We start from the raw sequence: 444061 nt of genomic DNA, 5'->3' as shown, positions 1-444061 counted from the left end.
TATTGTATACTTCAAAGTTACTGACAGTGGATAATAAAAGTTCTTATCACACACACAGAAATTGTAATAATATGAGGTGATGGATGTGCTAATTAAACTTACTGTGGTAATCATTGTGCGATATATGTATACTAAATTATCATGCTGTATACTTTAAACTTACACAATGTTATATGTCAATTACATCTCAATAAAACTGGGGGAAAATTAATCAATACAATTCAACATATTTACCACATAAAGAAGAAAATCACAGGATCATCTCAATAGATGCAGAAAAGGCATTGATAAAATTGAATTCTCATTCATGACAAATACTCTCAGCAAACTAGGAATAGAAGGGTACTACCTGAACCTGATGAAGGACATTTAGGAAAAACCTATACACAGCATCATATTTAGTGGTGAAAGACTTAATGTATTCTCCTAAAATCAGGAGAAGGCAAAGATGTATACCCTCACCATTGTTACCTAAAAAAGGCCCACATACATAAAATAAAGGTCTACATATTGGGATGGAAAAAGTTAAACTGTCATTATTTACATATGACAGATCATATACACAGAAAATCCTAAGGAATCTACAAAAGAGTTACTAGAACTAATAAGTGAATTTAGTAGGTTCCAGCACATAAGATCAGTATATAAAAATCAATCGTATTTTTATATTCTGCCAATAAACAATTGGAAAACAATGGCATTTGTGATAGCATCAAATATAAGAAATATTTAGGAATATATACAACCAGCATAATACCTATACAGTGAATAATACAAAATATTGCTGACAAATTAAATAAGACCTAAATAAACACAGAGATACAGCATGATCGTGGCAGGAAGATTTAATATTGACCATCTATTGAGTCAATTTTTGCTAAATTTGCAGATTTAAAGCAACCCTAACAAAAATCCCAGCAGGATTTTTTTGTTTGTTTGTTTTTAAAGAGATCAATATACTCTTTTAAACACATGACTTCATTTTTAATCCAGAAAATTCTGGTGTATCTCCTTGGCTCTGAACTGTAAACAGCCCACAGATATTCAAGTAAGCCTGGTTTACAACTGAATTCTTTCCGTGATGACCACACATCGATTTGGGGCATTTTTTTTCTCTTTAGAAGGAGAAAACAAACTGATCAATTTCATTTGGTTTCTGGACCTCTGTGTCTTCAAGGGGCCTAAACAATCAATGTTCTATTTCCTTCTTGACAAATCCTCCAAGGGGTATTTAAGTCCAAATATAATAATATTTTCACTAAAATATTTTTTTAAAGCAAACTCAGCATGAGTTGGTTTTGTCAAACCAGTTTATTGTTCAGACATTTCCGACAATTTACCCTGGAATTTTCAAAACTGTCCTTGTTAGTAATGAAATAGGAACTAGTGACATATGTAGCACCTGTGTGGTGTAATTTGAGAAGTGAGGCAGGATGTTCCTGCCCCTGTCTTCCTTGTTTCTCAACAGTCTTATTAAAACATGATATATTGTGGTATTTTAGAGCACAGAAACTGAAAACTCCCTGTTCTGCCCTTGAGTGACCCGTGTCACTGGCCTCATGACACTTAACTTTTCTGGGCCTAGGTTTTTTATTTGAAACAAAAGTACCTTCCTTTTTTTTTTTTTTTTTTTTTAAGTTTATTTATTTATTTTAAGAGACAGAGAGTGTGTATGCAAGTGGGGCAGGGGCAGGGGTCGGGGGAGAGAATCTGAAGCAGGATCTGTGCTGAAAGCATAGAGTCCGATGTGGGGCTTGAACTCGTGAACCGGGAGCTCATGACCTGAGCCAAAGGCAGACGCTTAACCAACTGAGCCACCCAGGTGCCCCCAAAACAAAAGTACCATCTAACTTCTGAAATCTTTTCCTTCTATAATCATCAAGTACCTCAAATAATCTCGGAATAGATCCCCCCCACCCCCCGCTGCCTTTCAGCTGAACACTGAGGGCTGGAATCAGAATCCCTACGTTTAGTCAGAAGGAAATCATCAGATACTGTAAGGGAAATGGGGTCCTTAACATCGAGTGACACCCCCGGTGCATGGAGCGAGGATGGGAGCAGTGAAAAACATGCTGGAACAGAAAGTGAATAAGGAGTGACAAAGCCAAAGACAATGGACCCAAAGTTAGAAAACTGCATAAAACAACTAGGAAACACAGGCTGAAGAGACATTTCATCCAGCTAATCCTAGCAGAGACCACACCTGTAAGGGGTAGGGGGCAACTATGTTGTTCCAAATATTTAACACCAAACAGACAGAAAGTACTCTGTTACTTGAAGGCAAAGGCAATTCATACCTTATTAACTTATTTTTACCTCCAATATCTAATGATACTATATAGTAGTTCTTAAAATCAAGGACAGACAGAGACCAGTCTTGAAGGTTCCTTCAGCAGACAAACCAGTTTAGTCAGGTAGGCAAAGCTTAATTTAGCTTATTTTGCAAGGCTAACTTAACCTGGATCATTCCTTGATGGTGCTTCTGGAAATGCTAAGCAAAACTTGAACTGTTTCCCATGGTTGATGTGAGGTAACCACTGAAAATTTTAATATTGTAACCAATCACTATGGAGAATAAACAGTCACTGCTTTCTCCCTATGTAAGCTGTTTTATAACAATATACCACTCAGCTCATTCCATGTTCTGGTCCAAATGCTCCTGGTTTGCAAATTGTCCTGTTTGGTGTGTGCGTAATAAATTTGTGCTAATTATTACTACAGTGATTCTTTGGTTTTACTTTGACTATTTTGAACCTTTGACACAGTACTATAATCGATATGTAGATTTTGGCAAGAATTGGTAAAAATATGATGATGATGATGATGATGATGACGATGATGATACGATGGTGGTGTCCTTGCCTAACCAGAAACCCCAGTTCAGTTCAAGTTCCTCTCAAGAAGAACTGTAAGAGGTTCGCATGCTTACCACCACCACCGCCACTGCCACCACTGTGACTGCCACCCTCACCACCACCAAAATACGTATCTACATTTCTTTCATTTAAGATTTTCGAACTCCTAGAGTCACTGAATGGAATACGTTGATAATATCAGGACAAAAAACAAAGAAAAGGAACTGGTACTGTGGAAAATATATGTAATCAGCTTGCAAACACTGTCCATCCAGGTTCCTGATCATCCAAATAAGGCCCCTTTCAATGGCCTTTCTCTCTGACCACGGGCCAGTACCCACATAATAGTTTCTCTCTTGAACCATGTTTCCTAATGATCCCCTCATTTTTTGGACTTTGGAGTTCCTCAAGCCCTTTTTTGGTCTTTATTTCCTTCTTCCATCATTTTCTGCCCACCAAAGTCCTTTTTCCTTGCAGAAGAGTTTTTAGTTTATTTCACAGAAACTTTTTGGCCAGTTAGTCAAAATTTCAAAAGCTTAAAGTTCCCATCAAACCAGAGGGGGGGGGGGGGGCGGAAGAAAAAAAGATTAGTTATCTACTAAATTAATGTTTATCAATACAAATATTTTTATGCTAGGTCCTGTGTTAAGTGTTATCTCATAAATTATCACACTTAATATATTGAGAAATAGTATCATATATTGTTGAGTTTGGGCTCTGTACATGGACTTGGGTTTGAGTAATGGTTACTCCATTTACTAGTTGAGAATGACCTTTGGGAAACTACTGAAGTCTCTGATTCCAAGTTCTTTATCTGAATAATGGAGATAATATTAGTACCTACTTCAGAGGGTTTTTACAAAGATTAAATAAATCAATGAAAAATAAGTACTACTGAGAACCTATTATATGGCCAACACAGAGAAAGTGTAATCTTTAAAATCTAGACAAATGCAGATGAGCAAACAAAAGCCTGTGGTCAAACAGATAAGATTTTCATTAAATAAATAAAATATTAAATTATTAAACTTTAAAGTTCATTAGGTAGAACAAGGGATTCATGAGGACCTGAGAGACTTTTCATGAAGGACCTTGATTAATCCTTTGAACAATTAATCAAATCTCTACAAAAGGTACTGAAAAATTAAAGGGCCATACTAGATGATTTTGAAGGTTTCTTCCAATTTGGATCTACCTGACTCTGACTCAAGGTTGTGATTTAAGTTTTTTTGGTGTCCTTGAGGATGGATGTGGAGAACAGAAAAAAAAGCTCTTGTTGTAACTTTATATTTTTTAATCTTATTTTTCTATTTACAAACCTAGTACATTTTAATAATCATTTTTATAAGGACCTTTAAAAAATTTAGCCTGTTATAAATTGGCCATGCACAACTCTTAGGTTCCTTTTGGTAAATAATGATAGCCATCAATGATTAGAGGTAGGTGAGGGATAACTACTTTCCCTCAACCTCAATACTGGGTTATTATAAAAGCAAGAATCTTAGATGAAATTTTGTTTTACATTCAAATATTTGTTTTTTTATTTTTAATTAAAAATTTTTATTTATTTATTTTATTTTTTAATATGAAAATTATTGTCCAATTGGTTTCCATACAACACCCAGTGCTCCTCCCAACAGGTGCCCTCCTGATTGCCCATCACCCACACTCCCCTCCCTCCCACTTGCCATCAACCCTCAGTTTATTCTCAGTTTTTAAGAGTCTCTTATGGTTTGGCTCTCTCCCTAACTTTTTTTTTTCTTCCCCTCCCCCATGGAGAGTGTTATGCTAAGTGAAATAAGTCATACAGAGAAAGACAGATACCACATGTTTTCACTCTTATGTGGATCCTGAGAAACTTATCAAATATTTGTTTTAAAAAACATTCATTAGAAAGCAGACACTGGGGCACCTGGGTGGCTCAGTCAGTTAAGCTCACAACTTGGTCTCAGCTCATGATTTCACAGTTAGTTTGAGCCCCACTTCAAGTTCTGTGCTGACAGCTCAGAGCGGGGAGCATGCTTTGGATTCTGTGTCTCCCTCTCTCTCTGCCCCTCCCCTGCTCACACTGTGTCTCACTCTCTCAAAAATAAATAAAAACATTAAAAAGTTTAAAAAAGGGGCACCTTGGTGGCTCAGTCAGTTGAGCGTCTGACTTTGGCTCAGGTCATGATTTCATGGTTTGTGGGTTCGAGCCCCACATTGGGCTCTGTGCTGACAGCTCAGAGCCTGGAGCCTGCTTGGATTATGTGTGTGTGTCTGTCTCTCTACTCCTCCCCCGCTCATGCTCTGTCTCTCTCTGTCAAAAATAAATAAACATTAAAAGTTTTTTTTCTTAAAAATTAAAAAAAAGAGAAAGCAGATACCAAGTACTTCATATAACTTTGTTTTATAAATTTGACAAAGTCTCAGTTTTCTATCCTATTAGATGATATAACAACATCCTGCATGAGAAGTTCACTTGAGGCAGACATAACAGTATTCTAAAGGTAGATCATTTAATTTATCACCAGAATTAGTCAACCAGAAATCTTTCTTACCAAGGCTGGATTAGAAGACACTTAAGAGATCAAGCACCATCCTTGAGGTGCTTGGGTTCTCAAAGATGCTTATACTTTATTCTCTGTCAAAATCATTTCCAAAATATTTCAGCCAGATCATACAATTTGAATATTTATTTAACCAAAAAGATATTTCTAACAAAGATATTTCTTGTTAATTTAGCTAATTAAGAAGTCACTAATTTCACCCACTAAAACTCACTTCTGGCATTTATTACACTAATTAACCAAGGCAAGGCTCTAATGATGATCAATGATAAAATTAGAAAAGTGCTGGTAGCAGCTGCCTCTATTGTCTGAACTTCCTCTTTAGAATTCAAGCTGACCACCGTTAGGACATGGATTTCAGATTAGGATAACTGCCTAACTAGGGAGTAATAAGTGATAAAGAGAAAATCTTAAAAGCAGCCAGAGAAAAAGACACATTGCAAAGATAATGACTATACATATTTATCAGAAAGGATATATGCCAGAAAAAAAGATGAGATTTCTAAAGTGCTAAAAGAAGAACAATGTCAACCTAAGGTTTCTATATTTGGTGAAAAATATTTTCTAAAAATAGTAAAAAAATAAAAAATAAAACAGGAGAAAAAAACATATCATCATTCAATACAGGCAGAAAAATATTAGGCAAAACTCAATACCTATTCATGATAAAAACTTTGAGTTGATCAGGACAAGAGGAGACATCTGGTCTCCTGTTATAGACATCTATAAAATGTACTATTATAGGACACCCAGATGTCCTGTTATAGACATCTATAAAAACAAAACAAAAAAACCTCAAAAACACAGGGGAGGTCTTTAAAGATAGTGACACAAGAGACTCCTGAACTTCCCTCCTCCCATGACACATGGAATGAACAGCTACACAGGAGCATCACACATCCCCACCCCAGGATACATCTGGGACCCATACAGAGAAAAGAACCAAAAACACTTAACTCCCAGTTTCTCCCTGGAAAGGGCCTAATCCTATACTTTCCAAAACACTGCCTGGAGTTCTGGCTTCCAACTAGCTTAATTACAATTTTTCTCTTTGGGACACTGATGGATCTTGGCTCGCCCTCAACTACTAGGAGCCACTAAGAACTAAGAAGTCAACTTGAACAATCACAAAAGTTTGAGAATCAACCAGGAGCCCGGGCCAGGATGGTTGACAAGGCTTATCTCCTATAAGACCACTCTCTCAAGACTAAAGAGAAAGGACTCTAAGAATACCACTACAGAAAATCACCAAATCACAAAGGAAGGGAACAAAAGAAGAAAGTAACAAAGGATTTACAGAAAACAAATGGCAATAAGTCCAAACCTATAAATAATTACTTTAAACGTAAATGGACTAAATTCTCCAATCAAAAGACACAGGGTGCCTGCATGTATAAGAAAAATAAGACCCAACTATATGCTGCATATATACTCATAAAAGGGCCAATACAACAAGAGAATAGAATATTTGTAAATAATTATGAATCCAACATAAGAGCATCTAAATATACTAAGCAAATACTAACAGACCTAGAAGGAGAAACAGCAAAACAAAAAGAGTAGGAAACTTTAATACTCCACTTATATCAATGGATAGATCATCCAGACAAGAAATCAATAAGAAAACATTGGACTTAAGTGACATGTTAGACCAGATGAACTAATAGACATTTATAGAACATTTCAACCAAAAGCAGAATTCCATCTTCTCAAGTACACAAGGGACATTCTCCAGAATAGATCATATGTTTATGATCTACAACATCTTAATAAATTTAAGTAGTCAATAAATTTAAGATTTAACAAAAAACAAGTCTTAGTAAATTTGAAAAGATGAAAATCATATCAAGCATCTTTTCTGACCACTGACCACAATGTTATAAAACTAGAGATCAAATACAAGAAAACTGGAAAATCCACAAATACATTTAGATTAAACAATATAGTATTGAAAAACAATGGGTTAAAGAAAATAGCAAAAGAATAGCTAGTAAAATCTTGAGACAAATGAAAATGGAAATAAAACATCAAAATTTATGGGATGCAGCAAAGACAATTCTAAAAGGGGAGTTCATAGCAATAAAAGCCTGCTTTGAGAAATAAGAAAGATCACAAATGAAGTCTCTCCCTGTATACCTCAAAGAACTAGAAAAATAATAATAATAAAAGCTCAAAGATAGAAGGAAGGAAAATAGCAAAGATCAGAGAGTAAATTAATGAAATAGAGACTAAAAAGACAATAAGAAAGATCACTAAAACTAAGAGCTGGTTTTTTGAAAAGATAAAACAGACAAACTTTTAGCTAGACTCAAAAAGAGAGGAGGATGCATATAAATAGATTCACAAATGAAAAATGAGACATTACAACTGATGTCACAAAAATACAAAGGATCATGAGACTACTATGAACAATTATATGTCAGTGAACAAGAAAATCTAGAAGGAATGGATACATTTTTAGAAGCATAAACCTGCCAAGATTGAATCATGCAGGAAAATAAAATCTAAACAGATTGATTACCGGTAAGGAGATTGAATCAGTAATTAGAAACCTGTCAACACACAAAAGTCCATGACCAGTTTCACTGGTGAATTCTACCACACATTTAAAGAATTAATACCAATCCTTCTCAAACTTTTCCAAAAAATAGAAGACGAAAGAAAACTTCCAAACTCATTTTACAAGGCCATCATTACTCTGATATCAAAATCATACAAGGACACTACAAGAAAAGAAAAATACAGGCCAATATCCCTCATAAACACAGATGCAAAGTCCTCAACAAAATATTAGCAAGTCAAATTCAATAATACATTAAAAGGATCACATACCGTGACCAAGTGGATTTTTACTCTAGAGATTCCAGGATGGCTCAACACGTGCAAAATCAATGTAATATATCAAATTAACAAAATAAAGGGGAAAGGTACAGTCTTCCAATTAGAAGATAAATAAGTAGTAGGGATGTAATGTAGAACATGAGGAGTATGGCTAACCTTGCTGTATGATATATAAGAACGTTTCAAGAGAGTAAGTCTGGAGAGTTCTCATCACAAAAAAGAAAAATTTTTCCCTTTTTTCTTTCTTTTCTATTTATTGTGTCTACATAAGAAAATAGATGTTAGCTGAACCTACTATGGTAAACATTTCACAATACATGTAACTCAAACTATCACACTATGCTTTAAACTGGTACAGTGATGTATATCAATTATTTCTGAATAAAACTTGAAAAATCATATGATAATCTCAGTAGATGCAGAAAAAGTATTTGATAAATTTAACATTGATTCATGAAAAAACCTCACAACAATCTGGAAACATACCCCATATAGAGGAAACATACCCCAACATTAATAAAGGACATAAATGACAAGTCCACAGCCAACATCATCTCAAGGTGAAAAGCTGAAAGCTTTTCCTCTAAGATCAGAAACAAGGCAAGGATGTCCATTATCTCCACTTTTATTGAACATCAGAAGTCCTAGCCAGAACAATTAGTCAAGAAAAAGAAATAAAAAGCATCCAAACTGTAAAGTAAAAAGTAAAACTGTCACTATTCAGATAATGTGATATTATATAAAACACTCTAAGGACACCACCAAAAAATTGATAGAACTAAACAACGCATTCAGTAAAATTGAAGGATACGAAATGAATATACAAAATTCAGTTGTGTTCCTATACATGAATAACAAACCATCAGAAAGAGCAACTAAGAAATCAATCTCATTTATAACTGCATCAAAGGTATAAAATACCTAAGAGTAGGGGCGCCTGGGTGACTCACTCAGTTAAGCGTCCAACTTCGGCTCAGGTCATGATCTCACTGCTTGTGAGTTCGAGCCCCACGTCGGGCTCTATGCTGACAGATCAGAGCCTGGAGCCTGCTTCAGATTCTGTCTCCCTCACCCTCTGCCCTCCCCCGCCCCCAAAAAATAAATATTAAAAAAGTTTTTTAAAGAAATAAAATCATAAAAATAAATTCTTAAAAAAAATACCTAGGAATAAATTTAACCAAGGAGGTGAAAGACCTTGGTAAACTTGGTACACTGAAAACTGTAAGACATTGATGAAAGAAATTAAAGATGATAAAAATAAATGGAAAAATATTCTGTGCTCCAAGGATTGGAAAAACTTACATTGTTAAAATGTCCATAGTATCCAAAGCAATCTGCATTCAATGCAATTCCTATGAAAATTCTAATGGCATTTTTTTTACAGTAATAGAAAAATCTAAAATTTGTCTGAAGACACAAAAGACTACCAATAGCACAATCTTGAGGAATAATAAAATAAAAACAACAAAAACAAAGCTGGAGGCAGCATGTTCCCAGATTTCAAACTATATTACAAAGCCATAGTAATCAAAATAATTTGGTATTGGCATAGAAAGAGACCCATAGATCAATGGAACAGAACAGAGCCCAGAAATAAACCCATACATACATGGTCAATTAATTTATGACAAAGGAACCAATGGAGACCAATGGAGAAACAATAGTCTTTTCAGTAGATGGTTCTGGGAAAACAGAACGGCCACATGCAAAAGAATGAAATTGGACCACTGTCTTATACAACTCACAAAAATTAACTTAAATGGATTAAAGAATTAAAAATAAGGACTGAAATCACAAAACATCTAGAACAAAACATAGGAGGTAAGCTCCTTGACATAGGTCTTGGGAATGTGTTTTTGGATTTGACCCCAAAAGCAACAAAAGCAAAAAAAAAACAAAAAAAAAAAAAAACAAGTGGGAATACATCAAATCAAAAAGCTTCTGTACAGCAAAGGTTAACTGTGAAAAAAAGGAAAAGACAACCTATGGAATGGGAGAAAATATTTGCAAATCATATATCTAATAATGGGTTAATATTTAAACTACATGAAGAACTCATGCAACTCGATTGCACAAAAAAAAAAAAAACCATCTTTTTTTTTTAAGTTTATTTATTTATTTTGAGAGAAAGAGACAGACAGACAGACAGTATGAGTGGGAAAGGGGCAGAGAGAGAGGGAGGCAGAAAACCCCAAGTAGGATCTTCACTGTCAGCCCTGAGCCTGATGAGGGGTTCAAACCCACAAAACCGTGAGATCATGACCTGAGCCAAAATCAAGAGTCAGATGCTTAACTGACTAAACCACCCAGGCATCCCAAAACAATCTGATTTTAAAAATGGGCAGAGGATGTGAATAGACATTTTCCTAAAGAAGACATACAGATGTCCAACAGGTATATGAAAAGGATGCTCAACATCACTAATTCTCAGGGAAATGCAAATCAAAACCATAATGACAGGGACGCCAATAGAATGGCTATTATCAAAAAGACAAAAAATAACAAGTATTCTCAAAGATGTGGAAGAAGGGAACACTTGTGTACTGCTGGTGGGAATATAAATTGGTACAGACACTGAAAAAAACATCTGGAGTTTCCTCAAAAAATTCAAAATAGAATTATATTATCTACCAATCCCACCTGTGAGTATTTATTCAAAGGAAAATCAATCACCATCTCAGAAAGATATCTGCACCTCTATGTTCATTGCAGCATTATTTCCAATATCCAAGACACTGAAACAATCTAAGAGTTCATTAATGGATGAATTAATGAAGAAAATCTGTATATACATACAATGGAATATTATGAGAATATTAGTTTTTCAGATATCCATTCTCCTAAAAAGGATCCATAGATTCAGAGCAATACCTATCAAAATATCTGTAGTTTCCTTTACAAGTTGACAAACTGAATCTAAAATTTATATGAAAATAGAAAGGACATGAAATAGCAAAATTCACTCTGGAAAGAATAATAAATAGGATTTTCACTAACAGAATTTAAGACTTACTAAAAAGCTATAGTAATTGAGCTAAGTAGTTCTGGTATAAGGTTAGATACACAGATCCTGGGAACAGCAAGTCCTGAACAGACCTACCCATAATGGGAAAATGAGGAAAGGTTAATCTTTACAACAAATGGTGTGGAAACAATTACCTATCCATATGTAAAAGAACAAACAAACAGACAAACAACAACAAACTTCAACTCTAACATTATATATAAACATCAACTCAAATGAATTACAGACCTAAATGCAAGAGCTGAAAGTATACAACTTCTAAAAAAAATCATAGTGGGGGGTGGGAATTTACCTTAGATTAGCCACAAGTTTCTTAGGACACAGTAAGCACTAACCACTGAATTTGATGGCTGGCAGCTTTCAAACTCCATAACTTTCCTTCCCTCTTACTCACTTCTGGGCAAGCTATTAAAAAACTATGAATACTCTTTTTTCACTGGTTAGATGTTCCAGTCACACAAGCCCCCACTCACACGAAGGAATCCTCACCCCAATTCTACCACCTAATAACTGTGAAATCCCAAATCCTCCCTGCCTCCAGTCTACTTTTGGACTTGCTCTTGTGCCTGGCTTTATTTCCCCAGAATACACGTAAGTAATAAACTTTTTCACACCATCTTGGCATGTGTGTGGGGAGGGGGTATGGGTGTGTATATGTATACCCATGCAAGATCTTCAGTTTTCAACGTTTATTTATTTTTGGGACAGAGAGAGAGCATGAACGGGGGAGGGGCAGAGAGAGAGGGAGACACAGAATTGGAAACAGGCTCCAGGCTCTGAGCCATCGCCCAGAGCCCGACGCGGGGCTCGAACTCACGGACCGCGAGATCGTGACCTGGCTGAAGTCGGACGCTTAACCGACTGCACCACCCAGGCGCCCCAAGATCTTCAGTTTTGATATCTGAACCAAATTTTGGGTGAAGGGTTACAATTTTTTCTGTGGAATAATGACAACACCATCTTCTTTATCTTCTTTTGAGGTGCTAAATATTAACTTACAACTTACCTAATTCTGTAAATACTTATACATTAAGTACCTTTACCTTTAAACCTAATATTTACGCCAAGGTACTTAAAGACAGCCACTGTGACTACCACTGTACCAACTAATCTTTTATACAGTGTCCACAACTGGGCAGTCATGTCAGTCATGGAAATCTTGCACTATATATGTGTGTATTATGTGTGTGTGTGTGTGTGTGTGTGTGTATTTCAGTTTAAGCTTATATCCTGTTAAGCAAACATTTCCTTATTCATTGGAGCATTTGCATTGCCCAGATAGATTATAATTTTGTTCTTTCTCATGCCTTCCTTGACAGATCTACTTCATAACCACTTTAAACTTTTAAAAAATGAGGTCCAGATTCATGGAGGAATATAGTACTCTAGGATAGACCTGAGACCAAGTGCCTGCTTTTTTATTTCAAATCAAACCACGTTCCCTCTTGCAAATAGGTAACCTGTATATTATAGTGTCTAACCAGTGTAGGGTCTTTAAGAACCCATCAATAGACTTGTGCTTCAGAGGACACTGTTCATATTGAATTTCATGTGAATGGTACCTCCTTTGGATCCTAAAAGATGTCCACTTGCCACAGTAACTGCCATTGATGTCCAAGCTGATAAAGAGCCTACTATAAATTAAAGAGGTATTGCTTTTTAAAAAAAAAATGTTTATTTATTTATTTATTTATTTATTTAATATGAAATTTATTGTCAAATTGGTTTCCATACAACACCCAGTGCTCATCCCAACAGGTGCCCTCCTCAATGCCCATCACCCATTTTCCCCTCCCTCCTACCCCCCATCAACACTGTTTATTCTCAGTTTTTAAGAGTCTCTTATGATTTGACTGCCTCCCTCTCTAACTTTTTTTTTCCTTCCCCTCTCCCATGGTCTTCTGTGAAGTTTCTCAGGATCCACATAAGAGTGAAAACATATGGTATCTGTCTTTCTGTGTATGACTTATTTCACTTAGCATAACACTCTCCAGTTCCATCCACATTGCTACAAAAGGCCAGATTTCATTCTTTCTCATTGCCAAGTAGTATTCCATTGTGTATAGAAACCACAATTTCTTTATTCATTCATAAGTTGATGGACATTTAGGCACAAAAACAGACACATGGACCAATGGAATAGAACAGAGACTCCAGAATTGGACCCACAAAAGTATGGCCAACTAATCTTTGAAAGAGCAGGAAAGAATATCCAATGGAAAAAAGACAGTCTCTTTAACAAATGGCGCTGGGAGAACTGGACAGCAACACGCAGAAGAATGTAACTAGACCACTTTCTTACACCATTCACAAAAATAAACTCAAAATGGATAAAGGACCTGAATGTGAGACAGGAAACCACCAAAACACTAGAGGAGAAAGCAGGAAAAGACCTCTCTGACCTCAGCCGTAGCAAGTTCTTACTTGACACATCTCCAAAGGCAAGGGAATTAAAAGCAAAAATAAACAACTGGGACCTTATGAAGATAAAAAGCTTCTGCACAGCAAAGGAAACAATCAACAAAACTAAAAGGCAACCGGCGGAATGGGAAAAGGTATTTGCAAATAACATATAAGACAAAGGGCTAGTATCCAAAATCTATAAAGAACTCACCAAACTCCACACCTGAAAAACAAATAATCCAGTGAAGAAATGGGCAGAAAACATGAATAGACACTTCTGTAAAGAAGACATCCGGATGGCCAACAGGCACATGAAAAGATGCTCAACGTCACTCCTCATTAGGGAAATACAAATCAAAACCACACTCAGAGACCACCTCACGCAAGTCAGAGTGGCTAAAATAAACAAATCAGGAGACTATAGATGCTGGTGAGGATGTGGAGAAATGGGAACCCTCTTGCACTGTTGGTGGGAATGCAAACTGACGCAGTCACTCTGGAAAGCAGTGTGGAGTTTCCTCAAAAAATTAAAAATAGATCTACCCTATGACCCAGCGATAGCACTGCTAGGAATTTGCCCAAGGGATACAGGATTGCTGATGCATAGGGGCACTTGTACCCCAATGTTTATAGCAGCACTTTAAACAATAGCCAGCCCTGCATCCCAGGAATGAATCCCACTTGATCATGGTGAATAATTCTTTTTATAAGTGGTTGAATTCGATTTGCTAGTATCTTATTGAGAATTTTTGCATCCATATTCATCTGGGATATTGGCCTGTCGCAAATCTATCAACGTGATACATCACATTAATAAAAGAAAAGATAAGAACCATATGATCCTGTCAATCGATGCAGAAAAGGCATTTGACAACATTCAGCATCGTTTCTTAATAAAAACCCTCGAGAAAGTCGGGATAGAAGGAACATACTTAAACATCATAAAAGCCATTTATGAAAATCCCACAGCTAACATCATCCTCAATGGGGAAAAACTGAGAGCTTTTTCCCTGAGATCAGGAACACGACAGGGATGTCCACTCTCACCGCTGTTGTTTAACATAGTGTTGAAAATTCTAGCATCAGCAATCAGACAAAAGGAAATCAAAGGCATCAAAATTGGCAAAGATGAAGTTAAGCTTTCACTTCTTGCAGATGACATGATATTATACATGGAAAATCTGATAGACTCCACCAAAAGTGTGCTAGAACTGATACATGAATTTAGCAAAGTTACAGGATACAAAATCAATGTACAGAAATCAGTTGCATTCTTATACACTAACAATGAAGCAACAGAAAGACAAATAAAGAAACTGATCCCATTCACGATTGCACCAAGATGCATAAGATACCTAGGGATAAATCTAACCAAACATGTAAAAGATCTGTATGCTGAAAACTATAGAAAGCTGATGAAGGAAATTGAAGAAGATATAAAGAAATGGAAAACCATTCCGTGCTCATGGATTGGAAGAATAAATATTGTCAAAATGTCAATACTACCCAAAGCTATCTACACATTCAATGCGATCCCAATCAAAATTGCACCACATTCTTCTCGAAGCTAGAACAAGCAATCCTAAAATTCATATGGAACCACAAAAGGCCCTGAATAGCCAAAGTAATTTTGAAGAAGAAGACCAAAGCAGGAGGCATCACAATCCCAGACTTTAGCCTCTATTACAAAGCTGTAATCACCAAGACAGCATGGTATTGGCACAAAAACAGACACATACACCAATGGAAGAGAATAGAAACCCCAGAACTAGACCCACAAACGTATGGCCAACTAATCTTTGACAAAGCAGGAAAGAATATCCAATGGAAAAAAGACAGTCTCTTTAACAAATGGTGCTGGGAGAACTGGACAGCAACATGCAGAAGAATAAAACTAGACCACTTTCTTACACCATTCACAAAAATAAACTCAAAATGGATAAAGGACCTGAGTGTGAGACAGGAAACCATAAAAACCCTAGAGGAGAAAGCAGGAAAAGACCTCTCTGACCTCAGTCATAGCAATTTCTTACTTGACACATCCCCAAAGGCAGGGGAATTAAAAGCAAAAATAAACTACTGGGACCTTATGAAGATAAAAAGCTTCTGCACAGCAAAGGAAACAATCAACAAAACTAAAAGGTAACCAGTGGAATGGGAAAAGATATTTGCAAATGACATATCAGACAAAGGGCTAGTATCCAAAATGTATAGAGAGCTTACCAAACTCCGCACCCGAAAAACAAATAACCCAGTGAAGAAATGGGCAGAAAACATGAATAGACACTTCTGTAAAGAAGACATCCGGATGGCCAACAGGCACATGAAAAGATGCTCAACGTCGCTCCTTATCAGGGAAATACAAATCAAAACCACACTCAGATATCACCTCACGCCAGTCAGAGTGGCCAGAATGAACAAGTCAGGAGACTATAGATGCTGGAGAGGATGTGGAGAAATGGGAACCCTCTTGCACTGTTGGTGGGAATGCAAATTGGGCAGCCGCTCTGGAAAACAGTGTGGAGGTTCCTCAAAAAATTAAAAATAGACCTACCCTATGACCCAGCAGTAGCACTAATAGGAATTTACCCAAGCGATATAAGAGTACTGATGCATAGGGGCACTTGTACCCCAATGTTTATAGCAGCACTCTCAACAATAGCCAAATTATGGAAAGAGACTAAATGTCCATCCACTGATGAATGGAGAAAGAAATTGTGGTTTATATACACAATGGAGTACTAAGTGGCAATGAAAAAGAATGAAGTATGGCCCTTTGTAGCAACATGGATGCAACTGGAGAGTGTTATGCTGAGTGAAATAAGCCATACAGAGAAAGACAGATACCATATGGTTTCACTCTTATATGGATCCTGAGAAACTTAACAGAAACCCATGGGGGAGGGGAAGGAAAAAAAAAAGAGGTTAGAGTGGGAGAGAGCCAGAGCATAAGAGACTCTTAAAAACTGAGAACAAACTGAGGGTTGATCGGGGATGGGAGGGAGGGAAGGGTGGGTGAGGGATATTGAGGAGGGCACCTGTTGGGATGAGCACTGGGTGTTGTATGGAAACCAATTTGACAATAAATTTCATATATTGGAAAAAAATAAAAAATAAAAAAATAAATAATAGCCAAACTATGGAAAGGCATATTTCTTAGAAACCCCAGATGAGTGACTCATCTATACCAAAGTCAGAAGCCAATATCTATGTTGCCAATGTTACAGACAGATGAAGCATCCAAGTTTTGATGGAAGTGCTAAAACAGTCACGATTGATTTTTTTCAGTCTTGATTTTTAATTTATATTTAAGTGTCAACAATCAGGGGGGTATTCATGTATTCACATTTAGATTGAAAACTTGTAACCATAAAAGACTTTTAACACCCAAAGCAAGAAAATCTAGTTGAGAAAATTCATGTACCATACTCAAACATAAAGAATTTTTCCCTTCCAACTGAGATCTTTCCCATCTCCTCTTAATAATGCCACGGGCTAGGCTAGCTGCCTACAGACTACTAGTCACGGCACCAAATATCTTAGGTCTTACTTTTGGGTTCCCTCTTTCCTCCAATTCAATTCTGTGATTTTTAAGCTATGATGATAACTCCCCCCGCCCCCAACTTTTTAAAGCAGTATATTAGAAGACTCAATCATGCTAGCAACCTGATCTTATCTCAGCTTTTAAAATAATTTTTTTATGTTTAATTATTTTAGACAGAGAGAGAGAGAGAGAGAGTGAGCAAGCATGAATGAAGGAGGCGCAGAGAGACAGAGGGAGAAAGAGAAAGCAGGCTCCACACTGTCAGCACAGATCCTGATAATGGGCTTGATCTCATGAACCATGAGATCATGACCTGAGCCAAAACCAAGAGTTGGACGCTTAAGGGACTGAGCCACCCAGGCGCCCCCTATCTCCTTTTTTTCTAACTGACCCCTGATACTTCCAAGATTTCCCTGGTTCTCTAAGTAACACCACAAGAATAGATATAAAAATAAAAAGTACTGGAAGCAACTTAATATCCAGCATGGCTGTTTCTAAAAAATAAGGGTTTAAACTTCTCTGAACAGACTGGAGAGTTCAAAAATGAATTAGAAACCTTGTACACTTCTAGTCAACACTGAGTTTCAAAGACAACACACAACCTCATGATTCCAGACAAACTATATTTGCTCTAAGATCTATTGCTATCCCATGAAAGTCGTAGTATCTATTTTATCAAAGAAAATCAGGTTTAGTCATGCCTTTTTAATACCAAAATATCTGTCAAATTCATCGCTAGTAGAGTTTTAGATTAACAGAGAACTTTGAGGACTTTTTATGCAAGTCTGTCATTTTACAGAACTGGGAACCAAGGCCTACAGAGATTAAGTGATTTGCTAAGGTAATAAAACTACTTAGTGGCCAAATCGACTACATCCCAGATTTATGGCTCATGCTGTAGCACTCTTTAATTAAGATCCTTTGTTTTTACCTGCTCCGAATCCATCACCATAACCACTTTTCTGGTAATGAACCCTGATTTTTCTTGGGAAATGATTCCTTTCCTTCTCAGTCAACTGAACCAGGCAAAGCTGACTCCCTTTCCAGCTTTAAGGGCTGGCTTGTGATCCAGTTCAGGCCAATCAGGGCCAAAGAACTCAATTCTAAGACTATGTTTCAGGTTCAAATGGTCATTCACCCCACTACCAAGTTGTTGAGAGAATAGATTGTAAGCTTAGAGCTGCTGGAGGCTACCTTGCTACCTCAAGGAGCAAGCCTGCCTTAAAACGAAGTCAACCCAAAGAAAAGCATAAGTAGAGAATAAGACTAAGTGATGACAGAATTTGAGCACCTCGATTTGGCAGTACCTAAGGAACCCTGAGCTCACATGAGTAAATAAATAAGTTACACATGAGTTAAGCCAACTTAAGCCAGTATAAGTCAAATTTCTGTCTCTTGTGATTGGAATTCCTGAGTAATACAACTTAATACTATGCCACATATGATCACGTTTTTAAAAAGGAAAGAAAGCATATATAATGCAAACATATAGGGCAATATATAATATAATGCAAATATCTTTTCCTTTTCCATGGTATGCTTTGATATAATGATATAAAGTCTTAGAAAACTGTGCTTTGTTCTGTCTTAATTCTGAAGGGAATGGTGTGATTAGTTATGGGTGATAGGCCAACTGAAGTGCAGAGAACAGGACCCAGCGTCTGTTTACCCACATCAAGGAACTGAAATAGGGGAAATTCAAGCCAGAGAATATTTTAAGAAACCTTTACAAGTCTTCCACAGAACATTCTAAGTGTCTTTTTAAAAACGATCAAATATGTAAAAGTAGGTTAGTGGTTGCTTAGGACTGACGAGATGGAGAAGTTGGAAGAAGTGATAGCTAAAGGGTGTGGGGTTCCTTTTTAAGGTAATGAAAATGTTCTCATCATCTCTTGGTGATGGTTGCATACCCCTATGAATATACTGAAAGGCATTGAATTGTAAGGGTTTTAAATGAGAATTACATGACATCTTACCTATATGAGAATTATATCTCAATAAAGTTACAAAAAAAGAAAGCTAACAAAAAGGTGCAATTTAAGGATTGTACTATCTTTCATACTGCACATGATTGTTTTCCTTTTTCTATGGCAATGATATTGTGAAATTTTCTATAGAAAAAATATACAATTCAGTACTGATTCTAGCAGAGCCAAAATTTATTGTAATTATTGATAGTATAGACAAAAAATTTTAGCCCTATTTGTAATTGGTAATTACCAATTTGGTAATGCCACATCTGCAAAATTATTGCTAAGTTGCTATTTCTGTCGGTGGACAGGATGGGCCAGATGGTCACATAGGCTAAGTCATGGTGGGCTGGATTGGAAAGCAAACCAATGACTCATTCAGGTTCTTCTCCTTGGAGCAAAAGATAGGATTTGATGCTAATTGAGATCTATAGGGTAAAGTTTTAGAGGCATAGAGGTAGGGCTAGTCTGGGACCACCAAGGTTTCTAGGGAAGTGCCTGTATTTCTAACATTCTTGGCTACTATATTATCCTGAAATCTGAGAAGAATATTTGGAGGCTGGGAAAGGGTCAGTACAAATAAAGGTCCATGAACTTAAACTTCATTAGCTTTATGTGATTTCCTTTGCCAGATTCCTAAGCCGAAGCCAGAGAACTAGCCATTTATCTAAATTATAAAAGTCTCTATGAGTGGAGTCAGAGAGGAAGGGGAGAGGAACAAGATCCAGCTATCAAACTTGTATTATGAGGAAGTTAAGGGCTCAACATGGACATGAGGCAGTCAACATACTTCAGTGGTCTACCAACAAGTCATTCTGAAATACTGGACAAGTAATCCTATTACATTTTATAGGTGAGAACAAAGAAGCCTAAAGGTAGTCTGTCAGCCCAACATCGCAGGTGACCTAGTAGTCACAGCAAAGTTGAGTGGTGGTTGAATTATGTGAACTTCCAACAACCATGAGTCAATGAATTATCTATGTCTTAGATGTTTCCTTGCCAAGGTAGCATGGAAAGTATTTGGACATGTTTATCCACTTGGCACTTACCTAATGAAAAGGATGGTTGTAAGCACCGTTTGAAAAACATATTTTGAGAAGGATTGCCAAATCCTGGTTGTAGAGGATTATTGGATCAAAGATGCAATCGCTTCTTGAAATGGAGCTCTGAATGGCCTCTGTGTGCAGCCCTAGACAATGATTTATAAGTGAAAAATGTGAGAACCGTATGTAAGTGATGAATCATGGGAATCTACCCCCAAAATCAAGAGCACATTGTATACTTTGTAGCTAACTTGACAAAAAAATATATTTAAAAAATGTGAGAATCTTAAATCAAAGGGGGAAGCTCACCTACCCAACCCTTAGAAAATAAAATAAAGTGCAAAGAAAATGCTTCAAGTTAGATATATGGAGAATTAAAGAAAGGTTTTCATATGGGTTGGAGAATTATCTCACATGTTTCTATCACATATGAGAGAGAAGAGTAAATCTCCTTCAGAGTCCATTCATTATCTGCTTTAAGGTAATACCCATTTACATCTTCCTCTTTTTAATGATATTAAGTTTCCAGCCTCTTCTCTAATGCTAACACAACACCAACACCAATACCCCCCTTTCCCCCCAAGTTATAAAAACCCATCTTGCTGTCTGAGAGGAAAACTACAACTTAATAATCCTAAAAGTAAATACTATCAATACAAAAGGATTATTAAATAAAGTCCACTCTGTGTTCTGTTGACCTTGACAAAGTTTCCTAAAAGAATAGGTCTTTTCCTTTGAAGAAAAGGAATCTTGATAGGCCAATGGTAGCAACGTAACAGGCAGAAATTGGACCTGAAATCTTTGTTCTCAGAGTTTACCTCTAAATGGAGAATTAAATATTAACCTTCAGAAAGTATGTAAAATCAATAATTATGAAACATAAAAGCATTGGCTATGTGAGTAAACATCAGAAAACTCTCTTAGAGGGGCTTATCATGTTGGACAAAGGTTCTATGATTTTTATTTCATTCCTGACTCTTTACTGATACCACTGAATGACACTAGAGCCAGGAGTGAGCAGGCAAGTGTGAGAGTCTTAAAGGACATCTCTTTATTGGAGTCCATTGTGTAGCATTAACAATGAAGATAACGAGTCTAGGTATGGCTAGTTGATGGGCTGTATTAAGCTTCATCTGAACAACTTAACAATACACTGAATCATCTCCATACTGTGCAGTAAGTATATTTCCCACAGGTTATCATAGTCTTGTAGAGGGACATACTCCAGTGCAGTAAGACATTGTGCAAATGTGCAAAACTTGCAAATGTACAAAAAGTGCAAAATGCAGTCTCATCAGTCATATTTCAGAAATAGGGGAGAAGTCCCCCCAAAACTTCTGGAATATAGGAACAACATAATTTATCCAATTGTGTTTGAAATTGAGCATGTGAGAAGGGAGATTTAAAGAGTGACTCTGGGGGCATCTGGATGGCTCAGTCAATTGAACGTCTGACTGTTGATCTCAGCTCAAGTCTTGATCTCGGGGTTGTGAGTTCAAGCCCCATGTTGGGCTCTTCACTGGGCATGAAGCCTCATTTGAATGAGTGAATGAATGAGTGAATGAATGAATAAATAGTGGCTCTGCAGCTGATTAACAATCTAGGCCCAAGGTGGTCACCATCAGCCCAGATCAAGGCCCTGAATAGGAAGGCTAACAAAAGGGGAGAAAAAAGATTGGTGCCTAATACTATATTAGACACTCAAGATGACAAACGTGTCACAAATATACTTACTCCACATGTCCCAAACTGAAGCAGCTTCCATTAAGCCACTTCTATCCTCCTAGCCCATCACCCCCTCTGGTGCTCTGTACCTCTTCTGAAGTTCTGTAAATTGTATTTGTGCCTCTCTCTTATACTGCCTCTCATAGTCCGCTTTGTGTCCCAGGAATTGCTGTTATTAAGCGATGCATTCCTTGAGGACAGAAACCCCTATTTATATCTTCCTCTGTGCTTTATACATAGTAAGTGCTCAGTAAATACATATATGTTTTGCATTTAATTAAATGAAGAACAACTTACTAATAACTTAAGAATTATAAAACTGAGACAGCCTTGGAAGCAGGGGTGCACATAAATTTAAAGGGATCAGTTGTGAAATCTATTGTCTTTATTCTTATTCTATCCCTCTGGAGAAAAACGCATAACCCTGTCTCGTTAGTGCCACTACATACCACAGTCTCCTACAGTGTCTATTCTCAATGAGACTTGAGGGACACGAAATCCTTCTATATCCTTTCATTTTCTGCTCTTCCAAAACTTCATCACACAAGTCCCTATCCCAATACTGTTCTCTCCTCTTTTCTCATTCTAGCCAGGCTAAACTATTCTGCTTCTTACACCAAAGATAAATGAGGCCACCAGCTGGGAATTCCCTTATCCTCCTGTTGTCATTTCTTGCCATCTAAATACAGCCACTGTAATAGCAGTGCTTTCCCACGAAAGTGCACCATCCAGATTTCCTGGAGTGCAAGCATACCTGCTGATGACTCAGCGGCTGCCCTTCGGGGTCTATCCCTGCGTTCGTTTTGAGGCCACGGCTTCTCTCGTGCTACCCCCAGCAGCGACTGAGCATGGAAGGGATGCTGACAGGCCCAGTCCTGGAGACATGGGACTTCTTCAGCGGTAGACCTTGGCACTCCATGGGCCTGGCCAGAACTTCCTTGGACCTGGGTTACAGCTGAGATGCTTCCTGCCTAATCCTGCCTTTGTCCCTTTCCTTCACAGCTGTAGACCTCCACCGAGGTCTGAAGGGTCTCCACACTTTCTCTTGCTCCCTCCTCATCTTTCCCCAATAAAGCTCTTACACATCTGATCACATCTTGATGCCTACTTCCTGGAGAACCCAAACTAAGATACTTCTCTTTTTGTCTTTTTAAAAAATATTTATTTATTTATTTGTTCATTAATTTTTTTTAATATTTATTTTTGAGAGAGAAAGAGAGCATGAGTGGGGTAGGGGCAGAGAGAGGGAGACACAGAATCCGAGGCAGGCTCCAGGATCTGAGGTGTTAGCACAGAGCCTGACACGGGGCTCAAACTCAGGAACCCTGGGTCATGACCTGAGCTGAAGTCAGATGCTCAACAGACTGAGTCACCTGGATGTCCCTTATTTATTTATTTTTATTTTTTTCAATGTTTATTTATTTTTGAGAGAGACAGAGTGCGAGCCGGGGAGGGGCGGAGAGAGGGGTTAGACACAGAATCTGAAGCAAGCTCCAAGCTCTGAGCTGTTAGTACAGAGCCCAACATGGGGCTCAAACTCACGAGCAGTGAGATCATGACCTGAGCCCAAGTTGGACGCTTAACTGATGAAGTCACCCAGCTGCCCTGTTTATTTTGAGAGAAAGAGAGCATGTGTGTCAGTGCATGTGTGTGGGAGGGGCAGAGAGAGAGGGAGAGAGAGAATCCCAAGCAGGCTCCATGCTGTCAGTGCAGAGCCCAATGTGGGGCTTGTTCCCATGAACTTTGAGATCACAACCTGAGCTGAAATCAAGAGTTAACTGACTGAGCCACCCAGGTACCCCAAACTAAGATAATTCTCTCACAAAATGAGATTTTCCCTTTCACCTGTATACTTACCCCAGGACCCAGCCCCTTCAGTGACCTACTGGGTATCCTTCATCTTCTTTCACCGTGGTTCTTTCCCTGTGAGCTCAAAAAGCCCCCATTAAAAAAATAAAAAGGACCACCTTCTAGCAACTGACATCTCTTTCCATGTCTTGTCATCCAGGCTTTACCTTCCCTTCTTTATTCTGTGATCAACTAAAATGTTCTCTGTGTTCACTCTACTAATGAAACTGCTATTCTTAAAAATACCACTGACTTCCTAATTCCCAGAACAAAGAGACAATTTTTAAGCTTGAAATTAATACATTTCTGTGTTGTATTTGGCACCATTGGTCATGCCTCCCTCACCTCTACCTCACCATGAAGGCTTTCTCTTTCGGGCCCCCATGACATCAAGTTTAGTTTTCTTTCTACTCTCTGGTGGAAGCCTCTCAGCCTCTTTGACTGGACCCTCTATCTCTTCACCTCCAAAGTCCCAGCACAATTGGCCTTTGTACTTGCTCCTCTGCTCAATTCATTTTTCCTCAGGGAATCTCATTCACTTCTATTATTTTAACAACCATATATGCTGTTGCTTACCAAAAATACGTATCTGTATGGTGGGTTGTAAATACCTAGGCCTAGTTGACTGGGACATGTATGTCAGATAATTACCTCAAATTTGACATATCCACATCACAACATATCCATTCTCCTTTCCCTCCATGAGCTCTCATCCTTAGTTCCTTATCTCAGTGTCAGAAGCATAAAGACAAAATGGGCTAGTCACCCTTATTTCCTCTCTCCAGGTAGAAACTGCATGGATGGCGATTTCTAGCATAAAATGCTAAGCTTAGGTCTCTACATCTCAGTTCTGGGTGATAATCTAGAGTATCTCTGATAGATTGGAAAACCAGAAAGAAGACAAAAGAAAAGCAGAAAAGTAAAGTAGGGCATAATAAAACATAACAATTAAAAGGATTATCTGTTCACTTCTCTGCTTTTAGACAGATACGGAAATATTCTCATCCCCAGTTTACAGATGGATAGCTTAGACCCAGAGTGATTAATAACTCAAGGTCAGCCAGCAAGTCTGCTGTAAAATGGAAAAAACTAAGACCCAGGATTCTGGTTAATAGAACAGTATACCTCGTGCTACACAATGGTGACCCAAAGGTGACAGAGAGTAAATTTAAGGAAGGTTAGGTCTTTCAGCAAAGTCTGTCCCACCATCATGGGACACAGTGACATCTTCCAGAGAATGCTCCCTCTCCTCACTCCCTGCATCTCTGAGCACAGGGCTTACTCACAAACACCATCCAGCAGAAAGTACAGCATCTGTATAAACAGATCAAAGGGCAACTTTCTCTTCTCTGCTTGTCACCTGAGAGAAAAAAGTGTCTCCCTGGATGGCAACTCACCCACTAAGTGAAGAAGCCATTTGGGTGAGCCATTCTCCTAAAATCCATGAACATCCATGGACATTATTTCACCAGAGCAATTTCATTGGCTGCAAGGAAATCATGGTGCTGGGATGGAGTTCTGGGTCCCTAAAACTAACACAACATATCTGAGAGAATTACACACTATCTGACAAACATGATAATTATTTCATTGAGGTATTGGAGAGCATGCTGAAGTTATTACAAATTCAGTTTTATTTTTTTAATCAGTATTTTTTAGTTTATTTATTTATTTCGAGAGAGACAGAGAGGAGACAGAGACAGAGCATGAGTGAGGGAGGAGCAGAGGGAGAGAGAGAGAGAATCCCAAGCAGGCTCCATGGTGTGAATGCAGAGCCCAACATGGAGCTTGAACTAACGAATCTGTGAGATCACGACCTAAGCCGAAAGTAAGAGTTGGACACTTAACTGACTGAGCCACCCAGGCGCCCCTACAAATTCAGTTTTAAAAGCTTACCAAATCATACTAATAGTGTATAGTGGGCTCTTAGCAGAGTCTAGAATTAGTACTTTTTAAAGAATAACATTTTTGTCAGCCATGCAGATAAGCACACTAAATTCACTGATCCTTAGCAGAAGAACTTTCCAACCTTTTCTTTACACAGTGGATAATATCACATTCTGACCTTCTACAACACAAAAGGCCCTGTGAACATTTCATCTGACCTAATCATCACCACAAGCTAGCAGGTATTACTTTTTTGCATTTGAGGAAAATGAAGACCATGAAGATTAAATTAATTTTCCAAACCCACACAGAAATTAACATACCAAGAAGAGGCAAGGTTGGAATTACAATCCAGGTATTTCTAACCTCAAAGATCTTCTCTTTCACTATGTTCAAAGATGGACTATAAAAGCATAATAATCCTTTTGTTGATGACACATCCATGTTTAGGTTTAATTTTAGCTGACTACCACCATGTTGCAGTGGAATGCTTCACCTCTCACCTACTCACATAAGCACACATAGTGCAGAACTGACATGGAAACTACTTTGCGTACTTAGCCAGCCTAAACATTTACCTAGCTCTGCTCTGCAGGCGAGTGTGTATCTTCACATGAAGACATTTTGGCTAGATGGGGCTTGGGGCTAAGGATACTATAGTATTAGAGAATTAGGTATCATCCTCTCTAAATTCATCCTTATGTCTTTATAGTGTCTTCTTTTGCTTATATAAACCTACCCAAATAGATAGATAGGTAAATTGATTTTTTAGGGATGGAACATGTTTTTTCAACTTTATTGAGAAATAATTCACGTAAAATGAACTGCATTCATTTAAAGTAAAATTCCATGAGTTTTGACAGTTACATACACCCATGAAACCACCATTACGATTAAGGTAAAAAATGTTTCCTGGGTGCCTGGGTGGCTTAGTCAGTTAAACGTCCAACTCTTGATATTGGCATCAGTCATGATCTCAGGGTTTGTGAGTTCCACCCCTGTGTTGGGCTCTGTGCTGCCAGCATGGAGCCTCCTTGGGATTCTCTCTCTCTCTCTGGCCCTCTCGTGCTTTCTCTCTCTCTTTCTCAAAATAAATAAATTAATTAAAAAATCTTTCCATCATCACACAGTGAGTAAAGATTATTACACCATCTATTTACGTATTACTTCTGTAGGCCAATCTACTACTCAAAATAATGTATTGTGGATATTTTTCTAAGTTAACAAATACAGATCCAACACATTCTTTTTAGTAGCAGCAAGGAAATCCCTCTTACATATATATATAATAATTTATTCATCTATCTCCTTATTAATGGGCTTTATTTGGATTGTTTCAGTTTTTTTTTTTTAACGTTGTTTTTGCTGCTATAATCACTACCACAGTAAAATCCTTATACTCTATATTTAAGTACTGGTAATTTTATTTCTGTGGGATATATTCTTGGAAATTATTTTTCTGGGTGAAAAGGCATTTTAAAATTATGAGTTCTGACACTCTGAGGAGGGACATCTTCTAATGGAACGTATCTTAGAAAGTGGTCACTCCTCCTCCTAATTGAAGAATGCTGTACCTTACAATGTGATGGGAGCCCACATGGCACAGACAGCGACTCCAGGGGCACATGTGGTTTTCTGCTCCTTGTAGGCAGCCACAGGGCTTATGTTCCTTCTGATATTCTGAGCAAGTGCAGAAAACCATGACAGGGCCCACAGAGGCCCACCTGATGCTGAGTCATCTGCCCCTTCCTGCCTTCCCTACAGCTATCTTCTGACTTCCTTGGTTGGAATCTTCTAGGGTCCAGTTATCTTCTTTCCTTCCTCCAAAACTGAATTTAGGGCTTTCCCATCTCTGTTCCATCTACTTGAAAACACCTTCCCCAGGCTGGCCATTTCTTGTCATTTGGGTAGGAAATGAAATGTCACCTTCTTGTGGATGCATTCTCTGGCTACCAGCTACCCAATGTCATTACTTTCCTTCATTCCTATCCTTTCCATTATGCTGTGTTCACCTCACAGCACTATCTGACTACCACTGGCTCTGCTGCAAAATCCCATCCTACTCCAAGCTTGATGCCTTTCCCACCCACTGCTCTCTGCAGTCCTCTGCTCAGACAATAGCCAGGACACTTCCCTATCAAATCCAAGTAAATACAAGTTATTCTCTTGCTCAAAACCCTCATATTGCTTTCCAGAGAACTTAGAGTAATAACTTAACATGATTTATGAGGCTCTCTGTTCCTGCCCCTGGGCTACTGCTCAGTTCCTTTCTTTTCATTCTTTTTTTTTTTTTAAGTTTATTTATTTATTTTGTGAGAGAGAGAGGATATGGTGAGAAAAGAAGGAGAGAGAGAGATATAGACAGAGAGAATCCCAAGTAGGCTCAGCACTGTCGGCACAGGGCCGATCCCACAAACCAAGAGATCATGACCTGAGCCAAAGTCAGACGCTTAACCGACTGAGACACCCAGGTGCTCCCTTTCTTTCCATCCTTGATTGGTTTACCCTCAGAGGCCACACTGGCTTCCTGCTGTTCCTAAACATACCTTAGTGTCTTTGTACCTGCATTTCTTCCCACTGGAACACGGAATGTAGATATTCACAAGACTCAAGCCCTGGCTTCCTTCAGGGCTCAGCTCAAAAGATATACATAGCCCCCTGACCCTGTGCTGCTTTGCCGTTTATTTCTTTTGTTCCTTCATGCCTTTTATTTCTTCATAGCATTTATCATTAGCTAAAATTATGTTTACTTTCATGATTTGTCTCTTTACAAATAGAGTGTAAGTTCTATGAGGGCATGGACTTTGCTGTTTCTTCCTTTTCTTCATCCTCTGTGACCTCATGGTTGACTTTCAATAAATATTGTTCAAAAGCACAAATGAAATTATATTTGTACATCCCTTTCCTAACAAGAATGTAAACTTAAAAACAGGTACCTCATCTCTGGTTCACCACTGTGTCCCTAGTGCCCAGTACTGTTCATGGCATATGACAGACTCTCACTTAAGTATTTGTTAAATGAATATAAATGTGGCATTGATGGAGCTCGGGATATGGCAGTGATTGCTTATGTATAGGTGTTTGCTTGAATCATAGTTTTGTTTAAAGGTATTTCGAATATTTAGAAAAGTATCTTCAAGAGTACCTATACTGAGTCGAATAGAGTCCCCCCAACCCACCCTCCCAGGCCAAATTCATGTCCATCTGAACTTACGAATGCGACTTTATTCAGAAATAGAGTTTTGCAAATTTAATCACATTATGTTGAAGCTGAAAGTGGGCCTTAAGCCAGTGACTCGTGTCCTTATAAGAAGAGGAAATGTCAACACACAGAGACAAAAGGAGAAGGCCACGTGATGACAGGCAGAGACTAGAGTGATGCATTTACAAGCCAGGGAATGCCACGGATTGCTGGCACCCACCAAAAGGCTAGAAAGAAGCAAGGAGGATCCTCCCCCAGAGCCTTCAGAGAGAGCACAGCCCTATCAATGTCATGCTTTTGGATTTCTACAACTTCCAAAACTGTGAGAGAGGGACTTTCTGTTGTTTTAATTTACTCAGTTTTGTGGTAAGTTGTTATAGCGTCCCTAGGAAACATAATACACCACTTCTCTCTTTAAAAAAAAGATGCTGTTAATCAAAAGATACAATGGTGTCAACACTGCAAATACGAAGAAAAGAGTTCAGTATTGATCTCTGAAGTTTTCCCCATCTTAAATATTGGAGATTCTGTAAGAGACAAGATTATTTAAGGTGAGAAACTAACCACAAACAGGCCTCACTTGGACATTTGTGTATAGAAATTAGAAGTCATTTTCCCGTGCCAAGGAATAAGAGCTCACTTTAACAGCAGGTGAGATGAACAAGCATACACTTGTTGTATTAAAAGCTATTACCTTTTCTGACAGAAAGCCAAGAACATAGAATTAGTTGAATCACATGAATATATTCTGAGACAGCCTCTAGGAAAGTCGAAATTTATGTAAACATAATTACATATTTATGTAACACATTTAGACATAATTACAAATTTATGTAACACATTTAGACAAGTAAAAAACTCATTAAACCACAACATTATGTAAGGAATGACCCTTACTTGGCCTATACTTTTTGGGCAACACAAACCTAACTAAAATTATTAGTTGAGGTTATAGATATATACTACTAATAATACCTAATGGAGTTCCTTAAATCAGGAAATAATAAGAATTGAGAATAACTAAACCTACCCTATGGAAAAATAATTTTATACATGTAGAGAAAAACTCCTACCTCTGCCCACACCCTCCCTTTGGCCCTCTAAACATATCAGGCTGATTTAATTGGGATGGAGAAGGCTGGATCTCAAGAGAGAGCAGGCATTATGTTGGGGTTTCATGGGATACTCCAAGATATTTTGTGATACCGCAGAAGGACGGGAGTAGAGAAAACAATTCTTTGTCCGTTCTAGGAGCAGGGCAAGTGTTATGCCCTAGTGGGGATTTCTACTCAAGTATGGGAGGGAGAAAAAAATGGAAAAGGTCACAGTCTACTATTGGAAGGAGTTGCTGATTCTATTGTGTTGCGTAATATGAAATTATTCTTTTTGTTAGGCAAAACTGGTCAATATCATCAATTTCATATGGCTCAAGTTGGTGCATTCTGCCTAGACTTTTTGGGGAAAGGATTTTCTTCTCTACTTCTTTTGGTGAGAGGAGTAACTTTCACACTGAGTCAAAAGTGAAGATTTTTCTAGTGTGCAACACCAGTAAATAAGCCAAGTCCCCTGATACAGAGTGTAGGGGTTAAATTTTTCACCTTTCCATGTCACATTAACAAAGCTTAATAATTTTTGATTTTAGAAATGAAAATGTTTTAATCAAACTTAATTTACAATTGTACCAAAAAGAATAAAATACCTAGGAATAAACTTAATCAAGGAGGTGAAAGACCTGTGCTCTGAAAACTGTAAAACATTGATGAAAGAAACTTAAGATGACACAAATAAATGGAAAGATATCCCATGCTCGTGGGTTAGAAGAATATTGCTAAAATGTCCATACTATCCAAAATATTCTACAGATTCAATGCAATCCCTATCAAAATACCAATAGCATTTTTTTCAGAGAACTAGAGCAAATAATACTAAAATTTCAATGGAAATACAAGAGACCCTGAATAGCTGAAGTAATCTTAGGGGAAAAAAAGGACAAAGTTGGAGTCATCACAATCCCATATTTCAAGATATACTATAAAGCTGTAGTAATCAAACAGTATGGTACTGGCACAAAAACAGACACACTGATTGATAGAAGAAAGAGCCCAGAAATGAACCCAAGCTTATTTGGTCAATTAGATTAATTTGATCAATTAATCTACAACAAAAGAGGCAAGAATCTACAATGAGGAAAAGACAGTCTCCTCAAAAGGTGTTGTTGGGAAAACTTGACAGCTACATGCAAAAGAATGAAACTGGACCACTTTCTTATACCATATACAAAAAATAAACTCAAAATGGACTAAAGACCTAAATGTGAGGCCTGAAACCATAAAAACTCCTAGAAGAAAATATAGGCAGTAATTTCTTTGACATCAGCCTTAGCAACCTATTTCTAGAAATGTCTCCTCAGGCAAGGAAAACAAAAGCAAAATTAAACTACTGGGACTACACCAAAATGAAAAAGTTTTGTACAGTGGAGGAAACCATCAACAAAACAAAAAGGCAACCCACTATACTGGAGAAGATATTTGAAAATAATACATCTGAGAAGGTGTTAATATTGAAAATACATAAAGAATTTATACAACTCAACTCCAGCAAAACAAATAATCCAACTTAAAATGGGCAGAGGATCGGGGTGCTTGGGTGGCTCAATCAGTTGAGCATCCGACTTGGGCTCAGGTCACGATCTCACAGTCCATGGGTTCAAGCCCCCCATCAGGCTCTGTGCTGACAGCTCTGAGCCTGGAGTCTGCTTAGTATCCCATGTCTCCCTATCTCTCTGCCCCTCCCCCACTCATGGTTTAACTCTCTCTCAAAAGTGAATAAATGTTAAAAAAAATAAAATAAAATGGGCAGAGGACCTGAATAGACATTTTTATAAATAAGTCATACAAATGGCCGAGACATTTGAAAAGATGCTCAACATGACTCATGATCAGGGAAATGCAAATCAAAATTACAATGAGATATCACCTCATACCTGTCAGAATGGCTAGAATCCAAAGGACAAAAAAATAAGTGTTGGTAAAGATGTAGAGAAAAAGGAATCTTCATGCACTGTTGGTGGGACTATAAATTGGGGCAGCCACTATGGAAAACAGGCTCCTCAAAAATTTAAAAATAAAAATACCATATGATCTAGTAATTTCACTACTGGGTATTTACCCAAAGAAAACAAAAACATTAATTTGGAAAGATATATGCTTCCTCGTGTTTATAGCAGCATTGCAATATAGCCAAGATATAGAAGCAACCTGTGTCCGTTGGTAGATGAATGGATAAAAAAGGTATGATATGTATACACATACACACACACACACACACACACACATACCACAATGGAATATTACTCAAAAGAACGAGATCTTGCCATTTGAGACAACATGGCTATACCTAGAGGATATTAAGCTAAGTGAAATAAGTCAGAGAAAGACAAATACCATATGATTTCACTTATATGTGAAATCTAAGAAACAAAACAAATTAATAAACTGGAAGCAGAAATAGACCCATTAATACAGAGAACTGATGGTTGCCAGAGGGGAGGGAATGGGCACAATGGGTGAAGGCGAGTGGGAGATAAAGCCTCCAACTATGGAATGAATAAGTCATGCGGATAAACGTACAGCATAGGGAATATAGTCAGTGGTACTGTAATAGCACTGGAGAGTGACAGATGGCAGCAACACTCATAGTAAGCATAGCATAACATATGGAGGTGTTGCATCACTATGTTGTACCCCTGAAACTAATGTAACATTGTTGGGGCGCCTGGGTGGCTCAGTCAGTTAAGCGTCCAACTTGGGCTCAGGTCTGATCTCACCATTCATGAGTTTGAGCCCCTCATCAGGCTCTGCGCTGATAGCTCAGAGCCTGGAGCCTGCTTTGAATTATGTCTCTCTCTCTGACCCTCTCCCACTCACACTCTGTCTCTCTCTCTCTCTCTCTCTCTCTCTCTCAAAAATAAATAAACTTTAAAACAAATATTTTTAAAAAAAGAAACTAATGTAACATTGTGTTCCAACTATACCTCAATGAAAAATAAACAATTAATAATAAATAAATAAAACCCAGAAGTCACTTCCTTATATTTTAAAAATCTAACTTGTGTATCATTATTTTAAATATAAATTGTCCATTTACTGTATTATTTTAATAAAAAAAGCACAAGAAAATAGATTATTTTCTTTGATCTCTTTTCCAACTAAAGCAAGCCTGAAGAGGTGTCACCATCCATCTGGTCCTGCATTCCAAAGACAGCACCCTGCCTAGAGACAGCTGATGGTCTCAAGTCATGCTGTTAGCCATGCTAACCTAAGGCAGTCACACTGACCATAACTGGCCATTAGGGGAAATAAAACTGGTCACTGAAATAAGATATGGTTGGCATAGCTGTTTTTATTATTTTTGTCTTCATAGCAAAAAAAAATTTTTTTTTTTGCAAAATTCTTGAAAGTAGTAACTTATTCGTCTTTGAGGGAGAAAGGAGGAAAGTTTTTGGACTCTAGGAGCATGTACTCAACAGCACTAGATGGAAATCATCCAAGAAGTACCTACAGGCGAGTTGTTTATTTCACATTTATTAATAACATTTGACCAACTCCTCAGCTTGGTATCAGTCAGTACCTGAGGCACCACTGCTTTACATGGCTGCTCTAAATAAAAACCCACCCATTAAGAGAGATTTTATGCAGGCCAACCTACCTTCTCCCAGTTACTGTTCCAGAGGCAAAGATCTCACAGGAGCAATAATGTTTCCAGAAGATACAACACACATTCCTTTGGGGCCTCTTGTGTTTGCCATGGGTTTTTATAACCTAGACAGCAAGAGTCATGAAAAGAAAGTTTGGTGGGAGTTGACAAGATAATTTAATGGAACTTCTTCCAACAAATAGGATGTCTGTTCAAATAAAATGAAAAGAAACAAGCCCTCTGAAAACCAAATGAACAATGATGTAAAAGGCAAGGTTAAAAGACAGCCAAAAACATTTTAAACGCTGAGAAGATAAACATAGTGCCAGCCAGTTGTGTTGGTCTGTTTTCTTTCATAGGAGTATTGTCTCTTGTTCCAATTTAAATATTGTTCCAGCCCCTTCTAACTCTAGAGAGCAAAGTATAATGTAATCATGATGCTTTCAATGCCTTTCCTGGAAGCTATTACATATTTATATGGGAACTGTAGTCAAGGTTTTTATAGAGGATATTAATGAAATACTGGCTTTTTTTCACCCTAAAGGATCGAATTTTGTAATAAAAGACTTGGTATTTATGAATAACCCTCCAAAACAAGTACAGAAAATACAAATGAGAGCCCTAAATGCCCTTTTGACCGAAATGAATTTTCATTCTCTTTAAAAAGAGTTTAGCCTTCCCAAAGGATAAGTGTATTTCTTATAAATTACATTGATCTTCACATGAGAAAAGTTCTACAAAAATTAAAAATAACCTTTGATGGAAACGGAATTTAATAGAATAGTGATCATCCCTGTTCTCAACAGATTTGTCTTTAAAAATTATAAGATGCTTATGATATATTCACATTATCAGGTCTCTAAACTGTTATACTGTCACTGAATTGAAAATTTGATGAAATAAATTTTGTTTCCTAGTTTTGGTTAGCTTTAGTAGGTTTACTGGTTAATTCACTTACAAGGTTAATGACATGAATGAACCACCTATTGCATTGCTCCAAAGTCAAACAGCATTCAAATCTCCTTTCCATTTTCTCTAATTCTTTATTCTGAAGCCCAGGCAGACCCACAATCATGAAGGTAATTGATTACATTAATAGGTAAGTGGATTTAACTCAGAATAATGGACTAAAAAAGCAAGTTCATGTCACCCCACCACCTTTGTGACTGAAGAACACCATTAGAATTGCTGTTCATTAATTTTTTTTGATACTATTGTTGACTGGGTCTGATTCAACACTGGAAATACTGAAAACACTGTTGGAGGTAGTTAAAAATTTACCTCTGCATAAAGGCATGAGCCAGAAAAACCTTTGGGGTTGCCTGGAATTCTTTTGTATACGTAGTTGTAGAATTTTTGCTACTAAAGTTTGAGAGACTTATATTTAAACATTCTAGGAGGTGAAAATCCTGGAATACCTTTCACTTACTCAACTTCAATCACTTAGGAGAAAAATAGAACCAAGCACAGCTCTATGGAACCCACTGTTGAGATCATTATGTAGAGTCTATTTAAACAGCTGGAAAGGAATTTATTTGGCCTTAGAACCATACAGGAAAAATTTTCTTCATTCTGTCACTAAGTCAGGGGGCTATGTATGAGCACTTGTAGACAAATGGGGAAATTTCCATGACTAATGGAAAGACCAGAAGGAGGTATCAGAAATCAGTTTGAGGAATTGAGAGAATTGCTTCACATTTTAATATGTGACCATCTACAGAGGAGTCTCTGAAGCCTCTAGTTACTGCCAGGATAGGGATCCCCTTTGAGAGTAGTGATTTGAATGAACTCATTTCTGCCTACTCTGTCATGGGCCATGAGTAACATCCAAATCTGTTATACCAGCCACTGTTAATTGAAGGATTCAGGCCCCTTTGGAAATGGGATCATATCCTCTCCCAAGAAAAAGCACATATGGACACACCCACATTCAGGGATATGATTCCAGGAGTGAGGGGGTTCATGGATCCCCTAAGCCACAGATTACAAGTCCCTGATGCTAGAGAAGCTGACCATCAAAGTGGTGAACTGTTGGGACCCATTTCTGGTTGGGTAGCCCCAGGTCAGAAGCTGAAAGCTGACTCAATCACTCTGTCGTGTGAGGAGAACAAAGAGGAAACACATTGCCTCTCTGCCATTTGGTGGTAGGAAAGACGTATGTTGTGCATCATTACCACTCCAGTTCTGAAACCAGGAGGAACTGTAAAGCTGAAGAGAAATTCCCATCCTACCTCACAATATACTGGCAATAAAATCTCACCACTAAGATGATGTGTATAGAACTTCCTGTGACCTTGAAGAGCCCAACTAATACAACTGCCAAGATGTGAGATGGGATTCCACCGGGGTTACTCAACTGCCTGCTGGAAAGCTGGCTTCTCTCCTCCCCTCTTCCCTGTAAGTTCACAACAAAGATGGGACCACCCCACATGCCAGACCTTATCCTAGATGCTGACTTGTTTGCCTTTTATTGTGGGCATGGAAGTAGGTAGTTTCTGGGTACTTGAACTCTGAAATGAGTAATCTGGTAACTTGGAAAACAAGTGCTCAGAAAGGTTGCCTAATAAAAGGCTGTGAGGGTGGGGAACTGAATCTCAATTAGAACTTGGACAGACTCCTAGAATTTTCTAACTGTTCTTCAATGCGCAGTGTTTTTGAAAAGAGCATTAGTCAAGATGAGTCACAACCAAAGTTCCACAGGTCACAGGAAATAGAAACACCATGGAGATTCAAAAAGATCAGGTCTAACGAGCATTCAGGACACCACCACTTCCACCCCAACACACACATATTCATATACATCCTCACTTTCATAGCAAAGTCTCATGTCCTGATATGTAAGATTAAGATGGAACCAGAGTTACTTAAGATTCGGATCCGTGTTCAAATCAAAAAGGAGACTCAAAGGGGTTTTAAGGGGAAAGTCTTGGGTGCCTGAGTGGCTCAGTTGGTTAAGCGTCTGACTCTTGGTTTCAGCTCAGGTCATGATCTCACAGTTTGTGGGACTGAGTCCTCTGTCAGGCTCCATGTTGATGGCTCAGAGCCTGCTTGGGATTCTCTTTCTCCCTCTGTGTCTGCCCTTCCCCCACTCATGCTTGCTCACTCTCGCTCTCAAAATAAATACAAATTTAAAGAGAAAGTCTTGAAGAAAATGGATAATCACTTCTCTAGAATAAATTATTTTAAGGCAGAGGATTAGACAAGACAAGAAACCCACCACTTTGTCAACTGAACTCTCATCCCCCAGGACTCCACTTACCCCCCAATCTGATCCCATCTCTCAGATCGTGCAAACCCCCCAATTCCCTCCAATCCTTTAGAGTTACCTTTAAAATCTTGGCCCTTTCATCTTGGCCAGCTGTTTCTCTCATGACATTGTTTTAATGAAAACCTGATTCCTTATGAACACACTGTGTTTTCTGGGACCCTTTCAAGTGGAATGTTTTCTTTTCCACGCATATTGTGCTACCAGACCTGGAGGTGGAGGATAATGTCTTCTTCAACACATTGTCCCGTCTAGGGCACCTAGGTGGCCCAGTCGATTAAGCATTGTCCCATCCACCCAAATGTCCCTCCTTCCTCCACAAATGCTCTTCTCTGAAGTTCTGACATCAGACTTTACCACCACATTACACCAGCTCTTTCTATAGTACATATTTCTTTATGGTTACTCTCCCTTATTTGTTGAAGATTTTATCTCCAGGTTCATGATTACCTTCATCTGGTATCAGTTTTGGTGACTTTAATATCAATGTAAATTATTCCTGATACACTGACATCTCAGTTTGGCAACCCCTTTCCCTTCACCTTACCTCAGCTACATACTCCCATGCAGTACCTTGGCTTATCATTACCAATATCTGTATCTCCCCCATAATCTCAATTTCAGGCATTCTATTATCCCATCAGCTTCCTTCTCTGTGGTATCCCAACTCCAAAAACATTGAGACCCCACAAAACTCACAGACATTTGACCACCCATCTTTTCAATATTTCTCACTCATCCTAATTCCTCTCCTCACTTAGTTTAGATTACCTGATCCAAAATTACGTTTCTCTGTATACTCCTCAACTCCCTCATCCTTCCTCTCTTCCCAGTGTAATTTCTTGGCATAACCCCAAACCTAGTTAAATCTCGTTCTCTACCTATCTGTAGAGCTGAAGATGGTTACAAAATACAGTCATCTTTACCAGTCTCTCTTAAAATTCATGAGCTCTACTGTAAATGGATCCTTTTATGATACCTGGTTACCTTTTTTTCTTTTTCTTTTCTCTAGTCCACTCATTCCCACATCTTACTACAAAGCCATGTGCCAAACAGAACCAGGATATTAGAAGATACTACTTTCTTTAGCCATCTGTGCATCTAGACAGGACCTGTGGCAACCAAAAGGTCTGAGCCAGTGGCCTCCCATCCCAATAAACTTCTCCAGGCTCCAAATGCCCTTCTAATTACCCAAGTGTGTCATGCAAATATTCCTTTTTAAATGTGTGCTATGACTTTAAAAGATCAGGAAAACTGTTTTAGATGACAGTTCACACTTCCTTCTCCTTAAATCCCCAATATTTCCTTTCCTATTCTCATGCTCAACTTCTGGCTTTCTTCCTATTTAATTGATAAAAATTGAGTCAATCAAGAGAAAACTTACATAATTTCCCACCCCTACATCTATCAACCTTTTTTTCCCTGTTCCTACGAGTGACATTCATGAAGTGACGTTCACTGAAGAGGACCCCTCCTCTTATGTCCTCTGTCCCTTTCCTTTCACCTACTCAAGGTATTCTGGGAGAACTATTGACTACCCCCCAGCTCTACCAACTCCCCTTCTGCTTTAATAGAATGTTATCTCTCTCCTCTTAAAAACTTAAAAAAAAAACACTTGGGGTATCTGGGTGGCTCAGTTGGTTGAGCATCTGACTCTTGATTTCAGCTCAGGTCATGATCCCAGGGCCATGGGATCAAGCCCCACATTGGATTCTGCTCTGAGCATGGAGCTTGCTTAGATTCTCTCTCTCTCTCTCTCTCTCTCTCTCTCTCACTTGCCCACTCGCTCTCGCTCTCTGTCTCTCCCCTACCTTCCACCCCTCCCCTGCATTCGCTTGCACTCATGCTCTCTCTCTCTCTCAAAAAAAAAAAACAAAAAAAAACTTGACTCATTTTCTCATCCACTTGCTACCCATTTCTCTCCTTTCCTCCAAGCAAAACTCATAAAAGTCTATACTCACAGTCTCTACTTTCTCTTTTCTCAGACTCTTGAATCCCACTAAAATGTTCTGGTAGAAGTCACCAATGGCATTTGTAATGCTAAATCCAGTGGATAGTTCTCATTCTTCATCTTAACTGACCTGCAACATTTGACTAAGGTGATCACTCTCTCCTTCTTAAATACATTCAGAACTTGGATTTGAACACTTTTCTTTCTGGATTCTCCTTCCCCATATTATCTCAGTCTTCATCTCTTTTCCATGGCCTCCAAAGTTAATCTAAGGCTCTCATCCTCTTTTCTATTTTCATTCAAACCCTAGGTCATCTCATCTGAAAGAATCCTCAAACTTGAAAGTGCCTACAGATCACCTGGGGATCATGATGAAGTGCCAACAGTTCAATAGTCCTGGGGCAGGGTATGAGAGTCTGCATTTCTAACAAGCTCTTAGATGATGTCAATGCTGCAAGTAGCAATGATGTAGTTCACTCTTATGGCGTGAAACATAATCTGCATTTTGGTGACTTAAAAATTTTTTTTAATGTTTATTTATTTTTGAGAGAGAGAGAGAGAGAGAGAGAGAGAGAAAGCAGGGGAGGGGCAGAGAGAGAGGGAGACACAGAATCTGAAGCAGGCTGCAGGCTCCAGGCTCTGAGTTGTCAGCACAGAGCCGGATGCAGGGCTAGAACTCACGAGCTGTGAGATCATGACCTGAGCTGAAGTCAGCCGCTTAACTGACTGAGCCACCCAGGCACCCCGTGGTGACTTTTATATTTCTGTCTTTACTCTGGACCTCTCTCCTCAACTTCAGACACATATATATTCAACTGTTCATTTAACATTCCACTTGGATGTCTCAAACTTAACATGTCTAAAACAGGTTCTGGATCCTGTACCTCCCCCCAACTAGCTTTTCCTTCAGTTTTCCCAATCTCCAAAAATAACAATTTCATCCTTAAAGCTTCTAAGACCAAAAGTCTTAGCACCTTCCTTGAGTCGTCTTCTTTCTCATCATATATCCAATTCATCATCAAATTTTGTTGCTTCTATCTTTAAGATACATACGTGCAGAATCCAACCACCTCTCAGCTACACCACTGTTGTCCCTTGGTCTGACCTGCTGGTCTCTTCCTAGGAATATTGCAATAGATTCCTAACTGGTCTCTGTGCTTACACTCTCCCTCTTTCAGTCTAGTCTCAACACAGCAGCAGAGTGAACCTGTAGAATATAACTCCAATCACTTTATTTCTCACTCAAAACACCTCAATGGTTTCCCTTATTACTTGGACTAAAAGCTAGTGTTGCTACAGAAGCCCATATTATCTTTCCCCAAACTTCCACCTTTCTTTATCCCTGTGATTCTACCTTCCTCTCTAATCTGGACACAGTGTCTCTGTCCTATTCCTCCAATGTACCAACTGTGATTCTGCCTTTGCTTTTGTTCTTGCATCTGCCTCAAATACTCTTCTTCAGCATACCCATATAACTTACTTCCTCACTTCATTCAGGCTTCTGTTTAATTGTCACCTTACCGATGAGGGCTTTTCTGCCTATGGAATGTAAAAATATCCCTCTAATTCTCTGCTTTATTTTCCTCCTTAATTACCATCTGTTATATTACAAAGTTTAACCATGGATTTTCTGTCTCTGCCCATTAGAACGTAAGCCCCATGAGACTGAGAACTTTACCTTTTTGGTTTGCTGCTATATCTCTAGCACCTAGAACACATAGATGGCACTCAACCTGTTGAATATCTGGTTAAGAATTCTCACTTGATGTCACCACCAATTTTTTTACATAAGTGCCACTACAGTACCCTCAGGTGTCAGGCACCGCTCTACTGTTATCCTCAGTTGACAAACTTCAGTCTGTCTGTTCAACCTGCTGCTGTGCTCCACTAGTTTCCTGAGCATCACTGCTCCTTTATCCCACTTTGAAAGCCCAATCTACCAGGTCAATGATTCTTAGCTGGTGGTACATTAGAATTATCTGGAGAGCACTTTAAGTGATCAGTAACCTAACCCCATTGTCCCAAGATTCTTCTTTGATTGGGTTGAGATGGGGCTTTGTTCCCATGTTTTCTCAAGTTCTCTAGATTTTCAAAATATGCATCCAGATTTCACAATGACTGCTCTGATGATTATCACTATCTTAGTTTAGCCACATAATAAAACACCACCGACTAGGTGATTTAAACAACAGAATTCTTTCTCACATTTCTGGAGGCTGGAAGTCTAAGATTAAGGTGCCAGCAGATCTGGTGTAGGTGAGAGCTGTCTTCCTAGTTCACACCAACCTTCTTCTCAGTGCGTCCTCATGGAAAAAAGACCAGAGAGCATTCTGGGATCTCTTATAAGGGCACTAATTTCATTTGAAGGCTCCACCCCCATGACCTAATTTCCTCCTAAAGGCTCCACCTCCTGATAGCACCACCTTAGTTTTAGGGCTTTAACATATGAATTTGGTGAGGGCAGGCCAATGGACACAAATATGCAGTCCCTAGGAATCACTTTGACTTCAAAAGGATAGTTTAGGTTAGTGGCTTTTTAAAACTTGAATGTGAATAGTAATCACCTGGAGGGTTTGTTAAAACAGTTTCCTGAGCAAATCCAAATGATTCTAATTCAGTAGTTAGGGGAGGGGCGCTTGAGTTTACTTTTCTAAACTCCTAGGTAATGGCTAGATGCTGTAGACCTCAGGACCACGCTTCAAAACCACTGGTCTAGTTCTTTCAGGTTGATTAATATCTCTGTGGAGTAACTTCCAGTATCTTTCCAGTGATTGAGTTGAGTTCTTAGTGGGATAGCATTTCCTGCAATCCTGGCCATATCCTCCAGGCACCCCCTCCTGGAGATCCTGCAGTGCAGCTGAGGTTCTTCCATTCTTCCTTTCCTCAAAATAAATCCCTTCCTCAGTAGTGAGGACAGAGGTAATTTTCCTTTTTTGGAAAGTTTGATTCCGAATTGTGCATTGATTTAGTATTTATTGATAGTATTTATACAAGTCTTTATTAAGCTCCTATTATGTACAAGGCACCATGCTGGACATTGGAGAATACAAGTGTGTTCTTGCCTTAGCAAATTTAATCACCTGTCCCGAAGTGTTTTTCTGAATTTCTCCCAAGGATCAACAGGTAACCTATGGGATTATTTCAGAGTTCTCCAGATGGGAATGCAGATTAAGCATCAGTGGGAATCAGAATGGTTGATACGCAAATGTTTTCCAGCCAGTGGTAAGGATTTTCCTTGCCTAATAAATGTTCTAGACCAACCCTCCCCAAAACACAGAGTGTAAGTGGCACATGGAATTAGGGTTGCATGGGATGTATATACTGGGAAACATTGCATACGATATTCCACTCTTACAGAATAAAAAATGCACCTTTGCATATTATAGGCTCTGAGAAGTCTTGTTGTAACCTATAACATCTTACTATACAGACTGAGAAACTATGGATACAAGTTAATCCAAACCCTTTGTTATTACACCTTTGTAGACTTTGGAATATGTTAAAAGGAACCACTCAAACATTAGCAAAGACTATTAAAAACTAATTACAGAGCCACAAACCTGATTCTTGGTAGTGCTGGAAAACATGAGCTTGAATGTGCTGTGAGCATTCTGGTTTTCTGAGATTTTCTGATGTTTAAGACTCTGTGAGGGTAGAGAAGGGCTAGTAGGTTGTCTAAAGAGGAAAGCATAACTAGGCAGTGCTTCTCTGAGTCTGTGTGGTGAACTCAGATGACATTCCTCAAATTAGAAATGAGTCTAAATTTTCCAGGGGCTCAAAATCCGGGAGTGAGATGTGATTTCTGGAAAGACCTGTAACCTCTCTGAGGCTGACAGTTCCTAGAAACTCCTCAGATTGTGTAAGAAACAAAATGAGGATTACATATAAAAAGCAACTGGCACATAGTGGGAAAAAAAGCTGATTCAAAGAGTTACTCAGGAGGTAAAAGATCAGAAAAAATTGAAAACTAGAGGGATTAGTTTAAAACTGGATGACAACTTCTAGAACACCAAAGTGAAGAGATCCGTAGATCTGCTTTCCAGTGTGGGGAAAAAAACCGTTACTGGTAAAAATTATCAAACAACCATTTAAACTCTCTGGAAATTGTCCTAATGGGACACAGCAAACGAAGAAATTTTGTTCACGAAAATATAGTAAATCTTAGTAGAACAAAAGTCTATGGCACTTTAGCCACAGTTTGCTCCCTCTTCTCTCCCCTAGCTGTGTGACAGAAGCTCTACTCCAGTTGCTGTGGCCAAGAAGGTGGGGTTCCATCTCCTTAAAGGTCATAGTCTAGGACCAGAGTGTTTCCCTGGAGGTGTGGGCCAATGGCATTTCCCATCCCCTCATTCCACAGCTCTGTGTTGCAAAGGCTCACTCCAGATGAGTGAAATAGGGAAGTGAGGGGCTCCCTTCCCCCACCCAGTCTCCATTGTCAGGCAGAGGCTCAATCCAGGTATGGCAGGCCAAGAAAACTGCCCTCACTCCAGCTCATTCATAGCATGGAAGTTCTATACCAGGAGAGGCAAGCTTAGAAGACCAGGTTCTACTACCCTCAGTCAACACTTTGCTATAAAGCTGGGGCGTAGCTCTAAGAGAAGTGGAAAGTGTACTTGCTGCCAGCTCTGGAGTAGTGGATCACAGATTTTGACCAGGTATAAAGTCACACCATAAGGACAGAGAACTCTCCCCACCCACCGCCCCCAAACTGCCTTTATCTGGGACAGAGTGTGGGAAGCTCAAGCCTGAAGACACTCTCAGAAACAAGGGAGAATCAGGTGGTAAGCAATTGAGAGTAGGCTGGTAACTACAAGAGAACAACAAGCACAAGAAACTAAACCATTTGGCGAGCTAGTTTATCAGAGAGAACCAGGGGAAAAGATGGCTAAGAAAAAATAAAATAAACAGATCTAAATATGTCTCCAGTTGGTAGCATAATCACACAGAGAGGGATTCTTCCAAGTGATTTGAAAGCATAGTAATTTGCCTGCATCTCTCTGGTAGAATATACCCTAAAGATGAAAATAACTTGAGGGAAAATAAGAAAAAGGAAATTAAATATACTTCAGTAATCATAGTGTTGGTATTGTGTTGTAGTATTATTTTGAAACTGGAATGGGACAGAACAAGTGAATATATGATATCTGAATTCTTATCATTGTTGGGGTTGTTGAGAGGTGGGATTCTTGGCATGGAAGAAAGAAAATAGAGATAGAAGATAGAAGAGGGTAAGCAAAACTCCAAAGTACTGAATTTGAATTAGAAGTAATAGTATAAACTTAAAACATATTTTCATGATAGTAAATATATAAATAGGTAAAGATATAGACATAGAAATAGACATATACAGAGTTGTATCTCTTTGCTCAGTTCAAATCCACTATATATTTTATTTATTTCTTAGGTCAATCCATTGAAAAGACTAATCCAAGGACCAATTCAATAGTAATGAGCAACTCTAGTGACCAGATTTTGGTCTTCAAACACCATTTCCCACTGAAAAGAACAAGGGTTCCTTGCAGAAACGGTTAAGTCCATGTCTGAAAGTAAGCTTAGAATATATATGATTCAGCTTAGAATATCTTCTCATACCAAAATGCAAGGAAACTGTCAAAACCTATTAGGGTGTGTCAAAAAAAAACTCAAGGGCCAACTAGAAGAAGCCTTTGGATCTGACAGTTTATAGGAAATAGGACAAACTTGTTAAACAAAACCATGGAGATGAAAATAGCAAAATACAGACTGTGGAAAATTGCAAAGGATAAACAACCCCATTCTTCAACCAGTAAGTTGCATGGAAAAAAGAAAAAAAGGAAATAGAGGGAGACTCCATAAAGGGACTTAAGAGATATATGAACCAATCACAATGTATAAACCTTAACTGGATTTGATTCAAACAAACTACAGGTAGTCTATGTTTTGAACTGTTCAGATATGAACGAATTTCTGTTACCACAATTTGGTTAAATAATACAGTCCCTCAGCAACATGGTTCAGATTTCAGTTACCACAGTATTATCCACGGTGAATTTACTGCATGAAGTATAAACGTCACTACTAGCTTTTCAGTCCATAAATCACTATATAAATAACAGGTTTGCACCATGCTCAGTGACCATTTATTTCAGGCTGTGGGTGATTGGTCACTGTGCATTTGTTACTCAGTACATGCACAAACAACAAAGTGTGTGGAGTGTGTGGTTATGTTGTCTCCTTGTCTCTCAGTGATAAACCCACATGATAGTTTACAAAAATGGAGACTCCAAAGATGGCCAACAGAGGTGAAAATGAAGCAGAGGTTAAAAAGTGATAATGCTGGAAGTGAAATTCAATCGAATTTGAGTGGAGTTACAGAAGTGAGAGCTGACCGTGGGCATGTTGACACTGCAGCCACTCAAGAGACTGCAGATACGCAGCCAGAAGAAATGAGTGAAGGCAAACAGGGACATAAATGAGGAAGGTGGTTGTGACAATAAGACAAGACGGCCCAAGAAGGTGACATCAGCAAAAATCTTTACATTAAACAAATCTTGGAGATATTTCATAACGTTGGAGCCACCAAGGATAAAATGTCAGAAGCCAATCCAAACCTAGGAAGGAGTTGCCAAGAAACAGAAGAGACGCTGTCTTCACATAGTAAGTTTCTTGATCAGAAGACAAGCACTGCTCAAATTCTTCTTGATAAGTATTTTACCAAGAAATAAAACACTTTAATTCTCAATGTTCCTAATGTTTTAAACTACAGTGTACTAAATAAATATGAGTTTTACTAGGTATTTCATTTTCTTATATATGTATAACCTACAGTAAGGGAGTTTTAAATGTTTAATTTTTTAACATTTTTAAAAGTCATGGAACTATTATAATTTTCCCCCTTAATTATTTATATTATCTTTGCATCATCACTTTTATAGTTCCATACTACTGTGCAAAACAAAGGCCATCTCTATTTGTTAAAAAAAAATGAGACAATGACACTTGTATATTGAGTGGATATTTAAAGATATTAAGGACTTTTTTTTTATGGTACTGTGGATAAGTTACAGAAAAGAGGGGGAATAAGAGAGAAGAGCCTTGTCTTTTAGAGATATATACAACTAAAGTTATATAATGTCTGGGATTATATATCAGCCCCTAGAAACCACCATTCTACTCTCTGTATGGAGTTTTTCTTGTTGTTTAAGAAAACAGAGAAAGCTTATTTCTTTATATTAAAGTTTTTAGTAAATTACAATTTTAATTTCACAAGAGTTAATTGCAAGGTGAATTTCTACATTTTTAAAGCATTTATGCCAATACTTGACAATCAAAATACAATTCTGTTTTAGTTTCATTTATCAGCACATCTATCATTCCTGATCATCGCTATTATTCCATCAGTGTCTAGGTGAATGGGAGAGAATACAGCTAAAGAGTTATTGATATACCAAAACTTTTAGCTTAATTTCCAATATTCACAATGGTTTAAGAGGAAAAAGTCTTGGAGCTTCATTTAAGTTGGTTTGTGACTCTGTGTTCAATTTAGTAGTTGGCATGTGTTTTTTGGGGAAAACAGTTATCCTTACAATAGAACCAAATATCCACAAGGGGGCCATTCTTAAAGATCAATCTCTATTTTGATTTTGGAAATTTGGAAGCCTGCAAATATTTGGAAGATTTTGTACTTTGATGAATGGGGGATATAAATTGTATCTTAATTTTTTATCCAGGTTACTATTCAGCATTATTGCTGCATTATTCATTTTGCTACATGAAATTAAAGGCCATCATTAGCATATTCACCTAAACAAAAATTTTGACTGCCTTTTCCAATGCACTATATAATTTTACAACTAGAGAAACTGAGTTATTAAAAAAACGAGTGTTCCTACCATAACAAATTAAGGATAAACCCTAAACTTCTGCTAAGAATTCTCACTTCTATGAGAAAGTACATAGATTCTAATTCTCCTAATTTCCTTTCTTTTCTCTCTTTTTTAAAAAATTCTTTGGGGCGCCTGGGTGGCTCAGTCGGTTGAGCGTCCGACTTCGCTCAGGTCACGATCTCACGGTCCGTGAGTTCGAGCCCCGCATCGGGTTCTGTGCTGACAGCTCAGAGCCTGGAGCCTGCTTCAGATTCTGTGTCTCCCTCTCTCTCTGGCCCTCCCCCCGTTCATGGTCTGTCTCTCTCTGTCTCAAAAATAAATAAATGTTAAAAAAAAATTTAAAAAAAATTCTTTAAAGAGAAAGTGAGAAAGAGAGGCAGGGGGAAGGGAGACAGACACACAGAGAGATAGAGGGAATCTTAAGCAGTCTCCATGCTCAGTGCATAGCCTGACAAGGGGCTGGATCTCACAACCCTGGGATCATGACCTGAGCCAAAATCAAGAGTCAGACGCTCAACTGACTGAGCCACCCAGGCACCACCTCCTTCCTCAATTCCCTTTCAACTGACAAATAATGACTTGGGCTTCTTTGGGTCTACACACTGGAAACTCCATATAGTTCCCAACCTATTGATATGGAGTTCTCATGCCCTAATATATTTGTCCTGAAATTACAGGGTTTGGTTTTTTTTATTGTATCTTTAATAAGGAATTGGTTGTCCACACCTGTTTTAACAGGTCAAACAGGTTTTTACATTAAACCCTTTAAACCTCTTTCTAAATTGTCTTCCACATAGTATTTGAGGTTCTTTATTTAGCAAACTACTAAAATATTTACACTGGGGGTTTTATTAGCCTTTCACTCTAATACATAACAATTTCCCAGACCTGGAAAGTCCCTGGTTACTGGAAGGAAATGTATTTGTTGTAAGCTTTAGTTTTTTTTCTCATAAAGAGGAAGAACAAAGTAAAAGGGCTGAGAAATAAATGAAACAAGTGTGTGTCAGATGGGAGTGAGTGAGGTCAGATGGCATAGACTGGGACGTGTAAAACCCAACTCACAACTTGCATATAAAAACAATTAGCTCAGGGCACCTGGGTGGTTCAGTCAGTTGTGTCTGACTTCAGCTCAAGTCATGATCTTGCAGTTTGTGAGTTCAAGCCCCACATGGGTCTCTGTGCTGACAGCTCAGAGCCTGGAGCCTGCCTCAGATTCTGTGTCTCCCCCTCTCTCTGCCCCTACCATGCTCATGCTCTGTCTCTCAATAATAAAAAAAAAGTTTAAAAAATTAGCTAAAAGTAGGAAGTCTGTGACCAAAATAGTTTTTAAAAAAATTATTTATTTTTTAATTTACATACAAGTTAGCAAAACGTGCAACAATGATTTCAGGAGTGGATTCCTTAATGCCCCTTACCCATTTAGCCCACTCCTCTCCCACAACCCCTCCAGCAACCCTTTGTTTGTTCTCCATATTTAAGAGTCTCTTATGTTTTGTCCCCCTCCCTGTTTTTTTTTTAATTTTTTTTAACGTTTATTTATTTTTGAGACATAGAGAGAGAGAGCATGAACAGGGGAGGGTCAGAGAAAGAGGGAGACACAGAATCTGAAACAGGCTCCAGGCTCTGAGCTGTCAGCACAGACCCCGACACGGGGCTTGAACTCACGGACCGCGAGATCATGACTTGAGCCGAAGTCAGACACTTAACCAACTGAGCCACCCAGGCGCCCCCCCTCCCTGTTTTTATATTATTTTTGCTTCCCTTCCCTTACGTTCATCTGTTCTGTGTCTTAAAGTCCTCGTATGAGTGAAGTCATATGATATTTATCTTTCTCTGACTAATTTCACTTAGCATAATGTAAGGGTTAAATTGTAGTGTAGGGCTAATGCTTAGCTTGAAAGATAACAACTTTGTTCTGACACTGAAGGGCAAAAGATAACAACCTTGCTTTTACTCTTGTAAATCATACTTCATACTCTTGTGAATCAGGCTTTACCAATGAAGGAAACAAAACCTCAAAAAAGAGCATCAGAGACAAGGTCAAGGAGATCCACTGGTTGCAACTTAGCGGCAGAAAGTCTAAAATAATCACCTCATTCGATAACTGTTTCTGACTCATCTGGCAACTGTTTCTAACTCATCTGGGAACTGTTTCTCTGTTCTGTTCCCAGATAACGATAAAACGATGTGATCGGCTTTAAAATCTCTGTACCCCGGCTGTTTGGGGCCGCACTGTTATCAAGAGTGTTGGTCCCAATTGGTCAGCCTTGCCTCTCACTGTAATAAACTTTGTTGTGACTGTCACTGGTGCCCGTAGCATTCTGTTTCAGGAGTCGTGTGGATGCAACAATAATACCATCTAGTTCCATCCACATAGTTGCAAATGGCAAGATTTCATTCTTTTTGATTGCTGAGTAATACTCCATTGTACATACATATACCACATCTTGTTTATCCATTCATTCACCCATCGATGGATATTTGGGCTCTTTTCATACTTTGGCTATTGTTGATAGTGATGCTATAAACATTGGGGTGCATGTGCCCCTTCAAAACAGCATACCTGTATCCCTTGGATAAATACCTAGCAGTGAATTTCCTGGGTCAAAGGGTAGTTCCAGTTTTAAGTTTTTGAGGAACCTCCATACTGTTTTCCAGAGGGGCTGCACAAGTTTGCATTCCCACCAGCAGTGCAAAAGAGATCCTCTTTCTCCGCATCCTCACCAACATCTGTTGTTGCCTGAGTTGTTAATGTTAGCCATTCTGACAGGTGTGAGGTGGTATCTCATTGTGATTTTGATTTGTATTTCCCTGATGATGAGTGATGTTGAGCATTTTTTCATGTGTCAGTTTTGCCATCTGGAAGTCTTCTTTGGAGAAGTGTCTCTTCATGTCTTTTGCCCATTTCTTCACTGGATTATTGGCTTTTTGGGTGTTGAGTTTGATCAGTTCTTTATAGATTTTGGATACTAACCCTTTATCTGATATGTCGTTTGCAAATATCTTCTCCCATTCCAGTGGTTGCCTTTTAGTTTTGCTGATTGTTTCCTTCACTGTGCAGAAGCTTTTTATTTTGATGAGGTCCCAGTAGTTCATTTTTGCTTTTGTTTCCCTTGCCTCCGGAGACGTGTTGAGTAAGGTGCTGAGGCCAAAGTCAAAGAGGTTTTTGTCTGCTTTTTTCTCGAGGATTTTGATGGCTTCCTGTCTTACATTTATGTCTTTCATCCATTTTTAGTTGTGTATGGTGTAAGAAAGTGGCCCACGTTCATTCTTCTGTATGTTGCTGTCCAGTTTTCCCAGCACCACTTGCTGAAGAGACTGTCTTTATTCCATTGGATATTCTTTCCTTCTTTGTCAAAGATTAGTTGGCCATACGTTTGTGGGTTCCATTTCTGGGTTCTCTATTCTGTTCCATTGATCTGAGTGTCTGTTTTTGTGCAAAGTTTATTTATTTATTTTTTTCATGTTCAGGAGAAGGGAAAAAAATCCAATATAAAGAAACACCATCTGTTAGGCTGAGCAATGCAGCTTGGGTGAGCAACATTGACTTTCCATGTTGTTTCAGTGGTTTTCTTCTTAAAGTGGTCTTTCAGAACTATGGATTCTTTTGTCACATGTAGTTTGCATTTGACTCCTTGTACCTGCAAAGCTCCTTTTTTTTTTTTTTTTAAACTCAAAATGAGCTACAAAGACTCCTGGTTTCAAATCTGGCACATAAGAAGCTTAGAAGTCACGACTCCAACCAAACAACAAGTAAAAAGTTGAGCAAACTGAAAAGACAATAACTCGTTTTAAATATGTCAGAGAAGTAAGGTCACAGGGCAAGCTGCTGAAGGTGTAGAAACAGACAGGTGGATACAGAGAGGTGTAGAAACAGACAGGTGGATACAGAGAATCACAACTTACCTGAGTAGAAACCACCAATCAGAAACCCCTGGAACCAGTACTGGGGTAGGAAAATTTGCACTGTAACTGATGGATTTCTAGAGGCTCAATGTGGATAAGCCTGAGAGATGAAAATTCTAAGACCCAGTCTTCAGAGGAGAGGGACCAACACTTTCATGAGTTTTACCTCCAGGAGCTCAAACAGGTACTCATAATAAAGATAAGTAAAAGTTCCCTCCTGCTTCCAGCAGACAGTGGGGGGAAATTAAGCATTTTGAAAAAAATACCAGCGCATTCTGTTTTTCTTACCAAGGCCTACCGTCAGGACAAACTATTTTACCAGAGCCTGACTTACCTGGGGAGAAGAAATATTCAATTCCAGTGTATTCTAGCCATCGTGTTCCACTTGAGAGAGAGGACAGAAAGCTGAGGAGCACTAGTGAAGTTCACAATACCAAAAGACAGAGACCTAATTATAGGATTACAGAATCCTTGCCTCCCCCCACTCCCGCATTACTACTACATAACTGAAGATCTCTTGACCAGAGTTCCTTTTTCCTACTATATCATGTCTCACTTTTAACAAAAAATCACAGGGTTTCTAAAAGGCAAAAACACAGTTTGAAGGGATTAAATAAGCATTAGGACTAGATTCTGATATGACAGGAATGTTGAAATTATCAGACCAAGAATACATAAAAACCATGATGAACATCTAAAGGCTCTAATAAAGAAGGCAGACGAGATACAAGAACAGGTGAATAATGTAAGCAGAGAGATGGAAATTCTAATAAAGAATCAAATAGAAATGCTGAAGGTCAAAACATTGTAACAGAAATGAAGAATGCCTTTGATTGTCTTATTAGTAGATGGAACATGGCTGAGGAAAGAATCCTTCAGCTTGAAGATATGAGAGTAGGAACCTCCAAACTTAAAAGTATAGAAAAAATAGACTGAAAAAAATAACCCTGCATATCCAAGAAGCATGGTCAGTTACAAAAAGTATAAAATACCTGTAAATGGAATACCAGAAGAAGAAAGAGAGACAAAAGAAATATTTTAAGCAATAATGACTGAAAATTTCTGCAAATTAATGTCAAAAACTAAACCACAGGTCCAGGAAGCTCAGTGAACACCAAACAGGATAAATGCCAAAAAACCTCACCTCAAACCTAGGCATCTTCAAAGTGCAGAAACTCAATAACAAAGAAAAAAAAACTTGAGAGAAGCCAGAGGAAAAAACACTACCTATGAGGAGAAAAGGTAAGAATTACATCTGACTATTCCTCAAAAAACATGCAGGCAAAAAGAGTGGAGTGAGATATTTAAAGTGTTTAGAAGAATAAAAAAAATCCCCAGCAACCTAGAATTCAGTAGTCTGCAAAATTATCCTACAAAAGTAAAGGAGAAATAAAGACAGTCTCAAACAAACAAAAACTGATGGAATTTGTAGCCAGTAGACCTACTTTGAAAGAAATGTTAAAAGAAGCTCTTCAGAGAAAAGAGAAATTATTTAGGCCAGAAACTCAGATCCACAAAAAAAAAAAAAAAAAAAAAAAAAAAAAAGCATCAGAGAATGAATAAGTGAAGGTAAAATAAAATAAAAACTTTTACTTTTCTTACTTTTTCCCAAAACCAAACAAATATTTATTATTGAACCAACTAACCAACTTATGGGTGCAGAAACAAAGTGACAGAAAAATCACATCCAATAAAACATGTATTGTTCAAGTAGTAATGATGTTTACAGAGTGATATGGTACGAGCAAGTAACCTTCATGTGTGTTCCATACATAATATGGAACATAATATGGAAGCATAAATATGTGTTCCATCTCATGTGTGACTCCTTCAAGACCCAGGTTCTTGGTTCTTCTCCAATGTCTCTTCTTGGATTTGTACTTGATTTTATTACCAGCTTTCATCCAAACCCACTGGGGAATGGGAAAATTCGGCTTTTATTTTTTGGCCAGGAATTGCTTGATCCTGAAAGTCTTGTGAGAAAACATGGCAAGGAGCAGTCAGCCACACACACCAACATGGCAGAGAAAAGGAGAGCTTATTTCTTCTTATTCTTAATTGATCTAAAAACTTATAGTCTGTTTGATAAGTAGTAGCAACAATGTATTTAGTTATATATACTGTGTTTATAAATAATCTTATGTATAAATGAAATGAAATGAATGACAGCAATGATACAGGGAACAAGAGAGGTAAATTAGTAATATTTTGTTATTATGAAGTGCTTGCACTACCAATGCAATGGTAGAGTGTTATTAAAAGGGACTTGGATTAGTTGTAAACATATATTGCAATCACTAAAAGAAAAGCAAGAAAAAAAAGAAATACAATTGATATGCTAAGGAGAGAAAATGAAATCATACAAAATCCTCAAAGCCACAAAGGGGAGGAAAAAATGAGAAAGTAAAAAATAGTCAATAGAAAATACTAACAAATACAGTAGATATTAATTGAACTATATCAGTAATCATTGTACATTTTAATGGTCTAAAAACACTGATTAAAAGATACAGGTTGTGAGAGGGAATATAAAAAATAAGGCCCTATTATATGTTATCTACAAAAAATAAAGACTTAATTTTTAAGTAATCTCTACACTCAATGTTGTGCTTACAGCCCCGAGATCAAGAGCTGCATGCTCTACAACCCTGAGTCAGCCAGATGCTCCCATAAACCTACTTTTAATATAAAGAAACACAGATTAAAAATATAGGTATGAAGAAAGTTATATATAACACAGTAACCTTAATCAAAAGAAAGTGAGGGCATCTGTATTAATTTCAGACGGAACTAACTTCAAAGCAAGGCAAGTTATTAGGCATAAAGAGGGGCATCATATAATCATAAAGTGGTTAATGTTGTAAGAAGCCATAATACTCATTAATGCATGTGTGCCTAACAACAGAGGCATATGTACACCCAAAATACATGTAGCAAAACTGATGGAAGTTAAGGAGAAACTGCGATAGATGAATCTACTATTATAGTTGGAGGCTTGTTACTACCCCTCTAAAATAAATAACAGATTCAGCAGATAGGAAGTCAGTAAGGACATAGAACTTAACAGTACCATTAATCAACTGGATATAATTGAATCTAGAGACTACTTCATCCAACAACAGCAAAATAGAACCTCAACCTTACATAGAACATTCACTGAGATAGAACATATTCTGGGCCAGAAAACACCTTAACAAATTAAAAAGAATAGAAATTACATGTTGTCAGACCACAATGGAATTAAACTAGAAATCAACAACAAAATATAGCTGGAAAATCCCAGAATACTTGGAGATTAAACATGACATTTCTAAATAATATATGAGTCAAAGAAGAAATCTCAACATAAATAAAAAATATCTTGAACTATATAAACATAAAAAACTTATCAAAATTTGTGGCATGAAGCAAAAGTAGTGCTTAGGTGGAAATGTATAACATTGAATGACTATACTAGAAAAGAAGAAAGATCTAAACTTAGTTATCTAAGCTTCCGCCTTAGAAAACCAAAAAAGAAGAGCATATTAAATCTAAATTAGGTGGAAGAAAGTAAATAATTAAAATTAAAGCAGAAATTAATGAAACTGAAAACAGGAGATTAATAAACATAATCAACAAAACAAAAGACTGGTTCTTTGAAAAGATCAATAAAATAGATAAGCCTCAGGGCGCCTGGGTGGCTCAGTCGGTTAAGTGTCTGACTTTGGTTCAGGTCATGATTTCATGGTTTGTAGGTTCAAGCCCCATGTCGGGCTCTATGCTGACAGCTCAGAGCCTGGAGCCTGCCTTGGATTCTGTGTCTTCCTCTCTCTCTGCCCTTCCCATGATCTCACTCTGTCTCTGTCTCTCAAAAGTGAATAAACATAAAAAAAAACTTAAAAAATAGATAAGCCTCTAGCCATGCTAAGAAAATAACAGAGGACATAAATTACTAATATCAGAAATGAAAGAGGGGAAATCACTACTGATCCCATGGACATTAAAATGATAATAAAAGAATACTATGGAAAACTCTATGTCCATCCATTTGAAAACCTAGGTGAAATGAACCTTGAAAGATACAATCTGCAAAAACACACAAAAAGAAAAAAAGAATAGCCGATCTAAATAAGCTTATTAAACAAATTAAAACACTTAAGGAAGAAATCCTACTAATTCTCTACAATTTCTTTCAGGAGATACAAACAGAGGGGATACCTTCTAAGTCATTCTTTGAAACCAGCATTACCTTAATACTTAAACTATAGGTCACTATCTTTCAAGAACATAGAAGCAAAATGGCCAACAAAATATTAGCGAGTCTAGTCCAGCAATGTATAAAAAGAATTATACACCACCACCAAGTGGGACTAATCCTAGGTGATTCAGCACTTGAAAATCAATTAATTTATTTTTTGTAATCTACCACAATTACAGGCCAAATAAGAAAAAAAAAATCACACGATTATATCAATAGATGCCAAAAAAGCATTTGAGGGGCACCTGTCTGGCTCAGTCTAAAGAGCATGTGGCTCTTGATCTCGAGGTTGTGAGTTCCAGCCCCACATTGGGTGTAGAGATTACTAAAAATAAGTAAATAAACTTTAAAAAGATAAGGCATTTGACAAAATCCAACACCAATTTCTGAAAAAAACCCTCAGTAATGTAGGAATAGAGAAGAAAGTCTCAACTTGATCTACAAAAGCCCTATAGCTAATATACTTATTGGTGACAAACTTAGCTTTTCCATTAAGATCAAGAACAAGTCAAAGATGTCCCCCTTTCCACTGCTTTCAGCATCCTACTAGAAGTCCTAGCTATGAAACAAGACAAGAAAAGGAAATAAAAGGTATACAGATTGGAAAGGAAGAAATAAAACTGTCTTCCTTCGCAGATGACATGAATATATGTAGAAAATTCAAAATTGAAAAAAAAAACTTTCTTGAAACTTTTTAATTTAACTTAATTTAATTTAATTTAATTTAATTTAATTTAATTTAATGATAATAGCAAGGATGCAGGATACAAGGTTAATATCCAAAAATCAATCATTTTCCCTGTTCGAGCAATAAACAAGTGGAATTAGAAATTAAAAACACAATGCCAGTTACATTAGCACCCCTCCAAAAATGAAATAGTTATAAATCTGCCAAAATATACATAAGATCTATACATGAGGAAACTATAATAAACTTTGAAGAAAACTTTTATGAAATAAATCTAAAAACAACTAAATACAGGGAGATCCATATTCATGGATAGGAAGACTCTATATTGTCAAGATGTGTTTCCTTCCAACTTGATTTATAGTTTCAACACAATCCCAATAAACATCCCAGCAAGTTATTTTGTGGATATTAACAAACTGATTCTAAAAGTTATATGGAGAAAATAAAGACCCAGAATACCCAACTCAATAATAAAGGAGAAGAATAAAGTTCAAGAACTGGCACTACTCAACTTCAAGATATTCTATAAAGCAACAGCAATCAAGAGTATAGTATTGTCAAAAGAATACACTAATAATTTGGTGGAACAGAATAGAGAGCCTGGAACTAGACCTACATAAATATAGCCAACTTACTTGTGACAATGAGGAAAAGCAATACAATGGAGAAAAGATAGTTTTGTTTTTTTTTTTCAATAAATCATCCTAGAACACCTGGACATCTTCGTGTTAAAAATTAATCTAGACACAGACCTTACACTCTTCACAAAAATTATCTCAAAATGGATCACAGACCTAAATGTAAAATGCAGATCTATAAAATTTGTAGAAGATAACATGGTAAAAAACCTAGATGACCTTGGGTATGAAGATGACTTTTTAGATACAACACCAAAGGTACAACCTGTGAAAGAAAAATTGATAAGGTGGACTTCATTTAAAGTAAAAACTTCTGCTCTGCAAAAGACAATGTCAAGAGAATAAAAAGTCACACTATAGACTAGGAATAAATTTTTGCAAAAGACCCATCTGAAAAGACCATTATCCAAAATATATAAAAGAGCTCTGCAAACCCAGCAATAAGAAAATAAACCAATTAAAAAATGCACAGAAGACCTCAACAGACATTCCACCAAAGAAGATATACAAATGGAAAATTAGCATATGAAAAGACATTCAGCAGCATATGTCATCAGGGAAAAGCAAATTAAAGCAACAATGAGATACTGCTACACAACTATACTAGAATGATCACATTCCCAAACACTGACAATGCAAAATGCTGGGGAGGTGGCAGAGGAATGGGAACTCTCCTCCACTGCTGGTGGAAACTTTGGAAGACAGTTTGATGGCTTCTTACAAAACTAAACATACATACTCTTACCCTAAGATCCCTAGCATTTACCCAAAGGAGTTGAAAACTTTTGTCCACACGAAAATCTTCACAAGGATGTTTATAGCAGCTTTATTCATACTGCCAAAACTTGGAGGCAATCAAGATGTCCTTCAGTAGGTAAATGGATAAATAAACATCCAGATAATGGAATATTATTCTGTACTAAAATGAAATGAGATATCAAGCCATGAAAAGGCTTGGCTTCCGCGTCTTAAAGAGGAAATTTAAATGTGTATTACTAAGTAAGAATAGCCAATCTGAAAAGACTACATACTGTATGATTGCAACTATGTGGCATTCTAGAAAAGGCAAAACTATGGAAATAGTAAAAAATCAGTTGTTACCTGGGAGTAGGGGGAAGGAGCAGATAAATGAGGGCTCGCCAAGAGTGAAACTTAATGTAAACCATGGAGTTTGGGTGAAAATGATATGCTGATTGTAAAAATGTATCGCTCTGATGTGGAATATTGATAGTGGGGAAGGCTGTATGTATGGGGGTGCAGGAGGTTTACTGGGACTCTGTACTTTCTGCCCAATTTTGCTGTAAACTAAAACTTCCCTAAAAATAAGGTTTAATAATAAAAAAAGAACTAGAATGATTTGAATAGAACGTGCTCTGAGACTCTTCTTGGGGTCATATATAAAAACAAACCTCTCCAAATAAGGACAGAGTTAGAGGACTTAGTAGGGGTCTACTGTCTATCTACCACATGCCAGTACCTGCATCTTTTATGATGAAATTCTTCCAAGAAGAAAGGAGTACCAGAGAAACCTCATCAACTAAAAGCTGGGATTTAAACAAAGAAAAGCCACTTAGCTTCTAGTGTACAAATACTATTTCCTAGGGGCACCTGGGTGGCTCAGTCGGTTGAACATCTGACGTTGGCTCAGGTCATGATCTCATGGTTTGTGAGTTTGAGCCCCATGTCGGGCTCTGTGCTGACAGCTCAGAGCCAGGAGCCTGTTTCACATTCTGTGTCTCCATCTCACTCTGCCCTTCCCTGCTTGTGCTCCCTCTCTCTTTCTAAAGAATAAATAAACATTAGAAAAATTCTTAAAAAAATTACTATTTCCCTTGGGGCTCCTGGGTGGCTAAAAGGTTAAGTGTCCAACTCTTGATTTGTGCTCAGGTCATGATCTCATGTCAGGCTGTGCACTAACAGTGCGGAATCTGCTTGGGATTTTCTCTCTCCCTCCCTCTCTCTCTCTCTCTCTGTCTCTGCCCCTCCTTCCCCGACTCTCTCTCTCAAAATAAATAAACATTTTTTAAAAATCCTTGAAATACTATTTCCCTTGCTGAGATTTGCTCATTAAGAGCCATCAGATAGCTACCACTATTTGAAAAAGCTTTCAAATAAATAAATGGTCCTTAGCAGAATATACCTCTTTTTTTCTCTCTATTAAATAGCCTCAACTTTAAAACAAAGATAACCTCAAATGTATCCTAACTCATGAAAGCAGGGACACAAGAAGATATTTGTACACCCATGTACATAAAAGTATTATTCAACATAGTCAAAAGGTGGAGGCAATCTAAATTGACAAATGAATAAACAAAATGTGGTGTATACATACAATGGAATATTACTCAGCTTTAAAAAGTAAGAAAACTCTGACATATGCTACAACATGATGAGCCTTGAAGCCATAAGTGTAATAATCCAGTCACAAAAGGCAAATATCATAAGATTCTACTCAGATGAGGTACTTAGTCACATTCACAATGATAGAACATGGAATGGTGATTGCCTGGGGCTAGGAGGAGGGAAGAATAGGATTTTAATGGCTACAGAGTTTCAGTTTTGCAAGATGAAACACATTCTGTGGATGGAGGGTGATGATAGCTATACAACAATGTGAATGTATTTAAGGCCACAGAATTATGCACTTAAAGAAGGTCGAGTTTAGGTTATGTATATTTCACAGCAGTTTTATTTTTTTTATATGAAATTTATTGTCACATTGGTTTCCATACAACACCCAGTGCTCATCCCAACAGGTGCCCTCCTCAATGCTCATCACCCACCCCCCTCTCCCTCCCCCACCCCCCATCAACCCTCAGTTTGTTCTCAGTTTTTAAGAGTCTCTTATGGTTTGGCTCCCTCCCTCTCTAACCTTTTTTTTTTCCTTCCTCTCCCCCATGGTCTTCTGTTAAGTTTCTCATGATCCACATGAGTGAAAACATATGGTATCTGTCTTTCTCTGCCTGACTTATTTCACTTAGCATAATACCCTCCAGTTCCATCCACATTGCTACAAAAGGCCATATTTCATTCTTTCTCATGGCCACGTAGTATTCCATTGTGTATATAAACCACAATTTCTTTATCCATTTATCAGTGGATGGACATTTAGTCTCTTTCCATAATTTGGCTATTGTTGAAAGTGCTGCTATAAACATTGGGGTGCAAGTGCCCCTATGCATCAACACTCCTGTATCCCTTGGGTAAATTCCTATTAGTGCTACTGCTGGGTCATAGGGTAGATCTGTTTTTAATTTTTTGACAAACCTCCACACTGTTTTCCAGAGCGGCTGCACCAGTGTGCATTCCCACCAACAGTGCGAGAGGGTTCCTGTTTCTCCACATCCTCGCCAGCATCTATAGTCTCCTGATTTGTTCAATTTAGGCACTCTGACTGGCATGAGGTGGTATCTGAGTGTGGTTTTGATTTGTATTTCCCTGATGAGGAGCAATGTTGTGCCTGTTGGCCATCTGGATGTCTTCTTTAGAGAAGTGTCTATTCATGTTTTCTGTCACAGCAGTTTTAAAAAAGTTTCTTAAGAGTATCTTAACTCGGGGCGCCTGGGTGGCGCAGTTGGTTAAGCGTCCGACTTCAGCCAGGTCACGATCTCGCGGTCCGTGAGTTCGAGCCCCGCGTTGGGCTCTGGGCTGATGGCTCAGAGCCTGGAGCCTGTTTCCGATTCTGTGTCTCCCTCTCTCTCTGCCCCTCCCCCGTTCGTGCTCTGTCTCTCTCTGTCCCAAAAATAAATAAACGTTGAAAAAAAAAATTAAAAAAAAAAAGAGTATCTTAACTCATGTGGGATCCTCAAGAAGCTGTATTTAAAGAAATGAAGTCATGTTTTGTGTTCCATGATACTTAGAGACTGAAGAGATCAGTGAGACATGATTAGTGAACACATCTGATAACAGCTAAATTTCACACAAATATACAGATTTTATTGGCACATGGTATTTTCTTACAGTAATAAATAGAATCCAATCTTAACAGTTAGTTTGGAGTTGGGAAGGCATGTGTCCTTGACAGGAGCGGTCAGATTTTGTGGTACCATTTTCTTCAGAACAGCTTCTAAGAGGGAACATGTGTGTTGGCAGGGAATCATAGAGGTGTGCACATCTTTGGGAGCCCTAATGCTTCTCTCTACACCATCAAGGTAATTCATGGCCTCTGGTCAACATCCCCCAAGGTTTTTTTTTCCCTTCAGTCTTAACATAATATCACAAAAAATAACTAGCGCCATAAAAGTCAACATTTCAAATACAAAATTCTTTTAATACAAATATAATTCACATAATCATTTTAAAATACAGGCATTTATATGAATTTGAAATATTAAAATAAATATTTCCTAGAGAAAATTTTATTTGCATCACAGAATTATAAAACAGAAGCATATAAAATGAATTGCTTGCCTCTTCCATGTGTCTCCCATTACATGCCCCACTCAGTCTGTACAGTAGGAAATGCATGCGGCCTTAAACTATACAGCATAGCCCTACATACACCTAGATCTTTGGACTTCATGTGTATCTACCCACAGCGCCCACAGCCTATCTGCCTGCACACTCTCTTCCCAGAGCTTCTGGGGTAAGAAGGGTTTTCCTGCCCCAATTTGCCTTAACGCATTTTTTCCAGTCATCCTCTGTTCAGAGGTCTTCTGAGCTTGTTACTTTCCGGAAGCTGGGAAAAATCATGTCAACTTCTGCATCAAGGGAATTATCCTGCTACATCGGACTATAACAGCCCTTTTCCCAGGTAAGGGATGTACTTTGTCTGAGTTAGTTGGATTTTTGGTAGAGCAGTGAGTGGTATTAACCCTTTCCCAAGTCAGGAAGTTCTCTCTCCTGATACCTCGATGTTAACATGGTGTATATTTTGACAAACTGATGTGTGACTCTTGGGGTATTCTAACACTTGCTTGGAAACAGAACAGTCTGAATATTTAACAGACAATATAGTTGTGTTCTTAAATATCTTGGAGAGAGTACAGGAAAAGGGATATAAACTTACATAAGCCACTAAAGTTTCCAGTTACCATTAATTAATCATATCTCTAAATAGTGTGATTACAGTTCTTCTCCAATAATACAAATTAGCAAGTCTCACTAAACAGTAAGTTGAACAATGAGGCTGGCTGATGTTGATAGCCACCTTTCCAATGACTACCAAAGGGAAAAAGTTTTCAGGAAGATCTGGCTTGCAAACACAAGTGGTAAATCTTCAAGGACTTGGAGTACCTTTCACACAATTTGCCCACTGCCAGGAAGCCACTTATCCAGACCCATCTGAGCATCCTTAACTCCTCTTATCAAAATTTTTCCTTTTAAAGATAAACATTACACATCGTAGTTTTCTGAGGCAGAAACTGTTTTCTCCTCCAATTTCATAAGCAAACATCCCATGCAAATATTTGCACTGCTCTCTAAAGCCTTGTTTCATGCACTTCTTCTTCCGTCTCCTCCTTCAGAGCAGCAATTTTGGAACGAGACTTGTGCCTGCTGGAGTTCCTGGTGGGGAAGAACCTGAGCCGTTCTGAGGGGCCGATGGCCTGGCGGAAGAGGCTCTTCTCACTCAGCAGCTTCTGGATGGAATCATACTGCCGCACCTTGTTCTCCTCTATGACCTATGGAAGTGGCCGTTAGTGAGATCTCGGACAGAAGGCAGGGTGGACGAGAGCAAGGGAAGAAACTGGTATAGGCTTAGAGGAACAGAAAAGCCAAATAGGAAACACAGTGTCCACAGGCTGGCAGTCTGAACAGTCAGAGATATCTCCTTTCATTGCAGAGTCCTCTTGCTTTATTGAGCTTCTCCCTTTGGAAAATTAGCTATAATTTTCTACTGAGCAGCTGGAAGACTTTTGTTTTTTAATTACTATAGTACTGAGCAATGTGCTTCTTCAGAGAACTTTAAAGGAACTAACATTGCTTGCTCAGCCAGAAAGACCTTTGATAGATCCTCATATGTGACCTTAAAAATGAATGTAGAGGTGCCTGGGTGACTCAGTCGGTTAAGTGTCTGACTTCTGCTCAGGTCATGATCTCACGGTTAGTGAGTTCGAGCCCCGCATCAGGCTCTGTGCTGACAGCTTGGAGCCTGGAGCCTGCTTCAGATTCTGTGTCTTCCCCTTTCTCTCTGCCCCTCTCTCTCTTGCACTCTTTCTCTCTCTCTCTCAAAAATAAACGTTAAAAAAAAAAAAAACACCAGAAAAAAAAAAAAAAAAAGAATGTTAAGTCCACAGCATGACAAAAAATTGAGCCTCTTCAACAGGGGACTTGAAGGTTAACAATTCCAAATTGGTCAGGATTTGCGTGAGTTTAAAATGCCTCCCTCACATGTTCAAGTTGAGCAAACGCAAGGCCAGAGGATAGAAAGGCTATACCCAATCTCCTGAACCTGACCATGGCAGGGCAAGAGGCTGTGGGTCGGCCCCATAATTTGTCACTTGAAGCTTAGTAATAATAATGGTAATAACAATCCTTCAGTAAGAAAAGAATTTACCTCCAGGAGCCTCAAAAGCCTTAATGGAAATGATGTGATACATCATCCTCAGAATTTCCTTGTGACTAAACCCAAGGGAATTTGTAAACATGACTTGAAAGAATCTGTGACAGTTTTGAAAGCACAGTAAGAAGGTGTTTGGGAGAGGCACTTACCTGAGCTCCAAATAATGATGAGAAGAATAAAATGAGTCTTTCAACTACTGCATTAAAACCACACATCAGATTGCAAGGCAATCCAGGCCTCTCCTGGACCCCATCCACGGGAAATTTAGTCATTAAAAGCATCAGGACTTAGACCTTATTATGACTTGATCCCCAAATAAAGGACTCAATGTACAGATGTTTCAATTTATTAATGTTACCTAGTAATATTCTGATATTTGAGATTTACTGGATTCTAACCTCACCTCATAGCTCAAATCAAAGTGAGAAATTATGCAACTATTCAGAATAAAGCTGGATGGCTGTGTGACACGTATTTGAAAGAACTTGTACATTGTTGTGTTGTGATTTGCAGGAAGTCCCACATGAGATATTGTTATCAAGAAATAAAGGAGAAATGAGATCTTAAGCAAGTTGTCAACACTCACTAAAAATCGTTGACATTCCAACATCGCTTCTATCCTGTGTTCAGAGAGGATTACTGTGCAATCTGCAAATGCTTGTTTCAGGGTTCTTCGAATGATTTGGTATGTTCTAGAAAAGAAAGAAAACAACACATATAACATCACAGAAGGTCCATAATCTGCCTTTATCCTTGATGACATACCCACTGACCCATCAGTTTAGTTCTTTAAATTACTTATCTTTCTTTGAATAACATAATGCTGATTTAGAGTTGGCCACAATCAGCTTCCCAACCATGGGGCAGATTCTAAGTTTCCATAAATAAATAGGACAGATATTTTGAAGAAAATTTCACAAATAAGTACATTTTATTATCATGTGGAATCACTAGTGGTTCTTTTGTGCTCTAAAAAGTCTTATCATATAAATGGCACATAAAGGAAAATCATAAGAATCAGATTACGCCTATGTAACTAAGTATTTCATCATGTTTTGACAAGGGGGAGAGTTTGTATGAAATTCCAAAATTATACTCAGAAGAGAACACAGGGCTCTTATACCAGGATATAAGCACTTGTGCTCACATCATATAGTGACTTTTCCACTGGGCGGTCATTTCATATGTAGTGAGGGATCCTCCACTTGCAGACATGACAGCCTAATGGGAACTGGTATCAGTATGAAGTAGGCCTCAAAGATTAAATGGCAGGAATTCTGAAACTCACATTGGATCCAAATGAGCACTAGGTTCATCAAGCAGTAAGATTTTTGCCTTACTGAGAACAGATCTGGCCAAGCACATCAACTGCTTGTGGCCATGGCTTAGGACATAACCCCCATCCACCAGGACAAAATCGAGCTTCCCAGGAAATTGCTCTATCACAGATCTGAGTCCAACCTGCAGAAAAGAGAGAAAACATTGGATAATTGAGATACCACAAGGTTAAAGACACTCGAGAGGTTGACAGTCTAAAAAGACACAAGGCAGTCTGAAAGTTTAAATTTTATATCAACCACCCATCACCCCTGCTATTTGGGTTTGATTGAACCAAAGTCTACATATAATCTTTGCGGCTCTAAAGGATAAGCCTATGACTTGTTTCAGCTCTGTACTTAATTTGGGAAGTTTTCAGTGAGTGCTTATTATGTGCCAGGTACTCCTCATAGGGGTTGAAGAAATCATAAATGGCACATGGCCCCCGCAAGGCTCAGGATCTATAAAGACATACACAAATAATTACAACACAATTGAATACATGCTAGAAAAGATAATAGTACTAAACGCAGTTATTTGCTCTATCATGACAGATTCTTTTATTATACTTTCCATTCTCTACTTTGTCATAATAGCGCATGAAAATTAGCAGAAAATAATCAACTGGGGAGCTTCTTCAATTCATAAAAACTGATTTTAAGAAATTGATGAAACTATGAAGTAAAAAGACGTAAAATAGCGGTATATTACTAAGAGATTTAAAGGTGCTTAGATATTGAAGTGGAATATGAGAGTTGTGTTAGGGCCAGTGGCTTATTTTTTCAAGCTAGATAGGAAATAATAAGGTGAAAATGCGAACAAGATATAGAAACAAATTCTTTTAAAATAAGATAAAAATTATTGACATCTTGGTTATTATTCAGATAAATGTGCATTAACTTTTATTTTATTTTATATTATTTTATTTTAAACATTTATTTTATTTTTGAGAGAGAGAGGGACAGAGAGAGAGGGAGACACAGAATCCAAAGCAAGCTCCAGGCTCAGAGCTGTCAGCACAGAGCCCGACATGGGGCTCGAACTCACAGACCGTGAGGTCATGACCTGAGCCAAAGTTGGACGCTCTACCAACTGAGCCACCCAGGTGCCCCTATTTTTTGCCAAATATTGCTGAGTGTTTGAGGGCCAAGAGATACATGGATGATGACTGCCCCCTACTTTTGGGGAGTCTGGGATTTAGTATTGGGAAGTAAGATACAATACTAATTATAATACAGGCAGAATGGGATAATGGCTTTAGGAAAGATCCCTGAATTCAGCAATGAATTCACAGATGGCCCATATCACCACGTTTGATCAGCAAATATTAACTGTATGCCCATGAGATGTATTGCAGGTGACACTTCTTTCCTTGACTGGGTTCTCATTAAAGCAATCTCACTTTGTAAGAATTTATTAATTTTGAAAAGAGTTTCTGTAATGGTAGGGAATGTAAACATATTAATTAGACAAGGGGGACTTCTCTGGTATATCCTGGAAGACTCAAATGTAAAATTACTTTCAGCTCCAAGGATCTGAGAATGTGAATAAAGACACTGGGTGGACCTGTGTCCTTTCTTTCTGTCTTCGCCTTTTTGCTTTTACTTGGCTTCAGCCTGGGAACCTGCTATGTCTCTCACATTACTTGCCTCCAGATTCTCCATCAGCTAGAATCCCATATCTACCCCTTTGTAGAAACCTCAAAAAAAACTACTGTGTATCTGTTGCCCCCACTACCTCACAACATAGAACTTTTTTCTTCTTTGAACATGTATCCCTTGGTTTATGAGAAACCACATACCTATGACCACTTAGGAGCCTGTGTGGGCAGCTCTCCCTCTTCCTGTCCTCTGAATATTAGTCTTCCTTACCCCTAACTCTCTAAACTCTCCTTCTGAGAACCCATTTATTCTTAGGGTATCAACCACCACAGATAAACTAATGATTTTTCAAATCTTTATCTCTAGCCCTGGACATATTTCCAATATTTCTTAAATCCTTCTCCTTGCCAACCCCATTGTGGTGGCCCTCATTATCTCTTAAGCTTTACACTATAAATCCCAAGTGGTTCGATTTGTCAACTGACCACACAAACACCCCAGGGATCCTTCTAAAGTACAAATTTGACCCTCTCATTTCTGTTTGAAATCTCTTCCTGACAGAATAAAGCTGAGCTCTCTCACATGACATAAAAGGCATCCAGAGTCGAATCCCCTCCACCCTGCTTCCAGTGGCCCCAAACAGCTTGTAGTTCCCTTTACACCCTGACATACCCTTCTGACTATCCCTGATCATCCTTTACATAGTCAGGCATGTAGCCATGACAGTATTTGTGGAAGTTTCCCCTGTTACACTGCCTCTATGCTCTTTAGCTCTATGTGTCCCCAGTGTAATGGGGACAGTGTAGTGACACACTGTCAGTCTTGACACATTTATTCATTTGTTCAACAAATATGTACTGAGCTCCTAGAATGCTGGCCAAAAACAAACAAACAAACAAACAACAAACAAAACAAAACAAAACAACCCAACATAGTTTTGATGAATGCAAAAGTGAATCCAAACTTAAAAATGACAAGTGATAAATGAATGAGAGCTGATTTTGTCCTGCCGGTATAGAGTACAATAGCAGACTAGCTACTTCCCCTGTCTGTGTGCTTTTTTTTCCTCATCTTGACAACTATAAAATCCCTTCAAAATAAAAGTATAAAATTACATTTCCTTTTTTGTAACAGGTTGAAATAAGATCTAAACCTAGTTTGAACTGACCCCAAAACCTCTTTCTTTCTTTCTTTTTCTTTCTTTCTTTCTTTCTTTCTTTCTTTCTTTCTTTCTTTCTTTCTTTCTTTCTTTCTTTCTTTTGAGAAAGAGTGCATGTGCGCAGGTGGGGAAGGGGCAGAGGGAAGCAGAGGTGAGAATCTTAAGCATACTCCATATCAGGCTCTGTATAGAGCCTGATGACATGGGGTTAGATCTCACAAACTGTAAGATCATGACCTGAGACAAAATCAAGAGTTGGATGCTTAAATGACTGAGCCACCCGGGTGCCTCTAAAATTAGAAGTTTCTTAACACTGATAAGGATTTTTTTTTTTTAATTTTAAGTCAAATTAACCACCAAGAAAAGCACAGATTAGACGGATGTTACCAAGACTTAGTGAGGTGATCGTTTCACATTGGGTAGAATTATCAAATCATTACATTGTACGCTTGAAACTAATAGTGTTCTATGTCAATTATGCTTCAACTAAAAAAATGAAAGTACTGATTAAAGATTGGAGCTCTGAAGTCAAACAAAAGTGGCTTTGAATCTGCGCTTCACCACCCATTTACTGATGGTATCAGGTATGTTACTGTAAGTCTCATTGACCTCACTTGAAAAAAATGAGGAAATTAACAGGATAGACTTCAAAGAACTGTACTGAGGATTAAATGAGATAATTTGTGGAAAAAGGTTACTACAGAACATGGCACATGGTAAGTACCTAATCCACGCTATTAGTTGTGTCAGAACTTGGGAAATTCCAAGGACATGGACCTGGTCACTGAAACACTACCCTGGTATGACAAGATTAGCTTGACATGCCACAAATCGAAATTTGTAAGATTTTGCCTTCGCAAGTTGCCTTGGGAAGTAAGTTAGCAGGAAGTACTGCAATACTACTAATTTATATCATACCTCTAATAACGAGGTTGAGCTTTTGGTAAGAATGTAGTGGCATGTACAATATTCTCCCTCTAGATCCACACCAATCGTACACTAATTTCCCAAGCCACCTTACTATATTATATTTTGCATGTGTTTTCTCTCAACGGAAACTATTTCTTAAGTAGATAAATAAGTACCTAAATATCTATCACTGTCAATATTTGGAGAACAAAGTTCCAAAAAATAAAAGACAGTGAGACAGACCAAGCTAGAGTATATTTTGCAATATTCCTATCTCACTGTTTTACTTACAATCAAGTATAGTAAAAAAAAATCTTCAGTCATATTCACTAGAGAAAGATCAACATGACTAGTAAAACTTTAGGTTTTGAAGTAAGTGAACATGTCAATTACCTATTTCCTGCCAGATATTGTCATAGGTTTTGGAGAGCAAATGGGAAGCAAGACATACTAATAATTGTTTTTTAAAAGCACAAGGTTATTATTATAACTCTATGTGTAACCAACTTAATGTGATGGTAAGAATGGCTTAAATTAGCCTACTAATTATTTGAATATAAATGACTGCTCAGTTACGCATTCTTTAATAGACTTTTAATGAGGGTTTATTAAATTCTGGGTACTATGGCAGACCTGGGGATTCAAAGATGAATAACACTAGGCCCTGCCTTGAAGAAGAAACTCATGGTCTAGATATGGAGAAAAATAGTAAGTGAGAAATTACTGTTCAAAGTGCTGTGAGATCAACTGATGAATGGATAAAGAAATTGTGGTTTATATACACAATGGAGTACTACGTGGCAATGAGAAAGAATGAAATATGGCTCTTTGTAGCAACGTGGATGGAACTGGAGAGTGTGATGCTAAGTGAAATAAGCCATACAGAGAAAGACAGATACCATATGTTTTCACTCTTATGTGGATCCTGAGAAACTTAACAGAAACCCATGGGGGAAGGGAAGGGAAAAAAAAAAAAAAGAGGTTAGAGTGGGAGAGAGCCAAAGCATAAGACTCTTAAAAACTGAGAACAAACTGAGGGTTGATGGGGGGTGGGAGGGAGGGGGGGGGTGGGTGATGGGTATTGAGGAGGGCACCTTTTGGGATGAGCACTGGGTGTTGTATGGAAACCAATTTGACAATAAATTTCATATATTGAAAAAAAATAAAAAAAAACAGTGCTGTGAGAAAAAAAAAAAGATTGAAACGGTAATTGCTGATTTAGCAGAATTCTTTATATGTTCATGTATATACATTAATATATACATATATAGTCCTAATATGTTATTTATATATACACCACAAATTATTTTTCAGTAGATTAAAAATAAATATAAATTTTAGCTTATCTCCATCCAAACTAAGGTAAATTAAGATTTACTAGAATCTAAACATTTCTAATTATTTTTATTCCAACTTGGCATGAAAAATAAATAAAAGCATCAATAGTTCATGGATATGAAGAACTTTATAACAAAAGAATTTGCCAGCCTTATTTAGTTGAGTTGATCAATCATATGTATTTAAAAAGAAAAAAATTGGCTTGTGACATATCAAACAAAAAAATTTATTAGAGTCTGTAAAGGACCAGACATTCTCTTCAAAATGTTGACTTTTGCTATTGCACTCTGGAATGTTATTATGGAGGAAGAGCTTGCTCTTGTGACAAGAAAACATGGGGAAAAACCCAGAAAAGTAAATTGTGGTTGGACTGCATAGTCCATTCATAGGCAGTTGTAAAAATAGACCCTCTCAACTCCTTTAGACACTTTTTTTTTTTTTTTGCTACTCTGAAGGTTTTTCAGGACACTGTTTCTGCTATTTAGCCTGCTCTTTAATTTTTTTTAAGTTTGTTTATGTACTTATTTATTTATTGGAAGAGAGAGAGAGAGAGAGAGAGAGAGAGAGAGACAATTCCAAGAAGCAGGCTCTGTACTGTCAGCACAGCATCTGATGCAGGGCTCAAACTCATGAACCAGAAGATCATGACCTGAGCCAAAATGAAGAGTCAGACGCTTAACTACCTGAACCCCCCAAGAGCCCCTAGTTTGCTCTTTAAAATAACTTATCTGACTATCAATGTGTTAGGAAGGGACCTATTTTATAAGTTATCTACCAAACAATTACCAAAGATCCTTCATCTAAAACCAACAGATGTGTTGCTTAGACCATAGATAACTAAGAAAGCTTGCTGCGGTAAAAGCATGTGAACCAGAAGTCAAAGGATGGAGCTGTTCTAGCATCTACCAAGCCGCTCAGACTTCTCAAGGCTCAGGGGGCTCATTGTTAATGGCAACACCTGTTGCCATTGTACTAATGGCAAACTAATCACAAAGCTATCTTCATGATAGATCACACGTGAATCATTTGTTTATCCACTTAAACAAATGAGTCAAATCATTCATTCAAAAAATGAATGAAGTCATTTGTTCATTCAATCAACCAATATTTACTGACCACCATCCACATTGCAACACTACTGTAAGAACTAGAAACACTGCAGTGAATGGGACAACATCTCTGCCCTCAATGGACTTACAATCTGACGGGGGACATGAGCAAGTTAAGAGGTAAGTCTGTCCCAAGTAAAGAATGCTATGAAAGGCCTGGAGGTATAGGAGGTGTGGACCATCACAGCAGGTTTCTGGAAGAAGTGATATGCAAGAAGAGACCAAATGATGAGTGGGAGCAGGAAGTAAAGGGCTGGCAGGGTTTCCCAGATACAGAGAACAGCATGAGAAAAAGCCTCTGGAGAACAGAGAGCACATGGTACTTTAGAGGAACTGGATCATGGTAAACAGGGGGAGGCTGGGGCATGGGTTTAGACAGGCAAGCCAAGATCGAAGCATGACGGACCTTGGAAGCCACCTTAAGCAGTGTGGACTTGGTCTAAAGGACCAGTAAAGAGCCATAGAAAGGAGAGAAACAAGTGATTGGGTACATGGTTAAGAAGGATTACCAGAGCTCCAAAGAGCAGAATGAATTATAGGAAGTCAATGAGAGGGAAACCACCTAGGAGCCTAAGCAACCACATGAGAGTTAGTAGTGGTGTCAGATGGGGATGGAAACATTCTAGATATTGGCAGGAGACAGCATTAACAGGACGTGATAGAGTGGAGACAGGTGAAGAAATCAGTAGTCAAGAATAAATTCCAGGTCTTGGCTTTGGGCAACTAGAGGGTGCTTATGCCATTTGCTGGAATTAGGAACACAGGACAGTTGTATGCATAGGGGAGATAAAGTAACTATAGAAACAAGGTGCTTGTCCATGCTGAGATGTCAGGTAGGGAGCTGACAGGCAGATTTGGGAGTCATCAGTATAGAGGTATTAGTTAGAGCCAAGAGGTTGCATCAAATTTCCAAGGAAGAATAAGTACAATAGGACAAAATTAGGATTCTGTCAAACATCAACATTTAAGAGATGGCTAGGTGAAGATCAAATGGGAATAGGATCATAATAGCTAACAGTCACTTAATGCCCATTATTTGTCAGGTACTACGCTTGCCAATTATATGAAAGCCTGAAAAGTTACAAGAACTCTACCAATTTACTGAGCCACAATGTTAGGCATCCATTTTTTTTCCCCCTTGGGATTCAATCTCTTGAAATTTTCTTTGGTCTACATAGCTGATAAAGTCAGTGCTCCTGGGGGAGAAGTTATCTGGCCCTAAGTCATTTGGGGATGGGGGAATTACACTATCTCAGTTCTAGGTCTTAAATAGAAATTCTCTTTCCTTCCTTTGGACTTGCTTTAAATTCATCCATAGAACAATGAGGCTCAGCATGTCAAGATGAAGGTGTGGGCCTAGGGCACAAAGGCAAAGGAAGCCGTTTGTGCTAGCTTTCCTTCTAAGTCTTAGAACTAGTAACGAGGCACGATCATCACGGCTTCACAAAATCTAATCCAGATCAGCTCTAGAATAAAGTTTCACACTGGAGTATGGGGCCAAATGCAAGGTAGGAATAAAGTGTATCTTTGCCTGGTGTTGTCATCGTGTGTACTTCTGATTTTTATCTGGAGGAAAGGGGAATTATGAAGGAGGCACTGTTGAGATAAGATTCAGGTGTTTGGCTATCAGTTCATTTCCCTCTATTGACACAAGTCATATCAAGGTCACAGACAGGACTAGATGAGACGCCATTTGTCCTGGTTTGCCCCAGACAATACTGGTTTATGTCTTTTTGTCCTAGTATCCTGTCAAGTTTAGAAACTGACACACCCCAAAATGTTCCTGTTTGAATAAATTATATGATAAACCACTTGGGACAAAAGCCTAGGACTTGTAACGTTTAAACTAATGCTTTTCTACTTATCTGCTTCTGTGGGCTGTTGTGCATTTGTATGCCGTCTGTAGGCCTCCTCAACAGAAAGTTATCATTACTACTCAAAGCACATGATATGAATGCCACCATCTCCATCACCATCTCCATTTATGAATAGCAAAGTATTTTTTTGAAGCAGTAGAAGAGAGCTAAATACGAGCTCATCAAATGAAAATCTAGACAGGTAAAATTTCTGTGTTATATTGGTATTTAAAATGTTAGGCATATCTTTTAAAATTTCATATTATTTTTAAGACCTTGATTTCCTGTAAATTTTATTGTGACTTGGCAGTAGTTGCAGATTTTTATAAAGTCTAACGTCTTCCCTAGTTTCTCTCCCACCACACTGTGTTCCTATAGTTCATTCTCTGAAGTCACATCAAAGCTCCTAAAATGTGTCACTTGCAATTTAGTTAATGTTTTCTTTAAAACCCTTGTTTGGTGGGTAATAAGGAAACTTTGATAATAAAAATAGTTAATCTAAGTGTATTTTATGAGGGGCATATGAAGGTTGGGCACCCAGTGGGTGACTGTTTAACACTTACAAGCATGTCAATGCTCCTGGCAACATCTACTCTGAAGGGAGGCACAAAAGGGAGGAACATTTGGAGTTAACAGAATTGGGCTACAATAAAGACCAAAGCTATGGGAAAATAGTGGAATAAAGTTGTTCTCTAAGAAGACCTTTGAATCTCAATGTTCTTAGGCCCCATAATTGCAGTCTGCCACCAATCAGGGCTTTGGATGTAAACCTCAAATTTAATGAAATATTACAGTTTATGTTCCCTTTTTCTTTCACATAATGCCTCTGTGTCCAAGAATGCTTAAGGAAATCAAGAATTTCACTCCCTGTACCCTAAATTCTTCCATATGGTGCCTTTAACTATAATGAACCACCTATTGGGTAAATACGGGGTATTACTTAGGAATTTTTATTCCATTTTAATCCATATATTTCCTATGTGGTCCTATTGACCTCAAGAGATGGAGCAGGCCACATCTAGGTCATGTGACTTTTTGCCTGGAAAGGCTCACAGCCACATCCCATGAAGGCAACTGATTCCTGATGATTTCTAGAGAAGACGGTGGCCATTTGCAGGTGCTCCAGAAAGACCATCACCTCTCTGTGCTAAACCCAAGCTTCCTAGAGAAGTTTATCATGTCAAAAACCAAAGCCTCTCCTTGTGCTGGGAATGCTTTCAGAACCCAGACAGAAAGTGGATGAGAAAGTGTAGAGAGAGGAAACTCTGAATCACAACTAATCCTGGTGCCCTAGAAGGTGACTGGGTCTCTCCCAGTTTCTGTCTCATTGATATACACTGGTAGTGAAGAAGGCCAAGGGAATGCTACCTCTGGGGCCTGTGACTTGGGAGACTCGCCACAGAGGAAGGGGTAGGTCTAGTCCAAGGTACTGGGGGCCCCAGGTATGTTAGTGTTTTCCACTTTAAAGTTATACATGCACATACATGCATAAAGGTAAGTGTGTAAAACTATTTCAGCTATGACAACCACTCTTGTATATAAGCTACCTTTTTCAAAATTATTTCGGTTAGCATCCTTACCTCATCGGCAACTTTCCATATTTCTTGATCATTCCACTGTCCATAGGGATCCAAGTTTTTTCTAAATGTCCCAGAAAATATAAATACTTTCTATAGCAATAAAGAGAAAAAAGAGGAAAGTATGAGTAACCTAAATATCTTTGCATGTTTCCATTATTTTATTGCAAAATACTTCAAGCAGAAAAAAATACTTTAAAATAACAATAAATGTCTGTGTACTTACCATCCAGTTTTCTTAAATCTTAAGGTTTTATCATAGTTGCTTTGCATCTTCTTTACAGACATAAAGCATTACAGCTACATTAGAAGCCCCTTGTGAACACTTATCTAATCCCAATGTCCTTAGGTTAAAGAAATTGAGACCATTGAAAGTTGTGGGAAATTAAAACTCTGTTTTATCCCAGCACTTTTCCTTATCATGAGCAAATATAAAATTGAGCAGTTAAAAAGTTATGCTTATGAGTTATAAATAACTTGCTAGAACAAATTCCTATTTTGTTCATGTATTTTCCTTGGATTCCTTGGGTAAGCCTAGCTTCCTAAAGGGTTTGGAGAGTGTATGAATTTACAGACACTTACTTAAACACACATGTCCACCTGGCCTATAAACCAAGGCACACTTTACTTGTGCGAACAGGAGAAAGCCACCACTTACACATCAGTGAAAAAAGTGGAAATCAAATATTTGTTTAATTGAATGCACATAAGGGATGAGGTGGATCCCGCTGAGATGACAAAATGCCAATCTAATTCCTTGCAAGGAGTGTTGCACAACTATCACTCTGAGACACTCTCCTGCCAAGTCAATGTCCACTTGGGTCAGCCTGTGTGGCTAGAAAAAGTGTTTTAAAACGAAAACCGCTGTCCCACTGAGAAGTGCTGATGCAGCAGTACTGCTATTATTTCGTCCTCTCTGGGCATATGGGTGAACTGAAAAATACTCTTGATGTTAACATTGAGAATAATTTTTTTTTCTTTGCCCTTTTTCTTTGGCCTTTGGTTAACATCCAGTAAAGAGAATTAAGAAGTAAATGTTCTGAAGTCTGAGTTTTCACAAATTGCCTTACACTGAGAAAGAAAGTTCGGTGACCCTCTGACCTACAAGGAACTGGACAAGACAGGTGGGCTCCAGATTTATGGCATCTATGCCTCTTGGCAGAACGAGAATATTCCCACTGTGGCAGCCAAGTTCAAAGAGGATCACCTTAGAGACCTCACTTCCCAGGACACAATTTATAGCTTAAAGAACTAAGTTGTACCAAATATCTCAGGAACCTTCTGATGAGAGCAACAAGAAGACTTGTGCTGGTATTTCTTAACCTGCATCAAAATCATCTTCCTTAGGGGCACTTATAATGCTTTGCACAAGTGACTACAAAGCGTGAATATATGACTCATAAGATCCTAAGATATGATAGATAGATTTGTGCATCTTTCTACAAGATTTCCAGTAAAGGAAAGTCATGTCCAAATAAGCTAAAGAAAAACAGACAAAGAGTATTATCAGGGAATTCTGATAAACTAAGAATTAAACAAGAATTGGCTCTGAAAATTCAAGTCAATTCATTATTTAAGCAATTGGGTTGATTCTGTACCTAAAGTTCAAAGGCTTACCAAGGGAATTTTGCTATTCACTGTTTCTTTACATTTTTTTCTTTTAATATTGTGGTTCTTTATACAAAAGGTTTCTAGCATTATCGAGAAAGACAGGAGATAGCAACTATGGGGGTTTACCAAATATCAGACCACGTATCACACACTTTGGAGAGGTTATCTCCACTGGGAACCAAAAAGCTAGAACACAGAGCTTCATTTTATGGCAGGTTTACCATATGCCAGGTAAGGATCCATATAAACATTATCTCTTTTCATCTTCAAATCAGCCTAATGTAATAAATCCTATTATTTCACATGAAGAAATCACAGCTGGAAGAAGTTAAATGACTTGTCCAACATCATTTAGCTGGATTCAAACCTAAGTGTGTTTGTTTCCAAATCTGTTTCTTATCACTACAGCAAAATGTCTCAAGTTCTATGCCAACCAGTTTTTATTCCTGATCTGGAGCTCTGGAATTATTAAGGTTGGGCAGAAGCAGCCCAATGGGTCTATAAAGAGCTGATCAGTCTCAGCAGCATAGTCTTTGTTTAAGCACTGCTAGCCATCCCCTGGCCAGAGGCTCAGTTCCTGAACTGTGAATGGAGAGGTTTGCTTCCTCTTCCTAGGCAGGGCCTGGGTTGAAGCAATTTACATGGGCTACAGTGTCTTTGTAACCTTCAAGGATATTTACACAGCCAGTGGAACAGGACAATAGGAAAATTTTACCTTGGCCAAATGGAATAATGTCATTATTCTGGAGGACCATGGGTGGAGGCTGAAGGTATCATAACAACAAAGCAGACACAGAAGTTATCAAAGGCAATGTGGCTTGCAAAGACGCTGTAACAGTGCAGCTCTGGCACAGGAAGTGTACCTACGAACAGGAACCCAAGCTCTTTCAGCCTCAGTGTTCTCACTATAAAATGGGGAAATGCCACCTTTCCTCTCAAACCTATTCTACCTATAGGCTTTCCCATTTTGATAAATGTACAGCAACTTCACTTCCTCAGTCTAGAAACTTTGGAGTCACCCATCACTTATCTTTCTCCCTGATCCTCCCAAAAGGAATCACTCATCAGTTCTGTGGATTTCCTGCCAAATATATCTCAAATCCAGTTATTTCTCCAGCCCTCCTGCCACTATATAGTTCAAAACACCTATCTCTCTCTGGAACACTGTAAGAACCTCCTAATTGATTTCTTTCTTCTCACTCTTGCCTCCCTCCCGGTCTACTTTTATTTAGCAACCAAAACAATCACTACACATATAAATTGGATTATGTCATTAACCTTTTAAAAAACCTTTGGCTTTCTGTTACATTCAAGGCAAAATGTAAAATTCTTAAGATGGCCTACAGACCCTACATGACTTAGCCCCTTCTACTTCTTTGGGATCATTTAGTGCCCTGCTCTACCTCCTTCCTTTTTCATCCCAGCTACATGGCTTTATTTCACTTCCCCAGTTTCTTCACACATTCTTTCTTCCTGCCTAAGAATCTCATCTTATACATTCTTTCCATGGCCAACTACATTCTTCAGGCCTCAAATTTTTTTTTTTTTAATTTTTTTTTTCAACGTTTATTTATTTTTGGGACAGAGAGAGACAGAGCATGAACGGGGGAGGGGCAGAGAGAGAGGGAGACACAGAATCGGAAACAGGCTCCAGGCTCTGAGCCATCAGCCCAGAGCCTGACGCGGGGCTCAAACTCACGAACCGCGAGATCGTGACCTGGCTGAAGTCGGACGCTTAACCGACTGCGCCACCCAGGCGCCCCATCAGGCCTCAAATTAAATGCCACTTCCTCAGAGCTATCTATCTTGATCCTCAAAGCCAAATAAGGTACCCAAAATATGACACAGAATACATGTATTTTACTTCCATAGCGTATAGTGAATGTTAAAATTACATATGCATTTGTGAACTTTGCTTTTTTAAAAAAAATTTTTTAATGTTTATTTATTTTTGAGAGACAGAGAGACACAGAGCATGAATGGGGGAGGGGGAGAGAGAGAGAGGGAGACACAGAATCTGAAGCAGGCTCCAGGCTCTGAGCTGTCAGCACAGAGCCCAATGCAGGGCTCGAACCCATGAGCCGTGAGATCATGACTTGAGCTGAAGTTGGATGCTCAACTGACTGAGCCACTCAGACACCTCGAGCTTTTGCCTTTAATGAGCATTTCTTCTCCTAGACCATAAATTTACTGTGTATCCTAGCAAACAGGCATTATATCTAGCATGTGCTCAATAAATGCTGCCTGAATGAATAAATGGGCTGATATGGGAAAAAAAAAGTAAAAAAAAATATAAAAACATTGCTCAACATATTATTTTTCTTCATTTCAGAAGAAGAGTTACTACCACCTATACTCGTTAAAGTAATAATACTAACTACCCATTAAAACTTTGGTCTTTCCATATAATTGCTTGAGAAATTGTATGCCTAACTTTTTCTCATAATAGCTTAATAGTTTATATTAATACTTATCAAGCATATAGCAATATGCAACATGTTAATTTTATTTAAAAAAGATATATGTTCAAAATTGTGAAGGAAGAAAACTGTGGAAATTGGAAAAATGTGGAAAGCCAAAGTCTTAGATGTAGGGATCTGATACTACTCTGAAATTCTGTAGGTCTTTTGTTTATAGTTTATTGTCTAGCATTCAAGTAATGCTTTAATTTTAATTAAAAAAAAATCAACTGAATAGACTGGTTCGGTTAGAATTAAATTTCACACAATTCACTAAACATTTCATTCCTGTCTTATAAATAGTATCTCTTCCTCTGCTGGTCAGGGGCACCAGCAGGTGTCTTAGTTCTGTTTTCTAAACTGTTTGAAGTTTCCACAAAGGCATCTCTAAAGCTGAGAGGTCCTTGGAGGTCACTTATGTCCTCTTCCCTGGTTTGCAAATGAAACAGCCAAGGCCCTGAGAAGTGATGTGGCGTGGCCAAGGTGACACAGACGTATTGTATAGCAAAAAATAGACCTGAAACCAAAAATCACAATGATCCTCTCTTTTAAGACACTGTTCACCAATAGGAAAATGAGGATGTGCAAATATTTGATATTTATTTAATGTCAGGTATGTATGGCATAAAGAGCAATTCCTGGGACTCAAGGAAGAATAAAGAGAGAACCATTGTTCATGAGCTGACTAATCTCTTTCCTGAAGCTGATTCCTCAACTCCTCAACTCAGTGCAGACAGCTGAGCCTACGTGGGGTGCTCAGAGCTGGTCACATATCACTGCAGCAGGCAGTATGATTCAATCTTGGATATCAGTGAAAAACAAAAGAGCAGTTTGACTTTCACGGCTATTGAATATAGCATAAATTAAATAAGCAGGAGGAATGACTCCTTATCCTGTTTATGTATACAGTGCTGTTTTGTTTTGGCCAGAAGGGAAATATATATATAGCCAAAAATAATATACATATATATATATATATGTGTGTGTGTGTGTGTATATATATATATATATATATACACACACACACACATATATATATATATATTTTTATGGCCAAAACAAAACAGCACTGTGTATATATATGTTTATATATACATATAACATCTATATGTATATAATTTTACTAAAATGTGGCTCCAATGCTTCTAAGCATCACAGTGGCTGTGATCTTACCTTCTAGAAATGCCTGCAAGATTGTATTATAAGTTGAATTTGTACAATACAAATCTATCCAACTTGAACAAATCAAGATTCTAAGGTTGTATTATAGAATGTCTAAAAATAAATGTTGTTTGGCTTTTAAGAATATCTATTAATGAGAACAAGGTGAATGAAGTATTTATTACTCAAAAATGCCCAAGATTTACAATAGAGAATAATTTTATAATGTTAATGTACATATCATTTATTTATATGTAAATGACTGCATGTAAGATGTTCAAATATTTGTTTCCTGTAAAGTCATTTCATGTTTCACAACCTTTTATACTACAACTTTCCAGTATACACTTTTTTTAGAGACAGAATTTTAAAAAATGATTTCCAGGTCTGACAAAATTGTAAAATTTCAAATTTTTAGGCTCAAAAACAGTAAAGTTGTGTTGTACTAATATCCATACTAGTTAATTTTCTCTTCTTTTTCTTTTTTAAAAAAACTTTATGTCTATTTATTTTGGGGGGGGGGAGAGAGAGAGAGAGAGAGAGAGAGAGCCAGCCTGAGTGGGGGAAGGGCAGAGAGAGGGAGACATAGAAACCGAAGCAGGCTCCAGGCTCTGAGCTGTCAGCACAGAGCCCGATGCAGGGATTGAACCCACTAACTGTGAGATCATGACCTGAGCTGAAGTCGGGCACTTAACTGAGTCACCCAGGCCCCCCTTTTTCTTTTTTTCTAAGCAAACTTTACCCCCAAGATGGGCTCAAACTCAGGACCCTAAGATCAAGAGTCATATGCTCCACCTACTGAGCCATCCAGGCACCCCTTCTCTTCTCCCTTGAATTCAGCACTTCACCCCCACTGTCTCTTCACCACAGTCGAGGCTCTTACCACATCACAGTTGGAGAGTTTCTCAGCCCATCTCCCTGCCTCCCATGCTGCCTCCTGGAAGTCCGTTCTCCACATGCTGCCAGCAGCAGCGTACCCTTCTGCCAACCCTTACCATCCTCTTCAATGCGTTCCTTACTGGGCCATTTCAGTACTTACCAAATCTTTCCCTCCTCCCTCTAATACTGCCTAACACATGACCTCCCCTGCCCTTTATGACCCAACTCTTTCTAGTACTCTTCTTTGTGTCTGTTCATTATATCCTTATCTGTCTGGGATCCTGGAATATCCTTTCCATAATTCCCCATCCTTAACCTTTCCCTAAAATGAGTGTATGGCCCATTATGACCCATCTTAATTATCACTGCTCTGGGAAACTGCCCATACTCATTTATTCATTCCTAGAGCATATTTCTAATCTAATATAAAAATGAAGGAGAGACGATCCCTGTCCTCAAGGAACTGTAAATAATAATTACCATTGCCACAACACAGTGTATTGCACTTACTATGTGCCAGGGTGTAGTCTTAATACTTGTTACTTTACTCATTTTATATTCATGAAAACCTAATGAATATAGGTAGGTAGGTAATAACCTAAAATTATATTCATTTTATAGACAAGGAAACTAAAGCTCAGAGAAATCAAATAACTTGCCTAAGCTTACAATAGCTAGTAAAATTCAGATACTGACAGAACCACAGTCTCCTGTAAAATAAGCCAAGAATTTGGTGATTCTGCACAAGACAATGTATATTAAGTGCCTAACATGTAAGCTATTGTATATGCTATATAAGAGACAGAAAAATCTTTAAGGAAAAAAATCTATGTTTTATTCACCATTTCTATTATATTATTTTTGCTTATCTTTTTGATTGTTGATGGGTTTTTTTAGTTTAGTATTTTTCAGAGAGAGAGAGAGAGAGCAGGAGAGGGGCAGAGAGAGAGGGAGAAAGAGAATCCCAAGCAGGCTCTGTGCTGTCAGTTTCACAAACAATGAGATCATGACCAGAGCCAAAATCAAGAGTTGGACACTCAACTGACTGAGCCACTCAGGTGCCCTGGTTGTTGATGATTTTGTGTTTAAATCTTGCTTCCTTAACTAGAATGTATACACAGTATTTATAATACTAAGTGGAAATTAAGCAAATATACAGATAATTCTAACACAAGACAATGGAAAGTGCCAGGAGAGACTTATAAACAAAGTCCTAGATCCCATATGGGTTTAAGATGTGGGGATGGAGAGCTGGGGTTTGAGTCACGGTTATGGGGGAAGGGAGGGGGTCAGAAAAGGCCATTTGACAGATTTGCATTTGAGAGGCCAACATAACTATGGTAAAGGAAGACCGTCTCAGACAGAGGAAGTGCATAAACAGATGAAATGAGAGAAAAGTAAGGTATCTTTCATGGAACAGTAAGTCCAGTTTGTCTGAAACTGAGACGTGCCCAGGTGTGAAGAGTGGTGGATGTGACCGGAAAGGTTGGGTTAGGACCTAACTGTCAGGGACCTAAACCACGGATGTAAGAATCTGGACCTTATTCAGTGGAGAAGGAGTGGCCTAGTAGGTTTTTGGTTTGGTGAATCACAAAACTGGAACATTGCACTTAAAAGGTTAATTTGTGGAATGGGAGAAGATATTTGCAAATGACATATCAGATAAAGGGTTAGTATCCAAAATCTATAAAGAACTGATCAAACTCAACACCCAAAAAACCAATAATCCAGTGAAGAAATGGGCAAAAGACATGAAGAGACACTTCTCCAAAGAAGACATCCAGATGGCCAACACATGGAAAAATGCTCAACATCACTCATCATCAGGGAAATACAAGTCAAAATCACAATGAGATACCACCTCACACCTGTCAGAATGGCTAACATTAACAACTCAGGCAACAACAGATGTTGGCGAGGGTGAAGAGAAAGAGGATCTCTTTTGCACTGCTGGTGGGAATGCACACTGGTGCAGCCCCTCTGGAAAACAGTACAGAGGTTCCTCAAAAAATTAAAACTAGAACTACCCTTTATCCAAAGGATACAGGTATGCTGTTTTGAAGGGACATATGCACCCCAATGTTTATAGCAGTGCTATCAACAATAGCCAAAGTATGGAAAGAGCCCAAATGTCTATCAATGGATGAATGGATAAAGAAGATGTGGTATATATATACAATGTAGTATTACTCAGCAACCAAAAAGAATGAAATCTTGCCATTTGCAGCTACGTGGATGGAACTAGAAGGTATAATGCTAAGCAAAATTAGAGAAAGACAAATATCATATGACTTCACTCATACGAGGACTTTAAGACACAGAATAGATGAACACAAGGGAAGGGAAGCAAAAATAATATAAAAACAGGGAGGGGGACAAAACATAAGAGACTCTTAAATATGGAGGACAAACAGAGGGTTACTAGAGGGGTCCTGGGAGGCGGTACGGGCTAAATGGGTAAGGGGCATTAAGGAATCTACTCCTGAAATCATTGTTGCACTATATGCTAACTAACTTGGATATAAATTTTAAAAATAAAATTAAAAAATAATAAAATAAAATAAAAGGTTACTTTGTGTGCAACATAAAATGGACAGACACAAAGAAGAGAAGAGGAGGAGAAATAAGGAAAGATACAATGACATGGTGGAAGCAGCAATAACAGGGCTTACAACTGTATTCACTCTCATAATTACCCACAGCACTCCCTGAACAAGCCTACCTTGACTCATAACTCTATTTAATTAACTTTCTTTGGTTTATTAGTTTGGTTTCTTCTTTTGATCTGACTTATGGCAACGAGTTCAGTTTTGAGCTTCTCATTGAAAGCTCATAGGTGGGATTGGGACCTCAATACTTTTCACATAACTGTAGAATTTATAGTATATAGAATGATATTATGCTATAATTTAAGCATATGGGAATTTCACAACTAATTATTAAATTGTTAATTATTATTAAACTGAATGAGAACTGCTGCTGCACTCCCAATTTCATTGCTCAGATCTACAGATACATGTTTTGGCCCTATCTGATATCCTTCACAGCAAAAGATGTTCCATGGTGGAAGTCATGTGCGCATGGATTATTTTCAGGTTATGTGGTCTTGCAAGTATAGCCCTAATTATTTGCTCAGAAGAGCTTGCCGTCTTTCAAAGTTGTAACTGAAGCTTGCAAATACATTAAAAATTATTTTTTTCTGTCTTTCAAGAATAAAGTACTTAGCAAAATTCCAGGCTGATAAACAATTTCAAGTCTTAGTGTTCGATTTGTCTAAGGCAATGGGGCTCTGACTATAGGCCTCAATGCTTCCTCTCCATGTCCCCAGAACTCACAGGTAAAATGAAACAAAGAAGGCTCCACCTTGAAATGTACACAGTACCCTTTTCTCCAGGCTGGTGCAATTTCAAAGATTGGTTTCTAGCTATAGGAGAGAATGCACACATATGCGCACACATGTGTACACACACATGCACACACACACAAACACAGAGCAAGAACCTGCCCAAACTAATGACATCTTGTGATTCCATAGCTGATGTCTCAGGATTACCATGATGGGGACAAAAGGTTTTTGTTCAAAGGTCCTGTTTCATGTGACTAAAAACAAGTGACTGACCCAGAGAGATCTGATGTCTTCATGACAGAGATGCTCTTGCAAGGTCAGAAATATGGAATGAAGAAAAGTAGAAAGGCAAACAAAACCAGCTCTTCTCAGATTTTGTTTTAGGTTTATTTATTTATTTTGAGAGAGAGAGAATGTGAATGGGGGAGGTGAACAGAAAGAAGGATAAAGAGAGTATCTGAAGCAGGCTCTGTGCCATCAGCGCAGAGCCCGATGAAGGGCTAGAATCCACGAAACCTTGAGACCATGACCTGAGCCAAAATCAAGAGTCAGACACTTAATGACTGAGCCATCCAGGCACCCCAACAGCTCTTCTTGGATTTTTAATCACTTCTTCCTTCCTTCTTTCTTTTTAAAGATCAAATTGTAGGCAAAGAAGAAAAAATTACTTAATTTTAACTTCTAAAGCAAAGTTAGGAAAATAAAAGCATCTTCTAGTTTGGATATTAAAAAGGTATGAGGAGTTTGCCCTCTCTTTCTTGGGCACTCAATATTCTCAAGATGTCACTGTAGAAAAAATAGTACATTTTTCTACAGATATCCCTGTGATACTAGCAGACAGTCCCAGAAACCAGGGTTATAATCTAATGAGATGCACCTACATTAACATGATCACACATTTTTGAAGGCGGATCCCAAAGTATTTTTTGCTCAGTTTATATTATTTTATGAAGCTTGAAGCCATAGAAGAGGGAAAATGGAAAAAGGCAGGCTTGAAAGATTTACTTTAGCAGAAAGGCAAGATAAAGAATTTTCATAACTCTGGTTCACATGGTTTCCCTCCAGGTCTTGCATATTTAGGTTCCTAAACAGAACATATATATTTTTTAAAAAATCTATCAAAATGGCAGATAAACTAAAGGATTCCACTGGAATTAATTTTTAGAGTCAATTTGTATGATATAAGAATGACAGCAAAACAAAAGCTTCACTACTGCAATTAAAAATGGGACCAGGAGACTCCGAGTCAAATGAACGGCAACGCTTCTTGGACAACCAGATTCTACCCTGTGTTCTTCAACATCGCTCTCTTGCCTAAGGTTATCACCTCGGGATGCTCATATTCCCAGTGTTTATCTTTAGGCCATCTGACAATCTTTTTTTTTTTTTTTTTTGGTCTGAAAAAACAATATTGCTTTTGAAAAGTTCCACCAGGAATCAGCTTCTGGCAATATGGCAAAGTCTAGACAAAAAAATTAAAAACATCAGTCTAGCAGTTACAATATTTAGTGCCTCATTAGTTGAGAAAAGCAAATGTTCTACTGAGGTAATCCATCAAGATTACCTCAAGCTTTTTTCTCAGGCTAGATTTATAGTCAATCTACCTGGAGATGGTCCTGGTATTTTAATTTTGTGTTAAAAGTAGACAATTGTTAGAATGTGCTAGTAGAATGGATTTATACTATTAGGACAAAAGGAGCAATGTGGTAACTAAAGCAGTGAATAATGCCCACAGAAAAGAAGGCAAATGCCAGTAGAAATGCAACACATGCCTTTCAGGAATCTGCTTCAGTAAAGACATTCCTTGGTTTCCACTGAGATCATTTTAAACTAGAACAGCTGCTATTTCTCTCATATGTAAGAAATCCTCTTGTACAATGACACGGATAGAATGCAACCAAGCCAGTGAAGCCAGAGATCCTTTGTGACCGAAATCAAAGAGTGACATTTAAAAAAAAAATAGCTACAGATTAATCTGACATGGTTCATTTTGTCCAAAGAACAAAAACCAATCACTACGCTTTATATTTTCAATTCCACTCCTTGCTGCTTCCAAGTGCTTCTTCCTCCAGCAGCAGCATAATTTATATCTTGAAAAGCATTTCTCAGCCTGCTGTGATGGCTAACTTGGAGCTCAGACCACTGAAGGAGGGGGAAAAAGCTGATTAAAGACGAAGTCCCAGGCTCCCACCATGGATTGCATCTTCTGGGAGACACTATCAAAACTATTAATAGTTCAATAACTATATGGCATAGAGTTCCAAACTTTCAGAGATGGTTTTCTTTTTCCCCATGAAAAGGTTACATTGTGGTAAAAAAGACAGCAATGAATAAATATATTTTTACAAGAAAATGTGATTGTTTTGAGTTGAAGTGTCAAATAATGGTAAAAAAAGATCTATTTAGCTGCTTTTCTTTCTTGACCAAGTCATTCTGACTTACCTGGGGGATCACCCCAAAGGCTTTCCTCCACTCTTGCAAAGGTATCGAATACCAAGACACACCATCTATTTGGATTTCTCCTTCAGTGTTCAGCAGTCTCAAAAGAGCCGATAACAAAGTACTCTTCCCCGATCCAGTTCTTCCCAAGAGGCCCACCTAGAAAACAAGAGGGATAGAATTACTCCTGTGACATACAGATACCATACCAGAAATGTTACCTGGTATTATGCTTCAATAAAAAATATCAGAACAGTTTTTTTTTAACATTACCAGGGGAAGACTTCAACTTATTCATTCAAAGCTTTCTGTACACTCTCAGTTCTGACCAATATTGATCTTAGGCAGAGCAACCCTGGAGGAGAATATAGAAACTGGCCATATGGAATTGGACTCTTCATTCTGGACCTTTCATTTATCACTGACCTTTACTAATGGCAAAAAGGTGAAAAATCGCCCATTTTGCATCAAGGAAAACAAACATACAGTGTCTTAATGCATACCATTTCTAAGGATGGCCTTAAGCCAAAAGCAGGGACCTACATAGTTTGATCTAGTTCCTGAATGAATATGAGCTTGAAAATGAATGAATCTGAAATAGTTCTAACACGTAGATACTTCCCCTCATAAAGGAAGCACAAGTTTAGGCCTGACCATAAACAAGAATAAGTTCAGTGAGCTCTATGTTCCCAGAGAGGGCAGGCTGAACCTTGCCATTCAGTGCATAGGCACTTGGACAGCTGTCAGATTGCATTCTTACATCTATGCTGACTTGCAGGAAGAAAATCTGGAGAAGCAAAAAGGATATTAAGAAAACAACTATTCTTGTTACTAAAAGACTGTAAAAGCGTAAAACAGAAGTGAGAACTCCAGGCATTGCAAGGGGAGATCAGGTGCTTCAGGTAGCCCACAGGGACCTCAAGTCTGTGTTCCACGTGGGCTTAGATCCAGCACTTGGAAGAAGATGCTTTAAGTGGGATAGAACATTCCTGCAGTCATTAACTGAATACTGAATAACAGCCTGATATTTAGTAGCACTGAATAAATGTACACTTCTTTCCTTTTATTTGATTTCTCTTTCTCTTTTATCATTTAACTTTTTTTATAGGACAGCTGGGCCAATGGTCTTTTACAGTAATGCTTTTTATACTATCTGTGGCAAAGAAAAGTTTTGTTTATTTGTATCTAGTCCATTGCAAATCACTACTTTAAAAAAGAAAAGATAATAAAAATGAATTTCTACATGCTTACTCTCAATTCCTATACTTATCAGAGACCCCAAACAGCTTATAAACCAGAACCAGTTCATGGACCACAAAGAATACTTTAGAGCTTATAACAATCTGCAGTAATAATTTTCTGAATACTTATTAAGAATCTGGTAATAAACTAGGCATTTGGGATAAATTGGTAAACAATAATGACACCATGTCTTTTGTTCGTAAGAGCTCTGTAATGAGACTTTCACAAATGCTTGTTATCTGAGACAACTGAGAAAATAAGATAAACCACAATCTATACACAACACCCTTTTGAGGTTCTTCATACTGCTAATCAGAATCAGTAATATTTTACTTATTTTTTTCTTGGTTATTACTTGTGTTAACACCAAGAATTTAAGTTTAATAAGCACAGGGTGGTCTGTGTTTCCACTGAATTCTCAGCACCTTCCAATGTGATGGGTTCACATAAAATTCTCAATAAATACTTGTTTGGATTCACTGAGGGACAATCAGGTGGAAGGATGAATGAATGGATAAATAGACACATGGATTGGGTGGATGGATGGATGGATGGATGGATGGATGGATGGAAAGAAGGGAGGAAGGAAGAGAGGAAAAGGAAGAAGGAGGGAGAGAAGGCAGATGAATAGACAAACTTATTTAGTTGATCTAACAAGAAAACAAATTTAGTTAATTTTGGTGAATTACAAGATCAACTCTTAATTAAAAATCTTGTGAAATTTCATATGCACACCTCCATTTCTGAATCAGCCATGCTTTACAAACATATTCATCATATGTTATGATTTTTGAAACACAACAGTAAAACTTTTATAAGTAATCTGAATATGCTTTGTATAGATGAGGTATGGGGGAAGGGAAGTTCAATAAGAGAAAGTGATTTACTTTAAAGTCATATCACAAATTTAATCAGACAACAAAAAGAAATAAAAGGCATTCAGACTGGCAAGGGAGCAGTAAAAATTTCACGATTTGCAGATGATATGATAGTCTATATAGAAAACCCAAAAGACTCTACCAAAAAATTGCTAGATCTGACACACGAATTTAGTAAAGTCACAGGATACAAAATCAATGTACAGAAATCTGTTGCATTTCTATGCACCAATAGTGAAACACTAGAATGAGAAATTAAGAAAATAATATCATTTACAATTGCACCCCAAATAATAAGATACTTAGGAGTAAACCTAACCAAAGAGGTGAAGGACCTCTACTCTGAAAAGTATCAAACACTGATGAGAGAAATTTAAGATGACACAAACAAATGGAAAGACATTCCATGCTCATGGGTTGGAAGAACAAATATTGTTAAAATGTCTATAGCACCCAAAGCAATCTACACATTTAATGCAATCCCTATCAAAATACCAACAGTCTTTTTCATGGAGTTAGAACAAACAATCCTAAAATTTGCATGAAACCACACACACACACACACACACACACACACACACACACACACACACACACCAAATAGCCAAAGCAACCTTGAAAAAGAAAAGCAAAGCTGGAGGCATCACAATTCTGGACTTCAAGTTATATTACAAGGCTGTAGTGATCAAAACAGTATGGTATTGGCACAAAAAGAGACACATAAATCAATGAAACGGAGTAGGAAACCCAGAAGTAACCCACAACTATCTGGTCAGTTAATCTTCAACAAAGCAGGAAAGAATACCCAATGGTAAAAAAGACAGTCTCTTCAACAAATGGTGCTGGGAAAACTGGAAAGCAACATGCAAAAGAAAGAAACTGGACCACTTTCTTATACCATACACAAAAATAAATTCAAAATGGATGCAAGGCCTACATGTGAGACCTGAAACCATAAAATCCTGTAAGAGAGCACAGGCAATAACCTCTTTGACATCGGCCATAGCAACTTTTTTCTAGATACGTTTCCAGGTGCAAAGGAAACAAAAGCAAAGATAAACTATTGGAATGACATCAACATAAAAAACTTCTGAATAGTAGAGGAAATAATCAATAAAACTAAAAGGCAACCTACAGGGTAGGAGAAGATATTTGTAAATGACATATCTCATAAAGGATTTGTATCTAAAATATCTAAAGAACTTTTAAAACTTAACATCCAAAAAATGAATAATCCAACTAAAAATGGGCAGAAGACATGAATAGACTTTTCTCCAAAGAAGACATCCAGATGGCCAACAGACACGTGAAAAAATGTTCATTGCTCATCATCAGGGAAATACAAATCAAAACTACAATCAGATATCATCTCACACCTGTCAGAATGGCTAAAATCAGTAACACAAGAAACAACAGTTTTTGGTGACAGTGTGAAGAAAGGGGAACTGTCTTGCACTTGCACTGTGGTAAACTTTCCACTGTGGAAAACAGTATGGAGGTTCCTCAGAAAGTTAAAACTAGAGCTACCCTACAGTCCAGCTATCACACGACTAGGTATTTACCCAAGGAATACAAAAACACTAGTTCAAAGGGATACATACACCCTGATGTTTATAGCAACATTATCAACAATAGCCAAATTATGGGAATAGCCCAAGTGTTCAACAACTGATGAATGGATAAGGAAGATGTGGTATAAGTATATACATACATAGATACAAACATGCATACAAACATGCATACATACATACATACATACATAATGGAATATGGCTCAGCCATAAAAAAGAATGAAATCTTGTCATTTTCAATGACATGGATGGAGCTAGAGTATCATGCTAAGTAAACTAAGTCAGTCAGAGAAGGACAAATATCACATGATTTCACTCATATGTGGAATTTAAGAAACAAAATAAAATGAGCAAAGGGAAAAAAGAGAGAGGCAAACAGAAACAAGAAAGAGGCAAACAAGAGAGAGGCAAACAAGAAACAGTCTTAACTGTAGAGACAAACTGATGGTTACCAGAGAGGAGGTGGGTGGGGGGATGGGAAAATAGGTGACAGTGATTAAGGAGTGTACTTGTGATGTGCACAGGGTATTGTATGGAAGTGATGAACCACTATATTGTACCTCTGAAATTAACATTACACTCTATGTTAGCTAACTGGAATTTAAATAAAAACTTTAAAAAAATAGGGGCGCCTGGGTGGCGCAGTCAGTTAAGCGTCTGACTTCAGCCAGGTCACGATCTCACGGTCCGTGAGTTCGAGCCCCGCGTCAGGCTCTGGGCTGAGGGCTCAGAGCCTGGAGCCTGTTTCCGATTCTGTGTCTCCCTCTCTCTCTGCCCCTCCCCCGTTCATGCTCTGTCTCTCTCTGTCCCAAAAATAAATAAACGTTGAAAAAAAAAATTTAAAAACTTTAAAAAAATAAATAGAAAAATAATAATAGAGTGATATCACAATTTTTTTTACAAAAAGTACCTTGGGGTCCAGAACCCCATATGATTAGTCAAGGTTCTAATAACTGAGATAAATGACCATGTTCTCTTTCAAACAACACATATTGAAATTTTTAGAAAACTCAGTTTTTATGTCGGTATAGGAGTAAATTGAGAGGCAATGTGTAATTCTTATGTTTAGCTTTAAAGTTTTTAGCTTTTCTCTGCTTCTTCTGTATTATTGAACTGCCGATATTGCATTGTGTCTGACATGTTTTTAACTGCAAAGAATCTTATTGGTCCATACCTAACAAAGTCTTTTTGTTTATATAATTGGCACATAATAATTCCTTTCCAGGATTTGTTTTTCCAGGCTTCTCAGTGATCTGTTGAATAGGGTCAGAGTACTTCCTGCAAATGAGATTTTAAGGTATATCCTAATTCCAAGTCAGTGACTTCTAGTAACTTCAGTGAACTTCCTTTCTGCGAATTTTGGATCAAGACAAATCAAAATATTATGTGGAGAGCTAAATAATGTTGAATTTGGTGCTAACTGTAACTTCATTGCACCATGACTAAAACAATCTAAGTACATTCCTTTCAGAGTACCTGATTCACTAGTCTACTACTGAAATATATTGAAACCTGCTATAATTATTTTTCATCTCCTTGTGGTCTCCAGAAATCATGATACCAAACAAAATAAAATGTAGATCCACAAAGTGATAATAAATGCACCTTTTAGATGTTTACTATTAAAACATATAATTCTTAATAAAATAAGTTCTTGAGAATATGCTCCTCATAACTCCAGGATAAACTACTAAATGATTCAGTTACTCAATACCAATTTTTATCAAGATGGAATGCCATATGTGTTTAAAAAATCAAATAGACATTTAAGTGTTAATGCTGCTATGATCTGAACCCTTGATACTGATTTAACTGCTTCTGGCATCGCAGTATTTTGAGAGGCTACAAATAAAGAAGGCAGGTAAGCTCACCCAAAAGAATAGATCTTGAAGTACTATTAAATAGCTGTGTAACCAGGGGACTGTCCAGTACTGTGATAGACACAAAATACCATCTAAGGCATTTTCATAAGTCTATGTTTATCATGAAGGACGTGGCTCCAAATTAGAATCCCAGCCTGCATTTCGAGAAGAACAGAAAAGGAAAAAACAAAGAGTTTTCTCATTGGGGGAAGGTAATCTAGATATTAAAATTCAGGCAAAAAGTCAAAAGCTTTCAAGACAACAACTATTTGAGATTAAAAAGAAAAATAGTTTTAGGGGTGCCTGGGTGGCTCAGTCAGTTAAGCATCCAACTCCTGACTTTGGCCCAAGTCATGATCTCATGGTTGTGAGACAGTCCTGCATCAGGCTCTGTCTTGATGGTGTGAAGCCTGTTTGGGATTCTCTCTCTCTCTCTCTCTCTCTCTGCCTCTCTCCTGCTCGCTCTCTCTCTCTCTCTTCCTCATTCTCTCAAAATAAATAAATAAACCTAAAAAAAAGAAAAATTGTTTGTTTTTTTAATCAAAGTGAAGGTTGTGAAATATCTGCTATATTTCTCATGCATTGAAAATAAAATTTAAAGTACAGGCTCTATGAAGTAAAGGCCTAAATTAAGAACAAAGAAGATAATAGAACATCTCTTCCATAAAATAAATGTTATGGACAAAGTGCTTTAATATGAAGACTGAATAACTTTTCTGCTTAAAATTTTGATTTTTGAAATATTTCATCATGCTATGGGCTTATTATTTGTGTTTCTCCCACATTCATATGTTGAAATCCTAACCTCCAATGTGAGGACTTTGGGAGGTGGTTAGGTCATGAGGGTGGAACCCTCATGAATGAGATTAATGCCCTTATAAAGAAACCCCAGGAAGCTCCCTCACCCCTTCTACCATATGAGGTTACAATGACAAGACAGACATCTATGAGGAAGTGGGTTCTCACTAGACAATGAATTTTCTGGCACCATGATCTTGGATTTCCCAGACTCTAGAAGTGTGAGAAATAAATGTGTGTTGTTTATAAGCCACCCAGCCCAAGATATCTTGTAATAGAATCCCAAATGGACTCAGGCACACCATCTAACCAAGAATGCTGAATTCCATTAAAAATTAAACAAGAAATGCCCATTTAAGTCCTTTCCAATTTTTTTTTCAAGAAGATGAATTAGACCACAGCTGATCTTGCAGAACTTTTGGATAGTCAAAATAGTATACTGAATTTGAGTCTTCTTACTTCAGCATGCAAGAAGTATGTTTGAAGCATCTTGTTATAGTTTGCAACATGCTGTTATAGGTTCTAAGGGCAAGGCAGCAGAAATAACAATCTTAAAGAGAGCTGCTCAGAATAACATTTTAAGAATCAGTTCCTACTTTAATCATTCATATGACCTAGAAGTAGGTATAAGCTATTCATTCATGCAAGCATTTAACATATTCTAAGCAAAGGGATTAAAAGATGAAAAACAGGACTTCTGGTTTCTGGTCCAAAATATAAGGAACTTGAATGTCATCACTCTGGCCTAAAAACAAGTAAAAAGCTAAGCAAACTGAAGAATCAAAAGCCTTCTTACATCTATTGGAGAGTGAAAACATACAACAAACTGTAGCCGTCATAAATGGAGAGACAGACAGACACAGAAAATCACAATTTACTAGAAAAGAAACCATGATCAGAAACCTCTGCAGAAACCAGAATCAGACTGAAAAACCCTAAGCTGTAACTAAAGAATTACTGGAGGCTCAGTGTAGACAAGTATGAGAGTAAAAACGTCCAGAAGAGGACATTTGTAGAAGGGCCCCCAGACTTTTGTGAGTATTAGCTCCAGGGGCCCAACCAGTTTTACCATCTCACAGTAAAAAATACAGAAAAATCCTTTGGTGCCTCCAGCAAGAGAAGGGGGAAAGCAACAATTTTGCAGTACTCCTGAGCATTAGAGAATTCTTTTCTTCACAAACCCTCCCTCAAGAGAAACTATTTTACCAGAGTCTAACGACTGGGCTTTTTATTAGAACCCAACTGATCTAGGGAAGGAAAATACCCAACTCCAGGTCACACTAGCCATCCTGTGTCATGCAGTAAAAGCAGCACAGAGAGAAATTTATAGCACTAAATGCATACATTAGAAGAGAAGAAATATCTAAAATCAATTATCTAAGTTTCTACCTTAGGAAACTGGGAAAAAAAAAAGAGCAAATTAAGTTCAAAGGAAGCAGAAGAGAAATAATAAAAATTAGAGCAAAATCAACTAATTGAAAACAGGAAATCAGTAGAGAAAATCAATGAAAACAGGTACTTTGAAAAGATCAATAAAATTAATAAGCTTCTAGCCAGGCTAACTAAGAAAATACGAGAGTTGACACCAATTACTAACATTACAATTGCAAGAGGGAACATCACTATATACCCCATCGTAAGAGAATAATAAAGGAATACTATGAACAACTATATGACCACCAGTTTGATAATCTAGATGAAACAGACCAATTCCTTGAAAGATACAATCTTTCAAAACTTACGCCAGAAGAAATGGACAATGTAAATAGGTACATATCTTTTAAAGAAATTGTATAAACAATTAAAAACCTTCCAATTCAGAAATCTCCAAGTCCAGATAGATTTGCTGGTGAGTTCAACCAAATATTTAAAGTCAAAATTCTACCAATCCTCTACAGTTTCTTCCAGGAGATAGAAGCAGAGGGAATACTTATAACTATTCTACGAGGCCAACATTAAAATAATACCAAAGCTATAAAAGACATTAAATATCAACATTTCTCATGTACATAGAACCAAAAATCTTCAGCAAAATGTTACCAAATCAAATCCAACAACGTGTAAAAAGATTAGACGCCACGACCAAGTAGGATTTATTCTAGATATACAAGGTTGGTTCAAAATTCAAAAATGAATTAATATAATCCATCATATCAATGGGCTAAGAAAAATCACACGATTATAACAATAGATGCAGAATTCATTTGACAAGATCCAATGCTAATTCCTGGTTAAAAACTCTCAGAAAACTAGGAAAGAGGGGAACTTCTTTAACTTGATAAAAACATCTACAAAACCCTATAGTTAACATCACCTGTAAGGGTGAGAAACTCAAAGACTTCCTGCAAAGGTCAGGAACAAGGCAAGGATGCCCCTTCTCAAAACTCCTTTTCAACATAATACTGGAAATCCTAGATAATGCATTAAGACAAGAAAAGGAAATGAAAGGCATACAGACTGGGAAGAAAGAAATAAAATTGTCTTTGTTCACAGATGACTATCATCCATGTAGAAAATCTAAATCAGGAATAAAACTCCTGGAACTGATAAGTAATTAAAGAAAACTTGTAGGATACAGAGTTCTTCTACAAAAGTCAATTGCTTTCCTAAATACCAGCAATGAACAAGAGGAATTTGAAATTAAGAACACATTACCATTTACATTAGCACTTCCCAAAACAAAATACTTAGAATAAACATAAGAAAATATGTACAAGATCTAGATGAGGAAAATGATAAAACTCTGATGAATGAAATCAAAGAAAAATTAAGTAAATAGAGAGATGGTCCATGTTCATGAAAAGGAAGACTCAATATTGTCAAGATATCAGTTCTTCCCAATTTGGTCTATAGAGTCAGTGCAATCCCAATCAAAATAAAAAAGCAAGTTATTTTGTGGATCTGACAAACCGATTCTAAAGTTTGTATGGAAATGCAAAAGACCCTGAATAACCAACACAATACTGAAGAACAAAGTTACAGGATGGACACTACTTGACTCCCATGATTTTGCCTTATAACTGACTTAAAAGACCAAGGTTGTATAACATGAACATCTTCATTTTCCCAACTCTGCCCAATAGTTCTCTTTAACTCCACTTATCTGCTTTCCTTCTCACAAAACAAAAAAAAACAAAACAAAAAACAAAAACAAAAACAAAAACAAAAACTATACTCCTCTACAGTGAAAAGGCAAATTCTTCCAGAGAGCCATCCTCTTATACAGTTGTTCCAGCTATCTCTTTTCACCACCAATGTTGGTGTTCTACATAATTCCTCACTTCAGTACTCACCCATTCCCTAACCCTTTGCAGTTGAACTTCTACTCTTATTTCTCTACACCTCATGGCTCTCTTAAATTGGGCTCTCATGCTTGGAAGGGAATGCATCAGTGATAAAGACCATTGTCCCTATACTCAGAGTTTTTATTCAGTAGGATTGAGTGGGGCTCAGAATATGCATTTTTCACAAGTTTTCAACTGATGCAGATGATGCTGGTCCAGGGAACAACACTTTGAGAAACTGCTTTCTTGAAGATGACCAAAAATCATTTAGTAGCAAACCTGAGTAGGATCTTCCAAGTCTTCAATTTCCTTTATTGCTTCAGCTCTCAAGATTCGTAATTTCCATCATCTTGCTTCAATCCTGTCTTCCATTTCATCCTTTATGCATCCCCCATTCTGACTGAATCAGTCATTGTTTTCTGTACATGCCCCATGCTTGTATTATTCTCTCTGCCTATAGCACCCTTTTTTACTCACCCTTGCTTGTTCAAATACACAGTTCAAGTCTCAAAGTCTCCTTCTAAATGCCACTTCTTATAGAAAACTTTCCCTAAATAGCCCAACTCCCAGCCAACTGACAGTAACTCCTTTCTCTTTACCTTAGAATTTTACCTATGTATATTTTATTCAAGGGTATAACAAGGATTTTTAGAACCTGAAGTTTATAAAATATGGAGGAGTAGTTCTTTCTAGGAATAAATATTTTAGAATTATAAATATAAAATTAGGTATAGGGCTTTGGAAGGAGCTCAGGCAAGTAAAGTTCTCTGAAACTTAAGCTTTTTTAGCTTCACAGTGACCTGCCTCAGTTCTTAGTGGACCTTGCATTTCCCCTTTTAGATGGTCATTTTCTGGGGCAGATATCTCTTTTTCTCTCCTCTTCTTCTCCTTTGGTTCCTCCTTTTTCTTCTTTTAAGGGAAGCAGGTGAAAAAGAACTACGAAGTCAGACAGATTTGGATTTAAAGATCCTTTCTAACTCACTCACTTGATTGGACTTCAGTTTCTTCCATTATACAAAGAGGGTAATAATATCTACCTTTGGAATTATAATATTGAATGTGATAGCAAATAAATGTCTTTAAATGGTGTTTGGGACATTATAAACACTTGATAAACATTAGTTTCACTCTTTGAATGGCAATATCCAAAGCCTTATGTAAGTAATTTTTAATTTTTCCAAAGACCTACCATTCCTGGCAAAGAATAGTTACTAAACACATATGGCCTATTTTCTATATAAAGGTTCAGAGAATATGAAATGCCTAAACATACTGCTTCTTCCTAACTTTAGAGCAGCTCTTATTATTACTCTCACATCAAGGAAACTACCTACAGGAATGAGGACTCTGTAAATTCTGTTGCTCTACTAGGACTTGGTTAATTTAATTTAATGGGCAATTGAGCATCAGGAAAGCAAAGGGGTAGGAGGATGTCAGGAGAAGAAAAAGGAAGTAATTTACCAAGACTTTTCACCCTGGTTTATATCAACCTATTTGCTGCTATTGTTTATAACTTGACATCACTTTTGGAACCTATCCCAGTGATCCCAAAGACATCTTCAGCTGCCTGTGGCATTCACTAATGTGCAAGGCAAAAGAAACTACTTAATTACATGTTTTCTCAATGCAAGGGAGTAACAAAGGCAAATAATTAATTTTACATAGTTCCAAAGCATAACTTTAAACAATGTAAACAGCCTCATTCTAATATAAGGGACAAATTCAATCTAAAACCTAATTTTTCCATTTATGTTGATTTGAAACTGTTTTTCCTCTAAAATCACAAATGAGAGAGGAGAAATAACAACCAATACCACAGAAATACAAACAATTATAAGAGAATATTATGAAAAACTATATGCCAACAAACTGGACAACCTAACAGAGACGGATAAATTTCTAAAAACATACATATTACCAAAACTGAAACACGACGAAACAGAAAATTTGAACAGACTGATAACCAACAAAGAAATTGAATCAGTAATCAAAAACTCTCAACAAACAAAAGTCCAGGACCAAATGACTTTGTAGGTGAATTCTACCAACTTTTAAGGAGGAATTAATACCTATTCTTTTCAGCCTATTCCAAAAATAGAAAAGGAAGAAAAATGTCCAAATTTATTCTATGAGGCCACCATTATCCTGATACCAAAACCAGATAAGGACACACACACACATACACAAACACCCAAAAGTCACCATAAAAAAGAGAGCTATAGGCCAATATCACTGATATACATAGATGCAAAAATCTTCAACAAAATATTAGCAAACCAAATTCAATAATACATTGATACATTAAAAAAACATTCAACATGATCAAGTGGGATTTATTCCTGGGTTGCAAGGGTGGTTCAATATTTGCCAATTAATCAACATCAATCAACAATGATCCTTTAAGAGAAAGGGTAAGAACCATATGATTATTTCAATAGACACAGAAAAGGCATTTGACAAAGTACAATATCCATTCATGATAAAAAAAAAACCTCTTCTAAAGAGGTTTAGAGGGAACATGCCTCAATATAATAAAGGCAATATATGAAAAACCCATAGCTAACATCATCCTTAATGGGGAAACACTGAGATCTGTTCCCCTAAGGTCAGGAACAAGACAATGATATCTACCCTTCCACTCTTAACCACTTTTATTAACATTGTACTGGCAGTCCTAGCCACAGCAATCAAAAAACAAAAATAAATAATAAGCATCCAGATTGGTAAGGAAGCAATAAAACTTTCACTATTTGCAGATGACATGATGGATGATATTTTCTATATAGAAAATACAAAAGACTCCACCTAAAAACTGCTGGAACTTATAAACAAATTCAATAAGGTCACAGGATACAAAATCAATGTACAGAAATCTGTTGCATTTCTATACACCAGTAATGAAACACCAGAAAGTGAAATTAAAAAAACAATCCCATTTACAACTGCACCAAAAATAATAAGACACCTAGGAATAAACCTAATCAAAGAGGTGAAGGACCTCTACTCTGAAAACTATAAAACACTGATGAAAGAAATTTAAGATGACATGAACAAATGGAAAGAACTTCCATGCTCATGGAAGAATGAATATTGTTAAAATGTCTTTACCACCCAAAGCAATCTACACATTTAATGCAATCCCTATTAAAATACCAACAGCCTTTTTCACAGAGTTAGAACAATCAATCTTAAAATTTATATGAAACTACAAAAGACGCTGAATAGCCAAAGCAACCTTGAAAAAGAAAAGCAAAGCTGGAGGCATCACAATTCTGGACTTCAAGTTATATTACAAACCTGTAGTGATCAAAACAGTACAGTATAGACACAAAAAGAGAACACATAAATCAATGGAACAGAATAGGGAACCCAGAAATGAACCCACAACTATATCACTTAATCTTCGACAAGGCAGGAAAGAATATCCAATGGGATAAAGACAGCCTCTTCAATAAATGGTACTGGGAAAACTGGACAGCAACATGCAAAAGAAAGAAACTAGCCCATTTTCTTACACCATCCACACACAAAAATAAATTCAAAATGGATGCAAGACCTACATGTGAGACCCGAAACCATAAAAATCCTAGAAGAGAGCACAGACAGTAGCCTCTTCGATATCAGCTATAGCAACTTCTTTCTAGGTGTCTCCTGAGGCAAGGGAAAAATAAACTATGAGGACTACCTCAACATAAAAAAGCTTCTGAACAGTGAAGGAAACAATCAATAAGACTAAAAGTCAACCTACAGTGTGGGAGAAGATATTTGTAAATGACATATCATAAAGGGTTAGTATCTAAAATACATAAAGAGCTTCTAAACTTAACACCCAAAAAATGAATAATCCAATTAAAAAAGGGGCAGAAGAGGGGTGCCTGGGTGGCTCAGTTGGTTAAGCACCTGACTTTGGCTCAGGTCATGATCTCACAGTTTGTGGGTTCGAGCCCTGCATCAGGCTCTGTGCTAACAACTCAGAGCCTAGAGCCTGCTTCAGATTCTGTATCTCCCTCTCTCTCTCTGCTCCTCCCCCACTAATGCTCTGTCTCTCTCTCTCAGAAAATAAATAAATGTTAAAAAATGGGCAGAAGACACAAACAGACATTTCTTTCTCCAAAGAAGACATCCAGGTGGCTTATAGACACATGAAAAGATGCTCGCTATAACTCCTCATCAGGGAATTACTAATCAAAACTACAACAAGATATTACCTCACACATGTCAGAATGGCTAAAATCAACAAGAAACAACAGGTGTTGGCAAGGATGTGGAGAAAGGGGAACATTCTTGCAATGTTGGTGGGAACTGGTGCAGCTACTTTGGCAAACAGTATGGAGGTTCCTGAAAAAGTTAAAAATAGAACTACCCTATGATCCAGCAATCATGCTACCGGGTATTTACTCAAAGAATACAAAACCACTAATTCAAAGGGATACATTAACCTCTATGTTTATAGAAGCATTATTTGCAATAACCAAGATATAGAAGCAACCCAAGTGCCTATCAACTAATGAATGGATCAGGAAGATGTGGTATGTATGTGTACACACACACACACATGTACACACGCACACATGCACACACACACTGGAATATTATTCAGCCATAAAAAGTAATGAAATCTTGCCATTTTCAATGACCTGGATGGAACTAGAGAGTATTATGCTAAGCGAACTAAGTCAGTCAGAGAAAGACAAATACCATATGATTTCACTCATACATGGAATTTAAGAAACACCAAGTGAGCAAAGGGGGAAAAAAAAGAGGGAGAGAAGCCAAAAAGCAGACTCTTAACTACAGAGAACAAGCTGATGGTTACCAGAAGGGGGGTGGCAGCAGGATGTGTTAAATAGGTGATGGGAGTAAGGAGTGCACTTGTTGTGATGAGCACTGGGTGTTGTATGGGATTATTGGATCACTATATTGTACACCTGAAACTAATATTGCACTGTATGTTAACTAACTGGAATTAAAATAAAAACTTAAAAAAAACTGTTTTCTCTCAACAAAAAGAAAAAAAAACAAGTCCCATTCTTGATCGGCAAAAATTAAAGAGCTAATTTTAGTAGTATGTGAATTTATTGATACTAACTGTAAAATTAAAAAAGGGAGTCAAAATTTCTGGTGTGCCATTTCAAGCCATTTAGCATGGTATACAGGAACATTTTTGCTCACTCTACATTTTTTAGTAGAACTTTTTCCAATGCGTCAAATATGAAATATTCTTAAACCCATGGGCAAAAAGCAAGTGATAAGAGTCTGTTCCTATGTTGATGACACTGATAGTGGCCTAAAAAAGTTTAGAGACCATTATCTCAACAAATAAAAAAAAATTCTATTTGATATTAAGCCACAAAGAGAGAAAGTTTAAGATTCAGTTTTCATTAGAAGTGGCTCTATAGGGTACCTGGATAGCTCAGTCAGTTGAGCATCCAACTTTTGGTTTCAACTCAGGTCATGATCCCAGGGTCATGGAATGGAGCCCAACATCAGGCTCCATGCTAAGTGTGGAGCCTGCTTAAGATTCTCTCTCTCTCTCTCTCTCTCTCTCTCTCTCTCTGTCTCTCTCTTTCCCCTCCTCTATTCATGCGCTCTTTCTCTTAAAAAAAAAAAAAAAAGGGAAGTGGCTCTATTGTATTCTATCTCAATTTTAAAAAATAAAACAAAGGAATAATCCTGTCTAGATTTATGGAGCAGCCCAGAATAAGAACTTTGAAATATAAAATATAAAACCACATTTATAGGACACAGACTTTAGGAAGAATGACTGTCCCTTTCACCTAGAATTAATTCTAGAATTGGTATATTTGAATACCATCCATGTGGTCAGTCCAGGGCTGAAATCTCTATGGAACAATTCAAAATAATGCACGGTTATTTTTGCTTATTAAATAATAAAACAGTTGTTTAGTAAATAATTTTTTCTTGGTAAATATTGGGGAAAAATTGAAATAATCCATACCTTGATTAAGATTCCAAATAAACAAATAAACTGAACAAAGCTAATTTAGAAAGTACCACCTGTTTGACAGAGTTATACTAGGTAAAATTTACAAAGAAATTAGAGTCAACAACAAAATATTTCTCTTACCTGAAATGGAAGATAGTTTCAAGAGGCCAAATCTAAAACATGTCATAATTTTGGTTTATTTAATGGATTCTTTTGGTTAGTAACCTAGCAATCAATTACCTATTCTACAAGTAGAATCACATTTAAAATGAACCAACTATATCATTTCTGACCTCTGCAAACTAAATTATCAGATTAAAAAATAAGGACTTCGTAAACAATAACTTGAAATATGTATGTTCAATATTGTCCCTAGTCTATAATAATAATGCTACCAATGGATTTTACTAATACATTGGTCTAGGCTACTGAGATTTACTTACTGAACACAGGTCTAACAAAGCAAGCAATGTTGAAATCTTACCCTCTGGCCAGGACTTATTGAGAAGGAAATGTTCTCTAATATGGCATTTCCACCATCTGTATACTTTGCTGTAAGGTCTTTGACTGTCATTTGGCCCCCTGAGGGCCAGATGTCATCTTCCCTCGCATGCTGATTCTCAGTAATCATAACTTTTGAGAGCGGGATGCCCTTGGATGGTTTGAATGGCTTGCTAGGTGGTTTACTTTCTTCTGTAGGCATGTCAATAAACTTGAAGACTCGGCTCACAGATCGCATCTGAAATGAAATAACAATGTTTCATTTTTGTTTAATAACTGCAGGCAATGCCATAATTAGTGTGATGTTTCCTTAAAAAAATAACATGTAAGATGTGATGCCCGACCGTCGTCACTTGGTTATTTGTCAGAAGGTTTTTCAATGAACTAACAGGAAATAATTGGATATAATTAAAAGCTTAACCAAAGAGAATTAAATAGGATTTATATAAATGGGCTCTGTATAGACCTGTTTATTTTTGTGAGTCTTTAATTCTCAGTTATGCAAGCCACACATAAATAGCCCAACTATACTCAAAGGAATAGATGATGTCAAGAGGGAAATTTTTTTCTTCAACTATGAGCAACACTGCACACTCTTGTATAACTGGTATATTATGATAAAATGTTCCACACCTCAGAACCACTACTAAAGATTCTTGCCTGTCTCTCAAACGGCCTTAAAAACTATCTACAATTTTAGGGGTGCCTGGGTGGCTCAGCTGGTTAGGCATCTGACTCTTAAATTTGGCTCCAGTCATGAGCTCATGGTTTGTGGGATCAAGCTCCATATCGGGCTTCACACTAACAGCATGGAGCCTGCTTGGGATTTTCTCTCCCTCTCTCTCTGCCCCTTCCTTGCATGTGTGTTCTCTCTCTCTCTCTCTCAAAATAAATAAATGAACTTTAAAAAAAAAACCTATCTACAATTCTGTAAGTCAGCTGGGTGGCAATGAATCCTTGCTGCTTAGTAAATTTTGAATGACTTCACAATAATCTTCAAATAAATTTAAGTCCTTGTCCCATATTTGTAGTTAAATAATTACATTTTAAATCTAAATAACCTCCAGATCAATATCCACTGCTGAGCAAAATGTCATTGCATATAAAAGTTGTGTTTGAAATTAAGTACACATTTGCTTTATAAGCCTATTTAATACATATACCTTTAATGTGTACAGAAATGAAAGAGCTCAACTATTTTTTAAAGGTGCTTAGCTTAATTCTTTAACAAGAACACATTCTGCTGAATAGTTATGATTGGAATTTGGAATATAATTTTATTTATTTATTTATTTATTTATTTATTTATTTATTTATTTATTTATTTTTAATGTTTAGTGATTTTTGAGAGAGAGATAAAGTGTGAGTGGGAAAGAGGCAGAGAGAGAGGGAGACATAGAATCAGAAGCAGGCTCCAGGCTCTGAGCTATCAGGACAGAGCCTGGGGAGTGGGGGCTGGAACGTACGAACTGTGAGATCATGACCTGAGCCAAAGTCAGACACTCAACTGACTGAGCCACCCAGGCACCCCTGGAATATAACTCTTAAAATAGCCTTACAAACAACAGGCACTTAATAAATATTTGAAAAAAAATTAATAAAAGAATAAATATGTGAATGATTACATATACATGAATAAATCAGTGAATAACAAGAAAGAGCTGAAGACTGAATTCACTCAATTTCTATTTTTAGTATATCATCCTTGATGGCTCAGCCCTTCCCAGGTATTAACTGCTTATTCAACAGAAATTTATTGCTTTTTTTGTCTTAAAAGTAATTATTGATTCTAGTTTTACTCAGTCAAGAATTCAACCCTCTCCTTTACAATGTTAATTTATAACCTTTTTTACAGTTAAGGCTTAGATTATTAGAAATGATTTCTTATATTGCCTGTTTTCACATGCTATTGATCAAGTTTGCTATTTGTGAAGCTCTTCTGTCTAGTAATGTGGTTGCTTCATTTTTTTATCTTGAAAATACCTTCAGATTATCTTCAATAATTTTTCAAGTTTCAAGAGGAGAACCCTTTTAAGCCAAATCCATTGTTAATGAAAGTGAAAAGTCTCTAAAGCACACATCCATTACAAATAACTCTAGAATGGCTCCTACACATGATATTTTCAAATCCAAATTATGAGTGACTTTCAGAGGTTGTTAAATACTGATTCAGTTATTTTTTATTAACTTTGAATTAAAGTATACTCTTGCATTTCATTGTCATTTATTTTCCTAGAGAGCTAATTGATCTGGAAGGTCAATTAGAATTGTAACTAATGCTGAGATGGAAATGCCAGAGAAATAGCTCAAATGCATTTAAAATATTTTATTGTATTCATCATGCATAAAAATAATATTACTCTCTTAAAATCATTGAGAGAAATGTAGCTTAGTTTTATAAAATAAAGTGAGACTGTTGACATCTCTGTACATCAATGCAAAGAACTCTACACTAGTCTTCAAGTGCTTTAGCACATCAAGAAAGCTACTATGTATCAAAAATCCTTCATACTTTAATACTTCCAGTGAGCAATTAAATATTGCTATCTAAACTACTCCAAATTATATGCAGTGTTATTAGAAAATTATATTTAAAATCACTATTTTGGCAGCACTGACATGTATATAATTTGTGTGTGTGTGTGTAAGGAGTTGTGAAGACCATAGCAAATTACTATTCCATTAGTGAGGCTTACCATTGAGGGTGAACCTAGAACTTCAAAGTCAAATGCAGTGGATTGTACCTACCTAATTTAGAAAATGAAATTTTCTTTTTCTTAAGTTTATTTATTTTGAGAGAGAGAGAGAGAGAGGGAGAGAGAAATAGAGAGAGAGAACAAGCAGGGGAGGATCAGGGAGAGAGGGAGAGAGAGGATTCCAAGCAGGCTTTATGCTGTCTGCGTGGAGCCTAATGTGGGGCTTGAACTCACGAACTGTCAGATAATGACTTGAGCCAAAATCAAGAGTCAGACACACTTGGGGCGCCTGGGTGGCGCAGTCGGTTAAGCGTCCAACTTCAGCCAGGTCACGATCTCGCGGTCCGTGAGTTCGAGCCCCGCGTCGGGCTGTGGGCTGATGGCTCAGAGCCTGGAGCCTGTTTCCGATTCTGTGTCTCCCTCTCTCTCTCTGCCCCTCCCCCGTTCATGCTCTGTCTCTCTCTGTCCCAAAAATAAATAAACGTTGAAAGAGTCAGACACACTTAACTGACTGAGCCACCTAGGTACCCCTGGAAATGAAATTTTCAACTCATCATCTTTCATATAGTCTAATTGCTTAAAGTTACTATAGTTACTATAGTTACCCACAGCATGGTCAAATATTGCTGACCAAGAACAAGTTCTTAACAACGGGTACTCATCCACAGCATACAAGCAGACACTCATTCAGTTCAGTGAATTAGAACATTTTCTGATGAGGAGAAAAGGTGGTTAGTGCAGATACCTGCATCATGGCCAGTTTTGTAGCTACTAAAATGCCACTGCTGAATAGATGATGTGGCTAGATGATATTATGAATTACTAATTCCTTGTACCTCAAAGGCTCTCCAATTATTATATTCTACTTCCATTCTACTTGCTTTTTAAAGGGAAAACCACAATAGAACCAGAGCGAAGAAAATCAATTCCGGTCTTTTAAGTTTCAAAAATTGGCTTTTAGAACCAGAGATGGATAGTTGAAAATTCTTAGCTACATGAATATTGACTTTAAAGTTTCAAAAATCAAAGTCTGAAAGACTCAAATCACACTGTTTATGCAAAAACAGTAGCCAGAGATGAATTTATGATAGGTGAAAAACAGTTTCTCTCCTCACTACATAATCTGACTCACGAATAGCGTTTAACAAAAGGGCTTAGACACCAGTTCCTCTAAAAATGAGTCCTGCCCTGCAACCAAACTCAAGTTCTATCCTTGGGTAGATTTAGAGGACTTTTGGAACACAAGAGGTCTATGCCTCAATTTCTAGGTGGAGGCCTGGAATTAGGCATACCTTAGAGAAACATCCTAAGTGCCTGGAATGGCATGGAAGCACTACAGTAGACATGGGTGCTTGGCATGTCTAGACCCAGATAACTCGACAAAGCTTCAGATTTTCCTGTATTTCTAGAGGGGTGTTGAAGGGAAGCCAAATCCCAGTCCTTTAATCCCTCAGGGTCTTCCATGCCCAAGGCATGGAAAAAGTTGAGAGAGAGCTCATCAAAGAATTCACAATCAGGATCAGAAGAACAAAGATTCAATCTCCCTGCACTGTGCTCCTCTAGGTCAAAGAGCAACATCAATGCCTCAGAGACAGAGCACAGATAAGGGGCAACCTATGGCCAGATGCTCCCTCCCCTCAGGATCTAGGCATTCTGTAAACTCCATTCAGAATTTAGATTCACTTCCAACAAGATTTCTGAATACACTGACATTGCTTCTTGCACTCAGCAGCATGTGTGTTCAAGTGGAAAATAAATTCAACTATAGCAAAAGTGGAGTCATATTTCTTACACGCTTGATTTCATAGCTAAAGATTCATAGCTGGCCCAGGATGGACCCAGGTTTGGTGGAACTTAAATAATTGAAGGGACTCTTACATTAAAGACTCAACATTATGCATTAATGGGGCACCTGGATGGCTCAGTCAGTTGAGTGTCTGACTCTTGGTTTTGGCTCAGGTCATGATCTCATGATTCAAGGGTTCAAGCCCCATGTCTGTGGTATTAGCACAGGGCCTGTTTGGGATTCTCTCTCTCTCTCTCTCTCTCTCTCTCTCTCTCTCTCTCTCTCTCTCTCCCTGCCTCTCTGCCCCTCCCCTGCTCACACATGTTTTCTCTCTCTCTCTAAAAATAAATAAATAAACTTTAAAAAATGCATGTATAATTAAGTATAGGGCCTCTGAAGGTGCCCATGCAAGAGACAGAACCTGAAGCTTACACTCCACAGGGTTAATGTTAAGCCCACATTGCCTATTACAGTAACCTTATTCAAAGCATTCCATGTTGTATCCTTCCCATCTGCATTTAGCATTATGCCGTCCCTTAATAAATCTTTGTTAGGGATAAGTGAATCCATTGTTCTACCTCATATGCAGAAAGCAGTTATCTGGGCAGGGCAAATGACAGCGCTAGGAGTCCTTCAGTAGGAAATCGGGGCTGCAACCGTACCTCACAGCTTCTCAGTCTGAAAATACACGTTGCTATTTGGATTTGAAGTGGCAACATGCCAAACGATTTTTAGTCTCAACTAGTTGTTCTGAATTGAGTTTTTTTTTTTTTAATGTTTATTTATTTTTGAGACAGAGAGAGACAGAGCATGAGCAGGGGAGGGGCAGAGAGAGAGGGAGGCACAGAAGCTGAAGCAGGCTCCAGGCTCTGAGCTGTCAGCACAGAGCCCGACGCGGGGCTCGAACTCAGGAACTGTGAGATCATGACCTGAGCCGAAGTCAGACGCTTAACCGACTGAGCCACCCAGGCGCCCCTGAATTGAGTTCTTTTTAACGTAACTTAATCCTTTTTCTAATTTAGAGTGTCTATTAGCATTTTCAAGTGATATGTGAAAACCACCATGCCACTGGATGGAAATTCAGATTTGGCAATTATCAGAGTGACTGTAGACTGCAGACTAGCTGCCTCTTCCTGTGCAGTGAAGGGGCTGCTCTAGGAGGCATGAGGGGCAGCTCTCTGTGGCCCGCTGACAGGAAAGTCTCAAAGTAGCCATCACCGGTTGAGGTGAGAGCACTTGTCTTAGAATTCAAGAAGTAAATGCTGAGGGCAAAATGACACTCAGGCGCTGAGACGCTCAACCTATTCTTCACATGAAGAGGAAAACCTGACATAATCTGTACAAACTTCTATAAAAGTTGAGTTTAGCCACAATGAGGTGGCATTTTTACTTGAGAATCGGCTGCTTTAAATTTCTGGTTTTGTTATTTAAATTTATTATGCTGCAAAAATTCTCCTAAGTCAATCTTTAAAACTGAATCTCATTATCTTTATAATAATTTCTGAAGTTACTAATCTAAGGATCAGGAGAACAAAGTCTTTGGGGAGTGTGATGGTCTTAACAAAAAGAAAGCTCCACAATCTTATCTCAACCTTATTTTTTAACGGATTTGTTCAGTGAAAAAAAAAAAAAAAAAGATTCCTGATTTTCCTTTTCCCTTTCTATTGACAAAGAAGGAAGAAAAGGCTTAAAGACCTTTTCTAGAGCAAGTTAGAAACCCAGACTCCTCTCCCTCAGGAAAATATTTGCTCTGTTTCCTTTTACCCTTTTGGTTGTTTAGAAAACAGGGCATCAAAATTATGCATTAACACCTAGACTATATGCATAATGCCGGAGGAGCCATGATAATAGAAAATATATTTCATAAGCCCAACATCTGGCTGGCAATACTGTAAAGAGATTTCATAACTGGTTGTCCCAGGAAGATGACAAGAAATAAATGTAAGGCGAATCATCAGCAAAACTGATACAATGTGAAAAACTTCACACACTTTAAAAAAAATTTTTTTTAATGTTTATTTATTTTTGACAGAGAGACAGAGCATGAGCCGGAGAGGCGCAGAGAGAGAGGGGGAGACAAAGAATCCAAAACAGGCTCCAGGCTCTGAGCTGTCAGCACAGGGCCCGATGCGGGGCTCAAACTCACAAATGGTGAGATCATGACCTGAGCCGAAGTTGGACGCTCAACCGACTGAGCCACCCAGGCGCCCCAAAATTTCACACACTTTATAAGAGAAATTTTTAAACTGCGAAGTACATAAAAGGAAGGTTTTAAATCATCAATCTTTCCTGGCAGGCCCAAACCAGATGCTCTTCAGAACTTACTAATACACACCTGAAACCCAGAGCCACATTACAGTCATTAGCATAAGCTTTCGGCCATGTACAGAGACTTAGGAGATCATGGTTATCATGAAAACTGATTCTCTATTCAAAACATATTCCTGAAACTTTAGACTATCTTTTTGTGTCTATTACATATGCTTGAGAATTTAAAAAGTCAGTCAAGCACTGTAATGCTATCAATTATTAACAGCATAAGTGAGTTACTTATACTATATACTCTAATCCTTTCTAAATTATTATAGCTTCCTGTTACATGAATTGTTTATTGCCAACCTGTAGCAAACCACATGGCAAATCAATGTCACTTTTTCTGACTGCAAGAAGCAATAGAGATAGTGTTCCTGACACAAGAGAAAGAAACCCCATTACAACCAAAGACAAAAGGCATATCCTAAAAAACACAGAGGTATCAAATATGTTGTCCTCTATTTTCAGTAATTGAGAACTTTAGTAATCATGATACTAAGTGTGCTAACGGGCAAAAGAAAACTCTAAAACTTACCCTTTAATCTGAAAGGTCCCACATCACTTATTGAATCTACTACTCAAACTTGAACTTACTTATACTCTATCTGGTATTATTATTTTTAAAAAGCTCATGACAGGCCATCAGCAAGTGCTTGATGAATAAAATTGGGTCAATGTGGTATTCATTAAAAGTATTTCAAAGGAAATCTCAAGCAATCTAAAATATCACATCAAAATATTCTTCCAAGGTGTATTTAATAAGATTTTTCTCTAAGCATCTTAATTTTGAAATATTTTGGCTTCCCCAAAGAACTCTGTTACTAAGAATCATCCTTTATATGTTATATATCTATATCTATATATCTATATATATCATAATATATCTGATATATATCTGATATATTATGATATATATATGATATATATATCATTAGCTAATATATAGGGCAGAAATGATCGCTGGTGTTCCATCAATTCTATGTAAATTCTATGCCATAGACAAGAGGTTAGCAGAACTATGGCCAAATCCAGCCATACCCACTTGTTTACATTAGCTGAGCAGTTGCCATAACGACCATATAGCTCACTAAACTGAAAATAGTAACCATCTGACCCTTTGCAGAAAATGTCTGCTGACCCCCTGCTATGACACACACAAAAAAATCAGAGCTAAAATGGATTAGAGATCATCTAATCCAGTGACTCACAAATCTAGATACACATGAGAATCACCTGGAACACTTTTAAAAATATGGACCTCATGCTCAGTCACCCTGCCTCTGACCCAAAGAATTGATTTAATTGATCCTAAAGGACCCTACATAACCTATATATTTATGAAGTTTCCTCATGTGCTGTGAGGTTGAGAACCTCTCATCTAATCCATTCATTCTTGGTAAAATGAAAAAATTGAAACACAGGAAGTTAAAGTGATAGACATAAAGCTCAACAAATTTTCTCAACTTTCCTCAACAAATTTTCTCAACTTTCCAACACTCTAGCAATCCTTTATGGCTCTCATAAGCCTCTCCTACTAATTCAATATTTTAGAACACCTCAGTGGCACTTTCTTTCTCTTTGTTGGCTCTAGTAACAGACTGGTTGAGAGTTCTTGCACTCTGACCAGGAGTGGTGAATCACTGGCATTTAGCAGTCAGGGATAGTGGCAGAGAGGTCTAATTCCTCTGAGCATCTAGAATAATGCCTATCATGCCAATCAAGACTTGAAATCTTTCATACCAAAAGGATGCAGAAGAGAATGTCAGAGCTAACACGGACCTTAGAAAATTTCTAACCAAACTGTTTCCTTTTACAGAGTTGAAAAGTGAAGCCCTCAAGGGAGTTAGGACTTGCCTAAGGCAACATGACATCTTGGTGATAAGGCCAGAGTGGAAAACAGAGTAGAAAGCAACTCTTCAGGACAGAAAGAAAATGTTTGGATGAAAAGAAGTTTTGGGACAGATGTCACAAATGGAAAACATGCCACAAAGCCTCATGAGAACAGAAAAACAAAGAAAGATATGATCAACAGAGCATTAAAAGAGGGGAGGGTTGCCTGGTTAGCTCAGTCAGTTAAGGGTCCGACTTTGCTAAGGTAATGATCATGGGTTCGAGCCCTGCGTCGGATTCTGTGCTGACAGCTTGGAGCCTGGAGCCTGCTTCAGATTCTGTGTCTCCCTCTCTCTCTGCTCCTCCCTTGCTTGCGCTTTCTCTCTCTCTCTCTCTCTCTCTCTCTCTCTCTCTCTGTCTCTGTCTCTCTCTCTCCCTGTCTCTCAAAAATAAACATTAAAAACATTTTTTTAAAGAGGGAAAAAAATAGGAGAAATGAATCCTCCCCTCAAATTCTTATAGGAAAAACTGCTTTCAATACAAGAGAATTAGGCACCAGGAGCAACAAAGAAAAGCCCTTTTTTCTTCCCATCAGATTTCTTGTTGATCATTGTACCATCATCAGTCACCTGATCCTTACTGGAACCCAAAATAAACACAGGCAATAAAAGGATAAAGGAAAAACAGAGGGAGTTTCTATTGACAGAAAACTCTTCTCAGATTGCATCAATCTTGCAAGAACTTTCTGGAATCTCATTAACTTGAATCTAAAGTATGCACCCTGCAGATATGCAGTCTTCCCTGCTCATCCTGCTGGCCTTCTTCCTCTTGTGTTATTATCAAGAACACACAGTACAACAGGCATGTGTTATCTGCTGCTGTCCTTAGAGAATGAAGGAAGCAGGATAATCTTCATATGTTCAGATCTTGTAGTTGTGTTATCACTAAGTGGTAGACAGTCCTGAAAATACATGAATTGTCAATTGCCTCATTCAAAGAAGAGACTTTGAGTGTGGGTAATTTATCAGTCACTGGATGGCTTGGTATTGCTAAGTCTGAAACACCACCTCTGTACCCATTCTAACTCTTATTTATTTAATCTTCATTCATTCATGGAGGCAGAAATAAAGGTATGCACTGCTTATTTAAGATATATAATGCTTAAGTATCTAACAATGGGACAAAGAGAAGCTTTATGGTACTAAAAATGCCAAGCATCTTGTGAATCCAAAGAAAATAAATCAGTACACAGATTTGTTAACTAAGAATACAAAAAAAAATTTTTAAATTATAGCTTTAGCAATAACAACTGTAATTCTAACAGCACTTCAAGTATGGAGGTAAAAAGAATTAACGCTTCTTTTTTCACCCCATGTACAGAATGGTGTAAAATATACAAATAAAACAAACAGACATATACACAATTCATGTTAAAATGAAGAGTGAATCTGAAATAACAGCTTTAAAAAATTTTTTTTAATGTTTATTTATTTTTGAGACAGAGAGAGACAGAGCATGAATGGGGGAGGGTCAGAGAGAGAGAGGGAGATACAGAATCTGAAACAGGCTCCAGGCTCTGAGCTGTCAGCACAGAGCCCGACGCGGGACTCAAACTCATGGACCATGAGATCATGACTTGAGCCGAAGCTGGATGCTTAACCGACTGAGCCACCCAGGCACCCCTGAAATAACAGCTTTTAAAACACGGTTATATCAACCAAAATAATTAGAAATTCCTTAAAATGGGGATTTCCACTGGGAATTATTAAATTTGACTCTATGATAATTTTATTATTTTTTAAATTTCTGAGGTGATTCACAGAGTATTAAACTATATCATTCATAAGCTGACAATGACTTTTTTTCCAAACTACTATATAAAGCCAGACAAATTAGTAGGTAGAACAGAAGCTTTATTCCCTTTTAATGGTCTCTTGATACCCCATGTGGTATTTTGAAGAAATTCTAGGTAAGAACTTATGCCCCAAAATGGTCTACAGTAGAGATATGAATGAGTAATTTATTGACAGATGGTTTCTGAAGCATGGAGTCCGATGGTAACAGCTAGAAAGAATACAGGTAGAAGAGGGCTGGACTATAGCTGATGTTCAGAGATCTGTAAGAGGAGGGGCCATCAAAGAGAATTAAGAAGGAACCAAAGAGGTAGCAGAGACAGACAGGAGTAGCATCATGGTAGTGAGAGAAGAAAGTATCACCAGAAGAAGGATTTGTTCGTGGCATAAGTACTGCTGAGAGGGTAAGGAAAACAAGGACGCTGGTTCTGGCAAGATGTTGGTCATGAGTCATGAGGGTGATGGAAATCAAGTGAAGCAGGAGACATGCCCTCTTTCAGGAAACTGTGCTATAAATAGATCAAAGGAAAGAGGTGCTTTAGCTACAGCTCAAACAGAGGTAGTTTTATGATAGGGAGAGAGGTCCCACATAGAAGAGTGAATTACATATTATTGGCCTTTAAATAGGAACAAAGAGAGGGAAGGTAGAGCATATGAGTAGAGGTATAGTAGGGTGGAGAGAAACAAGGAAATTCTTTCCGGTTGCATCTGTGTTTTTCTATGAAGTTCGTAGCAAGGTCACTGGCTGAGAGTGCAGGTGGTGGAATTATTGGAGCTCCTGAGAAAAGATAAGAAGGTGGGAAAGAACTATCTTAGGGAATATAGTAAAGACTTTATTAGGAAAATGTAATAAAAGGGCTGTCGGTCAGCTTTGAGTGCTGATAATTGAGATGTGTAGCCAGTCACAAATACAAAGTGACATGAAGTAAGGATAAGGAAGGGTTATCATCCAAATATTACCCTTCCTGGTTGGAAGCTAATAAAAGCTGGGCACCTGGGTGTACTCAACTGATGAGCGGTAAAAGAAAAGTCATTTGCCACTTTTATGTCTTCATTGTTCTGTTTATGTTTGAATCTGCGCCCATGTCTAAAGTAGGCCAGATGGGTAAATGAAATATTCTTTCAAATCCTAAAAAATTAAAGTGTGTATCAAAACATCCTGTTTACTGTGTTTAAACTCAGATCTAAGTTTGGTTAAGACACTTAGTAATGTAAAATGAGAATACCCTGATTTTTTCCTTCAAAGATCACAAGGACCTTCAGTGTTAACATCGTATAGATGTGAATTTGAGGGCACAGCTTTCTCCCCTCTTACTCTCAACATATACCAGGTGAAAATAAAAAGATTACTATACAAATTTAGCAGTTGTATAGGTAAAAGCTGTATCGTGGGAATTAAAAAGTATACAAATGCTCATGAGGGCCCAGAAAAGACCATGTATCCTATTTGGCAGGGAAATGAAAACTAACATGATCACTTTGATATTCAAACAAAAGAACATGACTTTTTAAAATGAGATCAAATGTAAACACTGATACTTTTCATAGACTGTATTATAACATAATAGTTTTTGGCAAAGATTCTTTTATGCCAGAAAATGAAAGACACAATGTCACAACACAGGTTATAAAGCCCAGGATGCCCATGCAAAAAACTGGGGAAGTAAAAATACCTTAAAGAAACTTTAATGGAGATTGGACAGCAGAATAGAAATGTACCAAAGGTTTCAACATCAGTGTACAGAGGTTGTTTTCTAAACCAAGAAAATTAATACAGCAAAGAGAAAGGAACTGAGCATATACAAGGTAAAGAGATAGTTTTAGACAAAGAGGGGAAGTACATGAGGATATTAACTGTAAAGTCAAAGTTGTGGAAAGTTTGAACAAATAAATAAATGCAAGCACAATATGCATTTACTATTTTCCTGCTATTTCTACAAAAACATTTTTCTTTTTTTTAAGTTTATTTATTTTGAGAGAGAAAGAGAGAAAGTGGGGGAGGGGGAGAGAGAGAGAGAGAGAGAGAGAGAGAGAGAGAGAATCCCAAGCAGACTCCACACTGTCAGCACAGAGCCCGACACAGGGGTCAAACTCAGGAACCACAAGATCATGACCAGAGCCAAAATCAAGAGTCAGACACTTAACCAACTGAACCACTCAGGCACCCCCCCGCAGAAGAAACATTTCTAAGTACATTTATGAAACCCAATCCCAAAAGCATAAGAGTTAAGTGAGGAGATAAATGGAGTCAGGAAAAAAGCTGATCAAACTCCAAAAAATAATGTTAAAGGAAAAGAGAGACACCCTACCATAAATCATATTAGGGTTAGATTACATTTTGGTAAATTATTAAAATGCTTTGGTTCAATAAAATATTAAGATTCATGGGCAGGAAGAGAGAATGAAAAGGTTTGTTTTTTCCCTAGAGATATTTTTTTATGCTGGTATTTGTTCTGATAGGAATTGGTTATATAATTTTCACAGCTGAATGATCCTGGGCACACTGGGAACATGGGACCTATCTCAGAGGATGGAAAAGGAACCTAGGCAAAATGTGTAATGATAGTGTTATGTAGTCATACTCAACGTGGCTCCCTCACCCCTTTGCATATGCAGTAATGGATGACTGATTTGCAATGCTCTAGCCAGAAGAATAGAAGTTGATGATGAAGCTACCTTTGAAAATCATGTATTTGTTTTTTAAATTAAAAGTGGGAAGTCCACTTTTCTTCCTTTTTTCTCTCACTCTTGCTGCCATGGGCTATGTGCCCCTGACACAGCATTCATTCAGTTACACACTAGTGTGGGCTCTGCATTGTAAGGAACCAAGACAAACGAAACAACAAAACCAAAACACGGTCTTTAAAAACACTAACAAAGTATATAAATGTGTGGGAATACTGATCAAGCAAAAAGAGAGAAAGCAAAAAAGAAACACCCTAGGAATGAGAAAGAAGCTATCACTAAAGATTAGAAATTAAAAAAAATTACCATCACAAATGTAATGCTAATAAATTGGAAAACCCAATATAGGGAAGGGTTTCTTAAACAAGATACCAAAACATAAAGGGAAAGATTAATGAAATTAACTTCATTGAACTTAAAAGCTTCTTTTCATCAAAAGGCACTATAAGCTAAGCCACTGACTGGAGGACCATGTTTAAAGTACACAGAACTCGGGGCGCCTGGGTGGCGCAGTCGGTTAAGCGTCCGACTTCAGCCAGGTCACGATCTCGTGGTCCGTGAGTTCGAGCCCCGCGTCAGGCTCTGGGCTGATGGCTCAGAGCCTGGAGCCTGTTTCCGATTCTGTGTCTCCCTCTCTCTCTGCCCCTCCCCCGTTCATGCTCTGTCTCTCTCTGTCCCAAAAATAAATAAACGTTGAAAAAAAAATAAATTAAAAAAAAATAATAATAAAGTACACAGAACTGACAACCCAGATTTCATAAACTTCTATAAGTCAATTAAGAAAAAAACTCCCACTATTGGAAAAACAGGCAATTGATAGAAACAAGCAAAGAACACAAGAGGAAGTCCAAATGATCAATAAATATGTATTACGCAGCCTTATCTCCTTAGTAATCACTTCACATCCATCTGATTGCCAAAATTAAAAGGTCTGACAGGCTCATGTGTTGCTGACACTACGGACCTACGAGAATTCTTACACTCTCTTGATGGGAGTATAAACAGATATAAGATACTTGAGAACAGCTGGGTACCATATGGTAAAGCTGAATGTGGGTAAATTCTGTGACCCAGTAATGTCACTCCTGAGTATCTGTCCTAGAAAAATCCTGGACAAGGAGACTGTACAGTAATGTTCACTTTAACACTAGATCTTGACTGTGGTTGTGTATGCGGAGGAAAGAAGACCTACACAGTAGCCTTCAATTTATCTGTAATGTTTTATTCCTTAAGCTTGGGGGTGGGTATATATAGTTGTCCCTTATGTTATTACCTATACTTTTTGGTTTGTCCAAATTTTTTCATCAAAGTTAAAAAGTAATAGTTACTTACCAAGCTGTCCACATCTATGCTGGAGTTTACAGCCCACTGCAATGTACCCATGATATTCATGGCTAGAGTTAGAATAATACCAACTGTTCCTTCTCCATCACCTATAGGTGGGAAGAAAAGATACAAACAAACTTTATGTTCTTTCTCTCCTCTGTGAGCCACTTTAGAGCATACATCATGTTAAAAGTTCTATTTCAATTTTGTGCTAATTTTAACCATCCTTCATCTCAGGTCACCACAGCATCTACCACTAGTAATAATGCCCTGCCTACAGTTAAGCATTCAACCAATGTTTTAAATTAAAGAGTGATTGAATATTAGGAAGGAGTTTCCCTTTTAAAACAATACCTCAGATATTGAAGGGGCTTCTAGTGTTGGGTAAACAGCATGGTTTTCTCTTTTTACTACTTCTCTGTAAGTAATAAAACCTCCAAAGACCAGGATGGACAATGCACAAAAGACCTCTTATGTCTGGATGAGCTCCTCCACAGAGAAGTCAAAAGCAGGAGACAGGTGTGTCTAAGCAGCATCCACAAGATGTTTGGATATGTCTTCTGCCTTCGCGAGGAGGGCTTTCTCTGCTAATCAGATGTTTTGGGGGAGAAAGTGGACTTAGAGAGTTTGATGAGGAAGTCAAAACTCATGGGTCTGCCATTAGGAGAGAGAGAAAACTGACTTTTACGTTTTTTTAAAAAAATGACTATTTCACCCAGGAAGAACAATACTTAAGTGTTGAATTAAAATAAATAATTTTCAGGGCTGGAGGGGACCACTAATATATGGCCATAAAAATTTTCTAACGGGAAAGTTTTTAAATTATTAAAACTTTAGGTTATCAAATTTCTGTTGAGAGTCAGTCCTGGCATCTATAATGTGGGATAAAATTGTCACTGGGTTCTAAAATGGGGAAAAATAATTTGTCCTATTATTATTAATTGAAATTTTTTCTTCCATATATCCTCTGACAGAAGACAAACCATAGATAGTAGGTATGTGCTTCTAATACTAAATCATTTATTCTAAATAGGTAAGATTTATTGGGGCCCCAAATATTACTCATTCTAAAGGTTAAGATGAGAATAAGATAAAATTTTAATAATAACAAAAATAAGATTTAGGGCTATTTACTAGGGAACAGGCACTATACTGTTTTGCACAAATTATCACATTTAATGCACATGGGAAACTATAGGATAGGTACTATTACTCTGTATATTTACATATGAGGACAATGAGGACCTTAGAGAAACTAACTAATATGTACAAGTTACCAAAGCTGAAGACCAGTAGAGGCTGGGCTGGTATTAGCCGTGTGGCTAACACTCACTCTAGCTGGGAATCAGATTTCGCTGATAGGTCCTGAACTAAACTGATCTGTAAATGCTTTGACTACTAACCCCTAGTATATCAGGACTTAATCAGATCCTTAACCACTATTTCATAGCATATGACATATCAGTTTGAATTCATTGTTAACAGATCTTTGTTCATTCAGCCCTCTCTGATCCTGTTTCTTTTTTTTTTTTTTTTTTAATTTTTTTTTTTTTCAACGTTTATTTATTTTTGGGACAGAGAGAGACAGAGCATGAACGGGGAAGGGGCAGAGAGAGAGGGAGACACAGAATCGGAAACAGGTTCCAGGCTCTGAGCCATCAGCCCAGAGCCCGACGCGGGGCTCGAACTCACGGACCGCGAGATCGTGACCTGGCTGAAGTCGGACGCTTAACCGACTGCGCCACCCAGGCGCCCCAACTCTGATCCTGTTTCAAATAACCTGAAGGAAAAATTTTACAATTCTGAACGTAAGAAGAGAAACTTTACTGTACTAAGGATTGAGTTCATTTGCCTGCCCATATATTCATTTCATAGAACCACTTCCCGCTGCTCTAGCTGACAGAACAATGAATGTGGGGAACCCACTACCCTCACAGAGTCACGATGAGCCTGCTTTCTGTTCTTTCCAGTACTTTATACCTAGACAGAGGCACTCTGCTGTTAACTCAAGGGGCCTAATGAAGAGGCCACAGAGAGTCAGTGGGGCACAGAAAGATGGGAAAACCAGTCTTCAGAGAGAGAGAAATGGATGAAGTAGCCACAGAAAGGATGGGGCGCAAGCAGCATCTGGCCTCAAGAGATGAGAACAAGAGCTGAGGCTCACTCTCCACGCCTATTCTGCTTCCTCTGGAGACCCAGCCTGCCTCCTGCCCCGGGCTCCGAGAGGCACTCCTGTGACACCAGCATGCTACTCATTTTGTCTGAGAAGGATTCTATCCTTGCAACCGAGCAAGCCCTCAGAGCTGGCAGTTGCTGTGAATCTGTGTCTACTGTCACAGGCGTAAACTATTTCAAGACTTCTAGCTCAGTAATTCAACTTCTTAAATTAGAAGAACTCATTTGTCTACATAGAGTTTCATTTTACTTACAGTGAAAGGTTTTCTGGTTTTCACCCAAAGATGTTAAAATTCAGGACACTTATATTTTTAAAAATATGGTACTTCTGTCTAAGTTATTTCACGTCTATGGTAGTTTTTCATCTTGTAAAATTCACATAAGGATAATGAATTGTACCAACTGGTGGTTAAAAAAAAGTTTACCCGGGAGGGGGGTTTTATATGTGTGTATAAATGGGAATGTTTCTTTTCCTGTATTCAGAGAGCTCTTGAATAAATGAGATCTATTACTGTTGAAGCCAGGATGCTTTACCAATATGAGAGTCAAAAGACAATATTTTTCTTTCAGTCATAGATTTGTTATCTGACACTCTCAGTGTCTGTTGTTCCCAAACTGTAAAGCTGAGATAATACTATACACAGCTCTAAATCAAAGAAGTCATTTGTTCAACAATCAATGAATTTTTGGATTAATAAACTGTCCCCCAAATCTATTTAAAGATATCTAAAATGTTTAACCAATAAGAATGTAGCATTTTGGGGTTGACGAAGCTTTAAATTAAATGGTCAGTTAAGAAGTTAACAAGTTCCTATTACCTGTTGTTAAAATGGAAATGAAGGTGACAGCAATGAAGAATATGACAAAAATTATTTCCATTCTCATTTGGAACCAGCGCAGTGTTGACAGGTACAAGAACCAGTTGGCGGTATGTAAGTTCAACGCTTTGTGAAACAAAGTTTCAAAGTAAGGCTGACGTCCAAAGGCCCGAAGTGTCCATAGTCCTTTTAAGCTTGTAACAAGATGAGTGAAAATTGGACTCCTGCCTGTGAAATATTCCCATAGAAAACATGGCAAATCATGTCGCTGCATAATGTAAATTCTTACTACCATGCACCTGAAAAAGATTAGCTTCAAAGAGAGTAATCATTGGTCAAATATCATGGGTTAGAGGTTTTTCACATTGGTACCATTCTTTGAATAGATGCAATTTGTTACTTTTTGAAAGAGAGAGGGAGAGAGAGCATGTGCACAAGTGTCTGCACACAAGTTGGGGAGGGGCAGAGGGGGAGGTAGAGAGAGAGAGAGAGAATGAGAGAGAGAGACTGTCTTAAGCATTCTCAGTGCTCAGCACAGAGCCTGACACAGGACACAGAGCTCAACCTCAGGAACCTGAGTTGAAATCAAGTTGGACACTTAACCTACTGAGCTACCCAGGCACCCCTGGTATTTTTTTAAAATGAATTACCCTCCGTTTCTACTTGGCTACCATAGATGGGAACTTATTATAAAATCAATGCCATTTTTTATTCATATTTCTTGACTGCCACTGGACATTTTTTTTCTAGCTAATCCTAAATTGATCACTGCTGAGAGAAAATGTTTTTCTTTCAAAACAATTTATTCAAGTTCATGTGACTTCATTTAGATATTAACCTTCAGTAGAAACACACTGGGTATTTAACCCTGAAAATGTACCAGCACTGAAGCTGTTACTGAAAAATGTGCTTCCCAAATAGCTCAAGCAGTGCTCGGGGGCAGACAAAAAGGTAGACCCCAGGAGGAAAGGAAGGGTGTCTGAAAACAGGCCAGACAGAAATATTTTGTCCAGTATGCTCTGGGAAGCCAGACAAACCTTCAGTAATAATAGTAGCACTATCATTTTAAAATTTAATTTATATAAGAAAATTACGAATGAATATCCTATACTACAACCCTTCTAAGGCTCTATGCACCTGCTTTAAAAAGAAAATGAAGTCACTCGGTCATTAATGGACAAAAACAACCTATGTGTGCTATGTAATTTACTGTGTCCTTTTACATATCCATACGTTTTTAAAACTCACTGTTACACAATGCAAGAGTTTAAAAGCAGGACAAAAAAGTTGGCAAAGTAGGTGAATGATAGAGAATCACAAATAGCTTTGTGGTCATTTTCCACAATGGTGAGCATTGTACGCACAGCATCATACCTTCAGATTCCAGTTGTTTGAGTTGCTGCGAGGTGTGGAGGAAGTAGGCCCTCAATATAACAAAAGCTGCTATCACCGGCACTGTTGCTAGGAAGATGTAGGGTTGTAAAACCGAGACTACGGCCACGGCTCCAACCACAATAAGTAACAACTGTAGGATCAGAGAGAGCACGTTGGTGAGTAAATGTTCTCATGTTGCAAAGCGCACAAGGTATGTCACAGATACATTGGGAAAGAAGATCATCACACTCTGTTCCATTCTTAACAAGGGCAGGTATCTTCCTAGGAGGAAGGCAGCCACCTCAAAGTAAGATTTTTCATAAGTTCTATCAAAATACAAAATATTGGTCAGGTTACAACACTTTGAAGTTTTGAAAACACGGTGCTCTTGGGTCTCAGGATATTCTCATTTCCTATATGCCTTAAAATGCTGTATGTTAAAAAAATTTTAGATGAATATGAATTTTTTTTTCTGGTGTGGACTTCTTTTAAAATAATTTTTTTTATTCTGAAATAATTTTGGTATAAATGTAAAATTTTAGGATTTATTTTGTTTAGACAATTTCTGAAACTTGGGCATTCATCTTGGAACCTTGTGGGTCACAAAGATTTGGTTTAAGGGAAAGTTTGGTCATTTAGACAAGCTATTTAATTTTTTCTAAACATAGTTGGCTCATGCTTAAGATTTTTAAAAATTATATTTAATAGATTTTACTCCCCTTCCCAACTTTCCTATTCTCATTCCTTAAAATAATTGGAGATGACCTATAAAGGCTCAAGTAAAGGTTTTTGGGATATGGCTGATTTGATTTTAAAGCAGACATTTTTTCCCATCTCATATGTAGTTGAAATAAACTTTGTATTTCAGTCAAGCCCAAGATCAGAGGTATTTCTTCACACTAACCAAAAGAAACTGGAGCCCTGTTAGCAGTGTCAGAAACAAGCTAACTGTATTGGCAGTTTTTGGAAGCAAGTTATAGGCTTATATTCTATATTTCCACATGATACTAAATCTAAACATTTTATAAAGGAAAAAAAGTATGTTAACATTTGCTCCACAATGACCCATTTGAATAAAGTATAAATAAAGTAATGTTACAACCAGGGTTAAAAAATAAACTTATTGTAAAATCCGTATGATAATCAGTGAGCCAGTTCTCTACCAACTTCCATGGGTGACACATGCATTTTTCTAGCTGATATCGTGAAATGCACAACATTTTGGTAGATGGCAGTGGGGACAGGAGTGTAGATAAGAGCTGCATAAATCTTTGAACAGGTTGCTATTTTCAAATAAAACTTCAGATGATATCTCAATGATGCCTTTCTAGGGAAAATGCCTCTATGTCTCTATCAGCAATTCTGCCATACCGGCCTCTCACTCATCAACAAATACTCAGATAAATCTTTACTGTGCCAGGCACTAGACCAATTACATATGATGACTCAGGAATCTAAGGAGAGTCTTTCTTATCCATTCTTGCCCTATTACCAGTGCCGCCAGTACAATGAGAAAGCCCCACATGCCCTAGTTACTACCTGACAAGACTCCATCAATGGCAAACTACAGTTTTTACAAAAGACATGTATTTTCCAGAAATAGGATATTGGGAGAGGGGGATCAAGTGTTCCAAGTGTGATTAACTGGGGAATATGGTTTAATTAAAATGGACCATCATATTAAATATCAGTATGTCTAAAAGGGAAGTGTTGTTGCATTGGTGGCATGGAAACATTCAGCTACTCCATGAGGATCGGGGTCTTCTAATTTGTTGTTGGCAGCTGTAAACAGCACTGTGTTCATTTGACCTGTGCTGTTTTTACCATATAATTCCAACTCGGTGGTGTTGGATTGTAATATTAGTTGTAGAAAGTGATCATTTTGTTTTCATGATTGCTGATATGGTAGAGATTCTTAGGAATGAAATGCAACTGTTACAATAGAATATGTAGAATTGGGAAGTCAAACCAACCAAGATATCACGCTGGGTTAGAGAATAATGGAGAAGGTGGGTACAACTGTAAATTATGAAACATTCACAAGATAAATTTCCAGCAATTATAATCATCCAGAATATAGACCAAACTGAGAAATAAGTGAAAAAGAAGTCTAAGCATTGAGAAAAATAATTCTATTTCCTCCATAAAGAGGCCATTCTTAGGTACTAAGGTCAGGAGCTAATACTTTAGCATGTTCAAAACTAAAGGCACTGGTATAATACAGTTGATATTCTCATTACACAAAGAAGCCTTAAATTGTGTCCTAGTTTTTAATTCACAGTAGATAGTCAATGAATCATTTCAGAGCAGGTGCATTAGTGAGAGGGACAACAAAATCAATAGACAGAATTCAAGACAAGATGAAAATAGGAGCACAGATTTCTAATTTCCAACCATCCTTACACAGATCCTAAACTTCCTCAGGAAAGAAAAAATTCAATAGACTCTAAAGACTGTAAGGCATCATCCATTCATGGTCCTAGGAAGTGCCTAGCACATTTTCACCCCACCATAAGGAGCTCAAAACCCATTCCCGACACTGAAGAGTACATAGCACTGCCTGTGAAACCAGAGCAGATGAGTAAGAATGAAGGATAACTCTGAAATCAGCAGTAAATTAGTAAGCCAGTAAGTAAGTAAATAAACAAATACCTATTTAAAACTATGAAATGAATACTAGATTTGGAATTTAATTCATAAATGAATTTTTAAGTAAGGGACACATGGGATTAATAAAATGAACGAACGGAAAGAAAAAGATGTGAAAGACACAGAAGAAATCAAAGTAGGAGGACTCAGTGTAATCGCATATTAAGATAAGAGAAAAAGAAACAAATATATAAGGGTTTTGAAGCTTAAAAGAGAAGAATTTGGTATTTTAAAATATATAGGCTTCTGTTTAATGAAAAAATAAGTCATTCACCTAAACATGGAGATAAGTAGGATGTGAAGACACAGTCTTTCTCTGCCTTGTTTGACTTGTTTTCTCCTCCTTTGTAAATTCAAAACTAGGAAGGAATTTAAGGTTTCTATGTGTAATGAGAAAATCAAATATATTAAACCAGTGCCTTTAGTTTTACACACAGTTCTAAATTATTAACTCTAAATTATTAGTTCTAAGTTAATCTGATCTCAGTGCCTAAGGAAGGGCCTGAGCAAATTTGTCATGTAACGTCCATTTCCAGTATGCCAATCTGAAGCACAGAATTTGAGTACTGAAAATGACCATCATCAGATTTCTCTACCTCATGTTACAGGTTAGAAACAGAATCCAGATCTTCCATTTTCATTATACAATGTTCCAATCCAGAAAGCAAATTTTCCAGAATGTTATTAAATGTTAGGAAATAGAGTAAACAGAAATTAAATTGTTTAAAGGAAATGTACAGGCATGCTTTATCCTGTGCAAAAATCTGTTCCTATAATGTTGTAACTTGAATAAATTTATTTAATGTGAATATAATTAAGTATAACAAAGAACCTCACAATATAGAGGATTTTTTTTATAATAAAACTGTGGTGAATGAATGATTAAAAAAAAATTTTTTTTGAGACAGAGAGCAAGTGTGAGTGGGGCAGAGAGAGAGAAAGAGAGAAGATTCCACGCCCAGTGCAGAGCCCCACGTGGGACTTGATCACCGCTGTGATATCATGACCTGAGCCAAAATGAAGAGTAAGACACTTACCAACTGAGCCACCCAGGCACCCTTGAGTTTTTAATAAAATCAAAACTAATCAGATTTTTACTGTATTTGACAATCATATGTTATGCTTCCTTAATGTGAAGCCCTCTTATAAATAAAATAGGAAAATTAAATAAATAAAAGAGTCTTGCCTAAGTACTTGTGAAACCACAACTAAGTAACTTCCACATTGGAAACTGAGTCGAAACTATTCACACTGCCATAACAGAAAGGATTTGAGAGTCATCACATGTGTTTAAAAAGTGTTAATTTATAAAATAGGTATTTAAAAACCATTTTTCCCAGAGGATTTCTGAAGTGAGCTTCGTACTGATTCAGAAAATAATAAACTACAAAACTAAAAAAATTTATCAAGGGCCAATATTTGTGAATGTTGCAATCATGTCAAAATGCCCAGGTCCAGTTTGTACCTAATTTAACAATATCATATTTGGGGCCAGTCATTTACACACTTACAACAAATAAACAGCATTTAAAGAAAGACACGGGAAATGCTCCTTCAAATGCATGAACCCAAAGCACTGATTAAAGAATTCCAGCAGCTGCTGATGAGTTATTTCCCCAAACAAAGTAACTGCAGGAAATCCAATATGCTAAAGTTCACATGGAACAGTTAATGTATTTAATTGTGCCAATCATTTCAGATGAGGCAAACTGACAACCTGGTTTTTCTGTACCTGCCCATGTCAGTTGTGTATACACACAAGTGTGGTAGCCCTTTTTTCGTTTTATAGGCCCTTTCAAATAAAGTGTTATTATTGGGGGAAGAGGGCGAAAGGGGTGTAGGCAGAGAATGACTCATCCTAAGATGGGCTGCAATGTTCCAGTTGTCTCTCCAAGGAGATCACTGAGACTGGCATTTGCTTGACCTAAGCCAGACAGGAAGCTGTTTTCAAACCTGGTCCAATAGCCAAAGTCATTAACTTACAACTCTCCTTAAGTCCTGCCACTTATGGAATCCTAATGTGCATCCCCTAGGTCTAGGTCACCTTTATCTCCCTCTCCTCCTTTCTTCTCATTCTCACCTCCAGTCAATCACCCCACCACTAGGACACATGTTCAGAGCCAGGCTACCTGCTCTGGTGGCCTCTTCAGATCTGTCACCCAGGAATAGTCCTCACTAGTCCTGGATTTTTCTTTCCCCTCACCCCTGCTTGAAAGTGTATCTGTCCCTGTATTACTGTTCTTACTGTGAGGTTGCTGGCTAGCTAATCTGGGCCAACGTGTTCCTGGATAAGATTGGTTGAAACTGTAGCCCATCAAGGAATAGATCTTCATTTTTCACATGGGCTCTTTGGAGGTAGGTGATTTACATCAAACAGTAATGCCAATGTCAGAAATGTCATACTGTGGACAGTGATTTGGGGACAGATGCTCTATTATACCTTTCAAACCATTCCCAAGTAGATAGCTATTATATCTAAATGTGGAATTGCCTTAGGTTTAGGTCAAATAAACAGTTCTGATTTATCACCGAATTTACTAAATTTATGCCTATTTTGAAGACTTTTGATATTAACAAAATTTATATAATAGACAGGACTTCAACTCTCAATCAAATGAAAATAAAACTTACCTCTTTTTCTAATCATTTTTGAAAGTACAACAAACGTAAAGATACTAATTATTTTTACAAACCTGGATGAAGTCAAATATGGTAAGAGGCAGAAGATCATCCAAAATTGCTATATCTTTGGAGAATCTATTAAGAATCCCACCTATAATATAAAAGAAGATAGATTCCTCAAAAAACAGTAATCTCAAAAGGACAACAATATTTGATAAGTTTGGATCATAGCAGAAGCATTCAAAAGTCAAATAAGAATTAGCATGTAATAAGATAAATAAGGTCTTAGAAAATTTTAGTGTTGTACAAAGATTCTAAGCAACTGTATTCAAGTGATGGTCTCCTACTTTTAAACCTTTATAAAATATAGCTTCCTGTAAGATTCATTCTACTACTATCTTACACTTGCATGCTTGAATTTAATGATAATTTACTGGATTTGTTATCGTATTCCATCTGTATTCCATAATGCATGGCTCTCCCTCTCCTCTGACTGGTATATCTTCCTGACACACCTCTTTAGAACCCATAGCTACTGTTAATTTCTGCCTGCCCGTTGGGTGGACCTCCTTTGCCATGCTTGCTCTTTCTACCCTCTTCACTGGCAATCTAAGCTTCAGCCTGTCTTCTGAATTCCAGACTCATGTTTGTAAGTCTGATAATGTTTTCCTTCAATGAAAATAAGTTATGTATGGAGTGTTTACTCTATGTCAGGCATAATGCTAGGCACTGAGATAACAGAGGTGAATAAGATGAGCTCCTTGCCTTTAAGGAATTCATTTTCTAGCAGGAGTTAAAGACATAATTTGATAAAACATAATACTGTACAAAGTGATATTGAATCTTATCATTCAGCCCTCCTGCCCCCACCATTAACTGTAAGATAGAGTCTAAAACTCTTAGTTTAATATTTAATGCTTTCCATAATCTGGCCTTAAACCACCTACCAAATATAGGCTTCCTCTACACAAACATTCTGTTTATCCGTTAAATTGGTCTATTCTTTATGCTCTACACTTTCCTAGCTCCCTGCCTTTTCCATATAGTTCCCTTTGCCTGAAAACCTTTCCCCTCATCTCTACTCATCAAAATCTATGTCTCCTTCCTGGCCTAATTCAAATGTCTCGCCGACAAGGAGGCATCAATGTTTGCACCAGTTCAAGCAAATCTCTTACTCCTTTGGACATACCTAATACCTTTAATATATTTTGTCAGGAACTCTGTTGTAATGACTATATCCACATCTTGTATCACAGTCACTTGTTCATGTCTTACCTCTATTTCTCGATTGTAAATTGTTAGAGGTCAATAGGACCATGGCACGCTTAGTTTGTATCCCTCACAGCCCTCAGCAAAAAGTCTTATATGTAGGAATTATTCAATGAATATTTATTGATTTAAGGCACTATCACTAGCCTTTAACAATAATATGTTCTTTAGCATATTTAATTAAACATATTTGTATATCTTTCCATAAATAAAGAATTGAAAAAAAAGTCTATGGATTTATACTGTTTAGAAAATGAAAGTTCACTTTGGTGAAAAGAATATCATTCTGGTGCTTATTGTATTTCAAATGGTAGTGTTCCATCAAAGTTATCAATTCACATTTTCATCTATTCAACATAGTCTACTGAGCACCTACTACATGTCCATGTGTCTTAAGGCTGTTTAAATAGTGACATAGAAAAATTGGGTAAGGAGTCAAAATCAAGGTCAATGTACAATTGGAGAGGGCACATGTGGGAGAAACTCAAGTGCACATACAAGGCATAGAAGCATCGGTTGCTGCCCAGTATAGCAGAGAATATTTAGGCAAAATAATGAGAACAAGTGAATCATAAGTCAGTTATAATAACGGTTTTTAAAAGAAAGCATAATCCTTGCATAGAGAAATGGGGGGGGGCAGAGGTGGAAAAAGAACATCTAGATGTTGTAAGATCATTTTGTTACTTCTTACGCATCCTGTTCTCATGTCTTGGTAAATAAGACAAATTAGAAAATGAAATGAAATACCATGTGACTTCACTCATATGTAGAATTTAAAAGGCAAAACAAACTAACATGGGGGGAGAAAAGAGAGACAAACCAAGAAATAGACTCTTAACTATAGGGAACAAACTGATGATATGAGAGGGGAGGTCAGGGGTGGGATGGGTTAACTGGGTGATGGGTTTAAGGAGCGTTCTTCCTATGATGAGCAATGGGTGTTATATGTAAGTGATGAATCACTAAATTCTACACCTAAAACTAATATCACACTGTATGTTAACTAACTGGAATTCACATAAAAACTTGGAAGTGAAAAAAAGAAAAGAAAAAAGGAAAATGAAATAAATGAGGGGGACCTGGCTGACTCAAGTTCGTGGAGTGTGCAACTCTTGATCTCCAGGTTGTGGGTTCGAGCCCCATATTGGGTGCAGAGATTTCTTAAAACTAACCAAATCTTAAAAAAAAAGAAAATGAGGGGTGCCAGGGTGGCTCAGTCGGTTAAGCACTGACTTCAGCTCAGGTCATGATCTCATGGTTTGTGAGTTCCAGCCCTGGGTAGGGCTCTATGCTGACAGCTCAGAGCCTGGCGCCTGCTTTGGATTCTGTGTCTCCCTCTCTCTCTGCTCCCTCCCCTGCTCATGCTCTGTCTCTCTCTCTCTCAAAAATAAACATTTTAAAAAAAGGCATTAAAAAAAAACAAAATGAAATTAATGGTAATCATTTAAATATGAAATAGAGAAGGTTCAAGACCAACTGTGAGCAGTGTATAAAGGAATGAGGAGCCCTGGAAAGTAAAGACGTGAAAAGGAAAGTGCACCCCCTATGGGAACAAGGCCCCATAGAAAGGAACAACATTAGAGACCTAACATTTATTTCACATTGGCTCTATAAAGACAAGTAGGTTGCCTTGTTTAATTCTCATAATGATCCTCTCAGATAATTATTCTTTTCTCCATTTCACATTGTGGAGGCAAGGCTCAGAAGAGCAACAAGCCTATGTTTATCACTCGTATGCAGCCAAGCCAATGCCTATCGCTTGGAGCCAATGCTCCATTACATCTCACCGTCCAATTCTGACTACTGGAAACTGGGGCAAATTTCTTAACTTCTCTGGGCTTCAGTTTTTCTATAAAAAGGTGAAATTATTGAATCAAGGTAATTTGACATTCTCTTCTACCTCAAAAATTTCTTAGCTCTAAAACAGGATAACGATGAATATACTCAAATGAGTCAAGGCTTTAGTGACACACAAAGACTTCAAAATAAATAGAAAGAAGATCTTTCTGAATACTGACGCTGACATTTTGTTACCCAGATAAAAATGATATATATTTATTATCTTGAGATCTTTAGATAGAATCACTCTAAAAATCTCAATCTTGGAACTTATTATTTGCTTTATAATTAAATATTTCTGTGTCTACCTCCTCTCCCTTGTCTGTGAGTTTTTCCAAGTCAAAAACTGTACCTTTTGTATCTTTTCATGCCAACCTCTGGCTTAGTGCCACACAAAGTAAGCTCTCCATAACCTTTCATATTTACCTTTTTCTTTTGATGAGAACATTTAAGTTTTACTCTTAGCAAATTTCAATTATATAATACAGTGTTTTCAATTACAGTCACCATGTTATACACCCTAGTTCCTCAGACCTTATTCATCTTATAACTGAAAGCTGTGCCCTTTTACCAACCTCTATAATCGCGCAAAAATATTTTACAAATACATTTGGGATTTATTCCTCTCCCACCCACCACCAAAAACAAAACAAACAAAAATAACCCAAAACGTTGGAACAACTTTATTTGATCATCTTTGAATAGTTACATGAAACTAGATTATTCTGTCCCCATCAAGAAACTTCATCAGTAAAAGAATTTTCTATATTCCTTGGTCACTTCAAATCTGCTTCTCTTTTAAACAATACTATACATTGGCAACGAGATACCTGAAAAAGGGCTAGAGCAAATATCTGAATAGAAAAGGACAACGAACCCAGAAAGGCCTGTTTCTGTTGCTATACTCTCAGCAGCATCACGGTCTAACAAACTAAGCTACTCTAATCAGCTAAGACAGAAACATGGAGCAATAATGTCTGGTAGCCTACAATTTCTAGGAAATGTGCATGCGGGTCATAAGGAAGTTCAACAAAGGGCAGATGCTTCCATCAAAAGCCAACGCTACCACTAAAAAAACCCCAAGGAAACTGTAGGACCTTTTGCTTGAGGATCAGCAGTTTCATTTTGTATACCTAGTCAAATACCTGCTTTCAACGTGTTGAGGGTTGACACAGGTGCTTGAAGAACAGAATGTAACATTTTGTGGTGTAAAATTTTCGACACTGTGATTAGAGTATGCACCAGTGGTAAACCTCTGAAGAATCCCAGAGCAAGCAAAGTGTCAGCTACTCCCACATAAATATAAAAGACATAATATGTGCTGGTATTGGTGAAGATCACTGCATAACTGCTATTTATACTTTTAGTACTATTCCCTTTGTCTTGAGAAGGCATTCTGCAAAGCAAAAAGAAATTGTTATTTGGCAACCAAACTTTCCTGCTGGATTTCCAATACATGTAAACAAAACTGAACTTGAGTCTGAAGAAACACAACATATTTCATTAGCGTTAAGTTATGCCTTTAATCTCAAGGACTCACTACTGCAGCAAAGTAGTCAGTTTTTTCATCATTGAAAGAGATAGGATTGTTATTACACAGTCAAAAAAATACCAAATGTAAAATGCTGTTTTCAATATTTTTATTGCATTTTATGGAAACTAAACACAACTAAATCCTTTAGGAATTGACAAACAGCTGCAGAAACAGCACATGCTCACAATTTTAAACAAGAGAACTTAACTTTCCATTTCTATAATACTATGGGGAAATGAACTTTTATTCATTATTCAATATTCTTTAATAACATCCAAATAATCAATAGAAACAAAATATAATCTGCAATAGAACATGGAATACTCACTGTCTAAGCAGCCACAACACAACCAAAGAAACAGCCACCTGGAATAAAACAATACACACTTAATTTTTTCCCGACATCTCTACCTATTCATCCCAGACCCAGCTCTAATTCCACCATGACAAACAGCAAAATACACAATTTCTTTTTCCTTTCCTTTGCTTTCCTGGGTCCAGCAGCTGTAATAATTGTCCTAAAAATCATCCTTTGTGGTGAAAACATGTTAAGTTAGTGGAATTCAAATTTCACTGCATTAAATACTTTGCCATTTCTCTCCCTCACTCAACAGAAACTATTCATTGAATCTCACAGGAGAGCAAAATTTAATCTTTTAAATAATAAACTTTGTTCTAGGGATCCTGGGAAGATGGCGGAGTAGGAGGAGGCTGGTCTCACCGCCTCCTGCTGATCACTTAGATTCCACCTAGACCTGCCTAAATAACCCAGAAAACCGCCAGAAGATTAGCAGAATGGAGTCTCTGGAGCCAAGCGCAGACGAGAGGTCCACGGAAGAGGGGCCCCTCCCGAAGCGGATCTCCGAAGGAAAAGCGAGCTGAGACTGCCCCTCCCGCCCCTGTGCACCTTGCCAATCCACCCCAGCTAATACGCCAGATCCCCAGCACCACAAGCCTGGCAGTGTGCAAGTAGCCCAGACGGGCCACGCTACCCCACAGTGAATCCCGCCCCTAGGAGATGGGAAGAGAAGGCACACACCAGTCTGACTGTGGCCCCAGCGGTGGGCTGGGGGCAGACATCAGGTCTGACTGCAGCCCCGCCCACCAACGCAAGTTATTCAAGACAGCACAGGGGAAGTGCCCCCAGACCCGCACCACTCCAGGGACTATCCAAAATGACGAAACGGAAAAATTCCCCTCAGAAAAATGTCCAGGAAATGACAACAGCTAACGAACTGATCAAAAATGATTTAAACAATATAACAGAAAGTGAACTTAGAATAATAGTCATAAAATTAATCTCTGGGCTTGAAAACAGTATAAAGGACAGCAGAGAATCTCTTGCTACAGAGATCAAAGGACTAAGGAACAGCCAGGAGAGCTAAAAAATGCTATCAATGAGTTGCAAAATAAAATGGAGACAACTACGGCTCGGATTGAAGAGGCAGAGGAGAGACTAGGTGAACTAGAAGATAAAATTATGGAAAAAGAAGCAGCTGAGAAAAAGAGAGATTAAAAAATCCAGGAGTATGAGGGGAAAATTAGAGAACTAAGTGATGCACTAAAGAGAAATAACATACGCACAATTGGTATTCCAGAGGAGGAAGAGAGAGGTAAAGGTGCTGAAGGTGTACTTGAAGAAATAATAGCTGAGAACTTCCCGGATCTGGGGAAGGAAAAAGGCATTGAAATACAAGAGGCACAGAGAACTCCCTTCAGACATAACTTGAATCGATCATCCGCATGACATATCATAGTGAAACTGGCAAAATACAAGGATAAAGAGAAAATTCTGAAAGCAGCTAGAGATAAACGTGCTCTAACATATAAAGGGAGACCTATAAGACTCATGACCGATCTCTCTACTGAAACTTGGCAGGCCAGAAAAGAATGGCAGGAGATCTTCAATGTGTTGAACAGAAAAAATATGCAGCCGAGAATCCTTTATCCAGCAAGTCTGTCATTTAGAATAGAAGGAGAGATAAAGGTCTTCCCAAACAAACAAAACCTGAAGGAATTCGTCACCACTAAACCAGCCCTACAAGAGATCCTAAGGGGGATCCTGTGAGACAAAGTACCAGAGACATTGCTACAAGCATGACATGTATGGACATCACAATGACTCTAAACCCATATCTTTCTATAATAACACTGAATGTAAATGGACTAAATGCGCCAACCAAAAGACACAGGGTATCAGAATGGATAAAAAAACAAGACCCATCTATTTGCTGTCTAGAAGAGACTCATTTCAGACATGAGGACACCTTCAGATTGAGAGTGAGGGGATGGAGAACTATTTACCATGCCACTGGAAGTCAAAAGAAAGCTGGAGTAGCTATACTTATATCAGACAAACTAAACTTTAAATTAAAGGCTGTAACAAGAGATGAAGAAGGGCATTATATAATATTCACAGAGTCTATCCATCAGGAAGAGCTAACAATTATAAATGTCTATGTGCCAAATACAGGAGCCCCCAAATATATAAAACAATTACTCACAAACATAAGCAACCGTATTGATAAGAATGTGGTAATTGCAGGGGACTTTAACACTCCATTTACAGAAATGGATAGATCATCTAGACACACGGGCAATAAAGAAACAAGGGCCCTGAATGATACATTGGATCAGATGGACTTGACAGATACATTTAGAACTCTGCATCCCAAAGCAACAGAATATACTTTCTTCTCGAGTGCACATGGAACATACTCCATGATAGATCACATACTGGGTCACAAAACAGCCCTTCATAAGTATACAAGAATTGAAATCATACCATGCATACTTTCAGACCACAATGCTATGAAGCTTGAAATCAACCACAGGAAAAAGTCTGGAACACCTCCAAAAGGATGGAGGTTAAAGAACACCCTACTAAAGAATGAGTGGGTCAACCAGGCAATTAGACAAGAATTTAAAAATATATGGAAACAAATGAAAATGAAAATACAACAATCCAAACGCTTTGGGATGCAGCGAAGGCAGTCCTGAGAGGAAAATACATTGCAATCCAGGCCTATCTCAATAAACAAGAAAAATCCCAAATACAAAATCTAACAGCACACCTAAAGGAAATAGAAGCAGAACAGCAAAGACAGCCTAAATCCAGAAGAAGAAGAGAAATAATAAAGATCAGAGCAGAAATAAAAAATATAGAATCTAAAAAAACTGTAGAGCAGATCAACGAAACCAAGAGTTGTTTTTTTGAAAAAATAAACAAAGCTGATAAACCTCTGGCCAGTCTTCTCAAAAAGAAAAGGGAGATGACCCAAATAGATAAAATCATGAATGAAAATGGAATTATTACAACCAATCCCTCAGAGATACAAGCAATTATCAGGGAATACTATGAAAAATTATATGCCAACAAACTGGACAACCTGGAAGAAATGGACAAATTCCTAAACATCCACACACTTCCAAAACTCAATCAGGAGGAAATAGAAAGCTTGAACAGACCCATAACCAGCGAAGAAATTGAATCAGTTATCAAAAATCTCCCAACAAATAAGAGTCCAGGACCAGATGGCTTCCCAGGAGAGTTCTACCAGACGTTTAAAGCAGAGATAATACCTATCCTTCTCAAGCTATTCCAAAAAAGAGAAAGGGAAGGAAAACTTCCAGACTCATTTTATGAAGCCAGTATGACTTTGATTCCTAAACGAGACAGAGACCCAGTAAAAAAACAGAACTACAGGCCATATCTCTGATGAATATGAATAAGATACTAGCAAATCGAATTCAACAGCATATAAAAAGAATTATTCACCATGATCAAGTGGGATTCATTCCTGGGCTGCAGGGCTGGTTCAACATTCGCAAATCAATCAATGTGATACATCACATTAATAAAAGAAAAGATAAGAACCATATGATCCTGTCAATCGATGCAGAAAAGGCATTTGACAAAATTCAGCAACCTTTCTTAATAAAAACCCTCGAGAAAGTCGGGATAGAAGGAACATACTTAAAAATCATAAAAGCTATTTATGAAAAGCCCACAGCTAACATCATCCTCAATGGGGAAAAACTGAGAGCTTTTTCCCTGAGATCAGGAACACGATAGGGATGGCCTCTCTCACCGCTGTTGTTTAACATAGTGTTGGAAGTGCTAGCATCAGCAATCAGACAACAAAAGGAAATCAAAGGCATCAAAATTGGCAAAGATGAAGTTAAGCTTTCACTTCTTGCAGATGACATGATATTATACCTGGAAAATCCGATCGACTCCACCAGAAGTCTGCTAGAACTGATACATGAATTCAGCAAAGTTGCAGATACAAAATCAATGTACAGAAATCAGTTGCATTCTTATACACTAATAAGGAAGCAACAGAAAGACAAATAAAGAAACTATTCCCATTCACGATTGCACCAAGAAGCATAAAATACCTAGGAATAAATCTAACCAAAGATGTAAAAGATCTGTATGCTGAAAACTATAGAAAGCTGATGAAGGAAATTGAAGAAGATATAAAGAAATGGAAAACCATTCCGTGCTCATGGATTGGAAGAATAAATATTGTCAAAATGTCAATACTACCCAAAGCTATCTACACATTCAATGCAATCCCAATCAAAATTGCACCAGCATTCTTCTCGAAGCTAGAACAAGCAATCCTAAAATTCATATGGAACCACAAAAGGCCCTGAATAGCCAAAGTAATTTTGAAGAAGAAGACCAAAGCAGGAGGCATCACAATCCCAGACTTTAGCCTCTACTACAAAGCTGTAATCACCAAGACAGCATGGTATTGGCACAAAAACAGACACATACACCAATGGAAGAGAATAGAAACCCCAGAACTAGACCCACAAACGTATGGCCAACTAATCTTTGACAAAGCAGGAAAGAATATCCAATGGAAAAAAGAGTCTCTTTAACAAATGGTGCTGGGAGAACTGGACAGCAACATGCAGAAGGTTGAAACTAGACCACTTTCTCACACCATTCACAAAAATAAACTCAAAATGGATAAAGAACCTGAATATGAGACAGGAAACCATCAAAACCCTAGAGGAGAAAGCAGGAAAAGACCTCTCTGACCTCAGTCATAGCAATTTCTTACTTGACACATCCCCAAAGGCAAGGGAATTAAAAGCAAAGATGAACTACGGGGACCTTATGAAGATAAAAAGCTTCTGGACAGCAAAGGAAACAACCAACAAAACTAAAAGGTAACCAACAGAATGGGAAAAGATATTTGCAAATGACATATCAGACAAAGGGCTAGTATCCAAAATCTATAAAGAGCTCACCAAACTCCACACCCGAAAAACAAATAACCCAGTGAAGAAATGGGCAGAAAACATGAATAGACACTTCTCTAAAGAAGACATCCGGATGGCCAACAGGCACATGAAAAGATGCTTAACGTCGCTCCTCATCAGGGAAATACAAATCAAAACCACACTCAGATATCACCTCACGCCAGTCAGAGGGGCCAAAATGAATAAATCAGGAGACTATAGATGCTGGAGAGGATGTGCAGAAACGGGAACCCTCTTGCACTGTCGGTGGGAATGCAAACTGGTGCAGCCACTCTGGAAAACAGTGTGGAGGTTCCTCAAAAAATTAAAAATAGACCTACCCTATGACCCAGCAATAGCACTGCTAGGAATTTACCCAAGGGATACAGGAGTGCTGATGCATAGGGGCACTTGTACCCCAATGTTTATAGCAGCACTTTCAATAATAGCCAAATTATGGAAAGAGCCTAAATGTGCATCAACTGATGAATGGATAGAGAAATTGTGGTTTATATACATAATGGAGTACTAGGTGGCAATGAGAAAGAATGAAATATGGTCTTTTGTAGCAACATGGATGGAACTAGAGAGTGTTATGCTAAGTGAAATAAGCCATACAGAGAAAGACAGATACCATATGTTTTCACTCTTATGTGGATCCTGAGAAACTTAACAGGAACCCATGGGGGAGGGGAAGGAAAAAAAAAAAAAGAGGTTAGAGTGGGAGACAGCCAAAGCATAAGAGACTCTTAAAAACTGAGAACAAACTGAGGGCTGATGGGGGGTGGGAGGGAGGGGAGGGTGGGTGAGGGATATTGAGGAGGGCACCTGTTGGGATGAGCACTGGGTGTCGTATGGCAACCAATTTGACAATAAGCTTCATATATTGAAAAAAAAAATAAAGGAGTGTCAATGTCGCTGGCAATGCCAACATTCTCAAGTATAAATCCCCGAAACAAATATTTTATCATATTTACTAATGAACAATAACCAAAGCAATTTCCTAAAGAACTGGTCTCATCAGTGTAGTATTAAATTGTTTCCTGGCTTTTGTAAATAGAAACCACTAGTGGACAGAGACACAGAACTACCAACCCAAACTACTTTTGTTGACTGGAATAAAACCACGTCCAAGGATTTGATGTAATGACATTAGTACAGATATTTGGGGGCATATAGAAACAATTAATTAAGCAATTCTATTATTTAATTTCTAACATATTTCAAAGTTATAAAGTTCATGCAGTTTATGATAGAGTGAGAGTCCTGGATCCTTAAAAGGTAAAAGCAAAAGGTCTTTTTTTTTGTTTTTTTGTTAATTTTTCAGGGTATTAGGATGCCTGGGTGGCTCACTTGGTTAAGTGTCTGACTTCAGGTCAGGTCACAATCTCTCAGTTCATGGGTTCAAGCCCCACATCGGACTCTGTGCTGACAGTTCAAAGCCTGGGGCCTGTTTCAAATTCTGTGTCTCCCTCCCTTTCTCTTCTCCCCCACTTGCTCTCTCTCTCTCTCTCTCTCTCTCTCACTCTTTTTCTCTCACTCTCTCTTTCAAAAAGATGAATATAAAATGTTAACAAAAAATAAAAAATAATAATTTTCAGGGTTTTACACTTCATTCCATATCACATAGAAAACAGTACAGTCTAAATAAGCCCCGTCCAAAGGAATTTTCTATAATAATAAAAATGTTCTATATCTGCATTGTTCAATATTGTTTCCACTTATCATATAGGACAGTTGATCACTGCAAATGTAGCTAGTACGTATGACTGAGGAATTTAATTTGAAATTTTTTTTTATTTTACTTAATTTCATTTCATTTACATGGTCATACATTGCTGGTGGCTACTGTATTGGACAATGGATGCATAGATTATAATAACTATTAGTTACATAAGGGTGTACACAGAGTGTTTATTATATATCCATATTGGGTATCTAAAATCTGATGATGGAATTCTCTAAGGACAGCTCCGTGAATGACCAAGGCGATAATTCATGAACTGTGCAAATGATCCCAAGATGGAAAAGGAGTAGCCAGTATTTAGTAAATAGGTCAGAATCTAAATTATGTAGATAATTTGTCTACATGATTAAAAAACACCATGGAGTGTAGGGGTAGAACATTATAACATATACATATAGGAAAAGAAGCCAAATGCCTATATTTGAAATACTTATTTGCTAAATGAATTAGTAAACATCTAAGGAGACATGATAGATAAAGGTTGATTGTGTCTGTAGCAAAACTCTAACAGTATGCTTTCAAAAAGAAGATGCAATGTTAAGCAAGAGCAAGAACCTGTGAGGAACCCCACCATAACATAACATGGCCAGATACAAGTCTGATTTTTTACAACTAAAGAAAATAAGTGCAAAAGGGAAGAAAATTGCCAAGGGCGATGTAATAAGGCCAGGTATATAAAAGGCTAAAAAATTGTGAATATGACCAAACAAAGTATAATTCCAACATTCTACATGAAGAACTCCAGACTTTTTCACTGCAGAATATCTGCAGAGGCCTTTAAATATGATTTAAGGTTCTCAACACTCTGGATGTTCCTACTGCATTTAAAATAAAACCTAGGGGTGCCTGGGTGGCACAGTCGGTTAAGCGTCGGACTTCAGCCAGGTCACGATCTCGCGGTCCGTGAGTTCGAGCCCCGCGTCAGGCTCTGGGCTGATGGCTCAGAGCCTGGAGCCTGTTTCCGATTCTGTGTCTCCCTCTCTCTTTGCCCCTCCCCCGTTCATGCTCTGTCTCTCTCTGTCCCAAAAATAAATAAACGTTGAAAAAAAATTTTTTTTAAATAATAAAATAAAATAAAATAAAACCTAAGCTCTTTACTATAGTCAATAGTCCCACAAATCTCACTCTTGTCTACTTTTCTAATATCATCACTTGCTACTCCCTTCCCTCTCCCACTCCCTCTCACCTCCCAGCTATGGGCCTCCTCTTAATTTCCATCATTGACCAAACTCTTCCAAGACCTTTGCATTTTTTTTAATATGAAATTTATTGTCAAATCGGTTTCCATACAACACCCAGTGTTCATCCCAACAGGTGCCCTCCTCAATGCCCATCACCCACTTTCCCCTCCTTCCTACCTCCCATCAACCCTCAGTTTATTCTCAGTTTTTAAGAGCCAAGACCTTTGTATTTGCTCCAGTCTCTACATGTCTGACTCCTTATCTTTTAGGTGTCAAATAAATGTCATTTTCTCAGACAGCCCCCCTCCCTCATCACTGTTTATTTCCTTTCTGGTGCTTATCACATTCTGTGATTATTTCCATCCAAACACATTTATTGTCTATCTCCTCCCTCAGAATGTGTTTCATAAGAGCAGGAAAGAGCCATTTATTCTCTACCATTGTATATCACCAGTGCCCAGTACAATACCTGGTAAACAGTAGGCACTCAATAAATCTGTATTTAATAAATAAAGGAATGGATGAATAAGAGGACACTTAAATAAAAACACAAATGTCAACAGAGAGAAAATTATAGACAACACATTTGAAAAAGCAGATGACGTGTCATGTTACATAAAGTTAAAACCAAATCAACTCATTCTACAAGTTTTTACATACACATAACTCAGAGCTACCTCCTAAGTCATAAAATGAGATCTGTGTGTAAGTGAATGCCTATTAAACTACTACTGGTATTTTGAGTTTTTACCAATGGAGCACAACATTATAAGTATTGTGTTAACATTATAAACATAAGTGCATTCGTGTATTCCACCTGTATGTTCCATTTTGTTCTTCACTACACACATATACACAGAATTATGCCTGACATATTAAAAGAACTCCAAATATATGTGTTGAATGAATAAATGGCTGAATGAATGGCAGGCAGTAATAGTAAAGTGACACCTTGTCATGACTTAATACATAGATTTCAATGCTTCGCAGATCAAATCATGCCCTAAAACACAGACCCATGCTAAGTAAAGCTGCTTTGAAAGGATGATTATTAATCATTTATAGCAGAAGTATTATGGAAGTATATACATGTCCACTTCACTAGGAATGTAAATCCAGTCAGGGCTTCTTTCTTAACAAAGAGAAGACAAATCATAAAGAAATAGGATACAGCAGTACTCTGACACATTTATTAAAAATTACAGAATGAGGGGCACCAGGGTGACTCAATTAGTTAAGCATCTGACTCTTGATTTCAACTCAGGTCTCAATGTCAGGATTTGTGAGTTCGAGCCCCGTATCTGTCTATGCACTGTCAGTTTGGGATTCTGTGTTTGGGATTCTCTCTCTCCCTCTCTCTCTCTGCCCCTCTCTGTCTCAAAAGTAAAATAAATATTTTTTACAAAATTACAGAATGAAAACACTAAACATAGGATCTTGAAATACTCCAGTCAACAATCCCCTCTGGTTGTTGTAAGAAGCAGGAAACTGTCTCCTACTCTATTATTTGCATTTCTTCTCTAACTACTCAGTAAATGCACTGCTAAGCAGAAGCACTAGAAAGACCAACATAATAGAAATTTTATAGCCAATATCCTTGAACTTATTTAAGAACTTAGAGAAAATAGTGCTCTGTAGTAGAAAAAATGGTATAAAAATAAAAAGGTAGACTGACTCCCTTATCAAAATAACATATTAATGATATATCGTAATGAACTGAATAAATCAACAAGTCTTTTTCAGTTTAGCACTCTGAGTAAAAACGGGAAGCATATTGAACCAACCCGATAAAATCATAAAATCTAAATTGAAGTATCGTGCCTCTGAAAACTAAAAATGGATAAATCACTGTCATTAAAGAAGAAATATCTTAACCTTTCTTCAGGTTTTCTGATCATGATGAACTAAAAGAACTAAACTATCTTCCTGGATTATCATCTGTACCATGATGCATACTAATGAGATACGTCAATATTAATGAGAAAAGGGCACACTGGTGTTAAGAACCTTAGTCTAGAAGAAAAAGTGCAAATTTTGATTCAAAGAAGTTGACAGAATTCTGAACATTAGTGAATGACTTATGTAGCTATATAAATGTGCACACAATTAAAACAATTGCTATTTGTCTACTATCACCAAGGTTTTATTATTCAAAATTTTGAGAGCCAGTTCATTGACAATGGTCCCAGGACACTGGCCAAAAAGTCTCATCACATTATATTATTTCTTGCCTAGAAAATGGCATTATCAATTGTTTTTCCCATTTAAAAGATATTTTTTTGCAATAACTGTGGGAGCTCCACTAATAATTTATATCGTCTTGCAATTTAGTTTCTAGCTTGAAGACAGAAGACCACTATCTTCGTGATTAAGTGAGCTAGTAATAATATACACATGTGCAGCAGCTCAGAGCTCAACCACTAATTAGTTAATTAATTATACACCATTTTGAAAGGTACATAAGTTCAATTCCATGGAGCTGCATAGGACAAAGGTCCTATAAATTAAAATAAATCATCACCATACTCAGGCCCATTTTTTTCTTATGTAACATGGAACTCTATAAACTGAGGACAATTAAGAATGTGACCTTTAGATGCAGAGGTTTAAATCATCAACAGTCATGAAAGGCTGGTTTGAGATTAAATGTGGCACGGGAATAGGTTTCACTCACATTAAGGTTGGTCATTTGCATGATGGGCAGAGATTAATGAGGTAAATATAAAATACATTTCAAAGCAAATTTTATTACTCTTGTAATAAATAATACACTTATGTGAGAGTGTCAAATTACCCAACTCCATATTTTTGGAGTATAAAGTATATTATATAGTATATTATACATATATTTGGAGTATTTTAAAGTATAAAAGGGATTATTGAACTTTCATTATATCTTGGTTATAGACTTGTTTACCTCAGACTATCTTGAGCTTAATAATAATGGTATGACATTAAGGATATTAATGAGAACAGCAACTAGCATTGGTCACTATATGCCAAGCCCTACATTAAATGCTTTATAATCATGATGTCTCTTAACTCAAAAAAGGACCTGGGAAGTTGGTACTATATAACTCTATAAACTGAGGACAATTAAGAATGTGACCTTTAGATGCAGAGGTTTAAATCATCAACAGTCATGAAAGGCTGGTTTGAGATTAAATGTGGCATGCCACATTTTGCAGTCGCCATTTTGTAGATGAGGAAATTGAGGCTCAGTGTTGCTAACTACCTTGCTCCATTTCATAGTGTTAACACAAGGTCACAGCCAAGTCAGTGTGACGCCATAGTTGGTATTGTACTATACTGCAACTCACATCAAGCTTCCATTTGGTTTATTAATTTAAATGGTGGGGCAAAAAAAGAGATACCACCACAACTCAAAGATCAAATGGAAACTGATGGTTTACAGATGAAATAGTATGCACACCTTTTCATTATATACCTTAAGATATTTAACACTATCTTACCTGGTCAGGGAGAAGTGATGATATTTTATGTAGATCCATTCACTGAGGTTAGAAATATCCCAACAATAGGAAAAAAACATGTAGCTGTAAGATTGGGTTCCAACTACATGTACATTTATACTGCCTCAGGAGAGGCGGCTCTTCACCTGAGTCACTCCTTCCCTGAAGACAGTATGGGCCTGTATGTTAGATTTAGTTTGTATATTAGGGCACAGCCTGTGGTGTTCCCTGAAATAAGTATCTAGAGTAAGTAGTCATTCACAGGCTGAATCCAATCCACATGTGTGTTCTGTTGGGCCCATGTAGTGTTTCATTAGTTTGTTTTTATTTAATCAACTACCCACATTTAAAAATAGGAAAATTTTACAGAAAAAAATCTGGATTTCCATCTTATCTCAGTAAACAAAGACTTAGCAAAACTGATCTTAAATTCCTTCTTGATAAGTCCTTTGCTGGTGCCGGGTTTCAGCTGGCCCCAGTAGACAACTGGACGGTACATGCTTTCCATTCAGCCTCAAAGCCACTTCGCCCACAGACATTCTCTGCCAGGCCCCTTTTGGCATTTAGGTGGCTGTTCCTCATTTAGAGAGAAGCCTCATCCACCATCCAGCTTTGAGAACTTCTTATGTCCTCATGGGATTGTACTTGCAGCCTACTGTGCTGTTTGCACTTTCCTCCCTTGTTTTTTTAATGTGGTGCTGTGAAGGACAGCAGGGGTGGGCAAAGAGACCAAGATAGTGGTGCTGAATACAGACAAATTCTGTAAGCAAGAGGGCAATCTGGATCTCTGAAAGGATTGTTTCATATGGTTACTAAGCCACTAATACATATTTCATTCTGTGAAGACAAAGTCATTTAAAGGCAGTGATTCACCACTTGCATATTCAAAAATGCAATATCTAGAGTCAAATGAATTTAAAACTGAGTACAGAATAATTTTCACTGTTTAATTTCAATCCATATAATGTATATAAATCCATTCTTCTTTTTGTAGGTTTTGAACCTCTCTACTAAAAGCTCTTCATATATAAGGAGCATATATACAATATATGGAAAGAGAGATAATCCTAGCATATATAAGGAACATATATAAAATATGCTATGTATGAAAGAGTAAAATGGCAATAGAAGAATTACATGAATCTATACATATAATTATGTAATTTAAAATTACAAATATATTGGGGTGCCTGGGTGGATCAGTCGGTTAAGCATCCAACTTCAGCTCAGGTCACAATCGTGGTCCATGAGTTCGAGCCCCATGTCAGGCTCTGTGCTGACAGCTCAGAGCCTGGAGCCTGCTTTGTATTCTGTGTCTCCCTCCCTCCCTCCCTCTCTCTCTCTCTCTCTCTCAGAGCCTGGAGCCTGCTTTGTATTCTGTGTCTCTCTCTCTCTCTCTCTCTCTCTCTCTCTCTCTCTGCCCTTCCCTTCCTCACACTCTCTCTCAAGACTAAATAAGCAAACAAAATTTAAAATTACAAATATACATATATATTTATGTGTGTGTATGTGTATGTGTGTGCATATCTATGTATATACCCTTCCAAACTATTCTTAATGTAACTTTAAATCACAGTAATATTTTATAACAGAAAATTCTTACCTCAGCCAGAAAAACAACTAAGCACCAAATTAGCACAAAAATTAAGCTCTTATGGACAGTAACATATCGAAGGTATGTGTTCCATGTTGTCACTGGTGGTATGCTCTCAACATCATCAAAAAAGCACTCCTAAAAAAAAGAATCATGGTTACTACAAGGAGACAACACCGTTTCACACGACCATCGTGGTTTTATTTTGAATCTTGGAAATAAAGGAATACTAGCATTCCTAGGTAAACAAATTTCAACAAATATAAACCACTATGAATGACATGTGTGATGTCACTCTATAACCAGTATAATGTCCACTGAAGCAACACAGCTTTTTGAAAAATGAGAAATGCTGTAAGTTTTCAAAATTCTGGAAGTATATCACTGATTATACAACTATACCAGCTCTAGACAATTTCACCATTTTAATGTTTAACAGTGTCACACCTTTTATCAAATACATTGCACCATCAAACTGAATTTTCCTAGAACTCTTCTTGATTTAACTTATTTCTTCAGGGCTCCACGGACAAACAGTTTGGAATTTTGTTGGCTATAGAAGTTTGCTAATAGACATGAAGGCCAGCTGATGTTTGAAGGTTCCTCTCTCTTTCCAGATATGACTTTTTTTTTAATGTTTATTCTTGAGAGAGAGAGAGAGAGAGAGAGAGCAGGAGTGTGAGTGGGGGAGGGGCAGAGAGAGGGAGACACAGAATCCAAAGCAGGCTCTAGGCTCTGAGGTGTCAGCACAGAGCCCGATGTGGGGCTCGAACTCATGAACCATGAGATCATGACCTGAGCCAAAGTCAGATGCTTAACCGACTAAGCCACCCAAGCGCCCCATGACTTGTTATATAATTCTAATCTTCAGTATATTTCCCTGAAAATCTTTTTTTTAATATTTTTTCAATGTTTATTTATTTTTGAGAGAGTGAGAGAATGCGTGAGCACCTGCAAACACATATGAGCAGGAGAGGGCAGAGAGAGAGGGATTTAGAAAATCCCAAGCGGGCTCTGTGCTGACAGCAGAGAGCCCGATGTAAGGCTCAAACCCACAAACTGTGAGATAATGACCTGAGCCAAAGTCAGATGCTTAGCCGACTGAGCCGCTCAGGTGCCCCTCCCTGAAAGTTTTTATTTGTCCTTTGGTAAATGCATTTCGAAAATTTGAGAAAGAGCAGTTCCAGATAGTCCCAAAGGAAAAGATACTTTTGTTTCTTTTGAAGTCAACAAAATTCATAAGAGAATCCCCGGGAACTCGAAAAGGGGTTCCTATGAAATCGGAACATAGCAAACTAATTAGATGTAAAGACTTTTCAGGGGTATAGCTCAGTGGTAGAGCATTTGACTAAGATGTAAAGATTTCTGGAAGCAAATAAACCTGGATTTAAATCTAAGCTCCACTATTGACTTCCTGGGAGCTGCCTGAGTTTAGGCAGCGGGACTTCTCTAAACTTTAGGGGTTTTTAAATCTGTAAATGAAGATATGTACTTTCTAGGGTAGTGGGGTGACTGACATTAGGAGTGATCAGTAAGTAGTAACTATTATCAAGGCATCTGGGAGGTTCAGTCAGTTAAGCATCTGGACTCTTGATTTCAGCTCAGGTCCTGATCTCAGGGTCCTGAGAATGAACCCTGCTTCAGGCTCTACACTGACAATTCAGAACCTGCTTGGGGTTCTCTCTCTCTTCCTCTCCCTCTGCCCCTCCCCTGCTCATGCACATGCACATACGTGCTCTCTCTCTCTCTCTCTCAAAATAAATAAATAAACTTTTTTTTTAAAGGAAATATTATCAGTAACAGAGATCATTCTTCACAACTAAATTTATAGGCTTACATTTGAGAAATTCATTCAGATTGATATGAAACCATACAGAAAAACTATCCCTTAGAAAACCCTTGTAAAATTACAGAAATACTGAAAGTATGTATTTTAGATATCACCTTTGCTGTTGTCTCATTTTACAGAAGAGGAAAAATTGGTCCAAAGATGTGAACTGACTTGTACCCTAACCAAAATCATACTACTCTTAAATGATCTATGTACTAAATATGGCAATTCATTAAAATGCTGCCTGACTCATCCAAGGCACTTGAGGAATTTTTCTAATAAAACCCAAAACACAATAAACAAAACCCCTCCTCTTGTATATTGCTTCCTATTTGAAGAATAAAAGCATTTTGTTCTTTAAAACGTAATATAAAAGGCTTTCTACCTGAAGGTTGGCATAGTATATGTTGAGTTTCATAAACCTTCTTTAAGAGAAATCTGTCCAGAGAACAAACTTTAAAGCAAATTTAAAAGATAAAAGAAAGCCCACTCTAAATTAAGGTAAGACTGACGTATAAGCCAGAATGTGAGTTAGTCCTGTCAAGAGACTAGATGCTTACATACCTTACATAGACTACTTGCATATGAAATACTTCTTGGCCTCTAAATTACTAAAGCTATTATTTGTTTATATATTTATTTATACTCCACTTCTTTCCACAGAGATTTTAAAGTAGTAACAAAGCAGATTCATTATAATTTATAATTTTTCTAATTGATTACTGGCCTAGTAAAGGACCCAATACTAGCCCTTATGTTATTTTTTATAGGAAGAGATACATCCATGGCCAAAGGAAATAGTTCATTCTTGTACATTTTGAAGTTGCTTATATAATTTATGGATTCTGGACTTTCTGAATCTTAAAATAATCTCCACCTTAAACCCATTATTTGAGTAAGTTTTATATCACACTATATACTGCATTTCACTCAGTTTCACTCTGTTGCAAACAAAAAACCACTGATAATTTATACATACCTTTAAATCTTCTTCATTAATTTCTTCACTTACATCCAAGCCACTATCTAGAGATAATCGCCTTGAATATATATCCATTTCAGTTAAGTTTGTCTGAGGGGCCAGTGACATTTTTCGTGTGGATGCTGTTGTCCTTCGGTGAATGCTTTGACCTTGGTTCACAGAGGTCATCAGGTTCAGAACAGACTGCCTTCTTTGTCTCTGAAATGTGGGGCCAGCATTGACCATGTTGCTTCGAGGCAGGACAGCCTCTCCTTGCTCGCCATCTGGAACTAAGGACAGCCTTCTCTCTAAAGGCTCATCAGGATCTCCTTCGATGCCATTCATTTGTAACGGAGTCTTTTGAACAATTGAAAATTTCCTTATAGAGTTGATTGGATTAAGAATAGAGTTCTTCCTTTTTTCACCAAGCTCTCCAGTCTGTTTAAAAGATTGCTTTTTTGTTTCATTCCAGGAGACGGCCGCATCTCCTTCCAATGAGAAACGCCGTAAAGTCTCAGTTATGATGGAATTTCTTCTTTCTGCACTAAACTGGTCAAAAGACTCATATCCCATGAGCTTGGAGCTGAAGTCAGGCCGTAGATTTTGTAATTCAGAAAATGTCCCATAAAAATAGCAGCTACCTTCATGTAAAATTAATATTTTGTCAGCTTTCTTTAAATGTTCCATCTTAGAAGTGACCAAAATCCTAGTTTTGTTAGCCATCAATTTACAGACACAGCTTTAAGAATATAAAAAGATAAAAATAAGATATCAATTGTATAAGAATTTTATTACAAGTCTATATATTGCATTGTAACATTTTATTAATGTATTCTTGTGTAAAACATCTATCATACAATGTCATTATTATACTCAAAATACCTCTAAAAGTAAAAATAGCCATTAATTTGGTGCCTTTCATTATTACAGTATGAAATATATTACTGAATTATTAGAGTATGCTAAATCATAAAATTGAGTGTTAACAGACCTAGAGTGAAATTAAATATCTGATATTAAATAAATGTTGGACTTTGAGCAAATTGGCAACGCTCTGTGTCTTGGTTTGTTCATACAGAAAATGAGAGAATTGTTAGATAACCTTTAAAGATCCCTGGGGAGAGGGGTGTATGCAATTCTGTGTCTTCTAAAATGTCAGAGCTTTCCTGTTCTTTACATTTTCTATTAATTTCCTTTTACATTTTAAGATGGCCACAAATTTAGTTCTCAAGAGCTTATATTAAGACTAATCTGATTTATTAAAAAAAAAAAAGCAACAAACCAGGGAACTGAATAATAAATTTAACCTTCCTCTAATATTATTTCCCTTTAGTCTAAAAGTAAATCCTGACTAGAACCATCTAAGAGAGGCCACTTTCTTTTAGATATTAATACATTATATATTGTATAAAAAGAGGCATCATTCTAGATTATACTTTAACATACTAATATAGCTAACAAAGTGTATATTAGTAATAAGTTACTTATCACAATTACAGGATTGTAAAAATCTTAGGTATTAAGTTTAAATTGTAGGAAAGGTGCTTCTAGGGGTAATACAGCCATTTTATAGACATAGACTTCTACATCCTCATTGCTTAAAATCTTTATTTCAGAAAAGTATAATAATTCTCTTAATAAACTACTTTATAGCTCATGAAATCATTTTGAAACTGAAATCAAGTTGTAAAACTGTTCCTCTTAGGAACTTTACATACATTGTGCCCTAGTAGGAGCTCCAATAAAATGAAAATCCCTAGTTTTGTGTAACCAAGGAAGAGGTTCTATACAAAGTATTGAGGTATATAAATAGTCTGAGCATTCACCTACATTAAAACATTCAGCTTGTTTACTTTCTAAGAGACATCCTATCTAAGGAGAAGACAGAATAAAATACTAACACAAAAAAGTAAAAATGTTAAGTACAATAACCATTTAAAATAATATATGCCAGGGGCGCCTGGGTGGCGCAGTCGGTTAAGCGTCCGACTTCAGCCAGGTCGCGATCTCGCGGTCCGGGAGTTCGAGCCCCGCGTCGGGCTCTGGGCTGATGGCTCAGAGCCTGGAGCCTGTTTCCGATTCTGTGTCTCCCTCTCTCTCTGCCCCTCCCCCGTTCATGCTCTGTCTCTCTCTGTCCCAAAAATAAATAAACGTTGAAAAAAAAAAATTTTAAAATAATATATGCCACAAGGCAATAATAATGTAAAAACTACATAGATAGTGATTGTTTTGACAATAGCAATGGAAGAAATTGGTTTACTATGTGGTCAGAACAGGTTTTAATGGAGTGATTTTGAGTCTTCACTGTGAAGGGAAAACCAGATTTGGGTGAGTGCTATGTCACATTCTACACAATGGTGGCCATATTTCTCAAGGGTAAAATGTCATCTATGATGGTATAGTTGTGCTTTCTTCTCTTTTAGCATGGCATGAGCATTATAAATTATTCAAAGAACATACCTTTCAAATATTTCTTTTTCTGTTAAAACATCCAGGTATCCAAAAGGAGAGTCTAACAGGTATAAATCAGCATCTTTGTACACTGCTCTAAAAAGAAAATGGAAATTAAATTATGTTTTTAAATATCTCATGCCATTTAGGACAAATAATTTTAAATGAGAATCAAAAAGGTAAGTCTTAAAAGATTTTTATGGGTTTTCACAACATTTCAAGAATGGTTAAACTGGCTTTGCTAAATGTAAATGATATAAACTAGCAGAAGTTAACAAACTGAATCACACCAGGCCATACAATTTAAAATACTACCTTAAAAAAAGAAAATCTTTAATAATAGTATTTGTTTAGAGTCAAGAACCATGCTATGTGCTGGGAATACAGTGGTAAAAATTACATAGTCCCTGCCCTCAAAGATCTTGCATGTTGGTGGGAAAGCAAAAAAGAAAATGGACTGTTTCAATGCTATAAAATGTCAGAGACAGCAACTAAATAGTAGCATGAGATAAAAAGAAATGTTAAGTGTCTTCCAGTGTTGACTGCTACCAAAAAACTTTGGTATTGTGGCTGTAATATTACTGTTGGATTTTGCTCCATGTAGTTTCAGTCTCTGTACCATATTTATAAGAATTCCAAACAAGAAAGGATAAATAATTCACAACAAAAATGTACACCCATACCCGTTTTATTTTTTAAGTTAAAAATATGTAAGTGATGAATCACTAAATTCTATTCCTAAAACCAATATTACACTATATGCTAACATATTTAAATACATTTTTATTTAAATAAATTGAAATAAAAACTTGAAACAAAAATAAATTAAAAAATAAACTTTTTAAATGTTTATTTATCTTTAGAGAGTGAGAGTGCGAGCGAGCATAAGCAGGGAGGGGCAGAGAGAGAGAGAGAGAGAATCCCAAGCAGGCTCCACATTGTTAGCATAGAACCCAATACAGGGCCCAATCCTAAGAACTTTGAGATCATGACCTGAGCCAAAATCAAGAGTCAGATGCTCAACTGACTGAGCCATCCAGGCACCCCATAAATAAAAATTTTATGAGCAAGTAAAATCTTCATTAAATTGATCTTAGAACAGTAATAAGATGAAGATATAGTCTCATGTTAATAGAAATGAGATCAAATCTTCATAACATCTAAGCTTTTCAGGTGTGGTTGTTAGTAGCACTACCCTTACTCCATGCATAGGATTCAGGGTTTATGTATAACTCTTGGTATTTTCTGCAAAAATTGTATTCAATTAAAAACTAGAAATGGCAAAAAGGCAAAGTGAAATCTAAAAGAACTTTTGCAACATAGGGGCACCTGGGTGGCTCAGTTGGTTAAGTCTTTGACTTCAGCTCAAGTCGTGATCTCACAGTTCATGAGTTCAAGCCCCATGTCAGGCTCTGTGCTGACAGCTGGGAGCCTGGAACCTGCTTCGTGTTCTGTGTCTCTCCCTCTTTCTGCTCCTCTCCTGCCCCTGCTCATATTCTGTCTGTCTCCCTCTCTCTTTCTCTCTCAAAAATAAACATTAAAAAAATTTTTAAAAGAACTTTTGCAGTATAAATTATTTTTAAAGATAACATGCAAGAACTAGATAAAAGACCCCTATCAAAATACACCCTCAAGGTCTTTCACTGCCCCCTGCTCTGTCTTGCTTCCCTCTCTCCTTTACATCTATGACCACAGTTTCTCAAGAATTGGAAATAATATATTCACAACCCAAAACTGGACGACACGTGATGTGACACATTCCAATCAGAATAATTATTTTCAATAGTAGCTCAAATTGTGTGCACCTTATAAATAAAACCAAATTTTAAAGTTTTGTAAATACAGCCTCAAGTCTATGTTAAATGCCTAGACACCACATAGCATATCTTAAGTTTTGAAATGGAATGTTTAAGATAAGTCTTACTTTGACTCAAAGATTAGTCAATTTCTATTTATTTAGAAGCCATTATCTTGTCTGTGAATAATTAATACCTACTGATTTATTACTTCACAAGTAATCCCCAAATCAAGTCATGGTTTAATGCCAAGAGTCCAGAGGACCTGGTTCAAATTGTGACTCTACCATTTCCTGGTATAGTTTTTACAAGTGAAGCTCTAACAGCCTCAATTATCTGATGATCTCTTCTATAAAGTGGGGAGAACAATTTTCTCTTTGCAGGAGGATATGAGGATTAAGTAAAATTACACACGCATACATTAAGCCTAGAATAATACCAGGCAATTGCAGGTGCTCCGTAAGTTAGTTTACTGTTCCAGCCTTTGAAAGCAGGAGAAAGTAAGGGAAAGGAGCCAAAATATCAATCAGTCAATGTGATTTGTTGTTGACAACTTTGGCAACACAGTGAGAAGAATTCTATTCAAATAAAACTGGAGGAACATTTGACATCTCATCTCACCAACAACTTTTTAAACTGAAAGTTCTAGTTTAACCACAAAGTTTTCTTCTTGACACGAATTAACTTTATGTACTTCTCTTCGACAGCTCAAAACGCTTAAACCAAGAATGTCTCTACCAAGGGACTTCACTGTCCCCTACGATGTTAGATATGCTTGTCCTACTTATTTTTCCTTTAAAGACTATAGACTTTAAGCCAAGTGACATCATTTGCCTTGATATTTTTGTTATGAAATTGTTAATTATGTTGAAAATTTGAAAATGTAGGTTTTTCTAAACCAAGAAGTATAAACAAGAAGTTTAAAGCAGGTGAGTACGTTGTGGGGTGGGTGAGTGGGTAGCCCCCTGATCAACTTAAAAGAAACACTTTTTTTCCTTGTGTTGTACAGAATTCCTGAGTTTTCTACTTGTAGTAAAGCATACCATAAGGCAACAAACATACAGACACCAAACTAAGAGCATGCATTTTGAAAAAGCCGTCACCTTTATCAAATATGAATAGTAAACCCTTATCTATAGTTCATAAAGGTGATTCTTAACCTGCTAATTATAAAACCCCAGGCATTTTTCAATTCCAGAAACAAAATATTAAAAAAATAGAGCAATATCTATAATTTTTACGGGCATATTTACAACAAAAGCTCACTGAACCAATAATCGGATATTCACCTTGCTAAGGAAATTCTTGCTCGCTGACCTCCACTCAGTGTGATTCCACCCTCTCCAAGAACGATATTATCCTTCTCTGCAAACTTGGAAATGTCCTATTATCCAAAAAAGGAAGTTAGAGAGGAATTGTTAGTATGTTTATGAAATTGAAAGGTATACTTTCCTTCAAATGTAATCATATATTAGACTGTTTTAACCACAGCCAAAATTTAAAACACTTCATTCTCAATTATTTCAAATCCATTTCAATTGGTCAAAACATGGCTGAAATTTTAGAAGTAATTTTTTCTTTAACCTCTAGAATTTCATTCATGATCATGAAATAAGAATTGGAAAATATCAAAAGGTAAACCATATGTATATTTATGGGCGTGTAAACACGGGTGTATATAATCCATAGATTTGTTACACAAACTCAAGTACTATCAACATGCTAAAATGCATTACTTTCCAATTTCAACTCATTCTTCTAAAAGAAAATCTCCAGACACGAATAAACCTAACAAGAAAAACTAAAAGAACACTACTCCCATCCCCTGAAGTACCTAAGCATATTCAGTGGATGACCAAGAATAAAAGGCAATTCCTTTCCATACTTTTCTCATCCACCCACCACCACAGGCTTCTTCCCCATCCATCCTCAGTAACTCAGCCCCATATGCTTTGCCATCTACTTTGTCTCTCCTGTCATCACCACCTTTCCACATGGGGCATAACATTCTTACTCCCAGTTAATAACTTCTCCAAGGCAACAAACATGCTAGACATTGTAAAAGGAGATTAGAACTTATAACAAATAGTCCTTGGAGAATAATCCCGGAAAATGCTAAATAACATCCCAATGACTTAATTAATTCTTTTAAGACAGGTTACAAAACAGTACCCAATTAAATGGCAAATTAATTGTACAGAGAACAGAAGTATCCATACAATATAGAAAATTCTACAAGGCTTTTTGGAAGTGATTAAGTTGGCCTGAGACATGAAGAATGAGTTAGACAGGTAACACTCTCCCTTTAGTTCAAAAAAAGTTACTCTCCCTGTGCTCTTCTCACCCCCAAATACCTGCTCTTTTCTTTTGTTACCACTTTCTTCTTTATCCCTCCACTAAAAAAAGCATTTCTATACTATGCCTCCTTTTCTTTAACAATCAAGAAGAATCCACCATCTCTCCTTGACCTACCACCACCATTATCAATATTTAAATTGTCAAAATGGTTACTTCTGTTATCCATTTGTTTCTGTTGTCTACCTTATGAAAGTTTATAGAACTTCATACACAAAACTCTAAACTTACAAAGCAGGTAAATTAACAAATATTCATTTATATTAAAAATGATTTTGCAGCTCCTGTAGGCTAGAACCATTACCCCCAAAGAACTGTTAATGTTAGTACTCCTGACCTCGGGGAACCAAAGGTCTGAGATAAAAAGTGCTGACATTTTGGAGGAGATTCAGTAGGACTCAGTGGAATTGACTATGCTGGCATTGGAGAAATATCACACACAGAGAGGTCACTGACAGCCAGTAGCCCTACAGATGAGAAGGACCTTCATAGTTATGAGATATATCAAAGAAAGTGCTTCATTTCTTTCTACTGAACTAAATGATTTTTTTCAACTCATGAGCCAAGCCATATATCTAGGATTCTATCCAAAACCAAGGACTCTAGCTAAATTCCACACTCTAGAGTCTGAAATCTTCAGCCTCACTGAAGAAGCACTTCCAGGAACTTCTTGGTCTTTATGCCTTTACTCAGCTGTGCTATGAAGCATATCCTCTGTACTTGATTTAGAGCAATTAGCAAGAAAACTGACATGTGTATTTCTTTTCTCCTGTACCATATTTGCTTCCCTCCAATCCCATTCTCTTTTAAAAAATAAATCCTTTGGAGTAAGAAAAATCAAGAATAGTTTGCCTTATGTGAATATATTGAGTGCAGGCTTTTTATAAAGGAAGCAGATTTATAAAGGAAGCTATTAAAAAGCCAGTGGATGCTGAAACTATTGGAGTTTTCAGTTCCCCAAATTTGAATTCAACACCATACTAGTTAAATCAGTTAAAAGCTTTTTTTTTTTTTTCAACGTTTATTTATTTTTGGGACAGAGAGAGACAGAGCATGAACGGGGGAGGGGCAGAGAGAGAGGGAGACACAGAATCAGAAACAGGCTCCAGGCTCTGAGCCATCAGCCCAGAGCCCGACGCGGGGCTTGAACTCACGGACAGCGAGATCGTGACCTGGCTGAAGTCGGACACTTAACCGACTGCGCCACCCAGGCGCCCCAGTTAAAAGCTTTTAAAAGCATTTAAATTTAGAAATATCAGTAGTTATGTTGATGGTATGATTATGTCACAGTTTCACTTAGGGGATAGAATATGAATGTAGAGGATACAAAATCTTAGCCTAGTACGAGCATCAATAAAGATTTATGGAATGAAGGAAGAGAGAAAGAGGGAATGGAGAAAGGGCAGATAACCAAACATCAAGCAACAAAGAAATGGGTACATATAAGAAAATGAAATGAAGAAATGTGTACAGAGTAGAGAAAGAAAATGGGAAAGGAATAGTATCAGAAGAAGTAGATACCTGTAGAAAGAGGCAAGGAGATATTGGCAGACTAAAAGAGACCAGAAAAGTGGAGGGGAAAACAAGAAACAATAGAAGATCATGAATTATCATTTCCACTTTCCCTCCGAATTTAAATGTCCAAAGAGCACAATGCAATTTTATTTCATTAATTTTCTTTTCTTAAGACAATAAAGAACAGACTATTTCAGCCAAACTTCTCTCATTTGTCTCTGTATGTTACAGATATTAATTTTTTTCTGCTATTTCTGTTTTCACTATGTTTACACTATGTCATTTGCAAAATTTTCATTTTCATGAAGTTAATTTATCTATCTAGAATTCCTATATTGGTTAAAAATTACTACTTCACTTTTATTTTGTTTATTTTTAATTTTTTTAATGTTTATTTATTTTTGAGAGAGAGACAAAGTGCGAGTGGGGGAGGGGCAGAGAAAGAGGGAGACACAGAATCTGAAGCAGGCTCCAGGCTCCGAGCTGTCAGCACAGAGCCCGACAGGGGGCTTGAACTGACAAACCGTCAGATCATGACCTGAGCTGAAGTCAGACACTCAACCGATTGAGCCACCCAAGCGCCCCAGTACTAACCTAAGTTATTCATATAATATTCTAAATTTTCTCTTAAAATGTTTATTACTCTTACAAAATTCAAAAAAATATATTCAAGGGACAATTTTTGTTTGTACAATGGTATGAGATATGAATCTAACTTTTTTTCCTTTTAGTTGAATAACAGTCATGATTTAGTAAGTAAATAATTTTCCTCTGAATTCATCTATCATCTACCATATATCAAATTCTCATATTTTCTAAGATCTATTTCTGGGCTTTCTGGTTCCTCTGATCCATTTTCTATTCCTATACTAGTATTTTTGGTTTTGGTCATTTAATAGAGTTACGTATGATTTAATATCTGACAAACAATTATTATTTATAAATGTTTTGACTTTTTGTTTATAGTCTTCTATATAATAACAATATCAATAACACCAATAGTAATAATAATAATAGCTAAAGAATACTGAGTGCCTACTATATGTCAGATACCATTTTAAGCACTTTACATGTATTAGCTTTTAAAATATTCATCACAGCCCTATCCTCATTTTAAATATGAAGAAATTGAAAGTTCAAAAAGATAAACCAAGGCAGATAATGTTTTAGACCTTTCAATAAGAGCTTACAATGTTCTTCATCTATGTCCTATAAGTTTCCCATTAGATTTATCCCTAATACTTTTAAATTGGGATATAATTGAATATAGTTACAAATATATTTTTCTTGTGAGAAGAACTTACGAGATTTGCTCTCTTAGTAATTTTCAAGTATACGTTAAGTATTGTTAGCTATGGTCACCTTACTCTACACCACATCCCCAGGATTTACTTATCTTAAAACTGTAAGTTTGTACCTTCTGACCCCCTTCATCCATTTCACCCTCTCACTCTCTCTTGCCTCTGTTTCTGGAAACCACCCCTCTGTTTGCTATATCTATGAGTTCAGGTTTTTAATATTCCACCATTAAGTGAGATCATACAGTATTTGTCTTTGTCTGGTGGATTTCACTTAGCATACTACCTTCTAGTTCCATTCATGTTGTCGCAAATGGAAGATTTCATTCTTTTTTTATGGTTAGGGTTATAATATCCCATTGCACATATGCGTAGGTGGGTAGATATAGACAGACAGACAAAATACTTTCTTTATGCATTCATCTGTTTATGGGCACTTATGTTGTTTCCATGTGTTGGCTATTCTAAACAATGCTGGAGTGGTCGTGTGGGTACAGATATTTGTCAAGACAGAGTTTTCACTCCTTTTAGTTAAATACCCAGAAGTGCAATTACTAGGTCATATGGTAGTTCCATTCTTAATTTTTTTTGAGGACCCTCCATACTGTTTTCCATAGTGGCTGCACCAGTTTACATTCCTGCCATTATCTTTTAGTATTTATTATCTTTCAGTATTTCATTATCTTTCAGTATTTATTATTTTCTACTATTGTGAATTGAATAGCTTTCTATTTTTATTCCTTGATAACTATTGCTTGTGTGAAGAAACGCTAGTTATTTTTGTATGCTTATCTATTGTCCAGACATCTTATTATATTCCCTTATTAATTCTAACAGACTTCTGTTCTCTGTTTGTTTGCTCTTTGCTAGAACTTCTTGGGTTTTTTTGGATAAACAGCCTTTTCACGAACACAATATTATCCCTATTTTAAGACAAACTGCATTAACTTTTCAGCACTTAAACATAAGGTTTACTTTGGGATGTTGGGTTAAAATAAAGTTACTGTATTTATGAAGTTCCTTCTACTTCTATTTTTACTTTAAATTTGTATTACAAATGACTGCTGATTTTTATGTACACTTTTAGCATCTACTGACCTTGCTATATGGTTTTCTTCCTTGTCCATATAACAAATCATGCTGTATTTACAGATTTCTTTACACTGAAGCACTTTTGCATTCCTATCATAAACCTTTCTTTGTCATATTTTATCATTTCTTATATCATGCTGGAATCTATTTATTAATATTTCATCTGATAACATTTTACTTAAATATCTATATCATAAGTATGATTAACTGTAGTTTTATTTTTTTATATTATTTTTCAGATTTTGGTCCTAGACTATTCTGGCTTTAGAAAATGAATTGGAAAAAAGGGTACCCTCGTGCATGGTTGGTGGGAATACAAAAAGTAAAATAAGACACTAAGACAAGTACTCATGATCTCATTTATATATGGAATAAAAAGATGAATGAACAAAACAGAAACAGACTCAGATACAGAGAAAAAACTGGTGGTTGCTGGAAGAGAGATGGATGGGGGATGGGCAAAATAGGTGAAGGAGATTGAAAGGTAGAAACTTTAAGACACAGGGATACAATGTACAGCATAGGGAATAAAGTTAGTAATGCATAAAAACTTTGTATGATGACAGATGGTAGCTACATTTATCATGGTGATCACTTCATAATACATATAAATGTTGAATCATTATGTTTTATACCTGAAAGTAATATAATATTGTATGTCAACTACACTTCAATTTAAAAAAAAAAAAAAAGAGAATTAGTTGAAGAGCTTTCTATCTTTTTCTATGGTTTGGTGTAGTTTAAATAATATAGGAATTATATATTACTTAAGGGTGAGATACAGTTCAATTATAAAATCATCTAATGATAATGCCTTTTGAAGTAGTAGACACAAAGCCAGCTTTATAGTGGCAATATGTCTATTCAAGTATTTTTTTAATGTTTATTTTTGAGAGAGAGAGAGAGCGAGAGAGAGACAGAGCACAAGTTGGGGAGGGGCAGAGAGAGAGAGGGAGACCCAGAATCCGAAACAGGCTCCAGGCTCTGAGCTGTCAGCACAAAGCCGGATATGGGACTCGAACTCAGGAATGGTGAGGTCATGATCTGAGCCAACACTTAACCAACTGAGCCACCCAGGCACGCCTTCAAGTCTTTTTGTGCTTTGAAAGAAATTTTGATCATTTATATCTTGCTAGCAAATCACCCAGTTTCTCTAGGTTAAGAAAGTTTTCTTAGGTTTTTAATTTTGGATAGCAGTGGTGATAACCTCTGGTAGATGTACCATACTTAAAAAAGAAGACAATGGTATTTTACATACCACTAAAATGCTGTCAAGGGATGCATTGCTAAAAGATAAAATCTTTTCTAACACTTACAACGTATTCAATTAATTATCAGTTTTGATCTTAATTTTGAAGATCTCTCCTCTTAAACTAAGACAGATTAAATATGTAATGATTTTATTAGGGGAAATACTGGTGTAAAAGGAAACAGGAAAGAAAGCGGGGAGGCTGAGAGATATGTGAGACCTTAGTCCAAGTCCAACCCCTGAGTGAAGGAGAGAAGTCCAGAAGGTTGTGTGGAAAGACCCTAGACCACCATCTGAATCTAACCAACTTTTGAAAAGCCATCTGGGAATCTCTGAACCAAAACAAGTTACTAAGTAAGTCCCACGTCCTCTAAACACAAATCTGCTTCTGTATCCTGCCACACTCAATCATTCATGGGTAGCTGCCTGTGCAACTTGAAGTCTCAAGACAAACTCAGTGAGTGGAGGATTTCAATGTATGGCAACTGGGGCCATTTCTCAGATCTGCTTCCTGCAACAGTGATCCATAAGGCATATCTCATAACCACCGCAATACCTTACCCCCCCAAATTGGCAAAGGATATGAAATCAGAACGACAAACAAACATGAAAATATCTCACCAGCCATCATGGAACTACAAATTAGAAAAGAGAGAGACAGAGACAGAGAGGGAGAGAGAGATAGGACTTCTTACAAACTAGAATGCCAAAAATTAAAGTCTCTGTCAATAACAAGAGATTTCAAGATGTGAGTCAATGGGAACACTCATAAATGACTGGCGATGGTATAAACTGATACAGCTACTTTAAAGTACAATTTGGCAGTATCTAGTAAAATTGGAAATGTGCACATATACCCTAAAACACCACAATTCAGTTGCTAGATATCCACACCAGAGAAACTCTTGCAGATGTGCAAAGAGAAATGTTGAAAGATTTTCATCGCAGTATTAAGTAAAATCTTGAAACAATCTAAATGTTCATCGGTCTCAGAATGAGTAAATAAAATGCGATATAGGATTATAATATAACAGTTAAAAAGAATGAAACAAATTTCTACATGTAAGTAGCGTGTCTAGACCTCAAAGAGGTAATAGGAGCAAAGAAAGCAAGTTGAAGAATGATGTATATAAAGTATACCATTTACATAAATTCTAAAACTACACAAACAAAACTGTTAAGTATTGTTGGTTGATAAATACATGTATAAATGGATGTATATTCATTTAAATAAATCGGAAAAGTACATACCACATTCATCACAGTAACCACTTGAAAGTTGGGGTTTTGTAGAAGAATAATGGTGGAAAGATTTGGTAAAAAGTTATACTTAGGGGCGACTGGGTGGTTCATTCGGTTGAGGGTCTGACTTCAGCTCAGGTCATGATCTCCCAGTTCATGAGTTTGAGCCCCATATTGGGTTCTGTGCTGACAGCTCAGAGCCTGGAGCCTGCTTCAGATTCTGTGTCTCCCTCTTTCTCTGCACCTCCCTCCCTCTCTCTCTCTTTCAAAAACAAATAAACACTAAAAAAAAATTTTTTAAAGTTCTATTTAGAGGGCACCTGGGTGGCTCAGTTGGTTTGGCTCTTCATTTTAGCTCAGGTAATGATCCCAGGTTTGTGCGATCAAGCCCTCTGCCAGGCTCCTTACTAAGCATGGAGTCTGCTTGGGATTCTCTTCATCTCTCTCTCTCTCTCTCTGCCACCCTTCTCTCTCTCTCTAAAATAACAATAAAATAAAGTTCCACTTAGAATTTGTCCAGGCCCCTAATAATGCAATTAGAAAACAGGAATATTATCATATAATTGTTTCCTATCCAGAATGGACACTAGTGGTACAGACTACCTTTTAAAAAGCATGAAAAAGAAAAGAAAAGAAAAAAGAAACGAGAGGAAAAGAAAAGAAAACATTTCCACACCTGAAAAGAGTTGAGGTTCTGAGCTAGTATATTTAGACTCCTTTTCTGGAATGAAGCCATTTGTGAAGAAAAATGTGTGTACATCTGGATAATTTCTTAAGTTTCTTAGAGAGTGTAATTAATAGGAAATTGCTAAGTTTCAAATGAAACAAAATAGTGGGGATAGATTGAATAGAATTGTGAATAAGCTCATTATTTTAAGATCAAATATATTAGTAATACCAACATCCTGTTCCTAACGTGAGTACTTGCTCTGATTGCCTAGTTTATTGATCATTTGTAGATTTCTTTATTAGTGTTTGGCTTTTTCTATTTGATTAAATATAAAGCACTTTGTTTTGTATACATAGTTAAACTTTATCTTTGCTGATTACTAAGGGCACTCAAATCTGGTAATATATTTGCCTTAAGGGTGTTGGTTTTCAGCCTTCACAGCACATTTTGTTTCATGTGAAAATTATAATCCAAAAAAAAAAGTTATGCCACTTGGTACTATCATGAGTTTAAAAGCAGTGTTGCTTAGAGAAGACCTGTGCACAGAGACAAATGCTATTTTCTCTTTATTTGCACATAGCTTGAGTTCCTTTGGAGCTATCCACAAAAATTGTTACAGGAAATCATTCAGTGACATTAAGATGCTGGGCATGATTTGACTTCTTAAATAAAAATTGATGACTAATATTTTTTTAAATATTTATTTATTTTTGGGAGAGAGAGTGTGAGAAAGAGAGAGAGAGAGAGAGAATGAGCAGGGGAGGGGAAGAGAGAGAGGGAGACACAGAATCCAAACCAGGCTCCAGGCTCCGACCTGTCAGCACAGAGCCCGATGAGGAGCACAAACTCATGAACTGCGAGATCATGACCTGAGCTGACAGCAGAGTTTATCTACAGATAAAATAAAATATGTGGACCATTGGTTCTCAAAGTGAAGTATGTAGACCGATTATTTCAGAATCACGTGGGGAGCTTGTTAACAACGTTGTACCTATTCTTACTCAGATGAATTAGGGAAGAGCCCAGGAATTTGCATTTTGTGGTTATTATACCTACTCCAACAGATACTTACTCTTTAGGGTAATTTCCTTTACAATGCTGGTCAGAAAGGCAAATGCCATCTTCAAAGAACTCTGTGCATGTACTGGGTCTGTTTGAGATTGTAAAGCACTTTGAAAATACTTAGATAAAGAATACTAGAGAGGGTCAAAGTAATGCTATAATAAGTGTGTAATAAAGATTAACTTATTATTAAGAAAAGCATTCTATACCCAATGTGATGGATGCACTTCTCACACAAATGTTTACCATTTTATTTTTTTAAAATGCACCTAAACGCCACCCTAATATGGTTCAACTGAGCCAGACAAACCAGAAGTTGTTAAAGAGGAACTGCTAACATAAAGTTCATTAATTCTGACTTGAGAATACATTTATTACATTAAAGAGGGGAGAACTTTAAGAAAAGGGTGGAGCGTTACATTTAATGGTTCCTTGCAATTTTGCAATATTTGCTGAGTACATTTGAGCTTCCTGTGACTTTGTAGATAGGAAAAATCATAAACCTTGCTTTATGGCTACCTTATCATTCTTTAGAACAACCTTGACAATATAGCTGCTTGTGGTAAGGGAGCAGGGTGTGAAGCTTGGGTTGAGGGGACATGAACTTTAGAGGGAATAACATGCCATAAAGCATGTCTTTAACAGTAAATCATCGGCCAGTTAGTGCCAGTGTTATTAGTGTTTAATAATTACTAAGCACTTTTGCTTTATACACAGGGAAAATGAGCATGGAGGGAGAAGAAAAGAAGTGTTGGGGGAACAGAAAGAAGGGGTGAGGAGGAGAGAGGAGGGAAGGAGAGAATGTGAGAAAGTCAAGAGTTGTAGGAAGAAAGAATTAATTAACCATTTTTGCACATAGCTTTTATAAACATGGATGTGTTATCTTGAGAGTGTTGGGTAGCTTTGTATGATATATGAACAGAGGTTAACTTCTACAGCAGGAAATATACATGAATGAATTCATAAATTAAAAATTGGAGTTCTGTTTATTAGGAAAGATAATTTTTGACCTAAGTCAAACTTGATACACATAGCTGTACATAAAAATACTGACTAAAGATTAACCCTGCTGGAAAGCATAAGAAGTGAGAACTTTTTATCAACCTGAAAAATAAAAGCTCTTCTTTCCCTGAGATTTGGCACTGGCCAGATTTACAGCAGAAAACTCAAAATCCAGTATAATTTTTATTGTGGCCAACAAAAGTACAAAAAGCTAGTTCTTTTACATAATGGATGTTACAGTCTTGTCACCAATATTAAACAAAAGTTTAAACTATTAAATTAAATTATTAAATTAAAATATTAAACTATTGCTTAATATTCAGATATATGCATACATATATGTGGTTTTATGCATGAGCTTGTGAGTATATATGTAATTTTGTTCATATCTCTAGCCTCTTTAGTGTTTATTTCTGTATGCATGTAAGTCTGTATTTGTATTTGAAAATAACATAAGCATTTTTATTTTATTTTTTAACATTTATTTATTTTTGAGAGAGAGACAGAGTGCGAGCAGGGGAGGGCCAGAGAGAGAGGGAGACACAGAATCTGAAGCAGCTCCAGGCTCTGAGCTGTTGGCCCGGAGCCCAATGTGGGGCTTGATCTCACGGTGAACTCACAAACTGTGAGATCATGACCTGAGCCGAGCTTAACCGACTGAGCCACCCAGGAGCCCTACATAAGCATTTTTATTTATTTATTTTTAATTTTTTTTAATGTTTATTTATTTTTGAGAGAGACAGAGACAGAGCATGAGTTGGGGAGGGCAGAGAGAGAAGGAGACACAGAATCCAAAGCAGGCTCCAGGCCCCAAGCTGTCATCACAGAGCGTGCTGTGGGGCTCGAACTCACGAACCATGAGATCATGACCTGAGCTGAAGTCAGATGTTTAACTGACTGAGCCACCCAGGCGCCCCTACATAAGCATTATTAAAGGAAGACCTACAAAATGCAATGATTTAAGGTACCCCTGGGTAAGTGCAGTTAGGAAGTACAGTTAGAAAAGATACTTGATTAAATAACATTTTGGAAAAAAAAAGATACTTGAAACAAACAAAAGAATATTGTTTCTTTTATTCTGGCTCTACATTAGACTCATTTAACTCCAGATTTCAGATTCTCTGAAATGACATTTAAAAATCTACTTTTGAAAAGCTCCCTAGGTGATTTTGATTCAGTTGATCTAAGAATTGGCATTAGGAAGCTGTTAATTCCTTTACTATCTCTTCTAGGTCTACCCACCCAAGATTCTGGGACACATCCAATGCCTGATAAGGCACCCCTTTCCTAGTACCTTGCCAGCTCATTAGTATCCCATAGTTGATCCTGCTCTGGACTTCCTACCTGGTCTCCCAGCTCCCTAGTAACTAAATCTCCTGATTTGTAATTCAGTTCCTTAGGAGACAAGCTTCAATACTTTCTTACCTGTTTTCTCTGAAGTAATACCACCATGACCCTTATTTTCTCAAGAGCTGACTGGAAGACCAGCTGCTCAACTTGCTCTGAGGTTTCCTCTCCTATGTGGACTTGCTCAGCTACTTGGACTTCCATATTTTATTTTTAAATTTTTTAAAAATATGTCACTTATTATCAATTGTACCTTAAAAAAATTAACTTTATTTATTTTGATAGAGAGCAAGAGTGAGAGCAGGACATAGGTAGAGAGAGAGGGAGAGAGAGAATCCCAAGCAGGCTCTGCACTGCCAGCGTAAAGATCAATGTGGGGCTCTAATTCACAAACTGTGACATTATGACCTGAGCCAAAGTCAGACACTTAACCAAATGAGCCACACAGGTGCCCTGGACTTCCATATCTTAAATTAGAGGTTATGAGGCATGGACATGAACATGAGATTCTGCCTCAAGGGTAAAGGAAAAGGAGAAGATATTTTGGGAGAAGATCGGGGAAGAAATTTCCTGATTTATTTAAATTTCAAGTGTGTTAGTATAGGTGGTTTTCCCAAGATATGCTTATTTAGGACCATGGTAGCTTCACATATCATTTCCATGAAAACAAATAGCCTCGCTAAAAATAGTTTTCACAAGTATGTCATGGAAGTCTCAATGCCATTAGGTCACAAGTCTTTGTTATCATAACATTCTCCTGTACAAATGGCAGACTTACAATCTTAATGGTTTAATAATACTGTTACCATCATAGTGAGATTAACTAGCTGAAGCTCTAACTTAAAGTCAGCAATGTTCAATGGATAAGTCATCAGGTTCTAAGATAGAGTTTCTCATCTAATAAGCAATAACCCTAATTGAGCACATAAAAAAAAAAAAAAGGAGGAATCAGAAGACTTGGATTCTCTTGCTGGTCCCATTAATTATGGACCTTCAACAAGACTCTTAAAATTTTACTTCCTTTTGTTTAAAATTTGAATAACAATATTTGATAAACTTCTAACCACAACATCTCCATTATCCTCCTTCAGTTTGCATATTATATTAGAAGAATCTTCCTGGGGGCACTTGGGTGGCTCAATCAGTTAAGTGTCCAACTCTTAGTTTTGGAGAAAGTCATGATCTCATGATTTTGTGGGTTTGAGCCCTGCGTCAGGCTCCGTGCCGACAGTGTGCAGCCTGCTTGGGATTCTCTCACCCTCTCTCTGCCCCTCCCCACTCACACTGTCTCTGTCTCTTTCAAAATAAATTAATTAATTAAAAAAAAATCTTCCTAAAACATTGTTTTTATTATGGCATTTCCCCCAGTAAAGAAAAGCAACTGTAGAGGATTCTGTAGACCCGTTTGCTCTCCTCCCAGGGACATTCCTGTGCTCCCACTATGTTTCTCCGACTCCTCTACAGCTAGAATGCTGTATGAGAATTGGATTTCACCAATTGGATTTACTTATACGAAATACAAAAATTAAATGGATGCCTTTGTCTTTCTGCCTCTTTTGGCTTTTTTTTTTTTAATTGCTGGCAAAAGGAAGAACAGAAACTATGATCTGACTGTACTCTCCAAGTTCAGCTATCACTATATACCCTTCTCTTTCCAGACCCAGTCTTGCTGTCTTGTCTAGAGCTCTTGCAAAAATGTAATGCTGTCTCCTGGCTCCAGGCCCATTTCATTATGCATTCCAACCACATAGAGCTGACTATAGCTCCTCGAATATATAGTGTTCCCTCTGGGCTCCAGGCCATGTACATTATGTTCTCTTCCTGGAATGTTTTCCCTGTCCTTCTTTACTGAAATTCTCCTACTCATCCATCATCTCTCATGTGAGACATCACTTCCTCCAGGGAAGCCTCACCTGAACTTCTAAGATCAGTTTCAATGCTTCTTCTCTGTACTCATTTAAGGACCCTATATTAATCATTATCATAGAACTGATCAAACTGCTCTTGTTTTTACTTGGTTATCTCCACTAGAATAAAAGCCCTTTGAGGACAGGGACTGTGTCTTGTTCACTAATTATTCCCAGAGTTGGGGATGCCTGGGTGCCTCAGTTGGTTAAGCCACCAACTCTTGATTTTGGCTCAAGTCATGATCTCATGCTCAGGAGATGGAGTCCCATGTCAGGCTCTGTGATGAGCATTGAGCCTGCTTGGGATTCTCTCTCTCTCTCTCTCTCTCTCTCTCTCTCTCTCTCTCTCCCTGCCCCTCCCCTACTTGCACTTTCTCTCTCTCTCAAAATATAAATAAACTTTAAAAAATAATTTCCAGAGTTCGGCGCACTTACAAATGTTTACTAAATGAGTGAATGTATATATACGTGTTTCTTTTCCCTCAAATGCCTGTAAGTCAAAAACTAATGGCAGACAGGGACCCTTGCTACACTTGCAGACAGCATCCCAAGTGCCTAATGTACTACTGTGTCCACAGTAGGAACTCAAATATTTGTTTAAATCAACTTTTTAATTTATTGAATTTAAATCAAGACTAACTAAACCTCTGAATAAAAATTATTATAGACTTGGTTCTGAAAGACATTGATGGTAATACAATTGCCATTTCTAGGGTCCGTTTTGTCAAGAGAACACTTATACTCAGAATTTTTAGAAAAACTAAATTTGCCTTCCTGCAAAGACCTTTATGAACATTACAGGGTTCTAAGGTTCTATTAAAACATAAGTGTAAAATCTTCCCTTGATCTTGACTTATTAGCCCCTGCTACAAAAAGGGAAATTCCAAGAGTACAGAGCTCAGAATTCCAGTTCTTCAAGAGGAATGAAACCTTAGACATATATATATAATGATATAGCATGGCTTTGACCTTTGGAAAGCTTAGTGATTTTTTAAATATGAAAACATAGCTTAAATATCTTAATTTCATATATATTCATGAGATAGCCTGGTCCCAGACAATTAAAATTACATGTTTATAATACTGTTCTATTGACTTGCCCAAATCTTACTAAGACAAGCAGTCTTAGGGCTATTTTGGTTTTAGAGATGTCAAGCTAATAATTAATTCCAAAATTGTAATTTTAATACCTAAAAAATAGTTCACGCTTTTAGAATTCAGCACAATTTCGCTTCGACTGCAAACTCTAAGCAAAGTTGTCACTAGATGATTAAAGTGAGAATTTGATGGACCAATGTGTGCAAGCATTTAGCATAGCAGTATTGACATGTGCTCTCTCAACAGATGTTAGCTAGTGCATTTATATTTATTTATTTATTAATGTTTATTCATTTTTGAGAGAGAGAGAGAGAGAGACAGACAGAGCACGAACAGGGGAGGGGCAGAGAGAGAGAGGGAGACACAGAATCCCAAGCAGGTTCCAGGCTCCAAGCTGTCAGCACAGAGCCTGACGTGGGGCTCAAACCCACGAACTGTGAGATCATGACCTGAGTCGGATGCTGAACTGACTGAGCCACCCAGGCACCCCTAGTGTGTGTTTAAGTTCCAGGGCTCAAATGAAGTGAAATAACAGTTCAGTTCAGGAGATGCTATGACATTTCTGTTTGGTTCTGGTTCAATAGTTTTATAAAATAAATGTACTTGCTTCATATTACAGTAAATAAATGGCAGTGCTTTCAGACTTAATTACTTATTAGGAGAAAATTGCAGGTGGTTCAAGGTACAGTCACTAAGTGTGGTTTATTCTGGTTTAGGGGACATAGTTCAATGTGCTTCAAATATCTGTTTTACATCTCCACTAAGTCTTGGCTGCTACTGAATGCAATTGTTAATTCCTATAGCTCCTTTTTATGTACAGATCTCCCAACTGAATATTCCTGAATTCTCCTGTAGTGGTGGAATGACCATCCCAAGGTTAAGCTTCTATTCATATAAGTTAGTTTTGGCCAGATCTGGAGATCCAGAGGTAAAATTCAAATTTAATTAGACTTATGATATCTGTATGATGGAATCTATATTCCAGACCAGTCACTAACTCTTTTCTTTGCTTACTTCCCTCCCAAGTTTTTCCTACTTCTTGCCAATTTCCCTCCCAAGTTATTTTCTTCTTTTAGTAACTTCTTGCCAAATTTTCTCCCAATTTATTTTTTTCCAGTGACTTAAAGATGAAAACTGCCAAGCAGCAGTGGTAGAAAAAACATAAACAGACTTTAATTCTGCAACCTACATAGTAAATATTTTTTTTTACAATGCATATGTAATGGCTGCCAAGACAATTACTTAATGAAGACCATTTTGTGGTTGCAAAAGGATCTCAACAACTTTGTGGAAACCGATTACATATCCTAAGTCCCTGACCTCTTCTCATATCCCACGCCCCACCTCCCGCCACGCACTATCATAAAAGCCAAACCCAGGTACTTTTACAAGAGAGTGAGTCACTGAATAAAATCAGTCCAACTACCCATTTACCCAAACACCAGCCTGCCTAGAATTCTCTTGCTGTCTGCTATGGGGTTCTGTGGTAGGATAAGGTTTTGGTGAAGTGTATAAAAAAAAGCATTATCCTGGAAAAAAAAAAAAAAAAAAAAAAGACAAGAGAACAGTGAAGTCTGACCTCTTTTAGTAACGAAACAGTTACAATCTCCTTAAGGGATAAGTAAATTAATGAGGGCCCAATTACACTGATTCCTCTTTTTAAGCTAGCAGAATCTCCAGTGCTGGTTACAAAAGTGTACAAATATTTAGAACTCTAAAGGTAGCCTGGCAACATGGAAAAAAAAATGGGAGGATAAGTTAATGGGCACCAAAATATAAAATGGTATTTAAAAATAACTATAGGGGGGCGCCTGGGTGGCGCAGTCGGTTAAGCGTCCGACTTCAGCCAGGTCGCGATCTCGCGGTCCGTGAGTTCGAGCCCCGCGTCGGGCTCTGGGCTGATGGCTCGGAGCCTGGAGCCTGTTTCCGATTCTGTGTCTCCCTCTCTCTCTGCCCCTCCCCGTTCATGCTCTGTCTCTCTCTGTCCCAAAAATAAATAAAAACGTTGAAAAAAAAATTTAAAAATAACTATAGGGGCGCCTGAGTGGCTCAGTTGGTTAAGCATCCGACTTCGGCTGGGGTTGTGATCTCAGGGTTCCTAAGTTCAAGCCCCACGTAGGGCTCTGTGCTGACAGCTCAGAGCCTGGAGCTTGCTTTGGATTCTAAGTTTCCTTCTTTTTCTGCCCTTCCCCCTCTCGCACTCTGTCTCTCTCTCAAAAATAAATAAACATTAAAAAAATAATAAAAATTAAAAATTAAAAATAACTATAAATTTGCCTAGGAATCCACTATATTATAATCTGGCTCCAGAGTAGAAACTGTAAACCCATACATGGAGATGTTCCCAAAGCAGAACTGACCGTGACTGCACCTGACTTGTTCACTCGTGTCTGCACATTACCAGTTATTCTATCAGCCCAGAGCTGTCTCCGTGCCCTTCCCTGCGATAAAGTCTTTAAGCTATCCCTCAGAGTGAATAGTTTTCAACAAACTGAAATCAGAAAACTATGTGAAATATGTTGTGCGTACTTTTTCCTATCCACACAGATTTACACCTAGCAGCCTACTCCTATGACCATAAGCATCACCACATACGCAAGTGCTTTGTAGATACTAGAGCTGAACAAAAACACAAAAATGAGGAAGAAAATATTCCGTTCTCATCTCCAGTTTCCAAGTCTAGCTGGAGCACATTAAGAAACAGATCAACGCTGGCAGTCAAAACGAAAACATATTGAATCATGAATGTTTGTATTTGGTGATGGGGCCACATAGAGAATACATCAAGGGTTTCTTTTGCTGGCACCAGCTGCTTAACCCTCAGGGATTCTGTAGGTATTTCATGTTCCTATGCTCCAAATTCCTCCACACTTAAAAAATAAAAACTTCATTTTGGCAGACTCTCACTGGCCTTTTTTTAAAAAAGGTGAGGTGGGGCGCCTGGGTGGCGCAGTCGGTTAAGCGTCCGACTTCAGCCAGGTCACGATCTCGCGGTCGGTGAGTTCGAGCCCCGCGTCGGGCTCTGGGCTGATGGCTCAGAGCCTGGAGCCTCTTTCCGATTCTGTGTCTCCCTCTCTCTCTGCCCCTCCCCCGTTCATGCTCTGTCTCTCTCTGTCCCAAAAATAAATAAACGTTGAAAAAAAAAATTTTTTTTAAAAAAATAAAAAAGGTGAGGAATACTTGTTTAACAATGACAACAAAAGTACAAAAGTTGGAAACTCTTTAGTACTGAAAATAGGGGAAACTTTTGATTCTGAGTAAGACCATCCAGAACTTCCAATTACTTTTTTTTTTTTTTGTTACTCCAGCAATAGTATGCTGGTGTCATTATTCCAGCCCTGAGACTGTGAGGCTCAGGGGAGAACACGTTCCGAGGAAAATTCTTGTAACTGGCATGCCTACTCCAAAGTATTTCTGAAATAGTCACCTAATAAGAATTTACCATTCTGCCTATCGAAGTCCTAGGTGGAGTACACCAACATAAACTTTTTAGAATCACTGCTTTCAAGCAATTCATCATGTAGTTGGATAGATAATAGCATACAGGGACTATTCAGCAATGAGAAGAGTACCCACTACCACACGAATATGCTCATTGTACCCGCTACATTTTCCAGTTTCAAGTACAAAGAATTTAGGATGCTGGATATTTTTGCCTATAATAAGATGACTAGGAAGCACTAGTTGCAAAAGTCAGCAGGACAGGAAAGGACAGGGAGTCAGGATTCAGAGATTACTAGAAATGAAAAGCTAAGTGTTTTGACAATTTAAAACAAAAAGGAAGGAGCGCCTCAGTGGCTCAGTCAGTTGACTGTCCAACTCTTGACCTCAGCTCAGGTCATGATCTCACGGTTGTGGGGTTCGAGCCCACATGGGGTTCCATGTTGACAGTGCACAGTCTGCTTGGGATTCTCTTTGTCTTCCTCTCTCTCTCTCTCTCAAAAATAAATAAACTTTAAAAATAATAAAAAATAAATAAAACAAAGAGGAAGAAGAGTGAATTGTACATTAAGAAAGCAAAATGCTCATCATCATCATCAATTACTTATTCAAGCCCACTTAGTAGTGTCCGCCACTAGAAATATTGTTAGTAAGACCTGTGATCTTTCTGCCTTGTTCAGATGTCTCAGTTCTATGTAATTTCACCTCTGCATCCTTCCTTCCTAAACACATAGGATTCCTATGTGTCCCCCTTCCCAATTCCTGTTGTGTAGGGGAATCCTTAATCCTAAGCCAATTTCTCTCTTCTTCTCATTTCCTCAGGGTTTTTCCCTCAGTCTTCCCTGAAAGCCCATGTTTCCCTGATGACCTTCCTGTGGATGGAAATAGTACATAAATATGGTATTCCCGATCTCCTCACAATTCTTCTGCTTAACTTCTGTTTCTTCTTGTCTATAATAACCATTATCGGAATTACTGAAACAGCTTCCTATTAGTCTCCCTTCTTCTAGTCAGAATAGCAACTGCTGCTGCTACTACTACTACAGTTACTACCACCACTAGTTATTTTACTAAGTATTCTCTATGCATCAGAAAAATCTACAAAACTACAAAATAGGTAATATGATCTCCATGTTAAAGAGGACAAAACTGAGTGTATAATAGGATTAAGTAACTTTCCTTAGTAATCCAACTCTGTCAGATTTCAAAATATATATTCTTTCTGCTACCCCACAAAGTTTCAAAATGCATCCACCTTAATTCTGTTTCTCATAGTACAGCCAAAGTGATATATAAAATGCAAAACTGACTGCATCCTTCCCTTGATTAAAGCTCTTCAAGACCAAATTCCTGACACTGGTTATAAGGTCCCAAGGACATGGTCCTCCAGCACCATTCCTCCCCACTCAGTGTCCCCCCAGTCACACTCTGGTTCTATCAAGATGCTTGTGGTTCTTTGCACTAACCAATTGGTTTCATATCCTGTGTTCCTGCTCAGTTTCTTTTGTCTGGAATGCCTTTCCCATTTTTACTCACCCATCTTTCTTTGTAGAGAAAGTTTCCACCAAATGCTGAGGCAAGCTAAAAGCCCTCAACTGGGCTTCCGTACTGCCTTAAGAGTACCTTTATTACAATACTTGCTATAGTAAAGTGAAAGCATCTCTTTATGTATGCTTCCCCCCAACTAGCCCATTAGTTATTTGCAGGAAGGGATAATAAAGGTTTTATTTTGTACCCACTCAGACCCCACCACAGTGAACATTGTCTGGTACAGAGTAATCATGTAAGTAATGTGTTGGGGTCTGAAAGGCATTTAGAAACTGGATTCGCCTCCCAATCCCATTGCCACTTCTGGAGTATGGAACCAATGTGACCTGGACTCCAGACTGTCCAATGCCATCTGTTTTCTTCCATAGAATATACCAACTTTTGTTGATTGGGTCATGAAGAACAACTACCATATTTACAGATAACCACTTCTTAAATTTTTTCTTATAAACATTTTGTCATCATCAAAATTCACATTGATGACTTTTTATGGCCAAAACATTTCCCCGTCTTTTTTTTTTTTCAAATGTTTATTTTTGAGACAGAGAGAGACAGAGCATGAATGGGGGAGGGTCAGAGAGGGAGACACAGAATCTGAAACGGGCTCCAGGCTCTGAGCTGTCAGCACAGAGCCCGACGCGGAGCTCGAACTCACGGACCGCGAGATCATGACCTGAGCCGAAGTCGGCCGCTTAACCGACTGAGCCACCCAGGCGCCCCACTCCCCGTCTTAATTAAACCAAGTTCCATCTTGTTTCCATAGTAGTCACTTACTCACAAGAACTCTCAGAAACATTTATTTTATATCATACTCTGTGGCAGTATTCTCCATCTCAAAAGGAAGTAGAAATGATCTAATATTTACTGAAGGGGTAATTTACATCAGATGCCTTGTTATATACCTTATATTTATCCCATTTAATTTTCTCAATAATCCAGTGACCATTTATTCATTAATCCCCCACTTCTTCACACCAGCCTAACCTTCTCTCTACTTTATTGGCAGTTCTAACGTTCTTAATCAAAAACAAATTCCTCCAAGGCCGTAAGTTTCACTCTTGTCACCATTAGAATTCCATAGTGAATCATTCCACTGGAGGACATTAGCCTTGAAAGAAACCTCCTCTGGAGGTTATTCCTCACATCTGGACAGACCCAGATCGATTTCAAGCCTCCCTCTTTTCACTCCTACAGAAATAGCTCTTTCATTTTCCATTAGATCATCAATTCATTCTTTACCGATACATTTATTTCCCCTACTGGTCCATGAATCTCTGAAGTATAAGGATCTTGTTCTATTCATATTTTTATAAAATATAGCAAGTCTCAAATGTTTTCAAAATAAAGACTTAATTAACTTCTTCTAGTTTAAAATTTTACTTGGGTATAAAAGGCCATATATTGTATGATTGCATTTATGTGAAATATCCAGAACAGGAAAATTTTAGAGACAGAAGGTAAATCAGTGGTTGTTTAGAGCTGGGTGTGGGGAATGGATAGGTATGAAGACATGGACACTGATTGCTAATGACATTTCTTTTAGAGGAATTGAAGATGTGGCGATGGGTATGCAACTCTATGAATATACTAAAAAACACTGCCTTATACACTTTAAAATTAATTTTGAGGTTGGTCATAGAATCAGAAAAAGAAAATGTTGTCCTTACTCTTATCCTCTTTCTTTCTTTATTTTCAACAGCTTTATTGAGATACAATTCAGATACCATACTTCACTAAAGCACAGATCACTATAACATGAACTCTTTAGAAAATGGACTGTATTTTCCCACACCCAGCACAGTATTCATGAGTTAGCAAATGCTCATTTCATGAATGAGGGATTCACAGCTTTGAATTTACTATTATTAATACAGCTATGGTAAATTTGGGTAAAATATACTTTCACCTTCATAGAATCAAGGTGAAAATCACCATTTATAAAATTATCTCTTATTTTCCATGCCCAGCATGGACCCCAACATGGGTCCTGACCTCACAACCCTGAGATCAAGATCTGAGTGCCTCTATAAAATTATTTCTATGAGAAAAGGCATATTCAAAGCAAAAAATAAAGCCTACGAGAAACCTTCCAACACCTTGCAACTAATAAATAAAGCCTATGATTTATCTTGCAAGACACTACCACTCCTACATCCCAGTCCCCACCTAGACAAATATCTGTGGTCTCTAAGAACACTCAAATATTTTTTTCATAGCAAATCTACTGAGAGTTTCAACATCCCGTTTGTGAAATATTATTCTTGGAAGAAGGGCTTTTGAGGAACGAAGAGTATCTTCTTCAAAACAAATTCAATACTTTTCCACAATAGTTTTTATTTTTATTATGCTTTCATGTATAGAAAATAAGAGAATGGAGCTCTAAAAAACTACTCTGGAATGAGTCAGTATATACATGGAGAGCCATTTGTACAAGCATGCATCCTTCTTTTGTAAGAATTGCAGTTTCTATCTAACCAACAATTAGCCTTTTTCTTTTCTCTGTACTTTAAGTTTCATTTTATTCTTACTGAAATTTTTTTTTCATAAAAGGTGACTTAAAGGAATCCACTAGTGTCAAATGCCATCTATCAAAGATAATGATTTTGAATCAAGATCTCTATTCAGGCAATACTATTGAGAAACCTCATAATGATGTATTCTCTGCCTTAATATTTATATCGGTAATTATTGAACCCTCCACCATATAATTTATGCATTGAATAGCACAAGATGCACACAGTGGCCACTTGGAATGCTTCACATATTTTCAGGCAATTAACCCATTCCCCAATATTATAAAATGAGTCAACAGCATTATCTTCATTTTGTCTCTGTTTCAGAGAATTACAGTCACTATAGGTCATATGGCTACATGTTGAAGGCCAAAGGATAAAATGTAATCACAATTTTATCTCTGATTCTCTACTGGCAGGTTAATGCTAATTCCATTAGGGTGTGGTAGTTATTAAAATTATTATTTATTATTAATAAAATCCTCTCATGTAATTGTGAAGTATATTTTAAAAAATGCATGCCATATAAATGCCCATTGAGGACATTTGTCTCACTAATGAGTCAATAAAATTCTCTCCATTTCATAAAGAATTTTTATTATTATTATTTTTTTCCCAAATCAGCCCATCATTTAAAAAATAAAATTGTACTTTCTCTATGATTTTGCAAGTTTCTTAAAGCAGGGGTCACATATTTTATTAACTGATTTAACTCAGAGTAGTTTGTCCATAGTGGAAACTTGATTAATATATGTAGACAGACTGATTGAATAGAGGACTAATTATATCATTTAGGTAGGCTAAAAGTGTCACATTCATAAATCAGAAATATGTCAAATAATTACTTACCTCTTCTAGTTGGCATGCTTTGATGACACTCTTATATCTATACTCATCATAGGAAACACCAAAGATGATGTTTTCTTTAATGGTGCCAGGCATGATCCAGGAAAACTGAGAGCAGAATGAAATTCTTCCACTGTGCTTAATTTTACCCTCTGAAGGCTCCAGTTCTCCCATAATCATCATTAGAAGTGAAGTCTGGAAATAAAACCATTGTTATTAAGTAAAATCATTTATCAAATCACTCTCAGAATATACTTGCCTCCAACTGTCATCCTAAGCAAAGGTATCTATTCTGATTTTAAAGGATTCTACATTAATTCATTTGATTCAAAATTTATTAAGCACTTCCTGTTCTGGATTTGCTGCTATGCACACAAGATACAAAGGGGAATAAAAGAAACAAGGACAATAGAGTGTGCTAAGTGCTTTGGTAGAGGTTCACAGAGATAGAGCACCTAATTCAGATTGTTGGGGTGGGTTTGGAGGAGGTCAGGGAAAGATTTTCACCAGCTAACCTTTGTTGAGTACTCAGTCTATGCTGGGTGCTGTCCTATGTGATTTAACTGTATTCATTCACTTAATCCTCACAAAAACCCAACAAGGTAGATTCAATATTATCTCCATCTAACAAAGAAGAGATCAGTTAAAAAGAGATATAGTCAGATAATATTGTTCTCATAAGTCCTTATTGCAGAAACTAGTATAAAATCATACAAGGAATGACTGAAGAAGCTTCACCAAAAGGACTATCAATGAGCAAAGACTTTATATGAAAAAAGACTGTGAACTAAAATTTAAACTAACGTGGAAATTAGAGTTGAGAAAGAGAATTAAAGTATGTTATATTCCCTGACAATAAGAAAAGTTATAAGTAAAGCCCAAATAAAACAAAGGAAACAGGGTATAAAGGAAATTCACTGATTGTTTACAAAGAAAAGCTACAAGTCAAAGATATGATTTAAACGTAACATATCAGCTAACAGAAGCATAAGCATATTTAACAACACAAAGATAAAACATTAAGAAAGATAATACTACAGACTAAAATTGAGTAGAAAAAAGGGAGGCAGCAGAGGACAGAAAAACATTGATTTTATCAGAGCTCACATTAGGGAATAAGAGAAAGAAAACCCCAAAGATTTAATGTAAAGTTATTATAACTATAACCACTGTAACAAAATACCTCCCAACCACTAGAAGTTGGAATGCCTTTGGGCTCACACCTTGGCCCCTTTCCCTTCCTATCCATACTCTCTCCTTTGGAATCTCATCTGGCCTCAAGTTTTTACACTGCCAGCCCCATTCCCCTGAAATCAAACCTGTATAACCAACTAACATCTCAATTTAGATGTCAAATATGCATTTTAACCTTAATGTTCTAAAACCAAGCTCCACCCCAAATCAGTCTCTTCCATAATCTCCTCAGGTAATGGTACCTTCATGCTTCCATTTACTCAGTCCAAAAACCTTGGACTCATCCTTGACTCCCCCTTTTTTTGCATACACCACTTTCAATCTAATTATGTGGTATCTTTCTTAGAGATATGTCCTGAGGGGTGCCTGGATGGCTCAGTCAGTTGATCGTAGACTCTTAATTTCTGCTCAGGTCATGATCCCATGGTTTTGAGATTGAGCCTCATGTTGCTGAGCATGGAGCCTGCTTAAGACTCTCTCTCTCCCTCTCCCTCTTGCTCTCCACTGTTCTCATGCATGCCCATGCATGCACGCAGCACAAGAAAGAAAAGGAAAGAAAAGAAAGGAAAAGAAAAGAAAAGAAAAGAAAAAAGGAAAGAAAAAGAAAGAAAGTCCCGAATTTGACTATTTCCTTCACTACCTGGGTTAAGCCAGTATCATCTTCTGCCCAGTTTGCACAATAGCCTCCTAACTCATTTCCTTACTTCTGCCCTTATCTCTTTACAACCTATTTTCAAAGTAGCCTCATCAAAACTAAGACAAATCATGTCACTTTTCTGCTTAAAACCCTCCAATGGCTTCTCATTTCCTCAGAAAAAAAAAAAAGCCTTACTCTTAACAAGCTCCTTTGTAAGGTCCTTGAGACTCTTTTACAATAGCCCAAATAATGGTCTAGCCCATACTACTCCTCTGACAGCTCTACCCTCTGGCTGATTCTGTGCTAACCCCACTGACTTCCTTGCTGTTCGGTGAACCACAGGGGCACAGTTCCATTTCAAGGCTTTGCTCCATCCTCTATCTGCACAGCAGTTCTGTGGCCTTACTGACAATCCCTGACACAACACAATTTCTGTCATCCATCCTGACCTTACCTTGGTACTCAATTTTAGCTTGGTCTTAATAATAACTGAGCAGCAGATGTGGAGAATAAGCTATTAGCTCCTGCTTTTGTTTACATTTAAAATAAAATACAAATGTCTGTGAAGTTTTATCAACATTTTGGTATTTATATATAATAATATATATTGTATATATACATTATATATATAAATATATTAAGATATATTTATATGTATAAATATTCATATTCAGTGATGGTTTCATTTAATGTCATATCTCTCAAAATACCAAGTATTGATAAATATATATTACATATACTTGATTAATATATATGAAAATATAAAAACTATATATAATTTTATATGTTTATCTAATATAATTATTATATTTTATATTTATATTGACAAATATTAATATCAACATTAGTATTGTATTAATATAATAAATATAATATAAATAATAATATAAATATTATATATCCTTAACATGGATAATCAGATATATTCAATTATGTAAGTTTATTAAAACTGTTATATATTAAAATATCGCTTCTAAAAAATGGGATTTATAATAAGTTGACTGGGGGTAGGGGGATGGGAAGCTGACCAGCACTGAATAAATTAACATTCCTATGTATTTCTTTCAAAAATCTATCCCACTCAATAATTTTTCCTCATAATAAATCCTAAGTAAGTCTGGATCCATTCTCCAAAATTCTAATGTCAACAAAATAGGGACCTTTTGTCTATGGGGTTAGTAAGGCAAAATCTAAGCCAAGATTTTCCTGGACAAGCTCTGGAAAAATGTCTATGCCAGAGATTGGTAAAAATGAATGGTTCATTTATTCAATAAATTACTGAATATCCACTATGTACAAGATACTTTGTTGACTTATATGTGAAATCTAAAAAACTAAAGGAAAGAATAAATGAACAGAAAGCAAAAACAGACCAATAAATACAGAGAACAAACTGATGTTTGCCAGAGGGAAGGGGATTGGGAGGGATGGGCAAAATGGGTGAAGGGGAGTAGGAGGTACAGGCTTCCAGTTATGGAATAAGTCACGTGAATGAAAGGTATAGCATAAGAAACATAGTCAATGGTAGTGTAATTCCATTGTATGGTGACAGATAAGTAGCAATGTTTGTGAGCATAGCATAATGCAGAGCATAGCATAATGTAACGAATCATTACGTTGTGCAAATGAAATTAACATAACATTGGGTGGCAACTATGCTCCAATTTAAAAAAAGAAAAAACAATTTTTAATAAATTTAAAAATCAGCACGTGGGAGAAAAAAGACACTGGGTTCAGTGCCATGCACCACATAAAGATGCAGAAGAAAAGGTCACTGAAGAAATAAAAGACTAGAGACTATTATCAGTGTAATAATTTATATTATAAGGGACAATATATCTAAGCATTCTCCTACTACCAATGTAAAAATTTCTCCAACATGCCCTTTTAGGCTACAGACACACGAGGAAATGAAAGAAATGCATGCCAAATGAAGTTCTTAATGATGAGGAATAGATTACCTTGCCTGCTCCAGTAGATCCAGCAACTGCCAACAACTGACCTTTTTCTATCTTGAAATTGATGTCTTTCAGGACAGGAGCACCAAGAAGTGAGAAGTTGCTGAAGAAGAGGCTGTTGTCACCATCAGAAATTTTTCTATCGTTACTGTTTTGTTTTGCTTTCTCAAGTAATTCCCCAAATCCCTGAAAAAAATATATATAGAAAACAAAAAGGTAGATTTTTCAAGTATTTTCAATAGCTATTTGTTTTATTTATTATTAAAAGCACATGGCCCATGATCCATACTTTATAACATGTAATTATATAACATGAGTTCTAGAGCACATGACACAAAACATTGAAAATTTTAACACAGCATTTGATGGAAATATAATTTCAATATCTCAGATTATAACTCACCATTAAGCTAAATTAAATTATTGAAAAAAAATGTGTACCTTCTCCTATAGGCTGAGCAAATAAATATTATTATCTAATTCTCAGCACAGTAATAATATCTGTTATAATCCCTGTTTCAAAGCTGTAGACTTGTGACTCAGAGGTTAAATGACTAAAGTCAGCCAGAGTGGAATTACAACTCAATCTGACCTCTATCATGCTGCTGGTACCTTCCTCTAAGAAGCTATCATTTAAGCAGTTTAATTAAGTATAAATGCAATGAGATGGCCAGATGATTCAGATGAATTCCATTATATGAGAATAGCTGGGAGGAAGGAATTGCCTTCTGAAAGTTCCCTGCTTCTCTGTTGCCCCATGGGAAGCTTTAGGGTAGTGGTCTTCAAACCAGACCAAACAGCCCTAAGGATCGATCATGAGGAAGCTTGTGTATACAGTCTTAAGGGAATCTATTTCCACATTCTCAATCTCCAAATATACTCCTTCCTAAAATAATCTGCCTGTGATTTGTTTACTCTTTGTTATCTCTTCTTTCCCACTTTCTGGTTCACAATTGTCCTTGCTTCACTTTATACAGAAGAGAAGCCTTTTGGGACATCTGTTGGTTAGGTGTCCAACTCTTGGTTTCTGCTTGGGTCATGATCTCCCAGGCTGGTGGGCTTGAATCCTGAGTTGGACTCCATGCTCAGCTGGGAGGCTGCTTGGGATTCTCTCTCCCCCCTCCCTCAACTCTCAAAAATAAATAAATAACCTTTAAAAAAAAAAGAAAGAAAAGAAAAGGAGAAAAGAAAAGAAGAGGAACCTTTTACTTTTACTAGTCCTAAGTCGTACTGTGTTGTACTTCTTGGAGTGTAAAACTTCTAGGACACAAACAAGGGGACCACAGAAGAATAATTTTCTCCTCAAAGAGGGTCCCACAAAAGCAAAGCCAGGAATACTGAAAGAGGTAACATCTTATTTCACTCAGGTTTCAAACTGGAGGCAATCTATGTGTCTTACCTAGCTTAGAATAAGATTTCAGAAATGAGTTGCAGGATAAGGCATTTTAATTATTTGATTACTTACTTAATTTTTAATAATTTAATAAATTTACTTAGTACATATTAATTACCTGTATTTTAAGGTTATACTTTGTCTGACATAAAATAAGCTGATTGACTTGACAATGGGAACTAACTTCATGAATTCATGTATCTTCCATAAACTGAATGCACCCAAACTATAGTGCCAACGTTTTGGCAAAAATCCATTAAACATACTTAGACAATTACATATTCTTCCACCACTTAAGAATACACTGAAAAATTTATGTCACCTTAAAAATGTGTCAGAGGTATGTGTCATAGTTTTTCAAAATTCTTTTGGGTCATACATAAGCAATTAAGTTTGAAGACCACTGCTTTTAGTTCTCATGATAGGGATGGTTAACATCCCCCTCAGTCACCAAACAATAAAAGCAAACCGTTTAGGAAGTAGACAATAAAAAGTTTTTATAACATGGGTCAAAGGCATCTGCTATTCCCTTATTCATTTATTTATCTCACAGATATTCACTGGGAATCACCTCTGTATTAAAGACCACTTTGAAAATCTCACATGAGAGAATAACATTATGAATAGATATTAACACTGCAACATGCTTAGTGCTAGAACTGAAAATCACACCAAGTCTTATGGAAGTACATTATAGAGAGTAAGCAACTCAGTCTGGAACTTGACCAAGTAAATGACCTGCAGGCTAGGCTACAAGGGATAGAACTGGGATTTCAAAAGACCAAGAAATGGTATAGGTGTTCTAGGAAGACGGATCTGCATGTACAATGATTTAGGCTTAAAAAAAATAAAATATGCCTCAGAAATGGCAAGTGGCCAGGTGTGATGTATATGGCAAGATGACAGAAGATGTCCTTAGTAAGGCGGGCCATGCAGTTGTTAAAGGACTTGCTGTGCCATGCTTAGAAGCAGGACTTTTATCCAATAAGCATATGAACCAATGGGAAGCTGTTGTTATAAATAGTTTTTATTTCTTTATTTTTTTTATTTGAGAGAGTATGAGCAGAGGAGAGGGACAGAGGGAGAAGGAGAGAGAGAAGGAAAGAGAGAGAGAGAGAGAGAGAGAGAGAGAGAGAGAGAGAGAGAAGATTATGCAGGCTCTATGCTAAGCTTGGAGCCCAACATGGGGCTTGATTCCATGGCCCTGGGATCATGATCTGAGCCAAAATCAAGAGTTGGACACTCAAACCAACTGAGCCACCCAGGCACCCCACTAATAACTTTTATTTCTGATTACAGAAGAAAGACACTTATTTCAAGAAATTTGGAAAATATAAAAAATCAGAATGAATAGAAATCACTTATAATACTACCACTGAGAAGCAACCATACTTAACATTTCAACCAAAATCCCTCCATTTTCTTACACATAAATGTATATGATTTTATATAGAACCAGGGATTAAAAGTACAGCATAGGCAATATAGTCAATATTATTGTAATAACTTTTAAGTGTAGATGGTAACAACATTTATCATGGTGAGCATTTTGTAATGTATCTAATTGTTGAATTACTAGATTGTACACCTGAAACTAATATGTCAATTATATTTCAATAAAATATAAATGTAATTTTTTACAAAATTGAGAAAAATATAAGGTTGTGACATGCTTTCTAACTTACAATAAATCAATATTTTCATATATCATTAAACATGATTTTTAATATAATTTTTAGTTGCAAGATAGTATTCAAGAGTATGGATATACTATATGCTCATACTTTTGCTATAAATTGGGGGCACATTTTCTTTGTACAAATTCCCACAAGTGGAAGTTCCAGAGTTTATGCTCTGTATGTATGCTCTGTATGTAAAATTCCATGTGTTTTCAATAGTAGTTCTAAATTTTCTTCATCAAGAAATATATGAGAGTGCCAGTTTTCAAATTTCAGTTTTCAACACTATTATTTTTTGGTTTTGGATTTGTTTTGACTTCTTTTACTTGTAGCTTTATAAGGGAAAATGGAATATAATGATCTTATTTTTATTTATTTGCTCTCTAATAAGATTGAACATTTTCCATATTTATGAGTCCCCTATTGGGCATAAAATGGTTATGACATCCTCTGTCATTATTCCAGTAATGGCTTTACTCCAGTAACCTTCTCACCCAGGTGGATAATGGTTAACTTCAGTCTGAGCTTCAGTCTACTCTGTTTTTGAGGGTATTAAATGAGATAATTACATGAAAGCATTTTGAGCACAATAAAGCAGTAGTCACTCTCTTTTGTTTTGTTTAAATAATTTAAAAATTATTTGTTTAAACAAATAAATAATGCCCCTACATTAAATAAGGAGCAGTATTATGAGTGGTAAAGGGTTTTGGAGTCAGAGAAATGTAGGCTGACATTTTAGCTCTGCCCTAATTAGTTGTATAACCTTGTTCTAGTTGCTTAAACTAAGTTTCAGCTTCCTAGTAAGTAAATAGCAATTTTACCCACTCACAGGTTTATACTGAGGGCAGAATCATGTATCAGAATCACCAGGGACTTGCCTCTTGGGTAACTGGGTGGATGGTGATGCCATCAAAGAAGAGAGCAAATGCACTCACTGGAAGGGGCTAATTTATGAAGCTTGGTGAGTGATGAATGAGAAGTGCTTGAAGAGCATGCAGAAAACTTAGAAATACATGTATGAATTTCAAGAAAGAAACTGGGGCCAGAAATCTGCATTTGACACTCATCAGCACATTGATGTCAGTTGACCTAAGCTTGAGGTCACCCACAGAAGGCATGAAATGCTAGAAGAAAGCCTAGGGGGGACATAGTGCCAATCACCATTGAAGTAGCAGGCAGGGAAGAGGTAGAAGTCATGGTCTGAGGATAAAAGAATATGAAAGGAGTGGTTCACTAAAGCCAAATGATCAATTCAAGAAGAAAGGAATGTTTTAATGTATTGGTGAGGGTGGAATCCAGATTGTGGTGGGGAGAAGCCCATGAAAGATGAGGAAATGAGAACGGGCTTGACAACAAAGGGAAGGAAAGGGATAAAGTTTAAAGAATGAAGCTGGGTGGGCAAAAGCAAGGGGAAAAATTTTTAATTAACTTATAAATATGTGAATGTGAAGAGGGATCAGTTGAAAGGAGATGCTGAAGCTTCTAGAGAGAAGACTGCTGGCCCCTTGTTCTAAGATGAAGCAAGGTATTAATAGCTCAGTCAAGGGCAGGGAAAAACATACATCTTAGATAGAATGGAAGAAGAAAAACATAATTCCAAGGGTGAACAGGGAAGTTGGAAGCATTCATACATAATGATGGCTTCTATTTTCTTTATGTTTTGTAGGAGGCAAGGAGAACCTGAGGGAAGTAGGGGGTTTCAGGAAAGTGGTAAAGACTTGGAATAGCATCTGGGGAAATGGTAAAGGAAATTAAAGACAAATAAAAAGATTTCCCAAGAAGGTTTACAGGCCCCACTGAAGTTGAAACAAGAATAGTATAAAACTAATATAAGATAGGGGTGCCTGGGTGGCACAGCCAGTTAAGCGTCCGACTTCAGCCAGGTCACGATCTCGCAGTCCGTGAGTTCGAGCCCGGGTCAGGCTCTGGGCTGATGGCTCAGAGCCTGGAGCCTGTTTCCGATTCTGTGTCTCCCTCTCTCTCTGCCCCTCCCCCGTTCATGCTCTGTCTCTCTCTGTCCCAAAAATAAATAAATGTTGGAAAAAAAAAAAACTAATATAAGATATAGGATTTTCCCAGATAGCACCTCCTTCACCAAAGTCCATAAAGTCATGTTTTGCAGCAAAGGATTCAGTGGAAGGAAACAGGAATTGGGAGACTTGTAGGAGAAGAACTGAAATGATAGGTCTTGGAATAAGCAGAGGTTGAACCAGGCAGGGTCCAAAGGGAGCATTAAAGAGACTAGAAATCTTGAATTTGAAAGACCATCAGGTGTGATTTAGAGACAGATAGAGATGGAAGGTTAGAAAATTCTGGACAGAGAAAGATTTTACATTTCCAAAGTGGAGGAAGTCTAGGTGTTCTCAAAGCTCAGGATATGCCTATGAGAGGAAGCTTCTAAAGAAGTCCCTGGAAAGTATAAGTTCTAAGGACAGTGTTGGGGGGACTGCTCATGTGGGTGTTGAGGTTTCAGACATCATGGCAGAAGTTTAAGGAGCAACGCTATCCCGAGTAAATGTGATCAAGAAGTGAAATAAGTCAGGCAGAAAAGAAAAATAAGATTTTACTCACATGTGGAATTTAAGAAACACAACAGACGAACCTAGGGAAAAGGAAGGAAAAAGAAGATAAAAACAGAGAGGGAGGAAACCAAAGGAGATTCTTACATGCAGAGAACAAACTGGGGGTTTCTGGAGGGGTGGTGGTAGGAGGGATGGGCTGGATGGGTGATGGATATTAAGGAGGGCACTTGTTGGGATGAGCACTGGGTGTTTTATGTAAGTGACGAATCACTAAATTCTACACCTGAAATCATTATTATACCATATGTTAATTAAATTAGATTTGAATACAATTTTTTTAAAAAAATGGGAAAAAGAAGTGTCCAGAGTTTGACAGGTGGCCATCAAAGACTTTGAGGATACAGCCAAATGGGAAGCAAGAGTTCAGGGAAAGGATTGGAGGCTGTGACATCGAGTTCCAAATTTCAGCTTCAGCGCCTGCCAGTTGTATGAGCTGAACCAGGTGCCGTAACCTCTCTAAGCTTCCACTTCCTTATCAGTAAATTACTTAGGTCGTAGAAATGTTATGTGAATTAAATGAGACAACATTTATAAAGTGATTATCCGAGAGCCTGAAGCATAGTCAGGGTTCCAGCCTGCTACCTATTTTATTAGATGGAAGGAGAGTGAAATGGAAGACTTTTGAGCAGAACAAGGAAATAATTGTCTCAAATTAGTAGGGAAAATGTTAAACCTCTTATTTTCCCTTCATTCCTAGAAGGGCAATTGAAACTCCTAAAAGCAAAGAAGTAAAATCAATCTGATTCCTTTCTGATCTGGCACTTTCCCACAAACAACTTTGCCAGGCAGATAAAGAATGATTCTCTAACCTGTATCTTCAAAAATGAAGTAAAGTGAAGCCCTGGCTGTCAAGTTGCTTATATAAATAAAGCCAGTTTCAGATATTTTGAAATATGCACAATAAGACACTGGTTTCAAAACTTCTATCTTTATTCAGCACATATGTGATAAGAAAATAACTCAATAGGTATTCTCAATAACCAAATATTGCTTCTTTAGAGGCTGAATATTATTGATAATATTTTTCAGACTTTGAGATATATGATAGAATTTTTATTTTTTTAACTTTTTAGTTTTTTTGAGCATATTGGCTTTTTTTTCAAATTTTAATTTAAATTCTAGTTAGCATATAGCACAATATTGGTTTCAGGAGTAGAATTCGGTGGTTCATCACTTACATACCATACCCAGTGTGAGAGAACTTTTAATAGTGAATGGAAATAAGTAAAAATAGGAAAAAACACATTGATATATCTCTCATACATCTTTACATTGCCTTGTGTACGTAAACACATTGGACTAGAACTTGAGATTAGAGAAGATAATATTTAGAGGAACTACTTACTATGTGCATGGTACTCTGCTGAACACTCTACGCTTCACAACAGTCTTGCAAGAAACTAGGCACTGCTTGCAAGGTAAATATTAATATTTCACTTTATAGATGGAGAACCAAAGGTTCCACAAGTAATTTGGTCTAGATTACACAGAGAATAAACGGCAAAGTCAGAATTCAAATCTTGCTCTATCAGGCTCCAAAACCTATGAGATTTGTATGCCTTCCTAATCTGTTGTCAAACAAATTATAGGACTTAGAAAACAATAAAGAGGCTTCCACACTGTAACATTTCTGGGCCCTGACTTCTTAATTTATCAAGTAAGTGCAGTGGTTCCCTTCCGGTGCTGCCAGTTCAATTATCATTCTAACTTTCTCATCCATTAGGATGAAAACTAGATTTGAAAAGGAGGAAATGGTAAAGTATTTAGGGCAAACAATTAAAAAAAAAATTCTGACCTCTTCCCAGAAAGCTGTTACATTCTCCATCACTACTTCTGTAGTTGTTAAGTTATATTCCAATGTCTTATATTCTTGCTTTTGTAAGAAATCCTGTTTACAAAAGGAAGCAAAGATATATTGTAGAACTAAAATAGCATTAATGCATTATTACCTCTGTTTTACACTCTAATAGTTCTGTACCCTGTATTTGCATTTTGTGAATATTTATGAATATATTTATGAATACATTAGAAATTACTTCATAATAAAATAATTGATAGCAGTGTTCCGAAGTTAATTTTCCAAGTACTTGGATTTATCACATTTGAAATGCACTCTTAAAACATGTGCTATTTTAGGGGCACCTAGGTGGCTCAGTCGGTTAAGTATCTGACTTTGGCTCAAGTCATGATCTCACAGTTCGTGAGTTAGAACCCATGTTGGGCTCTGTGCTGACAGCTCAGAGCCTGGAGCCTGCTTTGGATTCTGTGTGTGTCTCTCTCTCTGCTCCTCCCCCACTCACACACTCTCTCTCATCCTAAAAAATAAACAAACATTAAAAATTAAAAAGAAAACGTGGTATTTTCTAAAACTTTTTTTAATGTTTATTTATTTTTGAGAGAGAGAGAGAGAAAGAAGGGAAGGGAAGGGGCAGAGAGAAGAGAGGGAGACAGAGGATCTGAAACAGGCTCCACCCCGTTAGTGCAGAGCATAACATGAGACTTGAAGTCACAAACCGTGAGATCATGACCTGAGCTGAAATCAAGAGTTGGATGCTTAACTGACTGAGCCATCCAGTAACCCCTATAAAACTGTTTCTATATATTAGATTTCAACACACAACTGATTGTTTCTTCTACTCTTACAAGTTAACCTGGGTAATGAATTTATAAGGCCTCCCTGAATTACCCTCCAACGTGCCTCAATTCAACATTAGGACACAGAGAAAGCTAATGTCTTCTCATCTTTAGCTTCTTCCTTACTGGAGGCACTATAGCATCACTTCTCTGGGTTAAGGTATGAAGATCTAATATAACTGATTTTAAAGCATCAGACGTTGACTCTAAGAGAAGGCTCTATCAGACACGATTAGGGCTCAACTAGGAAAGGTGGGAGCATAAGGGAGAATTAAATGCCTATATCCTGAGGTCCTCACCATTAGGAGGTATTGAGGAAAGCCTGGTCCTTGACTCACTTTTGCTTTTTTTTTCTCTGCTCTTTTCTCATTCACTATTGCTATTTTGGGTTTTCTCTTTCTTTCCTAGTTTGGTTTCTCTCTGTGTTTCTGTTCAGTGACTCTCCCTGTCTTTGTGACCCTCTCTCTTTGGGTCTGGATTCATGTTCATTCTCTCTCTCTCTCAGTTGAGAAGGGTTAACAGAAGAAATAGGATTAGTCCAAGAGCAGCTATGGTTCGGAGCTATATTCCCCAATTTGTCTAACTCACAGATCTCAAACTCATATTTTCAAAACTATAAAATTAAGAAGGGTGGCTGAGTAGAGACTGTAGAAGTGGAGCGGGCAGGCCCTCCTTGAAAGGGGAGCTGCCATAGCTTGTGGGGGAAAAGGGACCCAGTTACTATATATTCCAATTCTTCAAAAGAGATTGAAGACATAATTTTTGTATATGTAACATTTCCCAACTTTTAAATGCTGGCAACTAACACAATTTTTTTTTTTTTAATTTAAAGTTCTAGTGAAACAGGTCAGAGGCCAAAATGAGATCCATGGACCGCCCCTGGCAAAGTCTGGCCTACATTACATAATGGCAGAACCACTTAAAAGTGGCTTACCCTTCACCCTTGTTTTTATTTCTATCACAGTGATTTTCTGAGTTACATATTTAAATGGATATCAAAAAATATTAATTATAAAAATTATACCCACACATAAACTCATGGTGATGATTCAGTTAGCTTTATGTATATTGGGTATAATCACCGGAGGACTTTAGAACTTCTCTTCCAAGCTACCAGCTACATCAGAATTGCTAGGATTTTAAGGTAATTAATGTGGCATAAAATGCCATTCTCATCTATCTTATTTTCTGGAAAGTGTGTTGAAAAATTTAGAAAATTTAAGGTGAACATTCTTAGTTTTAGCTGGAATGTTTTATAACTTCCTGGTGAATCTGCTACCATTTTTTGCACATTTGCCAAGTTAATTAGAAATGATCTATTGGTTGATTACGTAAATAAAATTCTCCAGAATACAGAAACAATATTTTCTTCAACTTCTTTATCTTAAGAGAATCTCACAGGCCTTCATTTATTTCACTAGGCTTTTATCCCAAGGGCTCATTAGACCACATGTAGACATCGAGAGGAGGAAATCCTGTGTGTCAAACAGGCCCAAGACCAAGACTTGATCTCTAGAGAGTTTGCTCACTAGAAAAGCTCAGAACTGTTCTAAAATCTTTGCATATGATGCCCAGTTAGGTAAATTACCTGTATTTTGTTTATTGCTCCAAGAGAGTCATACCATGTTTGCACAGCCCAGGGGAATTGCCGAGTGACTGCCATGCGCAAAACGATGCAGAATGAGATGGTCGTGAATATTTTTCGGAGGACGATTGTTTTGATCAGTGCATAGGGAAGCACAGATAAAAACACAACAAAGAACCCTGAGAAGAAGAAGGCCGAGCTATTGAAGTATCTCACATAGGCTGCTTTCCGGGTCAGTTTCAGTTCTGTTCTATAAAAAAATATATAAAATTTGGGATACTTATTAACTTTTCGAATACCAGGCATCTTGGAATGTAAAACCGGAACATAGGCTCTCAAGGCTTTCTGCCGTTGTTCTGATCCTAGCTCCATCCTATATGAACTGTGTGACCTTGAACAAGTTATTTTATCTCTCTGGGCCTCAGTTACCTTCTCTGAAAGGCAGACAGTAACAAATGTACCAGTGTCTTGGACATAATACCTGTAAATATTATTTTTAAATTATAATTAATAATCTATTATTAATACTATTACTATTTGACAGTATTTTAATATCTTCTTTTTTTTTACTTAAAAATATTTTTCAATGTTTATTTATTTATTATTTATTTTTTTAATACGAAGATTATTATCAAATTGGTTTCCATACAACACCCAGTGCTCATCCCAACAGGTGCCCTCCTCAATACCCATCACCCACCCTCTCCTCCCTCCTACCCCCCATCAACCCTCAGATTGTTCTCAGTTTTTAAGAGTCTTTTATGGTTTGGCTCCCTCCCTTTCTAACTTTTTTTTCCTTCCCTTCCCCCATGGTCTTCTGTTAAGTTTCTCAGGATCCATATAAGAGTGAAAACATATGGTGTCTGTCTTTCTCTGTATGACTTATTTCACTTAGCATAACACTCTCCAGTTCCATCCATGTTGCTACAAAAGGCCATATTTCATTTCTTCTCATTGTCACGTAGTATTCCATTGTGTATATAAACTACAATTTCTTTATGCACTCATCAGTTGATGGACATTTAGGCTCTTTCCATAATTTGGCTATTGTTGAAAGTGCTGCTATAAATATTGGGGTACAAGTGCCCCTATCCATCAGCACTCCTATATCCCTTGGGTAAATTCCTAGCAGTGCTATTTCTGGGTCATAGGGTAGATCTATTTTTAATTTTTTGAGGAACCTCCACACTGTTTTCCAGAGTGGCTGCACCAGTTTGCATTCCCATATTTTAATATCTCCAATCACTTCATATTAATTTTTAAGATTAGTGAAATTTCATTCAGTTTTTTAGTTTGTTGGTTGCTGTTTTAAATAAGTTTGGAAATGAGGACAAAGTTCCAAGATTTATAAAGGAAAAATATAAGTTTGTGATTCCCTAATGGATTCTTAACATTTTAGAAATTCTAGCTTGGCTTTGGAGAACACTGAAAATAACATATAAGCCACAAAGGAGTGGTTTCTCAAACCTTAGCATGTGTGAAAATCACCTGAGAAACTTATTAAAATGCAGTCTCAGGCCCACTGCTCAGAGATACTAAGTCTGCCATAGGCTTCCAGAATCCACGTTTTAAGTAAGAACCCAAGTGATTCTGTTGCAGGTAGTTCTTGAAAAATTACAAGACAGAAGCTACTATATCCTCTCTATGTCTCACTTTAGTATAATTATTTGCAACAATCATTTTTTAAAAGATTTTATTTTATTTATTTTTTAGCACTTATTTATTTTTGAGAGAGAGAAACAGCATGAGTCGGGGAGGGGCAGAAAGAGAGGGAGACACAGAATCTGAAGCAGACTGCAGGCTCCAAGCTGTCAGAACAGAGCCTGACACAGGGCTCGAACTCATGAACTGTGAGATCATGACCTGAGCTGAAGTCCGATGCTCAACTGACTGAGCCACCCAGGCACCCCTAAAAGATTTTATTTTTTATTTTTTTCTAGTGTTTACTTACTTTTGAGAGAGAGAGAGAGACAGAGGGACAGAGCGTGAGCAGGGGAGGGGCAAAGAGACAGGGAGACACAGAATCTGAAGCAGGTGCCAGGCTCTGAGCACAGAGCCGAGTGCGGGGCTGGAACCCATGAACCGTGAGATCATGCCCTAAGCCAGTGGGACAGTCAACCGACTGATCCACTCAGGCGCCCCTAAAAGATTTTATTTTTAAGGAATCTCTACACCCCATGTGGGGCTAGAACCTACAGTCCAGAGATCAAGAGTCACAAGCTCCACTAACTGAGCCAGCCAGGCACTCCTGCAACAATATTTTTTTTTTTACTTCTGATCTTCTAGTCTGAACTGCAAACGGGAACTATTTTTTTTCACATATATAAAAGAGATTTCAGTGCTCCAGCAGGCAGAAAATAGGGAGTGCAGATGCTGGTAATAAGAGAGAACAATACTGCCTTCAACTTCCATCCCACTCTTCCAGGAAGAAAAATTAGTCACTTGTGATCCTCCTATTCAGATCTCTCAAGGGAAGAAGCAGGGATGAACAGACAAGCAGACGGTTCTGGTGGGAGGAAGCAATAGCAATAGCTGTGCCTGGCATTTGGGTGCTGGTTTCACACATTTGTATAATTCAGAAAAGTTCTCATTCTCAAGTGGCAGCGTTCAGAAAAAATCTTTTGGGTTTTTTCAGTCTGAAAAAAAGTATAATCCTGAGCACTCTGATCAAGAAAATGAAGTTCAACATGCCCAACTTAGACCATGATTCACAATCTAATGTGGTCTAATGCTTACTTATTTCAGTTATTTGGCATTGAAGGCAGATTGGGATTTGTGGAATCTCTCTGGGGCTTGACTCCGGCTCTGCCAGTTACAGGTATGCAATCTTAAGCAAACTGCCCTTCCCTTTGATCCTATAGAATCCACATGGGTAGAAGAGAGACATACCATCTCTCTGCTGGAGTTATTGCCAAGGTAAATGACAGCACGGCAGAGGGCCTAACACTGAGAATCTATGCTTAGAATCCTTAATCTTCAACAGAAAGAAGAATAATATTGGCTAGGCTGATATTAATAAAATGCTAAAAAGCACTGCTCACAAAAGTGTTCATGAATTTGTGACAATTGTTGAAATATATTAGAAACAGTTGAGGAAAAAGGAAGAAGTGGCATGACTAAAAAGCATAATGGACTCAAGAACATTTACAAAAATCACCCAAAAAGTAGTGATTTCCATAATAAAGTCACTTGTACCTTATAAGTCATAAAAATATTTTATCAGTTTCTTATTTAAAAAAACTTGAAAGTACCTTTGTTAAAGAAGAGCAATAAAGGAGTAGATTTTCAGAGAGTTTTATAGTCTCTGCCTGGTTCAACAATGGCGTTGGCTGAGGTAATCACCCCTATGAAGTGCATCCTGCCATTCTCTTCCAGAATATTATATTTGCTCTTTTAAGGAGAAGCAATTCTTACTTTCCCATATTTACATCAGCACTTCCCAGCCTCTTCGGGTAGCAATTTCATGACAGATTAAAGAACCAGATCACACTAGTTACAACCAAGCATTTGCTAATAGAATTGGCCAGACAGAAATACAGAATAGAAAGGATGAATTTCATCTTTTGAGGAAGAGGAAAAATAAAAACCAAAGTCAAGAAAAGTCAGCACCTAGAATGACCTGACCAGAAGTTTATCTTGAATCCAGAGACAACCAGATCCTCTGATCAGCTCCTCATCATTCTTGCTATGTCTGTGCTTATAGGCACAGAAACGACCAAGGGGACAAGTGTGATAGAGAAGTCACTTTGTTAAAAAGAAAAACAACTTCAACCAACTAGACAATTCCCCAAGATCTTTAAGGATGTTTCTGGGAAGAAAATATAATTCCTTTCCTGGATTTGTTTTGAAAGTCATAATAAAAACAGGTGAGAGTAATGTTTGGGAAATATTTACTCTTTTACTCTTTCTATTTACATGGCAAAGGCCTTAATAGTTCAGCATTTCTTTTGTTGTTCCAATCACACACCTGCAGCTCAGTTATCACCGGCTACTGGAATCAGCAGCCCAATTTCCTGATGACCACATTCACACCATCCAAAAGGGTACTTTTTTGTATATTTTCCCCTGTGAAACTCTCATATGCTATAGGACCTGAAATTATCTGCTCTTTAACAGTAGTATATCTATCACTGAGTCTCCTAGAACCCTTTTTTGATTGCAGTTTGTAGAACATGGAACTTGACTGAAAGAAATGGTCTCATGGCTACAGAAATTCCATAGCTTATATTGTACCCTAAATTACCACAGTAATCATATCTCAGTCTGTGCTATACTTTTTCACTGGATATAGTCTTTACCAGTCAGTGAAAGAGAGATTATCGGAGGTGAAATAAGACTAGAGATAGGTGCCAAGTATTGATTCTATCTCAGGTGGTGGCTTTCATTGCTTGAACTGACCTCTCAAATGCAGGGTTTCTAGAACACAAGTTACTAGATATTATCCTGTATTATTATTCTTAAGTTAAGGAAGAACAATGATACTTTAACCAAAGAGAAGGGTTTCTTTTCACTTTTCCTGAGCCATAACATAAGTGAAATGGAAGAACAGAAAACCACTGTTTGGTTCAGATTTGCACACTTATTGCTCTACTGGTTTCACTTAAGGTTTTATTCAGCCTCCAGCATTATGATCATTATTTTAGTCAAATAAGTATAATAAGCAGCTATAAACACATAGAGGGGATTCTTCATAAGGCATAAATATCCTTGTAATAAAAAATAACGCACTTAACCAACTATATATAGACCATGAAAATGACTTTATGCCACTTGATAGTGATACAGGAATATTGATATAACTTAATACAATTGATTGTCAGAAACTTCAAATATGAACTGAAATCCCACTGTGACATACTCATCTTTAAAATATTAAACATGAAATAGCTACTGATATTGAAATTATCAGAAAGACTTACTGTCTTAGGTTTTCAATCATTTTTTCCATCGCTTCCTCCCAGCAGTATGCCTTAACAGATTGGATATTTTCAATCATTTCAGAGGTGATCACAAGTCTTTCGTTGATCTTTCCAGCTCTCTGATCTCTGTAAATCAATTAATCAATCAAATACTTAATAAAACCAAGTCAAATTACCACTAAGAACCACAAAAGTTTTTTCAAAAAATCCACATTTCTTATTAAACAGATGAACATTTATTTTATTATCTAACAGATGGTAACAAAAATCATGAACAAAAATCATTCACTAAATAGCTACCATTTAGTGAATGCCTCTTATGTGCCACACACCATTAGATGCATTCCACATACTATCCCAGTGTAGTACCCTTCATGGAAGTCTAGAAGTAGTGGTTATCTCCATTTTAAAGATAAAAAAAAACAGAGACTCAGTAAGGCCAAGTGACTTGAGTCAGGTCACATAACTAGTAAGCATGCAGTCTGGTATTTAAACCAAGAGTTATCAGATTCCACATTTTGTATACATTCTATCATCTTCTAGCTGACAAACTCTAGAAGTCCTCTATCATAAGCTGTGACTTGTATCATTAACTCATTCTCTACTAAAAAGTAACCAAGGCTGTAGTGTGATTATCCTTGAACCAGAGTAGGAAAAACCTATAAAATTCTATCCAACATTTATGCATTCACTCCCATGTACACATATGTTTTATCCATTCTACCTAAATATTATAATACATAAAAATGAACTGAATATTAAGATATTTAAAAAGAAATTCTATAGATTGATAAGCAAAAAAACAAATGTCCCTTAATACACTGACTATGATTTACACTATTGAAATAACTCCTTTTTAGTGACATCCAGGAAGTAGATCCCAGTTCAGTATATACAGCAGTCCCTGGTTTTACTAGACTTTTGGAATATCTAACTTAAAATCCTTCCAAGCTATGTAACCAGAGTGCTACCTGTACTTCATCATCATTCTTCCCAGTGCAGCTTGAAAAAGGGCAAGGATTATGAGGAAAGCAAGACCACAGAAGGCGGAGGCCTGTAACAAGTCCCAGAGGAGCCCCATGAGGAGAGCCACTTGCAAAGGAGCAATCCACACAAAATGTGCCAGTGCAAGTCCCTGCGAAATAAAATCACAGTGAAAACCAGTGACAAAGAAACAAGCAAACAAGCCTAAGATGGGAGAAATTGAGCACAGCGAGCTTATACAATCAAACACATCACGGTTCCCACTGTGCTAAACTCAATGTGTTTGCTACACGAAGCACACATCAGTGTGCTTAAACATTCTACAAATAGACTAGGATTTCCCAAGGAAGAAACTTCAAGTTGTTGCATTTTCGGGGTGTTTTTATTCAATGGAATTAAAATTAAATATCTTAAGTATCAGGTCAGGGACTTATTTTAAATAACTTACTTCTATTTGGATAAAGCAAGAGCCATGGTATAAACATGTAAGAGCAAAAGGGTTTCCAAAGGCTCAAGGTAACAACTCTATCACCTGACAAAATATTCAGAGTAAATGCAGGCTCAATTCATTAGTAATTTATGTAGCACCTGCTGTGGGTTTAACATTATGCTACATACTGAAAATGCTAAGATAAATAAAACACATTATGTGTCCTCAAAGACCTTGCAATTATTTGTGTCATAAGACAGCACTGAACAAGAATTGCTCAGAGTATCATATTCAGCCAAAGTAAATAACAGATGTAAAGTATTAAAAGGAAACAAGATCTGATAAAAAATGAATTTTGAAACACCTCATTAAATATGCAGCAAGCTGAGATGCCTTTGTATCGGCTGGTTCTGTAAGCCCCCGGAATGGCACCGTCCTATGCAACCCAACCTTGCAGGAATAGGGAAGGTAGGGATGTCTATGATTTAGCCACATATTACCATCAATTAACCCAGAAAAACCCTTGGGACTGTATGATTTATAACAATAATGCATAAATCAGTAGGTACATACTTCATCAAATTTGTTCAGGTTGTTGGAAAGGAGACTAACAAGTTGTCCAATACTTATTTTATCCAGAACACGGCTTGACAGCTTTAAAGTCTAAAAGGAAAATCGGAAGTTAGGCGATGTTGACAAAGAGAAGACAAAAAGAATATTTATAAATAACATCATAATACAGCTGAAGAATTAGGTGACTATGCATGCGTTTTTAAGTAAAGGTAATGAAAATTATTTTATGCTTATCTAGCTTAGGATATTCTCCGATTTATAAATATTTCTCTTCACAAAATATATTATACTGGCATGCCTGTAGTTATTTTATTTTCCAGCATCTATATAGTAAGAACATCCTTTCTACTCCACAGCAGTAATGATATTACACTTAAATGTCCATTCATATGGTGTGGAGATTTTGGTGGGTTTGGTTTGGTTTGGTTTGGTTTTTATAGGCAGCAAAATTTGAGATTAAAGACTATAATCTTATAGTAACTCTATTTTTCTATAGTGGAGTCCTATAGTAATTCTATTGAATAAAATGACAATTAAAGTCAATAAAAGTATATTATGAATAATTGAATCATTAATGACTTTGTGAAAGATTAACAATACAAAATCCTTAAATATTACACAGAAAAAATACATCCCTATACACAAATAGAACTGGTAAGTAGATAAATTAATAATAGTTATGAAGATCACTTATACTTTGCCTAAAATTTAATAAGAATTTATTATCCCTTAGATGCCTTTGATTGGAGAGTACCCATCCAATATTTGTTTCAATTGAATGTATATGTATTGAGCACTTATGAGATGCAAATCACTGGATTCAAGGCTTCAGGAATTATTGTTAGGATTTATTAATACATATTTCTTGCCTTAAGGTAACCTAGTACATACATCAACTAAATATGATATGATAAATGAGTTCAAGGGAGCAGAATATAACCGGGTGGTTATGAGAAAGTTCACATACCTGGTTACAAAAATTGGGATTTTATCGAGGAGGTAAAATTGAATATGGGTGTGGAATAATGAATACAATTTAGATAAGTACAGATGAAGAAAGAATCAAAGCAGTTAATTCCAAAACACTATTAGAGCAATATGAGGGGAAAATTCCACTGACTGGGTCACACACTCCTCATTAATAGACTTCATCTATCTCAGGTGTGCATAGCAAGCACTCAGCGAAGATTTGTTTTTGTTATTATTTCTGTCTTCTTGAAATTCATAAGCAAAGATAAATTTAGTTCATATTTAGATTATTTTCTTGTATTTTTACATTTTTCATTTAAGTACAGTTGACATACAATATTGTATTCGTTTCAGGTGTACAACATAATGATTTGACATTTATAGAATGCATTTAGGTTCATTATATAAAATATAATTTGAATGTATCATAGTTGCAGATTTTGGAGCAAAGCAAAAAAGTGCTGTATTACAAAATTTGGGGTACTGTAAGGAGAATTAGTGGCTGCCTGCCATGTGGATGGAGCTGGTCTGATACGGGACCAGTCGACTTCAGGCTCCTTTAGGGACCAAACCACAGCCACGTGAAGACACAACTGAATTCTCTGGTGATGGTGCCAGTGCAGGCCAGTAAGTGCAGCTAGAGGGGTAAGCAAACCAGGTAATAACACAAATACTCAAAAATGAGAGAAAAAAGGATAGATGCAATAGCTTCTAACTTTTCCTCAGCATGTTCTGAGTCTGAAAACACATATGCTGCTGTATTTGTGCTAAATGTTACACATGAATTTACAAATAACCTTCTCCTTCTTTGATCTCCCATCCCCTTTAGCCCATAAAATTTCTGGATCAAAACAAAATTTTTCTTGATTTATTACCCATGTTTTCCTGGTACTTGGTTGAATTGATGACATTGTAGCTGAGGTGATCTGACTAAACTGTGGACTCTATTTTTTTGTGTGTGTGCATCCATAAAAGGCTGTTTTGAACAATAAAGTATGACTATCAAGGTTTTATGACACAACTGACCTTGCATATATATTATGGAAGTGTTATGGGTTATTTGCTAGAGGTAATTTCAGATCCATGTCCCTTATAAGCCAACTATATAAAGTTTTTACATTGGGGGAAGAAAAAGAGAAGAAGGGTAAAGCAATACCCAAATGATTCAACCAAAATAGCTTTACTGTAATGACTTGGTAGACCCAAGCAATCACACATGGCCTACAAAGCATGTCACTGAAATGATATTAAATTGTGTTTGTAAGGTGGGAAGTCTTAATCTGCATTCACCTAAATCATGCTTCTGCAACTTGGGCTCTTGTCTGGATAATGCATACAGAAAAGTAGAGAAAGTTCTTATGGTTGTAGTACATGTGTTGTTGCAAAAATGTTCAATTTGCAGGACTCAAAGGATGACAAAATCACTGTGTCACAACTAATTAAGGCAGGAACTGTTATTGCTTGGATTATCAATAACAATTACATACTACACTCTTGTTATTGAATGTAAAGATATATGGCATTTTACCACAAGACATTTTGCCAATGACTTTTACACGGATGGTAAGTATCATTTTAATGGGGAGCCATACATTCCAAAACACAATGATGTGACTAGTTTTAAAAAATGAAATCTGGGGCACCTGGGTGGCTCAGTCTGTTGGGCCTCCAGCTTCAGCTCAGATCATGATCTTACAGTTCGGTTCGTAAGTTCAAGTCCCACATCAGGCTCTGTGCTGACAGCTCGGAGCCTGAAGCCTGCTTCAGATTCTGTCTCCCTCTCTCTGCCCCTCCCCTGCTCACACTCTCTCTGTCTCTCTCAAGGATAAATAAACATTAAAAAATATTTTTAAAAAATGAAATCCATAGCATAGGGAGTTTACAGAAAATGCTCAATAATTGTTAGCCAAAATGAACTGAATTAATCACCAAGGAAAATGAGAAACATTAATTAATGCCGCCATTTACTTAACAGGCCTACAAAATTGATTTTAGCATTTATCCCTTATGTGTATCAACATGACATTTAAAACATGTTGCACGTAGCATGGAGACTATGCAAGAAAGCATTACCTTCTTATAAATCAAACTAAACATAGCTATTCTTATTTGCATTCCAATGTGATGAAGGCCAAAAATGGCTGGGTGCAAAAGCAGAGTCCTCATGACAAAGAGAAGGCATAAGCCTATGGCTAGATAAATTGCAATGGAGCGTTCCGCCTTGTTATCTGGATCATAGGAAGCTATGATTCTTCCCAGTAAGAGAGGCTGGACTGCTTTGGTGACTTCCTAAAAAGAGGAAAAACCAAGAAATTAGATTTCATTTCCCTTGCATAAAATGGCCCCACAATTTCAACAAAAAAAAATTTCATCTTTAGAGAAGGATTTAAAATGGGCTAACATAGAGGGCTGCGCCATATGTAAAACTCTTGATGTTATTTTCATTTTTATACTTTGAAATAAGATTTGATTTTTGGTTATAGTGAAAGTCATTTGGAGACAAGTTTATGCATAAGGTATTTTTGACTGAAAAGTGAATAGTGGCCATACAGTAAAGGTGTGGTTTCTGGAATGGTATATTAATCAGTAATATGTACATAGCGCTGAATGGTTTATGAAATATTTTCATTTGATTTTCAGGACAGCTTTAGGAGTCAGAGTAGCCATTATTATTTTCACTTTGTGGATGAAGAAACTAAGGCCAAAGACACCAAGTGACCGGATGTGACTTCAAAATAGAACTTGAGGAAGTGTTTGGAGTTAGTGGCATTATTTCCAGAATGAAAACAGCTTCTCAAGGCAACCACATAAAGGGGAGCTGGCAACAGGAGGAAGGAGCATGCAGGCACTGGTGGCATTTAATTCAGCCACTTCCACTAATGGTCTCAAGCCCATCCTGGTGTGGAATGGGTATGGACTTCAGGGAAGCAGTGTTACAACAAACTTCAACCTCAGCCCAGTTTCCAATGATTTATCAACTCTTCAAAGCCTTGTGAGTTAACACAGGAAGACGAAAGTTGTGCTTTCCAAATGCATCTAGTCAGGGTCCTCAATTAATTAGTAAATCAAATTGTCCATCAAATCCATTACCCCTCCTCCTGAATATATAGGAATAGATTTGAATTCAAGAGGTCTAACTCTTCTCCATCTTACTAAATTGTTTTCAAGAGAGAAAAACACAAAACCTCCCCTGTCTTGTTTTATGATGAACCAATGAAATGGAGATCTGAAGCTAAACCCTCAAGGGATGTGATGTTAGGCTAATTGATTCCATTTCAAAGGTATATTTTCCAGCCAGACTGGTACCACAGCATTGTTCAGTTTACTCCCCCTCAACCCTTAATTTGCTTATTCTCCTCCATTTTCTACAATCCCTTTTCTAAACCGCAAATGCCCAATACCAGAAGCCCCCTTATTCCCAATAACTAAAAACGCTTTTCTGTACCAAGTTCATCCCCATTAGAAATCAATCCTAACCTATACAGAGCTGTCACTGATTGATCACTAGCTGTGCATTCTATACTTTATATTCAGTACTTTATTTCAAATTAACTATGTAGACTAAGGCTCTGAATATAAGGAAAGAATCAAACACTTTTTAAAAGTTTCCAAACTAATCACAAAATGGGTTATAGTTTTCTCATCTCACATTAGCCATATTCAAACCTGTATTCAGACAGATGAATACTGAAAAGAAAATCACTAACTTATCTGCATATAACATGTTAATTGTTTGCTATATCTGCTGAAGAGCACTTGTTTTTTAAAAAGTAAATAAGTGTGTACTTTTTTGTTGGTGTGTATCATATTGTATATGATTTGTACTTTTATTACACATGTATCCACCTTTAGAATATATAGAAAGAATTGGCTCTGGTGTTTTAAATTTATATAAATGGTATCATACTATGCTTTTTGCAACTATTCTTTATTTACACTGTGTTTTTGACATTTATTTCCATTGATCCTTGCATAGCTACAAATTTATTCTAAGTGCTGTTCAACATGACATCCTTGAATACATCAGGTTATATGTCCCATTGTCTTAAACTGGGAGCATACAGGTTGTTTCCATTTTTAAACTACTACAATCTGTGCAGGTGATGCCCTATTTCTTTCAAGTTTCATAGACCCATGTCAGACTTTCTCTAGCAGAGATAATTTTATTTCAAAATAACTCCTTACGCCAGGAAAATAAAGTCAAAATAAATCTTGTATTTGAAATTACAGGTATGAATTTATCTGCATTACAAATATAATTTTTCATAGTGTGCTTAGAGTGGCAATATTTCATCCTCAAAATTACTTTTAGATCAATATTTTATTCTAGAATTTTTCTATACTATGTTGCTCTTCATAGACAAATGTCAATACCACATTTACTTTGATTTAATTTTCCATTAATAGTGGGTTTGCAGTTGGCTAAATATTTACTTTAAAAATTATACCTCTAAACTCAAAGTGTAGTTATTTTTTCTGATACAAGTACATGATTAGTTGAAGAACTTCTAAGGTTCCATTATTTTCCATGGTGTGTAGTCACTAAATTCCTCACGATCATCAGTATGTCAACTTTTTTACAATATTATTTATATGTCTTTATCCCAGGAATACTAGGACATTATTTGAGAAATATTGAGAAGTTAGGATTTCTCAATATTAAGAAATTAATAGAATCCAATAGACTATAGAAGAACCTATGATTATCTCAGTAACAACTGTAATAAATCTGATAAAACTTCAATATCAGTTTCTGATAAATGTTCTAACTATACTTGAATATAAAGAAAGAAATTTTCCTTCAAAACGGCAATCAACACCTAATTAACTAATCTTAACAAACTAATCGATAAAACTAAAAGCATTACCTTTAGGGTCAGGCAAACACAAACAATAGGAATACTGGTTATTAGAACAATTTAACATTTTCTGGAACTTTTAGCTGTTACAACTCAATAAGAGAAATGATCAAGGTATGAGTATTATGAAGAAATGAAAAGGATCATTATAAGCATAGAATATGACCATCCATATAACAAATTTAAGTGAATTAAGAGTTTCATAGGCAGAGGTTTAAGAAATAATTATACTAAGAAATTAAATTCCTACATACCAAGCATAGTAATCAATTAAATAAGTATCCCATTTATATAAAAATTTATGTTATATAACAAGAGACATTATAAATACCAATAATTAATATATATACCTTAAAAATATTTATAAACATTACTAAGACATATTTTAATTTTTTTTACATTTATTTATTTTTGAGAGACAGAGAGACAGAGCACAAGTGGGGAGGGGCAGAGAGAGAAGGAGACAGAATCCAAAGGAGGCTCCAGGCTCTGAGCTGTCAGCACAGAGGCCGACGCGGGGCTCAAACTCACAAACGGTGAGATCATGACCTGAGCCGAAGTCGGACATTCAACTGACTGAGCCACCCAGGAGCCCCTACTAAGACATATTTTAAAGTCTTAAATAAAAGTCTTAAGGACTTTAAATTTTTCTATAAAGAAAAACTGAATATTACAAAGATTATATTCTCTCCATGGTATTTTGTAAGTCTAACGTAACTTTCACCAGAATTTCAGGTGGGTTCTTTGGCAGCGGATTTTCAGCACCATAATAGCAGGGACTGATTGTCTTCATTTCTATAATAATCCCAACATGATGCACAATACCTAGCACAGAACATCCACTAAGTGAGTATTTGCTAATCAATGGGTAAAATGATTATAAATTTCATTTGAAAAAAATGAGAGATTAGTCGAAAACATTTGAGGAATAAGAAAAATGTGTGAAAAGGCTTACATTACTGGATATTAAATCATATTATACAGCTATTATAATATGTGGCATGACAAAGAAATAGAGTGATTTATCTGTGAGCAGGTTCAAGCACACGTAATAATTTTGTGTATTGTGTTATTCTAATTCAGTGGAGAAAGGCTAGATTATGCAATAAATGATGAGGAAACTGGACACTCATTTTTAAAATTACATTTTTATCTCAAACATACATCAAAATAAATTGCAAATGCATTAGATATTTACATGTAAAAGCTGAAATAGTAAAACATAAATAAACATAAATAAACATAAAAAAACATGTAAAAACATAAATAATTTGGGTAGGAAGCCTTTTAAGAATGTCTGATAACAAAAGCAGAAAACAAAGGAAAAGGTATATAGATTTGGCAGCAAATTTTTAAAAGTTAAAACTTCTTTTTTAAAATTTTTTAAATGTTTATTTATTTTTGAGAGAGAGCGCGCGCGCACAAGCGGGGGAGGGGGCAGAGAGAGAGGGAGACCCAGAATCTGAAGCAGGCTCCAGACTCTCAGCTGTCAGCACAGAGCCCATGACAGCCCGACGCAGGCCTCAAACTCATGAGCTGTTGAGATCATGACCTGAGTCCAAAGCGGACACTTAATGGACTAAGCTGCCTAGATGCCCTAAAAGTTAAAACCTCTAATTGTTAAGAAAATAAGAGGTAAAACTCACTAGAAACAAATGACAGGCTGGGGGAAATACTCTCTTATATCAATAAGAAAAAGACAAACTGTAAAATAGACAAAAAACATGAAAAGGCAATTACATACACACAAAAAATATAAATGCTTAATTAATATACAAAAACTGTTTAAACTCACTAGAAACCAAAAGTAATGCAAAGAAAAATAATAATATATTCCTTCTCACTGAGAAATTTGAAAATAATTTTTAAATGATGACACCTATTATTGGTGAGGGCTGAATTTTCATACTTTAGTAGCAAGAAAGTAAAATAGTACATTTTACTGGAAGGCAATTTGATAATCTGGAAATCTGCTAAAGGGATGTCATTGAAGGTGTGTTTACAATCATGAAAAATTAGAAGCAATATAAACATTTAATGATGGGGAAATGAAAAATTATGGTATGGTACAGTCACATGATTTATTAAACAATAGGGTGACTAGGTAAAAAGTCATCTAATGACATAAAAGGCATTCATAATACATTAAGAAGAGAAGCAGATTTATAACACATTATATAAAGCAATGATCCCCCTCCCTTAATAAAGTATATATTCTATTCCCATGGGAAAATAACTAGAAGGATGAACATCAAATTTATCAGTAATTATCTGATTACTTTCATAATCATAAAAATATTTAAAAGAATAATAAAATTTAGTTAGGAAATTTCATATGATTTATGGTCATTAATAAGTGGTGAAGAAAACATGCATACAAAAACATAAAAGGAAATACACACACACACGGGTATACACTGAGAAATGACTGAGCCACCCAGGAGTCCTATTATTTTTATTTTTTTAATGTTTATTTATTTTTGAGATAGGGAGAGAGAATATGAATGGGGGAAGGGCAGAGAGAGAGAGAGGAAAACAGAGGATCCAAAGTGGGTTCAAATTTATGAACCTCAAGATCATGACCTGAGCTGAATTCGGACACTCAACCAAATGAGCCACATAGGAGCCCCAGTAATAGCTATCATTTATGAAGTACTTGCTATGTACCAGGATTTATTCAAGTTTAAATAACTTTCCCAGTGTCACACAGCTATTAAGTGGTAAACCTGGGCTTTGAACCAAACATTTGACTGCAAAGCCTTCCTCTTTATTCATAACCATAAATCGAAATGGAAATGTTATAACATGACTTGTTTATCTCTCAACTGACCATCAGTGCAAGGATTATGATTAGTTCAACATCAACTTAGCAAATCAAGTTATAAGTTTAGATCATTGTGATTTAAGATAAATGCCACTTCTCTAGGACCCATCTCATGGACACATAATTTAAAAGTTTAAAGAGATCATAGACATTATACACTTTACTACAGCCTCTTTTACTGTATACTCAAGGAAACAGAGATCCAGGAAAGTTATTTGACTTGCCCAAAGATCATAAAACAAGTCTGTGGCAACAGGGCATGAGCAAGCCCTGGGGAAGTTAAGAAAAAAATACCCCATCTTTGAAAAGAAAATACATACATATATTTTTACTTTAAACATATTTTATTCATTAGTCATATTGGATACTGGTTAGCTACAAGAGCTAAAAATGCACCAAGTTCCTATCAGGAATGGAAGTCCTAGATGCCCTTATATCCAGTTTAAGTCTTAAAAACCATGATCACAAGGGCACCTGGGTGGCTCAGTTGGTTAAGCATCCAACTTCGGATCAGGTCTTGAGTTCAAGCCCCACTTTGGGCTCTGTGCTGACAGCTTAGAGCCTAGAGCCAGATTTGGATTCTGTGTCTCCCTCCTCTCTGCCCCTCCCTCACTCACTCTCTCTCTGTCTCAAAAATAAATAAGCATTAAAAGAATTTTTAATAAAAAAAAAAAACATGATCACAAACAATTCCCAATTTACAAATCAATTTTGTTCCAAAATTTCACATGGAAGAACAGGAGGTGCATTTGGTTTTAGACACAGTATTCTACTGGACGTGATACTGGATTCCTAGGTTAGCCTTCAAAAGTACATATACCACTAAATGCTCCTGGAGCACCATTCTTTCAAATTGTTCACAAAAAACCAACCAACCTGTGTAACAAATTTCCTACAGAAAAAGATGTAACATCTCCCTCTGCTGCAATCTTGGAAGAGAAACAGAGTGCCTTTTAACCATATCTTTGCCCTTTCCATGCATCCTGTCATCTGCTTCTCTCCAGTGGGGTCCTGGGAAGAGCACCACTGGAAGACGTGGAGAGTTAACACTAGTTACTTTGGGATTTCCCAATAAGCCCTTAGCTACTTTCTCATCCCAGTGGGATTCCCGTCACTTTATTCAAGGGCTCATTGGCCCTCATGAATCTGCCCACTTCTCTTTTCACAACAGTATTCCTTCTACCAAGGCTTTCTCTTCTCCCACAACCCTGCAAGGCCTTCACCTGAGAGCTTTTAGAAATGCAGAATTTTAGGGTCTCACCCAAAACCTCCTAAATTGGAACCTGCATCTTAGCTAGATCCCTGGGTCACTGGTATGCATATTAAAGTTTGAGAAACACTGCTCTAATGTCATTAAAAGAGTTAATATTCATTTTTATGTTTTTAAGTTTTTTCATATTATCATTAATAAAAATTCAAACTAAAATGCTTTCTCAATGTGGGTCATTCTAGCAAAAATCAGATGCATTTAGTAATAATGTTGGCCCTTGTCTACCTAAATCAGAATCACCTGGGAACCTTAATGAGACTACTATTATCCCAAGACCCATCCAAATCAATTAAATCACATATTTGGGGTGGGGCTTCTGGATACAGAAATATCCAGAAGACTGATACAGAAATTCCTGATGATTCAAAGAAATCTAAAGCCCAAGAACTTTCAACTCTTACCACAGGAACTGAGGGAAGGTGTAGATTGCCTTCATTCAGGTAGACAACACAAGGAAGTGTGTATTAGAGATGAGGATTCTAGTAGTGAGTAGAAATGGGATATAGGGTGAGTTTAGGGAGTACAGCATGCAAGTCACTGCTGGGGTTAGAGAAGAAGCTACATATGGGGAGAGGTAGGGATGGGAAGGAAGAGGAGAAAGGGGACCCACCTAACAGGCATCTAGAAGAAGGAGATTTGCTGGAGATAGCTGTCCTTAGGTAACCAGTCATCTGAAAGGAACATACATAAGTCAGAGCCTAAGCCAGGGACCATCTGTGGGCAGAATTCCCTCAAACACTCTCCGTTTCTTAGCAGTAGGCTTGTATTCAAGTGCCTACTCAATGTCTTTGTTAAAACTTAAGGGACAGGGGAGCCTGGTGGCTCAGTTGGTTAAGCGTCTCTTGATTTCAGCTCAGGTCCTGATCTCACAGTCGTGAGATGGAGCCCTGTACCAGGCTGCACGCTGAGTATGAAGCCTGCTTGGGATTTACTCTCTCCCTGCCTGTCTGTCCCTCCCCAACTTGCATGTGCACTCTCTCTCTCTCAAAAACCAATAAATAAACATTTAAAAAAAAACCCATAAGAGATAAAAGATCGTTTTATGCAATACAGATCATGGGACTTGAGAACTCTATCAACATTAGTACTAGGACTTCTCCTTTACTTCTTGGGGTCTAATGAATAGAACAGGTTTGACCCAAGTTGTACTGACATGCATCTCACTTTGATGATGGCAATATGCCCAGAACTGCCTAGGAATCAAGAAGGGATAACACTATTCTCTCAGCAATTTGCTCACAGTACTCCCGACACTTGGCTTGCTTCTCACTGTCCTTAACTGACTCTCATGCTCAGTTTTTTAACAGCCAGTTTCTCTTCTATGCTAGGAGTCTTAAATGTGAAAGACCATGTTGTATCTGGCTGCTGAGTCAGATGAAGAAAAAACAAGTACATAGTTAATGATGAGAGGCCATAGCTAATATGATTTAAAATTACATCAACTATTGTAGAGATACAAGCTCCTTGATGATGGCATTTTCTTTTTTTCTTAACCTTTCACAGTCAAAAGCAAATCTTACACCACTCTTTCTATCGTCCTGAAAACAACTGAATACTCTTTGTGTCACAATTATCCTGATTTAGAGGGACTAAGAATGTACAGGTAATTTTGAAAGCATGCCCACGTTTTAGCAAGAGTAGTGTTCTAGCAATTTCAAGAATCCTCACTCATTTAATGGAATGAAAAATCCCCAAGCTGATACAAGCAGAGGAAAAAAAGGAATGCCCCAAAAGAATACCATAAATACTAAGGTACTGGTAGAAGTTGCTTCAAAAGGCAGAGGTCTTATAATAATGGCTACATTTTCTACCCTTCTTTTCTTCTGTAAGTGACAAAAAGAATAGAGACAAGAGATTAGGTATGCTGAAAAGCTGCACTCGTCCTAATGACCACATGGTTATCTAAATTCTTTAAGAGTTACAGTGTTTAACATTTTCACTACTTAAAACTTCACAACCTCAGAGAGGTCTTTTCTCTGTGACAAGGGTGAGAAACCTCCAGTCTCACCACATCTGTACCATTGCCAATGCAAATTTTCCTCTCCATGCCTTCCCACCGCACATGTTTTCCTTGCTTTTCCCATCGGTTCTTTTCCTCACCAATATTCTGTTGGTTATCAGTAGCAGGTGAACTGGGGGAAGTAAACTTTGCCCTTTGAACGTGCTGATGGTTCCAGACCTGCAGTCTAGGGTTCATGTTTACTGGAGAGCACCTCATCCCTCACTCCCACTCAAGAGTAGTTAATACACCATGAAAGCCTTTAAGATTCCTTTTGCTGGGATATGTTTAAGTTTGAGAAGTTTAAGAATAAGTCCTTATCTACACCCATGCCATTCTTCTACCCCTTAATTTTGTTTTTAAGTTTGACCTTGGCAATACTGGCCCTTGGGTGGATTCTGGAGTATAAGTAAAGGAGAAGATTCTAGTTGGTTCCCCTACTGCAAACTTTCTTCAGCTTTGCCCCTGAGGTGACCCTGGAAGAACCCTCGGCTTCTGTCAACCTGTGTCTCCTAGGAAGATGCAAAAAACTCAGCAGACCTGAGGCTGGTTACTAGAGACACCATTCTGTTGAGGACCTAAAGACAATCATTACACATATAATTATATAACAATTATAATCGGATATTGTGGAAGGGTCACAGTCTTTGGGACTAAAGAGAACTATCACTCAAATTTACCATATGTGTACTCTGGAAAGTTTCATAATTTCCTTCTCTGTATATTAGAGGTAATAACATCTGCTCCATGGAGTTACCAGAAGAATTCAATAAGACAATCTGCATAAAGGACTTAATGCTGAACCTAGAATAGATTAGGTACAATAAATATTAAATTCAATAAACATTAAATTATATCAAGCCATTTTTTTGGTTTTGTACACATGACCAAAAAAACCATTCGATAAATATGTTCATGTATCACCTAAACTATCACATTTAAATGAGTGCTTTTGTTCTCATGAAACTTCGATGCTGCTGGATAAATTATTTCACAAGGCAGGCAGAGCATAAAAGGAGCTCGATCGTTAGGATGTTAGGTTAATCAGTATTAATCAATGGTAGCAGTGTGTGATGGAGACAATGACTGAAGAGAATTTTCAGCTTCACCACAATCTCGATCATGACATAACAATTGTTTGAAGTGTCATTCACTTCAATCAACTATAACTTATTGAGAATGTTACATTCTTATACATGTTCAGAGGGAATTGTACTTCTATACACTGACTCAAACATATAAACTATTGTCATTAAAATCAACAAAAGATTTTTTAATAAGTCAAATAGAGCCAGATGCTGTGGATAAAACTGTTTCCCAAGTTCTGAGTACCCTTTCTGAGAAAAATCACCTCAATGACATCTTAAAAGATAATTAATTCTTGACTTGCCTTACTTATATTTATGAACAAAATATTTCCCTCCCTAAAACTGTTGTTGGTTTCTGTAGGAATGGACAGACAGACAGACAGACAGATTGACAGACAGATAGATACAGATGGGTGGATAGATGGATGGCAGATCAACTCAAAAGCCAGAAGAATTTTTCCAGGTGATTGTCAAGAGAATTACAAAACATTTTGGACCAAAATGTGACCATCTGTGTCACGATAAATTTTTAAATGTATTTTTAGTGGTATGTACAAACTACAAATTCTTAAAAACACGCAACTTGACACTATGGCACTGCTAACTCTCCAATACATGGAGATCAATATGAATACAATACCTGTGAATAAAGATAGTACTTATCCCAAAGCAAATACTGTGCACAGCCTTTACTTACAGGCTAAATAAGTTTTCAACTTGTCATGCCTTTACAGGTTTCAACTAAGGATTTGAAATGATGCTCTGGTGGTGTAAAAACTAACATATCTGAGTCATATTTAATAGCACTGGGAAGCATCCCAGACTACATTTAAATACCAGAAAGCCAGGGGCTTTCAGGTACAGAGCTCTCTTCCCACTGATGAAGACAGGTGACTGAGAAAATATACTACGAGAGTACCTCGCTGCCAAGCTTTAAATTTTTTCTATGTTTCCTTGAAATTCAGCATGCAGTATGATTGCAAGATACTACATTTATTCATATGGATAATTGGCTAAATTTGACCTGACATTGTGTCTTGATATCCTACAGTCAAATACAAAAAAATAAAAACATCAGCAATCTCATGTACTAGTAAGATAATGTGGTTTGGGACCATAATAGAAAATAAGTATTTTCAAAGAAATTTACTAAACCTATTTATTTATTCATTTATTTATTTATTTATTGCTGAATCCATTTTATTTATTTTTTTATTTTTATTATTTTTTTAATACGAAATTTCTTGTCAAATTGGTTTCCATACAACACCCAGTGCTCATCTCAACAGGTGCCCTCCTCAATACCCATCACCCACCCTCCACTCCCTCCCACCCCCCATCAACCCTCAGATTATTCTCAATTTCAAGAGTCTCTTATACTTTGGCTCCCTCCCTTTCTAATTTTTTTTTCCTTTCCCTCCCCCATGGTCTTCTGTTAAGTTTCTCAGGATCCACATAAGAGTGAAAACATATGGTGTCTTTCTTTCTCTGTATGACTTATTTCACTTAGCATAACACTCTCCAGTTCCCACGTTGGTACAAAAGGCCATATTTCATTCTTCCTCATTGCCATGTAGTACTCCATTGTGTATATAAACCACAATTTCTTTATCCATTCATCAGTTGATGGACATTTAGGCTCTTTCCATCATTTGGCTATTGTTGAAAGTGCTACTATAAACATTGGCGTACAAGTGCCCCTATGCATCAGCACTCCTGTATCCTTTGGGAAAATTCCTAGCAGTGCTATTGCTGAGTCCTAGGGTAGATCTATTTTTAATTTTTTGAGGAACCTCCACACTGTTTTCCAGAACAGCTGCACCAGTTTGCATTCCCACCAACAGTGCAAGAGGGTTCCCATTTCTCCTCATCCTCGCCAGCATCCATAGTCTCCTGATTTGTTCATTTTAGCCACTCTGACTGGTTGTGAGGTGGTATCTGAGTGTGGTTTTGATTTGTATTTTCCTGATGAGAAGCGACATTGAGCATCTTTTCATGTGCCTGTTGGCCACCTGGATGTCTTCTTTAGAGAAGTGTCTATTCATGTCTTCTGCCCATTTCTTCACTGGATTATTTGTTTTTTGGGTGTGGAGTTTGGTGAGCTCTTTATATTTTGGATGCTAGCCCTTTGTCTGATATGTCATTTGCAAATATCTTTTCCCATTCCGTTGGTTGCCTTTTAGTTTTGTTGATTGTTTCCTTTGCAGTACAGAAGGTTTTTATCTTCATGAGGTCCCAATAGTTCATTTTTGCTTTTAATTCCCTTGCCTTTGGGGATGTGTCAAGTAAGAACTTGCTGCGGCTGAGGCCAGAGAGGTGTTTTCCTGCTTTCTCCTCTAGGGTTTTGATGGTTTCCTGTCTCACATTCAGGTCCTTTATCCATTTTGAGTTTATTTTTGTGAATGGTGTGAGAAAGTGGTCTAGTTTCAATATTCTGCATGTTGCTGTCCAGTTCTCCCAGCACCATTTGTTAAAGAGACTGTCTTTTCTCCATGGGATATTCCTTCCTGCTTTGTCAAAGATTAGTTGGCCATACTTTTGTGGGTCCAATTCTGGAGTCTCTGTTCTATTTCATTGGTCTATGTGTCTGTTTTTGTGCCAATACCATACTGTCTTGATGGTTACAGCTTTGTAGTAGAGGCTAAAGTCTGGGATTGTGATGCCTCCCGCTTTGGTCTTCTTCAAAATTACTTTGGCTATTCGGGGTCTTTCTGGTTCCATACAAATTTTAGTATTGCTTGCTCTAGCTTCAAGAAGATTGCTGGTGCAATATTGATTGGGACTGCATTGAATGCGTAGATAGCTTTGGGTAGTTTTGACATTTTAACAATATTTATTCTTCCAATCCATAAATAAGCATGGAATGTTTTTCCATTTCTTTATATCTTCTTCAAATTCCTTCATCAGCTTTCTATAGTTTTCAGCATACAGATCTTGTACATCTTTGGTTAGGTTTATTCCTGGTATTTTATGCTTCTTGGTGCAAATGTGAATGGGATCAGATTCTTTATTTGTCTATCTGTTGCTTCATTGTTAGTGTATAAAAATGTAATTTGTATCCTGCGACTTTGCTGAATTCATGTATCAGTTCTAGCAGACTTTTGGTGGAGTCCATCGGGTTTTCCATGTATAATATCATGTCATCTGCAAAAAGTGAAAGCTTAACTTCATCTTTGCCAATTTTGATGCCTTTGATTTCCTTTTGTTGTCTGATTGCTGATGCTAGAACTTCCAACACTATGTTCAACAACAGCGGTGAGAGTGGACATCCCTGTCATGTTCCTGATCTCAGGGGGAAAGCTCTCAGTTTTTCCCCATTGAGGATGATACTAGCTGTGGGATTTTCATAAATGGCTTTTATGATGTTTAAGTATGTTCCTTCTATTCCGACTTTTTTGAGGGTTTTTATTAAGTAAGATGCTGAATTTTGTCAAATGCTTTTTCTCCATCGATAGACAGGATCATATGGTTCTTATCTTTTCTTTTATTAATGTGATGTATCACAATGATTGATTTGCAAATGTTGAACCAGCCCTACAGCCCAGGAATGAATCCCACTTGATCATGGTGAATAATTCTTTTTATATGCTGTTGAATTCGATTTGCTAGTATCTTATTGAAAATTTTTGTATCAGGGATATTGGCCTGTAATTCTCTTTTTTTGCTGGGTCTCTGACTGGTTTAGGAATCAAAGTAATGCTGGCTTCATAGAATGAGTCTGGAAGTTTTCCTTCCCTCTCTATTTTTTGGAACAGCTTGAGAAGGGTAGGTATTATCTCTGCTTTAAATATCTGGTAGAATTCCCCTGGGAAGCCATCTGGTCCTAGACTCATTTGTTGGGAGATTTTTGATAACTGATTCAATTTCTTCACTGGTTATGGGTCTGTTGAAGTTTTGTATTTCTTCCTGTTTGAGTTTAGAAGTGCGTGGGTGCTTAGGAATTTGTCCATTTCTTCCAGGTTGTCCAGTTTGTTGACATATAATTTTTTGTAGTATTCCCTAATTGCTTATATTTCAGAGGGATTGGTTGTAATAATTCCATTTTCATTCATGATTTTATCTATTTGGGTCATCTCCCTTTTCTTTCTGAGAAGCTGGGTAGAGGTTTATCAATTTTGTTTATTTTTTCAAAAAACCAACTCTTGGTTTCATTGATCTGCTCTACAGTTTTTTTTAGATTCTATATCGTTTATTTCTGCTCTGATATTTATTATTTCTCTTCTTCTGCTGGATTTAGGCTGTCTTTGCTGCTCTGCTCCTATTTCCTTTAGGTGTGCTGTTAGATTTTGTATTTGGGATTTTTCTTGTTTCTTGAGATAGGCCTGGATTGCAATGTATTTTCCTCTCAGGACTGCCTTTGCTGCTTCCCAAAGCATTTGGATTGTTGTATTTTCATTTTTGTTTGTTTCCATATATTTTTTAATTTCTTCTCTAATTGCCTGGTTGACCCATTCATTCTTTCGTAGGGTGTTCTTTAACCTCCATGCTTTTGGTGGTTTTCCAGACTTTTTCCTGTGGTTGATTTCAAGCTTCATAGCATTGTGGTCTGAAAGTGTGCATGGTATGATCTCTATTCTTTTATACTTATGAAGGGCTGTTTTATGACCAAGTATGTGATCTATCTTGGAGAATGATCCATGTGCACTCAAGAAGAAAGTATATTCTGTTGCTTTGGGATGCAGAGTTCTAAATATATCTGTCAAGTCCATCTGATCCAATGTATCATTCAGGGCCCTTGTTTCTTTATTGCCCGTGTGTCTAGATGATCTATCCATTGTTGTAAGTGGAGTATTAAAGTCCTGCAATTACCACATTCTTATCAATAAGATTGCTTATGTTTGTGATTAACAGTTTTATGTATTTGGGGGCTCCTGTATTCAGCGCATAGACATTTATAATTGTCAGCTCTTCCTGATGGATAGACCCTGTAATTATTATATAATGCCTTCTTCATCTCTTGTTACAGCCTTTAATTTAAAGTCTAGTTTGTCTGATATGACTACTCCAGCTTTCTTTTGACTTCCAGTAGCATGACAGATAGTTCTCCATCCCCTCACTTTCAATCTGAAGGTGTCCTCAAGCCTGAAATGAGTCTCTTGTAGTCAGCAAATAAATGGGTCTTGTTTTTTTTAATCCATTCTGATACCCTATGTCTTTTGGGTGGAGCATTTAGTCCATTTACATTCAGTGTTATTATTGAAAGATATGGGTTTAGAGTCACTGTGATGTCTGTAGGTTTCATGCCTGTAGTGATGTCTCTGGTACTTTGTGATCTTTGCAACATTTCACTCTCAGAATCCCCCTTAGGATCTCTTGTAGGGCTGGTTTAGTGGTGATGAACTCCTTCAGTTTTTGTTTGTTTGGGAACACCTTTATCTCTCCTTCTATTCTGAATGACACACTTGCTGGATAAAGGAATGTTGGCTGCATATTTTTTCTGTTCATCACATTGAACATCTCCTGCCATTCCTTTCTGGCCTGCCAAGTTTCAGTAGATAAGTCGGCCACTACTCTTACTGGTCTCCCTTTGTAAGTTAGAACATGTTTACCCCTAGCTGCTTTAAGAATTTTCTCTTTATCCTTGTATTTTGTCAGTTTCACTATGATATGTCGTGCAGAAGATCCATTCAAGTTACGTCTGAAGGGAGTCTCTGTGCCTCTTGGATTTCAATGCCTTTTCCTTCCCCAGATCAGGGAAGTTCTCAAGTATGATTTGTTCAAATACACCTTTAGCCCCTTTCTCTCTCTCTTCCTCTTCTGGAATTCCTGATACAAATATTGTTCTGTTTGATTGCATCACTTAGTTCTCTAATTCTCCCCTCATACTCCTGAATTTTTTTTTTATCTTTTTCTCAGCTTCCTCTTTTTCCATCATTTTATCTTCTAATTCACCTATACTCTCCTCTGCCTCTTCAATCCGAGCTGTGGTCGCCTCCATTTTATTTTGCACCTCATTTATAGCATTTTTTAGCTCCTCATGACTATTTCTTAGTCCCTTGATCTCTGTAGCAATAGATTCTCTGCTGTCCACTATATTTTTTTCAAGCCCAGTGATTAAGTTTATGACTATTATTCTAAATTCTTGTTTTGTTATATTGCTTAAATTGTTTTTGATTTAAGTAGATATCGCTACTTACTGGAGTTTCTTTTGAAGAGAATTCTTCTGTTTCGTCATTTTGGGTAGTCCCTGCGGTGGCTCCAAACTACAGGGCACTTCCCCTGTGCTTTCCAGAGTAACTTGTGTTGGTGGGCGAGGCTGACGTCAGACCTGATGTCTTCCCCCAGCCCACCGCTGGGGCCATAGTCAGACTGGTGTGTAACTTATCTTCCCCTCTCCCAGCAGCAGGACTCACTGTGGAGTGGTGTGGCCCCTGTCTGGGCTACTTGCACACTGCCTGGCTTGTGATGCTGCTTCGATGGGATCTGGTGTATTAGCCAGGGTGGATCAGCAAGGTGCACAGGAGTGGGAGGGGCAGGCTTAGCTCCCTTTGCTGTTGGTGGTCCCCTGCAGGAGGGGCCCTGCAGCACCCGGAGCGATGGATCCACAGAAGGGTTGGGTGTTTGCGCAGTGCAAGCAAGTTCAGTGACAGGGAACTGGTTCCCTTTGGGATTTCAGCTGGGGGATGGGAGAGGGATATGGTGCTTGCCAGCACCTTTGTTCCCCACCAAGTTGAGCTCTGTCTTCCGGGGCTCAGTAACTCTCCCTCCCGGTGTCCTCTCACCCTCCCCGCTCTCCAAGAGCAGAGCTGTTAACTTTTAACATCCCAGATGTTAAGTCCCACTGGCTGTCAGAACTCATGGAGTCCAGTCCCTCCGCTTTTGCAAGCCAGACTTGGGGGCTCTGTCTTGCCAGGTGGGCTGCCCCTCTACCGCCCCAGCTCCCTCCTGCCAGTCTGTGTAGCACACACCGCCTCTCCGCCCTTCCTACCCTCTTTCGTGGGCCTCTTGTCTATGCTTGGCTCCAGAGAGTCCGTTCTGCTAGTCTTCTGGTGGTTTTCTGGATTATTTAGGCAGATGTGGGTGGAATCTAAGCCATGAGCAGGACGAGGTGGGCCCAGTGTCTTCCTACACTGCCATCTTCAATCCCCAGTTTTTTATTTTTTTATTTTTTTAATGTTTATTTATTTTTGAGAGAGAGAGAGAGAGTGGGAGAGGGGCAGAAAAAGAGGGAGACACAGAATCCAAAGCAGGCTCCAGGCTCTGAGCTGTCAGCACAGAGCCCAATGTGGGGCTCAAACTCACAAACGGCGAGATCATGATTTCAGACGTCGTCAGACACTTAACTGACTGAGCCACCCAGGCGCCCCCCACCACCTTTTTTTTTTTAATTTTTTTAATGCTGAACCTATTTTAAATTATAGGTTGCCACCTGTGTTTCAGGACATCTTAATGCATTTTTACTTGTCTCTACTAGAGTTTTAGTGGTTTCTTTGTATTTAGAGTTGAATTAGTCCTCTTATCTGAACACCAGATTACCCTAGTCATAAAATGAATATAATTACTTTAGATTAATAAAATCATAAAAATGAATATACTTATTATCTATAATGAATTTACAAATGAGATCCTTACCCCTAAATATAATAAGAGTCCATAGAACATAAATCTCCAGAAAAAGCATCGCCGAAGGGCATTAATGAGTTTGGGGTTTTTCTTTGATGCCAGTTCTCTGTCCCATTCTCTGCAAAAGAATAAAAAGTGGGACCAATAAGTTGCATGTGCAAATATTTGAGTTGTTTTATTTCCCTTAACATAGTTTTATTCTCACAAAGACATCCAAGGAGATTAACACAAGTGACTGAAGAGACAAAAAAACAAAAAAACAAAAAAAACAAAAAAACAACCTTGTGGAGACCTTCCAACACCAACACTCATCAGATGTTTGGCAGAATTTGATGCTTCACTATGTATCAATTTTCAAAGAGTTGACTTCATGACAAGGCCAGATGTGATGGACAAGAGGCAAGCCCAGAAAGTTCTGGGCTTCTTAAAGCAGTGCCAAGAAATGGATTAGTAAAGTATGACTCTTAGGAATATACATTACTATGCTTGGGACAGAGTGAAAAATAAACAAAAATGTAACTTTTTTTCCTCTTTGCCTTTTGATCTTTACTTGTTTAGGAACTGTAGTAGATTTTCAAAAATTTAACTGTCAAAAAAACAAAAATATAAAAAGTCAGGTGAATTTTTCTGTTATTTAACATTAGAAAAGCCTGTCTGAATGACTCTGTTTTTAAATACAGGGGTATGAAACAAATCTTGTCAAACTTCGTTTTCAACTACTAAAGTCATTTATTAGAGTAAAAGTATTTAGAAAATTAGAACAGAATCAAATTCTATATTTTCTGGTAGGAATAGAAACCACATAGTCTGAAAGAAAGTGGTATCAAAGAAATGTTTTCTTTTAAAAACTGTAAGTTCATCTGTGGATTATATTTACATTATTGCCACTTCTGTTAATGAAGGCCCTCTTTCTCTTCCCAAGTTGTTAAAATATATCTCTGAATGTTACCCTGATATTCATTATTAAACTGTACAGAGATGAAAAGTTTCATAGGCAAGAACCAGACAAAGGGTTTGCATTTCATTAAGAGCTCTTTCCATTACTATTCTTCTACCATTACCAGAGCTGGTTTTAAGTTACTCCAAAGGAAGACCACACAACTGAAATTTGAGGGCAAACCTGGCAGTCTGTGCATGGACACTGGCTCCCCCAAGAAGCTTACTACCAACAAGGCCTAATCGCCCTATCCCATCTATCTACTCTTTCACTCACATGCAGGGCCTGCCTCTTGTCCATATCATTCAGTGACTCACAACAGGGTAAGAAGCTAAATTTTTAAATTTTATTTTGTATTTTTAATTTTTATTTATTTTTGAGAGAGACAGACAGAACGAAAGCGGTGGGGGCGGGGGGGAGGGTAGTGAGGGAGACACAGAATCCAAAGCGGGCTCCAGGCTCCAAGTGTCACCACAGAGCCTGACATGGGGCTGGAACTCACGAATCGTGAGATCATGGCCTGAGTCAAAGTTGGACGCTTAACCAATTCACCCAGGTGCCCCCAGCCTCTCTTCCAAAGGAAGAATGGGTCAGATGAGAAAGTCAGGAAAGAAAGGTGGTACACAGACCAGAGAAATGGTTTCAAGGTGGGAAGAAGAGGTCAGCATGAAGTCATGTCGGAAGATGCCATTTTATTTGACATTAAGAGACCTCTGGTGACCCTGATTGATGTCATTTTGGCACCATGGTAGATGTGGAAACCATATTTCAGAAAGATGAGATGAAAAGGAAAGGTGAAGAAGTGGAGAGACCAGGAGAGCAGAGAAATGTTAGCTGTGGAAAAAGAAGAAGGAGGAGGAGGAGGAGGAGAAGAGGAGGAGGAGGAGGAGGGGGAAGAGAAGGAAAAAAGAATGGAGTAGCAACCTGAAGGAAAGGCAAGGTGGGATAATTTATTTTAATGGCTGGGATTTGAACATTTTATAGCTCGAGAGGAGTTAGCAGGGAGAGGAGGTAGTGTGGTTTCAGTAGCACCACAACAGACCCAGTAAGAATTTCAAACACTGAGGTTAAATCATGAAGGAAGAAGCTCTATGCTTATCAAGTTTGTAGCTTCTCATGGAATGGGTGTGCAGTTTGCACACAGGAGTGATATAGAGGGTTCAATGCCACAGCCACAAACTGAGTCAGATGGGCCAGTGTGCCTCAACTATGTGGTAACCACCTAAGGACCTTTGTCACAAGGAAGTTATGAAATGTGAGTCCAGGTCACTTTCCAAGGGTGCAGAGGTACAAAGTACTATATATAAATGATATATCACTCTTCCAAAATGTTTCAATAAATTCTAAATAACAATTTTATTTTTCAAAAAAAGAAATAAATATGGTGAAAAGAGATACAAAATAAAGATAAAAGAAAGAATTTATGGACTTATGCTGGCACAGAGTTATTGAATTGAAAAAAAATAGTTATATTTTTAATTGAATTGATGTGGGGGATACAATAAAAACAGGAAGAACAGTCTTAGGTCAGATAATCCTACAAATTCAGGTGTCTTCTATTTGGCCATAAATGAAAATAGAACTGGAGTACACAGATTTTTTTAACCTAGCCCTTCCTTGATTCATCTTTCCCTTAGCATCTATTCAGAACTAAGATATTCAATATCTACTGCTTTATTGTGAACTTGCTGGTACACCTACACTGTATTGTGTTTACACATTTTATCTCTGCAACAGTGTTACAGGTTTTCATATAATGTTGGTCATTGCACATTCAATTCCCATTCATTCAGCAATTGTTTATTGAGCACGTGCTATATGCCAAGCCCTAGTCTAGGCACTTGGGGATACATCATAAATAAACCAAACCAACCAGCCAACAAGAATATCCTTGCTTTCATGGCACTTATACACACTAAGTGCTCAATAACAGGAATTGGTCCTTCATCTTGGAAATATGAATCTATTATTCTCACTAACCTAATTCTTTGAATAAAATCAAGAAAAAATAAGGCTGAATATCTTACTTTGCTTTGAAAATATTTTTTATAGGGAAATGAGTTTAGTGAAAGTAAGGTAAACAAATTATGAGTCTCAACTTTTTTGAGGCAATAATTTACTAGCTACTTTTTCTTTTTTCTTTTCTTTCTTTTTTTCCTTTGGTCTAAGGTCTAGGGTCTCTAGGATTTTTCACATTTGGCCAAGGAGAAAGGACTCTTTTCTCCGTGGTTTGTAAAGACATGAGCAAAGAGTTCTAAGGACCAACTGCATGGAGGAATCTGGTCTGAGAGAATAAAACCAGCACAAGTAAATGCCACCAAGTGGCCCTTGAGTCTCTGGTTCCACTGAGTGTCTAATGCCAGTTCTCTACCTAGGTCCCTTCACACAGGTAGGATACACAAGCCAACAATTTCTCTATATTTACTTAAGTTAGTTAATTGGTTTCTGTTGCTGGTAATCGAAAGGATTCTAATACTCTTAGAACAGGAAACTCTGAGAACTTTTCTATGGGAAGCACTGATCCTGGGGAGGCTATAAGTACAGACCTGCATTAGAATCTTGGCTCTGTCAACTCATTAGCTGGAAAATTCCAGCATCTCTCTGAGCCTCAATTTGCTCCCTGCAAGATAGAGATAATGATGTTTTCCTCCAAGAGCTGAGAGGAGATACTATACCTAGCATTCAATATGTACTCAAAACTATGAAATTTGGGGGGCTCCTGGGTGGCTCAGCCAGTTAAGTGTCTGACGTTGGCTCAGGTCATGATCTCACAGCTCGTGAGTTCAAGCCCCACATTGGGCTCAATGCTGCCAGCTCAGAGCCTGGAACCTGCTTCAGATTCTGTGTCTCCCTCTCTCTCTGCCCCTAACCCACTCATATTCTATCTCTGTCGCTCTCAAAAAGAAATAAACACTAAAAAAATTTTAATATGAAATTTTTACATTTCTTTGATATCCAATAGCCATAACCTTAAGATTTCCAAGTATGTACACTTTTATTCACATATTAATATTTGGGAGGCAAATAGACACAATTTGCTTCATAGATATTACTTCAGTCTTCACAAAATCTACTTAATGTTCTTTAAAGACAGATAACATCTCAGAATTATTTCTCAGAAAAAGTCATTTATCAGGAATATGGTTAGTTTTTAAACCCTTCATTGTTTAATTTTTGATTGGTGAAGACTTCAGCAAGAAAATAAGATGCTCCTATTGTAAATATGCCATTTTGAGAATTAAGACATCTAAAAGATTTGTTCTCTATTCTCTAGAGTATTAATATTAATAATTAGTAATAATTAATAGTATTAATTTCTCTTTTCAACTAGTGGTCGATGTGTATGAACATACCTTTCCAATTTTTCAGATAGATTGTCAGCAGAATCAGCCGAAGGGATCTGATATATGTCTGACAATTCCAGGCGCTGTCTGTACCCTTTCTTCAAAATTGGTCTGGTCCAACTAAAACAAAGAGAAAAGGGACAAATGTAAATATCCATGTGATCTGGCCTCCAATATAGACTTGGAATCTGATATTGTTTTAGTTTTTTTTCAACGTTTATTTATTTTTGAGAGACAGAGAGAGACAGAGCATGAGTGGGAGAGAGGCAGAGAGAGGGAGACACAGAATCCAAAGCAAGCTCCAGGCTCTGAGCTGACAGCACAGAGCCCAGTGCGAGACTCAAACCCACAAACCATGAGATCATGACTTGAGCAGAAGTCAAACACTTAACCGACTGAGCCACCCAGATGCCCCAACTTTTGAGTTTTTATTCCCTTTGTTTTATTGTAATTTAATTATAAGTTTATATCATTTAATTTTTAATACTAGTGGTACTTAACAACCCGCTCAAAACTTTCCTAAAAAAGTTAACAACCCATACAGCTAGGCAGGGCCAGTGGCAGAAGATCACTGCCAGATGGTGGAAAAACTTGGGACAAGGGAAATGGTATTGAGGACATAAAGGAAGGGGCCTACAGAAAGTTTAGTAAAAAGGAAAATATACTCCATCTATCAATAAAAATTACATGTTCAATATGTTTGAAATTATTAAATTATGACACTAAATTTACAAATAAACAGAATTTTACTATCTGTAAATTCCAAATATTATAAGGAATTTGTAGGAAATTTAAAAAATAAACCTTTTCATCTCTCTTTAAAAAAACTTAAAACATACATCTTTTGGTCCATATCAAAGACCTGATGACTATTTTAATAAATGAGTTTCCATCTTACTTTAAAGTAACCTTTTGTGGGTGCCTGGGTGGCTCAGTCAGTTGAACATCCAACTTCAGCTCAGGTCATGATCTAACAGCTCGTGAGTCCAAGCCCTGCATCGGCTTCTGTGCTGACAGCTCGGAGCCTGGAGCCTGCTTCAGATTCTGTGTCTCCCTCTCTCTCTGCCCCTAACCCACTCGCATTCTATCTCTGTCTCTCTCAAAAACAAATAAACATTAAAAAAAATTTTATTCAGTAACCTTTTGTGAGCTGCCTCTATATCAAAGACCTGATGACTATTTTAATAAATGAGTTTCCAGCTTACTTTAAAGTAACCTTTTGTGGGCTGCCTCTATAAAAAGCTTCCTTACAATTGCACCAAAAGGCATAAAATACCTAGGAATAAATCTCACCAAATAAATTTCACCAAAGGATGAAAAATCTACACACTGAAAACTAAATAAAGCTTATGAAAGAAATTGAAGAAGACACAAAAAAATAGAAAAAGATTCCTTGTTCCTGGATAGGAAGAACAAATATTGTTAAAACATCGATACTACCCAAACCAATCTACATATTCAATGCAACCCCTATCAAAATAACACCAGCATTCTTCACAGAGCTACAATAAACAATGCTAAAATTTGCATGGAGCCAGAAAAGACCCTGAATAGCCAAAGCAATCTTGAAAAAGAAAACCAAAGCAGGAGGCATCACAATCTGGGACTTCAAGCTGTATTACAAAGCTGTAATCATCAAGACAGCATGGTACTGGCATAAAAACAGACACTTAGATCAGTGGAACAGAATATAGAACCCAGAAACGGACCCACAAACGTATGGCCAACTAATCTTTGACAAAGCAGGAAATAATGTCCAACGGAATAAAGACAGTCTCTTCAGCAAGTGGTGCTGGGAAAACTGGACAGTGAGAAGCATAAGAATGAACCTGGACCACTTTCTTACACCATACACAAAAATAAACTAAAAATGGATGAAAGACGTAAATGTAAGACAGGAAGCCATCAAAATCCTCCAGGAGAAAGCAGGCAAAGACCTCTTAGATCTTGGCCGTGGCACCTTCTTACTCAACATGTCTCTGGAGACAAGGGAAGCAAAAGCAAAAATGAACTACTGGGACCTCATCAAAATAAAAAGCTTCTGCACAGTGAAGCAAATAATCAGCAAAACTAAAAGGCAACCACTGGAATGGGAGAAGATATTTGCAAACGACGTATCAGATAAAGGGTTAGTATCCAAAATCTATAAAGAACTTATCAGACTCAACATCCAAAAAGCCAATAATCCAGTGAAGAAATGGGCAAAAGACATGAATAGACACTTCTCCAAAGAAGACATCCAGATGGCCAACCGACACATGAAAAAATGCTCAACATCACTCATCAGGGAAATATAAATCAAAACCACAATGAGATATCTTACACCTGTCAGAGTGGCTAAAATTAACAATTCAGGCAACAACAGATGTTGGCAAGGATGCAGAGAAAGAGGATCTCTATTGCATTGTTGGTGGGAATGCAAGCTGGTGTAGCCATTCTGGAAAACAGTCTGGAGGTTCCTCAAAAAATTAAAAATAGAACTACCCTACGACCCAGCAATTGCACTACTAGGTATTTATCCAAGGGATACAGGTGTGCTGTTTCAAAGGAACATATGCACCCCAATTGTTATTGCAGCACTATCAACTATAGCCAAAGTATGGAAAGAGCCCAAATGTCTATCAATGGATGAATGGATAAAGAAGAAGTGGTATGTGTGTGTGTGTGTGTGTGTATGTATATATATATATACATGTATATATATATACACATACACATGTATATATATATATACACATACACATACAAAATGGAGTATTACTCAGCAATCAAAAAGAATGAAATCTTGCCATTTGCAACTATGTGAATGGAACTGGAGGGTATTATGCTAAGCGAAATTAGTCAGAGAAAGACAAATATCATATGACTTCATTCATATGAGGACTTTAAGACACAGAACAGATGAACATAAGGTAAGGGAAGCAAAAATTATATAAAAACAAGGAGGGGGACAAAACATAAGAGACTCTTAAATATGGAGAACAAACAGAGGGTTACCGGAGGGGTTGTGGGGGGCGGAATGTGCTACATGGGTAAGGGGCATTAAGGAATATACTCCTGAAATCATTGTTGAACTATATGCTAATTCGGATGTAAATTTAAAAAAATAAAATTAGGGGCGCCTGGGTGGCGCAGTCGGTTAAGCATCCGACTTCAGCCAGGTCACGATCTCGCGGTCCGTGAGTTTGAGCCCCGCGTCGGGCTCTGGGCTGATGGCTCGGAGCCTGGAGCCTGTTTCCGATTCTGTGTCTCCCTCTCTCTCTGCCCCTCCCCTGTTCATGCTCTGTCTCTCTCTGTCCCAAAAATAAATAAACGTTGAAATAAATAAATAAATAAATAAATAAATAAATAAAATTAATTAAAAAAAAAAAGAAAAGAAAAAAAGCTTCCTGTGTAGTCTGTCCCCATTTTAATATGATATTACACCTTGATATCTAGGTTTGATTATCCAGGGTTCCATAGCCCAGCATCATCAAACCACATATATTCAGTAGTATTTAAACTCAAGTTAGCCATTCATAATTATTAATAAAATTTAATGTTGCCTGATAAACTTACCACAGTAAACCCATATTTGTATCCTGAAATAGAAACTTGGCTTAAAGTGAAGTATAAGAACTAAACTCAATGACCTTAGGCTACCTAGCAATCACGAGAGTTACTCTAGAGAAAAAATTTATTCTGTGAGTTTAAACCTATAACATTGAAAGAAATTCCTGCCCCAACAAGTTCTCTTATTTTGTATTTTAGAAATATAAAAACAAAGGCAAAACAAAACAAAAAATTCCCCCAGATATCTACACATAGACAGTCTATGATATATTAGCTACGGCAAACTCCAGCCACCACTCCTTTTGAATAATCTTAAGTAGGTTAAACATACTTAGATGGAATCTAGGAATGCCCAGTCAGGATTTCTACTTCCATATTTCTTTCATTAGAAATCAATGAGTCTCCAAGTGGTTCTGGAAGCAAAGCAAGTGCGCCTAGAATAACCAACAGCAATAAATTCTGTTCCTTCTCCTCTTGGAATTTGTTCCCACCATCTCTTCCTTTCATCTCTAATTAATCTTATCCTCCTTCATCCATAACCAGTCACTATATAGTGACAATGGACTTTAAAAAATGATCTACTTAGAAAGTGTGACAGTTTCCAGAGTTCTGGCTATTTCTAACAGAAACTAGCTAATCATTACTTAGTGGGTAACAGAGATCCCTAAAGTAGGTAGTTCTTTATAACTTAAAAGTTTTTAAGGGATTTTGGGGGGGGGGGAGGGAGGGGGAAGTGTCTAGTACCCAGATACACTGTTCTAGTCACTTAACTATAAGATGCTTCAGATTTTATTAGGAAAGATGCTAGCCGTTCATTTTTTAAAAATATACACACACAGACAGACATACATAGAAGAAATTGTGTTTAGTTTCATTTATTAAGATAATACTTCCAAGTTTTGTATAGAGTGACTTGTAATTCTTTATAACAAAAATAATTTTTCAATCATAGTCATTATTAAAGCCTTGATTTTCACAAAACCTATCCCCCTGAAAACCACATAATTAAAGCTTATAATCATTTTTCCATTTGACAGTTGGCTTTTATTAATCCAACAGAGACATCTAACATTTTCATGTGCTAGAATGTAAGATGAAGGTCAAGTGTCAAACCTTTTCAGTTCAAAATAATTTTGTTTTTATAAAACAATCATGGGGGCGCCTGGGTGGCGCAGTCGGTTAAGCATCCGACTTCAGCCAGGTCACGATCTCGCAGTCCGTGAGTTCGAGCCCCGCATCAGGCTCTGGGCTGATGGCTCAGAGCCTGGAGCCTGTTTCCGATTCTGTGTCTCCCTCTCTCTCTGCCCCTCCCCCATTCATGCTCTGTCTCTCTCTGTCCCAAAAAAAATAAATAAACGTTGAAAAAAAAATTAAAAAAAAAAAAAAAAAAAACAATCATGCTTCCACAGTATTTAGCTTTACATTTTCTTTAACTGGCCAAGTGAAATACAACAGAAAATTCAACAAGCACTGGTTGCATGGACTAATAGCGTTTTTCCTTTTTGCATGAAATAATACTTGAGGAACTAAGTAGAAATGACTCTAAACTATTTTGTGCAGACGAATTTAAATACACCAGAGGCTTTTTCATCATTCAACTTATTTACATTGAGTTGGAACTCACCCAAATAATTTGGATAGTCCTAATTGAAGAAAATGTTGAAGTTCAGGCAAAGGAAAGAAGGGGAATCATAAGAACACATTGTGATAATAAATCTCAAATTTCTGCAGCATAGCTCTACCATTTTGCTTTGTAGTTTTTTCTTATTATGTTTATTTGTTGTCTTTGTTTTTTGATAAATGGCTATGATTGGATGGATTGATTTGAAACCTGAAGTCATCCTCACCTTTATAAGGATTTAAAGGGGAAAAAAAAGTCATACAAATAATACTTCAAATGTCCAGTTGTTTTATCAACTTAGATTTCATGTTATCTCATAGGTGTATTTTTCTCAGTGAATTTTAGTGAAAATAACATTTGAGAAAGTAATGGTATCTGGTTCTCAAAAGTCCTATGTAAAACTTGCAGTCTTCAAGAATGTACCCCAAATTTGTAGCATTGGGGTGAGGGTCAGGTCAGTGAGTCCTCATCCTCTGATTCCACAAGCATGTAAACAGTCTTTGCTGCTTATCCACAAAATGATAAATTTATAAGCAATAGCCACTTGAGTCAGCTTGAACACGTTTAGGAAGAACAAATGGCTTTGCTAAAGATAGCCATTCTTGTGTTTGAGAGTTAATTACTCATAAGGGTCTAATTTTACCAGGAAAACTGTAGAAGTTCTTTTACTTTCTCTAGATAAGTGAACAGCAAAGTAAATGTAGTCCATGAATTTCAGACAATCTGGAAAGATAATTAATTGCTGCTTAACAAAAGACCATGAGCCAATTCCAAAAAATCTTCTTGAAGTCCATAATTTATAGCCATAAAAGCATCCTAATGTAAATTAACTTAACTTCATGCCTAATGAATCCAAACATTAAATAGAATATCTTCCCATTTGATAAACACTTCTAAATATAAGTGTATTAGGAATATATGCATATTAAGGAAATGTGTGGAAAAAAAATTTTTTTTTTTTTTGCTTTTCTGTATTATCCAATGTTTAACTATGAGCATGTATAACTTTGGAAATAAGGAGGAAGTTGTTTTTAATTAAAGAAGGTACACACAGTTGTAATTCATTACTTGTTATGGCTATCTAACATTCACTTTCTAGTCAAATGTGTCATAACTCCATGATTCTCGCACAATGCTCACTATCAGTATTAATTTTCCATAAAATTACTTTTTTCCTCCTGATATGGTTGTCTGAGGTACTACTTCATCATGGAGACTGCAAAGCTCCAGCCACCTGACTCCTACTACAAATCTATTACTGGAAAAAAAAAAAAAAAAAGCTGAATTAGTGATTTCAAGAAGAAAAAACAACTGTAGGCTCTAACCCTGTCTGTAACATTTCCCAGTCACATGACCTTGGAAAATGTTCTAGATCTCTCAGCTGCAGCTGCTGCTAGAAATAACAACTACTTTACCTGGTTTTCATGGGGGCCAAATTCATTGTTGTCTATAAAACATTACAAATGCACCTTATTATATGCTTCTTGATGTAAATTGGCTTCAGTTTAAATTTCAGAGCACTAGAGGTTATTATTATTGGGATTATAATCATAGTAATAGCTAACATTAATAGAGTTTTACCAGAGACCTGCAAAATGCTAGATATTTCACATGTTATTTTACCTGATCCTTACAAAAGTGCAAGAGAGAAGTCCTAGAATTATCTCCCTCTTATAGATGAGTAACTGAGGCTGAGGGAGTTTAAATAATTTGCCTAAAGAAGAGTTAGAATTGCAAAATAAGACTGTGATACCAAAGCTTACACTTGTATCAAATGTGCCATATTAGGACCAATTTAAAAAGAAAAAAAAAAAAAACAGCTTACACTCAGCTATAACAGCAAAAGCACAAACAACAGTAGAAAACAACAAAGTGGACATCATAAAAATTAAAGAGTTTGGGGTGCCTGGGTGGCTCAGTTGGTTAAGTGTCTGACTCTTGGTTTTGGTTCAGGTCATGATCTCATGGTTCATGGGTTCAAGCCCCACATTGGGCTCTGCAGTAACAGAATGGGGCCTGCTTGGGATTCTCTCTTTCCCTCTCTCTCTGCTCCTCCTTCACTCGTGCCGTCTCTGTCTCTCAAAATAAATAAGGTTTAAAACAATTAAAATTAAAATTAAACACTTATGCTTCAAAAGATACTGTCAAGAAAGTGGGAAACCCAAAGAATGGGAGAAAAAATTTGCAAATCATATTATCTGATAAAAGTTTTATCCAAAATAGTTAGGGACTATTATAACTCAATAATAAAAAGATAACCCAATTTAGTCAGAGGCATAGGATCTGAATAGACATTTCTCCAAAAAAAGATACAAAAACACCCAAAAGCAAATGAAAGAATTCCCAACCTTATTTGCCATTGGGGAAACGTAAATCAAAACCACAATGAGATACCGCCTCACACCCACTAGGAAGGCAATAATAAAAAAGACAGGTATTAATAAGTGTTGAAAAGGATTGGGAAAATTAGAACCTTCATACCCTGCAGTGGAGATGTAAATGATGCAGGCACTTTGAAAAAACAGTCTGAAAGGTCCTCAGACCATGAAACATAAAGTGACCATATGATCTAGCAATTCCACTTGCTGGTATATGCCCAGGAGAAATGAAAATGTGTGCCTATGCAAAAAATTGTACACAAATGTTCATAGAAGCCTTTTTTATAACAGGCAAAAAAGTAGAAATAATCCAAATATCATCTGCCGAATGGATAAATGTATATTCCTACAACTAGAATATAATTCAGAGATAAAAAGGGATGATGTACTGACACATACTACAATATGGATGAATTTTGATAACACCACACACTGTTCCATTTATATGAAAGTATGAAATAGGTAAATCTATAGACACTGAAAGTGGATTAGCAGCTGCCTGGAGCGGGGTGGGGTTGGGGGGAAGAGAATGACTGCTTATGGGTGTGGATTTTCTTTTTAGGGTGAAGCAAGTATTTTATTTTTTTTGTTTGTTTGTTTATTTATTTTGAGAAAGAGACAGCACGAATGGGGGAGGGGCAGAGAAAGAATCTCAAGTAGGCTCTGCCCTGTCAGCTCAGAGCCCAATGCAGGGCTCGAACTCATGAACAGTGAGATCATGACCTGAGCTGAAATCAAGAGTCAGACACTTAAGTGACTGAGCCACCTGGGCGCTCCATGATGAAAGTATTTTAAAGTTGATAGTGACAGTTCCACATCTCTTCCAAAATCATTGAACTGAATACTTTAAATAGGAAAACTGGTATGTGAATTAGATCTCAATAAAGCTAGTTATTAAGAAAAACAGCATACAGAAATTTGTCAGTGTTGATTTTGAAAAGTTTTACCACATTTTATTTTTACCCCTAGAATGCATGAAATGCAAATCCTTATTATGGTGACTTTGACACTCTAAGACCTTTCAAATAGTCTTATTTGACTATTGACTATTGACTACTGACTATTGACTATTGGATGGCTACTGCAAGTGACCATGAGAGGATATAAGGATTGGTCACATGCATCATAAATTGTGCAAATTGCTTTGTGAAAAATAAGTTGTGAAAAAGCTACCATGGCAATAGTAATGCAAAGAAACTGAGGAATGGGCACCACTGATGAAAAACCTCTTATACCAGTTCTACTAATTCACTCCCATGACTTGGATTTCAGGGACTTGAGCAACTGAGAGACAAGCAAGGCTACAAAAATTCCTACCCATCTTGAAAGACAGAGAAGAAACAAAGCATTGTGATTTATAGCCTCTGCCCATGTGCTTTTGAAAAGCAGCCTCAGAGTGGTATTCCAGGGTTTTCATTTAATTTTATTCTATCTGGACATGAAGCCACTAAAAAAAGCCACAAAATTTATCATCGCTGGAACTAGTGGCTAGAAAGATGGGATGATTAACTGCCCTATAAAATTGCTGTATCCTGTATAAGTTCACTTTTAGGAGCTCTTTACTGAGAAAGACAAGTCATACCAATGCTCTCTCATTTCTGGGTTTTATTTCCATTGGCAATAAGAAATGTATTTGAAACCAAGAAAATAAGGAAGCAGGGAAATGTATTGGTCTTAAGATTTTACGGTAGAAATGCCACTGGGTCACTGGCTGGCATTTGTAAAAGCTTACAGAGAGAAACTTGTATGACTGTCAGAACCTCACCACTATTACTGTTATTTTAGACAATCGCATTCTGGAGAACAGAGCAGAAAAGTGGTTCCATGCCCAGTGGGAGCTGAGAAGGAAAGAAGGAAAACAAGTTATCTCTTCTTCTTTCTAAGGTACGAACAAAACATACTTCAATTGAATGGTATATTAAGGATATCACCCACATGATGATATATTGATTTAACTTTGCTGGTATTTGTTTTATAATCATCCCATTTATCTGGTATTCCCTCCCTTTTTCTAGAACGCTGAATCTTTCATTGAAGCTCTTTGTTCACCTAGTTTGTTAGGACACCATGACTAGGAACCAAAATAAACAGGCTCTAATGAGCTTCTCCATTCTTCAGCCATAAAATATCCACATCCTTTCCAAGCCCTGGTTTTCACGCTAGAGTCAACTCAACATCTGGAATCAAAGGTATTTGATTTCTCTCTGTTAAAGTGTTTCTCACAGGCATGGAGATGACACACCTCTCCTGAGGGCAGTAACCCTCTGAGAGGCTTTGGGCTGTGGAGTCAGCAATCTGTTTGGTACAAGCCGCCATAGGCAAAGCACAAGGTAACTCTCATGATCTCCAACACCCAAATCACTTAATGATCTCTCACGATGTGTACAAAAAATATCACTACTCATTAAATCCTCTCTGACACATGCTTGTTACTTACTGCCTTGAAGCAACTTTTCCCAAAATTAAAAAAAAAAAAAATACAGTGTGATTCCAACCAACACGGTTTATTTGAAGATGTTTATTTATCTATTTTGCTTGATAGATGGAATGGTAAAATGGAGGTTGGAGGTGACCTTGAAAATGTTCAAAGATAAAGATTAAGAACTAATACTCCCAGGGTGATACTGAATCATGCTGCATCAGGAAGACAAAGTTGATGCTTTTTTTTTTTTTTTAATTTTTTTTCAACATTTATTTATTTTTGGGACAGAGAGAGACAGCATGAACGGGGGAGGGGCACAGAGAGAGAGGGAGACACAGAATCAGAAACAGGCTCCAGGCTCTGAGCCATCAGCCCAGAGCCTGACGCGGGGCTCGAACTCACAGACCGTGAGATCGTGACCTGGCTGAAGTCAGACGCTTAACCGACTGCGCCACCCAGGCGCCCCAGTTGATGCTTTTTTAAAGTCAGTCATGATAAAGTTGGTCTGTAGGGTGCTGCTTGTAACCAATTAACCAGATAAATGGTCAGTCAAATCTTAAAATGCTTCTCATTTATCTTAACCTTCTCTTTAACTTGCTTATGTTGTCTGCTCTGTTACACTGCTATACTACTGTTACTCATGATTACTTCTCAGAATGATTCAAAGAGCAGCATGGCATTGGATTCAGACTTCCCAGCTTTGGTGATTTCCCATCTTCAAACTGTATGTGGAATGGCTATTGGTGGCATTTTAACCTGTTTTAATCTTCTGTTGCTATTATTTCACCCTTACAAAGAAAATTGCAAATTATAGCATTGAGAGGAAATTTAATATTTTCTTCTCCCTTTTGGTGTCACATTGCATGACTCAAGATTTAAGTTTCATAAATATATAGATATATATATATTTTTTTTTGAGAGAGAGAGAGAGAGAGAGAGAGAGAGAGACAGAGACAGAGACAGAGAGCAAGCAGAGGAGGGGCAGAGAGAGAGGGAGACACAGAATCCAAAGCAGACTCCAGGCTCTGAGCTATCAGCACAGAGCCTGATGCGGAGTTCAAACCCACAAATCTCAAGATCATGACCTGAGCCAAAGTCGGTCGCTTAACCGACTGAGCCACCCAGGCGCCCCAAGATTTAAGTTTCAGATCCTGTTCCGAAGGTTGTGGAAGCTATTTTTCATTTTCGTGGAGCTCTGATGCTACTGGTAGGGACTCTGACAATAAAACTCCCGAGAGGTGAAGGGAGAAGGAAAGGTGGCTGGCTGAATCTTTCCCTGCTGTGAATCCCAGAAAAAGGGAGCATGACAGAGGCAGGACATGGAGATAACCAATGGTTCAAGGTTGACCAAGGAAATAAAACTCTACTGTAAGAACCTTACTTTAAATCCCCTTCACTTATTATTTACATCTTTTTTTTTTATAAGCAACATGTGGGTAAAGGTCCATAAACATTATAAGTAGCTTTTATCCCCCCAAGAGTAAAACACACAATAATAGAGGACTGAATTACTAACTGATCCTGATAAGCAATTTAAGAGTTCAAAATGGTCACCTTTACAATCACGTCATTAAAAACAGAAATCATAAACACAAATCATGGTAGTTTAGTGAAAATCATTTTTATAAAGGCACTTACGAATTACCGTGATCTTAAAATGTCACGCTCTCTTGCTTCCATACACACTTTAGGAAAATGAACTTGAAAGGAAATATTGAGCCAGATTCTCCTCCTTTTGAACTCAGCAGGAGTTCCCACTGGATGAAACCATTGGTAATTAGGGGGCTCTTAATTTTTAAAAGGATTCTCCCTGTCTCATCACTTAGCAGGGCTTTTTTTTTTTTTGCGGGGGGGGGGGGGTGCGGGTTGTACCAATACCAACTAAGTACCAGGTCACCTTGAAGAAAAATTAATAAATTCCTTGAAATAAAATCTGACTTCTATTCCCAAGAAACCTGAAATGCACTGAAATAGTTTCATATAAATTATGTATATGTGAGCCTCTCTGCAACCTAGGTTTAATTTCCCTCCTGTGTGCTCCATTCTCGCCAGTGTTTCTTCCACCTGAGCCATAGCCACAACTTGTCTATTTACTTGTCTGACAATCCCTCACATCTCCAAACATACTTGACTTAAGCTCCATGAGGGCAAACACCTTTATAGATTCTTTATTTTACTGAGGTATCCCTCCTCCTGCTCCTATTGTACGCATGGCACATAACTGTCACTCAATTATTTTCAAAATTGTTAAATTAATGTTACCACATGATGCTTTGTTTGCTAGTTTGTTTTCCTTATAAGATTAACTTCTTGATCAATGTAAGTGTAATATAAATCTTTGTATCTCCATTGCCTTCTCCAATATTTAGGACTGGCCCAAAAAACTGAATAATGTGTTAACTACTCAAACTTTGTATATTTTTAGCCCATGTGATACTATTGCAAATACATGTTGCTCGGCCAATACTCCTGTTCAAATGTATTAAAAGCCAAAAACAGAGTCAAAACGTTTTTCAAGTCTATGGTAAATGTAATGCAAATGTCAAGATGACTGTGCCCTCATATGACATAACTCACATATTAGGGTTTGCTCAAGGACCATTCTTTAATAACAGTTCTGAGTCATAACTTAAAGCCAATAATACTAAAGTTTCTAGCCAAGATTATTTAATTCTCCTCAAGAAGATATTTTCATATTTAACACCCTTCATTACCAAAACATTCTTCCAAATGTCTGACCTTCATTCTATTTATTGGAGATGTGCCAAAATTTTATAAATGGAAAGTCGTTCTTTGTTCTACTCAAGAGCAAATGGTCTTTTTTATTTCACCCTCCTTGACGATTCCCATGTCACTTGACATCTTCTGCATTGTCTCCATGTCATTTTACATACACTATAGATGAGATACACATAGCTTTTTAAAAGGTTCATCAACTAGTATAACTCCTTATATGTACTATATTTTACAGTTTCAAATTGCTTCTATAGTTCATTCTGTTTCTGAACACTGTTACTATTAGGAATTGAATTGTATCCCCCCCGCCCCGAAAAAAAGATGTTTGAGTCTTAACTCCCAGTACCTCTGAATATGATTTTATTTGGTGATAGGATCTTTACAGAGCTGATCATGTTAAAATTAGTTCATTTAGAGTGAGCCCTAACCCAATATGATCGGTGTCCTTATTTTAAAAAGGATGTTTGGACATAGAGAAAGGCATCCTGAGAGAATGCCATGTGAAGATGAGGGCACAGATCAAAGTGAGCATCTCCAAGTCAAAGAGTGTCAAAGAGTGCCAGCAAATCACCAGAAGCAGGGGGAGAGGTATGGAATAGATTCTCCCTCACAGCCTCAGAAGAAACCAAACTTGCTGACACATGGATCTCAGACTTCTAGAATTCAGAACTGTAAGACAAGAAATGTCTGTTATTTAAGCCACCCAGTTTTAGGTACTTTGTTACAGCAACCCTAGCAAACTAATACACTGGCACTCAGCAACAGAAAAACTCCATGTTAGGATGATGCATACAGAGGGTCACTGAACAAAGGTGATATCTGAGGATTTAAGATAAGGTTAAAAGTTGAAGAAAAAAGCCAATGGCACAGCACAGGCTGCAGATGTGGAACTGGACAGGTGCATTTGGGGGAAGGTGATCTCCATAATTCAGAGAAGATACTGGGCCTATTTCACAGAAGAGGAGGGTTAAATTTAGAGAAGAGGAATTCTTTTTAGAGCCTAGGGGTGAAGATGAAAAAATATCAGTATAATAATCATGCTAATAATAATACTAATGACAGTCTTTACCATTTACTAATAACCTATTCTATGTCTGGTATTACTTGCTGTTGTTTAATACATGGAAAGTACTTATGTGTGAACTTAGCGTGTGTTTTTGATGAGATTTATATTTAAATCATGAGCTTTGGGGAAGGCAGATTGTCCTCCATAACACTGGTGGGTCTTGTCCAATCAGCTGAAGGCCCAAATAGAACAGAAGGCTGGCCTCCTGAAGCAAGACAGAATTCTCCAGTGTACTGCCTTCAGAATAAAATGGGAACCTCAGCCCTCCTGGGTCTTCAGCTGCCAGCCCACCTGAAGATTTTGCACGTGCCAGCCTTCATAATCACATGAGCCAATTCCTTATAATTTATTATACACACACACACACACACACACACACACACACACACACACACACACACACACATATCCTATTGGTCTGTTTCTCTGAGAACCCTAATACACATAATAAACATTCAATTCAATGAATGTTAGATATCATAATAATGCTGAGCTATGTTAAATGAGGATAACTGATTGTACTGATGAGCATAGGAATCATCATTGGAAGTTAAGTAAATTGCCCAAGATCACACTGTTAATAAGTCACAAAGTAAGGATTCCAGCCAGGTTTGTCTGATTCCAAAGTACATGCTTCTCCCACTATATATTGCAATCTAAGAGCTGACAATGAGGATTAGATACCAAGTAGAATGTGAGACTATCTTCTCAGAGTATAGAGTGGATGAACTAAGGAACTCAAGGAAGATCAAGAACAACCACCTTGGGGGAAAAACTAGCTGAGTGGTTTTCAGACTGGCCCCACCATCTAGTATTCGCTAGAGATACTTCAAGGAGTTCACCAGCTTTTGATTTGAGATGTCAATATTTTTAAGTGTTTTACTATTTTAAAAATAGGAACTAAAAACGTCACATATTTTCATATTATACTGTATTATATGACAATTTTAGCATACTGGATTCACCAAAACATTTTCCTGGACAGCCAAGCTAACTTAGTGTCCACTCTATAGGAAAGGTTTCCCTGACATCTCTTTGCACACATTGAAAAATATTACAATCTGTCATTGGTTATTTCCACACTGCATAAGTGAGCATGTCACTGCAAACACATGTGGGCCAAGCTCAGTTAACAACTCACCACATCTCTGGCATACCTGCTCACACAAGGTATCATCCCAGAATAGAATTGTGCAATTTCCAGGGAATGATAACAGGCCACACAAGATATCATCGTGGTTTTATAATACTTTATTCTGCTTACATACCTATATGGTGACGTTGATTATAAAATTCACCACTGAGGTGCCTGGGTGGCTCAGTTGGTTAAGCGTCCAATTCTTGGTTTCAGCTCAAGTCATGATCTCACAGTTCATGGGTTCAAGCCCTGCATCAGGCTCTGCATTGACAGCACAGAGTCTGCTTGGGATCCTCTCTCTCTCCCTCTCTCCCTGCCCCTTCCTTTCTCTCACTCTCTCAAAATAAATAATTGTTTAAAAAACTCATCAATTTAGTACTAACCTTACCCAAAAAAGAAACACTACATTAAAATACAGTTTTTAAAGAAACTTTCAATATCATATACTTATTCAGACAATAACCTACCACTTTCTCCTTACTATCATAATTAAATTTTTCTTCTAACCCTTTTTGACATTCAGATCAAAAATATTCTTTTGACCCACTCTTGGAAAGTCACAGCTATGAAGAGGGTTACTGTGCCAAGCTGCATGCATAACGCCTTCACCTGTAGGACAGGCAGAATCATTTCAAGGCACAGTGATATGCTGACCTTGGACAACTTCTACTTTCATTAGAGTCTGGTTGACAAACTTCACACTAAATATTAACGGTTTCTTTCAAAACTCGATCACAGAGTAATCTTTCTCAAGAAATGTCAAGCAAGAAACTAAATTTAAGTTAACAGTCAACCCCGTGAGGGGCAACCAGTGCAAGTAATTCAATTGAGGTCACAGGAATATATACCTTCAATATATTGCTGAGTTTCCATATTACAATTTGTTCCTGGGCCTGATGGCTGACAAGCTTCCTTTGACATCAGTTATAAGAGGCATCTCAATTTCAGAAACATAACACTGTGAAAAAGGCAAACATAGAGGACCAAGAAAATACTGCATAAATGTTATGTAATCATTTTAGCCCTCATCTGGGTGTAAGAACTATATCTTTGTACTTATGGAAGACTTGTCTTCTATCATCACTTTTATTTGTATATATTGCAGTTCCAAGGAAGATTTCATTTGGAAATTGGGATTCACTAACGAAAGCATGTTTAAAAAAAAAAAAAACTGTGAAAACCACTGCAACTAGGAAAATCCAAAACTTGTATATATACAAAGTATCAAAACATCAACTCAAAGAACCATCTGACAGGTGATGCTACCTCTTCCTTCAGTCCTAAGGTACAGAATAAGAGTAAACATAGAGAAAAAGATGACAAAAATGATGAACATCTAAGAATTGGTGATCACAGCAGGATCCCACCCAGGGTAGGTGGTGGTGAGGGGAACACTGAAGTCATTGAACCCAGAACACAGCTGAGGTCTAAAGTCGATAATAGGAAGAGTGGATGTAAAAACTCAACAGAAGGCCTGGAGCAGTAGGTTTAATGCAAAGGAAAATGACAGGAAGGTGGATTTGGAAAATGAGAAAAAAAAAAGAAAAAAAAAAAAAGAAGGGTGATGGCTAGTACCTGGACGGAACAAATCAGGATAAGAAGCGCAGTCTGGTTTTGTACAACTGAGCTATTCCCATGTAACAATGGTTGGCTATTGGCATGCTTTTGGCTGACCACATCTTTCACTCTTCAACTGAACATTTAGAATTTTAAAGGCCTCGTTAACCTAAGACAATGCCCTTTCCTCCCCCTCCCCATCCTCTTTTTCATTCCTTACTACCTCAAGGAGCTTGTCACATGGATCTAAACAAAGCATCTGTGGAAAGGCATGTTTCTGGCGCTTCCAAGAAGAACAGAGTCTAATGCATTATTTAAATATTTTTATAATGCTTGTATCAAAAAATAATAAATTTCAGAGACAAGAAAATTAAGAAAATCTATTTTAAAAATTAAGTGAAATTATAGCATTCGCCAATTTCATTCTAGACTTTTGGATAGTGTGATGCACTGGTTAAGAGTAGCATTCTGGGGGCATCTGGGTGGCTCAGTTGGTTAAGCGTCAGACTTTGGCTCAGGTCATGATCTCATGGTTTGTGAATTTAAGTCCCGCATTGGGCTCTCTGCTCTCAGTGCAGAGCCGGCTTTGAATCTTCTGTTTCACTCTCTCTCTGCTCCTCCCCTACTCGCACATCTCTTTCTCTCTCCCTCTCAAAAAAACAAACAAACAAACAAACATTAAAAATAAATGTAAAAAAAAAAGAGTAGAGTTCTGGATTTAGACCAATATAAATACACATCTTGACTTCACAGTAATTAGCTTAGTAATAGCTAGGTGACCTTGCATAAACTCTTTACAATCTTTCTAAACCACTTATTTCTTACAAGTAGAATCTGTTTAGAATTGAAGAGTTCACTGAGGTAATACAGGCAATCCCTGGTACATGGAAAGTGCTCAGTAAATGTCAGGAGGTACTGGAAGACAAAACTACAGATTTCAGGAATTATAGAAGAGGAAATTCTGAATTCTGTGACACATTAAACTATGTGTTTCTATTGTTAATTTACTGAAAAATATGGTGAACTTTCAAAATTCCCTTCCTTGGACACTAAGGTTGAAAAAGAGGAATGTTGGGAGAGAGAAGGTTCACAGCACTAGGAGAAGATGGAATCACTTCCATATCCCCCATTGTAGGATTATGTGGTGGAATCTATCATTTGTCCTCAACTCTAGTTTTTGTTGTTTTATTTTTTTTCTTTTACTAAGGTTGAGAAGCAGTAGTTGGGCCATTTAAACCCATTTTCCTAAGACTGACATAATGGTTTACACACTTCAGTAGGCAAAAAAGAGTCACCTGGAATGTTGAAAAAAAATGAGGTTGCCCCCTCCCATGGATTTTGACTTAGTAGGGATGGAGTGGGATCTAGGGATCTGCATATTTGATGTGATATATATATATAATTTAATAAATTAATTAAATTAATAATTAATTTAATAATATATCAATCTTTTTTAAAGCAGGTAGTTGGCAGACCATAGTTTCAGATGTACCTCCCGAAAGCTATAGAAATACTGTTAATGATGAAGAGCCTCCTCATTTTGAGAACATATGTATTTAGCTGAACAATTTATTTATCCTGTTTCTAGTTAGATTTCCCTTTCAACAGAATAACTAAACTTTGATCAAATTTTCAGAAGCAGATTTGGTGGCTCATTGTGTTTTCATAATAATTTATACATATCTACTAATCCCAAAATTTGACTCTACTCTGCAGTAATAGGGGTTGGAGTGACAGAGTGCGACTTGGTAAAAACATGAGTTGTGTTGCTACCCTTAGCAACAGCAAAAACAATTGAATCAGAGTTCAAAAAATTGCCAAGTTAACACCTCAACGGATCCAAAGACTCTGCTCAAGGATTAAATCCAATATACATTTCTAAATGTAATCATCTTATCTTTATATCTCACGGGAAATATTTTTTAAAATTTTAAAGAACACATCAAACAATTTTTGTCAAGAAATTATATTGTTGACTTTATTTTATTATGTGAGATGATCCTTATTCAGTCAATTTTATAAATCGATAAAAAGCTTAAGTTCCCTTCATTGCATCATGGTCTTGGTGCTCTAAAGTGAAAAAAATTATCAATAAAAACATTAACATGAAAATTCTAATACAAGAAGAATAGTTAGAATGTATAATAAGTTTTGATATATGTTCTAAGTTTTCAAAGTACTATATTCCTGGGACACTCTAGACACTCAATATTTATGTCAAATAAATGCATGCATTTGTGCATGAATGAATGACTGAAAATCACGTATGTATTTTAAATTTACCACTTTTACATTAATGAGTTCACTTCATAGTTGTCTTTCTAGCTAATAAAATTCCATTACATGAAATGTATTCTAATGCTATTGTGATGGCTACCTCTGATCTTTAATTTCATCAGTTTTATAAACTCTTTAACATGTGAATAAAATTTTAGATCTCAGTGTAGGTGTGTGTACATATGTATATATTTTTTACTTAAATTCCAGTTAGCATACAATGTAATATTAGTTTCAAGTGTACAATATAGTGATCCAACACTTCCATACATCAGTTAGTCATTGCTCATCAGGACAAGTACACTCCTTAGTCCCCATTACCTATTTAACCCATCCCTCCACAACCTCGCCTCTGGTAAGAGTCTGTTTCTTGGTCTGTCTCTCTCTTTTTGTGTGTGTATATATATATAATGCTCTGAATTAACAGATTTATATAAATACCTAATGTCTGTTTTAATGATGTTGGTCCCAATGGACTCCATAGTCAAATCGTTATGGGGGATTTATTTGCTTTATGCCCTTTTGTTCACAGTGCATATATACAAGCTAAACATTGACTTTTATCAATAAAAGAGAGTAGCCCTATTATATATTAAGTGAAAGGGGTAGAAACAAGGCTAATGTGAGTTTTTAGAAGCCAACCCTATCTTTGAGTTGAAAGGTATATGTGCTTTTTGGTAATACGTATTTCATCAGCCTACTTATTATTTTATTAAAAAAATGTATTCAGAGGTCCAAGACTTAAATGAATTAAAGGCCTTTTTTTTAAAAAAAGACTAAATTGCAATACACACAATTAGGAAGAAACTTTGGAAATAATCATTTTAATAACCCGGTTTAAAATTTAACTATCAGGGACCCTGAATACTAACATAAGATATGAAGAGAAAAATATTTTGAAGGAAAAGTCTATCTATGGCAAAGTTGGTTATTGTTGATCTTCTGAAGAAAAATGCTACTATACTAAGCCGGAATCTTTCTATAAAGTCCTGTAAACTATACAAGAAAGAAACAGATTTTCCTATTTTATATTATACTTCAGAACACATGGACTTGATAAAACTAATATTTTTATTCAAAATTAGACATTTTATCTTCAGAATACCAAAATTTAAGTTCCATATCTACAAGTTTTTATATTTCCATCAAAAATCACATTTTAGCACTATATCCTTAAACTGAATTAGTCAGGTTTTAGTCAATTCAACAAGTATATTTTAAGGGCCTATTTATTATGCCAGGGAGTCAGACAGGTGCTTGGTACCAAAAAAATGGGTAAGAGCCTCGACCTTGAAGGACACATCAAAAGATGCATATGCAAACAGGAAGTAAAGAAGAAATGGTCAATAGATTCCTAGAAGACAAAATAATTCTGAGAAATTAACTAACAGCTGTTAAGCTAATATTTTCCTCTTCTGAAAAGTCCATTTTGCATGTTTGTTTCACTTTTTAAAATTACTAAATTACTGAATAACAATAATGTTAATCACATATGACCCTTGAAAACATTTTCTAGATCTTTGAGTAATTTTAAAGCTGTATATTTTGAAGCTTATTGCAATTGACTTTTTTAAAAAGAATATTTTGTGATGTGAAAACTATATGAAATTCAAATTTCAGTGCCCATAAATAAAGTTTTATAGAAACACAGCCATACCCATTTGTTTGCATATTGTCTCTGGTTACTTTCCCACACAATGGCAGAACCACACGGCCCACAGCGTTGAAAACTTACTATCTGGCCTTTTACAGAAAAAGTTTGCCAAACCCTGATCTAATGTACAGCAATGAACTTTGGCTGAAAAAGTAAAGCTTTGTTATTGTAGCTTTATTTTCCAGAATTCCCAAAGATGGTTAAGATAAACAAAATGTGCAAATAAGCTTTCTATAAAGTTTCTCCAGGATGCTGCCTCTAGAAGTAGGACTGCTAACCCCCACTAGCAGGGGCTTCCTTTTCTTGTTCCCACAACCAACACTGGGCTCTAAAGTCTGGCCTCGAACTCCTTCTAAACACAGCTGTCAGGCCTCTGGGATTCTGCCCTTTTGGCTTAATTTTCACATGTTGATCTGACAGGCACCAGATTAAATTTTGTGGGGCCCTCTCTTAAGTTAAGAACTTCAAGTTTAGAACATCACTAGGCATTTGGGGGGTGGGTGTGAATTTAGTGGAAGCTCAGTAGCAGTATTAGGAAAGAGAGCTCTGTGTGTTTTAACAGACTCAAAGTTTTAACCTGAAACAATGATACCTAATCTTTTCCAGAGTAATGGGAATCTTTTATTAACACACACACAAAAATATTTCATGATAGTAGGTGTGCTCTTATTTATTTCATCACTGCAGATAATATCTGAAGCCCCAGCAGATTCTCATACCTCCTTCTTGAATGTCTAGGATCACAGAAATCAGATGTGTAAAAACTACTGCAAAAGGAGTGAAATTTGAGTGGAGTGGGATGAGAGCACTTCAGACGTCATTGGTGGGTTTGGAGGGGGCAGGGTAGTAGGAGAGTTTTAAGTAGAATTTCCTTTTTTTTTTTTTAATGTTTATTTGAGAGAGAGAGTGCTCACACACACACACACACACACACACACACACACACGAGCACGGGAGGGGCAGAGAGAGGGAGAAAGAGAATCCTAAGCATGTGCTATTAGCGTAGAGCCTGATGCAGGGCTTCATCCTACAACCCTGGGATCATGACCTCAGCTGAAATCAAGAGTCCAATGCTCAACCGAGTGAGCCACCTGGTACCCCTAGAATTTCTAAGTAGATCTTAACTTGTGCGTTTCCGTAACACAGCTACTTACTCCTGACACACTCTCGAGGGGACTCCACAGCACAATAAAGCCAAACAAGCAGCCACTTCAAATCCTTCCCTGGACACCACCCTGGACTTTACTGAACAGCGTGAGGGCAGTATTTATCATTCTGTCACCTGAGACATCTTAATCTTGCTTACCTCAAGCTGGAAAACACTTTTAATATATTTTCAAATAACTATATTACCTGGTCTTGAGCTGTATGCATCATTTCCTTTTTAACCTTAAAAAGAAGCCTAGGGTCCCCTTGGCCTCCACCCCAACCCCAAGCCTTCTCCAAATCAATCTCACCCACAATCGTCATCATCACGCACCAAATGTCTTTCCAATCCATGTTTCTATCCCTAGAGCTCACCATTTCCTTGGCAAAACTGCAACAACTTTTTACTAGTCATGTCACTCCTCTGCTTGAAATCCATGGCTTTTCACTTCCAATATGATAAAACCCAAACAAAGCTCACCAAGCCCCTTAGAAGCAGGCCCTTGCTAGAGTTTCAAGACCCATCTCCCACAAATCTGTCACCCATGTTATGCTCCAGTCACAGGGAATGTTTCCGTATTCTTTGAAGGTGTCTTGCTCACTCTTGCTGCCAGTCCTCTACAAGGTCTGCTGCTTCTGTGTTTACATTTTTCCTAACCCATCCCCACCCTCCCTGGATAATCTTGTTTAGGTGTCAATTCAAGAATCACTTCTCTAAGTGACTTCCTTAACCAGCTTTAGACTGGATTAGATGCCCCATAGAGTGTTTCTATAAGCCCTTGAGACTCTGGGTTTCAGAGATTTCATTCCACAAAGGCAGCACCAATTTCTTTCTTGTCCATCTCAACTTTATTAATGCCCTGCGTAGAATACACCAGATGGTGAATCAATGAATTAGGGCATTCTCCAAGCTCTCCTGAATCATGGCCTTCAAAGAAGTACTGATTCAACTCCTTGAGGCAAACTATGGGAGATTTCTCTAATCATATCAGAGTAAAGCTCAGTTTCAGGGCTGAGAATCCTAACAATAAGATCTTTAAATCATTACTTTATCTCACGAGCAAAGAACTAGCAAGCAGGGTTCCCCCAGAAAGGCTAAGTCCTGGCCATAAAGGGACACAAGAAAAATCTGACAGAATTAATTGTTCTGAGTGTTAAAACTCTATCTACAGCCCTGTTTTCATTGACCCCTTTTTATGAGAATGATGGTGCATTACAAGACTACCGAATATCTTCAATCTGTAGTTAATCTGTAAGTCTCCAAGGTTGATCACTGTGAAATCATTATCATCACAAAGACCTATCTATTGGCGTGCCTGGGTGGCTCAGTCAGTTGGGGGTCTGACTTCAGCTCAGGTCCTGATCTTGCAGTTTGTGACTTCGAGCCCCGCATGCTGACAGTTCAGAGCCTGGAGCCTGCTTCAGATCTGTCTCCCTTTCTCTCTGTGCCCCTCCCCAGCACGTGCGCATGCTCTCTCTCTCTCTCTCTCTCTCTCTCTCTCAAAAATGAATAAATGTTAACAATTTTTTTAAAAAAGAACTATTTATTAAACCACTACATGCAAGAGTCTTAAAATGGTCTGAACGCTATATTAAACGACTCATGGAAGGCCCTGACATCCAGGACTTTCCAATTTGAAATAGTCATTGATGTTAAAAGACAGTAATAAGCTAATAGAGCTGCAAAGAGAATAGCAAGCTTGACAAGCCTTGCCACTTGGAAACAGCTGTGAAAGTCAAATCTTTCAGAGCTCTAGAAGAAATACATTCATTCCCCACACCAAGCAATCTAACTGAATTTTTACAGGTTTCTTGCTAAAAGTACCCTGAGCTCCTTTCTCACACAAAGCTCAATAGTAAAGGCACTCTGTAATGCTAATTTCCCTCTTAAACAACTACCAGGTAAATTCGTCAGAGCTGATGAGAAACACCTGAAATAGTAATGTTTTGCTCTGTGATAAGGCACCCAATGTATTTTACAAATTAAACATTCAGTCAGGGTCCATGATCAGACTCCATCATTATCTGTTTTCCCCCCTTGACCTCATTGCATCTCAGGGATTTTGTTCCAGGGAAGTGCTCTATACAGATGCGTCAGGAATCAGTGGAATCAAAATTGCCAAAATTGCTGCTGAGTCAGAGGTGTTTTTAAAAATATGACAAACAACATATAGCTGCATGCTAAACGGTTAACACCCTTCCCCGACGGTTTTGCAATCCTGTACTTATATCATAGCTGTATCACACTGAAATTACAGGTTCCTGTGAGACAACACTAGCAGTAATAATACATGTTAGAATGGGGCTCATTTATGGGTCTTTTAAACAAGTTTGAACATTTATACCTTGAATATTATCTTACTAACTCCTACTTCCTCCCACAAAACATAAATGTAAAACTGAAAAAACATGGTTTCCCTAGTGTATTAGTTGGCTCTGAGGGATATTTTGGTTGTCACATCAAACATAAAATATTGATGAAGGAGTTAAGAAAAATAGATTCCACTTCTCTCTTTAACAAAGAATTGAACATTAAAGCTACACCATCTCCTATGTGTTATGTGTGTAAGAATACTCTTAGAGTGCCAATAATTTGAACTAGCATACAAAAACTATTGAAATACACTTCAAAACCAAGGAGGAATTTTTAAACTAGCAAAATTAACTAAAAGAAACTTGAATTGTGTGTGTGTGTGTATATATATATATATATATATATATATATATATATATATATATATATGTTTTATATGTTAAAATACATATAATTACAATTTTGGTCCTATCATGCAAAAGAGACACTTTGAGAATTCTGAAAGTTAAACAAATCAAAATTGACACATATCCCAGGTTGGAAAATCTGAACTGTATCATAAAACATGATCAGCAAAAGGTGTTTGGATACAAAGGAAGATTAAGTGTAGGGAGTCAACATTTGTCAGTGTTCAGGCAACAGTGTCCAAGAGAAAGGGGCCTCTGTTCCAACAGTGTTCTCCTTCAGTTCCTACAGGAGACAAAGCCAAGAAAGTACATGGGAACCCCGGGTTGTCCTCCCTGGATGACATTTGTGGACTGACTAAATGGGCTCATGTCATTCAGGCCTTCATGGCAGATGTACAACTCAACAGAAATTGTGCATCTCCTATCGGCCTTTGTTTCATGCATCCACTTCTTCCGGTTCAAATAGTTAGTCTAAGCTTTGTCTGACAGGCAAACCTGAGATAATGCATGTGTATTGAGCAGGATAGGACTAGACCTTTGTTTGAGCGGCCAACTGGTCTCTCTTGGTAGCAGTTCTATGAATACCCACCAACAAAATGCAAAAATATTTATGACTGCCATAATTTTAGATTCCCTTCTGCCTTACAAACAAGTAATGAAATGTAAATATAAAATCACTGTAATGGATTTTTTTACAATGTGCTATAATTTATGTAATCAAACAAGTATGGCCCTCTTCAAAACTGTCATCTTTATGGTTCTTTCATTATAAACTTATTGTAATTATGCTTCTGTTGCTCAAAGCACTTAATGTCTTTAAGTCTTACAATACATATTTAAAAAAATTTTTTTAATGTTTATTTTTGAGACAGAGGGAGACAGAGCATGAGTGGGGGAGGGGCAGAGAGAGAGGGAAACACAGAATCTGAAACAGGTTCCAGGCTCTGAGCTGTCAGCACAGAGCCCGACGTGGGGCTCGAACCCATGAACCATGAGATCATGACCTGAGCCGAAGTCGACGCTTAACCAACTGAGCCACCCAGGCGCCCCTGCAATACATATTTTTGAATGATACCTAAACGTAAGTAGCACTTGGCTGTTAACAAAGCAAATTATGATGAAGAATCTTTATACTTTCAGGGTGGACTTGATTTTGAGATATAGTCAAGTCATTGACAAGCATGTTCAAGTGAGCAGTGTGGGTAATAGGACTATTAACCTAATGGAAGCTATGACTAGAAATAATGGCTAAAAAGTAATGAAGCTACTATATACTCATGAGAAGAAACTTGTATTGCTGTTTTTAACGGTAATTTCATAAAAAGAATCCAAAAGTATTTTGATCAATGGCAGAATGTTTAGAATTCAAGAGCTTGGTTTTCACTGGTAGCTATTTTGATTCACCACACCCATTCTAAAACGTAAATTATAGTTTATTTGTTTAAAAACCTCTTATAAATTTGTGTTTAATTGTTACAAAAGTATCTTAAATGATCTTATTATTAACCTGAGACTTATGTAATTCTTGGCCTTCAATCCTAACATTACTGTATTTACTCTTTGGTCTTATTTGAGACTTCTCTGTGGAGTTCATCAGGAGCCCCACTCAGTTTCGTAAGAATCTGTGGCATTGTACACTTGGATTCTGTGGGGCTCTGACAATTCCTCAAGCATAGATCTAGACTCCTGGTATGGATGCCATGACTAAAATTCAAGATACTTAAGACACCAGATGTCTTTCACATTTTGTACTGGGTGTAAAGCCCATGCAAAATTAAGACAGTACTTAAATTTATCCCAAACTTTATAAGCTTCTTCAATAATAAAACCTAAACAATGAAAGAGAAATTTAATATGATCTATAACCCAGACCATCATAACCTTACTTTGATGCTCTGAAAATGAAAGGATCATATTCAGAAAGTTATATTCTAAAGCATTTAACAACCTTATGATATAAAAATATGATTTTTTCCACGTATATCTAATAAGGGCATGCTAGATGAGATTTTACCTAAATTAAATTTTCATCCAGGCCCATTCTTACAAAGTGTCACAAAGTTATATTCAACAAAGCATTGAGGATCTTATATAAACAAAGTACTTGATATTGTAATGAATGTAAAAATATGATAATAGCTAAGCACTACTGGGCTAAGCTCTTTACATGCATTTTCTCAACTGATTAACCCCTATAACATAGGTCCTATTTAGTCTCCAAGTTTTAAAGCTCAAGTCACACAAACACAAAGATGGTAAAGGACTTGCCTCAGTTCACACAGCAGAATCTAAACAATCTGAATCTAAAGCCTAACACCTTGATCACTGAACACTATTAGCTACCCCAATGCAGAAAATAAATTTCTCACTCTTTCAGAATTAAAACTGAGAAGAAAGTTTATAAATCACTGCTATTCTAGGTGATTGTCAGTTCCTATAAATAGTAGGAACTTAACTTTTTAAAACACACCTCTTCTTAGAGCCATTTATTATGAAATAGTTTGGAGAACAGGAATGAGTATGCTCTTAACAATCTTAGTAGCCATTATAATACATTTTTTAAACAAATCAACCAGAGTTTTTTTTTTTGAAACTATACTAAAATTTATTAGATGATCAATTAAAAAAAATACTTTGTAGATCAAGTGATCTAATTTAAATCAACAATGTGCTAATTAAAAGTTCCTTAGTACCTAGAAGCATCCAAAGGATATTTATTTTTCTGAAAACTGCATTTTTAGACTGATTGGCACTTACGTTGCTCAATATGCTCTACTAAAAAGTCTACGGTTTATGTCAAGTAGCATTCTGATTTTGTAAGTAGTAGGAAAATAAATCCTGCTTTTTACAGATGGAGTAACAAAAGATGCTGAAAACATAAATACAGAAGGTAATTCTAAAGAGTAAAGTCCTTCTTTCCTGCCCACAGGAAGGTGCTTTACTTCAATGGCCAATGGCCTTTCCTTAGCACGTGAGCTCCATGCTTACTGCACATGCAGAGAATAAAACACAGAAAGATATGAAAGCTCCTTTCCCACACACACATATGGGCATATTTATATTTGGCTTTTCTGATACCTAAGTATGCTGATTCATTGGATAAGTATGAGTTAAGTAATATTCCGCGAGAGCTGTACCTATTCATTCATTCACACAGTATAACAGGAACAAAGTAGACACGGTATCCAAAGAACACTTCAAATTTAAAATGCTACATCTAATTACACTTTGCCTAAGACTCTGAACTTAGACTCTGTTTTTAAAAATATCACTAGACGAAGTTTGCAAGCTTTTATGGCTCATCACTTGCCAAGTAGGATAAGAGTATAATTTATTACACGTCAGTTGGGTATAACTTCAGTATCTAGTCCCATGGCTTCACTTTTTCACGATAATTCTAACACCCTCCCCCCTCCTTTGAAAATGTATAACTTGTAGAATTGACTTTTTTAAGAAAGATACTTCAAAGGATTTGCCTTCATCCTTAAAAGAATAATGGAATTGTGGCAAATACTTGTTAGACTTATTCAGTATCATAACAATAAAAACCTGATTTAAGCTCGTATCACCCACTTGACCCTTCTCCCCTAAAAAAAAAAGTTCAAATTTCAGTCAACGAATGTTTTCTGCGCACCTGCTATATGTAAACATGGCACTTGCAATATGTATGCTAAAAGACATCTAAGTTTCCAAGGCATGATGAAGTGGGGGAAACAAGGGACCAAACTTAAGTATTTGTTACCAACAAGTTTTTAACTCATTCATTTCTTAGAAAAACCTTAGAAGACAGTTGCACAGTAGCACATGGGGGCTTGAGAGTAGACTTCCAGGTGCAAGTAGTTCAGCCTTCAAAGTTAAGCTAAAGCTCTGCTTCCAAACAACTGGCTTCAGTTCATTCTTTAATCTCCTTAACGTTTTCTATTTTATTCACAAAATCCACGTTCTCCTCCAAAACAATGAATGACAGCGCATCTTTAAAACAAACAAACAAAAACAAAAAACCTATCCCTCTTTCCCCAAAACCCAGCCCATACACACGCCCTCTGCTTTCGTGGGCACGTGTCCTTCCAAAATTCTGCAGGACACCCCCCCTCACCTGAAAAAAAGTTTGGAGAGGACGCTGGCCTTTTCCAGAGGCGACCTCTGCATGGTCGCTGCGCGCGTCGGGGTCCCTGCTGGGGCAGGCTGGGCTCCAGCTCCTAATGCCAAACGCCCTACTCTTCTGGAGCAGGCTGCTCGCCCCTTTTTCTCTGACCCGCAGTGATGTCATTTGCTTCCAACTCCCCCCACCCACCGCTACCCCACACACCTCCCCTTTCCTGTCTCCTTCCCCCGCCTCCCCTGCCCAGGTTAAAAACCGTGCGCTGCCTGGTCCAGCCCCCAATTTGCCCCAGCCGCTTCCTGCACCTTCTGCGCTCCCCGAGCGCTCCTTCTTCTCGTCTCCTTCCCTCCCCGGCTGCCCCGCGCCTCCCGTGGCCCATTCTCCCAGCCGGGCTCCCTCGCGCGCGCTCCTTCCAGGCCCGCGTGCGTACCGTCCAGCCCCAGCCCGGCCCGCAAGCGGGGGCCTGTCGCGGCCCCCCTCCGTGTCCGGCCTCCGACGCCAGGCGGGACCAGAACCGTCCCCCGGGCAGCCTCCGGCACCCTCCTCCGCGCCAGGTTCCGCGGGACGCGGGGCGTGCGGCCGACAACTTCCGAGCCTTCTTCCGAGAGCCTAGCCGGGCTCGGGTTGCGCTGGCGAGGTGCATTCTGAAGGGGGAACGGAATGGGTCTCTCCTGTATCAAAACGCAGCCTCAGAGACCCGGAAAGTTCGGCGGCGGCGGCGCCTGCTGTGTTCACCTCAGCGCTTCCTTTGAGTGCCTGAGGCAAACCACGCTGTTAGTTTCAGGCTTAGGCGAGCTGTGAGCGCGGCTCAGACCCCTGGGAGACGCGCTCCCGGGGGGAGGGGTGTGTGGAAATCCCGCGGGGAGGTGAGCGCTTTGTCATTTACGCTCACGATTTGTTCATTGTCCCGAGTGCTGAGTCGGACTTGCGTTCTGAAGGAAGGCTTTGCTGAGGGCTAGCGACTACGATGACAAATCGACAGTGTGTAAACTAACCCGCCCTCCTATAGATTTCCAAGTCTCGGTCGGCAAGAACATCTTGACTAATACACCGAAAGGAATCCGGCCTTTGAAGGGAAAGTAGCGCGTTAACCTCGAGCTGACTCACAGAAGCGCCATCTTCGGCTCTCTGAGGGCATCGAAGCTTTCCCAGGTGTGGGCGCCTTAGCTTCCCCGACGTTTTGTTGTGTGGATGGCGCGCCTGCCTGATGGGTTTTAAAGAGCCAAGACTTTTTAGGTCCTGAATCCTATGGTGGAAGAGCAAGGGCACTTTGAATTTAAAATGAAAAATTCAAATGAAAGTAAACATTTTGACCTGATTACTGCCTCTACAACTAAGGAAAGGGTGTTTACTTGTAGAGTACCTCATGGTTGATTTGTGGTCACCCAAATAGACCATGCATTTCACAGTGCAGAAACGTGCATTTCACAGTAACAGAAACGTACACAGTACAGAAACGTGCATTTCACAGTAACAGAAAGGAACAGGCATTTAAAGTAATGAATGCATTCAGGTTTTTATAGCTCCAACTTTGCATTTATTTCATTGTCACCTTTTTTTCTATCTTAAAGTGAGTTGGACAAACATTTAAATTTTATTATTCTATACTTTACTAGTAGAGAAAATAGGAGTAAAGAGATAAACAAAAATGCATGAAGTTAGATACCAAGAAAGAACTTCAGCATTTCTAACTCGTGATCCTTGCTTCAAATCTCTCCACTGTGACATACAAGTTGAGGCTCTGTCCTCATTATTGACTTTTCCCAGGTATGTGATTGAACTCACAGGATCCACTTCCCTACCCCCACTCTATTGTTTGCTTTATAACAGATTTTGAAATGCATTAGTAATCCTTTCGTCTTTGTCACCAAAGAGCAAGTGATAATAAAGGGATTAACAAGTTCCAAAGATCACAAAAGCTGACCAAGTGATATGGTTTGAAAAGACCCCAAATATTTGTCAGTCTCCTTCCTCTAGAAAGAATAAATGAAATAATGATTGTTTCTTGAATTCTTACTGTTTGCCAGGCATCATCTCATGAAAACTTTGTTACAATCATGTAAATGGGTGTTATTTTTCACAATTTTCGGTTAAGGAAACAGGGAAGAGAAGTAAATGCCTGTAACGGTAGGGCTAAGATTCAAACTCAGGTCTAATTCCAAACCACAACTCCCACCAGTGTGTAACACTGCTTCTAATCACATCATCCATCCTATATTGATATACCATCACTTACCAACCCAGTTTTTCTCCTCATATTGGTTTCATGAAATCATAACTGCCAGAACCTGCTCAGGACTGAGACAAGAAGTCAAAAACCTAGGTGCGCCTGGGTGGCTTGGTCAGTTAAGCATCCGACTTTGGCTCAGGTCATGCATGATCTCACGTTCCATGAGTTCAAGCCCCATGTCGGCTCTGTGCTGACAGCTCAGAGCTGGAGCCTGCTTCGGATTCTTGTCTCCCTCTCTCTGCCCCTCCCCTGCTCACGCTGTCTCTCTTACTCTTAAAAATAAACATAAAAAAAATTTTTTTTAAAAAAGCAAAAATCTACAAACCAAATAGTTACTGGTTTTATATTTTTAACAAATGACATTTAATTATAATATTCCATTTAAAGCATGTATATACACACACATATATATAGGTTTTTACTATAAAAGATTATATCCCAAATTTGTTCTTGGCATAAGTAAGATTTCACTATTTTTCAGAACAATAATACTGCTAGCAGATAGGAACAAATGAACTGAGCCATGATATTCAAGATTTCCATCTAGATACCTATCTAATGAGAGAACGTAGATTTATGCACCAGGAAAGTGTTCAAATGTGGCTGAAGGTCAAGACTGAAATCTTAAATGTGGCTTTGAGATATCAGAAAGAGGAAAGAGATCAGTGACCAAGATGAAAGTATAGAGTGGTAATAAGAAACTGTGAAGCTCTTTTCTCCAAGCTGCTTAAGTATCAACTCATAAAATTTTATTATAATATTTTTAATAGCTTATGTTTGTTGAGCACTTCTATATATGCCAAGCACCATGCCAAATACATGGCATGTTTTGCCTTTTTTAATCTTTATAACACTTTCATTGGACAGGTTTCTTCATCATCCATATATCCAAGACCCATGGTGGGTGTAGAGTTTACTTAAAAATAAAGAAATCTTAAAAAAAAAAAAAAGATTAGGTAGCCATTTGTATGGCATTTTTTATTGCTGTAAAATGCACATAACATCAAATTTACCATCTTAAACAATTTTTTAAATGTACAGTTCAGGGATAATACATTCACACTGTTGTGCAACCTATCACTACCATCCATCCCAACTCTTTTTTATCTTGTAAAATTGAAACACTATACCCGTTACACAATACCGCTCCATTCTTGCCTTCCCCCATGCCCCTGGCAACCACATTATACTTTCTTGTCTTCATGACTTTGGCTACTCTACCCCCATAGAGCTGGAATCATACAGTATTAGTCTTTTTGTGACAGGCTTATTTTACTTAGCATAATGTCCTCAAGGTTTATCCATGTTGTAGCATATTATAGAATTTCTTTCCTTTTTAAGGCTGAGCAATATTCCATTATATGTATATATCACATTTTGCTTATCAATTCATCCAGTGATGGACATTTGGGTTTTAGTTACTGTGACTAATACTGCTATGAACATTAGTGTACAAATTGTGTAGCATCATTTTAAGGATATGTTAAAAAGAAACAAGAAGAGGAGTGCTTGGGTGGCTCAGTCAGAAAAGCATGCAACTCTTGATGTCAGAGTAGTGAGTTCAAGCCCCATACTGGGTGTGGCAGTTACTTTAAAATAAATAAACTTAAAATTAAAAAAAAAAAAGATGAAGAGAAGAAAAGGAAGCCAACATTTATTTAGTACCTACTATGTGTTCAGCAATGTCTTATGCTTCGTACCAATGATCTCAATATATGAAAGCTTATGAGATAAGCTTCTGGTCATGTTCCTCACTCTGCCAGATGATGGCTGAAGTCCCACCATTAGATTTCACCAGAGTGAAATTTTTCTATGCTTTATTTATCCATTATTTTCTATTTCATTTGAGTGTGTTCCTCAGATTCTGTCCTGAGAATGGGCTTAAAGTAGGCTTAAGTAGGTAGTGACCATGGGTACACCAAAAACTGGAAAAGTAAAAGGAGAAAGGAAAAAGTCACCTCCATCAGGAAGGAAAGCTCATCAAAACAGAGACAGGCAAGGCCTTGTTAGCTTCATGTGCTCAGGCTGGTTCTGCTTATAAACTTCCCTAAGCTGGAAGGGTAAGAGCAGCCAGGCTTCTTCCACAGTGTGCTGCAGTGATGACCAACCACATATATACACATGATAGTCTTACAAAGACATCTCAGACACAGAGAGAGGTGTTCTGGTACGTGCGTAGGCCAGAGTATCATTTACTTGTACTGCTTTCAACCCTATGTGAACTGACAATTCTGTTTATAAACACGCATGACACATACTTTTATTTATATACATATATAATGCTTTTTCCCCACAAGCTCCTTGGAGACAGGAATTATGTCTTATTTTCCTTTAACTCACCTTTTATTTAGTAATACAGTATATGAAATCCAACAACAGTTTTCTCTTGGGGCTACTAACGTAATAGTTAAAATATCATCCTCAAGGGAAATCTGAAGATTCGCAAGAGATGAATGATTATCATTAATCTTTCATCAAGCAAGAGCTCATTGCTAAGGCAGGTGTACAGAATGAGGCAGGACCTCCACTCTTCAAAACTCAGAATCTACCTGTGGTCATCAAAATTCTCTGAAGATGGTAGCACAGTGAAATAGAAAGAGGTTTCTTGGGCTCTGAGAAAATGAAGAGCTCAATTTTCAATCCTGGTACCACTACTTACTTAGCTGTGTGGTCACCTTTCTGTGTCTCAGTTCCCTTTTCTGAAGCACAGCACAGGTAAATACAGACAACAATATTGTACTACAATCATCAAACTTACTAAAAGATTAGAATTTAATTATTCCAACTATTAGAAAGAATAATTAGGTAAAATGATAGAGGTGCTAATTATTGCTACGGTGACAATCACATTACAATATATGTGTGTCAAATTAATGTTTTGTACACCTTAAGTTTATATAATGTCACATGTCAAATACATTTTAATGACAAAAAATATTAAAAATATCCATTTCACAGCGTTGTTGAATGGATTAAGTCAGGTTCTTTCTACCTCAGCACTATTGACATTCGGGACTAGGGAATTCTTTGATGTGGAGGACTGTCCTGTGCATTATAGAATGTTTAGCAGCATCTCTAGCTGCTACACACTGAACGCCGGTAGAACTACACCCCCACCCTCCCAACACCCAGGATGACAACCAAAACTGTCTACAGAGATTGCCAAAAATCCTGGAGGGCAAAACTGCCCCTAGCTGAGAATCAATGGATGAAATAAATTACATATGATGCATATAACAGACATAAAGGATTCAGAACTGAATAAGCACTCAATAAATCTTAGACACTATTGTTACATACTACTGGTGATAAATCAGAAATCAGTGTAGCATTGCAAAAAAACCCCACAAAATGCTACAGAAAACTGAATTCCCTAAGGCTATAAGACTTCTCAGGAACATTGGATTCTCTCATTCCCTCTGAAGTTATTTGCTTGTATTTAGACTAGATGAAAAGGGGGAAATTCAGGTAGCTCTCCAACTGTAAGATAATTTTAATTTAGAGGCAGAACTAGATTTTTATACAGTGAAAGTCCTCACTCCTTTTCCACTGAAATGACATTTGAAAGCTCTTTTAATTACTCAAATTTTCAGCTCATCACCAGTGTTATATTACCAACTACTGTGTCCAGATGGAATTTGGCACCCTGATGGGTCTTCTGTAAATTAAAGGTACTTCCTCATAAAGGAAATCTTAAAGATCCTCGGTCTGTATAAAATAAGAACTTATTAATGCTGTTAATAAACTGGAACAATTATGAACAATATTTTGAACACTACAATTTTGTCATGAATATAAAAGCTGATAATTCTAGGATTTTCTAAAATTGCTATTTATGAAATGTTTCATTATTTATATTAGTTTCTCTTTTCATTTTCCTACTGAAGCTTTTTTAGAAACAAGGGAATTCATAATACCAGACTAAATTTTCACTAGTGATATCATATCTGCTGAAAGCCAGATACAATCTATAGAGTTCAAAGTGTGGTCTTATATATTTGGACTCTAGCAAGAAAAGTGTGATTTTTTCCTTCAGATGAATTCTATACTATTTTTTAAAGTTTTTTAAGTGTATGTATTTACTTTTTAGAGCAAGAGAGTGAGAGCAGGGGAAGGGCTCTGTCAGTGCAGAGCCCGACCTGGGGCTCGAATTCACCAACTGTGAGATTGTGACCTGAGCCGAAATGATAATTGGGCACTTAACTAACTCAGCCACCTTTGTGCCCCATACTAATTTATATGTTACATAGAAGAGTTACATTTAGGGGCGCCTGGGTGGCGCAGTCGGTTAAGCGTCCGACTTCAGCCAGGTCACGATCTCGCGGTCCGGGAGTTCGAGCCCCGCGTCAGGCTCTGGGCTGATGGCTCAGAGCCTGGAGCCTGTTTCCGATTCTGTGTCTCCCTCTCTCTCTGCCCCTCCCCCGTTCATGCTCTGTCTCTCTCTGTCCCAAAAATGAATAAACGTTGAAAAAAAAAAAAAAAAAAAAGAAGAGTTACATTTAGAAAGGCAGTGGAGTACACTAAATAGAACAGCAGGTTACTTATTTATAACTATTTCCCCCCCAAATAGATAATTATAATAAAAACATGTAAATAAAGAAGGTAAGATAAAGAATAAGAGACACTCGATGGGAGATTGTTAACGCACCTAGAAACTAAAAGTGACCGTGAATGTCTAGGCCCTCAACGTCCACTAGGCTTCTGTCCAAACCTGCTGTCAATATGCAAGTTCACCTGAAAATAAAAATCATCCTCCCTGCACCCCAGTAGTGGGAGAGTTTGCCGTTGAAAGGCTTATAGAATTGTCACTGACTGACATCATGGACAGCATTTTTAGCTATAAATTTTTTCAGAAACATTTATCACAAAGGAGGTGTTATTTTCCTTCTGTTTCTTCATTTTTTCGGAATCCATTGAGAGGACTATTCATTATAGGAATGTAACATAAGTAGGTATCAATGGGGATGGAAAGACAGAAGGAAATCTTTTCTTCTCTTTTTCTTTTGAGATTCAACAAAGTCAGAATCTATTTCATGAATTGCGATGACCTCTATTGAAATGCTTAAATATGGCCACCAAGGGTCCCCCAGGAGAATGTGACACATCATGGATGAGAGAAAAAGTTTAATGCCAATGCCTACTGCTTGGTGGGAGATGGGCCACTGTGCAGATGAAACTGGAAGGTTGCCTTTACCTACCCACCATAGGATTTCTGGACTTCTTGCTAACTTCAATACTTAAAAGTTAAAAAGACGTGTGAGCTTATTTGTATCCCAAGAAGTAGGTGAAAAGAGACATAAAAGTTGTATATGTATGTTTGCATGAACACTGAATAAAAGCTTAGGTGATATATGTCATAATCATTTTATGCCATAAATGTCTAAACTTTTAAAATATTTTTTTTCAAAACAAACAAACAAACAAAAGGAATGCATCCTGTGAAGTAAAGTGACTTTCTGACTCCATTCCACAAATGTTTTTGGAAAGCCTATAGTGTTCCAGCTCTTTGCCAGGAAAGGAGAAAAGTGAACAGGACAGAATTCTGCTACAACTTTTAAAGAAAGGGCTTCTTGGATCTAAATTGCTACTTAAATGGACAAAGCAAAGTATTAGTTGCCTGAGCCCAGAGGAAATTACCAGCATCAGTGTTTCTTTCATTTATTCTGGATTCCCGTTAACCCTGCAAAATCTGCAGTAACTCCCTAAATCTCTTTCACCTCCCCTTCTTTTGCCCCCACTGCAGGCCTGCATTCTTTTCCCATCCCTGGTTTTGGGACTGAAAACAAAATCTTCTCAGAGATCATTACATATAGTCATAAAGATACCCTGTTAGGAACAGAAAAATACTCCCATCAGGTAACTTTAAACATTTGACCCATAACCAGCTCCCTCCACCAGTACTTCATCAGAAGATAATATTCTTATAAATCCTATGAGTTTTACGTATCTTATTAAGTGCCACAGCACACTGCATTTCATTTTTTGTGTTAGGAGCATTAATATTTAAGATGTGAATATATAAAACAATTTTTAAAACTCTATCTTGGCAATTTTTTCTTAAAAAACAAACAAACAAACAAACAAGGGCATCTGGGCGGCTCAGCCAGGTAACTGTCCAGCTCTTGATTTCAGCTCATGTCATGATCTCACAGGTTTGTGAATTCAAGCCCAGTGTCGGGCTCTATGCTGACAGCATGAAGGCTGCTTGGGATTCTCCTTCTCCCTCTCTCTCTCTCTGCCCCTCCCCCTGCTTGTGTGTGCCTTCCGGCTCTCTCTCTCTCTCTCCCTCTCAAAAGTAAATAAATAAATATTAACAAACAAACAAACACTAGAAGCCTCCAAAACGGGAGTGTCTCAGTCCTCTGTTTCTCCAGAAGACTCTGCAAACTCCTCACTCCTCTCAGAGGCCAGGCAGAGGCATATGAGGAGCCCAGCAGGTTCTCGCACAATTTGACAAATGTCAAATCCCAAGGCTGAGCAGGAGCTCCACTCCTCATGACCCTCAGGGCCCACAGGGGTGCTTCATCTTGTTTACTGTCAGATGACCTGCATGCCCTCAACACTATGGGGGAATAGAAACCTTGAACCTTTCTGCACCTGCTAGTGCTTGGCACTGTGGGAACCCGGCAACTGACAGCTCCCTGGAGCACAGCCAGGCAGTGGAACACCCAGTCCCACGCTGCAGGCTCATGGCCAGGCTCAGAGCCAGCCACCAGCTGCAACTACGCTGCTATATTTTTCAAGACCCACTTTGCTCATGATTCTACTTGTTCTTAGGAATTCTTTTTGTTAACACCTATTAAATAATAAGGCAAATGACTCTTGGAAATTATTTTTCTGGTCCAAAATAGAGTAGGGAAAAGAGCCCATCGGATTATTCATGTCGTATCTTCCTTGCTTTTGAGAAAGTGAAGATTAAAAAAAATTATGCAAAATAAATTTAGATTTAAGGATCGGAGAAAAAGTGTAGACCTCTATTCAAACGTCTGAATGTATTCACACACAAACCCAAACAAATTTGAGGCTTGTAACAATCTGAATAATTCAAGAAAAATGGACTATTTCTGCAATCTGTTTCTATGTTCATGCATACTTATTTTTTCTTTTTTTCACTCATACTTAATTTTAAAATATACTTTCGCTTGGCTATGTAAGAAAACAAACCTTAGACTGTCTCATTTTAAAATTTATTGTCTATCAGACAGCATGGCACAGGGTTAGAGCTCCTCTGCTGGGAGCGGAGCTCATTTGTAAAATGGGGGAAACAAGAGTTTCCATTACATAGGATTGTTGTGAGAATTAAATGAGTTCATGTAAGGAAAAAATGCATGCCTGACATAGAATAAGACATAGAATAAGACATAGAATAAGAGCTCAATAAATGATGGGGTGTGTGTGTGTGTGTGTGTGCGTGTGCGTGTGCGTGCACTCACACACATTTCAAATTTCACATCCTCACATTAGTGATTTACTGAAGGCTGAACTGGTCCTTCCATGATTTTTTTTTTTTTTTACAAGAAAACATGAAGTGTGTATGGGATAATTCTTTATGACTTTTTAAATGCACATCTCCACCATATTTAGTTTTTATTTATTTACTTCCTTCAAAAGAAAGAGAAAATAAAGCTCAACAATAAGAAAACAACAACCCTTTTAAAAACTAAGCCAAACATCTGAGCAATACTACACTAAAGAAGATATACAGATGGCCAATAAGCATATGAAAAGATGCTCATCATCATTTGTCATTAGGGAATTGCAAATGAAAACAACCATGAGATACCACTTCTCACCCTTTAGAATGGCTAAAATCCAAAAAAACTGACAACACCAATCACTGGTGACGATTGCTGGTGGGAATGCAAAGTGGTATGGCCACACTGAAATACAGTTTGGCATTGTCTTACAAAGCTAAATATAGTCTTACTATATAATCTAGCAATCACACTTCAAGGTATTTACCCAACTGACTGGAAAACTTCAGTCCACACAAAAATCTCCATGCAAATGTTTATAGTAGTTGTATTCACAATTGCCAAAACCTGGAAGTAAACAAGGTATACTTAAATCAGTGAATGGATAAACAAACTGTGGTACATCTACAAAATACAAGACATGAATGGACTGTAAATGCATATTGTTATTGAAAGAAGCCAATGTGAAAGCCTATGTACTACATGATTTCAATTACGCATATTTTGGAAAAACGTAACTATATACAGATGGTAATAGATCAGTGGTTGCCAGAAATTTGGGATGAGGAGGGGAAGGCTTAAATAGTATGAAAATTAATAAAACTCACTTAAAATGGAGTGGGGAGGCCAGAAGGGAGAGCTCTCATGCCCCACCACTACTCATCAAATGCAGTCCCAAACAAGAAGAGACCTACCTAACACTCCTCACAGGAAGAAGTCTATACCCTACTACCCCAGCAGGGGAAGAAAGATGTTCTCCTTGTCCAGCAACAGCCCAGCCAATGTAGGACTGTCAAAACACAGTCAATGAAAAGTCACTAAACTTGGAACTCCCAGTTTACTCCAATGGACTTTTTGTTTATAACAGCCCCTCCCAACTCCCCCGTCCCTTTCCTCTATAAATGAGGACTCCAGATTTGCCTGTGGTTTTGCCATAGCATGCATGTCCTGAATTGCAATTCTCTGTTATTCCTGAGTAAATCCATTTTACTGGTAAAATAACGCACAGTTTTATTTTTAAGGTTAACAATAGGTAAAACAAGGAATATTTTTAGGTGGTGAAGCTGTTAAGTATATAAACTTTTTTTTAATGTTTATTTATTTATTTTGAGAGAGAGAGCATATCAGGGGATGGGCAGAGAAAGAGGGAGAGAAAGAATCCCAAGCAGGCTCCATGCTGTCAGCACACAGCCCCACACAGGGTTAAATTCCAGACTGTGAGATCATGATCCGAGCCAAAATCAACAATCAACATTCAACCAACTGAGCTACCCAGGTGTCCCCAGTATGTGAACTTTTAAAAAATCATTTAGGAGATGGGGGATGGGGAGGAACTCCAGAATGGAATGCAGCATGTGACAAGAGATTCTAAATGTATTACAAATGTATGAAACCATCTCACTGGAAGTAGTGGGAAGAAAAGGTTCTGGACTAAGTAACTCTGGAAATGAGTGGAGTCCAAAAAACTAATAGTAGAAGAGCCAACATGAAGTACACCTCTGGCTGATAAATTGTATCCCATGGGATACAGATGAACAATTCTGAAATCACTATACATCTACAATGGAGATGAAAAATTAAGTAAACAGATGGTGGAAGTCAGCTTTCTCACTGTTGATGTGGGAAGTTACAGATAAGCAAGGGAAGAGTTTAGAATGATCCATGTGGTAATGAATCAGAGTTAGAGACACCAGTTCAAACTCATGTTTAGCTTAATAAAGATACAGATGCTTGCATACAGAAATATTTATGTAAAGTTAGTATACATGCATATATTTTCTTGCTCTGTCAGCTGAGACAGTCTAGAAGCCAGGACATCTCAGTAGCAACCAACACACCCTAGCACCTAGATCTTGGTTTGTAATACTATTCCTTAATAAAAGAAACCAGGATTCCTTTTAGGACTGAGGCAGGAAATGTATAAGATGAGTGTGGAGCATCCTGTAGTACCAGAAAGGAAGTGCTTAAAAAAACAAACAACAACAACCAAAACCCACAGTGAATGGGGTATTTCAAAGGGACACAATAATCAGGTATAAGAGCCCCTCCAGTGGCTAAAGCTGGAACAGTCTGTCAATAAAATAACTAAAAACCAATTGAATTGTAACCCAAGTATAAAATAAATATGCAAGAGTCCATACTGACATAAAGAAATAATTGGATAAATTAACAGGGGAGAATAGACAAATTTCCTATACAGAAGAATTCCAAATAATTTATGAAAATACTTTACTTTTAAGGAAGTAGAGTTCAACTCTTTACTCCTTTTAGTGTAGGTCGTACATGATGGCTTCCTTCCAAAGAGCACAGTATTGAAGGGAAAAAAGAATAACATTACAAAGAAGGAACCTGACAAACACTATCTCACCCAGGCGATCAAAGTCAACACCAACAGTGATAGATCATGTTGATAGTAGATACCCTTGATATTATGGATGAAAATGGTACTTTACCTCTGGGTCCTGTTCCAAAAATCCATAACCCTGGTTTAATTAGGAAAACAAACCCCAAACTCTCAAAGTCATCAAAAATAAGGAAAATCTGAAAAGTTATCACAGCCAAGAGGAGCCTAAGGAGACACAAGAACTAAATAAAATGTGTTATACTGGATGACAACTTGGAGCAGAAAAAGATCATTAGGTAAAAACTGGGGAAATCTGAATGAAGTATGGATTTTAGTTAATAATTATGTATTGATATTTGTTCATTAGTTGTGGCAAATGTACCATACTAATGTAGGATGTTAATAATAGTGGAAACTGAGTATGGGCTATACAGGTCCTCTCTGTAGTATCTTCACAATTTTTCTGTAAATCTAAAATTGCTTTAATATAAAAATTCAAATTTTTATTTAAACACTAAGGAAAATTTTTTTATTGATCTGTGGCACATTTTCCATGTAACAAAAAATTATTAACAACTTGAACATTTAGTAATATTTAATAACAATATCTCAAGCCCAGTCAGGTTCTTTTATCTCACGTTTAGTATTTTTTTTTTCAACGTTTATTTATTTTTGGGACAGAGAGAGACAGAGCATGAACGGGGGAGGGGCAGAGAGAGAGGGAGACACAGAATCGGAAACAGGCTCCAGGCTCTGAGCCATCAGCCCCAGAGCCTGACACGGGGCTCGAACTCACAGACCGCGAGATCGTGACCTGGCTGAAGTCGGACGCTTAACCGACTGCGCCACCCAGGCACCCTACTATTTTCAATATTAATACTCTTTAGGTGTGCCTAGGTGGCTTAGTTGGCTAAGCATCCAACTCTGGATTTTGGCTCAGATCATGATCTCATGGTTCATGAATTAAAGTCCCACATGAGGCTCTACCCTGACAGTGTGGAGCCTGGTTGGGATTCTCTCTCCCTCTCTCTCTGCCACTCCCCCATTTGCATACTCCCTCTCTCTGAAAATGAATAAACTTTTAAAAAGTTAATATTCTTCAGATTTATTATTCTCAATTACTTCTTTTGCAAAGGTGACCATAGGATCTAGGTCTTAGAACATAAAAACTTCAAAAGTCTGAAAAATGGCCTCAAAATGGGTTATTCTATGACCTTAGAAAAACTTCCTACCCGCAATGGGAAATAAATCATATAAAAAGCAATAGTCAATGGATATTTCTTTAAAATAAATCAAAACAAAATCTAACCCTACTATATTTCTTTTTTTTTAATTTTTTTAAAGTTTATTTATTTCTGAGAGAGAGAGAGACAGCATGTGAGTGAAAGAAGGGCAGAAACAGAGGGAGACACAGAATCTGAAGCTGTACTGACAGCCCAGAGCCTGATGCAGGGCTTGAACTCACGAACTGTGAGAGCATGACCTGATCCGAAGTTGGACACTTAACCGACTAAGCCACGCAGGTGCCCCAGAATTTCCTTTTTTCTCTCTCTCTCTCTTTCTTTCTTTCTTTCTTTCTTTATTTCTTTTTCTTTTTTAGTTTATTTATTTTGAGAGAGAGAGAGAGAAACAGAGAGAGAGAGAGAGAGAGCAAGCGTGAGCACAAGTGGGAGTGGGGGGTGGGCAGAGAGAGGCAGAGAGAGAATCCCAAGTAGGCTTTGCACCGTCGGCACAGAGCCCAATGTAGGGCTTGAACTCACAACCGTTAGATCATGACCTGAGCCAAAACCAAGAGTCGAATTCTTAACCGACTGAGCCACCCAGGCAGCCCCCTACTAAATTTCTTGATCCCATGAAAGATGGCAAGGAAAATAAAATCTGCATGTTCCCTTGTCAACTCAGGACCATCAAATTGGGCTGCAGTTATTCAATAACCTGTAGCTATTATTAGGAAAATGGAGCGAGTTCAAGCCCCATGTTGGGCTCTGTGCTGACAGCTCAGAGTCTGGACCCTGCTTCAGATTCTGTGTCTCCTTCTCTCTCTGCCCCTCCTCTACTCAGGCTCTGTCTCTCTCTCTCTATTTCTCTCTCTCTCTCTCTCAAAAATAAATAAACATTAAAAAAATTTTTTTAATAAAAAAAAAACTTTTGGCATCAATCATGCCGAAGTTTACAAGTAATATTAGCTTCTCATTATAAAAGTTGTATGGCTTAAAAATAAAAGTGGATTTGGCCACAGAGTGGTGACAAAGTTTTACTCCTGTTGTATTATGTAAAAAAACATTTAGATTCTAAAAAAAATATTGGATTAAAACATGCAACTTTAGGGTCTATTCTCTATGGCCTCTAAGAAAATATTTTACTTAAATAATTATATTCTATCGGTATAATTCCCTTTCTATCTCTCCATTCACTCTGTTCTCTCATTCTTATACTATAGTTACCATTACTGATTTTTCAGCTTTAAATATTTACACAGATTGCTATGAACTCACAAAAAGCTGTCACATTTCACTCACAGAAAAGTATTCTGGAAGTAGTTGAAGTTGCTCAGCCATGGCTTTTACGTCTCTATTAGAAAATGTGTAGTAAAACATGTTTTAAAAACAGAGTATTTTCTTTGTGGAACAACTTATATTAGAAGACATTGAGGCATAAAACATGCATCCCTGTTGCTCACTTGATTGTACCTGTCTTGTTTTCCAATACGAATCAAACTCACTTGTGTATCCAGGATAAACTAAATGCAGGAAATTAATTAGTATTGAGTCCTTAATGTGCTAAGCTTTGTGTTCTTTTTCTCATTTAACTCTCTCATTATCCTTATAAGGTAATTATTATTAAACCACTTTATTCTTGAGGAAAATAGGTTTCAAAAGAATCTTTAAGAGACTTATCTATAGCTTTACATCTAGCACAGGTAGACCTGGGTTAGATCCAACTGATCCCAAGACCATTCTCTTTCACTACTTTGGTGTGGGGCAAAATGTCAGTCAGTGAGCTAAAATCATTGAGAATAGGAAATTGTAGAATTAATTTCCTTCATATTCTTTAACAAGAGATCTTAACTGAGAAAAAAATTTAAGTTTTTACTGCGTATTACCAGTGAAATAATTTAAACTGGAAAAGTCAACTGGCCTCTTAACATCACACAGGTTTTTTGGCATTTAGCAAAAAAGATTCTGTATGGTTATTCCCTTGAGTCCCAAGAGGTCTGTGCTATAGGACGAAAAGTAAGTAAAGAGAGCATTAAGGAGAAATACCTTCTTCTTACCCTTCCCAGTTGATGGGGGGCAACTCTCATCCAAAAATTGAGGCCAGTGCTCAAACCAATGTTCCAAGGCCAATGAATGGCAGAGAGGGTAAAGGTTAAATTATGGGTATGGAGAGTAATGAAAGTGTTTTGCTCTTGAGCATGGATGTCCACATTATCTGTATCTAAGGACACATACAGGGTTTTGTTTTATAACACTGCACAGAAATATTTAAGCTTATAGCTTCTAAAAATAAGACAAACTTTAAATTCTTTTATTTTTTATTTTTTTGAGAGAGCATGAGCAGGGAAGAGGAGCAGAGGGAGAGAATCCCAAGCAGGCTCCATGCACAACGCCAAACCCGATGTACAGCTCGATCCCATGACCCTGGGATTGTGACCAGAGCCGAAATCAAGAGTTGGATGCTCAACTGACTGAGCCACCCAGGTGTCCCTAAGTTCTTTTTGTAATCTTTGGAATGGTTGGGACTGCACTGCATGTTTCCAGGCTATCTAATTAACAGTTTTGCACACAAATAGACTTGTATTTTCAAATGCTATTGGCCATATATTTGTATTTTCTATTCAACTAGAAAGTGCTAGTCATTAAATCATTATGAGAACTACCCTTCAGGCATACTTCTGCATATGAAAACTGCTCTCTTAGCATTGGTCCTTAGGTTTTATCAAACTATCTTCATTTTTTTTTTCTGTAAAATTCTACATTGATAGCATTTGCTTATTAACACTTAGTTTTCAGTTATGTTGGGATTTATTTTAAACATTTTTATGTGCTACACTTAAAAACAAATGGTAGATTTACAAAATGCTTTTAACTCTTGATAAACTTAAAAATTTATAGGTAAAAAAAGAGAATATGAAAGACATTTGGGTATAGGTTATTCATATGGCAATTTACTTCCAGTCACTGAAAAACCTTCAGTGCTATAATAGATTTTTTAATGTTAATGTATAATAAAGTTTAAATAAGTGTAAATAAATTAACATATTTCAGGTAAGTGCTAAACTTGACAAATAATTTTACCTTTCTACTTTTCATGCATTTAATTACCCATCTCTTAGGAAGGATTCTTATGGAGGACATTTCAGAATCACCTATATTTTGTATAAATTAATTCTAACTTCACCACTTCTTGGTTCCTGATCCATTTCTATTCCTGCTTCCTGAACCACTGATATTTGTTGGAATTCGTCAAATTCCTCAGATGCAGGGGAATAGAGAGAAGGTTCATATCTTATGTTTAAATAACCACATTTCTTTCTTACTACTGAATTATCACCAGTAACTGGGTGCTCTTTTTTTTTTTTTTTAATTTTTTTTTTTCAACGTTTATTCATTTTTGGGACAGAGAGAGACAGAGCATGAACGGGGGAGGGGCAGAGAGAGAGGGAGACACAGAATCGGAAACAGGCTCCAGGCTCTGAGCCATCAGCCCAGAGCCTGATGCGGGGCTCGAACTCACGGACCGCGAGATTGTGACCTGGCTGAAGTCGGACGCCTAACCGACTGCGCCACCCAGGCGCCCCTGGGTGCTCTTTATTTATTCTTCTTCTTTTCATTATAAAATAATTTTATAGAAAAGATTGGGTTTATAGTAATAGAGCAGAAAGTGCCTGAAACACATCATTCTACAAACTAGTCTAAGAAAATGACATTAAATCAGAAATGAATACCTAAATAAATACATTTCCAAAAATAAACAATGGTAATTTTAATGATGAGTTCATGCTTTTAGGTATGCCTAAAAGATTTCTATGCACTATTTTAGGAGGATCACAGGGGGACCAATTCGTGTATTTATGTACCTCAGTGGGAATACCTCTAAACCAGGCAAATTTAAGCTCTACCGTCTAAGAGCAAAGAGTTATTTAGTATTGATATCAACTTTAACCCCTGCAGCAGTGAATTCCAAGTATTCTTGGAATCTTCACTATTTTTCATCTCTAGCCTAATTTTAAGAAATAAATTATGCTGATTCTCATCAACTGTTCACCCTTGTTACTCCATCAGAAGAGTCACAGAGAACACAATTCTCCTCATTATGTGTCTCATACATGGTACAGGGAAATATGCAGTCAGTCAGTAAGAATGAGTACTTTTTATCCTCCCCAGTGTCTAGTTCTTTGATCTGACAAGTGTAAAACAAGCAAAAGTTAAATTATAGACATTAAATTAGAAGTTAATATTAACTTTCAGTCTTTTTTCTGAATAATATTCTGACCAAAATAAAAAAAATAGGAATCAATGCATTATATTTATATACAGCACCTTTGGGGCATATAATCAAATTTAACTCACTTCAGTGAATATTTATCAGGTGTCCACCATGTGTAAGGGGCCTCTTACACAGAAAGTCACAGGGTCCTTTGGCCCAGGCCTCATGTGACGCACACTGATAAGACAGAAAGAAGACAGTCACTGATCAATGTTAAACTTATGTCCAGTTACCAGACCACATCAACTGAAGTACACTATGAGTTCAGCTTTTTAGAAATCCTATGATCATCTTACTAACAACACAGTTCCTTTGGGAACTGTTGTGGGAATGTATGTGTTTTATTTGCATCCACCTGTCTAATGCAACACTTAAAATATGCCACAATTTTGTGACCCTGCCATTTCTTCAGTTTTTAATATATTGAGGGCCTCAAAAAAATGCAAATGGCCCTGGCCTTTCTGAAGATCTGAAAGGTTCTACAGAACATCATGCTAACCTCTGAGGACAAAACACAGTCTCTTTTCTCAAAGAGCTTACTGTTAGCAGAAAAAAAAGAAACAAAAACAAAAATACCTAGTATAGATGATAGTTTAAGAGCCCTTTAGAGATATACATAGCCATGAGACTCAATGGCACCAAAGATCATTTTCAGGTAAGATTTAGAATGGTTTCAAGAGGACATGTCTTGAAGATGGATCTTGAAAGACAAGGAGCCACTGACAATATGAAATGAGTGAGAAAGACATGATGAGAGAAGCATTTTTAGGAACAGCACTGTTGGGTCAGTGTGTGAAAAGTAGAGAAGGAAGTAAACGTGGAAAATCAGATTGGGATCATGTAGTTCAGAGTCTACTACTATCATTGGTAAAAATAAGTCATGATGGGGCTTTGAGCAAGAAAGTAACATCACTGCATTGCATTTTAGGAAAATAAAACTGAAATAAATATACACAGTGGCTCAATAGAACAGGAAGAGATGATATGGGAAACCTGTGAGGAGGTGGCCACAGCAACCCTAAGCCTGAGGGTTCATCACTCTGCCAACCAAAAGAATTTCCTTTTTCTTCAGTCCTGAAGACCCCTTCCTTGTAATACTCTCTCCACCTGCTTCCCAAGCTCTAAGCTTCCCTTCAGGGGATAATCAAAAGCAACGCTTTTTGTTCATTGTTTTGAAATATTCCTCATTCAGACCAGGGGGGTTCCTCATCAAAGGTAAAACTTTTCTTCCTCATCCAGCTTAGTCCTTTTAAAATAACCAGATCTTATCCCATGACATATTCATTACACATAGTCAGGAAATTCAACACCAATTCCCAAACCAGGAAGCATTTAGTCTAAGACAACTAAGTGACAAACGTTATTGCTTCCATTGGCTCAAAGGAGTTAAGTGTTAAGAGTCACTCAAGTCGAGGTTTTTTCCCATTGAATAAATGAGGAATAGAATTAGGACTTCCGAGAATGAGATTATTTTTCTAGCTTTTCCTTTTGTTGAAGAATCAATTTTTTTCAACTGTACATGATCCCCCTGGCTAATTCAATAAACAGATTAAATTTAAGATAAGCAGATACCTATGTAATAACAACTAATACTTATAAAGCACTCACTGTGTGCCAGCAGCATTCTAAGCACTATGTATAATTTTGTTTGACAGTTTAAAAATAAAAAATATTTTTATACATGAGGTCCACAATAAGAAGGAATTCTCACTATTTGGAATAAGCAGTATGGAGATCTATCCTCCCAATGAGAGAAACTATTCAGTTTCTCCTTGCTCCTATACTTTCAGAACAAAGGCATTATTCAAGTAGAGAAGGCAAAAATCCAAGCTGCCACTTGAGTTTTGATTTAACAAAGGTTACACACAAGCTATCTTGAGCTATTGAAATACATAGTTTATCACACCATCTAATGTTTTGAAAACGATGTTTTATTATTGATTAAACAGATTTAAAGTTGCAAAAGAAAACATCTTAATATACCTGCTAAAATTGTATTTAAACATTCCCGTGGGGGGACAGTACTGCAAGAAATGGAAAAAAATCTGTATTGTATTGCACTTGGGTTTCCTTCAATTATGTAGACTCATTACTTGATTAATAAAACTATAAAAGTATGCTTAACAACTCTACATGTTGAAGTAATGACCAAATGGCAGTATTAAGATATACTGTATATGAAAAACGAACACCATATCTGTAACTGAATTAGAACACCAATATAAATGGAGTCTAATTAATCAGCATTATCCAAACTAAGAGAGGACATTTTGGACATATGACCTCAAAATATACAGAATATTCATATTTTCAATACAATCACTGATTTATAAACAATTAAAAGTTCAAAGTACTAATTTCATTTCAAAAACATTTATTAGGCCAAATATATCTATGTCTCCCTCTCTCTCTGTCCCTCCCCTCCCTCCGCTCTCTCTGTCAAAAATAAAACATTTTAAAAAAATTATAATTCCTACTGAAATTGTTTCAAAATAGAGTAATTAGAGAACAAAATAACCTGCTTTGTAAATATTTCAGAGAAGTGTTTAGTTTGAATCAAGACAGAGATGCTTTTTTCTTCTTTCTCACCTGCCCTCTGCTGGCAAAAGAGAGAAAAGTGAAAAGTAAGGAGGCTTCACACATCATGAAAAAGCACATTTTCCCACAAGAAATATATAATGTTATAAAATCTTTCACAAGACAAGATTAATTTTTCATTCATATTATCACATCACTCATATGTGAGTTAATATTGAAGTATAAAAAAATGTTTGGAACCTGGAAATATTTCACTATTTAACATAGTTGGGATTAAACAACCATCTTAAAGTAAGAATACAAACATCGGGGCGCCTGGGTAGCTCAGTCAGTTAAGCATCTGACTCTTGACTTCTGTTCAGGTCATGATCTCAGGGTCATGAGATTGAGCCCTGCGTTGAGCCCTGTGTGGAACCTGCGTTAGGCACTGCGCTGGGCACGGAGCCTGCTTAAGATTCTCTCCCTCCCTCTACCACATGCGCTCATACTCTAGATAGACAGATATATAGATAAAATAAAAGTGTCAGAATGGGGGATACATGGGTCATTTTTATCTTCACATCCTTACTGACAAAGTTAACAGGGACTGAATGAGAGTCCATTAGTGGTATTTATAACTGATTGAATGACCGTTTCCAAAAAGGTCTGATTACTAGTCACTAGGGGCCAGGATAGAGGTTAATAAGGATGTTCTACAGGACTTTATCTCCGGTTGTTCCTCGGTAACATTACCATCAATGCTGAGAATGAAGCTCAGTGAATTCCAATCGATAAAGATCTCAACAGTCTGGAAGCTGAAAATTCTATTGAGATAAAATAAAACAGGAATTACTGTATAGACCTGAAAGTCTGACCAAGTTTCATGCTCACAGCAGTTCCATTTGTGAAAGAGACTTTGACATTTTTGTTATTAGGAAACTCAAAATATGTTTACAGTGTGACTCAGTACTAAACACAGTTAACAGTAAGTGCCTTCATTGCACACTTGGTGGGTAGCAGATCAACACCGAGCACTTCACGTATATTACAAAACCCCAGAATAATTCAAATATAGATTTGTGATTGGCTCATTTATTACCCAGCTCTCATTCTCTAAAAGGAATGAGCTACAATTCTTTTTCTGGGGAAGGAAAATTAAGAAATGACAGTCTCTCCAGACAACTTTAATTTTTTGTATGCAGTATAAATTTCAGCATCTTTACTACTGTGCTTACCATGAAAATGCAAACTCTTTAGTTGCACACTTAGCCCTGCCTTTTAGGTAAGTGGAATTTTTAGACCAATTTATTGTGTTTTTTTTGAAATTTAATATACACATAGAAAAGTACACAATTCATATATTACAGTTTGATGACTTTTCACAAGGTGAATACACCCCAAGTAATTGCCACCAGATCAAGAAATAGAGCATTCCAGCAAAACAGAATCCTCCCTCTTGCCTCCTCTCAATCTTACCTCCTCTCCAAAGAATGAATCTATCTATCTATCTATCTATCTATCTATCTATCTATCTATCTATCTATCTTATCTATCTATCTATCTATCTATCTATCTATCTATCTATCTATCTTTAGAGAGAGAGAGAGCACAAATGGGGAGAGGGGTAGATGAAGAGGGGAAGAGAGAATCTCAAGCAGGCTTCACATGCAGCAGGGAGCCCCTCATGAGGCTTGATCCCACGACCCTGGATCATGACCTGGACCAAAATCAAGAGTCGGAGGCTCAACTGACTGAGCTACCCAGGCACCCCCAGAAACTGCTATTTTGATTCCTATCACCATAGGTTTGTTTTGCTTCTGCATCACATAAATGGAAGTCTACACTATGTTCTCTTTAGTGTGTTCTCTTTCATTCAAATTATGTTTGTGAGTCTTGCACTGTTGGTGGGAATGCAAATTGGTGCAGCCACTCTGGAAAACAGTGTGGAGGTTCGTCAAAAAATTAAAAATAGACCTACCCTATGACCCAGCAGTAGCACTGCTAGGAATTTACCCAAGGGATACAGGAGTACTGATGCATAGGGGCACTTGTACCCCAATGTTACTAGCAGCACTCTCAACAATAGCCAAATTATGGAAAGAGCCTAAATGTCCATCCACTGATGAATGGATAAAGAAATTGTGATTTATATACACAATGGAGTACTACGTGGCAATGAGAAAGAATGAAATATCGCCCTTTGTAGCAACATGGATGGAACTGGAGAGTGTTAAGCTGAGTGAAATAAGCCAAACAGAAAGACAGATACCATATGTGTTCACTCTTACGTGGATCCTGAGAAAATTAACAGAAACCCATGGGGGAAGGGAAGGAAAAAAAAAAAGAGGTTAGAGTGGGAGAGAGCCAAAGCATAAGAGACTCTTAAAAACTGAGAACAAACTGAGGGTTAATGGGGGGTGGGAGGGAGGGGAGGGTGGGTGATGGGTATTGAGGAGGGCACCTGTTGGGATGAGCACTGGGTGTTGTATGGAAACCAATTTGACAATAAACTTCATATATTGAAAAAAATAAAAAATAAAAAAAATAAAGATGCATAATTCTCACTGACTTCCTTCAGATCTATACAGAAAAAGAAGAAAGGCCTTAATTCATTCTCTGGAATCCTGAAGTGATACGTTTTTGTTATACTTGTGACCTATATTACAAACTAAATTTTATTGAAATTCTTTTGTGTACACAAACCGCCCCCCCCAAAAAAACAAATTACGTTTGTGGGGTTCATCCATATAGTTGTATGTAAAGGCAGTATATTCATTTTCATTGCTACATAGTACCCCATTGTAGGTGTATATTAATACATTTATCCATTTTATTCCTAATGAACAGTTGCATTGTTTACAGTTTTTGCATGTCTTTTTGGAATCACTAGTAACAAGAGTAGAAAATTTGGGTCATGGGTTTTGCATATGTTCAGCTTTAGGATAAATTGGAGTGGTTTTCCAATTCACAGGAGTATCAATTCATAATTTATATTCTACTAACAACAGCATATGGCAGTTCTACTTGTTCCACATCCAAGACAATTCTTAGCGTTACCATTTTTTTTCCTTTTTTAACTTTAGTCATTTTGGTGAATAAGTAGTAGTATTTGTGGTTTTAAGTTGCATTTTCTGATGATTAATAATTATGAGCACATTTTTATATGTTTACTGGCAAATTCAATGTATTCATTCATGAAATACTTATTAAATTCATCTATTCTTTCTTCCAAAGATTATGTGTTCTCTCTCTCTCACTGATTTTTAGGAGTTCTTCATATATTCTGGTGGAAGTCCTTCATCAGATATAATATATCGCAAATACCCTCTTCCCCTCAGTGACTTGACACTTCACCCTCTTAATGATATCTGATGAAAAAAGGGCTTAATTTTATTTTATTTTTTTTCAATATATGAAATTTATTGTCAAATTGGTTTCCATACAACACCCAGTGCTCATCTCAACAAGTGCCCTCCTCAATACTCATCACCCACCCTCCCCTACCTCCCACCCCCCATCAACCCTCAGTTTGTTCTGTTTTTAAGAGTCTCTTATGCTTTGGCTCTCTCCCACTCTAACCTCTTTTTTTTTTTTTTTTCCTTCCCCTCCCCCATGGGTTTCTGTGAAGTTTCTCAGGATCCACGTAAGAGTGAAAACATATGGTATCTGTCTTTCTCTGTATGGCTTATTTCACTTAGCTTAACACCCTCCAGTTCCATCCACGATGCTACAAAGGGCAATATTTCATTCTTTCTCATTGCCACATAGTACTCCATTGTGTATATAAACCACAATTTCTTTATCCATTCATCAATGGATGGACATTTAGGCTCTTTCCATAATTTGGCTATTGTTGAGAGTGCTGCTAGTAACATTGGGGTACAGGTGCCCCTATGCATTAGTACTCCTGTGTCCCTTGGGTAAATTCCTAGCAGTGCTACTGCTGGGTCATAGAGTAGGTCTATTTTTAATTTTTTGACGAACCTCCACACTGTTTTCCAGAGTGGCTGCACCAGTTTGCATTCCCACCAACAGTGCAAGAGGGTTCCCGTTTCTCCCCATCCTTGCCAGCATCTATAGTCTCGTGATTTGTTCATTTTGGCCACTCTGACTGGTGTGAGGTGGTATCTGAGTGTGGTTTTGATTTGTGTTTCCTTGATGAGGATGACGTTGAGCATCTTCTCATGTGCCTGTTGGCCATCTGGATGTCTTCTTTAGAGAAGTGTCTATTCATGTTTTCTGCCCATTTCTTCACTGGGTTATTTGTTTTTCAGGTGTGGAGTTTGGTGAGCTCTTTATAGACTTTGGATACTAGCCCTTTGTCTGATATGTCATTTGCAAATATCCTTTCCCATTCCGTTGGTTGTCTTTTAGTTTTGTTGGTTGTTTCCTTGGCAGTGCAGAAGCTTTTTATCTTCATGAGGTCCCAGTAGTTCATTTTTGCTTTTAATTCCCTTGCCTTTGGGGATGTGTCAAGTAAGAACTTGCTGCGGCTGAGGCCAGAGAGGTGTTTTCCTGCTTTCTCCTCTAGGGTTTTGATGGTTTCCTGTCTCACATTCAGGTCCTTTATCCATTTTGAGTTTATTTTTGTGAATGGTGTGAGAAACTGGTCTGGTTTCAATCTTCTGCATGTTGCTGTCCAGTTCTCCCAGCACCATTTGTTAAAGAGACTGTCTTTTTTCCATGGGATATTCCTTCCTGCTTTGTCAAAAATTAGGTGCCCATACTTTTGTGGGTCTAATTCTGGAGTCTCTATTCTATTCCTCTGGTCTATGTGTCTGTTTTTGTGCCAATACCATGCTGTCTTGATGATTACAGCTTTGTAGTAGAGGCTAACATCTGGGATTGTGATGCCTCCTGCTTTGGTCTTCGTCTTCCAAATTACTTTGGCTATTCAGGGCCTTTTGTGGTTCCATGTGAATTTTAGGACTGCTTGTTCTAGCTTCGAGAAGAATGCTGGTGCAATTTTGATTGGGATTGCATTGAATGTGTAGATAGCTTTGGCTAGTATTGACATTTTGACAATATTTATTCTTCCAATCCATGAGCATGGAATGGTTTTCCATTTCTTTAAATCTTCTTCAATTTCCTTCATCAGCTTTCTATAGTTTTCAGCATACAGATCTTTTACATCTTTGGTTAGATTTATCCCTAGGTATTTCATGATTCTTGGTGCAATTGGGAATGGGATCAGCTTCTCTATTTGTCTTTCTGTTGCTTCCTTATTAGTGTATAAAAATGCAACTGATTTCTGTACATTGATTTTGTATCCTGCAACTTTGCTAAATTCATGGATCAGTTCTAGCAGACTTTTGGTGGAGTCTATCAGATTTTCCATGTATAATATCATGTCATCTGCAAAAAGTGAAAGCTTGACTTCATCTTTGCCAATTTTGATGCCTTTGATTTCCTTTTGTTGTCTGATTGCTGATGCTAGAACTTCCAACACTATGTTCAACAATAGTGGTGAGAGTGGACATCCCTGTCGTGTTCCTGATCTCAGGGAAAAAGCTCTTAGTTTTTCCCCATTGAGGATGATGTTAGCTGTGGGCTTTTCATAAATGGCTTTTATGATGTTTAATATGTTCCTTCTATCCCGACTTTGTCGAGGGTTTTTATTAGGAAAGGATACTGAATTTTGTCAAATGCCTTTTCTGCATCAATTGACGGGATCATATGGTTCTTATCTTTTCTTTTATTAATGTGATGTATCACGTTGATTGATTTGTGAATGTCGAACCAGCCCTGCATCCCAGGAATGAATCCCACTTGATCATGGTGAATAATTTTTTTTATATGCTGTTGAATTCGATTTGCTAGTATCTTATTGAGAATTTTTGCATCCATATTCATCAGGGATATTGGCCTGTAGTTCTCTTTTTTTACTGGGTCTCTGTCTGGTTTAGGAATCAAAGTCATACAGGCTTCATAGAATGAGTCTGGAAGTTTTCCTTCCCTTTCTATTTTTTGGAATAGCTTGAGAAGGGTAGGTATTATCTCTGCTTTAAATGTCTGAGAGAATTCCCCTGGGAAGCCATCTGGTCCTGGACTCTTATTTGTTGGGAGATTTTTGATGACTGATTCAATTTCTTCGCTGGTTATGGGTGTGTTCAAGCTTTCTATTTCCTCCTGATTGAGTTTTGGAAGTGTGTGGGTGTTTAGGAATTTGTCCATTTCTTCCAGGTTGTCCAGTTTGTTGGCATATAATTTTTCATAGTATTCCCTGATAATTGCTTGTATCTCTGAGGGATTGGTTGTAATAATTCCATTTTCATTCATGATTTTATCTATTTGGGTCATCTCCCTTTTCTTTTTGAGAAGCCTGGGTAGAGGTTTATCAATTTTGTTTATTTTTTCAAAAAACCAACTCTTGGTTTCATTGATCTGCTCTACAGGTTTTTTAGATTCTATATTGTTTGTTTCTGCTCTGATCTTTATTATTTCTCTTCTTCTGCTGGGTTTGAGGTGTCTTTGCTGTTCTGCTTCTATTTCCTTTAGGTGTGCTGTTAGATTTTGTATTTGGGATTTTTCTTGTTTCTTGAGATAGGCCTGGATTGCAATGTATTTTCCTCTCAGAACTGCCTTCACTGCATCCCAAAGCGTTTGGATTGTTGTATTTTCTTTTTCGTTTGTTTCCATATATTTTTTAATTTCTTTTCTAATTGCCTGGTTGACCCATTCATTCTTTAGTAGGGTGTTCTTTAACCTCCATGCTTTTGGAGGTTTTCCAGACTTTTTCATGTGGTTTATTTCAAGCTTCATAGCATTGTGGTCTGAATGTAAGCATGGTATATCTCAATTCATTTATACTTATGAAGGGCTGTTTTGTGACCCAGTATGTGATCTATCTTGGAGAATGTTCCATGTGCACTCAAGAAGACAGTATATTCTGTTGCTATGGGATGCAGAGTTCTAAATATATCTGTCAAGTCCATCTGATCCAATGTATCATTCAAGGCCCTTGTTTCTTTATTGACCGTGTGTCTAGATGATTTATCCATTTCTGTAAGTGGAGTGTTAAAGTCCTCTGCAATTACCACATTCTTGTCAATAAGGTTGCTTATGTTTGTGATTAACAGTTTTACGTATTTGGGGGCTCCTGTATTTGGCGCATAGACATTTATAATTATTAGCTCTTCCTGATGGATAGACCCTGTAATTGTTATATAATGCCTTCTTCATCTCTTGTTACAGCCTTTAATTTAAAGTCTAGTTTGTCTGATCTAAGTATGGCTAGTCCAGCTTTCTTTTGACTTCCAGTAGCATGATAGATAGTTCTCCATCCCCTCACTTTCCATCTGAAGGTGTCCTCAGGTCTAAAATGAGTCTCTTGTAGACAGCAAATAGATGGGTCTTGTTTTTTTTTATCCATTCTGATACCCTATGTCTTTTGGTTAGCGCATTTAGTCCATTTACGTTCAGTGTTATTATAGAAAGATATGGGTTTAGAGCCATTGTGATGTCTGTAGGTTTCATGCTTGTAGCGATGTCTCTGGTACTTTGTCTCACAGGATCCAAAAAGGGCTTAATTTTAATGAAGCCCAATTAACTAATCTTTTACTTTATGTTTAAGAGCTTTTATAACCTGTTGACATATAAAAGGATCTTAATAGCAAAATCCAGGCTTATTTCTTTAGCATCTTGGCTTCTCAAGTCCTAGCTGCTAATCATCTCAAGCTGGGGAATAGGGGATACATGATGCTGTCTTCAAACAGTTGGAAGGCTATCATAAGGATAAAAACATTAGGCTTGTTGTGCAAAGTCTTATGAAAAAAAAAATAATAATACCCTTGGCTGGAAAGCAAAAGAAGGAAGATCTTTTAGTATCAATATTAAAAGCTGCATGTCTGACTAGCCTAGTAATGAAATGATATTGTGTTCTCCCCGTCACTGGAAGTATTACAGATTGACGAACAGTTTGCTGGAAGTGGAAGTTGTGAAAGATAACCTTTAAGCCAATATATCTGTCTTTAAGAGTGTGGCAGAGGCACCTGGGTGGCTCAGTCAGTTGAGCGTCTGACTTCCGATATGGTCATGATCTCGCAGTCTGTGGGTTTGAGCCCTCGTCGGACTCTGTGCTGACAGCTCAGAGCCTAGAGCCTGCTTTGGATTCTGTGTCTCCCTCTCTCTCTGCCCCTCCCCCTTCGTGCTCGGTCTCTGTCTCTCTCTCTGTCAAAAATAAATAAACATAAAAAAAAAGAGTGTGGCTACAGCATGTGATGCAGAACAATATGGTTACCCTCTGTGCCACCAGCCTAAAGAAATTAGGGTAGAACTCCCATAATATATTTATTTTTCTCTTAATAGAATTCATAAATCTATATAAATTCTTATTTGCAACTATTCATATTTTCAGTCTCTGTTACCTCTAGTTTTAAAAAAAAATTTTAATGTTTATTTATTTTTGACAGAGAGAGAGAGAGACAGAGCATGAGTGGGGGAGGGGCAGAAAGAGAGGGAGACACAGAATCAAAAGCAAGACTCCAGGCTCTGAGCTGTCAGCACAGAACCTGAAATGGGGCTCGAACTCAGACTGTGACATCATGACCTGAGCTGAAGTCGGACACTCAACTGACTGAGCCACCCAGGTGCCCCAATGTGACCTCCACTTTTAAAAGAATAGAGTAATTCTTTTCACCTTAAATTTTCATTTTGAAAGTTTTTTAAGGGGAAATCTCTATTTCTAATATTCCAGGATCTGTTGAATATTAGTATAAGGATAGCCTTCAGGATTTAACTTCAGTCCTTTCTCTGTCTACCTTCATCTATTCAGAAGAAAAATTCCCCATTTGTTAATTGCTGGGAGGGAGGACATAAATATCCTTAAATTCTTTGTTTATTTTAAAATGTCATTCTGTATACATTTTCCTAAAGTTTTATGTATTTCTTAAAATTCACTGTTCAAAACTATATGAACACAAGAGAGAACATAACAGTAACGTAGGAGTGTACTGTACTGCTTAATTGATTGGACCCTAGAGATAGATAAACCTAGTTCAGATCCCTCTCTACCACTAACTGGAACAGGTCACTTAAACTTCTAGGCCCCAGTGTTCTCACCCATAACTGGATATAATAATATTACCTAGCCCATTGGTCGTTGTGAGGATTAAATGAGACACTGTCCATAAAATATTTAACATAGTGCATGGCTGATAGCATAAACTTTCTTTTAAAAAACAGTATATATAATGGGATATTATTCATCCATAGGAAAGAATGAAGTTCTGATACATGCTACATCATGGATGAACCTTGAAAACATTATGCTAAGTAAAAAAAGCCAGTAACAAAAGAACAAACATTGTATGATTTCACTTACAGGAGTTACTTAAAATAGGCAAATTCATAGACACAAAAAGTAGAATAAAGCCAGGGTCCACAGGCAGAAGGAAATAGGGAGTTATTGTTTAATAGACATAGAGTTTCTGCTTGGTATGATAAAAAAGTTAGGGAAATGGAAAAAATTATGTGATGGTTGCACAACATGGTGAAGCTACTGAATTATACCACTAAAATGGTTAAAATGGTAAATATTATGTTATATATATTTTGCCACAATAAAATAACTAAGTAAGTAAAATCTTAAAAATTTTTAAATAAGACATCATTTTTAATATCCCAAAATCTCTAGGGAAGGTCTAACAGTGACTCTTATACATGTCCCTACAATGATAATTCAGATTATCTCTAGACATTCACCTTATCTTATACTTAGCCATGCAAAAGTTTAACTCTCTTTTTTTCTGTCCTCTCTCCTAGAATTTCAGACTTAAAAAACCCTTTTGTTAATTTTTATCACACCCATAAAGCATTTGTTATGTGATTATGAACTTGGTGATTTAATATAAGTACCTGATTTATAAACTTTTAATATTAACATCAGCACTTCCTACCGAGAAAGCCATCTACCAAACTTTTCTTTGTATTTTTTTTATTTTTTTAAAGTAATTTTTATGCCTAATGTGGAGCCCAGTCACAACCCGTAGATCAAGAGTTGAATGCTGTACTGAATGAACAAGCCAAGCTCCCCCAAACTTTCTTTTTAAATAAGTAACTGGTAGAGGAGGAAGAGCCAAGATGGTGGAATAGCACGGAAGTTTTTTGTGTGTCTCGCATCCATTAAATACAGCCAGACCAACACTAAACCATCCTGCACACCTAGAAAACTGATCTGAGGATTAACACAACAATCTGCACAACCTGAACCATAGAATTCAGTAGGTACGTGGCATGGAGAGGTGAACTTGGGGAGAGAGAAGCCTTGGAGGGCAGGGAGCTGCTTTTGCATGCGGAGAAAAGACGGAGACCGTGGGGAGGAGAATACGGCAAAAGCATCCCTCCCCAAAAGCAGCTGGAGAGAAAGTGGAAAATTGGAAACAGCCACAGGGACTGAACTAAAAAGGGAGAAAGGAGAAAGGAGAGGATTTAAATTCCATTAGGATGGTAAACAGGGGGAGCACAGAGTTTGCAACTCCACACCTCGACACCCGTCGGTGCTCTGGTGGGAAAAGCGAATCCCCAGGAGCAGAGTGGGGTCCAGGGGGTTCTCAGGCCACATAGGGAGAAGCAGTTCCACTGATGGAAGGACATTTGGTAGAGGCTGTGAGGCTACCTGGGCCCCGCAGACCCCAGAGAACGGCCACATTCGCTGATGCTGGAACAAGGTCGTTGGGGGTGAAGCCTGGTGCCAGATGTGCGCTGTGATTTTCCATAATCCCTGAGGTGCTGCTGCTACGCTGTCTCACAAACTTTTTCTGGGGCAGGCTGTCATGAGGCCACACTCTTGGGGCACCGGCAGCAGTAGGGTCCAGCAAGTGTTCCTGGGTGCAGCCGACATTTGGCCATTGTTCAGTGAGACCCTCCTGCAGAGGGGCAGAATGGGTCACAGCCACAGTCCATCAGAAGTAAGGGGCTGGGGAAAACAGCCGCATATGAGACAAAACTCAGGAGAGAGGTACTGTCTGGGGCTTGGTCATGGACAGTGTGGAAGTGGGGAGTGGACAGAAGCCGAAAACAAGGGACAAGTACACAACTGCTCATCAGGGAGAACAGAGTTCTGATACTAGACACTGGGTATTTGGGTGATGCCATTTTCAGCACTCACGCACATGCACAAATGCACCTACAAGCGCCACAACAATCCACCTGAGTAGGCTAGCAGCGCCATCTAGTGGCGAACGGAGCTGTTACACTAAGCCCCACCCAACTGGGCCAACCTCGCTCTTCAAGAACACAAGTCTCACCGCCTGCTTAGTTTATGGACTATAAAGCGCTTCATAGTTTGACTTCTAGGGGAAAACGAAGTAATTTCAGTCGTAATTTCAGAAGTAATTTCAGTCAGTTAGCTGGTCCATCTATTCAATTTTCTTTTTTTTTTTCTCTTTTTCGTTTCTTTTCTTTTTCTTGAATACAAAAAGAGAAAAAAATAATTTTAATTCCAATTTTTAATAAAAATATTTTTCTTTAATTTTTCTACTACATTTTTTACTTTTGTGTAAATTTTTTCAAATTCTAGTTTACTTCCACCATTTCATTTTAGTCTACTTCAGTATATTCATTTTTTCAAATTTTCAAATGATTTACTTTTTCCCCCCTTTTTTTCTCTAATCTATCAAGCCACTTTCAACACCCAGACCAAAACACACCTAGGATCTCGCATAATTTATTCAATTTTGTGTATGTTTGTTTTTAATTTTTTAATTTTAATTTTTTTTAATTTTAATTTTTTTAATTTTAATTTTTTCTACCTCATTAATTACTTTTCTCCCTTCAAAATGACGAAACAAAGGAACTCACCCCAAAAGAAAGAGCAGGAAGAAACCACAGCCAGGGACTTAACCAACGCAGATACAAGCAAGATGTCTGAACCAGAATTTAGAATCACAATAATAAGAATACTAGCTGGAGTCAAAAATAGATTAGAATCCCTTTCTGTGGAGATAAAAGAAGTAAAAGCTAGTCAGGATGAAATAAACAATGCTATAACTGAGCTGCAATCCCAAATGGATGCTGTGGATGTATGATGTGTGAGGCAGAAAAGAGAATCAACAATATAGAGGACAAACTTATGAAGAATAATGAAGCAGAAAAAAAGAGGGAGATTAAGGCAAAAGAGCACAATCTAAGAATTAGAGAAATCCACTGATTTCCTCATTAAAAAGGAACAACATCAGACTCATAAGGGTCCCAGAAAAGAAAGAGAGAGAAATAAGGGTAGAAGGCTTATGTGAGCAAATCATAGCGGGAAACTTTCCTAACCTGGGGAAAGACACAGACATCAAAATCCAAGAAGCACAGAGGACTCCCATTAGATTCAACAAAAACCGACCATCAACAAGGCATATGATAGTCAAATTCACAAAATAGGTAAGGAGAGAATCATGAAAGCAGCAAGGGGAAAAAAAGTCCTTAACCTACAAGGGAAGACAGATCTCTGGTTTGCATTAGACTTACCCACAGAAACTTGGCAGCCCAGAAAGGAGTGGCAGGATATATTCAATGTGCTGAATCAGAAAAATATGCAGCCAAGAATTCTTCATCCAGCAACACTGTCATTCAAAATAAAACAAGAGATAAAAAGTTTCCCAGACAAATAAAAATTAAAGGAGTTTGTGACCACTAAACTAGCCCTATAAGAAATTTTAAGGGGGACTCTCTGAGGGGAGAAAAGATGAATAAATAAATAAAATTAAACAAACAAATAAATAAATACCAAAAGCAACAAAAGTTAGAAAGGACCAGAGACCACCACCAGAAACTCCAGCTCTACAAGCAACATAATGGCAATAAATTCATATCTTTTAGTACTCACTCTAAACCTCAACAGACTAAATGCTCCAATCAAAAGACACAGGGTAACAGAATGGATAAGAAAACAAGATCCATCTATATGCTATTTACAAAAGACCCACTTTAGACCTAAAGATACATTCAGATTGAAAGTAAGGAGATGGAGAACCATCTATCATGCTAATGGTCAACAAAAGAAAGCTGGAGTAGCCATACAGATATCACACAATCTAGACTTTGAAATACTGTATTAAGAGATGAAAAAAGGCATTATATCATAATTAAGAGGTCTATCCACCAAGAAGACCTAACAATTGTAAACATTTATGCACCAAATGTGAGAACACCCAAATATATAAATCAATTAATCACAAAAATAAAGAAACTCATTGATAGTAATACTATAATAGTAGGAGACTTCAACACCCCACTCACAGCAATGGACAGATCATCTAATCAAAAAACCAACAAGGAAACAATGGCTTTCTATGACATACTGGACCAGATGGACTTAACAGATATATACAGAACATTCCATCCTAAAGCAGCAGAATATACATTCTTCTCCAGTGCACATGGAACATTCTCGAGAATAGACCACAAACTGGGATACAAATCAGCCCTTAGCAAGTACAAAAAGATCAAGGTCATGCCATGCATATTTTCAGTCCACAAAGCTATGAAACTCAAAATCAACCACAAGAAATAATTTGGAAAGGTAACAAATACTTGGAGACTAAAGGACATCCTACTAAAGAATGAATGGGTCAACCAAGAAATTAAAGAGGAAATTAAAAAGTATATGGAAGCCAATGAAAATGGTAACACCACAACCCAAAACCTCTAGGACGCAGCAAAGGCAGTCATAAGAGGGAAGTATATAGCAATCCAAGCCTTCCTAAAGAAGGAAGAAAGATCTGAGATACATCACCTAAAGTTATGCCTTAAAGAGCTAGAAAAAGAACAGCAAATAGAACTCCAAACCAGCAGAAGACAGGAAATAATAAAGCTTAGAGAAGAAACTAATGCTTTTGAAACCAAAAAAAAAAAAAAAAAAAAACAAAAAAAACAGTAGAGCAGATCAATGAAACCAGAAGCTGGTTCTTTAAAAGAGCTAACAAAATTGATAAACTACTAGCCAGTTTGATCAAAAAAAAAAAAAAAAAAAAAAAGAAAAGGACCCAAATAAATAAAATCAAAAATGAAAGAGGAGAGATCACAACCAAGACAGCAGAAATACAAACATACAAACAAACAATAAGAGAATATCATGAGCAATTATATGCCAATAAAATGGGCAATTTGAAGAAATGGACAAATTCCTAGAAACATATACGCTACTAAACTGAAACAGGAAGAAGCAGAAAATTTGAACATACCCATACCAGTAAGGAAATCAAATTAATAATCAAAAATCTGCCAAAAAACAAGAGTCCAGGGACAGATGGCTTTCCAAGGTAATTCTACCAAACATTTAAGGAAGAGTTAACACCTATTCTCTTGAAGCTGTTCCAAAATATAGAAATGGAAGGAAACTTCCAAACTCTTTCTATGAAGCCAGCATTACCTTGATTCCAAAACCAGAGACCCCACTAAAAAGGAGAACTATAGACCAATGTCCCTGATGAACATGGATGCAAAAATCCTCAATAAGATATTAACCAACTGGCTCCCACAATACATTAAAAAAATTATTCATCACGACCAAGTGGGATTTATACCTGGGATGCAGGGCTGGTTCAATATCCACAAAACAATTAACGTGACTCATCACATCAATAAAAGAAAGGACAGAGCCATATGATCCTCTCAATAGATGCAGAGAAAGCATTTGACAAAATAAAGCATCCTTTCTTGATAAAAACCCTCAAGAAAGTAGGGATAGAAGGAGCATACCTCGAGATCATAAAAGTCATATATGAATGACCCAACACTAATGTCATCCTCAATGGGGAAAAAATGAGAGCATTCCCCTAAGGTCAGGAACAAGACAGGGATGTCCACCCTCGCCACTGTTATTCAACATAGGATTGGAAGTCTTAGCCTCTGCAAGCAGACAACACAAAGAAATAAAAGGCATCCAAATTGGCCAGAAGGAGGTCAAAGTTTCACTCCTCACAGACGACATGATACTCTATATAGAAAACCCAAAAGATTCCACCAAAAAAACTTCTAGAACTGATTCATGAATTCACCAAAGTTGCAGAATACAAAAATCAATGCACAGAAATTGGCTGTATTCCTATTCACCAACAATGAAGCAACAGAAATCAAGAAATCGATCCCATTTACAATTGCACCGAAACCCATAAAATACCTAGGAATGAATCTAACCAAAGAGGTGAAAAATCTATACACTGAAAACTAAAGAAAGCTTATGAAAGAAATGGAATAAGACACACAAAAAATGGAAAAAGATTCCATGCTCCTGGATAGGAAGAACAAATATTGTTAAAGTGTCAGCACTAGAGAAGATGGCGGCATAGGAGGATGCTGGGCTCACCACGTCCTGCTGATGACTTAGATTCCACCCACATTTGCCTAAATAACCCAGAAAACCACCAGAAGACTAGCAGAACGGACTCTCTGGAGCCAAGCATAGACAAGAGGCCCACGAAAGAGGGTAGGAAGAGCAGAGAGGTGGTGTGTGCTATACGGACTGGTGGGAGGGGGCCAGGGCGGTGAAGGGGCAGCCCGCATGGCAAGGCAGAGCCCCCGAGTCTGGCTTGCAAAAGTAGAGGGGCCGGACTGCGTGAGTTCTGACAGCCAGTGGAACTTAACATCTGGGATGTTAAAAGTCAACAGCTCTGCTCGGAGGGCGGAAGGGCAAGAGGACAGCAGGAGGGAGAGGTGTAGAGCCCTAGAAGACACAGTTCAGCTCAGTGGCGGGGAACAAAGGCACTGGCCAGTACCACCTCCCTCTCCCATCCCCCAGCCGAAATCCCAAAGGGAACCAGTTCCTGTCACCGAACTTGCTTGCACCTCACAAACACCCAATGCTGTGCTTCTGTGGATCCATCCCTCCAACGGGTCTGCCTACCACCTGGTGCTGCAGGGCCCTTCCTGCAGGGGACCACCAATGGCAAAGCAAGCTAAGCCTGCCCCTCCTGCCCCTGTGCACCTTGCAGATCCACCTCAGCTAATACTCCAGATCCCATCAAAGCAGCACCACAAGCCTGAAAGTGTGCAAGTAGCCCAGACAGGGGCCACACCACTCCACACTGAGTCCTGGCCCTAGGAGAGGGGAAGATAAGGTACACACCAGTCTGACTGTGGCCCCAGTGGTGGGCTGGGGACAGACATCGGGTCTGACTGTGGCCCTGTCCACCAACACAAATTACCCCAAACAGCACAGGGGAAATGGCCTGCAGTTCCCTGACACTCCAGGGACTATCCAAAATGACAAAATGGAAGAATTCTCTTCAAAAGAAACTCCAGGAAGTAGCAACAGCTAACAAATTGATCAAAAAACGATTTAAGCAATATAACAGAACATGAATTTAAAATAACAGTCCTAAAATTAATCGCTGGGCTTGAGAAAAGTATAGAGGGCAGCAGAGAATCTATTGCTACAGAGATCAAAGGACTAAGAAACAGTCAGGAGGAGCTAAAAATGCCATAAATGAAGTGCAAAATAAAATAGAGGCAACCACAGCTTGGATTGAAGAGTCAGAGGAGAGAATAGGTGAATTAGAAGATAAAATTACAGAAAAAGAGGAAGCTGAGAAACAGATAAAAAAATCCAGGAGTATGAGGGGAGAATTAGAAAACTAAGTGATGCAATGAAACACAACAATCTCCGTATAATATGGATTCCAGGGGAGGAAGAGCGAAGGGGGCTGAAGGTGTACTTGAACAAATCATACCTGAGAACCTCCCTGATCTAGGGAAGGAAAAAGGCATTGAAATCCAAGAGGCACAGAGAACTCCCTCCAGACGTAACTTGAATCGATCTTCAGCACAACCTATCATAGTGAAAATGGCAAAATACAAGGATAAAAAGAAAATTCTGAAAGCAGCTAGGGATAAACGCACTCTAAAATATAAAGGGAGACCGATAAGACTATCTACTGAAACTTGGTAGGCCAGAAAGGAATGACAGGAAATCTTCAATGTGATGAACACAAAAAATATGTAGCTGAGAATCCTTTATCCAGCAAGTCTGTCATTCAGAATAGAAGGAGACATAAAGGTCTTCCCAAACAAACAAAAACTGAAGGAATTCATCACCACTAAACCAGCCCTACAAGATCCTAAGGGGGATTCTGTGAGTGAAATGTTGCAAGGACCACAAAGTACCAGACACATCACTACAAGTATGAAACCTACAGACATCACAATGACTCTAAACCCATATCTTTCTATAATAACACTGAACGTAAATGGACTAAATGCGCCAACCAAAAGACATAGGGTATCAGAATGGATAAAAAAAAACAAGACCCATCTATTTGCTGTCTACAAGAGACTCATTTTAGACCTGAGGACACCTTCAGATGGAAAGTGAGGGGATGGAGAACTATCTATCATGCTACTGGAAGTCAAAAGAAAGCTGGACTAGCCATACTTAGATCAGACAAACTAGACTTTAAATTAAAGGCTGTAACAAGAGATGAAGAAGGGCATTATATAACAATTACAGGGTCTATCCATCAGGAAGAGCTAACAATTATAAATGTCTATGCGCCAAATACGGGAGCCCCCAAATACGTAAAACTGTTAATCACAAACATAAGCAACCTTATTGATAAGAATGTGGTAATTGCAGGGGACTTTAATATTCCACCTACAACAATGGATAGATCATCTAGACACACGGTCAATAAAGAAACAAGGGCCCTGAATGATACATTGGATCAGATGGACTTGACAGATATATTTAGAACTCTGCATCCCATAGCAACAGAATATACTGTCTTCTTGAGTGCACATGGAACATTCTCCAAGATAGATCACATACTGGGTCATAAAACAGCCCTTCATAAGTATAAAAGAATAGAGATCATACCATGCACACTTTCAGACCACAATGCTATGAGGCTTGAAGTCAACCACAGGAAAAAGTCTGGAAAACCTCCAAAAGCATGGAGGTTAAAGAGCACCCTACTAAAGAATGAATGGGTCAACCAGGCAATTAGAAAAGAAATTAAAAAATATATGGAAACAAACGAAAAAGAAAATACAACAATCCAAACGCTTTGGGATGCAGTGAAGGCAGTTCTGAGAGGAAAATACATTGCAATCCAGGCCTATCTCAAGAAACAAGAAAAATCCCAAATACAAAATCTAACAGCACACCTAAAGGAAATAGAAGCAGAACAGCAAAGACACCCCAAACCCAGCAGAAGAAGAGTAATAATAAAGATCAGAGCAGAAACAAACAATATAGAATCTAAAAAACCTGTAGAGCAGATCAATGAAACCAAGAGTTGGTTTTTTGAAAAAATAAACAAAATTGATAAACCTCTACCCAGGCTTCTCAAAAAGAAAAGGGAGATGACCCAAATAGATAAAATCATGAATGAAAATGGAATTATTACAACCAATCCCTCAGAGATACAAGCAATTATCAGGGAATACTATGAAAAATTATATGCCAACAAACTGGACAACCTGGAAGAAATGGACAAATTCCTAAACACCCACGCAATTCCAAAACTCAAACGGGAAGAAATAGAAAACTTGAACAGACCCATAACCAGCGAAGAAATTGAATCAGTTATCAAAAATCTCCCAACAAATAAGAGTCCAGGACCAGATGGCTTCCCAGGGGAATTCTACCAGACATTTGAAGCAGAGATAATACCTACCCTTCTCAAGCTATTCCAAAAAATAGAAAGGGAAGGAAAACTTCCAGACTCATTCTATGAAGCCTGTATGACTTTGATTCCTAAACCAGACAGAGACCCAGTAAAAAAAGAGAACTACAGGCCAATATCCCTGATGAATATGGATGCAAAAATTCTCAATAAGATACTAGCAAATCGAATTCAACAGCATATAAAAAGAATTATTCACCATGATCAAGAAGGATTCATTCCTGGGATGCAGGGCTGGTTCAACATTCGCAAATCAACCAATGTGATACATCACATTAATAAAAGAAAAGATAAGAACCATATGATCCTGTCTATCGATGCAAAAAAAGCATTTGACAAAATTCAGCATCCTTTCCTAATAAAAACCCTCGAGAAAGTCGGGATAGAAGGAACATATTAAACATCATAAAAGCCACTTATGAAAAGCCCACAGCTGATATCATCCTCAATGGGGAAAAACTGAGAGCTTTTTCCCTGAGATCAGGAACACAACAGGGATGTCCACTCTCACTGCTGTTGTTGAACATAGTATTGGAAGTTCTAGCATCAGCAATCAGACAACAAAAGGAAATCAAAGGCATCAAAATTGGCAATGATGATGTCAAGCTTTCACTTTTTGCAGATGACATGATATTATACATGGAAAATCTGATAGACTCCACCAAAAGTCTGCTAGAACTGATAAATGAATTCAGCAAAGCCGCAGGATACAAAATCAATGTACAGAAATCAGTTGCATTTTTATACACTAATAAGGAAGCAACAGAAAAATAAAGAAGCTGATCCCATTCACAATTGCACTAAGAAGCATAAAATACCTAGGGATAAATCTAACCAAAGATGTAAAAGATCTGTACGCTGAAAACTATAGAAAGCATATGAAGGAAATTGAAGAAGACATAGGGATATGGAAAAACATTCTGTGCTCATGGATTGGAAGAATAAATATTGTCAAAATGTCAATACTAGCCAAAGCTATCTACACATTCAATGCAATCCCAATCAAAATTGCACCAGCATTCTTCTCGAAGCTAGAACAAGCAGTCCTAAAATTCACATGGAACCACAAAAGGCCCTGAATAGCCAAAGTAATTTGGAAGACGAAGACCAAAGCAGGAGGCATCACAATCCCAGATGTTAGCCTCTACTACAAAGCTGTAATCATCAAGACAGCATGGTATTGGCACAAAAACAGACACATAGACCAGAGGAATAGAATAGAGACTCCAGAATTAGACCCACAAAAGTATGGGCACCTAATTTTTGACAAAGCAGGAAGGAATATCCCATGGAAAAAAGACAGTCTCTTTAACAAATGGTGCTGGGAGAACTGGACAGCAACATGCAGAAGATTGAAACTAGACCAGTTTCTCACACCATTCACAAAAATAAACTCAAAATGGATAAAGGACCTGAATGTGAGACAGGAAACCATCAAAACCCTAGAGGAGAAAGCAGGAAAACACCTCTCTGGCCTCAGCCGCAGCAAGTTCTTACTTGACACATCCCCAAAGGCAAGGGAATTAAAAGCAAAAATGAACTACTGGGACCTCATGAAGATAAAAAGCTTCTGCACTGCCAAGGAAACAACCAACAAAACTAAAAGGCAACCAACGGAATGGGAAAAGGTATTTGCAAATCACATATCAGACAAAGGGCTAGTATCCAAAATCTATAAAGAGCTCACCAAACTCCACACCCAAAAAACAAACAACCCAGTGAAGAAATGGGCAGAAAACATGAATAGACACTTCTCTAAAGAAGACATCCAGATGGCCAACAGGCACATGAGAAGATGCTCAACATCGCTCCTCATCAGGGAAACACAAATCAAAACCACACTCAGATACCACCTCACACCAGTCAGAGTGGCTAAAATGAACAAATCAGGAGCCTATAGAGGCTGGCGAGGATGGGGAGAAATGGGAACCCTCTTGCACTGTTGGTAGGAATGCCAACTGGTGCAGCTGTTCTTGAAAACAGTGTGGAAGTTTCTCAAAAAATTAAAAATATATCTGCCCTATGACCCAGCAGTAGCACTAATAGGAATTTACCCAAGGGATACAGAAGTGCTGATGCATAGAGGCACTTGTACCCCAATGTTTATAGTAGCACTTTCAACAATAGCCAAATTATGGAAAGAGTCTAAATGTCTATCCACTGATGAATGGATAAAGAAATTGTGGTTTATATACACAATGGAATACTACTTGGCAATGAGAAAGAATGAAATATGGCCTTTTGTAGCAATGTGGTTGGAACTGGAGAGTGTGATGCTAAGTGAAATAAGTCATACAGAGAAAGACAGATACCATATGTTTTCACTCTTACGTGGATCCTGAGAAACTTAACAGAAGACCAATGGGGAGGGGAAGGGGAAAAAAAAAGAGGTTAGAGAGGGAAGGAGCCAAAACATAAGAGACTCTTAAAAACTGAGAACTAAAGGTTGATGGGGGATGGGAGGGAGGGGAAGGTGGGTGGTAGGTACTGAGGAGGGCACCTGATGGAATAAGCACTGGGTGTTGTATGGAAACCAATTTGAGAATAAATTTCATACTATAAAAAGAAAGAAAATAAAAAAAGAAAATAAATAAAAAAAGAAAACATCAACAAATAACTTCAAAAAAAATCAAATAAAATGTCAATACTATCCAAAGCAATCTACATATTCAATGCAATCTCTATCAAAATAACACCAGCATTCTTTACAGAGCTACAACAAATAAACCTAAAATTTGTATGGAACCAGAAAAGACCCCAAATAGCCAAAGCAATCTTGTAAAAGAAAACCAAAGCAGGATGCATCACAGTCCCAGACTTCAAGCTATTTTACAAAGCTGTAATCATCAAGACAGTGTGGTACTGGCACAAGAACAGACACTCAGATCAATGGAACAGAATAGAGAACCCAGAAATTGACCCACAAACGTATGGCCAACTAATCTTTGACAAAGCAGGAAAGAATAGCCAATGGAATAAAGACAGTCTCTTCAGGAAGTGGTGCCAGGAGAACTGGACAGCGACATGCAGAAAAATGAACCTGGACCACTTTCTTACACCATACACAAAAATAAACTCAAAGTATATGAAAGACCTCAATGTAAGACAGGAAGCCATCAAAATCCTCAAGGAGAAAGCAGGCAAAAACCTTTTTAATCTTGGCCGCAGCAACTTCTTACTCAACACGTCTCTGGATAAAAGGGAAGCAAAAGCAAAAATGAACTACTGGGACCTCATCAAAATAAAAAGCTTCTGCACAGTGAAGCAAACAATCAGCAAAACTAAAAGGCAACCACTGGAATGGGAGAAGATATTTGCAAACGACGTATCAGATAAAGGGTTAGTATCCAAAATCTATAAAGAACTTATCAGACTCAACATCCAAAAAGCCAATAATCCAGTGAAGAAATGGGCAAAAGACATGAATAGACACTTCTCCAAAGAAAATATCCAGATGGCCAACCAACACATGAAAAAATGCTCAATATCACTCATCAGGGAAATACAAATCAAAACCACAATGAGATATCTTACACCTGTCAGAGTGGCTAAAATTAACAATTCAGGCAACAACAGATGTTGGCGAGGATGCAGAGAAAGAGGATCTCTATTGCATTGTTGGTGGGAATGCAAGCTGGTGTAGCCACTCTGCAAAACAGTATGGAGGTTCCTCAAAAAATTAAAAATAGAACTACCCTACGACCCAGCAATTGCACTACTAGGTATTTATCCAAGGGATACAGGTGTGCTGTTTCAAAGGAACATATGCACCTCAATTGTTATAGCAGCACTATCAACAATAGCCAAAGTATGGAAAGAGCTCAAATGTCCATTGATGGATGAATGGATAAAGAAGAAGTGGTATACACACACACACACACACACACACACACACAATGGAGTATTACTCAGCAATCAAAAAGAATGAAATCTTGCCATTTGCAACTATGTAAATGGAACTGGAGGGTATTATGCTAAGTGAAATTAGTCATTAAGAGAAAGACAAAAATCATATGACTTCACTCATATGAGGAGTTTAATACACAGATGAACATAAGGTAAGGGAAGCAAAAATTATATAAAAACAAGGAGGGGGACAAAACATAAGAGACTCTTAAATATGGAGAACAAACAGAGGGTTAGTGGAGGGGTTGTCAGAAGCAGGAATGGGCTGAATGGGTAAAGGGCATTAAGGAATATACTCCTGAAATCATTATTGCACTATATGCTAATTTGGATGTAAATTAAAAAAATAAAATTAAAAAAAAGTAACTGTACCAACTCTTTGTTACTAGTTTCTAAGTTCCTAAATAAAACAAAGCTTTTCCTCCAACCCTGCAGTTAACCTTAAGAGATAGTTTCTGAGAGGTGTGTGTGTGTGTGTGCGTCTGTGTGTGTTTGGTTATGCGTGGGGAACGATGGGACACAGCAGGGAGAACGAAGACTTTGTCAAAGGCATTTTTTCTAATGTTAATAAGTTACTTCTACTTGTTCCTCTTCTTTCAGATAGCTATTTATCATTTCACTGAACTCAACTTGATTGGGTGGCATGATTTCCCCTTACGTAAATCATTTTATTCATCCCTGAATAGATTATGTTTGCTTAAATGTTCAACAATTATACCATTCACTACAAATTCCACCAGCTTCCCTGACCTTGAAGTAAAAGCAAGCAGTCTGTAATCAAAAAGGGCCTCCAATGGAATGCTTTGCGTGGATCGATTACACAGTAATGATAAGATATGCATTTTCGCCAGCAATGGTAATACACTCATGTGTGCTTGAAAAAGCAAAGTTTTCCGTAAGTACCACTTGGTCAAATTATTTTATTCTTAATCTTTAGCATTTCCAACTCCCAGTTGGGCATCTTATACTATAGCTTTATTATTATACATACATTTTAAAATCCTGGACATACATACAACTTGTTTCTCAAAAATGATATATATCAGTTAACAGGCACCTGAAAATCTAGAGGCAAAAACCCTCAACACTCTGAATACCGAAAATATATTCTCTTCCACAGAACCTACTTTCCTGTTATCAGAAAGTACTCTAATTTTGTTTTTAGTGATGTAATTTTCAATAACAGAAAAAAAATGCAAAATATTAAACCTAATTCCACCCAGAGAAATACATTCTGAAATTTCCACTGGACACATTTGGGCCAGCAGTTCACATGCCTGATTACAAAAATGTATGTTATGTTCAGCTCTCAACTACTCGCAGTGTGAAGAACGGAATATAAGAGCAACTGAGTTGGATCACAAGATGTATTCACCACGGGCATTTGATCTATTGTCCATCCATTTACAGGAGTGTTCCAGGAATGTTCTGGGAGAGAATTTATGCTAAGGAAAATGGACTGAATAAACCCTCCTGGTTCAACAGAGGAAAAAAAAAAAAAAAAAAAAAAGGAGGGCACTGTAGTATGGTAGTTAGAAAATGGGATTAGGAATCTGACCTAAGTTCCTTAGAAGAACCTGAGATGGGTTTTATTGGGTTGTCCTCTCAAAAGTGAAGGAAATAGAATAGGTCAAAGGAAGGAAGAATGTGAGATAGACATTAATTTCAGTTTGATCCCACAGCAAAGCCCTGGAGCATAAATTGCACCACAGATTGAGCCTTGCCTTGAAGCAAGTGATTTGCCCTTTGTAACCCCCTCTGTAATTCAGTCATTTCTCAAGATCTACTGGGTAGGAATAGGAAGAATCAGAGCAATACACTAAGTCCTATCTACTGGGGGAATGGGACAATAAGCAGGGTAAAATGGATTTGGTTGTAGGATCAACATCTACTACAGGTTCCAACTAATCTGGCTTTTAATTCCACCATATAAACAGTTAGTTATACAACACTTGGAAAGTATTTAGCTCTCTGATGTTGGGTTCTTGATCTATAAAATTGGAAAATGATACTTGTCTCTCAACGTTGTTTTGTGAATTTAGAAAAATGCACGTGTAACACTTGGGCTGATAGTGATCAAATAGATGTTTCAAAAAATGCTAAGTAGCCAGAAAGCAGAAGTGATTCAAATAATAGTATGATTTCTTTCAAATAGGACATGCTGCTTAGCCAAGTTCTACAAGTAAGGAAGTAACGTTGGGGATCCTTTCCCACAAAGCATTAAATAATAAGGGCATTCTTGCCTGTTTTTACAGATGCCTGCATTATCACCAAGTTTCCAGCAACTCAGTGGCAGCACTCAATGAAAGAGCCAAAGCAGTGGGGTGAGTGCTGTGAATTTCAGAAGTGCAAGAGCTTTGCCCAGAAGGTATCCAGACAAAGTCAAAACACCCAGAAAAGGGAACCAGAATAGGAAGAAAATAGAAAATTGTTGAACCCATGCCACAGCTGACCAAACTTATTTGTGAAGACATATGAGACACTTGGGGGAGGAGGTTGCACCGAACACAATACTCAGGTCCCACAATTCCAAGGGGATGATAATGGAGTTAGATAACAAAGAATAATAATAGATACCTAGGCACTACTGCTCCATCATTTTTATTAATGTTTGCCTAACTTACAGGTACCGGCTCAGAGGTGACATTTGTGATGGTATCAAGTTCAGTTAGCTTGCCTGGAGCACTATTCTAGGGTCATCAGATACATCAGGAATAAAACACAGACGCCTGTTATAGGAGCCTATGATCTAGCATGGGATAAACATAATAAATAATATACTGCACTATGTAAGGAGGTGGTAAATGCCATGGAATTAAAACCAAAGAGTAAAGTAAGGTAGGAGACAGGTTGAAGGAGCAAGCTGGAGTATTAACTAAGGTGGTCAGGTAACTATAATTAACAATACCATATTATATATTTGAAAGTTGCAAAAGAAGATCTTCAAACTTTTCATCACAAGAAAAAAATGGTGACTATAGTTAAAAATACTGTACTATATATTTGAAAGTTTCAAAAGAGTAGATCTTCAAAGTTCTCATCACGAGAAAAAAAATTGTAACTATGTTGTGATGGATGTTAACTAGACTAATTGAGGTCATCATTTCTTAATATATACATATATCAAGTCATTACCTAAAATGAATACAATGTTAATATGTCACCTCTTTCTCTCTCTTTACCTCCCTCTCTTCCCGTCTCTCCTGCTCTCTCGTTATATATACATACATATGTATATGTATATATATATACATACATATCTCACTATGGTCACAATAGGAAGGGTAAGGAAGAGGGTAAGATTTTAATAAAGACATAAAGTAAAGGATGGGTTTAGAGGATATCTTGGAGGGAGCATTTCAGACAGAAGGAACAGCTACAGCAAAGAAAAGTCAGAAGAGAATCTAGTGTGTTTAAGGAAAAGCAAGGAGAGGAATATACAAGGGGAAGAAAGTGTTACAAAGTGAGGTCACGAGAGTAACAAGAAGTGACATGTGCGGCAGGGGATTAGAAGTGGAAGGATACTTTGGGGGGTTGTTGCTGATCCTCTCTCTTTTGTGGCCTGGCTCTCGCCCACGTTAGAAGATTAGAAGCGGCAGCTGTTTTGTTGTGCCTGGGTGGCTCCGTCCGTTGAGCCTCAACTTTGGCTCAGGTCATGATCGCACAATTCATGGGTTCGAGCTCTGCGTCCAGCTCTGTGCTGACTGCTCAGAGCTTGGAGCCCGCTTCAGATTCTGTCTGTCTCTCTCTCTGTCTCTCAAAAATAAACAAACATTAAAAAAATTTTTTTAAGAAGCTGCAGCCATTCTGTTGCTATGTTAAGCATCATCTTTTGCCTACACTTGCCTTTTGTTGTGTTTTGCCTACTGGATTAAACTCATCAACTTCTCTCCCACCCCCTGGTGCTAACTCTACTCAAGTTTGTGACATTCTTGGGATTTTCCAATAACTAGCATATATTTCTCCTTAGCCTTGCCACTTCCACACTCCCCTCATCCAAGTGACTTCCTCTACTGAGTTCTTCACCATGCTAAGGAGTGGGTGCTACAGTTCAACTTTTCAGGCTACTCCCATCAAAACAGAAATGAATTAAACCGGGCTTTTATGTGTACCTTGCCCAGAAAATAATAGTTCACTTTTGCTTTCAAAAAGTGGAGAATTGGGTGAAATGACTATATTCTGACAGATGATATTTTGTAGTAAATACACTCACAATATTAAATACCCTTCCATGGTGTTTCTCAAAGCCTTTTTAAAGTAAGCTCTACGCCCAATGTGGTAAACTGATGACCCCAAGGTCAAAAGTCACATGCTCGGGGCGCCTGGGTGGCGCAGTCGGTTAAGCGTCCGACTTCAGCCAGGTCACGATCTCGCGGTCCGGGAGTTCGAGCCCCGCGTCGGGCTCTGGGCTGATGGCTCGGAGCCTGGAGCCTGTTTCCGATTCTGTGTCTCCCTCTCTCTCTGCCCCTCCCCCGTTCATGCTCTGTCTCTCTCTGTCCCAAAAATAAATAAACATTGAAAAAAAAAATTTAAAAAAAAAAAAAAAAAAAAAAAAAAGTCACATGCTCTACCAACTGAGTCAGCCAGGTGCCCCTCTCAAAGCCTGTCTTGGTGTCGGGCAATATTTGTACAACTATGAAACAAAAGACACCTAAGTTCAAATCCAAGCTCAGACTTAGTGATTCTGGTCAAGGTAATTAAATTTTCTAACCCTAAGTTTTCTCAAGCAAAATGGGGCTGACATGTAATTCTCAGGGTGATTTCCTGACTTAAATAAAATAGCATTGAAAAAGGCCCCACATATTGTAGGTGCTCAATAGTAATTCCATTTCCACCTTATATATGCTTTTTCTTCTTTGTTTTGTTGCCTTCCATTTATCTTGCTGATAATACTCAGCATAAAACTGTGAAGCTTTAAAAGGTCTATTCTTTAGCTCAATACATATTAATAACTCATACAGGCTTGGTCAATCTGGATACCATAAGAACGTAAGAAAAACAATGGCTATAAAACCAGGTTAGAACAAGGAGACAGCTGCTTCCCTCTCCCAAAATATACTAAATACCATTCAAATAGCCCCATTTGGAGATCTGTTCTTCAAATAACAAATTACATGAGGTACATTTCTGAAATTTTTCTTGGGAGGCCAAAAAAGTTCCATCTATACCACTGGTCTATGTTAATGTGACAATTCCAAACATGGCTTTAAGCCAAATATATGCAATTCATAGCTTTAATTACTGTATACATATAAATATAAACTTTTTAAAAATGAAAATATGTGCCAGAGGTAACTTTCTACAAGTTCACAGCAACTGTTTTATGTGGTTTCTATGGCATCAATGACTGCATAAATACATTTTCTAGAGTTAAATTGACATCTTTCATAAACTTGCGACACTGAAAGAGGAAAGCTATTTGACATCATGGTATACAAACAAGAAGTCTAATAAAGGGAAATAATGATCAATTTTGTTTACTTATAAAAGTTTATAGAAATTTAAAAATCAACATTGCCTAGTAGAACAGGAAAACATTAGTAAGGAAAAAAACTAACTTGATTATAAGAAAACAAATCAAATATTAATTCCAACAGAAAAAAATACTTGACATAAATAAGATCGAGTTTTTAATTTCTTTCAAGCAATAACAACAAAGTGTACAATTCATTTCCTAAAAAGAATTTACAAGTACTTGAGGTAATAGATTATATAAAATAGAGCCATAAAAATGTGCCAAAATTTCAAATAACTAATGGAACTAGTTCTTATAAAATATGGCACCTCAGAGACCATTGTTAAGAAAACAAATTGAGATATGTTTAAACACTCAATTTTAAAGTTTTAAGCCTTTGTCTAGGTGGAAAACTTTTTAATGTAATACTGGTTTTGATTCTTCTGTAAATTTTATTAAAATTTGTCGTAAAGTAAAAACATCTATACTTGCAGGTGTCTATGAAGAATGGCCTGGCTCTATGTAGATTTGCGTTGAAGTCTCTGATCTCTTTGACACAACTTTGATCTAGTATTCCCAATTATCAAATGCAAATGGTCACACCTACCTCTGTCTTTTCCTCAAGGATTTATGAAGAAATCACAGGTATGAAAATCTGCATGAAAATCCTTAGAATTCTTTGAAAGGGAGTCTTTACAAATTTGAGTTAACAGTATTGTTTATTATTGGTTAAGTAAGAAAATATAACAGCAATAGCAAACATTTATTTTTATTTTTTACATGTTAGGAAGTTATATGAGAGATCACTCACAAAAGAAGGCATAATATGGTGTCTTGTAAGGCTTTATTTCCACAATGTAGAGGAGTGACTGAGAAGAGGGTGGACTCTGGAGGCAGACCACCTGAGTTGACTCCTGGTTCTATCATTTCTTTTTTTTATTTTATTTAATGTTTTTTATTTATTTTTGAGGATGGGAGGGGCAGAGAGAGAGGGAGACACAGAATCTGAGGCAGGCTCCAGGCTCTGAGCTGTCAGCACAGAGCCCCACGTGGGGCTCGAACTCACGAACTGCTAGATCATGACCAGAGCTGAAGCCAGATGCTCAACCAAATAAGCCACCAAGGCACCCCTTGGTTCTATCATTTCTTAGTTATTTGACATTGATCAAGTTTCATAACTTCTCCGTGTCTTACTTGTAAAATGGCAATAAATAACAGTGCCAATTTAGTAGGGTTTTTATAAGGATGACCTGGATTTGTGATAGTTACTGTTGGCTACTTAACCCAACACCTGTTATCAACCTTTTCCCTTCTCCCGCTCTGCTACAAAGCCTGAAAAAGTGTAATACCTGATTTCTCAATCTCCCTTGCAACTTGGGATGCTAGGTGACCCCAACAGAGGAGACAAAAGTAGAATTCTGTTGGAGCATCTGGAAATCCTTGACTTCCCTGATAAAAAGGGACAGATGTGAGTGGGACCATCTTTTCCTTCCATTCTCTGGCTTTCAACAACAACACATTGCTTTGAGCTTGGAGAGACAGCTTACAGCTATGAGGACAAGGCCAAGAGAATGGGATAAATACTGCCAGAAACCACTGTCACTGAACTAATGCCTGTTGCCAGATTCCTTTTAACATGAGAAAAATGAACCATATGTTTTCAAGTCATTGATGTCGAATATTGTCACTTGTAGCTAAAAATATTCCTAACTAAAAAGAAAAAAAAAAGCATTGCTGACAGAGTTAATGCGCACAAAATGCTTGGCATAGTTCTTAGCAATGGTATTCAATATTTTAACTATAAGTTTTACTTTGCAGTTAATCATGCATTGTATGTCATCCATTTACTATTCATTAATCTGTGATCTGTTTTTGTCTGGTTTGTATATCTTGTCTTTAAAATTCTTTGCATTTTAAATACATGATAAATTCAGACTGTTGATTGTAGTAATTAACTTTCTTTTTTTTAAGTTTTCAAATTTATTTTGAGAGAGAGAGAGTGAGAGAGAATCATAAGCAGGTTCTGCAAAGACAGCATGGAGATCAATGTGGGACTCGATCTCATGACTGTGAGATCATGTCCTGAGACAAAATCAAGAGTTGGACCTTCATCCAACTGAGCCACCCAAGTGCCCCTAAAAGCCCACTTTCTGCTATCTGCTTTAATTCAGGAGCCGGTTATATTTGTTGAGCTCCTCTTACAGTTCATCAATATATTATTATTTTAAAAGTGCTCTTTAGTCAAGTAAGTTTTGGAAATGATGCTCTAGAATTTCATAATTAGCTAGCTACCTTTTAATCCCTTTTTAAAAACTAGTCGTTTTTCTGCAATGTTTCTAACACAAACTACTCAGGAATTTATGACCTGCTATTATGACCTACAGAAGCTTAATATCCATAATGTTTTATTGGAAGTAAGAGTTAGCATATTCATAAGACACTCTCTTACATGATTCCTATCTCCAATGCAGCAGCTTTATGTTATACATTAAAAATCTAGGGAAGAAAAAATAAAATAAAATAAAACTACACATAAAAATTTATTTAAATATATAAAGGGTGCCTTTACAAGTGAAGCATAGCTGCGTAAATTCCTAGCTAATACAAGTAAGAAACAGATATAAAATTGAAGACAATTATTCCAGGAAACGAATAATTCAGTTGCGAATCTGTATCTCTCTACTTACTACCCCACTTTAGAGTTGATTAACACTCTCTACATTATGAAGTACAAACTGATACTCTTGATTTCAGTAGCCACCCACACCTATGATACACACATCCAGGCTCTTCCACCCATTTTCTCCCATTGTAGTAAATTCAACCATCATTCACTCAGTTTTTCAGTACTAAGTTTTGATATTGTCCCTGACCCTCTCTTTCCTTCTCATCTCACTTTCCATCTACCTGATGTCCCCACAAAACATATATAGCCTAAATCTGACATCTAGCCACCTTCAAGATAACTGCTCCAGACCCAGCCTCCCATATTTTTCTACAATCATTTCCTTTTTTTATGTTAATTTATTATTATTATTTTTTTTTTTTTTGGAGGGAGAGAGGGAGGGAGGGAGAGAGAGAGTGCACATGCAAGCAGGAAGGGGCAGACAGAGAGGGAGATGCAGAATCCAAAGCACGCTCCAGGCTCTGATCTGTCAGTGCAGGGCCCAACATGGGGCTTGAACCCATGAACTGTGAGATCATGACATGAGCTGAAGTCAGATGCTCAACCGAATGAGCCACCCAGGCGTCCCTACAATCATTTTCAAACCTGGACTACATATCAGAATATTTGAAGAAATAAACATGATACAAACATTTTCATTAATCATTACTTCTTATATTATACTAGTTAATGCTTGTTAACTAATAGCCATTTTCATCATTTCCTGATGATTATTTTCTTCTTTGTTTAAGGATATGTTTTGTTATTCCATCTAATCATATTCCTTAAGGAAGAAAATAGATCCAGATAAGGATCCATTCCTGTTTTAATAGCTTAACTTAAACATTCTGATTTTTTTACTTTTCCTACTGGATATAGATAATTACTCTCTAGACCTGGCCCCTGACATCTTTTTTCCACAACTTTTTTCAACCCCAGCTACATATTAAAATGATCAGAAGAGCTTTGAGAAATATCATCTATTATATCTTATCCCCAGAGATTTTTATATAATTGGTTTAGATTGGGACTGGCTAGAATCACCTCCAGAGGATTCCAATATACAGGTAGGGCTGAGGACCCAGAATGTTGTAACAACTCTTAACTGGTATTCCTGATTCTACTCTTGTTCTCCTACTCTTGTTCTTCTAGTCTTTTCTCCTTGCAGCCAGAATGACCTTTTAAAATGAAAAATCAAATCTTTGTTAACTTCCTGTCACAATAAGAATACTTCAGAGAGGTCTTCCCTGACTGTCTTGTGAATTTTAATAATGAAACATGATTTTTAATAATGAAAAAAATGTGGTTACCACTTGTATGCCTCCAGAATTATCCCTAAAAGAGGCAGTTAACCCAAATGCATCAGACAGGATTAAGAATTAAGGATCCCAACAGAATATTTCAAATTATTGAAAGTGATACCACACATATTACCATAGAAAATAAGCAAGGATTATAAAAAATGTGATAGCATTAAATTTAAAACAAGTTCCTCACAAAATACAGCATCATCATGAGTAATGATGAAATGAATTGTATTAGCTAATCATCACTAATATCTAAGGCAAGACTCAAAAGTTAAAAAACAAACCAAAGACACCCAGGAACTAAGAAGAACCTAAATTTGAGTAACATTTATTTCTCGGATCTTGCCCTCTTTGTTTTACCAGTCTCCTGTCATCAGTGAACCGAGCAGAACACTGCAGTCATTAACAACATGGGTAGGTGGCTTTCTGACCCACTCCAGGAAGTCACCCTCGGGGAATTCCCAAGTCACTTCAGACAAAACCCAATCACCGATTTCTTATCTGTCCAGGAATGAGACCTGTGATTAACCTGTAAATGAATCAACGTTTACTCTGAGCCTGATTTACTAGTCAGAAGATGAAATCAGCTTGGGAAAGGAGCCCTAAAGTGTGAAAGTGAAAACCCACAGGTGAAACAGATACCCCTCAGCTAAAGAGAGAGTGCTTTTGAGGGAACTCATTCCCACTCTGGAGCCAGAGAGCGTGTTGTGAATTCTGACCATCCCACTTAGCAGTTGTATGATCTTGGGTGGTTTATGTAACTTTTCTGTACTTCAGTTTCCTCATCTGTAAAATAGACATATTTTATAATGTATAAAGTCTTTACAACACCACTTACCTCAAAAAGCTACAGTGAGGATTCTATGAATTAATAACTATAAAAGGCTTAGATCAGTGTCAGAGGACAGGAAAGTGCAACATCAGTGTTAGACAGACAGTAATTAAGGACTAAAAGCATAGACTGCAGTGCTGTTTCCTGAGTTAGAATCCCAGCCCTGGTAGATGACCCTGAGAAGATGACTCTACGTCTTTGTGCCTCCACTTCCCTTTCTGTAAAATTGAGATAGTATTTACCTCAATGGGGCTGTGAGAGTATTAACTGACTTTGTATAGGTAAAGCCCTTAGAATGGTGACTGGCATATAGGAAGTACTATAAAATGAATTTATTGTCATTACTGCTATCATCACTATATCTCAGGCATATGTCAGTGCAAGATTTTTAAGACACTGATTTCTTCTTAGTCTCCTGCTTCTAAGATTACTATCTCTCAGGCCCCTTTGTTGGTTCTTTTTTTTTTTTTTTTTTTTTTTTTTTCTTTTTTTGGTGGCTTCCTAAAAAGAATAGTCATTCCCTAAGGATATATTCCTGGCCCTCTGACCATCTCATTCTATCCTTTCTCCTGTAACAATATCATTGCTCTGATATGTCCATTATTGCCTGTTAGGAAGATGAATTCTAAAGCTTAACTGATGGCCCAGGCCTCTCTGGGGAGTTCTCAACCTTATGTGGACATGGATTTTCTTCAGGCATTTCAAACTGTTTCTGTGCAGAATAAAACTTACCTCTGTTTCCTCAAAACATTGTCTTCTTCCTGTGGTTTTACCACATCAACTTTGACTCCTCTCTCCCCCTCAACCTTCATATACAGTCACCAAATCCTATTGATTCTAATTCATGATAAATTTTGAATGCATCCTCTCCTCACTGAATCTTCCCTGTCCTTCTCCAGTTCACAATTATAGTAACTTCTAATGGATCCTGCCATCTTCTGAAATCATCTTCTGAAATCAATAACACACATTATTCAATGTAAAAAGAAATGAAGTATAGAACATGCTACAATGTAGATCTGGAAAACATTATGCTAAGTGATATGTATAGTGTACTGGATTAAATAGTGCCCCCCCCCCAAATTTATGTCCACTCAGAACCTGTGAATGTCATCTTATTTGGAAATAGGGTTTTTGCAGATGTATCAAGTTAAGATGAGGTCACAATGAATTAGAGAGAGCCCTAAATCCAACATGACTTACAAGAAGAAAAAAATTTAGATAACACAGGCATGCAGAGATTCAGACATACAGAAAGGAATGCCTTGTAAATACAGAGGCAAAGATTAAAGTGATGCATCTAGGAGCCAAGAAATGCCGAAGAGTGCCAACAGGCAATCACTAGAAGCTATGAAGAGGGGAGGAGGGATCTTATCCTAGAATCATCATAGAAAGCATGGTGATGTTGACACCTTGATTTCAGACTTCTAGCCTCAAGAATGGTAAGAAAATAGATTTCTCTTGTTATAAGCCACCTAGTTTATGCTAATTTGTTATTGTAGTTCTAGGAAACTAATATATATGGTACAGATATCACATTTTCTTTATCCACTCATCAGTTGGTGGACATGTGAGTTGTTTACACTTTTTGGCTACTATAGGAATAATGCTGCTATGAACATTTGTATATACCTATCATCCATTTTGAGTTAATTTTAATAGAAGACATGAGGGTCAGATAGGTCCTTTTTTTACCCATGGATATTCAGTTGATCTAGCATCATTTGTTGAAGATAATCCTTCCTCTACTGAATTGTTCTTACACCTTTGTCAAAAATCAGTTGGCCTAACTGTGTGGGCCTATTTTTTAGCTCCTCTATTCTGTCCCATTCATATATACATACATACATATATATATATATATATATATATATATATATATATATATATACACACACACACACACACATATATATCCCTTTTCCAATACCACACAGTCCTGATTACTATAGCTACACAATAAGACTTAAAATCAAGTTGAGAAATTCTTCCTACCTTATTCCTCTTTCTCATAATTGTTTTAGCTATCTAATTCTTTTGCCTTTCCACATAAATTCTACAATAATCTTATCTATTTTCATGGTCTCTTTGGGCTGCTCTAACAGAATACCACAGACTGGATGACTTATAAATAACAGAAATTTATTTCTCACAGTTCTGGAGGCTACAAAGTCCAAAATCAAGGTGGTGGCAGATTCAGTGTCTGGTGAGAGCTCACTTCCTGGTTCATAGGGCATCTGGTTGTGTCCTCACATGGTGGAAGGGGCAAGGGAGTTCTCTGGGGTCTCTTTCATAAGGACACTAATCCTATTCATGAAAGCTCTGCCCTCATGACATAATCACCTCCCAAAGCCCCTCACCTCCAAATATCATCATTGTGGGTATTAGGTCTCAACATAAAATTTTAAGGGAAAGAACACAAACATTCAGCCTATAGCAACTATATTTACAAAAAAAAAAAATCTTGCTGCATAAATACCCAACTTTTTTTTTTAAATTTTTTTTTTTAACATTTATTTATTTTTGAGACAGAGAGAGACAGAGCATGAACGGGGGAGGGTCAGAGAGAGGGAGACACAGAATCTGAAACAGGCTCCAGGCTCTGAGCTGTCAGCACAGAGCCCGACGCGGGGCTCGAACCCACGGACCGTGAGATCATAACCTGAGCCGAAGTCGGCTGCTTAACCGACTGAGCCACCCAGGCGCCCCATAAATACCCAACTTTTAACAATCAATTACATGTGGGGAGGAGTCGACAGGCAGAGAAGTAGGGGGACCCAAAATTCCTTCGTCCCTCAAACACAGCAGTATTCAGGCCAGAAGACTTGGAATTCCAGGAATCGGGGCTACAGAAAGACAGAAACATTTCTACGGGCCCACGGGGACAACATGGCGGGCCATGGGTGTGTGATTATGAACTGAGAGAGATAAAACTGGTGGTGTAGGCACAGAGGGGAGGGATTCTCCTCTGTGGAGAGATAAAAGGAAGAGAAAGAGAGGCTGTGAAAGTGTAGGACTGAATTTAGACAAGAGAAAAACCATGAACCAGCGAATGGAAAAAGCGGAGAAAGAACGAATTTCTAACTGTGGGGCTTTCCCTGCCGTTAGTATGCCTGGCAATGAGGAGAGCCAGCCCCAGGCTTGGTAGCTAGCTCCCAGGTGCAGTTGGAGAGAGCAATCCTCTCCCCTGAGTGCTGTGGGAAGAAGGAATATAGCTGCTCCAAGGACAAAAGACCCTGCAGCCACCACCTCATTCCCCAACCAGCCAAAGGCCCTTTGTCGGTGGGCTGGGAGGAGTGGCACTTCCCCTAGACCAGGGTGCACGGAACAGGATCCTTAAGACAATGGGGTTTGAATCCCAGGCGAGCACCTGGGCAGCATGGGAGACTGTGGAGTGGAACAAACCAGCCCGCTCATGCCCGTGTGGCACTGTGACAACAGCCTGAAAAGAGTGCTTTAGGACACGCAGTCTGGGGAGGAGAGACTGGAGTGTCGCATTTTTCTCCCCATCACCTACAAGGTGGGGTATCAGAAAATGGACAACAGGGACACAGTGGAGGCAGGAAACCTACACCAAACCACGCACCTCCGTGCCTGGTAACTGCGTATCTACCAGAGCAAGACTGATGCTGGGAGAACCAGAAAGTCCCTCCTCTAGACCAGCACAGCCACCAGTTCCAAGGCACCATCAGATATCTGTCCAATGGTTTTGCATTCTCTGATTTGATTCTTGGTCAATTCTTATTTTATGTGCATATATCCATATAAACATTTATATATATATATATTTTTTTCCTTCCTTTTCTTCCTCTTATTTCTTCCTTTCTCTAGTCTGGTTATTCTGGTTGTTGGTTTGTTTAAGCAGACACTTTTAATCTATTCTTTTTATACCTCTTCTGTATCTCTTTCTTCTTTATTTTCCTCTATCTCTCCCTGGACTAAGCTATATAGTTTCTCTGATTCTCTGCCTGGTCAATTTTTTTTCTTTTCCTTTTCACTACCCCCTGTCATTTCTCCATTTGTATGGGATAAGGCCCCTTCCACCACCCCCCCAACTTTAAAAATTTTTTTTCCAGGGATACTTCAATGAACAAATCAAAGCACACCTGGTGGAAGATCCAAACACCACTATGAGTAGGGAGATAAAGCAACCAGATTCACAACAATAGAGAGCACAAAACACACTCCAAAAACACCTCCTGAAAGCCCCAGCCCTGGATAGCATATGACCCCTTTGTAATATAGTGCTCAAAGATGCAGGACTCATAACAAGCTATTAAAATACATAAGGGACAGAAAACTAGCCAATATGATGAAATGGAAAAATTCTCCTCAAAAGGAATTCCAGGAAGAAATGACAACTAGAGAATTGCTCAAAATAGATGTAAACAATATAACTAAGCAAGAATTTAGAATAATAATCACAAGATTAATAGCTGGGCTTTAAAAAATCACAAAAGACAGCAGAGAATCTATTGCTGAAGAGATCAAGAAACTAAGAAAAATTCACAATGAATTAAGAAATGCTATAAATGAGGTGCAAAATAAACTAGATGCAGTAACAGCAAGGATGGAGGAGGCAGAGGGGAGATTAAGTGAAACAGAAGATAAAATTACAGAAAATGATGAAGCCAAGAAAAAGAGATAAGAAAATACTAGAAAATGAGGGGAGACCTAGAGAACTAAGTGGTTCAATGAAACATAATAATATCTGTATTATAGGAGTTCCAGAAGAAGAAGAGAGAAAGGGGCAGAAGGTTTACTTGAACAAATTATAGCTGAGAATTTTCCTAATCTTGGGGAGGAAGTGGACATCCAAATCCAGGAGGCACAGAGAACTCTCTTCAGGTTTAACAGGAATAGATCTTCTCCGTGGCATATCATAGTGAACTTGTCAAAATACAAACATAGAAGGAATTCTGAAAGCAGCTAGGGACAAATGGGCCTTAACCTACAAGGGTAGACACATAAGGGTAGTAGCAGACCTGTCCACTGAAAGTTGGCAGGCCAGAAGGGAGTGGCAGGAAATATTCAATGTGTTGAACAGGAGAAATATGCAGCTAAGAATCCTTTATCCAGCAAGGCTGTCATTTAGAATAGAAGGAAAGATAAAGACTTTCCCAGACAAACAAAAACTGAAGGAGTTCATGATCACCAAACCAGCCCTGCAAGAAATCCTAAGGGGGTCCCTGTGAGAAGAATGCTGCAAAGACTACAAAGGACTAGAGACATCACCACAAGCATGAAACCTACAGATAACACAATGACACTAAATCCGTATCTTTCAATAATAACTCTGACTGTAAATGCACTAAATGCTCCAATCAAAAGACATAGGGTATCAGAATGGAAAAAAAAAAAAAAAAAAAAACAAGATCCATCTATATGCTGTCTACAAGAGACCCATTTTACAGTTGAGGACACTTTCATATTGAAAGTGAGGGGATAGAACCATCTATCATGCTACTGGAAGTCAAAACAAAGCTGGAGTAGCCATACTTATATCAAACTAGATTTTAAACTAAAGGCTGTAACAAGAGATGAAGAAGGGCATTATATCATAATTACAGGGTCTATCCATCAAGAAAAGCGAACAATTGTAAAGGTTTATGCTCCAAACTTGATAGCACCCAAATACATAAATCAATTAATCACAAGCATAAACAATCTTATTGATAAGAATACTGTAATTGCAGGAGACTTCAATACTCCACTTACAACAATGGACAGATCACCTAGGCAAAAAAACCATAAAGAAACAATGGCCTTGAATGATACATTGGACCAGATGGACTTGACAGATATATTCAGAACTTTTCATCCAAAAGCAGCAAATACACATTCTTTTTGAGTGCACATGGAACATTCTCCAAGACAGATCACACACTGGGTCACAAAACATCCCTCAATAAATATAAAAGAAATGAGATCATACCATGCATATTTTCTGATCACAACCATATGAAACTTGAAATCAACCACAAGAAAAAATTTGCATGGAGGTTAAAGAACATCCTACTAAAGAATGAATGGGCCAACCAGGCAATTAAAGAAGAAACTTAAAAATATATGGAAGCAAATTAAAATGAAAACACGACAGTCCAAACCTTTTGAGATGCCACAAAGGCAGTCCTAAGAGGAAAATACATTGCAATCCATGCCTATTTCAAGAAACAAGAAAAATCCCAAATACAAAATCTAACAGTATACCTAAAGGAACTAGCAGCAGAACAGCAAAGAAACCCCAAAGCCAGAAGAAGATAAATAGTTAAGATTAGAATAGAAATAAATAATATAGAATCCAAAAAACCAGTAGAACAGATCAATGAATCTAAGAGCTTATTTTTTGAAAAAATAAACAAAATTGATAAACCCCTCACCAGACTTTGGAAAAAGAAAAAAGAAGACACAAATAGATAAAATAATGAATGAAAGAGGACAGAACACAACCAACACCACACAAATACAAACAATTATCAGAGAATACTATGAAAAATTATATGCCAACAAAAGGGACAACCTGGAGGAAATGGACAAATTCTGAATGTACAGAATGTACATTCTGAATTCTGAATGTACAGAAATCAGTTGCATTTCTATACACCAATTATGAAGGAACAGAAAATCATGAAATCCATCCCATTTACAATGGCACCAAAAACCATAAAATCCCTGGAATAAACCTAACCAACGATGTAAAAAATATATATGCTGAAGACCATAAAAAACTTATGAAAGAAATTGAAGAAGACACAAAGAAATGGAAAAACATTCCATGTTCATGGATGGGAAGAACAAATATTGCTAAAATGTCAATACTACCTAAAGCAATCTACATATTCAAGGCAATCCCAATCAAAATTGCACCAGCATTCTTCTCAGAGCTAGAACAAACAATCCTCAAATTTGTATAGAACCACAAAAGACCCTGAATAGACAAAGTTACGTTGAAAAAGAAAACCAAAGCGGGAGGCATCACAGTCCCAGACTTTAGCCTCTACTAAAAAGCTGTAATCATCAAGACAGTATGGTACTGACACAAGAACAGACACATAGACCAATGGAACAGAACAGAGAACCTGGAATTGGACCTACAAATGTATGGCCAACTAACCTTTGGCAAAGCAGAAAAGAGTATCCAATGGAAAAAAAGACAGTCTTTAGCAAATGGTGCTGGGAGAACTGGACAGCAACATGCAGAAGAATGAAACTGGACCACTTTCTCACACCATATGGATGAAAGACCTAAATGTGAGACAGGAAACCATCAAAACCCTAGGGGAGAAAACAGGCAACAAACTCTGACCTCAGCTGCAGCAATTTCTTATTCAACAACACATCTCCAAAGGCAATGCAAATAAAAGCAAAAATGAACTACTGGGACCTCATCAAGATAAAGTTTCTGCCCTGCAAAGGAAACAATCAACAAAACTAAAAGGCAACCCACTGAATGGGAGAAGATATTTGCAAATGACATATTGGATAAAGGGTTAGTATCCAAAATCCATAAAGAACTTACCAAACTCAACACCCAAAAAACAAATAATCCAGTGAAGCAATGGGCAAATGACATGAATAGACACTTCTTCAAAGAAGACATCCAGATGGCCAACAGACACGTGAAAAGATGCTCAAAGGCACTCATCATCAGGGAAATACAAATCAAAACCACATTGAGATACCACCTTACACTGGTCAGAGTGGCTAAAATTAACAACTCCAGAAACAATAGATGTTGGTGAGGATGTAGAAAAAGAGGAACCCTCTTGCAGTATTGGTGGGAATGCAAACTGGTGAAGCCATCCTGGAAAACAGTGTGGAGGTTCCTCAAAAAATTAAAAATAGAACTACCCTACGACCAGCAATGGCACTACTAGGAATTTACCCAAAGGATACAGGAGTGCTGATTCATAAGGGCACATGTACCCCAATGTTTATAGCAGCGCTTTCAACAACAACCAAATTATGGAAAGAGCCCAAACGTCCATCAACTCATGAATGGATAAAGATGATGTGCTTTATATACACAATGGAATACTCCTTGGCAATGAGAAAGAATTAAAACCTGCCATTTGAACAATGTGGATGGAACAATGTGAAATATGTCAGTCAGAGAAAGACAGCTACCATATGTTTTCACTCATATGTGGAACTTGAGAAACTTAACAGAATACCATGGGGGAAGGGAAAAGAGAAAAAATAGTTTCAAACAGAGAGGGAGGCAAACCATAAGGGACCCTTAAATACAGAGAACAAAATGAGGGTTGATGGGGGGGCAGGGGAAGAGGGAAATGGGTGATGGGTACTGAGGAGGGCACTTGTTGGGATGCGCACCGGATGTTGTATGTAAGGGATGAATGATGATTACCCCCGAAACCAAGAGCACACCATATACACTGTATGTTAGCTAACTTGACATTTAATTACACAAAAAATAAAGAAGGGCCAATGGAGAAAAGATCTATTATATGTGTATAATCACCAAATTTATATCTTTAAGACAGCCTTTCTCCTGAGCTTCATACCTGAACATCCAACTACCCACTTGATAGCTACACTTGGATGTTTCATTTTGAATATGTTAATTTTGAGATGTTCGTTTCATCTTCAAGTTTATCCTCTGGTCTTTCCCCATCTTAGTAAATGATACCACTAATTAGCCATATGTTCAGACAAAAACCTTCTTTACAAAAGAGTTTGAGTATCTTTACATACATACATACATACACATACACACACACACACACACATCATACACACCAGAATGTCTTTCATTTGTTGAAAAATATTTAATGTTAAATTGATTTTAAAGTAAAATCCAAACTACTTACTTAAGTCCCATAAGGTCTTCTTATTATACACTCCTTCCTTCATGATGGTCCAGCCTCAGGCCTCCTTTCTGGTCCAATCAGGGCAAGGATGAAGGGGAAGTAAGTGTGGTGTCCAGGGTGCAAAATACAAGGATTGCAAGATTCTTCCCGAGAGGGAGTGCTTATTTAAATTTTGCATGTGATGCAGAACAGTATAGTTACCCTCTATACCACCAGCTTAAAGAAGCCTTACTTGCCACCTCAGTCCCAGGCCTGGGTGCAAGCTTTTTCCTGCCTTCAGGCCTTGGTAGTAGCCATTTCCTTTGCCAAGAAAGCTCTGCTCTCTGATTTTTTTTATGGCTAACACCTTGTCATTCAGAATTCTACTCAAGTCTCAGTACCTTATATAAAATAATGACAATATTAGTAGTAGTTAAAATTTATTTACCTCTTCTGTTGAAACTGAGCCCATTGCTTTATTTACTTTATTCAAACAATATTATATTATGAGTACTATCATTATCTCCATTTTACAGATTAGGAAACTAAAGCAGAAGAAAGAGGCTAAATTGCTCAAGGGCACAGCTAACGGCAATAAATTGTTTGGCTGGGAAACCTAAGTGGTTTGATTCCAGAAACCCAGCACATTTATCTCCTTTGTGGCACCTATAATTTGCAATAGCCTTGTTTATTTGTTTACTTGCTTATTGTCTTTCTTGGTTAATATGTGAGCTCCTTGAGACAGTTTGGTTTATCTTTGATTTTGTCTTCACAATGTGCCTAGTTGTGCTCAACGATCCAGATCCATAACATTTACTGAAGGAAGGCAATTAGAAAACACAGGTATGGCCCCAAAATTACCAAACTGCTTAAAAATACCCACCTATGAAAGTCTCTGAAGTATATAATTTCAAAATCGTACACTGGAGATTCTTTACGAAAAAAACTATATCACAAAGACTTTTAAAGAACAGTATATGGCTATTTTCCTTTTAAATCATCTCAAGGGTGTCACAAATGTGCCACATTCCTTGGATCTACTTTCCTGTGACAAAAATAATTAATGTATTACCATTTCATCTAGAAGTTACATGCAAAAAAGTGAGTTTGAGGTTGGTCAACTTTTACCAGGAGTTGCTTGTATTGTTTACTTGCTTTCTCAATGTCTAAATCATATCTCCTTCCTAGCACTTTTGATTCACTCTCCAACTCTTCCTTTGTTGACTTTTTTCTTTAAGGCAACCACACTGTCTAGCTGGGAAAGCGTTTCTATGCGCTGAAGTTCCCATATCTAAACTCAGATCTGAGATCACATGATATATAAAGGAAGAATTCTTCCTTTGGGATGGTATTTCCTCCTGGTTCCTTTGTCAGCTCCCTACTGTCTGATGGCTTCTTGAATGTAAGGGCAGTGTTCCTAAGGGTTGTATTCCTGCCAAGAGTTGTCTGTCTCCTACAAGGTCGCATGTTTGACAGTGCGTTTGGCAGGGAGCGGATGGATGGGGTGAGGGAGAAAGCCTAGTCTTACCTGGCTTTATAGCTCCCATTATGCTCCACCGAAAGTACGGCATCCCTTTAAGGGCAAAACTTCATCGACCAAATACCCTAAAAAGAATGAAGAGTTAGTACCTGAAAGGAATTAGAAGCACCAGCTAGGAAGATGGTGTTCAAATCTTACCAGCCGGTTCAGGCACCCAGTTCCAGCTCTACCACGTTGGGCAGCGGGTTCACCCCCAGTGAACACAGGGCTGGTGGGCGGTCCGAGGAGGCGAGGGGCGCTACGCATGCCCGCGCATCTGCGCCTCAGGGCCCAAAGCCTGTGAGTTCACACGCACGCCTTCCCACGCAACCCTGCGTGTTTCCCCAGTGCGCAGGCGCCCGCTGAGGGGGCGGACACAGCTGTGCATGTTCGGAGAGGCTGGCGGGCATGGCGGCTGGCCCTGTGCGCGGTCTGGCTGTGGCCGGTGGAGGCGAGAGTAGTGAGAGCGAGGATGACGGCTGGGAGATTGGGTATCTCGACCGGTCGGCTCAGGTAGCCCAGGAGGCTTTGTTTTGACTGCACCTGGATCAGCCTCCCCCGGCCCTTGAAGGCCTACCTCGTGAAACCTCTTATTACCTTGCCTGTGTTTCCCCAGTGGAAATAACAGGCTTTTGGACTTCCAACAAACCCTCAGTTTTCCCGTTTCCCTACTGTTCTTTCCATCCGATGTGCTTCTTTAGGCTGTCAGTGTAGCTCTTCACTTGGGTTTGCACCCATAGCCTTACCCATTTCCCATTTCCTTTAAAGATAATTTTAGTCATGAATTCTTTATGAACGTTGTGTGTTGCATTCCCCACCCCCAAGAAGATGTATGTGAAACCAAACATTTCTTCTTGATGTAGTGGAAATGAAAATATGTATAACAATTTTTTTTAACTTTCTCCTTTTTTAGAAATTAAAAGGGCCATTACTCCCTGAGGAAAAGAATGAAACATTTAAGAAAGCATTGACCACAGGAGATATTTCGTTGGTCCAGGAGCTCCTAGATTCTGGTGAGAGATAAAGGATAATTTCAATCTAACACAGTTGCCTACCTTCACAAGAGTTCCTTATTTTAAAAGGTTTGAGTTGCTTTTCCAGTGGAAGCACAATGAATGTTAATGTATCAAGTGTTCGGCATATCTTACTTGACTCTGAGTTCTCTTTGCCTTATTTTCTTCCTCTACCCTCAAATTTGGAATGTACCCCCCCCCCCCCGTTTGCTTCCTTCAGTTATTCTACATCTTTCAAGAAGCCCTGTTCTGACTAATCCTACCCCACCCTGGTAGTTCCTACACATTTTTCACAGCATTTACTATGATATGTTTCTCCAGATTTTTTTCTAGGTATGTACATTTAGTTATATTTTTCCTTTGTGCTGGGTGTGTATGTGTATAATGGGGCCTGAGGTAGGAATCACAATATGTGGGTATCTGTTCCAGCTTTATTGCCTACTCATTGTGGTTCCTTGGGAAAGTCATTTAAGCTTCCAGAGCATCCGTTTCTCTATGTAAAACGTCATAATTCTGTCCAGGGTCCCATAATGTTTCTCTGTGATCAAATTAAGTTTTATTATTTTCTTGAAATATCTGACATAGGAATGTGAGTTGTTGATAATAATGATTGAAATTACTGAAGGAATAACAGGCATTTACTATCTACTTGTAGGTACAAAACATTCACACAAAATAGATAAGTGAGCTTTTATATAGCAAAACGTTTTTCTTATATGCTAGTGACATTGCATGGTTTAGTGAAAAGGGAATCATTTTGGAAACAGTACGTTTCTGGGTTTGATTACTAGCCCTGCTATTTGATGACTCTGTAATCTTGATCAAGTTATCAAACCTTCCTAAGCTTTAATGTCCCCCTTTTTCAAATGGAGCTGCATAATATGAAAGGGTTTGGGGGGTATTAAAATGAAAGAATGCATAAATAAAGATCTTAGAACATACATACAATACATAAATATTAGCTGTTGTAACAAAAAAGCTGTGTGACTTTGTGGACAATAGAACTTGAATTTGTAATTGAAGAATGAAACTGTATAAAATTTGAGTAATAGAAACAGGCCTAATGCTTAATATGAACATAGACAGGAGCATGCATAATGCTGAGGGGAATGGAAAAGGCAGAAATTTGCTTTAGAAAAGAGAGTTGCTTGGGGCTTCATTTTGTAATGGGACTAAGTGCAGTGAGTCCTTTTAGGTGGAGGCTCCTAAAGGATTAAGACTTAAAAAGACCTACTGGTAAAGTAGTGAGCTTTTTAAAAAAAGTGAGCTTTTTAAAATTTGTTGTTAGGGGCGCCTGAGTGGCTCAGTCAGTTGAGCATCCAGTGTCGGCTCAGGTCATGATCTCATGGTTCATGGGTTTGAACTCCGCATCAGGCTCTGTGCTGATGGCTCAGAGCCTGGACACTGCTTCAGATTCTGTATCTCCTCTCTTTGCCCCTCCCCAATCCATGCTCTGTCTCTCTCAAAAATAAACGTTAATTTTTTTTTTAATTTTGTTTTTAATTAAAAAATTTTTAAAGATTATTTTTCAAAAGCCAGTAACATGTAGGTATAAGTAGAAAGATACCTTTGTTCCTACTTTCACCCCCAGCATTCCTGAAGTCTTACTTCCTCAGGTAACTCTTCTTTTAGTGTTTTCTAGTTTCCTTCCAGATGTCATTATTTCACACTTCTAAAAATATTTTTAGGTTTTTGCCTTTCAAAGTTATTCTTAATTTTGATACATATTTCTGCAGCAGTTGAAAATTTTAATAAAAAATGAGCATTCCCTTTGAGTCAGCTACTTCTAACAGTTTAAAGATGTCTCCAGTTTTTGTTATTCTGTTAATATGTTCAGTTATCTTTAAATTATAAAATATTTCAGACATTCTAAAAGGTATGGCAATTTCTCTCCTTATTCCTGGAGATACCACTTTCCTGTAGTTGGTATTTATCATTCCTATGCATATCTTTATATTTTTATTCAATGTGTGTGTATCCCCAAACCAGACAGTGTTACTTTGAATGTTTTTGAGCTACAGTCATGTACTATGTCGATCCCTTTAAACTTAGCATTTTACACTATGCCTAGAACATAATAAGTGCTTAATAATTTACTTTTTTGAGCATTAAAAGGTAATGATGATGGAGAATTTTTATATTAAAGTGCTACATTTAGGGGCGCCTGGGTGGCTCAGTTAGTTGAGTGTCCAACTTTGGCTCAGGTCATGATCTCACAATTTGTGAGTTCAAGCCCCATGTTGGGCTCTGTGCTGACAGCTCGGAGCCTGGAGCCTGCTTCAGATTCTGTGTCTCCCTCTCTCTGCCCCTTCCCTGCTCATGCTCTGTCTTTCTCTGTCTCTCAAAAATGAATACATGTTAAAAAAAATTATTTTAAAATGCTACATTTATTATCTTCTTCACATCTTTTCCTTTTTACCTTTGGTGTCACAGGTGGAGCAGTAATGTCAACAAGGAAAGAATAATGAGAATATAAAATGATCTTTTTTCTCATCTCATTCATATGCTTTCAGTTACAGTAGTTGGAAGAGGAAAATTGATTAGAGAAGACTAGTTAGGCTAGCAGTGTATGTATGTACTAAGATGGTTTTATTTTGTTTTCTCCCAGGAATTACCATGCACCTTTTATCAATTAAAGTTAGGCCGTTGGGAATTTGACATATATAATCTTTCAGCAACTTAGTGTTCCTACAGAAAAAAAAGTCAGATTCTCCTCCCCACCCCCAACAAGTTTTCATTCCTTTGTTGAAGACGAAAGTGATGTGACCTTCATCTTTGCAAAGGGAACACTTTATAGCCAGAGACTATAAAACCTATAAATTATAAGGCATTACAGAGAGGCCTACAGTGTTTTTCACATACAGGTTTTCTTTCTTTGAAGCAGAAAAAAGTTCTGGTTTTTTTTCCTTAATATTAGCAAATATTTCTTAGTTTGAAGAGAGAGATTTCCACTTAAGACCTTATTATAGAAATGACTTTACCTAAGTTTAATGGGTTGTCTTCACTGCCTCATTGTATCTTTGTCTTCATGTCACATTTCCTGTGCTCCTGTTCAGTCCTAGATCCAAACCTAGATCAGTTGAACCATTTTTTTTTTCTTCTTTATATGACCAAACCAGTCAGTGCTGTTGGAGAAAATCAAACGACTCCAGGGATTTGTATCATTAATGATTTGAGAATTCTAAGGTCTGCTGGCTCTTGTCCTTTCTTAACAGTTATTATCTATCTCTTCCTGTCCTGTTTTGGATAGTGGCTATTTAAAACTTCTTCTTGGGGTGTCTGAATGGCTCCATCAGTTGAGCATACGGCTCTTGATTTCAGCTCAGGTCATAATCTCAGTGTTCGTGGGATTAAGCCTTGAGTTGACAGCATGTAGCCTGCTTGGGATTCTCTCTCTCCCTCTATCTCTGCCCTGCTCACATGTCCTCTCTCTCTCTCAAAATAAATAAATAAACTTAAAAAAAAAAAACTCAACTTTTTCTTACTCCTCAGGCCTGATACCTCATCTTTTCTTCTCTTTATTCTAGCTCAGTGCTTATTTGATTTCTCAAAGGCAGAATCAGAGAGTCATTTTTTAATTCTTTTCCATCACTTTTTAAAGCAGCTTTAAATTCTAATGAATTTTGGAATTTTTGGAATATCCTTTTGTATCCCTCTCTCTGTCTCCACTGCTCTTGCTCTGACTTTTGCATAAACATCTATCCTCATAACTGGTCTCCCTGCCTCCTGTACCACTCTAAACAGTGATACCTGTGTTGTTTTTGTAATACAGATATAATGATGTCAATCCCTGGCTCACACAATGCAGTCTGTATTTTGTAATTTCTTCTGATAAAGTCCAGGTGTAACTATTTTCTATTTTTTTCTGAAACCATTATTACTAAGATTCTCTTTAGTTATAAAGTATATGATATATGTCACTATGAGCAATACTTTAAGCATATGAAGGTGGCAATGATTTTTCTTTTGGTGGGGAGGCTGTTAAAAGCTTGTTTTTATATTTACAGGCCTTAGTGTAGATTCCAGCTTTCGGTATGGATGGACTCCCCTTATGTATGCTGCTAGTGTTTCTAACGTAGAGCTGGTTCGAGTCCTGTTGGATAGAGGTGCTAATGCAAGCTTTGATAAGGGTAAGATGTTTTAAACATTTAAAATATGTGAATATTTACTGTGTATATATCTGTGTAGAAGCCTAATTATAGTCTTTTTAGGGGTGGTGATGTACATTTTCCATGTTCTGTTTTTATATATTCACTTTAAAATAAACCTTTGTCCTTGAAAAAAAATAAGGTGAGATGTTGCGGTAACTTAACTGATTATGTTTACTGTGATTTTCTCGATTCCCAAGCAGCTATTACATGAAGTGAAAAAAATTAAAGCAGTTTGAAAAACAAACCTTCATATTAGTTTTATTATGTAATCAAAATACAAAACCAAATTAAAAATCATAAATATTTTGGAAAAACTCTTTCCAAAGAGGTAGTAGATTCATTTGTATTAATAACTGGTTATGTCATTACATACCTCTAACTGTGTTGGAGAGTTTGAGTTATTTTTAAAGGAAAAATGCATTGAAAGAAAACATTAGAAAGCTGATAGTTTTGTCAAAAATTACTTGAAAATCAGTCTTTAGGGGTGCCTCGGTGGCACAGGCGGTTAGACTCTTGATCTCTGCTCAGGTCATGATCTCACAGTTGGTGTGTTCAAGTCCCTCATCCGGCTTTGTGCTGATGGCATGGAGCCTGCTTGGGATTGTCTCTCTTTCTCTCTGCTCTCCCCTGCTTGTGCTGTCTCTCTCTCTCTGTCTCAAAATAAATAAATAAACTTAAAAAAATGTTTTTATAAAGAAAATAAGTCTTTAGATTTTAAAACTCTACTCTGAATTATATCACTGAAGGTTGTTTGAGAGGTAGCTTATTAAATCCATATGTGTTTTATTGTTAAATAATTTCTACTCAGTACTACTTTGAATGCTTTTGAAAAAATGAGCGTATGTGCAAATCCAGTTAAATTATTTTATGGAATTATTCCAGTAGGCAATTAAATTCATTTCATAATTCAGATATAAATTTCATTTTAGAACTAATTTTCACATTAATTTTGTACCTGTGTTAGATATTTGTGAAACCATTTCTATGCTGTTTTCTTATCTATGTATTTTGTACAAATTCCCATCTTATCATTAGTTTTAATCTGCTGCTATGATAGGTTTTTCTTTTTATTATGTCATTTAAAAATATCACCCCTTGGGGCGCCTGGGTGGCTCAGTCGGTTGAGCGTCCGACTTCAGCTCAGGTCACGATCTCATGGTCCATGAGTTCGAGCCCCGCGTCGGGCTCTGGGCTGATGGTTCGGAGCCTGGAGCCTGCTTCCGACTCTGTGTCTCCCTCTCTCTCTGCCCCTCCCCCGTTCATGCTCTGTCTCTCTCTGTCTCAAAAATAAATAAACGTAAAAAAAAATTTTTTTTTTTAAATATCACCCAATGAGGGGCACCTGGGTGGTTCAGTTGGTTAAGCATCTGACTCTTGGTTTCAGCTCAGGTCATGACCTCCTGGTTCATGAGTTCGAGCCCCACATTGGGCTCTGCTTGGGATTCTCTCTCTCTCTCTCTCTCTCTCTCTCTCCCCCCCCTTCCCTCTCCACCCCTCTCTTGCTTGTGCTTATGCTTGCTCTCTCTCAAAATAAATAAACTTAAAAAAAAATTTTTAATAAAAATTTAAAAAATACCACTCAATGAAAGCAGTACTTAGGAATGAGATTTATGAAAGTGTATAAAATACTCTGCTCAAAAAAATTAATAGTTTTCTTACCTACAGAGAACTAATGGTTCCCAGAGGAGAGGTGGATGGGTGGAGGGGAGGGATGAGTTAAATAGGTGATGGGAATTAATGAGGACATTTGTTGTGATGAACATCAGGTGTTTTATGTAAGTGTTGAATCACTAACTTGTACACCCGATACTAATGTCACACTGTATATTAACTGGAATTTAAAAACTTAAACTAAAAAGAAAGAAATAAAAGCTTTCTTTCTCTGCTTATTGTAATCAGAGGGATACCTTACAGTTATAAAATGTAGTAGTTTATATTTTTCACAGCATGTTTACATAAATTCGTTTATATATTCAACAGTAGTCCCACCAGGTAAGGAGGGAAGATTCCTATCTATAAATTAGGTCTTCTGAGATGTTAAGACATCACTGCAGTGACAGTTTATCAGTGGCAGAATTGAGACTAGAATCTTTATGCCTGATCAATATTAAACCACTGATGTAAACCATAGCTGTCATGGCCTATTTTGAATTCCCCTATTCTTACCTGAAAAGTGTTTTTGTTTTTTAATATACTGTGATCTCTGCTTGTGGCATAGAGGCCAAGAGAAGAAGGTTTTTAGGAAACAGGTGATTCCAGAGAGATCAAGAAAAAATGACCAAAAAGAAACCAAAGGATATGGCAGTTAGTTCATTTTCAGTAGGATGGTCTGGATAAAAACCAGATTTCACTGAGATGTCAAATGAATGAGAAGTAAAGAAGTGAAATCAGATAATATCAATTCCTGTTTTTTAACTGCAAGTTCAGCAAGGCAAATTTTAGTCAGCCAAAAACTATTCACCTCCAGACAGCATCTCTACATAGAGTCCATGTTATTACCCCTTCCCTATTTTCTTGAAGAAAAGGGAATAGGGAATGGAAATTAAGAAATGAATTGTAGATGTATTTTGGAAATTAAGGCAGTTCATCTCTGATGTCATTTTTTGGTGAAGGAAGACAGTTACCTGCTAAGAGTAAGAGATTTGGAAACAAGTTATAAAATGTTAAGAGTATGGTAAGTATTTAGAATCTTTTGAACGGTCAAAGAAGTCTGTTAGATATACTTCTTGATGTTGGGCTGGGGGGTCCTCACTTTTCTTTACAGATAAGCAAACTATTTTGATAACTGCATGTTCTGCACGTGGCTCAGAAGAACAGATCTTGAAGTGCGTAGAACTACTGCTCTCAAGAAATGCTGATCCAAATGTTGCTTGTAGGTAAGAGCCTTAATACGTATTCAAAAATTATGGATATTTTTATTTGATTATTAGCCTGTTAAACATTTGATAGCATGATTTTTTAAAAATCATGAACAATTTGTGTTTACTTGGCCATTTAGTTGAATGAAAATAGGTCATACAGTCATGGTTCCAACTGTATAAGATTATCACAGGAAGGGCATATCATGAAGGTAGTCTTTCAGATTTTAATTTTTAGAGGAATGTTCTAAGAATTTGAAGTGAGAAGGAAATGAAGACAATGAACTATATCATTTCCTATGAATCATATACTCCAAGGAACAGTTAAGCTATAATATTTAAACCTTTAGTATTCTCTCTGTATAACAGTTACCTGCTAACCAATTCTATACAAATATTAAAAATTTCAAATAATACATTGAAATGTTTTAATTTTCCTAAGAATTTTCCAATTATGTTGTTTCATATAGGTAACAGTGCCCAGATGTGTAGAAAACAAGCTATAACTGTATCTTGGATCTGTTGAAATGTCAGTAATTTACAAAATAAATCAGAAAGCTTAAAATTTCATTTAACAACTTCTTTCTTAACCTGGCTTTATCTTCGTGTTAAATCTCTTTCTGTTTTATTTATTCTTCAAAATTAATAGAGTAGGAAGTAGGCTTTCTAACAGAAATATGTCTAGCATGAATAGAATTATTATTCATAATTCATTAATTCAAATAAGGGTGATCTAGTGCCTAATATATAGAGGTAACTTTACTTGATTATAGAAGTTTTTGTTTACCTGATGTAGTTTCTTTGACACCTAGACAGAAGGTGTCTGTTTTGTCTCCCAGTGGACACTTGGTAATATCTGGAAACATTTTTGATTGTCACATCTGGGAGATTCTGCTGGTGTAGAGTGTACCGCTGACATACTGGGTAGAGGCCAAGGATGCTGCCAAACATCCTACAGTACATTGGACAGCCTCTCAAAACAAAGAAGTATCCATCTCAAAGTGTCCTGATGCCAAGGTTGAGAAACTAGTGTGAGAAAAGTCAGGCTTATAGAGTGGATAATCAGTATTTAATGAATAAAGATTTTTTAAAGATCTGGAAAGAAACTACCTGCAAATTTTTAGCAAATTGATTCACAAGAACTTTTATTCTGTCATATATGGTATAATCCCTAGTTACATATAAATTTTGAATTTGACTGTACTTTGGAATATTTCCAAGATACATAGCTAAAGTAAGCCTCAATAGGTTCTATAGTTTTAATTTTTACATTTAGAAGTGGGTTTTGATAAGATTTGCCTTTCTGGGTTCAATGGGAAATTGTTTTTTTTTTTCTGGTGCTCTTCAATTTTTATTTTATTTTATTTTTTATTGCTTCTGCACTGTATTATAGAGAGTAAAGCCTTTACCCTCCCAGTCACTCACTGTCTTGAAACACACTGAAGGAAGGTCAAGCAAGCCATTGTTATAGGTTCTAGACTTTGCTGCTTCCAGAAGAACTAGAAGGTATTTTTCTTTGATACACAGGATATATTTGGGAAAAAAAATATTCCATTTGAATTAAAATAATATCACATTCGCATCTCAAGCTAAAACTACAGGGCAGCCACATAATTTCAAATCTGAAAACTGAAATTTCAAAACTGAATCTGAAAGAATATAAAATTTGGATGGATCTGTACTCAACTAAAATGGAGAATTATACTGCATGGTTGAAGAAAAGAACAATCTGCATTTAATTAACAAATATGAGAAATACCTGAAAAACTTTTCAATTGCTTTTATTTTCATGCTCAAATCATAAAGCAGTGAAATAATTGAATTGTGTTTTCTTGCATAAAATGAGGATCTTAATAGAGCTGAAAAGAATAAGTCATGGGAAATAGTGCTTTTAGGCTGCAGATTTTATAAGGATAGCATTAGTGAACAGATGGGGATAGTGTGGTGACAGCATACAAGAAAAAAATCTCAGGACACAGGAGGAGTGCAATAAGATTTGGTGGAATTAAAAAAAAATTTTTTTAAATGTTTGTTTATTTTTTTTTTTAATTTTTTTTTTTCAACGTTTTTTTTAAATTTATTTTTGGGACAGAGAGAGAGACAGAGCATGAACGGGGGAGGGGCATAGAGAGAGGGAGACACAGAATCGGAAACAGGCTCCAGGCTCTGGGCCATCAGCCCAGAGCGTGACGCGGGGCTCGAACTCACGGACAGCGAGATCGTGACCTGGCTGAAGTCGGACGCTTAACCGACTGCGCCACCCAGGCGCCCCAAATGTTTGTTTATTTTTGACAGAGAGAGAGAGAGAGAGAGAGAGAGAGACAGAGCATGAGCGGGGGAGGGGCAGAGAGAGAGGGAGACAGAATCCGAAGCAGGCTCCAGGCTCCAAGCTGTCAGCACAGAGCCCAGCGCCGGGCTTGAACTCACAGACCGCAAGATCGTGATTTGAGCCGAAGTCAGTCGCTCAACTGACTGAGCCACCCAGGCGCCCAAAGATTTGGTGGAATTTTATAGACAATTCATTAGCAGTGATAAAAATCAAAACCTATTAGAAGATCAGGAATTTTAGTTTCAATCCTTCTCCTTCCTACCCCTAACCATCTTTTCTTTGTTTTGCTTCATTGAAAAATTTTTATAATGGTAAAATGTGTGGTAAGAACATAAAATTTGCCATTTTAACCATTTTAAGCATATAATTTAGTGTATTTTTCTACTATAAACTTTTGCCCCAGGCATCTGAAGTTTGCAGCCTTTTGAGCACTGCTCACTTTTCTAGCCTGAGATCTGAGCTGAGCTAAGTAGAGACAAGTAACTTCCATTTACTTCCGATACATGTGACTATCTACTTTTTTTTTTTTACCTACTGAATTGTTTTTTGGGAAATCACATTTGGTGTTTGTTGCTGTTTGTTTTGCTGAAACACTTTAATGCAGCTTAGTCATATTTAGCCCTAAACACAGGTGGCCTGCAATCATACTACTTGGAATTTGACAATTGTGCCATAGTGTGGACTAATATTCCTTTTTTTTTCTTTTTATACTGATAATGTAGTTACCAGTGACGTTATAAATTATTAAAGTTTAAAAGGTCTATATTAGATTATTGGATATATGATAAAATTTGAAACCTCCAATCTAGCCTTAAATTTGGAGTTGAAATATTTGTTAGAGTAATAATAGTAATTATAAAGTATATATAATTAACATTTCAGTTTTTAGGAATTGTGTGGGTTTTTTTCCTTCAGGTGTTCTGAAACATTTTCTTATATTAAAGGATATGTATTTTTTTTTACATTAAGGGAGAAATTTTTCTGGCAGAGAAGTTTATTATATTCCGATTGCTCAGACATGAGATAAAGGTTTTGTAAAATCATGTGGCATTTTAATTTTCATAGATGTTTTTATTATCGTTGATAAGACAGTACACATTAACTGATATCCAAGGTTTTGACGTAATCATTGTGGGATTGTTAACTTATTGAATGTTACTGCCTGTGTTAATAGACAGAAAATACTCTGGGAAAAATTTTACTTTCTTTCTCAGAATATAAATTTAGTTGTAAATGTCACTGGAGCAGTTTGGTAGATTGAGGTCTAATTCTGCATTACAAGATTAACTTGTTTTTTAGTCATAAGTAAATATGTAACATATCTTTGCTCTGAAAACATAGACTGAGGGCACAATAATAGTCTCAGAAAGACTTTTTTAAAAGAGCTTATTTAGAAAGCAGTACTTGAAATTGTTATTTTGTGATTTTTTTCCTTCATGTAGATTTTTATAAACCACCTATGCATATCCTTTGTGAATCTTTTTATTTACCTGTGTTCTCTTTATCACACATAGCAGCTTTGTTAGCAGTTTTATATGTATGCAAACAGTGACAAATACCTTAGTGTTGCCTTGCATTTAGGGCATGGCATTAATGTTGCTGTTCATATACCTGCAAGTCTAGTTAGTCCTTTTGGAAGCACAGAATGGAGAGGATAGAGGTGAGAAAAGCTAGTTGATAAAAGCCCTTGACACTAACCTCTGAAAACAAATGCATAGAAACCAAGACCTTAAAACAAACAAACAAATACCTTCCAAATTCTTACTTGACTTTGTTTTATTGGTGTCTAGCGCCAGTGGTAAGTGGTGTGGTGGCTGCTAAAGCTTCCACTTGGAAGAGACCCGTAGCATTTCTTCGATTTTATTGTGATCACATGGTCATATCTAGCTTCAAGGGAGTGAGGAAGTATAATCTTACTGTGCCACAGGGGAACCAGGAATATTGGGTGGACCGTTCTGATGATTTACCATGTCACCCTAAGTGTATTTTCTTCAGGGCATAACAATTGTATTTCCTTTTTACTGTATGTTCAAAGTAATAATTTTGAGTTTTGAACATAAATTTGTGATGAGGAAAATTGGTATTTATCTCAAACTTTTTCATTCACTTTTATATATAATCTGTCCCTAATTTGTTCTTTATAATGTCTCTTAAAATTGGGGCCCCTGAGTGGCTCAGTCAGTTAAGTGTTGGGCTCAGGTCCTGATCTCATGGTTAGTGAGATATTGCCCTGCATGGGGCTCTGTGCTGACAGTGTGGAGCTTGCTTGGGATTCTCACTCTCCCTTGCTCTCTGTCCTTACGCATGAGCACGTGCACACAGTCTCAAAATAAATTAAATAAATAAATGAACAAACATACATTACAAAAATGTTATAATGTCTCTTAAATTCTTTGCAACTTTGATATTTATAATTCTACCTTAAGGGGTACTTTAATAGCCTCCTAAATGACATTTTTGACGGCGCTATGTCTGTACTTTAGTCAGTCTCGTCTCCTGTTACCTATAGAACACACTTCCTTTTGTCTATTAAGTAAAAGCCAAAATTCTCTGCAATTTGATCCCATCTTAATTATTTCTCACTACTCTCTAGTATCTAACTTCTTTTTCATTTTATTTCAACATTATTCCTCAGATACACAGCCATTCCTACCTTTATGTTTTTCCTTTTGTTATTCTTCAGTTTGGAGTATCTTCTTCTTCCCTCACTGTGCATTCAAATTGTGTCTTCAGGTGCCAGATTAATAGTCTATGATGCTTTCCTGTGTTATTAAGCCCACAAGAGTACTTTTGTTCATAAGCTATGATTTTGGATGGGTGGTTATCTTATTGAGGACACTCTTCTACATCTCATTGTTCTTTCATTGTTTTCCTGTAGGAAAGTCTGGATTTCCCTATGAGCCACTTGACTACCCTAGTACCATACATAGTTTTTTATTCCTTCACAGTTCTTTCATGTGATATTTATCAAGTTCTTATTGATTTTAATAGATTTGTCACGGAATGATCATTTGTCTCTTTTATTTCCAAAACGTAACTGTGTTTGTGAAGTAATTCACAGTATATGTGAAGTAATACATTAATCCATTTATACCACAGAAAACATGAAACATGACTTAGATGCTGAATGTCTGGGTCCAAATACTATCTCAATAACTTGTCTAAGCTAATATAACCATTAAGTCTTTTTGAAACATTTAAGTCTCAGTTTCTTCTGTGATTGGTCGATGTGATACCTAACTAGCTAGCAAGGCAGCTGTGAGAATTGAAATAGGATGATGACTATGCAAATACTTAACATGCTGCCATTTCATAGTAGGTGCTTACCAAATGTCACATTTACTTAAATTGGTAGTATTTCCTGTGCTTTTATAAGAGCCACAATTTCTGAAATGCATATTTCTTATTGATTTATAAAATTAAACTGATGAGTTTATTTTACTGTTTTCCTTAAACATTTTTACCATTTTAACAAAACGTGCCTAAGTGAGCAAGTATATTCTTATCTTTTGTTTTGACTGAAATTTAAAGATGATAATTTAAGTATTTCAATATGATGAGTATCTGGATTATTAGTATGGTGGTTTAGGGGTAAATGAGAGTAGCTTAGCAAGAAAGAAAAGATACAGGATGTTGGCTAAATGGGAAAGTCAGGTACGCTATGACTTCAACAGTTAGTCTTTTAACTCTCTTCTAACTGCTGAAAGAATGATTTTTTTTTAAAGTGAAGCTGTAGTTTGCCTAACACTCCTCAAAAAGATGACCCAAGTAGTGAATATAATATTTTCAAATCCTTTGTAATTAGAAATTATAATCTGTGGGGGTGTCTTGGTGGCTCAGTCGGTGAAGCATCCAACTCTTGATTTCAGCTCAGGTAACAATCTCATGGTTCCTGAGTTCAAACCCTGCATTGGGCTCTGCAGTGGCAGTGTGAAGCCTGCTTAGGATTCTTTGTCTCTCTCTCCCTTTCTCTCTGTGTCTCCCTGTTTGAGTGCTCTTTCTCTCTCAAAATAAACAAACATTTTTTTAAAAGAGAAATTATAATCTATCCTCTTCAGATGTCTCTCTTTGAACTTTGGTATTGATTAGGTTTAGGTCACCATATACATTTTCACACACAAAATCATTAATTTGAAATAAAAACCAACCATATTTCATGTATTCTGACACATTTTTTCACATATCAGTTAACATCTCTGAAATTGGTTGTGTCTCCTGAAATTGATGGCGTCATACATCATGTGAAATATGGTCGGTTTGTTACTTACCTATTTAGTAGTTTTGTCTCCGGTTATATTTTTTGAACTCAGGGTTGTCCAATGGTACTGGAAGTCCTGGAAGAAGTGAGCAGTGTAAAAATGACATTTTAAGGTTTCTATTATGATTGAAGGTTTTTTTCTTAAATATACTCTATTTCAGCGTTTTCCCACAAGAATAGGTTACTTTCTACATATTAATAGTTTAATAGTTTCTACATATTAATAGTTTAATAGAAGGATGGGTTGCTGACGCAATGAAGCATTAGATAAAAAGAAATGATTTATCTCTCCATCATGCACCTTGTACACACATATACATGGTATTTTCTTTATTTAGAAGCATACTGCTACAATTATATTTCTTTTTGAAAATTTTCCCCACATTCAAGTGTTACAACAGTCTCATGAATACCTACACATAGAAATGAATCCATTCTTGTTGGGAAAGTTTAATATCTCCTGTTATATGTCTCTGTACAACTGTGCACATTATAATTAGGATCTTCACTTAGTCAAGAATTTACTGGGTCTTAATCTTACCAAGATACTAATTTTTTTAAATTTTTTTTAACGTTTATTCATTTTTGAGACAGAGAGAGACAGAGCATGAACAGGGGAGGGGCAGAGAGAGAGGGAGACACAGAATCTGAAACAGGCTCCAGGCTCTGAGCTGTCAGCACTGAGCCCGGCGCAGGGCTCGAACTCACGGACCGTGAGATCATGACCTGAACCGAAGTCGGATGCTTAACCGACCAAGCCACCCAGGCGCCCCCCCCCAAGATACTAATTTTTAATATCCATTGGTACTTATTAAAGCCTATATAAGACTTATTAAGAATAAAGAAAAAACACACCAAACTTCTGCATATCAAAGATATACCTCTTTTAGTCTTTGAAAAGCCATGTTTTGCCTAATCTAATACTGCTTTAAATATGTTCAGAATAATACAGTGTAATTAAAGACCCTGTGCATCTTCCCCAGGGTCATATTCACTTCACTTCTGTCTTCCTTGGAGACAGCAAGTCTTATAATTTGCATGTATTTTTCCTGTTCCAGTTGGGTTTTATATTAATATGTAAGTATTTATATAAATATATATAGAAATAATATATTTATTTATAATTCTTTTTACAGTAAAGCCTTGGTTTACAAGCATAATTCATTCCAGAAACATGATTGTAACCCAAAGCGCTTGTATACATCAAAGGAAATTTCCCCATAAGAAATAATGGAAACTCAGATGATTCATTCCACAACCCAAAAATACTCATATAAAAATGATGATGGGGCACTTCGGTGGCTCAGTTGGTTAAGCATCCAACTTCAGCTCAGATCATGATCTCGTGGGTTTGTGAGTTTGAGCTCCACATCGGGCTCTGTGACAGCTCAGACAGAGCCTGGAGCCTGCTTCGAATTCTGTGTCTCCCTCTCTGTCTGCTCTTCCCCTGCGCACGCTGTCTGTCATTCTCTCTCTCTCTCTCTCTCTCTCAAAAATAAACATTAAAAAGTTTTTTTTAAATGATTACAGTACTGTAATACAAAATTAAAGAAAAATAAATTAATTTGCACTTATCTTTGAAAACTTTTGTGGTTGATGTGAGGAAGCCAAGAGAGAGGAGGGTTATTGTACAGGGCAACTTTCACTGTCATTAACAAAATCACTGCTGTCTATTGGCTCATTGGAATCTTTTTCTGCATGGAGACCATTGTATATGTTTGCACAGATGTTGGCTACAGTGCAATATTAATAAACTCTTATTGTATACTGTATTTAATGTAACTGGCAAAAAAGGAAGCAGAGGAAAGGGCCTCTATCTGCAGGCAGCCTGACCTAGAATGAAGCAAAGCATTCCTAAGCTTACTCTTATATGGAAAAGCAAAGAACTGTCCAAAGAACCATAGGTTCTTTGAAGTGACAAGAAATACACTAGTGCCTGTTGTGGACACCTTCCAATGTTCTGAAAAATCACTGATTTCTGCCAGATACCGCAGCCTGAAACAGAGCATCTGAGCGTGGGAGACAATCATCCACAATCCCACAGCGAGAGAGAGAGAGAGAACGAGAACCCTTGGCTCATTTGTGATCATGGGATGTTTGGCCTTACGTACTGCTCATGCTACAAGATATCACACTCATTTATCAAGTTAAAATTTATTAGAAATGTTTGCTCATCTTGCATAACACTCGTGAAACAAGTTACTCGCAATCCAAGGTTTTACTGTATTTATATAATTATCCACATGTACTTACATATAATCATCCATATATCTGTAAAAAATGTATAATTTTATCGTACATTTTCATTGAGAAAGAATTTATAATGTGAAACGCAGAGAACTTATGTGTACAGTTTAGAGAATGACAAATATACCCATGTAGCTCACACCCCTTTCAAAATATAGACCATTTTGCCATTACCCTAGGAAGTTCCCTTAGGTTCCTTCCAAGAGGATTCTCTGAACCATAGAGGCCACCACTGTTACTTTTTTCTACTCTGGTTAATGTTTCCTTTAGTGCATCATACATTATATATTCTTAATATCTGAATTCTTCATTCAACATAATAATTTTGAGATACATCCGTGTATTATATATCAGTAGTTTGCTTCTTTGTATTGCTGATAAATAGTACAGTGTTTGAATATGTCACAGTTTTTTTCATCTCTTAGTTTTCTTTTTGTTATTTATTTCTGTCTTTATTCCACTGTATAGCTCTCTATGATTTCAAATCTTTACAACTTGTTGAGATTTTCTTTATGGCCCAGAATGTGGCCAGTTTTTGCAGATGTTCCATGTTCACTGCCACTAATAATTTGGCAATAGTTGGGAATAATAGTCCATGTGTATTAATTAGACATTTATTTGTTGTCATCAGATCTTCTCAATGACTGCTGATTTTTTTTTTTTTTTTTTTTTTGCTTGTTTGTTCTGTCATTTACTGTGATTTCCATATTGGCCAATTTTTCCTTATGTTTTAAGGCCACTATATTCCTGATGCATTGACCTTTTATTCTTATGAAGTGTGTTCCTCTCTCGGTTTAGTAGTGGTTCTTTATTATAGTACACTTTCTCTACTGTTAGTATGGCTATATCACCTTTCTTTTATGTTTGTATAGTATATATTTTTCCGTCCTTGTGCTTTCAGCTTTTCTGTGTGGTTTTGTTTAAAGTAAGCAGCCGGAGCGCCTGGGTGGCCTAGTTGGTTAAACATCCAACTCTTGATTTCAGCGCAGGTCATGATCTCACAGTTTGTGAAATCGAGCCCCTTATCAAGCCCTTGGGAGCCTGCTTGGGATTCTCTCTCTCCCTATCTGACCCTCCCCAGCTTGTATACTCTCTCGCTCTCTCTCAAAATAAACAAACATTTATAAAATAAAGTAAGCAACATATACAGGTTTTTCAAATCCACACTGATTAACAATAGTTTCCTTGTAATTGGAATATTTAGTTCATTGGCATTTAGGGTACATACTGCTATGTCTGTTTAATTTAGTGTTGTTTTTTCCCAAGACTGTTTTTGGATTAATCGCTTTATTATTCAGTTTCCTATCTTGCTAGTTATTCATTCTTCTATTATTCTTTGAGTGGCTACTCTAGAGATGGTAGCATGTACTTTTTACTTCTAAGAGTCCATTATTTACCAGTACTTTGACAATTCCTGGACAATGTCAGGAATATTTTAACTTTAACTTTAGAATATTTGAACTTGGTTTGTTCATACCACTCCTACCTTACTGGTGATGTCATATATTTTAAATCTCTATGTATTTTAAACCTCACAGCACATAATTACCATTTTATTATTGTTATCAATTGTGTTGTTGTTATATAGACTCTTAGTTAGATTGACTCATACTGATTCTTGTATTCTTAATTCCATCTCACATTTTCATGTTTCAATCAGGGATCATTTTTTTTCTAAAAACCTTTCTTTTGTGTATTTGCTGGAGATAAAGTCTGTTTTTGTTTGAAAACTTTTTTACTTCACTTCAATTTTGAAAGTTAATTGAGCATAGACTTCTAGATTAGAAGTTAATTTCCTTTTAGTAACTTAAAGCTATCATTTTGCTATTTCCTGGCCTCCTTTGTTTCTATTGAAAAGCTAGCTGTTAGTCTTATTGTGGAAGGTATTATGTTTGAGGGTATTTTATTCTCTGATGGTTTTTATGATTTTCCATTTGTTTCTTGTTTTAGGCAACTTTGCTATAATATTTCTAAGTATAGTTTTCTTTGAATTTGTTCAGCTTAGGGTTTATAGAACATCTTGAATCTGTTGTTTAATTTGTTTTGTGAGTCTGGGAAAATTTTCAGCCAATATGTCATCAGATACTGCTTTTGCCTCATTCTCCTTCTCTCTTCAAATGGAATTTAGACCATTACACCCGTATCACATATGCCTCTTAACAATCTTTCTTTATTTCCATCCTTTTTCCTCTCCATATTTCACCCTGGGTACTTTCTCCTGGTCTCCTTCTAACCTCCAGGTTACTAATCTGCTGCTGCTGCTGCAGTTAATCTGCTGTTAAACTCATTTATTAACTTCTTAATTTCAGTACATCTTATTTTTAAGTTCTATAATTTCTGCTTACCTTTTATCTTCCCTAAAATTCAGGTCTCTAGTTAAATTCTTTCTTTGTCTTCTATTTTCTGGGGCACATTAATCACACTTATTTTGAAGTATGTTTCTTATAACATCTAGAGGTCTTTTTAATTGTCTCTTCCTCTTTTAGTCACGTGGTTTGTCTCCTTAGAATACCTAGTAATTTTTGATTGAATGCTGGATATTATGTATAAACTTTTGTATAGGCCTATTTACTTCCAGAAAATAATTAATTTTCTTCTGACTGGGAGTTAGAACCTTGATCCAATCAGGGATTATGATAGTTCAAGGTTGGGTTTCAGGATTAATCTATTTCCCCTACAACCCTTCAGTGATCTCAGCTCCCAAGTGGGGATTTTACCTGAGTCCCTCACCCTTTAAGAAGACAAACTTTATTATTCTTCTCAGTTTTATGGGAATGCTAAAAGCCCTTCTTACCTCTTCAGCCTCTTACCAGCTGTTTGAGGGTCTTCCTCCCTCCTCCCCACACATAATTCATGTTTCTTAGGAATTTTCATATGCCTTGAAGGTAAAAGCCCAGCAGAATATCACTTCTCTTCAAGGTCCCTTTTATTTTCTGCTATTCCTTTTTTTCCAGACAATTCTTGAAGCTCTTGGTTGGTAGCCCTGAACTCCATTTTTTGTGTCTCTAGCCCCATAAGAAGGCTTGTAAGCCCTGATTTTTGCTTATGCTACTCAGGAATTGGCAAATGTCTCAAGAGAAAAAGTGACAAAGAATTTAAGACTCAATTCAACAAATGCCTCTTTTCTCCCCAAGATATTGGCTTCTCATATTCTGGCTGCCTTGGTTTTCTACAAGGCCTTCAAACATAGTTTGTATTTTGTCAGCTTTTATAGCTTTTGTTATTAGGAGGTTAATATAATAAAATTACTCTGATAGCTGAAAATGGATGTCCAATTCATAGCATTTTATTGTCCACATCTCCTTTTTCATAGTTTCATTAAACTCCCAGCTAAAAGCTGATTATTTTAAGCAGAGTTAAAAAAGTAGATAATACTGAACTGTACAGTAAAAATGCGACATGAAGACAAACCATCCATTTTACCCTTGGTACAGAGAAGTAATAAATACATCATTATGAAGGTACATTTTTTTCCCGTCACATTGAGAGTTTTGTTTCTGCTTTTCCTTGTATGCCCTCTAGTGGAAGTTTTATTGAAATGAAATAATTTAAAAGTGATGAATAAAAAGCTCTGCATCATCCAGGAAAAAAAAAACTGTAATTATGGTAACAATGTGTAAACTTACTTTTTTAAATTAAAAAAAAATTTTTTTATTCATTTTTGAGAGACAGAGCATGAGCAGGGGAGGGGCAGAGAGAGAGGGAGACACAGACTCCAAAGCAGGCTCTAGGCTGTGAGCTGCCAGCACAGAGCCCGACACGGGGCTCAAACTCACGGACTGTGAGATCATGACCTGAGCCGAAGTCGGACGCCCAACCGACTGAGCCACCCAGGCACCTCATAAACTTATTTTTTTTAACCGTCACTTGGCCATTAACAATTTGAGGAACTTTGATAGATGAAGGAGAAAAAAACAATATCACTAATATATTCAGCTGGGTTTAGTTAAACAATATATGCTAAGCCCTAGGAGATACAAGGTAACATCCATTCTCTGCCTCAAGAATTTGACAAAATAATATAAGAGATTATAGGACTTTGAACATTTATAATAGAGTAAGACTAGAGGTAGTAGAGGATGTCCCTAGGAGTAGAAATTGGGAGAAAATTTAACTGGGATGAAGATGTCAAGTGGAAAATTCCTATAGCTTTTTCTTGAGATTTGAAGAATGAATAGGATTTAGTCAAAGGAAGATGATAGAAAATAATATTCAATGTAGAGGGTGGCACCTCTAGAAATGGATGAGAGCACCTTCTATTCAGGCAATTGTAAGTTATATAACCAGATCATACGGTATTAGAGTAGAAATGGAGTCAGAATTTGGCAGTGGCTAGATAATAATCTGTGAACCATGCTAGAAACTATGAATTTCATCCTGAGAGCTATTAAACAATTTTAAGAAAAAGGAATGTATTAGTATTTTATAAAGGTTATTCTGTTAGTAGGTTGAGGATCAGTTGGAACCAAAAGGTCCAGTTAAACGACTGTTGCTCTTGCCAGAGACTGTATATTCAGAATTGAAAACAGAAGTAATTTTGCCTGAATTTGAAGAACATTTGGGTTTCAGGGTTAGTCTGTTTCCCTTCAGTGATCTCAACTCAAAGTTGGGATTTTACCTGAGCCACTCACCCTTTAAGGGCCATGAATGATAAATTTCCACTGTACCTCAAGATAGTTATCAAAATGTATTTTTATTTAGGGGCGCCTGGGTGGCGCAGTCGGTTAAGCGTCCGACTTCAGCCAGGTCACAATCTCGCGGTCCGGGAGTTCGAGCCCCGCGTCAGGCTCTGGGCTGATGGCTCAGAGCCTGGAGCCTGTTTCCGATTCTGTGTCTCCCTCTCTCTCTGCCCCTCCCCCGTTCATGCTCTGTCTCTCTCTGTCCCAAAAATAAATAAAAAAAAAAAATGTATTTTTATTTAAAATTCTGATCACAAAAGGTTCTGGTTAAAAATTTTTTTAAATATGTAACTTAGAAAGTGAAAAGTCTTCTTTTTTCCTACTATATAGCAGGTTATTTTATATTCTTACAGAATTTCTTCCATTTGTTAGCATTTTTTTTTGGTTTTCTTTCATCTTTAAATAGGATTATATACTATATAGTGTATTTCAATTGCTTTTTTTCACCAGTGTTTCACAGACACTGTACTGCCAGTATGTATACCTACAGTTCTCTCTTTATAATGGCTGTATAATCTTCTACTATATGGATGTGTTATCATTGCTTAGCCTAATATTTTACTGAAAAACATTTGGATTGTTTTCAGTTTTTTAGTATTGCAAAAAATGCTATGGTCAACATCTCTAGAAATATGAGTAAGTTTTCTATGGAACATATTCCTAAAGTACAGTTGCCGACTCAAAGATAATGTATATTTAGAATTATGATAGGTGTTGCCAAATTATCTTCTGAAAAATTTGGATTACTTTATACTACCTTCAACAGTTTTTGAGAGGACCTACACAGAAGTATCACTGGATATTTTTGATATTCTAAATTGTCCAATCTGATTCGTATGTAATGGTACTTCATTTTAGTTTGCATGCTTTTCAGTAATACTTAATTGATCAGTCTTCCACATTTTTGTTAGTTGTTTATGTTTCTTTGTTAGTTAATTTCCTGTGACCTTTGCCATTTTTCTGTTTGATGGTCCACACGTTCCTTACCGATTTATAGGACCTTTTGGAAAATTGGATCTTTTAGCTTTTTATTGTTACATGTGTTGAAAATGCTACTTCTGGTATGTTTTTATTTGTGCTTTTTTTGTTGTTTTTAGTTTTTATGTTGTGATTTCTGTCTTTTGAGGAAAATTGTCAGAAAGCTAACTTCCAAAAATGGTCCTAAGCTCAGAGAGTGGAACAAGTTACTACTTTTTAATTACCAAGGAATAGATTACACCAATACAATTTAAATATTTTCAGAGTATAAAAAAAAAGGGAAGCTTTTCAGTTGTTTTTTATAAAGCAAACACTAATTCTGAAATCCAGTAAAAAAAAATCCACTCCAACAAACTTTATAAATCAATCTCAGTTACAAATATAAATACAAAAATCCCAGATCCTTAATGAAGTGTCAGCAAAATGAATGTTATCAGCAAGTACAGTGATCATATGAGATTCATGTCAACAAAAAATGGCTCAATATTAGGGAAATATATTTTATAATGGGTCAAGAGATTTTTAAAGGGGGATATCCCATCATGATAGATGCCAAGAAGGGTATTTTTATTTTTATTTATTTTTACTTTTATTTATTTATTTATTTATCTTTAATGTTTGTTTATTTTTGAGAGAGAGAGACAGAGCATGAGCAGGGGAGGGGCAGAGAGAGAGAGGGAGACACAGAATCTGAAGCAGGCTCCAGCCTCCAGTTGTCAGCACAGAACCCGATGTGGGGCTCGAACCCACAAACCACGAGATCATGACCTGAGTGAAAGTTGGATGCTATACCGATTGAGCCACCCACATGCCCCTAAGAAGGGTATTTTTAGAAAAGTTAAAATCAAATCCAATTTTCATGACCTTAATAAAATTTGATTAGATGAATAGTTCCTTAATTTCATAAACATATAACTAAATCCAAACCAAGTTATGTGCTTAACAGAGAAACTCTAGCAGCATTTGCATTAATGCCAAGAAGATCCTGGTCAGGATGCTTATTATAAGTTGTCTTTAACACTGTTTTAGGAATTGTATGGCAATTCAGTTATGCAAAAGAAGAAAATAAGTGGTACAAATAATAAACATAGGTAATAATGACAGAGCATTTATTGCATGCTTAGTACTCTTCTGGTTGTGAAACATTATTATCTCATTACCCACAAGTTATAATATCACAAATAGGTGCCACAGATGTAGAAACTATCACGCCCATATAAAGTTGTAGAAACTGAGGCAGTAAGAGTCTAAGAAACTATCTTCAGCCAATAAATGCTGAACACTAGATTTGAACTTAGGAAGACTGACTGACTTTATACTTACAAGTATAATACTTCTGCTCTAAACCAAGGGTTTGCAAACCTCTAAAGTTTGACTGCAGCAAGGCTGTGCTCATTCATTTATGTATTGTCTGTGTCTGTTTTTGTGCTATAACAGTAGACTTGAGTGGTTGTGACACAGCCTTGCGTGCCCTATAAAACCTAAAATATTTACTGTCTTGCCCTTTACAGAAAAATTTTGCCAAATCCTGTTTTAAACCATTTAACTATGACTGATTATCAAACTATTAGGCTTTTTTATTAGGAAACAGGGGATAAAATGATAGTATTTTAGATTACATGAGTATATGCTTGGTAAACCCCAAGATAATCAACCCAGAAACTGTTCAAAATAATAACCATAAAATGAAGTTGTTTTTTAAAATACTAATAGGCAAAATTCATTTGGCTTCCAACTTATAAATAATAACCAGCTTGAAAATACAGTGAGATAATAGATCCCAATTTCAAGAGCAAAAAACATTAAATATCTAAAAGTGAGCGTACAAGACATGTGAAAGACCCAAATGAAGAAAAGTTTAAAACTACACTGAAATAAAAGGAGATTGAATAAATAGATGTGTCCTTTTCTTGGCTGGGATGACTCAGCATTAAAAAAAAAGAAATTTGGTGGTTTGTTTTTGGTTTTTTTTTTTTATCTAAATCAGTTTGTAAAATTAAACATCTCATTCAGAGATCCAAGGGGATTATTTTAACTTAATGAAATGATTTTACTAATTCTGAGAGAAAGACATGACAGGAAAGAAAAGACCAGGAATTTTCTGAAAAATAGGTTTGTGACTTCAAGATGTTAAACTGAACATATGCTAAAAGTCCTGCTCCTCCACAACAAATTTTAGATATCCATAAAGTTTTAGTAAAGTCTTTTGAAACAGGAAAGGTAGTTATCTGTGGAATGGAAAAGGAGTAACTTCCTAAAGAAAGAAACAGATAGGAACCCTCTCTGGCGATCCCTAAGAACGACAGTACTGATAGGCAAGGCCAGGATTGCTGGCTTGAATTTTCCATGCTTAAGAGGCTTTTACATGCCAGAAGATGGGTACACAATCATAGATCATCAAAAACTGGAGAATGTAAGCATCATAAAACAGGGACAACAAATTCCACAAAAGAGCAACTTAGACTGGAGAAAGTAGGAAAAAAAAAAAAACCCCAGAAGAATTTTAAGAGGACTTTATTTTTCTGAGCAATAAAAGAAGGATTTGCCTCCACTAAATGACAGACCTATTGTTGAATTTTAAAACTAAGTATCTGAATAACAGCACATGGGATTCTGCTGAACTGCTGATTAACGAACTGGAAGATAGATGTGAGGAAATCTCCTAGAATATGACATGAAGAGTTACAAAGGAAAAGATGTGACACATGGAGATCCTCACCAGAAATTCTGATATCTATCTAATAAGAGTTCCAGAAGGAGAAAATGAAAGAGACTATATTTGAAGTACTAAAAGCCCAGGGGTGCCTGAGTGGCTCAGTCAGTTAAGCGTCCAACTCTAGATTTTGGCTCAGGTCGTGATCTCACAGTTTGTGGGTTTGAGCCCTGTGTTGGGCTCTGCACTGACAGTGGGGAGCCTACTTGGGATTCTCTGTTTCCCCCATTCTGCCTGTCCTTCACTCACGCTCTCTTTCTCAAAAAAAAATACAAAAGAAAAAGAAAAAAATAATAGCCAAGAATGTTCTCAAAGTGAAAACCCATATCCTTAGGTTTGAAAGATCTTTGAAAACAAGATTTATACACATACACACATAGATAAAGATGTATTTTTTAATTAAAAATTAAAATATATGGGCACATCATAACTTCAGAATATCAAGAATAAAGGCAAAAATCCTAAAAGTTACCTGTAGAAAAGACAATTTATCAAAACAATTTCTATCAAGAAATGACTATCTGATAATAGAGTTCTTAATAACAACTATATATGGAAGAAGATAAATGGTCTGAGGAATAAACTTTGAACCTGTGAGTCTGTATTTAGCTATTCTGTCATTCAAACGTGAAGGTAAAATAAAGACATTTTCATGTATATGAAAACAAAATTGTTTCAGCACAGGCACAATTGACATTTTGAGTGAGATTGTACTGTGTATTGCATAATATTTAGCATCCCTAGCCCTCACCCATTAAATGCCAATAGCTTCCTCCAGTCATTTTGATAAACTAAAAGGCTTCCACATATTTCATAGGAAAGTGTTCCTGGCCAAGGTTGACTATTCTTCTGACTCTTAAAAACATCTAAAAAGTGCTGCAAAAAGAAAAATAAACCCAGAAGAAATAATGGGATGTAAAAAATAATGTTGAATGAGAAATGAATAAACATATTGGTAAATCTAAATAACTATTGGCTGTTTAAAAGAAAAGAGCTTTTAATGATAAATGGCAAGTTACACTAAATTTCCATGCTGACAGTTTTGGAATTTGGGTGGCTGAGGAGAGAATGAAGTAAAATAAAAGTAAACTTGCCTTTAGATGAGACCACAGTTATTGATTAACTCTTCGTTAAATGGTAAGAGTAAGATTGTTGGGAAGAAGCTGAGAAGGAACTAAAAGTAAATACTAAAAGAAAAGGGTGTTGTAAGCTTTCAGATGAAGGGGATAGGGATGGGGGTAGATAGAACAAATAGAATTTGATCTAACAAGACTGAAAAGGAGTCATGGAAGCATGTATTTATAATGGAAACATAGTAAATAAAAAGCACAATGTCAGAAATAAGTCTAACCATATTAATAGAAAAGTCATCTAATTGGTAAAACTCAGTGACTAAAATATAGTAACTCTCATATTGGCTGAAACCAAAATCCAGTGAGAGTGACAAATAAAAGAATATATAACAGTTAAAAATAAAGTGATCAAAAAATATGTTATTCATTTAGCAAATATTTATACCTGGTAGATATCGAAACAAAAAAGACCTCTGGGGTAAAAAGCAAAAATTTAACAAGATAGTTTCAATATGTGTGGCTTTAAAATATATAAAATGAAGCTAGTAGAATTTTTAGAAAGGATAGATCTATAATCATATTTGAATATTTTAATAACGATTAGATAAAAATAAAGATATAGGAAAAAAGTAAAGACGGGAAATGTGACACACTTAGCAAGTGTATCTAATTGATATTTATCAAGAATTCTGACTCTTAACATAATTTACACACAAGGATTCTTTTCATATACATGTGGATTATTTTTAAGATATGGTGATGTTCTAGGCCACAAAGGAAGCCTTAATAAATTCCTTTTAAGAAAGTGATCTCTTTCACTTTCACTAACAACAGTGTAATGAATTTAGAATTTAACAACCAAAAGCCTCTCCAATGCATAAAACTGGGTACTTAAAATTAAACATAATAATTTGTAGATTAAAGAAGAAATCAAAATAGAAGTGATAAAACTTAGGTCTGAACAATTGAAGCCTTGCAATAGCAATTTTTTGAAAGAAACTTGTGTGATTGAGAAAAAGCAATACTTAGAGATAACTTAGAGTCTTAAATTTATTGGCAAGTCAAAATATTGCATGAATAGCATGATTTATTTATGTTTAAAATTGCCATTTTTCTGCATATATTTATACATGTAAAATTTATTATTTTCCTTTGCTAAGATCTAGAAAGATAGCTAATTCATAACAGTGATTATCTGTAGTGTTCTCAGGGAAAAATGCATATATGTATGAATTAAGTAATTTTTAAAAATTAATACATCTTGTTAAAGAGTAATGATATAGAGGGGCACCTGGGTGGGTCAGTTTGTTAAGCATCTGACTTTGGCTCAGGTCATGATCTCACAGTTCATGGGTTTGAGCCCTGCATCGGGCTCTGTGCTGACAGCTCAGAGCCTGGAGCCTACTTCAGATTCTGTGTCTCCCTCTCTCTCTGCCCCTCCCCCACTCATGCTCTGTCTCTCTCTCCTTCAAAAATAAGTAAAAACATTTTTTTTTAAAAAGAGTCATCATATAGAATTAGCCTTATATTAAAAATAAATCACAATAATTAAAGCAGTGTGGTATTAGTGGAAAGCTGGCTATCACTAATCCCTAGAAGGAAAACAAAAGAAATCTAAAGCAATTCAAGAGTATACAAAATTATTATATATGATTAATCTGGCATTTCAAACTAAAGAAAGAAAATGGATCCTCATTTTGGTGCTGGGGATTTGCATAGCTATTTGAAGGAATAAAAAATGCTGGATTTGAACCTCGCACCAAAATTATTTCATATGCCTCGAAATATTTAAGTATTAAAAAACATAAAAAATTACTAGTCAAAATATTGCATCTGGGTGGTTCAGTAGGTTAAACGTCTGACTTCGGCTCAGTTCATGACCCCACAGTTTGTGAGTTGGAGCCCCACATTAAGCTGACTACTGTCAGCACAGAGCCACTTTTGATCATCTGTCCCTGTCTCTGCTCCTCCCCACTTTCCCAAAAATAAATTAACATTAAAAAAATACTAGATGAAAATGAGTATAAATATATATTGGATTGGCAAAGGCCTTTATAAACATGGCACAAGGATATCTGGGAATTTGCAACCAGAACATCATTCTCTTCCTTTTTGTTCTCAACTCTAAGCTACTTGCCTTTCCTGAGCCTTAGACTGCTGAGAGTTTAAGACATCTGGGTGCTTAGGAGGTCTCAGGCTCTTATTCTTATCCCTGCAAAATGGTGGGAAGTCATCAGGGGTAAGTCCAGATGGAGAGCAGCTAATCCTATAAAAGCTTGACATTAGGAGATTTATGGACCTGGGATGAAGCCGATCCTGCATGAATATCTTAGGTTTCCAGACTCCTAAAGACTTGAAGCTAAACAAGTTGTCTCTGTCAGTCAGGTTGGGAGAATTTGGGAAGATAGGAAAGCAGAGAGAATACTCTAGTACTCCTAGGGGGAGCCAATACGCTGCTCTTAAACTATGAACCCACTGCACAAGAAATTTCTTTGATTTTCAAAATCTGTAAGGATTTCTGCCATTAAGAATATTCCAGATTGGGGGCTCCTGGGTGGCTCAGTCAGTTAAGCGTCCGACTTCAGCTCAGGTCATGATCTCACAGTCTGTGAGTTCGAGCCCCGTGTCGGGCTCTGTGCTGACAGCTCAGAGCCTGGAGCCTGTTTCGGATTCTGTCTTCTTCTCTCTCTGTCCCACTCTTTGCACTCTGTCTCTCTCTCTCTCTCTTTCTCTCAAAAATAATAATAAACATTAAAAAAAGAATATTCCAGATTGGTAAGAGGACGTAAAACACTCAGTATTTGCAGATGACCAGATACTAAATACAGAAAACCTCAAAGACTTTGGGAAAAACAAGTACTACAATAGATAAGTGAATTCAGTGAAGTTGCAGAATACAAAATCAATGTAAAGAAATCTGTTGCATTCTCATACACTAATAATGAAGCAGAAGAAATGGAAATTAAGAAAACAGTCCCATTTACAATTGCACCAAAAACAATCAAATATGTAGGAATAAACCAAAGAGGTGACTCTGAAAAGTGTAAAGCACTGATGAAAGAAATTCAAGACAATGCAAAGCTGTGGAAAGACATTCAATGCTCATGGATTGGAAGAACAAATATCATTAAAATGTCTATACTACCCAAAGTAACCTACACATCTATTGCAATCCCTATCAAAATACCAACAGCATTTTTCACAGAACTAGAACAAAAAATCCTAAAATTTGTATGGAACCACAAAAGGCCTTGAATAGCCCATGCAAACTTGTGGCAGGTGTCACAATTCCAGACTCCACATTATATTACAAAGTGGTAGTAATTAAAACATGGAACTGGCATAAAAATAGACATATAGATCAATGGAATAGAACAGAAAACCCAGAAATAAACCCACAATGATATGGTAAATTAATCTTTCAGAAAAGAAAAATGGATATCCAGTAGAAAAAGGACAGGCTCTTCAAATGGTATTGGGAAAACTGGACTGCTTTCTTCCACCATACACGAAAATAAACTCAAAGTGGATTAAAGACCTGAATGTGAGACATGAAACCATAAAAATCCTGTAAGAGTGCACAGGCAGTAATTTCTCTGACATCAGCCATAGCAACATTTTTCTAGATATGTCTCCTGAGGCAAGGTAAAAAAAAAAAAGCAAAAGTAAACTATTGGGACTACATCAAAATAAAAAGTTTCTGCACAGTGACAGAAACAGTCAACAAAACTAGAAGGCACCTACTGAATGAGAGAAGATATTTGTAAATGACATATCTCATAAAGGGTTAATATCCAAACTATATAAAGAACTTACATAATTCAATACCCAAAAAACAAATAATTCAATTTTTAAAATGGGCAGAAGACACAAACATTTCTCCATAGAATACATACAGATGGCCAACAGACATGAAAAGATGCTCAACATCATTCATAATCAGGGAAATGCAAATCAAAACTATAGTAACATATCACCTGTCAGAATGGCTAAAGCAAAAACCCAAGAAACAACAAATGTTGGCGAGTATATGTAGAAAAAGGAACCTTGCACTGTTGGTGGGAATGCAAACTGATTCAGCCACTGTGGAAAACATTATGGAGGTTTCTCAAAAAATTAAAAATAGAACATACCCAATGATCCAGTAACCACACTACTGGGTATTTACCCCAAAGATACAAAAACAGTAATTCAAAGGGATACATGCACCCTTGTGTTTATTGGAGCACTATTTACAATAGCCAAACTGTGGAAGCAGCCCAACTGTCCATTGATGAATGAACAAGGAAGGGGTGGTATATATACAATGGAATATTATGCAGCCATAAAAAGGATTAAATCTTGCTATTTGTAACAACATGGATAGAGCTAGAGAGTATAATGCTAAGTGAAATAAGTCAGAGAAAGACAAATGCCATATGATTGTATTCTTGGAATGAGTGAAAAGACTTGGGAAAAGGCTAAACAAAAAAAGGAATCAGAACAGAGACCTCAAGAAGACAAAGGATGAAAAGAGGAAGCAATGAAGAGAGATGAACTTTGATGTATGTGTACTTAATGGATAATATTAGACTGTCTGAAAATGTGAAGTATGAGTGCTAAATAAGGTTTTTGGATACAGACAAAACAAAGTACAAGTAAAACTCAAATAAGTACTAAATCATACCAGCAAAAATCTAAGAGCTATAGTTTACAGAGAGTGGGTGCAACTTAAGAGTAACTAAGTATTCAAAAGATCTCATCCTATTAGACTAGAAGCACGAGAAAATTATGGCATGGTACTGGAAGAGACCATAGTCTCATTAGGAGAAATAGATCTTATCTTGCTTACACATCATATGTGTTTTACTAAGAGCAGAGAAAGATGATAATGTTTAATGACATTTTTTTAGAAAAGGAAAAGCAGAGTCATATTTTCAAGGCAGAAAAATGTAGTGAATAGCAATTTTATTGAACCAACGAAAATGAAAAAAATATTGTCAATTAAATTATCAGTCATTACACTAAATGAGAATGGGCTGGATTTATCAACTGAGATATTGGCTTAAAAAACAAAAGATGGGGGCGCCTGGGTGGCTCAGTCGGTTAAACGTCCGACTTCAGCTCAGGTCATGATCTCGCGGTCCGTGAGTTCGAGCCCCGTGTCGGGCTCTGTGCTGACAGCTCAGAGCCTGGAGCCTGTTTCAGATTCTGTGTCTCCCTCTCTCTCTGACCCTCCCCCATTCATGCTCTGTCTCTCTCTGTCTCAAAAATAAACATAAAAAAAAATTTTTTTTTTAAAAACAAAAGATGGCTAAATGCTCTTTACAAAAAAAAGAAGAGAAAGGAGTATGAAAAACCCTTTACAATGAAAGCAAACTCATGGAAATCAAGATTGTCAGCATCAGGTATTACTAATGTTAAATGCAGTATATAGAATAAAGAACTTTCTATTACAATAAAAGGCAAAAATCAATGAAAATATAAAAAGCATAAACTTGGACACACCAGACTACATGGCCACTAAATCCATAAATCAAAGCCTATTAAATTCAAGAAGCGGATCCAATATAGATATATATAAAATGAGTAAGGACATAGATACATTAAAAATACAATAAATAAACATGTAATTATGGAATAGAGAAGAAGGTCCTGCCTGTATTAAATGTAAGCATGACACAAAACATAGAAACAGACCATTCATTATACTAGTTGCTGTATGGATTGGGTGTGGATACAGATACAGGTCAGAGTCCTTATCCTCAAAGCACTTATAATCTAGTTGAAAAAAAGAGATGAATTGAACAAATACATTTTGGCCTGATAGATGAACTGATTTTTAAAAAACACAAAATACTAAGAGAACATAGAAGAGAGAGGAATTGGTATTTAAGAGGAGGTGGGGCATCAAAAAAGTAGGGGTATGTTGGCTTCTAAAATGAAACCTTAGAAGTAGATTATGAATAAGTCAGTTGACAAAAAGAATGAAAAGACATTGCATTCAGAGAGTGCTCTGAGTATAGGCTATCCAGAGGAGAGATAAATTGGAATCCATGAAATGCAGACATAACCTAAGTCTATTATTAGGATGGAGTAGGATTGGAGGTGCTAAAATGGTAGACAGAGGACTTAGCATGATAGATACACTTATGACAGGTATAACCTTGAAAATTTTAAATAGTGAATTGACGTGATAAGATTTGCAAGTATGGAGGAAAGACTAGAGCCAAGAAGGCAATCATCCATGTAAGAAATGATGAGACCTGAACACTTGGAAGAAGAAGAGAGAGAGCAAAGTGTACAGATACAAATGATAGGAAGGGGGTAAAATTCATAGGAATGCTGACTTAAATATGAAAGTATGACAAGGAGCCCTGGATAAATTCCGATTTCTGGGTTGAGCAGTGCATGGATTGTGATGCTGTTCCCAGAGGTAAATAATAATAGAGAGAGTTGTATGTTAGAGGTAAGTAAGGTGGTGACTTCAGATTTGGATATGCGTTGCATATATGTTTTGTTAGGATAACCATGTGGCAATGACAGATATAATATTGTGCTCAGGAGCAAAGCCTGGGCTAGAGATACAGATGGAGCAGCCATTAGTGTGTTGACAGTAAAGTCAGGAGAGTAGGTGAGATCATCCAGACATGGTGTTTATGTAGTGGAAAGGGAGGAGCATTGAGGACCTTTGAAATCCATACATTTTTTTTTTTTTAATTTTTTTTTTTCAACGTTTATTTATTTTTGGGACAGAGAGAGACAGAGCATGAACGGGGGAGGGGCAGAGAGAGAGGGAGACACAGAATCGGAAACAGGCTCCAGGCTCTGAGCCATCAGCCCAGAGCCCGACGCAGGGCTCGAACTCACGGACCGCGAGATCGTGACCTGGCTGAAGTCGGACGCTTAACCGACTGCGCCACCCAGGCGCCCCTGAAATCCATACATTTAAGTGCTAGAAAAATAAAAGGAGTCCAAATAATTGTTGACCTTTGCCAAAGCAATTTTGTTAGAAGGAGCAGACAGAACAAAATTGCAGTGATTTAAAGAGAGAATTGGAAGGAAAAAATTCTTTACATTAAATCTCAGGAAATAGATGGAAATTAATACTGAAAGTAAAGTTATTAGTAGCACAAATTGTTATCATGTAGACCAGTTATTATAAAGTTTTATAACTTCCCTGAAGTTCTTAAGATTGTTCATAAGAGTTTATAAAATTGAATAATTCATTTAGATTTTGTTAATCAGTAACAGGCAGGAAACTACAGATGTTACAAATTTCTGTAGATGTAAAACAACTGGAAGAATTGTTCTCTCCCCTCTCAAAATTGTCATGCAACATTACTGATGGTATCAATAACTTTAATAACTGTTTAGAAGCTAAGTAATAAACCTTCTAGATAATCTAGACCCTATTACAGGAGTTTGCTGTTACTTTCGATAAATTAAGCTTTTCTTAGAAGAAACCAGTGCCACATTTTAAACACATTTTTCAGTAGTAATCTGAAACTTCTTAGTAAGCAAACTATGCTGGCCCAGTACTTTTCTTATCTAGGAGGAAGTAGGCATCTCTAAGAAGCAATTTATGTCCATGTGAATTGGCCAAAAATTATAATTCTGCTGGTTCAAGATTCTAAGAGATATTGATATTTCAAAGAACCTTAATTTTCAGTGCAATTTCAGAACAAATCAGAAAATTCACTTACAGTTTTCAATAATGAGGTTCAAGCAAATGCAACTCAACACTTTCATGTCACCTTCTCTGGATATTCTGCCAGAGTGTCACTTCCTTCAGATTATATTTTAGCCAACTTTATTTAGTTTTCCAATTTTGTTATATTGTAGAATGAGAAAAAGAGAACTTTAGATTTCTCTTTATCAGGATAGATTGCAAAAAGTAATTTTCAGGAGATGGGGGGGGGGGCAATAAACACAAAAATCTTAGTTCCGTCACACACTAACAGTGATCTTTCAGCAAAAGCTACTTATTTCTCAACCTGTGTTTTCTCATCTCTAAAGTGAGAATAGTTTCTGTTTAATAAGGTTGCTGTGAACAGTGAATGAGATAACTGCTTAGCCATGCATAATGATTTTGTTTCTCTAATAGACAGTTAATGCTGAGGTTACAAAATTTTGATGATTCTGTGCTCTAAATTGGTGTTTACACGTAAGTTGTTTTTTATTGGGGTTGAACTATATGAACTAAATTTTTATAAATTAGAAATTATTCTGCCTGTGGATTTTAAAAATTCTCTGTAGTTATGGCTTATCATGAATTCACAAATTGAAATAATAATTTTAACGTTTATTTATTTTTGAGACAGAGGGGGACAGAGCATGAATGGGGAGGGTCAGAGAGAAAGGGAGACACAGAATCTGAAACAGGCTCCAGGCTCTGAGTTGTCAGTACAGAGCCCGATGCGGGGCTTGAACTCACCAGCCGTGAGATCATGACCTGAGCCGAAGTCAGACACCCAACCGACTGAGCCACCCAGGCGCCCCTTGAAATAATAATTTTAAATAATGCTGTGTATATTCCATTAGATCTTGTATCCTGCAACCTTGCTAATTCATTTATTAGTTCTAGTGCTTTTTTGGTAGATCCCATAGGGTTCTCAGACTGCTGTCTGTGAATAAAGACAATTTTACTTGTTTTTCTACCTGGATGCCTGTTTTTTTCTTGTTGTGTTGCATTGGCTAGAGCTTGGAATACAGTGTTGAATAGAAGTGATGGGAACAAACATCTGTCTTGTTTCTGATCTTAGGAGGAAAGCATTCATTCTTTCACCATTAAGTATGGTGTTAGCTGTAAAGTTTTCCAGTTGAGGAAGTTCTCTTCTACTCTTAACATTGCTAAGAATTTTATTAGATGTTGGATTTTGTGAAGTACTTGTTCCGCATTTGTTGAGATAATGGTGGTTTTTCATTTTTTGGTCAGATGTTAAACTAATCTTGCATTCCCAGGATAACTGTACTTGGTTATGATGTATTATCCTTTTTATGTATTTTTGGATTCTGTTTGCCAAAATTCATTGAGGACTTTTGCATCTATGTTCAGTGAAGATTATTGGTCTATATAGTTTTCTTTCCTTGCAATGTCTCTCTCTGGTTCCTGCTAGTAGAGTAAGTCTTGCTAATAGAATGAATTGGGAAGTATTCTTTCCTTTTCAGTTTGCTGGAAGAGTCTGAGTAGAATTGGTGTTACTTTTTTCATTAACTGTTTGGTGAAATTTACCAGTGAAGCCATCTGGACCTGCTCTTTTCTTTGTGTGTGTTGGTGGGGGGGGGGGGGCAATGGGTTATTTACTAATTTAATTTTTTATAAATATAAGACTATTTAGGTTCTTTTTAGTGTGTTTTGGTAGCTTGAATCTGTTGAGAAATTTGTCCATTTCATCTAAGTTGTCTTACTAGCAGAAATTTGTTCATAATATTCCATTATACTTTTAAAACGGGGAGAATCTGTATTGTTGTCACCTCTCTTATTCATGATACTGGTAATTTGTGTCTTCTTTTTATCTTGATAAATTTGGTTTTGTTTGTCAATTTTATTGGTTTTTGCCTCTTAATGGGGATCTGAATAAGGTGAAAAAGTATGCAATATGAAGTTCTAGGAAAAGGCAGAGAGAACAGCACTTGCATGGTCCTTGGAAGGGGAAGAACTGGGCATTTCCAAAGAGAATAAACTCTAAGGGGCCAAGACAGAAGCATGAAGAGTAATTATGAGGCTATTGCAATAACACAGGTGAGAGAAAGATAATGATGGCTTAGACTGCTTACAGTAGCTAACAAGATGGTGAGAAGTGGCTAGATTCAGAATATTAATTATGAAGGTGGAGCCAGAAGGACCAGCTGATGACTTGTATATGGAGTGATGGAGAAGAGTCATGAATGATGCTTAGTCTTAGTTATATAGTTATGGTTGTTTTGTGAAATAGGGAAGACTGGAAGCAGATTTGGACTGTTAATAGAGAAGGTGGGGTGGAAGAGAGGCATCAAGAGATTTAATTTAGACTTAGTGGAGAATTTGAATTAGTTGACTCAAATAATTTTGTTCTATTGTGTATGTTTTCATTATTTGTTTAAGTTATCCAGGCAATTCCCTCTTTACTTTGTAAACATTACCTGTCTAATGAAGCCAGTGTATAGGAGATATTCAAGATAGAAGAGGCAATGCTTGACAGCTACCTTAGCATACAGTTTCCAATAAAACATTGAAATTGTAATATCCTAGGAAATAGAATAAAGAGAGAAATGTGTGAATCTTTTTGTGCTGAAGACATTAGTATGAAGTGACCAGATTCAGGATATACCTTATGTTAACAAGCCTTATAGAGAAATATTGTTTATAGGTGGTGTATGTAATGTGAATAACCAAGATGAACTTCCTGGAGATCAAAACAGATTTCTGAAATTATTTACTTTGTTGTTATTTTGTGAAGTTCTTTATATATAAATCAGATATTTGAGCCAATTCAGGAAGATTGAGCCCAGAATCCCAGACCACCTTCAAAACTGACCATGATACAGTTCAGCCCAAGTAGAACTGATAGAATCTTTCTGGTATCCTTTGTAATAGAACAAGAAGCTGACTAACTTCCAGGAGGAGAGGGATTGAATCTCTGTTTTGAGAAATGATACACGAGAGGGAAACCACTGTGCTCTCCCAGAAAATAGTCTGAGAGTCTGGCTAAACTATTAAACTAATCTCTTTCTTAACTAGAGTAAGCCTCCAAGTCAGGGTAAAATTCTTTCAGGCTTATACTAAAATAGAATCATAACAGACTACATTAAGAAATAAGATAAAGTTTTAAACTTATATTTTTATTAAATGTAATAAATAAAATATAATAAGCATTTAATAAGTATGAGCTATCCTGAGAGGACAGGGACCTTTTTTGGGTCTTCCATCACTGTATTCCCAGCATAAGCATAGTACTCTGATACTCTCCTACATGAATATGTAAATTATTGAAACCTCATATTAGAAAGTATGGCTTTTTTTGTGATTTTTTTTTTTAAACATGTGTCTTCACTAGAGGGTGCTGTGTAAGCATTCAGTACTTTTACGTGTCTTCTTCCTTCACATTTATTTGCTGGGAGATTGGATTTTTAAATCACCTGATTTTTTAAAAGCTTTCATTTCCTTTTCTTTGATTTCAAAACAATACATTGGTATTGTGTATGGTAAAATTAATGAAATTGAGTAGCTGTTAATGTTGGCATTAACACAGATGTTTCTTTTCTTCCTCCTTGTTAGGAGACTTATGACTCCAATCATGTATTCTGCGCGAGATGGTCACCCTCAAGTTGTTGCTCTCCTTGTTGCCCATGGAGCAGAAGTTAATACCCAGGATGAGAATGGTTATACCGTGAGAGTTGATTGTACAATGTCCCCTTTTCTAAGACATTGGTATCTTATCAGTAGTGCACAAAAAAGTTTTTAAGAAGTAAAAATTACAGAGGGGCTGGGATACAATTGCTGTTTGGTGAAGAAAAGCAACAGCTGAAACAAAAAAGGAATTATCTGATTCTCCTTGTCCTCACCCTTGGCACAAGAAGCTGTAACACACAGCAAAGCCTGGGTTCTAGAATACACATAGAATTCTATTTTATAGAAAACAGTTCAGTGATTGGCAAATAAATTATTTTATTCTATAAAGCACTTGACTGGGTAAAATATTATATGATTTGTAAAATCTGTGAGCACTGGCAGTCTGCTTTGCGGTTATAACTTTGGAAATATGTTTACTTTAGATTGTAAAATGAAGAGATTGCACCATTCTGTTAATTAACTATGCTCACTGTTTTATTGTGCCATAAATACTGTTGAAAAGTTTTCCTTTCTGTCTCATATACACTCCCTCTCTTTAAACAATCTTCTTTTTCCCCCACTTACAGGCTTTAACATGGGCAGCACGTCAGGGTCATAAAAATGTAGTTTTGAAGTTGCTTGAACTTGGAGCTAATAAAATGTTACAAACCAAAGATGGAAAGACACCGAGTGAGATTGCTAAAAGAAATAAACATCTAGAGGTATCCTATGTATTAATTTTTCTGTGGCATGTTATGTTATTATTTCTAGAACTTTTGTATTATTTTCTTAGAACTCACAACTGTCATAATACCGTATCTGGCTATTATTAAATGTTTACATATGTAATTCTCCTCTGGCCAGGTAACGTAAACTTTATTTTCCTAGAGTATTCACGTTTACTAAATAAGAGGCATATATAATGTGGTAATTTAAAAGCTATAGAAATAAATAATAAAATCTTATTCTGGCCCTAGAAATAAAATTGTAGTAGACTATTTAACATTTCAGACAGGTCCAGATTTTTAGAAATTAATTAGTGTATTGAGAAAGCTAATAAAATGCCAAAATTTGAACATGTAATTATTGAACATGTAATTTTAATTAGTACATATTAGACATTTTAAAAAATAAGTAAGTTAAATTTACTCCTATACATGTGACAAGGTATTTAATAAAGAGATAACATAGTTGAGTAGATGATCTACTGTCATTCACATATTAAAGTCAGTAATAAATATTTGCCATACGTTAAATCACTTTATTGATAGGAAGTTTTAGTCTGAATATTAAAACTTTGGATCAAAGGGCTATAATTTCTAAGCAAGGGTGAATACAGTACAAGTGTAAAACTAAGTTATATAGTTCAAGAGCTTCCAGACCTGAATTTGAAAGCATGTAACATTCCAGAGGTTCTATCATATAATCAGACCATGCCACTTTCTTTATTTTTTAACAAATCTGATAAACATGCCTATCATCTTCTAACTCAAGTCTACATTTACGGAAGTATTCTAGAATAATTGCTAACCACTAAAGCCCTGTGAAACTTCAAAAGAAATTTATGGTGCTTCTTCTAAGCTTTGAAAATTTGAAAATTTTTAATTGGTTTACTGCATTATTAAATTTAGGGTAGATGACACTGAATTTGACATATTAAGAAATTTATGAATGTCAAAGATTATTTTGAGCCATAAATTGTTTCTTAAAGTGAGATTTGATTTTGTGTTCTGGTTGATTATGTAGCATAACCCTGACTTACTAAAAAGTTAGATTTTAAGTATAAGTGATAGTATATATAATGTTAAGTATATTTGAATGGCTTATTAACTTTTTGCAGATCTTCAATTTTCTTTCTTTAACTTTAAATCCATTGGAGGGAAAGCTCCAACAGCTAACTAAAGAAGAAACTATTTGTAAACTATTAACAACAGATTCTGATAAAGAAAAAGATCACATATTTAGGTAACAAAGCATGTTTTTGTTCAACAAAATACCTATAAATGAGTAAAAAATGTGTGTGTTTTATTACTTTTAGTAAATGTGATGACATTTAAAATAGGATATTTTACACGATTACAATCAATTTTTAAATATCACTGAGAAATGTCTAGATGTTAAATGTTTTTTTCTACAGAATTTTAGAAAAATTTTACATATGTGTACTACTAACAGTAATGAGAATAATTTCTAACTTTAAAATATCAACAAAATTTATTTCTAAAAGTGTCTAAGATTATATTTTTGTTAGTGTTCAAACTAGACTGCATCTTGCTTTCTAATTCTTTTTAGCAGATTTCTGATTTTATAAGCTAAAATTAAAAGTACACTTTTTTATGAACACAGTTCAGTACATGGCCACAAAATTTTTCTGTGCTTACCTACATTAAAATTATTAAATCTTTACTTCCTACAATTAAAGAGATTTTCATGTATAGAAACCCCACAAGGAATATACATATTGGCAACTAATTTCATTCTTAGGAAAGATGAGCTACATTTTACTGTCGTCATTTTCTCTGTTAACTTATATCTTCACTCAAGAAACCTTCCTTATTCCACTGATATAACATAGGTCTAGTGTGTAAATTTGCACCTATATTACATATAGATACATTCTTACTCATTCTCATTCTGTATCTATATTATAAATATATATTGATTGTGCATTTATAGTCTGTTCTGAAATTGACATTGCTATAAATGTGTCTAGTTCATATACAGCATTTGGAGACCTGGAAATATTTTTACATGGTCTTGGGCTTGAACATATGACAGATTTATTAAAGGTAAGATTTTGTATAAGCTACAGAGAATTATAGATGTATGTTTATTTGTTGGTTAACTAAATATTAATGCTTAAGCATGCTTAAAAAAAAATGCCAAACACACTTTTCTCCATAATTTATACTAGATCCCATTTTAAGGCTACAAACATTTGAAAAATTTATTATTCTAGAAATTTAAATAAATTTGAATTTGGCTGGAATAAACAGCTTTTATTCACTGCCTGAAACTTCATAGAACTCCTCCTTGTACATCTAAGCCTTTAGATTGTTTTTTTTTTTTAATGTTTATTTATTTTTAAGAGAGAGAGAGCATGAGAAGAGGAGGGGCAGAAAGAGAGGGAGACACAGAATCCCAAGCAGGTTCCAGGCTCTGAGCTGTCAGCACAGAGCCCAACGTGGGGCTCAAACTCATAGTGAGATCATGACCTGAGCTGATCAGACGCTTAACCAACTGAGCCACCCAGGCACCACTGCCTGGTGCAGATTGTTTTTAGAGTTGCTTCCTGTATAGAATATTAGAAGCATGATTTTAAGTCAAACAGATCTGGTATCAGATTCTTGCTCTAATGATTGTTTAGCTGAAATATGTGACTTAAATCTCTTTTTTCATAGGATGATAATACCTAGTGTAGGATTGTCATAGATATTAAATTAGATCATATGCCAAGCACTGTTTTAGGTACTTTATTTATTTATTTTTTTTTTCATCGTTTATTTATTTTTGGGACAGAGAGAGACCGAGCATGAACGGGGGAGGGGCAGAGAGAGAGGGAGACACAGAATCGGAAAGAGGCTCCAGGCTCTGAGCCATCAGCCCAGAGCCCGACGCGGGGCTCGAACTCACGGACCGCAAGATCGTGACCTGGCTGAAGTCGGACGCTTAACCGACTGCGCCACCCAGGCGCCCTGTTTTAGGTACTTTAGGATGCATTATGGGGTTTGAGTTATGGTACGTTAGGTATGCATTATAGGGTTTGACAGTTAACCATTTAGCTGAATGAAGCAGTAAAGCACTTTTTAAAATAGGCTCTCCTTGGGGCGCCTGGATGGCGCAGTCGGTTAAGCGTCCGACTTCAGCCAGGTCACGATCTCGCGGTCTGTGAGTTCGAGCCCCGCGTCAGGCTCTGGGCTGATGGCTCAGAGCCTGGAGCCTGTTTCTGATTCTGTGTCTCCCTCTCTCTCTGCCCCTCCCCCGTTCATGCTCTGTCTCTCTCTGTCCCAAAAATAAATAAACGTTGAAAAAAAAAAATAAAAAAATAAAATAAAATAGGCTCTCCTTAGGAATGGGCACATTCTGTTTAGGTAGTTCAGAATTGTGCTTCATTGTACAATCTTGAAACTTCTTCCTATTTGAGAAATACTGAGTAAAACTGAATGTTATTGATTGTTTAATATGATGCAGTTACAAATTTAAAATATTCATAAAACATAACTTCTGTCAAATTTTATAGAGCTACCTTCCTTTTTATGTGAGCATATATAAACTGTAATAATTTTCTTTGAATCTGGGAAACCGGTTATGTTTGTACTTTTTTAGGTAATCATTTACGCATGTTAATGACACTCATCATCTAGCCAGTAGCACAATTCTATACCTGCATATTCTATCCCCTCCTAGAACTGAAAGTTGACTGACTATAACTGACTAATTTATAAATGACTAATTTATGACACTTGCCTACTTTCCTTTCTAATGTTTTACTTATATTGAAAGGTGGTGTTTTTTTTCTTCTCTACAGGAAAGGGATATAACTTTAAGACATCTTTTGACCATGAGGAAAGATGAGTTTACAAAGGTTAATATCAGTTTCAAAAACTCCAGACCTTCTTTCATATTTTAAGAATTGTGGATGTTTTGATTTTCTATTTTAAAAATTCTGGGGCTACAGACCATAAATGATCTTTTACTAGTTCATTTGATTACATATGATTATGGATAACCATATCTAAAATCTTCTGTTACAGTATTAAGTTGCTTTAAGAACATTGAAGGACTTAGAGTTGTTTTTCTTTCTTCAGATTAATCATGAGAGCTCAACTAAAACTGGTTCTTCATTTGTAAATCTGAAATAGTTTTGTAAAAGAGGTTACTTAGAAATAAGAGGTGGCTTTTTGTATATGTAAGTATGAATATGTGTCATCGAAATTCTGCCTTTTGCTGGGTTCTCAAAAGATCAAGACCTATTATTTTGCCATCTAACATTATTAAGTAACAATTTGAAAATAGCTTTGAAAATAACAATTGAAAATATTAGAGATGTTTAATACTAATAAATAGCATACTAAAAGGTAATGATTTTCCTCCTCACACACATTGGAAACTTGAAATCTTCAGTATTGTTGAAAGTCAAAATAAACATACTACTTAGCTAAACCCAAAAGAGAAAATTTAATTAACACCAATGGTAAAATGAAGACAAAAGACATAATCCTTCTTTAATCACTGGTAATATTTTAAATAATACTTTGAAGGAAAATTGTTTTACTGTGGTGGTTTTGGAAAGATTATCTTAATATCTGATCATTTGTTTTTAGAGTTTTGCAAAAAAAATTGACTACAGTCACTATATATCTAAATAAAAATCTAAATGACGTAACCTTGTCAGTCACAGTTATAAGTAAACCATCTATCTTTCAGTATGTTTCTTATTTTTCTAATATGTATGTTTTTTCAAGATATAAATTAATCAAGGAGAAAACTTTTTCAGTAAGTTTGGATATTAAATTACTCAAGTATGACTGTCTTGTTGCACCTTAAAATTATTTCTACTTAGAATGGAATTACCAATAGAGATCAGCAGAAAATTCTGGCTGCTCTTAAAGAACTTGAGGTAGAAGAGATAAAATTTGGAGAACTACCTGAAGTGGCAAAGTTGGAAATCAGGTAAACTTAACATTAATATTGTTTAGAATGAGCTGTTCTTAAAAAAAGAACTAAAAAGTTTAATTTTGATAGTTTCTGGGTCTTTTTACTTGATACTGTAATTTTACCGAGGAAATGGATAGTTCATTTTATCATCTGTTGTGTTCTGAAATGGGAAGTCATTTATAAAGTCCATTTTTATAAAGTCATTTTACCAGGAAGCAAAACAATGCATCTTCTTATTAACTCAGCTAGAAACATTCTTTTATTTTTTCATTGCATCTTGTTAAATGAACTATGTGAGATGCCATGCTTCCCATAGTATAGCTCTTACTCTCTTTGAGTCATTTTATGTGTCAAGTTGAAAATTCAAAGTAGTAATTTTTTCACATAGGGCAGTAAGAAAGCATTTCTTAATGTAGCTCAGCCCCCATTTTCAGCCTATTCTTAAGGAATTAAGTTGTCAGTATATAAAGTTTGATTTCAATATTATAAATTTGTCAAGCACTGATTATTAGTAATATTAGTAATCTAAAATCCATTTTTAAAATAATTGTATTTGATTTTATTAATATTTTCTGGGGCAGTAAATTGTTCAACTTTTTATTTGAAATCATTATAGGATCACAGGAAATTGCAAAGAGATGTACAGGGAAGTCCCATACAGTCATTACCCAGTCTCACCCAGTGCTAACATCTTGTATAACTATAGTACAATATTAAAGCCATAAAACTGACATATATGGTACAATGCACATAGTTTATTTGCATTTCACTGGTTATACATGTGCTCATTTGTGTGTACCTGTATAGGTCTATTCAGTTTTATTGTATGTGTATCTTTATGTAACCATTGCCACAAACAGTACACTTAACATACCATCACCATAAGGCTCCCTCATACTACTCCTTTATAGCCATACCCATCCGCCCAATCCTTAACAACCAATAATTTGTTATCCATCTTGATAATGATATTCATGAATGTTACTTAAATGGAATCATACAATGTGTATCCTTTGTGATTGGCTTTTTTCACTCATCCTAATTCCCTTGAGGTTCATCCAAGCTGTATCTTATAAAATATACTTACAAGTACAGTACTATCATCACTAACGTAGCCTATCTAAAACTAACATTGCAACTGTAATAAACATGAATTAAAAATGATAGATTTCCACACCATTTTAGAATTTAGAGAGGTTTTACATGGGATAATTTAGATGATCCAGATTTCTTTAAAAAGCTTATTGCAAAATTAACTTATTTCTGTTTCTCTTACTCTGCCTCCTTATAATAAGATGATCTGTATTCAAAATAATGCCTCATTGTTTCCAAATAACATTCTAACTGTTAAATATTTAAACACACTTAAATATTTAAAAGGATTTCAGTTGTGAGGACTTAAAAGTAGCAAACCTTCTTGAATCTCTGTTAATTTTCTTAATTTTTAAATTTATTGTCTCTATGAAAGAATATTCTAAGTTCTACATGACTAGCTTGGAAATTAAAATTTTTAATATAACTTATTTATATGATGGCAGAGTTGCCTTTAAGAATTTACTTTGAGGAATTTAATAGACTTAAAGAATGTGCAGAATCCTGAATGGTTCACTTATTAAAACTGCTGAATTTTTTTAAAAATATAACTGGCAGACATATATTCCAGGAATTTGACCTTGTTATTAAATCACAGACTGTGTTTACAGGCTGTTATGAAAAAGGTTTTACTTCCCATTTGTTCAAAGTCATTCTTTAAAGAAGAAATTAGTCATTAAGTCATAAGAAAACTAACAGCAGGAAAAGCTGAACTGATTGATTATAATCTTCTGGTAATGTGACTTCACCAATCTAGCTACTGATTTATTTTATGATACTTTCCTTCTACGTGTTAAATTTTCTAAGGTAGTCTGTTACAAGAACATATATGCACAGTCCTTTTACTTTTTTCTACACTTAATCTTACTATGTTTGCAGAATTAGAGAATGCACTTTAAAAATAATAACAACTATTCCATTACTACCTTGAGATATTTTGAACAGAAATAGTAAGCATTCATCCATATCTTGACATTTTCAACAGTTTCTGTCCAGACCTTTCCTCTAAGCCCACCTGAGTGCTGCTTAAGTCTGTCAAAAGCATCTCAAAATTATGTCCATTAAGAAAACTATTTCTCCTCCAAAAAGAAAAAGATAAAGAATTTTATGTAAAAATATATTGTTCACATCTATTACTTATTAAACATTCTAAAATTGGAAACTCGAAATATTTAACATTGGGGAATGATTGAATTACATTGCATTAACATATTTTATTCTGTCCTTAAAATTATTTTGAGATTTAATATCATAGAAAAATAATAAGTTTAAGAGACAAATATTAAATGGAGTGTGAAGCATAGTGCCAGTTGTATATATGCATACGAAAAATACTAGTAGAAAATATTCTGGAAGAAAATAGTACCAGTCAGTATCTTTAGGTGATAAGAGTAGTGGTAATTTTAATTTTTCCAGATATTTTATAATAAGCACATAGTTTTGGAGTACCTTTATTTAAGGTGTGAATTCTATCCTAACACTTGACTTCACATTCTTTTTTTCAAATTTTTATTTAATTTCTAGTTAGTTAACATATAGTGTAATAATTGGTTTGAGGAGTAGAATTTAGTGATTCATCACTTACATAAAACACCCAGTGTTCAATACAGTAAGTGCCCTCCTTAATAGCCATCATCCATTTAGCCCATCCCCTACCCACCTCCCCTCCATCAACCCTGTTTGTTTTCTATAGTTAAGAGTCTCTTATGATTTGCTTCCCTCTCTTTTCTTTTTCCCTTCTCCTATGTTAATCTGTTTTGTTTCTTAAATTCCACATATGAGTGAATTCATATGGTACTTTTTTTCTCTGACTTATTTCACTTAGAAAAATACACTCTAGCTCCGTCCATGTTGCTACAAATAGCAAGATCTCATTCTTTTTAAGTTTGAGAGAAACAGCATGAGTGGGGAGAGTCAGAAAGAGAGGGAGAGAGATAATCCCAAGCAGGCTCCACAAGGTCAACATAGAACCCTACAAGGGGCTCAATCCCATACACCATGAGATCATGATCTGAGCCAAAATCAAGAGTCGGACACTTAACCAACTGAGCCACCCAGGCCACCCCAAGATTTCATTCTTTTTGGTGGCTGAGTAATAATTCCATTACATATATACACCGCATCTTCTTTATCCATTCATTAGTCAATGTACATTTGGGCTCTTTCCTTATTTTGACTTCACATTTTAAAAACAGCCTGTTGTTTTAGTCAGCTTACACTATGTTATGCTTCAGTAACAAATAACTTCTAAATCTAAACAACTTATAACAAAATTTATTCCTTGAGTACCCATATTATGGCTGTACCTGCAGTGGATCTCCTTCTTGTTATTACTCTGAAAACAGGCTGGATAAACAGCCCCAACTGGGACATGCTGTTCTTATAGCACAGGGAAAAGAGAAGTATATTGTACCAAGAGGTATATTATACAGCTCTGGGGTAGGCAGTGGGCAGCCAGCCATTCAGGGTATGTAATGAATGCATACTATAGAGTTGTGATTTTTACAACTTGCCTGTCGATATTCAGTGGCCCTGAAAATTATACATCACAAGAAAGGTATGTATTTTCCTTATATTCATTCAGACTGATAAATTTGTATTCAAGTATCTATCATCTCTGTGAAACATTACTAATTATCTATTCCCATTATACTACATTCATTATCTCTGAGTTTTGATGTCTCAGCTATAAGCTAATGTTAATATCTACCTTACAGGAGTCGTTGGGAGGAGCTAAAAGAATAATAAATGTAAAATAACCAGTGTAGTACCTTCACATAATAGATACTCAAATATTGACACTTATATTCCTTCTTTATATGTCCCTTTGAATAATGATGTTACAATTCCATGTCTGCCTCAAATGCTGAAGCTTGAGATCCTCAAGATTTGAGACTTGTTATACTCAATGTCTGTTTCAGTTGTTAATATATATTAGCTATTCTATAAATATTTTTAAAGAATTTAGTAAATATTATGGCTAGACATTAACTATCCCAGTAGAATGAAGTAAATTGCTCATATTAGTGATTCCTATTTGTTTGTTTCCTCTATTTAGTGGTGATGAGTTCCTCAACTTTCTTCTGAAATTAAACAAACAGTGTGGCCATTTAATAACAGCAGTACAGAATATCATTTCTGAGTTGCCTGTAAATTCCCACAAGGTATTCTATAAAAGTTGTTAAGTGAAGAAAAGTATGAATACTGAAGAACATTCCAGATAAGTTAATGACAATTCAATAAACAGTTATCTGGTAAAATTGTAGCTTTCTTCTACAGTGTCACATAAAATCTAAATAGGTCAATTTGTTTAATATTACTTTTACTGTATCTTTTATTTTTAATTAATTGAAAAACTCTGTGTTCTAGCTCTCAGGAAAAGGAAAATGAGTCAGACCAAAAATTAAACTGATCTGTGTATTAAACTTAACATTTGTTCTTAAAGGGAATTTAGTTGTTTAAAATACAAAGTGACAGGAGACCCAAGTGAAGGTTGGAACAAAACAATGTGTTGAGTGTTATTAAAAACCATATCAATGTAAGGTTTTTTAATGAAGGAAAATTTAAATAGAGAAAGTGTAAGTGGCCTGTAAAAGCAAACTTTTTTGTAGAGTTTTTCATGTGGTTTGGTTTTAGCTATTTGTTTAAAAAAATTTTAATGCACTTGTTTTCCTCTGATTTTTTATAGAATACTAATCTAGGAGTCCTATCATTCTTAAAATCTTCATGAATTTATTTATTCACCATAAATATTATTACTGCTAAATATTAGTCTCCATAAAGTCATATATACATAATCTTAGTAAATGTATTCAGGAAACTAAGATTTGACTGTTTATATATATACAATCACAAAGTTCTTTTTGGTATCATAATTTATTCTGAACAAAAAAATGCTTTTCAGTTACATAATATAAAGAGTGAGAAAACTGTATCATTTTTGTAGATACAAAGTTGTAAAAAGTTGTTTCCCATTTTTTAAAATGTAACTTTTGAAAATATTCACAGATAGTACTAGAATGGTCTTCTCCCCGGAATTTTACTTCCGTTTGTGAAGAACTGGTTAGTAATGTTGAAGATTTGAGTGAAGAGGTCTGCAAACTAAAAGACTTAATTCAGAAGGTATATATTTAACATTAAAAAGGGGGGAAATGATGTACAGCATAATATGTTAGACGATGAAGCAATTCTGACAAAAGCAACTTGCTTCCCCTAGACAAGTGGGAAAAGAATAGTTTCCAAAGGAAGACATAAAGATAAAAAACAAACTTTGTGGGTCATTATAGAAATGCAGACTAAAAGAATAAGATCTATCCTTTTTCATCTCTTAAATTAGCAAGGGAGAACGTTGGTGATTCACCAAGCTGACACTTTCACGTGAGACTGGTGTCTCAACTCCTTTCAAAAATAGTTTGGCAAGATGTGCCAAGGACCATAAAAATATGTGCATCTTTCAGTAGCTTAATGATTCTAAAAGTGTTATGTACCAGAAGTATCGTGTGCCAGGAGAATGATTTAATAAATTATGGTACAACCACTTGTTACAGTGATACGTAGCCAGTCAGAAAAACAATGAAAATCAAATATTTATGAAGTTATAGATATCATAAAGATATGAAGTTGTATTTGTAGAATTTATTTACATATAAATATGCAGATGAAAAATTATGAAAACGACAGGTTTATCAGCTCTGTTAATGATACAGGTTTTTAGATGAAATATTCTATTTTCTAGACTTTCTTAAAGAGTGTGGGCCTTTTTGGTTGTTTTTTCTGTACTCATAGAAGTGTACATCTGGATTTAAGGACAGATGATTTTCCCTCCTTTAAGAAAATTGGCTGTAACAAAATCCATGTTGCTAAAATAGGGAACTCTGTTGAAGATAAGTAATAAAAAAAGGAAAACATTTTCATTTGACTAAATAACTCACTTGTGAGTTCTCCAAGTCTATTTAATAAATATACTTGGCATCTGTAAACTTTTTGTGAAATAGCTGAAGTGAATGTTAGATTATGCATTAAATTTGTATAACTTCAACCCATAAGCCGCTTGATATTTTTGTTAATATTTTATCAAGAAAAGTTCTTCTCAAAATCAACTTTATACATGTTCCAAGTAATTTGTCATTCTAGCTATTAACATATGTTCAATTAAAAGGAGTCTTTAAAAAGTGAACAGAAATTGTAAAGCAAGTTTTACAAAATAGTAGGGGAATAAATAAAGATAAAATGGGGCAAATGAGTAATATATCTCAAAATTCTTGTAGGAGATACCTCCCTTCTAGAGAAAGAGGCATCTTAGAAGTTGTATTATCTTTGACATTTATTCATTCACAGGCGTGAGGGTGCCTGCTGTATGTCAGACAACCATGCTACACATCAGTCTTCTAATTATTCTACTTCCACTTTTGTGTTCCTTTAATCCACAACCACTCCTCAAACAAACTTTCTCATACAAAAGTCTGATTTTCTACTTTCTGAACTTGTTGATAACATGAGGACTATAGCACTGCTCATCTTCACTACCTTCATCATCTCCAAGAAGTGAAGGAAAATGGTATTGATTTGACTTAGGATAATATCTTTCATGAGGATCCAGGGGAAATTTGGAAGGATTTGTGTACAGATACTTCCTGCAAAGCCTCATCCTTTAATGTTTAGAGTAGGAAACTCTCCCAGGACATCTTTGCCTCAGGATTGGTAATTATTTGGTTTCTCTAAGATGAACTAAAAACATTTGGGGAGGGGGAGGAAGACTGAGATGAAGCTAAAGAGAGAGGACAGGTTTTTCCTAAAAGAATGAAATAAAGAAACACTGCTCTGGGGGTGACTTTGACTCTAAAACATAAACGATTCAATCAGGTACCATAATATTTATTTTAATAACATATACCTATAAGGAGAAATTTTAGCTTTCTTTAGCTAATGGAAAGTCTTTTTTCTGTGGCCTTCTCTACCTTGAATTTATACATTTCTGTATAAGAACCAGCCTCGAAAACACATTTACTGATTTATAATAATTGCAGATACAGTACTTTGGTCAGGAAAGTCTTAATTTTAGAACAAGCTATTGCAGTGGTTTTTCTGGATTAGTCTTCAGTAGTAATCACCATAGTGAGACTTGATTGAGAGAACTGTGAAGGCTTCCAGATTTGGGAGTATGCTATTATCTGATATTTCAGTTTACCAATAATAACTGAAGCAAATTAAAAAACATATGAGTTACCATCAATAAGTGTATGGAGGTAACAAAGAGGGAGGGTAGGAGAGGTCAAGGCTAGACTTTAACACCACATCACTCTCTTTCAAAGCAACACACTGACAGGCTCCTGTCAGAAAGGGTCATTCTAAGTAATTGGTTAATAAAAGGAATGGCTGTCTCAGGATTCAGTAAATGGAGCATCAGTGTCAAAAAGGAATCTGTTACTGAATGAAGCCATTTGGAAGTTAGGCCAAGAATACAGTATTAATGAGATTGGCATTGAAGTCTGTTTTCTGCTGTAAATTTAAAATTAATTTTGCAGGCTTTTTAAATTAAATATTTACACTGTAGATTTTAGAAGTAGTTATTCTTGCTAATGTTGAAAATATTTATGTCACCACTCCAGCCCAGGATGTTTCTAGTATATATCACTCTATAAATGTGCCTGATTCTTTTTATCTTTTGAGGATCTTTTGGCTTTTACTCATTCTCCCTCTTCTGCCCCTCCCCCATCAACTATCTTCTCTCTCTCTCTCTCTCTCATACACACAATGTACACACACAAGTTGGGGGGCCTTCTGTAGCAACAGAGTTCAGTGTATAAGTATTTATAAACTTACTGAGCCTGTACTTTAATTGCTGAGAAGCGCTAAAAGATCCACTTAGGTTTTTGTTAGTATTTGTTCCTGCAATTATATTTAAATAAAGGATTAAACTTCTGGCAGTTGCATCAAACCTTTGAGCTTTTGTTAAATTTAATGTTTTGTAGGTATGCTATAAGAATGGTTCACTTTTTTCAAGAAATCATTTGATATTTAATGTTGAAGGGAAAAATAACAACTGTCATTGCTTGTAGGTAGAAATGAAGACTTTAACGTTCAAGGAACTTTAGCTCCTGATACAAAAACATGATTTTGAAATGTAATAATCTATGAAAGTATTTATTCTTAATGTGAAACTAATAATTTACTATAATGGGATCCTGGGGAAAAACGACTGTTTTTTGAGACATTTAAGTGTTCACTTTAAATCTTGCATGAGAATCTTGCTTTGGCTGCTTCTACATCAGCTGAATTAACGTGGATATTTTTAAAAATCAAAGATACTTTTATTTTCAGTGTACTTTACATTAACTCTTTTCATTTTCTCATACTAAATATTAGTTGCAAAATGAGCGAGAAAATGATCCAACTCATATACCATTAATGGAAGAAGTATCTACATGGAACAGAATTTTGAAGAGGACAGCTGTTACAGTGTGCGGATTTGGGTTTCTTCTTTTCATTTGCAAGCTGACTTTCCAGAGAAAATAACCCTAATATTGTGTTTTGAGTAATATCTTATTCAAATTACCTACAAATGTTGCTTTTAACTATTTGTGGCACAGCATAACTACATTCTTTGCTGATACTCCATAGGAGAAATTACAATAGCATAGAACAGAAAGTTTCCTTAGAAAGTGGTTTGTCAGTTTGAGTTAAAAATGTAATTTGTTGTATTTTTATGTTAATTTTGGTCAAGCAGTAAATTATGTGATTCATAAGTTTAGCACTATGATTCTAAATCACATTCAAAATAAAAGTTTTATCTGATATTATTTGACCCTTAAAAAACAGTGTGTTCCTGACTCCCTTAACTACAGAGAACAAAATTGATGGTTGTTACCAGAGGGGAGGTAGGTGGGGGATGGGCAAAATAGGGGATGCGGATTAAAGAGTACACTTACCATGATGAAAAAAACTAAAACAAAAAAAGAACAATGTGTTCCACTGTCACAGTGAATCTTACAGAATGTGTAAAATGTTCATAAATAAGTCCCTTTCTTTTAGTCCTTATTTTTCCCTTCCATTATTATGTAATAAGGAATTTCTTAATTTTTTAGTTCTGTAACATTAGGAAATTAATGACTTTGAAACTATTTCAGAGCATGCAAAGAATAAAGATAAAATGAACAATTTTTGAATTATGGATTAAAAACCTAGGGAAAATATCTAAAATGTAAATTTAAAAAAATTTAGGGGTGCCTGTGTGGCTCAGTAGGTTGAGAGTACGACTCTTGATTTCAGCTCAGATCATGATCCCAGGGTCCTCAGACTGAGCCCCACATAAGATTCTTTCTCCCTCTCCCTCTGGCCCTCTCCCCTGCTTGTGCACTCTCTCTCTAAAAAAAAATTAATTAAAAAAATAAAAAATTTTAGACAATAGTGTGGAAAGTACACAGTACATTAAAATTTTTTATGTAATGTACCTATGGGAACTATGACAGGTACTATGTGTAACATTCTTGACGATGTTATGACAGTGAGTGGCATGTGGCATGTGATGTCTATCAATCTAAAAAGCAATACATGATTATGTGGGGTTTTTTTCCCCAAACCAAATGATGATACTCAGATTTTAAAAGTGAAGGTGAAAAAGGGCAGGCCTGATTTCACAGGGAACGTGGCAGTTAAATATTGCTTGACTTAGTGGATCTACAACAACAGATGCAGTGGATCTACAAAAAAATTGTAGAAAAGAAGAATATAATTAGTGGTAATTTCTGCACTTTGTTATACAAGAGCAGCAAGACTCGAATAATTCCTTTTCTGAGAATACACTCAACCATATGTCACTGGAAGGAACGTATCTGACATTTTTACCGAAGTGCCATAGCAAGACATTTTTTTTTTCTGATATCCCTCAATTTAAGTGGGTTCAAGACCAGAATAGGGGTAGGAGAAGAGGTCCTTCTTCTAACACAGATCATGTTTCACTCCTAGCACGTTTTTTTTTTTAATATGAAATTTATTGTCAAATTGGTTTCCATACAACACCCAGTGCTCATCCCAACAGGTGCCTTCCTCAGTGCCCATCACCCACCCTCCCTTCCCTCCCAACCCCCCATCAACCCTCAGTTTATTCTCAGTTTTTAAGAGTCTCTGATGGTTTGGCTGTCTCCCTCTCTTTTTTTTTTTTTTTTCTTCCCCTCCCTCACGGTCTTCTGTTAAGTTTCTCAGGATCCACATAAGAGTGAAAACATATGGTATCTGTCTTTCTCTGTATGGCTTATTTCACTTAGCATCACACTCTCCAGTTCCATCCACGTTGCTACAAAAGGCCATATTTCGTTCTTTCTCATTGCCAAGTAGTATTCCATTATGTATATAAACCACAATTTCTCTGGAAAACAGTGTGGAGGTTCCTCAAAAAATTAAAAATAGATCTGCCCTATGACCCAGCAATAGCACTGCTAGGAATTTACCCAAGGGATACAGGAGTGCTGATGCATAGGGGCACTTGTACCCCAATGTTTATAGCAGCACTTTCAATAATAGCCAAATTATGGAAAGAGCCTAATGTCCATCAACTGATGAATGGATAAAGAAATTGTGGTTTACCCCTAGCACATTTCTTAGGCAAATAGAAGGTGTTTAATACATGTTAGTTTCCTTTAAAAAAAATGACTTACTATCTGATTATTTAACAATAGTCTTTCACCTCAGTTCATCTTTAATGATGATCATATCTCTTCTTTTGGCCGAATAGGTCACTATTTTTTTTCTTCTAATCAAACCAAGCTATATGTATCTCAAATATTAGGATAAACTATGAAAATTCAAATTGATAAAATATTTTATTTCCAAAAATATTAGCAAATTCCTTAAAATAGTGATCTGCTGTAATGTATTTTAAGTATGATTATTCAGGGGAAAGAAATACTGTAAAGTCCATTGTATCTGCATATTCTAAGTATATTTTTACTTCCTTGACAAATACAGTATAATTTTCAGATTGCAGATTAAAAATAAATAGGACCTTTTTGTGATTAAATTGTTCATGCATAAAGTATCAATAGAATACATAAGATTTTCCTCATTGTTTAGAATAGGTAATTTTATCTAGAGTGTAAGTCTCTTCCTACTCTGTTTGACTTGATTACAGTGCTTTACCACAAGGGTAAACCTTTTGAAATATTCATTCTTTTACAAGATAGCACAAATCATTTTTCTTCTCTTCTTGAAACAAGTTCCACAGAGACCCCTCTAAAACCACAGATATAAATGTAAACCAAGTTTTAATTCTATGCAATTGAAAGTAATAAAACTTTATTTTTTTATTAACTGATACTTAATTTTTAATTAGTTGGAATCAGAAAATGTTCCTACACCTTTGGAACACAAATAATGCCTCTTAAGCACCTCTTGGGATGCAAGTATCTTTCAAAAATGCATACTTGCCACTCTCCTTAAGTGGAATGCTTAGTGCCATTTGGTAGCTCTATTCCATTTCCCTTGTACACTTACTTTTTCACTGAATAACTATTTTCTGGTTCTCTGTCCTCAAATTTCTAAGACCTCCTCCTCATCTCATTCTTAAATGGTGGACTTACTTCTTACTGCCCTGGGGAATAGAATCAGTTAAAGAAGAACTTCCACACTGGATTTCCTAGACTTTCTTGTAAAGGGCTAGATAGTAAATATTTTAGTCTTTGTAGCCCATGTGGTCTATATCACAACTTCTTAATATAGCTATTATAGTACAAAAGCACCTGTAGACTGTACATAAATGAATAGATGTGAGTGTGGTACAAAATTTTATTTACAATAACAGGTAGTTGCCCAGATTTAGCCCCCAACCTATATTTTGCCAACCTAGCCAAAGGTCACAGAGTTACAACTAGGAATTTTGGGGTGTGTGTGTGTGTGTGTGTGTGTGTGTGTGTGCGCTTTTAATTTTTATCCAGTCTGACAGCCTCTGCCTTTTGACTGGATTGTTTAATCCATTCATATTCACTGTTACTAGTGGTATATTATTGATGTATTGGGCAGAAATAACCATTTTACTTTTGTTTTCCATATGATTGATATAGAAAAACCTCTTTATTAATTTTTTTCACATTTTTGAGTTATTTTCTTAGTGGTTGATCTAGGGCTTACCATATATGTATTTAACCTATAAGAATCTCTCCAGACTTATAACTAACTAAATTCCAGTGAGATATGGAAATGTTAATTCCTATATAGCTTTATTCTATTGTCTTCCATTTTTTATACTATTAATATTATGCATATTACATCTCTATGTTACAAATCCAGCAGTATAGTGTTATAATTATTTTGTATAATTGTATATCTATTGAAGAAAGAAAAATGATGAAGTTTATACTTATAAAATATGCTATATTTACATTTTTATTATTTCTAGTTTTCTTCATTTATTCCTGTGGGTTCAAGTTACTGTCTATTATTACTTCTTACTCCAGTACAGCTCTGCTCCCACTCACCTCCTTTGTGCTATTGTTTTCAAATATGATGCATTCTATCAGTGATAAGCCCAACAATACAATTATATACATACTCCTTTACATAGGTTCTTTGTAAACCATAAGGAGAAGAAAGATGCATTTATATTGTCTTTTTTAATTACATAATTACTTTTACCCCTGATTTTTGTTTTTTGTGTATATGGATTTAGATTTCCATGTGTGTTTGCTTGCTTCTAATCTGAAGAATTTTATTCAATATTTCTTTATAAAGTTGGCCTGCTAGCAGTTAATCCTCTTAAACTTTTGTTTATCTGGACATGTCTTTGTTTTGCCTTCATTTTTGAAATAAAGTTTTGCTAGATACGAGATTCTAGGTTGATAGAGTTTTGTTTGTTTGTTTTGTTTTGTTTCAGTACTCTGAATATGCTGTCCCACTACTTCCTACTCTCCATGTTTTCTATGAGAAGTTGGCTGTTTACTTATTGGGGTTTCTTGTAAGTGACAAGTCCTACTGCTCCTTTCAAGACTTCCTCTCTTTAAAATAAAATAAAGGAGCACCTGGATGGCTCAGTTGGTCAAGCGTCCAACTTCAGCTTAGGTCATGATCTCATGGCTTCATGGGTTTGAGCCCCACATCAGGCTCTGTGCTGGCAGCTCAGAGCCTGGAGCCTGTTTTAGATTCTGTGTGTCCCTCTGTCTCTGCCCCACCCCTGCTCACATTCTGTCTCACAAATAAGTAAACATTAAATTTTTTTTAATTTTTTATTAAAGAATTTTTTTAATTTTTTTATTAAAAATGTTTTTAATGTTTATTTTTGAGAGAAAGAGGGAGAGAGAGACAGAGCACAAGCAGGGGAGGGGCAGAGAGAGAGGGAGACAGAATCCAAAGCAGGCTCCAGACTCAGCCATAAGCACAGAGCCCGACAGAGCTCCAACCCACAAACTGAGAACATGGCCTGAGCTGAAGTCGTAAGCTTGACCGACTGAGCCACCCAGATGCCCCTAAATAAAATTATATTTTAAAAAAAAGAAGACTTCCTCTCTTGTGTTTGGCTTTCAGCATTCTTATGGGTGTGGATCTCTTTATCTTTCCTACTTGGAACATAGTAGGCTTATAGATTAATGTTTTTCATCATTGTGGGAAGTTTTCAGCCATTATTTCTTGGAAGGCCTTTTCTATTCCTTTCTCTTTGTCCTCAGTTTCTGGTATACAATGTTTCAGTTTCTGAAATATAATGGTATTTCCATTGTATTGGTGGACCCAAAAGTGTCCCACATTTTTCTGTTCACTTTTGTTCATTCCATTTTTTCCTCTCAATGTCTGTCCATGTATCTTTAAGGATTCTTCTGCCAATTCAAATTCACTACTGAGCCACTATAATGAATTTCAGTTACTTTTCAAATTTTCAACTTCAGAATTTGATTTCTCTTTATTGATCTTCTCTATGATGAGACATTTAGTTCAGGCCTTCCTTTGCTTCTTTAGCCTGGTCTTCTTTAGTTCTTTGAACATAGTTGTAATGGCTTCTTTAAAGACTTTACCAAATATGACATCTAGTCCCTCTCACAGTTTCTATTGCCCGCTCTTTTTCTTGTGTATGGGTCACACTTTCCTGTTTCTTTGGAGGTCTTACAATTTTTTGTTAAAAACTGAATATTTAAAAAAATTTTTTTCAACGTTTTTATTTATTTTTGGGACACAGAGCATGAACGGGGGAGGGGCAGAGAGAGAGGGAGACACAGAATCAGAAACAGGCTCCAGGCTCCGAGCCATCAGCCCAGAGCCTGACGCGGGGCTCAAACTCACGGACTGCGAGATCGTGACCTGGCTGAAGTCGGACGCTCAACCGACTGCGCCACCCAGGCGCCCCAAAACTGAATATTTTAGATAATATAGTAGTTCTGGAAAAGTGATTCCTCTCTCTTTCCCCCACCCCCCCCCACCTCCAGGAATTTTTGTTACTGTTTCCTTGTTGATTTGTTTAGTGACCTGGCTGAACTAGTCTAGTGAAGTTTGTTTCCACAAAGTGTGAAACTCCTGATGTTGCTCTTCAGAGAGTATATAGTCGTGGGAATGTGTACAGTCATCCAGAGATGACAGTGGTTTTATCAGGGACCTTTTTAATGGTCTCTTTTCCTGATTATTGTGATAAGCTATCTGCCACATTTGGTATTACAACGAGCCCACTAGTTACTAATCCACTAATTACTGTTTGATTGCGCTAGTGTTTATGGCATGCCCCAAGGCATGAATTGCCCAGCAATCTGATAGAATTAAATTTGGACAGGGACAGTTGTTGGGTTTTTTTGTTTTTGTTTTTGTTTTTTTAATGTTTATTTATTTTTGAGTGAGAGACAGCATGTGAGCAGGGGAGGAGCAGAGAGAGGAGACAAAGAATCTGAAGCAGGCTCCAGGCTCTGAGGTGTCAGCACAGAGCCCAAGGCAGGGCTCCAACTCATGAACTGTGAGATCATGACCTAAGCCTAAGTGGACACTTAACCAACTGAACCACTGGCACCCCTGGACAGGGGCAGTTTTTGAAGTCAGATTATGAGGTTTATTCTGACTAGGGGAGGGCCCTTTTTAGCTGTCTCTCCCGGGTTCTATCTGGTGAACTAGCTTGCCTACAGTTTAGCTTGTTGCTCCTACTTAAAAAGAGCTGTTGTCCTTGAGAGTGACCTTAGGCTTGATTTTCTCCACATTCTCTTTCAAATAAAGGCAGTTCCTTTGGGGACAAGTTTCGAGCTCTCCTTTCTTATGGACTGATGCTACCTCTTGGCAACATCTCTGAACCACTACTCTGAGTGCTAGGTAGGGCAGTAGCGTCTGGACTTTTGGGTTTGATTCTCACAACTCTGCCCTATAAGTGAGCTGGCATGAAGGAGATCAGGGCCCAAGTATTCTGGCCTGCAGTTTCCAGGATACAGTCATTATCCTGTGGGGCTCATAGGAAGGAGAACACCTTTGTCTGTATCACAGCAGAGTTGGAGGGCATAAGAAGTGCTGGTGGCTTGTCTTTTGGATGAGCTATAGTAACCTTTATCTGGTAGCTGAGGGGAGAGGCAGCTCATCCTCTTGGCCACATTTTCCCTGAGGGGGACTTCTGCCCAGCTGAGCTGACTGGGAGCTGCAAGGGGTAGGTGGAAAGGGAGAGAATGGGTCATGATTTAATGTTCTTACTGAGTTTTTGTAGATTTCCTTGAGTAAATGTTTCTTCATTAGTTCTGAGCCCTTAGGACTCTTTCCAGGGACTTTAAATAAAGGTTGTGGGGCGCCTGGGTGGCTCAGTCGGTTAAGCGTCCAACTTCAGCTCAGGTCACGATCTCGCGGTCCGCGAGTTCGAGCCCCGCGTCGGGATATGGGCTCATGGCTCACAGCCTGGAGCCTGCTTCCGATTCTGTGTCTCCCTCTCTCTCTGCCCCTCCCCCGTTCATGCTCTGTCTCTCTCTGTCCCAAAAATAAATAAACGTTGAAAGAAAAATTTAAATAAAGGTTGTGTTTTTATAGCTTTGTCTAGCTTTGCTGGTTTCTCTGGGGAGTAATACAGCACTGCTTGCTCCTCACGCTCCCATCCTGGCAGTGACACTCCTGAACCAATATTTCTAGGGTATCTGCTATGTGCTTAGTATAGTGCTTGGCCCAGAAACATTAGCTAAGTACTTTTCATGTAAGCTTTACCTAGTTCTACGTTAGTCAGTTCTACGTCAGCATCATAGGATGCTGAAAAATCTGAGAGCACCTCAAGTCTATTGGAGACAAAAGGGAAAGACTCACCAAGGTTTGGCCATGATATATGGGGGCTAGATAAATGATGGGTAAATCAAGCTTGCACTCTCAATTTTGAAAGCTTTTCCGGTGGCAGGTATTTCAGCTAATGCCTAATTTAAATTAATTGTATTGAGTGAATATGGAAAACAATATTTAAAAGTCTCAAAGGGTATAACTCAGAAATTAAGCCAGCTACAGTTTCAAGCACCAGAAGCAAAACTGAGTTTTTGTTTCTTTTATGTGATGATTTTATAATGCCAACTTTTTTTTTTTAATGCTAACACGATGTGAACACTAATCTTTAAGAACATAGATAACCATGATGACTTCTGTTTTGCCCTCCAAGTCACTCTGTCCCTGCTTAATAAATAATCATTTGTAGCTCTGTGGGGGTGGAAATAGGGTGGGGATTTTCTTTCTGGCACATCCACTAGTGAGTAATACATTTATTTCAAGTGCCAATAAAAATGTTATACTGGACTTATGTGACACATTTGTTAGTTATTAGAGAAACTAATTCTAAACCATTGGAGCAGTGCTCTATTATATTTCTGTACCTATAAGTGCAGACTATCAATATTCTGAACAAAATGCACAAATTTTTAATACTGCATAACAATTTTTGAGAGAGAGTAAATAAAATAAGGACATTTTCAGGAGTAGCACCATCTCTGGATTTCTCTCCAGAAGATAGTATTATCCTCTTTTTCTTTTCAACTGATCTTTCACAATTGTTTCCCTGAATTTTCTTTCCTCCTGGAATCTTTGAAATACTCTAATCTCCTTTATTTTTTTTTCCTTTTGAAATCGTGTCTACTGTTACATGCTGCTGCTTCCCTTTCACCCCCTAACCTGGCCCCCACCTCCACGATGACCCTGAGATAGAGGATAAGGTAGGCGAGGTTCCAGCCATGTCATTAGTGTGTACATTCTCTGGGTCTTGGTTTCCTCATCTATAAAATAGATTTTTCTAAGACTCAGAATAATGCCATATTCAAAAATAGATCCAATTGGGAATTCTTAAAATAGAACAAAACCTTAGGGGCTTTACGAGAATCAGTGTTTACTAAACAAATTGAATCCCTCATGAGTGGTTTTGTTTTTGATCTCACATTCAGAGATCTAATGTGTGAGAATTTATCTTAATATTTGGTTGCTGCCAATTATTTTATAATTTTGGCAAAACTACTAATGACACTTCAACTCATTAGATGGTTACTGAGTGCTTTGTATGTTGAAGACATTATACCCATTCATTATATATTTTATATATATAAAATGATCAAAAATCTAAATACTTAAACTATTACTAAAAGAGACAATGGAGGAGGGGGCCTGGGTGGCTCAGTTGGTTAAGCATTTCTTGATTTCAGCTCAGGTCATGATCTTATGGTTCATGGGTTCAAGTCCCATGTTGGGCTCTGTGCTGACAGCTCAGAGTCTGGAGACTGCTTAGGATTCTGTGTCTCCCTCTCTGTCTGCCCCTCCCCTGCACATGCTCTGTCTCTTTGTCTCTCAAAAATAAACATTAAAACAAATTTTTTTAAGAGACAATTGGATTACTGTTATTTTAAGGATGTAAACAGTTGGAAAAAAAAATAATTTTGTAAGACTGCTTCATAGGAAAGGGTGTGGTTTAGTGGCTTGTTTGTTTGTTTAAATGTCGACAATTGAGAGTGTGGTGATAGACTGACTTATCTTTCCTTGTGGGGGTAAGGCTCAATGTCAACTGATGCCCTCCCACAGAACACAGTTACAAAGGAAAATGGGCAAAATTCCCAATGTGCGAAATCTTTTAGAAGAGACTTAGACCAAATTTAAAGTAAATCTCTACTCATCATGGATCCAAGGCTCATTAGTGTTAAGCAATTTTGGGAGTTGCAGATGCTCCCTCCCGCCCCCAGTTTTCCTTGCCCCTCAATGTAAGGTATTAAAATGAGACACCTAGATCTTCAGTAGTAATACTGTGAGTATCCAGTTAGGGGTAATAAAACAATTGTGATATCAGTGGCAGTATTATAATAACACTATGGTTAGCCGTGGCCAGCTTAAATGGGGGACTTCAATAGGGGAAATGAAAGATTAAAGTTATTATGCAAAGTCCCTAAGTCAGTTTCTAGATAAAATAGGAATAGCATTCTAGAATGAAAGAAAAACTGCAGGTTTTATTCTTCATAAGGTTTCATTTCCTAAACTGTATTCTGTGATGTGGCTCCTAGACCTCCCTTTAGAAGTAAAGGACTTATTACCCCAGCTTCTGTGAGTGCAGGAAGGAGACTGACCTCTTTGAGAGAGTTTTCTCTACTAAAGCAAGCTGCCTTCCTCAAAGTGATAGTAGCTTTCCCACACTATTCCCAGGAATGGCTCATCAACCTATGGGTTTAAAGGAATCTTGTCTCAACTCAAAATAACCCTGAAGACCATTCTGCTTCAGAGCTCCAAGGGGGCCTGGCTGAGGCCTTCACCAAGACTGTATCATAGCCCATCTCTTCCCTCTGCCCACTTACCTTGCACAGGTATTCCTGTCCGGAGCGCTCCCTAAGAAATGTCCAGTATACTAATCTCCACCACAGTATCTGCCTCCCAAGGAACCCAGCTGTCACCAGCAGAGCCTTGCAGAAGTCATGAAATACATGATTATTAATAATAATTCTTTTCTCTGAAACTTAGTTTCCTAATTTGGAGAGTAAAAATTATCCTGAGCTAGGGGTGTTGTTAAGAGTGTTAAGTGCAGTGACATAGAAGGGGTTGTTGAATATTCTAATTAATGCAGATTTGTGGCCAGGAAGACCTGAATTCCAGTTTCACCTCTTCCACTTACTAGTTATATGGGTTTTACAAAGCTAGCTAAACCCTGCAAGTCTCTGCCCCTTTGTCTACAATATGAGAATGACAATAATAATCATACTAAAAAACTATCTTTAATCGGGCAATTACTATATGCCAGTCATTTAGCTAATTTAACAAAATGTATTCTTTTTTTTTTTAATTTTTTTTTTCAACGTTTATTTATTTTTGGGACAGAGAGAGACAGAGCATGAACGGGAAAGGGGCAGAGAGAGAGGGAGACACAGAATCGGAAACAGACTCCAGGCTCTGAGCCATCAGCCCAGAGCCTGACGCGGGGCTCAAACTCATGGACCGCGAGATCACGACCTGGCTGAAGTCGGATGCTTAACCGACTGCGCCACCCAGGCGCCCCAACAAAATGTATTCTTAATAAACCTACTTAATTAAACCGATAAGGTTTAGTGAACTAAGGCATATAAAGTGTTTTCTACAATGTCTGGTATGTGACATGCGTTAAAAAAATGGTAGCCGATATAAATTGTGGTTATTCATCTAAAGCATGTATTGCAGTGCCTTACATATACAAAAATGATACTCTACACGAGAAAAAAATGTCAGGACTATATTGCCAGGACTACATTTTTTGTTTCTAATTGCCAGGACTATATTTTTGTTTGAGAGAAATATTTTCTATCATGTAGTGATACATAACTAAAAATGCTTAAATTGTCTAACCTGACAAAGATGTATTCACAATCCACAAGATAACAGTTACTAGGTCTTGCAGATAATAAGTTACCTGATAAGACTCCCTCTGTTTCCCCTTTCCCTCTTTAACAGATGGCACCAGGCTCAAATACAGAGGTGTGCAATAAGCCACAAGTCAGAAGTAGAAACCACTTGTCTATAAAGCCAAGCTTATTAAACCCTTTTGTGATACTAGAGAGAATTGGAGTTTGCATTCTTATTGTTCCATGGATGAAGACTGGGTGGTATAAAGAGGTACGTGACTCAGTCGTGGTCAGACTACTGGCTTGATACCTACCTAATACACTTTGACCTTCTCGAGTCAGAGAGGACCTCATCTCCCTGAAACATTTTACACACCACGAGGGGTGCCAGAGTTTATACACCTGAAAGATACACACTTTCTTAGGTTTTTATTCATTAAATTCACCTGACTTGAAAAATATTTATTCATTTCATGTCTACTTGCAAACTAATACTAAAGACATTGGAAAATCTGAGTTAACTGAATTGTTAAATAATCTGAAGTGATGTAATTTTTAACACAGATATGTGGCTGCTGCAAATTGCCTAAAAGCCATAAGATGGGTCCATACACTAAGAACAGTGAAAGAACCCTCCTTGTACATTTCCTGGAGCAGCTGCACCAGCTCTGGATAGTCTAACTCTTCAATGTGGGATTATTTTTCTCACATTATTTTTCTCACAGTGATGAAACCACTGTGGTCGAGTTTTATGTTAATGATGCCAAAAATATTCCCAACTAATACAGGGTTATACTTATGTTTCCTCATTCTATAATTTGGTTCTTCCCTCAAAACTGTTTTCCAATATATCCATGTTAAAAAGTGAAGATGTAATTAATTCCTTTAAACTGCTGTATAATATATAATCATATGTCCATCCCACATTTTATCAACCTGTTCCTCCACTGATAAAATTTTAAGTTATTTTTTATTTTTCTCAACAGTATACTGTACATACTCGTGCACGTATCCTTATGTACATGTGACAAAGTTTCTTTAGCTATATTTAGCAGTGGAATAGATAGCTGTAGGGTACAAGTATTCAATATCATTAACTATTGATGTTGCCAGGTATTTCTGCCTTCCCCTCCAGATCCTCTCTCACCTTCGACCACCCTAGGAAGCTGAATCTATGAACCACATCAAAGGACCTTTAAATTATTTCTTGATTGGGTTTATCCGATGGGGAACTCCAGCAGAATACCTGAGGTAGAACAAGGTTCACGAATGTATTCACATGGCTCTCCTCCCTGCAACATTGCTCTCTGTGTCCTTCAACTGAAGGGCACTGCACCGCTACAAGATTCATTCCTTCTGGGTTCCAAGAACCTTCACTTTCACACCCGTGCCTTACAGTTGGAGGATGGTAACAGTTCCTCTGCCTACACCTTCAAAAATAGTCTCTATAAATCAAACCTCCTTGAATTATCCCACCATGTGTTTCCAGGTGAGAGCCTTACTGTATCACTCCTATACTGTTCTTCAAGGAGCCTATATTAATTTACAGAACTTTCAACAGTGTATGAGCATCCATTACCTACCCCAAAGCCATACCAATACTTAATATTAACTGACTGACACTTTCTCCTACTGATGGATTCAATAAAGTTGTTTCTGTTCTATCTTGTACTTCTTTAACTACTAGTGATGGACTTAAAAAATATTTACAGAATGTTCTACCCAAATGCAGCAGAATATACATCCTTCTTCAATGCACAGTGAAAATTCTCCAGATCATATGTTAGGCCACAAAACAAGTCTTTATAAGTTTAAGAAGAAATCATATCAAGAAGTTTTTCAAACCACTAATGTTATAAAAGTAGAAATCGGGCACCTGGGTGGTTCAGTCGGTTGAGCGTCTGACTTCGGCTCAGGTCATGATCTCACGGTCTGTGAGTTCGAGCCCCGCATCGATCTCTGTGATGACAGCTCAGAGCCTGGAGCCTGCTTCAAGTTCTGTGTCTCCCTCTCTATCTCTGCCCCTCCCCTGCTCATGCTGTCTCTCTGTGTCTCTCAAAAATAAATAGATGCAAAAAAAAATTTTTTTTAAGTAGAAATCAATTACTATAGGAAAACTAGAAAATCCACAAATATGTGGATGTAAAACACCGTTCTACTGAACAAATGATAGGTCAGAGAAGAAATCAAAGAGAAATCTTAAAATATCTTGAGACAGATAACAATGGAAACACCAAAACTTATAGGATGTAGCAAAAGCAGTTCTAACAGAAGTTCACACATTAAGAAACAAATCTTATACTTCAAGGAGCTAGAAAAAGAAGAACAAAGCCCAAAGTTAATAAAAGGAATGCAATAACAAAGGTCAGGAAATAAATGAAATAGAGACTAAAATGACAGTAGAAAGGATCAATGAAATTAAGAGCTTGTTCTTCGAAAGGATAAATAAAATTGACCAACCTTTAGACTCACCAAGAAAAAGAGAGTGGCCTCAAAATTAGAAATGAAAGAGATATTATAACAGATACCACAGAAATACAAAGGCTCATGGAACTACTACGAACAATTATACACCAACAAATTGGAAAACCTAGAAGAAATGGATGAAGTCCTAGAAACACAACATATTAAGACTGAATCAAGCAAAAAGAGGAAATCCAATCAGACCTATTACTAGGTAGGAGACTGAATCAGTAACTTTACAACAAACAAAAGTCAGAACCATATGTGGGTGCCTGGGTGGCTCAGTTGGCTAAGCCTCCAACTCTTGATTTCAGCTCATGTCATCATCTCACTGTGGTGGGATTGAACCCCCCCCCCCACCACAACCAATGAGCTCTGCTCCATTAAGAGAATGGAGTCTGCTTAAGATTAAGATTCTCTCTCTCCCTCTCCCTTTTCCCCTCCCCTGCTCATGTGTGCTATCCCTCTCTGTCTCTCACAGAAAGAAAAGAAAAGAGAAGAAGAGAAGAGAAGGAAAGGAAAGGAAAGGAAAGGAAAGGAAAGGAAAGGAAAGGAAAGGAAAGGAAAGGAAAGGAAAGGAAAGAAAAAAATAGGACCATATGGCTTCACTGGTGAATTCTACCAAACTTTTTTTTTAATGTTTATTTATTTTTGAAAGAGAGAGAGAAAACATGAGCAAAGGAGGGGCAGAAAGAGAGGGAGAGACAGAATTCTAAGCAGGCTCTGAGCTGACAGTACAGAGCCCCATGCAAGGCTTGATCTCAAGAACCCCAAGATCATGACCTGAGCTGAAATCAGGAGTCAGATGCTTAACTGACTGAGCCATCCAGGTGCCCCTCTACCAAACATTTAAAGATTAATTAATATCAATCCTTCTCAAACTCTTCCAAAAAATAGAAGAGAAGAGAACATTACTAAACTTATGAAGCCAGCATTATTACCCTGATACCAAAACTAGACAAGGTGACTACAAGAAAAGAAATTACAGACCAATATCTCTGATAAACAAAGATGTAAAAATTCTCAACAAAATATTAGCTAACTGTATACAATAATATATTAAAAGGATCTTACAGGATGATCAACTGGGATTCATTCCAGGATGCAAGGATGTTTCAACATCCACAAATCAATGTAATACACCACATTAACAAAAGGAAGGGTAAAAAATCACATAATCATCTCAATAGATACAGAAAAAGCATTTGACAAAATTCAACATCCATTCCTGATAAAAATTCTCAACAGACTGGCTAGAGAGGAAATGTATCTCAACACAACAAAGACCTAAGCTAGGATTGTACTCAACAGTGAAAAAATAAAAGGTTTCTTCCAAGACCAGAAATATGACAAAGATGCCCACTCTTGCCACTTTTATTCAACATAGTACTGGCAGTCCTAGCCAGAGCAATTAGGCCAGGGGGGGAAGTAAGTCATTCAAATCAGAAAGAAAGAAATATAACTGTCTCTTTTTGCAGATGAGATGATATTATACATAGAAAACCCTAAAGACTTGACCAAAAATGTTAGAAAAAAATTCAGTAAAATTTCAGGATAGAAAATCAATACACAAAAGTCAGTTACATTTCTACACTATTGATAAATTATCAGGAAGAGGATTATGAGAATAATCATATTTACAATTGCATCAAAAAGAATAAAATACTTAGAAATAACTTTAACCAAAGAGGTGAAAGACATGTACACCAAAAACTAAGACATTGATGAAAGAAATTAAAGAAGACACAATAAATGGAAAGATATTTCATGCTCATGGATTAGAAGAATTACCATTGTTAAAATGTCCATATAAACCAAAGCAATCTACAAATTCAGTGCAATCCCTTTCAAAATTCTGAAGGCATTTTCACAGAAATGGAATAATCCTAAAATTTGTATGGAACCACAAAGACCCTAAATAGCCAAAGCAATCTTGAGAAACAAAGCTGGAGGCCTCACACTTCCATATGCCAAACTATTACACAGCTATAATAACCAAAACAGTATGATTTTTGGTATATAAACCAACACATAGACCAATGAAGCCAAATACAGGGCCCAAAAATAAACCCACACATATTTGGCCAGTTAATTTACAACAAAGGAGCCAGAAATATACATTGGGGAAAGGATAGTCTTTTCAATTAATGATATTGGAAAAACTGGACAGCCACATACAAAACAATGAAACTGCACCATTATCTTGCACTATTCACAAAAATCAACTCAAAATGGATTAAAGACATGAATGTAAGACCAGAAACCATAAAACTCCTAGAAGAAAACATGGGTGGTAAACTCTTGGACATCTGTTTTGGTAATGATTTTTTGGATTTGACAACAAAGGCAGAGACAACAACAGCAAAAATAAACAAGTGGGACTACATCAAACTAAGAAGCTTCTGTACAACAAAAGAAACCATCAATAAAGTGAAAGGACAACTTACAGAATGAGAGAAAATATTTGAACATTACTTATCTGATAAGGGATTAATATCCAAAACATATATAAAGAACTTATACAACTCAATAGGAAAAAAACCCAATTAATAAATGAGAAAATATACCTGAATATACATTATTCCAAAGACAACCTACAGATGACCAGCAGGACAGGACAAGGTGCTCAACATCACTAATGCGGGAAATGCAAATCAAAACCACAGTGAGATATTACCTAACACCTATTATAATAGCTATTATCAAAAAAAGACAAGAAATAAGCGTGGACAAGGATGTGAAGAAAAGAGAACCCTTGTGCACTATTTATGGGGAATGTAAACTGGTAGCACCACTATGGAAAACAGTACGGATGTTCCTCAAAGAAATAAAATTAGAACTACCATATGATCCAGCAATTTCACTTCTGGGCATTTATCTGAAGGAAATTAAATCAGTATCTCAAAAAGATATCTTTATCCCCATGTTCATTGTAGCATTATTCACAATACCCAAGACGTGGAAACAACCTAAGTGTCCCTTAGGAGATAAGTAAAGAAAATGGTGTGTGTGTGTGTGTGTGTGTGTGTGTGTGTGTATGTGTATGTGTGTGTGTGTGTGTGTGTGTGTGTGTGTGTGTGTGTGTAATGGAATATTATTCAGTCTTTCAAAATAAGGAAATCTTATTTTTAAACATGGAAGGACCTCAAAAGCATTATGCTAAGTGAAGTAAGTCAAAGAAAATACCGTATCATTATTTATGTGTGGAATCTCAACATTTTTTTAAATGACTCACAGATACAACAAACAGATTGGTGGTGGCCAGTGATGGGATGCGGGGTGGGTGAAGCAGATGAAGGTGGTCAAAAGGTACAAACTCCCAGTTATAAGATAAATAAGTCTTAGTGATGTAGCATACAGCATGGAGACTATAATGAACCATATTATACTGTAGATTTGAAAGTTGTTATATAGTAAATCTTGAAAGTTCTCATCACAAGAAAGAAAAATAATTTTAACTATGTGTAGTGATAGACATTAACTAAACTTATTATGGTATTTCACAATATATACATCAATCATTAAGTTGTACACCTAAAATTAGTTACATGTTAAGTCTCTATTTTTAAAAAGCAGTAATTTAGATGGAATATTAGTCATAAAAAAGAATGAAATACTGCCATTTGCAGCAACATGGATGGACTTAGAGAGTATCATGATAAGTGAAATACGTCAGAGAAAGACAAATACCATATGATTTCACTCATATGTGGAATTTAAGAAACAAAACAAACAAAGGGAAAAAAAGACAAACAAAAATATAGACAAATACAGAGAGCAAATCAGTGGTTGCCAGAGCAAGGGGTGGGGAAGGCAAGGAGATGGGTGAAATAGGTGAAGATCAGAGTACACTTACTGTGATGAGCACCATGTAGAATTACGGAATTGCTATACTGAACACCTGAAACCATGAAACACTGAATGTTAATTATACTTGAATTTTTTTTAATTGCATTTTTTTAAAAAGCAGTAATTTGGGAGGAAGGTACTTTGTTATATAGCAATAGATAACTGGAAAAGTTATTCATTGTATTATTTCTTTACTGGTTAACCTAGAGATTATACTATTTATTCTTGACTTAGAATATTAAACATGGTTTCATAATAATGTATTTTTATTCAGTTCAAAATATTTTGAAATATCCTTTGACACTTCCTTGACCCACACATTATTTAGACGTATGTTGCTTAATTTCCAAAAGCTTGGAGATTTTCTTGATTTCTTTCTCTTACTGATTTTCCATTGCATTCCATTTCAATCAAGGAGCATAATTCGGGGTGGATGGACGGCCCAGTTGGTTAAGCATCTGACTCTTGGTTTTGGCTCAGGTAATGATCCCACAGTTCATGGGATTGAGCCCCACATCAGGCTCTGTGCTACCAGTGTGAAACCTGCTTGGGATTCTCTCTCTCCCCCTCTTCCCCTCCCCTGCTCATGCTCTTTCTCTCTCTCAAAATAAATTTTTTTTAAAAAGGAAGATATTTTGTACAATTTCACCTCTTTTAATTTGTCAATGTATATTACCCACCATACCATCTCTCTTAGTGAATGTTTCATGTTCACTTGAAAAGAATGTATATTCTGCTATTGTAGTGTGACATTCTATAAAAAACTAAATTCAGTTGGTTGAAGGTATTGCTGAGTTCTATATCTTGGTAATTTTCTGTCTGCTCATTCTATCAACTACTGAGAGTGGAATGTTGCTATCAACTATAATTTTTAATTTGTCTGTTTTTTCTTACAGTTCAGTAAATTTTTCCTTCATATAGTTTGAAAGCCTATTTTTTGGTGCGTAAACATTTAGTACTGTATTTCTTCTTGGTATATTGGCCCTCATAATTATGTCATGTCCCTCATTATCCAGGTAAATATTTTTGCTCAGAAACCTACTTTGATATTGACATATCAACCCAGCTTTCTTTTAGTTAGTGTTTATGCGATGTATCTTCTTCTAGCCTCCTTTTTTGTCTACCTGCATTATTATATTTGAAGTGAGTTTCTTATAGATAGCACATAGTTGGGTCTTCGGTTTTTATATATTCAATCTTTGTTTTTAAATTTTTGTGTTGGGACCATATATATTTTATATAATTATTGATATGTCTTGATTTGGGTCTACCATTTATTTTGTCTCCTACTTTTGTTTTTCATTGCTCTGGTCCTCTTTCTTACCTTCTTTTGTATTATTTGAAGTTTAATTTTTTTTGTTCTTTGCTGTATCTCTTTGTATAATCATTGTTTGGGGGATTATGTTATATATGCATAACTTTTTACAGCTGATTCTAAAGTAAACATTTTCTAACTTCAAGTGGAATGTAGAAAGTTATCACCATATAAATGTCCCTTTACCCTCCCCACTTGATATTGTAGATTCTTATGCATTACATCTACATACAATGAAAACACTATCAGACTGTGACCTGTTTTTGCCTTCAACCATCAAGCATGTTTTAAATAACTGGAGAGAAGTAGAAGTTTATATTTACCTAGCTATTTACCATTTCTCTTGCCTTTCCTGCATTCCAAAATTTTCAAGTTTCCTTCTTTTATCATTTCCTTTTTGTCTTAAGAAATTCTCTTAGCATTCATTTTAGAACAGGTCTGCTGATGATAAATTCTTTGTTTCCTTTCCTCTGAGAGTGTCTTTATTTCCCTTTTATTCATAAAGGATATTTTCATTGTATATAGAATTCTGGGCTGGGGCACCTGGGTGGCTCAGTCAGTTAAGCATTTGACTCTTAATCTCACCTCAGGTCTTGATCTCAGGGTCATGGACCCATGTTGGCCTCTGCACTGGGCATGAAGCCTATTAAAAAAAAAAGAAAGAAAAGAAAAAGAAAAAAGAATTCTGGGCTGAGGGTTATTTTTTTCAGAGCTTTAAAAATATATTGTTTAATTCCCTTCTGCTTTCATAATTTCTGATGAGAAATCTATTTTCATTCAAATCATCATTTTCCTTTGTTCCTCTTAAGTAATGCATCATTTGTTTCTGTCAGCTTTTAAGATTTTATCTTTGCCCTTAGCTTTCAGCAGTTTCATTCTGATGTGTCTTGGCATGGGTGTCTTTAAGTTTATCCTGTGTGGAGTTTGCTGAGCTTTTAGAATCTCTAGGTTTATACCTTTGACAAAATTTAGGAAGTTTTTAGCCATTATTTTTGCAAATATTTTTTTGTTGCAATGGGATGTTTCTCATCTCCTTCCAGAATTCCATGACATGTTACACCTTGTGGAATTGTTCCACAGATCCTTGAGGCTTTACTTCCGTTCAGTCTTTGTTTCCTTCTGTTTTTTAGGTCTGCATAATTTCTATTGATCCGTCTTCACATTCACTCACACTTTCATCTCCATTTTGCTCTTGGTCTTGTCTAGTGAGATAGATATTTCACTATATCACTGTGAAAGATAATGTATACATTTTTCAGTTCTAAAACTTCTGTGTGGTTCCTCTTTCTGTTTTCTGTTTCTTTGCTATTTTCTATTATCCATTTGTTTCAAAAGTATTCATCCTTACTTCTTGGAGAATTTTCATAATAATTGCTTTGAAAGTCTTTGATAACTTCAACATCTGTGTCATCTAGGAATTAGTGTCTATAGATTACCTTTTCCTATATGATTTGGAATTTGCCTGGTTCTTTGCATGCCAAGCAATTTTTATTGTATCCTGGATATTTTGAATAGATTGTTAAGAGACTCTGGGTCTAGATTAAGTCCTATGGGGGCACTGGGTGGCTTGGTCAGTTAAGCATCCAACTCTTGATTTCAGCTCAGGTCATGATCTCAGGGTTCGTGGGATCAAGCCCCATATCAGGCTTTGCACTGACAGTGCAGAGCCGGCTTGGGTTTCTCTCTCTCATTCTCTCTGCCTCTCCCCGACTCACACGTGCACATCTATACTCACTCAAAAATAAATAAACTTAAAAAAAAAAAAGTTCTATGGAGGATGTTGATAGTCTTGTTTTAGCATACAATCAACCCAGTTGTGTTCAGGCTAAAAATTCTGCCCAACTTTCTGTGGCTTCATGTTCTAATGTTATCTTAATTTTCAAAGCTTTTGCGATGCCATTCATGCCCTTCTCATGTGTGTAAGATGGTTTGTCTGGGACCTGGGAGGTGGTCTGTCTCAAAGTCTTTAGAGTCAGATTCACATGTACACAGCTTAGGAAGTAGGCACAGGAGTTCACATATAATGTTACAGGATCACTTTCCCAAGTTCTTCATTCTCCCTGACTTACCAGTTATTTTCTGGTTCTCAAAGAATCCCCTTCTTGGTCCTCTGGGCAGGAACTATGGCTTTAGTTATCTCACTCTGCCACTTACATTCTGTGACTACCCATTTCTGGAGCCACACAGCAGAAGAGAAAGAAAAAGTCAGGGGGTGGGGAGGGGGAGAAGGCAATGGAATTTTGTCCTGCTTTCTTGAGACCACAGCTACTCTTTTTGGAGAGGATTTTTCCCATCTCTTAGAGTTTTAGACACATATGGTCTCTCATTGTTGCCACTATCACTACTGCCAGGTGTAAGAGAAATGGGGTTGGGTGATGGCACGGAGGGGATTTCCTCCACTCTCTCTGGTATGTTACAAGTCCCTTTTCATGCTCCTTGAATCAAAACCTGAGGGCTTCTCTGGAGACTTCACCTGTAGGTCTCTCTATCAATGCAAGGTACCCACTTCAAGTATTTGACTACCTTGGGTCCAGCCTGCAGGATACCAGAAGAGATAACAAAATAAGAAATTCATCCTAACTTATTAGTACTTAAAATTTCAGTTTTCTTTAATCCACCTACTACCATTTACTTTTCATGGTCCTCAAATAGCTTCTCTATGCATTCTTTCCAAGTTTTATCTCTGTATTCAGTGGGAGAGGCCAGGTGTACTTACTCCATCTTACCTAGAATCAGAGTACCCCCGCCTGCTTTTTGTGCTAGTGATGTCATACATTTTCCTTCCACATGTTTTAAGCCTCACAAGATATTATAATCATTTCCTGTTTTAGTAGTTAATACTATCTTATGTTTTCCCACAGATTTACTCTTCCCAGTGTTTATTCTTTCCTGAAATCCCGTAATATCATGTGGTATATAATTTTCCTTCAGTCTAAAGAACTGGCTTAGTACTTATTTTCTTAGCTTTTGTTTGAAAGCATCTTGGTTTTGTCTTCATTTTTTTAAATGTTTATTTATTTTTGAGAGAGAGAGACAGAGCATGAGCTGGGGAGGGACAGAGAGAGGGAGACACAGAATCTGAAGCAGGCTCTGGGCTCTGAGCTGTCAGCACAGAACCTGATGCGGATTCGAATTCGTGAACTGCAAGATCATGCATGACCTGACCCCAAGTCGGATGCTTAACCAACTGAGCCACTCAGGCACCCTTGTCTTCATTTTTGAAGGATCCTTACAATGATTATAGAATTCCTGATCAGCAGTCCCACCCACCACCCCTCTTTTTTTTTTTTAATGTCATTCCACTGTCTTCTGATTTCAATAGTTTCTGTTGAAAAGCCAACCATAGCTTATGGTCTCTCCCACGAAGCTACTGTGTCTGTCTTTTCATGCAGCTTTAATATTTTCTCCTTGTCTTTGTCAGCAACTTAAGTGTGATGTGCCTAAGAATGGTTTTTTGCCTGTGTTTGTTCTACTTCACGTTTGTAGATTTCTTGAATATGTGGGTTTCTTTCTTCCATCATTTTGGAAAATTCTCAGAAATATTTCTTTAGTCCCATTCTCTCTCTCCTCTTTTTCCAGATCTCCAGTTATATCTGGTTAGACATTTTCACTCTATACCTTATTTTCTTTTCTGTATTTTATGTCCTTTTAAATGTTTTTTAATGGGTTTTTTTTTTTGTTTTGCTTGTTTTTTGAGAGAGAGAGAGAGCACATGAGCAAGAGAGGGTCAGAAAGAGAGGGAGACACAGAATCTGAAGCAGGCTCCAGGCTCTGAGCTGTCAGCACAGAGCTTGACGTGGGGCTGGGACCCACGGACTGCGAGATCATGACCTGAGCTGAAGTCGGATGCTTAACGGACTGAGCCACCCAAGTGTCCCTATATCTTAGATCCTTTTAATTCTGTGCATTATCTGGATATTTTTTTATTGATTCCTCTTCTTGTTTACTAGTCCACTGTTCTGTTGATTCTAGGTAGTTCCTCAAACCATCTATCTAATTCTTAATTTCAGTCACACATTTTCTTCCCCTCCCTCAGTTCTAGGATTTTTATTTAAGTTTTCTATATGAGTTTCAAGTCTCTGTTAAAATTATGTTATTTTTTGAACTCTTAAAAGTTATTTTTTAACTCATATCAAAATTCTAAATTACTTGTGGGTCTGTTTTCTGTTGATTTGCTTGCTGGGTTTCAATTTTTAGGTTTGATGCTGGATATGATGGATGAAAATGTATAGAGACCCTGAATGATACTATGTTCTTTCAGGGAGAGTTGAGTTTTCTTATGACTCACTTTGATCCTGTCAAGAGTTGGTTTTAGGGGCACCTGGGTGGCTCAGTCCGTTGAGTGTCTGACTTTGGCTCAGGTCATGATCACAAGGCTCGTGAGTTCGAGCCCCCCGTGGGGCTCTGTGCTGACAGCTCGGAGACTAGAGCCTGCTTCAGATTCTGTGTCTCCCGCTCTCTCTGCCCCTCCCCCGTTCATTCTCTGTCTCTTCTTCTCTCTCAAAAATAAATACACGTTCAAAAAATTTTAAAAAAAAGAGTTGGTTTTAGACTTTATTGGTGTTGCTCTGTGTCAGTTTTGCCCTTATTCATGGAGTGTAATCCTTATTCCCAAGGTAAGGGGAAGAAGAAGAAACAAAGAACAGCTCCTCTTTCAATTTTGAAGGATATTTTTCACTTATTATAGAATTCTGTGTGGACTAGATTCTTTTCTTTAAGCATTTTTAAAAACTTGTGGGTTTTTTGACTCCTGACTCCAATTATCGCTAATGAAAAGTTAGCTGTAATTCAGATTCTTGTCCACTAGTATTTAATGTATCTATTGCCTTTGGCTGCTTTAGAGATTTTTTTCCCATATTTGGTTTTAAACAGTCTGATCATAATGTATATAGGTGTGATATGCTTCGTATTTATTCTGCTTGGGGTTTTCTGACCCTCTTGTGTTCTATCCTATTGAACAAATCTGATTCAGTGTCTTTTCATGTACATGTATGTAATTTCACATTTCCTCTCTTCTTTCTTTTTGGAACTCCCCTTGCACATATATTAGACTACATGATATTGTGCTACAGATATCTGAGTTTACATTTCTTTAACTTCCAGTATCTTTTCTCTCTGTTCCTCAGATAAGTTCTATCTTTACGTTTATCATCCCTTTCTCCTGACAACTCCATCCTATTGTTATGCCCATTCAGTGAATTTTTCATTTCAGACATTATACTTTTTGGTTCTAGATTTTCATTTGTTTCTGATGGCTTTCATTTATCTACTGAAATTATCCATCTATTTGTTCATTGTAATCATGTTTTCCTTTAAATGCTTGAACATAAGCTATTAAAACATTTTTTCCCACCTGTTCCTACATCTGGATCATCTCAAAGTCAGTTTCTTTTGACTTCTTTTTCTTGAGTATAAGTCACATTTTCTTGGTTTTTCACTTTCCTATTTTTTTTATTGTATGCACAACATTGTAAATTCTAAAATATGGTCTTCCTTTAATGGGTGTTGGATTATGTTGTCTTCCTTTAATGAGTGTTGGTTTTATTCTTGTAAATTTCCTTTGGCCTATCTTGTTTTTGTTCTTTGTTTGAGTATGTGAGGTGGGGAAACAAAGTTTTGAATCTTTGACCTAAATGACACTTCTACACAAAGGTGTGCCACTTACATTAAAGAGATGATCTTTCTAACATCTAAAGTGAATGGCTGAAAAGCTTGATGATGTTCTCCACACCACTGAGATGGAACTTGAATGTCTCTCAACACTGTGTGATATGCAGTAGGCAATCTCTACTAGGCTATGCAGAATCTTAATATGTCTATATTCAGCTCAGCTTTTAGCCAAGGACCCATGGTGAGTCTTCATGTAGACTTTTAGGGCTCCCTTTTTCACAGCTACCTACTTACAGATATGCTACCCCACCAATTTCAGCTGCTTCAACAACTCAAAACTCTAATTTCTCCCTAAGACATGGGTTCCGCTTTCTTGCACCTCAGAAAAAAAGTGCCTTTTGGCAGAAAAACCAGGACAATTATGGGATAGTCATGGAACATCCCATGCTAGAAGCAAGTCTTTGGTGCACATTTAAATACATACTGAGATTTAAATCACTGATAGTTTTAACTTTTTCTAAGAGGAATTTCTGACAAAGAATAGGTAAGAATGCACTTAATAAAATTTTTTAGGACTGACTAAAGAGGAAAAGGGACAATGTTTTGTTTTTTTTTTTTTTAACGTTTATTTATTTTTGAGACAGAGAGACAGAGCATGAACGGGGAGGGTCAGAGAGAGGGAGACACAGAATCCAAAACAGGCTCCAGGCTCTGAGCCATCAGCACAGAGCCTGACGTGGGGCTTGAACTCACGAACTGCGAGATCATGACCTGAGCCAAAGTCGGCCGGTTAACCGACTGAGCCACCCAGGCGCCCCAAGGGACAAAGTTTTTAGGTGCATTGAAAACAAACTTAAAATTTCAAACAACTAATGTTATGTATGTGACACTGTTAGTTGTATAGATTTATAAAAAAAAGATTATAATTATAAATATTCTATGTTGTTATTTTATATGTAATCTATGTTGTAATGTATATGATACTCATAGATTTAGAAAATAAAAAGATGTATTTTTTCTTTTCCATCTTGACCCATCCTGTTAATACAAAATGTTCTCTCTTAAGGTCACTGAATCTAAGTTGGAGATACTAGACCTTTGAATCATTGGTTAGTGAGTAGCTAAATTAGGAGTCACTGCCTTAGGAAGAAGCCAGTTCAGACTGAAACACAAATGACTATTTGGTTGAAGAAGTAACTCTCCATTTTTAGAGGGTGGAGATGGTTTGGTAGTAAATTAGTTCTCTCTCTGCCCTGGGAGATTAGACAAACAATGGATCTAACTGAGAAAATAGACTGACTCATTTGGCTACAATGCTATATTGAAGTTATAAGCAAACTAACATTAATCTCCAGAAAGAGAATCTGGTTCTGTATACTGTAAATGAATTTTACAGTCAATTCTGAAATTTCTCATTGAATAAAAAAAAATCAGACATCTATAGATGGAGTGGCACTCTGAACCCTGCCTTTCTTTACCTCATCATCTGCTATAGCATAGCTAAAGTCATATGCAATTTACTTCATTATTTATTAACTCTTCTTTAGGGTGGTAGTTTTTATTGCAAGAGAAATGAGAATTGCAATAACTTTCTTTCCTCTTAACTTTCTTGAGCATTTCCCAACTTCCTCTAGTAGCTGAACACACTGTCTTCAAAGTGAAAGGTCCATCTGAAGGACAGGTACAGATGAGGACTGAGGAAAGTCAGACCTGCTATGCAGGATGAAGAGTTGCACAGGCTAATAATGGGTCATAAGTGAATAGGGGTGGAGAATGAAGGGAAATATAATCACAGATCTGGAAGAGACAAGTCATCTGATCCAGACTGCCTCCAGACAGGTCAGGAAGGGGTGTTTGGGTGGACCTTTTTTTCACATCTGGATTTAGCTTCTCTTGAACTTTTCAGCTTTTGCCTTTCACCCAAGGCTGATTCCTTCTCTGCAAGTCATGTGGTACTTCTCCTGCCCCAGGATGAAGTCCTTTCAAGTGGATTTAATTAGTTTTGGGGATGGTCCGTTCTTTTTCCAGGAGGTCTGTTTCAGGTTTAGGTCATTCCAATGGCCTCACCAACAACTGAAGGGCAGATGTCCTGGCCACTCAATAATTCCCTGGGTGGAGAGGAAGGGCCTCTAAACTGATGGCCATACTCCTTGTATTTCTAACTCCCCTTAGCTGAGAGCACAGGAGGTGCTGAGGTGGGTGGAACTTGGAGATTGAGGAGCTTTTTTTGGGTAGTTTCAGGTCTTATAGTCCATGACAGAAGCATACAGCTGCCTACCTTTCCCAAAATCCACATCCACACCCCTATGTTATTTGCCGGTAAAAGTGAAATTTGGGCAACTTATGGTTCCTCTGGGGCCACTCATTTCTCCCACATGTCCCAAGTGTCTGGATTTACTACAAGAGACAGGACATAGTAGAGTGGAAGTAAATTATAGCTTATTCTTCTACTTCATCCAGGAAAGAGGTTTGTGAGCATAAGCAAAGAGGTAAATGAGATTATTTCTTGCTGTTCGGTGCCTATCACATCACTCACCCTGCTTTACACGCCACCACCAGCGTGAGCACACGCTGTGAGTAGAAATGCAACCCCCACCCTCTCCTGCCCCGCGCCCTCCTCACCCCTCCCTCACGACCGGCACAGACCGACCAGAACTTCCCCTGGGTCGCGGCCCAGCGATATGGAGCGGCCCTGGCGCAGAGCCCTGCTCTTCCCGAGTCGTGGGTGGCGCGGTGCTTGTTTCCCTCCCCTCCCTTTCCGGACCCAAACAGGGATGTATCTGGGTCAGGCTGGGAGGGGCTGGACCTGCCAGGGACCGGCGGGGGGGATGGGGGTGGCGATGACAGCATCTTTCAGGTTTTTGGCGTTTCTGAGTTTGGCCCCATCCAGCCTCTCACCGCGCTCGCGCCCAGCAAGGGCTGATGCTCCGGCTAGTCCGGGCCCTGGGGGGGGGGGGGGGGGGGGGGGGGTTGGAGGGGGGAAAGAGCCCGTCCTTCCTATCAGAACGGCCACCCCTCCTCGCCCTGCGAACAATGCAGCGCCCACCCCCACCCTCAACACGCACACACATTCCCCATTCCCCGAGGCACGCTCCCCTGGAGGGCGGCGGGTCCCTCCACCCCAGGAAGAGAGCAATGGAACAGTTCACGGCCGCCACGAGTTCCTGGTCTTCCTTCCTTTCCGGTGATAAACGGCGGGGCTACAAGCCAGTTGCTGCTTAAGATGCTCCACCCGCGAGCTTGAGCCTCTCTTGGCTCTGTGCGGGGGCCCAGATCCAGGACCCAGGGTCCTCTTACCCCCGCAAGGCGCAAAGGCGTGACCCGCGTTGGAGCGCAGACCCCCGGCAGCTCTGCGCTGCCTTGGTTCCTCCCTATGTGATCTTGTGCGCTCCATTGCGCCGGGGAGGAACTGAGTGTGCGTAAAAACCGCATCTTCCCCAGACACTTTGGCTGAGGTTGCCTGGGTGAGGTCCGGAGGGTCATGGACTCCCGGCTCCCCACCCTGCGAGCTCTGTATATAAGCCCAGCTCTGAGGAATCAAGGCCACAGGTCTTCATTTCCCTGAGGCCTGGCCCCGCCCTCCCCAACCTTGCCCGGCAACTACTCGGCAGCCCCAAATCTCTACTCGCTCTTCCTTTTGGCTTTGGGAGAGAAGCGGAGCAGTGAGTTGAAAATCATCCCTGGATTTTTGCATCCTGTACACAGTTATCTCCTCATCCTCTCCTTCGTTTTCCCACATTGCACTCTCGGAGACTTCTCTGTGCCGGAGGGTAGCCTCGCCTATCCGCCTATCTGGAGCACCGGTCCTGTGGCAGGAGCCCCACTGATGCTCTGACCAGGAGCTTCCCGAAAGGTGCCTCCCTCCGCGGGTGCCCAAGGCCACGCAGAGGTGCTCCTCCTTCCCCGCCTCACCTCATCTCCAGACACCTCTTGCCATCATTGCATCCACCCTTGTGTAAAACCCGCGCCCCCCGCCCCACCCGGCGCCGCACCCCCTCCCTCGGCTGCTCCCGGCAGGCGGGGAGCCGAACGGACTGGGGCGCGCGGGAGGCGCGCAGAGCTCGAGAGCTCTCGGGCTGCCCGAGCTCGCAGCGCCTGGGGAATTGGGCTGTGGGCGAGGCGGCCAGGGCTGGCCTTTATCGCTCGCCCCGCTGGTGGTTTGAAACTTTATCAGCGAGTCTCGCCACTCGCCGCAGACGCGCGGGGGGCGGGGGCGCGGCGAGGCGCCTGCGGCCGTGACGAGGCGCTCCCGGCGCTGAGCGCTTCTGCTCGGGGCACGCATGGCGCCCGCACACGGAGTCTGACCTGATGCGGACGCAAGGGGGTTAATATGAACGCCCCTCTCGGTGGAATCTGGCCCTGGCTCCCCCTGCTCTTGACCTGGCTCACCCCTGAGGTCAGCTCTTCATGGTGGTAAGTCCACGCGTATGGGTGCAGGGGGATTTTGGAGACGGGAGTCGGGAACGCAACTAGCCACAGAGACCTTTGCCGGTGGCGCTTCCCCGCGGCCACAGCCATCGAGATTCCCGTCCAAACCCCAGCTGCTGTCCTCTCGCACCGCCCCAGCCTCACCCCCTTCCTTTGCTTTTCCTCGGAAGACATTCCAGCTTTGACAACTCCAAAAAATAACCCACAATTTCCCTCAAATGAGAGCTCGGATGTTTGGTTGATTTGGATCCAGCTGAGCGACAGCAAAATCAGCCAATTTCTTATCCCGTAGAGAGACACGCTAGCCGGGTCTCTAGCTCTGTTGCACAGGCGTGTGTGTGTGTGTGTGTGTGTGTGTGTGTGTGTGTGTGTGAAAATTCACCTTGAAAACTACAACCGTCTCCCCCACCCCCTCCAAATAGCCTCAAGATAAACCGATGGGCCAATTCTGGCAGTCAAGAGCTACACAACCCAACGCGTATGATTTTGCATTATTTCCCGTCCTTCCACATTCCTAATGCTTCACCCCGTGGGGCGGAAGAACGCCTTGCCTGCAGGTAGAGACTACCACCTTAACGCGAAGATCCAGCCCCAGGGGGCTCTAAGATGCTACCCTGTTCAAACTCATAATCACCCCCAAAGAATAACTTTGCTGTCCTTTGCACGGTCTGTTATTTAGTTATTGTGCATAGCAAAGGAGGGGCAGAATGTCGATATGTAACAGGTCCTAGCGTCCTTCAAAGTTCCAAAGGAAGATTCACTCCATTTCCCTTCCTTCTGATCTTGAAAAGAGGTGGAGTTGTTAAGGTCTGTAACGTCCTTGAACCTACAAGTTTCAGAACAGATACTAAAATACTAATTCAGAAGGACCCATTATAGTGGGCTCTTTTTTAAAGAATCTGGCCAAAGTAAGAAGTCTTAGCCAAATTAAAGACTAGAGCAGGGAACTTTAGGAAGACCCTGAGCTCTTCAAAGGAGCAAGGCAAAGCGTTGATGGGAAGAGGGGTTCAATTCCTTCCTAAGCCGCTTTGAACAGAAAGGCGTTTAGCCTTGACATTGCTGACATAGGATCAAAGATTGATTTATCAGAGTGACCATTTTTCAATAAAATGACTATTTCTGTTTCCATGGGCATATAAACATTATTTATTGCCCAGGCTTTTTGTCACATTGTCTCTCAGCTGTCACTTAAATATATTTTTTGGAAGTCACAGCTGTAACGATTTTATGATCATATAAAATAATGAAAATACAAGAAAAAGACATTCTCCTTGTTTGATCGCTTCAAAAGACACCTATGGCAGCTTGGGTTATATAAAAAGGTACCTTTCTAAACATTTCACAACTAATAGAGAACATCTGGGTAGAGATGATGATGTAATTTTTTGTTAAAGTTCCTTTTCAAAAGTACTTTATGGAGCTATAACACTGTTTGATTCTTCCAAACATTTAGTGTCCTTAATAACAATAGAAAGAATTTTTTCCAAAGGTTCTCTATAAAAGCCAAAAAGAGCTGGAAAAATGGAAATATTTAAAGGATTCTTTGGTAAGGAAAGAAGGGCATGTCTGTGAGGAGAGTGGAACATCAGATACCAGCAGGTGTTGATTAGACAGATACAGACAGTTTCTAAAGACACTTAAACGTTAGGTCAGATAAATGGGAGCAAGCTGCTTCTAAAAGTTGACTCCAGGGGCACCTGGGTGGCTCAGTCGGTTAAGCGTCTGGCTTTGGCTCAGGTCATGATCTCGCGGTTCCTGAGTTCAAGTCCCGAATCAGGCTCTGTGCTGACAGCTCGGAGCCTGGAGCCTGCTTCAGATTCTGAGTCTCCCTCTGTCTCTGCCCTCCCATGTTCACGCTCTGTCTCGCTCTGTCTCTCTCTCTCTCAAAAATCAACATTAAAAAAATAATAAATACAAAATAAGTTAAAAAAAAAAAAGTCGACTTCCCCAAAGGGAACCTCAGACATATTGGGTCACTGAGATCAGAGCCTTCTTGGGAAAAGCCTTTGAAGGGTTCTCCCCAAAACGCACTGCCCCTCCCCTTCACTCCATTCTCTGACTGCAGACCTTGACTCTTCTACCCTGGCCAGATCACCATCAGGTGGCCCTGGCTTCATGTCTAAGACACACAGTCATTGCTCTGTTTTTGGGGCGGATTCTACCAGATCACTCTCCATGCCTGCTGTGTCCCTTCTTGCTTTCTGATATCCCCAAAAGGATAAGGAATTCGTATTTGAGCCCTGCTTTGAACTCTTTAGTCTCCTGGGAAACTTGGCACCAGCCCTCGCTGATTATGGCTTTTCCACCTCTGTGTTGGTCCTTTTCAGGTACATGAGAGCTACAGGTGGCTCCTCCAGGGTGATGTGTGACAATGTGCCAGGCCTGGTGAGCCGCCAGCGGCAGCTGTGCCACCGACACCCAGATGTGATGCGTGCCATTGGCCTAGGCGTGGCCGAGTGGACTGCAGAGTGTCAGCACCAGTTCCGCCAGCACCGCTGGAACTGCAACACCCTCGACAGAGATCACAGCCTCTTCGGCAGGGTCCTGCTCCGAAGTAAGTCTCCTGCCTTCGTGCAGCTCCATGGGCTGTCCTCTCACACACAAGTCCCTCACTTGGTCTTCAGAGTCCCTGCCCACCTTTTCTTGCATTTAATTAGTCAGAAGTTTGTTCTTTTTGGTCCCTGTTTTGTAGATGAGGACTAGAGAAGTCAAGGAACGTGCCTAAAGTTTTGGAGGAGGCCAGTCACGGGTTAGGATGTAGTGCCCCAGGCTGGTGTCTTTTTGCTCTTTGCGGTGTCCATCCATATCCTTTCACAACCCTGCCTGTCCCTCCAGAATCAGATTTTGTCTCCAGGAGAAAGGAGGAAGCAGCCACAGGGCCCTCTTGACTTTTTTTTTTTTTTTTTTTTTTTTTTTGGTAACAATTTTCTTTATGTTTTTATTTATTTTTGAGATGGGGGGAAAGGGGCAGAGAGGAGGTGGGGGACAGAGGATCTGAAGTTGGCTCTGAGCGGACAGCAGAGTCCCATGTGGGGCTTGAACTCACGAACTGTGCAATCATGACCTGAGCTAAAGGCAGACACTTAACTGACTGAGCCACCCAGGCACCCCTCTCTTGACTTTTTTATTCTTTCTAGGACTTGAACCTTCTAGAGGATTTGAGCAGATAAGGGTGGAATACTCAAAATTTTTTTCAACCAAAAAATATTTCAAAAAACACATGTGCTTATTAAGAAGCAGAGACAAATCTCTGCTCACACCTTTCACCTCCTATTCAGCTACTCAGCTTTGAGTCACTCTGTATCTAAATTCAACACTTTTCCCCAGTATATTCTGCATGGTAGGGACTAGCCTCTGTTCTCTGCACTTGCTTGATGCCTTGTGTGTTACAGACACCATTCATTCATTGAATGGTTGAATGAATGGATGAACTCATTGTGAGCACGTGTTGTTTTTCAGGCACATTTTAGGCAGAATAGTATTTATGGAGGATAGGGGTGAGAAATATGAATACACAGTTTTCAAGCATACATGTTTGTTTTTCTGTTTTACTTAGAAGGAACATTAAACACTATCTAATCACATAACAAATTTCTTAAAAGTTCTGAATATGGGAAGTAGCTGGTATAAAAATCAAAGCAAACTAACTGAAAATCAGATTTCAGTTACCCAAAAATACCCATCCCTTAAGCTGGCATTAGCATTCTTCAAGAAGTAGCATGGCCCATTTGCTACTGGAAATCTGACTGAAAACACAACAGATCATGTGCGAACCCCAGAAACAGGAAACTACACTTGTTTTTGCGCCCCCCCCCCCCCCCCCCACCAATCCTAAGAAAATCATCCAGGCTGTACACTTGGTAATGCTTAACAGAGGGTGTTTCTATCATGTAATCATCACAGCCCTAGGGTTTTATGAGGCCAAATGCATAACTGAATGTCTCTAAAATCCCCCAAGGGCGTAGTACTCTCACTCAGTGTATCCCTAAAGTTAATTTACTGTGATATTCTGCAATTTTATCCTCTAGTTTAAAAACTATATTCTTCTGCATTCCTTTTGGAGTTTCAATATGAGATCGCAAATTTTTGAAAGGTTAATAGTCAATTTCAGCTGCATGGAATTTTAAGACTTCACCTAGATTAGCTCACCAGTGAATCAATTAAAGTGCTGGACCTTGTCAAAGAGAGTTTACAAGTACCTAGCACACGTGATCTTCGGGCATGTTGTGTACAGGCTCTCTGTGTTTACGCTATATCAGGACTTTCTTTTCCAAAGTGCTCACAATCATTTTGCAATCACTACAAATTAAATGTACTTCTCATTGACAAAATGTTCGCCTCCAAAATCTGTCTGCGAAAATCCATTCAGATGTCTCCATACTGAATAAAAACCTTTAGATCACAAATCAAAAGAAGCAGTTTTGCCTACTGATCCTAAAGATAGCATGTCTGGGAAAGCTGGGAATTCATTTGTAAAATCCTTTAATCCTGGCTGTAGGGTTGCTGAGAGGGAAGAGGTTAGAACTGGAGGAAGGGGGCTAGTTCAACTTAGCCTAAGGCCTCAGGTAAATAAGAGAATCTAAGCTATACTTCCTTCAGGGTTCTGTCAGATGAAGCTGAGTGTTTTGCCAAAGTACTCAAAACTTAAAACACTCATGCTACACAATTTCTTTCCATTCTTCACAGAAGGCCAGATTTCTTCCTGGACATTTATATAAACTCCTATGACTGTCAGTGATGATTTTGTGTTGGTTATGGGAGGGCTGAATTTGGCCTAAAGTAGTTTATCCTGGAAATAATCAAGAAATTCCAATGAAGCTATCCAAAGATTTTTACAATTAATTGCTTGGAGGGAAATTCACATCTTAGGTTGCGAAGAACTCTCTTTTGGAAACCTAAATTTCCTTATAGATGGATAGGAAAGGCAAAGGCCAACACCAGTGATAGGAAGAACATAAAAGTCACTAACATATACCATGGTCATGGAAAAAAGGAAAATATGTGTTTGCCTCTTTTGCTTCAGAGAGCTAGAAGATGACAGAAGAATTTTTAGGAACACTTGTAATTCACTCATTCCACAGACTGTCACCAGCCATAGGCAGAGAAACTTAAAGACCAAACTAGTAAACCTAAAAATATTCCTGTAAGAATACGCCTCTAGAATTCTAGAATAAGCCTTAAAAAAAAAAAAAAAAAAAAAAAAAAAGGTGAGTAGGTCTCATCCTTGTAAATTTCCAAAAAAAAAAAAAAAAGGCAAGCGTTTGACGAGCGAGCTAAACGACCCTTAACCTTCCAGAAGTTGTAGTTTCTAGCATTTTGCCCTCCCCAAATTCTGCCCCAGACAAAAATGATGCCTATGCACTTGATAGCCATTTCTTGACTTATCTCACCCTCAAAATTAGAAAACTTCAACCACATCAGGAAATTAAGTACCACCATTTAGATTTGGATTTTATTTCATATTGTGATGGCTTTAAAAAGAATCCGTTTTTCTAAGAAGAGGCCCAAGATCAAAATGTGTTTTGTTACAAAGCCAACTCTTGAAATGTGCTACTATTTCACACATAGCATTTCAGTGATGCATCTAAGACATTTAACTGAAAACATCTTAAGGCCGTATATATACACGATACCAAAACATCTGGAGGTAAAATGAAAAGTCAGTCAATGTGCTAAATTTTGTGTGTAAATATACAGAGTAACATCTAGTTATTGAGTAATGTGTTTGAGTAATAAATGACAAATATTTAGAAAGGTGATATTTTTACTTTGGAAATTACTTCTGAAACACAGCAGATTTTAAGTGATTTTTCATCTTTCGGCAACAAGTCAATGTAATTGTTTGCAAGTTATGCCAGGATGAATTCTGCACGTAGGCAATTTATTCCTTTGCTGCTTTCAAAATACTCTCTGGTCACTAACACTCTACATCCATATCTTCCATACCTTCCCCCTAAAAGACCACCACACAAAATTGCTTTTCTTTCTCCTTAAAAAATAAGACTAGTGCTAAACACATTAAGCATTTGGAATTTTCCCTGTCTGTGATATCTCTGAATGTAGGCTCTGGACTCCAAATATAAAACCAGGCTTTAGCAGACCAAGGAGGTAACCCTCAACAAGGCATTTTCCTAAACTATAAAACGAGTGTAATAAAGTGTTTATTTACCTGAAAGCCACTGCCTGAGATTAAGCCACATTAGTATCTATTAATCACCTTCTTTTGCGAAACGTCTCAGTTCACTTAGAAAATCTGTGATCCTTATAATAGAACCTGGGACTCTTTAAAAGAGCTCTGCGACCATCACATCTCTCTCTGGAGAGTGCTACCTATGGCAAATATTCATATAATTGATTTTACCTATATATGGGGCATGATTGATTCCTTTTTTGATGGTTAGAGGTTTCAGGGGAGATATTTTTTGAAGGCTGAGGTAAGTGCCACTTAATATGGTGTAGATATGTTTTCCTGATTTTTAATAATGAGACTAGCAGAGCAAATATTGCAAGGGACATATAATAAATTTTAGCACCGAATGACAAACGGAAACAAGCAGGACTTCAATGCGAAAAGGTGGTTTGTTCTCCCAGCTGTGTGGTTCAAAAAGTCACACTCGTCTTGACACATGGAGTCACTGACTGGCTCTCCGTTTTCTGCCTTGTGTTGGCATTAGGTTGTTGAGCTGCTATTTTGCTTGTTAATATATTTGCTGCAGCACCCATTAATAAAGAGGCGTGCTAATAACAATGAAATACAGCCCCAGTTGAAAAATGAGGTGCACGCGGACCCTAAAGAGCCTTATATCTGTCACGATACCACAACGCCGTGTTATGAGTTACTACAGATTATTAAAATAATTTAATGTAGTTACTGCACTGAAATATGTACCTTTCAGCCTGTAAGGGAGAGTAGCCTGTGCTCTAATAAAGAACAATTCTAAGAAAGCACCCCAAAGGGTTCTTGCCCAAGTCTAATTATAGGCGGTAAATTTGTTTCCTTCCAGAAAAACCAAAGAAAAGCTTTTCACTGTCTTTTACCCATACCGGTGATTAGTGCAGGTGTTCCAGAAGAAAGTAAATTCACCTTAATAGTTAGACATAGTATGTAACTCAAGGATATTGCATATTGCCTTCAACAATCTCTCAATTACTCGTGAAAGTTGATGCCGAGCCAAAGCTTCACAGTGTTAACACACAGAGCTGGTTACTGCCTGAATTCTCTTCCCACCTCAGCCCCTAGGTTTCTTTGAATTCAGTATTTCAGTCTGGACCCTTCATCTGACAGGAGTGTCCTCACTAAGGCCTGCAAATTTGGAAGGGTTTTTTCAAGGAGAGCTACAGTAGCGTGAATACCAAACTGTTTTGTGGAATGGCAGAAATCGGAGAACTCAGGCTCTATTACAAGTTAAATGAAAGCCTAGAGAGAGCTCCTCTCTTCTAGCACAGGAAGCTAAGGTAAAGCCAGGGGTGGGCAGGGCAGGCTTTTGCTGCATTTCCTTTCATACGCTTAATTTACTCCAAGGTGTTTGTCACACCCATACCTACCTACACTGACAAAAGCTTTTATTATACGGAAGCAATTCATATTCAAAAGTGAGCCCTGGCTCTAGAAGAGAATCCTTCAAGAACACCAGGACCTTCTTGCCCTGGGGGGGGGGGGGGGGGTGGACTATGCCAGAGGTAGAGTGAGTGGCAAACAGCCATAGTGTGAAAGTTATTCAGAACTAGCAATTCCAGACCATGTTTAAGAAAAGCATTTCTGTTTCAGGTAGTCGGGAATCTGCCTTTGTTTACGCCGTCTCCTCAGCGGGAGTTGTGTTTGCCATCACCAGGGCCTGTAGCCAAGGAGAATTAAAATCCTGTTCCTGTGATCCAAAGAAGAAGGGAACGGCCAAGGACAGCAAGGGAAATTTCGACTGGGGTGGCTGCAGTGATAACATTGACTATGGGATCAAATTTGCCCGAGCATTTGTGGATGCCAAGGAAAGGAAAGGAAAGGATGCCAGAGCCCTGATGAACCTTCACAACAACAGAGCCGGCAGGAAGGTATGGACAGCAATGGTGCTCATTTTATAGACTGCATGGCCTTATAAATCACTTAAGCTGAGCTTATCTTAAGCTTTCCTAGAGCTGGTAAAATGCCGTACAGTCCCAACTTCCCACTGCCCCCCACCCCACGCCCCACCACCCAGCTGTATATTCTAAAGAATACCATGGACTGGGTTGAAATGTCTCCACCTGCACTCCACCTTCCTTCCCACAGCTGAGCTGGAGTCCACCCATTGCATTTCGCATTGTGTAGAGTCCAGTGTTTTATGGCCCTTCTGGATACTCTATCATCTAGACAGAAGATATAATCTATGGGTGAGGATAGTGCTTCATCCCACATACCAATGGGGCACTGAATGCTTGTGTCTGAGGGAATCAAGACCCAGAGCATCTTCTCTCAAACTCATCATGAAAGTAACTCACCAGGCATGGCTCGTTCACTTCTAGATTCAGGGATGTTCTTTTTAGAAACAGACCCAACTCTCATTCTTTTAAAAGCCCCACCTTGTCATTTCCGGGCCTGGATGAGTAAGCAGACCAGGGAAAGGCATACCCCAAAGGGATGCTCTGACTCCTTGTCCTCTAGTTCTGACTAACTTCCTGGACTATGGGTATCCAGTCATTATTCACCTCCTAACCCCCATTTGTCAGATGAATGAAGAGGCCCTTGGGCACTCAAGGTCATATGGAGAGTCTGTAGAAAAGTCTATTAGAACTCAGGTTTCAGCTTCTAGCCCAGGGGTACTTTGGCCCAGGATTAAACCATTTCGGAGCCAGTGTTCAGATCTATTGATGTACCGTTTCTTTCTGCATGGTGACATGACCAGAATAACTAGAGAATCTGAATGATGCACATTATCTCTTTCTTTGTGTAAGAAACACAAACTGGCTACGTTAATCAAATATTTGGTCAGAACCATTCTAGAATAATTGAATTGCCAATGAGAAGAGATAACCATAATTTGTCTTTTATCAACACAAAATAAAAATGTGCTTGACGTTAATATATAAAGAAAGATCAGCATAAAATTGAAAGGTCCCCAGGAGGGCTTTAATAGAAAAAAGAATTGAAAAGAATGCAGATCTGTTTGGATGAAAACCCTTTTATTAGGCTCATGGAAAGAACAAATCTCATTTAAAGGAAGTTGGAAGGAAAGTCTTGCTTAACACATGGAATGAAATGAGTGTGACCTGAGCTGTTTACAAATAGTACCTTTCTTGAACTTTAAATATCAACATTCCTTATTTTCATGAATGTATGAACTTATAGTGACTACTGCCAAGAATATAGACTATGGTTGTGCAATCCTACAACTATTGGTAATTACTGTTTGTGCAGTGGTTTAGATTAAAAAAAAATTTTACATTGACCTCTGTTTTGACATTGATACCACATGTATAAGTTATAAAGTGTGGTGTCTTTGATAGGACTGTGCTGCTAATTGTTCAAGCAGGGTGTATACTTAGATCTCTCGAACCGTTTGCGAAGGTAAAGGCATATGGTCATACACTGTAACCAAAAGAATGTTGACTTATCAAAATAAATGTTAATTTTGCTTAATAGGCCATTAGGTTTTGAATGTTTCACCTCCTCAAGACAATAGATCTTAGCTATTAAATTGTAGGCCCTGATTTAACATGACTTTTAATATAAATCACATGATTCTTCACTGTGTAGAGGTGAACAGCTGTCAGGCCTCAGATATTCTCCTGCCTACTCTGCAAAACTTAGGAGGCTACTTTTGATTGGAATAAAAGTGCACACACTGACTTTTTAAAATGTGGCTTTAATTAATGGTGGGTGGGCAGACTTTTTCAAGGAGATGCATGATGTCAGTGAATATGAACTTTAATGAGAGTAAATGTATTGAGATAAACATGCGTCTCTAATTCTCTTCTTGCGGTCATTAGACCCCCAGTCTCTACTCCCCCTTCCTACCAGCAGAAGGTCTGTGGAATCAAAATGAGAACAGGCTGGGCTTGTGTTTGAAGGCAGGCTTCCCGAGCTAAGCCTCCAACCGGCCTGGTTCTAGAAAATCCCAGCCTCTCAGACCAGATAGCAACATCGGTTCCTTTTGTGAGCTTTTCAGTGTTTCCCAGATTGTCCAATATGAACATCTTCTACCTTTTAAAATGTGGGTCGAGGAACCAATACATATTATTTAAAAGAGAAAACATCTATTCCAAGGTTATGTTTAGCCAACACTACAAAGTGAATTCAACATTGCCATACACAACAGGCCTTCATTTTCCCCTAGTATTTGAACAGCTGAATTCATTTATGATAGAAGCTGGTTAGAGCACCCTCATGTGTCTCTGTACTGTAATATCATTTCAGATCCTCTATTCTGGGATATCATTTTATTTTAGTCACAGCTTCAGAATTTATAACGATGGTTTTTTCCTTCACGTTTACTTGAAAATTCATCCCTGGTCAAGTCCAGTTTTCCACCTCTAAGATTATTGTTAAATTCTAAAACGAGAAACTACCTTGTTCAAAACCAACATTCTGTCAAGACAGAAGTTCCAGTTTCTCTCAACAGTCTAAGTCTAAAGATGCCATGCCATGAAAACTTCTAAATTATATTTTGATACACAAATTACAAGAAAAAGTTACTTAGTCAATATCCATCATTTGTTCCCTTTCATAGGCTTGAAAAGAGCTTCTACATTAGTCTACTTTTTAGAAATAGTCATAAATAATCACAACTAGATCACAACTAGATGAAACAATTGCAGCCTCTTTGACTTTTCTAAGAGAACCTGTATCAGAATAATACATGTATCCAATCAAATGCTGCCCTTTAATCACTGGAAATTTGCATGATAAGAATTCCATAAAAACACTTTCCCCCAAAGTTTTCTTACTACAGCGAAAATAAAAAGAACATGGGATTTGAAATCAGACCCACCTTAGCTTTAATCTTGCAATGCCACTGGCTTTGCTGACTGAAATTCAGTTTTTCTCATATGTAAAGAGTATTCCATGGTGCCACGGAAGACCAGAATAAGGCAAACAGCACAGAACCTTACATGCAGTGGTACGCAGTAAAAGTTCATTCCTTTGTCTTTAGTGAAGTGAAGGTCATCTGTAACATTAGTAATAGAGCCAGACACAAATCCAATATGAGCCATTATTTAGGATTCAGTCCGATTGCTCCATGAGTCCATAGACTCCTCCTTGGTACAAACATGCTAATGAACAGGCATGTACTATTTTCTAGTTTACAAAATACTATCAAACGTTTTGTAATTGGATCTTCCAAAAACACCGTAGGAATATAAACAAGCATTATTCCTACTTTTCAGAGGACAAGGTGGGCCTTCGCTGATGCAGTGACTAATGAGAGTCACACAATCATAAGCACAGGGCTTGGGGTACAAACCCAGTTGTGTTCACCCTTATGTCCTTGTGTACCTTCTCATGTTGTCTCTGTTGAGCATTTCTGAGAAAAACAGTGTTTCTGTATTTTAAAAAGAGCAGCAGCTGCCCTTGAAGGTGGCATAATGATGATATTCTTCCCTTTGTGTATGCCTTTATGTCACAAGTATTCCAAAATGAATTTGTATTACTTTTTTAACAACAGGGGAAAAGTGGTTTTAAATGCCAAAAACATAACTGCTAGTCATTGTCAGCATGCCTGAAGCAACTTAGCCTTATTTGGTGGATTCAGAAAACTTCAACTAATGGCACTACAGGTCTGAGAGCAGCTAAGTGCTATTGGACTAAGTGTAGTTCAACGGATAATTAAGGAATAACTCTGGGAAAGATGCAGTTTTGAGTACTAAGTCATATGTGGAAAAGAATAAGAGAAAGAAGCTCCTGGCCACAAGAAATGAAGTTTTCGTCAGGGGAACAAGTGAGACAAAGTCACAGGGCAAGCTCGGCAAGTTCCAGGCTGGGGGCATAATAGAAAAATCAGCCAAAGGGCCAGTTAGCCAGAGGAGAGAAAGGTTGTGTCATAAAAGAACTGGGTGTTTGAGCTGGAGATAAAGATTTCCCATGGTTGAGAGAGGGAAAATGCTTTCCAGGATGAAGGAACTATACGGCCAAGAAAGATACTGGAGCAGAAAGAACATCAAAGTTGAGGAATGACAAGAGCTCTAGGGTGGAGTTCATAACTGAGAGTTAATAGGGGCTGAGGCTGCAAATTTGAGTCTGCCAGATCTCAGCCTCCAACGCCATGCAGAGAGATTTGGAGGTCTTGGGAAAGCAACAGGAAGGCATAGGACAATGGGGGAGAAATTAAATATTTAAGTTCCACTTTCATGCATTCTTAATTTGTCTGGAGTCCCCTTTGAAAGAGTGAAAGATTTCAAAGTTCAGATGTTCTGGAATGTGTTTGAATTAATGCCTTAAAAAGCAGATTAGGAAAATTATAAGAAATTCTTACTTCCCAGAGTTTATCCTCAGCCTTAAATATACATCTAAGGGCTGATGTACATACTACGCTTCCTGATGTATACTAATAAAAAATTAGGATGTGACAACTGTGTTGATATTTATATTTTTAATGTAATCTTTACATTACTATTGACTATCCATTAGGAGTTCTTAGCTATTGACGGCATCTTGACTGAGGCAGTATGGAAGTTGGGGCTCTGGAATCAGAATATTGGCTGTAATACTTGAGCATGACTTTAGACAGGTTACCCAAAGAGGATTTCCATATAAAATAAAATGTATACACTAGGTTTTAAGCAGGACTAGAAGGCCTTACTCTCCATATTTTGCATATGAAGAGACAAGGCCAAAAAGGGTGGCTGCAATTAGCAAATAAAGTGAATTTACTTACTAGCTGAGATCATGTGAAATTCAAACTTTACTCAGCATCCTATATTTTACATGGGAGAAGTTTGGAGGGTAGAGGGATCCAGAGTTTCTAGTTCCATGCCCAGCCCAAACCCGTGCCTCTCAAGGTCAGTGTTGTGTCCTTTCCCCTGAGCTTGGCCCACAAAAGCAGATACTTCTAAGTTCTGCCTACAGGAAACATGTCCAAAGTCAAAAGAAATGGATATTTTCCGAGACAAAAGCACAGCCTTATAGGCAAGTAAATCTTGGGCCTAATAAAACTTTCTTTTTTTTTTTTTTTAATTTTTTTTTTTTCAACGTTTATTTATTTTTAGGACAGAGAGAGACAGAGCATGAACGGGGGAGGGGCAGAGAGAGAGGGAGACACAGAATCGGAAACAGGCTCCAGGCTCTGAGCCATCAGCCCAGAGCCTGACGCGGGGCTCGAACTCACGGACCGCGAGATCGTGACCTGGCTGAAGTCGGACACTTAACCGACTGCGCCACCCAGGCGCCCCCTAATAAGACTTTCAAGATATCACTTCCTGTGATGACCCTTAAGATAAATAATTAATAATTGGTCTGAACCAAGAGAACTGGACATGATTAAAAACAAACCACATTATCAAAAAGTAAGCAATATCAATAGAAAATGATAAAACCAAACTGAATTACAAAGCCAGATTGTTTTAACCTCGTATTCATCTAAACTCTCCTTTAAATAATGTTGAACATCCTTATGGGGCACAAATCCCACTTAAAAGATATTTGTTTTCTAATTAGTCTTAGTTTGTAGAATTAAATGCATTTAAAAAAGGTAGATCAGTTCCATCAACCCCAGCCCTGCCTTCTTGGACCTAAAAATAGTATGTGCTTGATACTATAGATCTTTATAGAGCATATGAATCAAAAACTAACCAGAATTAAAGACCTAAAGCAGAGAATAACTCTTCACAAAATTGCTACAGTTCCATGTAAAGTTCTATTATTCATAGAAATTTTTTTAGACTGGCCTCATTAGTCAATAAGAATTATTATATATATGGTTAGTCAACGGTAATGTTCTTGAATTCCTCAAATATAAATTCCACACCTTATATTTCCTAGCTAAGCCCACCCACAGTTAGTGTTTTTGAAAAATGACAGTGCTCAAGACAGTTAATAAATGATTGCATATGCAAATTAACTGCACAGGTTGCTACTAAATATCCCTTGTTTTCCTGGTCCCAGAGCAGGTATATTTGAAAGATATAAGTTGGTCTGATTTTCACTGACTCTCATCTTAGAGATGTGGACCTGTCAAAAAGACTTAATTGCTAATAAATGTACTTGGCTTTAAGCCAGCATCTGAAAATTAAATGTTTTAATGTGTGTTTCCCTCAGGAAAACTGATATAAGACCAGAAATATACTAGTTGCTTTGTGGCATACGCCCAACTAAAAAGTGAAGTCCTAACACTTTGAATGCCCCAGTTTAACTAAGTAATTTAGTTAAAACATAGCATAAAGGAGCTAAAATAAATTCTAAATTGAATTTCTAAGGCAAGGTCAATAGTTAAGTTGGCATATATTTCACACAGTATAGGGTTGATTGCCCTTGATAAGAAGAGATATCTTGTAAAGAAGTTGCACAAAGACGCCCTGGGGTTACTTGGGCTCCATTTTCAGAAAAGCTGACTTAAGAGACCAAAACTTCATTCTCCTTGGGAGAAGTCTGTCTTTCTAACTGGAAAATAATTCTTTGTAGACTATAGTTAGATATACAAACACTACACGTAAAAACCTTTATAAAACTCACTGAACTGAGAGAACATGAACCCCTAGGGGATGGAGTGGCAAACCGCAGTATGAGAAACACCGGCAGAGTGATTTGGGGCATGGACTTGGTGGCAGACACAGTTTAGGTACATCCTAACTCAGCCACACTGCCTGTAGGACCTAGGGCAAGATCCTCAGCTTTGAGGTATCTCAATATCTTCATCTGTAAAGTAAGTGGGGTAAAAATAGTATATACCTTACATGCTTGTGTGGATTAAATAAAACAGTGAATATGAAGTGTTTGTGTAGATTAAGTAAGCAGTGAGTATGAAGTGCTTAGCATGGTTTGACATATGGTAAGACCCTAATGGATGTTCTGCTTCATTATTATGCTCTGACAGTAAGTTGGGCAAATAAATATAAAATAGAGTTGTTCTATCTCACTCAATGCATGTATCACCTTCTTCTATAGCTTAAAAAAATAGGCTTTTGTCTCTTTGGTACAGAATGCTAATATTTAGAAGTTTCTTAAGTTCTAAGAGTAGAAAATAGCCTCTGCGGGGGCACCTGGGTGGCTCAGTCAGTTAAGTGTCTGACTTTGGCTTCAGCTCAGGTCATGATCTCATGGTTCACAAGTTTGAGCCTTGTGTTGGGCTCTGTGCTGACAGCTCAGAGCCTGGAGCCTGCTTTGGATTCTGTCTCTCTCTTTTGCTCCTCTTCCGCTCACACTCTGTCTCTGTCTCTGTCTCTGTCTCAAAAATAAACAAACAGTAAAAAAAAAAAAATTAAAAAAAAGGAAATAGCCTCTGCAAACCAAAGGCTTAGACAAATACTCAAAATTAGACATTTAAGGGCCACATAAAGAATCTGCTAAGTAAGATTTTAGCACTGAAGCAATTATGAGCCTATTGAAGATTTTTTGAGAAAAGTTATCTGGTAAGCTAAAAAAATGGTTTCTATGAGGCTAAACACCAAAAGAGTACTGCTGTCCTTAGCAGTCAAATTTATTTATTTTTTTTAAGTAGTCATGTCAAATGAGTAAGTATTTCTTCACCGGATGCCACAGAATAAAAATGAGATGGGATTAAGTGAATGGTGAGGGGAGAGGGGTTGATGCAGACCCTGCTGGCCAGTTTGGTGACATGAAAAGCCACGAGGACCATGAGAAGGTGCAAGAGGAGGTAGAGAAGACTGAATCTTGACAGCAACCTTTAAGCAGCAGCCATTAAGAATCGAAGAAGGAAGCACAAGAGATCCTTTAGTCGTCCTTAGGAAAGATTCAAGACAAGAGAAAACAAGACCTGTGTCATGATTCTGTTTTTGGAAGAAGCTTTCACCATCACACACTGGAGAGAGATAGCAAGTCATTGTAACCAATTCTTTCTAGTGTTCCTTCTTCCTGCTATGAAACAGTACTTGCTCAAACAAAAGTAAATGGAGCAGTTAAATATCTATGGAAAATGGGAAAATCCCCCACCTCCCACCCCACAGTCCTCATCTCCTTCCAGATATTTCAGTGGAGACTCAAGGCTGTGGACAGGACATACAGTATCTCACATCTTTCTCCCGAAACCTCAGTAAAATTATAGCAATGGAATCAAAATGGCTTAAATCAACAATAAAGAGAATGATCAAAGAAATGAGAGATCCAAAGAAATTTCTGGAAAGTGGGAAGCAAATGAAGAAGTTGTAACTGATGAAGAAGTTTGGAGAAGCCACAGTATAGGAGAGTAAAAGCAGATGGGAAAGGGGGGAAGAAAAAGCAGATGGGGCATTGGCCAAAGTGGGAGCCAAGATGCCCTGAGAAAAATTTGAATACTAATGAGCACAGGAGAGAAGCATGGTACTGAAAATGGGGAGTAACTGAAAAACACATAGGTGGAATAACAAACCCCATGCCCTCCCTCCACCCATGAGCGCAACTCCTGGAAGTCTGGCTTAACCTCCCAGGCCTTGCAGAGTTAGTCTCCAGCATAACAGCCAGTGTCCTACAGACTCACCAGAAAGCCAACCTCTCTGGCCCACAAACTCCACCCATATAACCAGAATTCCTAAATACCTTTTTATGATCTCATTCTTAAATATGAAAAGACTATCCAAGGACTACCATATATTTGATTAAATTCAGCAGCATGAAAGAAAAAGATAAAAAATTGCAGGAAAAATGACCTCATGAAGAAAACACAATAATTCAGGGATGAGAAGAGAACTTTTTAAAAGCCTAATTAGTCGCCTCATAAATATTTATGAAAACATTAACATCCATAAACTACAAGAATGGATGCTTTGAAAAAGTGACAAATAGAAACTAGGAAAGAATGTGGAAAAGATAGTCAAAGAAACCTCCCAGAAATTACAATGAGAAGCCCAGGAAAAGATTATGGAGATTCCTCAGAAAACTAACAATAGATCTTCCATATGATCCAGCTATTTCATGGCTGGGTATTTATCTGAAGAATATTAGAAGACTAATTTGAACAACTGTCTGCACCCTATGTTCATCACAGCATTATTTACAATAGCGACGATCTAGAAGCAGCCACAGTCACCATCAATGGATGAATGGATAAATAGTATGTGGTATATATACACAGTGGAATACTACTCAGCCATAAAGAATGTAATCCTGCCATTTGTGACAACACAGATAGATCTTGAGGGTATTATACTAAGTGAAGTCAGACTGAGAAAGACAAATATCATACAGATTTCATTCTTATGTGGAATCTAAAAAAACAAAATGAACCAGCAAAACAATACAAAACAAACTCATAGATTGAGAACAGATTGTTGGTTACTTGAGGGGAAGGGGGGTTGAGCAGTGGGTGAAATGGGTGAAGGGGGTCAACTATAGAATGGATGGTAACTAGACTTTTGGTGGTGATCACTTTATAATGTATACAGATGTCAAATTATGTACATCTGGAACTTGTATAATGTTATATACCAATTTTGCCTCAAAAAATAAAATAAAATAAAATAAAATAAGAAAAAGAAAAAAGAAGCCCAAAAGACAAATGGAGTTTAAGGGAATCCATAAAGAATACCCATCATTCCCACTTGAATTTGGTACCAATTGAAAAATGGATCAGGGAGGTGGATAGATAGAATAAAAATGTCTGTTGCTCTACTGAAAACAAGCTGCACTAGGGGATGTAGCTTTAAAGCTTAGAAATACTTCCTAGCACTCCACCCCTGAAATGGACAGACTTACTCACCCTGTCACAGGCTGCCTGCTGGAGCCCCTGCAGGGATCCCCTTGCTGGAGGGCAGGAACTGATCATAACTCATCTTCTCCACAGGCTGGCAGATACCCAATTAGCAGCAACTCAGGCACACAAGCCCTGTCCTTCCTCTAAACCCACCAAATGGACAAGTTACTACTCCCTTGGAGAGAAATCAGTAAGGGAATGGAGAGAGCCAGGAGTGTTGCTTTAATGGAATTTCTTTCTCAAGAAGCCAGAAAGTATTAAAAATATAAGAGAGAAAATATAAGGCATAACAGATTAACTCAGAAAGCTCAGCAGCTGACTAATTAGAATGTCATAAAGAAACTCAAAAGATTTGAGGGGAGGAAAATATTAAGAGAAAGTCTCAGTGCTGAAGGACATGAGTTTCCAGAGTGAAAAGACCCACTAAGAGCTGAGCAGGATTAATTTTTTTCAAATCCTAAATACCATGGTGATATTTCAGAACACCCAGGATAAAGGAAAGTATCTGGAGACTTCCATGTAGAAAAAAATACAAAGTGAAATGAAAACAAAAGTCACTTGCCAAAGAATCAGCCAGACATCAGACTTCCCATCTGCACCACTAGATGCCAGAGCCCGTGGAGCAATACTTTCACAGTTTTGAAGGAAAATTATTTTCAATCCAGAATTCTATACCCAGCCAAACTCTTAGTCTAGTAAGAAAGCTGAATAAAGACATTTTAGACACACAAGAGTTCAGACAACATATCCCCCATGCACCCTGAAGGAGTTACTCAAGAAGTTGCTGCAAAGAGAAGGAATAAACCAAAAAAGAGTGAATGTGGCATCAGCAAGGTAGTGTGTCCAGACTGGGAAGGCATGATGTTGGGTCTCAGCTGTGTAACCAGTCCAGGTTGGAAGATGATGGAAGATTGCAAAGACCCCAGGAAATGAGAGAAGTGGTAGGAAAGATGGAAGGACTGTGAGAGTGCAAAACAAATTAAATTGGTAGCAAGTAAAATGGGAAAACCACAAACTTCACCCCAGTAACATTCTTTGGCACAGAGGCTGTGATACTGGACTAGACATTAGGACCTGCTGTGCTGGCATGGTCCTTGGATGCGTGGTCAACAGTATCACCTAAATGTTGACTGTTTTCAATTTTTAGAATCAACGTCTAGACACATTGTGGGAGACAAGCAGAGTCACAGAACAGGACTTTACTGCTCTCATCTTTGTCCCTATAAAAGGACGGGCAATGCTGATGGAGACTGGGAAGCAGAAGGGGAGGAGGGAAGAGGGACTGCACTATCCTCAGATGAGACAGCACCTTTTGGAACAAGAACAGGTGTAAGTTTGCTCCTTGAAGTTGCCGAGATCACCAGAACTGTGATACAACCATGTTGAGAGGTGAGGTGAGGGAAGTGAGGACTAGGTTAAATTCCCAACCACTGTAAGAAGTCTCTTAGGAAATATACCATGTTAGTCAATAGGTTCACAGTCACACACGGGGCTGCCACATTCAGTTGTGCCAACACTGCACTGCACCCCTCCAGAGGGCTCTGTTCACCTCGTGGTTACTGTAGTAGATTTGTTTAGTTATTATGACAATTTTCTGGCAGATGTCTATCAAATGTCTTGAAGATGGGATGCCTGTTTTGATTTCTCCCTAAGTCAGGGGTCCGCTCACAGAGAACTGTTTGTATAAGCATTTAGGTAACCACCAGAAGGCTAAGCACAGAATTCATTTCGAATGACCATCTCTGGGGTTGTGCTGGGCTGTCAGAAAAAGTGGGAGTGAGGAGAAGGGTACAACAGAAGGTTTCTGCTGCTTTACCCCCTGATCTTTCCTGGACTATCTGATATTTTTAAATCATGTGCCCATATTTCTTTAATTAAAAATTCTGAAAGTCATAATTTAAAAGCAAACAAACACAAAAAGCCCAGACGGTCTGGCAGCCCCTGGGATGTCTCCAGGTCCCCTGCTTTGCCTACTCCCTCCTTTACCACACAGGTAAGTCTGCAGCTGCTCTCCTCCTGAGGGCCCTGTGGGGAGCCCACCAGCCCCTCCCCCCTCACCTCACCAGCATGTTCCCTCAGGCAGGCTCCTCCACTGCCGCCTGGTCCTCTAAAAGCACTTGGCTTTTACTCCACCCCCATCTTTGATTCCCTCCAAAATAGCATGAGCACAAATTGTTTCCTGTGGCCATTTCTTCCCGGAGACTAGAATGCTTTGGAGACAGGTTAGGACACAAATCCTAATTCAATAGTCAGCTCTGCCTGTTCCTAGAAATACAATGCGGCTCTCTGCCACGGGAGTGTCTCACCTGCTCCGGCCCTCGGTGGGCCCCGGGACGCCGGGGCAGTGCTGCTTCTTCCCTCCTCCAGGACCTTCCTGGCTTGGACGTGATTTGGGATTCACAGTTCTCCACCGTGGCCTCACATTAGAAGCACCTGAGACCGTTGTAACCTCGAAGCCGGGGGCCCACCCCCCGCCTAGGTTCTGTTTTATTCTGCCCAGGGAGGGGCCAGTCTGGGCTCTGGAAGCCATCCCCAGGTGATTTTAATGCCTAGCCACAATGAGAAGCGCTGCTCTGCTCTCTCCAGATGCCAGGGAGCAATCCCCAGATTCCTGTTGTTTTACTCTGCAGACTTCAGTACAGAGCTTGACCCCCCTTTTTTTAAGTTAAAGTATAATTAACACACAATGTTATATCAGTTTCAAGTGTACAACATATTGATGCAACAATTCTATACATTACTCAATGCTCACTGTTAGTGTGGTCAGCACCTGTCACCATACAACGTTATTACGATATTAGCGATTATACTCCCCGTGCTATACTTTTCACTTCCATGACTTATAACTGGAAGTTTGTACCTCTTAACCCCCTTTACCTATCAAAGAGTTTGACTCTGTTTTTCCCTCTCTTTCCAGACCATGCAACCCCTCAGACTGCAGCCAGATTGTAAAAGAACATGTGTTCCCTTCTTTCTCTGTGTATGCATCCATATCCAGGCCTTTAAAAAGTGGATCATACCACATATGCAATTATTTCTGCAATTTATTTTTGTCACTTGGCTTCCTTTCATTCTGTAATATTGATCTGCCTCATTATTCAAAGACCACATAATATTCCATTATTAAGCATATACCATAATTTGCTTAACCATTTTCCTGTTGACGTCATTTGGGCTTTTTTCCTAACATTTTGCTATTGCTGAGTATGCTGCAATGAACATCCATATGGGTATGTATCCTTTAAAGTTTGCGCAAATATTTTCAGAGTGGAATCACGGAGGTCAAAGGATACATAAATTTAAAATTTTGACAGGTGTTGCAAAAATGCTTTCCATTTATGAATTTACTCTTCCACCAACAGTTTGTTAAGGCATTTCCTCCTGGAACTCTTACGAATACCAAATATTACCAAGTTTTGTACTATTTGTTAATCTGATGGGCAAAAAAAGTATTGCCTTCTTTTAGTTTGCATTTCTCTGATACTGGTGAAGTTGAACATCATATGTATTTTTCTTGGGACTTTCTATTTTTTCTGTGGATTGCCTGTCAAATAGATTTTTGATGACTATTAGTTTGGAAGATGCAATATAATACCTCCTACTTAATCTCTCTACCTCCTTTTTCTCCATTATGCAGATAATCTTATCTAGCCAATTCTTAACTTATTCAAAAGAATGGAGGTAAACAGTATGCATAATGCAACATTTGAGAAAAGAACAATGCAAGTTATATAGGATTTTAAATGTTTTTAGAAAGAGTGCAGATCTGGGAATGAGACATTGACTCACCCCCTAGTTCTGCCTCTGTCTATCTGGGTAACTCTGGGGATTTTACTTTCCTCAGTGAGCCCTGGTTTTCATAATTATAGAATGGGAATAATAACCTATTTTGCCTAATTGTGGTAATTAGATAAGATAATGTGTGTGAACCACCTGTCACAGATCCTGGCCTATAAAACAGTAGAGGAATAAGTGGCTATTGTTACAGTGTTCTTATAACAACATTTGATTATGGGAATTCTTTTAAACTAGGAAGTTCCTGAACTCACTGAGTTTCTCAGTCCCATTCCTTATTCTTACATCAGCTACTCTATAAATCAGGCCACCTAGGCTTAGCTCCCCTTCCCTCTGCCTCTCTGATTGAGCAGAGTGTTGCCCTCTTCAAAGTTAAGAGTTTGAATTTCAAGTCTGCAGACCCAGAGGTGGAGGTGGCCCCGAACTGTGACTGAGCCCTGAACAGGCTGTGTGTTAAGAGTGGGGCCTGGAGGTGTGAGCAAACCCAGCATCAGAGAAGGTCTCCCTTCCCCCCAAGGTTAACTGTCAGATGGAGCCTGTGATTCATACACAGTCAAGAACTGACCATGGTTCCAGTTGAAATACTTTCAGTTGTAAGTAACAGCCCCTGGGGGCACAAACTTAATATCTTGGATCACAAGAAGGACAGAGACAGGGCAGGGCCAAGGTGGGTTCGTTAAAGCAGCTCAGCGACATCCTCCACACCCAGTTCTTCCCACCATCTTTCAATAGCACCACCACCAGCTTGTTGCTGGTCCTGTGTTGGCTGCATCGTGTCTCAAAGGGACTGCTGCAGAAAACTGCATCTGGAGACAGAGAAAAGCAGCTTCTCCTCCTGTGTCTCTTTTAAAGAGTAAAGAAATCTTTCTCACAAGTCTGCCTACAGATTCCTCCTAACGTCATACTGGCCCAAACTGAATCAGTAACAGCACAATGAAATTACTCTTACTGATTTGGGCCACTCTGGGTCAGAGAGAGGCCTGGCCGGTTCTGAAGCACATGGCTGCCCAACACTTGAACAAAACTTATGATGGAAGAGGGGAATGTCTATTGCACATGATGATGATGATCCACAGTGTGTACCACTGCTGTGTGTATTTTTAAGGATTCATAAGATGTGTAAAATCCAACTTTCAATTAATATGCAAATGCTTCAGTCAATCATCTAAAATAACAACTTCAAAGTTTGTAACCTGGAAGTTTATCAGTACAAAGGAAGGGCAGTAATAGTTCCTGTCATTTTTAGAGCTAAGAGTGTTATTTATGAGTAAATAACACAGTTTTAAAAGGAAAAAGCTTTGAAGAATGAATATTCAATTCCCAAGCACTTGGCACAGAGTGAGTATTATATGGCACTACTGAGATAGTGGGTCTCACGCTTGGACAGGTGAGACCCAAATAGGGCAGTCAGGGGCCAAGGTGACCCTCGTAGGGTTGTGTCTGTGGTGGAGGCCTGCTGTCCAGGTCACCCAGTGAACTACATACCAAATACCTGGAATATAGATATGGGGGTAGGGAGACACATGGTGGGAGTGTAGTTCCAGAAAAGGAGTTCATTCTATGACATTCCTTAAATACCCCCAGATCCCTGTGACCCAGAGGGCCAAACTGATGACACTCCCCCTGCTCACTTCTCTGTCTTTGCCCTTCAAGGCCAGCTCATGCTGAAGAGGACAGGTTTCAAATGTAACAGGGCACGTTCCACCATCAGGGGCAAAGCGGGAAACATAGGATGCTGAGGACCCAACTGGGAAGGGTGTGAGTGAAGTCACAACCATAGAGCCACCATGATGTCTTGGCTCCTTCAGCTCTAGAATGCTTTTTTGGGGCTGACTTTCTTGAATGAAGAACCTTTCTGCACACGTGGTTAGAAAAGAAACAATCTGTGAAAGAGGCAAAACCAGGTTGAGCAAAGTTACCCAGGTGAGACCCTGGAGAGGCAGCCTGGAATGCTGTTGTCTGCGTGTGTGTTTGGGGTGGGGAAGGGTCAGCAAGTGTACTGCAGGGAGCTCCCCCTGGGATGTGTGCTGGAGCCACCAACCCACATCCCACACCCAGACCGATTATACTGGAATCTCGGGGAGTAGGCAGGGCAGGACTGAAACTACCACATCCAAGTTCTTGGACATATTTCTCTCAGTGTGTTACCCTTAGAATTTTGTTCATAGTACCACCTTGGATAATGTCATCAAGGGGGTTCACTGCCCCCTCTGCCTATGCCTTCCACCCCGAGATGCTGTCTTGGGGATGCAAATAAGAGAGGATGGGAGCCCTCAGTTGGCTGGTTTCTCCCTCTCTGCTCCAAGACTGAGCCAAGGACCAACCACATGGTTTTAGTGAGACCTCTAAGGCTGGCCACCCACACTGCCCTTCTGTGTATCACGTTGTTTTGGGTATCTGATGGGGGAAGCCCCTACTCATCAGTCATGATCTCCCATGAGCAACAAAATGCTCTCTCAATGTAATAATAATTTGGAAAAGTGATTGATTGAACAAGAGATTAGCTCTGTAAGGGGGGAAATGACAATGGTTAAAGTAGTGAATCATAAGAAAAAGGGAACACAGGAAGGTTTTTAGTCAGAAAACATACTCTGAGAAAATATTTTGGGGAAATCCATTCATTTATACATCCAGAGTCTGGGTTTGCACCTGCCATTCCACACCCAGGCCTAGCAATGTGGGCCAGTCATCTTACTTCCCTGATCCCTAGTTTCCTCACTTGTGAAATGGGAACAGTGGTAGCTCAGGATGGCTCTGAGGACCATGGGTGCTCATGACCTTCTTCACTCAGCCGAGCCAAGGAGAGATGTGCCAGGGCCACCTAACACTCACAAAATTGCGTTGGGGCTGGCACAGGTCTGCTGGCTAATCCCAAGACCAAAACAGAAATGTCCCTGGGTGGTTCCAGGGTCCACCAGAGCCCTTCCCTGTCCACAGGCTTACAGCCTATTCATGGAGGCCATCCAGGCCATCCAAGCCAGCTGAGACAGGCTTGTCCCATGTGCCTTTGTTTCCCTTCTACAAAAAAAAACAAAAAACAAAAAACAAAAAACAAAAAACAAAAAACCAAAAAAAAAAAAAAAAAAAAAAAACAAGAAAAACAAACCAAAAAACAAACAAACAAACAAAACAGAGCAAGCTCAGCCCTGTCATCTAAGCTGAATACTTTGGCCAGACCTGAGTGACACTCTCCCAAATTTAATGGCATTCTCAGGGCCACTGGCTGGATTTCCAGTGTACCCTGGCTCTGTCCTATACCAGCTGTGGAACTTTAGGCAGGTGCTTTGATGTCCCTCATATTTGCTCTTCCATCATCTGCAAAATAAATATGGTAGCATGGGATTGTGTGAAGGTTCAGGTCACTGAGATAGAATGGAGAAAGCATTAGCGCAATGCCTGGAACATGGATAGGACCCTGCAAATGGTAACAGTCACTACTATTGGCTTACTGAAAGAAGCAGGCTTAGCAATTACTGAGTAGTACTATATATTTTTAATATAATAAAGCCATATTTATTTAGAAAGGAACTCTAATTCATTCTCTCGCTTGTCAAACTGGCCCTGTACCCTATAAAATTCAAATTGGTGAGGTTCTTGTTATACCGATAGCCAAATAGGGTTCACAGTCAGGCAAGCCCCCTGCCCCGATTCTCCCCAGTACCCCACCTACCGTAGTCAGGGGGCGTGGCTGAAGCGACCACCACCTCCCAGTCCTGAGCCCCAGGATCCTGTGTCATCAGAGTCACTTCTGCATTGCTCCGAGGTAAGGAGTTTGTAGCTTGTGTCAGGAGCTTGAGTCCGCCTGCACTGAACTTGCCCATCTCTTCCGGCAGGCGGTAAAGCGGTTCTTGAAACAAGAATGCAAGTGTCACGGAGTGAGTGGCTCGTGTACTCTGAGGACGTGCTGGCTGGCCATGGCTGACTTCAGAAAAACGGGCGATTACCTCTGGAGGAAGTACAACGGGGCCATCCAGGTCGTCATGAACCAGGATGGCACTGGTTTCACTGTGGCTAACAAGAGGTTTAAGAAGCCAACAAAAAATGACCTTGTGTATTTTGAGAATTCTCCAGACTATTGTATCAGGGACCGAGATGCAGGTAAGTTCAACGCACATTATTCACGGTACCTAATTCTTTCACAATCAATACTCCACAATTGAAATGCAGTTCTGTATTTCAGCCTGACAGTTCTGTAAGTGCAGCTTGATGCCTTCAGATTCAAAGTTCGTGTTCTTATAAGTCATATTTAAAGTGCACAGAGAGCTTTCCTAAGCAGCTGGAGAAATGGGTTGATAATGTGCAGGTTCTGGAGGAATGTGAACCCAAGAAAGTACATGGCAAGGAGTCAAAATATGTAGATTAGCAAGATTCTTCGGCCTTGACAAAACTCTAACTGGTCGACTAACGACCCTGTACAGCAACCCAGCATCTTTCCTGTGATCCGGGAGCCAAGAAGAGTAGAGCTATGTAAGGTACCTTCCCCCTCACAAATACCACCTCTGTGACTCTGGAAGAGGGGTCCAGGGCTTTAAAGTTAGCCTGCTTTGGGGGCACCTGGGTGGCTCAGTCAGTTGATCATCTAACTCTTGATTTTGGCTCAGCCCATGATCTCACGGTCGTGAGATCGAGCCTCACTTTGAGCTCCACACTGGGTACAAGCCTGCTTAAGATTCTCTCTCCTTTCCCTCTGCCCCTCCACTGCTTGCACTCACATGCTTGAGATCTCTCTCTCTCTCTCTCTCTGAAAAAAAAAAAAAAAACTAAATAAATTAAATAAAGTTAGCCTGTTTTGAAATCTGCCATACTTCTCACTCTCTCGCTCTTTCCAATATGCTGAGAAGTTGCCAAATACTAGAAAGCAAAAATTCATCCCACTGGCCTGGCTGTCAGTGGACAGTGGAAGAGAGCTGTGTAAGAGGCATTTTATTCATTTAAGCCACACCCTTCCCTTGCAGAGGGCACCTTCTCTGTCTTGAACTCATTCAAAGAGCAGCTCCGTCAAACTCAACATAGCTGTCCCCACCATTGTGGTTTTATGCGCCTGCTGGTCTCTGCCTTTCACTTCTCCTGGGCAGCACTGAGCTCCAGGCTTAGAACAGTCTTTGCAAAGACTCTGATACAAAATAAGAATGAGTACAAGTCTCAGTGGATAGGAGGAGATAGAAGCCCACAGCCAACTCTGGCTCAAGCCAAATTCTCAGACTTAGTAGAAAGCAAGGGAATTCATTATCAGGAAAAACATCCTTGAATTTAAATTCTGAGTTTGTTTTTGAATCCAAAGCAATTGCAAAGGAACCAGTAAAACAGTGTAGATGGCAGCCAGCTCCTAACAGTAGAGTGACCAAGAGGCACAATTACCAGGGAATGTCTCAGGAAGTACAGAACTTCTCCTTTGTCCCTGAGTGGCTGAATTTCTTCCTGGTTTGATGAGCACGTTCTTTACAGCATTTGGGCGGGTTTGTACATGCAGCCTATGGATTAACAAGTACCTAGCGCAAGGACCAGATGCTGTGCCCTGCTGCATTCCTGACATGCTTTGGGACCTCTAACAAGTCAGCCTACCTGTCAGGCTAAAGTTTCAGCCAAATCATCACAAAACCTACACTTTGATACTGGATTGTCCCAGAGGTCTGGCTCTCCTCTGCCAGTAACTAGCTGTTTAACCTCAGGCTCCTCGGACAGGACATGGGGATGATGACATCTTGATCACTTTAGGAATTACAATGGATTGACTCCCGTGTGCCAGGTACTGGGCTAAGATCATTGCACACATGGTCTTATTTAATCCTTAGAGCCGCCCTATGACATCAGTGCATTGGAACCAGTTACTGAGAAAAAAAAAAAAAAGAGGGTGGCTCCTGGTTGATCAACACTAACCAAGAACCAAATTCACATCTTAGCTTTTGAAATCAGATAAGCAGCCTTGAATATCATTGTCCCAATTGTACTGATGAGAAAAGTGAATGACTAGCTCAAGATCTCACTGGTCTTGGAGGGGATGGATGTCTGGCTGTCTGACCCCATGGCCTGTACACCTGACCCTGACATCACAACTCGTCACTAACTATCTCTATAAAGGTGCTACAAAGCAGAACCCTCATTTCAAATGTATGAAGACCTGCTTCCCCAAGAAATCTTTTCTGAGTTTTTGGATTGAAGTAGTTTGCACAGTGAGGCAAACGGTTTATTATGCTTGATGACCACTTAACTGTCTCATGCATATTATGAAATAAAGACCTTACTTTGTCTTCCCCACAGAGGAGATTCCGAATCTATTCCCTGATGCCTCTGCAGGATACTGTTATTCTTCCACACTTTGCTTTTTCTGTTCCCAGTATTAGAACACTATTGTTTCTTGATCCTAAAATAGCAAACTCATCTGTAGTACCTGCCATTCACTAGCACTTGACCTGCATTCTATCACTGATTCTCACAAAGAATCTATAGGTGAGTATGTTATTATCCCATTTTATAGGAGAAAAAACTGAAGCTCTGACAGACAGGTTATGGAATTTGCTCAAAAACTCTTGGTTGGTCAAGAAGCAGAGCAGGGGCTTGAATCAGAGTCTATCCATCCTTTTAACCATTTCACTCTGCCTCCAGATGCATCAGCCACAAGGCAGCCCATGGCAGGTGCTGACTTTCTAAGGGAAGTTTTATAATTTACTCACTCTCAATTTATTTCTATTCTATTTTAGGCTCATTTGAGCTTATCTCATTTTTATCTTAAAAAGTTGTGAATTTGGTTCTTGTTGGTGTTGATTAACCAGGAGTCACCCTAGTTGTTGTTGTTGTTGTTGTTCTTCTTCTTCTTCTTTTTAAGTAGCCAGTTTCAATGTATCAGATTGGATCAGATTTCCATTAAGATCCCTAGATTTGGGGCATCTGGGTGGCTCAGTCAGTTAAGTGTCCAACTCTTGGTTTTGGTTCAGGTCATGATCTCCCAGTTGGTGAGATCAAGCCCTGCATTGGGCTCTGTGCTGACAGCATGAAGCCTGCTTGGGATTCTGTCTCTCCCTCTCTCTCTGCCCCTCCCCCACATGCATTCTCTCTCTCTCTCTCTCTCTCTCTCTCTCTCTCAAAATATATAAAATAAACTTCAAAAAAGCTTTCAAATATTCTTTCCTTTGAAAAAAGAAAGATTCCTTGAGCTATACTTGATGCCCTTTTATAACTGAACCTAAGAAAATGCCAAAGTTATCCATATAAACTTTGCCATATTTCTTTTTAATTCTGTTGACCATCAGGTGGCTGTTTTAATAAAAAGACCATTCTGGTGTTGGCCATCACGTAGACAAAAGTTCTGACTGAAAGAGTATAGTTTTCATTGTTCATACTTGAATTCACATATGAATAGCCACCTGTATGAGATGCAGATTTTCCCTGAGAAAGTCTGCTTCAACTCACACAGCTGCTGGGAGTCTTGTTCTTGCCTGTGTAACCTATGGCTTTCTAAAAATTAAGCTTTATATGGGGCGCCTGGGTGGCGCAGTCGGTTGAGCGTCCGACTTCAGCCAGGTCACGATCTCGCGGTCCGGGAGTTCGAGCCCCGCGTCAGGCTCTGGGCTGATGGCTCAGAGCCTGGAGCCTGTTTCCGATTCTGTCTCCCTCTCTCTCTGCCCCTCCCCCGTTCATGCTCTGTCTCTCTCTGTCCCAAAAATAAAATAAACGTTGAAAAAAAAAATTTAAAAATTAAGCTTTATCTTGGCCATTTTCTCCTAGAAACTCACATAGTATACACTCTAGAAAATCAGTCAAAACAGTTGTCAAAGTGTGTGGTTCAGAATCGTTCTGGAACAGCCTCTAACCTCTGCCCACAGAGGCAGGGAGATGTGATAGAGCTGAGACCTACTAGAAGGGGGAGATTCCTGCCTGTACCTCACAGTGGCATTCCTTCTCTGAGCTGTGCTCCCTTGTCTTGAAAGGAAGGTGTTGGGGGTTACAGGGCTAACATCCTGTCAGTCTATATTAAATAAGCCCCCAGAATGTGCCACATTGCTGAGTGAGCACATCACTAAGGGACTCTCTTCCCTTCTCTAGAATCATTCCACCTAAGAAAGAGCCTGTTTTCTGGTAAATGGATCTCCCACATGTTTGAAATGGGTTTCCTTTACATGTATCCAGGCTCTCAAATACGTCAGAATTTGCAGTAAAATTTAAAGCAAATAATTTTTTTCATTTCTCTATTAAGATTAGCATTAACCTTTCCCTAGATTACATCTCATACCACTCAGCCTGCTTTGTTGTAGCCATATTGTTTTATTTTGCTTTTTTAAAATATCATACACATTTAATATTTAACTTATTGGGCACCTTCCACTTCTCAGCACTGGAAAACCCATGGTGGTGAGCACATTGAATATTGCCAAGTAATAGATGCCTGTAACTGACTGACTTCACTCCTGCCAACCAGCGCCTGCTTCCTGTTCAGATCAACTCAGGTGACTGACATGAGCCACTTCTTCTGTCAGTTTGGTTTTGTGGAATGGATGAAGTCTATAGGCACTATTTTCCAAAGTGAGGGTCTCTTCAGAAAACTATTAAATCGGAATCTCAGGGGACTGCTGCTGAGATTCTATATGCATTTCAAACTTAAGCACATTAAAATGGGAAGTCCATGTTTTAGGCGGTCCATGATTCCTTATTTTTTCATAAGTATGAGGTAAGAAGAAATCCCGGGAGACATTATATTCTTTGGAATACCTACTCTCTTACAAAGGAAAAAAATTCCTTATTTAAGGAGCTCTAGATAAGTGTCACACAAAAATATCTCCGGCCTGGGCTTGCCCAGTACAAGAGGGTGTTTGTTCTTCCACATGGAGGCCCTGCATTTTCAGGAAACTTCTTTCACTGTGAGTAAGCACATTAAAATGATTTCAGCCATCTAAGCTTTCATAGAAATTAGCTGGACAGAAATGATCAAGTAGGCCTTTTAGTGAAGTCCTAAAAGAGTGATACCAAGTCTAGTGAATTTCGATGAGAAATGCAGAAGGTGAGTCAAGACCCCGGGGTACTCCTGGGTGAGGACAGACCCAGACCCCAGGGGGAGAAGGGTGATGGGAACATGAGTTCCTATGAGAGTCAGGCCTATGCTACACACCTTCTGGGCATTTTCTCTGAATCTTCAGAGCAGTTACCCCAATTTATGGAGAAGGGAATGAAGGCTCAGAAAAGCTACTTAACTTGCCCAAGACTGTGTGAACTGTAAGCAGTAAAGAAAACAAAATAAATAAAAATCAAAAGTCCATACTTTTCTCATTATATCTACAGATATAATGAGACGTCGCAGAGAAGGGAGACCTGTGTACTAAAGAGGCAGTGTGAGGAAACCTAATGGGACAAGGGGCCATTGTAGAGAGGTAGACGGGTCAGACTGAAGCTTCCCTTGTGTTTGGCTCAGGTTGCCTCGAGGTCCCTTCCAATCACAAGCCCTTCAATTTTCCAAGAGTGTTAAATATCCTTAATTGTTCCCCCCCCAAAATGATAAGCTCAAAAACTGATTAAGGAAGATATTCTTAGGACAACGACAACAAAAGACATTTTCCCCTAGCCTTCAGTTGAACAAAGGGAGCGCTCTGATGTTTGACTGGAAAGACTGCTCAGATTCCAGGAGTACGTACAACGGCGTGATATGGTGCATATGACATTATGCAGGCCACGTTGGAGGTGAGATCTAGGAAGCGGGGCTTTTGGGGATGGCTGTTCTAGCAGTTGTGTGGTTATCTGCTCTGGTTATTGCCCCAGGCGTCTGCAAATCAAAGGAGTCCTCAAGTTAGAGATAGTCCATCTCTGAGGAATGCCGTTGTCCTCTCCAGAGAAGCGGTTGCACCTAATCACAGGCCACTTTCACCCGTTATGACGTAAAAACCCTGACCTGGGCCAGAGGTCACCCTGAGGTCTCCTGTCCGACTGTAGGAAACAAGCAACCCTCCACCTCTCCTCAAGTTCAAAAAACAGAGTTCAACGGTTGTATAACCTGTTGTCCACGGAAAGCCCGATAGATGGCTGACAGCTGCAGGCCTGGAGTGGTGCAAATGCTAAGGTATCACTGTTTTTTTCTGCACAAATCATATTTGGCAAACAGCTTGGAACCCTTGGGAACACAATCCCAACCACGGTTTACAGAGATTCACCGATCCAGACATGCCCTGTGGTGGGGCCTGGTTTGCTGAACCTCTGCGATTGTGACCTGACTGAAAACAAGGGAACAGCGTGTCAGCCGGTAGGAATGCATGGACCTTATTTTGATATTAAATGCGCAATTCCTACAGGACCTCCTGGGTCCCTCATTGCTTCATGGATCAAATATGTATTGAGCCCCTTCTGTACGCCAGACACTATGATAAGCCTTTGGAATGCGAAGACGAGGAAGCCAGACTCGGTGCTTGGCCTCACAGGCCTTCACAGGCCCCCTGGTCTCTGTAGATGAGCCAGGTGGTTGGCACGCAATAGGACACAGGCCAGGTGTGGGGGTCCTCAAGCCCAGACAGGAAGGTGGCGCTTTCTTGGTTTCTGTCCACACTCTGTTGCTCTATTACTAGGACTTACTGTACATTTGTAATTTGGAAAATTAAAGAATAGGTTATTTAGCCCTTTCAGCAGTGAGATTTCATTTAGAAATTCATGAATTGATATCTGAAAAGTGCTAAGACAACTAAACCAGGAGAGAATGAAATGAACAATGTATTGGTGAGGCTTATGAGTCACCATGTTCATAGGCAATTGTTGATTATGTTGTATGATTAATATTAATTACCATCCAGAGGACCATCCTTTCAAATTCTTAGTGGCATGTAACACAATTAGCCTGCCCCCCCTTCCCGAAACACAGTCTCCCGAGTTTCCTCCTGCCCCAAGAGCTGGTCTCCCCAATTTCAGTTGCTAGTGTCTCTTCTACTTGTAAATTTGGAAGGATTTTGGAAGAAGATCTTCAGGACCCAGGCAGGCCCTCTTCACTTCTCCATCTGCACTTTGTCCCTGAGCGGCCTCCTCTTTTACAATGGCTTTAACTGCATCTCAGGCCTCATCTGGGTCCTACCCCCTGCTCGACAGCACCTCTCAGGTTGCCCACATTGCTAGCGACCTGATTCTATTAAGTGAACGCTTGGTTTTTCCCACTCCCAAAACCTATTTTCCTCAGGCTTCCTCTTCTCAGAAAATAGCAGAGCCATCCACTCCATTGGCCAAGCCATAAGCCTGCAAGTCATTTGCTACCCTACTTTCTCACTTGCATAGTGCAAGTGCCCATCACCAGGTCCTCCTCAAATGTATCGAGGATCTATCTCAGAAAGCCTTGTTCCTTCTTTTAAAAAAATTTTAACGTTTATTTAGAGAGAGAAAGAGCGAGTGGGGGAGGGGGAGAGAGGGAGAGGGAAAGAATACCAAGCAGATTCCACACTGTCAGCATGGAGCCTGATGTGGGGCTCGAACCCACGCACTGCAAGATCATGACAGCTGAAACCAAGAGTTGCACACTTAGCTGACTGAGTCACCCAGGTGCCCCAGAAAGCCTTGTTCCTTGACTCATAGCATATACCAGGAGTTTTAGTTAATTTATTTAAATATTTGTTTGCTATCTGTCTGTCCCACTGGACTCTGATTCCATGATGGCAGGAACTATGTTCACCACTGGATCCTCAGCACACAGCATATAAACATGTGTTGAACTGAGTTGAATGGCAAGTTATAAACAACTTAAAATATGCTCATCATGAGCTGAAATGAAGTCTTAGTTATGTTGGTGCATCGTCATAGCTTAAATGACAGGTAAGTACTAAGCATTATAATCACCCATCACTGATTATAACACATGGCCTATGAAAATTCCCACTTAAACTGAACTGTTAAATGGAATTTTTCTCCTCATGTTCAAGTGCATTAGGGCACCATTTACAGAGCTCAAAATGTTGGCTGCCCATTTCCCTGGTGACATAAAAGTCTCAAATGCAGCAGTAGCCTGTATCGATTGCTTTTAGTTGCCACCAAATACTCTGTGTGGGGCCTTTTTCATTTCAATCCTACTATCAGTGGGATTACTTGTTAGTTTATCTGATTTAGTTGTTAATGTAAGCAAAAATACTTTTTACATCCAATATTTACTTTATGTTACAGGCATGATCTGTAAATCTGCATTACCGTTCAGAATATAGATGTGCTAGAATTATTAAACTTTTAGGATGCACTGAAAACGGGCCCGTATGTGAATTAACTGACAGTGGCAATCAGATTGAATTTGTGAAAACTGAAAAACAAAGCAGCAAACTTTTTTCAGAAAAAAAGAAAATTTCAGAAAAAAAACCCTCAAAAAATTTCATTTTCTATTTTGAAGTCTTCGACATAATTTGCACTAACAAAACATTTGTCAAATAGACGTCCTTTTTTGTAATAGAACAAAAATCATTGCCAATTACCATGTTAATATGCTACAAACAAAAGAGTGATGTTAAAGTATTTTTAAATAATATATTTGCTTCCGTCATGTAAGCTTTCCCCATGAGACCTATTTTGTACTGGTGTGATCAATCCGTTCTTTAAATCTATGTAAATCCCATATTTCCAAGGAAAAATCCTGGCATTACACATCAGCACACTTTCGTGCCACCTGTTGCCATTTTTACTGATTACTGACTGGGTAGCCGTGGGCAAATTAACTTCTTTAAGTTTCCTAAGATATGCAGTTCACCCAGAAACTCCCAAGGGTCCTATGATTCCATAAATGAATGAGTGAATTATTAATTAATTTCACTCTAAGTTTGCAGTAACAGAACTTGAACTTGATGCCACAGACTCCCTTAGGTTGTCATTTCGAATCTGTGAGATCTTTTAAAATGTTGTGATATTTTTTTGCGTGTTTTCTCTATATGCCAAGTGAGAACATGAGAGTGGAAAGCAGGCTGTTAGCTAGCTTACTCTTCCCATAGTGCCGGAGGGCTTGGTGGCTGCTCCCTGGAGAAGTGTGCCCTCCTTCAGCGAGGAAAAGCTGATCTTAATTTCTAAGAAATTGTTTTTAATTTAATATTTAATGAATTGGGAATCTGTATGTGGATGGCTGAGTATTATGCCGTGTATAGAAGAAATATAAGATCTAACTAACCTCTGTCCTGGGGGAGACAAGATGCATGAGAAATCATCAAATATTTCAAAACAGCATATGAGCCCTGTTGTGTGACATGCAATATAAGGGCTTCAGAAGGGGGCCAGGAAGGAGGGAGCAGAAGCAGGGAGAACTCTGTGGAAGGTGCTGAAGTAGGCTTGAATCTCGAAGGATGGGAGGACCTCCCATCTAATGGAGTGAGGACAGGCCTGGACAGCAGATGAGAGTACCTCCTGTGAGGAAACAGTCTACACAGCTGTGACATCAGAAAGTCACTTCAATGGGACAGTGAGGAGGTGGCCTGGTTATCAGGGGTCCAGGTAGGGGGCGGTGGGAAATAAACTTGGGTAGACTAGGTAGTGCCAGACATAGAAAGCCTTGAAGAGTCTGACCTTAACTTTAATTCCATGATAGGATTTGCTAATTTCATGGAACATGCTTTTTTTGCGCCAGTTGACCTTTTCCTGCTTAGTATACAAACGTTAAATAAAATCATCTGAGATAAGTGGAGATATTGTCTTTCCTAGTTTTAGTTTTGCAATTTTTACTGCGCGAAGGGCAAGCCGTGCATGTAGATGAATGTGCGGTCTCTAACATTTGCTCTAACATTCTTTTCTTCCCTCGATAAATCTGTGTCATTAATGACAACATGTAAGTCAACCAGAGGAGAAACAGCCGATTGGATGACGGGCTTAAGTGAATCTTGCTTTATGTCCTAATGGTCAACATATGGGCTTCTGTCAGCCTGGAGTGGCAGGAATTTCCAAAGACACAGGCCCATCCACAGAGAAAGAGCGCTCGAGAAAGCACTCTTTCTCCAGGTCCCAGAGGTGCAGGTCTGGGAACTATTAGCAAAAGCTCTGCGTCCTCCTCTGCTGTCAGGAAGATGCATGTCGGTGGAGACAGAAATGTTTTTGCACTGGGAACCCTGACTCCATTATTAATTTTATAGCTCTAGGGATGGGATGCTCGATTCTGTAATGTTCCCCTCGCATTGCCCCACTAAAAGTGAGTTCTCTGGTCCCAAACTTATGTGATGTAGAAACTCTGATTCTTCATCATCCTTTTCCCCCACTACATATGTGAGCTCTGTGCAGGGTGAGGACAATACCAGGGAGCAGAAAGGCTGGAACTCCCACCTTCCCATGGCATAGGTGTGACAGACTGCCCGGATCTTACGGACATTGAGTCTAGGCAGATGATCTAACAGTGTGGGTGAAGGTGGCAGAAGAAGGTTGGGCTCGCTGAGCCTGAGTCTGCCATACTGTCTGGGAACTAGGATCTGTACCCAGGCGGGCCATACATCTGAGCACATTTCACAAACTTAGACCTAAGGGAGTCAGGGGAAAAAAGCTTCCCACCTGCAACTTATCTTAAGGAAACTGAGGAAATCAAAGTGCAATAAAAGATAACACTACAAAGCAATATGAATGATTTTTAAAGTAAATGTGAAGCATCTAAATATGTTTTTATCCTCTTAACATATCAATTCGGGAAACTAATGATGGAGCCATTACTCAAAAGAGTTTTTAAAATTTCCTTTGAAGTATTTGTAGAGCCAGCCATACGTACTTTTGTACATGCTGTATGATGCAAACATTTGACCTATAAAGATCAATTTGGCTTTTGGAAATGTCTCAGTGAATCTTAGAGTAAAGTCAGGGGAGAGTCATGTGAGTGATCAGGCTAAGATATGCCATTTGAGGTGAGATGCAAATTGATGCTATTGGCCTACCTTAACCAGTAAAAGTTCTACTTGGCAAGAGTTGTTCTCAGTGTTTGCAGCCACGGCCCCATCAGTGACATATATTAAAGCCACCTTAAGGACACATACATGTTTTGGAGATGTGCATGTTGGCATTGCAAAGAAATCAGTCTCATCTCTCAAAAAGGTGACAGGAATTCCACAGGAATATCAGTGCAGGAAAAACGCAGTGTCAGCTGCTAACCCCGTGTTAATTAACTAGCCGTTTTCATTCTCGTGTAACTGTAGGAGTCTTAATTGTCTACGGCATATCACATGCTGGAGAAGAAGTCCCTTCCCAAAAGGTTACATGTCAGGACCTTTGCAAGTCCTTCATTTGATAAAATAATGAAGGTAGAGAGCAGGAAGGGTGCTAACACTCTGCTCTTGCACTTCTGCCCGGGAGCCTGCTTCCTAGGATCTGGCAGGGCTCGGGGATGGAGCTCTCTGCCAGATGTCACTGTCTCTGCCAGTTAAGAGCTCAAGCTCTGGAGTCACACGAGCCTGGCTTCAAATCCTGACCTGCCACCTGATAGCTGTGTGACCACGGGCCAGTTACTTACCCTTCTCCTTTTCCTCATTTCCAAAATGGTGACAACAGTATCTACTTCATAAGATTATAAGAATTAAATGAGATAATACAGGCAAAATGCTTATCACGGGGACTAGCCCATGTCAGTGCTCCATAAGTATTGGCTCCAATTATGAACAAAAAGAAGAGAAAGAAGATGAAAAAGAAGGCAGAAGGGAAGGGCGAAAGAAGAAGAATGAGGAGAAGAGAGGAAAAAGGAAAGGATGCATGGGCTTCAGGCTTACAGGTGTAGCTGACTTTCTTAACCCAGGGGTTCCTGTTGTGGCCCAGGCAGGGATAAGTGACTCATTAGTTAATGGACTGGTATATTGTTTGCAGAAAAAAACGGTCTAAAAGTGTGTATCTCAAATATTTAGAACTAAACAAGCAGGAAGATTATAAAACTCGGAGGGTCTCTTTCATAAAGAGCACACACATTTACAGCCTTGATTTTTGTCTGTTACGGTGAGAATAATGGTGATCTGTTTTGGAAAAGATAATGGGAGGTCCCTAAGACAGTATAGCCCTATTGCTATCAATAATAACGGGACTTTGTTATAATTCCAATAAAAGAAAGCAATGCCAGCAAATTTTGTATAGATTCTGCAGTCTAGAAATGTGCTTTTCAGGGCTTTGATGATATGGCTCTATATTCTGCTCAAATGACAGCAAGTGTCAAAATTGCCCTCCTGCCCTACAGTCCGTCATTAAGTCTAATTAGATCCAAACCCCAAAGCGGGGCCAATTTGTGGTCCATCATCCTGCAGCTTCATCCTCTCCCCAGACGACAGAGCCTGCCCTGTACCTCTCAGCTGGCACATTCCTGGGGGCCACGGGTACCTTGCAGGGGCCATCACTCCTCCAGGCTGTGACCTCACCACTGTTCTCACATCAGTGGCTCTCAACCTTCAAAAACCCCTCTCATCTTCCTTCTTCTGGGCCTTCATTACACCCTGTTTGGGCGACCAGTGGTATTAATTCAGATTCATGGTGTTTTCCAGCATTCTGTAACTGAACACTGAACTGCTGAGATCTCAATGCCAGGTCTTTGTTTCCTTTACTGAAACCACTTGTGAGTCAAGCTGTTGTCAGTGGCCATCACTTTGACTGCTTCTCCCAGAGTTTTCATGGTGTTGGAGTCCCTTCACTGAGCAATCCTTCTGTTCAGACAGGGTCGGGTTCAGTTTTGTGCATCTGGGGGACCATCACTGAAGCTGAGTCAGATCACAGCTCAAGACCTCCTTAGGCTTCAGCCCACTGGGAAAATGTCACCAAGTTCGATGTCAGTGAAAAGCCCTCAGTCTGATTCAGGACTGAGACACTTCACCTTCCTGTCCTAGCACCCCACCCCCACCCCCGTACCTCAAAGCATCAAGTGGGGAGAGAAAATTCCAGTTGCATGAATTCCTATTTTGATGACAGCATGTTGGCGGAAGCAAAGAATGCTTATTGGTGTGCAGGGCTTACCGACAAAACACAAAAAGGTGAAAGAAACTTCAGAGTCGCCTCTGGGGGTGGGGTAAGTGAGAGGGCTCCGCACACCCACTGGGGGTCATTTACACCATGGCTTCAGCTGCCACCTCTGAGGTAAAGACTTCCTAGTCTGAATGTCCATCCTGACCTCTCTGCGGAGTCCCGGAGGGTATTTCCATTGAACATTTCTACCTGGATGGCCCACTGTCACCCCAAACTCGATGTGTTGAAAACAAAACTCCATATCTTGGCTCAAAGCCTGCCCCTCCCCAGGTGCTCCCACCCCAGGGAAGGTCAGCAGCATAAAACCAGTCACTCAAGCCAGAAGCCTGGGAATACTGCTGACCCTCATCCTCCATATGTCCTGTCAGTCCTGCCTCCTTGATATCCCCCCCAAGCCCATAACCTCTTCCACCCCTCCCCACCCCTGCCACTGTCCTTGTCCGGCCACCTTGTGCCCTGACCAGGGCACTTCACTGCTCTCTAACTTGGCTCCTTGACTTCACCCCGGCCCCCCAGCACCCACAGTGAGCCTTCTGAAACATAAATCCACCATGTCCCCCTATTGTGTAAAAACTCTCTATCACATTCCGCTGCCCTTACGTTAAAAGTCTTAACACCTTGGGGCACCTAGGTGGCTCAGTCAGTTAAGCGTCCGATTTCAGCTCAGGTCATAATCTCACCGTGAGTTCAAGCCCTGCCTTGGACTCTGTGCTGACAGCTCAGAGCCTGGAGCCTGCTTCAGATTCTGTGTCTCGCTCTCTCTCTGCCCCTCCCCCACTCATGCTTTGTCTCTCTCTCTCTCTCTCTCTCTCTCTCAACAGTAAATAAACATTAATTTTTTTTTTTTTTTTTTTTTTTTTAAGTTTTAACACCTTAGGGCGCCTGGGTGCCTCAGTCAGCTAAGCATCCAACTCTCAATTTCAGCTCAGGTCATGATCTCAGAGTCATGAGATCAAAGCCTGCATAGGGCTCTGCACTGAGTGTGGAGCCTGCTTGGGATTCTCTCTCTCCCTCTGCCCCTCCCCCACTCGCATGCACATGCACTCACGCTCTCTCTCTTTCTCTCTCTCTCCCCATGACACAAGGCCTTCCATGTCTCGGCTTCTACCTGCCCCTGAAGCCTCACCTCTTGCCACTCTCCCCTTGGAATGCTGAGTTCCAGCCACGTTAAACACCTTTCAGAGCTTTACTGGGTTTCCTGGTTTTGCATATGTGGCCTCCTCCCTCTTCTTCTTGTTACTGGAACATAAAACACATACAGAAAAGCACACATGTCACGTGTACAGCTCAGGGAATTGTCTTAAATGAACATAGCCATATAATCTAAGTCCAGAGTAAGACCCGAAGAAGACTGATATTCTAGAAGCCTCCTTCACGTCCCTTTTCACTATTGCCCAAGGAAAAGTACCACGCTGGCTTCTAATAGCATAGACTGGTTCTTCCCACTTTGTGCTTGACGTAAACAAAAACCTACCAAATTAGGTCAGCTGTCTACTACTGCATAACAAACCCACAAACTTCATGGCCTAAAATAACCTTAAAGTCCCACCTTGGGCCTCATCGCTCCTTGCAGCCATGCTCTTCTGTCTGCTTTGTCACCAAGCTTCTTGAAAACTCCCCACCCCACACTCGGTGTCCCTCTGCCCATTCACTCCACGATCCACGGCTCCATCGTGTCATTCTGCTGAAGCGCCTCTCAGCAGAGGACCCCAGTTATCTCCTTCATGCTGAGCCAAATGAACAACTGTCAGTCTTTTCCAACGTGACCTCCTCCCAACTCGGTGAGTCACCAAGTCCTAGTGATTCTCCCTCTTTAACCCATCTCGCATTTGTCCTACCTCTGTCCCCGGTAATTATCTCCTGCCTGGACTAATCCCACTGCATGAAGGATACCTCCCGGCTCCAAGAAGCTGTTTCAGACTTCTCATTCCCACATGTTTTCTGTGGATTAAAAATCTGGACAGACTCACCACTCACCATGGAATAAAACCCACACCGCTGCCAGACAGGAAGGCTCTAAACCTGTGCCCCAACTCCATTTCCACGCTCTTTGCCTAATTCACACCTGTGCCGAAGCCGTGCTGGCTCTGCACGGGCTCGTGAGTGTGCCGCAGAGGCTGCTGGGAAGCTTTCTCCTACCTGGAATGCCTTCTGTCCCATGTTCCCTCCAGAGCTTCTACTTATCCTCCTCTACATCCTATCTCTGATGCCACCTCTTAAAACTGTGCTGTTAACAGCTCCTTTTCTGATCCTGTGTGCTATTGATATTAATAGCAATAATTATCATTATGACATGTTTGGCTCACTCCCTCTAGAACATAAGCTCCTCAGGGCAGGATCTTCATTTTGTTCCCTGATAGATCCAAGCTCCCACAGCTGTGCCTAGCACAAGGTAGACACTCCGCAAACCCTTGCTAAGTGAGTAGAAGATTAGCATTAATTGAGCACTTATTATGCCAGGTGCTTTCATGCATGATCTCATTCCCTCCTGACCACAGCCCTATGAGGAAGGAACTGTCTTTATTCCAGTTTTTCAAGGAAAGAAATGGAAGCTTGATAAGATTGCATAACTTGCCCAAGGCCACCCAGCTGATAGATGCCAAAGCTGGAACTTAAACTCTGATATGTCCCAGCTCTAAATAACCTCATTCTACCATCCTGAGCTTTGTTTACAGTGGTGCCTTGCACAAAACCCTACTGTGGGTTTTTTTTTTTTTTTGTTTGTTTTTTTTTTTTTTACTGCAACTCTTCAGCAAATGGAATATTTGAAGTAGTGGAGAGATCTCTTTACATATTTATCTCTTCATTATATTAGGAATTCCCAGAATATGGGAATAGGAAGTGAATTCTAATTATTTTATTTCCCCAGCACCACCACCCAAAACTCTACACAGCCCACACAGTGTCTTACACGTCTGTGTTCATTAAATGTTTGCTGAATTAAATGACGGGTGTGCTGCAAAGCAGGACTTGGCAGTGAGTCCCTTCTGCACAGGCAGTGGTTTTGAGCACTGTCCTGAATCCAGCCCCAGCTGCCGCCTCTTCTAACTCTGTGCTTCTTCAGCACGATAGAGGCTCACGGCCATCCTTGGCTGACCCCATCTTCCACCCTGACCCCGGCCCTTTGCCATCCTTCCTGTCATCATGAAATCCCCTGCCTGTCTTCCTGCTGTCAGAGGCGTGATCACGTACAGCAAGTTGTGCCCACCCCACTCCTCTGCTCGACCCCACGCCCTGCCTGGACCTGGCTGCTTCCCGGGTCGTTCGTGACAGGCAGGGCAACATGACATTTCTGTAGATATTTGGAGCACAGCTTGGACTGTGATAAACAGAGAGAGAGTCACGAGACACTGCAAGAATTATGAAGTGGGAGGAATTCCATGTTAAATGATGGAGGAACTGAAAATGAATGAAGTCACTGTCTTTCATTCCAATGTACTTTTTTTTTTTTTAATGAAGAGTTTAGCTTCTCTGGGTTTGTCAATTGTTTAGGATTGTTGATTGCAAGCAACAGAAATTGGAGTGGTTTAAGCTGAAAGGGGAAGTTTATTAAAAGCATGCAGAATCTCTAGGAACCCAAAGGTTAGAATGCAGCCAGGCTTCAGGGACAAATGGAAGCACCTCTGGAAAAATAGTCCAGGATCTGGGTAGCATCCGCTTTCCACGTCTTGTCTTGCTGTCTGTACATCTGCCTCTTTCTTATCTCTCTGTAGACCTCCACTGGTCCACACGCTTCATCATAGTACATGGCTGCCAATGGCTACTGAGTCCATATTAGGCAAGACTGCCTGCCTATCTCCAACAAACCTGCAAATCCCTGGGGAAACCTAACAGATTTCCCCAGCACAAGTCAGGTCCCCAGCTCTGGTCTGATCACCTGCCACCAGCTGAGCCGGGTCGTGTTGTTCAACATGGCTGCCAACTGCCCATTTCCGTGCCCGAGAAAGAAGCAGAAAGGATCATCATAGGTGGAGCAAACTACACAAATGCCCACTGCACTCTGTTCTGCTCCATTGTCCAATAATGCTCTTGTAAAAGACTTCTGGGTGCTTCTCCAGGAATAGAACAGATTAAGAGGCTTTCTATCTTTAAGAGTCTTTTTCAGAAACAAATTCATAAAGATGAATTGCCATTTAGGAAACCTCACCCTAATTAACTAAGACAACAACATTCCACTGGTAATTCCTAACAGGTCTTTATGCCAATTTTATTCACTGAAGGCTTAGAATCCTGGCTTCAACAAGAAGCCTCACACACATCTAGATGGCCCCCTGGATGGCAGCGCAAACGGTAAACCAGACCAGGCGTTGCTCCCTCCTCAAGGTCTTACACAAATGATGCCCACACCTCCCCTTCAGCAACGAGCATTCTCTTCTCTTTCTAAAAAGGCAGTGTGGGGGCGCCTGGGTGGCGTAGTCGGTTAAGCGTCCGACTTCAGCCAGGTCACGATCTCGCGGCCCGTGAGTTCGAGCCCCGCGTCGGGCTCTGGGCTGATGGCTCAGAGCCTGGAGCCTGTTTCCGATTCTGTGTTTCCCTCTCTCTCTGCCCCTCCCCCGTTCATGCTCTGTCTCTCTCTGTCCCAAAAATAAATAAACGTTGAAAAAAAAATTAAAAAAAAAAAAAAAGGCAGTGTGGTCAGGCCTGGGTAGGCCGAATCCTCTCCCTTTGAGGGTTCCACGCCCTGACAAATGCAGAGAGCACTAACCTGGGTCACTGCTTCCTTGATGTGGTTTGAGGTCAGGAGAGAGGGAGATATACTAGATCCTTCTTTCCATCTGATCTGGCCTTGCCCATGCAGTGACCCATCAATCCTAGTCTGGGTAAAGAGAAACTGAAAGGTTTATCCAGCTCAGAAGTGGGATCACTAGAGTTAAAGTTGCCCAAGGTAGGTCCAAAGTTTTGTGTCCATCTTTCCTGCACTTGGTCCTCTGGGCTCCACTACACATGCCGCAGCTGGCCCCTGGGGAGGACAGATGCTGCCTGGGCCACAGAACAGGTGGTACACAGCCCCAGGTTGGGGTTGGGGGGTCCAGGGCCCGGTCCCGGAGGGTGGATTCTCCTCCTCCTGAGGCATATTGTATTCTGCCCACAGCTTTGCGGTGACACCTCCCTCACTTGTCTTCCAGGCTCTCTGGGTACAGCAGGCCGTGTATGCAACCTGACTTCCCGGGGCATGGACAGCTGCGAGGTCATGTGCTGCGGGAGAGGCTATGACACCTCCCACGTCACCCGGATGACCAAGTGCGAGTGTAAGTTCCACTGGTGCTGTGCCGTGCGCTGTCAGGACTGTCTGGAGGCCCTGGACGTGCACACATGCAAGGCCCCTAAAAGCGTTGACTGGGCGGCTCCCACATGACCCCAGAGGAGGTTGCCATCACCTTCTCTCCTGCAAGGACTCCATTGGATCTGCAAGGACACTGGGCCTTTGGGTTTTCTCGGGGAGATATTTCCTAAGGCATGTGACTTTGCCTCAACAGAAGTCCTTCCTCTCCCACCCAGGGGGCCCCAGAACTGGGGCCACGTGTTGCACACAAAGCATGCCTTATTCCCTCCGCCTTCGAGCATTCTGGGCCGCATCTCTTCCTGGTCAGGACAGACTGCTAGGAGGGGAGGGGCCGGCCACATCACTGTCTCCACCCACCTAGACGTTTCCTCTTTCTAGAGCGGCTGGCCAGAGGGGAAAAGAGTGTCCCAAAGGAGCTTTCTCTGTGTCTCCCAATAAATGATCATAGTTCAGAAATCCCATACTTCTCTCAGGAGGGTAAAGACAGCAGGACCAACTGCCACCGAATTAACTGTAAATCCTGAAAAGACCAAGCAAGGCTTTTGCCTGATCAAGTGATTTTCGCAGCTACCGCGTCCAGGGGTAATTGGTAACTGCCTGGAGAAAGATGGCTTTCAAAGAACTTCAGGTTTAAAACGCATATTTTTCAAAGCACTTATTGCTATATTAAAATTTGACGTAACAAGATGGGACTGTTGTCCTTTGGTACAGTTTTGGAATCTTTACAATAGCAAGAGCCTCAGAAAGTCATTGCTTTGCATTGACTTAATATAAAGCAACTTTATATATAAAATCCCCTTAATATAAAGCAACTTTAGGGATCTCACTTAAGATCTGAAGGGAATTTAAAAGAAAGATTGATGATCTGGCAGTGTTCTGACCTATTGGGGGAGGATGGAGGAGAATAACAGTGAGTAAAATATCAGAAAATGTGTCTGTACAGATAAGGAGAAAAAGGGGAATAAAATTTCTATCTGGTATGATGCATGTGACCCATGGAATTTTGTAGTTGAAATGGCCTTCAGAATGATAACTTTTGGGACGGCAAGACTAGGGAACCAACATGCTGACAGAGAGGTTTCCAGAGGTAAGTCACGCCTACACGGCCTGCACCGTGAGCAGATGCCCAAAAGAGGTCTGCCATTTGTGCCAAGGAGCATCAGCATATACCCATCACCCTCCAAGCACATTTTAAAGACCTGCCATATTTAATTGTGTTCTTCTGAGGCTGACAAGATGTCAAGATATCATAGCCTCAAGCAAATGACACATAGCCTTGCTTATAAGGTTGGTAACCCTAGTATATTATATGGCAAACAAATCGTAATTTAGAGACTCTATTTAAGGGACCCAGCTGTAATTATGGGAACATCAGTGTGCAGATTGTGGCCGGCTTCTGTCATGATCCAAAAGATGACATCCAGGGAAAATGGAGAGGCTGCCACCCCATTTTGTATATTAAGTGAAAGAAAGGCGAAATATCTGAAGTTACTTCTCATCCGCTTGGCACAATTAGGTTCTGGTTCTAAATATGGTCTCTTTGCTGAGCTACATTTATTAACAGGATTTCCATTCTATGCATCTGGTGTCACACTGATGTTTGCTCATTCGTCCATAGTCTGGCCTTCAGTTTCTCCATCCTTGCTCTGCAGCAGGACGTTTAGACTGAGGCTCACAGACATCAACCTGCTGAGGTATTTTGTCATAATTGATACTTGCCTCCTCACCCTCGTAAAAACAACAGAATTTATCTCCTTTCTCTCACTCCCTAGAGTTAGTCATCTGATTTTTCCAAAGTGGTTCTTTCCTCTTTTTATTCTATGGATTCAGAGGCAGGAAGGGGGAGCATGACAGAATTGCTCAGAGCTCAGTGTGGGCCTTCGGCAGGGTGTGGGAAAGCCAGGCAGGTGGGCTCGGTCTTAGTTACACTGAAGCTGTCTGTGAATGCCTTCCTGGGGGGATGAGGGGACTTTCATGGTGGTCCCACAGCCATCAGCCCTTCTGCCTGCTGGATGAATTATGAAATCATAAATCCATAGGTGTGTTGAGAAATGGAAAGGATCTAAGTAGACATCTCAGCTCCCTTCAGTTTGTATCTGGGGAAACTGAGACTGCGAGAGGTGAAGATCTCTGTGCAGATATCTGCCACTGCTCTCAAGCCCCATGACAAACAGGACCACATGTTCAGAGCAGTCAGGAAAGCCAAGCACTTTATCTAGTTTGTCTCGGAATTAATGCAAGTGGAGTCTAAATAATTTTAGCATCCAAAAGGGATGGTCATTATCTCTTTTAATTCTTGGGATGCTTTCTTTAAAAAAAATATTTTTAATGTTTATCTACTTTTTGAGGGAGGGGGAGGGGCAGAGAGAGAGAGAGAGAGAGAGAGAGAGAGAGAGATACACACACAGAATCTGAAGCAGCCTCCAGGCTTTGCACTGTCAACACAGAATCCTGATGCGGGGCTCGAACTCACGAACAGCAAGATCATGACCTGAGCTGAAGTCAGACGCTTAACTGACTGAGCCACCCAGGCACCCCATAACCCCTAGGATATTTTTATCTGACTTTGTTTTTTTGCTGAGATGCACCCTACTTGATAAGGAGCAAGGGAACAAGGTGTACCCATGCAGGAACCTGCATAAATTTCCCTAATCTGTAAGGGAGACTCTGGCAGCCATCTGAAATGCCAGTAGGTATCGCCATTAGGGAGGGTATAACAAGAGACTGAAAGATTTTTATCTGTTTTCAAATAGAGGAAATCTCCACTATGGAAAAAAATTAAAAACAGGTGAAGATAATTTCAAACTCATTTTCTTTAGGGCTTGGTTGAGGCTCCACAGTCCACGATTCTAAACTATACTAAAGTCTTGATTACCTGAGGCTTTTAAGGCAATGTATGGCACAAATTACCCAAAACAAAATGAGAGACTCCATTCAGATCCCCTTAAAAATTTCCTCCCGATAAAAATCTTATTACAAAACAAAGTTTTCTAGGCCCACGATGATGCCAATTAATGTTCTGCAACATCTTTAAAAGTTCTAACAGAATAGGAGATCTTGACTAATTCAGTGGAGTTTTCTATAGTAAAGATGTAATCTGCACGTGACTCTGAGTTTTAGCAAATTTGTTGTCCTCAATAAATTTGCCTCCCTAAATTGGTCTGTATTGGACTGATCTTTGTATTCTGTGAGCACCTTTGTCAAGGTGCATCTTCAAAGTATAAGAGACTTAATTAAAAACTGAGAACAAACTGAGGGTTGATGGGGGGTGGGAGGGAGGGGAGGGTAGGTGATGGGTATTGAAGAGGGCATCTTTCAACACCCCTTAGCACTTAGTGCTTTCAATACCCCCTGAGCACTTAGTGTTGTATGGAAACCAATCTGACAATAAATTTCATATATTAAAAAAAAAAAAAAAAAGGTGCAATCTAGTTACAACATCTTGGATAGCCTCTCACGTTTAGCTCCAGCACAAAAGCCCCAAGTGCCAGGACCACACTCAGCAGTGGGTCTTTGCCCCTCCAGGACGGAGGCCCTGGCATATGACTGGACCACAGATGCTCAGAAGTGGGAGAATCATAGGGCACCCCAGAATACTGATTATCTGCTCTCCCTTATATGGATGTCACCAGACTGAAAGGAACATCCCAGAAGAATCTACTAATGGCAATTTATTCTGTATGGGGCTGGATAATGGGAGAAGGATTAAGAGGGAAAGAGTCAGGTGGCTGCTATTAAGTGACAGGCTGAGTGAGCGTGGTGATGGTGAAGAGTGGCTTTTTCAGCTCTTGGGAGTAACCTCCACCCTTCCTGCTGTCAGTTGCTTCCCTGTCCCCTCCCAGCACCTACTTCCCAAGGCGTCAGGAGGCCCAGAAGTGCAGGGCCTCAAGCCACTGCTCACATTCTCCATACCTGTTGTGTAGCTTTGCTCAAGGCTGTCAAGGTTAATTTCAAGAGATGTTCTCAATTGTCACAGCTGTATTCTTTTTTATTGGAGTTATTACAAAGCTTGAAAAACATCAGGTCTCACATTTCCTTTTCAAAGAAAGTAGCTTTAAAGCGAGAAAATCTAGCTTCACGTTGACATTTCTCAGCTTTATTAATTTATTAAGGAACCTTACATCAACTCTGCAAAACCTAAAGCGGGGCTCCCTTAGAAGCAGCCAACATGACTGTACACGCACTTGTCCTTGATGGCATTTTTAAGCCAACATATTGTGATTACTTCTCATTTATTAAAGGCTGGTCTGGAGCTGGTATTGTCTCACTCAGCTGAAGAACATTCATCTCGCCTCTTGCCTGCTCTCCAAATAAAGGCTCAGAGAGGTGTCCAATAGACCAGAACCATTCTTTTGTGTCTATTTACTGTCCTTCAACCCATGTTTCCTTATCTTAAGAGCAAGAAGTGTACTCTTAACAAATAAACCTCACCAGTTCCAAAGCCGGTAAATTGCTTTTGTCAGGTCTCTGCTGACCTTCTGAAAAACAATCTGCTGGTGTAAGCTGACAAAGGCCTGCTTATTTTGACCTTCTCCTTACCTAGGCAGAGAAAATTTTCTGTCACTCATCCATGAGAATGTTCTTTACATTTTTCAGGGGATCAGCAAGGTGACAGGTGGTTTGCAAAGCCCAACATGATTATTATTTTTCTAAATCATAGTTGTTCCAACTCCAGCTTTTTTTCCCCTGATATTCACATGATTCCTGTTTAACCAAACCTCCCACATCCATGAGCTAATAAAAGTGTCACGCAGATTGTTACAAAGAACTATTGTTATTTACAAGTCTACATTTTCTGTGAAATCAAAACATAATAAAGTGAATTTTCAGTGTTGACTTTGTTATTTTAAACTTGTGATAGTCTTGCCAAACCCTCTGGTGAAAAGAAATCCCTGCAGGTTATGGGAATTATTCCCTTGTCTTTTCTCAGGACTACACGCAACACAAGTTGATCAAGAGGTGCCTTTCAAGTTTGTAAAGATTTTCAGGGAGAACAATTGGCTTACCTTACTGGTAAATACTCTTGTAAGTTCATGGTTAAGACTCCCATTCCTGATTAGAAAATTATTCCACATTTTCCCCCTGTGTTCTCCCCTGGCTGCCACAGGAGTGCTTACCCTCTCTAGGAGTCAGCATGCTTTGGCTGTGTTTGTAACCTCAGTGTCTCTCCACGGCAGCTAGACCTACCCTCCACTGACTTCTCTTAATTATTACTTTCCATGTAAATGCTTGCTTTTGGCCTACATGGTATTTTTTCAGCTTGATTAGAAACATACAGGATCCCTTGCCCCTTTCTTGAGATCTGTGTATCCTGATTTTGTGTGCTACTTATACACAAGTATCGAAAGCCCAGAAAATGAAAATAAACTCCCCTCCAGCAAAGAAAATCCACCTAACATTTGCTCTTCCCCGATGAACTGTTTTGGGGTGATCTAACTAAGCAAAGTGTTGACTCTGCACTTCACCCCAAGGTGGCCCCATAGTCAGTCATTGTCCCTTTCAGAAACTCTCATGCTTAGATGATCTGCAGAGGAGGTGGTGATACAAGTGTCCGTGTGTGTTTTCCAATGAACATTTTCCCCCCAATATTTTTGCCCAAACATCAACGAAGTTTCCCTATTAGCTAACCCTTTGGGTGAGAGGACTGTCCTACACATTGTAAGATCTTTAAAGCAACCCTCGTCTCTCCAGACTAGATGCCAGAGGTACTCTCCTGCTTCCCAGCTGTGACAACACAACTAACAATGTCCTCAGACGCTGCTAGGTGTTCCCCGTGAGCGGATAAGGAAGCAAAGTGTAAGACAAAACTGTTCCCAGTTGAGAGCCACTGATGTAACACTTTGGGTCAAGTCCTCTATTGAAATGCAAGCCATATACATTTCTGCCATTTTCATTTAGGAACACTTCACTGGGAGTGATGGCTTAATGGGATTCTCGGTATTAATGCATGAGACTAACTGGGAAGGAATCTCTTGGAATGGATGTAGTCATAGAACCCCCTCAGCAGCATCGGGCAGAACAAGACAGGCTGAGACTTGAACTTCACTGTGTGTCCTGGGAGGGTGAGAAAGCATGAGGCTCCCGGGTTTCTGAGGATGGGAATCAAAGGAAGGATGGAAGCTTAGCAAGGAGAAACAATAATACGGTTTTAGAAGCTGAAGGCAAAAATCTTCACAGGAATGCCTCAGTTTCATGACACTCACTGGGAAAGAAACCCCCCAAATAAGGCCTGGAAGGTGGAAGAGTGAGAATGTTATAACTCTGCATAAAATAGTTGTAATTTTGAGTTTCTCAGGACAGAGAGGAGGGTGATAGTAAAGAGGGGGCACTGAAAAATGGAGAAATACTGAGTTTCAAGCGAAAGACTAGAATCTCCAGTTGAAGACCATGGTGGATATCATTTGCAGGTTGATCACTGAACACCTGCCCCTACACACACACAAATACAGACACACCACAAGTTGTCACTATTGCAGGTAATCCTAGCCTTGTCTGGCTGGTATTTTAGGAGCACGAAAAACTCAAAGTGCTCTCTCACATGTGCCAGCAAAGAGTGAGAAAGGGAGTTCATGCTGGATGCAACACAGGGCAGAGTGGAGAAAGAAACAGGCCTGGATGACAGACCAAATAAAGGATAACCCCAGCTAGAGGGTTGTGGGGCAAATGACAACTGGCTAAAAGAAGGAACTGGAAAGCCAATCTTCTTCTACTTGACAATTTTCCATGGGCCAAACTGAATTTATGTCTTAGGCTGCCCATGGAAATAAAAACCAGACAGAAACACTTAGATGAACAAATAACTCTTCATCTGTTCCCTCATGCTATTACCTAGTTCTAGATAATACAGCATGATTAAAATCTGATCATGATCAATTTACCATTTACACTATTTTTGGACTCTTAACTTGATTTTGTAATTTCCGAGTAGTGACTGACCCTGTGAAAGCCCCTGTAATTGAATCATAGGCTCTGGATTTCCCCAGGCAGTCCACCCAATCCTATTTTAATAGCATTGCAGGCCTTCCTAAGTTCCACAGATGAGAGGAGTCATATTACTGCCCGTAAACCCAGTTCAAATAATTAAATGACGAAGATGCATCCAGTATCCAGTCAACCAGATTGCTCACATTGGTTTCTTCAGCAGAGGCTGGGGAGCTTGGCAAACCCATCTGTGAATGTTTAGGGGCTTCATGTTACAGGTGGAGGTCACACACTAGCCAAACAAATAGCAGGACATACAGAAAACGAAATCTGAATTGGAGTCTCCAAAAGTCTACCCACCCAAATAAACTTTGGCATCTGCCCCTTGATCATTATTCTCCAATAGTGATGATGACTTCGTGAAAGGCCTTGAACTCTGAGTTGTCATTGTGGATTCATGCTTAATCAAGACAAATATTCCCAGCCTAAGAGTACAACTAGAAGAAGGGAGTACTGGTTTGATTTTCTTATATATTGCTGTAACTATAAACAAGGCCTTATCTTCTCAGCAACTCTCAGGAAATAATAAGCACCAGTGTTTTGTGGGTATTTACACCAGCCCTTGGAGATTTTATTAGAATCATGATTCACAGATGAGAAATTTTCCTCTTCTACAGGGTTTAGTAACTGGAGTAAGAATTACTCAGTACACTGTA

At 37.9% G+C, this 444061-nt stretch overlaps 3 protein-coding genes, 1 long non-coding RNA gene and 1 pseudogene across 9 annotated transcripts; 2 read left to right on the top strand and 3 right to left on the bottom strand.

Annotated features, from left to right (window-relative positions):
- Nucleotides 1-52280: 52280 nt before the first annotated feature.
- Nucleotides 52281-52931, bottom strand: LOC123607276 (annotated as a pseudogene).
- A 7123-nt stretch (nt 52932-60054) lies between these two features.
- CFTR (CF transmembrane conductance regulator) lies at nt 60055-248719 on the bottom strand. 2 transcript variants are annotated; one of them, XM_045495404.1, is made up of 27 exons: nt 248519-248719; nt 220164-220274; nt 215883-215991; nt 198344-198559; nt 195302-195391; nt 194286-194449; nt 193315-193440; nt 188399-188645; nt 185972-186064; nt 178526-178708; nt 174737-174928; nt 151838-151932; nt 148762-148848; nt 146320-147040; nt 143519-143647; nt 130584-130621; nt 129867-130117; nt 125685-125764; nt 120343-120493; nt 118969-119196; nt 115982-116082; nt 101470-101724; nt 85407-85562; nt 73512-73601; nt 63931-64103; nt 63229-63334; nt 60055-61761 (listed from the first exon to the last, which is right to left on the bottom strand). In XM_045495404.1, exons 1-27 carry the CDS (start codon nt 248569-248571, stop codon nt 61561-61563), a joined length of 4446 nt encoding a protein of 1481 aa, XP_045351360.1. In that variant the 5' UTR covers nt 248572-248719; the 3' UTR covers nt 60055-61560. The 2 variants fall into 2 exon arrangements, with proteins under 2 accessions (XP_045351360.1, XP_045351361.1); XM_045495405.1 differs by lacking the exons at nt 220164-220274; nt 248519-248719 and adding an exon at nt 205834-205894 and having other exon boundaries at nt 215883-215987.
- A 17645-nt stretch (nt 248720-266364) lies between these two features.
- On the bottom strand, nt 266365-312174 carry LOC123606752. 5 transcript variants are annotated; one of them, XR_006716485.1, is made up of 6 exons: nt 312064-312174; nt 311914-311990; nt 310407-310549; nt 269553-269623; nt 268801-268878; nt 266365-266459 (listed from the first exon to the last, which is right to left on the bottom strand). It is a non-coding gene; the product is annotated as an uncharacterized LOC123606752 (long non-coding RNA). The 5 variants fall into 5 exon arrangements; XR_006716484.1 differs by having other exon boundaries at nt 268801-268881; nt 310407-310474; XR_006716482.1 differs by having other exon boundaries at nt 310407-310474.
- Nucleotides 312175-312254: 80 nt separating this feature from the next.
- ASZ1 (ankyrin repeat, SAM and basic leucine zipper domain containing 1) lies at nt 312255-364061 on the top strand. The gene is made up of 13 exons (XM_045495403.1): nt 312255-312417; nt 312818-312917; nt 316925-317047; nt 319833-319944; nt 349443-349554; nt 350084-350218; nt 351337-351461; nt 352210-352285; nt 354025-354081; nt 355060-355169; nt 359305-359410; nt 360255-360368; nt 363612-364061. The coding sequence occupies exons 1-13, from the start codon at nt 312313-312315 to the stop codon at nt 363759-363761; spliced, it is 1425 nt and encodes a 474-aa protein (XP_045351359.1). The 5' UTR covers nt 312255-312312; the 3' UTR covers nt 363762-364061.
- A 27714-nt stretch (nt 364062-391775) lies between these two features.
- WNT2 (Wnt family member 2) lies at nt 391776-437404 on the top strand. Its single transcript, XM_045495402.1, has 5 exons — nt 391776-392636; nt 394979-395205; nt 400420-400697; nt 418090-418354; nt 436267-437404. The coding sequence occupies exons 1-5, from the start codon at nt 392554-392556 to the stop codon at nt 436494-436496; spliced, it is 1083 nt and encodes a 360-aa protein (XP_045351358.1). The 5' UTR covers nt 391776-392553; the 3' UTR covers nt 436497-437404.
- Nucleotides 437405-444061: the final 6657 nt, after the last annotated feature.

This window comes from Leopardus geoffroyi, chromosome A2, assembly GCF_018350155.1.
Source record: "Leopardus geoffroyi isolate Oge1 chromosome A2, O.geoffroyi_Oge1_pat1.0, whole genome shotgun sequence".
Classification (NCBI taxonomy): domain Eukaryota; kingdom Metazoa; phylum Chordata; class Mammalia; order Carnivora; family Felidae; genus Leopardus; species Leopardus geoffroyi.
Note: the sequence above shows the minus strand (reverse complement) of the source record. Positions and strands in the feature narration are given on the sequence as shown.

Bases quoted from the DNA above. Each gene is read 5' to 3' on its own strand.
- CFTR (XM_045495404.1), bottom strand. From the start codon at position 248,571: ATGCAGAGGTCGCCTCTGGAAAAGGCCAGCGTCCTCTCCAAACTTTTT. The intron at 174,929-178,525 runs GTAATCTATTCC...TTTTATTTCCAG, and splicing joins GATCTACTGGAGCAGGCAAG to ACTTCACTTCTAATGATGAT. The intron at 73,602-85,406 runs GTAAGTCAGAAT...TTATTGCTATAG, and splicing joins CCTTTGGGGTGATCCCCCAG to AAAGTATTTATATTTTCTGG.
- ASZ1 (XM_045495403.1), top strand. From the start codon at position 312,313: ATGGCGGCTGGCCCTGTGCGCGGTCTGGCTGTGGCCGGTGGAGGCGAG. The intron at 312,918-316,924 runs GTGAGAGATAAA...TTATATTTACAG, and splicing joins CCAGGAGCTCCTAGATTCTG to GCCTTAGTGTAGATTCCAGC. The intron at 360,369-363,611 runs GTATATATTTAA...ACTAAATATTAG, and splicing joins TAAAAGACTTAATTCAGAAG to TTGCAAAATGAGCGAGAAAA.
- WNT2 (XM_045495402.1), top strand. From the start codon at position 392,554: ATGAACGCCCCTCTCGGTGGAATCTGGCCCTGGCTCCCCCTGCTCTTG. The intron at 395,206-400,419 runs GTAAGTCTCCTG...TTTCTGTTTCAG, and splicing joins CGGCAGGGTCCTGCTCCGAA to GTAGTCGGGAATCTGCCTTT. The intron at 418,355-436,266 runs GTAAGTTCAACG...CTTGTCTTCCAG, and splicing joins TATCAGGGACCGAGATGCAG to GCTCTCTGGGTACAGCAGGC.